This window comes from Dasypus novemcinctus, chromosome 2 (assembly GCF_030445035.2).
Source record: "Dasypus novemcinctus isolate mDasNov1 chromosome 2, mDasNov1.1.hap2, whole genome shotgun sequence".
Classification (NCBI taxonomy): domain Eukaryota; kingdom Metazoa; phylum Chordata; class Mammalia; order Cingulata; family Dasypodidae; genus Dasypus; species Dasypus novemcinctus.
In genome coordinates this window covers 78,174,612-78,751,327 of record NC_080674.1, presented here as the reverse complement: position 1 = coordinate 78,751,327, position 576,716 = coordinate 78,174,612, and the positions used below count along the sequence as shown (strand labels likewise).

The 576,716-nt window shown below is 39.7% G+C and overlaps 2 protein-coding genes and 1 pseudogene across 7 annotated transcripts; 1 reads left to right on the top strand and 2 right to left on the bottom strand.

Annotated features, from left to right (window-relative positions):
- The first annotated feature begins 132,844 nt into the window (after positions 1–132,844).
- WDR41 (WD repeat domain 41) lies at positions 132,845–205,426 on the top strand. 2 transcript variants are annotated; one of them, XM_004463469.4, is made up of 13 exons: positions 132,845–133,149; positions 136,832–136,947; positions 164,410–164,458; positions 165,582–165,713; positions 170,577–170,639; positions 180,613–180,724; positions 183,650–183,712; positions 187,072–187,182; positions 195,808–195,992; positions 198,973–199,094; positions 200,122–200,210; positions 201,397–201,530; positions 204,163–205,426. In XM_004463469.4, the coding sequence occupies exons 1-13, from the start codon at positions 133,099–133,101 to the stop codon at positions 204,313–204,315; spliced, it is 1,380 nt and encodes a 459-aa protein (XP_004463526.1). In that variant the 5' UTR covers positions 132,845–133,098; the 3' UTR covers positions 204,316–205,426. The 2 variants fall into 2 exon arrangements, with proteins under 2 accessions (XP_004463526.1, XP_071064777.1); XM_071208676.1 differs by having other exon boundaries at positions 201,397–201,545; positions 204,163–204,279.
- Positions 205,427–205,995: 569 nt separating this feature from the next.
- PDE8B (phosphodiesterase 8B) lies at positions 205,996–553,148 on the bottom strand. 5 transcript variants are annotated; one of them, XM_071208674.1, is made up of 23 exons: positions 516,761–516,866; positions 515,958–516,242; positions 378,618–378,674; positions 346,146–346,336; positions 342,684–342,743; positions 340,310–340,367; positions 328,368–328,456; positions 320,911–320,989; positions 316,762–316,902; positions 315,025–315,113; positions 312,802–312,862; positions 252,546–252,588; positions 248,810–248,887; positions 245,338–245,414; positions 242,509–242,673; positions 239,815–239,860; positions 239,278–239,413; positions 238,144–238,342; positions 231,456–231,673; positions 229,988–230,108; positions 227,267–227,434; positions 213,318–213,447; positions 205,996–212,789 (listed from the first exon to the last, which is right to left on the bottom strand). In XM_071208674.1, the coding sequence occupies exons 3-23, from the start codon at positions 378,642–378,644 to the stop codon at positions 212,680–212,682; spliced, it is 2,286 nt and encodes a 761-aa protein (XP_071064775.1). In that variant the 5' UTR covers positions 378,645–378,674; positions 515,958–516,242; positions 516,761–516,866; the 3' UTR covers positions 205,996–212,679. The 5 variants fall into 5 exon arrangements, with proteins under 5 accessions (XP_071064775.1, XP_058131137.1, XP_058131141.1 ...); XM_058275154.1 differs by lacking the exons at positions 515,958–516,242; positions 516,761–516,866 and adding an exon at positions 552,875–553,148 and having other exon boundaries at positions 378,618–378,677; XM_058275158.1 differs by lacking the exons at positions 515,958–516,242; positions 516,761–516,866 and adding an exon at positions 552,875–553,148.
- On the bottom strand, positions 417,079–422,375 carry LOC105746889 (E3 ubiquitin-protein ligase RNF13 pseudogene; annotated as a pseudogene).
- Positions 553,149–576,716: the final 23,568 nt, after the last annotated feature.

Here is a 576,716-nt window from a genome sequence, read left to right as displayed (position 1 = left end):
TCCAGTGTTGGGGACTGAAATATGTCCCCTACAAAAAGCATTCTTAGGTCCCAACTTCTGGTCCTGTGAGTGGGTTATAACCGTGTTCACTGGATCAAGACCATTCAAACTTTTTATATTGCTGCTTATTTTTTCATTCTTCTTCTAGTGATTGAGAAACATATTAATCTCCAGCAATAGTTGTGGAATTGCTTATTTATCTTTTCATAAATTTATAAAAATTTTATTTGCTATCTATTGAGGCTATGTCATTAGAGGCATACATGGTTAAGACTATCATCTCCTTGTGGAATTGATCTTTCTTTATGAACTATCTGGATTGTGTTTCCATGATATGTCTTTTCTCTCCATTTATTTTCAGTCTTTGATGTCACACATTTAAGATATGTCACTATAAACAGCATAGAGTTGAATTTTTATTTTGAGTCTGACAGTTTCATCTTTTAATTAAAGAATTTAATCCATTTACTTTGTAAAAAACTTATAATTTTTTATTTTTAAAGATACTTAGATTACATAAATGTTATATTAAAGATGTAGGGGGCAGCGGACTTGGCCCAGTGGTTAGGGCATCCGTCTACCACATGGGAGGTCCGCGGTTCAAACCCTGGGCCTCCTTGACCTATGTGGAGCTGGCCCATGTGCAGTCCTGATGCACGCAAGGAGTGCCCTGTCACGCAGGGGTGTCCTCCGCGTAGGGGTGTCCCCCACATAGGGGAGCCCCACACGCAGGGAGTGCACCCCAGAAGGAGAGCTGCCTGCCCAGGAATGGCGCTGCCCACACGGAGAGCTGACACAACAAGATGACGCAACAAAAAGAAACACAGATTCCCATGCCGCTGACAACAACAGAAGCAGACAAAGAAGACGCAGCAAATAGACACAAAGAACAGACAACCGGGGTGGGGGAGAAGGGGAGAGAAATAAATAAATAAATCTTAAAAAAAAAAAGGTAGGGGATTCTCATATGCCCCACTACCTACCTGTCCCACACTTTCCCACATTAACAACATCCTTCATTAGTGTGGTACATTCATTACAATTGAACACATTGGAACACTGAAACTAAGTGTGGACTCTGTCTGCCATTGCATTGCCATTCAAAACAACTCCAATGTATCAAAAATGCCCCCATATTACACCTATTTTTCACTCTCCCTCCCCTCAGAACCTCTGGTGGCCACTGCTTCCACATCAATGATAAAAGTTCTTCCATTGTTAGAATAACAATAAGTCTATGGTAGAATAACAGTAAGTTGACTCTAGTCCATTGTTCCTTCCCCAATCCTGAGGATTCTGGGATGGTGATGCCCTCTCCACCTCTAATTGAGAGGGGCTTAGATTCCATGAGGCAGATGGATGGGACTATCTTCCTTGCAGTTGCAGACTCTCTGTTCCTTGGGATGGTTTTTGTCCATCATCATTGCCTTGTTAGTTTTCCTGAGTAAGTCCAAAGCACTGGAGAGTAGTAAGTGCTGCAATTCTGTTGAGATTCAGGGCCTGATTGGCACATGAACAGCCCAAAGATTTAAGTCTCTTGGACATAAACCTATCAATTCTAGTACTAACTATAGGTTCAAATAGAAGGGGCAGAAGAGCCATGTGTAGGGAAACCATAACTGAGTCCTACTCTTTCACACTGGGGAGCATAAATTCCAAAGCAGGGCCCACTGGCAGGGTGCCAAACTCCTGAACTGTCAGCCCTGCCTATAGTGTCTGGATGTCTTCAGAGCCCTCAGGAGCCCTGCTATTTTAGGCAGTTTTTACTGTGGCAGCCAATGAGATCCTGCTGAGACATGCATATGTGTAAACTCTGGAATGACCTCCTGACTCACTTTGAAGTCTCTTAGCCATATAAACTCATTTATCTTTACCCTATCCCCCTTTTGATCAAGGTCTTTTTCCAGTTGCATTGCTAGTTGGTGCTTGGTAGTAATTCCTTGGTGCCAGGGAGGCTCATCCCCGGGAGTCATGTCTTATGCTGGGGGGAAGGTAATGCACTTATATCCTCAGTTTGGCTTAGAGAGAGGCCACATTTGAGCAACAAAGAGGCTCTCAGGAGGTAACTCTTAGGCAAACTATAATACTAGGCTAAATTTCAATTTCAAAAAAACCTCACTGATATGAATTAAGCAAATTGAGCAGACTCATAGAGCTAGAGTCTGGAGGATAGGTTTAGAGGACACAGAAAGGGAGTAGAGGGTCGTGAGCCAAAGCCCATATGAGCAAGAGCTATGATAAGGTGGAAGGGTGTAGTGCAGTGGATGGGCAAGACAGTGGTGCAGAGATGTTATTCAATTGGGCAGTGCTAGCCAGTGAGGGTTGTAAGGTGGGGGGGTTGCCCTGTAAATGGAACTAGGGGGAGGGCTGGGGGAGGGTGCAGATGAACTCTGGGGATTTGCTGGTATGTGATTGAAACTACAACATTGGGAATGTTGTTTTGGAAAATATGGCAGGGGAGGGTTACTGGTTTAGGGTGTTGGTATGGTCAGGCATGTGGGACAGAATATACCTAGAGCAGGCTTCTAGGGAATATGTGAGTGTTCATCCTGTCATACTGCATTGTATCAGTGGGTAGAGACCCACACAATGAATGAGAAGGTGTTGGACTCCCATCCTGGGGAGTCCTGCTATGATCTTAAATAGAGGAGTGAGAGTCTCTCAAAAGCATAGGTAGTGCCTAATAGGGGAGGACAGGCCAGTATGTCAAGCCCTCAATGTTGTTGCAAGTAGCTATGAATCTTGTTCTTAAAGGAGTGAAGCTTGGTGTTTGCTATGGGTCCTGAGGGGAGAGGGAGGGAGGAATATAATAGATGGAACATGGGGCATTTTTGGGGCATTGGAATTCTTCTACATGACCATGCAATGGTGGATACAGGCCATGTTAAATTTCATTAAAATTTATAAAAGTGTATGGTCCAAAATGTAAACCATAATGTAAATCATTGACCATGGTTGGTAGGAATGCTTCAGTATTTGTATATCAATTGTAACAAATGTACCATCCACATGTAAAATGTTATTAATAGGGGAAAAGGGCTGAGGATGTTGGGTATATGGGAATCCCCTATATTTTGTAAGTGACGTTTCTGTAACCTAAAGCTTTTCCTTTCTAAGATGTTCTGGTTATTCAGGACCCCTTATCCTTTCAAATAAGTTTGATAATTGTCTTTTCCATTTATTTTAAAAGTCTGGTGGAATTTTTTTAAATTGGGATTGCATGGAATCTGTATATCTATTTGGGTAGAATTGACATCTTAATGATTTTTAGCCTTCCAATTGTGAGCATGGAATGTTCTTCCAATTATTTAGTTCCTTTTTGATTTCTTTTAGCAATGCATTGTGGTTTTCTGAATACATGTGCTTTACATCATTGGGTAAGTTTATTCCTAAATACTTGATTCTTTTAGTTGCTATAGCAAATGTAATTTTTTTATCTGACTTCCTCAGAATGTGCATATCTGGTGTCATTTAAAGTCTGTTTCATCTGATATAAGTATAGCTACTCTAGCTTTTTTGTTGTGGCATGCATGGAATATCTTTTTCCAGTCTTTCACCTTCAATCTATTGGCATCCTTGGGTCTAAAGTGAGTTCTTGCAGGCAGCATATAGGTGGCTCCTATTTTCTTATTCCTTCTGCCAGTCTGTGTCTTTTGATTGGAGAGTTTACTCCATTAACATTCAAAGTTGGGAATTGGATTTGGCTCAACTGATAGAGTGTCCGCCTACCATATGGAGGGTCCAGGATTCAAACCCAGGACCTCCTGACCTGTGTGGTGAGCTGGCCCACAGGTAGTGCTGCTGCGCACAAGGGGTGCCGTGTAGGGGGCCCCATGTGCAAGGAGTGCACCCTGCAAGGAGTGCCGCCCTACGTGAAAAAAAGCATAGCCCACCCAGGAGTGGCACCGCACACATGGAAAGCTGACGCACAAGATGACACAACAAAGAAATACAGATTCCTGGTGCCACTGACAAGAATGCAAGTGGACACAGAGAGCAGACAATTGGGGGGGGGGGGGGAATAAATCTTAAAAAAAAAACATTCAATGTTATTACTGTAAAGGAAGTTCTTATTTCACCCATTTTGACCTTTAGGTTTTATCTGTCTTATTTTATCTTCACCACTCTTTTAAGACTTCTAAGGTTACTTTTACTGATATAATGTTCATTTCTAGACTCTCTTCCAAGCCTCTCTCTCCTGTCTTTTCAGACTATAGCATGTCCTTTATATTTCCTGTAAAGCTGGTTGCTTGGTTACAAACTCAGTTTCTGCTTATCTGTGAATATTCTAAATTCACCCTTATTTTTGAAAGACAGTCTTGCCAGATCTGAGATTCTTGGCTGGAAATTTTTTTCTTGCAGTATCTTAAATATGTCATGCCACTGCCTTCTTGCCTTCATGGTTTCTGATGAGAAATTGGCAGTTAATCTATTTGGGCATCCCTTATATATTATGCATTGATTTTCTTTTGCTGCTCTCAGAATTTTCTTTTTGTCTTTGGTATTTGACATTCTGATTAGTATGTGTCTTGGAGCTGATCGATATGGATTTTTCAGATGGGAGTACATTATGCTTCTTGAACACATATATCTGTGTCCTTCAATAGGGTTGGTAAGTTTTCTATCATTATTTCTTCACATATTCCTCCTGTCCCTTTTCCCTACTCTTCTTCTGGGACACCCATAATATGTATGTTGGCATGTTTCTTGCTGTCGTTTAATTCTCTGAGACTTTGTTCAATTTTTCCATTCTTTCTTTCATCTCTTCTTTTGTATGTTCACATTTGAAGGCCATTTCTTCAAGCTCACCAATCCTTTCTTTTGCCTCCTCAAATCTGCTATTATATTTTTCCAGGGTATTTTTAATTTCCTTTTTTGTGCCTTTCATTCCTGTAAGATCTGCTATTTTTCTATGTATGCTTTCAAATTCTTCTTTGTGCTCATCTAATGTCTTCCTTTTTTTTTTTTTTAAGAATTCTTTATTTATTCCCCCCACCCCCACTGTCTGCTTTCTGTGTCCATTCGCTGTGTGTTCTTCTGTGTCTGCTTGTGTTCTTATTAAGAAGCTTTGGGAACCGATTCTGGGACCTTCTGGAGTGGGAGAGAGGTGATCATTCTCTTGTGCCACCTCAGCTCCCTAATCTGCTGTGTCTCTTATTTTAAGTCTTTCCTCTATCTCTTTCTGTTGCATCATCTTGCTGTGCCAGCTCTTCACGTGGGTCAGCACTCCTACATGGGACAGCACTCCTGCATGGGGCAGTACTCTGCACAGGCCAGCACTCTGCATGGGCCAGCTTGCCTTCACCAGGAGGCCCTGGGCATTAAACCGTGGTCCTCCTATTTGGTAGATGGGAGCCCAATTGCATGAGACATATCTGCTTCCCCTAATGTCTTAATATCCTTAAACTTTTTAGCCATCTCACTGAATTTATTAAGGAGATAGTTTGAACATCCATGATTAGTTATCTCAACTCCTTTATGTCATCTGGAGGCTTATCTTGTTCCTTTAACTGGGTCATGTTTTCCTGTTTCTTTGTATGGATTGTAATTTTTTGTTAGTGTCTTGGCATCTGGCTTACTAGATGTATTTATTCTGGATGCAGTTTATCTCTTTAGTTTAGGGCTTTCTTGCCCTTTCTCCCTTGCTGGTTGTAGAGTAGGAGCTAAGGATATAGTTGGTACTATAAACTGTGGAGGCTCAAGCTGCCCTCATTGCCCTAGGGACCAGTGAAGCTTCTCCCACCTTTTTCCTTTGCCCAGGGTAAGGACAGAGCCACAATTGTGTGTAAATATCCAAGTTGTGCAGGCCTATCCTGTAGTTGCCCAGAGAGCTGATAAAGCTTCATGCCCATTTTGCTCAGCATACTGTCTGTGAGATCTATTCATATTCCAGCATGTATCAATAATTCATTCCTTTATCTTGTTTATTAATATTCCATTGTATGGATATACCACAATGCATTTATCTATTATTCTTTTTTTAAAAGTTTTTTTAAAGATTTATTTAAGATTTATTTATTGTCTGTTCTCTGTGTCTATTTGCTGCGTCTTCTTCTTTGCTTCTGTTGTTGTCAGCAGCATGGGAATCTGTGTTTCTTTTTGTTGCAGTCTTTTTTTTTTAAGGATTTATTTATTTATTTATTTCTCTCCCCTTCCTCCCCACCCTGTTTGTCTGTTCTCTGTGTCTATTTGCTGTGTCGTCGTCTTTGTCTGCTTCTGTTGTTGTCAGTGGTACGGGAATCTGTGTTTCTTTTTGTTGCATCATCTTGTTGTGTCAGCTCTCCGTGTGTGCGGTGCCATTCTTAGGTGGGCTGCACTTTCTTTCGTGCTGGGCGGCTCTCCTTACGGGGCGCAATCCTTGTGTGTGGGGCTCTCCTACGTGGGGGGCACCCCTGCGTGGCATGGCACTTCTTGCGCACATCAGTACTGCACATGGGCCAGCTCCACACCGGTCAAGGAGGCCCGGGGTTTGAACCGCAGACCTCCCATGTGGTAGACAGACGCCCTAACCACTGCGCCAAGTCAACTGCCCTATCTATTGATGGACATTTGAGGTGTTTCCAATTTTTGCTATTATATAAAAGGTTTGTGTACAAGTTTTGATTTTTAAAATAGGTGTATGATTTTACTTCTTTTAGATAAAAACCTAGAAATGGAGCTAATGGAACTTAGAGTAAATGCATTTTTAACTCCCTAAAAAACTGCCAAGCCATTTTCTAAAACGGTTATACAATTTTAAACTCCTATCAACAAGGTGTTAAGTAAGTTCTGGAGCTCTATATCCTAAACAAAACTTGGTGTTGTACATATTTTTTATTTTAGCCTTTCAAATGGATGTGAAAATTTCTCATTGTTATATTAATTTACATTTTCCTGATGACTGACAATGTGAACACCTTTGGCTTATTTACTATTTGTATATCATGTTTTATAAAGTGTATGTTAAGCTCTTTTGCCTATTTTTTCATTGGGCCATTTGTCTTTTATTTTTTATTTGTAAGACTTCTTGATGTATTATGGAAACATATCTTTGTATCACAGATACATAAAACTGTGACTATTTTTCCCAGTCTGTGATTTATGTATTCATTTTCTTAGTAGTATCTTCAATGAAAAGAAGTTTTTAGTTTTGATGAAGTCCAGTTTGTCAGTTTTTCTTTTATGGTTTATGCATTTTCTTTCATGATTAAGAAATCTTTATCTACCCTAATTTTGTGAAGCTGTTCTCTTATTCTAGAATCTTATGGTTCTGGGTTTTACATTTATGTTAATGATCTATTTCAAATTGATTTTTCTATATAATTGAGATAGGAATCAGGGTTCATTTTTTTCCATATGATATCAAGTTATAACATCATTTGCTGAAAAATTATCTTTTGTCATTTAATTACCTTGGCACTTTGGTCATTAATCAATTTATCATGTACGGCTAGGCCTTTTTCTAGATTCTTCTTTTGCTCCTTCGATTTATGTGCCTATCCTTAAGCTAATACCACACATGTACTTTTTAAAATTGTTCAGCTATTCCAGATCATTTACATTTCAATATAAATTGGAGAATCGCTTTGTCAATTTTTTTTTAAAGGAGGTGGTCGGGGATTGAACCCAGGACTTTATACATGGGAAGTAGGCACTCAACCACTGAGCTATATCCACTCCCCTTCAATTTTTTTTTCAAACAAAACAAAACTCCCTTGAATTTCATAGCATCAGATTGAATGTAAACACAATTTAAGGAGAATGGATATATTAACAATATTGAGTCTTCCAGTTCATGAACATGGTATTTCTCTCATCAACGACTTGTACTGTTCAATATAAGAGGTCTTACATACACATGTTTCGTTAGATTTATTCCTAGGGTATATAACTTTTGAATACTCTCATAAATAGTGTTTTCTAAATTTCATTTTTCCAACTGTTAGAATTTAGAAAGACAGTTGAAATATTTTTTCTTATGTTTCTTTTTTTCCATCCTTTTTCTCTCCATACTTTGTTTTGGCTGAACATTTTTTACTGTCTTATTTTTTAACTAATCTTCTCTTATTCTGTGTCAAATCTACTGTTAATCCCATTTATTGAACTATTAATTTCAGTAATGGTATTTTTCAAATCCAGAGTTTTCAGATGATTCTTTTTTTAAAAAAATGAATATTTCTGTTCTCTAGAGAAATCCTCCAATTATGTTGTCTTCTTGAACAAACTGATCAGTTACTTTAAGGATCAGATATGGGTCTATTTGAATGGTTTGAATTTTACTCTCTTTTTATCAGTCATTTAGTCCTGTTTTCTAGCATGCATTATAATTTTGGATTGAATGCTGGAAAATGTGAGAAAAGTTATAGAGGCTCTGGATAATGTTATTTTCTTCTGGTTGCCAGTTCAAGATTGAATTTCTGGTTTTATATGGGCTAATCTATATGCAGTTTGCTTTTTTTCTATTATGTAAGAATTTTAGAGATCTCTACCAGAAGTTAATAGGAGTGTTTTCTAGAGCCTCTCCTCCTTGGTAGGTTCTGAATTCCAATTTTTGTTTCCCCATTTCTGTATGACTGCCAAAATTTTGCTTGCTCTTAAGATTCTTAGTAGCTGCTTTCTACTTAGTTCCTTGACTTCTCACCTTCATGAGGCTTAGGATTGGGCAAATGTTTCAAGGACAAACCCCATATGAAGCTCAGGCATGCTTCTCTGAGGTGCCTTTCTTCCCAAGACCTTGGGTCTTCAAAGCCTAGCTAGTTGGACAGCACTGAACTCCAATTTTTGTCTCCCTGGAGACTGCTAAAATCTCCAGATCACTGTTTTTTTTACTTGGCCTTTTATATATTATGCAAGGGCAAAATAAATGCTCCAAAAAAAAAAAAAAAAGTGAATGAGAGGTTCCAGTGGACCAAGATGATAGCACAATACACTCCAAGTTGCTGTAATGGAACAGAACCTTTGAACAGCATAACAAAAACTGGCAGAGTCAATGACCTCAGAACCCTGGAAAACAGATAAAGGGTTATGATAAGCGAGTGAGCACCAAATCAGGAAAACACAGTGGTAAAAATGGCAGAACAATTTTGTGGCACCCTTGCTAGACCCTCCCTTACACCCAGGCATGGTGTGAAGTCATCATACATGCCCGTGTGAATCACCAGGCCTGTTCCCAATGGAGCAGAGTAACCTATATGTACTTATTGGGGTGCCTGTATGTCTGTGTCAATCTGACAGGTGGTATCCTGAAAGACTGAACCAGGAACTTATCTCTTGCTAACCATCCCTGAAATTGCCTGTAGGCAGAAGCAGCTTGTGGACATCTAAAACAGTGAAAGCAACAATTAAGTCAAAGCAGCCATGAGTATTACCTGCTTTCAGTCACACAGTAAAGTACCCAGGAGGAGGACAAAGTATATTTCAGAGGGAGTTGAGGGAGAATTTGAATTCCTATAAATGAAGGAATTCCCAACACTATGAGCAAACAAGCCCAAGGCAAGACACAGTCTCAGAAATGATAGAGAGGACCTAGCACTTCTGATTCACTCTGAGCTGCTCTTGAAAGGGGGCTAAACTCTATAGGAGAGCATCAGTTAACACTCAGCCAATTTGCATAGACTGTAAAAGGTGTTTTTTTTTTGCATTGATTTATTTGTTTTTGTCAGCTTCTGGCATTCAGTGACATCTGTTATATCATTAGCTGAATAAAAACTTAAGGAACAGATAGTTCAGGGACTAAATCCAAGTATTAATGCTTGAAATATTAAAATATACAGTGTGCAACAAGACATTAAAAGAGAAACAAAGAAACAGGAAATGATGGCCTATCAAAAGAAACAAGATAAAATCCAGGATCAGCATCAGACTTTGGACACACTGGACAAAGACTTTAAAAAAAAAAAGATCCTCAGTATACTCAAAGATATAAAGAAAAAGACAAAGAAAGAACTAAAAGATATCAGGGAAACAATGAATGCACAATATATGAATCATAGTAAAGACATGAAAACTTTTAAAAGAAATACTGGGATTGAAGACCAGATTAACTGAAATGAAAAATTCCCTACAGGGTTTCAATGACAAATTAAAGTTGGCAGAAGAAAGAATCAGTGAACTCAAAGACAAGATGATTGAAATGATTCAGGCTGAGAAGCAAGATGGAAAAAAGGTGAAAAAAATGAGTACAGCTTAGCAGACCTTCTGGGACACCATCAAGTGTATCAGTACACACATTATGTGAGTCCCAAAAGGAGGAGAAAGAGAGAAAGGGAAGGAAGGAATATTTAAATAATGACAGTAAACTTCCCACATAAAACAAAAGACATATACACATAATAGGCACATTCAAGACATTTAACAAACAAGATAAATTCAAAGAGAACCATGCTTAGACACACAGAAGTCAAACTATTGAATGCCAAGGACAAGGAGAGAGTTTTGAAAGCTGCAAGGTAACAACAGCATGTTATTTAAAAGGGTGTCCCAATAAGATTAAGTGCCAATTTCTCATCAGAAATCATAGAAGTAAGAAGGCCAAGGGATAAAATATTTAAAGTGAAGAAAGAAAAAATTACCAACCAAGAATTTTATATCTGGTGAGGCCATGTTTCAGAAATGAAATAGAGATTAAGACATTGCCAGGTTAAAAAACAAAAACTGAGGAAGTTTGTCACCACTGGTCTTCCCTTGCAAGTAATGTTAAAGGAAGTTCTTCAGGCTTAAAGGAAAAGACACTAGACAACAGATTCAAACAATATAAAGAAATAAAAATGTATGGTAGTGTAATGTAAAGTAATAGTAACCATATAGGCATTATAAATGCCAGTACTATTGTATTTTAGGGTATATAACTCCACTTCTTACTTCTTAAAGATTCTAAAATGCTAATGCATAAAAAGAAATGAAAAAGTTATGGTTTCAGGCATATGATGTATATGATATCATTTGTAACAAGTACAACAAAAAGGTGGGGAACAAAAAGGTATAAGAAAGGTTTAAGTGTATGCCATTAAAGTTAAGTTGGTATCAAATGAAATATGGTTGTTATAGATCTGGGATATTAAATTTAAGTTCCATGGTAGTACAAAGAAATATATGAAAAAATATATTCAGAAACAATTTGAAGGGACACAAGATGCACAATACAAAAAAACAAAACAAAACAAACCCAAATAAATATGAAAGGCATCATCTGAAGAAGTGAGGGACAAAAATGGTATAAGACTTACAAAACCAAATAAATAGCAAAATGGCAGAAGAAAATCCTGCATTTTTAGTATTTACTATAAATATAAAGGGATTAAATTTCCCACTGAAAAGCACAGATTGGCTGTTTACAAGAGAGTCATCTTAAATTTGAAGATACGAGTAGGTTGAAAGGATGGAAAAAAATACCATGCAAATAGGAACCAAGAGATTTGGAGTATCTATACTATTGTTACATATTATAGACTTGAAGTAAAAAACTGTTATGAAAGATACTATATATTTATAATATATAGTATAAATTCAACAGGAATACATAAAGTAATAAATGTGTGTACACCTACTGGCAGAGCCCCAAAATACATGAAGCAAATATTGACAACTTTGAAGGGGGAAATAGATTGTTCTTCATTAATAGAAGGAGACTTCTATACAACACTTTCAATAATGGTTAGACCATCTAGACGGAAGACTAATATGGAAGTAGAAGACCTGAACTATGCAATAAAACAACCAGACTTATCAGATGTATCTAGAACACTTTACCCTATGGTGACAGAATACACATTCTTCTTGAGTGCACATGAAACAATTTACAGGATAGACCATATGTTAGTGAAAAAACAAATCTCAAACTGAAAAAATTTTGAAATCATACCATGAATATTCTCTGAACACAATAGAATGATATTAGGAATCAATAACAGAGGGTGAACTGGAAAAGGCACAAGGATATGGAAATTAAACAATACATTCTTCAACATCCAGTAGGTCAAAAAAGAAAACACAAGGGAAATTAGGAAATATCTTCAGGCAAATGAAACTAAATAAACATACCAAAATTATGAGGTGCAGCAAAGGCATTGCTCAGAGGGACATGTATAGCTGTCAATGTTTACATTAAAAATGAAGAAAGAGAGAAAGAGAGGGCTTCCAGAAAGATGGCATCAGTAGGAAGGCAGAGCTCAACTCTATCACAGAAATGGATCACAGAAGGGCAAAAAGCTGTCTTGCAGGAGCTGCTTTGGGGATCTGCATATCAGGAGGGAGCTGTGCATCCTCCATAAGGGCAAGGGGCAGAGAGATAAAGAAGACTAAATGAAAACCACGAGTTACTAGCCCCGTGGCAAGAAATGGCACCCATCTCCAACCCTTAAGGTGAACAGCTTCTCTGCAGCCAATTTAGAGGGGGGCAGATGTCTTCTTCCTGGGGAAGAGGGAGGGTATGGAAGAGGTTGGAGAATAGTTTCTCATCAGTGAATTTTGCCAGCACAGCCCACTTTGAATCTTGGCTCTGGCCAGACCAGAATCATGATCAAGTGGAGGTTGAAAGAGATACCTCTGTGGAAAGATTTGCTGACAATTGGCATCTGCTGGCCAACCAGGAAACTGTAAGGAGAAAAACTGTTTTTAGGAGTCTTTCATTCCCTGGAGCAGAGATATGGCCCATTAGTGAGTACTGGCCCTATTTTGATAACTTGAGCTGGACAATTTTAAAGACTTAGAATAAATTGAACCAAAAATTAAAGAAGAGCTGATGAGAGAGAAATATACTATTGGAGGAAATTCACCAACATATTCTGATGCCTAGATATCAGTAAAAAATTACAAACCATACAAGGAAACAGGAAGAGATGGCCCAGCCAAAGGAACAAACCGAAATTTCTGATGAGACACAGAATTTCAGACAACTGATTAATGATAGTCACACAAATGTTCTAAATCAATTCAAGGAGTTGAAGGAAAATATGACTGAAGAGATAAAGAATATTAAGAAGACATTGAGTGAGCCTAAAGAACAATTTTAAAGCTTGCAAAGAGAAGTAACAGAACTTATGGGAATGAAAGCAACAATGGATGGGATTAAAAATACATTAGAGAGCTTAGGAGAGTCCTCAGGCCTTGGCAAGCACTGCTGTAAGAACCAGCATGTGGCCAAGCTGAGAAGATCTGCAGTTAAGAGCATTGGCATGAACCAAGAGCCCAAGAAGCCTGATCACCCTAGAGGAGCCAAGCTGTGGTTCTTCCCAAGTTGAGCCTTAATGATCCAGTGTCTGAAGTTAAGGGCCTTGACCATAGGACAGCTGGACACATCTCTTGGACTGATACTTGGGTACCTTCTCACAGTTGTAATCCCAGAAACCAGTTTCTAGAAAACCAAGAGACCCCCCAGCCATACTTGCCAACACTCTTAGAATTCTTTGTGCACTTCTGGGACTGCCTCGTCCAAGCCAGGCTGCTGGAGCCACAATCCACAGTGGTTCCACTGCACCTCATGCCTTCCCAGGATGCACTCCAGCTCCGATTTCCCCACTGGGTGTCAATGGGTTGTGGCAGGATGATATCCTCGAATCGGCTCACTTGCCTCTTCAATGAGCTCAACCATGACTAGAAGGTCATGGCAGGTCAACCAGTATTTCTATGACATTCATCTCTCAAGTGACACCCTGCTGGACATCTCTCAGCAGTTCCTCAAGGATGGAGAAAGAGATTGGGCCACCACCCATCCCACCTCTTCAATGAAGATGCTGCCCATCTTTGTAAGGTCTTCTCCAGATGGAACAGGGTTGAGTTGATTCAGGAGAGCTGTCATATGTATCTGCCAGGAATCCCACCATCCTGACCTCTCTAAAGGCAGTCTTGACCTCAGGGCAATGCAGGTGATTGTGGCCCCAGACCTAATCATGCTTCTGGCTTTTAGAGGATGGCTCCATTGTAAGAGGAAATGCAGCATCTAATGAGCACCATGATGTTTGTATTAGGTCGTTTATATATATAGTCTTTTTTATACCTCATGAAAACTCTACAAGAGATTTAAAAAATAAGGCAACTGAGGCTAAAAGGGGGTTGGTACTGGCTGATGTTACCTGTGGTCAGTTAGGTGCAAAAGTGAGATTTAAGCACAGGTGTTTTTTACTTAATTGGCCATAAGATCCACAGTTGAAATGTGACGTTTCTATAGCAAATTAGGTTATTATCTTTTTAAATGGATCAAAAATATAACTTCGTGCCATTAAAATGAGAGTCTTACAAGCCCCTGAAAATAAGTGAACATTCCAGCAGCAAGTTCTGATTTAGAAACCAAATATCTTTTTCATCTTTATTACCCTTATTGTCTTGACCAGATTGTTTAGGTATAACTATAACTTAATTAAGGCAGCATGAGATGAAGACTTTTGGCACTTTTCTCACACATCCCTCTAATTGTGAGTTATTTTCCCAGGTGAGTACATGTGTACTTTCTAGCTACAGCTAACTCCCTGGAGATTGGGGAATTACTATGATGATGATGACGATGATGATTAAAAATTATATGCTTGTACTAGGCTAGAAAAAGAAATAATAGGTACCCAAATTGGAAAGGAAGAAGTAAAACATTCACTGTTCACTGATGATATGATCTTATATCTAGAAAGTCCTGAAAAATCCACAACAAAGCTACTAGAACTAATAGACAAGAAAGTGGTGAGATACAAGATTAATATGCAAAAATCAGTAGTGTTTCTAGACATTACTGATATGCAATCTGAGAAGGAAATCACAAAAATTCCATTTATAATAGCTACAAAAAGAATCAAATATTTAGAAATAAACTTAACCAAGAACATAAAGGACCTGTATTCAGAAAACTACAAAACATTGCTAAAAAACAAAACAAAAACAAACAAAATGAAGAAGAATTAAATAAATGGAAGGCCATTCCATGTTAATGGATTGGAAAAGTAAATATCATTAAGATGTCAGTTCTACCCAAACTGATTAACAGATTCAACTCAATCCCAATAAAAATCCAAACAGCCTTTTCTCCCCCCCCAGTAATGGAAAGCCAACTATCAAATTTATTTGGAAAGGTAAAGGGACTTGAATAGCCAACAATGTTTTAAAAAAGAATGAAGTTGGAGACTCTCACTTCCTGACTTCAAAGCATATTACTTATCTACAGTGGTAAAAACAGCATGGTGCTGGCATAAGGACAGACAGATTGAATAATGAAATAAAATTGAAAATTCAGAAACAGACCCTCATAACTGCAGTCAAATATTTTTTTAAAAGGCTATCAAGCCCTCCCAGCTGGGCCAGAACAGTCTATTCAAGAAATGAGACTGGGAGAACTAGATAGCCATATCCAAAAGAAAGAAAGAGGATCCCTATCTCACATCTTTTACAAAAATTAACTCAAAATGGTCAAGGACCTAAATATTAAAGGACAACCTTAAAACTCCTAGAAGAAAATGTAGGAAAACATCTTCAAGATCTTGTGGTAGGCAATGATTTCTTAAACCTTACACCCAAAGCACAGCAACAGAAAAAAAGCTAGATATATGAAATCTCCTCAAGATTCAACATCTTTGCACCTGAAAAGACTTCGTCAAAAGGGTGAAAAGGCAGCCAATTCAATGGGAGAAAATATTTGGCAATCACATATCCAATAAGGGCTTAATATACATGATATATAAAGAGATCATATAACTCAACAATAAAAAGACAAACTATCTGATTAAAAAATGGGCAAAAGACAATTGGCCAAAGAAGAAATACAAGTGGTGAAAAGACACATGAAAATATTTTTAACATCACTAGCAATTAGGGAAATGCAAGCCAAAACTACAAAGAGATATCATTTCACACCTATTGGACTCGCCGCTATTAAAAAGTTAGAAAACTGTATGTGTTGGAGAAGATGTGGAGAGATAGGAATGCTTATTCATTATTGGTGGGAATGCAGAATCGTCCAGCCACTGCAGAGGACTGTTTGGCAGTTCCTAAGGAAGTTGAATATTGACTTGCCATGTGACCCAGCAATATCATTATTAGGTATATACCAAGAAGAACTGAGAGCAGTGACACAAACAGACATCTGCATACTGATGTTCATAGTGGCATTATTCAGGTACCAAAAACTGGAAACTACCCAGGTGTCCATTAACTGATGGAGAAACAAATTGTAGTGTATACACATGATGGAATATTATGCAGCAGTAAGAAGAAATGAAGTTGTGAAGCATATAACAACATGGATGAACCTGGAGGAATTATATTGAGTGAAGCAAGCAAGACACAAAGGACAAATACTGTATGATTGCAGTATTATGAACTAAATATGTTTTGCAAAATAATGGAATTAATAACTGCAGGCTAGGACAAGTCTGGTCTCTCTCCCAGGGTTTGTTTCTCTCTGGGCTGGCTCAGCTGCTCTGCTTTCTCCACAAGGCCAACTGTCAAAAGTCAGGTGAATGGCTCTTCTCTCTTCCTGGAGCCTCTGCCATGTCTAATGGAGCCTTCTCTCTTTCCTTATGTATCTGCATCTCTGTGTGCTTACTTCCTGGGCTCCAGGATCAAAACACTTTGTGTCCTCCTTCTCTGTGTTTTTACTTCCCAGTGCTCCATATCAAAACTCTAATTCCTCTGCCATGTAGTTTTGTCTGTGATTCCCTGCCCACCAAGGGGGTGGGGACTCAACATCTTACCTGATATCTAGATAACTGATTCCTTGATGAGTTTACTCTGATGGTCAGTCTCGCTTGATTAGGGCTTTAATTTTGATTGGCTTTGGGTAAAGACTCTTTTTTCATACTTGGTTTGACTTATTCTAGATATTTAGAATTGCCCATATTTAACTGATCAAAATAGGGCCAGAGACCCACGAAGGGGCATGAATTGTTCCAAAGGGGCCTTGGGATAGGGTCAGGATAGATGCCAAAAAGCTGTTTTGTTTTTTTTTTTTGGTCTTTATTTATTTTTTTAATGTTACATTAAAAAAATGAGGTCCCTATTCTCCCCATCCCCCTCACCCCACTCCTTCCCCCATAACAACAATCTCTTCCATCATCACGAGACATTCATTGCACTTGGTGAATACATCTCTGAGCACTGCTGCACCTCACGGTCAATGGTCCACACCATAGCCCACACTCTCCCACAGTCCACCCAGTGGGCCATGGGAGGACATACAATGTCTGATAACTGTCCCTGCAGCACCATCCAGGACAACTCCAACTCCTGAAAATACCCCCATATCACATCTCATCTTCCCACTCCCTACCCCTGGCAGCCACCATGGCCACTTTCTCCACACCAATGCCACATTTTCTTCCATTACTAATCACAATAGTTCATGAATAGAATATCAGTAAGTCTACTCTAATCCATACTCTGTTCCTCCATCCTGTGGACCTTGAAATGATTGTGTCCACTCCACATCTATATCAAGAGGGGGCTTAGATTCCACAAGGATGCTGGATGCACTTCTCCTGCTTTCAGTTGTAGGCACTCTAGGGTCCCTGGTGTGGTGGTTGACCTTCTTCACCTCCATGTTAGCTGAGTGGGGTAAGTCCAATAAACCACAGGGTAGGAGTTGCAAGTCTGTTGAGGCTCAGGGCCTGGCTATCACATGGTCAGTCCAGAGATTCAGGTCCCCTGGGTATACACTAAACCCCAGCACCAACTACAGATCCGGTAAAAGTAACAGGAGAGGCTTGTGGACAAAGGTCACATCTGAGTCCAGCTCCATCACACAGAAACACAAACTCCAAAGTAGGGCCAACTGACATGGCACTGAACTCCATCTGCAATGACCACAGAACCTGTGGGTCTCTGTAGCCCTCGGAAGAACCAATACCTGGGGTTGTATCTACTTTATCTGTCTCTGGGACTCCCAAAAAGTCTTTTGTGTTGGCTCCCCAAAGCCATGCTTTCCTGGCCTGCTCAGCAGATGATGCTCTTTGGCAAGTCATTCCCTGCAGCCCTGAGGAGGGCGTATGTTTTTTCAATCTCCCCTGAGTGGTGCTGAAACAATGACTGTGTGGATCCTCATCTAGGGTATGCTAGAACTGCGATTCAGAGCTAGGATCCAGTGATCCAAACTCACCAGTCAGAGCCATGGCCTGTACTCAACCTCTCCCCACTCTCCTATTCCTGGGGAGGAAGGCCCCTGAACATACTTTTCTGTCCACAGTAGCCCTCCATGAATGAAGCAAGCCTGGACGGTAGGGGATGGGCACCGACCACTGTCACAGAGCTGTTTACTCAGTTTTTTTGCTGGAGCACCTCAGTTTTCCTGCCTTGCTCTTTCCTGGATGCTGTACAATGATCCCCTGGCCTTTGGAGTCCCAGAACCATTGTTTCAGATAGTTTCTGCCTATTAACTAGCTGTTTTTGTGGGAGGAAAGTGTCTGTAGTTCCCTACTCCACCATCTTCCCTGAAGTTCTCATCTATTATATTGTTTTTGACTGAAATGTTCTGTAGATGTCTGTTAGGTCCTGTTGACTTAGAGTGTTGTTGAAGACTTCTATTTCCTTATTGATATTCTATCTCTCAATCTATCTGTTATTGAAAGTGGGATATTGAAGTCTCCCGCGGTTATTGTTGAATTGTCAGTTTCTCCATTTTTGTCAGTGTTTTCTTCATGTAGTTTTTGTCTCTTATTTAAAATAATTATTTATTCTTGGTGAATTGACCTTTCTATCATGATAAAAATATCCCTTTTTTCTCTGATAACATATTTTTTAAAAATCCAGAATACAATGGACAGATTTTTTTAAAAAAGATTTATTTATTTATTTCTCTTTCCTTCCTCTCCCCCTGCTATTGTCTGCCCTCTGTGTCCATTTGCTGTGTGTTCTTCTGGGTCTGCTTGCATTCTGGTCAGTGGCACCAGGATCTGTGTCTCTTTTTGTTGCATCATCTTGCTGCATCAGCTCTCCTTGTGTGTGGCGACACTCCTGGGCAAGCTGTGCTTTTTTCACGCGGGGTGGCTCTCCTTGCAGGGTTCACTCCTTGCGCATGGAGCTCTCCTATGCGGGGACACCCCTGCATGGCATGGCATTCCTTGTGCGCATCAGCACTGCGCTTAGGCCAGCTCACCACACAGGTCTGGAGGCCTTGGGTTTGAACCCTGGACCTCCCATATGGTAGACTGATGCTCTATCAGTTGAGCCAAATCCACTTCCCATTGTTTTGGTTTTTTTAATCCGTCCCCCTCCCCGCTGCCTTGCAGCTTTTTGTGTACTGTCTACTCTCTGTGTCCATTCACTGTACGTTCTTCTGTGTCTGTATTTATTTATTATTTTTATTTCCCCTCCCCCCTTGGGGCTTGCATGCTGTCTGCTCTCTGTGTCCATTCGCTGTGGGCTCTTCTGTCTCCTTGCTTATCTCCCTTCTTATTTTTGCGTCACCTAGTGCTGAACGTTTCTCCACAGCATCTGCGGGTTGGGAGGTGCTCCGCAGCATGCGGGCAAGCCTGCCTTCACAAGGAGGCCCCGGGATGTGAACTGAGGGCCTCCCATATGGTAGACGGGAGCTCATCTGATCGAGGCACAGCCACTTCCCTTCCCATTATTTTTTTTTTTTTGCTTTTTTTTAAATTGAAAAATACCATCCACACAAACATACATAAGCAATAAATGTACAGTAATAGCTGTGAACCCACAAAACAAACATATGTAACATCACACAGGACTCTCATAACTCACCCCACCACCAACACCTTACATTGTTGTTAAACCTTTTTAACTAATGATTAAAGAGCATTGTCAAAATATTACTACTAACCAAAGTATTTTCCTCCAAGCTTCCCTATTATTACCTTTATGTCATTTATATATGCACATACATAAACAATTAAGTGTATAGTAAAAGTTCTGAACTTAAAAAGCATACATGCATAACATCATACAGGGGTCCCACACATCAACCCTCCACCAACACCTTGCATTGTCATGAGATGTTTGTTATAAATTATGAGAGAATATTGTCAAAATCTTACTATTAATTATAGTCCTTATCTTACATTTGGTGTGTTTTTCTCCAATACACTTTATTATTATTTTTTAAATTTATTTTTTATGACAGAAGTTGTAGACTTATAAAATAATCATGCACATATGTAAAATTCCCAAGCAACACCCCTCTATCAACACACCACACTCTGGTGGAACATTTGTTACAGATAAAATAATATCATCTGATTGCTACCATGTCCATAGCATACATGTGGCTTACATTTTCCATACTGCCCCATTATCAACACAGTACAACTTTGGCATAGGTGCAAGAATATTATATTATTACTGCTAACCACAGTCCATAGGTCATTCCAGTTGTATTTTTCCCATGTGTTTCCAACACCTTGCACCTTACAGTTGCTCTAGCTCACAAAGGCACTCTTCCACTTGTACCATCAATAACAATTCTCACTGACCTCTTGGTTTACTGTGCTATTCAGTTCCTAGATTATTCTCTAACATTCTGTCAATTGACATTTACATCCCTAGACTACCATTTTTGGCCACATCTCTATTTATAAACTAGCTATTACTATTTTTACCATCCATTCTATACATTTCCACACTTTTATAGTAAAGCTAATTAAAACTTCTACATACGTTAAACATCAGTAGTCCATCTCAGTCCTTCTATTATTTCCATTAAAAATCTACCACCTACCACCAGGTCTTGACGATATTTCTTCTAGAAATTTTATGGTTCTTGCTTTTATTTTTAGGTTTTTGATCCATTTTGAGTTAATTTCTGGATAAGATGTGAGATAGAGGTCCTCTCTTCTTCCTTTGGCTATAGATATCCAGTTCATTCAGCACCATTTTGCTGAATAGACCATTCTGCCCAAGCTGTGTGGGTTTGACAGGCTAGTCAAAAATCACTTGACCATACATGTGAGGGTCTGTTTCCGAGCATCAATTTGGTTCCATTGGTCTATGTATCTGTCTTTATGCCAGTACCATGCTGTTTTTACCCCTATTGCTTGGTAGTATGATTTAAAGTCTGGAAATGAGGGTTTGCTTTTCCTTTAATGATGTTTCTGGCTATTCAGGACCCCTTACCCTTCCAAATAAATTTGATAATTGTGTTTTCAATTTTTATCAGGGTTGCATTGAATCTGTATATCAATTTGAGTAGAATTGACATCTTAATGATATTTAGTCTTCCAATCCAGTTATTTAGGACTTTTTAAATTTCTTTTAACATTGGGTTGCAGTTTTCTGAATACAAGTGCTTTACATCATTGGTTAAGTTTATTCCTGACTATTTGAGTTTTATCTGTCATATTTTATTTTCACCACTCTTCTGACACTTTTAGTTACTTTTATTGATATAATCTTCATTTCTAGACTCTCTTCCAGGCCTCTCTCTCCTGTCTTTTCTTTTCAGGCTCTAGCACACCCTTTAGTATTTCCTGAAAATCTGGGCTCTTGCTTAGAAATTCTTGCAGTTTCTGTTTATCTGTGAATATTCTAATCTTGCCCTCATTTTTGAAAGACAGTCTTGCTGGATATAAAATTCTTGGCTGGAAGTTTTTCTCTCGTAGTATCCTAAATATATCAGACCATTGTCTTCTTGCCTCCATGGTTTCTGGTGAGAAATCGGCACTTGATCTTATTGGGTATCCCTTATATGTTATGCATTGCTTTTCTCTTGCTGCTCTCAGAATTCTCTCTTCATCTTTGGCATTTGACATTATGATTAGTGTGTGTTGGTCTATTTGGATTTTCTTGGATGGGAGTATGTTGTGCTTCTTGGACATGGATATCTATGTCTTTCAATAGGGTTGGGAAGTCTTTAACATTTCTTTAAATATTTCTTCTGCCGCTTTTCCCCTCTCTTCTCCTTCTGGGACACCCATGACATGTATGTTTGCACATCTCTGGCTGTCGTTTAGTTCCCTGAGAACTTGTTCAATTTTTTTCCATTCTTTTCTTCGTGTGTTCTTTTGTATATTCACTTTCAGAGGTCATTTTTTCAAGCTCACCAATCCTTTCTTCTGCCTCCTCAAATCTACTATTATATGATGCTAATGTTTCATTAATTGCACCTTTCATTCCCATAAGATCCGCTATTTTTCTATGCATGCTTTCAAATTCTTTGTGCTCATCCAGTGTCTTCTTAATATCCTTAATCTTTTTAGCCATCTCATTGAATTTATTAAGGAGATTAGTTTGAATATCTATGATTAGTTGTCTCAACTCCTTTATGTCATCTGGAGGCTTATCTGTTCATTTGACTGGGCCATATCTTCCTGTTTTTTGGTGTGGATTGTAATTTTTTGTTGGTGTCTTGGTATAAATACTAGATGTATTTATTTTGGGTGAAGTTTCTCTCTTTAGTTTAGGGCTTTTTTGTCCTTTCTCCCTTGCTGGTTGTGTAATAATTACAGTTGGTGCTATAAACTGCGGAGGGTCAAGCTGCCCTCATTGCCCCAGGTTCCGATGAAGATTCTCCTACCTTTCTACTTTGCCAGTGGTGGGGAGAGAGCCACAGCTGTGTGTAAATATCCAAATCATGCAGGCCTAGCCTGTGGTTGCCCAAAGAGCCTGATAAAACTTCATGCCCCTTCCCTGCTTGGGGCAGGAAGGGAGCTGCAGGTGTGGGCAGAAATCTGTGCTATTTGGGTCCAAAATGACCACAGTTGCACTGGTAGATTTCCGACTATTCACTCTGTACCAGCTGAATGTACCTGCAGCTACCTGGAAAGGCTGGTGCAAGTCCTGTCTGCTTCCTTCCTGCCAGAGGTGGGGCTGAAGCCTTGGCTAGGGCTGCAGTCTGATCTGTGTGGAAAGAAGCTGGTCTCTACCATCACTGTGATTTTCAATTAGCCTGGCTTTCTCTCATGCTGGGGGTAGAGTAAAAACTGCAGCTACTGGTTTCTTTCTGACTTGGATGGGTTCAAACTTTAGCTGTTCTTAGGGTTATATTTTAGCCAGCCAAATTTACTAATCAGTAGTTGAAATCAGTGCCCAATCATACATTCCTTCCAATTCCAACTACAAAATGGCTCCTCAGGTGGCTTGTGCCACCAGAGTAAGATGTTCATCGGCCTATGTACCGTGACCTGTATTTTCCCAGAGAGTCTGGCATAGGTCCCTTCAGCTTCCTCCGGTGGGGCTGGGCCTTAGGCTAGAGCTGCAATCCAATCTGGATGGAAAGAAGCCAGTCCTTACTAACAGTGGGATTTTCTGTCCACCTCACTTCCCCTCATGCCAGGGGTAGAGTTAAAATGGCTGCTACTGGCCTCTTTCTGACTTGGACAGGTTCAAACTTTAGCTGTTTTTAGGATTATACCTTAGTCCACTGAATTTACTAATCAGCAGTGGAAGCTGGTGCCCAACTGTCCCTTCCCCTTTTTTTTTTGAACATTGAGCTTCCAATTTCCATGGAATAGCTTCCAAGGAGGCTTGTGTCACAAATGAAGGTGGACACCAACCTCTGTGGTGTGTAGTGCTCTACTTACAAATCTTCTCTGCAGATGGGCAGTCTCCTTTCATTCTTTCAAAAGATGTTGGGATGCTATTCTGGTCTCCTAGAGCCCCCAGACAGGTGTTTTAGATGGCTCTGGGTGATTACTAACTGCCCTGTAGCACAAGCTAAGTCTAGGAGCTCCTTACTTTGGTGTCATCTTGCTGCTTCTAGTTATATTTTACTAGTGTGTACTAGTTTACCAGTAGTGTGTACTATTCTATTGCATGAGAAAAGTACACTTAATTTAGCTATTTCCTTATTGAAGGATAATTTTTTTTTTACTTTATTATTTTTTTAATTGATTTTGTAAAAATATTACATTAAAAAATATATATATGAGGACCCCTTCAACCCCACCACTCCCACCCCACCACTCCCCCCCCAGCAACACTCATTCCCATCATCATGACACATCCATTGCACCCGGTAAGTACGTCTCTGGGCACCTCTGCACCTCATGGTCAATGGTCCACATCATGGCCCATACTCTCCCCCATTCCATCCAGTGGGCCCTGTGAGGATTTACAATGTCCGGTGATTGCCCCTGAAGCACCATCCAGGGCAGCTCCAAGTCCCAAAGACGCCTCCACATCTCGTCTCTTCCTGCCATTCCCCATACCCATTAGCTACCATGTCCACTTTTCCCACTCCAATGCCACCTTTTCTCTGTGGACATTGGATTGGTTGTGTCCATTGCACCTCTATGTCAAGAGGAGGCTCAGATTCCTCATGGATACTGGATGTAATCCTCTCGCTTTCAGTTGTAGGCACTCTAGGCTCCATGGTGTGGTGGTTGTCCTTCTTCAACTCCATCTTAGCTGAGTGAGGTGAGTCCAATAAATCAGATTGTAGGTGCTGGAGTCTGTTGAGGCTCAGGGCCTGGCTATCACATTGTCAGTTCAGAGATTCAGATCCCCTAAATATATCTTAAACCCCGACACCAACTACAACTCCAGCACAGTAGCATGAAAGTCTTAAGAAGAGAGATCCCATCTGAGGCCAGATTCATCACGCATAAACACCAGCTCCAAAGAGGGGCCATCTGACATGGCAGTGAACCCCATCTGCCATGACCATAGCACCCGTGGGCCTCTTTAGCCCTCCAAGGAACCAATACCTGGGGGTTGTATCTACTTTATCTGTTGAAGGATAATTATTATGCTTCCACTCATTCATTAGAAACAGTGCTGTAGTGTACTTTTTTTTTTATGTATCTTTGTGCACATGTATAAAATTTCTGTAGGGTAAACACCTAGATGTGAAATTTCTAGATTATTGAGTAATGTTATAGCTAGTTTTACTTAGTATTGCCAAAATGCCTTCAAAAGTATTTGGATGAATTTGTACTTCCACTGTTCTCAGCAATAGTGTATAAGACTTGATTTTTGCAATTCCGATTAGTGTGAAATGATTCTTTCTTTTATTAATTTGAATTTCTTTGATGGCTACTGAGATTGGGCAATTTCTTTTTTTTTTTAAGATTTATTTATTTATTTATCTCCCCCCCCCCCCCCCATCACTGCCCCATGTTGTTTTGCGTTCACTGTCTGCTCTCTGTCTTCTTCTCTGTCTGCTTGTCTTCTCTTTAGGTGGCACTGGGAACCAATCCTGGGACCTTCTGGAGTGGGAGAGAGGTGCTCAATCTCTTGTGCCACCTCAACTCCCTGGTCTGCTGCATCTCTTATTGTCTCTCCTCAGTGTCTTTTTTTGTTGTCTCATCTTGCTGTGCCAGCTGTCTGCATTGGCCAACACTCCTGCACAGGCCAGCACTCCACGTGGGCCAGCTCTCCACCCTGGTTAGCTCACTGCATGGCCCAACTTGCCTTTCACCAGGAGGCCCTGGGAGTCAAACCCTGGACCTCCTATATAGTAGACAGGAGCCCACTTGCTTGAGCCCTAGGCAATTTATTACTCGCACATCTACAATACTTGTTTCCTATTTTGAAAATTGTCTGATTATATATCCTATACCCATTTTTCTGTGCTTTTTATTTTGGAGGGGAGGAATGGCAGGGGAGATTGATTTGTAGGAAATCTTTTATATTCTGGCAGTGATATCTTATTGCTTTTATCTGGGTTGCAAATTTATTCTTCAAGTTTTAGAGCCATAGCTGATTGACCTATAAGTGACGCATGACTCAAGGTGGACCAACAGAGTTCTTTTGCTGAAAGAAACTTAGAACACAGAGTTATGTCTGTAGTGAGCTCTGGAGAAAAGATTATGGTCTCTTTCTTCTGAAGTCCTCAAAGATACCCTGATATCTTTTCTTCTAATATCATCTCTTTCTGTGATTCTGTGAAATCTCTCACTATCTTTCTAAAACCCACCTACTTTTAAAAATTATTATTATGCAATGTGGTTGTTTCTAACCACAGAAGCAAATTTTTAAAACCCTTAAATTAATACAGTTGTCATGTTTCTGACCTAGATAATTTCTTTGATAGTGGTGCCATTAGCTAAAATAGGGATAATAGGAGAGAGAGAACAAGGAGCAAGTTTATAGAGGGAAGGTAACCAGTGCAGTCTTGGACATGTTGAGCTATCCTTCCTGTGGAATATTCAAGTAGAGCTGCCCAGGACGAGTGTGAAGTATGATAAATTAAAAGGATTAAGAATACTACCCTAGTAAACATTAACTCTTAAAGGAAAGGAAGAGTAAAAAGATCTAAGATGAGGTAGCCAGAGTTCTAGGAGGATAACTCAAGAAAGAGATTCATAAAGGAAAAATTAAGAGAATGAACAAGAAAGATGAGAGAATGGTTTAATCACAAATCATATACGATTTGGTAATGAGGGGGTTATCAGTGATCTGGCCTAGGTAGTGTTTGAGGCTGGAAACAAGACTGTAGATAGGCAAGGTGTAAATGGGAGGCTAGGAGGTGGAGAAGGAGTAATACTATTATTTTGAGGTGCTTGATGTGAAAGGAAGCAGAAAGATAGAATGATATTTAGAGGGGGATGCTAGGTTGGGGGCACAGTTAAAGATGTGGGATTCTTGTACATATTTATACATGAAGGAAAGCATCCAGAAGGAGACGCAAAAAGGAACGTGATTTCCAGGATATAGGAGGGAATGGGGCAGAAGGGGCTTAGGCCTTTCTTTTAAGAAGGGAAGAGAATAGGGGTGTGTTTTGTTGCAGGGCAAATAATTTATAAATGATTATTATATAGGACATGTGTTGTGAAGTATGTACAAAATGGTGGGAGGTTACAAAGGAGGAGCTAGTAAACCTTTGTAGTTAAAGGGAAGACTTCAATCGGGAGGTTCATTTCGATGTGGTATCACAGGCAGCCTCTCAGCGTAGCCTGATTACCCAGGGAAACACAGTCATGTGCTCTGTCACCTTATGGCCCTTGGGGTCAAGGATTTTGTAGATTTGACACAGTTTTTAGGACCTCTTTCCTAAATTCTATTAAAATATGGTAGGTAGTGCAGAGAATAAGTCTTCCTCACCTTACACTTTTTTTCATAGTTCCATATACAAATTCCATGAGGAAGCCTCAGTTCTCTAGCAAGGATACCCTATGAACTGAACATGTTCTCTTACAGTACTTGCCAACCTTCTTCTGTATCAGGACACAAAAAATTATAGTATTTGTTCTGAACACTGGGGTGAACTGGCTTCTTGCCACTGTCAGGCTTGAATGCTCTAAAGCAGGGGTTCTTATCCTCTTTGTTCCACGGACCCCTTTGCCAGTCAGGTGAAAACCACAGATCCCTTAATAAGTCCATACTATACAGTGTATTATTTAATAAATATATCACACCTGCACCAACACGTCCCCCATAAGAATAACTGTGTGGTTTTTTTTTTCATTTAACTTCGAGCACATTGGTCCCTTGTTAAGCATCCCTGCTCTAAAGACTAAGGGCTTCAGTATCTCAGGTGCACATGGGCATGCCTGTAACTCACTCTGGGCACACGGTTGTGCCATGCCACACCAGTTGGGACTTCTGCTTTAGGGTATGTTCCCATTCATTTGAATTTCTTTTTGGCTTCTTCTATATTATAAAGGACTTTTCAATTCTACTGTTAAAATCCTTACCAAAACTATTCATTGTGGTATATGGAAGGATCCTTAAAACTAAAAGCAGATGGCTTGCTGTGACTTTACACATCTCCTTCATAAATGTGTTTTCTATCTTAAAGAACCACCTATATTCAAACATATTTTATAGGTTTATAAATTATCTCATTGTGAATTTCTTTCCTGTTTCTCACTATATAAAGTCTTCTATGTATCATAGCTTATGCTTTAATTCTTTTTCTTTTAGAAACTACAAAGATCTTTCTTTTACAAGTTAGAGTGGTATAATGCTATGAGAAAGTATGCTTATTACACCAGACACTATGGTGTAGTGTAGACTTAATACATTCATCGATAAGGCTTGTATATTTCAGTAGGAAATAAGTTACCTTTGTTTTTTAATTTCAAAAATGCATTTTAGGCTATTCTTCCATGGACAGATGCTTTTATGATATGCTATTTTTGTGATTTTTAAAAAATCCTCATTTCCAGTTGTGTGTAATTTTATGTTTGGTCCCTGGAGATTAAGAAGTATCATTAACTGTAAAGGCAATTTGTATTTAGAAAAAAATTGTAGGAAGATAAGAACTTGTCCTTTCTCATTTAAAATGCAACAGAAAGAAAAATACAGGGATGTATTATGCAAGGAAGTGTTGAGTTGTATGGAAAATTGTGTTTTAAGACCTTCCGTAGATCTATGTCGGTGTCTGTGAAAGAGAGGATAATTAGTGCCTGCACTCTCAGTCATATCAGACTAAAGGTAATGGGGTGTAAGAAATGGTTCATTAGGCTCTCTCAAGTACTTTTACTGTGTCCATACTATTTATACCAGCAGAAAAAATTCAGTCTTTAAAATCAAGTCTAAGTATTAGCCCTAGATTCTTCAATATGAAAAATAACATTGAGTAATGATCCCTTGAAGTCAAATGAAAAAATGTACATAAAAAAGTGACCATGTTTATTGGTTTATATGTCATCCATGCTGAACACTGACAATGTCTGACCTCTTCCCTTCTTAACTGCTGGCTCCACACCTGATGTGATTCCAGGAGTTTGGGGTGGAGGAGGGAGGATTTAAGATCAGAAACCAGTTTGTTAACAGCAATCACTGTCCACTTAGGGATTTTAATTGAAAAGGAACTTTGTTGCAAAACATCTCCTTACCTGGGGTGGGATGGGAAATAGGTGGGGGGAAAGCAAGCAATATTGAGGCTACGGTTCTCTTTCCCAGAAAATTGCCCGTGGTGGCAGATAGGAAAATTGGGTCAATTGCAGATTTTATATGATCTGCCCACAAACTTAAAATGATGCTCAGAGAGGTACTGAGGCAGAGGTAGTATTGGGAAGGAGCATTTGATGCACCCTGGCCCACATCTAGTTCTGATGAAAATTTCTGGAGGCGGTCTCTTTTAATCCTGTTAACCCTCCCAATCCTCCCCTGCTTATATAAAACTGCTGAAATATACTTCTACGCTTTGGTGCCAGTGCTGGGTAGGCACTAGGAACTATAGATGGAAACTCTGAGCTTGAAGATAGAACAGTTCCTTGGCCTATGGAAAGAAAAGGAAACACTATAAAGAGTTGATGGGGGAAAAGCTACTAGAGTTAACAACTTGGGATAAGCTGCATATTTGATTCTTCTGTAAATGAGTACTTTCTGCAAATTTAGAGAATAGGGATAAAGTTGAATAATGTATAATTTCTGTATTGAGTGAAGCCTATTAATGTTCTGAAAAAAAATTAATCAAATTAGGAGTATCTTATCTTACAGGAGACAAGGACAAGGACAAGTCCAATACTTGACTTCTTACTGGTTTAGACTCTTAAGAGCCCAATAGTTTCTAGACCTCTTAGCCTTGCAAGTAGCTGGGCAAAAGTAGTGAAAGCAGCTCTGTCCTGGACCTTTGATTTTAAGTCCTTTGATGTCAATGACATGTCTGAATAGTGGCTTGGTGGTACCATGTACAGTTGCAGAGTGAGTAAATGTGTTTTTTGGTTTGATTGGTGTGATAGGAGAGAAGGATTGGTTGAGGGGAAGGGAAAGCATAGGAATTACATTGGGACTGCTCATTCCTTTATGCATGTAGCAGAGACCCTGTTTTATTCATCACTTTTGGAGTTGAATTTATCTAATGAAAGAAATATGCTGAAAATCAAAGACTTATCATGGTTACTGAAAAACTCAGTTGTTAATGAATATTTTGATATAATAAATGCCAAATTACTAGTTTGAAGAATTATTCATTAAAACTCACTGCTGTAAGAAAGTTTGCCTTGATTCAAATAAATGTTTCTGAAACAGTAAAATTTCAGGACAGTGGGAAAGATGTTTCTTGATTGACAAAATTTTTACTATTTTCAATAGCTATCATATTATTCTATTTTCCTTAAGACTGGCCTTGTCTTCATTTACTCTCAAACTATGTCAGGAAATTAGGAAATGGTTAGGTAAATATTGTCATTGGGAAATGTCTCTGTAATTACTTACTACTATTTATTAGATATTAGGAGTTCCAGATTAAGTTAAAAGTCCACAACATTAAACAAGAAAATTTTAAAAAAACCCTTGAAACTAACTTTTTTAGAGTTATAGCTCTTGTAAAGCAGCAATGATTACTAAATAATCATGAGAACTTTTCTTATCCCTGTTATTTATTTATTTTTATTTATTTATTTATTTCTCTCCCCTTACCTGCCCCCCCCCCCAGTTGTCTGCTCTCTGTGTCCATTCTCTGCATGTTCTTCTGTGACCGCTTCTATCCTTATCAGCGACACGGGAATCTGTGTCTCTTTCTGTTGCGTCATCTTGTTGTGTCACCTCTCCGTGTGGGTGGCGCCATTCCTGGGCAGGCTGCACTTTCTTTCGCACTGGGCGGCTCTCCTTACGGGGCACACTCCTTGCGCGTGGGGCCCCCCTATGCGGGGACACCCCTGTGTGGCAGGGCACTCCTTGCGCGCATCAGCACTGCGCATGGGCCAGCTCCACACGGGTCAAGGAGGCCCGGGGGTTTGAACGCGGACCTCCCATGTGGTAGGCGGACGCCCTATCCATTGGGCCAAGTCCGCTTCCCTCTTATCCCTGTTAATTCATATAACTGGAGTGGATACATATAAACAAAATTGAGCACAAGATTTGAAGTCAAAAGGCCTGGATTCAAGTTTTAGCACTTTTGCATCCTAGCTGTGTCTCTTTATTTCTGAGTACTTCATTCATATGTGAAGTAGGTAGAATAATATCTACATCATAGTTCTTGTGTAACATTAAAATAAATAATATCCCTCACAATAGAAGAGTATTGCTAGTTCCTAAGTGCTCTTAAAACTAAGGAGTACTAATGGTGGTTATTATTGTTAAAGATAGGTTTATAAAGTGAACCTTCTCATCCCCCTTTCAGCCTGTCTTCCTTAGGAGTTTTTCATTTTCTTTCAAGTTTCAAGATTCATTTTATCCCAGACACACAAATTCACAAAGTCTAGAGAAACATGGTTTTTAGATGCAAATATTAAATCAGTTTCTTCCATTGGAAAAAACACACACACACACACACACACAATTTTCCCCCTTTCCCTGAGAATTGGGACTTAAAACACATTAACAGCAATTAGTACTAGAGCCAAGAATTCAGGTTTTGATCAAAACTACGGTTGACATTTGCTCCTGGAAGAGAGAGTGAAAAATGGTCCATAAAGTTTCTATTAGCATCAAAAGCAGCAACATCTGCTCCAGTCCACAAAGCTTCAGGGTCTACCACAGAGGAAAAGAATGCTCTCTGCAAGCTAAGAATTCAGCCAGCAATCAAGTCCACAGTCTTTCTTGCTTTGCATTAAAACAGTGAAGGAGATCATCATTTCCAGCAAAATGTGGAGAAGTTTTATAAACCAAGATGTGAGCCTAGTATTATGCATACACCTGGCTAAGGAAATTTGGAAGTGCAGCCACCTGAAACAAAGTCCTCCAAATGCATTCATTTCACAAATGCTCTTCCCATTTTTGTTCTTTTTCCCCCTGCCACAAATATTTGCATAATTCAGTGTAGAAGTTTGTGTCCTACAAGTCTCTAGGGTGCCGCACTGGGATAGTGTCACTTTGGATATTATCTGACTATTTTAAAAAAAAAACACCTTTTCCAAACAATGCTGTGGTTTTCAGTTACATGAGTTCCCCTACCCCTTCCCCCCCTTGCAAAATTCAGGGGAATTCCAGACCATTCTGCAATTAGTTAAGGATTATATTTCCTTATTTTTATTAATTTTATGTAAAGTGGGATTTATCAGTGGAGCATTCATTGACACTGACTTCAATTTATTCTGATGAAACTGACTGACATCTGTGTGTGCTCTTCATCAGTCATAATTTAAACCATTCTTAATTGCATTAAATGTAAATTAAGACATTCAATTTCAGCCATTATTTTTCATAAAACACTGTGAACTGAGTTTTAGTGGGTCATGAGATCTTACATTCAAGATAAATAGGGTAAATTCAAAACTTACCATTGATGTTCATATTTCACCCTTTGTCAACTATTTCTTTTGTTGCTTACTAGATTGGAACAATTAATTTGCTTTCTGAAGGGACAGATGACTAAGGAAGATATAGCTGAAGTTATTAACAAATGATTTTTATCATTTTTACAGCTTGCCTGCTTCTCAAATCTTTTAAATATATGATTTTTAAAAATGCTTAATTAACTATCTGTTTAAAGTTTAAACCAAATGATAATTTGAAGTGAGAGTGCTAAATTGAGTTTTCTGATTTGGAAGTCACACCTTTAAATCTTTGTATTTTAAGAATTTAGGATTATATATTTTTTAAATGGCATTGCTAATGTAAAATTTCAAAACTATGGCTTAGTATTACTAACGTAAAAATCAGCAAAATTGAAATATACTGTTATATACTACAAGACATTTTATAGTAAAGTACATTTTTCTCTTTTCTTGATGAAAGTTGCATTTCCAAATAATTTATTCGGGTTTCATAAGTAAGCATCTGACCCAGCTTCTGCAGTTCTCACCGCTGAATGGGAACAATCATCTTTTAGTTATATAATGATAGAGTAATGATGATAATTGTTAATAGTAAATAATAATAGACATTTGTTCGATATCTTTTCAAGATAAAATATATAAATCCTTGGCTAATATTTAGCCCTAAAGAAACATTCAAATAGTACATTTCATGACGGAGAGCCTGAGAGAAGTCAGACCCTCTGTTAGCAAGTATTAATTTTCAATAGAATAAAGCATCAAATGATTGTGTTTGGGAGATTGGATTGCCTGTTCCTGATGTTTGTTTTTATCTATGGAAGTATAGGAACACTTTTATGGATGGAGTTTTTATTTGTTTTGCTAGTTTGTTTTAATCTTTGACTTTATCTGCAAGACTACACAATGCATTATTCTGAGAGAGGAAAGGAGATTCCAGGGTCATTTGGATCTGCCCATTTGCTAAGATTATATTGTATCATGCAGTCCCCACAGGGTAAGTGGATTTATTTAAGAGAACCTTCTTCCTCCACTTACTCCAGCCTATGGTGAGAGATTTCCTTTAATAACAAACCATCTAGAACTTTGTCTTGTCATTAAGCCCCTTTGTTTTCTAAATAAAAGTTGATCAACAAAGAGAAGGAAACTGTCACACTTGCCTTCATTACTCATGTAGTAAAATTTCATATGACTATTGTAAACGGCATTTACATTCCCATGTCAATTCAACTGATGGAGAATGAAGTGTTGCAATGAGTCTGGAGATGGGTAGTGATGCAATCATCCTACCAGTTTCTTGCTATTAATATATGTCTCTTAGTCATTTTTAAAGATAGCACAAATGAGAGCACTGAATATAAATGGCTTTTGTAAGTCATTCAAGTCAGTGAAGCATGTCATTGTTTGCAGTCTGAATTCCATGAGAGCCCTGGCTGGGTGATAGACACACCATATATTTTTCTCATAAATAAAAAACACAAACAATATTCTCAGTGTTTAATGAGTATTATAAAATAGAACAATATAAGATGGTTTCAAAGATAAAACTAGTTGAATGTACTTAATAGTGTGACCTTAGTGTGTCATCTTTAGAATGTATAAAGCCCATATAGAAAGGCACTGTCTAATTTATTTCTCCAGATGTAACATTAACAAACATTTTATTATGATTTATTTTTTGACTTCTTGAAAGATGAAGTAACTTCTTTAATATTAGCATTGCTAATGATTTTAATGAGGCATTAAAATGTTTCAGTATCTTAGGAACATTTTTCTTTTTTTAGCATTATTTCATTAATATTTCAGAGGAATTTTAATGTTAAATTGATGAAAGAACCTGAAAGCATAATCCACAAAGTGTCAAAGTGCTTGAGCAGTGGGAAAGAACCAGAGAAAGGCAAAGCACAGAGATATGGCGAGGTCTCATGAGATGCCCCTGCACTGGGAACGCCCAATGACATTACAGTCTTTTATTGCAGAAATGAAAACAAAACAATTCTATCTCCTTGCTCAGGGTTTTCCTTCCAAAATCAACAGAAATCTAGCACAAATACCACATACGGTTTGCACTTCCAGATTTAGGGTGGGGGAAGTCAAACACAGAAAGAAAAGCTTTTCTAGGACAGGACGGTCTATTGATTGCCTTCTACATCACAGTCACCTTTCTGGTTGGAAGCTTATGATTCAAGTCTTTTCTGCTACATGCTATTTAATAATTTTTAGTGTTTTCATGTTTTCTTGCAATATGCAGAATACTTTAATCCTCACGAAGACCTTTGTGAACTATGTGACCTGTAGGGGAAATCATTTTCATCCCCAACTTACGGTTTCTGTGCAAGAACTTGCTATTTGGATAATTTCCGGTTATCTCAAAGTGACCACTAATCAAAGTATATGGACCAGAGGAAATAGGGACAAGGAGTTTAGTCCCCAGCCAACAGAGCTTTCATACCAGTCCATAATCCCAGGAGGGATGGCTAGCTTTATCTTAGGCATTTGAGAAAGTTTAAACAGCAGATGAGCCAAGGACTAAGCGACCTCTGCAGCTGTACAGTGGAAATCCTGGCACAAAGAACTGTTCTTGAATAAATTCTCCAATGTCACAGGCAAATATAGCTCTTGTCATGGTTTGGCCTCAGCAGCTGCTTGTTTGGCCTGGATCACAGCGTATTCTTGCTGGACAGCAGCACTATCTTGTACATTTTATTATCTATAAGCTTGATTCTGCCCTCAAGGCTATACCTTAAACCTCCATACATCTTGAAAGTGAATAGTTTTGTCATCTCTTTCTTTAGAGGAAGTGTGCATCTGATCTTTAACATGGTCTTTAAGTCAGCATAGCTGATCTGATCTCCACTCACCTGGGAGTGGGGAGTGTGTTGTTTTGAAATCAGAAAAAAAAAAAAAAATCTCTTGCTTATGGAAGCAACTGCAGGAATAGACAACTCTTTTTTTTCATGCCTTAGGCAGTAATTTTCAGAGTGTGGCCCATGGGCCCACCTACCAGAAAGACTCGGGTGAGGGGTGGGATAGGTGGTAGATAATGGGAGAGGGAGGGGTACTTATTAAAATGCAGATTCATGGGCCCAAACCTACAGAGTCAAACACCCTGGAGGCAGATTGAGAATCTTAGTTTACTCAGGATTCTTAAGTGATTCAGAATAGTAGCAGTTTCATGCCTTGAATTTTTTTTGATAACTGGTTTACATTTTTTGTGTCACTTTTACTTTCGTATATAAGTTGTTGGTGAAGACTACTTCATAAGTGATTTAAAATAGTTCCGTGCATTATATTTGTACTATTGCTTGGGAAGGAGGAGTTCTCACTAACTATAATGTTGCTATGTGCATGGATTAAGTAGTTCTGTGACTGTGAAGAGTGGTGCTCCTGTTTCAGCCTCAGCATAAACCAGCCATCTTGCACATATACAGACAGTAGTTGGTCATAGTGGACTAGATGAGAATGTAGATTTATCTTTTCTGGAGCTCAATAACTCCTACCCAAGGATCCTAGAAGGTGTACAAAAAAAGCTAAAAGCTGAAATGCAAACCAGTCAGTTATGCTGTTTGTTAACCAAGATAATAAAGGCTTCACTGAGGAAGAGATGGCTTAGTACCTTGACTAAAATTAAATTTTGGTATTATCTGGATATCAATAATTCATGCTATTCCAAAACTACAAAGCATGAAAAATCCAGAACTGCTTATTACCTATTCTAGTAGAGCCACTACTACATATGTGGAAACCACTGTCAGTGTAAAAAGAACAATGAGCACTGTCTCTCTACCTCATTTGATTTTAGCATTTTAATATGGCTCAAGTTTTCAAAGTGTCCAGCCTAAGATATGAAATCTGCCTCATCTACTGCCATATTGGATGTTCCTCTGAATGTTGGAACTTATTTTTTCCCATTGGCATGGGCTGATAGAAGTGTCTTATTCCATCACAAGGAGTGCCATTTAACTCTAGTGACTTCTGGTGCCCCTCAGATCATGCTGACTGTCAGAAAAATCAGACCCCCAGGCCTAGACACGTGCATAGACTTTGATTGCAGTCAACTTATATGCCCTGGGGTATGGCAGGTCTGTATGTCAAAAGAAGTGTACAACACATAAACAGGGCAGAGAACAACTCACTTATTACCCTGACATAAACAAATTTTGATGTCTACTTTCAAAAGCATATCTTTTAACTCCTATCTCCCCTCCATCCTGCCAACTAAACACACACTACCACTACCAACAATTGCCCACTGAATTAACAATTTCCTTTTTTTAAAAAAATGACAGGGAAGGGCTAGAAATATTGAAAGGAAACCTTGTAGTGAATTATGTGTCTTGGCCTTTTAAAATACCCATTCAAAACGGACAGTTTGGTTTAGGGGGAATTTTTATTTGTGTTTTTCATCATAGTATTTTGTTGAGTACCCATCACTGTAACTAATATGCATACATTAAGAATCATTTAAAAACGTATGCGGTATCTTTGGATTTGTTTGATAGTTATAGAAGAATATTTTAATATAAAATATCTAAAAAGTATTCTAGGACTCTCAGAAGTTTACAGTACAAATAGAGATCCAGTAGGCAAGTGAGCAGAGAACAGGTGCCATTGAATAAACACATGAGATTTAATAAATAGAAAGTACCTTAATCCGAGAGGGATAAGTTAGATGGCCACTAAACCCCCTTCTGGTGTTGGTGTTCTATGAATCTATGGTATAGTGGTTATGAGTATAAGTTTGGAAACAGATTGCCTAGGTTTGAATTTCAACTCTTCCATTTGTGAACTGTGTAAGCTTGATCAGTTATTTTTTAATCTATTTTATTGATACATATTAATAAAGCATAAATCCTTCCAAAATGTACAATCAATGGTATTTGTTATAATCACATAGTTGTGTGTTCATCACTTCAATCATTATTAGAGCATTTTCATTATTTCAATAATAATGATCAAAAAACAAGAAACAAATAAATTTCTCACCTCTCAATCTCTCTATGCTTCCCCCACTGTACATAGCTGCTGTTTCTAGTTATTCTATCCAAAATGTATAATCGATATCTTTTAGTATAATCACAATCTTGTACATTCATCATCTCAAAAATTTTAGAACAATTTCATTACTCCAAAAAGAGAGACACCGTACTCCTTAGCATTCCTTTCTCAGACCTATATAACCACCAATCATTTAATCTTCACAAATTGATTTATATTTACCTTTCATATAAATGGAATCACACAATATGCAGTACTCTGTGTCTGGTTTCCCCCCCCACCGGCATAATTTTTTTGTTTGATATTAACATTTTGTAGTGTTAGCTTACATTTGTTCAGCTTCAAAGAAAAATGGTCTTACATATGCAATTCCACCCATATTCATATTTAACATAATGTATTTATATTTCACATACTATATTTAGTTCACAATGGGGCAATCATACTGTATTTGTTCTTTTGTGTCTGGCTTGCTTCACTCAACATAATGTCCTCCAGCCATGTTGTTATGTTTCACGACTTCATTTCTTCTTACTGCTGCATAATATTCCATTGTGTGTATACTCCAGTTTGTTTATCCTTTCATTAGTTGATGGACACTTGGGTAGTTTACAACTTTTGGCTGTTGTGAATAATACTGTTGTGAATGGCAATGTGTAGATATCTATTTGCACTGCTCTCAGTTCTTCTGGGAATATGCCTAGTAATGCTATTGCAGGGTCCCACGGCAAGTTTGATAGGTTATTTAACCTCTCTGGTTTATTTCCTCATCTATAAAATGAGTTTTATATTAAAACCTTCATAGGATTGTTGTGAAGATTAAATGAATGAATACATATGTCTGTTACAGAATAAGAATTCAATGGTTAGTAATTAATTACAATAATCTATTGAGCAACCGTAATGTTCCTTGCATTGTTTAAGATATTATGGGAGAAACATGCCAAAAAACTTTTTTTTGACATAATTCTTTTCTTCATAACATTTACCAATCTAAGGAGAGAAAATTTTTAGAAAGTAATTAGGGAAAAACTATGAAACAGTATGGTATTAACTTAAATTTACAATAGGATTCAGTAAAGAGAGATTATAGAGGAGTATGACCAGAGAACACTTGGTGAGAAGGTAGCACAAAGGTTGTCTTGAAATGATGGCTGGTGTTTAGGTTGATGGATGGTTGGAGAAGAAATAGTTTTAAACAGTGAACTGAAGTTGAAAAGGGAATAAGACTGAGGATATTGTACTTGTCAGGCTAAGAATTAAGTTTGAAATAACTACCTTTCTTCTGGAGACTGTTGGAAATTGGCAGAAGACTTTCAACTTAATGTAGCCGGCAGTAGGAAACCATCAGAAAGTTCTTAAAAACTGATGTGCCATGATAAAATTGGTTATTAAAGTATACTTGGTCTGTTGAAATTGGAGAAAATAGACACATGGAATAAACTGTAACAGTTGTTCCAAATCTTGTAGGGAATGAAAATCAACTGGGGAGCTTTAGCCCCCAAGGGTGCTGATTCCTTAAGTCTGGAAGGTATAGGAAATATGGACTGGTTGGGGAATCTATAGTTTTGCAAAGTTCCTTCAAATTAATGTGACCAGCAGCCAGAATTTGAGAAGCACTGAGCTGGGAGATTATTGCAATAATCTAGGCATGAAATCATGAGAGCCTGGACTAGAATTATGGTGATGGGAATGGACATGACTATTCAGATTTGAGTGATATTTTAAAGAAATTGGTGATTGATTATAGGGAGTTAAAAAAGAGGTAAGAGTCAAAGATTAATTTTAAGTTTCTACTCTGATAGAATAAAAGGTAGTTTGAAGGAAGGCATGCTGAAATAAACTGTGGGCCAGTTGAGTGTGAGTAGATGGCAGTTCATTTAATGGCATGTGGAATCTGAAGACAGGAGCATAAATTAAAAGTCAGAACTGGAAACAAAGATTTTGGGGTCATTAGCATAGAGTTGGTGGTTGAAGTCTTTGGTGTAGATACACCCACCCAAGGGAATGAGTATACAAAGAGGGAGAGACAAGTTCTAAGAGTGGAAACTTGTATTATACCTATCCAAAGGGGCAAGAGGCAGCCAAAGGATTTCAGCCAGTGAAGGAGACAAAGGAATAAGGCCATTTGGAATGAGAGATGGTAGTACTGGAGGCTTTTGAAAATTTGAAAATGGTTAAGAAACTAGGTAGATCATCTGAGTGGTGCCCATAAAGTTTTAATAGGCCATTCTACATGCAGGATATGAATTTATTGTGAAAAAAAAATGCAATTTGATGGTTAAACTAGTATATCAGTTATTCAGTGGTTCAGGTGCAAGGAGTTGAAATGGCAGAGATACAAAATAACATTAGAATCGGATAAGTCTCTGTTAGGAGATGGATGAAGTTCCCAAAGGTAGAAAATGGGAAGGGGAAAAAAACTCTAATGTAGTAGGTGCTATCTTTGTACTTTACATCTATTTATTTAATCCTTACAATTATTCTAAAAGGTACATATTACATGCATATTTTATAGAAGAGAACACTTGGGCACAAGGTGTTTAACTCACCTAAATATACATAATTGAGAAGAATGGTTTGGATTCTAATGAAGACTCCTTTATTCCAAAACATGCATTTTTTTCACAAAGTTTATCAGAAATTTCCAGCTGAATTATCTTAAATGGTGGAAGAGAATGAACGCACACTAAGGGAAGTCAAAAGCAGTCCACTGAAATTGGGATTTTTGGGAGAATTCTCATGTTTTCCCTTGCACATTTATGTAAATTTTGCATTCTATTTATTTGTATTTATTTTAATATAAAAATACTTGTAAAATTACACAATTTCCCTGTGCAAAACGATGCATTATGTCTCCCCAGTGGCTTCAGGCATTCCATGGCACACTTCCTGACACCTGGAGGCTGCACTGCACTCTATTGTACTGAGCTCTCAGAGCCTGGTGCACAGTAGGCACTCAACAAATACTTGGTGATTCAATGTATGAATCAAAGGGTCAGAAAAAGTAATTAAGATACTAAAAAACCAATTGCACATGGGGTAGTTTCAAGATTCCTAAGAAATGGATGGAGTTTGTGTCCTGTGAATTACTCTGTGATCAGGTGAGGGACTCGAAGCATTGTACATGTGGGCGTGATCAGAATAGTATGTGTAGGAGAGCATTGGTTTGGTGGGGTTGACTCTCTAGATGAGAATTAGGTTTAGCATGTGGTCTTGCTGATGGGTAGCAGAGTCAGAAAGAAATGAGAAATCTTAAAGTAAGATTTATAAATGTTAGAGGAGCCATTTACCTGTAGGTGTGAATGAAGAAGTGGATATATAAGTCAGCCAAGTATTAATGTTAATGTTAAAATCACAACAAATACTTGATAACCTAAATATTTCATCAAATTAGAGACCGCTAGTTTGTAGGCACATTATCCATTCATTCAGTAAATATGCATTAAGCACTTACAATGTGCCAGGCACAGGGCTAGCTAGGTAAGGTGATTTTTATAAAGTAGATATGGAATTTGCCCTTAAGGAGTTTACAGCCTATTGAAGGAAATGAAATAAAGCATGATATTATACAAGGTAAAGAGTAATAATCAGAGTAAGAAATGCACAAATCGTTTGTGGAATATTGTGGAAGTTCAAGGAAGGAGAGATTATTTTGAAAGTGCTTCTGGAGGAGATAACATTTGAGCTATGCCTTGAAGGATGAACAGTTTTGTCACTTATGTATGTACTAGTAATATGTTTATCACTAATACTAATATGTTATGAATTGCTCTCACCTACTCCAGAGCAAGTCACATGAAGGTTTAGAAGGCAAAATTTACCTGTTTGTTTTATGTTGCACATCGGAACACCCTTCAGTGGTCAAGATGCCTAGGTTAGATGATATATAGGCCAAGGTATTATATTGTAACTCTTTAACTTATCTCTTTCAGAACAATTACATCATTTTGTGTTTCCTTACAAGGAAAAAGTTTGGACATATGCAATTTTCCATTGAAGACATCATTAAGTAGTAGAATTTATTAACAAGTATAGTTGAACTAAAGGACATCAACTGATTGTTAGTTCCACGCTACCAAATGAAGATTTATTATCAGTATTTGTGTTAAATATTCCATTTTAACAGTGCAGATACATATTCATTAGCAGACAGAATAACCTTAGAGTTTGCATTTTGCAAATGCTTGTTATTTTCACCATGTCTGTGCAGGTTTTAAAATTTTGCATTACCTCCTGCATGTAATCTCAGAGTCTGTCATTCACATGTAGAAAACTCACCTCTCTATTTATCCTGTGCTTGGTGAGAAAGAGACATTTACAGGGCCCCTCTGCCCTTGAGCTGTTCCATTAGTGCATGGAAAGCACCTTGCAGCCTGTGACAAGCGCAGCAGATCGGCACTAAATCAAAAATCAGTGCCAGCCAGGGATCTAAGCCACCATGAAGGTCACAGCCATCAACTGCATGCCATCTCAATCCAAACAAAACACATTGGATACAGGGGGATTTTCACAACTCACAATAGGTGACAAACATGTCATGTTAGAGTAATCCATAGCAGTGAAAGTGGGAACTGACCTTTTAAGTATTTTTGAGTATTTAATCAAACTTTGAAAAAGCTGGAGGTAATTTTTTGTAATATTTGACATTAAAATAAAACAAAACAAAGCCTCCACAGCATGGTATTACTGTAATCAGGATTGTGATGAAGATATTTCTTATTTTTTCATACGCATATGTACTTTTAAGAGGCATACTCATTAGAAGCTTCAATTGAAAAGTTTTGGGAGCAGATGTGGCTCAGTGGTTTGAGCATCTGCTTCCCATGTACAAGGTCCCAGGTTCAATCCCTAGTGCTGCCTTAGAAAAAAGTTTCCAGTTGGTTACTTGCTTGTAAAAATGTGCCATTTGCTCCATTAAGAAATGAGCAGTTTGTGTTTTAAACTAACCAGTTTTGCTTATTCTGAGAACTTAAAATTAGAATTTATATTAAATAGGAAATATTAGGACTTAGACTGACTTTAGTATAAGTACGCCTTCAGCATCCCAGTTCAACTGAAGGTGATGTATTTGAGTCTACATAATAATATGATCTTTATACTGTCCAATGAAGGTTTTGAATAATACAAACATTTAAAAATATTGTGGATCAAATTCTCTTTTTAGCTCTTAAAAAAAATCAAGGAGGAAAAAAATTAAATTAGTTTATAAATCTTATATTTCATGGATTTTCTTTTATGGCATTTTGACAATTGTTAGGTTAACAAGCAGTTTCGGATAGCGAAGCAAATTTTTAAAAGTTGATTTTGCTAAACTAACTTGAAAAAAATGTCTGTGCTTTACAGCATGAAAAACTTATAAAGATTATTTTCTTAGTTTAACTATCATATTAATGTGTTCTGAAAATGACTGAATTACATCACATTGTTATGGAGGGTGGTGAGGCAAAATCTCAGTTCTTCTAGCTTTGATGAACTAACAGACACGGTGGCTAATATTAGAGATACATACATTACTCTTATCAAAATTAGCTTTTGTGAATGATACTCAACAAAGAAATTGATGCAGAGAGCAAGGTAAAAATGAAATACTCTACAATCTAATCAGGTTTACAATGACCAAGATTATATATTGAGAAGATGCCATTTCAGAAACGAATGTATGGGCCCAACTATCTAACACTGCATGAATTCCTAGTTAATTTCCACTAGCTGGGGAAGTTTCGTGAAAAGCTAAAATCACAAGTCTAACAGGAGTGTATGTAATGGAAGAATGCCATCTGCTGGTGAACCCTATCAAGTCCATTTTTAATTAGGAAGACCTGAGGACATACCCTGCAGGGGAGGAAGAGTCAAAAGTTTGTGGAAGGATTTTTCTTCAGAGAAACCTGCTGTCATTAAATGATACATGCCCTTGATATACATTTTTCGTTTAAAATTAACCATTACCAGTTTCATGGAATCACTAGTTGGGAGAGACTTGAAAGGAAACTGCACAAAGGTTTTTTCCCCCTCTTGGGCCCAATTAGTGAAGTTTTTGTATTCATCATCCATCAGTAGTCTGCCAGTGAGTCTGTTCTATTTAAAAGCTCTGGCTTTTCACTTAATGCATCCCATCTGTTTCTGAAATAAATTGCAATAATCCGTGTTTAATTTTAATCAATGTATTACTAAATATGCAAATTATATTAAAAGCCGTGGTTTGAAAAAGCTTTCATTTGTAAATACGGTAGCTTAAAACAGAAAGCATATCTAAAAGCCATTTAGCTACAGTAGCCTAACTCTAACACTGTAGCTGATTTATAAAGCAGATCACAAGTTGATCTTTCTCCCACAAGGGGATATGTAAAACTGTTGCATATCAGATTTTGTTAACATCTGATGGGCTGGTGCTAACAGCGTAAGAAACTCATACTTCAACAACCATGTCTTTTACATTTAAATTAAGGCAATCTTATTCCATTCTACATCTTTCCAATTTTTAAAAAACGCAACCTAACATATGAATCTGCATGATTGGTATATGAATCAGAATTAAAGCAATTTGAGCAAGCCTTTCAATCATTCTTAAAATTTTAGTGTCTCATTTCCTTGTGCTTTGCATAATTAATTGTGGAAGGGATTCTTTGGGGGTCCTTCTCTCCACCTCATTTTATTACTGTCCCATACACTGACTAGACAGATTTGGAATGATACTGGAATTCTTTTAATCCTGTTAGATGACTTTTAGGGATGCAGAATTGTGTTTTATTGCTCTTTCTCTCTCTGGTCCTGTTGGCCCAAGGGATAAATTCTGAAACTTACATCTGTTTTCTGAAAAATAATCCATTAGCATGACCATCTCTGAATTGTGTATACAGTTCACCAAGTAATTACCTTATGGGAAAGTTTTGTAAGTCTTTCTGCATACCGGATCATGAATGTGTGGAAGGATATATAATTATATTCATTACTGCATGGTATGCTGGAGCAAAGAATTTCAGGAATTTTGTGAGCCTATTGTTAAACAGTCATTGTTTAAAAATCAAATGATATATATATATAAATTTAAAAACAAATGATATAATGAATTATATTAAAAACAAAGTTGATAAATGCTCAAAACTTATCACTTCCTAGTTATTGTGATACATTTCATTGTTTTCTGTGCTCCTAAGCTTATTGACTTCATTGTAGCTGTGTGGTGAAAACACTAGATGATTTGTGCTGCAGCACGTTTCTTTCCAACTCCACATTCAGCAACATCAAAATGGTAGCTTGAAATTCCTGTGGTAGGCATATTTACACCTGAGTAATTGGCAAAGATAACAACTCAGGGCTCCTTGCCCCCACAGCTGGTTGTTAATCATTTACACATCCTACCACTGTCTTTAACTGCTGTCTACACAGAGCACAGAGCATCAATCTATGTTCTTTATTATCTATTCTTGGGCTGTCCCTAGAGAGCAACAGCTCTCACAAACCCTTTACAATATAAAGAGTGCAACATCTATTTGACTACTAGGGAAACTTAATCCATAATTTCTTATTAAACTTATAAAATGAAGTTTTTTCTTCTAGTATAATAGATAATTTGGAAAATACAGAAAAACTCTTTTACTGTTCTTGAAAAGTTCATTATTTTGAAAGGAGCAAAGCCACCACATGTTCATAATTTACTAAGCAGTTTGTCCCTTGTGTATTGGTTTACAATGGACTAAAACTAGATGCTGAGATTAGAATGTTGCAAGCAAAACTAGTTTGTGGAATAAACTCACTGCAACAGTAAGTAGAATTTTGCCAAAGAACATCTTGCTAGAAATGAACTTATTTCTCTTAGCAGAGCATTTGTTAATCATACTTCAAGATCCTTAGTAATCACTGTAAACAAATTAAAATCCTCAGCTTGTGATCCAAGGTCATTTTCAAATTGAAAGTAACCTCAGCCTGCCCTAATAGGGCTAATGATGTAAAAATAAGTGTGGCCCGATCCTCTGGGGAGCGCAGCACAGGTCTGGGAGGCCCTTGTTGTGAATGTGCTATTCTGCTCAGCTTCCACAAGGCCTTTGTGGGAAAGGTGGGCTATATGCTGTTGTCTAGCACTTATGTAAGAATTTTTAATTTTTAATTTTTTCACTTTTCTTTTCTTCTTGGTTTTATACTCACTGACAAGATATAATTCATAATCCACTAAAGATGTAACTGTGGGAAAATTTCTTCTCCTAAACAAAAAGGGAATTCAAGATCTGATTTTTTTCCATTAAAATGTTTGTTTTTAATTTAAATATTAAAAATAGTAAACTTTAAGAATAGCAATTTGATAATTACCTGTATACTTACCTTTTTTTAAAAAGAACATTTGAAGTCTCCTATCTGTCCAACCCTTCCCTCCCTACTTAAAGGTGACTATTACAATGATTTGGGGTCTTCATTTGCTTGCTTTTACTCATTGTTTAATCATATTTTTCTTCTACACACTATATATTAATTTTTCTTGCTTTTGCTTTTATATAAAGAGAATTATCCTGTGACTGTATTGATTCTACCATAAGTCATTAATTTTCACTATTGTATAGTATTCCAGTGTAAGACTATGCCACAATTTAGTTATTCTTTCTACTGATGGTGAACATATGGGTTGTTTCCAGTTTTCCCTGTAACAAATAGTGCTATTGTGAACATCTTTCATCTTTTTATGATTTTGGCTACTCGTCCTTCCTCTTTTGTGAAATGCTTGTTTAAATCTTCCATCCATTTCTCTTATGTGTCTTTTTCATATTGATTTATAATACATTTTGGGGGTACAAGTTTTTGGAAGTTTACTTCATCCAGTATATGATTTATCTACTTAATCTTTTTATGATGACTTTTGATTAACAAAAGCTCTCAACTTTAATATAGTCAAATTTATCACTCTTTCTTTATGGTTAGTACTTTTTACATTATATTTAGGAAATCTTTCACTACCCTGAGATCATAAAGATATTCTCCAGGATTGTCTTCTAAAAGCTTTATGGTTTTGCCTTTAATATTTAACTCTGTAATCCAGAAGGACTTTTTTTGTTGTTTATATGTGTAACAGGGCTCTCACTCCATTTTCGATGTTTACTGATGGTTTTCTGGCTCCACCTCTCTCCCTTTCCCTCTTACATGGCATCTGGGCAAAGCTGGTAAGACAGCCCGGACCATCCCTTCCTTGGCGCTAACTGGGAAGGTCAAACAGTACAAACCTGAGCCCACTTGTGGAGAGCCTCATCCTGAACCCACCCCACAAACACAACAAAAACTAAAATCACTCCTCCTTCCTTCCCAAAGCTATTTAAGACTGGCTTGCGTGCCTGCCCTGCTCTCCACAGAAAGCCTCATTACATAAATAATAAACTTATTTTCGTATACTCTTGGTGTGTGTGTGTGTGTGTTTGTGGTGTTATCAGTATTGATACCTGAACCAATTTTGCATAGGTAGTTGATCTTGCCCTCCTGCAACCACAAAATAAGATACAGTTGTATTCTTTTCCTCAAATGGATATTTAATTGTCTCTGTTATTATTTAAGAAGTCCTTTTTTTTCTTCCACTGAGTTGCAGTGCCATCTCTGCCAAAAATCAAGTCTGTTTCTGGGCTCTTTTTTCTGTTGGTTATTTTGTCCATTTCTGTGTCAATACCACTATCTTAGCTTCATAATACATCTGAAACCTGGTAAGGCCAGTCTCTTCGTTTTGTTTTCCTTCTTCAGAAGTGTCTAGACTATTCTTGGTCCCTTTCTTTTCATATGAATTTTAGAATCAGCTTGTCAGTTACCCCATAGAAGCTTTGTTAGGATTTTAATTGGAATTACTTTGATTCTTTACATCTTTATGAACTAAATTGTTCCAATTCATGAGCGATGTTTCTAATCCATATCTCCATTTAGTTAGCTCTCCTTTAACCCCTTTCAGTAAGATTTTATAATTTCTACATAAAGATCTTTAACTTTGCTTGTTAGGTGTATTTCTAGACACAATATTTTTGATACTATTTTAATTAGCATCTTTTTTTAAGATAATTATAGATTCACGTGTAGTTGTAAGAAAAAAATAAAGATCTCTTGTACCCTTTGGCCAGTTTCCTCCAATAATAAAATTTGCAACCTCTAATGATAAAATATCACAGCCAGAATAGTGATACTTTTCTTCACATTTCCCAGTTTTATTTGTATTCATATATGTGTGTGTATTAAGTTCTATACACTTTTATCACCTATGTAGGTTTATGTATCCATCATCACTGTTCAAGATCCTCAACAGTTACACTGCCACAACAATTCTTCCTGTTGTCCTTTTATAACCACACTTCCCTCCCTCTCCTCATCCCTCCTTACCATGGGTAACTGTTACATTTTCTCCCTTTCTAAAATTTTGTCATTTAAAAAATGTTATAATATGTGTGCCATTACCATCATATGGCTAGGTATGTATCTCTTTTTATTTATCCTGCTTGGGAACTGGGCTTCATGAATCTGTGAATTGATATCTATTATCAATTCTGAAAACTTCTCAGTCATTATTTCTTTATTATTGCCTTATCCCATACTCTCCTTTCCTTCTGTCACTCTATCATGTATATCAGATCTTCTCACCCTATGCTCTATGTCTCTCAACTTTTCTTTCATATTTTTTCTTTTGCTCTTTCTGCAGCATTCTGGATAAATTGCTGTAATCCACTTTCTACTTCACTAATTCTCTCTTAAATTGTGCTTAATCTCTAATAGACCTTATTCATTGTTTCACATTTCAACTATTTATGTAGTTAGTTCTTTTTCAAATGTTTAGTTATACTTTATTTTCTCTTGTTTTTACTCATATTTTAATCCTCTTATTTCACTAGATATTAAAGTGTTTATTTTATATTCTGTGATTGATATTCCAATATCTCAAACTTTCCTAGATTTGATTATATTCTCTGTTATTTCTGCTGGTTTTACTCAGAGTGTCTTGTTTTCTTATATGTTTTGTGAATTTTGATGACTGAGTTGATATTTCTTAGAATCGTGGTGATTCTTTGAGGTGCTACTTGAAAGTGAGTTACTCAGAGAGGATTTATATTTGTTTCTTGCTGTGTGTCTGGGGCTGCTTTAAATTAAATTTTTGGCTTGAGGCTTTTCAGGTCACCTAAGTAGTATGAATTCAGGATGTAGACAATAAGAGGGCCATAGTGGTCCACTAGGGTTTTAAAAAAAATTTTGTACTCTGTTTATTTAGTACTAAGTAAGGTCAGGGAAATCTGGGGTTTGGGAGAGGATTATTTTTAGTACAACTTTGCAAAGAAGGTATAAGGCTTTGTGGTCTCATTTTTATTGGAAGATCCCTTTTTATACTTCCTAATTTGATCAGTCCCTGGTTGTTTTCTCCTCTCTCCAAACTCCTAGGAAGCTATGAGAATCAAGTTCAAGGTCAATTTAGTTAGGTATACTCTCAAGTGAAAAGCTGGTTTCATTGTTCCATTTGCTTCCCTGGGTTCCCATATTCACTTAGTTTTTGAAGTCTGAATATTCCTTAGTATCTTGCCAATTCATTGATGCCCTTAAAAAGGATGTCTTAATACTTTATCCAGAATTTTAATGTTTTCAATATGAGGTCAAGTAGGTATCTAGTTCACCATACTTCTAGAAATGGAAGTTAATTTTTCTTATGAAGGTAATTAAAATGAACATTATGGCCATTCTTATTAGTAATCACAATGGCTTGAAATAATTTCTGTAACTAAAATAGACAGTGGTTCAAAATTATCAAAAGGTATATGAATAAAGTATCTGTCCCATGTGGATATTGGAAGAGGAAGAATCTTTTCTACAGATATATCCACAAATGCAACTGTTTAACCAAAACAGGAATGTTTGTACTGTGTTTTAGTTTGCCAAAGGGCTCCTGATGTAAAGTATCAGAAATGGGTTGATTTTTATAAAAGGGATTTATTTGCAGTAAAAGCTTACAATTCTAAGGCTATGAAATATCCAAATCAAGGCACCATCAGAGTTGACTGAAGTTCAGCTACTGTTGAACCTGTTGTCTGGCCATGTTGAAAATCAAGATGGCTGCCAATCTCTGCTGAGGTCTCTGCCTTCCCTTACAGGCTCACTGTCTCATGGAACCCAGCTCCTGGAGTTCAGCTGTGAGCAAACCAGGCATAGGGCTTATCTCTTTCCAAGCCTTCTCTATCAGTTTTGGCTGCTTTGCTGTCTTCCCAAGTTCAGCTACAAGCTATCAGGTATATGGCTCGTCTCTCCCTGGGCCTCAGCTCTTTGAGCCTCTTAGGGACTTCTCTCCTTGTAGCTCAGCTGTAGATGAAACTGGAGTCCTTTCTCTTACATTGCAGGATCACATATGGTGACTTCCTTTTCCTGTGTCTCTGTTTTTTTTTTCAGACCCAGCAAGAGAGCAGACTTACATACACCTCACTGATGCAGTCCAGTTGAAAGGGTCTCACATTCACAGGAATGGAATAGTTACCAACATTATCTTTTTGTTTTTGGGATTCATAAAATAATTTCAAACTGCCACATACTGTTATAGCTTCTTTTTCATTTTTGCACAATTTTTTATCATGATTTTATTGTGCTTTAGCTCCCCTTGCCATCTGCCAATTTATAACAGGACTTTTTCCTTTAGTCTTCAGACTGTCACCTTCATTAGTTGAAAGCTGGTAGGCCTTAAATGAGAAACAGATTGATACAATTTGATTGTAATGCAGCAGTTTGAATTTAAAGATTTATTTATTTATTTATCCCCTGCCCCTTGCAGTTTGTTTTGCTGTCTGTTCCCTGTGTCCAATCCCTGTGCAGTTTTCTGTATCTGCTTGTCTCTCTTTGTTGCGTCATCTTGCTGTGCCAGCTTTCCAGGGTGCACGGGCCAGCCTGCCTTAACAAGGAGGTCCTGGGATGTGAACCCAGGGCCTCCCATATGGTAGATGGGAGCCATAGCAGCTTCCCAGCCATTTGAATTTAGACACAAAACTGTGTTTAAAATTTAAGAATGTGATTGGCTTTTAGCAGTATATTTTAAAAGGATTATTGGGTTATGGGACTGGGCAACATGACCTCTAAGTGTCTGGCCATTCTTGAAAAGTTTCAAGACTATCCTGTATAAAATTGAGATTTCTATAACCATTTCCCAAAGGCAACTTGAGGTGTCAAGACTAGTCAGAGTTCTTACTGCTGCTGCTATTGCACCTGCTGAGATTTGTCAGCAGAATTACCAAAGCAAGAGTCATTCCATGGGCTGACTCTCCATTTAATATTGTATGGAGAATTCTACCAAAAGTGATGAGATACCGTAGTCCTTCATTTTCCCCTTACCTGGTATATTAGTCAGCCAAAGGGGTGCTTATGCAAAATGCCAGAGGTCTCTTGGCTTTTATAAAGGGTATTTATTTGTGGTAGGAGCTTACAGATACCAGGCCATTAAGCATAAGTTACTTCCTTCACCAAAGTCTATTTTCATGTGTTGGAGCAAGATGGCTGCTGACAGCTGTGAGGGTTCAGGCTTCCTGGGCTCCTCTCTTCCTGGGTCTTGCTTCTCTCTGGGCTCAGGGTTGCTCTCTTCCTGGAGCTTGCTTCTCTTTTCTCTGTGTGCTTACTTCCTGGGGCTCCAGCTTAAGACTTCAGTATCATACTCCAACATCAAAAAGTCTTCAGCTCTATCCTTCACCATGCTTTTTATCTGGTGAGTTCCCCCCACCAAGGGGCAGGGACTCAGTGCCCTACTGATGTGGCCCAATCAAGCCCTAATCGTAATTTAATCATGCCTAGGTACAGACCAGTTTACAAACATAATCCAATATCTGTTTTTAGAATTCATGACTGTATCAAACTGCTACAACTGGGTATATTTACTTTTTCCTCCTTACTGGGTTGAAGAAGGTTATGAGATAGTCTTAAACATTGCTTACATTTTATGCTGTGTTCTCTGTGTAAAGGCCCACTGATATAGAGGGAGAAGAAACTTCTCTTGGTTCTGCCCCTGGGTGAAGAGAATTAATCTTAGACTATCAAGTTTTCTTTGGGTGGGTGGGTGAGGGGCAGGTACTATTTTAGAGTCTTTAGCATCTTGACCTTCAAGCTGCTGTGACGTCTCACTGGGTTTATGAGCACATCTGATTTCTGGTACTGGTATTTTGCATCGGCACCCCTTTGGTTGACTAATACCCCAAAAGAACAGGGTGTAGCATTCTTTAGTACAGTGGTGCCCTGGTACTCGTTAATTAGTGCTTAGGGATGTGATGAGTAACCACAACAAGTACCAAACAAATTTTTCCTATAAGGAATAATGTAAATAAATTGAATGTGTTCCCAAGCCAAAGACAATGCATATTTTAAGGCAATATGTAAAAATAAAGCATTGTATAGCATTATTTTACATGAGAAATAAATCTAAAAATTAATGAATATTTAGATTAAATAAAATAAGAACTTCACTTGACCTGTACTGAAAAGAGTCTATAGCCTAATGGGATGGTGGAGGAGGAGAGGTTACATGGAGTGTTGCTTGAAAGGAGAATCTCCTTCTAGTAGAACATAGGGTACTTACTCTTCAGGTGTGTTTTCTTTTTTCTGCCTTTTTTCAACTTGCTCCACAGGCTCTGACACCCTCTTTGTCACCTTCGCTAAAAACTTTACCAATGAGGACTGCTTCTATCTTCTTTTCAGAATTCCTTGAAAGTGTGAAATTGTTTGGTCATTCAATAAATTCACATTTCTGCTTGTTAGAGCTTTTTCCGGATGGTACTTCTCCACAAAGGTTTGAACTTCTGCCCATTTTGCACACATTTCATTTTTCAAGGAACCGGGGACATCCTCCCTTATATCTTCCTCACCTGAAGAAACCTCTTTCTGCTGTTCCTTCTGTAGTTCCTGCAACTCCTTAGTGCTGAGTTGTTCACAATGTTCCTCCACTGACTCCTCAATGTCAGCAGCATCTACCTCCAGACCCATGGATTGACCCCAAGATACAACATCCTGCACAATTGTACCCTCTTTACCTGCAGGCTTGGGGTCAGCCTTAAACCCTTCGAAGTCTCTCTGGCCACAATTCTTCCATGCCGAATTCATTGTCCTATGGGAGACTTCATTCCAGGCCTTATCAATAAGGTTAAGGCAGTGCTGCATATTGAAATGCTCCTTCCAGAATTCTTTGAGGGTCAACTGGGTGTCAGAGGTGATCTCAAAGCACAGGTGGAGAAGCACCTTGGTGTACAACTTGTTGAAGTTTGAAATGGCCCGCTGGTCCATGGGCTGGATGAGAGGAGTAGTGTTGGGGGACAGGATCCTTACAGTGATGAAACTGAACTCCAGGGAGTCATCTTCCAAGCCTGGAGGGTGGGCAGGCACGTTGTCCAAAAGTAGGAGAGCTTTTAGAGGCAAATCTTTCACCATCAAATATTTTTTCACTAAGGGGCCAAACACTTTTTTTTTAATCACTCGATGAAAAATTGCTTCATGACCCAAGCTTTGCTGTTTGTCCTCCATGTCACGTGGAGTTTGCTTTTTATGACATTATGCTTCTTGAAAACTTTTAAAGATGATAGACTAGTAGAGACTTGAGTTTTAAGTCCCCACTACCATTCCCACACAAAATAGAATGAGCTTGTCTTTCACTGGTAATGCCTTCTCCTCTTTTGTGATGTAGGCTCTACTTGGCATCTTTTTTCCCAAAAAAAAAACCTCATCTCATCACAGTTAAAAACTTGGCAGGGAATAAAACCCTCAGCCTCTACGTAGTCTTGAAATTCACTGATGAATTAATCAGCAGCCTTTTTTTTTTTTTTAAAGATTTATTTTTATTTATTTAATTCCCCTCCCCTCCCCCGGTTGTCTGTTTTCTGTGTCTTTTTGCTGCATCTTGTTTCTTTGTCCGCTTCTGTTGTCGTCAGCAGCACGGGAAGTGTGGGCGGCGCCATTCCTGGGCAGGCTGCTCTTTCTTTTCGCGCTGGGCGGCTTTCCTCACGGGCGCACTCCTTGCGCGTGGGGCTTCCCTACGCGGGGGACACCCCTGCGTGGCAGGGCACTCCTTGCGCACATCAGCACTGCACATGGGCCAGCTCCACACGGGTCAAGGAGGCCCGGGGCTTGAACTGCGGACCTCCCATGAATCAGCAGCCTTTTTATTAGCACTTGCTGCCTTGCCGTGACTCACAACACTATGGATGCCGGTCCTCTTTTTAAAATTATCAAACCAGCCATGGCTGGCCTTAAAAACTTCAACACTCTCATCACTTGGTTCTGGTTTGTTTTTCAAAATAGTGACATGTGACACTTTGGTTTTTTTACATATCATGGCTTCTGATACACTGTTGTCTGTTCATTGCTTCTCATTTACCCAAATTAATAACAGCTTTTCAACTTTGAGTGTTTGGGAATGCTGCTTTGTTACTGCTTTAACTCCTTTTGCAATATCAACCTTTTTTTTTTATTCTTTTTTTTTTCTTTCTTTATTTTTTAAAAATATGAGATCCCCATATACCCTCCACTCCCCTCCCCCCACTCCTCCCCCCATAACAACAACCTCCTCCATCATCATGAGACATTCATTGCATTTGGTGAGTACATCTGTGAGCACCGCTGCACCTCATGGTCAATGGTCCACAGCATAGCCCACACTTCTTTATTCTTAATGATGGTGGAGACTGTTGTATTCCTTAGCAAGGTCAGTAGTGAAAATACTGCTTTCATACTTGCCTATTATTTCTCTTTTTTTTTCCTTCTCAATTGTAGTGCAAAGTAATTTTCTTTCCTGCTCAGTGCCATCACTGCTCATTTTCTTAGGACCCATGATGAGAAAAAAATAGCAAAAATATACAAAATGACCACAGAAGATAAGTCTGCAATGGGATATGCACAGGGCAAGAGCTACCACATGACTAAGGCATGATCCTTTGTTTTGGCTGGATAGGGTAGCAAGTCATGAGGCAACTGACACTGACAAGTTCTAGCTTGTGTGTCAAGTACCAAATAAATGATGATTACCAGGACAAAATTTTTGTGTCAAAATCTGTCACGTACCAAATTTAATGAGTTCCAAAGCAGTCGAGTACAAAGGTATGACTGTATGTTCAAAAGATTGGGAACTGATTGGACTAGTTATCTTCAACTGTCTCTAACTCAAACCTGGATGACTTCAGGTTCCTTGTAATAGTAAAATCCTTGGGGCAAACAGCAGACTAAGCAATCCTTTCAAGTGCACATGGAACATTCTCTAGTATGGACCATATGTTAGTCACAAAACAGGTCTCAGTAAATTTTTAAAAATTGAAATAAAAAAAGTATATTTTCTGACCACAATGGAGTGAAGCTAGCAATCAATAAATGAACTGAAAAATTCACAAATAGCTGGCAATTAAACAATACACTCTTGAACAAACTTATAGGTCAAAGCAGGGAAATTAGCAAACACTTGAGATAAATGAAACAAGCACAACATATTACTCCCTTGTGAGATAAAGCACAGGCAGTGCTTAGAGGAAAAGTTAGAGCTTTAAATACTTTCATTTAAAAAGAAGATCTCTTTTGTGTGATTTATGTATCTCAATAACTTAACCTCATACCACTAAGAACTAGAAAAAGAAGAGCTAATCAAACTCAAAATGAGTAAAAGGAAGAAATAATTAGTGCAGAGATAAATGAAATAGAGAATACAAAAAACAATAGAAAGAACCAACAAAATAAAAGATGGTATTAGAAAAGATCAATAAAATTGACATATCTTTAGCTATACTGACAAAAAAGAGAAAGGATACAAATAAAAATCAGAAATGAAAGGGGGGCATTAGCACTGACCTTACAGAAACAGATAGGATTAAAAGATAATTTTATGAACAATTATATGCCAACAAATTAGACAACCTAGCTGAAATGGACAAATTCCTAGAAGCACATAAACATGAAACTGACTCAAGAAGAAATAGAAGACCTTAGTAGACCAATAAAAAGTAAAGAGATAGAATCAGTAATCAAAAACATCCTAACAAAGAAAAGTCCAGGACCAGATGGCTTCACTGGTGAATTTTACCAAACATTCAAACAACAGTTAATAACAGTCCTTATCAAACTCTTCCAAAAAATTGAAGAGGAGGGAAGACTTCCTAATTTGTTCTGTGAGGCCAGCAATACCCTCATATCAGAATAAATTAGAGTTTTTTCATAAGAAAAGAAAATCACAGACCAAATTCCCTTATGAATGTAGATGCAAAAATCCTCAATAAAATATTAGCAAACCAAATCCAACTGCACATCAAAACCATTCCTGGCATTTATACCAGAATGCAAGGATGCTTCTATATTAAAAAATTAATTGATATGCTACATTAATAGAATGAAAAAAAAACCCCACTATGATCTTCTCAATTGATGCAGAAAAGGTATTTGGCAAAATCCAGCACCCTTTCTTGATAAAAACACTCAGAAAAATAGAAATAAAAGGAATTTCCTCAACAAGATAAAGGGTGTAGGGGACTTCCGGCAAGATGGTGGCTGAGTGAGCTTGCCTTGCCGTCTCTCCTGGGAAGAGGCAGCTGGGCACCGCTGGAGGTTCTCCGGGACCAGGCTTTTTCAGGATTTTTTCAGGGCAGGAAGTGTCTGGACATCGATTTGGTGGGAAGGTAACGGAAAGGACTGGTCTATAAGATATAAATTGGGACTTTTCAGGAGGGGGAGGCAAGATGGCGGCTGAGTGAACTTCCCGGTTACTAGCTCCTGGGGGGAATTGGCTGGAAGGCGTCAGAGACTCTTTGGGACCGGCTGTTTCGGGATTTTTCCTGGTCCGGAGGTGTCTGGACATCGATTTGGAGGGAAGGTAACAGAGAGGATCCATCTGTGAAATATAGACGGAGATCCCAGCTACGTGTGGAGGACTCCCTCCTTGGGTAGGCGGAGCCGAGGCAGCTAGCACCGCGCGGAGCCCTGGCGAGCGGCGGCCAGGGTAGCCGAGTCCGGCCGAGCCCGGCTGAGCCGCGGCGGGCGGGGGGGCGGAGCCCAGCTGAGGTCAGCCGAGCCCAGCCGCACCGCGCCGCGAGCGGGAGAGCCGAGCCGCGCTGCGCCGCGCCGGGCGGCGGGCGGGAAAGCCGAGCCCGGCCGAGCCCAGCCGAGCCCAGCCAAGCCGCGGCGGGCGGCGGGCGGGGGACCGGAGCCCAGCTGAGCCCAGCCGAGCCTGGCGGCGGGGTTTCTGTTCTTTGTTTTTTGTGTGTGTGCTTTTTTGTTGTTGTTGTTCTTGTTGTTCTTTTTTTTTTTTCTTCAATCCTCTCTTTCTTGTCCCCAATATTCTTCTTATACTATTTTACCTTAACAATACAATAGGTCCTACAGGAAATACCTCACATTTGCTGGGTTTCCTCACCCTCCACTGCCTCATTTCTCTGTGAATAGATTTAGCCTGTCTACACTATCCCCTTTCCCCTACAACTTGATATCCTCCACCATCTGCTATCTCTCCTATATTCCATCTCCCTTTCTTTGATCCACAAAGTGTCTAACTCTTAATTTCTAATACCTTTGTTTAGTTTTCCATCTGGTATTCGTCCCTGAAACTATTACCTTTCTTTTCTCTTTCCCTCTCTCACGAAAACAATAGCCTCTTAGTACGTACCACATTCCTCCCATATTCAGTCGTCTACCTCATTATAGGTACTTTCCTACTACTATAACTCTACACAATTTACATGATCTAACCTCCATCCTCCCAGAACTCACATTGTTGCTTTGTAAACATATATCACCAATACTACTTCACACTTTTTCCTTCCTTACACAATTGACTTTCCCCAGCACTAATACTTTCCTTTAAAGTGAGCTTAACTAGCAATAAGAAATTGGAATAAGAAGAACAAAGTGACAAAGAGAAGATATAACACTTACGCAAAAACAACAGCTAATTAATCTCCAAGACTAGACAAAGAAGCTAAAGAACTGATTAAACCCGTCAAGAAAAAATGTTGACAAGACAGCAACAAAAATCTACAAACCAAACCAGTAATCAGGAAAACATGGCTGAATCCAATCAACAAACTGAAAATCAGGAAGGGGGGCAGGACTTCGCACAAGCAATGAAAGATCTCAGAACATTTATCACCGACAAATTTGATGAAGTAATGAAAGAGGTTAACAGTGTGAAGACAACACTTGGAGGGGAAATTGCAGACATGCGTAAAAAAATAACAGATATGATGGAAATGAACACCACAATTCAAGAAATCAAAAATACACTTGCAGCAAATATCAGCAGACTAGAAGAGGCAGAGCAGAGAATTAGTGATGTGGAAGACAGTGCATTGGAAATCAAACAGATAGTAGAAGTGGTCAATAAAAAGGTAGAAAAAATCCAGATAGGACTTAGGGACCTGAATGATAACGCAAAACGCTCAAACATACGTATTATAGGCATTCCAGAAGGAGAAGAGAAGGGAAAGGGGTCAGAAGGAGTGTTGCAGGAAATAATGAATGAAAACTTCCCAAATCTACTGAAAGAGACAGATGTACATATCCAAGAAGCACAGCGCACTCCACTGGTCATAAACCCCAACAGGCCCACCCCAAGACATATACTTGTCAAATTATCCAATGCTCAAGACAAAGAAAAAATTCTAAAAGCAGCAAGAGAAAAGAAAACCATCACATACAAGGGAAACTCCATAAGATAAAGTGCTGATTTCTCATCTGAAACGATGGAGGCAAGAAGGCAGTGGTATGATATAGTCAAGGTACTAAAGGAAAAAAATCTCCAACCAAGAATACTCTATCCAGCTAAACTAGCATTCAAAAATGATGGAGAGTTCAAAATATTCACAGATAAACAGAAACTGAAAGAGTATATCAACAAGAAACCTCCCCTTCAAGAAATTCTTAAGGGAATTCTGCAGGAAGAAAGGAAAAAACAGGACAGTCAGAGATGGAGGAGAGTGTAAAAGCAACAAGAAAGACAAAAATAGAAGGGGAAAATAAAATAATACAAACAAAATATAACAAACACAAATCCAACCAAAATATGGCTACCATAAATAACTCTCTAAACGTAATAACACTGAATGTCAACGGATTAAACTCACCTATCAAAAGATTCAGACTGGGACACTGGATAAGGAAATACGACCCATCTATATGCTGCCTACAAGAGACACATCTTAGACCCAGAGACTCATGGAGGTTGAAAGTGAATGGCTGGAAAACAATCATACAAGCAAACAACAACCAAAAAAAGGCAGGAGTAGCTATATTAATATCAGACAAAATAGACTTTAAATGCGAAACAATTGTGAGAGACAAAGAAGGATACTATATTTTAGTGAAAGGGACAATTTGTCAAGAAGATCGAACAATCATAAATATTTATGCTCCTAACAAGGGCGCCTCTAAATATGTGAGGCAAACGCTGGAAAAACTAAGTGAAAGAATAGATGCATCTACAATTATAGTGGGGGATTTTAATACACCACTATCAACTCTGGACAGAACATCTCAAAAGAGAATCACTAAAGAAACAAAACATTTGAACAGTATATTAGAAGAGCTGGATCTAATAGACATATATAGATCATTACACCCAAACACAGCAGGATATACATTTTTCTCAAGCGCACATGGAACATTCTCCAAGATTGACCATATGCTAGGCCACAAAGAAAGGCTTAATGAATTCAGAAAGATCGAAATCATACAAAACAATATCTCTGACCACAGTGGAGTCAAGCTGGAAATTTGCAAGGGACAGAGACCCAGACTTCACACGACAATTTGGAAATTAAACAGCACACTCTTAGAAAAACAGTGGGTCAAAGAGGAAATCTCAAAAGAAATCAATGACTACCTTGAAACAAATGATAATGATAACACAACATACCAAAATTTATGGGATGCAGCAAAAGCGGTACTGAGAGGGAAATTTATAGCCATAAATTCATATATCAAAAAAGAAGAAAGAGCAGAAATTGAAGAATTAACTGCACATTTGAAGGAATTAGAAAAACAACAACAAAGTAACCCAACAGGAAGAAGAAGGAAGGAAATAACAAAGATAAGAGCAGAACTAAATGAAATAGAAAATAAGAAAGCACTTGAAAAAATAAACAAGACCAAGAGCTGGTTTTTTGAGAAGATCAACAAAATTGACAAACCTTTAGCGAGACTAACAAAGAAAAAAAGAGAAAAGATGCAAATACACAAAATAAGAAATGAGAAAGGTGAAATCACCACTGACCCCACAGAAATAAAGACTATCATAAGAGGATACTTTGAAAAACTATATTCCAACAAAAATGACAATTTAGAGGAAATGGACAAATTCCTAGAAATACATAAGCAGCCCATACTGACGAAAGAAGAAATTGATGATCTTAACAAACCAATCACAAGCAAAGAGATAGAATCAGTCATTAAAAATCTCCCAACTAAGAAGAGCCCAGGGCCAGACGGCTTCACAGGTGAATTCTACAAAACATTCCGGAAAGAACTAACACCAATCCTGTTGAAACTATTCCAAAAAATCGAAACAGAAGGAACACTGCCTAATTCCTTCTATGATGCCAACATTACCCTAGTACCAAAGCCAAACAAAGACACCACAAGAAAGGAAAATTACAGACCAATTTCTCTAATGAACCTAGACGCAAAAATACTTAACAAAATACTTGCTAATCGTATTCAACAACACATTAAACGAATTATACACCATGACCAAGTGGGATTTATCCCAGGTATGCAAGGATGGTTCAACATAAGAAAATCAATCAATGTAATACACCATATAAACAGATTGAGAGAAAAAAACCACATGATTATATCTATAGATGCAGAAAAGGCATTTGACAAAATACAGCACCCCTTCCTGATAAAAACACTCCAAAAGATCGGAATACAAGGAAACTTTTTGAACATGATAAAGAGTATATATGAAAAACCTAAAGCCAACATTGTTTACAATGGCGAAGTCCTGAAATCCTTCCCTCTAAAATCAGGAACAAGACAAGGATGCCCATTGTCTCCGCTCCTATTTAACATTGTCTTGGAAGTACTGGCTCGAGCACTGAGACAAGAACCAGATATAAAAGGCATTCAAATTGGAAGGGAAGAAGTCAAAATTTCATTATTTGCAGATGACATGATCCTATATATAGAAAACCCTGAGAGATCTACAACAAAGCTCCTAGAACTCATAAATGAGTTTAGCAAAGTCGCAGGTTATAAGATCAATGCGCAAAAATCAGTAGCATTTCTATACACCAATAATGAGCAAGATCAGGAGGAAATCAAGAAACAAATACCATTCACAATAGTAAATAAAAAAATTAAATACTTAGGAATAAATTTAACTAAAGAGGTAAAAAACTTATACATCGAGAACTATACAAGATTGTTCAAGGAAATCAAAGAAGACCTAAATAAATGGAAGAATATTCCCTGTTCATGGATAGGAAGACTGAATATTATTAAGATGTCTATCCTACCAAAACTGATCTACACATTCAATGCAATCCCAATAAAAATCAACACAGCCTTCTTTAAGGAACTAGAAAAACTAACTATGAAATTTATTTGGAATAAAAAGAGGCCCCGAATAGCCAAAGACATATTGAAAAAGAAAAACGAAATAGGAGGAATCACACTTCCTGACTTCAAAACATACTACAAAGCTACAGTAGTGAAAACAGCATGGTACTGGCATAAGGAGAGACACACAGACCAATGGAATCGAATTGAAAGTTCAGATATAGAACCTCATGTATATAGCCATATAATATTCGATAAAGCCACCAAACCCTCTCAACTGGGAGAGAATGGCCTATTCAACAAATGGTGCCTGGAGAACTGGATAGCCATATGTAGAAGAATGAAAGAGGATTACCATCTCACACCTTATACAAAGATCAACTCTAGATGGATCAAAGACCTAAATATAAGAGCCAAGACCATAAAGACCTTAGAAAGCAGTGTAGGGAAACATCTACAGGACCTTGTAATAGGAAATGGCTTCATGAATATCACACCAAAAGCACGAGCAGCAAAAGAACAAATAGATAAATGGGACTACCTCAAAATTAAAGCCTTCTGCACCTCAAAGGAGTTTGTCAAGAAAGTGAAAAGGGAACCCACACAATGGGAGAAAATATTCGGCAACCATATATCTGATAAGAGACTTATAACTTGCATATATAAAGAACTCATAGATCTCGAAAACAAAAAGATAAACAACCCATTTAAAAAATGGGAAAAAGATTTAAACAGACACTTCTCCAAAGAAGAAATACAAATGGCTAAAAAGCACATGAAAAAATGCTCCAAATCCCTAGCTATCAGGGAAATGCAAATCAAAACTACAATGAGATACCATCTTACTCCCATAAGATTGGCAGCCATGAAAAAAACAGTAGAATACAAATGCTGGAGAGGATGTGAAGAAAGGGGACCACTCATCCATTGCTGGTGGGAATGCAGAAGGATCCAACCATTCTGGAGGACAGTTTGGCAGTTTCTCAAAAAATTATCCATAGATTTGCCATATGACCCAGCAATACCACTGCTGGGTATATACCCATCAGATCTGAAAACAAGGACACAAACCGATATATGTACACCAATGTTCATAGCAGCATTGTTCACCATCGCCAAAAGTTGGAATCAATCCAAAAGTCCATCAACAGATGAGTGGATCAATAAAATGTGGTGTATACACACAATGGAATACTACTCAGCTGTAAGAACCAATACACTACAATCGCACGTGATAACATGGATGAACCTTGAGAATCTTATGTTAAGTGAAGCAACCCAGGCATTGAAGGACAAATACTATATGACCTCAATGATATGAAATAAGTTAACTGCCTCAGAGAGCTAGAGTCTGGAAAAGTGGCTTACTGGAAATCGGGGGGTGGAGGAAGGATGTGAGTTAATATCTGTAGGGGTGGAATCTGTGATGAGCTGGGGGTAAGTATGAGCACAAAGAAGGGACAAAATGGGGGCAAGGGGTTACCTTCGGGTGGGGTTTTCTGGGTTTGAGGGGGGCTGGGGATGGGAAGAGGGGTAATATGGTCCAAGAAATAGGTGGGAGGGAGGGGCAACATACAAACATGGGAGAGTGCCAGAAGTTCGTTGAGAACTAAATGTTGAGTAAAACGTATCAAAGTATAAATAGGAGGGTCACCTGGTTAGGACGCTCAGGGGGTATGGTCTGATGCGGGACGGACTCCGGAGGGAATAGCTGAAGGCTCATTTTGCCAAGGTGGGTTCTACCATTGGGTGGGGTGGACCCATATCCTGGGGAAGACTAATGCCGTCGAATAGAGAGAACTGTATCTCTCGTGAGAAAGGACGGCTCCCAGGGCATTAGATTGGCAGGCGTTGTGGGCCCTAAGGGGAGGGGAAAATGGATGTGCAATGGATAGAACAAAGGTAAATAAGGGGGCAAAAGAGGAGTTATGTGAGAGTACACGAGGATGAATATAAAACAGCTAATATTACACCAAAAACATATAGGGGACGACAGACTAATAATGAAAACCATAAGACAAAACATAGGATAACTAAAAAATTTAGAAAACTGTACAACCTAAAGTATGGACCACATAGTAAGCACAAATGTTACCTTGTTTGAAAACTATAGTTTCGGAATCTGTACATCAGTTTCAGGAAATATGATATGAATAAGTTAAAAGATTATTGCTGTGGAAGGGAAAAGGTTTTATGGTGGATCTGGGGAAATACTGTATATTGTATATATGAATTTTGGTGATCTAAGACTTTTCTGAAGCTGACATTATGTTGGGATTCACTTTATGGGAAGTTTTGGATCACAGAGTGGTTCAACAATGGCAGCGGAGGAATATTGATATGGGATGTTATTGACAGGATATATATGGTTGACAGGGAGTTATACAGGGCATATGCTCAGGGTATATGGTAATGTCTATATATACTCATAGTGGAAACAATTAAAAACAACAGCTGGGGGGGTACTGGGCTCCTGGCCGGGGGGGTCACTGTTGTGGGCCCTGGAAGAGCAGCGGCAATCTTCCAGGTGCAACGGCAAGAACCAGGAAGGAAGGAGGGCCCAACAGTGGGCTCTTGATACTAATGGCTACACTTTTGAGCCTATGCACCTGCAATAAGAACAAGGCCTAGAGTAGCATTGTGCCTGGGGGTTTCCTCCTGACAGCCTTCATGTTACTCAAATGTGGCCACTCTCACAGCCAAACTCAGCGTGTAGATGTGATGCATTCCCCCCAGCGTGGGACACGACACCCGGGGATGAGCCTCCCTGGCACCGAGGGATCACTACCACATACCAGCTGAAGAAGCAACTAGAAAATGACCTTGAATTAAAGATTCAATGCGGAACAGCAGAATATACCTGTCTACATATAATAACATGACTTCGGGAAGCGGTTTGACCTAATGTAAGGGGGAAATGGAAAGGAGAAATGAGATTATAAGGCTGTGAGTCTCTAAAAAAGAGTCTGGAGGTTGTCAGAAGGAATAGCCCTATGTACAACTGAACAGAGTCTAAGAGACAGATAAGGTAGATACAACCCCAGGTATTGGTTCTTTTGAGGGATAAAGAGGCCCACAGTTTCTATGGTCATGGCAGAAGGGGTTCACTGCCATGACAGATGGCCCTTCTTTGGAGCTGGTGTTTCTGCGTGATGGAAATGGACTCAGAGGGGATCTCTTTTCACAAGACTTGCATGCTACTTTATTGGAATTGTAGTTGGTGCTGAGTTTAAGATATATGTAGGGGATTTGAATCTCTGGACTGATAATATGACACCCAGGCCCAGAGCCTCAACAGACTTCAGCTCCTACACTTTGACTTATTGGACTTACTCCACTCAGCTAACATGGAGTTGAAGAAGGTCAACCACCACAACATGGAGCCTAGAGTGTCTACAACTAGAAGCGGGAAGAGTGCATCCAGTACCCATGTGGAATCTAAGCCCTCACTTGACATAGGTGTGCAATGGACACAACCAATCCAATGTCCACAGAGGAAATGTGAAATGGGTGTGGGAACGGTAGCCATGGGGGCTGCTGGGTGTGGGGAACGGGAGGAAGAGATGAGATGTGGAGGCGTTTTCGGGACGTGGAGTTGTCCTGGATAGTGCTTCACGGACAATTACGGGACACTGTAGATCCCCCCAGGGCCCACTGGATGGAACGTGAGAGAGTCTGGGCTATGATGTGGACCATTGACTATGGGGTGCAGTGATGCTCAGAGATGAACTTACCAGGTGCAATGGATGTATCACGATGATGAGAGAGAGTGTTGCTGTGGGGGGAGTGGGGGGCGGGGGCGGTGGGGTTGAATGGGACCTCATATATTTTTTTAAATGTAATTAAAAAATAATAATAATAAATAAATATTAAAAAAAAAAAAGATAAAGGGTGTAGGGTGTATATGAACAACCCACAGCTAATATCATACTCAATGGTGAAAGACTGAAAGCTTTCTCTCTAAGATCAGGAGTAAGACAAGGATGCCCACTGTCACCATTGCTGTGCAACATTGTATTCCAAGTGCTACCCTGAGCAATTAGGTACAAAAAAGGAACAAAAGATATCCAAATTGGAAAGAAAGAAGTAAGACTATTCCTATTTGCAGATAACGTGATACATATATAGAAAATTCCAAAGAATCCACAAGAAAGCTACTAGAGCCAACAATGAATTCAGCAAAGTGGTGGGGTACAAGAGTAATACACAAAAATCAGTGTTTTTGTACTCCAGCATGAATAATCTGAAAATGAAATCAAGAAAACAATTCAATTTGCAGGAGTAAGTAAAAGAAAAAAAGTATCTAGGAATAACTTTAAGGATGTAAAGGACTTTTATGCAGAAAACTATAAAGCATTACTGAAAAAAATTAGACTTAAATAAATGGAAAGATATTCCATGCCCATGAATTGGAAATTTTAAATCCATTAAAATGTCAATACTATCCAAATGATTTACAGATTTAATGAAATCAAAATAAAATTCCAATAGCCTTTTTCACATAAATGGAAAAGCTAATCATCAATTTCGTATGGAAAAGGCAACATACACTGAATAGCCAAAACCATTAGAAAAAGACGAATAAATTGGAAGACTCACACTTCCTTATTACAAAGCTACACTAATCAAAAACAGTGTGGTACTAGCACAATGACAGGCATATAAACCAATGGAATAGAATTGAGAGTGCAGAAGTAAACCCACACATCAATGGCCAATTGATTTCTGACAAGGGTGTCAAGTACGTTCAGTGGGAGGCAGAATAGTGTCTTCAACAAATAGTGCTGGGAAAATTGGATATCCACATGCAAAAGAATGAAAGTGAACCCCTACCTCATACCATGTATAAAAATGAACTCAAAATGGATGAATTCAAGAGTGAAAATTATAAAACTCTTGTAACAAATCATAGGGAAATATCTTTGGGACCTTATATTAGGCAATAGATTCTTAAACTTTATACTGAAAGCAACAAAAGAAAAAATAAATAAATTGGACACCATTAAAATTAGAAATGTTTGTACATCAAAGGACTTTACCAACTTTTTTGAGAAAACATCAAATACCAGATGATGCTAGGCTTTGGGAGGCCCCAGAGGCCACAGAGGCTGTATGGGTCCTGGAATGGGAGGCTGCTGTGGCTTCGGTGGAGGCTTCAGTAGCAGGGTCCTGGGCTGAGGTTGTGGGTGTGATCTGGGCCAGGGTCAAGGTCATGGAGCAAGGAGTGGCTCGGCTGCCTAGTCAAGGACATAATAATCAAGTTCCTGTAGGAGATCTCTCTTCTCTGCCCATCAAGGAGTTTCCTAGGGACATTCCTCAAGGACAAGGTTCTTAAAATTATGCCTTAAAAGCAGACCTGTCTTGGCCAAGAGATTAAATTCAAGGCCTTTGTTGTCATGGGGGACTACAGTGGCTATGTTGGTCTGGCCGTTAAGTGCTTCAAGGCGGTAGCCACTGCCATCTTTTGGGGGCATAATCCTAGCCAAGCTCTCCATTATCTCTGTGTAGTGGAGCTACTAGGGAACAGATCGGAAAGCCCCACACCATCCCTTGCAAGGTGATATGACTCTGTCTCCATGCTGGTGCACCTCTGCTAGGGACTGCATGGCCACCTGGGCAACTTCGCCAAGACCACATTCAATGCCAGCTCCAAGACCTACAGCAGTCATATCCCCAACCTCTGGAAGGAGACTGTTCACCAAGTCTCTCCATCAGGAATTCACTGATCATCTCCCCCAGAGTCTCTGGCTAGAGAACCCGGGCTCCTGCTGTGGGCCCAACATGGGGTAGTTTTTTTTAACTAATCAATTTTATTGATATATATTAATAAATCATAAACTCATTCGAAGTGTACAATCAATGATATTTGGTGTGATCACATAGTTGTGTGCATTTATCACTTCAATCATTATTAGAACATTTTTCATTATTCCAGTAATAGTAATAACAAACAAAAAACAGACAAAAACCACCTCTCAATCTATGATTCTCTTGCCATACACAGCTGCTATTCTATTTCCATCACTCTAGTTTATTTATATTTATATTCTGTAAAAACAGTCTTATATATACAACACATATTTGTATTTCACATGAGGTTTCACTAGCTGTACATTCCCATTTACATTTTATAGATTTTCTTCTAGTAATATACATGACCTTAGACTTTCCCTTTGAACTGTCATACCCATATAATAGTTCTGCTAGTTATAAACACTGTGAATTACTTTCACCACATCTGTTCATTTCCAAAGATTTACAAACATCCTTTTTACCAATTCTGCACAAAGTAACCCCAACTTTCAATTCTTTACCCTCATTCTATTTTCTGGGGACCTATAATCTAATTATTAATTCCATGAGTTTACACAATATGTTTAGTTCATAATAGCACTTTAATATAGTATTTGTTCTTTGTATCTGGTTTGCTTCACTCAACATAATGTCCTCCAGGTTCATCCATATTGTTGTATGCTTCACAACTTATTTCTTCTTACAGCTGCATAATATTCCGTTGTGTGTGTACACCACTATTTGTTTATCCATTAGTTGGTTTATGGATACCTGGGTTGTTTCCATTTTGTGGCAATTGTGAATGACGCCACTATAAACATCAGTATGCAGATGTCTGTTTGTGTTACTACTCTCAGTGCTTCTGGGTATATAACTACTAATGGTATTGCCAGGTCGTATGGCAAATGTTACATTTTCAGCTTCCTTGGGAACTACCACACAGTCCTCTGCAGAGGTTGTACCATTCTATTACACATTCCCACCAACAGTGAATAAATGTTCCTATCTCTCCTCATCCTCTCCAACATTTGTAGTTTTCTGACTTTTTAATAATGTCCATTCAAATAGGTATGAAATGATATCTCATAGCTTGATTTGCATTTCCCTACTAGCCAGTGAAAGTGAATTTTTTTCATGTGTTTTTTACCATTTGTCTTTCTTGTTTATTGTCTTTTCAAGTCTTTTGCCCATTTTTTAATGGGGTAGATTTGTCTTTTTATTGTTAAGTTGTAGTATCTCTTTATATATCATGGATGTTAAACCATTTTTGGATATGTGATTTCCAAATATTTTCTCCCATTGAGTCAGTTGCCTTTTCACCCTTTTGACAAAGTCCTGTGAGGTGCAAAAGTGTTTAAGCTTTTTAAAATATATACATATTTTTATTGAAGTTATCATTTATACATGAACATACATAAACAATAAGTGAATAGTAAAAGTTGTGAACTTATAAAATAAACATGCATAATGTCATATAGGAGTCCCACACATCACCTTTCCACCAACACCTTGCATTATTGTGATACACTTGTTACAAACTATGAGAGTGTGGTCAAAATATTGCTACTAACTATAGTCTGTATCTTACATTTGGTGTATTTCCCCTCAAGTCACCCTATTTTTTTTTTTAACAAATCAACTTTACTGAGACAGATTAATAAAGCATACAATTTATCTGAAGTGTACAATCAATGGTATTTGGTATAATCACATAGTTGTGCATTCATCACTTCAATCATTATTTCAATAATAATAAAAAACAGACAAAGAAGGAAATTTCTCCCCTCTCAATCTCTCTGTTTCTCCTGCTGTGTACATAGCTGCTATTTCTGGCTTTTCTTTTACAATTATTTAATTGTTTATTAAGCAGTTTTATTGAAATATATTCATATATATTCACATGATCTATCCAAAGTGTATAATCAATGGCTTTTTTTTTAGCTGTTAAAAAGACCTTTATTGTAAAATTGTAAAATAAATAGAAAAATAGGCCTCTCATGTTTTTTCTCACCTGTGGACCCATTCCTGCTCTCTGCATACCAGGCTGGCTGTTTTTCCTCTGCCATGTGGGCATGCAAGTAAATCTGGGCATTTATAATCTATAATGGGAAATTGTAGCCTATAAATCAGCCTTCTTTGTCACTTTTCAGCCCCTTCCTCTCTACCTGGGACCCCTGATCTATTATTTTCTCCCATTTCTCGTCCCACCCTACCTGAATAAATGACTGGCCTAACTTAAAAAATATGTATATATATATAGGAGGTTCCCATATGCCCCACTCCCCACCCCCCCAGATAGCTATTTTTTATGTAATATGTAATTTAAGTATCTTTAAAAAAAAGAATTAGTGTATCAGTAAACATTTATAAATGTAAAAAATAATTCTAATATAATAGAATTAATTATAACATAATTTTAATTTTTATATTATAGCTTTAACTATTGGACATCATAATTTCTCAGAATAAAATAAATTGCTCTTTAGTTATTTAATTTCCATTTAGGCAGTAATTTTTTTGTTTTGTTTTGTTTTAAAGATTTATTTATTTTTTAAAATTTCTCTCCCCTTCCCCCTCTGAGTTGTCTGCTATCTGGGTCCATTCGCTGTGAGTTCTTCTGTGTCCACTTGTATTCTTGTTAGTGGCACCAGGAATCTGTCTCTTTTTGTTGCATCATCTTGCTGCATCAGCTCTCCATGTGTGCAGTGTCACTCCTGGGCAGGCTGCGCTTCTTGCACATGGGGCGGCTCTCCTTGCAGAGTGCACTCCTTGCATGTGGAGTACCCTATGTGGAGGGAACCCCTGTGAGGCAGGGCACTCCTTGCATGCATCAGCACTGCACGTGGGCCTGCTCACCACATGGGTCAGGAGGCCCTGGGTTTGAACCCTGGACCTCCAATGTGATAGGCAGATGCTCTATCAGTTGAGCCAAATTCGCTTCCCAGTAATTCTTTTTGGATAATTGAATTCCTATTTGGGAATTCTTCACATCTTATTGGAATGAATTACAGTAGGTAACAATATCCCACCTCGTAATTTTTTAAGGCAGAAAACCTCAAAATCTTTTTCAACAGTAGTCTGGCTAAATCATTATGGATCCAGATGGATTATTTTAATTAATGAATATGCATAAGAAAGGGTTAAAGAAAAATGTAGTACCCAAAAAAATTCTTCTTCAGTCCTCCTCAATTAAAAGCAAGTATTAATTTTGTATAAAGAAACCTACAGAATACTGATCTTAGGAACAATTTGCTAGATGTACTGAGTAATTATTGTTCATATACTATAATATTGTTATTTTACATTTACCTGGTCTATTCCAGCTCTTTTTTTGTTACTATTTGCATGAAATAACTTTTTCCAGACTTTCATTTTTAACCTGATTTTGTCCTTGCCTCTGAGGTGGGTCTCTTGTAGACAACATGTAGATGGCTCATATTTTTTTAATCCATTCTATCAGTCTTTTGATTGGGGATTTCAATCCATTAACATTCAGTGTTATTACTGTAAAGGCATTAATTACCTCATCCATTTTGTCCTTCAGTTTAAGGTTCTAACATTGTTTTTCTTTTAATTTTTAAAGATTTATATATTTCTCCCCCCCCTCCATTTTCTGCTCTCTTTTTGTTGTCATCTTACCATGCCAGCTCTTAGTGTGGGCCAGCACTCCTCTGCAGGCCAGCACTCCACATGGCCAACTCGCCACACAGGCCAGTGTGCCTTCACCAGGAGGCACTGGGCATTGAACCCTTGGCCTCCTACATGGTAGACAGGAGCCCAATTGCTTGAGCCACATCCACTTCCCTATTTTTCTTTTAATGTGCTTTTGGATTTGGTTTGCAAATATTTTATTGAGGATTTTTGCATCTATATTCATTAGAGATTTTGGTTTTTAATTTTCTTTTTTTCATGGCATCTTTGTATGGTTTTGGTATTAGGGTGATGTTGGCTTCATCAGTTTGATTGCATTCTTTCCTGTTCAATAATTTGGAAGGTCATGAGCAAGATTGGTATTAGATCATCTTTATATAATTGGTAGAATTCACCTGTCAGGCCATCTTTTCCTGGGCTTTTCAACTTTGGGAGGTTTTTTTAAGATCTATTTATTTCTCTTCTTTCCCCCCCCCCCCCCCCCCCCCGCCAATTGTCTGCTTTCTTTGTTCATTTGCTGTATGTTCTTCTGTGTTCGCTTCTATCCTTATCAATGGCACCGGAAATCTGTGTTTCTTTTTTGTTGTGTCATCTTGCTGTGTCAGCTCTCCGTGTGTGCGGTGCCTTTCTTGGGCAGGCTGCACTTTCTTTTGCGCTGGGCGGCTCTCCTTATGGGGCACACTCCTTGCACATGGGGCTCCCCTATGCAGGGGACATCCCTGCGTGGCACGGCACTCCTTGCGCGTATCAGCAGTGTGCATGGGCCAGCTCCACACGGATCAAGGAGACCCAGGGTTTGAACCACGGACCTCCCATCTGGTAGGTGGACGCCCTGTCCATTGGGCCAAGTCCGCTTCCCTCTTTGGGAGGTTTTTGATGACTGTTTATATCTCTTCACTTGTGATTGGCTACATAGAATGAATTTGGTAGTGTTCCCTCTTGTTCAGTTTTTTTGAAAAGCTTGAGTAAGATTGGAATTAAATCTTTTTTGAATGCTTGGTAGAACTCACTATGAAACTGTCTGATCCTGGGCTTTTCATTTTGGGGAGCTGTTTGAATTTCTTTACTTGTGATTTGTTTGTTGAGGTCTTCTATTTCTTCTAGGGTCAGTGTAGATTGTTCATGAGTTTCTAGGCACTTGTCCATCTTGTCTACCTTGTCTAGTTTTTTGGTGTACAGCTGTTCATAGTATTCTCTTATGGTCTCGCTTATGTTTGTGGGGTCAGTGATAATGTCCCTCCTCTCATTTCTGATTTTATTTATTTGCATCTTCTCTCTTTTTTCTTTCTCAGTGTAGCAAAGTATTTGTTGATTTTGTTGATCATCTCAAAGAATCAATTTTGGTTTTGTTGATTCTCTATATTGTTTTATTGTTCTCAATTTCATTTATTTCTGCTCTGATCTTTACTATTTCTTTCCTTTGGCTTCGTTTGGGATTAGTTTGCTGTAATTTTTCTAGTTCTTCCAGGTGTTCAGTTATATCTTCCATTTTAGCTCTTTTTTCTTTTTTAATGTAAACAACGAGGGCTATAAATTTCTCAGCACTCCTTTTATGGTGTCCCAGAGGTTCTGATATGTTGTGTTCTCATTTTCATTCATCTCAAGGCATTGACTGATTGCTTTCTCAATCTCTTCTTTGACCCACTGAGTATTTGAGTGTGATGTTTAATCTCCATATATTTATGAATTTTCCCTCTTTCCATCTATTATTTCCCCCGACCTCCCATCCTGATGTTTTTGCTGTCTGTCCATTTGCTGTTTGATCTTCTGTGTCTATTTCTCTTTTTGTCTTCTCTTCTCATTTTCTCCTCTAGGATTCACTGGGATTCGATCCTGGGGAGCTCTAATGTGGAGAGAGGTTCCCTGTCACTTGTGCGACCTCAGGTCCTGGTTCCTGTTACATTTCACATTGACTCTCCCCTTTGTCTCTCTTTTTGTTGTGTCATCATCTTGCTGTGTGGCTTGCCCATGTGGGCCCACCTTTACCAGGAGGCCTTAAGGATTGAATGTGGGCCCTCCCATATGGTGGATGGAAGCCCAGTCACTTGAGCCACATCTACTTCCCTCCATCCATTATTAATTTCCAGCTGCATTCAATTTTGACCAGAGAAAGTGTTTTGTATAATTTCAGTCTGTCTTGCAAAACAATGTATGGTCTATACTGGAGAAGATTAAGCCTTGTCATGTGACACAACATATGGTCTATCCTGGAGAATATTCTATGAGTACTTGAAAAGAATGTATATCCTGCTGTCTTGGGATACAATGCTCTATAAATGTCTGTTAGGTCTAGATCATTTATTGTATTATTCAAGCTCAGTGTTTCTTTATTTACCCTCTGTCCAGGTGTTCTATCCAATACTGAGAGTGGTGTATTGAAGTCTCCAACTATTATTGTAGAGATAACTATTTCTCCCTTCAGTTTTGCCAATGTGTGCTCATGTATCTTGCAGCACCCAGGTTAGGTGCATAAATATTTATTATAGTTATTTCTCCCTGGTGAATTGCCCCTTTTATTAATATATAATGACTTACCTCATCCCTTATGACAGTTTTGCATTTAAACTCTATTTTGTCTGATATTAGAATCTCTACTCCAGTTCTTTTTTGGTTACTGTTTACATGGAATATCTTTTTCCAACCTTTCACTTTCATCCTGGTTGTGTCCTTACATCTGAGGTGAATCTCTTGTAGATAGCATATAAATGACTCATATTTTTCTAATGAATTCTGTCAGATTGGGGAGTTCAAGAAGCCATTAACATTCAGTGTTATTACTGTAAAGGCATTATTTACTTCATCCATTTTGTCCTTTGGCTTTCCATTGTCATATATCTTCCTATTGTCTTCCCTTTTATCCTTTAATTTACCCTTCCTAATAATCTTCATTTTTACACTCTTCTCCAAGTCTCTCTACCTTGTTTTTTCCTTTTGTGCTGCTGCACTTCCTTTAGTATCTCTTGTAATTCTGATCTTTTGGTAACATACTCTCTCAGGTTTTGTTTGTCTGTGAAGACTTTGAACTCACCCTCATTTTTGAAGGACAGTGTTGCTGGATACAAAATTCTTGGCTGGCAGTTTTCCTCTTTCATTAACTTAAAGACATCATACCACTTTCTTCTCATCTCATGTGAGGTTGGTTTCTGATGTGAGGTTGGCACTTAGTATTACTGAGGTTCTCTGGTTGTATGTGATCCTTTGCTTTTCTCTTTTTATTGATCAGTTGTCTTAAGTCTTGTATTTCTTTAGGATTTTTGGTTTGTTCCTTTGGCTGGGCCATCTCTTCCTGTTTCCTCTTATGGCTTGTAATTTTTTGCTGATGTCTAGGCATCTGGATATATTGCTGAATTTACTCTGATGGTCAGTTTCCTCTTTCTTGTGCAGTGTTTTTTTGTTTTTTTTTTCCCACAGCTCTTCCTTGATTTTTGGTTCAACTTATTCTAAGTCTTTAAAATTGCCCAGTTTAAGTTATCAAAATTGCATCAGGGACTCACTATGGGACACAGATTTTCTCCCAGGAGGCTTAAGAGAGACCTAACAGCAGTTATTCTCGGTACAGTTACTTGACCAGCCAGGAAATGGCGCTCATTGGTTAACCTTTCCACAGAGGTCTTTCCTTCATCTCAGCTTTCTGATGTTTTTGGTATGGCCAGAGATGGGATTCAAAGTGGGCTCTGCTGACTGAATTCACTGAAGAGAAGCCCTTCAACTTATTCTCTCTCTTCCTTTGTAACAGCTTACAGAGAGAAAGACCTCTGCTCCCTCCCCATTTGTCTACAGTGAGCCAGAGGTTTTATCTAGGCTTAATGTCTTGAGGGTGGGGAATGGGAGCTCTTCTCGGCTGCTCCTGGGGTTTGGTAACTCATGTTTGTTATTTCAGGTTCTTTGTCTCTCTGTCCCTCATCCTCCTGGAAGTTGCACCATACAGCCCTGGTCTACTGACTCCAAAGCAGGTCCCTCAGACAGCTTTTGCCCCTTTCTCTATTTTTGTGAGAGAGTTGAGCCATATATGCTTACTCTGACACCATCTTCCTGGAACCTCCCAACATAGAGTTTTATATGAGAAAAATAAAGTCAATTAATTAAGCCTGAGAAAAGGACATTTTAAAGAAAATGAAGAGACAATCAGTGGAAAGGGAGAAAATATTTGGAAACCATATATTTGACAAGGATGTAATATCCAGAATATACAAAGAACTCCTACAACTAACTACGAAAGTACACCTCAATTAAAAAATGGGCAAATGACTTGAATAGACATTTCTCCAAAGGAGATATGCAAATGACCAATAAACACATGAAAAGATACTCATCATCATTAGTCATCAGAGAAATGCAAATAAGACCACAATGGGGAACCACCTCATACTCACTACAATGGTATATATTTTTTAAAAGTACTGATGAGAGTACAGAGAAATAGGAACCTTAGTACATTGCTGATGGGAATGTAAAATAGTGCAGCCACAATATAGAACTACCATATGACCTGGCTATTGCTTTTTTGGGTATATACCCCCAAAATTGAAAGCAAGTACTTGGACAGCTCTCTGTACATCGGTGTTCATAGCAGCTTTATTCACAATAGACAAAAGGTGGAAGCAACCCAAGTTTCCATCAGTGGATGAATGAATAAAAAAATATATGGTATATCCATACCATGGAATATTTTTCAGCTGTAAAAAGGAGTGAAGTTCTTATACGCTATAGCAGAGCTGAACCTTGAAGATATTATGTTGAGTGAAATGAAACAGGGAGAAAAGGACAAATGTTTTTTGATCTCACATATGAAATAACTAGAAAATGCAAATTCTTAGAATCAGAAAGTATATTACAGTTTACCAGGGACAGGGTGAGTAGGGGGAGTGGGTAGTTAATGTGCAATGCATGTAGGTTTTGTTTGGAATGATGGGAAGTTCTGGTAATGGATGGTGGTGAGTGTAGTACAACTAGTGCTAATAGTATTGCAAATGTGATTAATTCCACTGACTGGTATGCTTGGCAGTGGTTGAGATGGAAAAGTTTATGTTCCCACAATTTTTTTAAAAAGTGGCTAAAGAGACAGTGACAATTCAATATAATCCAGGATCTGGGATTGGAACTAATAAGGAGGAAAAAAAGATCCAAAAGGACATTATTGGGGCATGGGAAAAAATGTGCTAGACTTTCTGTATTTACTGGACTGTAAGTTTTATATCAATGTTAAATTGCTTGAACTTGATAACTGTACTTAAGGTGGTTACATAAGTGAATATCTTTGTTCTCAGGAAATGTGCATGGAAATATTACTATTATATATTCAAGGAACATGATGTATACAACCTACTCTCAAATGTTTAGAGAATTGATAGCTAGCTAACTAGTCAGCCAGCCAGCTGGCTGGCAGACAGACAGAACGATAGGGCAAATGTGGGAAAATTTTAAAAGTTGGTGGATCTTGATATCTGGCTGGGAGGAGTATGTAAGAGTTATCTGTATGGGTTTTGTATTATTTTTGCAACTGCCCTGTAAGTTTGAAATTATTTAAAAATTAAAAGTTTAAAATAAAATCCTCAGGCAAAAATAAATTGACTGCAGTATGATTCATCTGTGTAAGGCAGATGAAATTTAAAAAAACCTCACTGGATGTGGCTCAAGTGATTGGGCTCCCACCTACCACAGGGGAGGTCCCAGGTTTGGTTCCCAGTACCTCCTGGAGAGGATGGGCAGGACAGTGAGCTGGTGCAACAGGCAGGCCTGGCGTACTGACTCAACAAGATGATGCAACAAGGAGATCACATAGAGGAAAGACAATAAGAAAGACAACAGAGCAAGGCAGAGGAGGTTCAGGAGACTGGGCGCCTCTCTTCCACATTAGAGGTCCCAGGTTCAGTTCCTGGTACCTCCTAAAGAGAAGACAAGCAGACACAAGGAGCACACAGTGAATGGACACAGAGAGCAGACCGCAAGTGCAAAAACAATGGGGGATGGGAATAAATTAATAAAAATAAATCTAAAAAAATGAACTCACTGGAAACTGCTCAGTAGCACTAAGCAGGTCTTATAAGAGCAGGGTATGCAAAGCCTACCAAGTGGGTTTCATTTTTCCTCATTTTCATAATTTAAACTTCTGCTATTGAGCTTGTAGCATAATACTCTTATCTAATCCACATGCAGAGTGTCAGCTGGCAGCTATTCATTAATATTGGTGACTGGGGAAGATCTGACAAATTAATAAAGATGGTTTTTGGGAGTCCAGGGTAAGCAGTTGAAGCTAGGCCAACTGTTCCTTTTCCTGCCCTTTATGGAGTTGAACACTCTGGTATTTTGTGACTCAGGTAACCATTGAGGGAACTAGTTAACTGCTTAACTGGTGAAATATGGCAGAAAATGAAGTCTTTGTTATTAGACCACTGGGCTAGTCATCCCGGCTTCTGAGCTGTACCTACACTGAAGTGGACATAAGAAAGCCTTGTTCCTTAGCATCTGACATTACTTTTGACATTCTAAATCTCAGTGTTTATAAGAAACATAAGTAATAATAACCACCCTTTGTAGGAGTACAGCAGCCTTCTCTCTAGGTTCTTGAATTTTCACAGGCATGAGGTGTTCAGAGCAGAGGGGAGGATGGAGTGGGAGTATCTGGCCCCAGACAAATTAATTGTATTCTTTTTTTTATAGCACACTACCATCATCCTCATTCAAGACTTATCTCTTATTTTACTTTATTGTTTTTAAACATCTTTCCCTGAGCACCACTCCCATTTCTCTCCCTAACATAGGCATCCCCTACTTTAACGTATTTAATATATGTATGAATGTAGGTAGGTATATACATATGTACTTCGCTAAATTTGTTTGTTTGAAAAGTTAATCTTATGTATGCATTTTACATTTACATAAAGGGCATTGTACTATAAATCTCATTGTATTACTTTTTTCCTGCTCAACGGTATTAAAAAACATCAGTCTATGTAACTCTATGCTCATTTTAGTTCATTGCTATTGACTGCTCCCTAACTTTCCTTAGTATACAACCATCAGAGTTTACTTATCAGTTTCTATTCTAATAAACACTTAGGTTGCCTCCAGCTACTCACTGACAAAACAATAACAAAATCGCAAAACAAACAAAAAATCGTTGCAGTCACCGGTATCATATTTTAGCTATCTTTTTAATTTTAGCCATTCTTATGAATGTGTAATGGTTTCTCACTGTGGTTTTAGTTTTGCATTGATGACTAATGATGTTGAGCATCTTTCCATATATCTCTTTCCAATTTTATATGTGGCTCTTTGTCTTTTACTTACTGATTTATAGGAGCCCTTTGTGTATTTTGGATATGAACACTTTGTTAGTTATTTGTATTGCAAATATATTCTCCCTGGCTCTGACTTGTTTTTCACTCCCTTTTGAAGAACAGAAGTTATTAATTTTAATGCCATTTGTGTCAGTATTCATTTTTTTTTTAAATTTTAGAAGTTATAGGTTTACAGAAAAATCATGTAAAAATACAGTATTCCCTTATACACCTCTATAGCTGACACTACATACTTTTTTTTTTTAAAGATTTATTTACTTATTTAATTCCGCCCCCCCCCCCCCCCCCCGGTTGTCTGTTCTCTGTGTCTGTTTGCTGCGTCTTGTTTCTTTGTCCGCTTCTGTTGTCGTCAGCGGCACGGGAAGTGTGGGTAGCGCCATTCCTGGGCAGGCTGCACTTTCTTTCGCGCTGGGCGGCTCTCCTTATAGGTGCACTCCTTGTGCGTGGGGCTCCCCTACACAGGAGACACCCCTGCGTGGCATTGCATTCCTTGCGCACATCAGCACTGCGCATAGGCCAGCTCCACACGGGTCAAGGAGGCCTGGGGTTTGAACTGTGGACCTCCCATGTGGTAGACGGACGCCCTAACCACTGGGCCAAGTCCGTTTCCCTACACTATATATTCTTGTGGTAACTTCATTACAATTAATGAAAGAATATTAATGTTGTAATATTAACTATAGTCCATAGTATCCATTAGGTGTATTTCCTCCTATATACCACCCTATTTTTAACACCCTTTATTAGTGTGCACATTTATTATAATTCAGGAAAGGTCATTTTTGTACTTGTACTATTAATTACAATCCATTGTTTACAATAGGGTTCACTGTGTTATACCCTCCTATATTTTATCTTGGAATTTTCATTCTAATAACATAAATATGACCTAAATTTTCCTTTTATCAGTGCTGTTAATTGTACTTACAATAATGTGCTGTCATCGCCACCATCCAATTCCAAAACCTTACCATCAACCTAAATAGAATTTCTGTCCAAATTAAGCGTTAACTCTCCATTCTTTACCCCCAACCCAGTCCCCGGTAACCTATATTCTAGATTCTAACTCCATGATTTTACTTATTCTAATTATTTTATAGCAGTGAGATCATACAATATTTTTCTTTTTGTATCTGGCTTATTTCACACAGTGTGATGTGTACAGGGTTCATCAATGTTGTCACATGCATCAGGACTTAATTCCTTTTTATGGCTGAATGATACTCTATCTTATGTATAAGATATCAATTCATTGGTTGATGGATAATTGGGTTGATTCATCTTTTGGCAATTGTGAATAATGTCGTTATGAACACTATGTGCAAACATCTGAGTCCCTGCTTTTAATTTCTTTTGGGTATATACCTAGTAGAAGGATTGCCAATTCATATGCTAATTCTATAATTAGCTTTCTGAGGCACTGCCAAACTGTCTTCCACCGTGGCTGCAGTATTTTACATTCCCATAATCAGTGAATGAGTGCTCTCTTTCTCCACAATCCTCTTCAATACTTGAAATTCCTGTTTGTTTATTTTTTTTAGTAGTAGGTATTCTAGTGCATGTGAAAAGGTCTCTCATTGTGGTTTTGATTTGCATTTCCCTAAAAGCTAGTGATGTTGAGCATTTTTTCACGTGTTTTTTGTAGCCATTTGTATATCTTTTTGAAGATATGTCTGTTCAAGTTAATTGCCCGTTTTTTAATTGGGTTGTTTGTATTTTAATTGTTAAGTTGTAGGATTTCTTTATATATTCTGGATAGTAAACCCTTATCAGATATGTGGTTTCCAAACATTTTCTCCTATTGAGTAGGCTGTCTTTTCATTGTCTCGTTAAAGTTCTTTGATGAGGAAGTTTTTAATTTTGAAGTCCCATTGATTTATTTTTTCTTTAGTTACTTGTGCTTTGGATGTAAAGTCTAAGAAATCATTGTCTAACACAAGGTTCTGAAGATGCTCCCCTATATTTTCTTCTAGAAGTTTTATGGTTCTGGTTCTTATACTTAGGTCTTTGATCCAGAGTTAACTGTATATGGTATGAGATAGGGGTCCTTCTCTATCATTCTTTTGCATGTGGATAACCTGTTCTTCCAGTACTATTTGTTGAAAAGACTATTCTTTCCCAATTGAGTGGACTTGGCACCCTTGTCAAAAGCCAATTGGCCATAGATGTGAGGGTCTGTTTCTGAACTATCAGTTCAATTCCATTGAGCAATATATCTATCCTTGTGGCAATTTGAGATTATTTTTGTGAATTCCCCCCAAAAAGAGAAAGATTATATTTGTAAACTGGTCTGTTCCTCTGGGTGTGATATCCTTTGATTGCATTAAATTCAAAGATTTTAAGTTGACTTAATAAAATCAGTTTAGGGCTTTGATTTGACTACATCAGGAGGTTGTGACTCAGATTGAGTTCCCACCCCCTTGGGCTGATATAAACGAACACTCACTCAAGAAAACACACGGAAGAGGAGAGAACTTGGTCATTTTGGTCCTGCCATGTGACAGAAAGGAGAAGGCTCAAACAGCTAAAGCCCCAGGAAGAGAGATGAGCTATTTGCCTGACAGTTTATAGCTGAGCAGCTGAGCAAGCCTGAAAAGAAACAAGGCCTATGCCAGCCTAATATAGGAAGCCCTGAGAGACAAGCCCTATGCCAATCTGCAAGCTGAGACAGGAAGAAGCTGGGCTCACAGAGCCTAAAGAGGAAAGGGGAAGGCTGAACCCTCACAGACATCATCTGCCCTCTTGCATCAACACATGGCAACAAATTTTGGGTGAAGAAATACTTCTTATGGTACCTTGAGTTGGACTGTTTAGGGTCTTGTAACTGTAAGTCTCTACCCCAAATAAATACCCTTTATAAAAGGCAGCAGATTTCTGGTACTATGCATCAGCATCCCTTTGGCTGACTAATACAATCCTTATGATGGTATGATGCTGTTTGGAGCACTGTAGCTTTGTAATATGCTTTAAAGTCAGGAAATGTGAGTCCTCCAATTTCATTCTTCTTTTACAAGATGTTTTTGGCTAGTCGGGATCCCTTACCCTTCCAAATAAATTTGATAATTGACTTTCCATTTCTGCAAAGCAGGCTGTTGTGATTTTGATTGGATTTTTTGAATCTGTAAATTTACTTGGGTAGTATTGACACTTTAATGATATTGAATCTTCCAATCCATGAGTGTGAAATGTCCTTCCATTTATTTAGGTCTTTTTTTATTTCTTTTGGCAATGTTGTATAGATTTCTGTGTACAAGTCCTTTGCCTCCTTGGTTAAATTTATTGCTAGATATTGGATTCTTTAGTTACTATTATAAATGAAATTTTTTACTTGATTTCATCCTCTGATTGTTTATTGCTAGTGCATAGAAACACTACTGATTTTAGGGTGTTGATCTTGTATCCTGCCACTTCGCTGAACTCATTTATTAGATTTTGTTGTAGATATTATATATCAGTACTTTCTACATTTAGCACCATGTCGTCTGCAAATACTGAAAGGCTTATTTCTTATTAGAAGTATGGGTGCCTTTTAATTCTTTTTCTTGCCTAACAGATCTTCCTAGAACTTTTAGCACAGTGTTGAATAACAGTGGTGACAGTGGGCATCCTTGTTTTGTTTCTGGTCATAGATGGAAAGCTTTCAGTCTTTCACCATTGAATACAAGGTTAGCTGTAAGTTTTTCATATATGACCTTTATCACATTCAGGAAGCTTCCTTATATTCCTGTTTTTCGAAGTTTTTTTAACAAGAAAGAATGCTGGATTTTGTCAAATGCATTTTCTGTGTCAGTAGAGATAATCAAGCAAAATTTCCCCTTTGATTAGTTAATGTGGTACATTATATTGATTTTCTTGTGTAGAAATACTCTTGCATACAGAATAAAACCCAGTTCATTGTGACTTGTAATTAAGTTAATGTGCTGTTGTATTTGATTTGCAAGTATTCTATTGAGGATTTTTACATTTATATTCATAAGAGAAATTGGTCTGTACTTTTCTTTTCTTGTACTGTCTGTATCTGGCTTTGATATTAGGGTGATGTTGGCCTCATAGAATGTGTTAGTTAGTATTCCCTCCTTCTGAATTTTTTTGGAAGAATTTGAGTGGGATTGGTATTAATTCTTCTTTGAATGATGGGTAGAATTCACCTGTGAATCCATTTGGTCTTTGGTTTTTCTTGGCAGGGAGGATTTTGATGACTGAGTCAATCTCTTTACTTGTAATTGGTCTTTTGAGATTTTTTTTTTCCTAGAGTCAATGTAGGTTGTTTGTGAGTTTCTAGGAATTTGTCCATTTCATCTAGGTTTTCTAATTTGTTAACATTCCGTTGTTCAAAGTATCCTCTTTTGATCCTTTTTATTTCTTTGGAGTCAGTAGTGAAGTCACTCCCTCTCATTTCTGATTTTATTTATTTGCATTTTCTTTTCCTCTTTGACATTCTGTCTAAGGGTTTGTTGATTTTACTGATTTTCAATTTACCAAATTTTGGTGTCATTTATGCCCTCTACTTTTTTATTCTCCATTTCATTTATTTCTGCTCCAATTTTTGTTTTTTTGTGATTTCTTTCCATTTGCTTGGTTTTGGTTTAGCTCTTTTTCATCTGATTCTTGTGCTGTATTTGCAGTACGCTTTTTTAAAAAAGGATTTATTTATTTATTTTTCGCCTCTTCCCCCTCCCTCCAATTGTCTGCTCTCTGTGTTCATTCGCTGTGTGTTCTTCTGTGTCCACTTGCATTCTCGGTGGCACTGGAAATCTATGTCTCTCTTTTGGTTGCGTCATCTTGCTGCATCAGCTCTCCATGTGTGTAGTGCCACTCCTGGGCAGACTGTGCTTTTTTCGTGCAGGGTGGCTCTCCTTGCAGGGGCACACTACTTGCACGTGGGGCTCCCCTACACTGGGGACATCCCTGCGTGGCACAGCACTCCTTGCACACATCAGCGCTGCACGTGGGCCAGCTCATCACACGGGTCAGGAGGCCCTGGGTTTGAACCCTGTGCCTCCCATTTGGTAGGCAGACGCTCTATCAGTTGAGCCAAATCCGCTTCCCAGTACACTTTTAAGATTGTGTTATTTGTGTAATTATTCACCCTGCAGGAGCAAACTTAACTTTCTCCCTTCCTTTTCTGGAAATCTCAATCTGTTGTTTGTTTTTGTTTTGCCTCTATAGTTTTTAAAAATTCCTTTGGTTGTCGCTGGCTACTTTTGCCTGGAGGGCAAATTCTGGGAGGGGGTTACCCCAGAGAGGACTTCCCTCTGGGGACCCGCAAAGGGATGTAGACCCGTTCCAATTTGTCTTGGAGCAGGGAACAGACAAATTCTCTTTGATAGCTTCCCAAAGCTGTAGTTTCCTGGCCTGCCCTGCAGATGGCACTCTATAGAAAAGAGTTCCTTGCAGCCCAAAGAGGTACTTTGCCTTTAAAATTCCCATTTCTGCCTCTGTCAGGGGTGGGGTTGACACAGTAGCTTAGAGCTGGGTCCCATTGATCTGAATTCACTCATCAAAAGCTTTGATCACTGATCTTTTTGCCCACTCTTGTTCTTGGGAAGAGTATTTTTGTGTCCCCATCTGTCACCTGTGAGGTAATCAAAGACTGGACTCCAAGGTGGCCTGCCACAAGTGTGGGAAATGGGTTTTGGCAGCTGCCACCACGTGGATAGAGCAACTCACTGTTCTTTACTCTAGTTTATTGGTCTCTTCCTCCTGCTCTTTCCTGGATGCTGTATAGTGTTCTTCTGGTATCCAGAGCCCCAGAACATTTGTTTCAGACAGTTTCTGCCTATTTATAGCTGCTCTGGTAAAAGAACTGAGTCCTGGAGCTCCTTTCTCTAACATCTTTCCTCTGAAATGACTAGTTCTATCAGTTTTTATTCATGATTGCGGATGTCTCTTTTTCCCTCTCATTGAGTAACTTTGCTTAATATATTTTGAGGTCCCACTATTAGTTGCTTGCAAATTTAAAGTTGTTATAGCTTCCATATGAATTGAACTCTTTATTTTTGTGAAGTATCCCTCTCTATCTCTAGTATTTCTTTTTTTGCCTTAAATACTACTTAGCTTATTACTAACGTTATTCCTGCTTCCTTTTATAGGTATTTGCGTGGTATGTTTTATTTCCTTTCACTTCTAATCCTTTTATAGCCTTCTTAGCGTGTATTTTTGTGAAAAGCTTAGAGTTGGATTTTGTTTATTATTCCAGTTTTTTTACTACAACATTTAGTCCACTAATAATTATTTATACAGTTACTGGTTTCTCTGCTTTTCTAGGAGGACCTGAGGTTAGGCTTTTATTTTAATTAAGGCTAATGGAATAATTTTTCTGAGGTATTTATTGTGGGTTTGAATTTTCTAGTTGTGTGATAGATATCTTGAGAAAATTTCCATTTTTGTATTAAAATACTGTGTGAAAAAGGAAGAAGACATTGGATATAGTGTAAAGCTTAGATTTAAAGAAATTAGATTCCATAAGGAATAGCTGTTGGAAGCGCTGACCAAGAAAGCCATATCAAGTTTCCAAATATAACCAGACTCAGTCATTACTGTAGCAGTGATGGAACAAGGAAATATCCAGGCTTACTGAATTATAATTACAGCTATATGAATCAAACACTACTATATAGGTACCTAATGTGATTTTTATCTGTGATATTAAAAGGGCCTTTTTAGTGTGGTTTTATTATAATTTTAATAGACTGGAGAAAGTAATGTGGAAGTCATAACTTGTGTGTAAAAAAGCAGGAAGGGTAAAAAAGCAGGAAGGATATCTGAAGCAATCATTGAAGTGTTAAAAATACGTTGAGACTCTGACTAGAATTGGGGAGGTGTGCCTGAAGTTAATGACTTATGTATAACTAAGGTACCAGTTCAGAACAGAAGTTTGAAAAAAGCAAGAAAAATAGGATTATTGAATCAAACCATTTTGTTTTGTAGTATAATAGAAATAAATATTTTAAAAATGAGAATAACTGTAAAATATATTTTTGAGACAGTCAAAGAAATTTGAATATAAATTGGTTATTACTTGATATTAAGGAATCATTGTTAATATTGTAAGCATGACTGTTATGTTAATGCAAGAAATTGTCTCTTTTTCAGAGATACACATGGAAGTATTTAGGGTTGAAATGACATAGAAATAATGTCAGAAATTTGTTTTAAAATACTACATTAACAAAGAGAAAGAAGAGAAAAAGGAGAGATAAAGCAAGAGTGCTAAAATGCTATAAACTATTGAATCCAAGAATTTATTATACAGTTTTCACCCCTTCAGTATATGTTTGAAACCTGTAATAATGATTTTTAAAAGAAAACATATATTTTTTGAAAAGCAAATTATTTACTTAATGTTAAAATTTAAACATTTTCATGATAGATACTATTTTTGTATAAGATCTGTAGAATAACTGAGGCTAGAAAATGAATCAGGAGGCTAAGGATGGTGTTGGGATTTGTTGCAGTAGAATAGGTAATAGGCAGTGGCTTGCTGATATAGATTTCAAGCTACCACTAAGTTTGTTGAATGAATGAATAGATAAATGAATGAAATCAACCTAAAGGAATTTTGTGACATTTTATTTTATGGAATATAGTAAAAATAGTATGGATCCATTTTTAATATTAAGTTTTTAGAGAACTTTGATTCTTCAGTGGTGATTCCCTTTTTCTCTGTTGCCTCTTTACTCTGCCCTCCTTGGTAATCCTCAGCAGAACATTGTTTTGTCTCCTGAAGCATTTGTTTGATCAAAGGGCATTAAATTATCACCTCATCACCTATGTTCCTAAAGATATAGTTCTAAAACTGAGGCTAAGGGGTCAGGAGGTTGAGGAAGGCATTGGAAATTTGTGAAGCATCTTCCGAGAAGTTTAATTTAGTTAAATATTTAGGAAAATGTAATATAATTGTTAAATGATTTAAAGCATTTATGGGGTAGATTGTTCAAATAATGTGAAATTCTGAGACATATCTGGAGATTACTAAGAGCACTTTGGGCTATGTATCTCCTTTCCCCCAACTCCTGGGTCATGATTAAGTCCTTGCTATTGGGTACTTTGGTAGAAAATGTTTGAATAGCCCTAACCTAAGACATATAAAAACCCAAGAGTAATCATAGGAGAAAATTAGTTATTCATTCCATTTGAAGTATACTATCATATTTTAGGACTAATCTGATTGTTTTGTCCCTTTGTGTGTGGTTTTTTTTTTAAGATTTATTTATTTATTTATTTTTCTCCCCTCCCCCCCACCCCAGTTGTCTGTTCTCTGTGTCTATTTGCTGTGTCTTCTTTGTCCGCTTCTGTTGTTGGACCGGCACTGGAATCTGTGTTTCTTTTTGTTGTGCTATCTTGTGTCAGATCTCTGTGTGTGCGGCACCATTCCTGGGCAGGCTGCGCTTTCTTTTGTGCTGGGCGGCTCTCCTTACAGGGCGCACTCCTTGCACATGGGACTCTCCTACGCGGGGGACACCCTTGCGTGGCAGGGCACTCCTTGCGTGCATCAGCACTGCGCATGGGCCAGCTCCACACGGGTCAAGGAGGCCCGGGGTTTGAACCACGGACCTCCCATGTGGTAGATGGACGCCCTAACCACTGGGCCAAGTCTGCTGCCCTGTTTTGTTCCTTTGTATGAACACATGTGTCCTGCTGTTCTGAGTTCTGAAATATAATTTATAAAAAGTGTACAAATTATAGTTGGCAGATAGAAATTTTTAAATAGTAGGTAATCTGAATAAAATTGCAGATAAATAAAACAGCAGATAAATTGATAATTTGAAATAATTGTAATTCCCCAGATAACTAGGTACCCCATTGCTCTTTAATAAAAGGATTGGATAATTCAAATCCAGTTAGTTCATTTAGGTCTATTTTTTCCTTCTTTTTTTTTAATTTGTTTCCTCAGTTTTGAATGAGTAGACTTTTACTTGAGTCAATGTAGTCAATATTTAGTGTTCAAATTTGTTTTATTGAGGGGAGCAGATATGGCTCAACAGATAGAACTTCTGCCTACCATAAAGGAGGTCCAGGGTTCGATACCCTAGGGCCTCTTGGCCCGTGTGGTGAGTTGGCCCATGTGGAGAGCTGCTGCGTGTAAGGAGTGTTACCCCTGCACAGGAGTGCCCCCATGCAAGGAGTGGCCCCCGTGCAAGGAGTGCAACCCCACGCAGGAAAGTAGACCATCCAGGAGTGGTGCTGCCCACACAGGGAGCTGACACAGCAAGATAACACAACAAAAAAGAGACACAGAGAAAAGACAATATGAGACACAGAGAGCTAGGGAGCTGAGGTGGAGCAAGAGAATGATCACCTCTCTCCCACTCTGGAAAGTCCCAGGATGAGCTCATGGAACTGCATAATGAGAATACAGATAGACAAAGAAGAACACACAGCAAATAGACACATAGGGCAGATAATGGGGGAGGGGGGAATAAGAAAAAAATTATCTTATTGAATTATAATTTGGTCTTTATTCTTATATTCAGTTTTTTTTTTTTGGATGTATATGTGGTTATATTTATTTATTTATTTTTTAAAAAGATTTATTTATTTATTTATTTCTCTCCCCTTCCCCCAACCCCAGTTGTCTGTTCTCTGTGTCTATTTGCTGCACCTTGTTTCTTTGTCGCTTCTGTTGTCAGCGGCACGGGAATCTGTGTCTCTTTTTGTTGCATCATCTTGTTGTGTCACCTCTCCCTGTGAGTGGTGCCATTCTTAGGCAGGCTGCACTTTCTTTTGCCCTGGGCAGCTCTCCTTATGGGGTGCACTCCTTGCGCATGGGGTTCCCCTACGCAGGGGACACCCCTGCATGGCAGGGCACTCCTTGCGTGCATCAGCGCTGTGCATGGGCCAGCTCCACACAGGTCAAGGAGGCCCGGGGTTTGAACTGCAGACCTCCCATGTGGTAGGCGGACGCCCTAAACACTGGGACAAGTCCACTGCCTGATAAAAGTTTTTGTGGTTGAGATATACCATCTTTGGCAAGTTTATTTATTTTTCTCCCCTTCCCCCCCCAACCCGGTTGTCTGTTCTCTGTGTCTATTTGCTGCGTTTTCTTTGTCCGCTTCTGTTGTTGTCAGCGGCATGGGAATCTGTGTTTCTTTTTGTTGTGTCAGCTCTCCGTGTGTGCAGCACCATTCCTGGGCAGGCTGCACTTTCTTTCGTGCTGGGCAGCTCTCCTTACAGGGTGCACTCCTTGTGCGTGGTGCTCCCCTATGCGGGGGACACCCCTACGTGGCACGGCACTCCTTGCGCGCATCAGCACTGCGCATGGGCCAGCTGCACATGGGTCAAGGAGGCCCGGGGTTTGAACCGTGGACCTCCCATGTGGTAGACGGACGCCCTAACCACTGGGCCAAAGTCCCCTGCGTGGTTATATTTAAATCCATTTTTTACTACTTGTAAGATGGTTGAAGTAAGAAAGAGCCTGGTACTCAAGAGGTTTGTTTTGCTTGCAGTGGCATGTACTAAATCCAAATATTCAGCTCAGTTTTAAAAATTGAATACTGTCAATGCCATGCACATAATAGGTGTGGCACTGTGGTACTGTGGCACTAATATAACTTTCTAAATAGAGCAGGTAATAAGTAAAGTCTTGCTAATTAGGAATGATAATAGTAATGGACAACTAAAGCACTTAAACTCATTGTGTCTTTGCTCCTTCAATTGTAAAATATAGTTATTTCCCTCATAAAAATTATAAAGTAGGATGATAAATTAGATGTTCTCCCAGGACTTGGTAAATATAAAATCATGTCATTAAGGGGAGAAATGTTATTTAGATTATTCTTTAAAGAAGTGGGAAATCTGCCATTAAATTTTACTTTTATTCTTAAAATGCATGAGAGGTTTATCATTACTTACTTTTCTAATTTCTCTTTAGGTGAATATTACAGTTGTTTCTATTCCTTCTCAAATCAGTGCTTTGCATTGGTTGCCTCACCACACATTCCTTCATTAATCCCTTGCAGTCTTTACTGAAGTCATACTTTGAGAATATCCTGTGACTCCTTCTTGTCAAAACCAATGCCCTTTTCTCAGAGCCTCATATTCCACAGTTGGTTTGCAGTATTTAATTCTTCTGGTCACTCCCTTCGGGAAACTCTCGTCTCACCTTGGCTTTTATGATGCTGTGTTCCTTGCCCTTCTTTTGGATGGTTCCTTCTCTGTTTCTTTTAAAGTTTCCTTTCCTTCTAACTTTTGGCATTCTCTGGGGCATATTCCTTGAGACATCCCTCCTGGAAAAGTCTCAAAGGTACAATTTTTAGTTCAGGGCTGTAGCTCCTAGAACCACCAGAATTACAGTTTATCTAATATATGCATTTGCCTGGGGGCATCTTCACTTGTTACCTCAAATGCAAACAGGCGTGAAATCGATCGTATCTCAGGCCTGCTTCCCTCCTAACTTCACTTAGGATGGTTTAGTCACCCACAGGTCATGAAGTTCTGATTCTTCCGGAAAAATAACTCTTGTAATTATCCCAAACTTAATGGGAAACAAGTGGTCCATCAAAATTACTGAGCTAGTAAGTGGAGCCAGGAGTCAAGCTCAAGTCTTCAAACCTGATAATCAAAGACCTATTGCATATAAGGCCCATGGCGTCTTATCTGAAATCCTTGGTACCAGATATCGTTCAGAATTTATAATTCTTTGGAGTTTATAAAGATATATATGCTGTTTTTAGATAACACCCTTTGTGGGCAGAACAGCAACCATAATCAAGCATATATTTTTTTTTTCAGGAAAATATGTTAATATTCACATGAAATGTGATAAATCAAGACTACAAAAAGTCTCCTAGCAATTCATGTCAGGTTTTGCCACAAAATGTGCTAAGGTCAGATAAAGCTATGCTAACAAATAAATTATAAAAATTTTCAGTTTAGAGAGTTTTGGATTTTGGTATTGTATGTAGGTAAAGGATTACAGATTGAGAAAATTAATCATTTGGAATTAATGTTTGTAGTTTGGGCACATGGGCAGATTTTTTGTACCACAAAGGAACTGTGGGGGACAAGGCCCAGAGGGCAATACCAACTTGTTTGGGGCATCTTCATAACGTAGCCAGAATCTCTTAGCACATAGAACCCACCCACAGGTGAGGGGGTGGGAAATTCAGGTGGTATTAATTAACTCTAGCCGGTGAGATGACCTGAAGAAAGAAGGGCTTATAAGGATGAGTGGGGGCGGCGGACTTGGCCCAGCGGTTAGGGCGTCCATCTACCACATGGGAGGGTCCGCGGTTCAAACCCCGGACCTCCTTGACCTGTGTGGAGCTGGCCCATGTGCAGTGCTGATGCGCGCAAGGAGTGCCCTGCCACACAGGGGTGTCCCCCGCGTAGGGGAGCCCCACACGCAAGGAGTGCGCCCCGTAAGGAGAGCTGCCCAGCATGAAAGAAAGCGCAGCCTGCCCAGGAATGGCGCCACCCACACTTCCCATGCCGCTGACGACAACAGAAGTGGACAAAGAAACAAGATGCAGCAAAATAGACACAGAGAACAGACAACTGGGGGAGGGGGGAAATAAATAAATAAATAAATCTTAAAAAAATAAAATAAGGATGAGTGGGTATAACAACCATTTTTCTCCTGTCTAGATGGATGGCAAGATATGTTTATAATAGGGATAAGTATATAGATTATATAGTTAGGTCTATATTAAGAACATAAAGTGGGAAACTAATGATTTAATTATTTTGGGCAGTATGAAATAGTCAAATATCATGGCCCAAAGAAGGATTTTAGTGCAAATCATCCCATTTGTTCAATTCTTCTGAGAACTTTTTGGTTTTTAGTAAATATCAATAATTGTGCCATATACTTTATATGGTTCCCATGCTTTACATCATTTTAAGTAATTATTTTAAACCACTGAAGAAATAGAATTATTTCTGTGATACAGATGAGGAAACTCACACTCAAAGAGATTAAGCAATCTAAGTTCAGAGTCAGTGGCATAGCTGAATTAATATCTACATTGGTTAGATTCTAGGCGCCAATCATTATCAAGCCAAATGTTCTGTTTTTCTTTTTTTTTAAAATTTTTTCAATTTTTATTTTTTAAGAAAGACTACTGTTAGGTCTTGATATGTTAAATAATATCAAATATAATCTGAACAATTTACCCTATTCATTTACCTACAAGCAGTTCTTTTTAATAGCCATAGCTTACTTTCTTATGACTGGAAACAGGAAGCAAAGTGACTTGCTGTCTTATTGTCTGAAAGGAAGTTCATTTCCAGGGTAATCAGCAGCAGAAGAAGAGCATTTGGTGTGGAGCAGGAGGAAAGGCTCAATTACATAACATTAGGCTAGTAAATTGAGGGATAACCATGGTCACCCTGTGTGTACAAAGCACCTCCTACTTATTCATTTGAGGTTCAGTTCTTTGAGTTGTCACATCTATTAGCGTTGCTTTCATGACTTGCAGTAAATTCATTTCTGGATTTTTTGGTTTTCTCCTGTGGGAAATGAAACTAACCATATTTACATCTTACTGTCCCAAGGGATTGTGAAAATCAGTGAGTTAATGCTGGGAAAGAGCTTAAAGATCCTTAGGTAAAAGTACTGTCATCAGTCACGGCAATCTAGAATAATGGTTTTAGAGAGATTACTAAAATACTGTTAATGCATGTTTATATAGAAAGTAGATATTTTTCAAGTTATGTCTGAGATTTCCAATTTAACTCATCCAATTTTATTTAGCTAATCCATTCCAGATGGGCCTGGAATCCAGTCAGAGAAGTGCTCTTATACAAAAGGGCAAGATAGTCAAGTAATCCTAACTTTCTCATTTAGGGTATTAGTTTTTTATGCAATTTTTAAAGTTTTTTTATTCTTAACTTACTAAAGCACATGAAATTTTAATGTACTGGGAAAGTATATTGAAATATATATATTGTATTGAGAATAATTTCCTTTAATATTTTCAATGAGTAATCCAGGGGCTAGATCAATTAATCTTCTAGGACTTTGAGTATAATAAATTTCTTGTGTATCTGTAGGTGAAAGAAAACAAAAGATTCCATACTATATGTTGCCATGAAAGTTATAAATAAAATTCAGGAAAACTTTAAGTGCATGCCTAGAACTGGAATACTTTTGGCATGAACTTCAGGTTTATCATAAAAATGCAAACCTATTTAATAAGGTGAAAAATAAAAGATAAAAAATGTCTTTTTAATTATCCAATTTAAATGCAAACCAGGCTGTTTCTAGCAATATTATTTTAGGAAATTTTAAAGATACAACTCTTTACAAGAAGCTATTTTCAAGTTGAATCTTAAGTAATTACTTCTCAATAAATATAATTTTGTTTGAATCTCTTAGTACATTAAGTTAGAGATGATTTGATAGAGCAGTGAGTAGATTAAATTTGGAAAGAACAAAGACTAAGTACTTAGAGTTAAATCACAACCCAAATCTGCATTTTAAAAAAATCTTTCCTATTTTTTTCATTTTAAAAACAATTTATTGAAGTATGTCATTTGTACATGAACACTGACAAACAGTAAGTGTATAATAATACTTGTGAATTTACAAAACAAACATGCATACCATCATACAGTGCTCCCACATATCACTCCACCACAACACCATGCATTATTGTAAAACATTTGTAACAAATTATGAAAGAGCATCATCAAAGTATTATTACTAACCATAGTCCGTATCTTATATTTGATGTATTTTTCCCCTAACCCAGTGTATTATTTTTTAAAATATATTTTTATTACAGAAGTAGTGAACTTACAAAACAATCATGTATATATATATAGAATTCCCATACAAAACCCCTTCACCAGCACACCACACTGTGGTGGAAAATTTGTTACAGATTATGAGACAATATCATCAGACTGTTACCACTAACCATGGTCTATAGCGTACATTTGGCACACTTTTTTCATATCCCCCATTATCAACACAGTATATCTTTGGCATTGAAGTAAGACTATTACAGTATTGCTGTTAACCACAGGCCATGGGTCACACAATTGTATTTTTCCATGCTTCTCTCCATTCCCACCACCTTGCATTCGTGACTTAGTCCACTCTTGCATTTGTACCATCGACCACAATTCTCATCCACCTCTGGGTTCACTGTGTCATTTAGTCTTTAGATTGTAGTCTAGCATTCTTTCAATTGATATTTGCATCCTTAGGCTACCCTTTTCAGCCACAATCCCATTTATAAACCAGCTGCTACTCACTATAATGTGCTACCATCAGCTCTATCCATTTCTACACTTTTACAGTCAAGTTAATTAAAACATATACATACATTAAGCATCAGTAGTCCTTCTCAGACCTCCTCTTATCTCCTAATAACCTATACTCTAGGTTTTAACTCCCTGAGTTTTTTCTTCGTATTTAGTTCATATTAATGAGACCATGCAATATTTCTTCCTTTGTGTCTAGCGTACTTCACTTAGCATGTCTTCAGGATTCATCCATGTTATCATATGTGCCCCAATTTTGTTTCTTCTTACTACAGCATAGTATTCCATAGTATGTGTATATCACATTTTGCCAAACCTTCAATTTAATTATATATTGTTTATTTAGTAAATAAAGTGCATACAAAAATTAATGTCCCTATAGTGTAATTGATTATGGTATATACTACTCAAGTACAATTTGATAAGATTTGTATTATATAATTTCAAAATATTTTATAGAAAGAGTCGGATGTAAAACCTTTTACATATGAAGGTCGTTAGGGCAGTAATTTAAGCAAGTTTGCTGAATATAAATCACCAGTCAGCACATTGTAATAGATAATTGTTTTCATTTTAGTATTCATTATGTAAATTTACTATTGAATTGCATTGGTCAAGTACCTGAAATTATGTTTATTGAATACATAAATTCCATTATTTAATATTAACTGAAAAGTGTGTTATTCATACCTGCAGGTGTATGTTTAAATTGCTGCTTCTACTAGAAGCTCTGTTCAGAAGTAGGTGAGAAAATGTTTAAAGATGAAGATTTGTTAAATTGTAGATTATTTGAGCTGTATTACATTACTGTGGCAGAGACTAATAGTTGTTCCTTAATATCCTTCTTTTTTCTCAGTAATAGAATTTTTAGCTGGGCCTTTGCCCAATATAGAGGCTACATTCCCTAGCTCCCCCAGCAGTTGCCTATGTCCATATGACCAAGTTCTGGTCAATGGGCTGTAAGTGGAAGTATCTTGTGGCAACTCCTGGAAAATATTCTTTTTTTTATTTGAAGAGGGGAGAGGGGTTAGGCAGGGAGTAAAGAGTTTATTAAGAAGCAAGAGAAGAGTACCCATTCCTAGACATGGTTTGTGGGCATGCTGCAGGGTGAGTCGCATGCATGCGGCCCCAGGTTAGGATTTTTTAAGGCTTTTACTCCTCTGCCTGGAAAATATTCTTAAAAGACAAGAGGCATACACCATTTGCCTCTCCATCACGTTATCCTGTTTCTCAGAACAAAGATGCTATTGTTTCGGGCCATGGTTTAGAGGTCACTGTAAAACTGTATGGAAGCAGCCAGAGTCCTTGAGACTTGAGGAGAGCTGTGGTAGCCTTGGGCCACTTACAGAGGGGAGAAGTCAACTCCTATTATGGCATTCTTAATTTGGGTTTTCTACAACTTTCAGCTGAATCTAATACCAAATAATACAGCTGCCATAAAAAATGCAGATTCATTTAAATCTATCAGCATAATGCATATAGGGAAGCAGCAACTGTTACGGTGCAAGGAAGAAAAAAATTTGAAGTTTCTTAAAGCAAAATAAGGGAAATCAATGTTAGATTAAGGGAAGCGGATTTGGCTCAACAGATAGAGCATCTCCCTACCACGTGGGAGGCCCAAGTTTCAAACCCAGGGTCTCCTGACCTGTGTGATGAGCTGGCCCATGCACAGTGCTGATGTGTGCAAGGAGTGCCGTGCCATGCAGGCGTGTCCCCCCCGCATAGGGGAGCCTCACGCACAAGGAGTGCTCCCTGTAAAGAGAGCTGCCCTGCATGAAAAAATTACAACATGCCCATGAGTGGCGCTGCACACACAGAGAGCTGACACAGCAAGGTGACACAGCAAAAAGAGACACAGATTTCCGGTACTGCTGACAAGAGTACAAGTGGACACAGAAGAACACACAGCGAATGGACACAGAGAGCAGACAACTGGGCAGGGGAGGGCGTGACAGGGAGAGAAAAAAAATATTAGATTAAGCAGTCTTTGATGTAGAAAAGCCTTCTGTGGGCATGTGCAGATAGTGTAAGATTTTGTTTACTCCCAGTTTAAGAAAGGAGAGTGGAAGGTTTTTCTACCATTCAGAGGGTCTGCTGTAATCAAAGGAGCTAGAAAAATTGAGTTCATGAACATTTAAAAAGCAGCCTTAGATTACTACCAAGCACCAACAAGCAATGCAACTGGAAAAAGACCTTGACCAAAAGGGGGAAACGATAAAGATAAATGAGTTTATATGGCTAAGAGACTTCAAAGTGAGTACAGAGGTCATTCCAGAGGTTTATTTTATGCATGTCTCAGCAGGATCTCTTTGACTGCCAAAGTAGATACTACTCCAATAGTGGGGTTCCTGAGGGCTCTGGAGACATCCAGACACTATGATCAGGGCAGGGAGCTCAGGAGTTTGGTGCCTTGCCTGTGGGCCCTACTTTGAAATTTATGCTCCCCAGTGTGACAGAGTTGAACTCAGTTGTGTTTTCCCTACACATGGCTCTTCTGTCCTTCTATTTGAACCTATAATTAGGTTCAACTAGAGTTGGTAGGTGTACGTCCAAGAGACTTAAATCTTTAGGCTGTCCTTGTGCCAGCTGGGCCCTGAGTCTCAACGGAGTTGTAACACCTACTCTAGTTTATTGGTCTTACCCAGGACAACTAACAAGGAGATGATGATGGACAACTACCATACCAAGGAACCAAGAGAGTCTACAACTGCAAGCAAGGGAGTCCCATCCATCAGCCCTACGGGATCACAGCCTCCTCTCAATTAGAAGTGGAGTGGACATCACCATCCCAGAATCTTCAGGATTGGGGAATGAAGAATGCCTAAAGTAGACTTACTGATATTGTACTATAGACTTATTGTGATTCTAGCAATGCAAAAATTATACCATTGATATGGAGGCAATGGCCACTGGAGGTTCTGAGGGCAGGGAGAGGGAGAAACAGGTATAATACGGGGGCATTTTTGGGACTTAGGAATTGTCCTGAATGACATTGCAAAAGCAGATATGGGCCATTATAAATCTTGCCATAACCTACAGAATTGGGTGGTAGAAAGTGTAAACTACAATGTAAACTTTAATCAACTCTAGTGGCAGTGCTCCAAAATGTGTTCATCAGTTGCAATGAATGTACCTCACTAATAAAGGATGTTGTTAATGTGGGAAAAAATGGGAGGTGTGGGGAGTGGGGCATATTGGAATCCCCTATATTCTTTATGTGACATTTGTTTAATTTAAGTATCTTTAAAAAAAAAAAGGCAGCCTTAAAATCTGACACTCTGTGGAAATGATTTAACAGTTTTTTAAAATTGTTCTGTTAAAACATGTTTAAAATTTTATGAAGGAAAACACACAAGCAACCCTTTAAAAGGGCTGGTTTAGAAAAATTTCGACAACTTCTTTATGTCATCTCTAATATTGTGTGCAAAGTAAATTTTTTTCATCAAATCAATTTTATTGGTACATATTAATAAATCATAAATCCATCCGAAGTGTACAATCAGTGGTAGTTGGTGTAGTCACATGTTGTGCATTCATCAATTCAGTCATTCTTAGAGCACTTTCATTATTCCAATAATAGTAATAAACAAAAAAACAGACAAAACTCATCACTTCTCAATCTCTCTGCTTCCCCTGTCATATATAACTGCTATTCTTTTTCCTTCTTTCTAGTATATTTATATTTATATTTTGTTAAAAGTCTTATATATGCAATATCACCCATATTTGTATTTTACATGAGGTTTTACTGTATTGTACAGTAACATGTTACAGATTTTAGCTTTCCTTCTAGTAATATATGTGACCTTAGACTTTCCCTTTCAACCCCTGTCATATTCATACAATAGTACAGCTAGTTACTATCACCATGATATGCTTTCGCCATTTCTATTCATTTCCACAGATTTTCAAACACCTTTTTACCAATTTTGCACAGATTAAACCTCAGCTTTCTGTTTACTAACCTCATTCTATTTTCTGATGGCATATATTCCAATTATTAACTCCATGATTTTACACAATATATTTAGTTCATAATAGAATAATCATACAGTATTTGTCCTTTTGTGTCTGGCTTGCTTCATTCAATGTAATGTCCTCCAGGTTCATCCATGTTGTCATATGCTCATGACTTCATTTCTTCCTACCACTGCATAATATTCCATTGTGTGGGTATACCTCAATTTATTTAGCCATTCATCAGTTGATGGACACCTGGGTTGTTTCCAACTTTTGGCGATCATGAATAATACCACTTATGAACATTAGTGTGCAGATGTCTGTTCATGTCTCTGCTCTCAGTTCTTCTGGATATATATTTAGTAATGATATTAAAAGGCACAAGGCAAGTCTATATTCAACTTCCGTAGAAACTGCCAAACAGTCCCCCACAGTGGCTGTACCATTCTACATCCCCACCAACAGTGAATAAGCATTCCTGTCTCTCCACATCCTCTCCAGCATTTACAGTTTTCTGACTTTTTAATAGCAGCCAGTCTAATAGCACACCTATTATGATATTGCATAATTATGAAATATTGCATTGTAGCTTTGATTATCTAATTGCTAATGATGTGGAACATTTTTTACATGTTTCTTTGCCATTTGTATTTCTTCCTTGTTTTTTTTTTAAGATTTATTTTTTTATTTATTCCCTCTACCACCACCACCGTTGTCTGCTCTCTGTGTGGTCTTCTGTGTCTGCTTGTACCCTCGGCAGCACTGGGAAACTGTGTCTCTTTTTGTTGCGTCATCTTGCTGTGTTAGCTCTCCATGTGTGCAGTGCCACTCTTGGGCAGGCTGTACTTTTTTCACACAGGGCAGCTCTCCTTTCAGGGTGCACCCCTTGTGCATGGGGCACCCCATGTGAGGGTGCCTCTGCGTGGCACAGTGCTCCTTGCATGCAGCAGCTCTGCACATGGGCCAGCTCACCATATGGGTCAGGAGGCCCTGGGTATTGAACCCTGGACCCTCCCATATGGTAGGTGGATGCTCTATCAATAGAGCCACGTTTGCTTCCCTGTATTTCTTCTTTGTACAATTGTCTTTTCGAATCTTTTGCCATTTTTAAAATCGGGTAGGTTGTCTTTTTTTTGTTGAGTTGCATGATTTCTGTATATAATGTATATTAAACCCTTATTGGATATATGAGTGCCAAATATTTTTTCCCGTTGATTTGGCTGTCTTTTCACCCTTTGACAGAGGCCTTTGAGGTGCAAAAGTGTTGAATTTTGAGGTGGTCCCATTTATCTATTTTTTCTTTTGTTGCTCATGATTTGGATGTAAGGTTTAAGAAACTACCACATACCACAAGATCTTGAAGATGTTTTCGTACATTTTCTTCTAGAAGTTTTATGGTTGTCACTTTTGTAGTTAGGTCCTTAATCCAATTTGAGTTAATTTTTGTATATGGGGTGAGATTGGGATCTTCTCTTTTTCTTTTGGATATGGATATCCAGTTCTCCCAGCACCATTTCTTGAATTACTCAACACTGGAAGAGCTTGAAAGCCTTGTCAAAAATCCTTGACTGTAGATGTGAGGGTCTATTTCTGAATTCTTGATTCAGGTCCATTGGTCAATCTGTGTGTCTTTATGGCAGTACCATGCTGTGTTTACCACTGTAGCTAAGTAATATGTTTTAAAGTCAGGAAGTGAGAGTCCTCTAAGTTTGCTCTTTTTTTTTTTTTTTTCTATTTGAAGCCCCTTACCCTATCAAAGAAATTTGATAATTGACTTTTCCACTTCTGCAAAAAAGACTGTTGGGATTATTGAGATTGAGTTGAATCTGTAAATCTGTTTGGGTAGAATCGACATCTTAATGATTTTTAGTCTTCCAATCTATGAACACGGAATATCCTTCAATTTATTCAAGACTTCAGTTTTTTAAAAAAATGTTATGTAGTTTTCTGAATACAGGTCCTTTATGTCCTTGATTAAGTTTATTCCTAAACATTTAATTGTTTTAGTCACTATTATAAATGGAATTTTTTTTCTGATTTCCTCCTTAGATTGCACATCAGTAGTGTATAGCGACACTATTGATTTTTGTGTATTAATCTTGTATCCTGCCACTTTGCTGTACTTGTCTATTAGTTCTAGTAGCTTTGTGGTGGATTTTCAGGATTTTCTGCTTACAGGATCATGTCATAAGCAAATATTGAAAGTTTTACTTCTTCCTTTAATATTTGGGTACCTTTTATTTCTTTATCTAGCCTAATTGCTCTAGCACAATATCGAATAACAATGATGACATTGGGCATTCTTGTTTTGTCCCTGATCTCAGCAGAAAAGTTTTCAGTCTTTCACCATTGAGTACAATGTTAGCTATAGGTTTTCATATATGCACTTTAGCACATTGAGGAAACACCCTTCTATTCCCATTTTTTTGGAGAGTTTTTATCTAGAAAGGGTGCTGTATTTAGTCATATGCCTTTTCTGCATCTATTGAGATCATCACATGATTTTTCTTCTTCTATTTGTCAATGTGGTTTATCACACTAATTGATTTTCTTGTGTTGCATCACACTTGCATACCTGGGATAAAACCCACATGATTGTGGTGTTTAATTCTTTTAACATGCTTTGGATTCTCTTTGCAAGTATTTTGTTGAGAATTTTTGCATCTATATTCATTAGAGATATTTGTGTATAATTTCTTGTTTTGAAATATCTTTATCTGGTTTGGCTATTAGGATGATGTTTGTTTCATAGAATGGGTTTCATAGTGTTCTTTCCTGTTCAGTTTTTTGGAAGAGCTTGAGCAAGATTGGTAATGGTTTGAATGATTGGTAAAATTCACCTCTGAAGACTCCTGGTCCCAGGCTTTTCCTCTTTGGGAGGTTTTTGATGACTTTTTCAGTCCCTTCACTTGTTTGGTTTATTGAGGTTTTCTATTTCTTCTGGGGCCAGTGTGGGTGGTTTTGTGTTTCTAGGATTTTGTCCATCTCCTCTACATTGTCTAGTTTTCTGGCATACCATTGTTTATAGTATCCGCGTATGAGTTCTCATTTCTGTGGGGCCAGTGCTAATATCCCCTCCCTTTCTGATTTTTAAAATTTGCATCTTCTTTATTTTTTAATTTGTCAGTCTTGTTAAGGAACTATCAATTTTGTTGTTCATCTCAAGGAACCAACTTTTGGTTTGGTTGATTTTCTCTATTGCTTTTTTGTTCTCGTTTTGATTTATTTTATTTCTGCTCTGATCTTTACTGTTTCTTTCCTTTGCTTGGTTTGGATTAGTTTGCTGTTGTTTTTCTAGTTCCTCCAGGTGTACAGCTAGATCTTCAATTTTAGCTCTTTCTTCTTCTTCAATGTAAGCATTGAGGCTATAAATTTCACTCTCAGTACTTCCTTTGCAATTTCCCATAGGTTTTGATATGTTGTGTTTTCATTTTTGTTTGTCTCAAGATATTTTACTGATTTCTCTTGCAATTTCTTCTTTGACTCACTGATTATTAAGAGTGTTGTTTAATATCTATATATTTATGAATTTTCCCTTTTACTGTCCATTATTGATTTCCAGCTTCATTCTGTTATGATCAGAGAAAGTGTTTTGTATAATTTCAATCTTTTTAAAATTTTTGAGACTTGTCTTGTTACCCAACATATGTTCTATCTAGGAGAAGGATCCATGAGCACTTGGAAAGAAAGTATATCCTTCTCTTTTAGGGTGCAGTGCTCTATAGATGTCTCTTAGGTCCAGTTCATTTATCATATTATTGAAGCTCTCTTTAATTTATCCTCTGCCCAGATATTCTATCCAATATTAGAGTGGTGTGTTGAAGTCTCCAACTATTATGCAGAGACTTCTATTTTTTCAATTTTGCTAGTATGTGCCTCATGTGTCTTTGGGCACACAGTTTAGGTGCATAAATATTTAGTATAGTAACTTCTTCTTGCTGAATTGTCTCTTTTATTAATATATAATGAAATTCTTCATCTCTTATAATAGTTTTACATGTAAAATCTATTTTTTCCGATATTTGTATCACTATCCCAGGTCTTTTTTGGTTACTATTTGCATGGTATACCTATTCCCAACCTTTCACTTTTAACCAGATTGTGTCCTTATATCTGAGGTGAATCTCTTGTAAACAACATATGAATGGTGTATATATATTTTTGCCCATTTTATCAGTCTGTCATTTAATTGGGTAGTTCAATCCATTAACAGTCACTGTTATTACTGTAAGGGCATTACTTACTTGATCCATTTTGCTTTCAGCTCTCTGTTGTCATTTCATTCTATTGTTTGTCTTCTTACCCTTTAGTTTACCCTTCATAATAATCTTCATTTCTACACTCTTCTCCAAATCTCTTGCCCTTGATTTTTCCTTTCAGTTTGCATTTCTCTCTTTAGTAGCTCTTGTAATTTTTGTTTGTCTGTGAAGACTTTGAATTCACCCTCATTTTTGAAGGATAGTTTTGCCAGATATAGAATTCTTGGCTGGCAGTTTTTCTCTTTCAGTATCTTAAACACATCATACCACTTCCTTCTTTCTCCATGGTTTCTTTTCTTTTTTTTTTTTTTTTTAAAGATTTATTTATTTATTTAATTTCCCCCCCTACCCTGGTTGTCTGTTCGCTTCGTCTTGTTTCTTTGTCCGCTTCTGTTGTCGTCAGCGGCACGGGAAGTGTGGGCGGTGCCATTCCTGGGCAGGCTGCTCTTTCTTTTCACGCTGGGCGGCTTTCCTCACGGGCGCACTCCTTGCGCGTGGGACTCCCCCACGCGGGGGACACCCTTGCGTGGCACGGCACTCCTTGCGTGCATCAGCACTGCACGTGGCCAGTTCCACACGGGTCAAGGAGGCCCGGGGCTTGAACCGCGGACCTCCCATATGGTAGACGGATGCCCTAACCACTGGGCCAAAGTCCGTTTCCCCCTCCATTGTTTCTGATGAGAGGTTGGCACTTAGTCTTGTTGAGTTTCCCTGGTATGTGACGGTTTGCTTTTCTCTTATTTCAGAATCCACACTTTATCTCTGATATTTGACATTCTGAATAGGTGTCTAGGGGTAGGTCTATTTGGATTTATTCTTTTTGTGGTGCATTGTCCTTGGATATTGAAATTTATGTCTTTCATAAGGACTTGAATGTTTTTGGTCATTGTTTCCTCAAATATTCTTTCTGCCCCTTTTCCATTCTCTTCTCCTCTGGGACACCAATAATGCAAATGATTGTGTGTTTTGCTTTGTTGTTCAGGTCCCTGAGCCTTTTTTCTGTTTTCTCCATTCTCTTCTCTTTCTGTTCTCCTATTTTCCAGTTCAGATGTTCTTTCTTCAAAATCACTAATTCTGTCTTTAAGCAATTCAAATTTTCTCTTTTGTGCCTCTAATGTATTTTTAATCTCATCCATCATGTCTTTCATCTCCATAAGGTCTGTTACTTTTCTTTGCATGCTTTCAAATTGTTCTTTATGCTCAGTCAGTGTCGTCTTAATATCCTTTATTTCTTTAGTCACATTTTCTTTAAATTCTTTGAAGTGATTTAGGAGACTTGTGTGATTATCACTGATTAATAGTCTGAAATTCTGTATCTCTTCAGGATATTTGATTTGTTCTTTTGTCCGGGCCATCTCTTCCAGTTTCCTAGTATTGCTTGTAATTTTTGGGTGATGTCTGGGCATCTGAATATGCTGGTGAATTTACTCTGATGTCCTTTTTCTCTCTTGCCTATTTTTTTTTTCACAGTTCCTTTTTGATATTTGGTTCAACTTATTCTAAGTCTTTAAAATTTCCTGGCTTAAGGTATCAAAATCTAGTGAAGAACTCACTGGTGGGATGCAGATTCTCTCCCAGGGGTTAGGATACAGATAGAACAGAGAACAGTGTTTGTCTATTCAATTTACAGACCAACCAACAGATGGTGCTTGTCAGCACTTCTTTCCACAGAGGTATTTCCATCTGGGCTTTCCTGTGTTCCTGTATTAATCTCCAGAGTGGTGATTCAAAGCAGGCTCTGTTGGCTGAATTCACTGAAGAAAAGCCCCCTAAATCCCCCACCCTTTTCCCTTGAAACAGCTGACAGAGAGGAAGGTGTCTGTGCCCCTCTCAGTTGGCTGCAGTGAGCCAGGGGTTTTACCCAAGCTTAATATCTTGTGGGTTGGGGAGGGGAGCCCTTCCCAGCTGCCGCAGGGGCTGGGTAACTTATTTGAGTTGATTTCTCACTGTTCCTCACCCTCCTGGGAGCTGTGTAGCAGTGGTCTGCTGACCCCCAAAGCAAGTCCCTTGGATAGCTTTTGGCTCTTTCTCCATTGTTTTTGTGAGAGCATTGAAATCTGCCTATTAGTGCGATGCTATCTTCACACAAGTATCCCCACAAAATAATTTTTTATACCTCCACTGAATGCAAGGAAGAAGGAGATCTATAGATAAATAAATAGTAATTTAGTTCCCAAAGAAACCTTTTAGTAATTGGGAGAAAGTTTCAGGATGTGTGACTATGGTGATGTATTTAGAGAGCTGTGAATTTTTCTGCTGTTATTTTCTAATTTGAAAGATGGAAGAAGTTGCATTATACATCACTTTTTTTTTGTTTGAGAGCTAATTAAGTTATCTGGTGAATGTTGACCCCTAGCAACATGAGAAAGGCAAGGACACTGAAGAATTCAAGTTATCACTGGCATGTGCACAGTCCTATAGAATGCCAAGCAATAGTAAGACACTGGAATCTACAAATTAGGCTTTGAAATTTTTAAAAATTTCATTAAGCAGAAATTAACAGAAGAATTGAAAGGTACACATGCCATGTGCCATATGTAGTTGCTTATCCCAGGAATATGGAGGTAGAACAAATCCATGTATGTTCAAACACACCAGTTACTTAGGTGTGTTTCAGCAAATATCTACAGAAATGAACTCGTAACTATTTAAATTCAACCTTTTGCTTTCAGTCAGGCAGGAAAATTCAGAAGCTTTTTTCTTCTGTCTTATAAAAACATTTCCACTTCTATTTAAGTTTCTCTGAGGGTAAAGGAATCTCTGAATCTTTAGATTGGAAGAGGACTTGACATGTAATATGAATTTAATATATTAGTTTTGAGTAAAATAATGCATTTATAAATTAATTATTAACTCCTGTTTTCAGGTTTTTTTGTGTCAGTTCTCTACCAAGAAAGTTGAGGTTCACTTGCCCCATTTAATGTCTGAAAGACTTCTAAAAGTTCTTTCTTTCTTCTTGACTGCTTCCAACACATGTGCTCATGTGTGCATATACACACACACAATTATAGACCATAGTGTTTCTGACTTTGAATTCATGTTACAGTCATCTGAGGAACTTAAAATCTTTGATGCCCAGTCTTTTCCGTGTACTAATTACATCAGATTTTGAATGGAACCCTGGAATCAGTATTTTTTAAAGCTCTCCATTTATTCTAGTGCACAGCTTGGTTGAGAATGACTGTTCTAGATAAACAAGTAAACTAGAGAAAATATAGATTCATTGTTGTTTTCCTCTATTTAATTCAGCTAAAAGCATAATACTGCTGTTCTAGAGCTACAGTTACTGACTCTAAATGCCCAGTGGAATACTGTACTCATTGATGAATTACTGTTTAAAATCTAAGGATGGTAGAAGTGGAATAGGTGATAATTTAATTATAATATATATTACCTATTACTGATTTATGAAGTGTTTTAAATGTGCTCATATGTAGTATTAATAATTAGGAAAGTGTCTGGGTAAGAATCCAAACTTAAATAATGCTTCTTGGTACCCTAAATGGAGATTTAATATGTCAGAAGTTTTATGTACCAGAATTCTAAACAGGCACGGTGATAGTAACAATAAAGCAATTAAGTGCATCTATTCTTGCAACTTTCTAGGTGCTGACAGTGAACTAACCTAAGCTGACCTTTACTAATAGAACTGCAGATATAATAGAACTATAGATAGATGTTTGAATAGCTTCATATTGTTGAAAATTCCTCCATGGATAACATGGAGAGAAAATAAAAGTTTAGTAGAATGAATGAAGATAACTTTTAAGAAAGCTCCCAAAAGTAGAACAAAAAGGCAGAGATAGGTGTTAAAAATAGAGAAATAAAAACATTAGAGGATTAATGCGTAAGTCCAAACAACATCTAATTAGAAGGAGAACAGGCAAAATGATTAGAAGAAAATGATATAATAATGCAAGAAAATGTTCCGAAATTGAAAAACAAGAGTCTCTTGATTGAAACCAAGTATCCAAGTACAATGAATAAAAAAAGATCCTCAGGAGGGCACAAATTCATGAAATTTCAGGCAGGCAGGGATAAAGAAAAGATCTTAAAAGCATCCATAGAGGGGGAATAAATTCAGATCTCATATAAAGAATTGGGAGTAAGAATGGCACTAGATTACCCAATAACAATATAGGAAGTTAGAAGACTATAAAACAATGGTTTAAATAAAAAAAAAAAAGGTTTCAACTTAGTTTAAAGACATTTCAGATATGCAAGTTCTCATAATTTTATCTCCCATGAACTTTTTCTCAGGGGTCTTCTAGAGGATGTACTTCACCAAAGACAAGCCCAGAAAAAGACGTGATCCAGAAAAAAAAAGTTCAAACAGAAAAGATTCAAAAAGGGTGTATAGGAAAAATGTTGTCATCTTTAGGAGGGTGTATTAGTCAGGGTTCTCTAGCGAAACAAAACCCACAGGAGATATCTGTAATAGTATGAGGTTTTATAAGTTATCTCACATGACCATGGGGATACACATGTCCAAATTTCATAGTGCAGGCTGAAAGCTAGGACTCTAATGAAGATCTTCAACGAGTTCTCCAGGAGACCCTGGCTGTCTGAAGTAAAGACAGGAATTCTCTCTCTGAATGCTGAAAGTACTTCTTTTAAGGCCTTCAGCTACTTGGATGAAACATCACTCATTGCTGAAGACAATCTCTTCAATTGATTGTACATGTAATCAGCCATAGATGGAATCAACTCACTGATGATAAAGTCCATGAAATGTCCTTGTATTTCAATTAGCCTAGAACTGGGCACCATTCATTCCCTGGCCAAGCTGACACACTAGCCTAACTATCACAGTCTACCCCTTGTCAATTTGGCAGCCATACACTTCACTTTAAACCATACTTAATCTCTAAATAAAAGCAATAAGTCTCTCTTTTTTTTTTTGCCTGACAATACTCAACTGTCCTGCATACAACCAGAAATGTGCTAAATCCCTCCAGAATAGGGTGCAAGTCCTTGGGTAATATTCACTCATATATTTTTTAAGATTTATTTATTTTTCCCCACCCTCTCATTGTTTGCATTTGCTGTGCCTGTTTGTTGTATATTGGCCTTCTTTTTTTCTTTTTTGGGAGGCACTGGGAATTGAACCTGGGACCCCCCCATGTAGGAGGGAGGCAATTAGGCTCACTGTGCCAGCCTGCTGCATCAGCTCACTGTCTTGCTTGCTTCCCCAGGAGGCACTGGGCACTGAACCCGGATCTCCCATGTGGTAGGCGGGAGCTCAATCAGTTGAGCCAAATCCACTCCCCAATATTCACTCTTAAACTTGACATCCTTAAATACTATGGCATGAAACTAATACAACTTATGTCATATGATAAGGGGGAAAGATAGGAAAAAAAAAAAGATATTCATTTTATGTACATGTATGAACATACTCATAACAAAACAAGGGAGAAATATTCATGGTAATTACAGTCCTTGTTTCTGTAACTGGTCACATGGTTGAAGTTCATATTTATTACTACCTTCTTCCACTTCCCATTCCATGCTTCCTTTACCCTCAGCAAGCACCTCTTCTGGCTGTGACTCTGCCTGGTAGGGTGACCCAAACCTTCATTCCTAAAGATTCTGGGCCATTGTTAGTCCTGCCTGGATTCCACTGATGTTAATCACAGGTTATGGTAGTACTAAGACACCTAGGGGATCTCCTGTATTCCAGGCAAATTCTTTTTTACCTCTGTAGTTGCAGTCATATTTCCCCTTCATAGTCAGGAACAATCACCCCAGCCAGTATAGTAATTCCCTCCCACCCCCACCCCCCTTTTTTTTTAAAAGAAAACAAAATATCCCATCTATTTGAAAATTCATAATCTCATTTATAAATTATTTGTCCAAGGACAAATAATAATTGAAATTGTAAAAAAGTTAGAATTGAGCAACAAAGAAAATGCATTATATATAACAAAATTAATGGTATACAGCTAAAGCAGTATTTAGAAGATAACTTATAGCCTTTATTATCTATGTTAGAAAAAATTGTTCAAAAAATTAATGAACTGAACATTCATACAAGAAGGTGGATAAAAAGAACAACACCATAAACTCAAACAAATGAGAATGAAGTGAATAATAAAAATAAGACCAAAAATTAATGGAATAGAAAACAGATAGTAGAGAGGAAAATGAAAACTGTAAATTGGTTCTTTGAGAAGACTAATGAAAAAACAAATTTCAACTATTAAAAATAGAGAGGGGAAGCACAAATAAATAATATTAGGAATAAAAACAGAAGCCTAATTATAGTAATCATGAATTTTTAAGTCATAAAAATATATTTACACCACTATACTTGAAAATGTCAAGAGAACAGAAACTTCTAAAGATACATAAATTACCAACATTGACTCAAGATGGAACAGACTCACTGATTTAAGTCCTACTTTGTTAAGGAAATTGAAACAACATTTCAAATCTACTCAAAAAGATATTTCACAGGCTAACTTTACTAAAACTTCAGCTTATCTTTATCTTAGAATTCCTCTTATACAAACTGTCCAGAGAATAGAGAAAGAAACTCACCTATTAATTTTATAAGACTCATATATCTTTGATATCTGAAACAGACATGGGTTAAAAAGTAAAGGAAAACTGTGGACCCATCTCAGTTATAGATGTCATAAAAATGCTAAATATAGTATTAGTAAAATTAATTGACCAATATATTAAAAATATACCTTCACCAAGTAGAATTCATACCAGGAATTCCAACGTGGCTTAACATTAGAAAATCTATTAATGTAACATACCAGATTAAAAGATTAAAGGAGAAAATCTATATGGTTTTCTTAATATACGCAGAAAAATCTCTTGATAAAATTCTTTAAGCATTCACATCAAAACCCTCTAGCAAGCTAAGTAAAGACAGGAAATTCTTGTTGGAAAAGGCAGTCTGCCATGGGCCTCAAGCATTCTTACCCATGGGTTCTGAGTACGCCAAACCTCAAATCCTAACCAGCCTTACCCCAAGCACCTTCTGTTGTTAGTTACACAGGCAGTGAAGTAGGTTAGACAACCATAACAGGACATAGTACTACTATGTGCTCTGTAGCAGAGGGGGACTGGCTTATTTATTACTTGATGTAAAAGGTGCTGTACGCTTAGTTTTGGGTTCTTCAGGTGTAGCATCCTGGGCCCATCATATCACACTGTGGGACGTGGAGTCAGGGGAACTGGGGCTGCCATGCTGATGCTTGTGCTGTTTGCTTTAGTGTGAATAATCAACTGTCTTGCTCTGATCCTTTGAGTCTTGTTATGTACTTTCAGCATCTATGGAGTTGTGGCAAGCCAACCTACTTCTTTGGAGTCTTGTTACTTTTTGTAATCCTCAGTGAGGTTGGAATTCTTCCCTGACGAAGTGTATTTGGCCTCACTGAGGGGCGCAGGGAGCAGGTGTGGAATGAACACCCCACAATTAGAAGATGTGAGGGTTGTTGCTTCTTCTTGGAGTGCCAAATGTGGAAGGTGGTATGCTTCTTGTGGGACCTGGACTGCCTGGACTCCTCATAAGCACTGTGAGGTGGAGATGACAGTGGCATCTTCTCGTCTGCCTCCTCCTGTGGCTGCTCAGACTCTGATATCTTTGCTGCCTGACCCTTGTGGAAGAACAAATCGAGGCACCAACTGGCCTCCCTTTCGCAGTGCCTCACTCTGCTCCCAGCGCCCACTGGACACAGAGAGTTTGAAGACCATGATAGAGCCAAATGGGAGCAGGACAGCAGCCTCAGCCCTCTAGGCAGCTGCGATAGCCAGATGTGATAGAGCCCGCTTCCAACCAACTCCCCTCTCTACCTCCCACAGCATGGGTAGCAAGGGCTGGGCGCCAGGTGAGGCAGGCAGGCTGAGAAGTAATTCCCTTCTTTGCCTGTTGATTCAGAGGCAAGAGGAGCCCAAAGTGGTCAGGTGGCAGTCTTGACTTCTGGTTCAATGGAATCGTTGTTGTATTTCCTGATGGAAACAATCTTCTTGGAACTAAGAATGATAGACTATCCGGGTTTAGGGTTGCAGGGACAGGAAGCAAATATTTTCATAGTGCATCACTAGGGGTAGTAGTGAGTGGTACCACTCCCATTTCGACCCCATGATTCCTGGACCTGTGAATACTGGCTATGGGAGAAATAGCAACACAGAGGTGGATACTGTTTTAGAGCATACACAGCCTTCTGGAGAACATTGTGCCAGCCCTGCAAGGTATTGCCACCTATTTGAGTCTTCAAAAGGCCATTCTACTGTTCTATCAATCCAGCTGCTATTTCAGGATGATGGGGAACATGATAAGAACAGTGAATTCCATGAGCATATGCCCATTCCCACACATCAGTTGCTGTGAAGTGGATTCCTTGATCAGAAACAAAGCTGGGAAATGCACGTGGCTCAAGTAATAGGGCTTCCATGTACCATATGGGAGAACCTGGGTTTGAGCCCTATGACCTCCTGGTAAAGGCATGCCTGCAAGGCAAGCCAGGCCTCGTGGCAAGCCAGACAGCAAGATGATGACTCAAGAAAAAGAGAGACGTAAGGGAGAGTCAAGGCAAGATGCAACAAAAACCAGGAACTGAAGTCATGCAAGCGACAGGGAACATCTCTCCCACATTGGAGGTCCCCAAGAAGTCTAGAGGAGAAAACAAGAAGAGAAGACAAAAGAAAAAAAGAAAAGAGAAACAGACACAGAAGATTGCACAGCAAATGGAAAGAAGGAAGGAAAAAGGGAAGGAGGGAGAGAGAGAAGGAATGAGTTGTTAAAAAAAAAAAAAGCTGTAATGCTGTGTGAAATACTGTGATGGTTAGGCTAATGTGTCAATTTTGCCAGGTAATGGTGCCCAGTTGTTTGACCAAGCAAGCACTGGGCTAATTGTAATACAAGGACATTCCATGGATTTGTATCATCAGTGAGTTGATTGCATCTATGGCTGATTACATCTACAAACTGAGGAGTTTGCCTTCAGCAATGAGTGATGTGCCATCCAAGCAGTTGAAGACCTTAAAGGGAGAAGTGATTTCAGCATGCAGGGAGAGAATTCCTATCTCTACTTCAGACAGCCAGCATCTCCTGGGGAACTCAAGGCGCTTCCTCAGCCTGCACTATGGAATTTTGACATATGCATCTCCATGATCATGTGAGACAACTTTATAAAACCTTATAGTATTTACAAATATCTCCTGTGGGTTTTGTTTCACTAGAGAACCCTGACTAATACAGCTTGGTACTGGGAGTGGTTCTGGAGAAAGAGAATCTTAAAAATGGGGTTTCTGAATTGTTTCTGGGAGTTTTTTGCAATTGGCTATCTTCTCTGATTAGATTCAAGGGTAGAGTCATTGCCTGTTTCCAGTAATCAAAAGGCCACTGACAGTCCATGGCATGAGTTGGCAATAGAGATACACAAAATATCACCACTGGATATGACTACCTCCATGCCTATAAAGGCAAGGCTGTCAGTGAGAGTGTTTTTAACACCTTAACAGAGTTTTGTGGAGTTAAACAATACAGTAACATTGGCTGACTATTCCTAAATAAGCTGGATATAGTTACAAAAGAAGGGGATGAGCTGAACTCAACTTAAGTGCTGCATTAATAATGTGGAAGTTTCTATATGTGCCCTGACAGAAAATCTTGTTTCGTGCAGCCACAGATTTGAGATCTCTGAAAATCAGATGCAGTGTCTCATTGTATGAGTAGTGTTACAACAGAAACTAAAATCTCAGTCTTGCAGGGTGTCTGCTGTTAAAGTGAGGGCATGGATCAAAAAGAAGTAGAATCCAGAGGATTGGAATGGAGACAAATGGGTTGATGGTGATGGCAGTGGGGACAGTGAAATTCTAAATTTTGAGGAGACTTTACCAGATAAACCTCTAATGGTCTGCCCTGACAAGACAGCCACCCAACTTCCCCCCTCCCCTTAAGAGATAACCACCCAACCCTAAGCCTGCCCTGGGGAGACAACCATCCAACCTCAAGTCTACCCCAAGAAGTCTGCCACCTGTCTTCCAGTCTTCCACAAGGAGTCTGCCATCCAACCCCCACCTGTCTTACCATATGAAACTGCAGTGGAATGCCTTGAGATAAATGACCTGCAAGACACATCTAATGCTTCTTGTTACTCATCCCGACCACCCCTCTTTTCTTCCAGCCTTATAACTAAAATCAGAACAAGTCCCTGAAGGTGAAGTACAAAGTATGACCCGTGAGGAAGTATGTCATACTTCAAAACAGCTGCATGGTTATTCCAAGTTATATAGACAAAAATCAGGGGAATATGTGTGGGAATGGATATTAAGGGTGTTGGATAATGGTGGAAGGAATGTAAAGTCACATCAGGCTGAATTTATTGATATATCCCACATAGAGATTCTGGATTCAATGTTATGGCTCGAGGGGTTAGAAAGGGCTCTAACAGTTTGTTGGGGTGGCTGGCTGAAACAGGGCCCAGAAGATGGCTCACATTACCTGAGGTCAGGATGCTAGAATTGCCCTGGTCTATTGTCGATGAGGGGCTCCAAAGCCTTAGAATGGTTTACCATCTAAGACCTGCCCACCCACCCCAGGAATGTCTATAGGACACACCTTTCACCAGGACTGTGAGGAATAAATTTATGAGACTAACTCCATCTTTTCTGAAAAACTCTGTGATTGCTCTTCTCTGTAGGTCAAATATTACTGTGGGAACTGCTGTCACGGAACTAGAATCCTTAAGCATTATGGGGATGATCGGATTCTGGGCCAGCAGAATCAAAGAGCTGCACTTAATTGCCAAAGATAAGGTGGATATGGCTACCACAATGAAAAGCAGACCAAATCAGCCGTCAAAATAGTCTGAGTCACATACACTTACGGTTGGCTAATAGATTATGGGGTACCTAAAGTAAAACAGATGGGCAGTCTACTAAACTTTTACTTGGTCTGTATAAGCAGGAGAGCTCTAGGTTGAATGAACAAAAGCCTAACTTGAATGAAAGAAACAGAGAGTCATGGCCCCTTACTCAATTCCCAAACTTAAGACAGTTCACAGACCCAGAGCCTCTTGAATGAGGCAAAGGCCAGGTCGCCTTTGAGGAAGGACCCTGTTACACTGCAAAAAATTTAATCCTGCAACCTTTCCCAGAGACCTATGGTCTTTTTCCAGGGTAACTGTGCATTGGGGAAAAGAAAATAATTAGACATTTTGGGAATTATTATACACTGGCTCAGAGGTGACCTTAATTCCAGGAGACCCAAAATATCATGTGGTCCACCAGTAAGAGTAGGGGTTTGTAGAAATCAGGTGATTGATGGAGTTTTAGCTCAAATCTGTCTTTCAGTGCATCCAATGGGCCCCCAAACCCATTCTGTGGTCATTTCCCCAGTTCTAGAATGCATGGTTGGAATGGACATACTCAGAAATGAGCAGAACCCCCACATGTGTGGAGTGAGGGCTATTATAGTAAGAATACGTGGAAGCCACTAGAACTGCCCCTATGTAGCGAAATAGTATATCAAAATAATACCTGGGGAGCAGATGTGGCTCAAGCTGTTGAATGCCTACTTCCCACATGGGAGGTCATGGGTTTGGTCCCTGGTGCCTCCTAAAAACAAAAACAAAGCAACAACAAGCAAAACAAATGAAAAAACAACTCAGGGGAGCTAATGTGGCTCTGTGGTTGATACCTGCTTCCCACATACAAGGTCCCAGGTTCAATCCCCAGACCTGGTACCTCAAAAAAAATACCTGATTCCTGGAGGGATTGCAGAGATCAATGCCACCATCAGGGACTTAAAAGATGGAAGGAGGTTCACTTCTGGGAGTCAAGTCCCACGTTGGGGGGAAGATAGTTTATTTGCAGACTTTGGCTTAGAGGGAGGTCCTATTTGAGTAACAAGGAAGTTTTCAAGAGGTAACTCTTATGTATTAATCATAATTAAGCAAAGTTTCATTTATACAAGAATAAGGTTCATACATACATGCATTAAGATTAAGGACTTGGCATATAGGCCAGTTTACCTTTTTAAGGCATGACTTATATATTCCAGAGAGTTTTGGCATTTTATTTGAGAAAGTAGCAAGGCTTCCCCAGAATGGACTTTTAATATTTTGTTTGCTGCCCTGTGGGCCTCTATTGAGAACACATTTATATCCCATAGGAGTATGTTTTAGGGGCATTTCCCCCCTTATATCACACCACTATCAACACCCTGTACTTGTGATGTGCCTTTGTTCCAGATCCTGAAAGAACATTCTTATATTTGTATTCTTAACTACAATCCTCATTTGCCCCAGAATTCACTGAGTTATACAGTTGCCCATTTTATCCTTCTAGCCTCATGGATGGGCCATAACTCCCCCTTTCAACCATGTTCACACTCATATGTTAATGCTATGAATTACATGTACATCGCTGTGTCCCAATAACTTCTCCCTTTCAACCACATCACACTCATACTTTAGCGCTGTTAATTACATCCACATCACTGTGTTCCCATCACCTCTGCCCATTCCTAAACCATTATGACCAACCAAATTATAATTTCTGCTCAGTTAAGTATTGGCTTACCACTTTGTACTTATCTCCCATCTTCTAGCAACCTATCTTTCAGGTTCTTCTTCCATTGAGTCTGCTCACAATCCTTTAGTTCATATAATGAGATCATGCAATATTTGTCATTTTGTGTCCAGCTTATTTCACTCAACATAAGGTCCTCATGTTGTTGCATATGTCAAAATTTCATTCCTTCTTACAGCTGAATAATATTCCATAGTGTATATATACCACAGTTTGTTTATCCATTCATTGGTTGATGAACACCTGGGTTGCTTCCATCTTTTGGAAATTGTGAATAATGTTGCTATGAACATTGGTGTGCATATCTGTTTGTGTCCCTGCTTTCAGTTCTTTTGGGTATATACCTAGTAGTGTAATTGACAGATCACATGGCAATTCTATACTTTGCTTCCTGAGAAGCTGCCAAACTGTCCTCCAGAGTGGCTGCACCATTTTACATTCTGACCAATGAGTGTCCTTGTCTTTCCACATCCTCTCCAGCACTTGTAGTTTTCTGTTTTTTTAATAGCAGCCAGTCTAGTAGGTGTGAAAGGATATCTCATTGTAGTTTTTATTTGTATTTCTCTAACAGCTAGTGATATTAAGCATCTTTTCTTTGCTTTTTAGCCATTAGTATTTCCTCTTTGGAAATGTGTTCAAATCTCTTGCCCATTTTTTATTTTTTTTTTTATTTTTAAAGAAGTTTTAGATTACATAAACATTATATGAAAAATATAGGGGATTCTCATATACCCCCTCCCCCTCCCCCACTTTCCCCCATTAACAACATCTTTCATTAGTGTGGTACATTTGTTGTAATTGATGAACACACATTGAAGCATTGCTACTAACTGTGTTCTATAGTTTACACTATAGTTTACACTTTGCACACACAAATGTATAATGGCCTGGATCTGTCATTGCAATGTCATACAGGACAATTCCAGGGCCCCAAGAATGTTATACCTATTCTTCCCTCTCCCTCCCCTGGTGGCCAGTGCCTTTGTATCAATGATAAAAGTTGCTAGAATAATAATGAGTCTACTTTAGTCCATAGTATTTGAATTCCCCCCTTATGTTTGTTCATTCCTCAATCTTGAGGATTTTGGAATGGTGATGCCCATTCTGTTTCTGATTGAGAGAGGACTTAGATCCTGCAAGGCAGATGGATGGAACTGTCTTGCTTGCAGTTGTAGATACTTTCTGTTTTTTGGGATAGGGTTTTGTCTGTCAACATCCTTTTGTTAGTTGTCCTGGGTGAGTCCAATGAACTATAGAGTAGGTGTTGCAATTCTGCTGAGATTCAGGACTCAACTGGTATATGAACAGATCAAAGATTTAAGTCTCTGGGACATATATTTAATGAGTATAGTACTAATTATAGGTTCAAATAAAAGGGGTATAAAAGCCACGTGTAAGGAAATTATAAATGAGTCTAATTCTGTTACAGTGGCAAGCATATATTCCTAAGTAAGGCCCACTGACAGGGTACCGAATTCCTGAGCCTCTCTGCCTTGCCTATAGTGTCTAGATGTCTTGAGAGCCCTCAGGAGCCCTGCTGTTTGAAGGCACTGCTTACTGTGGCTGTTAATGTGATCCTGCTGAGACGTGCAAAAGTGTAACCTCTGAAATGACCTTCCGACTCACTTTGAAATCTCTTAGCCATAAAAACTCTTTTATATTTAATATTTCCTCCTTTTGGTCTTTTTCCAAATGCATTGCTAGCTGGCACTTGGTAACAATCCTTTGGTGCCATGGAGGTTTATCCCCAGGAGTCATGAGAACTCTGGGGGACAGGAAATGTGTTTATATGCTGAGTTTGGCTTAGAGAGAGGCCACAACATTTGAGCAACAAGGAAGCTTTTGGGAGGTAACTCTTAGGCAATATGTAATACTAGGCTAGGCTAAGTTTCAGTTTCACAAGAACAAGTACAACATCAATATCAAGGGACTGGCATGTTGGTCTTTCTTTCTCTAGCCACTGCCCATGTACTCGGGGGATTCTTGTTGCTCTATTAGAGAATGTAGCAGGACTTCCCAGGATGGGAATTCAATAATTTTTTGATGACTATGTGGGTCTCTACCCACTGAGACAATGTCCCATGACCACTTGACTGTATTCATATGCCATAGAGGCATGCCCTCTCCCCACACAGCCCCCCCTCACTGACATCTCACACCAGCGATCCTTCCCTGCCACAGTTGTGACCTTTCTGTGATCCAAAACCTCCCCAAAAACAAAGCCAAAAAAAAAGAAAATACAAAAATTAAGAATTAAAAAATTAAAAAAAATAAATTTTTTTCATTGTGTCTTTCATCACTGTAAGATCAGTTGTCTTTTATGTACTGTGACAATTTCTTCTGTATGTTTCCCCCAGGTCTTTTTTTTTTTTTCACTTTATCCTTCAAAGAAGCTTTAGGTTACAGAAAAATCACAGAAAATATAGGGGATTCCCCTACACCCAACCCTCTCCCCCTCTCCCACTCTTCTCTACTAATAACATTTTACATGTGTATGGTACATTTGTTATAATTGATGTACAATATCAAAGCATTGCTGCTAACCATGGTCAGTGGTTTACATTATGCTTTACATTTTGCACCATACACTTTCATAGGTTTTGACAATATTTTAAATGGTCTGTATCCATCATTGCAAGATCATGCAGAACAATTCCAATGCCATAAAAATGCCTTATGTTCCATCTATTCTATTCTTCCATCCCCTTCCCCTTGGAACCTATGGTAACCACTGAGTTTAAATTTTTGAAGAATAAGGTTCATAATTACATGCAATAAGATCAAGGGCTTGACATAGTGGTCTGTTTTCTTTGATTAGGGCCTGCCTACATTCTCAAGAGATTTTTGCCCCTCTAACTGAGAACATAGCAGGACTCTCCAGGATGGGAGTTTAATATTTTCTTGTTTATTGTGTGGGTTTCCACCCATTGAGCTAACACATTATGAGAAGATGAACATTTTCATATTCTATAGAAGCATGCCCCAGGTGCACCCTATCTTGCATATTCCCCCACCCCTGATGCCCTGCACCAGGACCTCTCCCCTGCCATATTTGCCAAAAGAATATTCCCACAATCGAAGTTTTAACCACAGACCTACAAATCTCCAGAGTTCATCTGTTCCTTCCTCCAGCCCTCCTACCAGTTCTATGGATAGTTCATCCCAACCCACCCATCCTATTCCCCTCACATTTGAGCATAGTCAAACCCAATCACGTCACTGCACCACTATTACCCCCATCTACTGCCCAACCACCCCTTTCCACCTTATCATGGATTTTTCCCATACTGAACATCAGCTCACCACTCTCTATTCCCTTTCTGTCTCCTGATAACCTATTTTCCAGACTCTAGCTCTGTGAGTCTGCTCAATTTGCTTAAGTCATATCAGTAAGGTCATGTAATATTTGTCCTTCAATGAGTGGCTTACTTCACTCAACATAAGGTCTTCAAGATGCATTCATGTTGTCCTGTGTTTTAATACTGCATTCCTTCTTATAGTTGAGTAATATTCCATTGTCCGTATATACCATAATTTGCTTATCTGTTCATCCGTTGGTGGACACTTGGGTTGCTTCCAACTTTTGGTAATAGTGAATAATGCTGCTATGAACATTGGTATGCATATGTCTTTCATGTTGCTGCTTTCAATTCTCCTGGTATGAACATTGGTATGCATATGTCTTTCGTGTTGCTGCTTTCGATTCTCCTGGGTATATACCCAGAAGTGGGATTGCTGGGTCATATGGCAGTTCTATAGTTAGCTTCCTGAGGAACTGCCAAAATGTTCTCCACAATGGCTGTACCATTCTAAGTTCCAATCAGCAGTGGATGAGGGTTCCCTTTCCTCCACATCCTCTGCAACATTTGTAGTTCTCTGTTTTTTTAATAGCCACCAGTCTAATAGGTGTAAGATGATATCTCATTGTAGTTTTGATTTGCATTTCCCTAATAGATGCTGCTGCTGAGCATCTTTTCCTATACTTTTTAGCCATTTGTATTTCTTCTTTGGAGAAATGTCTATTCAAATCCCTTGCCCATTTTTAAAATGAGTTGTTTGTCTTTAATTTCGAGATGTAGGATTTCTTTATATATGCTGGATAGTAGGTCCTTATCAGATAAATGATTACCAAATATTTTCACTCATCAAGTAGGCTGCCTTTTCACTTTCTTAACAAACTCCTTCAAAGTGCAAAGGTGTTTAATTTTGAGGAGGTACGATTTATTTTTTCTTCCATTGCTCTTGCATTGGGTGTAAAGTTTGATGTGTTGTTGGATTTGATTTGCAAGTATTTTGTTGAGGATTTTTGCATCTACATTCATGAGAGAGATTAGTCTGTAATTTTCTTTTCTTGTAGCATCTTTATGTGATTTTGGTATTAGGATGATATTGGCACCATAGAATGAATTAGATAATGTTCCCTTCTCTTTGATTTTTTGGAAGAGATTTAATAGGATTTTTGTTAGTTCTTTTCAGAATGATTGGTAGAATTCACCTGTGAAGCCATCTTGTCCTGGGCTTTATTTGGTTGGGAGGTTTTGGATGACTGATTCAGTCTCATTAGTTGTGATTGGTCTGTTGACATCTTCTATTTCTTCTTTTGTCAATGTAGGTTGCCTTCATGTTTCCAGAAATTCATCCATCTGATCTAAGATGGCTAAATTCTCGGCAAAAATTTTTCTCAGTATCTTCTTAAGATACTCTTTATTTCGGTGAGGTAATCAATTATGTCCCCTCTCTCATTTCTGATTTTATTTATATCTTCTCTCTTTTTTCTTTGTTATTCTAGCTTAGGGTTTGCCTATTTTATTAGTCTTCTAAAAAACCCAGCTTTTGGTTTTGTTAATTGACTCCTATTTTTTATTCTCAATTTCATTTAATTCTGCTCTAGTCTTAATTTTTTTCCTTTTGCTTGCTTTAGTATTAGTTTATTGTTCTTTTTCTAGTTCCTATGTGCAGTTAGGTATTTGATTTTAGCTCTTCTTTTTTAGTGTGGGTTTTTAGGGCTATCAGTTTCCTTTTCAGCAGTGCCTTCACTGCATCCCATAAGTTTTGATATGATGTGTTCTCATTTTCATTTGCCTTGAGAAATTTATAGATTTCTTTTGTAATTTCTTCCTTGATCCACTGATGCTTTAAGAGTGTGTTGTGTATCTTCAATATATTTGTGAGACTTCCAGTTCTCCACCCAGTATTGATTTCCACCTTCATTCCATTGTGGTCAGAGATAGTTCTTTGCATAATTTCAGTGTTTCTGAATTTGTCAAGACTTGTTCTATGACCTTAAAATGTGGTCTATCTTGGAGGGTGATCCATGAGCACTTGAAAAGAATTTATATACTGCTGTTTTGGGGTGCAGTATTCTGTGTATGTCTATTAGGTCTACCTCCTCTAATATATTATTCCAAATCTTTGTTTCTTTATTGATCCTCTGTCGTGATGTTCTGTCTGTTGCTGACTGTAGTATATTGAAGTCCCCCACTATGATTGTAGGGCATCTATTTCTCCCCTTATGTTTTGCCAGTTCTTGCCTTATGTATTTTGAGGCACCCTGGTTAGGTGCATAAATATTTATGATTGTTCTTTCTTTTTGGTAGATCACTCCTTTTATTAATATATATCATCCTTCTTTGCCCCAGTTTTGCACTTAAATTCTATTTTGTTCAGTAGTAATATAGCTAGTCTAGCCCTTTTTTGGCTACTGTTTGTACAGAAAATTGTTACTTTAGACTTTTATTTGCAACCTATTTGTGTTCTTGGGTCTAAGGTGAGTCTCTTGTAGACAGCATATAGATGGATCATATATTTTTTTTAATATTTGGCCAAACTGCACCTCTTAATTTGGGAGTTTAAGACATTAACACTCAATGTTATTACTGTAGAGTCAGTTCCTACTAATTTTTTCTTTAGGCTTAGGTATGTCATCTTTTATTTTGTCTCTTTTTAACATTTTTATTAAGTTTTATTAAGTTACCATTAATAATACTCTTCCTTTCTACACTCTCCTCCAAACCTCTCTTTCCTGTCTTTTCCTTTCAACCTGCAGAGTTCCTTTTAGTATTTCTTGAAGGGCAAGGCTCTTGTTGACAAATTCTCTCAATTTCCATTTATCTGTGAATATTCTGATCTCACCCTAATTTTTAAGGACAGTTTTGCTGGATCAAGATTCTTGGCTGGCAGTGCTTTTCTTTTAGCACCTTAACTATGTCATGCCACTGCCTTCTCACATCCATTGTTTGAGATGAGAAATCAGCATGTAATCTTAACGACTTACCTTTATATGTGATAGATCTCTTTGCTCTTGCAGCTTTCGGGATTCTCTCTTTATCTTTGGTGTTTGACAGTCTGATTAATGTGTGTCTCAGGGTAGGTCTGCTAGGATTTATTCTGTTTGTTGTACGTTATGCTTCCTGGACCTTTCCATCCATGTCCTTCATAAGAGTTAGGAATTTTTCATTCATTATTTCTTTAAACACTCCTTCTGGTCCTTTTACCCTTCTCTTCTCCCTCTGGGACACCCATAATGCATATGTTTGTGCATTTTGCACTGTAATTTAATTCCCTGAGTCCCTGCTGAATTTTTTCCAATTTTTTTGGTCTATCTCTTCTACTATCTGTGTGATTTCAGATGTCCTATCTTTGACATTACTAATTCTTTCTCTGCCTGATCAGATCTGCTGTTGTGTGATTCTAGCATATTTTTCATTTCTTTCATTGTGTCCCTCATTACCATAAGTTCTGTTATTTTTATGTATGTTTATAATTTCTTCTGTATATTTATCCAGTGTCTTCTTAATATCTTTTATCTCTTCCCTCATATCATTAAGTTGGTTTAGATTATTTGTTTGGATATTTTTATTTGTTCCATATCTTGGGTCTCCTGCTTTATAGTTTGTTCATTTTACTTGGCCATATCATCCCATTTTTATATGGCTTGTAATCTTTTGCTGATTTCTAGGCATATGTTTATCTTGATGGGTTGATTCTATTTGTCAGTTTCTCTCATTTGCTTAGGGTTTTGATTTTGTCCTCTGACATTTTCTCTTATTCTAAATTTTTAGAATTGTCAGTATTTAATTGAGAAATATAAAAAAGAGAAAAAAACCCAAAAAGGTAAAAAGAAGGAAGAAAAATACATATATAAATTTAAAAAACAATAAAGGGAATAAAATAATTTAAAATATAGAAAAGAAAAAATAATAAAGCAAAAATAAAAGGAAAAGACAAAAGAATCAGAAAAAGAAATTAGAAATGAAAAGAGTGGAAAAGGAATAGATATAGAATAAATAGAAAGAGGAGAAGAGAGAGAAAAAGAATGGGGAAAAATAAGGCCTCCTGCTCAGGTCACAGGCTTCTGGCAAGGTGCAGGTGCTCCCCAATCAGTCCTGCCATGTCCCACCTGTCTGCAGTTACTAGAATGAGGAAAGCAGGGAAAAGAAATAAAAGAAGAGAAAAAGTAAAAAATCAAAACACAGCCGGACTGTTCTCTCAGGCCATCAGGGATTGGTTAGGCTCCTTCTTGTGGCCAACAGTGCCTGACAATCAGTTACCCTGCAGCCTGCCTCTCTGCTGGTACCTGGGTGAGGGAATTGAGAAGAGTAAATAAAGGAAAAAAACCCCCAAAAACCCAAAAACCCAACTGGAGTTCCCTCTCAGGCTATGAGTGACCTACTAGGCTTCTCCTCATCAGCTGCCCTTGCCTGCCAATCAGTCACCCCGTGGCCTGTCTCTCTACAGGTAACCAGGTGAAAAAAGGGAGGGAAAAAAAAAAAAAGATAAATGGACCTCCCTTACAAGGCCCAGCATCTAGCTAGGTCCCTGCCCTGATCACTGGAGGCTTCCGTCTCCTACTGTGCCTGGCTGGGTACTCCCACACCAGTCTGATTGTCCCACTGTCCATCTCACTCTCGGTGCACGGCTAGGCCCCCTCTCCAGCCACCCTCTGATTGCCGTGCCGCCCCGTGGTTTCCCCTTGTGCCCCATGAGCCTGTCTGTCTTCCTGTGATTTCTGGAGTAATGCAGCCTGCCATTCTCTACTCTGCCATCTTGGTTCACTTGTCCATTTTACTAATTTCTACAAAGAACCAAATTTTGGTTTCAATGATTCTATTAATGTTTTTACTCTGTTTCATTTATCTCAGCTCTAATCTTTGTTATGTCCTCACTTCTGCTTGCTTTGGGTTTAGCTTGCTCTTCTTTTTCCTAAGTCCTCCAGTTGTGAGGTTAGGACTCTTATATGAGATCTTTTTTTCTGTTTTAATGTAAGCACTTAGTGCTGAATTTCCTTCTCAGCACTGTGCATCTCATTAGTTTTGGTTTATTGTGTCTTTGTTTTTGCCTCAAGATCTTTCCTAATTTCCATTTCCCTTCTGACTTCTTCTTTGACCCACTGGTTAATTTTCACATATATGTGATTTTTATAGGTCTTCCTCTATTATTGATTTCTAGCTTTATTTCATTGTGGTTGGAGTGATAAAGTGAATGATTTCAATAATTCTGAATTTAGGGAGACTTGTTTTGTGACTTAACATATGTTTTATACTGAAGAATGATCCATGTACCTGCTGTTGTCTGTTAGGTCTAGTTGGTTTATCATATCGTTCAGGTCTTCTGGTTTCTTTTTGATCTTCTGTCTAGATTTTCTATCCATTATTAGAAGTAGTGTATTGAAATCTTCTTTTATTAATATAGAACCTTTTATTTCTCCCTTTATATCTGTCAATATTTTCTTCATATATCTTGAGGGATCTGCCATTAGATATTATTTTATTTTATTATTATTATTTCTTTCTCCCTTTCCCCTCATAGTTTTCTCCTAAAGGAGTCCAGGATCATTGCTGTCTGTTCTCTGTGTTTGTTCATTGTGTGCTCTCTGTGTCTGCTCTTCTTTTTTTAGGAGGCACCAGGAACTGAAATCAGGACCTCCCATGTAGGAGGGAGGTATTTAATCACTTAAGCCACATTTGCTTCCTGCTTGTTGTATCTCTCATTGTGTCTCCTTGTTGTGTCATCTGGTTGTGTCATCTGGTTATGTCAGCTCGCCATGCCAGCCCATTGTGTCAGCTCACCATCTTATTCATCTTCTTTAGGAGGCACTGGGAACTGACCCCAGAACATACCATGTGGTAGGCGGGCACCTGACTGCCTGCGCTGCATCCACTTCCCTAATTATGTCTTCTTGTTGTTTTGACCCATTTATTAAAGTATATAGTGTTCTTTGTCCTTCATAACAGAATTTGACTTAAAGTCTATTTTACCTTATATTAGTATAGCTACCTCAGATAATTTTTTATTCTGAATTCCATGGTGTGGTGGTTTGAAACTCTCTGTACTCCAGAAAATCATGTACTTAAATCTAACCAATTCCTCTGGGTGCATACCTATTGTAAGTAGAACCTTTTGATTAGGTTACTTCAATTAAGGCATGGCCCAGGGTGGGTCTTAATCCTCTTACTGGAGCCCTTTATAAGAGAATGAAATTCTGACAGAGAAAGTCACAGAAGCAAGATGGTGAAGGTAATGGAAGCTTGAAGAGAAAGGAGACCAGTACATCCTGCTATGTGACGGAGGAGTCTAGGATCACTGGCAGCTGGTCTTCAGGAAGAAGGTATCGTCTAAATGATGCCTTGCTTTGTACATTTTGATGACCTCAGAACTGTAAGCTTGTAAGTTAATAAATTGCCTTTACTAAAAACCAACCCATTTTATGGTATCTATGTTGAGCAGCTTAGCAAACTAAAACATATTTTGGTACCAGAAAAGTGGGGGTGCTGCTATTGCAAATACCAAAAATACTAAAAAGGCTTTGTAATTGGGTAATGAGTAGAGGCAGGAAGAATTATGAGATGCTTGATAGAAAAGGCCTAGATTGCTTTAAAGAGACTATTGGTAGAAATACACACACTAAAGGAGCTTATGATGAGGCCTCAGACAGAAATGATGGATGCGTCATTGCAAACTGGAAGAAAGGTGATCCTTATTTTAAAGTAGCATAGAGTGAAAACTACAATATAAACTATAACCTATGCGGTATAGCAGTGTTCCGAAATGTATTCATCAAATACAACAAATGAGCGACACTGATGAAAGACATTGTTGATGTGGGAGGAGTGGGAGTGGGAGTATATGGGAACCTCTTATATTTTTTAATATAACATTTTGTGTGATCTGTGTATCTTTAAAAAAAAAGATAATAAAAAAAGAGGGAGGAATAAAGTAGCATAGAACATGACAAAATTGATTCCTGATATTGGACAGAAGGCAGAAATTGAAGGTGACGAGCTTGGATATTCAGCGGAGGCTCTTTCCAAACTAAATGTAGAAAGTGCTGCTTGGTTTTCCTTTGCAGCTTATAGTAAAATGTGAGGGGAAAGAGAGTGGTTCAGAACTGAACTCCTGAGCACAAAGTAACCAGAAATTGATGGTTTGGAAAATTCTGAGCTTCTGGAAAACAAATCTCCAGAGAATAGTGCTCCATATAAGGGTTTAACTGAACATAGAACTATTTCAGTGCAAGTCAGGATTGGAAATGCAGTTATCCAGAAAGTATTTGTTCTATTGTCTAATTGTTTGGACTCCTGTGTACTACATGTGAAATTGGCATGCCCTTTGTGAGAGCTGTATGAATGGAACCATAGCCAGCCTGGGTAAAAGGGAAAGAAAAGGGACAGATTGAAGGAAAAATCACTTCAAGGACAGGACCATTGAAGCTGAGGTCTAGACCAAAGACATTTTCTCCATCCAAGAGAGCAAGCCCATCCAATGTGTTGAAAGGGTGAATATGTCCCAGAGCTTGGAGAGGGCTTACCTTCTACCCTGTTATGTTGCTCAGGAAGAGTGTCACCACTCCAGTATTCTCAGATGCTTTGGGATTGCAGAGAATTTGGCCATCACCCCACTTTTGGCAGGGTTGGATCCTATAGTCTAGCTGCCACTCCAGTGCTTGTTGAGGGTGGAGCCAAGATCCTGGTCATCACCCCAATGCTTGAACATGTTGGAGCCTTCACCCCAGCATTCAGGGAACAGCTGGGTGCTGCTCAAGCACTTGCAAAATATGGGACTGCTGCTCCACCAAGCCCTGAGGACAAAGCATTGTTCTATAGATCACTCTTGGACCTTGAAATCTAATGGAGTGTGCCCTGCAGGGTTTCAGAACTGTTTGGAACCCATGACCCCTGTTTTCCATCCAGTTTCTTCATATAGAAATGAAAATGTTTATTTTATGACTGCTTCTCCTTTGTACATTTGAAGCAGATAACTTGTTCTTTACATTTCCACAGCTTGAGGGTAATTTTCCTCCAGGACAGACCATACCTACAACTGATTTTGATGAGACTTTGAACTTTTATTCTTTCTCAAATGATATAAGACTTTTGGGATATTGTGATGGACTTAATATGTTTTAAATATGGAAAGAACATGTCTTTTTGGGGTTCAGAGGGTGGAGAGTGGTGGTTTGAAAACTGTCTGTACCCCAGAAAACAATGCTCCTAAAGCTAATCCACTCTTGTGGGTATAAACCTATTGTAAGTAGGACCTCTTGAATAGGTCACTTCAGTTAAGGTGTGGCCCACGGTGGGTCTTCATCCTTTACTGGAGTCCTTTATAAGAGAATGAAATTCTAACAGAGAGAGAAAGCCCTAGAAACAAGAAGCTAAAAGCAACAAAACCTATGAGAGAAGGGAGAAAACAGGGGACAGTGTCATGTTCCTTGCCATTTGACAGAGTTGCCTAGGATCACCAGCAGCTGGTCTTCAGGAAGGTATCATCTTGATGATGCCTTGATTTGGACATTTTGACAGCCTCAGAACTATAAGCTTGTAAACTAATAAATTTCCATTGCTAAAAGCCAATGCATTTTATGGTATCTGCTTTTTTTTTCAGCAGCTTAGCAAACTAAAACACATGGTGTATGTTTTTCCATCCATTCACTTCAACCTACTTATGTTTTTGAATTTAAGGTGAATCTCTTGTGAACAACTTATAATTGGGTCATACTTTTTATCTTCTCTGCCAGTCTCTGCCGTTTGACTGGAGAATTCAATCCATGTACATTTAAAGTTACTACATGTATTTCTAGACTTTCTTCTGTTATTTTGCTATTTGATCTTTGTTAAGTCTTATACCTTTTTTGTCCCTTAATGCCTACTTACATATTTATTTGATTTTTTTTTTTTGTATTTGTTGCCATTTTGAATCCCTCCTCATTTCTTACTGTATATACTTTTCATATATTTTCTTTGTGGTTACTGAGGGGCTTAAATTTAACAACTTAAATCCATAGCAATCACATTTGATTTGATACCAACTTAACTTCAGTTGCATACACAAATACTGTTCCTATAGCCCTTTCAAGCCCAACTTAACTTCAGTTGTATACACATACACTATTCCTATACTCCTGTCCTACTACCTTTCTGTTGTACTTGTTACAAATGATATCATTATTCATTTTATGTCCAAAACCATAGGCTTATCATTACTTTTTATGCATTTGCATTTCAGAACCAAGAAGTAAAACGTGTATTCACCAAAAATATATACTTACTATAGTAAATGCATTTATAATTACCCATATAGTTAACTTTATGGAAATCTTTACTTCTTTATGTGACTTCAATCCATTGTCTAGTGTCATTCCTTCCAGTGTGAAGAACCCTTTTTTTTTTTAATTATTTATTTTTAAAAATTACATTCAAAAAATATGAGGTCCCATTCAACCCCACCGCCCTCACCCCCCACTCCCCCCACAGCAACACTCTCTCCCATCATTGTGACACATCCATTGCACCTGGTAAGTACATCTCTGAGCATCACTGCACCCCATAGTCAATGGTCCACATCATAGCCCACACTCTCCCACGTTCCATCCAGTGGGCCCTGGGGGGATCTACAATGTCCCGTAATTGTCCATGAAGCACCACCCAGGACATCTTCTCATCCCGAAAACACCTCCGCATCTCATCTCTTCCTCCCATTCCCCAAACCCAGCAGCCACCATGGCTACCCTTCCCACACCCATTCCACATTTTCTCTGTGGACATTGGATTGGTTGTGTCCATTGCACATCTATGTCAAGTGGGGGCTTAGATTCCACATGGATACTGGATGCACTCCTCCTGCTTTCAGTTGTAGACACTCTAGGCTCCATGGTGTGGTGGTTGACCTTCTTCAACTTGATGTTAGCTGAGTGGGGTAAGTCCAATAAATCAAAGTGTAGGAGCTGAAGTCTGTTGAGGCTCTGGGCCTGGGTGTCATATTATCAGTCCAGAGATTCAAATCCCCTAAATATGTCTAAAACCCCAGTACCAACTACACTTCCAATAAAGTAGCATGCAAGTCTTGTGAAAAGAGATCCCCTCTGATTCCAATTCCATTACGCAGAAACACCAGCTCCAAAGAAGGGCCATCTGCCATGGCAGTGAACCCCATCTGCCATGACCATAGAACCCGTGGGTCTCTTTATTCCTCAAAAGAACCAATACCTGGGGTTGTATCTACTTTATCTGTCTCTCAGACTCTGCTCAGTTGTGCATAAGGGCATTCCTTCTGACAACCTCCAGACTCTTTTTTAGAGACTCATAGCCTTATATTCTCATTTTTCCTTTCCATTTCCCCCTTACATTAGGTCAAAGCATTTTGAAGTCATGTTATTATATGTAGACAGGGATATTCTGCTGATCCGTGTTGAACCTTTAATTCAAGGTCCTTTTCTAGTTTCATCTTCAGCTGGTATGTGGTAGTGATCCCTCGGTGCCAGGGAGGCTCATCCTCAGGTGTCATGTCCCATGCTGGGGGGAATGCACTGCATCTACATGCTGAGTTTGGCTGTGAGAGTGGCCACATTTGAGTAACATGAAGGCTGTCAGGAGGAAACTCCCAGGCACAGTGCTACTCTAGGTCTTATTCTTATTGCAGGTGTATAGGCTCAAAAGCATAGCCATTAGTATCAGGAGCCCACTGTTGGGCCCTCCTTCCTTCCTGGTTCTTGCCATTGCACCTGGGGGACTGCTGCTGCTCCCCCAGGGTCCACGACAGTGACCCCCCGGCCAGGGGCCCAGTACCCCCCCAGCTTTAGTTTTTAATTGTTTCCACTATGAGTATATCTAGACATTACTATATACCCTGGGCATATGCCCTGTATAACTCCCTGTCAACCATATATATCCTGTCAATAACATCCTATATCAGTATTCCTCTGCTGCCATTGTTGAACCACTCTGTGATCCAAAACTTCCTGTAAAGTGAATCCCAACATAATGTCAGCTTCACAAGAGTCTTAGATTACCGAAATTCATATATACAATATACAGTACTTCCCAAGATTCACCATAAAACTTTTTCCCTTCCACAGCGATAATCTTTTAGGTTATTCATATCATATTTCCTGAAACTGATGTACAGATTCCGAGACAATAGCTTTCAAACAAGATGACATCTGTGCTTACTATGTGGTCCATACTTTAGGTTGTACAGTTTTCTAAAATTTTTAGTTATCCTATGTTTTGCCTTATGGTTTACATTATTAGTCTGTCGTCCCCTATATGTTTTTGGTGTAATATTACATGTTTTATATTCATCTTCATGTACTCTCACAAAACTCCTCTCTTGCCCCCATATTTACCGTGGTTCCATCCATTCCACATCCATTTTCCCCTCCCTTTGGGGCCCACGACGCCAGCCAATCTCCATTTCCCGAGAAGCCATGTCCAGAGATACTTGCAGCAGTATTCAGGGCCTGACTTTCTCAACTGCCCTAATGCCCTGGGAGCCATCCTTTCTCACTAGAGATACAGTTCTCTCTATTTGACGGCATTAGTCCTCCCTAGGATGTGGGTCCACCCCAACTCTCACTTCTTGGGTCTCTTCCCAGTGGTACAACCCACCTTGGCAAAATGAGCCTTCAGCTCTTCACCCAGAGTCCGTCCCGCATCAGACCATACCCCCTGAGCATCCTCAACAGGTAACCCTCCTACTTATACTTTGATACGATTTTCTCAACATTTTGTTCTCAACGAACACCTGACACTCTCCCATGTTTGTATGTTGCCCCTCCCCCCCCAATTTTTGGACAATATTACCCCTCTGCCCATCCCCAGACCCCCTCAAACCCACAAAGCCCCACCTGAAGGTAACTTCTTGCCCCCATTTTGTCCCTTCTTTGTGCTCATACTTACCGCCAGCTCATCACAGATTCCACCCCTACAGACGTTAACTCACATCCTTCCTCCACCCCCCGATTTCCTGTAAGCCTCTTTTCCGGAGTCTAGCTCTCTGAGGCAGTTTGCTTATTTCATATCATTGAGGTCATGTAGTATTTGTCCTTTAATGCCTGGGTTGCTTCACTCAACATAAGATTCTCAAGGTTCATCCATGTTATCACGTGTGATTGTAGTGTATTTGTTCTAATAGCCGAGTAGTATTCCATTGTGTGTATATACCACATTTTATTGATCCACTCGTCTGTTGATGGACATTTGGATTGATTCCAACTTTTGGCAATAGTAAACAATGCTGCTACGAACATTGGTGTACATATATCTGTTTGTGTCCTTGTTTTCAGTTCTGCTGGGTATATACCCAGCAGTGGTATTGCTGGGTCATATGGCAAATCTATGGTTAGTTTTTTGAGAAACCGCCAAACTGTCCTCCAGAATGGTTGGATCCTTCTGCATTCCCACCAGCAGTGGATGAGTGTTCCCCTTTCTTCACATCCTCTCCAGCATTTGTATTCTTCTGTTTTTTTCATAGCTGCCAATCTTATGGGAGTAAGATGGTATCTCATTGTAGTTTTGATTTGCATTTCCCTGATAGCTAGAGATTTGGAGCATTTTTTCATGTGCTTTTTAGCCATTTGTATTTCTTCTTTGGAGAAGTGTCTGTTTAAATCTTTTTCCCATTTTTTTAAATGGGTTGTTTATCTTTTTGTTTTCAAGATTTATGAGTTCTTTATATATGCAAGTTATAAGCCTCTTATCAGATATATGGTTGCCAAATATTTTCTCCCATTGTGTGGGTTCCCTTTTTACTTTCTTGACAAACTCCTTTGAGGTGCAGAAGGCTTTAATTTTGAGGAAGTCCCATTTATCTATTAGTTCTTTTGCTGCTCATGCTTTTGGTGTGATATTCATGAAGCCATTTCCTATTACAAGGTCTTGTAGATGTTTCCCTGCACTGCTTTCCAAGATTGAAGAACTCTTTAGCATTGCATTTAGGGCAGGTTTGGTGATGATGTATCCCCTCAGCTTTTGCTTATCTGGGAATACTTAATCTCTTCCTCCATTGTGCAAGAAAGCCTCACAGGATATAAAATTATTGGCTTTTAAATGTTTTCTTTTGCAACTTAAATATTTCATCCCACTTCCTTCTTGCCTCCCTGGCCTTGCCATTTGACAATTTGACTTTGTGTCTTGTTGTGGTCCTCTTCAGGTTTCTCTTGTTGGGGTTCATTGGGCTTCTTCAATGTACACATTCATGTCTTCTTTTATTTTACTAATTTTTTTTGCCATTATTTTCCTTGAATATTCCTCCTGTCCCATTTTTTCTTTCTTCCCCTTCTGGGACTTCAGAATACATATATTGGTATGTTTGATGGTGTCCCCTAGGTTTCTTAGGCTCTGCTTACTTTTTTTTTTCATTCTTTTTTTTCTTTCTGCTTCTCATCCTAAGTAATTTCAATTATTATGTATGTGAGTTCATTGATGTTTTTCTTCCTGTTAACTCTGGCATTGAAACTCTCTAGGGAATTTTTTTTTTTTTTAAGATTTATTTATTTTTTGTTTTTTTATTTCTCTCCCGGCTCCCCACCCCCACCCCAGTTCTCTGCTCTCTGTGTCCATTTGCTGTGAGTTCTTCTGTGTCCACTTGTATTCTTGTCAGCAGCACCAGGAACCTGTCTCTTTTTGTTGTGTCATCTTGCTGCATCAGCTCTCCGTGTGTATGGTGCCTCTCCTGAGTAGGTTGCACTTTTTTTGCTCTGGGCGGCTCTCCTTACAGGGTGCACTCCTTGCGCGTGGGGCTCCCCTATGCGGGGGACACCCCTGCGTGGCACGGCACTCCTTGTGCGCATCAGCACTGCACATGGGCCAGCTCCACATGGGTCAGGAGGCCCTGGGTTTGAACCCTGAACTTCCCATGTGGTAGGTGGATGCTCTAGCCATTGAGCCAAATCCGCCTTCTTCTAGGGGAATTTTAATTTTAGTTATTGTGGTCTTCAACTCCAATATTTCTTTTGGGCTCCTTTAAAAAATTTTCTATTTCTTTATTAAGAGTCTTACTGCTTTCCCGATATCCTTTAGTCTTTTTCTGTTTTCCTTTAACTCCTTGAGCTTATTAGAGGTTACTTTTTAAGTCTTTTCCTAGTATGTCCCACATCTGGTCTTCTTTGTTGAATGGTTTCTGGATTTTTATTTTGATCCTTGGGGCCATAAATTCCTGTTTGTTTTGTAATATTTTGTTGCATACTAAATACTTTAATATTTTAAATTGTTAACTCTAGGACTTAGTCCCTGAGCTTTTTCCTTTAGTTTGTATCTAGCTAGTGATATGACAGTGATTTCCTTGAGTGTCAGGAAGAAATAAAAACAAACCAAAACAGAAAACATATTTCATAGTCTTTGCAAATTGGTTCTGCAAAGGAGAGCTGGTGTGCTCCTTCAAATTTTAACCCTCCTTTAAAGATCACAATGAGTTGAATGTGAAGTGCAGGGGCCGCTCTGTCTTTTCTCAGCATAAGTCCTGTCCTGGGGTTGTGCTTGCTCATGGCCTAAGGAATTGCCCCCTTTACAGGAATTTGAATGCTTTCTCAACTACTTATAGTTTTCTTCCCTTCCTGAGTGCTTTACTGTATGACTTAAAGCAGGTAATCTTTGCTCTACGCTACATTGGCCTAATTGTTTCCTATACTTTGTTAGCTGTCTCCAATCTGCTTCTGCCTGCAGGGAAAGTTCTCCTACTGCAAGGCATAGAGGAGTTTCTTGGTTTAGTCTTTAGGCTACCACCTGGTAGACCAGCATGGACATACAGGTACCCCAGTGTGCACAAAGGGTTACTGTGCTTCCTCCAAACAGGGCCAGAGACCCACAGTGGAAGTACAGGCTGGCTCCACACTAAACGGGAGAGGTTTGGATTAGGGCCAGCAAATGCCAAGCACTTCTCCTACCATTTTTTAAATGCTATGTTTCCTTGATTTGGCACTTGCCCAGTTATTGCAGTCCTTTAACTCTCAGAGTTTTGATGAGGATGACTTTGCCAATTTTGCCAGTTGTTCAAAGATTCTGGCAGGCAATGGTACCCTGGAATGCCTTACTCTACCATCTTTGCTAATAGAAAGCTCCCAAAGCCCAAATAAGATTTGCTTAGACTTCTAAGTGTATACATTAGATTTGTAAGACTATGCAAAGTCATGCTTTGCTTTGTAGGGCTCATTTTTATTTGAAGCCTGGGTCATTAGTGATGACATTAACCTGAGGAAGAAGCAAGTCTTTTAAAGAGTAAATTGCACCAAAGAGGAAAAGCCCAAGATTGGGGCAATGAATGGACTGGTTTGGTTTAGTCTTGATCAGAAAGAGATCATGGTGTGTAGAAAGAGATTTTAGTTGGTAGGTAGGATATCTGCACTTGAGACAGGTGAATATTTAAAGAGTTAAGGGACAGAGGCAACTTCTTGTAAAGTTGTACCAACCCTCTGTTTGCTTGGAAAATTTCAGAAAGTACAAGGCAGAGGATTGGACTTGGAAGTTCCTAGGGCCTAAGTTGCTCTAGTATGCCTCAGAAGAGCACAGGCTCTGAATTTAGATTTGAATCCTGGCTCTTCTATTTCTTATTCTTCTACCTAGGCAAGTTTGTTGTGCTTCACATCCCTTATCTAGGTAATAGTGCTTAGTGCATAGAGTTGTATCAAAAGGGCTAAAGCAAGTGAAATAATTAAACCAGTGCCTTGAACATTATAAGTAATCAACAAACTTTTCAAACATATTATATGTATAAGTAGTCCCTAGACAAGTGATTCTCAAGTCCTACTACTTAACAGAATCACCCAAACAACTTTTCCAAAACTCTGATTCCTGTGTTTCAACCACAGAGATTCTGTTCTGGTAAGTCTGGGGTGGAAGCCAGGAATTTATACTGCTAAAAAGCTACCCCCAAAAATCTTATATGTAACCATGTAGACCACCTGAGCCCTTGACTTCTTAAGAAAACCTAGTGGACAAAATAAAGGATGTGAAATACCTTCTATTCCTTAGGGCCATGCTGATTTGCATAGCATATGAGGTCAGGTTCCAATCCCTTCTTAGATGTTAACCTTTGATAACGTACCTAACCTTTCAGAGCTTCAGTTCCTTTATCTATAAAATAGGGGCTATACAGTTACAATGAGGATTTATGTAAAGCCTTAGGACAACACACAAATGTTGGCCAGATTTCTTCTGGGGTACACATGTGCCACTGCAGCAGTAGAGATGCAGAAGTTTACTGCAGTACACTTTCTCTAGCGTGTTCTTTGGGAAATGGGGCCTGGTTTCTTGGACCTTCAGATAAGTGAATGATGCAAATACATCTAGGACGGAAGAAATACGATGTAAATACATCTAAGACACTTTTGCTTGCGGGCTCCGGTTGCTGTGCCGGCGCGTCCACCAGGGGCCGCTCGAGGTACCCAATCTTGCCGCGCGTTCCGGGAGGCGCCCCCGCGCGTGCTCACTTTGTGTCGCGCGCGGCTCCGGGCCCCACTACCGCCAGGCCTTCTGCTTCGGAGTTCGATACCCCAAACTAAGCCTCCGAGGCTGGCTACAGAAGCGCTTGGGGTCTCTGCTTTGCTCTTCTGTGTACCGTGGGCAAGTTTATGGTATAAAGTATTAGCGTCTCCATTGCGCTTTTGCAGAGGTCGAGCTGACTGGGGCCTGGGCCGGACGAGACGCCGCCGCTACCCGGATGTTGCGATGGTTGATCGGGGGAGGCCGAGAACCCCAGGGACTGGCCGAGGTAAATCCCTGGAGGACATTCCCTGTTCTCGCAGAGGCCCAAGCTTGCCCGAGCAGTGGCGTCTGTGTGACTCGGGCTCCCTGGGTCCCGAGGTGGTGACCCGGCTGGAGGCGGGGCTTGAGGGTGTGCACGCGCGGTGCGCGCTCGGGGGTCGGCCAGGGGCAGGGCGGGTGCGAGGGGTCCTGTTTGTGGAGCAACCCTGTACCGCTTCGTCTTCTCTAGGTACACTGTGAGTTAAATATGGCCCGTTTTAAGTGGTGAGGAAAGTAAAGCTGATGTGATTAAACGGCTACCTCAAGGACAGTAAGCTAATAATGAAGTGTTGGGACTTCTAAGAATTTCGGTCTTCTGGCTGCCTAAAACCAGCATCGTGCCATCTTAAAATATTCGATTTACCAGAAACGAACAAGTAGTGAATTCCGGTTTCCACTTTTGGATTATTTGAACTGGTGCCTTTTTTCAACATCAACGGATGCGCTCTCAAAAGAAAAAAGAATATAATTATTTAAAAAAATTAATAGTTTGCTTCAAAGTCAAGAAAATGATTTTATAATTAACCGCTCTTTTTGGTTTCATAGTCACACTTTCCTTATGGGCCTGAATAATTGAATAGACTATAATATTTACTTTTGAAATATTGAGAATATAATTTTGCAACGTTAAAAATGTTGATGTCTGGAATTTATTTCACATACCACACAAAGAATTGAATTTGTGAGTTCCCTTTTATTTCTCATAGGAAATATTTCTTTGATTGTTAAAAGTAAAAATAATTTTTTTTGGATTGTTGTGAGTAAGCAGCCTTATTTCTTAGTTTTAACTTCCTCATTTCTTTATACTTGAGGTTTACAGTCTATTTTTAAATAAATGTACTTATTTCAGATTAGATTGAAATCCTTTAGATTATGGAAGAATTGTGGATCATTGACTAGTCCATTGACTTTTCTGTATTAAAGCAATTATTTGGTTAATCATATAATTTAATTAACCAATTCTGCCGTGCTTGTCAAGTTTTCATTTGGGAGAAGCAGTTTATACAATTTTCAGTTATCTCACTTTTGCTTTTCTTATAAGAACTTCTGCTAGAAAGGGAAACGGAATAAATAAAATATTAAAGCTTTGGGGGTGATTTTTAAAACTTTATGCATGTTAATTCTTCATGTAAAATAAGTACTTCAGTTCTATGATTACTGTAAATTTGAACTTTATCAGAATCTCCGATTTTCCCTAATTTGTTCATGAACATTGTATACAGACTTCTAGTTTAAGCAGTAGTTCTCAGCTGGGCCAATCCCTCCCTTCCTTCCCCAATTTGGCAATATCTGGAGATACATTTGATTGTCATCATTTGTGGGGGGATTCTACTGGCATCAAGTGTGTAGAGTCCAGGGGTGCTGCTGAACATCCTACAATGCACAGTACAGCCCCTGACAAATAATTTTTGTCCAAATTGTCAATAATGTCAAGGTTGAGAAATCCTCGTTTAGAGGTTAAGGATAGAGGTTTTAACACATGATAGTACTGGGTTTGACTCCAGAAATGGTGTTAATAGGACCTACCTTGTAGAATTATTGAGTGAGTTATTTGAGATATGTGCTTAGCATGTGTCTGTCATTTGGCCTGCCAACTTAATATTTGGTAAATGTTACTGGTTATCTTTATCAATATTATTATCTAGACTTGAATTCATTGATTCTGAATGATTTTATTCCTTCCTATATTCATTCAGCAAACATGTACTGAGTGTCTATAATGGGTAGGCACTGTTTTAGCTATAATATATTTTATCCTTTTCACCTTTTGTTTCTGTCAAGTTTTAATAGAGAAATACCCATTTTAAAACACTGAATTGCTGTCAATGCATCTGGAAAGAGACCTTGGTCAAAAGGGGGAAATACTAAATAAAAATAAGTTTTTATGGCTAAGAGATTTCAAAGTGAGTCAGGAGGTCATTCCAGAGGTTCCACGTATGTATGACTGCCACAGTAAATGGTGCTTCCAACAGCGGGGCTCCTGAGGGCTCTAGAGGCATCTAACACTATAAGGAATTCTGCACTGTCAGTGGGCCTTACTTTGGAAGTTGCTTCATGTAAGAGAATTAGACTCGTTTATAGTTTCCCTATGCATAGCTCTTCTCCCCTTTTATTTGAACCTATAATTAGCACATACTTGTTAAATATATATCCCAGAGACTTAAATCTTTGGTCTATTTATGTTCCAGTTGAGCCCTGAATCTCAGGAGAGTTGCAACACCTACTCTCCAGTTCATTGGACTCACCCAGGACAACTAACAAGGAGATGATGCCCATCCCAAGGAACAGAGAGTGTCTGCAACTGCAGGCAACATAGTTCCATCTCCTGCCCCATGGGATCTAAGCCCCCTCTCAGTTAGAAATAGAGTGGACCTCACCATCCCCAATCCCAAAAGATTGGGGAATGAACAATGGACTAAAGTAGACATTATTATTCTACTATAGACTTACTATTTTTCTAGCAATGCAAGAACTTTTATCATTGGTTTAGAGGCAGTGGCCACCAGAGGTTCTGAGGGGAGGGAGAGGGAAGAATAGTTGTAACATGGGGGCATTTTCAGAACATTGAAATTGTTCTGAATGACATTGCAATGATGGATATAGGCCATTATACATTTTGTTATAAACTATAATGTAACCTATATTTCATAGCAATGTTTCAATTTGTGTTCATCAGTTGTAGCAAATGTACTACACTAAAGGAAGATGTTAATGTGGGAAAGTATGAGAGGGAGAGGGAATAGGGCATTTGGAATCTCCTATATATATATATGTTTAATAACACCTTTTTTTTTTAAAGATTTATTTATTTACTAACTCCCTCCCCCCCCCCCCCCATCGTCTGTTTTCTGTGTCCATTCGCTGTGTGTTCTTCTGTGTCTACTTGTACTCTCATTAGGCAGCTCTGGGAACAGATCCTGGGACCTTCTGGAGTGGGAGAGAGGCCATCGTTGTCTTGCGACACCTCAGCTCCCTGATCTGCTGCGTCTCTTATTATCTCTCTTCTGTGTCTCTTGTGTCATCTTGCTGTGCCAGCTGTCAGTGTGGCCCAATACCTCTGCACAGGGCAGCACTCCTGCATGGGGCAGTACTCTGCACAGGCCAACACTCTGTGCAGGCCAGCACTCCACATGGGCCAGCTCACCTCATGGGCCAGCTTGCCTTCACCAGGAGGGCCTGGGCATCGAACCCTGGACCTCCTGTATGGTAGATGGGAGCCCAATCACTTCAGCCACATCCACTTTCCATTCCCCTTTATTTTTGATGTAACATTTATGTAATCTAAAGCTTCTTTAAAAAAAAACCACATAAATATTGAGTTGTACTGCTATTCATGTAATTTTTTAAAAAGTCAGGTTTGTTGAGGTATAATTTACATACAATAAAAGTCACCCATTTTCTAAATTTATTGTGACTTGAAGTATTAAAATGTAGTGTGGATTTGTGGTAAGAGAAATATTTTACATGGAAACGGTGGTTACTTAGTTGATACCAGGGGAAACAATAGGTAGTATTAGAACTAGATAACTTGTCTTCTTATTCTTGTATTCTTAGATGTATACCATGCAAAATATGCCAACATGGTATTTTATCATAAATAATTTTCTCTCTCTCTCTCTTTGTTTTTGCTTGTTTTCTTTCAATACAAGAAAACTCCTTTACAGACAATAGATGAAGAACAAACCCGGAACCCGTACACTGAACTGCTGGTACTGAAAGCTCATCATGATATTGTACGATTCCTGGTAAAGTTAGATGACTACAGGTAAGAGCCTCTTGTTGACTGACTATTGTTGGGAAAGAGTTTTTAGGGAATTTTATATTATAAACAAACAAAAACTTAAAGATTTAGTAATATTTTGGAGAAATTGACCTCTACATCTTGATGAAATATGGATCTTGAAGTCCTCTATACAGTTAGAAGAACAACATGCAGAAAAGGCTAGCTTGTAGAATAATGGTCATTATGCAAACACTGAAATATATTTCATTACCTTTTCCCTACAGTGGTGCTCATATATACTTCATTTGATGAGTGATAGAGCAGATGTTCTGTAAACAGTAAAAAGCTGTAGATGAGTATATCAGCTTTCTGTTGCTCTGTAAAACATCACACAAACTTAATTGAACAATCACTATTTATTTAGTTTTTTGTTCTGTAGGATGACAGTCTGGGAAAGGCTCAACTCAACTGGGTAGGTCTTTTCCTCTGGACCAGGATCTGCTGATCCTGACTAGGTTCACTTAAGCATCTGTGGCCAATTGGTAGACCGATGGGCTGGTAGATACAGGGAGGAGGAATAAGTTGTGGCCATGTTTGCCATCTACCACAGTGAATCTAAATGTCTAGAACAGATGAAAAATCCTACTTTTTGGCTTTTGTAACAACTCAAGTCATTATTCTATTAAAATTTGCGTATAACTAGGCATGAAAATTTTCAGTCATTTTTCTGTTATATTTGCGATAATGTAATTATAGTGGATAGATCTGTAGATCTTTCAGTGTTTAATAAAAATTTAATTCTTTAGTGTACATAAAATAAAAATTAAGTCAGTCTTGGTAAGAAGGACATAGGAAAATATACATACTACATAAATATTATAAATAGAATTAAGAGCTGAACATATTCTTAATTTTATAGTTTATATTGTTTATCACTTGTTTTTTACCATTGCATATGTATTTACGTGTTGTCAAATTACAGGAATATCTTCCCAGTTTCAAAATAAATTTTATATTGTTATACTTTTAACGTTTTTATTTAGTTTTTGTAGGCATTACATTCTGTTTTTTGGTTAGCCATTGTAATCCAGGTTTCACGCTTCAGGTCTTTAGATAATATCATCTTATTGAGAATTTTGCAGAAGGATTTTCTTGTTTTCTCTGTGGCTTAGCTAAAATCAGTGAGTGGAAAATTTTCTCAGATTGTTTTTCGAAGATACCAAATAAATCCTGTATAACCTAACAGACGGCTGCCTTTTCTTCTTTAGTAGTTTTTGAACACGAAATGAGGGTCATATTGATTGGGACATCACTAAGGAAGGCTAAGCCTCAGCAAGAGTCTTCCAAAAAATGGACTGTGTTAAAATTGCATGTAATACTCTAATACTTGACACATTAAACTAAACTGAGTTTATAACACATTTTAAGAATAGTTTTCTATGTTTCTAATTTGACCATTCCTTGCTCCTCCAGGAAACAGACAAGGTTATATAGGATGGTGATCATTACTGGAAAAGAACCAGGTGATCCATGAAGTGCCAGACTGGGGAACAAAATATGCCTCTAGGATGGCTGGTGAAGTTGTACATTTAGAAGGCTCTAAACAAACTCAGTACAGTCTGATAATTCACTAAAAACAAGCAGAATGTTCCATCTTTAAAGAACATATTTTTAAGCTAAGAATATTCTTTCTTGCATATTAACATTCAGTGAATAGACATCTGTAGTTAGGATGACTTAGATCCTCCTAATGTCTGGGTTCTTTGGGAAGCAGATCCTGAAATGGTTAGGCATAGAAAAGGTTTATTTGAGAGAAACATCAGTGAAAGGAAAAGGAAGGATGCAGGATTGGACATGGGGACCTGTCTTAGACCACGATGCAGATCCCACAAATTCTCTGCAAAGCCTATTGGGGTCATCTGGAGGAAAGAATGCCATTTAGAGGAGTCCTGTGCTGGATGGAAATCCGTAGGGTTTTGTAACCACTTCCTTGCTTGGTCATTGGCTGAGGGTCACCCAAGAAGAATGTACTCCTAGCTTCTACCACTTTGCTTAGTCCCAGTAGCTGGGGACCACCTGAGATAGTCAACAGCTGGAAGCTGTGGGATAACCACACTTCTCACAGCTGGGCACCTAGTCATTTTTTCAGGGAGATCTAGAAGGCACATCTTTGTGTCTGTCATACCTTCAGAGTTCTAGGTTGAGCTATTTTGTTTGTAAACTAAATGAACATAAAGGCAAAAAGGCAGCTTTTAAGGAAGATAAAATATAACATAGATTAATGATTCTTTGATGGCTTGAAAAAGTTATTGTTTTTCAAGAGCTATAAGAGATAATGAGTTTTCAGAGATAATAAGGCATTTGTATCTGGAAAGGGGTATGAGCAGATTCATGAATTCCAGGAGCCACAATACTAGTAGATTCACAAACTAGGTATCTGGCAATTTTCTAAGTGTTTACATCCATATCACATTGAATGTAAACATCTTGATTTTATGATAATATCTTTTTTTTTTTTTTTTGAGGTACTGGGGCTGGAAATTGAATCCAGGACCTTGTGTATGGGAAGCTGGGACTCAGCCAATGAGCCACATTGCTTCCCCTGAGTTGGTTTTTCATTTGTTTGCTGTCTTTTTTTTTTTTTAGGATACATTGGAAACTGAACCCAGGACCTCCCTTGTGGGAAGCAGGCGCCCAACTGCTTGCGCCACATCCACTCCCCTATGATAGTATCTTATATTAAAATAAATCTATTATAAAACACTTCTCTTTTGCTTTACCCTTAAATGGTTCTCTGTGGTGATTTTTAAAAAAATATTTTTTATTTAGAGAAGTTGTAGGTTTACAGAAAAATCATGTAGAAAATGCAGTTTTCCCATATTCCCCCCCCCACTATTAACATTTTGTATTCATTTGGTACCTGTGTTACAATTCATGAAAGAATATTATAATTGTACTATTAACTTTAGTCCATAGTTTATATTAGAGTATATTTTTTCCATATATTACCCTATAATTAATACCTTGCATTAGTGTGATACATTTGTTGTAATACATGAAAGAATATTTCAGCATTAGGGTGATATTGGCCTCATAGAATGAGTTAGGTAGTGTTCCCTTTTGTTTAATTTTTTTGGAAGAGTTTGAGCAGGATTGGTATTCTTCTTGTAATGTTTGGTAGGATTCTGTGAATCTATCTGGTCTGGCTTTTCTTGATTGGGAAGTTTTTGATGACTGATTCAGTATCTGCTTGTCTCTGGTCTGTTAAGATCTTTTTCTTTTAGAGTCAGTGTAGGTTGTTTGTTTCTAGGTATTTGTTCATTTTTTCTAGGTTGTTTTATTTGTTGGCATTCAGTTCATAGTATCCTCTTATAATCCTTTTTATTTTTGTGGAGTCAGTAGTGCGGTCCCCCCTTTCATTTCTGATGTTTTTAAATTTGCCTCTTCTGTTTCTTTGTCAGTCTAGCTAAAGATTTGTCGACTTTATTGATCCATTCAAGAAACGAACTCTTGGTTTTGTTAATGCTCTCTATTGTGTTCACTCCCCATACCCCCCACTTTTCCCACATCAACAACTTCTTTCATTAGTGTGGTTCATTCATTGCAATTGATTAATACATTTTGGAGCACTGCTGCACAGCATGGATTATAGTTTACATTGTAGTTTACGCTCTCTTCCAGTCCATTTAGTAGGTTATGGCAGGATATATAATGTTCTGCATCTGTCCCTGCAATATCATTTAGGACAACTCCCAAGTCCTGGAAATGCCCCCATATTTACCTCTTTTTTCCTCCCCCTGCCTTCAGCAACTCCAGTGGCCACTGTCTCCACATCAGTGATATAATTTCTTCCATTGCTAAAATCACAGTAATTCTATAATAGAATACCAGTTATAGTTAGGTTTTTGATGTTAGCTCCTATTTCTTTTTTAATGGAAGTATTTAGGGCTATAATTTTCCCTCACAGCACTGCCTTCACTGCATTCCATAAGGTTTGATGTGCTGTCTTCTTGTTTTCAATTGTCTCAAGATACTATATTTTTTGAGGCTTAGAAAATGTGCAAATCAAGGCATCGTTAAGGTGATATTTTCTTCCTGAAGACCAGTGGCCAGTGATCCTTAGCTCCTCTGCCACATGGCAAGGAACATGGGCAAAGCATCTTTTGGTTTCTCTTCTGGGTTTTGTTGCTTTCAGCCTCTTGCTTCCTTGACTTTTTCATTCTCTCTCTGTATTCATTCCATTGATAAAAGACTCCAGTAAGAAGATTAAATCTTATTGTAAAGGAGATAGGTCACACCTTAACTAAGTAGCTTCATCACAAGATCCTGCTTCAAATGTGTCCACACCCACAGGAATGGATTAAATTTAGCAACATCTCTTCCTGGGGTACCTGATTCAAACTGCCACACTCTACCCTCTGGGCCCCAAAAAGACATGTTCTTTCTATATGCAAACTATATTCATTCCATCACAATATTCATTTTAGTCCCTGCTCACAGTGGTTCCGTTCATACAGATCTCACAAAAGCTTTGTTGGTTTGCATGTAGTACACAAGGGTCCAATCCATCAGATGGTAGGACTTTCCACAGTTCCTTCCTAGATAACTGTACCTCTAATCCTCACTTGTACTAACATTGCTGACTATATCCAGGTTCAGTTAAACCCTCACATGGAACACTTGCTTTCTTGAAACTCCAAATTTTGAAACTATCAATTTCTGGTTTCCTTATACCCAGGAGTTCAGTTCTCAGCTTATCCATTTCCACTCACTTTTTATTATAAGCTGTAAGGAGGACCCAGGCTACAATTACCATACTTAGTTTGGAAATCGCCTCAGCTAAATATCCAAGCTCATCATTCTCAAATTCTGCCTTCCATCCAACATTAAAACTCAATTTTTCCATGTTCTCTGATAACTTGAAAACAAGTACTGCCTTTCTTCCAGTTTCCAATGACATATTCATCATTTTTGTCCAAGACCTCATTGGAAGTACCTTTAGCATCCATATTTCTACCAAGAATTTCTTTAAAGCAATCCAAGTCTTTTCTATCAGACAACTCACAGTTCTTCCAGTCTTACCCATTAACTAATTCCAAAGCTGTTTATACATTTATGATATTTGCAATAGCAACAGCCCACTATCCTGGTACCAAAATCTCTTTTAGTTTCCTAGGTTGCTGAAAGTAATATGATGGAATGGGTCAGATTTAAACAATTTTCATTTATTAACTTACAGTTTTGAGGTTGAGAAAATGTTCAAATAAAGGGTCATAAAGGTGATGCTTTCTTCCTGAAGCTCAGCTACCGATAATCCTGGACTCCTGTCACATGGCAAGCACATGGTGGCATCTGCTGGTCTCCCTTCTCTTCTGGGTTTCATTGCTTCTAGCTTCCTCTATAGCGTTTTATTTTTCTCTCTGTATTCATTCTGTTTATAAAGGAAGAGGATTAAAACCTGTCATGAATGAGTTGGTTCACACCTTAACTGAAGTGTTCTCATCAAAAGATTCTACTTACAGTGGGTTCACAGCTACAGGAATGGATTAAATTTAAGAACCTGTCTTTAGGATACATACAGCTTCCAAACTACCACAGTTTTACATGCTGCATTATCTTTTTTTAGTCACTCTATTCTTTTATTGTAACCGTCTTTTCTGTGTGGTTGATCTTTTGTGATGTATCTGACTGATCCCATTCTCAATTTCTGTTTGTTTATTTTTAAAATACTTTCTCTCTGGTTACCCTGGGGTATACACACAACATATGTCTATAACCTACTAATTGTGTTTTCCTTTTTTTTTTAAGATTTATTTATTTCTCTCCCCTTACCCCCATTGTCTGCTCTCTCTGTCCATTTGCTGTGTGTTCTTCTGTGTCCACTTGCATTTTCCAGCAGCACTGGGAAACTGTGTCTCTTTTTTGTTGCGTCATCTTGCTGCGTCAGCTCTCCATGTGTGTGGCGCCACTCCTGGGTGGGCTGTGCTTTTTTCATGTGGGGTGGCCCTCCTTGCGGGGCACATACCTTGTGCATGGGGTACCCCTATGCGGGGGCACCCCTGCATGACATAGCACTCCTTGTGCGTGGCAGCACTGTGTGTGGGCCAGCTCACCACACAGGTCAGGAGGCCCTGGGGATCAAACCCTGGATCCTCCATATGGTAGACGGACGCTCTATCCGTCAACTTCCCTTTGTTTTTTTTTAAACAAATCAATTTTATTGACACATATTAATGAAGCATACAATTTATCCAAAGTGTATAATCAGTAGTATTTGGTATAATCACATACTTGTGCGTTCGTCACTTCAATCATTGTTAAAGCATTTTCATTATTTCAATAATAATAAAAAACAGACAAAAAAATTCCTCACCTCTTCAAGCTCTGTCCCCTGCTGTACATAGTTGTTATTTTTGACTATTCTTGCACAACTATTTGTTTATTAAACAGTTTTATTGAGATATATTCACATACCATATGATCTATCCTAAGTATGTAGTCAGTGGCTTTTAGTATAATCACAATGTTGTACATTCATCATCTCAAAAATTTTAGAACAATTTCATTACTCCAAAAAGAAAGACTGCACACCCCTTAACATTCCTTCCATAGCCCTACATAACCACTAATCTCATTTCATCTTTATACATGGATTTATACTTACAGTTTATGTAAATGGTATCATAAAATATGTGGTACTCTGTGTCTGGTCTCCTTCACTTAGTATAATGGTGGTTTTTTGTCTGATATTAATATTTTATAGTATTAGCCTCCATTTGTTCAGCTTCAAAGAAAAATGGTCTTATATATGCAATTTTACATATATTCATATTTCACATAATTATTTTTATATTTCACATAATGTATTTAGTTCATATGAAGGCAGTCATACAGTATTTTTCCTTTTGTGTCTGGCTTCTTTCACTCGACATGATGTCCTCCAGGTTCATGTTGACATATGTTTCATGACTTCATTTCTTCTTACTGCTGCATAATATTCAGTGTGTATTCTCCACATTTGTTTATCCATTCATCACCTGATGGACACCTAGGTTGTTACCAACTTTTGGCTATTGTGACTAGTGCTGATATGAACATGGGTATGCAGATGACATTTTGTGTCACTGCTTTCAGTACTTCTGGGTGTATATACCTAGTAGTAGTATTGCTGGATTACATGACAAGTCTATATTCAACTTCCTTAGGAACTGCCAGTCTTTCACAGTGGCTGTACCAGTCTGCAATCCCATCAACAGTGAATAAGCCTTCCTATTTCTTTGCATCCTCTCCAACATTTATAGTTCAACATTTTAATAGTGGCCAGTCTAATAGGTATGAAATGATATCTCATTGTGGTTTTGATTTGCATTTCCCTGATTGCTAGTGATGTTAAACATTTTTTCATGTGTTGCTTTGCCATTTGCATTTCTTCTTTGGACAGTTGTCTTTTTAAGTCTTTTGCCCATTTTTTAATCAGATAGTTTGTCTTTATATTGTTGAATTGTATGATCTCCTTATATATCATGGATATTAAACCCTGATAAGATATGTGATTGCCAAATATTTTCTCCCATTGAGTCAGCTGCCTTTTCACCCTTTTGACAAAGTCCTTTGAGGTGAAAAAGTGTTGAATTTTGAGGAAGTCCCATTATCTTTTCTTTTGTTGCTCATTCTTTGGGTGTAAGGTTTAAGAAACTACTGCACACCACAGGATCTTGAAGACGTTTTCCTACATTTTTTTCTAGGAGTTTTATGATTGTTGTTTTTATGGTTAGATTCTTGATCCATTTTGAGTTAATTTTTGTCTTAAGGTATGAGATAGGGGTCCTCTTACTTTCTTTTGGATATGGCTATCCAGTTCTCCCAGTACCAGCTGGATGGGCTTAACATCCATGTCAAAAATCACTTGATTGTAGATGTGAGTGTCAATTTCTGAGTTTCATTCAGTTCCATTAGTCAATCTGTCTTTCCTTATGCCAGTACCATGCTGTTTTTACCACTGTGTCTAAGTAATATGCTTTTCCCCTCTCCCCCTCCCCCCACCCTGCTGTTGTTGCTGTCTATGTCCATTTGCTGTGTGATTTTCTGTGTCTGTTTCTTTTTTTGTCTTCTTTTCTCATTTTCTCCTCTAGGATTCACTGGTATCCGATCTTGTCACTTGTGCCACCTCAGTTCCTGATTTCTGTTGCATCTTGCCTTGACTCTCCCCTTCATCACTCTGTTCATTGTGTCATCATCTTGCTGTGTGGCCCGCTGCATGGCTGCCTGTACCAGGAGGCCCCGGGTATCGAACCTGGGTCTGAAGTAATATGCTTTAAAGTCAAGAAGTAGGGGTCCTTCAACTTTGTTCTTCTTTTTAAAGACATATTTGGCTATTCAGGGCCCCTTACCCTTCCAAGTAAATTTGATTTTTGGCTTTTCAATTTTTTGCAAAAAAGGCTGTTAGGATTTATGTTGGGATCTTGTTAAATCTATAAATCAGTTTGGGTAGAATTGACATCGGAACAATATTTAATCTTCCAATCCATGAACACAGAATATACAGCCATTTATTTTAAGTCTTCTTCAGTTTCTTTTCATGATGTTTGGTAGTTTTCTGAAAACAGGTCCTTTATGTCCTTGGTTAAGTTTATTCCTAAATATTTCCTTTTTTTACTTGCTTTTATAAATATTCGTTTTTTTCCTGATTTTCTTCTCAGAATGCACACCAGTAGTGTATAGAAATGCTATTGATTTTTGCATATTAATCTTATAGTCCACCACTTTGCTGAACTCATCTATTCAAAAATGAAAAGATGCATTCTAGTAGCTTTGTTGTGGATTTTTCAGGATTTTCTAGATAAAGGATCACGTCATCAGTATATAGTGAAAGTTTTACTTCTTCCTTCCCTATTTGAGTACCTTTTATTTCTTTGTCTAGGCTAATTGCTCTAGTTAAAACTTCTAGCACAATATTGAATAATAATGATGACAGTGGGCATCCTTGCCTTACTACTGATTTCAGTGGAAAAGCTTTCAGTCTTTCACCACTAAGTACAATGCTAACTGTAGGTTTTTCAAATATACCCGTTACCATTTTGAGAAAGCTTCCTTTTGTTCCTGTCTTTTGTAGTGTTGCATTTTGTCAGATGCCTTTTCTGTACCAATTGAGAGGATCATGTGATTTTTCTTCTTCATTTTATTAGTGTAGTTTATTATACTAATTGATTTTCTTGTGTTGAACCACCTTTGCATACCTGGGATAAAACCTACTGGATCGTGGTATATAATTCTTTAACGTGCTTTTGGATTGGGTTTGCAAGTATTTTGTTAAGGATTTTTGCATCTGTAATCATTAGAGATATTGGTCTGTAATTTCCTTTTTTTTTTTTGTATTATCTTTATCTGGTTTTGGTATTAGGGTGATGTTGGCTTCACAGAATGAGTTTGGTGACATTCTTTTTTTTTATTGTATTTATTTGTTTTTTTTTCATTATTTATTATTTTTAATGTTACATTAAAAAAATATGAGGTCCCCATATACCCCCCCACCCCCTCACCCTACTCCTCCCATAACAACAACCTCTTCCATCATCATGGGACATTCATTGCACTTGGTGAATACATCTCTGAGCACTGCTGCACCACATGGTCAATAGTCCACATTATAGTTTATACTCTCCCTCAGTCGACCCAGTGGGCCATGGGAGGATATACAGTGTCCAGTAACTATCCCTGCAATACCACCCAGGACAACTCCAAGTCCTGAAAATGCCCCCACATCACATCTCTTCTTCCCACTCCCCACCCTTAGGAACTACTATGGCCACTTTCTCTATCTCAGTGCTACATTTACTTCCATTACTAATCACATTAGTTCCAGAATAGAGTATCAGTAAGTCCACTCCAATCCATGCTCTTTTCCTCCATTCTGTCGACCCTGGGATGGTTATGTCCACTCCACGTCTGTATCGAGAGGGTGCTTAGATTCCACTTGGATGATGGATGCAGTTCTCCTTTTTGCAGTTGTAGGCACTCTTGGCTCCCTGGTGTGGTGGTTGACTTTCTTTACCTCCCTGTTAGCTGGCTGGGGTAAGTCCAATAAACCAGAGGGTAGGAGTTGCAAGTCTGTTGAGGCTCAGGGCTGGCTACCTCATGGACAGTCCAGAGATTCAAGTCCCCTGAGTATACACTAAACCCCAGCGCCAACCATAGGTCCAGTAAAAGTGACAAGAGACGCTTGTGAACAAAGATCACATCTGAGTCCAACTCCATCACACTCAGGAACACAAACTCCAAAGTAGGGCCAACTGACATGGCACTGAAGTCCATCTGCCATAACCATAGAACCTGTGGGTCTCTGAAGCCCTCAGAAGAACCAATACCTGGGGTTGTATCTACTTTAGCTGTCTCTGGGACTCTGCTGAGTTGTGCATAAGGGCGACCTCTCTGATGACCTCCCAGCTCTTTTTTGGAGACTCATAGCCATGTAGACTCATTTGTCCTTTCCATTTCCCCCTTTCATTCAAGGTCAAAAAGCATTTTTAACTCCTGATATTACATTTAGGCTGAGATATTCTGCTGGTCTGAGTTGACCCTTTTATTCAAGGTGGTGACATTCTTTCTGTTCAATTTTTTGGAAGAGCTTGAGTAAAATATCTCTTTGAAGGATGGTAGAATTCACCGGTGAAGCCACTTGAGCCTGGATTTTTCATCTTTGGAAAGTTTTTGATGACTGCTTAAATCTCTGTGATTAAATCAAGTAAATCTCTTTACTTGTTGAGGTCTTCTGTTTCCTCTAGGGTCAGTGTAGATGGTTTGTGTTTCTGGGATTTTGTCCATATCCTCTACATTGTCTAGTTTTTTGGCATACAGTTGATCATAGTATCCTCTTAAGATATCTCTTCTTTCTGAGAGTTCAGTGGTAATGTCCTCCTTTCATTTTTGAATTTATTTCTTTGTATCTTCTCTCTTTTTTTCTCTGTTAGTCTAGCTAAGAGTTTGTTGATTTTGTTGATCTTCTCAAAAACCAACTTTTGGTTTTGTTGATTCTCTCTATTGTTTTTTTGTTCTTGTTTTGATTTATTTCTGCTCTGATCTGTACTGTTTCTTTCCTTTGGCTTGGTTTGGCATTAGTTTGCTGTTCTTTTTCTAGTTCCTCCAGGCGTACAGTTCTTCAATTTTAGCTCTTCTTTTGAAATGTAAGCATTGAGGGATATAAATTTTCCTCTCTGTACTGCCTTTGTAGTGTCCCACAGGTTTTGATATGTTGTGTTCTTATTTTCATTCATCTTAAGATATTTGCTGTGTTCTCTTGCAATTTCTTCTTTGACTCACTGATCATTTAAGAGGGTGTTGTTTAATCTCCATATATTTATTAATTTTCCCTTTTCCCATCCATTATTGATTTCTGGCTTCATTCTGTTAAAATCAGAGAGAGTGTTTTGTATAATTTCAGTCTTTTTAAATCTTTTGAGACTTGACTTGGTCTGTCTTGGAGAAGGGCCCATGGGTACTTGGAAAGAATGTCTATACTGCTGTTTGGGGTGAAGCGCTCTATGGATGTCTTTTAGGTCTAGTTCATTTATCATATTATTTAAGCTCTCTTTATTTAACCTCTGTCAGGATGTTCTATTGAGTACTGAGAGTGGTGTATTAAAATCTCTAACTATTATTGTAGAGACCTCTGTTTCTCTCTTCAGCTTTGTCAATGTGCCTCATGTATCTTAGGGCACTCAAGATACATAACTATTCACTATAGTTATTTCTTGCTGAATTGCCCCTTTTTATTAATGTATATTGACCTTCTTTATCTCTTATAATAGTTTTGCATGTAAAATTAATTTTTTCCAATAGTCATATTGCTACTCCAGCTCAATTTTTTTTACTGTTTGCATGGAATATCTTTTTCCATCCTTTCACTTTTAATCTGGTTGTGTCCTTATGTCTGAGGTGAGTCTCTTGTATACAACATTTAGATTGCTCATATTTTTTTAATCCATTCTAGCAGTCTATGACTTTAGATTGGGGAGTTCAAGCCATTAACATTCAGTGTTGTTACTTTAAAGACATTACTTCATCCATTTTGACTTCAGCATTTTGTTGTCATATTGTACTGTTGTCTATTTATCTTTCCTAATTATCTTCATTTTTATACTCTTCTCCAAGTCTCTCACTCTTGTTTTTTCCTTTCAGGCAGCAGTCCCTTTACTATCTCTCTTAGTTCTGATCTTTGAGTAACACATTCTAATAGTTTTTGTTTATTTGTGAAGACTTTAAATTCTCCTTCAGTGTTGAAGGACAACTTTACTTGGATATAGAATTCTGGTAGTTTTTCTCTTTCAGTACCTTAAATACATCTTAACACTTCTTTCCTCTGTGGTTTCTGATGAGAAGTCAGCACTTAATCTTACCAAGGTTCCTTTATATGTAATGCTTTGTTTTACTCTTGCTGCTTTCAGAATCTTCTCTTCATCTCTTATATTTGTCATTCTGAATAGTAGGTGACTCAGGGTAGATCTGTTTAGATTTATTCTGTTTGGGGTTTATTGTCCTTCAGTTATTGATATTTATGTCATAAGGGTAGAGAAGTTTTCAGTCATTATTTCCACAAATATTCTTTCTGCCTCTTTTCCATTCTCTTCTCCTTCTGGACATCAATAATGCAAATGTTTGTGCATTTCCCATTGTTCAATTCCCTAAGACCTGTCCCATTTTTTCCACTCTCTTCTTTTTGTGTTCTCCTGTCTTTTCCAGTTCAGATGTTCTGTCTTTGAAATCACTAATTCTATCTTCAGACAATTCAAATCTGCTCTTATTTGCCTCTAATGTATTTTTAATATCATGCCTTTCATTCCCAGAAGACCTGTAACTTTTCTTTCCAGAATTTCAGATTGTTCTTTATGCTCACCCAGAGTCTTTTTAATATCCTTTATCTCTTTAGTCATATTTTCTTTGAATTTTTAAAATTAATTTAGGAGAGTTGTATATATCATTCATTAATTGTCTTAAATCCTGTATCTGTTCAGGATATTTGATTTGTTCCTTTGGCTGTGCCATCTCTTCCTGTGTCCTAGTATCCCTTGTAATTTTTTTAGGCACCTGAATATGTTGGGGAATTTACTCTGATGGCTAATTTTTCTCTCTTGCGTATACTTATTTTTCACAGCTCTTCTTTGATATTTGGGTCAACTTATCCTACATCATTAAAATTTCCCAGCTTAATTTATCAAAATTGTGCCAGGGACTCACTAATTTGGTGCAGATTTTCTCCCAGAAGTTAGAGAACAGAGACCCAATTGCACTTTTTGTCCATGCAGTTTCCACACCTGCGAGTAGATGGCGCAGGTTGGCATACCTTTCCACGGAGGTGTATCTCTCAGCTTTCCTTTGTTTTAGTCTTGCTGGAGCTGAGATTAAAGCATGCTGTACTGGCAAAATTCACTGAAGAAAAGCCCTCTGACTGTCACTTCCTTTTCCCTTGTAACAGTGACAGGGAGGAAGATGTCTGCTCCCCTCTCCATCAGTTGCAATGAGCCAGGGGTTTTACCCCTACTTTATATATCTGGAGTGGGGGAACCTTTTCAGTTGCTGGGAGGTTTAGTAACTCACTGTTGTTTTGGGTCCCTCCGTCTCCTGGGAATTGTGAAGCACTGTCCTGGTCTGCTGATTCCCAAAGCAGATCCCTCGGGCAGCTTTTGGCTCTTTCTCTTTTGTTTTTGTGAGAGAGCTGAGCCTTGTCTGCCTAATCCAATGCCATCTTCCCATAGTAGTAACCTACTTATGTAAAAGATACCAACTTAACTTCAGTAGCATGCATATTCTCTGCTCCCATAGCCCTGTTTCCCCTCTTGATGTTGTTGTTGCCCCACATTACCTCTTTATGTTTTGCATGTCCATTATCAGGAAGTAGCTTTTTTCTTGTTCAATTGTTTTCTAACTCTTACAGGAATTAAGGAGTAGAGTTGTATATTGAGGATATAGTACTTTTAGTTATATTTACTGAAGATCTTCACTTCTTCAGACTACTCTAAGCCACTCTCTCTTTTCTTTTCAACCTGCAGAACTCCCTAGTAATTATTATAGGGCAGGTCTTTTGTTGATTAACTCTCAATTTCTGCTTACCTGTCAGTATTTTAAACTCTCCCTCATTTTTGAAGAAAAGTTTTGCCAGATAAAGAATTTTTGACTGGCAGTTTTTCTTTTCAGTACCTTAAATATGCCACTGCCTTCTTGCCTACATTGTTTCTGATGAGAAATGTGCACTTAGTCTTAGTATCCCTTGTATGTGACAAATTACTTTTCTTTTGCTAATTTCAGAATTCTCTTTGTCTTTGGAATTTCACATTCTTATTAATATCTATCTTAGAGTGGGTCTTATGGTTTATTTTGTTTGAACTGTGTTGTACTTTTTTGTATATATGTCTTTCTTAAGAGTTTGGAAATTTCTAGCCATATTTCCTCAGATAGTCTTTCTACCCCTTTTCTTGTCTCTTCCCCTTCTGGGACACCCATGACATGTATGTCTGTATGCTGTGTACTGTTACTTAAATACCTGGGACACTGCTCTTTTTTTCCCTGTTTTTTTTATTCTATCTGTTCTTCTGACTGTATGATTTTGATAGTTCTGTTTTCTAGTTCACTAATCCTTTATTCTGCCTGTCAAAATCTGCTGGTGTAGGTTTTTAGTGTATTTTATTCTCTATTGTGTATTTTTCTCTATTTTGCCTATAATCTCCTTAGTTTCTGTTATGTTTTGTTTTTTAAAAATTTTTATTCCCTGCCCCGCCCCCCTGTGGTTTGCTTGCTCTCTCTGTGTGTGTCCATTTGCTGTCCATTCTTCTGTGTGTCTGTATTAATTTTTTAATTTATCCCCCCCCCCCCTTGCAGCTTGCTTGTTCTTTTGCTCTCTGTCCATTCACTGTGCGCTCTTCTGTGTTTTTTTTACTTGTCTCCCTTTTTTGTTGCATCACCTTGCTGAGCTGGCTTCCCACAGTGCTTGCATGCTGGTGCGGTGCTTGTGGGCTGGTGGCTTTCCGGGGCATACAGGCGAGCCTGCCTTCATAAGGAGGCCCTGGGACGTGAACCCAGAGCCTCCCATGTGATAGACGGGAGCCCAACTGATTGAGCCACAGCCACTTCCCTCTGTTATCTTTCTTTTTAAACTTTAAAATTCTTTATGCTCACACATTGTCTTAATATCCTTTAACTCTATATCCATATGTTCCTTCATCTCCTTGAACTGATTTAGGAGATTTGTTTGAATTTCCTTAATTAGTTGTTCCAAATTCTGTGATCCTCTAAAGTTTTAATTTATTCCCTTGATTCATCCATATCTTCCTGTTTCTTACTATGGTTTTTAAGTTTTTGCTGATGTCTGGGCTTCTCATTATTTTGTTCTGTTAACTCCGAAGGTCAGTTTCTCCCTCTTGTTTTGGGTTTATTTGTGCCATTTTTTTCACCTTTAGAGGAAAGCTTCTTTTTCTCTATTCCTTTTCCGGGAATCTTGATGTGTTCTGTTTGTTTTTATGCAGAATATTTTCCCAGCTACTATGATTTGTTTAATTTGCTCCCTCATTCAGTGCTCCCTTTTCCTTACACTTTTAAGTTCTGGGACCCATCCTATCTTACAGCAGTTATCAGTCTACCCCACCCCCCCTTCTCTTTTTTTTTCCTTTTCTGCCTCTGGTTTTTTCCCCGTTAAGGTATTCTACACTGGGGACCCAGATGGGGACAGTCCAGAAATGTGGGCCAATCAGAAATGTCCCTGCCTAAAAGTGATCCAGCAAGACTTGATTGAGCATGTACTGCGCGTGTGCGTCTCTTGCCAGCAGTTCTGCCACTTTCTCGTGCTCTCTTTCGTTTCTCATCCCTTTTATTTATGGCACTCTTCTATTCTACCCAGGTTCTTTGCTGACTTGAGTACCTGTGCCTTCATGCATAGGGGTTCTAACTTGCTGCTGTGTCTCTATAGTCTGCTTCTATGGTAGGAGAGATCCAGACTGTGCTGCCTCTGTGCAAGCTCCTAAATTGCCTGGGGATGGAGTGAGGGGGACAGGTTCCAGCTGGTGGATCTGTGTTGAAAATCTCCCTTAGCCTGGAGATTGTTTTACTTTATCTTTGATTCAGTGTGGTATCTGCCTCCAGTCTCTTTCATCCTCCAGAGATCCAAGGAAGTGGGATTTGTCTTATTAATTGACTCTGAGGGGAAACTTTTCCAGGGCATGCCTTATGTTGCCATGTTAATGACGTCACTCCTTGTGGTGAATTTTGTAAATTTAACTTTCGTTGTTTTTGGATAGTGCTTTGAATCATGTTGTAGCAGTTTGATATTATTCATGAATTCCAAAAAGAAATATTGGATTATGTTTGTAATCTGATCTGTACCTGGGCATGATTGAGTTATGATTAGGGCATTGAGTCCTCACCCACCAAAGGGTAGGGTCTCACAGATAAAAGGCAAGGCAAAGAACAGAGTTGAGGGTTTCTGATGTTGGAGTTCTGATGTTGGAGTTTGATGCTGAAGTCTTAAGCTGGAGCCCCCCGGGAAAGAGACAGGCTGTTCACTTGATAGTCTACAGCTGACCTTGTGGAGAGAGGCAAAGTCTAGAGAGCCTCACAGTCTACAGCTGATCTTGTGGCGGAAACAGAGTTGCTGAGCCCAGGGACCCAGAAAGCCGGAACCCTCACATACATCAACAGCTCCAACATGTGAAAATAGACTTTGGTGAGGGAAGTAATTTATGCTTTATGGCCTAGTATCTGTAAGCTCCTACCCCAGATAAATACCCTTTATAACGCCCAGCAAATTTCTGGTATTTTGCATCAGCACCCCTTTGACTGACTAACACACATGTAAAGGAAGAATGACAGTACATATACTGCTCTTTCTCCTTTATTTTTCTTTATAGTAATTTTGTTCTTTTGGCTCATTTTTGGAAGTGAACTGAATTTTTAGTTAGCAAACATATTTTAAGATTTGACAGGATGATAGGAGTGAATGGAAAGGTAATTTGTGCTTTTATGCAGCAGCATATAATCACATTTTGGGTGAGGGACAGCAAGTGTGTATCAGCTCCTCAATTTTTCAAATTTTGCCACCTTAATAGTAAAATTGTACAGTTTCTATGTAAAATCAGTCTTGGTCAGTTATAAAATACCTTTGAGCATCTTTAAAATATAGGTATAGCAGTTCATCTAACAATTTGAGCACCAGTAAGTGTAATAAATACAGTGTATTCCATCAAATCATCCCATAGAACTCACTGGTCTTTTGGAGGATGCTAGGGAGCTAACTCATTATTTTGAAAATTGATATATTAAGGGGTAAAGCCAAGATGTGTTCTGCCTTTCCTATACAAACTTACTTAGGAATCAGTAATCATTGATGAGAAGAAATTCCTTTTATAGAAGAATTCAATCTAGAAAAAATGATGGAATTAGAATTGTGTAGTTTTGCAGGTTTAATGGAATAATCTATTTAGGCAATGATTATCAATGATATTAATGTCTGAAAAAAAGGGACTATCAGGAATTGTGTCTCCTGAAGGAGTATACAAATTGTCTATGAAGTTTTCTTACCAAAAAGTCAACGTTGAATCTAAGTCTCTTGGTCTAACTGTCAATTTGCCATAAACATGGGACTGTGGTTTGTGTTAAATGACAACACAGGAAAGTAGCCAGTAAAATCCAGACTGTGGGAACTCTGAAAGAAAAACAACTTTTTTTCAACAAATAAATTATAAGGAAAAAAAATAATTGAAAAGGGAACCAATAGACTAAAACAGTCTGTGATATTTCAACCAATTGCAAAATATAGACCTTGTTTGGATCCTCCTCCTAACAATCACTTTTAAAAATTATGAGATAAGGAAATTTGATCACTGAATGTGATGAAAGAATTAGATACTACTTTTAGGCATGATGTAAAAGTTTCCTTAGTTATATAAAAAAATAATATATAGTGACTAGGATTTGCTTCAAAATAATCTGGAGGGAGTGTTGGATAGCGTACAAATGAAACAGTACTGGTCACAATACTTCATAATTATTGAAGAAAGTGATGATATATGGTGTCCTACCATACTGTTCACTCTTGTATTTCTTTAAATTCCCCATAATGAAAAGTTTTAACAAAAAAGTTTTTTATATGAAGGAAATAAAAGTGATAATTTAAAAGGTATTTTTTATCACTATGAAATAAAACTTTTTCTTAGTTATTATTAGTGTTCTAGAGTTTCAATAGAAAACCACCATATTTCCCTTTGAAAACTTAATTTATTGAGAGTAGATGCAGGAGTCTTACAAAGATAGACATGAACATAGCTTAATAAAGTAATAACTGATAAAAAGTCAGAGTGGACTTTCTTACACAATCTCTGAGTTAGATAGTCTTATTCGCTGAATCAGTGGTACAACTAGACAGCTGCAAGCCTTGCACTCATATGCAGGTTTGTCTAAAAAATAAGAGCAGACCAGAATATTCCCTCTCTGAGAATAGCTAAATCCTCAGAGAAAATTCCAGAAGAGGCTGAATTGAACATGCTCGATCCATTCTCTTAAGCTCTTCTGTCAAATAAGGGGGCAGAGAGAGGACAGGGGTGTTTCTCTAGTTGTAGAATTCCCTTCACAGAAATTTGAACTCAAGGGAATGGAGGTTTCCCCTCGTAAGTCATAGGGATTTTTTTTTCATTCTAATACTGCAAACTTGGTGTGTAGTATTCATGATTTCTGAGAGGGAGAGATTTACCAAAGGTTTTACCTTTGCAAATGGCCTGAGAACTATGGAATCTTCACACTTTCATTCTATTTGTGAGCTATAAAAGAACTTTAGACTTGTCACATGTTACAGTTGTGTTAACAAAACACATTCTTTTCATTGAAGGAAAAAACAATTTGATGTTCAAATACATCCAGTGAAGGAATCGGTGACATAAATATCTATTACTCCTGATAAGTCTTTGAAGTTTTCTTCAGCGTCTCTTACTAGTCCCTGTCTGCATACTTCTCTAATTTTCTTCAAATGATTCTAGCATTCAAGATGAGTAAAACTCTATTTTAAATGAAAGTGTTATTTTTCAGTTTTGTCTGTTTTCTAGTATTATTGCAGCAGCATTTTAAAATTTTGTTTTATTGTAAGAGAAAGACAGTATTTTAGGTGCATCATGTATTAGAAAGTACTTATGGATTAGATGGGAAGTTAGTTAACCATGGGGACTTTCTGTACTGCCAAAATAATGTTCTTCTTCCAGTGCTTTATGGTTATATGGATATTGAATATAGGATGATTTATGTTCAGGTTTAAAGACTATACTTTTTATTAAGCCCTTTAAGAGTACATTTGAATTTGCAGGGCTGTTGATTTAATTTAAATAATTTTACACCAGTAAGAACTATGAAACGAGCATCCAGGTAATGGACATAGGAATTACATTGTGAAAGCATTTTATTTTATATACAAATCTTTTTTTTCTTTTTAAAGATTTATTTATTTATTTATCCCCCCCCCCCCATTGTCTGTTCTCTGTCTGTTTGCTGCGTCATCTTTGTCCACTTCTGTTGTTGTCAGCGGCACGGGAATCTGTTTCTTTTTGTTGTGTCATCTTGTGTCAGTTCTCCATGTGTGTGGCACCATTCCTGGGCAGGCTGCACTTTCTTTCGTGCTGGGCGGCTCTCCTTACAGGGCACACTCCTTGCGCGTGGGGCTCCCCTACGCGGGGGACACCCTGCGTGGCAGGGCATTCCTTGCGCGCATCAGCACTGCGCATGGGCCAGCTCCACACGGGTCAAGGAGGCCCGGGGTTTGAACCGCGAACCTCCCATGTGGTAGATGGGCACCCTAACCACTGGGCCAACTCTGCCGCCTCCTATATATACATCTTTATGAAGTTTTTCTGTTTTTTCAGTCCACAGTTGGCAAGAATGAGAGTACTGTTTTAATTTCCTGGCCGCTAAAACAAATACCATGCAATGGGTTAGCTTAAATAATAGGAGTTCTCCTACCTCACAGTTTTGAGGTAGGCGAAGTCCACAATCAAGGTATCATCAAGGCAATGCTTTCTTCTTTTTTTTTTTCTTTCTTCTTAAAGACTGGTGTTCTGGAGCTGGCTACCAGCAATCCTTGGCGCTTGGCTTTCTGTCACATGGTAGTGTACATGACAGCCTGTCTTGTCTTTTCCTTTCTCTTCCTGGTTCTGTTGGCTTCCAGCTTCTGGCTGCTCCCGGTGCCTTCCTTTGAAGCTTTCTCTGTAAGTCCTCCAGTTAGTAGGATTAAGACCCATCTTTATTCAGCTGAGTCACACCTTAACTGAAGTAACCTCATCAAAAGGTCCTATTTGCAAGTGTTAATATTCACAGGGATGGATTAAGTTTAAGAACCATGTTTTTCTGTGGTGTGTAGCTCCAAGCCAACACAGGTACTTTCTTTGAGATATTCAAAGGAAAGATGATTGGAGAGAAAACTTTCTGTAAATTGAATTGGGTATGAATGAAAATCCTCAGTGGACTCCTCATTTGAGCATCACTTGATGTTAGACTGTGAGCTCCTTAAGGGCAAGAACCATTTCTTATCCATCTTTATTCTCAGGGTCAAGCATATTTAAAGTTAGTGCTTAATAAATGTTTTGTGAATGAATAAATGAATCATTGACTCACAAATTTATAATTATGGGAGGATAGAAAATTCTAGAAAGTGCTGTAAGCATTCATTAAATCGTACTTCACCTTGTTAAACTTGTTTTTCATCCATTTAATTTTTCTTAGTCACTTAATTGTTGCATAGTCTCAAATAGTATTTTTGAAGACTTGGTTTCAAGTTAAGAGATCTTGAAGGGTATACAGAAGATCTGAAAGGGAATAAAAGGGAACATGAAAAAAAGGAATTTGTGTGTGGCAGGATTCAGAGTTTTTAAGTTTTTCAAATTTCTGTTTTTGTTGTGATAATGTATTAATCATAAAAGGTAAAAGTGAGCTTACATTAATGACATTAATGAATCCATTTCATGAGCCCTTGTAAGACTTAAATGCTCGCTTACTCATTCATTTACTTGATAAGTATTTATTTAGCCCTTAAAACCTGCATGAGATGAGAGATTTGTTAGACTAGAAAGTGCTCTATTGTAAAAATATGGTATTTGCCATATTTCATATGCATAGTCTTCACATTTGATGTACATTTCTAAATAATTATCAGATTTTAAGTTCTTGAGGCAGGGACCACATGCAGTTCATCTTGGCATTCCCCTAACATCCTAACATCTAGGACAGTCCCACAACATACATTTTGTGCTAAACAGTAAATGAGCAATTCTTTCAAAATCTTATCTTTAGGCTTAAGTGATTGAGTTCTATAAATTGAGTACTTTAAAAAAATAGTATATGTAATTTTATGGTCATATAGTCACTAGTCTTTCTTCCTTGGAATAGCTTAAACATAATTGATATTTTAATTGCTCCTGTTTATAATTCATTACTTCTTTTCAGCAATTATACTGTATCTTTCTAAACTGATATTGTACAGCTAGCTTTCAATTGTCCATCTTATTAGGATGGAAAATGATGATTCATGAATAATATCTCAGTTTCTTCTTAGTTATTTTGTGAGAGATGCTAATAAGTGGAAGTGCTATACTGGTTTGCATTTTAAAACCGCATGTTTCTTCTTTAGAGGAGATAGTAATAAATACTGAAATGGAGGGAAAAAAGGACAACAATAAAATATAAGAGAACCGAAAGGCCCAAGTAATCTACCAATTGTGTAATTGACTTCTGAGCAGTGATTTCATACGTTACTCTTGAGCATTGTTTAAATTAACTTTTGTTCACTATTGATTGAATTAAAGTTTGTAGTGAAATGCTCTATGTCTCATTTCTCAACTCTCACTGTGAACTCAAGAGATTCAGACACAATAAAACAATAAAGAGAAGTTAAAAATGAGGGTTAGAAAACAAGTATGTGTTTTAAATTTCTGGACTTCTGAAAGGGAGAAAAGCAATTAAGACTCCCAAGAATCAATAGAAAGTGATATTTTATACCAAAGAAAAACTTAAGATCTTGAGTTCTACCCTCCTCCATCACTGTACAAATAAAAAGAAATCAATAGGACCAAAAATATAAGCTAATAAATATTTCCTTCCAGCAGCTATTTTTGATACTAAAGACATTGTTTAGTATTCTGGTTCAGAATATCTATGTGTTCTCATTTGCTAGGCTGCTGAAAGCAATATACCAGAAGTATGTTGGCTTTTAACAGTGGGAATGTATTAGCTTATAAGCTTACAGTTCTGATGCCATGAAAATGTCCAAATCAAGGCATCATCAAGTTGATACCTTCTTCCTGAAGACTGGCTGCCAACGGATCCTTTACTCTTCTGTCACATCGCAGGGCAAATGGTGGTATTTGCTTGTCTCTCCCTTCTCTTCCTGGTTTCTGTGCTTCCAACTTCTTGCTTCCATGACTTTCTCTTCTTTGTATGGATTTCATTCTCCTATAAAGACTCCAGGAAGAGGATTAAGACACACTCTGGATGAGATAGGTCACATCTTAAGATCCTACTCACCAAAGATCCTACCTACAATGGTTCTTCACCCACAGGAATGGATTAATTTTAAGAACATACTTTTCTGGGTTACATACAGCTTCAAAGCATCACAATATGTAATTAACCATAAGAAATTATATTGTAATTTTGAAATGATTTTCTTTTTAATCTTCAGATCTTTTATATATTACATTTTGAAATATGTTTAAATGTTAGCCATGGTTTAAAAGTAACTATTAATACTTGTCTAGTGTCTAAATAGCTACATAAGAAGTTAAAGGTTCTTTCCATTAAAAAGATATATAGTTTTATATTAAATAATTATGACTAGACTTTTTCATACCACAGTTGAGCAGTTACCCACTTTCTTGATGATCTCTTAGCTCTAGATTTCTTAGCTCTAAAACAAGGAGATGTAATCAAAGGGTTTTGAAATGAAAACTGAATATGAGGGTAGAAATTGTCAGGGCCAGTAAAGGCAATAGGGGACTTTGAAACTGAGCTTGAGAAATTTGAACTTAAAACTCCGTTTGGAGTATTAAAGTGTTACATGACTGAAGTATTAAGATTTTATGGATCTTATATAGGGATTTAAGATCCATTAGAACAGATACTCTCTTGGGAACGAAGTGATTTCTGCATCCTAGTTTATCAGTCACTTCTCCACTTTTCCCCCAGTGATATATGTGTGACCAACCATGTTTCCTTGAATAAAGACATTGCAGGCATGCCTGGATTTTGTGAAACCCACCAACAATCTCGTAGGAAAGTACAAGAAAATTTATAAATGCTGGGGCTGTTAGTAGAGTAGTATTCACTAATAGTTGTTAACTGTAGGGGGCTAGTTATGTGCAGTTAATAGTTTTCTAATAATGCCATCTCTTCCCTATTCAGGAAAGCAAACCTGAGTTCATGTGAATGAAATTGATATTTTGGGGACAAATTTAAATACATTTTAATACATTAAAAATTATTTATAAACTTGTACACTTCATTATTAACAAATTCCTTGACATGCTTGCAAAGTGATTCCTATGAACTACTGTTGGGACACTGCTTGAGAATAGCATTTTCTCGATTTTATTATAATGCAGTCATTATAATGAATATAGGTATATCTCCTTTTATTGTGTTTGTGGTGATCCTGTGTTGAGCAAGTCTTTAGGTGCCATTTTTCCAATAGCACGTGCTCACTTTGTATCTCTGTGTAACATTTTAGTAATTCTCACAATATTTCAAACTTTTCATTATTATTATATCTGTTATGGTGATCTGCGATCGATGATCTTTTTTTAAAATTTTAAAAATTTATTTCTCCCCTCACCCCCCAGTTGTCTGCTCTCTCTGTCCATCCGCTGTGTGTTCTTCTGTGACCACTTCTATCCTTATCAGCGGCACCTGGAGTCTGTGTTTGTTTTTATTGCATTATCTTGTTGTGTCAGCTCTCCGTGTGTGCGGCGCTGTTCTTGGGCAAGCTGCACTTTCTTTCGTGCTGGGCAGCTCTCCTTATAGGGCGCACTCCTTGCGTGTGGGGCTCTCCTATGTGGGGGACACTCCTGCATGGCACGGCACTCCTTGTGCACATCAGCACTGTGCATGGGCCAGCTCCACACGGATCAAGGAGGCCTGGGGTTTGAACCACCAACCTCCCACGTGGTAGGCGGATGCCCTATCCATTGGGCCAAGTCTGCTTCCCTGATCAGTGATCTTTGATGTTACTATTGTAATTGTTTTGGGGTGCCATGAACTGTACCCATGTAAGATGGCCATTCCCTTCTCTTTCTCTCTCTCCTCTGGGCCTCCCTATTTCCTGAGATACAACAATATTGAAATTAGGCCAATTAATAACCCTACAATAGCCTCTAAGTGTTCAAACGAAAGTAGAATCACATGTTTCTCACTTGAAATCAAAAGCTAGACATGATTAAGGTTAGTGAGGAAAGCACATCAAATGCTTTGAGATAGGCCTAAAGCTAAGCCTCTTGAATGAAACAGCCAAGTTGTGAATGGAAAGGAAAAGTTCTTGAAGGAAATTAAAAGTGCTACTCCAGTGAACATACAGGTAGTAAGAAAACAAAGCAGCCTATTGCTGATATGCAGAAAGCTTTAATGGTCTGTATAGATCATCACATCAGCCACAACATTCTCTTAAGCCAAAGCCTAATCCAGAACAAGGCCCTAACTGTCTTTAATTCTTTGAAGACTGGGAGAGATAAAGAGGCTGCAGAAGGAAACAGTGGAACTAACAGAGGTTGGTTCATGAGTTTTAAGGAAAGAAGCTGTCTGCATAACATAAAACTATAAGGTGAAGCAGCAAGTATTGATGTAGACACTGCAGCAAGTTAACCAGAAGGTCTAGTGAAGGTAATTGATGAAAGTGCTACATTATAACAACAGACTTTCAGTGTAGATGAAATAGTCTTATTTTGGAAGAAGATGCCATCTAGGACTTTTCAGAGCTAGAGAGGAGAAGTCAATGCCTGGCTTTAAAGCTTCAAAGGACGGGCTGACTAATTAGAGGCTAAAGTAGCTGATGCCTTATGTTGAAACCAGTGCTCATTTACCATTCTGAAAATCCTAGGACCCTTAAGAATTATGCAAAATCTACTCTGCCTATACTATAAATGGAACAATGAAACCTGGATGATAGCACATCTGTGTACAGCATGGTTTACTGAGTATTTTAAGCCCACTGTTGAGATCTTCTGCTTAGGAAAAAAAGATTCAAAATGTTATTACTCATTGACAATGCACTGGGTCATCTGCGAACTCTGATTGAGATGTACAATGAGGTGAATGCTGTTTTCATGCCTGCAAACACAAAATCCATTTTGCAGCCCGTGGATCAAGAAGTCATTTCAACTTTTAAGTCTTAATGATTTAAAAAATACATTTCATAAGGCTGTTGCTGCCATGGATAATGATTCCTCTGATGGATCTGGGCAAAGTAAATTGAAAACCTTCAGGAAATGATTCACCATTCTAGATGCCATTAAGAATATTTGTGATTCATGGGAGAAGGTCAAAGTATCAATATTAATAGGAGCTTGCTTGGAAAAAGTTGATTCCAACCCTCATAGATGACTTGAGGGGTTCATGACTTCATTGGAGAAAACTGCAGATGTGATGGAACTAGCAAGAGAATGAACATTAGAAGTGGAGCCTGGGGAAACGGATGTGGCTCCATCAGTTGGGCTTCCATCTCCCATATAGGAGGTCCAGGGTTCGATGCCCAGGGCCTCTTTGTGAGGGCAAGTTGGCCCACGTAGAGTGCTGCCCTGCGTGGGAATGCCGCCCAGCGTGGGAAAGCCACCCTACGCAGGAGTGCCGGTCAACATGGAGAGCTGGTGCGACAGGATGATGCAACAAGAGACACAGATAAGAGAAAATAAGAAGATGTAGCGGAACAGGGAGTTGAGGTGGCACAAGAGAGTAATTGCCTCTCTCCCACCATGGAAGGTCCCAGGATCAGTACCTGGAGCTGCCTAATGAGAATACAAGCAGACACAGAAGAACACACAGTGAATGGAGAGACAGTGGGGGGAGGGAGAAAGAAATAAAATAGACCTTAAAAAAAAGTCGAGCCTGAAGATGTGACTGAATCTCTGTAATCTCATGATAAAACTTGAATGGATGAGGAGTTGCTTCTTGTAGATGAACAAAGAAAGTGGTTTCTTGGGATGGAGTCTGCTTCTGGTGAGATATTGTGAACATTGTTGAAGTGACAACAATGGATTTGTATAACCTTAATTGATAAAAGCAGCAGCAGTGTTTGAGAGGATTGACTCCAATTTTGAAAGAAGTTCTACTGTGGATAAAATGCTATCAAACAGCATCATGTACTCCAGAGAAATCTTTCATGAAAGGAAAAGACAGTGTTGCAGACTTCATTGTGTCTTTAAAAATTTCCACAGCCACCCACCCCAATCTTCAGCAAGCACCACCATGATCAGTTGGCACCATCAGTTGGCACCCGTCAACCTCGAGGCAAGACCGTTCATCAGCAAAATGATTATAGCTCACTGAAGGCCCAGATGATGGTTACCATTTTTTAACAATAAAATACTTTTAAATTGAATGTATGTACATTGTTTATTTAGACATAATGCCGTTGCACACTTAATAGACTACAGTATAGCTTAAACATAACTTTTATATGCCCTGGGAAACAAAAAATTCCCATAACTTGCTTTATTACTATGTTTGCTTTATTGTGGTGGTCTGGAACCAAAACCCACATGTTCCCTAGGTATGCCTGTAATCCTAGTCAATGAATTTCTTTTGATTGTGCTTGTGCCACATATATCTTCTCCTCTACAGAATGTAGATTATTGCTTTATATCTATTGTGAATGGGAGGTGAAGATGAACAATAAGCTGTAACTGAGTTCATCATAGCTCTTTTTCCATGTCATTTAACAAATTTTATTTAGCTCTTTTCATTTTAAACATGTTCACTAAAATTAAAACCAAAACAACCTTCCAAGTCAAGAAAACAGCATTTACATGGAAAGACCAAGTATCCAAAATAAGGAAAGGTGACATCTTGGCTTTAAATAATGGAGTTAAAATATCTTTAAAGAGAAAATAATAAATATAATGAATTCATCTAAGGACATGATTCCTCCATTCTATTTTTGGAATATTCTATCAGTGAAGCTGCTTCTCAGCAAGGTTGCATATCACTTTAGTCAGGGGTTTCTTAAAAATCAAAGAATTTTAATGCGAGGAAGGCCTAAAAAGATCATATGGTTATATATCTTGCTCAATTTTACATTATTAGCAGTTTATTCATTGTAACCCTGTCACTGTTTTGTTTACCTGGCCCCGAACCTAGAAAGTAATTCTATAAATGTGTTGATTTAAAGAATTTAAGTTGCATTAATAGCAGTAAGTCAAAAATATTAATAAGGTCTGATAGTTCTTTGTAATCTGAGCAATTAAGTGTCACTTGTGATTTTTTTCTTGACCTTTTCTCTCTAACCAGATTTGCATCTGCTGGTGATGATGGAATTGTAGTTGTGTGGAATGCCCAGGTGTGTATTGATTCTCAGGCAATTGTGTAATCAAGACCTATACTATCCAGGGGTTATATCTGTATGTCTATATCATTATTTGAAACTAATTAATACTTAAAAAGGGTTACTTATGCTGAATCCACTTAAAATGGGGACCAATATTTCATTACAGAGGGAACTTTTTAAAGTTTTTTTTTTCCTTGAGAAACAAAATGCTAAATTATGAAAATAAAAATTTTAATTTTATTGAACAATTACACACTGATTATTAAAATGAATCAAGAACTGATTTTTTGTGGGGGACTTTTCTTTCAAAACTGTATGATAGCGTAATGTAACCATCTTCTCATGTTTGGCTTGAAGTAGCAATGTAATAATAAACTTAGTTTTATAAAAATATTTAAGGCTTCACCAGATTTCCTCAGGGCCTCTTTTCCTGACCTTCTGATGCTTAAATTATTATCTTTCTTACATCCTTGTTTTAGATTATCGTCTGGTCTGACTCTGCTAGGTCCTCATTTGCCAGTGGCTCTGATTATGATTAAATCAGCTCCTTAACATTACATTCATCACTTTCATGAAATCTTGCAACCTTTAAAAGATTTGCATTTTATATTTACATTGTGTTTTCATATGTTTGTGAGAGACAGATGAATCAACACATTGGTGTGACGTAGATAGAGTTGGTGTGGAGACTAACTTCGTGAGTGCTGAATATATTAGTGGAGAAACATTTTTTTATTATGTTGACTTTTATTTCCTTCCACAGTCTCATAACTACCTCTGCACATTTAGCAAATACTTGGATGATGAGGACTCCCTGTTTTTTTCTTAGTTTATATTTAATTTAAACAATTTTTTTCTTAAAACTATATGTAAAGAATATTCATTTACTTTTTAAAAATAAAATTATAGTAAAAATTAATGTCTTATACTAGAAAATAATTAAAGTTGGTTATAGCTGTTCTTTCAGCAGTTATTTTGATTCTATTTGATTGCTTAAAGTTAAATTATAAGTTTTGAATAAATTATTTCAAAAGTATGTATTTTCTGTTTTTGATATGCTGATTCTTAGTGTTGTCATTCAGGTTTACTTGAGTTATGAAATATGAGCCTATTAACATTTTTATTGGTATTTCAGACGGGAGAAAAACTTCGAGAACTCAGTGGACACACTCAAAAGATAACAGCCATTATTACATTGCCTTCCTTGGAATCTTGTGAAGAAAAACATCAACTGATCTTGACCTCCTCTGCTGACAGAACAGTTATTATATCCTTAAATCTGGAAGAAAGTGAAGTAGCTAAATACATTATTAGTCAGTAGATTCTTGGGGCCTTGTTTTAGTCAGCCAAAGGGGTGCTGATGCAAAATACCAGAGATTGGTTGGTTTTCATAAAGGGTATTTATTTGGGGTAGGAGCTTACAGTTACCAAGCCATAAAGCATAAGTTACTTCCCTCACCAAAGTCTATTTTCACATGTTGGAGCAAGGTGGCTGCTGACATCTGTGAGGGTTCAGGCTTCCTGGGTTCCTCTAGGCTCAGCTCCTCTGTTTCCGCCACAAGGTCAACTGTAGACTGAGGCTCTCTAGACTTTGCCTCTCTCCACAAGGCCAGCTGTAGACTATCAGGTGAATGGCTCTGTCTCTCTTCCTGGGGTTTCTGCCTTGTCTAAGGAGCTATCTCTGTTCCTCTGTGTTCTTCTCCTGGCCCAGGTCCTCTCTTCCTGGGCTTGCTTCTCTTTCCTCTGCATGCTGACTTCCTGGGGCTCCAGCTTAAGATTTCAGCATCAAACTCCAACATCAGAATTCCAACATAAGAAACCCTCAGTTCAGTCCTTTGCCTTGCCTTTTATCTGTGAGTCCCCACCCACCAAGGAGTGGGGACTCAGCGCCCCAATGACATGGCCCAATCAAATCCCTAATCCTAACTTAATCATGCCCCAGTACAGACCAGATTATGAGCATAATCCAGTATCTATTTTTGGAATTCATTACCATATCAAACTGCTACAGGCCTGTCTGTACATTTCTGTTTAGCAAAAATATTTTTTCTTCTAGCTATCATAATACATTTCTTAAAAGTATTAGGTATCTGGAGAAGGGTAGATATAAATAGCATGTTAAGGCTTGTTACTGATAGGAAGGAGCCCCATGACTAAAGCTTTCTTTCCAGAGTTACTATTATATAAAATTGTGTAAAATGGAAGGAAATAGGCTTAAAAGTACTTATTTTATCATCTCAATCTGCTTTTCAATTTAGAAAAACAAAGATAAATGATTTGGACTGGAAAAGAACTCATTTTTTTCCCTTTTCATTGTAGAGCTTAAGAGACTTAATGGTCCTAACTCATAAGAACCTTCAGCATCTGAGTCTGGCAGAAAAGTGAACAGAAAACCGTCTGTTTAGTGCTTAATATTCAGTATTTAAAAATACTTTTTAACAAGTGAATTACCTTTCCCCATAATTTCAGGTAAAAATTTAAAATATAACAACAGAAACAAAGTTTTATAAAGTGCTTATATATGCCAGGCATTGTTCTAAGTGTTTTATATGCATTAACCCATTTAATCCTTAAAATATCCTTTTAAGAGGTATTTTTATTTTTTCCATTTACAGATGAGAAAATAGAGGCACAGAGAGGTTAATTTGGAAGAGCAAACAAGCAGTTAGATTGCAGTTGGTGTACTGAACCACTATATAATACTGCCTTCATAACATATCTCCTGTAAACAAATTCATCCCTTTAATATCTACATGACGAATTAAATTTGTGAAATGCATAGCCAATTGCTATGGATTACTGTCTCTTTCATTACTGTCCTTTTCTTTTTAAAGGTTATCAGGGATTAGTTTTCAAAGTCTTTGTCTGAAAATTCTGTTTAAATAGTTTCAAGCATTAGTGAAGTAAGTTTTGAAGTCCAAGAGTAGTGTTTTTAGGGTTTCGTAGAACCAATTTATGACACACTTTAAATGAATTAATCAGCTAAAGTGGTTTTTAGGCAGATTTCCTATAGATGAAAAAAATTCACAAAAAGGTTTGAATGGGGATACACTAATATATTTTGTGGCGATTATAGTATAACACAAACAAGGGCATAAACTTCAACTCAGATGTTTTAAGTCCAGTAGCTTTATTACTCCTGTTCAGTTGCAGCATAGTATTTCATGGACTAAAGCTCTTTTGTTTTTGTTTTATTTAGTATCACTATAATCTCTACCAAATAGAATTTAAAATATGTACTTTTATTTAATATAATTTATATTTAATATAACTTTAAATAAAAATATAAACTATATAAAATAAATATAAATTTATAGTTAACTATATAAATAATATACTTTATTTTTATGAACCCATTTCTAGATGCTATAGAAGTAATATTTACAAGTGATTATTAAAGTTATTGTTATAATACAGAGGTGAATAGCTACTAATAGAGTAATTTCTTTTGCCAAATGCCTTTTCTAGTTAAAAAAATTCAGGCTGCTTAGTTGGCAGTTCCTTTTACCCAGATGATTTCTAAATCTTCCCTTCTTGGGCCATATTTATTAACTAATTTCCTCAATTAAATACTGAAGGTAGAATATAAATTTTTTGTCAAGTAATTGCCTTAAGAGCCCAGGTTACTGAGTATCAAACATTCAGCTTTCAAAAAGGTTAATAAGTGAAAAGGCTGTGAGATAATACTCATATTTTGGTAAATTATGGCAGAAAACATTGTTCAATTGTAAGGAACACTTTTTATGTTCTAGCAGTTTGCTTAGTGTGTTACATATATTATCTTATTTTCACAAAAATCTAAATATTTAAAAAAGTCATCTGCTGGCTTTTGTGGTCTATGCCAAGTGCTATACAATCTTAGAGTAAGGAATGATCTACAAGGGCTGATAAAGTAAGGAAAAGCTATTAGGTATTAGATATAAAGGACCATAATATGCCCATATCCTTTGATTCTGCATATGTCAAAGAACTAATATAGCCTTAAGAACTAAGCAGAAATTTTTAGAAAGTGTTAGTTCCATAAATTTTCATCACAGTAGTATCTCTAATAGGGAAAAATGGGATGCAACATATATGTCTAATAAATTAAGGAATACCCAAACTATGGAGTAGTAGCTAGGCCACAAAAATATTTTTGTAGAATATTTGATACATGAAATGTTCATCCTTTAAAGTGAAAACACAGGATACAAAGTAATCTATGCAGTATGAGTCTAATTTTACAACTACAAATGCACAGATTATCACATTTATTTATAAATACAAAAAAAGAAGCACTAAAGTGATAATGATTTTCTTTCTACAATGAACACTATTATTTTAATCAGAAGACATACATATAAGTGATATTCAAAGAAAAGCAAAATGGACTGAGCTGAGCTTTACTAGGGTTGGAAAAGAGAAGGCACAGGGCAAACAGCGTGAGAAAAGGTGAATGTGAGGGAGTGTTTCAGTTCAATACCCATAGGGCTAAGCCCTAAGAATAAAGAAATGAATAAGACACAACCTGTGTTCCCAAAAAGCTCATTGGAATGAAATAAACCTGTTTGTTGTTTTCATAACTTAATTTGGAAATTTATACAAAAGTACAAAGTATAATTTATCCCTAGGTATTCATATACAGCTTCAGTAGTTATCAGTCACAGTCAATCTTGTTTCTTCTACATTCTCTCCAGTTCCCTGATACCATATCACTTCATCATGAAATGCATGAGAAGAGCACAGTATAGCAGCAAGAAGGCCGACTTGATGTAGGCAGAAAGCTTAACGTTGGGTTTTGGGGGTGGAGTTGGATAGAAAACTGGGGCCACTTGGTGACAGGTCTTTAGTCTTGGAACATTAGCGTTAAGGGGAAGTACACGATACTTCTATGATGAAGTAACATTTAAACTGATACCTGAAGGATGGGCAGAAGTCAGATTGGTGAAGCGAGGAAGGGAAGAACATTCTGTCATAGGGCACAGCTTATGTAAAACATGTGGCAGCAGCTCTTAAAGGAATTGAATGGAGGTTGCTGGTAGTAGAATATACAGTGGTAAAGTGGAGAGAGTGCCTTGAGATGCTGGAAAAGTGAGTTGGGGCCAAAATATGCGGGATTTTGTCTGATATGGGGTTTCGGTCACCTTCCTAAGAGTTGTGGGAAATTCTGGAAGCCTTTTAAGCAGGAAAGTGAAGTGCCTAGGTTTGCATTTTTGAAAGATAGCCCTGCTGAATCTATAGAGATGGAAAGTTGATTAGTGATTGCCTATGGCTTGGAACTGTTAGTAGATATTAGGTTTCTTTTTGGGATAATGAAAATGTTCTAAAATTTCGTTTTGGTGATGTTTGTACAACTCTGTAAATATACTAAGCACCATTAAGTGGGTGAACTTTATGGTATGTAAATATTTCAATAAAGCTTTTAGAATTAAAAAAACTAAAATATAATGGAAAATAACAGAAGGCATTGAACCTGATAAGATTAGTTTATGAAATTAATTTCAGTTTTTAAAGCATGCATACACATGTATATGTATGTATATGTAAATATGTTTTGAGACATGATGTAAAATGTATTTTTTACCGTAGTAAATTATGTAAAACATTTTGAAAATCATTATTCTCCTTAAGCAGGCAATCCTTGGGTATTTCATGAGAGGTCCTCTATTTTAAGTATACTGGTAATAGAAATACACTATTACTGTCTTCATTGGATCAGGACAGCAGTAGTAAATCAAGCTATGCATCTGGCAGAGAACTTTCAGTAAATATTAATGGATGTGATAAATAATTTTTATTGTAAATACGTTATGTTTGATGTTTATCAGATTATGGTAGACAATTTTAGAAAATAAACCTTAAAATTTAAACAGTTGGAATATTTAATGCCTGTCTAGATTTAGTACCTCAGACCATTCTGTTGGTATGTCTAAACAGTTTGATAGTAAAATTTACCTCAAACTTCTTTAAGATTGTAGTGTCCTTTACCAAAGTGATGAGTCACTACATGAGTTAATTTTTGTAGAAATAAATGTTTTATGCTTTATTTAAAGATTTCTAACTAAATGTGTAACTTTTGAGATTTAATTGGTAATTAAAAGAATAAGATTTTAAAATTCTGTGTAGAAATTATTTCTTAACATCAATTCAGGTATGGGATTGTGATACTGGCAGACAAGTTCAGAAAGTATCATCCTTCCAGTCCACTGTAAAGGTAAAAGCTTAAGCAGATAAGAGTTTTTATGGTAGTTGTTTTTTTATATAGTTTTTTTAAGTTTTTCCTCAGAAAAATTGTTCAATAAATTAGATTAAATTAGCTTTGCAGGTTTAAAAAATTATATATGTATTAAGTGTTAGAATTTTTGAATTTGAAATTAGGGCAGAGGGTGAATCCCTATAGCAAGATATGGAAAAAGGTATAGTATACCTGGTATATTTTTAGTAGGTAATTCTAGGAAGAGATATTACTTGCAGAATGATTATAGCTCCCTTAACCCATGCCTTCTCTAAGATCATAAAGAGGAGACATGCCAATTTCTTAGTTCTAAAACTAGACTCTTATATGGCTAATTGGCTGCTACTATTAGGTTCATTCATTTTATAAACATTAATTTGGACTTATTACAAAATTCTGCTGCATGTTAGAGAAACTAACATGGAAAAGACTTGGTCACTTTGATTCCTACTGAAGAAATTATCTTAAATGTTCTCAGGAAGTGGCACCCTTTTTCAATGTCAGTAAGTTTGGGAAAAGATACTAGTAAGATGAGACCATATTTCCTCATTTGCTTTAAACATAGCTGATTTCATATTGTAGCTAATACCGTTGTTTTTTTGTTTTGTTTTGTTTTTTTGAAATGTAAAAACAATCACTGTGTTCCAGTAGTCAGGGCATTTCATTTTTTTTTCATAAAAGCCAGCATCTCTGATAGTCATCTCATGCCACATGCTATTCTAAATATTAATTTAGTATAGTTTTTTTGGAAAAAGTACCATTTGCTATATGCGTGTCATATCTAATTTAACAATGAGCTATCTTTTTTTTTTTTTTTTTTTTAAAGATTTATTTATTTAATTCCCCCCCCTCCCCTGGTTGTCTGTTCTTGGTGTCTATTTGCTGAATCTTGTTTCTTTGTCCGCTTCTGTTGTCGTCAGCGGCATGGGAAGTGTGGGCGGCATCATTCCTGGGCAGGCTGCTCTTTCTTTTCACGCTGGGCGGCTTTCCTCATGGGCGCACTCCTTGCGCGTGGGGCTCCCCCACGCGGGGGACACCCTTGCGTGGCACGGCACTCCTTGCGCGCATCAGCACTGCGCATGGCCAGCTCCACACGGGTGAAGGAGGTCCGGGGTTTGAACCGCGGACCTCCCATATGGTAGACGGACGCCCTAACCACTGGGCCAAAGTCCGTTTCCCACAATGAGCTATCTTTGAAAAAGTCCTTAAGGTACTGACAATTAAAATATCTATTTTAGGTAATCTGAAAAGTGCCCCCTTTTAAATTTCTTTAAAAAGGCTATTGCTATCTAAAAAACTGACTAATGTTGTTAGGTTTCAAATGAAATTACAGGAGTTGAAGGAAGGGGAAAAGAGAAAAAAATTTAGTGTTTTTTGGGGGGAATTAGTTTGATAAACTATTTCTTGAACTGATTAAGAAACTGGTCAATAAAAAGTGTCATATTCCAGTATGGTGAAAGTATTTTTTTAAAAGGAGTTTTACTTTAATGCTAATCATCTAGACAATTATATTTATTTACTCCTGCTATTATCCTCTTTCACATAAAAATTATTAAAAATAGCATTGCACTTCAACTTTAGTTCAGACTTAAAATTCAGTGGCTTTTGAACAGGTAGTTTATTAAAGAAATTCAACTAACTAATAAATGTAAGAAATCCTATTATTTATTTTTCAAATTGGTAAAAGTTTTTATAAGGTTTGATATTAGCAAGGAGATGGCGAAATTGGCATTTGTATTGCTGTTGAGAATATAAATTGGTTTGATTGTCCTAGAAGTCAGTTTGGCATTGTGTATGAGTCTTTTAAAAAAATGATTATATGCATTGATGTAGTGTTTTTCCATCTACAAAACTCTTTTAAGGAAAAATTAGAAACTTGGGCAGAGATTTATGAACAAATATATATTACAAATATACTTTTGTAAATGGATATTTGGCAGTATACTAAATGTCTTACAGGGAAATAGTTACATTGTGGTAGATACGTGTGCTAAAAATGGTATTTTAGAATAATATTTAGTTTGGAAAATGCTAATGATAAAACATTAAGTAACAAAAAACAATGTTATCTTCAACAACATACTAACAAAGCAAATCCAATATATCAAAAGGATTGTATTCTGTGACCAAGTGAGATTTCTCCCAAGAATGCAAGTTTGATTTAACATTTGAAAAATCAATCTAGGCGGCAGAGTTGGCCCAGTGGTTAGGGTATCTGTCTGCCACATGGGAGGTCCGCGGTTCAAACCCCCGGCTGCCTTGACCCGTGTGGAGCTGGCCCATGTGCAGTGCTGATACGCGCAAGGAGTGCCGTGCCACGCAGGGGTGTCCCCCACGTAAGGCAGCCCCATGTGCAAGGAGTGCGCCCCATAAGGAGAGCCCCCTAGCGCGAAAGAAAGTGCAGCCTGCCCAGGAATGGCGCTGCAGACACGGAGAGCTGACACAACAAGATGACGCAACAAAAAGAAATACAGGTTCCCGTGCCACTGACAACAACAGAAGCGGACAAAGAAGACACAGCAAAATAGACACAGAGAACAGACAACCAGGGTGAGGGGGGAAGGGGAGATAGATGAATGAATGAATGAATGAATGAATGAATGAATGAATAAATAAATAAATAAATAAATAGAAAGAAAGATCAATCTAATATACCACATTAATAGAATAAAGAATAAAATAATGTGTTTATTTGTATAGATGCAGAAAAAAGCATTTGACAAACTCCAAAACACTTTCATGGTAAAAACACTCAACAAACTAGGAATAGATGATAACTTCCTCAGCCTAATATGTGCATCCATGAAAAATCCACAGCTAATATCATACTTATTGTTGAAAGACTTATGAATATTTTCTCCTTAAGATAAGGAATAAGACAGATTTTTTTTCTCAGCTCTTCAATTCATATTTGTCCAGAGGCTTTAACTAGGCATTTAGGCAAGAAAAAGAAATAAAAGGCATCCAAGTTGGAATAGAAGAAGTAAAACTATGTCTGTTCTCAGATGACATGATCTTATTTGTGGGAAATACTAAATCTGCAGCAAAACTATTAAACTTTTAAATGAATTTAGCAAGGTTTCATGATACAAGATGAAGGTACAAAAATCAATTGTTTTACTGTACACTAACAATAAACACTCCAAAACTGAAATTAAGAAAAAAGTTCCATGTATAGTAGCATCCAAAAGAATAAAATACTTAGAAATAAATTTTTTAAAATGCTAAGCAACATTTTAAATGTAAATTGATTCCAATGAATTGTAGTTAAGTCGCTAAAATGGAAAATTTTATGTTACATATGGCACCACAATAAAAAAAAAATCAGTGTTAACTGTTGTATACTGAAAGCTATAAACCATTGTTGAGCAAAAGTAAAATCCAAATAAATGGAAAGCTGTCCCATATTCATGGACCAGAAGATTTAATGTTAAAATTCTAATACTACCCAAATTTTTCTATAGATTGAACTCAGTCCCTATCAAAATCCTACCTGGCTTCTTTATAGAAATTGACCAGCTGATCCTAAAACTCATATGGAAATGCAAGGGACCCAGAATAGTCAAAACAATCTTGTAAAAGAAGAACAGTTAGTAGACTCACACTTTCCAATTTCAAAACTTAATACAAATCTGCAATAATCAAGACTGTGGTCCTGGCATAAGAAGAGATGTATAGACCAATAAAAGAATTGAGAGTCCAGAAATGAACCCTCACATTTTCAGTCAATTGGTTTAACATGGCTACCAAAACCAATCAGTGGAGGGAAGAATGGTCTTTTCAACAAATAGTAATTGGAAAACTGGCTTTCCACATAGCAAAAGAATTAACTCAAAATGGATAAAGATCTGAATGTAAGAGCTGAAATGATAAAACTTTTAGAAGAGAACTTGGAGGTAAATCTTCATGATTTGGTTAGGTATATTAATTAATAAGACACCAAAAGTACAGAAAATCTTAGTGTTGTATAGGTCAATGTTTTTAAATATTTTCTATTCTAGTTTTATATATATATATTTCTATTTATATATATATATTCTAGTTATATATATATATAATTCCCCTTTTAAAAAATTTTCACATTTGTAATTCAGTGCTGTTAATAATGTTCACGATATTGTACTATCATCACCACCATTCATTACCAAGCCTTTAAAAATCAACCCATATAGAAATTCTGTACAATATAAGCTTTAACTCCTCATTCCCTAACCCCTACCCAGTCCTCTTGTAATGTATTCTAGATTTTCTGACTTTGTGAGTTTGCTTATACTAATTATTTCATATCATTGAGGTCGTACAATATTTGTCCTATTTCAATCAACATGATATCTTCGAGATTCATCCTCATTGTTGCATGTATCAGAACTTCATCCCTTTTTACGGCTGAATATTATTCCATTGTATGCATATACCACACTATCCATTCATTGGTTGACAGACATTTGGGTGGCTTCCATTTTTTTTGACAATTGTGAACAAAGCTGCAATGAACATTGGTATAACTGTTCAAGATCCTGCTTTCGATTTTTTAGGTATATATCTAGAAGTGGGATTGCCAGCTCATATGGTAATTTTATACTTTCTTAGGAACTGCCAAACAGTTTTCTGTAGTGGCTATATCATTTTACACTGCCATCAGCAATGAATCAATGTTCCTATTTCTTTGCATCCTTTCCGACACTTGTTATTTTATGTTTTGGTTTTTTTTTTTAATAGTATCCATCCTAGTGGGTGTGAAATGGCATTTCATTGTGGATTTGATTTGCATTTCCCTGGTGTCTAGTGATGTTGAGCATCTTTTCATGTGCTATTTGGCCATTTGTGTATCTTCTTTGGAGAAGTGTCTTTTTAAACCTTTTACCCATTTTTTAAAAGAATGTCTTTTAGTTGTTGGGTTGTAGGATTTTTAAATATACTCTGGATATTAAGCCCTTATCAGATATGTGGTTTACAAATATTTTCTCTCATTGTGTAGGTTGTTATTTTACTTTTATAATAGACACTTCTGAGGCACAAAATGCGTAAATTTTGGTGAGATCCCATTTATCCATTTTTTCTTTTGTTGCTTGTGTTTTGGGTGTAAATAAAGCCTGAGAAACCATTTCCTAACGCAAGATCTTGAAGGTGATTTCCTATGTTTTCATCTAGGAGTTTTCAATTATTTTTATTTTATTTAGGAGGTACTGGGGATACATGGGAAGCAGGCACTCAACCACTGAGCCCCATCTAGGAGTTTTTTTAGTTCTTGTTCTGATATTACATCTATGATCTGTTTTGAGTTGAGCTTTGCATACTGTGTGAGGGAGGTAGGGGTCTACCTTCATTCTTTTCCTTATGGACATCCAGTTTTTTCCACACCATTTGTTGAAGAGACTCTTCATTCTCCATTGATTGGACTTAGTACTCTTGTTGAAAACCAGTTAGCCACTAATGTGAGAGTTAATTTCTGAGCTCTCGGTTCAGTCTGTATGTCTGACCTTGTGCCAGTACCATGCTGTTCTGATTACTGTGTAATAAGTTTTAAGATTAGGAAATGTGAGTCAGCCAACTTTGTTCTTTTTTGAGATGTCTTTGGTTATTTGGGGCCCCTTACTGTTCCATATAAATTTGATGATGGACATTTCTATTTCTGCAAAGAAGCATATTAGAATATTAATTGGGATTGTGTTGCTTCTGTAATTTGCTTTGGGTAGAATTGACATCTTAATATTTAGTCTTCTAATCCATGAACACAGAATGTCTTTCCATTTATTTAGGTCGTCTTTGATCTCCTTTTGCAATGTCTTGTAGTTTTCTGTGTACAGATTCTTTACATCTTTGGTTAGATTTTTCCCCCAAATAATTGATTCTTTTAGTGGCTATTGTAAATGGAGTTTTGTTCTTGATTTCAAATGATGTTGTTTGTTCATTATATTCAAATATTCACTATTTTCTTTTTTTAAAAAAGGTAAATTATGCAAATGTCACATAAAAAATAGGGAATTCCCATGTACCCTGCTCTTCACACCACCCACGTTTTCCCATATTAACAACATCCTTCATTAGTGACATACACAAAATGAACACATTTTGGAGCATTGCCACTAGGTGTGGATTAAAGGTTACCTTGTAGTTTACACTCTCTCCCACCTAATTCTGTAGGTTATGGAAAGATTTTAATGGCCTATATCTGCTATTGCAGTGTCATTCAGGACAATTCCCAAGTCCCAAAAAATGCCCCTATATTACACCTTTTTTCCCTCTCTCTGCTTCTTAAGAGTGTTCATTACTAGTGTATAAAAACACTGCTGATGTTTTGGTTGTTGATCTTGTACTACACTACTTTGCTAAATTCATTTGTTAATTCCAATAGCTTTATTGTGGATTTTTCTGGATTTTCTGTATATGTCATCTGCAAATAGGGAACGTTTTATTTCTTCTGTTGTAATTCGGATGCCTTTTTTTTTTTTCTGTTGTCTAATTGTTTGAGCTAGAGTTTACAGTACAGTGTTAAATAGCAGTGGTGACCACTGACATCCTTATCTTGTTCCTGACCTTACAGAGAAAGCTTTCAATCTTTCACTATTGAGTATGATGTTAGTTGTGGGATTTCCTAGATGCTCCATTTAATATTGAAGAAATTTCTTGCTATTCTTAGTTTTCTAAGTGTTTTTATAAAAAAAGGGGGTACTAGATTTTGTCAAATGACTGTTTTATCAGTGGAAATGATCACATATTTTTTTTCCCTTTGTTCTTTTAATGTAGTGTATTACGTATCTTGGTTTTCTTATATTGAGCCACCCTTTCATAACTGGGATGAATCCCATCTGATCATGGTATATAATTTTTGTTTGCGTGTGTAATTCTTTTAATGTGCTCTTTGATGTGATTTGCTAGTATTTTGTTAAGGATTTTGCATCTATATTCATAAGATATATTGGGCTGTAGTTTTCCAGTGGTATCTTTATGTGGCTTTGGAATGAGAGTGGTGTTGCCTTCATAGAATGAGTTAGGGAGTGTTCACTCTTCTTCAGTTTTTTGGAAGACTTTGGTAGGACAGGTGTTAATTCTTCTTGGAATGTTTGGTAAAATTCCCTTGTGAAGCCATCTGGTTCTGGGCTTTTCTTTGTTCCCTGGTTTTTGAATACTGAGTCAATCTCTTTACTAGCTGTTGGTTTGTTGATATCTTCCTATTTCTTCTTGAGTCAGTGTAGGTAGTTTTTGTGTTTCTAGGAGTTTGTCCATTTCATCTAGATAATCTAATTTGTTGGTGACAGTTGTTTATTGCGTCCTCTTTTAGTCCTTTTTATTTCTGTGGGGTGTATAGTAACGTCCCCCTTTTCATTTCTGTTTTTTGTTATTTGTGGTCTCTCTGTTTTTTTCTGTCAGTCTAGCTCAAGGATGGTCAATTTTTTTTTCAAGGAGCCAACTTTTGGTTTTTTGATTTTCTCTATTTTGTTTTTTAATTCTCTATTTCATTTGTCTCTGCTCTAGCCTTTGTTATTTCCTTCAGTCTACTCGCTTTGGGTTTAGTTCTTTTTTAGATCCTCTATATTTTGAGGTAAAGTCTCTGATTTAAATCTTTTTTTTTTAACCTAAACATTTACAGCTGTAAGTGTCCCTTTCAGCACTGCCTTTGTTGTGTCCTTTAGCTTTTGGATGTTAGGGTTTTATTTTCATCTGCTTGAGGATATTTCCTAATTTCCCTTATTATTTCTTCTTTGACCCACAGGTTAAGAGTACATTTTTAATTTGCACATCTTTGTGAATTTTCCATTTCTCCCTTTATTGATTTATATCTTTATTCCATTGTGGTCATAGAATATACATTGTATGATTTCAATATTTTTTAATTTATGAGACTTGTTTTGTGACCTAAGATATGGTCTATCCTGGAGAATGATCCAGATGTACTTGAAAAGTTTGTGACTTCTGCTCCTGTTGGGTGAAGTGTTCTATATATGTCTTTTAGGTCTAGCTGGTTTAAGAGTATTGTTCAAGTCTTGTATTTCCTTGTTGATGTCCTGCCTGGGTGTTCTATAAGTTATTGAAAATGGTGTATTGAAATCGTCTAGTGTTAATATAGAATCTTCCATTTCTCCCTTTAAATCTGTAAATATTTGCTCTCTAGAACTGTACAATCTTTTTTTTTAATTGACCCCCTTAACAGTACATTGTGCCCGTCTTTGTCCCTCATAACAATCTTTGACTTAAAGTCTATTTTATCTGGTATTATAGCCCCTCTCCCCCCAGCTCTCTTTCTTTTGGTTACCACTTATGTGGTATATATTTTTTCCATCCTTTTACTTTCAGTCTTCTAATGTCTTTGAATTCAGGTGAGTTTCTTGTACACGGTATATAGTTGGGTCATGCTTTTTAATCCACTTTTCCAATCTCTGACTTTTACTAGGTAGTTTAATCCATTTACATTTAAAAAAACTATTGGTAGTGTAGGACTTTCTTTTGCCATTTTACCCTATTGTGTTTGTAAGTCTTATACCTTTTTGAGCCTCTGTTTTACTAATGCCTTCCATATTATTTGGCTTTTTTGTATTGTACCATTTTGACACCCTTCTCATTTCTTTTTGAATGTATTTTTTTCACATGTTTTCTCTTTGGTTACCATGGTGTTAAAGTTTAACTTCCTAAATCTGTAGTAATCATATTTTCTTTGATACCAGTTTATCTTTAGTAACATACACATACATTGTTCCTATGCCCTTCTGTCCCCTACCTTTTTATTGTGCTTGTTGCAAACTGTATTTCTCTGCATTGTATGTTCACAACCCTCCCTTTATCATACTCTTAATACATTTGCATTTTAGCATCCATATGAAGGAATAAATGGAATTACTTACCAAACAATATGTTATCAGAGTACTCCCGATTGTAATTACTCTTAAAGTTACCTTTACTGCGGTCTTTATTGCTTTATGCTGCTTTGATCCACTGTTTAGTTTTCTTTCCTTTCAGCCTGGTGAACTTCCTTTGGCATTGCTTATTGGGCAGGTCTGTTTATGATGAACTCTTTCAGCTTTTGTTTATCTAGGAATTTCCTATCTCTTCCTCATCTTTGAAAGAAAGTCTCACAGATAAACAATTCTTAGTTCCCATTTCTTTTCTTTCAGTATGTCAGCCCACTGTCTTTTGCTTCCATTGTTTGGACTGTTTTTATTCCATGCATTTAAAAAGCACTCCTACTCTCAATCCAAGTAAAACTATCAGAACGCTTTTCTTTTCTTTTTTATTCATCTTTCTTGCTTTTGCTCTTCTTCTCACTCCAAGTTAATGTACGGGGAGAACACCAGTGAAGGTGTGACCTTAAAGTTCTGTTAAAGTAAAGGGCTTTGCAGTACTTCGGGAACACTCACTTTCTGAATTTACCAAATGTTTAGAATTGTTGAGATGAATCAGGGGATAGTAATTTGAAAGATATGTAAAATAATACTAAGGGCATATTTTTTAATTTTAAAAGGAAATTAAGTATTGCAATTACTAAATATTGAGTAAAAAATTATCATAAAATGTAATGGCTTAAAGCAAAAAACATTTATTATCTCACAATATTTGCAGCCTGAAGTCTGAGAGCAGCTTAGCTGAGTGGTTTTGGCTCAGGTCTCTTATGAGGTTGCTCTCTGAAGGCTGAACTCAGCCTGAAGGATAAGCTTGCTAGAGCACTCATTTACATACTTGATAAATTAGTGCTGGTGGTGGTTTAGAAGCCTCACTTCCTTCCGAGGTGGACCATAGGACTGCTTGAGTGTCTTCATCCTAGAGTGAATGATCCAAGAAAGATCAAGGAAGAAGCCACAATGTCTTTTATGATCTAGTCTTGAGAGTAACACAGCATCCTTTTTACTACATTTTATTTGTTAGAAACTAGTTACTTAGTAGACTATTTTGAAATTTTAAAAATATTTTAAATGAGCTGAATTCCTAAACTAATAAACATTTCATTTCAATTTTGCAGTGTTTAACTCTTCTTCAGAGACTAGATGTTTGGCTTTCTGGTGGAAATGACCTGTGTGTTTGGAACAGAGAATTAGATCTCCTGTGTAAGACTAGTCACCTTTCTGATACAGGTAAAAAAACAAATCTAGGTAATTGGAAGCCATAATTGACTGACTCTGAAATACACAGTGGGCCTTCAAAGAGACTTTCCATTAATACAGTGGTCAATATAGGGGATTTTTCTTTTTTGGTTCTGAAGATAACAGCCAAATTTTTTCAATTCAGGTTAAGGTTTATATGAAATATATTTCAATCCTTAATTTGAGGAAAGACCCCTTTCCTTTGTACTTCCTATTCCTTTCTCACAGAATTTCTCAAAAGTAGAAAAACCTTTCATATATGCTCTTGGTCCATGTTCCTAAACTGAGTTTAATGAGCATGTAGATACCTGTAAGCAGACCGGTATAACTTTACAGTAGCATTTTCCTCTTTCATTGACTTTGAATAGATCCTGAGTATGACTTTGTTTTAAAAATTGATTTTGGGGAAGTGGACATGGCCCAGTGGATAGGGCATACGTCTACCACATGGGAGGTCCACGGTTCAAACCCCGGGCCTCTTTGACCCGTGTGGAGCTGCCCATGCGCAGTGCTGATGCGTGCAAGGAGTGCCGTGCCATGTAGAGGTGTCCCCCGCGTAGGGGAGCCCCACGCGCAAGGAGTACACCCCATAAGGAGAGCCGCCCAGCGCAAAAGAAAGTGCAGCCTGCCCAGGAATGGCACCGCACACATGGAGAGCTGACACAACAAGATGACGCAACAAAAAGAAACACAGAGTCCCGTGCCACTGACAACAACAGAAGCAGACAAAGAAGAACACGCAGCAAATGGACACAGAGCAGACAATGGGGTGGGGTTGGGGGGTGAAGGGGAGAGAAATTTTAAAAAAATAAATAAATAATTGATTTTGCTAAGGACTTCATATATGTGCAACAAACTATTTTCTCAGAATTCTGTTGGCATACTGTTTTGGCTTAAAAAAAAAACAACAGTTTGACTTAAGTGATACCAAGGATCTTAAAAATAAAATTAAAATCTATTTTCAGAGTAAAAATATTTAAAAATAGATAAGTACATTTAAATGCGTTATCTTCAAGTCATGTGATATATTTTTGTTTCTAAAAGTATTCAAAAGAGTCCATGAACAATCTAGAAAGAATATTATGCATATTATTGACATTTTAAAGGTAGTAGGAGTCCTGTGAATTGAATTTCACGGTTGGAACTAGATTATCTTCATATAGATATTATAAATATCAGAAAAATGATGAGGTGTCTTAGCATAAATAAATCCATACTTTGCTAGGATATACAGTTTAATCTCATTTCAACATTTCATTACTAATCTTGTTTAAATCTACAGCATAGTTCTCTGTTTACTATTACTATGAGTTATATCTCTTTATCTACATGTACATTTTCGTGTTTCTCATACTAGCCTGTAGTATCTGTGAATTTTATTCCATGAATTGTTAATAGCAATGTTGTAAAATATAGAAACAAGGGCTAAAAAGAATCTTTTATATTTTAATGTATATAACTGCTTATTACTGCAGTCTCCAATTCTTTTGTGAGTTATCTTTGAGTATTACACATTAAATAATCACAGTATTGCCCCTATATACTTGAATGTCTTCAGAGATAACAGAATTTGTGAGGACAATTATTGGAAACCTTCAAAAAGGCCATAGTGAGTTTTTGTGATTTGGGTTTTTCAAATTATAGGATGCCAATTATTTGGCAATGCATTAGACTTCTAACTCATGATATTCCTTTCATAAACTCTGCTTGATCTTTGGACTAGCAGGGTTTTAAGGGGCATTTATTCTATATTTGGAAATACCAGTGTTATATATATTCACACACACACATTTATCATGATGCAGTGGACAGAAGTCAGAACATTCACGCCCTTTCTAGCAATATGTTCTGTGATTCTGAGTATTAAGTTGCTAATTCTGAAACATTGGTTTCCCAGCATTTTCACTTCACAAATAATTTAATAAATTTTTTTACAAGCTATTTTCTCTATTTAGAATTCTCTTCTTAATTATCCCCCATCGTCTCCTATCTCTTCCATCTCCTTGACTTCTACCCGTATCCATCCACCCTTTCTTCCTTCCTACCACCACTTAGTCCTCCTTGTACATGGGCAAATACTTACAAAACATACTCTTAAAACAAGCCAATGTGGAGAAGAATTTTGACAGGAAATACTCCCCAAGTCACAGCAGTGCTGGTTTTTTGATATATGGGAAGTATAAACAAATGAGTAGATTTTTTTTTCCAAATTGCATATTTTATAAATAAATTACATGTAGATCATAATGGAAAAATTAACTTCAGTAAATATTTTTCGCTAACACATGTGGTGGTTCTGAATCTTATATATTCTTTAATTTTTGTAACATCTTACAAGAAGTTATGGTTACTCTAAAATCATCTAATGATTCAATTGTAAAAAGATACTCAGAACTCTGTACTAAGTAAAATGTGGTGGAGTATTGAATCTTGATTATTTCAGTAATATAAGGAATTTTATAAATGTATCAATTGATTATAAGCATGCTGTTTGAAGGCCACCTTGTTAGCTATCAACTGTTGGCTAACTCGGTGCCTTCTTAAATTTACATTGATGAAAACCCCACTTTGTCTCATTTGAACTAGCTGCCTTGTAAACTGGTGATGGTAATTATCTTATGGAATACCTGGTAAGTAAATTTAAATTGCTGAGTATACTACTTCATCACAATAGTGAAAACATAAAAAGAGCATATCTTACCCTTAATAAATCAATAATGTCTTCCAAAGGTCTCAGAAATACAATTTTCACTTTCCATGTGTAAGCAAGCAAGGAGGTGTGTATGTAGCAGGCACATATTGTGTGTGCTTTATTATTACCACTTATGGGAAAAGACTTAAAACTGGAGAATATTTTTGGTTTTCATGAAATCTGTGAAGAAAATAATTTGAACTTTGCTTTATATATTTTTGAAGGGGTCAGTGCTTTGATCGAAATACCTAGGAACTGTGTTGTAGCAGCCATTGGCAAAGAACTGAGTGAGTATGATGCTAAATTCATTAAAACAGAAACATGAATTTTTTTCCCCTCAGGAAGCCAGAATGGGGTCCATTTTCTTGGGGAGGTTTGTGCCACATTCATCAGAGTAGCAGGATAGCAAAGTCCTGGAGAAAGTCACTTGCGCTCACTGCCTTATGAATGGAATTTGGGTGTTGAGAAGAGAAAGAATAAGTATGCTTCATAAAAGCTTCTTTTTTCTTGAAGAATTTTTATAATATATCACAGAGGGCAATTGATATTGCTTCAGCGACTTCATCCAGTGATCAGCTCTGAGATTTGCTCTGACCATCAGTTGGCAAGCTAGCATGTACCCAGGGGCATGCGATAATTGCTCGCTGTCAGCTAACTGCTATCTGCAGACTCCACTGATTTGCAGTGAAGTTTCTCTTTCTTCAGCTGACCTTTTTGTGTGTAATCATTTCTGTGCTTATCCTTTTTCTTCATAAAGTAGTTTCTAAAGATAAAATATTGTGTTTAGTTTTTTTTTTTCATTCATTGATGTTCGGTTTTCCTGTGTTTTCCTTTGCATCTGGAAAGAAGCCTAGCTTTTCCCTACTCTTTCTTCTCTTGCAACTAATAAGTTGCCTTGTGTTTTGCTGGTTTTACTCTAACTTGGTGTTTCCCAAACTTTAGTGTGCATTAGAATCATGTGAAAGACTTGTTAAAACACAAATTTCTGGGCCCTAGATCTACAGCTCTCTGACCAGAACAAAAGTACAAACTTTTGGAGATCAGTATAGAGTTGTACATTTTTACTTTGCTAAATAAAAATGTAAAGAAAAACCCTGAAAACAACAAACAGTAACAACTACCATCTATCATAACCTTTGTCTTGTAAAAAAGACATTTTAATGGTAAAAATGTATGAAGAACTTAATATCAGAATAGAGCAAAGCATTTTAAATTGAATATGTTTAGTTTTATAAAAAACACCTGGCCCTTTCTTTTTTAATTTTTGCCCCAGATGAATGAAAAATTTCCCCTTGAAGACAAAGACCAGTGTAGGGACATCTGTGATCTTGAAGATAAAGTTTAGATTTCTCAACATTTCAATTAAGGATCTTCATTTATGCCTCTTAGAGTGCTGTGCTCCTTGCTTCATGAACACGGAATTGCTTAAGATTACTTCTCCTGAGATGTTTCTCACTTCTGTGCCTTCATTTTTGCTGTTACTCTATATGTGAGGCATCCTTCTCATTGTCTCATTTGGCTAATTCCTACTTAACCTTTAAGAATTCAGCTGAAGTATCACTTTTTCCATAGAGGAAGAAGGCTAACCTGATATCTCTTCTCCCTGAAGTGTTTGGTCCATGTTCTCATAATACTCTGTACACATATCTATCATTACACTTAGTACTTTAAAAATTAATTGTTTCCTTTTTGTTCCCACCCTACTCCCCCTTCAGAATGTGAGATCCTTAGCGACGGTAACTTTCTTATTCATCTTTATGTTAACAGATAACATATTTATTGAATAAATGAATGAATTACTGAATTCATTGAAATGGTAATAAAAGCAAGGCCAGTGCTCCAAAATAAGTTACATTATCATGTAAACAAAAAAAATTAAAAGTTGATTTTATTCAGAAAATAATTTGTTAAAAAGTATACCATTCTTAAAAATGGAATTCTGCATTTTATTTAGTTTTATCTTAAAATACAAATATACTGCCAGTTTTCCTTGTATAAAAATTAATTTCATTTTTATAAATGGAGTAGAGTGTCCTTTCTCTTTTTAAGACCAAGCTTCTGCTTGTAGTCCTTTGTTTTAAATGTTCCGTACCAATTTTTCTTTTTCTGTGTGATGATTCCTTTCAACAGGAAATATAATTTCTGTGTGTACTAGCTACCGTGACTTTGAGGCTTTGCTAGCTAAGCAAGGCTGTCAGCTCTGAGACCTCCTCCTGGTTCAGAAGGCCAAGGTTTTTTCTTACCCCTTTCCTGGACTTGACTATTGCTTTTCTTTTGTACTTTGATCTGATTCATAATTGCCTTGTTTCCTTGAAGTTTTACATAAGTGGTCCTGGGACTACTTGTCTATAATGGCTGTATTTATGGTCTCATTGACAGGCTCACAGTGTCTTCAATACTTTGTGGATTTCTTTTTCCTGTCAGTATTTCAGATTATTATCTCTTTTGGCTTGACTGAACAATATATTGCATTTTTTCCAAAACTCAAATCTCAAGATTATTTGATAGTATTCCAACAAAAGTAGAATTTTCACATAACTTTCATAGGTATTAGTAAGAATTCCCTTTTGTATTGACTAAAAGACCATCTTCTTTTGACAGCCACAGTTTGATCGTGAATGGCGGTTAAGATTAAATAACCTTTCTAGAGATTTTTCAGTTGATAAAATATTGTCCAGACGTATAGAAAGAAACATTGTATGAATTACCTTCCAGAGAAGAATATGAGAAAGAAGAGATACATTAGTGTTTCACCAAAGTTAGGTTATGAGCTTTGAGATTTCTCCACTGCTCCGATGTTAGTCTGATCATTGAGCATCCCTAGTGACTTCATACAATGACTTATTAGAGCACTTAATACATTTATTATAAGCCTGTTTATAAGTCTCATCACCACACTAGACTGTGAGCATTTCAGGGCAGTGATATCTTGTTTAGTAAATATTTGTTGATAGAATCACTTCAGTTGATTTGATTTTGGGTTTTCTGTATTTATTAAAGTTAGGATTTATATTAGTTTAAGTAAAATTATATTTGTTAAAATCAGATAATGAGTCAAACAACACATTAAATATCGAATCTATTCAGTCAGAACTGAATGGCATATAAAAATTAAAGGGCATTTTCTCTCTGGGAGAATTTGTAATTTAATAGTGTCTGTTTAGGTATCAAGAAAAGAATAAAATAAAAAGCAGGTGCTGAAGTTTTCACTGAGTTGGTGTTAAACATGAATTTGTAGTTTATATTGTAACAGTGCTTACTGGCCAGGGGACATGAGTAGAGAAAGCTGATGGTAGAGATGATTCAAGGATATGGGCCAGTCACTGTCTAAGGAAGAGATTGAGGAAAGTTGTACTAGATTGAAGCCTCTAAAGAGGATGTGGACTTCAGTGATTGGTAGTGGATTTTGAAGAATCAATAAAGTAAGAAAGTTGTAAGGGCACACTCACTCTGGGTTTTAGTAGAGTATTTCAAACATTTCAAGCATTTGATAGAAATATCTAAAGTAGTAAGAATATGACTTCTTGGAGATGGATTTTCAATATTGTAGGTATTTTTCACTTAATGAAATGCTTTTTGAGCAGAAATAATAACTTATCTTTTTTAATAAATATTTTAATAAAATTATATCTTCCTTTTCATTTAGTAATTTTTAGGTTGATAGCACCCACAAAAGGATCGCTAGAATGGGATATTCTTGAAGTTAAGCGCCTCCTTGATCATCAGGATAATATCCTCTCATTGGTTAATGTCAATGGTAAGCTCATTCACATTTTTATATCTCTAAAATTTTGTACGTCCTATCATCTGTTCTGAACTCTAGTCTTGTTTTACTTCAGGATTCTAGAATTACTGTCATTAAAAATAATGCTTTAGATTAATAGAGGTTGACATTTTAAGTCTGATATTTAAGCCAGTGGAATTATGCAAGTTTCACAGATTAGTAGGCTAAGATTTAGTCACAAGAAGAATAGAACAGGCAGAGAAAAGAGTAGAGGAGAGCACAAGTTCTCAGGTGCTTCTTGTAGCTGTGGGGTGATGGTTATGGGCTATAAATTCTAATGCTATGGTATTTCAGTCTTTCTAGCAAATGTTTATGGCTAGCTTGTCTTTTGTAGAGATTTGAAATAGTTATGCCATTTTGTCTTGCCAGCCACACAGTACAGTATTCACATAGCAAGGTATACACTTTTAATAGAATGAGCAGAATTCAAGACATTTGTAATCATGGTTAATGGTTCTCAGAGAATAGCATCAAACTAAAGTAAAGGTCTGAAGAAAATGGGTCATGTGTTCTCTTCCTTGTGGTTGTGAGTTTTGATTGCCAAAACACCACAGTTGACTTCATAAATTATTTTAATCAGCATCTACTATGAGCTAAATCTGACATTGGATGGCAAGGCAAGATCAAAATCACAAAAACTTGGTATTTATCTAGTTCACTTGCAAATAAATGACAGCTTGTATCAATAAGAGATCTGCTGGGTGATCTGTGTACCAAGGTCAGGAGAGGGGGCTCCTGGGCTTTAGTTTGGTAGTAGTTTGGTAGAGATTTCAAGAAGAGTCCTGCAAGGGTGATATGAATACGATGTAGTTGGAAGGCCAGAGCCTGGGTTGGCCCTTTCTGACCAATACCTATATAAACAGGAGGCAAGGGGAAAGGGATTCAGTAGCACCACATGTAGTCTCCTCTTTGTATGTCAGTCATGTTTTCAGGTACATCAGTAACAGTGTTCCTCCCAGCTCTAAAATCCTCCCCTCCCTAATAGCCGTCTTCTTGTAAAGCTCAGCTACAAGTCTTTCTAAGGACCAAATTGTCCATAATGATAAAATATCAGTGGTTGGGATCACCCCTTTTTTCCATGGATGGCAGCATAGAAAGCAGGCTCCTGTTTGAAGACTATATACCTTCTTGGTGACATAGTCATAAGCTCAAAGTCCCTGAAGCTGCTGAGAAAAGCATAACAATATTCTGCCGGTTACATTGGTCATGCCTTGGCTGCCTTTAGCTGTGAAACATTGTGCCATTAAAGTGAAGGTGATGGGTTGTTACTAAGGTAGCCTTAACTTCATGGCAGTTTTGCTATGAAGTAACACTTCATAGCACTTTTGCAGCTGAGTGACAATTTAATGAAGAAAACTTTCCTGAAGTGTTTCTTTGCCAACTTCTTAAGGGTAGAAAAAAATGGAAATCTAAAACAAATTTATAAATGAATGTTATAGAAAACTCCTAGTACTTTATATTTTATATTTTATAAATTCCATGACTGTAAAATTATGTTATAGATAGTAAATAAGCCACAAGCATATTTAGGAATCATACATAAGCTGATAGTCTGGTAAAATTTAAATATGATTTGCTAACAGTTTAATCATAGGTAGGCATGTTTGCCATGCTGCAGATTTTGTAACTCCTGCAATGATTATGTTACAGTGTGTAATTCCTAGCACCACTCACAGTACTGCTACTTTGTCCACTTTTATTATCATTGAGGGATGTGGCCAATTGTTGGGTTGGTACTTTAAAGGGAAAGTGACTTTTCAGTGGAATAGCCCCACAGCAAACTTACAGGTAGAGTAGAATGCTCACAAATGTGGATAATGGATAGCAGGTTTGCTGAAAAGAACTGATTGCCTGGACAGAAGATTTTCTAAGACAAACAAGATAGCCTTTACTAATCTTTTCTGGCAGGATGCTCTAGGTGTTGCTTCTGTATTTTGTTACTTTTCTTGTTCTGAGTTGGCAAGCTGATACAGTAATCATAAAGAGTTAGTAAGTACTAACTTGTGGAGATGAGTAGACAGAATCCAGGTGAGATTTTCATACTATATGACTTTTAAAAAAACATTTTATTTTGAAATACTTTCAAACTTACAGGAAAGTTACAAAAATAATACAAACTCCATTTAGAGAACCCCAACATGTTAATACATCCTTAGACAGGTATAGTAGAACCTATCTAATCCCCCACCCCCCAGATCTCAGATCTTCCAATTTTGACATTTTCCCACATGTCCCATATCATTCTATCAGCCTATATATCAATCCATTTTCTGAACACACTTGAGCGTAGGTTGTATACCTCATGCACCTTGAATACTTAATACTGCTATGTACGTTTGCTATGAATAAGGGTTTTCACTTATGTAAACACCTTAAGTACAGTTATCAAGTTCAAGAAATTTAACATTACAGTCTATATGCCAGTTTTAAAAATATGTTCCAGTAATATCCCTTGGGGCCTGTTTACTTCTCTTGCTAGATCCTATTCAGGCACATGTATTGCTTTTCATTGTCATGGTCTCTTTACTTACCCTCCTTTCCTCCCTCCCTCCCTTCTTCTCTTCCTTCGTACATACAGTAGAAACTTTCCCATCTCAACCACTCCCAAGTATAACATTCAGTGGGATTAATCACATTCACACTATCTCCATACCCTTACTACCTTCCATTACTAAAACTTTCTCATTTCTTCAAATAAATACCCTGCATTCATTATGCATTCATTAACCCCATTGCCCTGGCTCCCATTCCTGGCAACCTATACTTTTCATTCTTTCTCTGTAAGCATGTGTATTCTCCATTGTTTTCTTTGTAGTTACCATCAGGCTTAAATTTGACGTGCTAAATCTGTAACAATATTGTTTGCCTTGGTACCAACTTAACTTCAATAGTATACACAAACTATGTTCTTATATTCCTCTGTCCCCCTATCTTTATGTAGTTCTTGTCAAAAATTACATGTTTATACATTGAGTCCATATGTATAATTACATTTATGCATTTGCCTTTTAGATCCTATAAGAAGTAAAAAAATGGAGTTACAAATAAAAAATACAGTAGTACTGCTATTTATATCTACCTTGTCATTATCTTTACTAGAGATCTTTATTTCTCCATGTGACTTTGATCTAGTATCTGTTGTCCTTTCCTTTCAAACTGCAGAACTCAAATTAGTCTCTTAAAGGACCAATTGAGTGGTGGTGATCTCAGTTTTTGCTTCTCTGAGAATATCTTAATCTCTCCCTCATTTTTGAAAGACAGTTTTGCTGGGTATAGAATTCTTGGTCACAATTTTTTGTTTTCATCATTTTAAATATGTCATTCCACTGCTTTCTTGACTCCATGGCTTCCAATGAGAAATCAGCACTTAATGTTATTGAGGATCCCTTATACTGCACGTGACATGTTGCCTCTCTCTTGCAGCTTTCAGAATTCTCTCTTTATATTTGGCATTTGGCAGTTTGATTACAATATGCTGGGGCATGGATCTATTTAGGTTTGTCATGTTTGGAGTTTATTGAGCATCTTGGATGTGTATATTTAAGTCTTCTGTTACATTTGGAATTTTTCAGCCATTATTTTTTTGAATATCCTCTCTACCACCTTCTGTCTTTTTTTCTCCCTCTGGGACTTCCACACTGTATATTTATATGCTTGCTGGTGTCCCATAGGTTCCTCAGGCTCTGTTTACTTTTCTTCATTCTTCTTTCTTCTCCTCTGACTAGGTGATTTCAGTTGTTTTATCTTCAAGTTCACTGATTCTTTCTTCTTACAGTTCCAATCTACTGTTGAACCCCTCTAGGAAATTTAAAATTTCTGTAATTGTGATCTTCAGCTCTATTTGATTCCTTTTCATGATTTTCATCTCTCTCTTACATTTTGTGTTCATCTATTGTTTTCCTGATTTCCTTTTATTCTTTGTCCATATTTTCCTTTAGGTCTTTGAATATATTTAGGCTCATTTAACAAAAATCTTTGTCTGGTGTGTCCCAGGTCTGGTTCTCCTCGCTGATGGATTTCTAATGCTTCATTCTTCTCCTTTGCCTGGGCCATCACTTCCTGCTTCTTTATATGTTTTGTAATCTCTTAATTGAAACCTGGAGATTTTGATATTTACTGTGTTATTACTAGAATTTAGATTCTGAGGTATCTGTTCCTTAAGCTTGTTTCCTACTAGTGTTAAGAGAGAGCATTCCTTGAATGTCTAACCAAAAAAAAAAAAAAAAAGAAAGAAAAACATCTTCTCAGTCTTTGAAGACTGACCTGTGTGAAGTTCCTTCTAGGCTTATCAATACAGTGCATTTGGAGAACTGTTCCAGGCCCAAGAGTAGTGGTCCCTCTGATCCTTTCTGCAAATGCATCTCAACTTGGGCATGCACATGTGGCCTGAGAATTACTCTGTTTACACAAGTGCCAGTGTGCCCCTTTCCTAGGAAATAGTTTTCTCATGGTCCTAGGCACTGCACTGTATGTCCTACAGACAGAAATAACCTGCAGCATGATTTGACTATTCTCCCACAGTGTTCTGCAAGATCACTCTGTGAACTTCCTTCTATATGCAGGGCAAATTCTGGGTCATTGAGTCAGTCCCTTAGGCCACCAGCAGACAGATTGGGCCAAACACACATGCTTGCAGTGTATACACTGGGGTTACTATGCTCCATCCAGAAACAACACCAGGGATCTGTACTGGGAGCAGGGCCTGGCTCTATGCTGAGCTGCAACGGGGTGGGGGAAGGGCCAGTCAGGGTGCTGTGAGATCCTACTGCTGTTAAGTACCATTTTTCTTGATTTGGTGCTTACCCTTTAAATGTTTCCTGGAGCTTTGAGAAAGATGTTTCTGCTAAATTTTGCTAGTTCTTCAAAGCTTCTGTGGGTGTTGGAGCCCTGAAGCATCTCATTTCATCATCTTGATAGGGGCAGAGCCTGGATGTGGAACCTACTAAGTGACTTTTGATAATTATACAGGATGAAAACTCATTTGCTAGTAATACATTATTGAAGTTTTTAAAGCATTTTGAGTTACCTATTTGGGAATATAAATAATTTACATGGTAATAAACTATGTGCTATGAATGCCAGTATTTTGTTTTTAGTGAAAAATTCCAACTGTGTTTCTATTGCATATGTGAATCACAGCTATTTGGATGGCGATTAAGTCAGCAAGCAAGCTGTGTGGTCTCAGGATTTTAAGTTAACTCTGTGTTATGACTACAGGTCGCAGAGTTAGAGTCTAGAGGAATCTTTGCTCCTTAACTTCTGGTTGTTTTGTAGTTTGAATGAAAGTGGAAAGAAGAGGAAAGGGATGGGGAGAAAATGTCATGGAAAGATTAGCCCTGCCTTGACTTCCCACTCTTAAAAGTAGAAGCCTCTTCTCTTCACAGAAGAGAAGAGACCTTACTTCTTTACAGAATGAATCCTAAAGAGTCTGTTAATAAACTGTAGAAATTGGAGTTTAGTAACTACTGATTATGGCCTTGGAACAAAGACAAGATAAACATTTATGTGTATAATTGCTGATAATTTTTTATTTCTAAGAGATTGTTCATCTAGCTATAGAGATTTTTTTGTTTGATAAATGGAATAATTAAATCATAATTACCTCTGTTTTCCTAAATTACAAGTAACTGGATGTTTTAAAACCATTAATATGGAATAATAGCAGTGGCTCAAAATAATACCAGAGTCTCAAGGATAACATTTGATGTCTTTTTAAAATGGCTACACATTTATTACTTAATTTGATTTTCACATTCATCCTCATTTAATTAGTGATAAAACCAAGATAGAGAAAGGTTAAATGATTTCCTAAAGGCCTCATGGCTAATACCAGAGCCAAAATTAGAACTTGTGTTTCTCAATTCATAGTTCATTCTGTTCTGTCTTACCCGATACACAGTTTGACCTCATTTTACACACTCTTAAGACAGGTGAGTTCAGCTATATATGGTTGGCAGTTGAAAAAAATAAAGGCAGAGAAAGAGAATTAAAATACATAAGTATTATTTCTATGTTTGTTTACTCATTGTTACTAGAGTGTTTATTTGCCTTTTAAAAAATGTGTGATAGGTATACTCATATAAGAACTATTAAACAATGAGGTTCACTATTATGTGCGATTTTCAGCTTGCATAAAGAGTATTGGAATATAGTGGTTGCATAAAAGGAGGTCCTACTGGATAAGAATTAAAATAAATTACATTCCTTTAAAATAATTTTTAGTACATTGTTTGGTAAACATATCATTTGTAAAGTGTCTGATGCATTTATTTCATTTTTTTTTAGTTTTAAAAATTTGTTCTAGAATACATATTCATAATGGAAAATTGAGAAAATCATGAGACACATAAAATACATTAAAAAAGATTATTAAGGGAAGTGGACGTGGCTCAACTGATAGTGTGCCCGTCTACCATATGGAAGGTCCAGGGTTCGCTCCTCAGGGCCTCCTGACCTGTGTGGTAACCTGGCCCATGCACAGTGCTGCCATGTGAAAGAAGTGCCATGCCATGCAGGGGCGCCCCCGTGTAGGGGTGCCCCACGCGCAAGGTGTGTGCCCTGCAAGGAGAGCTGCCCTGCGTGAAAAACGCAGCCCACCCAGGAGTGGTGCTGCATACACAGAGAGCTGATGTAGCAAGATGATGCAACAAAAAAGAGATGCCATTTCCCAGTACTGCTGGATAATGCAAGTGGACACAGAAGAAGACACAGGGAATGGACACAGAGAACAGGCAATGGTGGTGAAGGGGAGAGAAATAAATTAAATCTTAAAAAAAAAAAAAAAGATTATTAAAATCATCCCATAATCTAGACTTAAACACTGTTCACATTTTGGGCCATATCTTTCCAAGCTTTTTTTCTGGAGCGAGATATATATATGTATATGTATGTTTGTCAATATCTACCTTGTACTATTTTGTAACATTATGTTATGAATGAAAATAAATATACACTTTTACAACTTAATTTTCAATAATAGCATTACTGTTTCATTTTGTGGATGTGCTATTTATTTAATCTCCAATTGGATATTTAGATTATCTTCAGATTTTAAAGATTAAGAACAATCACCTTGTTCATATTTCTTTTACATACTTTCTCAGGATAAATTCTAGAAGTGAATTTGTTAGATCAGTGGATTTACATTTTTTAAAGGTTTTGATACATATTATAAAACTAATCTGGGAGGACAGAGGTGGCTCAATTAATTAGGCGCCTCCCTCCCACATCGGAGGGCCAGAGTTCGGTTCCTGGTGCCTCCTAAAAAAAATAAGGAGGACAAACGACATAGCAAGTGCAAGCAATGAGGGGGTGGGGAGAAATAAATAAATAAAATAAATCTTAAAAAAAAAAAAAAAAAAAAGGGGGAAATGGACTTGGCCCAGTGGTTAGGGCGGCCGTCTACCACATGGGAGGTCCGCGGTTCAAACCCCGGGCCTCCTTGACCCGTGTGGAGCTGGCCCATGCGCAGTGCTGATGCACGCAAGGAGTGCCGCGCCACGCAGGGGTGTCCCCCGCGTAGGGGAGCCCCACGCGCAAGGAGTGCACCTGTAAGGAGAGCTGCCCAGCGCCAAAGAAAGTGCAGCCTGCCCAGGAATGGCGCCACCCACACTTCCTGTGCCGCTGATGACAACAGAAGCGGACAAAGAAACAAGATGCAGCAAAATAGACACAGAGAACAGTCAACCAGGGGAGGGGGGGAATTAAATAAATAAAATAAAATCTTTAAAAAAAAAACAAAAAAAACAAAAAACTAATCTTTGGAAAAATTGTACCAATTTATACTAGGATATTAGCAGTGTGTAAGAATTCTAATTCCTTTTGCTTTTGCCAGCATTAGGTATTTTCCTTTTTTATAGTATTTTCCAATTTGCAAGTCAATAAATGGTCTCATTGCTTTTACATTTCTTCTATTATTAAGGGAGTTGAACATTTTCTCATATGTTTGGTGATCATTTTTATTTCTTGATTTGTCTGTTCGACTCCTTGTCCTAGTTTTTTTCTGCTGGGGTATTCATCTTGTTCTTACTGATTTCCAAGAACTCTTTATGTATCAATATGTAAACCTATTCTGATGTCTAAGCTGCAGATTTTTCTCCAGCTTTTTGTCATTTGTTTATGGTTTTTGTTTTGTTTTGTTTTGTTTTTTTGCCAAGCATATATTTACTCAGATCTGTTCTCCCCACTCATACTCTGCCTTTTTTAGAGACCTTTACCCTTCCATATTCATTAAAACATTCACCTTTATTTTCTTCAATTCCTTAAGTACTTTAATGTTTTAATACATTTGAAACTTATTTTGGTATATGATACAAGGTAAACTTCTTTTATTTTTATTCCACAAATTGTTAACTAAATTCCAGCATGAGGTATATTTACTGAATTGAAATGCAGTCATTATCATATAGTGAATACTGTATATATCTGTGTCTTCTGGTGTTTCCATTTTGCTGTATTAATCTTATTTGGCTTTTTCTAGGTACCTCACTGTTCTAATTATTGCAGTTTCATAAAATATTACTGTTAGGCAGTCCATTCATTTTACCTTTAGCCTAGGTAAAATGATCAGTAATGAAGCATATGTGATTCTTTGCCTAGATTTGAGTTTTGTCACTGGCTCCCATGTTGGAGAGCTGATCATCTGGGATGCCCTGGACTGGACCATGCAGGCCTATGAACACAACTTCTGGGACCTCTCTCTACAGCTGGACACACAGCAAGAAATAAAACTCTGTCAAAAACTAAATGACATTTCTATTAATCATTTCACATATGATGAAGAGGTAAAAAAATATTTATAAACTTGCCTTTTAAAATTTAATTTATGATTTTTAAAATTGAATCTCGTGAAAGAATATAGAAAGGTCTCATTCCCTGTGGTTTCAAGTTGTGCCTTAAAATGGTCTCTGATTGTTTTGGAAGTTTACACCACTCATATTTTATAAAGCATTTTTATCTTAGCTTCTGTCTTTAAGCAAGGAAGTTATTACACACAGATTTTGAAACTATATTGAAATTTTGTGTTGGATTAAATAATCCTGTAGGATTTTATGTTAATTTTACAATTGCTTTAAGAAACAATTGTAGGGGAAGCAGATGTGGCTCAAACGATTAGGCTTCTGCCTACCACATGGGAGGTCCCAGGTTTATTTCATGGTGCCTCCTGGAGAAGGTGAGCTGGTGCAGTGGGCATGCACAGTGAGCTGATGCAACAGGATGATCCAACAAGAGAAAAACAGAGGAAAGACAATGAGAGACACAATAAACCAGGGGCTGAGGTGGCTCAAGTGACTGAGTACCTTTCTTCCACATGGGAGGTCCTGGGTTCAGTTCCCAGTGCCTCATAAAGAGAAGTCAAGCAGACCCAGAGAACACACAGCAAATGAACACAAAGAGCAGACAGCTACCACAAACAATGGGGGTGGGGGGTGGGGTGGGGATAAATAAAAAATAAATCTTAAAAAAAAAGAAACAATTGTGAGAAAGAATCCTTTTGAAGATTTTTTTGGTGCATTTCATAGGTAAAAGAAATGAAAATTTTCAGAAATGGGTTTTTTTTAGTCTGCTAGTGTCCTAAGGCAAGATGATTGTGTAAGAATCGCTGATTTTGATACTTTCATCTTCAGCAGTGATGCTGTTGAGATACTTTGCATCTTTTTTGCAGTAAGTGATTAATAACCATGGGCTCTGATCTCAACATTTCTTCTTTTAGCCTCAGGGCTCAAAATGTGTTTAAAAGGGGATTACTTTTCCAAATATAACCACAAGAAATGTTTGAGTTGTAAATTGGGGGAGACTTTTATCTTGCTTTATTTTTTATCTTTCTGTACTGTTGAAATCTTCTAATTGGATCCATGTTGTTTTAATTTGAAAATTTGGTAGTAGTAAGTTTTAGATGAGGAGATGTGATCCATTTTTTGTTTTCTATGCATCTCTCTTACTTTGAAAACAAAAGAATAAGAATACTGTAGAATCTCACAAATATCCCACAGATTGTTTCTTTGTACCCCATCTTTATTTATGAAAAAATTAAATATATATGATAAAAATAATATGGTCTCAGGAAAGATGGAGACTACATTTCTAAAAGTTGTAGCTCTAAAACATACATATATATTTAAATTCTATACCTTTTTCTCATTTTTGTAAAAATCATTCTTTAAAATTTTTTTCATTTTCATGTCATTTCATTTCCTTTTATAATGTTGATTGATGCTTATTAACTATTAAAAGTTCTTGATAAAGAATCACTTATTTTTCCCTAATTTTCTTACTTTTGCTCTGAGTTCTTTCCTTCTAGAGGGACCATTGATTACTGATGACAGGTGACTGATAGTCTGTTGAGTAAATGCTGCCCCCAAAGCTCATGAATTCTCTAGTTAATTTTGTAATTTTCTTTGTGACCTTGGATAGATCACTTACTGTGAATGGATTTTCTGGTATATAAAGCTAATTTCTGGGGTTTCTTTGCATTAAATACTCTCCATAGGGTGCTATGTTTTAACCTATAAGTTCTTTTCATTAATGCTCCCAGCACTGGTCCTCAGTTTGCCTGACTTAGTGCAGAGGACTAATCTTGAGGGTATAGGAGACCATTCCAGATTTAGAATCTGGTAAGCTTTGGGGTCGTGCTACTGTAGGTGTGAATTAGGTTTGTAGTCTTTGAGGCCATATGAGAAAGGTTGGGAGGCTCAGAATCTCTGGTGAAAACAGGAAGGCCATCTGCAGGGATTTTTGAAAAATCTGCCTCACAGGTTACCTATTGAATAAGAATGAGTGATTCTAAGACAAGTGCTACCAAAAGTCTAGCTAGTTGCAAAATAATTTCAGAACCTAGGAAATGTGGTAAAAGGAAAGAGCAAGGGACTGGAGTAGCATGTGACTTTGATTCTAATATTGACTTCATGTCTAATTGTGGGACTTTAATTTTTTTGAATTTCAATTTGTTTACCTGGAAAATGGCAATAATATGCTTGCTTTTCCTTGTTTTTTGTTTTTTGTGTTTATTTGTTTTTTAAGGAAGTACTGGGGATTGAACCTGGACCTTTATACCTTTGAAGCAGATGCTCAACCACTGAGCTATTCCTGCTCTGCTGCCTTTCCAGTTGTAACAAGATGTTGTGAGGCTATAGGGAGATAATGTTGGTGCAAATTCTTTTAAAAGATTCGAGTTGTTTTCTTTTATTAGGAGGTATATATTTTACTTTTTAACTAAAAGATATTTCTAATAATGCATTGGAAAATGTTATTGTGAAGCCTTCAGAGGACCTTAAGATAGTGCGACTGTGGCATATGCTTTTTTGCATTCTTTATAGGTCTCTTGATTGCTTAAGATGTGGAGTGCAAGGCAAAAGAAGCTAAGTAATTTTAAAAGGATATAGTATTATGAAAATGAAAACTAAGTTATTTCTCAGCAGTGTCTGATATAGGGCCAGGCTGCCAGCCGTAGCTCCTTTGTCCAGCTGTTATATTTCAGTGAGGAAGAAAGTGATGCTGAGGGGGTGATAGACAGATCTTTCTCTGTGTATCACCACTGCATCCTCCTACCTTCTAAATGCTCTGAGCTTTCTTTGGTGCTTTGACATTTATAGACTTCAAAGGACAGTGCAGTAATTTGGGCCAGCAGTATAGTAATTTGGGCTGAAGGCTAGGAATTAGGAAAGAAACATTGACTTTTTTACGTCACAGTAAGGCTAGAAATCTATTACTCCAGGTAGTGGTGAGTACTAGTTCTTTACCCATTTATGAACTTTTTTTTTCCAGAATGTGTTTGCTGCAGTTGGAAGGGGATTATACGTATATAACCTTCAAATGAAGCGTGTGATTGCCTGCCAGAAAACTGCACATGACTCTAGTGTCCTGCACATTGCCAAACTACCAAACAGGTACAAGTTCCCATCTGTTCTGCAACAGATGAAAGAAATGCATGATTCCCAGGGCCACCAATGTAATTTCTTAAGTGGCAGAGTTACCTGGCTCCATGCCATGACCTGCAATGTTCTTTTGGAAATGGAGAATGTCCCGTGGCTGCCTCTAAGAAGAGTTTGTGGCAGTATATTACAAAATTTATAAGAAGCAAAGTTCAAATGAATTACATTAAATTTCATTGTGAGAAATGATAGTTTAAAAATTTGGTATTTATTTAAAAAGGTAAAGACTTTTGGCTACTTAATATGTGCTAATTTTTCTTTTTATGTTTTCCATAAACCCACCTTTGTGGTGGTGTTTGTTTATGGCCAGAATCAATGGTAGTATCTTTGTTGTCTTAGGCTACTGAGAGTTTTTCTTTGGGGTAAATTTGACTGCTGAATTTTTAGGAATAAAATTATGTGAAAAGAGCCTTATTTTATATGCAGGTTATTTTTAGAGAGGCACACTGAAAAGAGATAAAGTGAGAGGAGGGAAGGACAGGCTGGGCAGGAGATTGAAAATGTGTAATTCATATCCTGTTTCCCTGAATCCATTTTAAAAGTGGAGATGATAACTTAATAACATTTGAGTCTATGTAGCATAGTATAATGTGGGCCTTTCCTGGAGAGTGCTTTTTCTTCACATTGTAAAGCCATGTTAAATTGTAGTAACTGAATAAAAGCAGTTAAAGGCTACAATGATTTCTTGCTCTGCAGATAAAGCATTTGCAGTCCACTGTTCACTTTTTTTTTTAATATGCTGAGGAATTTTGTTTATTGAAAAGAAAGTCTTGAATTTCAGTTCTACTGTTTTACAAAACTCTGATATAGCTTTTAGTTTGATTTTGACAGAATTTGTATTATATAAAGACTCCATATGATAACCAAAATAATAAAATATTGTATACAGTACATAAATGTATCCCTCCCATCACAGTTCTTCTCACTGACGATAACACATTATACTGTTCACTTTTTGTTTTACTCATCTTCTGTTTGACAGGCAGTTGATCTCATGCTCAGAAGATGGCAGTGTACGCATTTGGGAGTTACGAGAAAAACAGCAGCTTGCAGCAGAGCCGTTACCAACAGGTGTGTGTCTTCACTCAAAAAGATATTCTCTTTCTGTTTTTTTACTCATAATAAAGGCAAAATAAAGGTAGTTATGAATAATCACAGTAATAATATAAAATGTGCTCCAAATAGAGTTTCAAAGGACACAAGATATTTACAGTGAAGCAATTCAGAATATGATAGTTGGATCTAGGACTTGCATCTTTTTTTTTTTTTTTTTGGTCTTTATTCATTTTTTAAAATATTACATTAAAAAAATATGAGGTCCCCATATACCCCCCAGCCCCCTTACCCCACTCCTCCCTCCATAGCAACATTCTCCTCCATCATCATGAGACAGTCATTGCATTTGGTGAATACATCTCTAGGACTTGCATCTTAATGTTGCTTTAATGCAGAACTACCTGTTTATTTAAATTAAACTGAGATTTTATTGTTTTGAGAGAAGATTGTTATTTTCTGGTAATCTGACCAAATGGCCTAATGAAGGTAAATAATCATTATCTTGTCCATAATTCTGAATGAAACAAACAGAATTTGTACCTTCACATGTCAAACTAGTATGTTTCTGAAGACTTACAGTGTTACTATTAGCATTGAACTTAAGTGCTTTATGGAAAAATACACCATTTGTGTTTATACCATAATCTCATGGGCTCTGAACTTTGAAATTTTGGTTTGAAAAACAAAACTCTGGATGTTTGAATGAATTAGTTAGCAAACTTTGTGTAAACATAAAATGCTGATTACTCTCTAGGTTCTATTTACTTAAAGTCCTAGGATATTGGTTTTGAGCACACACACATACACACATACCTTTTCCCTTTACCCTGTGTTGATAAATCTAAGTAATACCTTAAAAAACAAAACAAAACAGAAAACAAAACTAAAAAACTGAACTATTCAGGCTTTTTACACTTCTATTTCAGTCTCAGTGCCTTTCTTTTTTATCATGTTTATACACCTTCACAAGAGAATAAAGGCAATAAAAAGAAATGAGGAACAAACCTAGTTAGCTAAGAAAGATGATATGAAATAACATAGTGTAAAAATACTAGGATAGTGCCTGGCACCATCCCCTTAGCTATTGACTAAAGTAAGTATGGGACATCTTTGCACTTAAATTTTCTGTTTTTCTGATCTTATATTACTATTGTAAGACACACAAATTGTGGAAATGGTTGAAATTATTGTGTTTTTCTAGGTTTTTTTAACATGTGGGGATTTGGAAGGGTGAACAAACAAGCCAGCCAGCTTGTTAAAAAGCAACAAGAAAATGCCACTTCATGTTCACTGGATTTTATTGGAGATTTGATTGGACACTCATCATCTGTGGAGGTATTTTTTTAATAGGTATATAAATGCCCAGGCAGTTTTTGCTTTTACATCTTCATTGTTCTGTGTCTTTCCCTCTTATATGTGTAGGTTTTTCCTGAACCTGAACATGGAATAGAAGTTATAGTATGTGTAATTAGGATCTCCCTTTACAGCGATATGCTTTGAAGAAGCTAGGAATGCTACTGATTATAAAAATGGTCTTTATTACCATTTTTTCTTTTGAGAATGAGATAGTTGACAATGAGGGCAACATGAATAATGTTGACCACAGATGTATTATAATAGTAAACAGGGTTAGTGGAGGGTTGTGTTTATATGAGTAGAGGTAAAGACTTAACAGTATCTAATTCTAGGGACTTTTGGCAAATTCATGAACAGACCGGTTTTAGCTGTCTTTGAAGGATAATTTCTTAGCTTTGGTAAAACTCTGTGCCTTGTTTATCATTGTGCATATATGAAAATATTAGTTGAGAATTATTAGATGCAAAATTCTAACCTGTGGAAATCCAAATACATTAATATTTACTATAGTCACTATTGTCTGTAATGAAGAAATAAGATTATCAAATAAAGAGATGATGGAAGCCGATAACAGTGTAAGCAGGGTCCTAATTAATGAATTTCTTAAATTGTTCGTATCTTTTTCATAGCCAAGGATGAACAAATTATTTTCCATTTGAAAGTATTATTTATGCTTAGGAGCAGCAGCACACTTGCTATCAAGCATTTCCTATCTTTCGTATGTTTCAGGCACTACACTAGACACTCAAGTGTAGAAAGAGATATAAAATACAATCTCCCCCTGCTCCTGAAAGGACCTTATATTCTAGCAGGAGAGGAAGAATGTAGACCTAATAAGCTGTTTACCACATCAGTTTACGGTGGACCCATATGAGTTAGCAGACAGTGAATACTCACGAGTTTGAGGAAACATTTCCTGTTGAGTCCTGTAAATGGTTAGTGGAAGATATGGTACCTAGGACTTCAGCTGAACCTTGAAGGATAGATAGGATTAATATAAATAGCCTCATGAACATAAACTTCTTGATGTGGGGTACATTTTATTCATCTTTGCTTTCCTCCAACAGGTTGTCCAGTTAAAAAATATATTTTTGTTTTTTGTTTTGCAGGTGTGTAGTTTGGGAGTGGTGGGCATAGAATGTGTAGACAAAAGGATCTTCTTGGTGGCAAGGATCAGATTGGATAGGCTGGAGCGCTGGGTTACTGTCAGACACTAGTGGGAGATAAAGCCTGGGAAAGTAGTTTTGGGTCAGATTACAGATATCCTTGAATGCTGGCTTAGGAATTTGGACTTTATTGTAAAAATAGTGGGAACCTAAAAACGGTTTTTAAATGGTGAGGGAGACCTGTAAAATGACATGTTTATCATAATATCAAACAATGTCAGAATCTCAGGAATTTTCCAGAGCAAGAGTGTTGTTACTTAATCATAAAAAAAATTATCTTTGGCTTCACTGGAAAAATCTAGGCTATCACTTAGGTGTATTCTCCCAAATTTCCTCATTCTTTTTATATTTTTATCCTTCTTCTTTGATCTAACCCTTCTACCTGTATACCAGATTCTATCTTTTCCAATCTCCTGAACAATTTTGCTTCCATATTTTTCCCCCTCACTTCTACATTCTCAGCTAAATCCTCTCCAGTAGTCTTATTCCACTGTCTTCAGCAGTGCATAGGTCATTCTGAGAAAAATCTCATCCTCTGTTCCTTAACTTTGTTCTATTTCTCTCCTTTATTTCACTTTCTTTTTTAAGGACCTCATTCCTTTTCATGGCTTCATTTTCCCCCTCTCTGTTACCAACCTTCCACTCCATAGTATTCATCCTGCCTTCTCACCGTCTGATTTCCTATTCTTACCTTTTAGCCTATTGTCCTTCCCTTTGCAGTTTTATCTCTTTGAAGAATCTCTGACAATTTCAGTTATCATTAATATACCTCCCCTTTTTCTGAATTTATTTGGCATGTCATAGTCTGTACTACGTTATTTGGTGCCTGATTATATAGTCTTTAATCAATGTCCTAATTATTTCAACTATAGTTTCATTTTCACAACTGAATTATAACCTTCCTTAAGGTAGAGACTGTAAACATATGGAAGATTCTCAGTAAATGCTTATGGATTCATTGGTTATATCCCCTTTTATATAGAGAGCTGAAACCAGTGTTTACTTTGGGGAATTTGCAATTCAAACAGTTTATCAGTAGCCATTTGTTCATAAGTAATAAGCCATGTACATGATTAGTAAATGATGAGTAAAGCAGGTCTGGCAGGACCTCTGTCTGACCAAATCTTAAAATCAATGCTTGAAGAACTAGATTATAGTAAAATTCAGAAGATACTTCTGGTATTCATGTACTTTACAAAAATGGCTGTTATTCATAGTTCTGAGTTGAGCAGTATTAACGAAACTGTGATTATTAAAATACTATTTATTTGTAACTTTTACCAACACTTGAAAAATAAAATTTCTCATAAAAATGAAATGGAGGATTACATTCAGATGCAAAGAAGTCTCCAAGGTACATCTTTTACAAGCATGTGTTAATCTAATCTCGGCCTTTCCCTTCTCATCAAAGTTCCTATAATCAGTAGTGTTAATTTTCTTTACAGATGTTTCTATACTTTGAAGATCATGGACTAGTGACTTGCTCTGCTGACCACCTCATTATTTTGTGGAAAAATGGAGAGCAAGAATCTGGACTGCGCAGTTTAAAATTATTTCAGAAATTAGAGCAGAATGGTGACTTGTATTTTGCTGTCTAATTTGAAGGAATTAGGGGTACATGTACGTGAACCTTGAAAATCAAATATATATGTTAATGCAAATTTTAAGAGCTCTTTGAAAACCTATAATGTATTGATTCTTTATACCTTTAATGTATTTTTTTTCTTGTGACTATAAAATTTTATTTGAATTCTTTTTCTGGGCCTGTATACCAGCAACAAGTTGCTTCTCAAGTATCAGTATATCCACTAAGGAATATATCACAGGTTTTCCATTTGACTTCTCACATAGCATTATCCTGCAATCACTGAGGAAACAGGTCTGATTTCAGAGAATTTTCAGCAGTGAAGTTTTCAGAGCATGGCAAAAATATCTGTTGATACAGAATTAAATTATGTCATAGTGTCTTTGTAGATAAAAATCTCATTTTTGTGCTTTAAAAAATTGATATTATAAACCAGAAATTGTGTGGCTTATGTTTAATGAGGTGAATCAAACCCAGAACTTCTCATTCTTTTTATATAGTGATATGTATGTATCTATATAGATATATATCTCCCTCTTAGGAGAATAATTTTATTGCCCCTAGTTAAATTCTCATTCATCACCAAAAATTCTGTTTTAAAAAGTTTTATGTAGTTTCCATGTAGCCTTTTGAGGAGTCTGACTTTGTTCTCCAAAATAAATATTTTAACTATACCATTAATTCTTTCAAAAATTTATTTAAGGAACCTGCTTTTAAGGAAATTACATCATAATTACAGAAGCTATTTGACAAAAAAAGAAACAGCCATTGAAGAACAGGTAGGATGTAGCATCTCTTTAACCTTTACCAGAAAACGGATCCTTCTCTGTAGGAAATAGATTGCATAGTAATTGCACTTCATTCTGCAGTTGAAGTAGTGTTTTGAGCTTCTTAATTTGGACCTAGATCCTTGTGGTGAGGCAGCATAAATAAGAGGTAAAAGTAAAGTTGTGGCATTTGTCAGAAGTTCTTATCCTTTGGCTCTCTTTATTGTCCATTTGTTTAAGTATAGCTATGATATATTTAAATATATCCTTTCTCCTACATAGTCTTAAGTAACTTTCTTTGTTTTATAGAACAAACTTGAGTCTCAGCCAAAAAATAAACTAAATATACTAAGTACAGTAATTTTTTTTCCCTTTGGTGCCAGTTCATTTAAATCTATTTTGCTGTTGGTTCTAGCTACTAAAATCCCTACGAACTCAAATCAGTAGGAATCTTGGGGTGTTTTTTCCCCCAGTGTGAACTAGGCTACACAGTTATTGGTTAGATTGGTAGTAGGACAGCAGCTTTCTCTCATATATGCTAGGGATGAGAGCTAGATAGTAAAGAGGCACAGTGTTTTCAAAGGCAGGGACTGCAGCCAAGAGTGCCTGATTCATCTTGCCATTGAATCACATGAAATCCTTGAGTAAAGCTTCATTTATATAGTTGCTTGCAGTGACCACTGATTTTAATATCCTCACCACTCCCATTGGCCTTAAAACAAGAACACTCTTTTTCCCATTTGGTATTCAAGAATAAAAATTTAGAAATGTTCCATGAGTTAAAAATTGGATGGGTTTAATTGTGGAATTATTCCTAAACAAATTTAAACTGCTGATGAAAGAATCCTATTAAGGTATGTGCAAGGTGATGTCAGGAGATTGCTTTTTCTCAAAGAACATGTTCTGCAGATTTATTTTTTATACACACACACACACACCCATAGTGGAAACTTTATACTTTTTACTTGTTTTACCTTAGTAAGTGCTTCCACAACTACCTACAGCAAAAAGAGCTGAGGTCATCTAGAGTAGACCAATGACATAGTGTTATAGAAATGAGGAAACTGGGGCCCAAGGAGGTAAGATCTTGTAATTAATTAGATCTGTAGCATCCCTTATCATCGAGCATCTTTAAAAACAAAGAGGACTAGAATACAAGATAATGGCTTATATGTGGAAAACTAAATGTTCACAGTTACTATTTTTGTTTTAATTCACAATGAAAATAGCTTTATGGAGAAATATATTTCAACTGAAATTACTTCCTCCAAAGAATATGAATGGAAAAATTAGCACTGGCTTTTAGCCAACTAATTGTTTTGAGAATTCACACAGAGACAGCTTTCATCCTGAAATTCCAGCATGAGTGGTATCCATAAACCAAGCAGACATGCATTCTGGCCTGAGTGCATCAGGTTATTGATTACTTTTGTTAAGTATCTCAGTCATTTTTAACTTTCCTATCTAGCTTTTTCTTTGGAAATTCTGTATTAGGTCAGGAGTTAGTAAAGTTGTTTTCTTGAATTGTATAATGCAAATTCAATGAATCAGATAAGTAATTCATAAATTTTTAATTGTTTTGTTTCCTAACCTGTTCTGATTAGTTTTTTTTTGACAGTAGTATATTCATATAGGTTATATAAACTACACATGAGTTTCGGGAGCAAAAAGTATTATAGAATATGTCTTTTGTCATTATACTCTACTTAGTTTTCCACTATGAGATACAATATGGCTAGAGTGGTAATACTTGCTTTCATGGGTGCCCTGTGATGGAAGATAGATTCTGGTAGGGACCCAGACCTGATGCCTGCTTAGTAGTTGTGTGTAGACTGCTGCTGAAAGTTAAAGTTTCAATTTAGTACTCTAAATTATAATTGAAATCAACAGATTATGTGCATTTTTTTCTATTCCCCCAGTTTAGCTTTCAACACTATTACATGATATTACTGGAAGTAGCACTATGTAGTGTGCCTTGTCATTTTTATTTAAAAGTACATTTTTAAAAAAGTACATTTATACCTCAATCCCGGGCTGTACTTATTTAACACAATTAAGAACCTGAACTTCAGGGACATTGGGTCATCCCTTCCATTTCTCACTCTCAAGTTTGAATGGTTTCTGATTGAACCGATGGGGCTTGTTCTGTGCCCAGAAGATTAACTACACTCTGAGTGCAAGTGAATTTCAAAATCTTAAATTAGAAGTAAAGCATGATTTAAATTATAGGGTCATTTGTGTCCAAGTAACAATATTTTATAACTAATCTTTTGGTTAAGTATTGTAATAATGTGACTTCTTATCAAATTAGGTAGTGTTGCATTTTCCTAAATCAATAGGGTTCCCTTCAACCTACAGTGTTTATTAAACAATTCAGTATCAGAGGCAAATTATAATAGACTTTGCCCATCTGACACACATACCATCTGAAAGACGATTTCTAATAAATTGACTCTATGGAGGAATGTACTATTTAGTTAGCAATTCAGTAGAAGTCTGTAGGTGACACTGATAAAACTTCAGGATAGCTCCGTTCTTTATTACCTTATGTCTTAAAGAATTTAATATTCACATATTATGATTTGAAGTTAATAAGAAATCAATTTGCCATAAAACTAAGTTATAATGTTTTATATAGAAAATGTCAGCCACCTGCTAAATGTTACTTACAAATGGACTGAAAGTGAGGTGGCCAGAAAAAGATTGTCCTTGCCTGTGAAGCTAAGCAAATTCTTTGGCTTCTTACAATGGGATTCTGGCATCCTGATTTTACTATGATCAGAAAACAAAATGTGTGACCCGTGAAATAAAGGACACTAATACAAAATCTTGAAACTATGAAAAATTTAGACCACAGAGGTAAAATAAAAACAGCTGTTGGGAAAGATACTATAAGAAAAGAAAATTACAGACCAGTATCTCTTATGAATATAGATATGAAAATCCTCAGCAAAATACTAGCAAACTGAATCCAACATTACATTAAAAGAATTATAGACCTTTTTTTTTTTTAAAAGATTTATTTATTTATTTCTCTCCCCTTCTCCCCACCCCGGTTGTCTGTTCTCTGTGTCTATTTGGGTGTTCTTCATTGTCTGCTTCTGTTGTCAGTGGCACGGGATTCTGTGTTTCTTTTTGTTGCGTCATCTTGTTCTGTCAGCTCTCCGTGTGTGCGGCGCCATTCCTGGGCCGGCTGCACTTTCTTCCGCACTAGGTGGCTCTCCTTATGGGGTGTACTCCTTGTGCGTGGGGCTCCCCTATGCGGGGGACACCCCTACGTGGCATGGCACTCCTTGTGCACATCAGCACTGTGCATGGGCCAGCTCCACACGGGTCAAGGAGGCCCGGGGTTTGAACCGCAGATCTCCCATGTGGTAGACGGACACCCTAACCACTGGGCCAAGTCTGCTTCCCGAGAATTATAAACCTTGATCAAGTAGGATTTATCCCAGGGCAACATAAGAAAATTAATTAATGTAATACACCACATTAACAGAATGTAATACACTACATATCATCACCATTTATGGAGAAAAGGCATTTGACAAAATCCAGCACCCCTTCTTGATAAAAACACTCAGAAAAATCAGAAGAGGAGACTTCCTCAACATGGTTAAAGCAAAACCCATAGCTAACACCATATGTAATGGTGAGAGACCAAAAACTTTCTCTCCGAGATCAAGATAAGATAAGGATGTCTACTAGCAGCATAGCTAATCAATAGTATAACAAGAAAAAAGAAAGGCATCCAAATTGGAAAGGAAGTAAAACTTTCTCAATTTGCAGATGACATAATCCTGTATACAGGAAATGCTGAGAAGTCCATGAAAAAGCTCTAAGCTCATAAATGAATTTAGCAGAGTACCAGGGTACGAGATCAACACCCCAAAATTAGTAGTATTTCTGTACCATAGTAATGAACAATTGGAATAAGAAATCAAGAAAAAAAATTTCCATTTACAATAGCAACTAAATGAATCAAATATCTAGGAATAAATCTAACCAAAAATGTAAAGGATTTGTATACATAGAATCTGTAAGACATTTCTAAAAGAAATAGAAGACCTAAATAAATGGAAGGAAATTCTGCATTCTGGATTGGAAGACTAAATATTAAGATGTTAGTTCTATCCAAGATGATTTATAATTCAATGCAATTCCAATAAAAATTCCAACGTTCTTTGCAGAAATGGAAAAGCCAATCATAAAATTTATATGGACAGGTAAGGGGCCCTGAAATAGTCAAAGCCATCTTGAAAAAGAATAACAAAATTGAAGGACTCTCATTTCCCAATCTTAAAACTTAATACAAAGCCACAGTAATCAAAACAGTATGGTACTGCATAAGGACAAACATATACAGACCAATGAAATCATATTGAGAGTTTAGAAATCAACCTGTACTTAAAATTTATAACAGCACACTGGGCAAAGACCACTCAGTTGGAAAGAATAGTCTCTTCAACAAATGGTACTGAGAAAGCAGGATCTCCTTTAGCAAAAGAACAAAAGTAGATCCCTACCTCACACTGTATACAAAAATAATCTTAAAATGGATCAAAGACCTAAATATAAGAGCCAGAACTATGAAACTCTTAGAAGAAAATGTAGGGAAGCATCTTCAGTGTCTTGTGTTAGGCGATGGTTTTTTTTGTTATGTTTTGTTTTTTTTTACTTTATACTCAAAGCACAATCAAGAAAAGAAAATATAGATAAATGGGACTTAGGAATTAAGAACTTTTTCAAAGGACTTCATCATGAAAGTTAAAGGAAAACTTATACAATTGGAGAAAATATTTAGAAACCACCTATCTGATAAGGGTTTAATATTCAGAATATATAAAGAAATCCTACAACTGAACAACAAAAAGACAACCCAATTTAAAAATGGGCAAAAAACATAGACATTTCTCTAAAGAAGATACACAAATGAATGAAAAGCACATAAAAAGATGTTCAATACCATTAGCTATTATGGAAATGCAAATAAAACTTAAGATGAGATACCATTTCACACTCACTAGAATGGCTTTTTTTTTTAAATGGAAAATTACAAGTGTTGGAGAGGATGTTGAGAAATAGGAAAACTCATTGTTGGCGGTAATGTAAAACGGTGAAGCCACTACAGAAGACAGTTTGGCAGTTCCTCAGAAAGTTAAGTATAAAACTACCATATGACTTAGCAATCCCACTTCTAGGTCTACACCCAAAAGAAGATATTTGCACACCAATGTTCCTAGTGGCATTATTCACATTTGAGAAAAGATGGAAGCAACCCAAGTGCCCATCAACTGATAAATGGATAAACAAAATGTGGTGTACATATATGATGAAGTATTATTCAGCCCTAAAAAAGAATGAAGCTCTGTTACATGCAGCAATATAGATGAAACATTATTTCATCATATTGAGTGAAATAAGCCAAATACTAAAGGAAAAATATCATATGAACTCCCTGATAGGAAATAATTAGAATAAACAAACTTGGAATCCTAATCTGGAATACAGATGATCAGGGAACAGGGTTGGGGAAGGGAATAGGGAGTTAAAGCTTAAAATGGACAGGGTTTCTATTTGGGACAATGGGAAAGATTTAATAAAGAATGGTGGTGATGCTAGTACAACATTGTGAACATAATGAACAACACTGAATTATATACTTGAATGTAGTTAAAGGTGGAAATTTTAAAATGTGTGTGTTACTAGAATAACTTAAAAAAAAAATCCATGAAACTGCACAATACAGTGAACCATAAGTTAAACCATGGACTACAGTTAATAGTACAATTACAAAACTACACTTCCTTCAATTGTAAAAAGTATATCACACCAGTGAAGGTGTTAATAATAGAGTGGTATTGGGAACCCTGTATTTTATTTGATTTTTCTGTAAGTCCACAACTTCTCAGAAAGAGAGAAAGGGAGAGAACAGAAAACAAAAAATCCAGCTGTTGAGAATGACAAATGACTGTGGGAATACAGTTACAAGTACTTCACAAAAATATTTTCATCACATTTACATAATGTAGCATTAAATACAAAGCTGGTTACTGTTGTCACCGAGCAAGTTCTCTCATTATCTAACAAAAATAATCTACCATTTATTTTTTTTTTGCTTGGAATTGTCATATACATTTCCCTTTTGGTACAAAACAAAAACATTGGCACAATTAGTAGTGATGTCATTTTTTCTTCCTATATACCATTTTGCATGGTCTGTATTCCAATTTTCATTTGAAAAAAAGCAACTACAATTGATTCAGTTAATTCATTTCACTGTTTATAACCTCTTAAAATGCAGCATATGGAATACATAACATTTGCAAGAAAAACTAAGATTTTGTTTACTGAATTTCTAGTATATTAAATATATATATATACATAGAGATGGGTTGGCTGGTTAAGAGAAAAAGGAAAAATCTCAAGTCTGGTTTTATGTAGATCACAGAGAGTTGTGAAAAGGGCTGTATAAAAATATGCATGTGTGCTTTAAAGCTTTCAGCATACAATTAATAGCTTAAAATATTGACTACCACCCTATGTATCTATCTTCTGATATATTTACATATCTTGCACTTTTTACATCATTAAAGCAAAATGGCATAATCCAAAATATGGTTAGGCAAAAAACATCTGAACCTTGAAATTTCCACTGTTCCCCCAAATATATACGAATAAATGGTAAATGGTACAATATACTCATGGACTTATACCTGGAAAATTTTGGTTGTTTTAATAAAAATTTTAAAAATCAAATGTATATAAATTTTTTTAAAAGACTTGTCCAAGGGTATTCAGATTTAATGGCTTTTAAATAATACTCAGTATAGTGTCTTGTGGCTGCCTCTTTAAGCAGAAATAAGGGAAGTTCATGGATTCTCCTAAAATAAGATGTCCCTCCCTCCCTGTCATGGATGGCTTTTGTTAAGGTGAATTCTTTTTACAGGAAACAGGACTGCACAGCTGCTGATACCAGTTTAAAGAGGACACTCAGCAGGCCAGGCTGTGTTCTAACTTGGATGTCACACTGATTACCAGAAGAACCAGCTTAGACATGGTGGTTATGAAGCTAACTGGTTCTTCAGTAATTTCAATTGTTTTGCTCATTTTATTTAGTTTATTTTTTTTCTTACATTTATCTGTTCAGATTGCCTTCTTATGAATCCTTCAGACTGATACTTTTAAGGAGAAAAGTCAAGCTAAACAGTGACGGTGACTTTTATGGTAAGAGATGAGCTGAACATTTAGCTAACCTACTTGGTATATCCAGGGAGATGGGCTTACATGCATCAAGTCTTTGCTTCTTCTGGCCTGTTAGTTATGATGAATCAGCTCCATGATTGACAGCGATGCACAGGATGACAGCAGAGCAAAGGAGTTTGACATGTATTTGTTCTGTTACTAAGCGATTGTTTGGAAAACACTTTTCTTTATGGAACATAACTTTCTAAAAATGAGATTTGGGGACTGAAATGTTTCAAGGTCAAATATTAAACAGTAGCTCCTTAACCTACATGTTATTTTCACTATACAGGAAAGCCTCTTATCTATGTCACTGTGATTCTCGTCGTGCGCTTTGTAGGTCAAGAGGTCTCATTCTCTGGCTTGGTTTAGTTGTCAGATGGAAGCCTCAGACTTTTGCATTTTAGGTCATCCAATGTCTTCCAGTGTTTATAGTTATCAGCCAGATGTTGCATCAGGGCTGGCAGATGTGCAAAGGCTGCAAGGACATAAAAGCATTAAAAAGAAACCTATTGAACTAAGTTAACTCACAGGAACATTTATAAGGCTGGGGCTTTCTGGGGCAAGTTTGGGATCAGAAATGAAGGAGTAGCTTAGGCCGCAAGTGAACACACAAGCACAGGAAGGGTAATATACTTAATACTAGTTTCTGAAATTCAGACAGGTCCTTTTATTTAAATATTGAAAAGATCCTGTGATTTAAAGTAGATGCAATACAGTTGTTTTTTTTTTAGAAGCTTCTCCAATGATAGAATAAAATTTCTGTAAGTTTTGGAAACATGTTCTTTGAAAATGCTAATAGTTTATCTAGTCAACACATACCTGTTGAGTCTTCTGTAGACAAAGTGCTGTACCAGGTGCTGGTAATGCAAAAAGTACTTATGTACCTTGCCTTGACCACAATCAGCAAGCTTTTTTTTTTTTTTTTTAAATAACAGTTCCTTTAGGCCCATCAAATAATATAACAAAATGTCCTTTGTGGGTGATAAAACATGTACTATCTTACCATCCCAAGCATCAAACATGTCTGTTATGAAGTAATCAATGAAGGAGATCTGGGACTTGGGAATGCTACAAGTATTCCTGTCAAACACTGGCATCACCACAGGTAGCCCTTGTCTCTTCTCTTCATCAGTCTGTTTAAAAACAAACAAACAAAAAACGGCTCTAAGGCATATTATGAAAGAGAGCTTTCACAGTAAACACAATGTTTCTCAAAACAGCCCTGTGAAGATGGGTCATTATTCTGTTTTATATTTAATAAATCGGCTAAGTTAGGTCCTGAGACTTACGTAAGTCAAATATCTGATGAGCTGCAGTGACCAAATTCAGAAATTCTGACTCTCAAGTCCCTGAAGCACTGGTTCATACCCTTGTCTGTAATCTTCTTTATTTTGTGGTATTTCTGATGGTATTTCACCCTCAGACATAGAAGAATTGTCTGATCCTCTAACAAGTCCTCTCTTGGGCTCTAGGAAGCCTGCTTTTCATCTTCTTGTGTCTCCTTCCTGATACTAACTGTACTTGTATTCAGACCTCTGCCTGTCTTCATTGTCTTCAGTCTAGTTTAGTCAAGCACCTATTCTAGATGCTGCTTTTTCCCGAAGATTGCTCTTACTGCACATGAGACATTTTCTTCACTTATCTACTTCTGTTTTCAAAGGAAATAAATTATTCATTCCTTTATCTTATTTTGTATTCTTGGAGGGTGAAAGTGGGGACTAGACAGTGATGGCCTCAGTAGGGTCTCTTCGGCTGTTTTACTAATGTTTAACTCATTTAAGAAGATGTTTACCTACTCTAGGCAAAAGCCAGATTTTAGCAAGCCAAAGAATCAATGAAATTGTGCTCAAAAAAATAAAGTGATTTTCTGATCAGAGAAGAATATCACTGTCTTCATTTGTTAAATAAATCTAATGTTAAATAAAATTATTGACAGGAAATTCCTCTTCAATCTAATGCAAATTCTTCATTTTGCAATATATGTCCGTATCTCTTGGTTCGTTCTCAAGATTCACAGTTGATAATCATCTTTTTACTAGTTTGTACTATCTGTTTTTTATCCCTCTTAACATAGTTCCACCAACTTTCAGGTTAATCTCTAACCGCCACACCGATGAGGACTGGTACCTCTTTCTGTTAAGCACCTCAGTTTCAGTGACCTTCCAATAGTTTATGTGAAAGTAGTAACTCACTCCCATTGGCACACCTCAGACCTAGTCACCCTCCAATATTATTCCAGGTCTAAAAGCAAAAATTCCAATGTCCCATAACCTAACAGTACTTTTTCAAGCTTATACTCCCAATATGTCTGTCCTGTAACTTCATTGATAATAGTAGTCCTTAGAGCCCTGCATTTTCTTTTACTTCAGCAGCCCTCTCTTAGCCTCTTTGTTATATGCACTCGACCTTATTCTCTCACCAGAGTCCTCAGCTCTCTTGCTCTCTCTTGAGATACTCTTAAACCTCTCCAAAAACCCCCAACTGCAAAATGTATCTTCTCCATTTAATGAAAACAAAATCCAGGATGCTGAGAGCTTCTGTAGAACACCATGTACCATGTGGTTTGGTTCCACTGTAAATCAGTTTCCAGTGTCTACTGGGCTCACCATTGCTTTTCAGTTATTGTACTTTTAAAAAACTCTCCCTCATTCACAGCCACTCTAAATGTTGTCTCTCCTCTCAAGCCTCTGATTCACATATACTTCACTTATTCTCAGTAGAGGATCTCAACTCTTTCAGACAAAAACCTGAGCCCATAAGTGAATTCTTTTAACTTAGTCTACTTTTCACCTTAGATAATGTTTCCTTCCTATTCAGGATAAATCTTTTCACCTGACCCTTAATCCTAATTCTCCCTCTTACCCCTAAGGCTTGTATCTAGTAATACTGCCTTTCACTTGTCAACTCCTTCCTCTTGGCCTATAAACTTACTTGATCTCCTTTGCAAAAACACAAAAACAAAAAATCTCTAATCACTTCTAGCTACTACCCTATCTTTTTAGCAAAACTTCTTGAAAACAACTTCTTGAAGTCTGTATCTGTTGTGCCTATTTTCTCCCATTCTGTTGTTTCCTCATCCACTACTCTATGACTGACAGCCCTATGCTATATTCTATTGAAATTTCTACAAAGGTTATAAACAATATCACTGCGCAAATGCAGGGGACATAGTTCAGTTTTTATCATACTAGACTTAATGCCATCATCTGTTACTATTCATATTCCCTTTTCAAAACTTGTGGCTTCTATTTACCCACGTTATTCAATTTTACTCTTTCCATTTTAAAATGGAAAATCCTGCATCTTCCCAGGATTTGTTTTTTAAAGCTCTTATAATTTTCCTTTATTTCTTTCAGTGGATCATTTAATTTGCTCCTTTATTTATACTAAAATTGGTGACACCTATCATTCTATCTCTATTCCAAAACACTTTTTCTTTTGAGATCCAGTCATAGATATAGTGACTACGAGGGCATCTCTATCTGAATGTTTCACTGACATCTCAGTTTCATTATATCTAAATCTTTATTCATTATATCTTCCTCCAGTCCCTAAAAATTCTAATCTTTACCGTCCTTTCCCCCTCTTTTGGTGACACTTCAGTTGCCCTAGTACCTAAACTTGCAATTGGGAGTCATCCCTGACTCTTGTAACTCTTTTAACAAGACCTATTTTACTCCTTATGTATCTCAAATCCATCCTCTTTCAGTACCTCTACCATAGTGCAGACGTTCATTATTCCACTAGTTAATACGAATTCCTCTAGTTCATAAGAGAGCCCCCAACTTCTACTTTCCAGTGTGTTCTTGTTGCTTCTGATTAAGCTATCTGAAGCACAGGAGTGTCCGTATTACTTTCCTGTATAACCCTTCAGTGGAAAGATCAAAGCTTATTTTTATGCTTCCCAACCTTTCTGTGGCACTCTAGTGCCTATAATTATGCATCTCAAACACTATTGTACATAAGTAGCACCAGGGGACACTTCTTAATATGTAGATTCCTAGGCCCCAGGCTCAGGAAACTGGTAGCCGAGCGCCACACGGGGCCACACTTGGGCCTTTGTTAGAACTCTAGAGTTTTCAGCTTTCTGCTTCCTACTATACAGTTCTGCTCTGCCTCCTGGCTGCCTCCTTACCCACACCCTACCTCTCCCTATATGCAGTTTCAACAATAAGAAAATTCAATACGCTAAAAATTCAAGTATATAGAACAGGTTCTAAGGGTGTGATTATACACTAAAAAGATCTGTCTAAAATTTCCTCTTTTAAATATGTTCAAACAGTGCTAACCTATAAATTAAAGCCAATGAATGAAATTATATTTTTAAAAATTGTATTAAATCAATGAGAAACATTATACTTTCAAAATTTAGTTCTTCTATTTTTTGGATATCTCCACTGCTGCAAGTGAGGATAGCTGTACTTTAAGTCATGTTTAGTAAATTGAATTCAGCCCTGACTCACAGTCTTCAATTAACTGAAGGTGACATAGAAAATTAGAGGCAAATACAACACTCAACTCCAGTGTTATAAAAAATATAAACCAGGGACTTACCAATATGTAGGGTTCTAGAAAACACAATGGATACAAATACATAGGAATGTACATAAAAATGTATGCCTGTGGGTACAGATTTATAATAGGTTATTAGATTCAGTTATTGTCCTTAGAGTCAATTTTGGGTGAGGCCCAAAAGTCAAGAGCAAGTCCTTCTAAATTCTAAAGAATGGTGCTAGACCATCTAAACAGGTCTTGATAAACAAGGAAAGTGGTTTATGAATCTACCATTCACCTTCAGCCTATAAATGAGATTGCACATGTGGAGGATTTGGATGTTAGAAGAGACTTGTTCAAGCAATAAGAAGTAAGCTTATAAGGAGTCACAAGAGATCACCTGGAAAGTGTCAGATTCTGAGTTGGAGGGGGAGGGCCTTAAAGTGCCATAAAATTACTCCACAAGAAAAAGCCCCAGAATCTGAATATCTGTACTGACTCCAGATTAAAACAGCACCACTTAAGATGCTTTTTTTTCCTCTGGAGGAGTCAGAGGCAGCAGCTAGAAGTTGGAGAATAAATAGAAGGTAGAGTGAGCTGAGCTTTCCTCCCTGCCTTATTCCTTATTTCTGAGCCTGTATCAGGCCTGAACTGTAAGAAGGGGGAGCAGTTCTGAATTGAATGTGAGATGAAAACTTTTGATTTGGATCAGTCTTTTTAATAGTTTGTGACAAAATGGGAAGTACATATAAAGTACTTCCACTGCATACCAATATATGGCATTTGTCTCTAGGAAAAGTACTTACATGATTGAGTTGCTAGTTGGACTAAGTGATTTTTTCCATGGAACACCACTTTTATTCAAAAGAATGACTGACAAACTTACTATTCAGATTTGGTTATTTGGCAGATATTTTCTTGAAAATGAATGAAGTGGGAATGTCATTTCAAGGAAAATATTGTTTTTTTCCAGTGACAAAAATTTAAAGCTTTCAACTGAAAATTAGAATTTTGGAAAACTTGTATGAGTCACTGAAAACTTAACAGCTTCTTAATGATTTTTCTGATGAGACCAGTGTGACAACTAAAAGACTGATTTTTTGGGTATTGAACAATGAAATGTGTCAACATGTTCTTGATCTATGTAATTTCATCAGTAATTCCCAAAAGACCAATGTATCATGTTACAAAATTGTGCATGGGTAAACATCCCTTCAAAATTCCAGAAAGACCAATGGATTTGAATGTAAAAGAATAAGAAAAGTTCCTTGTTAAGATTTTCATATTCTGTTTTGCAACTAATCTTAAACTACCATTTGACAGGTATAGTATCAAAGAAGAACACCCAAAATTTTCTGGAAAGGCTATTAAAATACTCCTTCCTTTTCCAACTACATACCTACATGCAGTTAGATTTTCTCTGTTCTTCAACCAAAACGACATATTGCAGCAGATTGAATGCAGAATTCTATAGGGCAATTCAGCTGTCTTCTGTTAAGGCAGACATTAAATTTGCAAAACTATGAGATAAGGCTACCCTTATCACTTTTAAAGAATAACTATTTGGAAAATAGTTATTTTTCTTACTAATATGCTTTTATGTTAAATAGTGGATGTTATTTTTAAATGAATATTAAATGGTACTGTGCCTTTGTATATATTACAATTTTCTCACAATCATGATGTCATTATTGTACCTTACAAATGTTATGATTGAGATTCAGTGAAGTTAAGGAATTTACCTCAGGTTACCCAGCACTTGAGGAGTATACATCAAAATCACTTCATTAGATTGTGGAAGATGGCATCGGATTAGGCAGACAGGGTTTAACTCTCTCCCAAAAACAGTGGAGAAGGAGCCAAAAACTATCTGAGGGACCTGCATTGGGGGTCAGCAGTCCTGTACAGTTCTTCACAACTTTCAGGAGGGTGAGGGACAGAGAGATGAAAAACCCAAAACAACATAACCAAACCCTTGCAGTGGTCAGGAAGGGCTCCCCTCCCCCATCCACAAGATATTAAGCTGGGGAAAAATCCTTGGCTCACCGCAGCCAACAGAGAAGAGAACAGACATCTTCCTCCATGTCAGCTATTACAAGGGAAAAGGGAGTGGGAAGTCAGGGGGCTTTGAACTCAGCTAGCAGAGCCTGATTTGAATCTCCACTCGGCAGACCAAAACATAGGAAAACAGGTTGAAAACCTCCATGGAAATGTGCGACGATAAGGCCCATCTGCTGCCATGTCTGGAAATTGCACGGACAAAAACTGCTTTTGGGTCTCTCTGTTCTCTTACTCCTGGGAGAAAATCTGCTCCCCATTAGTGAGTCCCTGGCATGATTTTGATACATTAAGCTGGGCAATTTTAAAGACTTAGAATAAGTTGAACCAATTACCAAAAAAGCTATGAAAAAAAAATAGGCAAAAGAGAAATTGGCAATCAGAGTAAATTCACCAACACATTCAGATGCTTAGACATCAGCAAAAAATAACAAGCCATACTAGGAAACAGTAAGAGGTGGTCCAGCCAAAGAAACTAACCAAATATCCTGATGAGATACATGATTTAAGACAATCAGTGATAATCACACAACTCTCCTAAATCAAGTCAAAGAATTTAAAGAAAATATGACTAAAGGAATAAAAACTATTAAGAAGATGCTGGGTGAGCATAAGGACAATCGGAAACCCTGCAAAGAAAAGTAACAGATTTTATGGAAGTGAAAGACCCAATGGATGAGATTAAAAATGCATTAGAGATATACAGAAACAGATCTGAAGTGCTTGAACACAGAATTAGTGATTTTGAAGACAATGTCTGAACTGGAAAAGACAGGAGAACAGAAAGAGAAGAGAATGGAAAAAATGGAACAGGGTCTTGGAATTGAACAACAAAGTGAAACACACAAACATACGCATTATCAATGTCCCAGAAGGAGAAGAGAATGCAAAAGGGGCAGAAAGAATATTTGAGGAAATGATGACAGATAACTTCCCAACCATTATGAAAGAAATGAATATCAATATCCAAGAAGGACAAAAAACCCCAAACAATAAATCTGAATAGACCTACCATGAGAGACCTACTATTCAGAATGACAAATATCAGAGATAAAGAGAGGATTCTGAAGGCAGCAAGAGAAAAGCAGAGCATCACATAAAAGGAACTTCAATAATATTAAGTGCCGACCTCCCATACAAATCACAGAGAAAAGAAGAAAGTGGTGTGATATATTTAAGGTACTAAAAGAGAAAAACTGCCAACCAAGAATTCTGTATCTGGTAAAGCAGTCCTTCAAAAATGAGGATGAGTTCAGAGTCTTCACAGACAAAAACTGGTATGCTGTATATGTCACCAAAGACCAGAATTACAAGAGATACTATAGGGAGTGCTACAACCTGAAAGGGAAAAAACAAGGGTGAGAGTTGTGGAGAAAAGTATAGAAATGAAAATTATTAAGAAGGGTAAATTGAAGGATAAAAAGATAGAAAATCTTTGTATGGCATGACAACAGAAAGCCAAAGGACAAAATGGATGAAGTAACTAATGCCTTTACAGTAATAACATTGAACATCAATGGCTTGAACTGCCCATTCAGACGCAGACCGATAGAGTGGTTTAAAAAACGAGCCATTTGTATGTTGTCTATGAGAGACTCACCTTAGATGTAAGACACAACCAGCTTAAAAGTGAAAGTCTGGAAAAATATTCCATAGAAACAGTAACCAAAAAAAAAAAAAAGCTGCAGTAGTGATTCTAATACCAGACAAAACAGATTTCAAATACGAAAGTGTTATGAAGAAGGTCATTATATATTAACAGAAGGCACAATTTACAAAGAAGAAATAGCTATACTTAAATGTTTATGCTCTTAACCTGGGTGCCCCAAGATACATGGGTCACACACTTGCAAAACTGAAGAGAGAAACAGAATGTCTCTACAGTAATAGTTGGAGGCATCAATACACCACTCTCAGTATTGGACAGAACATTTGGACAGAGGATAAAGAAAGCAATAGAGAACTTGAGTAAAATGATAAGTGAACTAGAACTAACAGACATCTATACAGCATTGTACCCCCAAACGGCAGGATATACATTCCTTTCAAGTGCTGATGGATCCTTTCCAAGATAGACCATATGTTGGGCCACAAGACAAGTCTCAATACATATAAAAAAAATTATACAAAACACTTTCTCTGACCATAATGGAATGAAGCTGGAAATCAATAATGGATGGAAAATGAGAAAATTCATAAATATATGGAGATCAAATAACACACTCTTAGTGGGTCAAAGAAGAAATTGCAAGAGAATTCAGCAAATATCTTGAATGAAAATAAAAACAACATATCAAAACCAATGGGACATCAAAAGGCAGTGCTGATAGGGAAATTTATAGCCCTCAATGCTTACATTAAAAAGAAGAGCGAGCTAAAATTGAAGATCTAATTGCACACCTGGAGGAACTAGCAAAAGAACAGCAAATTAATCCCAAACCAAACTGAAGGAAAGAAATAGTAAAGAGCTGAGCACGAATAAATGAAATTGAGAAAAACAACGAACAACAATAGAATCAACAAAACCAAAAGCTGGTTCTTTGAGACAAACCCTTAGGTAGACTGACAAAGATAAAGAGAGAGAAGATGCAAATAAAAAATCAGAAATGAGGGGGGAGACATTACCACTCACCCTGCAGAAATAAGAATGATCTTAAGGGGATCTATGAACAACTGTATGCCCCAAAACTAGACAATGTAGATGAGATGGACAAATTCCTAGAAACATAAACCACCTACACTGACCCTAGAAGAAATAGAAGACCTCAACAAACAAATCTCAAGTGAAGAGAGTGAAACAGTCATCAAAAACCTACCAAAGACGAAAGCCTGGGAGCAGATGGCTTCACAGGTGAATTCTACCAATCAAAGACGACCTAATACCAACCCTGCATAAGTTCCACCAAAAAAACTGAACAGGAAGAACACTACCAAACTCACTCTATAAAGCCAGCATCACCCTAATACCAAAAGCAAATAAGATTTTATGAAAAAAGAAAATTACAGGTCAATATCCCCTAGTGAACACAGATGCAAAAATACCCAACAAAATACTTGCAAACAGAATCCAAAAACACATTTAAAGGAATTATACACCACCATCAAGTTGGTTTTATCCCAGGTATGCAATTGTGGTTCAACACAAGAAAATCAATTAGTGTAATAAGGCACATTAATAAACTGAAGAAAAATCATATGATCCTCTTGATTGAGGTAGAAAAGGCATTTGACAAAATATAGCACCCTTTCTTGATAAAAATACTCTAAAATATAAGAATAGCAGGATACTTTCTCAATATGGTAAAGTACATATATGAAAAACCTACAGCTAGCACTTACTCATCTGTGAAAAACTGAAAGCTTTCCTGCTGAGATCAGGAACAAATCAAGGATGCCCACTGTCACCATTATATTATTCAGTATTGCGCTAGAAATTCTAGCTAGATCAATTAGGTTAGATAAAGAAATAAAAGTCACCCAAATAGGAAAAGAAGAAGTAAAACTTTCACTATTTGCTGATGATATGATCCTATATCTAGAAAATCCTGAAAAATCCACAAGAAAGCTATTAGGATAGACAAATACAGCAAAGTGGCAATACGAGATTAATATACAAAAATCAATAGCTTTTCTATACACTACTGATGTGCAATCTGAGGAGGAAATCAGAAAAAAAAACATTTATAATAATGTCTAAAAGAATCAAATATTTAAGAATAAACTTAACCAAGGACATAAAGGACCTGTATTCAGTAACTGCAGACCATTGCTAAAAGAAACTGAAGAAGACTTAAATAAATGAAAGGACATTCTGTGCTAATGAATTGGAAGACTAAATATTGTTAAGATGTCAGTTCTACCCAAATTGATTTACAGATTCAACTCGATCCCAATAAAAATTCCAACAGCCTTTTTTTGCAGAAGTGAAAAAACCAACTATCAAATTTATTTGGAAAGGTAAGGAGCCCTGAATAGTTAAAAAGATCTTTAAAAAGAGAAACAAACTTGGAGGACTATCACTTCCGGACTTTAAAGTGTATTACTCAGCTACAGTGGTAAAAACAGCATGGTGCTGGCATACAGACAGATTTACTGATGGAACCAAATCTAGAACTGAGAAATAGACCCTCACATCTACAGTCAAGTACGTTTTGACAAGGCTGTCAAGCCAAAAGTGTGTATTCAACAAATGGCACTGTAGAAGTAGATAGCCATATCCAAAAGAAAGAAAGAAGACACCTATATCAGACCTTTTATAAAAATTAAATCAAAATGGATCAAACCTAAATATAAAAACAGCAGCCACAAACCTCCTATAAGAAAATATGGGAAAACATCTTCAAGATCTTGTGGTAGGCAGTAGTTTCTTAAACCTTACAGCAAAAGTACGAGCAACAAAAGAAAAATAGATAAATGGAACCTCCTGAAAATTAAACACTTACACCTCAAATGACTATGTCAAAAGGGTGAAAAAAGCAGCCAGCTCAATGGGAGAAAATATTTGGCAATCACATATCTGATAAACGTTTAATATCCATGGTATATAAGGAGATCAAAGAACTCAACAATAAAAGGACAAACTATCTGATTTAAAAATGGACAAAAGACTTGAAAAGACAATTGTCCAAAGAAACACATGTTGATTTGGGAGGAGTGGGGTGAGGCGGGTGGGGGGTTTGTGGGGACCTCTTATATTTTTTGAATGTAACATTTAAAAAAAAATAGGAAAAAAAAGAAACACATGAAAAAATGTTCAACATCACTAGCGATTAGGGAAATGCAAATCAAAACTATGATATCATTTCACATCTATTAGATTGGTCGCTATTAAAAAGTCGGAAAACTGGAAATGTTGGAGAGGATGTGGAGACAGGTACACTTATTCACTGTTGGTGGGAATGTAGAATGGTACAGCCACAGTGGAGGACTGTTTGGCAGTTCCTCAGGAAGTTGAATATAGATTTGCCATGTAATCCAGCAATACAACTACTAGTTATATACCAGTAGAACTGAGAGCAGTTGACACGAATAGACATCTGCACATGAATGTTCATAGCAGTGTTATTCATGATAGTCAAAAGTCGGAAACAACCTAGGTGTCCATGAACTGATGAATGGGTAAACAAATTGTGATGTATACACAGCCTGGAATATTATACTGCGGTAAGAAGAAATGAAGTTGTGAAACATATAACATGGACGAACGTGGAGAACATTATGTTGAGTTAAGCTCACCAGACACATAAAGGATAAATACCATATGATTGTGCTATTATGAACTAGATATATGATGTAAAACTCATGGAATTAATAAAAGCATAGACAGATTGAGAGATGATGAGTTTTGTTTGGTTTTTGTTTTTTAGTATTATTACTAGAATAATGAAAATGCTCTAAAAATGACTGGAGTGATGAATGCACAACTATATGATTATACTGAATACCGTTGATTGTACTTTGGATGGATTTATACTTTATTAATAGGTGTCACTAAAACTGATTTAAAAAATCAACAGAGGGAAATGGATGTGGCTCAAGTGATTGGGGTACCTCCTACCATATGGAAGGCCCCGGGTTTTATTCCTGGGGCCTCCTGGTGAAGGCGAGCTGGCCCATGCTGCAGAGAGCTGACGGCCTGTGCTGCAGAGAGCTGAGCTGGTGCAGCAAGATTACACTACAAAGGGAGACTCAGAGGAGAGACAGTGAGAGATGCAGCAGACTAGGGAGATGATGTGGCTCAAGCAACTAAGTGCTTCTCTTCCACCCTTGAGGTCCTGGGATCGGCTCCCAGTGCCTCCTAAAGAGAAAGACTAGAAGAAAAGACAAGCAGATATGGAAAGAACACACAGTGAATGGACACAGAGAGTAGACAGCGTAAATAACAACAGGGTGGGGAAGGGGATAAATTTTTTAAAAATTCAATGGAAAAAAAGATGCATGGGAAAAATCACTTTCATTTAAAAAAATGTGTCTGGAATTGGACTTAGATGTGACTTCTCTACACGTCTCTTCTCTCCCTGTTAATTGAACCTATAGTTGGCGCTGGAGTGGTAGGTATATGTCCAAGAGACATGAATCTCTGGGCTGTCCATGTGCCAGCTGGGCCCTGAGTCTCAGCAGAGTTGCAGCACCTACTCTCCAGTTCATTGGATTCACCCATAACAACAAGGAGATGAGGATAGACAACCACCACACTAAGGAACTGAGAGAGTTTACGATAGCAAGCAAGAGAGTCCCATCCATCAGCCATATGAGATCAAGGCCGCCTCACGATCAGAGGTAGAGTGGACACCACCATCCCAGAATCCTCATGATTGGGGAATAAAATATAGACTAAAGTGGACTTACTGGTATTCTACTATAGACTTATTGTGATTCTAGCAATGGAAGAAATTATATCACTGATGTGGAGACAGTGGCCACTGGAGGTGCTGAAGGCAGGAAGAGGGAAAAAGGTGAATATGGGGGCATTTTCAGGACTTGAAATTGCCCTGAGTAACAATACAAAAACAGATACAGAACATTATATACCCTGCCATTCCCTACAGAATGGAGTGGACAGAGTGTAAACTACAATGTAAACTACAACGTAAACATATTGCCAGGCTATATGGCAATGCTCCAAAATGTGTTCATCAATTGCAATGAATGTACCACACTAATGAAAGAAGTTGTTAATGTGGGGAAAAGAGGGAGGTGTGAGGAGTGGGACGTATGGGAATCTCATTTTTTTATGTAACATTTTATGTAATCTTAAGGAACTTGTAAAAGTAAAAATATTTTTTAAAAAATCTGAATACCCCTAAATATTCTGATTCATTAAGTCTAGGATGAACCCTACAGATCTGCACTTTTTACCAGCATCTCAGGGAATTCAGACATACAATAATGGCTCAAGAACCACTGAAGTACACATGCAGTTCTTGCAATGTGTGTGTAAAGCTGAGTATTACGTACATATTTGAGTGTTCATTTGCATTATGGCCATTTCCCGGAGCTCATTATTAAGATCCATATTTGTTGGTGATGGGTTGAGCCAGAGGCTAGTTGATCAGAGGGCTCAGCTAACAAAAGAATTTGTATTCTTTTTGATTTTTAGGTCACACTGGCTTGTGAACATTTTTGGAAAAGGACATATAAACAGGGAGTTTTATATCAGAGGACTTAAAAGTGATTCCTTTCCCTTCCCCATTCACGTATTTTGAGAATAGCTGGGTTTAGGATTTCAAGTCCTCTTTGTGGGTCCTGGGAAGCCCACTAATGGCCTCCTACCAGCTTTTGGCTAAGCTCTTTCATTTCAGGTCAGTGGATCAAGTAGCCTTAAAATAAGCACTATTGTTTTAGGAATAGTTTTCCCCCCATTTTCTTTCTGGCAATCTCAGAACTACCTGTCCTACTTGTCTTCATCTCAGGGGTTCTCTTTTCCACCCTTGAAAGCTGCAGTTAACTTACTGGGTCCTCTGCTGGCCATTCTCCCTCCCAGCCCAACTAGGCATCATTAGCTACTTTTTATCTTACCCTGCTTTATCCTACCTCAGTGGTACAGCCCTCCCTGCCCGCGCCCCCCCCCCCCCATTCATTACTTGTAGCTACCTGTGTGCTAGTGCATATCTCTGTTTGTCTTTCTGTAACACATACACATCAGTCCTTAGAGCCTCTTCTCTGGAAGTAGGAATCAGTTTCAAATAACATCTTACTATTATTTTTTGGCCTTCTCTCCTATTAACTTATTTTTATACTGCTACAGTCAAACTGAATTACATATAGCTGTTCCTCTTATATAAAAATTTCATTTTCTCTCCTTACTAATTTTGTTCATTCTTTTCTTTTCAGAATGTCCTTTTCTATGTCAATGTTTCTAAATCCTTCAAAAAACATCATTTTCACAAAGTTTTCCTTTTATCTAGAAGAAATCTTTATGAACTCCCACAGAACTTAATGTGTACCTTGTTAGAGGTACTTGCCACTTTTTATCAATATGTGTGGATCTATCTATGTCTACATCTTTCCTCCCTACTGGATTGTGATCTACACAGGGGTGTGGATGTGGATTACTAATGTCTGTGTTCCCCATAATGCACTATGGGGATACTTAATAATGACTTAAGTCATTACGTGATTGAATGGAGGATTTCCCAGTTTTTGTAGGAGTTCAGGATTCAACAATTTGAGAATGAAAAGATATTTTCAAAGACTCCCAGGGAAACTTTGGTTAGTGACCAGCAACATCTGTCAGGCCCTTGAGGCATCTACTCCAGGCAGGGGTGGCCTGTTCCCTTGCAGGAAGGAGTAGTGTTTATTAATTGATAGAAAGTTACTCAGCAGGAAAATCCCCAGATTCTATGACCTGGGGGCCCATTCCCAGAAGAGAAGTGGAGCTCCCCTAGAGAGGCAGTGCACCTGTGCAAAATACTCCTCAGAGATCCTCCCAGCCCATTCGATGCACAGTTCCAAGGGGCGGCATGGGTTGGCCACATCAGCACACTTAATCATCATGCGCTTGATCAGGATTTGGTTTTCAGGAAAGTTCTTCCCAATAGGGTTGCATTCACAGTCGCTGCCCTCAATCTGGAAGACAGATTGTTAGATTAGGGATGGTTCAAGATGGCGGTGAAGCCTACAAGGCTAACTGACCAGACAGTAGATGATGATCACCCATGCACACTGGGACTCAGAGCAAAGGAGGGCTTTCACTTTACTTAATTCCAAAAATAATACAAAATATTCTTGTTGTGAAAAAAATTCAAGCAATGCAAAAATAAGGAGTTTAAAAGTCTAAGTTCCTATCAATAACCATCCACCCCTCACTTCCATCCTCCTCACCAAAGGAAACTGTTACAACTAGTGTTTTTGTTTGTTTTTGATCACTCTGGTATATAATCTTTTAGAAGGAGTTTTTACCAGAAAATGCATAAAAGAAAAACTTGTTTCTTTACTACAGTAAAGATGAAGAAACAGCACATATATTTGACCCTTCCATTCTTTCTTTATTTCTACTTATGCCTGCTGGCTTCCCCTCTCCAATGGCCTTCTATGCCACCCCTACCTACTAAACACCCTCCCACGGTTTCTTTCTCTTGTTGTGTGTGTCCACGCCTGTGTTTTCCTGGCTATTCTTGTAATTGAATGGTAGGAGTGTGAGCCATTTAAGTTTGGGGCACTAGGATCATAAGTGGGCCAGGACAGGAACAGGTGTGTCCAGCCATTTTTTAAAAGAACTGTTCATACACTAGTATATACCTACTGATGGAAGTCAGTGGCCCTGAGCCATTTGGCCAGGTCTTTGAGTAGGCGTCAATAAATGCAATTTCAGGCCAATTATACAGAGCCTGGAAGATTGTTATTCTCCACTTTCAAAGACACCATCACATTGATTGGGTGCAAACAGTTAATTAGCTCTCTAGAGCTCTGCCAAGCTAAAAGACTGTGACATTTAAGGATTTTTGTCTGTTGTGTTTTGAGACTGGGGTTTTTTATTAGACCGTCAGTGAACAGAATATGTTCCAAAGGTGGTTGTTTTGATTTTCCATTGGGAAAACACTGCTTACTATGGATACTGTGGTAAATAATAAATCTAAAACAGAGTGGCTTACTTGGATAGATGTAATATATATAATTCTAAATTCTGTGGTTCTGTATAATTCTTCCCTTCTAGTTCCCCAGATCCTTGCTGTCAGTCCTCAGTTGAAGTAGAGGGCCCTGGCATCGTCCAGGAATTCCTGGGGTCTGGGGCTGAGCACAGGTGAGGCAGGCACGTCTCTTCACCAGGCTGTTCACGTTATGGGTCTTACCCAGACAGTCTCCTAACTGATCATCCGTTCATCATCCACCCACCCACCTACCTACCTTTACCAGGTTTTGAACAGCTTCAGGTTTCAGAGGGCAGGTGATCTTACTTTAAACCATAAAAATGTGAACCATTTATCCCACGTTCCTAAAACACAAATTTGTAAGGACCTTAAGGAAGTGAGGGCCAAGCTACATCAGGAAGGTTAAAAAAGGAAAAAGAAGTTTTCAAAGTTTTACTTCTGTGTGGCCACCACTTGCATTCACACTGACTTAGAATTCCCTGGAAAATGATAATATAGAAATTTGTGGAATAAAACAAATGATTTTGGGCTTTTGAATTCACAAACTTTTCCAATAGATGGAGAGTGTTTCTCCTTTGATAAATATGAATAATTATAATTGTTTAATCCAGCAATTATAAAAAATGACTTATTCTTTTGTTTTAAACTAGTCACTCCCAATTATACTGTACTCTTCAGGTACTGGTAAGCTTTTAATGCAAATCAGCAGGAATATAGTTCTTTAAAGCAGTCTCCAACTTTTTTTTTTTTAAGATTTATTTATTTATTTCTCTCCCCTCTCCCCCCCACCCCAGTTGTCTGTTCTCTGTGTCTATTTGCTGCGTCGTCTTCTTTGTCCGCTTCTGTTGTTGTCAGCAGCATAGGAATCTGTGTTTCTTTATGTTGCGACATCTTGTGTCAGCTCTCTGTGTGTGCAGCACCATTCCTGGGCAGGCTGCACTTTCTTTTGTGCTGGGCAGTTCTCCTTATGGGACACACTCCTTGTGTGTGGGGCTCCCCTACTTGGCATGCATGGCACGGCACGGCACGTCTTGCGCACATCAGCACTTCGCATGGGCCAGCTCTACACAGGTCAAGGAGGCCCAGGGTTTGAACCGCGGACCTCCCATGTGGGAGGCGGATGTCCTAACCACTGGGCCAAGTCCGTCGCCCATTCTCCCAACTTTGAGGTCTTCTAGGAACTCAAAGAAGAGAGAATTAGAAAGGATTTTGGATCCCCTAAAACACCACTGTTTATGTACTACTCTCTGCTAATGATAGTCTTCTTCCATTACATTCTTTGGGCCTAGCTCCTTGTGTCACTTCTCAAGGCCTTTCTTCTCAGAGCTCAGAGTTGCTGTGGACAATGTGAATCTTCTCTTGTCCCCAGGGAAAACTAGTGACCAGCATGTTCAGCCCTGCCTACCTTCTTTACCAACTCCAAGCAAATAACCCCATGCATTTAAAAAGGAGAAAAAAAAATGCTTTGAGGCCAGAGTAGGCTCTCATGGAAATAAACTAAGATGTATCTTATTGCATGGGAAATGCTTACCTCAGCTGCCATTGGCTTGTTGATGCTGTTCACAAATTTGTTCACATGTTCAAAGTGTTTTGTCATCTCTGTTGCCAAGACCATGTCAATAATAGCCTGACGCAGTGTTCGATAATGGTTCCTAAAATAACATCATGTCCAGAATTAGAACAGTTCTACTACCATCTCACCACACTTCCCATAACCCAGGATTCTGGGGACACAGTTAAGCCATGAGTGCGAATCACAAAAGTTGACCTGCTTCTCCTCCTACTGAACCAGGACTAGTAGACACTATTCAGTTTTCCCTAAAGATAGCTTCTTCATATAGTTAATGGATATTAAAAAATAATAAAGTACATGCTACATGGTAAACATTCATTTTACAAGGCAATTTCCTCCTCCCTTTACTTGGCAACATCAAAATGGTGAGGTGGAAGAAAATGACAAATTCCTTCCCTACAAGGCTGGTGCTGCAATCCACTGACCTGACCCACTGCATTCAGTGCAGACACGTGATAACTACTGCAGAGAACGCTCATGATTTCCTTCCATGATGGCATTGTAAGATTTTTTTTACCTCATAAATAATCCCATAAACTCCAACTAGATAGAAGTTGAAATGCATTAAGAAACAATCCTGCCCCAAATTAATGACCAATTCTTAGCATCTTTTTCTAACCTCAAGAGCAAGCATGGGGAGATGAATCAAATTGGTTAGTGGAAAGAATTCTTTCTGCAAAAGTTTTAAAACCAATCTTAGCATGATACTGATGAAACTTAAGTTGAGTAACAGGCCTCCATATTTTCTCAGATTTCTGGAGACCAAACTGATAAGTTCATGTTGATAAGTGGTCTTGAGGCCCAGGTGTGCTCTGTTCTCTCTGTAAACTGCCCTTACCCATGAGCAGACCCTAACTCAGCTTGGCTATGTGGGAAACACTTATAGTCTGTCTGAAGGGTTGCTGGCAGGCAGGAGGAATTGCTCGTATGCATTCTTGTTTGGTCAACTCTCACCTAGGAGAGAGTATGGCACCTGGAGGGAATCTTGCTTAACCACTTGGGTACAGCACCTCTGCTGGGACCTGTAGAACAAAGTTGCCTTATAAGGTGGCCACAAATTCAGCTAGAGAAAGATGGGAGAGGATATATCTTCTTTGAGTTACACAAAAGACAGGATGTTCCAGGAAGGTAAAGCTATCTGCTGTATTTATCAGTAATACAATCACTATTCATATATACTTGTAGTGAATAAAACATTTTCATGAATTCACTGAAGACCAAATGAAATTTAAAAAGATGAAAATGGTCTTAAAAATAATATTAAGTTTTTAAGGGCAAGGCTGTGATTTTATTATCTGATAGAAAGGTACAACAGTTCTTATTTTCCCTACCCCTTACCCCCAAAAGTAAGCTAAATACTTTGAAAAGTTAGGGAAAACTTAGTTTCCCACTTAGCTTCACACATCTGAGGCCAAGCATGACGAACCTGTCGATATTCTTGAAAATGTTGGACTTGTTGTCTTTGACTGTGAGCTGGAAGGCCAGGGCTGTGTGGTGACTCTCCAAGACAGCAGTGTCATTATAGAGCACAGCAAGTTCACTGCCTGCATTGCACAGGAAAGAATTGGTCCTTCCGGGGTGGTCCACATCATGAACTGTGGCAGCAATCAACGCTGCTACCTCATCCAGCTGATCCAGGCTTCCCTGGGGTGAACAAGAGGCACTGCTCATTGAGAAAGGCCTGAGACCCATGTCTATCTTTACCTATCAAGGACAGTGGGCAGGAGAGCTGAGATTTGTTAGGATGTTCTCTTAACCAGAATGAACATTTAATCAGAATGTTCCTTGGCTTCTCTAAATTGAGAGACTGCCTTAGACACATTGTGTCACCTTGCTCTGCTGTGGATTATCTGTAAGGCAATGGAAATCTGAGCTGCAGTTACAACAGAAATCTCACTTTTTCCTCCAGTCCATTCACTGCAGTTTTCCTGCAGAAATAATCCAAATAGACAGGTCTTCTGAATTGCCTACTGTGTGGTACTATTGCAATAACTATCCTCCATGAGCAGATACAACAAAGTGGCCTATGATCACTTTTATTTATTATTTGTTTACTTCTGAAAACATTGTGTTTGGCAGGAAATATATAACAAAATTCTTCAAAGGTAAAAGGATTAGAGCCAAGCAGTGAAAAAGGTTCAAAGGAGAGGGGAGTAATTTTACCAGGAAAACCTAGGCTAAGGGTGCTTCTGCTGCTGAGGAAAAAAAGTCATCTCTGGGGTAGCAGGCCGCAAAAGCAAAGAGGGAAGTCTTGTTTCTAAAGCTCTCATTATATATAATAAAAGGACACAAACTCGAGCATCAAGGGAGACAAATATTTTCTTAGCTTGTAGGACAAAGTTCTCAATGGGCTAACTATGAATTCATTCATTCCGTTATTATTTATTGAGTGCCTACTGGGTGTCAGTTATGTATAGTGCTGCAGCTAACAGTGATAAATAATACAGGCATGGATTCTGCATTAATGGAGTTTGGGATCTAGAGGGAGAAGCACAAATAAGTTGAAAAACAGAAGTAACTTCTTGTGAGATTGCTAAGAAGGAGAGAACAAATGCCTTGATCTTTTCTTTGACAGTGCTGTCCAATCAGCTTCCTGTGATGATGAAAATGTTTTATATTTGTGCTGTTCAATATGGTCCCTGCTCATCATATGTAGCTATTGGCCACTTGAACATGGTTACTGCAACTGAGGAAGTGAATCTTAAATTTTTTAAAAAATTTAATTTACTTAAATTTAAATAGCCACATGTGGCTAATGGCTACCATATTGGACAGCACAGGCCCAGAGTGTAGTCAAGAATGACTACTCTAAGCAAATGATATTATGCTAAGGTCTGAAGGAAAAGCAGGGATTAGCCAGGTGAAACGTGGCAAGAGAGAAAACCCCAGGCAGAAAGAATTTAAAAAAAGTGGTTTACTCTAGAAACTTAAAAAAGAGAGTCTTGTGGTTGAAGAGAATTGAGTGAGGGGAAAGTGGTCCCCAAGATGAGGCTGGACGGGTGGGCACACTTTTTGTGCCCCTCCACGAGGCCATAAACAGCAAGTCTGAAGTTCAGTCCTGTCCTAGACACATTCAAATAAGCAACAAAAGACTGACCAGCCATTAGACTTCCCATGAATGTGTTGGTAGGGTTGCAACCCTTCGGGTAGGGTTGAAAGCTCTGTCCCTACCTGAAGGGAGCTATTTTTGTTTCCAGTTCTGATGCTGGTAAGCATCCTGGCTTAGTCTCAGCCCACAGGACCAGGTTTCCTACACAGGGACAGTGGGAAATATTCTTTCCAGCTCTTCTCAGAGATTTCACCTCTCCTCATGTGCTTAGCCTCATTTCACACCTGACCCAGGAGAGACCATGGTGACTTGCTAGTGAAGTCAACTATGTCTAAGCTCAAGACTGAGAACAGCCTCAGTCTGGCTCCATCTTTGCTGATTTTGTCTGTACAGTGAGGATCCATGGGAGTAGCTCAAAAGGAGTCAACTACAGTGGTAAAACAGCATGGTAGTGGCATAAAGGTAGACACAAAGACCAATGTAACAGAACTTATGGGTCAGAAACAAACTCTCACATCTATGGTCAAGTGATTTTTGACAAGGCTGTCAAGTCCACCCAGCTGGGACAGAACAGTCCATTCAACAAATGGTGCTGGGAAAATTGGATATCCATAGCCAAAAGAAAGAAAGAGGACCCCTGTCTCACACATTATAAAAAATATTAACTCAAAATGGATCAAAGACCTAAATATAAAAGGTAGAACCATAAAACCCTTAGAAAAAAATTTAAGGAAACATCTTCAAGACCTAGTTGTAAGTGGTGGTTTCTTAAACCTTACACTGAAAGCATGAGCAAAAAAGAAAAAATGGATAAATGGGACTTCCTCAAACTTAAACACTTTTGTGATTCAAAGGACTTTGCCAAAAAGGTGAAACGGCAGCCCATCCAATGGAGAGAATATATTTGGAAACCACATGTCCAATAAGGGTTTGATTTCCATGCTATATATGAAAAGAACATACAACTCAACAATAAAAGAAGAATCAAATTAAAAATTGGGCAAAAAGACTTAAATAGACATTTCTCTAAAAAGGAAATACAAATGGCAAAAAAGCACATGAAAAATGTTTAGTATCACTAGCTATTAGAGAAATGCAAATCAAAACTACAATGAGATATCTCACACCTCATAGAATGGCCATTATAAAAAACAAAGTGAGTGCTGGAGAGGATGTGGAGAAATAGGTACACTCCTTCACTGTTGGTGGGAATATAGAAGAGTGCAGCTTTGGTGGAGGACAGTTTGGTGGTTACTCAGGAAGCTAAAGTAGAACTGCCATATGATCCAGAAATCCCTCTACTACGAATATATCCAGAAGAACTGAAAAGAGGGAAGTGAACAGATATTTGCACGCCAGTGTTCATGATGGCGGTTCTTCACAATTGCCAAAAGATGGAAACAACCCAACTGTCCATCAATGGATGAATGGATAAACAAAATTTAGTCTATACATATGATGGAATACTATGCTGCTGTAAGAAGAAATAAATTTGGGACAAATATGACAACATGGACGAACCTTGAAGACATTATGCTTAATGAAATAAGCCAGACACAAAAGGACAAATACTTTATGGTCTTACTAATATGAAATAAATATGAAGTATAAACATATGGAGTTACTAGGAAATAGGATGAGGGTTGAGAACAGGTACTGATGCTTAATGTATGTAGAATTTTCAATTAGCTTGTCAAAGTGTGGGAATGGATAGAGTTGATGATAACACATTATAGTGAGTATAACTAACAAAGCTGATTTATAAAATGGATTGTAGCTGAAAGGGGTAGTCTAGGGATGTAAATGTCTATTGAAAGAAAGCTAGAGAATAATCTAGGGACTGAATAACATAGTGAACCTGGAGATGGATCAAGATTGTTAATAGTAAAAAAAATAAAAATAAAAAAAAAAAAAAAAAAAAAAGATTGTTAATAGTAGAAATAAAGAATGTTCTTCTGTGAACTAGAACAAATGTATATCACTATTACAAGGTGGTAAAAATATGATGATGCATGGGAAAAAGACAATGTAACTTATGGACTATAGATAATAGCAATGTTGTAATATTCTTGCATCAAAGTCAAAGAAGGTATTATCTCAACACGAAGAGTCAGTAAAAGGAGGTATGGGATTTTTTTCTTTGAGACTAAGGAAAATGTTCAAAGGTTTACTGGGGTGATGATTGCACAACTCTGTGATGAAAGTGAGTGCCACCAAGTGTACACTTTGATTAGAATGTACAAAGCATGGGACTATAAAGAGTGAACCATGTGATGGAAGATGTACTATGGTTAACAGTACAAATATGAAAGTGTTCTCGTGAACTATAACAAATGTACAATACTAATATATGGTGTTAATAATAAGGGGTGTATAGAAAAAAATATACCAAATATAAGCTATGGACCATAGTTAGTGGAAATAGTTTGATGATGTTCTTTCATAAATAATCTGTAACAAATGTTCCACAACAGTGTAAGGTGTTGGTGGATGGGTGATGTATGGGAATTCTGCACATTACCCATGATTATTTCAGAAGCTTATAATTTTTCTCATTATATATATATATATATATATATATATACATATATATATATATATATATACACGAGATGATCCCTGATATATGCCTGATAACTTACAGCTGAACTTGGAAAGAAAGTGGTACAGCCAAGATTCATAAAGTAGGCCTAGAAAGAGACAAGCCCTATGCGAGGCTGTGTCCCAGCTGATCTCAAATCTTGGCACAGATTGGTAGCCATCCTGCTTCAACGTATGGCAGCTGACTTTGGTGAATGGCAGCTGACTTTGGTGAGAAAGTATCTCTGATGGTGCCTTGGTTTAGACTTTTCACAGCCCTGGAACTGTAAGCTTTTATGCTAAATAAAATCCCCTTTATAAAAACCAACTCATATCTGGTACTTTGCATTGGCAGCCCTTTGGCAAACTAAAAGAAGGAGGGACCATCTGTGGGGAAAAACTCTCCACCTGGAGAAATTCCAAACCCACTGAGGTGCAGATATCTCTGCATAGTTCTTTTCTTTCTTTAACCAGCAGAAGCAGATTTGGATCACACTGAGGCATACTGGCCAGAATAAGTTCCATTTCAGATCAGTCTTTCAACAAATTCCTTATCCAGGATAAATAGTCACTTATACACAGAGAATTTAAAAAAAGAAAAGAATGCCAGCTGTCCTGACTTCTCCACTTGCAGAGGTTCCTGGGGATCAGGCAAGAGTGGGTAGAGGCCATAACAATTTAAGGGGAACGTAAACTCCGGGCACATTATCTGTATGACTGGGTTAAAGTCAGGCAGCTTTGCCAAGAGTCACATTAAGAATTTCAGCCTTATTCTCTGAAGTTCAGTGTGATGGATGAATTAGGTATTGGTTAAAAATAGATTTTCCCAACCTCCCTTGTCAGCAGAATCAGTGGAAGAGGCCACAGGAGACATTGGTAGTGGCTCAGGGTTGATTTGAAAACTCTCTTCCTCTAAACCATATGATCTTGGGCTGAGCACTAAACCTCTGAGTTCGGAGCCAGCCCCGTCTAGTCCAATTCTCCAAGGTTCTTCACCACATAAAATTTTCTGATTTTCTAGCAGTCCTCTTCTTTTAGAGTTAGAAAATACCTTTTGAATTCCAAGCGTATTATTTCTAGTCTTAATTTGTTCCTGTTGCTGTTATTTGAGAAATTCAAACTCTGCTGCATTAGAAGAATTGACAATTTAAAGAAAAATACTTATTTGGGGGAAGGGATAATAAGGGATCTCATGAAGTGACTAAACATTCCCTCATTTATCATACATATAATCTATGCTTTCCTATAGTGGTTCTGCTTAAGCGAGGTTCACCTCTAACTCAGACTGCTGCAGCTGTAGGTCTTGGAGCTAATGACCTGGGTTCTGTTCTCAAAGGGCAGTGCATGGCCTTAGCTGTTTAATATCTTGTGCAGTGTGAAATGGAGGAGTATGAACCTTTATTAGGAATCTGGAAGTATTTTAGGTCCTCAAAGAAAGGTGTTAATAGAAACATACCCTGGTAGCACCATTAGTTTGTTGTTGTTGTTTTCTTTTGTTTTTGTTTTTTTAAGGAAAAAGGCAACAATCTTCAAAAGCATCATTCTTGGACTACATACTTTGCTTTCTTGCTGATGAGAGTGAATACCCAGGATAAGACTTTGGCAAAACTGAGAAGGTTACAAGTTAGGCCTTTTCATTCTCCTCTCCCCATTCTGGTACGATTTCTACCTCCTTCTACCTGCCCCATTATTACTCTTATTTAAGTAGCGGGGTCTTAATGCCTCATCAGTATCTATTTTGAGAAAATGATCTATTGTTAGGCATTTACAAATTAGTGTGAATTTCAGTCTCTATATGGCACTGCTTGCCAGCTGTATCTGTATTTTAAGTTTTGGTTCTAATTGTAGCAAAGGAATGACAAGCTTCATTGTGCAAGTGGTCATAACTGGGATGAAGGAAAGGTCAGGATATCTTGCCAGCTGTACATTGCATTCTACAAGAGCTACCCTACAATTAGCATTCATACATGATGGTACTGGGCTCTAAGAAAGAGTAAGAGACATGGGACTCTCTCATGATTAATCAGAAGTCAATAATATATTTATATACACCCAGATATACAACATACACATATTTGGATGTGGATCAGTAAAAGATGAATGGTGTATTTGTATCTGGATTCTAATATACTATGACCAGGTTCTGATCCCCAAACTTAATCCCTAGGCATGGTAATTATCTGCTTTAATAATTAATTTCTATCCTCTAACCTAGTATCACAAAGGGTCCATAGGTTCATGGATCAGCCATGCATGTAAAGGAGTCTCTTCTGTGACATAAAGTATTATTTTAGGAATTTGGGGGAGGGAAAGGAAGGGCTAAGAGAAAGGACCATAGCTTTACAACACCAAAACCATCAGTTTTGGAGGCAAAAAATCTCTAAAATTGGTTGCATAATGGCTGTTTGTCTTATGTATTTACTAAGATTGAGTTCTTAGATCTCGAATCCAGGCAAGTAACTAAATAATGATATCAAAATTCTACCTTCACTCTTTCCTTTCCAAGAAAGAAAGCAGTGGCATGCAGGACATCTGCAGCGTGGGTGGAGTTATGGTAGGCATTGGAGGAGTGGTAGTTTGCTTCAATCACTTGGAGCCAGGCCCGAAGAGTGGTTTCAGAACAATTTAAAAATTCACATACTCCAAACCGGGAAAAGACCTTTAAGCCCAGGTAAACCAATGGCCTAGAAAATAGGAAAACAAACCCTGGTTCATTGTATTCACTGGTCCAAAAACTTTCTTTCTTTTATGATATTTGGGAATGGAGGCATTTTTCTTCTGATGCTTACTACCCATGCACAGGGCATAAAAATATCTCCTCCCCAAATCAGAATGAAGTAAAGCATCTCCTCACCCACTACTTCTTCTGAACCAGATGCCTCATGGAGGTCAACTCAAATTATTTCTAGGTTACCCCTAAGTTATGGGCCCTTCAGTGGCTCTGACAACCAAGAAAGGTCCCTGCAAGTCCCTCTCTGTCTTCACTTCCACATAAATCCCATACTTTCTTTGTGAACCCTGAGAAAGTTTCTGAGCCTAAGGACAAAAGGAACAATTCTGGGGGTGTATAAGCAATGCTACATTATTTTAGAGTCATGGTACTTATTTGCAGGTGAAAATCATTCATAACCTAGAGACCACTGGGAAGAAGCAGACTTCTCCTAGTGCAGAAGAGTTAGTATTGAAGAGTTATCTAATCTTTCCCTTGCCTTCAGAGTGGACCCAAAGAAAAACTAGTGTGTTCTCAGTAAAAGCTCAACAATTCATTTTGTAAGGTGGGGCTTCAACACCTTTGGAGCTGAAAATACTTAGAACTCAAGGCTTACTAGTACAAAGGTATTACCAAAGTATATCTGAGAAGCAAACTTGGTATTTCCTCCTCCTGAGTCATTACCAGGCTGATCCCACATCTTACCCACTAAAACTCTCTCCCATAAAGGAGCTCATTTCAGGGACACAGTCTCTGATTTTCTGATACTCTCCAGTACAGCATGAAAGGCAGAACCTATGAAGCATCTTGTGGAAATTTGGATACATGTGTCCCTCAAAATTTCCAGATATGAAAGTCTCCAGCGTGGCCATCAATCCTTCCCTGCCTGCAGTCAGAGAAGTCACATACCTTTTATGTGTTACAGTTTCCAATTCAAAGATGTTGAAGTCCCAGCTTTCCTCATTATCAAGTAATTGAGCAATACAAGGGGGAACATCATTGATGGTTATTGGCATCGCAAGGTGACTGTGACTCTGGTGCATGTCTGAGCAAAGAGATGGGGCAGGGAAGGCTGGTTAATTATGGAACCCTGAGCACCCCTGAGCTTTTATCATCATCTTCATGGCTTCTACTAGAAAGTCTTGAGCTTCCGCAGCTAGGAATATTTTTTACTTCAAGAACCTTCTCTTACATTATTAAACTTCAAAACTCCAAAATAGAAAAATAATTCAGTTTAAATTTAAATATAGAGAGATTTGAGATTCTTATTCTCACAGTGCTCTGAGGTAATTTTAATATGAAGAGCTAGTTTCGGTGTGGACCAAAGACATGCTTAAACTCAAATAAGACCAACTAGAAGAAATACAAAGGCCCTTCTCAAACAAAAATCACAACACTAGGGCTAGCATAGGTTATGAGTAACAAGTGGATAGAGTAAAAACTTACTCTTTGTAAATACATACTCATTTCCTGACAACCTTCTTAAGCCATCCTGGAATAAAGAATGATGATGTTAGAAGTAGAAGTATACCATGTTTTATATCTCTTCATCATTTTTCTCTTTCTTTATTATCCATCCAAAGAGATTTAATTCTGAAAAACCCAATCAATTTGAAACTCCAACTTGAAGCATAGCTCAAAATCATATAAAAAAATGCTTACAAGGCAAATAGAGGACACTCTCCCTTTCATGGATATCTCCATGGGAAGTGGAGAATTGACAAATAAATGGATGTGTTTGCCTTCAGGTCTCACACCTAAGCCATGACTTGAGTGTGTTCTCATGCCATCCTTCTCTTCTGGCAGTTTGAAGCTACATAAGTAAAATTCTAGAGTGATTTTGCTTTGGATACAGGTTATTTTGGAGGGACCCCACTGTTTCAGTTTTTTTCCAAAGATGCTTTCTTCCTGAAGACCAGCTTCTGGTGATCCTTGGCTTCTCTGCCACATAGCAAGGCACATGGTAGCATCTGCTGGTCTCTCCCTTCTCTTCCAGGTTTTGTTGATTTCAGATTCTTCTGTCTTGGTCTCTATCGTTCTCTTTCTTCATCCCATTTATAAAGGACTCCAGTAAGACCCATCCTGAATGAGGTGGGTCTTACCCATAGGAATTGATTAGATTTAGGAAAAATCTTTTTCTGGGGTACAGACACCTTTAAACCACCAACTCCACTCATATAGGGACTGTGTTATTCCTATATTCTTGGATTTATATTTTGAGGATTCAAAGTCAGGGGGTTACATTTTGGAGGTGATCTTCTAAGGTAAATACAGGCCTGCCTAGTCCATAAGAAGCTCTCCCAGGTAGGCAGATATGGGGCAGATGGGGCTGGCAGGAGCAAAAATCACCTTGCTGGCTCTTGTAGTCCCCCAGCAACTTTGCTTTCAGTGAGGACCAGCCTGTCTGGAGGATGGACTTTGAATTTCATAGCAGGCTTGCCTGGGGCCTAGCAGCTGCGGCCAGTGGATGGGGGGACCAGGGAGGAGACAAGGGAAAGGCATTTCCAGCAGCACTCTCATGTAAGAAAAGGTGGGGGTGGGTGGGGGTGGGGGCTAATTCTTGACTGATACTCAAAGTAACTTTTTTCCAACTGTATTTTCTGCTTTGCAACATGAGCATTGCTACTAGCCTTTAAAACTTTCTGGACTTGAGGTCTTTGGAGAGGCAACATAAGTGAGCAGACAGAATTCTGATGCTAGTACTGCGACTTACTGGTCTTTGGAACTGAAACTAGTTCCAAATGTTCTTGAATCTCAGTTAACTTCCCTCCATCTTCTATCCCTGAGTATCTAATTATTGCAATCTCTGCTTAAAAGTCATTTGCAATCATTTGCCTGTCATCCCCAGAAAGTGTGTGCTAAGTCTTAAAGTAATATTAATGAAGTTATATCTTAGATCTTAGGTCCTGAAATGAAATCTTGGATCTTTAGGCTAAAAGCATAATTTAAAAAATTTAATAAATATATAAGTAACAATGGCTTAAACTGCCCTGCTTCTAAGGCAGATATTGCAAGGGACTCCTCTGACTTTTCTTTGCCTTCCTCTCACTTCACTATTCTAAAACCACATAAAAATGAGGTGGAATCCTGCACTTGTTCCCTGCAGCATTATCTATAAATAAAACCAAAGATGGAACGATAGGGTTTGGGGGATCATTCCACTACGATCCTCCCGCTGCAGCTCTGCTGTGGCTGCATGCCTGACAGACCCTTGCCAGTGTTCTCTAAAAGCTGAAGTCTACACTTTATTGGGATTGGGTGACCAAGGCCAGCCCAGGGGCAGGAAAGGAACAGGAGGCCATTCAAATTACAGGCTCATCAGAGCCTTTTAGACTTTGAGAATGAATCAGAAATCCAATTAACACTAAGCATTTAGGGGCAGGGCTAGGCAGAAACCTTCAGAGTAAAACTCATGGATGACTCTAGGACATTGTATTTCATCCAACGAATTCTTCCATCTTCATCTTCTGATGAGTAGCATAAAGGAGTAATTTGAATTTTCTTCTTTTTCTTCATATTCTGGTGGATAATGATTGCAGCCAAATAAGTTAGAGCAAAACTCTAGATCAGGATGAGTCCTACTCTAGTGGTTACAAATGGTGCTTTTTGGATGACTGGAAGGGGAAAAGTACCCCCTCCACCTCCAGCTAGAACAGCTCTATTCTGCTTTTATCTGATTATAAATGGAACTTCTGCATAAGGTTTTATTTAAAGAAAGGATTCTACAGCTAAGATTTTGAAAACTAATACTACAGTCTAAGTACAAGCCCTTTCATTATATAGATTAAAAGCCTGAGTCCAAGGAGACCTAGTCATGATCCTTAATCCAATACTGTTTACCAGATCAGGGGGAAGAAATAATAAGGACCTGCATAACCCCCCAACTTGCATACTTCGCTCTCAATCATCTGTGGTAAAAATCCTGAAGGACCATCTCCCAATGCTATGATCAGTCAGCTTTGTGGAAAGATAAATGCAAGAATCACTTGAACAATAGCACACATACAATTCATCATTTTCAAAGTTAGCCCATACAACAGGAATTTCCCTAGCTGGCATCTAAAGGTAGCAGTTTATACTGAAACCTCTAAAGGGCATTTAATCTCTCTCCTCACTTCTTAGTTTGTCCTTATCACTCACAGTCATTAGGCCTCCGACAAGATCGCTGGTGTGAGGATCTTCATCTTTGGTACCCAACTGAGGGGAATACAGTTCTGTAGTCCGTAAAATTTCTAAAACTCTGTCCAAGGCTTCTGCTACTGTGACTGGACTATTTTCTTGGGCTGCATTGATTATATTTATGACCTGAGGAAGTGAAAAAAGAGAGAAGAATAAATTTGAAAGCATTATGATTCTACTTCCCGAAAGTCATGCGTATGCTCAGAATCCAAAAGATGTGTTAGCACATCTCATTGTTTAAAATGATCAGAGCTTTCACAGAACCACCCCCTTCTGACTTTTCTTGGCTACCACCATCCCACTGGCTCTTGCATTTCTCTTGCCTTGAGGAGTATGTTTCACCTCTGTGTCTCTTATAAAGGTTAGAATCCCCCAGCAATCAGTTTTGGCCTTTCTCTTCCACTCTACGTCCTTCCATAGATGATCCCTTCCATTTCCATGACTTAGACACAATCCAGATGCCTCCAATTTATATCCCTAGGCCTGAACTCCCTTGTCCTCCAGACATGAATATTTGATTGCCTGCAGACGTTATCTGTTTGAATAACTCACTCTAATGTCCAAAACTAAAACCATGATCTTATTCCCCCCTTCCTAAAGCAAACAAACTTAGTTTCCTAAGGTTTCAGTAACAAAATACTACAAACTGGTTAGCTAAAAACAAAAGAAATGTATTGCCTCACAGTTCTGGAGGCCAGAAGTCTGAAATCTGTAGGGTTTCCTTCAAGCCTTGGGCTTCAGTCTCTGCTTCAGTGATCACATTGTGTTCTCCCCTGTCTCTGTGTGTGTCTCTTCTCCCCTTCTTTAAAGGACAAGTCATATTGGGTTAAGGGCCCACCCTACTCTGGTGTGACCTCCTTTTAAACTAATTCCCTTTGAACTGACCCTATTTCCAAATAATGTCATATTCACAGGTACTGGGGGGTTACTTCAACGTATCTTTTGGAGGGGACACGATTCAACCCATAACACAAGCAAAAAATCAGACAAAAGCTGTACCTCTCTGGTTCCCACTAATGCAGTAAAAAGCACTTCTATCCACCTATTATTGCTCAAGTAAAAATCCTGGGAGGCTCTTGCTGACATAACACTTTCCCTCACTTATCTCTCTACCCTAACCATATAATTCATCTCCAAATCCTACTGATTCTACCCATAAATATTTCTTTTTTTTTTTTTTTTTTAAAGATTTTATTTATTTATTTATTTAATTCCCCTCCCCTCCCCCGGTTGTCTGTTTTCTGTGTCTTTTTGCTGTGTCTTGTTTCTTTTTCCGCTTCTGTTGTCGTCAGCGGCACGGGAAGTGTGGGCGGCGCCATTCCTGGGCAGGCTGCTCCCTCCTTCACGCTGGGCGGCTCTCCTTACGGGGTGCACTCCTTGCGCATGGGGCTCCCCTACGCGGGGACACCCCTGCGTGGCACACTCCTTGCACGCATCAGCACTGTGCATGGGCCAGCTCCACACGGGTCAAGGAGGCCCGGGGCTTGAACCGCGGACCTCCCATGTGGTAGACGGACGCCCTAACCACTGGGCCAAAGTCCGTTTCCCCCCATAAATATTTCTTGATCGATTAATTTTTCTTCACTTTCACTGTTATAATTCAAGTCTAGCTACCTCAGATTTTTGCCTAGACTTCTGGAAAAGCCTCCTAACTGGCCTCTTCCCTTTCATTCTTTTTTTTTTTTTTTTTTTAAACATTAGCACTTTTCTTTTTTTATTTTATTTTATTTTATTTTATTTATTTTTCTCCCCTTCCCCCTCCACCCCAGTTGTCTGTTCTCTGTGTCTATTTGCTGCGTCTTCTTCTTTGTCCGCTTCTGTTGTTGTCAGCGGCACAGGAATCTGTGTTTCTTTTTGTTGCATCATCTTGTGTCAGCTGTCCCTGTGTGTGGCACCATTCCTGGGCAGGCTGCACTTTCTTTCATGCTGGGCGGCTCTCCTTACGGGGTGCACTCCTTGCGCGTGGGGCTCCCCTACGCAGGGGACACCCCTGCGTGGCACAGCACTCCTTGCGCGCATCAGTACTGTGCATGGGCCAGCTCTGCATGGGTCAAGGAGGCCTGGGGTTTGAACCGCGGACCTCCCATGCAGTAGACGGACGCCCTAACCACTGGGCCAAGTCCGCCGCCCCCTTTTATTCTTGCCATCTCCAATCTGTTCTCTTACTGGCAGCTGGATGTTCTTTTTAATATGCATAACTAGAGTATGTCACTCCCCTATTTTAAACTCTTAGTAGTTTCTGTTGCAAATAAACTAAAATACAAACTTCTTATTATGGTCCATTGGCCAGAATGAACTGAGCCCTGTTCAACCCAATGTCACTTCCTTCTCCTCTTGGCTCTCCAAGCTTCAGCTTTCTCTCAGGCCTTCCATTGCTCTAATTTCCCCCTTTCCTACCACAGCGTTTTTTTTACTTGCTGTTTCTGCTACCTGGAATCCTCTTCTCTCCCTTCTTCTCCTGTCTAACATATCATCTTGCTTCAAGCCCTGCCTTAAACATTACTTCCTCCACAGAGATATCCTCCCTAACCAGCCCTCTCACCCTGCCTAAATTAGGGCCCTATACCAATTACCTCTCATAGACTCCCACTGTTTCCTTCATAGCATTTCTTGCAATTTATACCTATTTATTTATTTATATATGTATGTGTGTGTTTGTTTAGTATCTCTTTCTTCCACTAGACTGTATACTCCGAGATGTCAGTGGTATTTCACTCATTACTGAATTTTCAGCTCTGTGCCAGTTGGCCCTGTTTGGAGAGTGGAATGGAAACAGCAGCAGCCTCTCACCTTTGTGATGGGAGCCTCGATGGTCATGGAGTGGATCCTTGCCATGGATGGATAACGACGGTTCTGAAGGCTTGGTGCTGGAGAGAAGGCAAGAAAGTTTTATCTGGTTCTGGTGGCTCAGCTTGGCCAAGTGCAGCAAAGGAGTCCCTTCATGAGAGAGGGGCCTGATTCTCACACGAATATCCCCTACACCCTGAAAAGCAATGAATTAACCCATTTCTTAATCCTAAAAGGCAGACAGCTCAGCCATGACTTACCTGAACCCACAAAGGATGGTCTGACCTGAAACCTTGGTGGTAGGAGGGATTTATGAGTCCCTTGTCCACAAGAAGAATTTCAGAAAAGTTTGATGATATTCTAAGGCCACATCCTAAGAGCCTACTGATCCCCAGGATTCACTGTCCACAAGTCACAACAGCCCAACTTGGACAGTTCTCATCACTTTCAGTGGTAAGCTACTGGCCATGTAACTGGAGAACTTGTAATGTGGGAGGGGAGTCATGGTTAATGGTTAGGGAGGAGGGCAGAAGACAGCCTACTCTTGGCACGAATCAGGGCCAGTGTAGCAGTTTGATATAGTTATGAATTCCAAAAATAGATATTGGGTTATGTTTGTAAACTGGTCTGTACCTGGGCATGATTAAATTATGATTCAGGGTTTGGGCCATGTCAGTCAGGTGTTGAGTCCCCACCCTTTGGTCGGTGGGGACTCACAGATAAAAGGCATGGCAAAGGACAGAGGTGGAGTTTTTGATGCTGGAGTTTTGAGCTGGAGACCAGGAAGTAAACACACAGGAAGAAGAACACAGAGGAACAGAGACATCTCCTTACACATGGCAGAAGCCCGCAGAGAGAGACAGAGCCATTTGCCTGATAGTCTATAGCTAGCTTTGTGGAGTGAGCACAGAAGCTAAGCTCAGAGAGAAACACAGCTCCAGGAAGAGAGGAACTCAAGAATCTTAAACTCTTGGCAGACGTCGGCAGCCATCTTGCCCCAACACGTGGCAACAGACTTGGGTGAGGGAAGTAACTTAGGCTTTATGGCCTGGTAACTGTAAGCTTCTACCCCAAATAATATCCTTTATAAAAGCCAATAGATTTCTGGTATTTCACATCAGCACCCTTTTGGCTGACTAATACAGCCAGTTACTCCCCTTTCCTGAGCTTCTGGGTTTTTAATTTCTAGGATACTTGGTAGCTCTAGCTCTTATCTTTAGAAACTTTCATTTAAAAATAATTAATTTTATATTTTTGAATCCTCAATGTTAACATATGGTTCAAATTTAAAAAGTAAGAGCTTTTCTTTAAAAGCCTTTTCTCATCAAATCTTCCTACTACTCCCTATAAGTCAGGTGGGAGAGAAACTCCCATTTTATAGAAGGGATAACTTAAACTAGTTGGTATAAACAGAGCCTGCCTGTTGCTTGGTCATCTTTTGCTGCCAGTACAGCAGGAATTGTGACCTCTTTCATACTCTTTAACCTCCACTTCTCCCATGTTCTGGACAGATGATGATCCTACCTCAAACTCTACTCCAAAACTGACCTAATCCAGTTCAAATTCCTCATTCGTTGTCCTTAATCCAAAATGTTCTGTCCTTCGATCCATTTCTAACATTTTAATCCATATTCTCTTATTTTTATTGTGGTGATATATATATCACATACATAACTAATAAAATTTACCATTTTAACCATTTTTAAGTGTACAATTCAAGGGTATTAATTATTTTTACACTGTTGTGCTACCATCAACACCTCTTCACCCATTAAGCAATAATTCCTCATTTCCCTTTTTCCCAGTCTCTGGTAACCAGTAATCTACTCCCTGCTCTATGAATTCATTTATTCCATATAAGTGATATTTCATATAAGTGGAATCATGCATTGTCTGTACTTTTGCATCTGGCTTATGTCATTTAGCATAATGTTTTCAAAGCTCATCATGTTGTAGGGCATATCAGAAATTCATTTATTTTTATGGATAAATAGCATCCCATTCTATGTATTTAATACCTTTTGTTTATCCATTCATGTGTCAGGACACTTGGGTTGTTTCCACCTTTTGACCACTGTGAATAATGCTGTTATAAACACTAGTATCCAATTATTAGTTTGGGTCCCTGCTTTCAACTCAAGGACTATATACTTAAGAGTGGAATTTCTGGGTTATATAGTAATTTTATGTTTGACTAATTGATATTCTTGGTGTCAACCTCTCCTGTGCCCTGTGGAACTCTCTTCTATGAATTATCCATCTTTTCTCCAGTGTCTTTTTCAGGCACTTCCCTCATATTCAGGTTTCTTATTTTGACCCGAAGGACTGAAAAGTTCTTCACCAGACTTTCTTGTTTATTCCCTTAATGTATGTATTAACCATCCCCTCCTAATGTCCTTAGAATTTGTTAAATCAAGGCCAGATGAATAAGCAAAACCCATTAGTTCATAGGGTAGTCCATTCTCAGTTCTTAATTTCTCTTATCTCTGTAGCATTCAATACTGCTGGCTGTCCTCTTTCTCCTGATACCATCTTGATCTTGGTTCCTGTGGTACAGCATTCACAGGCTTATTCCCCAGCTCTTCTGTTCTCTTATTGGCCCTGTTTCCTCCACCTGCCCTCTTACTGAGGATGTGACTTCAAGGCGTGGACTTAGATCCTTCATCCTTTTATTCTCTCTCTCTTTCTTTCTCTCATACACACAGACACGCATACACACACACATTAGAGATATTCCTTTGCTCTCTTGACATCATCTGTCACTTTTAGGACTCCCAGATCTACATCTCTAGCTCTAAGTATCAGTCTTGGATTTTAGCTTCCTAGGCCTACATCTCCACTAAAAATAAAATTCATCTTTTCTTCAACCTCCAACTTAGCCATACCTTGAGACTTGCCTATTTCTGTAACTATTATATATAACTTCCCAAGTACCTAGGAATGTAATTTTATAGTCATCCTTGATATGTCTATCTCCCCACAAATGCAATTAGTTACTTAGACCTAATTGAACTAAAAAAATATTTTGCTAAATTCTGCCTTGTAGGGCAGAACTGTTTTGCTAAACTTTGCCTCACATAGATTATCTGTGATGTTTTATTAAGGAAACATAAGGGCAGGTACAATGAAAACTGGTTGATGTTGAGAGTTGGGAAGCCAGGACTCTGGTCCCCTCTCTGTCATTAACATCCAGGGGTGATCTGGGGCTAGGCGCTTAAATTCTGAGCTGCTTAGGTCGTTATACGGTCCAAAACATTTTAGGCCATAAAGGAAGAGCAGGAAGTTATTTTAGATAGAAAACAAAGATTGTAAAAGGTATAAAATAATTTAAAAACAAAAATTTTCAGCGTACTGAAAAATAAGTCAGTTTAGTTAAAATCCTACCTTGGGATTAATATGTGGATGATTTCTTGAACACATTCCTTTCATTTTTCTATACTTCATAAAGGTCAAAGAAATATGAAAAATTTCTTACCATCACTGCCTCGAGATGATATTGACTTCACATCAATAGATTCTTTCCTCCTGCTCTTGTATCTGAACGAATGAGACTCTAAAGAATTTCAGATTAGAAAGGAAGGGTGGTTAGTTTTCAGCCTATTCACAGGTGAAATTCAGACAAAGAAAAGCTTACTCTTTAAGCTCTGTAAAATAATTTTAAGAAGTAGTAAACCACTTTCACGTCAAATCATCAAGGCACACAGAATTATCCATTATATTGGTTGTAAAATGATGCCTTTATTTTTGTGGCCTCACATTGCATCATCTTAATGGAACTTACTATCAATGGTTATTTACTTCTCTGAATAAAATATTATTTTAAAAGTAAATATTAAAACTTGGGGGAAATTATCAATACTGTCAATAAGCCATTATGTAACAAATCAAGACAATTTTATTGGTTTTTGAAGTAATTTGAAAATTGAAAAACTTTTTTAAACCAGAGTTGTTTTTGTTTTGTTTTGTGTTTCATTTTGAACTGAAGGACAAACATTTGGTTGGGTGGGAGACACTCTTTTGGGAATATGTGAGGAGATAAAATACTAGTAAAATTTACAGAGATTTTGAATTTAATTTAAGAAACTTACTGGGACCAGTTTTGGGCACCTCTGAAAAGTCAGAGCTCAGAGTGGTTTCTAGGTTCTCTCAAAGATGTGATTTCATTAAATGATGCCTTTTGCCAGTCACAAGAAGGGAAGGGAAGAAAAGGCAGTTTATATGCCAAACAATTTTTAACAAGTACATTCACTCTTGGACCCATGTTCTGCGGGGGGGCGGGGGGGTGGGTGGGTGGGGGTAGCATACTTAAAATTCTGTATAATTCTTTGTAGACATTGAATTAGACTTTTAAAATGGGCTGTCACATTAATGCAAGATCTAGAAAAACACATACGATCCGAGGGACCCAACAGGTGAAAAATATCAAGGCAGAAACATTTTCAGGGCATTTCTAGGGCATTCACTTCTTGTAGGAGTAACCCATGAGCAAGGAGGGAAATCTTAATCCTAACACTGTGCACTAAACTAGGAGGCAGATACTCTCCTCCTACTAAACTAGAAGTGCAGGAAGAACGCACTTCTCAGACACCAATAAATTGTTATATTCCAAGAAAGGAAAAAAAAATCAATAAATGCTCTGTTAGGAATTGTCTAGCAACATCAGAAAAGGTATAGAAAGCCTAGTAATTAAGACAATAAATTCTGGAACCAAATTGCCTAAGTTCAAATCTCCACTGTGCCACCTAGTACCTGTGTAACCTGGGAATGTTACTTAACCTCTCTAGGTCTCAGTATCCACGCCTGTAAAATGGGGATAATTATAACATCTATCACAGGTTGTTGTGAAAAGTAAATGAGTTAATCCATAAATATATATATATGTATATACATATATATGCATATGTAATGCTATATATAGCATTTAGAACAGTTTCTATACATAGTAAGCATTTAGTACATGCTATAATAAATGTATCTGTTCATTTGCATATATATCCTCTTTTTAGACGCACATGAGATATATTATTCTGCTTGCAGTTTTCACTCTAAGTGTCTAAGACACTTTTCTGTACAACCATTCTAACTATTTATTTTAGTTTCCTGTCTGCTAGTTGAAGAGTAAAAAATCCCAATTCAATAAAAAAGTGGTTAAATCAACAACTAACTCTGAACTATATTTATGCAGCATGAAGTGAAAGGGAGAACTATTACAAAGTTAATCTGAAAACCACAACCAAAGAGCCTTGTCTTAAGCTATCTAAGTTAACAAAACATTTACTATCCCTTTGCCTAATTTTAATCTTCCAGATTCTGCCTTCATGATTTTCTTGGCTTTGAATATGAGTTTCCATATTTCCTCTAGAGACATCTGTAAAGACAGCAGTACTTTAAACAATATTGTTAGGATCATATACATATTTTAAATTCTGAAAAGCTAATAGTGGCCACTCATAAAACACTTGTTTTTAGCCTACTCAGGGACTTAATAATCTATAAATTCTTAACATTTGTTTATCAAATAAATTAATGTAACTGGTTAAAGAATTAATATTAAATTCAATATATTGAAGAATATAATTTCTCAAAATGCAGTTTCTAAAAACTGTAGTAGGAAGGTGAGCTTTATGGCTGTAGCCCAGGCTGGCTGGTTGAATTCTAATCCTGTATTAGAGATTATTCAAAGATGGATGAGGTTTATTCTTCCTAATTTCATGCCAGCTAAAATGAAGAGGATCTATAGCAAAAGAAATAAGTAAAAGTTTGAAGAAATTGTTCTTCAGTAAAGGCTAAAGTAAAGCCATTTAACAGTCATTTCAACTGTTTATGGAATGAATTAAAATTATTCATTATGGAGTCAATGTTTATGGAATGAATTAAAAACTTAACAGAGAAAGGAAGGCTAAAGGAGATTTAAAAGCTGTCCTCAATGGTATGAAGATATATTGTGTCACTAATAAAAATTTAGCTACCATTTACTGAGTATCTACTGTGCAGCAGGCATTGTGCTATGAACTTTAAATACAGTAACTGTCTCATTTAATCCTTACAATTCTGAAAGCTACATAGTACCATCCCCATTTTACTGGTGAGGAAATTTAAGTTTGTAGAGTAAGTAATCCAACATCAAAGGGCTTATAGATGGTGGAACCTAAACTTCCCAAGATGAAATGGTTTCCATTTATCACTACTCTCTGGTTATTTATTATCTATTATTTCTTAGTACTGTAAAAATATGAAAATGCTTATAAAGTTTTTGGTACAGCTCATAAGTTAGACAGTTAAAATAATGCTTTCATTGTAAAAGCTACAAGACATTAAACGACCTGGGATGGAGAGAGAGAGTGTGTGTGTGTATGTGAAGTGTCATGGTGTCACACCAGGCTGTTCTTATCCAGAAAGTTTTAAGGAAAGGGGAAGGAAGATAACTAACAATTAAATGTCAGCTACTACTAGACATTTATATATTTTTCTCCTTTAACTCTCATAATAACAATAAGATGGGCATTGTTAATTCATTTTACAATAAAAGAAATTGAGGCAAAAAGAGGGACTAAACTAGTAGCCCAGGGTCTGACTTTATGCAGTAGGAGCTGGGAAAGTCACCAGTAGGGGAAAGAATGTGTTGGCTGGCATTTTTGCAGGACCATTTTTTAAATCTTTGATAACAGACTGAAATTTCCCTCTGATGACTGGAGAATTTCAGACCTTTCTACATGTAGACATCACCAGGTCCAGTGTACTGGTTTTCTGATGAGGAAACTAAGGGTCAGACATTCAGAGTCTTTCTCAAGGTAAGTGGTGTAGAACTGGGAGTTGGAGTGGGGACTCCCAGTCCAAGGACCATCCATATTTTCTAAGTGTATAGTTACTGATAATGCGAAAAAAAAGACTGAATATTGTTGAATATGTCCCCCATGATTTATGAACCACTGTCTATTTTGGGTTTATCTGCTACACATGGTTTCTAGTCAGGGATTGAAAACCAAGATGTGGAAGGCATTCAATAGAGAAGTTTGCCATGAATGATGACTCAAGGAATTTTTAAGGAATTCTGCTTTTCTTCTGGCTCTCCAACCTTCCTAGATTAGCACTTGGATTTCTGTAATCCAAGTTCTGGGGCAGTGAATATCAATCTAGACTTCTTCAAAGCAATTTTTAAACTTGAACTGACAAATGCCTAAGTATGTAAGAGTTAATTGAAGAATTCTCACCTGTCTGAGAATTGTCTCCTGAATCACGATGAATCTTGTGAATCTAAAGTTGTTCAAAAGTTTGGTAAAACAAGAGAAAGAGTTTTTAAATATGGCATTAGCTACATTTCTAGCCAAACAATCTAGTTAAAAGCTCTGAAGACTTCAAGAAGGCAAGAAGTTGCACAGATAATATGAAGAGATGAAAGATGTACACCAAGTGATAATACTACAAATGCTCTATTACTTCAGACACTTACAGAAAGGCTGAGCCCTAGAGCAGGAGGGTACCCAAGGGATGAGCTTTCTAAGCAGGACATCTAAAGCTCCAGTCAGCTATTCTCATTTTGACAGTCTGCAGAAATGCAGAAAGACAAAAGCTATAACAAAATTTTAATTTTAAAGGGAAATATATAACCTGTTTATGTTTCAGACATGTGATAAAATTTTCTATAATATAAAAAGAATATGAATTTAAGCAGGATTTTTAAAAAACCTTTCTAAAGAGTTCTAAAAAGGCCCCTCAGTTATAGACAGAGGATATTCACAAAGTTTTTTCACAATGAGATCTTAACATCATAAGCAGTTTAACACTTAGTTCTTTCTCATTATATCAATTTTTTGTGCTAGTGATTTTGTGCTAATGTTCAATAAGTAACTGTTAAATGACAAAATGAACTCATTAACACTAAAATAATAAATACACTTTCTTTGGGCTTCTGCATTTCTTGTGTTTATAACTTATCAAGACACTATTATAGGGTACATTTAGTTCTATCACACTTATAATCATGATGCTTCACTGCTTAATCCACCCATTTCCAGTTGCTTAGATCACTAAGCATTTGTAGTCACTCAGTGGATGGGATAAGTTATCTTTAAAACAAAGACAGTTGACTACGGAGGATTCTCTATGAAGGAAGATTAGAATGGATTAGCAATAACAATTTTAACAGAAATTCCACATATATCAGATCCAGGCAAAATGTCTCAATTTGTTCTAACCATTGAAAAATAATTATGTGAAACTGAAGTGTTAAAATATGGGATTTCTATGAATTATTCTGCTCAGTCCATTCCACGTAATTACAGAAACAATTTTATGACCAACCTGTGTTGTATCTTGGTCATAATGTCACTAAGGGCTGTGACTAATTTATCCAGTAATTTTGAGGTCTTTTTATTTCTTCTGTGAACAATTGTTTTATGTTTTTCCTTTAAGGATACTGACCATTTGCTACAAAGCTACTGAGCATAGTATGAGTTTTTGATACTACACAAAATGAATAAAACTTATGCCTTGCAATTTTTTTCAATCAGCTTTAGTTGAGAAGCAAGTTAAATATGTAGCTTTTCTCTCTAAATCACAATATATCTCTCCTTCAGACTCCTCAGATCACTCACACACAAAAACCCTTTTTCATCTTTTGTCTGTTCCCTTGGGCCAGCTAATTGAACTGTGGAGTCCTTGCAACTTCTGCATGGGCTTTGTATTCTGTCTAGGGTGGAGCCAGATGAAATACAGGATCCAGGAGATACACAGCCTAACCCTGTCTTTGAGATGAAAATGTGCCCTAGCCATTGAGGAGGGAGAGAAGGAAGAAAGGAGAAGGAGAAAGGGAGATGGACAGGTACAATTCCCATCTGCTGAGGTGGCTCTGGCCCATCTTTCTCCACATACAAATGCTGCATTTGGCACTTTCTGAGCTGAACATGCCACCTCCCACCGCCCAAACTTTGCAGCCCTCTAATTGGTTCATCTGCCTCTGAGGATTCCCTCTTACTGAAAGCAACAGAGCCTGGAGATACCTCCTCGATCATCTTGTTTACTGAGGACTTATTTCATGGGTCACTTCTTGATGGTCTTCACCGAGAACTGTGCCTAAGGACCTTTCACCAGTCATACCCGAGCAGTACTAGGAGTTATTGAGGTTTCTTGAATCAGATTACCTACATGCCTCTTCCAAATACCCCAATTTACAACTGAAGATTCACTTGGATGAAACAATTTAGAATTAGAAGTTTCTTTTCTGGAAGTCTAAACCCACCAGTCATTTCTAACTCAGTATGAGTTATTCCACTAACGTTATTTTCATTGTAATATTCAGTTGATCTGAGAAAATAAATAGGGAATGAGTAGTTTTATAGTTTGATATTCTTTGGGGTGGGAAGCCAGAGGAGGCTCATGAATTTAAGGAATATTGGGCAGTGTGAGAGAGGGTCTCCTCTCTCTCACACTGCCCAATATTATCCTATTAAGGATAAGCTTTGCTCAGTGATAAAAGTCTTCTTTTACATGTTTCCTACATGCTAACAGCTTTACCTTGAAATCTTCCATCATTACAACACCTTTGCCATACTCTTGCAAGAGAGGAAATACCATCATTCCTTTTGTCAGATGAGCTGAGATTTAGAGAAGTTAAATGACTTGCTTAAGCCACTCAGCTAGTTACTTGGCAGAGCCCAGTTTCAAACTCTCACTCTAAAACCATTTCCTCTTAACCCTACTGCTCTCTACAATGTGGCCTCCAAAGGAAGTCCCAGTCCCAAGCTTGTTAAACTGGGATTAGATGACAATATCCCCTGGCTTAGGAAAGAACATCTGTTGAGAAATATAATTTTCCTACAAATTTGGGGGAAGGTTTGATCATGGAAACGTGTCACATGCATACTAAAGCAAAGAGAAGGTCAGAATTCAATGTTCCATTCTCTATTCATCTTCCCAGTGTGAGGGTTTTTTTTTTTTCTTCTCTCTTTTGTGAAAGCTTAAAGTGTAGAAGATTTTTATTACAGTAATGACTGGGAATTGTGATATTGTGTTCCTGGACAATTGGAAGCTTTTACAGTACAGTTTCTGCAATGTAAAAAACATTGTCCTTGGCCCAGGAAGCTCTTGCCAGAGCTCAAAGCTGGGATTTCTCGGAAAGTCCTTGTAGGCTGATAGCCTGTTTGGAAAAAAGTTCTCAATTTCAAACCTTTAATTATTTAATGCTTTAAATGTTCCCACAAATCTTGCTGTCCTTGTATTAAAATGCTTTGCTTATAAACACCTGATTATCCTTGACTCTAAAAAGCACTAAAAATTCTGGATTTGTATGTGTGTATATGATTTCAGGGTCATTTATTTGCTTACCTCTTAAAGAATAATCACTTAAAAATTATGTCTTCTGTATATATCCCCTAGAAGGACTAAAATTAAAAGGATTGACAAAGTCTAATTTTGTCAAGAATGTACAAAAATCAGAACTCTCATACTTTGCTGGTAGGAATATAAAATCATATAACCACTTTGAAAAAAGATAAATTTATCAAAGATAAATGAAAGTATATGTACAAAAAAAGACTTGTGTAAGAATGTTCAAAGCAGCCAAAAAACTGGAAACAGCCAAGGAGTCTGTCAACAGGAGTACACTGTGGTAGAGTCAAACAATGGAATATAACTCAGCAATCAAAAGGAAAAAATTACTGATACATACAACATGTGTGAATCTCAAAAACATTGTGGTGAGTGAAAGAAGCCAGACATAAAAGAGTTTATATTGTATGAAGCTCTAGAATAAGCAAAACTAATCTGCAATTAAATAATTCAGAATACTGGTTGCCTCTGGAGGCAGGAAAGATGGGGATGGAGAAAGGGTTACACTTCTGGGCTGGTAAGGTTCTATATCTTGTTGGGATTACAGAGGTATGTGCTTTTGTCAAAACTCAAAGAATGGTACACTTAAGATTTGTCCATTTTGCTGTATGTAAATTTTACATTAAAAATGGAAAAACACTAAACTCTAGTAAAGGATATGCACGCTAAAGTGATGCAAGAATTTTGCAACTTAGTTTTAAATGTATAAAAAAATTAGATGAACTGATGGACAGAGGGATGGATAGATGGACAGATATATGATAAAGCAAATACAGCAAAATGTTAATTTGTAGATTAACCTAGGTGGGGGTACATGGATATTCATTGTACAATTCTTCCGATTCTTCTATGTTTGAAAGTTTTCATATCAAAATGTTGGGGAGCATTTATGGGGCTTGGGAATTATCCTGAACGACATTGCAATGAAATACAAGCCACTGTGTATCTTGTAATAATTTGCAAAAATGTGTGGGAGAGAGTGTAAACTATAATCATCACTTAGGGGCAATGCTCCAAGATGTTTTCATCAATTGTGGCAAATGTGCCACACTAATGTTGTTGATCGGGGACAATGTGGGAGGGCTAGGGAGTGGGGCACATGGAAATCCCCTATATTTTTTTGCATAACATTTATGTAATCTAAGTTTCTTTAAAAAATAAAGAAGTATATTAAAAATGTTGAGGAAATTTTACTTTTAATTGAGGATATAGATTGATGGCTAAAAACCAGAAATATGAAGTATAATTTCAAAATCTATGAAAATAAGAAAGATGAAGGGTATTGAGTACAATCTGAAACTGAACATGCTGAATGACATGTGATGGTTACTGGGACTTCCTCACCACAGCTGGGGTATGAAGATATTGCATTACTTTAAGCCATAACGAGGTAATTGCTGTGGGTACCACTATCAATCTAAGAAGTGTAAGATTTACTTAGGTAATCATTTTAAACATCAATATCATTAATTGTGGAGTTGCAAAAAGGCTAAATCCTGGTATCTCTTGTGAGAAAAAAAACCCTGAGAAATAACTACATGGAAACTTGTTTTTAAAGGAAAAATCATGACTTAACAAGTAAGTCAAGGCCATGATCTGTACAATAACAAGCAAGCAAGCAAGTAAATACTAGATGCTTCCTTCAACATCTGTTTCAGGATCTCCTTGGGAAGGTAAAGTAATAACATGATAAAAATGGCTGAGTCTATTTTTGTTATTAATGACTAATGAAGTCATACAAGGCACCAAAGGCTCACCAGATATACCAGTATGCAAGCTTGGGGTTTATCCTTGATGTCTCCCTCTCTCTCATTCCCATGTCCGGGCTGTCACCAAATCCTGTCAAATTTCTCTTCTAAATGTCTCTGAGATAACTTGCTTCTCTCCATCACCAGAGTACAGTCTTCTGTCAGCTCTCATCTGAACCTGGCAATACCCCATCACCAGTCAACTCCCCCGATCCAATTCAATCTCAATTTTTCAGCTGATGCAAGGTTTCAAAACTATACTTTTAACGCTGTTAGTCTCCTGCTTAAAACACCTGGCTTGCTATTGCTCTTAGCTATATGCTGACCTGGCTATGAGATTCTGCAGCTTGGCCTGGCCTCTGCTGGTTCCCCAGCTTTACTGCCAATCCTGCCACTCTACCTGGACTTTCAGCTTGCAGCCCATACTGACATCCTTTCCATCTGTCAAATGCTTCTGTGCCCTTTATCACATTAGGATCTTTGTATATACTATTTCTCTGCCTGGGACACTTCCTCATCCATTCTCTCCCATTTGCCTATTCACATTCCAGATCTTAGCTCAAATGGAATTTCCACAGGGATGCCTTTTCAGACATGTCCTGTCCATCCCAGTTCCTCTGTTACATGCTCTCAATGGACTTTTCCTTCATGATATTTATCACACAGTTTACAATTTTGTATTTATTTGATTAATGTCTGTTCCACTACTATACTTGAAGTTCCACTTGGGCAAAGCCTGTGTCTCACTTGGTTATCTTTGTATACTCAGTGCTAACACAATACTTGGCATATAGAAGAAGCTCAATAAATATAAAATGACTCCATAAGAGACTAAGAGTCACCATGTTCTTTATCTAACTGCTAGAGGTGAAAACACTGCTACTAATGAATTGATCATCATATTGGTCTTTCTTGATTATACTTAATACTGATGTCTCTAAAAGACATGATGTTGCTAAAGAAATTTTCTGTAAAATCTGAGTTAAAAAAAAAAAAAGAATACAGTATTGACTAAGAACACATCCACATGTGCAGACTGTGCCAAATCTGTGACAGCTAGTGTGGTGGTAAGCAACCAAGGACTTAATGCACTGCTGTTCCTGCCTATCTTCCCAGAACCCTGCCTCGCTGAGAGATCCTTTGTTCAGTTTCCGGTGTATGCAGTGGCATGGTAAAAAAAGGTAGACATTATTAAAAAATCAAAAAGATTGTTCATACAAACATATCTGTAAGGAAAAGGGAAGTGACTTTAATATATTTCTTAATATTAGAAGGCTGGCTTTGCTGGAGAAAAATTCTGAAACTCTGATCCAAGTTTTTAAACTCAGCTTTATATTGCTTGTTTTTCTGTCTCCTCTCCCCAAGTTGTTATAAAAAGAGGTAAAAGTCTGGTTAAGATGAAAAATATTATTCACTTAATAAGTGTAGAGACTCAACTAATAAAAGGACAAATCCCACTTGCTTAGAACTTTGGAGGACAAGAGACTGGAAAAGGACTCCACAAATGCTGAATCAAAGAAAAAGAGGAATAATCTCTAAGATAAGGTAGGAGAGTTTTATAGATATGGAGATATAACATGTAAACACCAAAGGACAAAATGGTGTAGTAAGTACTGCATTTACAGTAAGACACTGAATGTTAATAAATTAAACTATTTGATCAAGAAACACATTGGCAGAATGGATTAAAAAAACATGATCAAACTATATGTTGTTTACAAGAGACTCACCTTAGACCCAAAGACACAAATAGATTGAAAGTGAAAGAATTGAAAAAGATAGTCCATACAAACAGTAACCAAAAAAGAGCTGGGGTACCTATAGTAATACTGAACAAAATAGACTTTGAGTCAAAAGCTGTTACGAGACACAAAGAAGGACACTGTTTATTAATAGAAGGGTCAATCCACCAAGAAGAAATAACAGTGATAAATATTTATGTACCTAACAATGGTGCCAAAAATACATGAAGCAAACACTGAAAAACTGAAGGGAGAAATAGATACCTCTAAATTAATAATTGGAGACTTCAATACACCAATCTCATCAATAGATAGCATATTTAGACAGAAGACAAACAGAGAACTTAAATAATGTAAATGAATTAGACCTAACAGACATATATAGAGCATTACACTCCCAACCAGCAGGATATATATTCTTCTCAATTGCACAAAGATTGTTCTTCAGGATAAACTACATGTTGGATCACAAAATAAGTCTCAATAAATTAAAAAAGACTGAAATCAAATGAAGAATCTTCTGACAATAATAGAGCTAGAAATCAGTAACAGGAAGAAAGCCATAAAATCCACAAATATATGGAAGTTAAACAACACATCAGCAAATAATCTGGGTCAATGAAGAAATCACAAGGGAAATCAGTAAATACCTTCAGACGAATGAAAACAAGAACACAACAAATCAAGACCTAATATGTTGGATGCAGTGAAGGCTATGCTGAGAGGGAAATTTACAGCCTTAAAAGAGTACATTTAAAAAAGAGAGAGCTAAAACCAAAGACCTAAAGACACACCTGGAGTAAAAGAACAGCAAGCCAAACCCTAAGCAAGCAGAAGGAAATAAAGATTACAGCATATATTATAAGTAAAGTAGAGAATAAGAAAATAATAGCAGGGGAAACGGACTTTGGCCCAGTGGTTAGGGCGTCCGTCTACCACATGGGAGGTCCGCGGTTCAAACCCTGGGCCTCCTTGACCCATGTGGAGCTGGCCCATGTGCAGTGCTGATGCGCGCAAGGAGTGCGGTGCCACACAGGGGTGTCCCCCGCGTAGGGGAGCCCCACGCGCAAGGAGTGCACCCATAAGGAGAGCCGCCCAGCGCCAAGGAGGGAGCAGCCTGCCAAGGAATGGCGCCGCCCACACTTCCCCTGCCGCTGACGACAACAGAAGCGGACAAAGAAACAAGATGCAGCAAAAAGACACAGAAAACAGACAACCGGGGGAGGGGAGGGGAATTAAATAAATAAAAATAAATCTTTAAAAAAAAAAAAAGAAAATAATAGCATTAACAAAACCAAAAGCTGGTTCTTTGAAAAGATAATAAAACTGACAAAAATACTTACCTAGATTGACAAAAAGAACAGATACAAATAAAATCAGAAATGCAATGGGGGACATTACTACTGACCATACAGAAATAAAAAGGATCATAAGAGAATGCTATGAATAACTATGCCAACAAAGTAGAGAGCAGTGATAAAATGGAAATATTCCTAGAAATACACAAACAATCTATACTGACTCTAGAGGAAGTAGAGGGCGCAATAGACCAATGGCAAGTAAAGAGATTAAATCAGTCATCAAAAATCTCCCACCAAAGAAAAGCCCAGGATGAGATGGCTTCACAGATGAATTCTACCAAACATTCCAAGAAAAATTAATGCCAGTCCTGCTCAAACTCTTCCAAAAAATTGAACATGAGGGAACACTACCTAACTCGTTCTATGAGGACAACCACCACCCAAATACCAAAGACAGATAAAGATACTACAAGGAAAGAAAATTCAAGAAAAATTATGTTTATGTATATATATATGCAAAAATCTTCAACAAAAATACTAGGAAATCAAATCTAACAGCACATTAAAACAATTAAACACCATGATCAAGTGGGTATTATCCCAGGTATGCAACGGTGCACCAAAATAAGAAACTCAATTATTGTAGTTACATCACATTGATAAAACAAAGGGAAAAAAACATGTTCATCTCAATTGATGCAGAAGAGGCATTTGGCAAAATCCAGCATCCTTTCTTGATAAAAACACTTGGAAAATAGGACTAGCAGGAAATTTTCTCAACAGCAAAAAGGGCATAAATACAAACCCCACAGCTAACATCATACTCAATGGTGAAAGACTGAAAGCTTTCATTCTAAGATCTGGAACAAGACAAGGTTGCCCACTGTCACCACCATCATTTAGCATTATGCTAGAAGTTAGGCAGAGCAGTTAGGCAAGAAAAAGAAATAAAAGACATCCAAATTGGAAAGGCAGAGGTAAAACTTTCACTATTTGCAGAGGAAAGGATCCTATATTTAAAAAATTCCAAAAAATTGACAACAAGGCTACTGGATTTAATAAAATGGATTTGGCAGGGTACACAATAAACACACAAAAATTAGTAGTGTTTCTATACTTTAGTAACAAGCAATCTGAGGAGGAAATCAAGAAAAAAATCCATTTACACTAGTACTAAAAGAATCAAATATCTAGGAATAAGTTTAACCAAGGATGTAAAGGACTTACATGTAGAAAATGACAAAACATTGCTAAAAGAAATCAAAGATCTAAATAAATGGAAGGACATTCCATACTCATGGTTAAGATAACCATGTTAAGATAACAACTCTACCCAAAATGATTTACACATTCAATCCAATCCCAATCAAAATACTATCAGTCTACTTTCCAAAAATGGAAAGGCCAATTATCAAATAAATTTGACAGGGTAAAGAGCCCCAAAGAGCCAAAACCATCTTGGAAAAGAAGAAAAAATATAGAGGACACCTACTTCCTGACTGTAAAGCTTATTAGAAAGCTACAGTGGTTAAAACAGCAACATATTGGCACACAGATAAACATATAGACCAATGGAATTAAATTGAGAGTTCAGAAATAAACCCTCACATTTTGGCCAATTGATTTTTTTTTTCATTTGAGAAGTTGTGGGTTTACAGAATAATCATGCACAAAATACAGGATTCTCATATACTACCCCAGCACCAACACCTAACATTTGTTAGAAGTGGTGATTCTGGGGAAGCGGACTTGGCCCAGTGGTTGGGGCATCCATCTACCACATGGGAGGTCCGTGGTTCAAACCCCGGGCCTCCCTGACCCTTGTGGAGCTGACCCAAGCGCAGTGCTGATGCGTGCAAGGAGTCCCGTGCCACGCAGGGATGTCCCCACTTAGGGGAGCCCCACGCTCAAGGAGTGCGCCCCATAAGGAGAGCCACCCAGCGTGAAAGAAAGTGCAGCTTGCCCAGGAATGGCCCGCGCACATGGAGAGCTGACACAACAAGATGATGCAACAAAAAGAAACACAGATTTCCGTGCCGCTGACAACAACAGAAGCAGACAAAGAAGAGCGCGCAGCAAATGGACACAGACAACAGACAACTGGGGTGGGGGGGGGGGGAAGGGGAGAGAAATAAATCAATAAATAAATCTTTAAAAAAAAAAGTGGTGATTCTGGCACATTGTACCATTAATTAAAAATCATGGTTTAAAGTAGGGTTCACTGTTTGTATACTGTAGTTCCAGGGAATTAAAAAAAATTATTGTTACCATATATCGAACATTTCCCTTTTTAATCATATTCACATATATATGTATGTGTGTGTGTGTGTGTGTGTATATATATATATTTCAGTGTTAATTGCATTCACAATGTTGTGCTACCAACACCACCATCCATTATCAAAACATTTCCATCATTCCAAATAGGAATCTTGTATATTTTAAGCCTTAACTTCCCATTCCCTATTCCCACCCTGTCCACTGGTAACCTACATTCCAGATCCCGACTCTATGAGTTTCTTTATTCTAATTGTTTCAAATCAGTGAAACCATACAATATTTGTCCTTTTGTGTCTGACTTATTTCACTCAATATAATGTCTTCAAGGCTTATCCATGGTGTTGCATGTATCAGGACTTCATTCCTTTGTACGAGTGAATAATACTCCATTGTATGTAAATACAACATTTTATTTATCCATTCATCATTTGATGGGCCCTTGGATTGCTTCCATCTTTCATCAATTGTGGCTACTGATGCTATGACTATCAGAGTACAATTATCTGTTTGAGACCCTGCTTTCAATTCTTTTGGGTATACCTTGTAGTGGGATTGCTGGGTCATCTTTTAGTTCTATACTTTGCTTTCTGAGGAACCTCTAAACTATCTTATAAGAGACTGCACCATTTACACTGTCATGAGCAATGAATGAGTGTTCCTTTTTCTCCAACATTTGTTATTTTCCTTTTTTTTTTTAAGTAGCAGTCAATTCTAATGGGTGTGAAAAGGTACCTCATTGTGGTTTAAATTTGCAATTTTCTTTTTTTTTTAAAACATTTATTTTATTTATTTTTCTTCCTCCCCCCCTCCGTTGTCTGTTCTCTGTGTCCATTTGCTGTGCGTTCTTGTTTTTGTCTGCTTCTGTTGTTGTCAGCAGCATGAGAATCTGTATTTCCTTTTGTTTTTGTTGCATCATCTTGCTGTGTCAACTCTCCATGTGTGCGGTGCCATTCCTGGGCAGGCTGCACTTTCTTTCGTGCTGGGCGACTCTCCTTACAGGGCGCACTCCTTGCGCATGGGGCTCCCCTACATGGGGGCCACCCTTGCGTGGCACGCCACCCCCCATGCACATCAGCACTGCGCATGGGCCAGCTCCACAAGGGTCAAGGAGGCCCGGGGTTTGAACCACGGACCTCCCACTTGATAGATGGATGCCTGATCCACTGGACCAAGTCCGCTTCATAAATTTGCAATTTTCTGATGGTTAATGATGTTCAGCATCTTTTCAAGTGCCTTCCGGCCATTTGTATATCTTCTTTGGAGAGGTGTCTATTCAAGTCTTTGCCCATTTTTAAATTGGATCATTCATCTTTTTATTAAGTTGAGGGATTTCTTTATATATACTAGATATTAGTTCCTTATAGGATGTGTGGTTTCCAAATACTTTTTTCTGATTGAGTAGGCTATCTTTTTACCTTCATGATAAAGTCCTTTGAGGACAAAAAGTTTTTAATTTTGATGACATTCCATTTATTTATTTTTTCTTTTATTGCTTGTGTTTTGGGTATAAAGTCTAAGAAACCATTGCCTAACACAAGATCCTGAAGATGATTCCCTATGTTTTCTTCTAGTACTTTGAGAGTTCTAGCTCTTATATTTAGGTCTTTGATCCATTTTGAGTTGATTGTTATATATGGTGTGAGATAGGGTTATTTCTTTTTTTTGCAAATGGAGCCATTTGTTAAAAAGACTCTTCTTTCCCAATGGAGTAGTCTTTGCCACCTTGTCAAAAATCAATTGGCCATAAAGCTAAAGATTGATTTCTGAGCTTTCAGTTTGATTCCATTGGTCTGTATGACTGCCTCCATGCCAGCACTATGGAGTTTTGATTACTGTGGCTTTGTAATAAGTCTTAAGATTGGGAAGTGTGAGTCCTCTACCTTCATTCTTCTTTTTCAAGATGGCTTTAACTATTTGGGGCCCCTTACCTTCCATATAAATTTGATAATTGTTTATCCATTTCTGCAAATGGAGTATTGCATTGTTGGAATATTGATTAGGATTGCATTGGATATACACTTTTGTTGCTGCATCCCTTCCCCCAGCCTTTGTTATCTCCTTCCTCCAGCCGTTGCTGTCCTTCCTGCCAGTCCCGCCCACGTTGCCAATATATAATCTGCCTTCTTCCCTGGCTACTGCCTACCTCATAGCCGCCTGCACAACTCCGCCTATCCACTACCGCCCCGTAGTTAACCCGCCCCAGCTCCTGCCCCTCCCTCTACCCAACCCTATATAACCAAGTGTATTTCCGCAATAAAGCAGACTTGTTCCTGCGCTCAGGCTGTCTCCGTGGTTTTCACCGCGCGTCCCCCACGCCTGGAGAACCTAGGCCTACGCGCTGGCCTAGGGGCTTCCCGCCGAGCCGTGGAAGGCTGCCTGGACCTCGTGGGCCGCTAATCACTGCCAGCGAGCCCACACTTGGGGGCTCGTCCGGGACCCTTTCCTTCCACCGCCTTATGGCCCCTGTTGTCTGCTGTTGCTGTTGTCTACTGGCGACCATTTCAGCTCTCCAGGTAGGGACCCCGTCGCCGTCTTTTCTTCTCCCACTATGGGCACCTCCCTCTCTTCACACCATACCCCTCAAGTTCGGCTTTTAGCCGCCCTGCTTGATACCAATGGGGTTCGCGTTTCCCTGAAACAGCTCCAAAAATATTGGGACTTACTACTCCCCTTCAATCCGTGGCTCGCCACCTGCCAGCTCTGGAGCCCGGACACGTACTCACGGCTAATAGATCGAGTTACCTCTGCCATAGAGCATGAAAGGCGGTCTTTTCCGCCCGGCCTGCTGCCTACTCTTGTGGCCGTTCGTGCCTGCCTCCTTGGTGCACCATCCGAAGTCATCCGGGACAAATCGATCAAACAACCCAATGATTATGAGCCCGATGATCTTAGAGACACGAATTCTCTGTCTGACCAGCTCGCCGCAGCTCTCAAGCGCGAGCCTCCCCGCTCGCGCTCCCCGCCGCCTACAGAAACCGTTTCTGTGGCTCCTCAGAATAGCGGACCTCCTCCTCCTTCCTCCACCCCTGCCCAAGATGGCGTGCTTCCTGCTTCTTCCTCACCCGGATTAGAGCCCGCCGGCGGGAACAAAGGCGCTTCCTCTCACCTTTACCCGCCCCTTCCTGTCTCGTCATCCCCCGGGCCGGCCCCCGGAAATGATGTAGCTTCGCCGCCATCTTGGCCGGCCCCCGGAAATGATGTAGCTTCGCCGCCATCTTGGCCGGCCCCCGGAAATGATGTAGCTTCGCCGCCATCTTGGCCGGCCCCCGGAAATGATGTAGCTTCGCCGCCATCTTGGCCGGCCCCCGGAAATGATGTAGCTTCGCCGCCATCTTGGCCGGCCCCCGGAAATGATGTAGCTTCGCCGCCATCTTGGCCGGCCCCCGGAAATGATGTAGCTTCACCGCCATCTTGGCCGGCCCCCGGAAATGATGTAGCTTCGCCGCCATCTTGGCCGGGCCCCGGAAATGATGTAGCTTCGCTGCCATCTTGGCCGGCCCCCGGAAATGATGTAGCTTCGCCGCCATCTTGGCCGGCCCCCGGAAATGATGTAGCTTCGCCGCCATCTTGGCTGGCCCCCGGAAATGATGTAGCTTCGTCGCCATCTTGGCCGGCCCCCGGAAATGATGTAACTCCGCCGCCATCTTGGCTGGCCCCCAGAAGTGACGTAACTTCGCCGCCATCTTGGCCGGCTCCCGGAAATGATGTGGCTTCACTGCCATCTTGTCCGACGCTCAAAAGGGTCCCGCCACCAGCTTGTTGCCGCCTTGACGCTGCTAAGCTGCCACTCCCTCACTTGTTTCCCGCTACCGCTCATCCCTCGCCACCACCATATAACGGCGACTCCGGAAGAGCGCACCCTTCCGCCCCTCAGCTTTACCCGCTCAACCCGCTGCCTACGCCACAGCGCCCTCAGACCTGGCTTCCCTTTACGGCCGAAGAGATCAAGACACTGCGAAAGGCCGTGAAGGAAGATGGTATAGGTAGCCCATATGTCCAACAATTGTTAGAAGAACTGGGAGTTCAACTTGCGCTCCCCTATGACTGGATTTCCTTAGCCCGCGCCATCCTTCAGCCCGGTCAGTTTCTTGAATGGCGTGCCTATTATCAGCATGCTGTTGAGCAGCAAGTAGCAGAGAACGCCCGCATCGGTGTCAGAGATCCACCGGACGCCTACACCGGAATCAACGGCTTTGCTAATCCTCAGTCTTATGTCAATATAGATCCAGGGTTTTGGCAACGAGCAAAGAACCTTGTCCAGCAGTCATTTTCGCTAGTCTCCTCCAAGCAATCTACCAAATTTGCGCAAATGCTTCAAGACCCACAAGAGACCTTTCCCGCGTTTGTCGCACGCGTTCTAGAAGCCTGTCAGCGGAAAATCACCAGTGAAGACGCCCAATTTATGTTAGCAAAAGAGCTTATTCTCGACGGATGCCTCGCACCCTTCCGGACTGTCATCCTCCCTCTTCGCGACAAGCAGATACACGAGTGGGTCTTAGCCTGCTGAGATATTGACCCTCAAACTAAAGCGCTTACTACTGCCTTCGCCTCCGCCATGGCTGTGTCCTCTGCCTCTGCTTCTGCCTGCTTTCGATGCGGTCAACCTGGTCATTTCATCCGCGAGTGCCCTCAACAAGCGGCTCCCCGCCCTGCCGAGGCACTGCGCCGACCGAGAGGCCCCCCCACACCATGCCCGCGCTGTGGAAAAGGGTACCATTGGGCTCGCGATTGCCGTTCCTCGCAACAACCTTTAAACTTCCAACGGGGCAGGCCTCAGCCCCTCTCCCAAGAGGCCTTCAAGAGAGCTCCAAAGCCCTAATGTGGACAATGCCTATCACACGTCACCAGAAACCTTCCCTCGAGCTCAAAATCAACGGGCAGTGGCTTGAAGGGCTCTTAGACTCTGGTGCTGAAATCTCTTGTATTCCCTTTGAAATCGCTGCCTTCAACCACTGGCCCCTCGAAACCGGCCCTCAAGTCATTGGCGCCACGGGAGCTGCTACCTCCTGGAAGACATCACAGCCTTTGCATTGGAACGATCGAGAAGGTCACGAAGGCCAAATTCGTCCACTCGTCCTTTCTTCAGTTCAAACCATCCTGTGGGGACGAGATGTCCTCAGCCAGCTAAAAGCTCGAATCACCACAGAAGCCTTCTCAGCCGCGCTGCCCCCCCCCCTTCTAGGGGCCACTGCTCCTGTCTCAAGACCTGACCCTATCCCTCTGGAATGGGACACAGAGGAGCCCATCTGGGTCGAGCAGTGGCCCTTGCCCGTGCACAAGTTACAGGCTCTCTCTGCCCTCGTCGAGGAACAACTACAAGCGGGGCACATTGAGCCGTCCACCAGTCCCTACAACTCACCAATCTTTGTCATTAACAAAAAAAACACTAGCAAGTTCCGCCTTCTCCACGACCTTCGAGAAATCAACAAGCACATCAAGCCGATGGGGTCACCCCAGCCAGGCTGCCCCCATCCTACTGCAGTCCCCCAGCATTTTCATGCGGCGACCATCGACATCAAGGACTGTTTTTTCTCCATTCCTCTTCACCCGCGGGACTGCCCACGATTTGCATTTACAGTCCCACGCACTAACAACCAGGGCGCAGCACGCCGATTCCAGTGGAGAGTGCTACCACAAGGTATGCGGAATAGCCCCACCATGTGCCAGCTTTATGTCAACTGTGCCCTCGAGCCGCTGCGCTCTCATTTCCAGCCTGAAGAAACATACATCATCCATTATATGGATGATCTTCTCTTAGCAGCGAGTTCTAGCACCCTTCTCAATGACCTGCTTTCTGCAGTGATGACCAACCTCTCGAGTCTCGGGCTTACCGTACAGTCAGACAAAATAAACCTCAAACCTCCTTTTCAATTCTTGGGCTTTCATTTCCATCACTTCATACAACCGTCAAGCCCTCAGCTGCACATCTCTCCCACTATGACACTGACTGAACTTCAGCAACTTTGTGGGCAAATCAATTGGCTTCGATCAGCTCTTCCCATCACGACAGCACAAATGCAGCCTCTCTTCGAGCTTCTGCAAACCAAAGATAGCCCACCTGCTGCAGTCCGGCAAAAGATCACCATCACCCGCGCTGCGCAAGAAGCCGTCCAACAAGTCAGTGATGCGCTTCAGCAATGCCACCTCGAGCGATTCTCTCCAGATCTTCCAATCTTTGCCCTGGTTCTACCGACGCCGGTCACCCCGACAGGTCTCCTGTGGCAAGATGGTCCTCTTCTTTTTCTGCACACGTCAAAGAGCAAACTCCCAAAAATCTGCCCTTTCCTAAGGGCCTGGATTGCGTTGGCCACTGACTTAGTCTTCCTTTCCATACAAACGTATGGTATCCCACCGCACACTATTATTTGGCCTCTTGATGCCAAAGAAGTTTCTTCCCTTATTATGAACAATACCCAGATGCAGAGCTTAGTAGAGCTCTTTCGCGGCTCCTTTGATAATCACTACCCTCATCACCGTTTGCTGCAAGGGGTGTCTCAGTTAGCATTCTCTAACCCGTTCCGCCCGTTGCCTGCGCGGAACCCCATTCCATCAGCCATCACTGCCTTCACAGACGCCTCAAAAACAGCGTTTGCAGCCGTTATCTACACTCCTGGAAAACCTGAGCCCCAGCACTTAGTATTCGCCAATGACTTTTCTGTTCAAGTAGGCGAGCTCCTAGCGGTCGCAGCGGTCCTCAATCTCCACCCAAGCCAGCCTCTCAATATCTTTACAGACAGCCTATACACACTACAAGTTTGTCGCAGCCTGCCACTTGCCACCTTTTTGCCAGGCGATTCAAACATTGACCGAGCGCTTGCCTTCATGCAGCGCTTACTTGAAACGAGACAGCAGCCCTGGTTCATCACACATTTGCGAAGTCATTCCAACCTTCCGGGGCCCCTTGCCCACGGCAACAACCTTGCCGATGCGGCGGTGTCAAGCTTTAGAGTATTTCCTTTAGCCTGCAAAGATTATGTTGTGGATGAAAATCTGCTTGGAGACCCCATCAACCACGCTAAGTTGCTGCACTCGCGGTTTCATTACTCAGCGCGGACAATTCGCAAGCTCTATCCAGAATTACCCGCTGAAACCTGCAAGCACCTAGTGCGCTCGTGCCATGTGTGCGCCCCTCTCCTCCCTCTGGGGCCCCTGCAACCCCGAGGTGTCAACCCTCGCGGCCTCCGACCTAACTCGCGGTGGCAACTAGATGTCACTCATGTCAGCGCCTTCGGCCGCTTCAAGTATCTTCACGTAGCCATTGACACCTTTTCCCATCTGTGCTACGCGGCGCCCCTCGCAGGGGAGAGTGCCAAACATTGCATCAAGGCTCTTCGCCAAGCCATTCTGTTCATGGGAGTCCCGTGGGACCTCAAAACAGATAACGGGCCAGCATACTGCAGTGCTTCCTTTGCCAACTTTGTGCAAATGTATCACATCACACATCACTTCGGCATTCCGTATAACCCACAAGGACAAGGAATTGTCGAACGCACTCATCAACAGCTCAAGCTACTCATTCAAAAAGAGAAAGCCTCTTCCCCCCACAAAGCTCCAGCAGATGTTGTAACAGCTTGTCTCATCCATCACAATCTCCTAACTTTTGATAGTCAAGGACTCTCTCCCACGCATAAGCATTGGGGACCTATGTGGCCGCCTTCCCAAACTCCTGTGGTCTACTGGAAAGACCCAGCTTCCAATCGCTGGCAAGAAGAACCTGCCCCTCTGCTAGCACAAGGAAGAGGGTTCGCCTGTATTTTCCCAGAAACAGAACGACAGCCTCTTTGGGTCCCAGGAAGGTACATCCGGCCTGCAACACAGCAGCTTGACCTAGATGATATCCCGCGCCCACTAGCGCCAGACCCCGAAGACATCCCACGTCCTTTGATACCAGAACACAATACTAATGGCAATGATTGAGACATCGGCCAAGCCCCCTCCAAAAAATGTTTCTATTCCAATGAGTGCTCTCTCTAAGTTTCTTTCTGCTGATTGCCCCTCCTCTATGGGGGCTCTTTTTTCCTTTTTGTCATTCCAGATCTTTCTAAAGACCCAACTCTGCACAAGAGAAGCCTCTGCTACCTCCGCAACCCGCCGTTGACAAGTGCCTGACCTTCACCAAAACGTGCCTTATAACCTATCAATAAAGGGAACTCACCGTGCAAATGCTCCTCAAGCTCCCCTCCCACCCACTCTTACTTTGCTTTTTTCTTGCAATTTTCATTTTTCTAACAATCTTTTCAGCTGTCTGTCTCGCAGCCACAGCCCCAACAGACTGGAACCTTCGTCAACGTCTTCTCCTCGCTATTGCCTGGTTGCTTCTAATTGCTATCCTCATCTCTCTTGTAGTCCTTCTCCCATGACCACTATGCGCCCCCAAGTACATTCATCTGAGCCTACTACCCCAACACCGTCGCCCATGGGGACCACACCAGCTCTCTCTCGCCGCGAACGACGTCGACAACGCTTCTTTGCCCGCCGCCTAAGCCGACTTTCTCTTGAAGATGATGACCCCATCGAACGCCAAATTCTTCAACTCTTCAGACAAGCCCGCTCTATCCAGACCCCCGCCTCCTGCCCCTCTACCCTCCCCCGTCTCATTCATCTCCTTATCCTCATGCTATCTCTAGCCTCCTCTGCTACCCCCAACCTGAATCACCAGCCCTTCAATTGGACCCTCAGCCTCTGGCAGTTTGAAAAACTTCTCGCCTTCATCGTGACTGCTGGAGCCCCCTCCTTCACGCTGCACGTTTGCCGGCTAGCTGGATACGATCACACAGATACTAAAATCTCAAGCTCTGTTATAAATACATTTAACATGGGATACATCAGTAATAAGTTGCCACCCCGACCCAAGTGCTCAGGCACCCCTAGCAGTGGCCTTACTGGCCCCTACGGGAAAACTCTTTCCGGTTACTATATATGCCCCCCTTCAGTGAGAGGCTGTCATGATCCGACACATTACTACTGCCCATCCTGGGGCTGAGAAACCATAGCCTATGGCCTGTCTACAACCCCAAAAGACAAAGACCCATATCTCACTCTCAAGTATGGAAATCGATGGGACCGCGTCACACTTTCTGTCAAAGACCCTAATTCAGATCAGTGGTTCACAGGCCGCACTTGGGGGATCCGTCTGTATATGACCGAGTATGACCCTGGTGCCTTTTTTATTATAATGAAAAGACCTGTCTCCGCCCCACTCTCTGCTATTGGTCCCAACCACATCCTTAACCCTCCTCCCCCACCCACTGTTCACCTTCTTCCGTCCTCATCTACTCCCCTCAAAATCTCTTCCACCTCGACCGCCTTCGTTCCTTCTACTAGGCCCACTTCCCCCCCTGCTTCAGATTTACAACCACATCCTCTCATCTCCTCTAGTCCCTACTTCAAACTCCTAAACGCCTCCTATTTCTCTCTCAACGCCTCCCACCCCAACCTCACTCGCTCTTGCTGGTTGTGTCTTTCCCCCAGCCTCCCCCTCTATGATCCACTTGCTATTCCTTCACCACTCTTTACTTCCTCCACCGACGATTCCCCCTCTTCCTGCAATTGGAATCAATCTACTCATGTCCCACTCACTTTTACGCACATCTCTTCCAAAGGTTTATGCATTCACCCCCGTTCTTCTCGCACTCCCAGCCTTACAGCCTGTGCCAACTATACCTCCCCAAATATCTCTACCAAATACTTAATTCCTCTAAACACTACCCTATGGCTTTGCTCTTCCACCGGACTTACTCCATGCTTATCTGTTGCTACACTTAACAAGACCAAAGAAACATGTGCTCTTATCCTCCTCACACCTCGAGTCATTTATCACACTCCTCTACATTTCTTTGAAGCCTTTGATCACACGCAAGAAGCTATTTACCTCCACAAACGCGAACCTATTACTGCTGTACTCACTGTCACTTCCCTCCTAGCTGCAGCTGGAGCTGCCACTGGTGTTGCAGCTCTAGCCACACAAGCATCTGCCCTCCAAAACCTCAGACAAGCAGTAGACTCTGATATTATCTACCTCCGTGATGCAGTCAAATACCTTAAAGACTCTCTTAATTCTCTCTCTGAAGTTGTCCTGCAAAACCGCCGAGGCCTTGACCTCCTCCTCCTTAAAGAAGGTGGCCTATATACTGCTCTAGGAGAAGAATGCTGCGTTTATGCTAACTATACCGGCTTAGTAGACTCTAGCTTAAAAGAACTTGAAAAAGGTCTCAACCAACGCCGACTTGAACGAGCCCAAACTGCTGGTTCCTGGGGCTTCCTGCAGCCCCTCCTCCCCTATCTCCTCCCGTTACTAACCCCAGTTCTGCTCATTGTCCTGGGCCTCACCGTCGGTCCCTGGGCCATTCGACGAATCATCCGCCTTGCCAAAGATCATGCTGACAGTGTATTCTCCTCATTTGTCCAAATTCATTACCAACGTCTCGTTGCTTCTGATTCCATTCCTCAATCTCGACCATGTCCTCGCCCCCCTTCCCACCGTACTTCCTGCCTGTAAGCTGCTTACTGTAGAACTCCCTGACCGTAGCCACCGGCACGGGTTTGTTTCCCTCGGCGTAAAAGGCTTGGGTGCACCCCCCGCCCCCCTTTATTGCTATACGTCAGAGAAATTTTGCAGTTAAGTTAGCCACAGTGCTATCCACCCCAAAAAAGCAACATCAGGTTAGATATTTCATTTAGCACTAGCACGTACCGACTCTAAGGGCTATACATGCATCCTGATCAAATGCTATGTCATTTGCCCTTAGCCAGTCAATTCTGCCCCCTCACCCCTCGTCCTCCCCAGAGATACTCTGTTTTCATCTACTCTCCCTTAAAAAACAGAAGGAGCAATTGTTGCTGCATCCCTTCCCCCAGCCTTTGTTATCTCCTTCCTCCAGCCGTTGCTGTCCTTCCCGCCAGTCCCGCCCACGTTGCCAATATATAATCTGCCTTCTTCCCTAGCTACTGCCTACCTCATAGCCGCCTGCACAACTCCGCCTATCCACTACCGCCCCGTAGTTAACCCGCCCCAGCTCCTGCCCCTCCCTCTACCCAACCCTATATAACCAAGTGTATTTCCGCAATAAAGCAGACTTGTTCCTGCGCTCAGGCTGTCTCCGTGGTTTTCACCGCGCGTCCCCCACGCCTGGAGAACCTAGGCCTACGCGCTGGCCTAGGGGCTTCCCGCTGAGCCGTGGAAGGCTGCCCAGACCTCGTGGGCCGCTAATCACTGCCAGCGAGCCCACACACTTTGCTTTGGGTAGTTATGATATCTTAATGATATTTAGTCTTCCAATCCATGGACATGGACTATCCTTCCATTTATTTAGGTCTTCTTTAATTTCTTTCAGCAATGTTTTATGGTTTTCTGTGTATAAGTCCTTTATATCCTTTGTTAGAGTTATTCCTAGATATCCGATTCTTTTAGCTGCTAATAGTGAATGGAATTTATTTTGTTTTCCTATCATTTGTTGCTTGTGTATAGATACACTACTGACTTTTGGGTGTTGATCTTCTACCCCACCAACTTGCTGATTTCAATTATTAGCTCTAGGAGCTTTGCTGTATGTTTTTCAGGATTTTATGTACATAGGATCATAACACCTGCAAAGAGGAGAAGTTTTACTACTTTCTTTCTGGTTTGAATGCTTTTTTTCCCCTTGCCTAACTGCTCTGGGAAGAACTTCTAGTACAGTGTTGAATAACGGTGATGACAGTGGGCATCCTTGTCTTGTTCCTATCTTAGAGGAAAAGCTTTCATTTCACCACAGTAAGATGTTAGCTTTGGGTTTTTTATATATACTCTTTATCATGTTGAGGACATTTCCTTCTATTTCTAGTGTTCTAAGTGTTTTTATCAAGAAAGGGTGCTAAATTTTGTCAAATTCCTTCTCTGTGTTGATTGAGATCATGTTTTTTACTTCATTCTGTTGATGTGGTGGATTACATTAATTGATTTTCTTATGTTGAACCACCCTTTGATAGTGTAATTGTTATATGATGGGGTGTACTTTTCTTCATATTTATACTATTTTGTGTTCCCTGAGCTTCTTGGATGTGAATATTCACATATTTTGCTAAGTTTGGGGCATTCTCTATCATTATTCATCTATTCTTTCGGCCTCTTTCTCTATTTCTTCTCCTCTGGGACTCCCATAATGCACAATACAGTGTGCTTGGTGGTGTCCTAAAGCTGTCTTAGGCTATTTTCACTTTAAATATTTCCTTTTTCTTTTTACTCCTCAGTCTGACTCATTTTAAGTGTCTTATCTTTGAGTTCACTAATACTTTCTTCAGCTAGCTCCATTCTGTTCTTGAAATCCTCCTGGTCATTTTTCATTTCAGTAATTGTGGCCTTCAACTCAAGTAGCTCTGTCTGGCTCCTTTTTGAAATTTCTGTTTCTATTTATTTCCTTAGACTCTCATATTGTGCATTCATTGTTTTCTTAATATCCTGATATTCTTTCTCTGTACTTTTCTTCATCTCCTTAAGCATTTTCAAGACCATTTTTTAAAGACTTTGTTTGGTATATCCACATTCTCATCTTCTTTGTTGGTGTTTTCTGTATTTTTATCCTATTCCTCTGGTTGGGCCATCATTTCCAGTTTCTTCATTTGTCTTGTTGCACGGTGTACATTTTAATACTTTAAAATGTTAACTCTAGGATTTACTCCCTAGAATGTCTGTTTTCTGGTATTATAAACAGCTGGTGATAAGACAAAATTTTTTTGAGCATCAGACTTCTTATTAGGAAGGTATGCCTAAGAGAATGCACTGTACAGGGCTTTCCCTCTTTTATTGGACCTCTGTCTTATCCTGGGCTTTTTCTTGTTAGGTGTTTTGGAGTTCCACAGTATACAGGAGTTTGGTTGCCCCCTCTGTTTCTCAGGACACAAACCTCCCTCTCCCAGGTATCTGAAGCTGGCAGTTCTTTGTCTCATATTGTCTGCTTCTATTGTTTTTTATACTACTTTTGTATGCTGCTTTTGCCTGGAAGGCAAGTTCTGGGAGTAGGGTCATCCTAAGGAGAACTTTTCCAGTTCAGACTTTCCCAGACAAAACAGTGCCTGGGACACTCAAATTGGGTGCAAACCAGCTCCAAAGTACCCTGTGGAGGGGGTCAGGAAGGAGGACAAAAATTATCTGATGGTTCCCCAAACCTGGGTTTTCTTGGTGTCCCTAGCAAATGCAGCTCTTCACTTAACTTTCCCCCACAGACTTGAAGAAGTCTTGCATCTTTAAATCTCCCTGCCTCTACCCCTGTCTAGGGAGGGTTGAAACAATGGCTGCCACCACCTTTTTCTGGGGCAGGGTTGAAACTGGCTCTTGCCACCTTTGTTTGGGGCAGGTTGAAACAATATCTGCCCTTAGAGCTGGGACCTTGCAATCCAAATTTGCTAATCAACAGCTGTGATCGGTCATTTGTACACTGATGTTCATAGCAGCATTATTCATAAAATCTGAAATATGGCACCAGCCCAAGTGTCCACCAACTGATGAATGGCTAAACAAAATGAGGTATACTATTCAGCTGCAAGAAGAAATGAAACAGGGATGCACATGACAGCATGGATGAACGTTGAGGATATAATGTTGACTGAAATAAGCCAGACACAAAAGGACAAAAACTGTATGGTCAGGGAAGCGGACTTGGCCCAGTGGTTAGGGCGTCCATCTACCACATGGGAGGTCTGCGGTTCAAGCCCCAGGCCTCCTTGACCCGTGTGGAGCTGGCCCATGCACAGTGCTGATGTGTGCAAGGAGTGCTGTGCCACGCAGGGGTGTCCCCACATAGGGGAGCCCACGTACAAGGAGTGCGCCCTGTAAGGAGAGCCGCCCAGCGCGAAAATAAAGTGCAGCCTGCCCAGGAATGGTGCCGCACACACGGAGAGCTGACACAACAAGATGACGCAACAAAAAGAAACACAGATTCCCGTGCTGCTCACAACAACAGAAGCGGACAAAGACGACAACGCAGCAAATAGACACAAAGAACAGATAACTGGAGCAGGGTGGAAGGGGAGAGAAATAAATAAAATAAATCTTAAAGAAAAAGAAAAAAAACTGTATGGTCTTACTAATTTGAACTAAATACAATGAGTAAACTCACAGAAGTAAATTTTAGAGAATGGATGACTAGAAGATAGAAAGGGGATTGAGAATGGGAGGTGATGCTCAATGTATGTAGAATTTTTAATAAGGTTTATTGTAGAAGTATGGAAATGAATAATTTATTGGAACACATCACAGTGAGAATAACACTGGATTTATAAATGAGATTGTGGCTGAAAGGGGAAGTCTGTGGATGTAAATGTCAAATGAAAGAAAATTAGAGAAAAATCTAGGGTATGTATAACATGATGATTTCAGTAGTGGACGAAGACTGTGGTTAACAGTATAAATATAAGAATGTTGTTCTTTTACAAAGTGTTAAGAATACGGTTGTGACAGTTTGAGATTATTTTATGAATCTCAAAAAGAGAAAAGATTATGTTTGTAAACGAATCTATTTTTCTGGGTGTGAACTCTTTGATTATATTGGATTCAGTCGAGGGGCCCTTGATTAAATTACCTATTAAGATTAGGGATTTGGACCAGTTTGGATCAGGCATTTCTCAGACTGAGTTCCTGCCCCTTGGTGGGCCTATATACATGGACATTCACTCAAGAAGACATGCTGGAAGAGAAAAATCTCCGTCATTTTTGATCCTGGGGCCCCAGGGAATGATGAGCCATTTGCTGGATGGTTTGCAGCTGACCTTGGGAAGAAAAGGACCTTGGGAAAGAAACGATTCCAGCACCAGGAAAGAGAGAGGAAGTCCTGAGAGACAAGCTTTATGCCAGCCTGCAGCTGAGAAAGGAAGCCCAGAGAGGAAGGCGGAAACAAGTGACCATCTTGCTTCAACACATGACAACTGACACTGGTGAGAAAGCAGCCTTGAGTTGGACTCTTTAGGGCCTTGTAACTGTAAGCTTTTACCCCAAATAAATACCCCTTATAAAAGCCAACAGATTTCTCATACTTTGCATCAGCACTCCTTTGGCAGCCTAATACAATGGTAATAGTGTGGCAATTTAAGATTTATGAATCCTAAAAAAAGACAAAGATTATGTTTGTAAACTAATCTACGCTGGGTGTGATACTCTGATTATATTGGATTCAGTTGAGGGATCTTTGATTAAATTACCTGTTAAGATTAGAGCAGGGGTTCTCAAAAATTTTTGTTCCACAGACTTCTTTGCCAGTCAGGTGAAAACCACAGACCCCTTACTAAGTCCACACTATATTGTGTATTATTTAATAAATATATCAAACCCACACCAGCATGTCCCCACAAGAATGTTTTTTTGAATTTCAATTCAACTTTACAGACCCCTTGTTAAGAATTCCTGGATTAGGGTTTTGATTCAGCCACATAAGTAAGGCATAACTCAGGTTGAGTATCTGCCCCCTTAGTGGGTCTACATAAATGGACACTTATGAAGATGCAGAAGAAGAGACAGCTCCATAGATACCAGAGGAAAGAACTCAGAAAGGGGAAAGCTCAAACAGCTAAAGCCCTGGGAGGAGAGATGGACTATTTGCCTGCTAGTTTGCAGCTGAAGAGAACAGAGCAGCTGAGCAGCTGAGAAGGCCTGGAAAGAAATAAGGGAAAGGAGAGACCAGGCAGCGATCAGTGAGCACTCTTGCTTCAACACATGGCAAGTGAATATGGTGAGAAAGCAACCTTGAGCTGGACTCTTTATGGCCTTATACCTGAAAATTTTTATCCCAAATAAATACCCTTCATAAAAGCCAACAGATTTCTGGTACTTTGCATCAGTACCCCTTAGACAGACTAATACACATGGGAAAATTACAATTAATACAATATATGGATTACAGTTAACATTTAATATTTTTGCAGCAACTATTGAGGGTTACAAAGAGGTATGCAATTTTTCCTTTTGGAGTAATAAAAATGTTCTAAAGTTGAGGTGATGACAACACAACTCTGAAGAAAATGAGAACCACTGAGTGTACTCTTTGAATGTGACTGTATAACACAGGGAAACCATTGGTGGAAGATGGATTGTGGTTAACAGGACAAGTATGAGAACATTCTCTTATCAACTATAACAAATGTATAATACTAATACAGGGTGGGCTGGGGGGAAATACACCAAATGTAAGATTTGGACTATAGTTAGTAGTGATATTTTGACGATGTTACTTCATAATTTGTAACAAATGTTTTACAACAATGCAAGTTGTTGGTGGGGTGATGTATGGGAGCCCTGTGATGTGTATGTTTGTTTTGTAGTTCACAACTTTTCCTATACACTTATTATATATGTTCACATATGAATGATATATACTTCAATAAAATTTTATTTTAACAAAAGTCATGATCAGTGATCAGCCATGGCCACCCCTGTTCTTGGGGATGAGGATTTTTATGTCCTTTTCTGTCATCAGCCACTAGCAAATAATTGGACCCTGCAGCAGCCTGCTGTGAGAGTGGGGGATGGCACCAGTAACCACAAGGAGAGAGCAATTTACAGTTCTTAATGGTTATTTATCAGCTTCTCCCCCTGCTGTACCCTAGATGCTGTACAGTATTCTTCTGGTCTCTGGCATTTCAAAATAGTTGTTTCTGACAGCTCCTGCATATTTACTAATTGCTTTGGTGAAAGGAGCTCCCTACTTCTTTCTCCATCTCTCCAGACATTCTGGCCAAAAAAAAAATTTTTTTTTCAGGTACCGGGGCTGGGAATTGAACCCTGGACCTTGTATGTGGGAAGCTGGCAGCTCAACCACTGAGCCACATTGGCTCCCTGAGTTGGCTTTTTCATTTGTTTCCTTGTTTTTTTGTTTTTAGGAGGCATCAGGGATGAAATCCAGGACCTCCCATGTGGGAAGCAGGCGCTCAATCACTTGAGCCACATCTGCGCCCCGCCAACTGGATGCCAAGTCCACTCAATTGGTGAAGAACAGTCTTTTCAGCAAATGGTTCTGGGAGAACTAGATATCCATATACAAAAGAACGAAGGAGGAGGCCTACCTCACACCATATAACAAAATAATCTCAAAATGGATCAAAGACCTAAATAAAAGATCTGTAACTGCAAAACTCCTAGAAGAAGTTGGAGGGAAGCCTCTTAAGGATGCTTTGTGTTAGGCAATGTGTTTTTAGACTTTATACTCAAAGCACAAGCAATAAAGGGAAAAAATAGAAAAATGGGACCCCATCAAAATTAACAACTTTTGTGCAATGAGAGAAAATATTTGGAATAATATATTGAATAAGAGTTAATATCCCAAATATATAAAGAAATCTTGCATCTGCACAACAAAAAAGACAACTCAATTAAAAAATGGGCAAAAAGACTTGAATAGACATTTCTCCAAAGAAGATACACAAAGTGTATAAAAAAACACATGAAAAGATGCATAACAACGGTAGCTATTAGGGAAATGCAAATCAAACACACAATGGAACACAATTTCATTCCCACTAGAATGGCTACTATTAATAAAACAGAAAATTAGAAGTGTTGGAGAGGATGTGGAGAAATAGGAACACTCATTCACTGCTAGTGGCAATGTAAAATAGTACAGCCACTGTGGAAGACATTTTGACGGTTCTTCAAACAGCCAAGTATATGATTAACCATATGACCCTGCAACCCCTTTCCAAGATATATACCCAAACGCTTTGAAAGCAGGGACTTCCAACAGATATTTGTACACCAGTGTTCATAAGCAGAATTACTCACAGTTGCTGAAAGACGGAAACAACTCAAGTTCTATCAACTGATGAATAAACAAAATGGGGTACATAAATATTATTCAGCATTAAAAAGCAATGAAGTTGTGGCTCATTGGACAACAGAGATGAACTTTGAAGACATCATGTTGAGTGGTATAAGCCAGGCACAAAAGGACAGATATTGTATGATCTCATTCATATGACATAATTAGAATAAGCACTCTCATAGAGTTAGAATCTAGAATAAAGGTTACCAAGGGTTGGGTTGTAGGCAGAGAATTGGGAGTTAATGCTTAATGTGTACAGAATTTCTATTTGTACAAATAGACTGTAAAGTTTTAGAAATGGATGGTGGTAATGATAGCACAACACTGTGAGTGTGATTAACAGCACTGAGTTATATATATAAATGTGGCTAAAAGGGGGAGATTTTAGTTCATATATATGTTTCTAGAATGAAAATTAAAAGATAAAACATAGGACTATACAACACAGTGAACCCTATTATAAAGGATGATCTATAGAATAGTACAATTATAAAAATGTTCTTTCGTAAGTTATAACAAACGTACCACACTAATGCAAGGTGTTAATAATAAGGTTGTATATTGGGAAAAAAAACCCTAATGTAAACTCTGTACTATCGTTAATACTACAATTATAATATCCTTTCATCAACTGTAACAAAAGTACCACACTAAAGCAAAGTGTTAATAATAGAGGGGGATGTATGGGAAAGTTGCATTTTTACATGCTTTTTCTGTAAACCTACACTTTAATTTTAAAAAATTTTAAGTAAGTATAGCTTACAAAATTGACCTATTTAGCAATCTTTTCAAAAGACTGTAGATTCTTGATCAACAATTATGGGAAAAACTGTGAATGTGTCATTGCGTGAAGGCTGTGAAGAAATAGGGTTTGAATGCTGGGTAAAGGGATTGATCATGGGAACTGAGTCATTTGGGAGCCTCCTTTCATTTGCATGTGAGTGGTTTAGAACAGAATATCTTTGATCATCTTTCTTTACTGAAAATACTTTCATGAGTATGTCCTTAAATGGTAAAAGGATCTGATGGATAGATCAAAGATCTTTTCTGTCCAATCTACTTTAAAAAACCACTTATTAGACTTCTTAAAATTCTCACCCAAGCAGCCCTGGAACAAAATATCTCATGCAAAATTCTGGGCTCATGCCCTTTACATAGCTCCTGACAAATCGCTGCCATTTGTTGCCATGTATTCTTTGTCTGGGTTTCCAAAATACCGTAGCACCAAGGCACGGAGGAGAAATTGCAAGGGTAATAAATTGGATATTTGGTGTCAGATCTTGTCACTTTAGAACATTTTATGAATCTGACTTAGTACAACAAGACTGTCTCCTTTAACCTGATAGTAATTAAAATATTATCTTGGGAAACGGACTTTGGCCCAGTGGTTAGGGCGTCCGTCTACCACATGGAAGGCCCGCGGTTCAAACCCGGGGCCTCCTTGACCCGTGTGGAGCTGATGCGCGCAAGGAGTGCTGTGCCACACAGGGGTGTCCCCCGCGAAAGGGAGCCCCACGCGCAAGGAGTGCACCCCTAAGGAGAGCCACCCAGCGCGAAAGAAAGTGCAGCCTGCTGAGGAATGACGCCGCCCACACTTCCCGTGCCGCTGACGACAACAGAAGTGGACAAAGAAACAAGACGCAGCAAAAAGACACAGAAAACAGACAACCGGGGGAGGGGAATTAAATAAATAAAAATAAATCTTTAAAAAAAAAAATATTATCTTTATTAGGGAAGTGGATGTGGCTAAACTGATAGAGTGTCCGCCTACCATATGGAAGGTACAGGGTTCAAACCCTGGGCCTCCTGGCCCGTGTGGTGAGCTGGCCCATGCACAGTGCTGATGTGCACAGGAGTGCCCTGCCACGCAGGGGTACCCCGCCACACATAGGGGTGCCTCATGTGCAAGGAGAGCTGCCCCATGTGAAAAAAGTGCAGCCCGCCCTGGAGTGGTGCCGCACACGAAGAGCTGACACAGCAAGATGACGCAACAAAAAGAGACACAGATTCCTGGTGCCGCCTGACAAGAATGCAAGTGGACACAAGAACACACAGCGAATGGGCACAGAGAGCAGACAACGGGGGTGGGGGGAAAGGGGAGAGAAATAAATAAAATACATCTTAAAAAAAATATTATCCATATCAAACCAATATGCACTGGTTTGATTTAATGAAATCCATGTGAGTTTTTAAGATAATGTAAGATTAAAAAGGAAAATTCTAAACTGTCCTCCCAGATCATTTTTGTATGCTGACAAGCATAGGTTTACTCTCCTCACTGTTAAGTATTTTCTTGAAGAAATTTAAGCATCACTCTCCTACCTACAATGCAAGATCTAGCATGCACAGATATCACTGATTTCCCTTGGCAAAATATCTTTTATCTCCCAGGGCTAGTGCTTAGAAGTCGTTTTTAAGAGCTAAAGGTCATCCATGCCCACTGGCCCTACATTCAACATGCATTTATTTCCAAGAGCCTTTAAGAGAGGTAAGAAACCATCAGGCTTAAATATTTTCTTTCTATCCTTGTTCTGTTTCTCTTTCAATGGCTTCATAACCTGGCAAATGCTGAGTTTGCTCACATGGAAGTACGTACGATTATCAGTGGTTCTAAACTGAAGCATGCATCAGAGCTGTCTGGAGGGCTTGCCAGCTTGCCTGGTCCCACACTCAGTAAGCATGGGTGGGGCCAGAGAAGTTCCCGGTGAGGCTGAGGCTGCAAGTCCGGGGCCCACTCTTCCCCAGGTGCCTGGCTACTTACAGTGCTGTCAGGGACCAGCAGCATTGGCAATACCTGGGAGTTTGTTAGAAATACAGACACTCAGCATCACTCCAGACTTACTGAGACAGAATCTACATGTCAACATGTAATCCCCAGGTAATTAATTTACACACTAAAATTTGAGAAAAAAGTGGACAGATCATAGACTTTGGCAACAGACAGACCAGATTCATTTTTGATCCCTCCATCTTTAGTTGTGTAACCCTAGGGAACTTAGCTTCACTAGATATCAGTTTCTTTATGAGCAAATGGGGCCACTACTGACTTTCTAGGATCTAAGAGGATCAAATGAGAAAAAACAATCGAGCAAAATGGCTAGCCCAGTAGCTCTCAAACTCATCTATAAATCTGAATCACTTGGAGGCTTCTTAGAGTAGACTGCTGGGCCCCATTTCCAGGGTTTCAGATTCAGTAGGTGTGGGATGGGGCCTGAGAATTTGCATTCCTAACAAGTTCCAGATGAGGCTGAAGCTCCTGGTCCAGCAGCCAGACTTTAAGAACCACTGGCCTCTCCCATAGTGGGTGCCCAGATAAGGCTTGTTCCCTTTGCCTTCTCATTTGTAGAGGTATTCTGTTTGTTGAGAAGTTATTTGGATTCAGTGATGTTTATATTGTTCACTGCTCAGACCTGATGTTTACAGAAATCATTTCCTTTAAAACTCCAAGTTCAGCATTATATGGTTTATGCTTAAGCAGCGTATTTGTTTCTCACTTGTACACCTCCGTTTCTCTCGGGGTCCACAGTCATAAAGAGAAACATACACAATTAGCTTCAGAGATTTCATTTTGCATAAATCTTCTCATTCTTAAAGAATTGTCAATGACACTTTCGCTAAACACTCATTAAGCGTAAACTCATGCCTGCTAGATTTTGTCAGGAGAATAAGGGAATTGCAAAGATCTAACATTTTTCCACTCCTGTTCTATTAGCACTCAACAGAGAGTCATTAAACAACTTAATGACATCAGAGCTTCATTTGCATTCCTATTAGCATAAAATAGAAATGTGATCAGCAGGACTAAGGCTTAATAAATCAGGCCTCCCGAGAGCTAAGCAGAGGCGGGGATAGCACAAAGTAAAAATTAGTAATAATAAGAGAAAAGAAGTTAGTGAAAGAGCTTTATCAGTGTGTCCTGAGGTTCTGAAAATGCTATTCATTAGGATCTTTGTTTACGTTTTGTTAACAATTCCCCCCAAGAGAAAAGGGCGTCTCTAATTGATATCTCCTTTTAATTCAAGTCAAAAAATAATTGTTTGGCCTGTGAAGCAAAAATGGTTAGGACCCAGTCCCTGCTCTCAAGGCCTTTACTGTCTAATAGGGACACAAAACAAGTTTTGTCATAATGAATTTACTCATTCTGTAAATTTTTGGTGAACACAGACTTCTTGCCAGGCAATGTTCTAGGCACTGGGGACTTGATAGAGAACAAAAGAGATAAAGCTGCTGCTCTCAGGGATCTAGTTCAGAAGTGCCCATGGACAGCGTTTCCCAAAGGATGGGACGCGAGGGATTCAAGAGGCAAGTTTAGGGCATCACCAAACCTGACAATAAATAACTTCGGATTACACAGTGCAAGGTCATTTGTCCTTCATTGTTTTCCCAAGCCTTCTGAGTAAATCAAGGAGAAAGTCTAGGTTGGTACTAGTGTGTCTTTAACACCTAAGGCTTGCTGAGGAGAGGAGACTGGTTCAGAGCTTTCAGCCAACAACAGTGGTTGTCTAGAATTTAATAACACTGTGGGCTTTTTCTATTACATTTGCTGTTACTTTCTACTATAGCAAATGATTCTGATTTTCCATTTTTCGGAATGATTATTGTGATGATATAAAGTTTCCTTTGAAGTAAATTTAAGCTCTTAAAGTGTTTTGATATTTAATACTGAATAATAAAAAAAGAAATATTAAATACATATAGGTCAGGTCATGTCTGGATATGGCAACGATCAAGACAGTGGTCAGGAATGACTGAAGTCTGGGACACTGTGTCATAATGAAGCAGGCTGATAAAATAGGGAATTAATAGATCTGCAACCTGACGTGGACATCAATAACCCCCAAGATGGCTGCTAGAAGACCTCCATCCCCGGGATTCTGCTACCCAGAACAAAGACGCCTTCCTGAGAACAAGGAAAAGCCCAGATGTTGCCTAGAAACTTCATCATTGGGTCCTCACTAAGGGATTGATGGGTGGGGTGATCAATCCAAACAGCAAACAGCTGGAACTCCCTCCGCTTCCATTAGCAAAGGGGTGGAATAACAGTTTAAAAGCCAGGCATAAACTGGAGTGCGGGCTCTTCCCTTGCTCTTTTGCCTAAGGACCTGTCCTGCCCTCTATGTTGTTTTTACCATTTTTCCTCTGGCACGTGACCACGCAAGTAACCCTGGGGACTTATAATCTATAATGGGGAATTGTAACTTGTAAATCAGCCCTCTTCATCCCCTTACTCACTACCTGGGGCCCCTGCTCTGTTATTTTCTGTTATTTTCTCCCATTTCTCTTCCCTCCCTACCTGAATAAATTACTGGCCTAACTCACCCAGCATGCTCTTGAAATTCATTTCTGCAGCACAGCCAAGAACCTAGGTAGAATCCGGTAACAACAAGAGATGTGTCCTCCCTATCCCAAGCACAGCGGCTCTTCAGGGAGGGCAGTCACAGCTGTTTGGGGATCAGGCTTCAAGAGGAGATGGACAAGATGGGCCTTAAAATATGGGAGGGCTTCTGGATGTAGACAAGGGATGCAAATAACATTGCCTTCCACTCTAACATTGATCCCACTGGATAGTGGGACCACCCAGGGATCTGCAAGGGTTTACATGTAGGACCCTTTCTTTGAATGAGTGCTCACAATCTCTAAACCAGGTAAAGCAGAGCTGTTTTAGTTAAAATAGTGGTAAGAGTGGAGGTCTGGAGTCCCTCGTACCTGGCTCCCTCCTGCACTGAAGAAGCCTAGGCCTTCCCTTAACATAGATTGAAAACAGATTTAGACAAACCCTTTGATGTTGAGATGAGTAACTGGTGCTCAGCCAGGTTAGGAGTCTGCCTGAGGTCACACTGCAGGTGAGGGGTAGGGCCAGCACTCAGAGGGAGAGGCTATAGGAGGTAGAATGACTATGCAGCAGCCAGGCAGATGGAGGCGGGCTCCTGAACCTTCTAGGCTTTAGCTTCCTCATGTGTGAAATGGGTCGATGCTCTCTGTCTCACAGGCTGGGTGTCATGCTTAGCACAGTAGCTGACATAGTTCCCAACAGCCATTACCATCTTCCATTTTCGGAGGTGCTATCTGCCCAGCCCTGTACTACCTGGGCCTCTACTTTACATGATGCTGTTTCGAATGCTGCAGCCATTTCTGATCTTGGGCAATAAGTCTGCAAACTGCTGCCACCTGTTAAATACTAGTAAACGAGACCACTAACCTAATTTGGTCTGGAAATGCGTGATTAGAAATGAAGGCCCAGGAGTGGTATTAAACAATACTTCTCTGCCCTGAAAAAGGGTAACAAAATGAATGAACCAAGCAGCATTTATAATTTTTAAAAAGTACATAAATCCCATGTGGCATAGACAGATTTTTTTCCCTTCCAGTCACAATAACAATAACATCCAAACTGAAGCATGAGCCTCATTACTAGAATGCTGTAATCATAACTTCTTTTCAAGTCAGTAATGGGCTATAAGTAGAGTTTGTGATGACAGGCTATTTGTAGAAGGATGTTATAGGGAGATTCAATTTTCTGGGGTGGACTGGCTGATCGAAGGAAGGGTGATATGAGCAGATGGCAGCAAATGCAGTCATGAGACACATTCTCACTTTACACAAAGAGATGAATTTTTTATTTCCTCTATCTTAGCTTTTCACAGTTTTGCAGATTCTTGTACTATCATGCTAAAGATTCACCAGAGAAACATATCTGAAATTTCTACCTAAAAGCAACTGGAAACCAAAATGGATTTGAAATTTAATGTTTTGTTAAATTTTTGGTCCTGTCAAGGTAACAATTGATTTAGGGTCCTTTAGACTCATCTATCTGTCTAACTTGACCTTCCTTGCCTTGGGGTTCTGTTGAGCCTTCATCACCAGAAGGGTCCCAAAGAAGCACTTAAACCTTGGCCCTCAAGCTTCCTTAAGTGATAAAACTACCCCTCATGACACTGCGGTGAGCCTGCTTCAGGAGTGAAGGTGGTGCAGTAAAAGCTCAGGGGACGATTCATCACCCTACAAGAAAACTTGACAGTAGAAGGCCTCAGAAACATAGATGGAAGCTTAATTTGTGCTATATAAGGTTAAAAGCATAGCATCTAAGTCATATATGGCAATTATTTTGAAAGCTTCCTGATAAAGAAACTGCTCTGTCCCTTCGGAACTGTTTCAATACCAAAAAAAATTCATATTAACAATGCAATTTCTTAAGAATTAGTGATCCTAGAGTTATGAGGGGTGGGAGGGAGACGTTCTGGTTCATTGTGCAGTTTGTAGGCAGTTAAGATACTTATCAACATGTCATAAAGAGAGGTCGTGAGGCCCGTGGTTATGGGATTTGCCCAAGGGCACAGAACTGACGAGTAATAGAGTGAAAGACAGAAATGGTGTGTATGCTGCCTTCTCATCGATCGTCAGCCCTCAGAAATGGCAAAAATTTGGGGAAATATAAGAGAAAATTTCTTTAAAATACATAGGGTTTTTAAAGACATAATCATAACATTCTCTTGTGGGATTTATAATGTATACAGTTGTAATAGATATGAAAACTGTAGGATGAAAGGATGGAGGGTGGCAAATGAGCCTATATGGTTATAAGATTTCTATATGTGAACTGATACAATATTAAGTTAAGAAGCCTGTGTAAAGTTAAAGATGTATATTGTAATTTCTAGAACCACTAAAAAATAATGCAAAGAGAGTTATCTACAAAGCTAAATAAAAATGGTACTTTAAAAATTATTAAAATAATATAAAAGAAGTCCTGTCTAAAGGAACAGAGAAACAAACAAACAAAAAAAGACAAACAAAAAACAAATAAGAAAATGGTAGACCTAAATATTAATGAACTAAACACTCCAATTAAGAGGCAAAGCTTGTCAGGGAAAAAAAGCAAAACCTTACAATAAATGGTCTATAAGAAATAGGTTGGACACAAATGGAGGAAAAAGATACACCACGCAAGGAAGTAAGCATAAGAAGGCTGGAATGGCTAGATTAACATCAAAGAAAAGAGATTATAAGACAAAGGGTATTACTAGATATAAAGAACATTTCATAATGATAAAAGTGTTAATCAGAAATAGTCATAAATGTATATTATCTAATAACAGAGTATCCCAATATGAGACAAAAATTGATATAATTAAAAGAAGAAATAGACAAGTCCACAATCAAAACTGAAGATCTTAATACTCCTCTTTCATCAATTGATAAAACTAGGAAAAGAAAGGAAAAACACAGAAGATATGAAGAATGCTGTCAACTACTTAACCTAATTGACATTTATAAAACACTCTGCTCAACAACAGAATATACATTCTTTTCATGTGAACTTAAACATTGACCAAGATAGACCTTAATTTGGTCTAAAACAATTCTCAATAAATTTAAAAGAATTCAAGTCATACAACATATGTTCTCTGACCACAATGAAATCCTCTGATCACAATTAAATTAAAATTAGAGATCAATAACAGAAAGAAAAATATTTGGAAAGTTTCCAAATACATGGGAACTACAAAACATACTTCTAAATAACCCATGGGTCACAAAAGAAATCCAAAGGGAAATTAGAAATTATTTTGAACTGAATGAAACTGGAAATACAACTGTGCAGGAAAGAGTTAATACAGCAGGTCTGAGGTTGTTAACATCAGAAGGGTTTTAGAAGTACCTGGAAAGAACTTTTAAGGAGTAAGGTTTCCATAACTTGTTGAGATGCTTTTTTCTGTTATTTTTTTGAATTTGACATAAAGTTATTTTAAAAAAACAAGGGCTTGTTTGTGGGTTTGGTCCTTGGTGGATGTCTGCGAACTTGACTTTTGGAATGTTCCCTACCTTGATAAGACTCTTTTGCCCACCTGGGGCACTGAACACCTGTTTTCTTTCTGGGAGTGTGGAATTTTTATATTTGTCTGGTCATTGTGACTGTGTGACCAGCTCCTTCCCCAAGGGAGGGAGGGGAAGAACATTGAAGGCCTGTTCATGATTTCCTCTAAATTCTGCCTAATGTATCTTTTTCCCCTTTCTGATTGCTATAATAAACTATAGCCATGAGTCGACTGCTTCTGAGTCCGATGAATTCTTCCATGAATCACTGAACATCTTGGAACCTCTGAAACAACAACATATTAAAATTTGGAGGATGAAGGTAAAGCAGTATTTAGGAGGAAATTAAACCTAATACCTGTATCAGAAAAAAATGGTCCCAGCTTCTACCTTAAAAAACTTGAAAAAGAAGAGCAAAGTAACCCAAATTAAGCAGAAGAAAAGAAATAATAAACAAAGTAGAGAGAATCAATAAAATCAAAAGTATCAGGCCTGAGGAAATCAATGAAAAGGAATAACTCCATTTCTACTGATTCACATCCAGAAAACTGAAGAGGAGGAAATATTTCTCCAGTCATTCTGAGGCCTGCATTACACAGATACCAAAAACTAGACAAAGACATTACAAGAAAAGAGAACTACATATCAATATTCCACATGAGCATAGATGCAAAATTTTTTTAACAATTTAGTAAATCAAATTCAACAACATATTAAAGGACATCCATGATAACCAAGTGGAAACTTTCCCAAGAATTGAAGGTCGATTTACCATTTGGAAACCAAACAATGTAATTTACCATATTAATGGAATAAAAGAAAAAAAAAATGATCTCAACAGATTAAAAAAAAAGCATCGGACAAAATCCAACATCTATTCCTGATAAAAAATGTTCAGCAAATTAGAAATGGAAGTAAATTTTTTAACTTAATAAGATTACCTACAAAAAACATATACTTAATATTATTTTCAAAGGTCAGAGAGTGAATGGTTTGCTCCCAAGATCACAAGCAAGTAAAAGGTCTCTACTTATCACTCTATTCAACATGGAAATGGAGATTCTAGCCAGTGCGATAAGGCAAGAAAAAGAAAGAAAAGGCCTCCAGATTGGAAATGAAGTAAAATTTTTTTTTATTCACAGATAATATGATTACCTATTTTTAAAAGGCTGATGGAATCTACAAAAAAGAAATGAGCTTTAGCAATGTTGCAGGATAGAAAATCAATATACAGAAATCAACCTTATTTTTATATCATAAACAATCAGAAATTGGTATTAATGAAACAATATCACTTATAATAGCATAAAATATGAAACACCTTGAAATAAATCTGACAGAAGATGGACAAGACTTGTATACTGAAAACTATGAAACATTGCTGAGAAAAATTAAAGAAGACTTAGACAGCTAGACCATATTCATGGCTCAGAAAACTCAGTATTTTTAAGATATCAATTTTCCCCATATTGTTCGTATACAATCTCAATCAAAATCCTGGTAGGCTTTTTTCTTTGGTAGAAATTGGCAAGTTGATTCTAAATTCATACAGAAATGCGAAGAACTAGAATAGTGAAAACAACTTTGAAAAAGAATAAAGTTTGAGGACTACTAATCCTAATTTAAACACGTATTATAAAGTAACTGCAATCAAGACTTTATGGAGACTGACAATGGAAAAGAATAGAAAGTACAGCAATAGAACCAGACATATATGGTCAATTGATTATTAACTAAAGTGAAAAGGCAATTCAATGGGAAAAGGATAGTTTTTTCAACAAATGGTGCTGGGACAACTAGTTCTCAAAACAAAACAAAACAAAACACTAATCCACTCCATGATCCTATACAAAAATTAACTCAAAATGGAGCATAGACCTAAACATAAGAGGTAAAATTATAAAACTTCTAGAAGAAAACTTGTGAGAAAATCTTTGTGACCTCAGGTAACCAGAGACTTCTTAGATACAATAACTAAAGCACAGTGCAGAAACAAAACATTGATAAACTAGATTTCAGAGAACTTCTGTACTATGAAAGACACTGTTAAGAGAATGAAAACACAAGTCACAGAGTAGGAGACAATATTTTCAAGCTTATTATAAGAGACTTTTCCCTGAATATCTACAGTGCGTAAAACTAAACAATAAGAAAATGCACAATCCAAGTAAAAAATGGGTGAATTATTTCAACAGATGGTTCACCAAAGAAGATATACAAACAGAAAATAAGTGTATGAAAAGATGCTTAACATCATTAGTTATTACATAAATGAAAATTAAAGCCACCAAGAAATACTATTCTATAATTATGAGACTGTCTACAATTTTCTGACCATTTCAAGTGTTGATAAGGCTGTGACCAACTTGAACTCTCATGGGGATATAAAATGGTACAAACATTTTAGAAAGCAGGCTTGTAGTTTCTTTAAAAGTGAAATATCATTAGTCATCAGGGAAGTATAAATTAAAACCTAGAAACTCACCAGTTTGGCTAAAATTGCATAGATGACAATATTAACTATTGGCAAGGATGTGCAGCAACTGTTCCCGTCACACATTGTTCTTGGGAAAGTAAAATGGTAAGACCACTCTGGGAAAGGGATGGGTAGATTTTTTTTTTGTTTTGTTTTGTTTTTAGTATTAAACTAGACATATACTTCACCTATGATTTAGCAAGTCCACTCCTAGGTATTTTCCCAAGAGAAATAAAAACATATTCAAAAAAGGCTAGTACAAGAATGTTCATAGCAGTTTTCTTGATAGTTGAGGACTTGACCCAACCAGGTGTTCATCAGGAGAATGGATAAACATGTTCATGCAATTGAATACTCCTCAGCAATCAAAAGGAGCAAATTGATAAACTAAAAACCAAAAATATGATACGGACTTACAAAATGAGTACATATTATACAACTCCATTTAGATGAAATTATAGATCAGGCAAAACTAATCTATGGTAGAAAAATCAGATCAATGGCTGTCTATCTGGGGGTGGGGGCAGAGATCGATTGGAAGGGGGAATGAAGGAACTTCCTGGAGTGGTGGTAATGTTCCTTATCTTCTTAGGGGTTTAGGTCACATAGGTGCATGCATTTGCCAAAAGTCATGCAAAGATGCACTTAAGATTCTTGCTTTTAATAATGTTAATTTCACATAAAATGTAAGCAAATGTAGAACTCTACTCAATGATATGCCTGTTGCAGTATTTAGGGGGAAGTACACTGATATCTGCAACTTATTTTGAAATGCATTTGAAACAAGATAGAGGAGAGTGGGTGTAGCCCAGTGACTGAGCACCTACTTCCCATGTTCAAGGTCCAGGTTCAATCCCTAGTACCTCTTAACCACACACACACACACACAACAGAATAGACTCATGGATGCATAAAGGGATGTATATTTGATATATGATAATGCCAAAACAGTAAAATGTTAGAGGAAGAATCTAAGTGGTGGCTACTCACTATAAAATTCCTCCAATTTTGCTGTATGCATGACAATTTTCTTAACAAAATGTCAGAGAAAAAGTTATTAGAATGTGGACTGAGGATGATTTCTGGGTGTCTTTCCCATGATCTGTTCCCCCCATTTATTTATGAAAAGTGACTAAATGCCATTTATGCTCTGAGTGGCACGTGCCAATGAAAACATTATTTGCTCAAAGGCACTGCTAGGAGGGGCTGTGCAGTGGTTGTGAGGTTTGACTGCAATCTTGGACAATTACTAGCTGTGTAACTGCTCACTGAGTAACAGTTTCTTAATCTGTTGAACAGGAAAATACTATCTTATGGGCTTGTTATAACAATTAAATAAGTGATACTTTTAAAACCACCTAAGGCCTGGCACAAAACAAACACTTAATAAATTAAAATTATCACCTGTATTAATAATGCATCATTTTCAGATGCAGTGGATTGTTTTGGAACCACCTTGGATTCCTCTCTCCTCTGCACATCTGGCTGCCACCCAATCATGGGACACCTCAGGCTGCCACATCCTCCTTCCTTCTCTTGTCCCCAGAGATCTCCCTGCAGTACATCCCAGCAGGAAGCCTCCTGTTGTGGATTGAACCATGGCCCAGACCCCCAACCCTCCAAAAGGCATGTTCAGGTCTGTGGTGGCGTGGAGCTACATAATTTAAGAATAACATGTTCTTAAACTTAATCCATTCCTGTGGGTGTGAGCCCTTGTAAATAGGACCTTTTGCTGAGGTTACTTCAGTTAAAGTGTGGCCCAGCTGAACCAGGATGGGTCTTCATCCTATTACTGAAGGCCTTATAGGGAAGGTCACAGGAGAAAGAAAGTCATGAAGGGAGCAGCCAGAGCTGAAAGACAGAAGAACGGAGAAGCTAGATGAGGCCGCCATGTGCATCCCCATGTGACAGGAAAGCCAAGGATCCAGGATCACTTGCAGCCAGTTGAGGATGTCACAATCTTCTGGGAGAAAGCACCAACTTGATGACTGCTTGATTTTGGACTTCTCCTAGCCTCAAAACTGTGAGCCAATAAATTTCTGTTGTTTCAGCCAGCCTTTGCGTGGTATTTACTTTAGCAGCCAGAAAACTAAAACAAGGTCACAACACCTTGGTCTTGTGGGTGTGAACCTACTTGTAAAGAGGCCACTTGAGGCATTACTAGTTAAGGTATGCCGAAACCTCACGAGGGTGGGTCAATCTAATATGATTACAGTTCTTAAAAGCAAAGGAAATTGGACACAGATGCAGCCGCTGTGGGAAGAAGCTGGAAGTCAATGGAACCTGGAGGAGAAAGAAGACTTCACCAGCTAAGTGAAACTTCCCTCCCACCTGTGAATTCATGGGACAATCAGTGCCTTTGCCACTCACTTGGAGATATCCCCTGATGTCTCTGTCTCACCCATAAATATCTCATTTGATAGAAAACTTGGCTACTTATTTGGTTTAAACATCTCTTATATCTATCTCTTCTTTTTCACTAGTCTTTAAGAGGGGGCCTAACCATGCCTCTTTGCTTTTCTGTTTTCATATATCTGAATATTGTCTACTTGACTTAAAACTGGAATAGAGCAGGGGCTGTCTTATTCCTTCCTGTGGCTCATAAAATACCTTTCCAGCAATTAACGTATAGGATATGATGCTGGTAAATTAGTTAAAGAATAATTTTAGAGCATCTAAGTTAGTCTGTATTAGTCACCTACCTAGTACTATGTTAGACCCTTGGGGGAAGGAGAAGGCAAAATCAGGAAGATAATGAAAGCTGCTTGGGATGACATGGGGAATGGGGCAAAACTCTATAACCAGTATTGTGCTGTGTGACACAGCAAGTGCAGCAGGGTCCAGAGAGGACAGAAAGCCACTGTGAGGGGAATATTCAATAGAATGAACTGGACTTCTAAATCTCCCTTTGAATATATTCCTGGAAATTGGGCTGCTAGAGAGGAACAAAGAAGGTCACAGGGAAACAGGACTAAAAAGTGCTAAGGAGCTGAGTCTTCTGGAGTAGAGACTGCACAGAGGGAGGAGCGTACCACGTCACTGCAGGGGCAGAAGGCCAAGAGCTGGGACTTCGATTTACCTTGACAGATCCTGGCGACAGGAAAACCACATAAGTTTTTAAGATGGAAATAAATGATGCGAGTGGTATCTTGGGAAGATGACTCTGGCAGGGTGGCAGGATGGATGGGGAGAAGATGGATCAGCTCAGGGATTTTGGAGAAACTAAAGGTTCTTCTGGAGGAAGAAGATATAAATTTGAATAACTGAACATGAAACTACAATTTCTTCTCAAAGTGCAGCTACTGAAAACGGGATGCTAAAAGTCAAGATTTCTCCAGGGAACCAAAAGCTTTTCACATGTGCAGAGTCCTATTTCCCCATGGGGAAATAATAGTCACAAAGGCTACCCCAGCCCTTGGAGTTGGAGCTAACATTCACACTCTGGAGAGATGGTTCTTGGAGCCAGTTCATGAATGAGGAAAAGCAGTGGGTTGTTTGTGCAAAGCGCTGCATGCATAGATAACTCAAGCTAGGTCTGTGACTCAATGATGTCAGAATTGTTAGGAAAATGTAAACACCCCCAGACTACCAGTTGGCATTTTGGGAACCAGAGGTTAAGGTCACTGCCAAAAGGACTAGTGGGAGAGCATGCTTTGGAGAGATCAATTCAAGCTTAACAGGGCACAGCTCTTCTGCACCCCCATTCCTAGCGGGACCACTCACTACAGGCTTCTGAACTCTAAAATACTCGGAAGTCCCTTCCCTGCTCTGTGCCACTGAACCAAGAGGAATGCAGAGTGAAACTCGGGAATTAAATTAAGCACAGGCTCACCTTTCACTGCTGTGCAAGGAGAAATTAATTCTGAGCAAAATGAAGCAAGTTTTCCCCCCATTCCTCCCTAGCCCCTCCCCCCTTTTAACTACATATATCAAGACACTTCTTTTACAACACTAATATAAGGTGTTCCTAATAGGATGGTATATAGAGAAAAATATGCCTAATATAAACTATGGACAGTAGTTAATAGTATTACTTTAATCATCTTTCATCAACTGTATTAAAGGTAACTACTGTTAAAAAAATAGTACAATGATAAAGAAAAAAAGTTCTATCATCAATTTTAACAAACATTCCACACCAGTGCCACTTACTGGTAGTGGGGTGGTGTACGGGCATCCTGTATTTTACCCGTGATTACTCTGTAAACCTACAACTTCTCTAATAATAGTAATAATAATGAAACACTTGTTTTGTGCTTTCTTGGTAAACCCAAGTTTTAACATTCCCTCTTTTCTGTAAGGTTACAAATAACAGCCAGTATTTTAATTCCATGTCTAAAAAGAACTTTGAAAGTTTTTTCCTAGCATGTTTACCATCTTGTTCTGATAGGAGCCAATGTGTTGAGGCTTCAGAGTGACTGGATTTCCCAGTCACCATCAGCTTCTTGCGTGCTCCAGCCTGACCTTGAGTCACCGACTGTCACAGATGGTCCGAGCACACACTCTGCCTGCCACAGGAGGCTGCCAGGAACCCCCAACAGTTTTTTTTTTGCTTTGTTTTGTTTTAAAGATTTATTTTATTTATTTATTTCTCTCCCCTTCCATCCCCAACCTGGTTTCTGTTCTCTGTGTCTATTTGCTGCGTCTTCTTTGTCCGCTTCCATTGTTGTCAGCGGCACGGGAATCTGTGTTTTCTTTTTTTGTTGTTGCGTCATCTTGTGTGTCAGCTCTGTGTGTGTGTGTGGCGCCATTCCTGGGCAGGCTGCACTTTCTTTCGCGCTGGGTGGCTCTCCTTAAGGGGTGCACTCCTTGCGCATTGGGGCTCCCCTACACGGGGGACACCCCTGCGTGGCACGGCACTCCTTGCGCACATCAGCACAGAGCATGGGCCAGCTCCACACGGGTCAAGGAGGCCCGGGGTTTGAACCGTGGACCTCCCATGTGGTAGACGGACGCCCTAACCACTGGGCCAAGCCCACCGCACCACCCCCCCCCCCCGCCCCCGCAACAGTTTTGGTTGGATAAAGATGTTGCAGTTGTAATGCCACTCAAATTCCTAATCCAGAAAACTCTGGAGCCCCTGATCAAAAAATTCCCTCTCCATGTTAACCAATATCAAAAACAACACGTTCACAAGGTGATTCTACTCATAATATGAAATATCTAGAAAAAGCGAATTCAGAGGGAGAAAGTGGGATGGAGGTTGCCAGAGGTCTGGGGGAAGAAGGAAATGAGGAGTTAATGCTTATTGGGTACAGAGTTTCTGAATGGGGGGAAGAAAAAGGTTTGATAATGGATGGTGTTGATGGTAGCATAACATTGTAAATGTAATTTATGCCACTGAATTATATACCCAAAACACAGTTAAAATGGCACATTTTATGATATATTTGTATGTCCCCAAATTTTAAAATACACAGAAATGTACTTTAATTCACTCAAAAAAAAAAAAAATCAACACCCCCCTCCCCTGCCCCATGCCCACTCTGACCCCACTGCACCCTGTACAGGAGCCTGCCAGTGCTAAGACCCTCTCACTAGAAGGCCACATTTCTACGTGATGAATGGCCCGAGCAAGTGCTGAGGTCCTTAGGCCCCAGAGGAAGGGCCACTGGCGATGTCAAGGGTCATGATCTACTTCTAACTTCACTAAAGGCAAACAATTGCCCCTTCCTGAGTCTGGGCCCATCTGCACAGCTTACTATCCTCACAGAAGCAGCTCCCGAGGGCTCCGGCCCATCCCTCAGCATGCTGCTGTTGCTGGGCTTCTCCCTGTGGGACACCATTCCTTCACCATCACAGTGCTATCCAGGTACCCCTCAACTGCCTTCACCAAAAATTGTGCTTCTGTGCCTACAGGAGACACCTGGTTTACTGCTTCACCTGGGGACCCAGAAGTGATGCACAGAGAAACAAGATTGGGAGTTTCTGCCCTGTAGAGTCACAAGGCTGATGATTTACTGAAGATTATTTTTTTTAGTGACATCCCCATGGTCTAAAGAATGCTGGGTGAATTTTTCAAATTTAAATTGAAACATAAAACTAAATAAATGGCCCACATCATTACTGATCCTAACAGATCTCATAGCCATAAAACATTAATGTGGAAGAAAAAAAAAAATTAGCTGAAACAGACAACAGAACTTGGGTTGTAGACTGTGGGATTACTCTTGGCTGCACGTGTCCCAATTCTTACTGTAATCTGGAAGTAAAGTGCCTTCAGGTCAAACCCTGAAGTTGGAACCAATCCAAGGGAGAAGGACAGAACATCATCTCTCCATTCAGGGAGCACCTCCGGTGTGCTGACCTCTGTGCTAGGTGCTGGGGATACAGCTGAGAACAAGGTAGGCGTGGTTCCCATCTTCCCAGTGCTCACCGAGTCCAGCAAGGGAGCAGCTTTTTCCTGGTCAGACTTCTCTTGGGTCAAGTGCCCATTCTAGAAGCCCATCCTTCCTAACTGTAACTCATAGACCATGCTATGCTCTATGCTTCCTAGTCCAGACCTGGTCTGTGGAAGACCACTACCAACCAAACACTATAACTTCTTTCCCTGGAACCAACCATTCATTCAAAAGATATTTGCTGTTTGCCTCTGTGGGTCAGATGAGGAAGACATGGTTGATGCCCTGGTTGTTCCACAGCAGCCTGGTTGTCCTTCCACTGTCTGTCCTTCCATGGGCTTTTGGTCCAACCACACTCCTCTCCCTCCAGAACATCCAGCAGGAAACCTTAGGTGTTGGAAACTGAGGCACAGTGGCGTCTCAGGGAGACATGCTGTCTCCAAGGCTAAGCTTGCAATCTAAGGAATGTGGTAATTAAGAGTTCCTGGCAAACAGGATGAAGCTGTGAAAGGCTGAAAGAAAAGATGAGCAGATAACATTTGTGTAGTAAATAGAACACTTAAACCTTGAGATAAGATTTTCTTAATCCCTTAAACTATGAGTAATGTTGATGGTTTTACCATGTGGCCTGGGGTATAAATAGAGCCCCTTGTGAACAATAAAGTTGTCTGATGAGTCTCTACTCGCAGACCCCCTGATCCCAGCTCCCTCGTTCTTTCTCTTTGTTTCCTTCTCCCTTTTCTCTTTCTTTCATTCCCGATACCCTTCGGGTCCAAATCTCCAACACTCAGGCTAACTTAACCTGATCATTACTAGATCCAAATCATTCAGAGGCTCTTCCTTCACTCTTCAGCCTGATGGTTTTCAACCTTGGCAGGATATTAGAATCCTCTGAGTTGCTTTCAGGTATCCTGAAACTTGGGTTGTACCACAAATCCATTACATCAGAGCCTCAGGGACTTAGGCATCAAGAATTTTCTTTCTTTCTTTTTTTCTTTTTTTGGCTGTCTGGGTAATTTCAATGTGCAGGCAAGGATGAGAACCACCACCTTGGCCTTTCCACATTCCTCATCATTTTGTACAAGTACTTAAGATTGCTGCTGATATCCAGTGTTGGGTGGGTAAACGTAAATGAGACTTCTATAGGGGTTTCCACAGTGGAATGGACCCAGTGTTTCTTAGGAATTAAACTGTTATGAACTTGCCTTCTACCCACTTTGTAACTCCTGCGCCAATACTCTGTAAATGGATATTTAAATCCTTTTTGACAATTATAATGACCTGAACATCTTGCAAGGCAGACACAAAGTAGCTTGAGAGCAGTGGCCACCTGTGATTTCTCTCCATTGTACCACTGTTCTGGTTCAAAAAGTTCAGAAAGCTCTCAACACACACTTGTGGAATGAATGACACCAGGCTGAAATGGGGCCCTTTTCTTCCCTCTTCCTCCTAAGGACCCGTATCATGCCATTTAGCATCCCATTCCAGAACCATCTTATTTAACTAATAAATAATAAGAGAACATTTAACCACTCCTTACATGGTGATGCTGGGCTGAGGAATGCTGTAGTCATGAAGACACGTAAACTTATGCTCTCTTCAGTCTTCTGGAGTCAGGCTCTGAAATCTCAACCCAATAACAGCCCTCAGCAAACCAGGGTGAGAAGCTGATTACAAGAGTCAGCCTTCTCCAAACTGAGGCAGAGCTAATTTAATGGAGAACACTCAAAATTCTTCTTCCTCTCATGTCTTTTTCTAGCAATGACACTGAATGGGATCATACTTGTTGGGATTTTGTTCTTGCAAATTATTTAAACGAGGCACTGTATAGGTGAAGGCCCTAAAATGCAAATAAAATCCTCAGACATTAATACTGCTCTGACTTCATGTTGAAAGAAAAGATGCTTTAGGCAAAGAAGTTGGTGGCACTGTGGGCTGGGTTTAAAGTTTTGACCAGTGTAATATCTCCAAATTATGATAGGAAGATGAAACATGAAATGCTCTGGTTAGAATTGACAACACTCAAACTATCTTACTGCATACCTAGGGACATTCTGTTCAATGGCCTTCATAGGCAGCAATGGTCTGTGGGCCTCCAAGTTTTACTGAGAAAGGCTTAAAGCCCTTCTGCATACAATTAGTGACCTCACTCTCTTAGACTCTCACAAGCTACCCCTAAACTGCCCCACTGTAACTTCCTTTCATGGCACGCCCAATTCTCATATAAACTTGATTTCATTGGTAGAGGAAGGGTGGACAAGGACAAGGCGCACATGGAATACTTCCTTCTGCCCAAGCACTCTTCTGGGATGACTGTGGACTCTAAAGTACCCAGAGGAAGATACAGATGTCAGAGGTAGCTAGGCAAAGGCAGGCAGGCAGCTGAGTGGTCTGATCACCAGTTTCATTCCCAGCTCCATCTCTCCTCTCTACACCACAATAAAGAGTGCAGCCATTCTCATATGAATGTGTTCAGGTGTTCATGGGGCATTGTCACGGTGGGTGGAGATTCACACAATAACTGAAAGAATATTGAATGCCCATCCTAAGGAGCTCTGCCACATTCTCTAATGGGACAGCAAGAATCCTGAGTTCAGGGGCAGTGACTATTGAATGAGGATGGACCATTGCCGGGCCCTTGCTACTGATGACCGTACTTACGAATCTTTACTTTAGAAATTGAAACTTAGCCTAGTATTGTAGGTTGCCTAAGAGCCTGAGAGCCTCCTTTTGCTCAAATGTGGACTCTCTCCAAACCAAATGCAGCATAACAATGCATTACCTTCAGTGTGGGACATGACTCCCAGTGATGAGCCTCTCTGGCCTGAGGGATTACTACCAAGCACCAACTAGCAATGCAACTGGAAAAAGACCTTGACCAAAAGGGAGAAAGGGTAAAGACAAATCAGTTTTTATGGCTAAGAGACTTCCAGAGATTATGCTTATGCACATCTCAGCAGGATCTCATTGACTGCCAAAGTAAATATTGCCTCAAATAGTGGGGCTCCTGAGGGCTCTGGGGACATCCAGACACTGCCAGTAGGGCTGACAGCTCAGGAGTTTGGTGTCCTACAAGTGGGCCCTACTTTTGAATTTATGCTCCCCAGGGTGACAGAGTTGGACTCAGTTGCAGTTCCCCTACACTTGGCTCTTCTGTACCTTCTATTTGAACCTATGGTAAGTACTAGAGTTGATAGATCTAGGTCCAAGAGACTTAAATCTTTGGGCTGTCTATATGCCAATCAGGCCCTGAATCTCAACAGAGTTGTAATACCTACTCTCCAGTTCATTGGACTCACCCAGGACAAATAACAAGGAGATGAGGATGGACAATGACCATCCGAAGGAACAGAGAGAGTCTGCAACTGCAAGCAAGATAGTCCCATCCATCTGCCCATGGGATCTAAGCCCCCTCTCAATTAGAGGTAGAACGGGCATCACCACCCCAGAATCCTCACGACTGGGGATTGAAAGATGGACTAGAATAGATTTACTGTTATTCTACTATAGACTTATTGTGATTCTAGCAATGGAAGAACTTTTATCATTTATGTGGAAGCAGTGGACACCAGAGGTTCTGAGGGGAGGGAGAGGGAAAAATAGGTGTAATATGGGGACATTTTTGGGACTTGGGTATTATCCTGAATGACATTGCAATGACATATACAGGCCCTTATGTATCTTGTCATAGCTTACAAAACTGTGCGGGAAAGAGCATAAACTACAATGAAAACTGTAACCAACGCTTAGCGGCAATGCTCCAAAATGTGTTCATCAGTGTAAGAAACATACTACACTAATGAACGATATTGTTAATGTGGGAAAATGTGGGAAGGGTAGCGAGCAGGGCATATGGGAGTCCCCTATATTTTTTATGTAACATTTATGTAATCTAAGTATCTTTTTAAAAAAAATGGAGTATACTGAAGAAAAGAAAAAAGGGTGGGCCATCCTGACCATTATCTGCTATACTGCCTCTGGTTACTTTTTCGCTTCTGCATGGGATTCCTCTCCCCATAAAGATAATTTCTATCTACTTTCTGAATCCTAATTGTCTTAAATGTATTAGAGAGAAATAGATGTTACTTTTAGAAAGAGCTCTGCTATGTCTTTTTACTATTCATTGCCCAAACTCTCTGCTTCTCTTAAGTCAAACTGAGTTTTCTTCCTGTTTAGGCTTCCAATATTGAGGCTCAAATGAGTGGGGCACACCATTTGGTTAACAGACATTAAAGGTTTCTCACAAAGGGGAATTTTATTTCTAGGTCAGACTTCTAGATCCCTCCCATTTGTTTTTCCCAACCTTCTCCTCCTACCTGTCCCCATCACTGACCAAGTGCCTTACAAACATCTGTTGATGTGGCAAGGAGGACAAGTTGGGAGAATGGATGGGATACAGTGAAGGAATTCTATCACTATGGAGGCCAGAGATGTCCAGGGGCCCCTGCTAGTATAAGGGGCCACAAGGCTCCTGTGTCTACCCAAAACTAGACAGCCTCCTGCTCCACTGGGTTTAGTGTTGATGCACAGCCCAGAATGTTCTGTTTACTCTCCCCTTGGTCAGCCAGGTGGATACCTCTTGGTCTCAGACCTCTGGGTTTTCACAAAGCCTGTCAAGACCAGTGATGACAGCCACCACCACCACCAAGGATGAAGCTGTCTCTCCTGCCCCGAGCCAAGGTTTTCTGGTGCACATAATCCCATCACTGAATTCTCAGTACACCTGCCTGTCTCCCTAACCCCTGCTGTGAGGGCCTGCTGGCCTTGAACCCTCAGAGACTCCCAGCGTCTCTGACAGGAAACAGGCTCCACTGGGTGCCATATTGAAGCAACCCTCTCTCCTCAGGGGTCAGCTGTTCACAATGTGATTTCTCAGTAAAAAATGTGGTTTTGCAATATCAGAGGGCTTGCTTTAAATAGCCTCTTGTAAATATGTACTAAAACTAAACGGAAAAGTTTGGATAATTTTGTTTACTTAGTGGATTTACCAAATAGTTTAACAAATATTGGGGGCATCTACTGTGAGTAAGGTACATATGGACAAAACATCTATCATGGCAATACATTAGTTATACATAGTACATTTATAAAATGTGAATAGTCACTTTCTGGGGGTAATTAAGGCCATGTTTTAAGTTGCAGCATCCTTTTTCTCCAACTTCCTTTTACGAAGTCACACTGGATGTGTGCCATGGAAGAATACAGCATATATTCTTTGTAGTGCCATGGGAGATATATATTAGCTACATACGGGTCAAAAATCTACACGTAATAATTTAGGACTAAACAGAAATTGCATCTTTAATATCCAAAGGTTACTGTGACATGAGAACTGGCCCAAAGCAGCATAAGATTCACAATCTATGAGTGAGGCTGACAAGAATTGTCACCATCACCTCTGGGGGAGTAGAGACAAGGGCTGGGAAGTTTTCTTGAAGGAAGGAAGACCTGAGAAAAGTCTTAAAGAACAAGGAAGCAGCAAAGAGTCCAAATACATTTAAAAAAAGGGCGACAGATCCCAAATATTGGGAATTTAAGACAAATTGAAAATTTGGGATTAGCAATGAACAGAATACAAGAAATTTTAGGTGTCTTTCTCTCCTCATTCCCCCCACCAGCCATGATCTCCTCTCAGTTTCTCTCTCCCTCCTCCTCTCTATCTGTGCCCCCCCAATTCCCCCTTAGATCAGAGACCCCATCTTTTCGGTGGACTCCAGACCGCAGTCTCCTCTAATCCGACCCCACACTGGGCAAAGTGGTCTTCAGGGAATGCATTCATGCTAAGCTTTTTCAGGGGTTCCCAATGCCCTCAGGCTCACATACAGACTCAGCCTGGCACAGACCCTTCATGACCCGTCCCACCCCTCTGTCCTGTCTTGTCTTTTGCCATTTTGCCACATTCACCCCTTCCTACGTGATTCAAAACCACTTTCAGTTCCTTGAATGCACCAAGCTGGGTCTTTCGTCTCTACCTTGTTACATCCTGTTAACTTCTGCTCAGAGCAGCCTTTCCTCTTCCTTTGCAATTTTTACACATTTGAAGATATTCATTCTACTGAGCTACTTCTATTTGATTACCTTTCATGCTGGGTAACTCACTATCCACTTAGGCCCTAAACTTTGGTCAATTGTGTTAAAGAATTCCTTCTTACATTGAGCCTAATTTGCTCCCCTAAAACTTTCCCCTGCTTTTGCCTTCAGGACCCAGTCCTTCCTTGTTCACATCAAGCATTCCCAAAACGAAACCCCTTGTTCTCTTCCCTTCCTGCTCCCTGATACACTCCATTCTTCATAATTTGTTTTAGGTACTTCTGATAAGTTTAATCTTATGTATTCAAGTAAAACAATCTTTCTAAACTTTATAAAAATTTCAGATCAGTTTACTATGAAACAAAATATATATAAACTCCCGAAATGTGTACCTCAAAGCAAAAGTTCACCATTGTAAATCTGGATAATTTAGCCCCCATTTCTCAATGTACTATTCTCAAAAATAAATTACATATGTAAAAGTGCTTTTAAAACAGTGACTCCCAAATCTTGGCCAAGGATTGATATTAGGCTACAACCATTTGCAGTGAAAGAAACAAGTAGTGGGTTTTTTGATAAAGCCAAATCTATGCCAATTAAATACGAGCTCTTTATTCAGAGATTATGTCCTTCCTATTTTTTCATGATTGAAACAAACTTTCTTTCATGAAAGAGGGCAAAGAGGTGGACAATGAAATCCCAAAGACAGCCCTCTCCCTTTAAGCTCTGTAAAGCCCTGTGCAAAGGCCAGATCGGTCTCATACTGCCTCAGTTTGCCTTTCCCTGGGAACCTTGATGAGGCAGAAAGCAGAACGGGCTTCCTCTGAGCCTGGCCCAGGTCCTTCCTCTGCATTTACTCCTGTGGAACAAGGAAGGGCCTCTCTCCTGCAGATGCTCAGGGAGAGGGCTGTGTGCCCTAACTTCATAAGGAAGCCACTTCCTCTTACTCAGGGTCTCCACCGGAGTATCTGCAATTCCCTGGAGGGTTTCTCTCTGGCCCCCATCATCCCTCCTGGAGAGGGATCAGGCGGGGACACTGCCACCTGCAGCCCCATTCCCCTGCCTGCTGGGTGCCACACCCTCTCCCTAGGGCTCCAAGCCTGCTACTAGCACATCTGGCTTTTGGGGCGCTATGCACCCCATGCTATCATGGGAAGGCTTGGAGGAAAAATAAAACAGGGGATCCTGTGTGAAGGGGAGGGGGTGGGCTGGGCAGTGGCAGCCGCGATGAGGCCCCTCTGCTTGGAGCAGGCTCGGGAAGCTCACGCCCTCTCCTGCGTCAGGCCACACCCAGGGCCAGCTCTTGAGGGGCTGGCGTAGGTCGGGGTCTGGGAAGCCTCCCCTGCCTGTGCAACCCTGACTCCTTGACCACGGCCACAGCGCCCTGCAATTCCACAGTTTGAGTCATGCATCTGGATTTGGGTTTTGACTTCACAAAAAGGTAAAAGCCTCAGGGAGCACTATGGGCCTGTGTCTTTGCAGATATGAAGGGGTTGAGACAGGCTCTGGAACAGGACACAGGGGGTTGACGTGAAGGCGAAGGGGACCCGAAGAAGTGTGTATGTATGGGGGGATTTTGGAGGGTCCAGGCAGTGTCTCCAGCCTCAGAAAGTGGAAAATCCGAGAAAGATAATGATCTTCTAGAAATGAGGTTGGCAGACTTTTTCCGTAAAGGGCCAGATAGTAAATACTTTAGGCTGGGTAGGCCACACTGTCACAACTACTCGATTCCGCCACTGTAGTTACAAGCTGCAGAGTCAAGTGAGTGTGGCTGTGCTCCGATAAAACTTTATTTAGCAGAAAGGCCAGGCTTGGCTGTGGCTTGTTATTCTAGATGATATATAAAATAAGTCCTACTTTGTCCCCTTAGGTCCTGCTGTGCTTCTCCAGCACTTCTATTTATTCCATTTACCTGTCTGTTCTGCCCCTCCCCATGGCATCTGGGGGCAAAGACTTGGTGTTACAGCTGCAGCACAGAACAGATATTCCATACATGTTTGGGAAGGGAGGCTGTGTGTGTGTGATGGCGGAGATGATCTTTATAGCAGACACACTTCACCAAGCATTTCCAGCCTCTTGGCAAAAAGCCACAGCGTTCACAAGGGAAGAGATCTTTGCTGAAGACCGGCATTACCCAGAAGGCAGCAGCATGACCTGTTAAAACTGCAAACCCGGACAACCAGCAAGATGGTGGCGGAGTAAGGAGCTCCTAGAGTCAGCTCCTGCTACAGGGCAGTTAGCAAACACCCAGAGCTTTCTAGAGCTAGCTGAAGTCCCTGTTTGGGGGGCTCCTAGAGACCAGAAGAGCATCCTGCAACATCCTTGAAGGAGTGGAAGGAGGAGACTGCCCGTCTGCAGAGGAGACTCGTAAGTAGAGCACTCCACGCCCCAGAGGCTGGTGCCCATCCTCCACCAGAGGCACAAGCCACCTCAAGAGTGTTTTGCGGCTGGAATTGAAAGCTCCACTTCCCCAAAATGGGGGAGGAAGAGACGGTTGGGCACCAATTTCAGCTAGTGATGAGTAAATTCAGTGGGCTACAGTATAATCCTGAGAACAGCTAAAGCTTGAGCCTCTCCAAGTCAGAAAAAGGCCAGGAGCTGCCATCTTAACTCCACACCTGGCAGGAGGGGAAGTGGGGCGGACTGAGAATCCCAGTGCTGGTGGGGACTGGCTTCTTTCCATCCAGATCATATTGCAGGTCTAGCCTAGGCCCCAGTGCCACCTCCAGCAGGGAGGAAGCTGCAGGGACCTGCACCAACCTCTCCAGGAAATTACTGGCCAAGCCGCAGAGGCTGGTGATTATCCTACTCTGGTGGCACAAGCCGCCCCAGGAGCTATTCTGTGCCTGGAATTGGAAGCTCCATTTCCCCAGAAACAGGGGAGGAGGAGATGGTTGGCTGTCGATTTCAGCTACTGATTGGTGGACTTGGCTGGCTAAGAGATAACCCTGGGAACAGGGTGGGTGTTAACCAGCCCAAGTCAGAAAGAGGTCAGTAGCTGCCATTCTGACTCCGCCCCCAGCCTGAAGGGAAGCTGGGCTGACTGAAACTCTCAGTGTCGGCAGGAACCAGTTTCTTTCACACAGATCAGCCTACAGCCCTAGCCTAGGCTTTAGCCCCATCTCTGGTGGGGAGGAGGCTGAGGAGCCCTGCACCAGCCTATATAGGTAACTGCAGGGAACTTTGGCTGGCATAGACTGAAAATCAGAAGTCTACCAGGGCAACTGCAGTCATCTTGGACCTGTACTGCATAGACTGCTGCCCACACCTGCAGCTCCATCCCTGCCCCAGGAGGGGAGAAAGGGATGTGAAGCTTCATCAGTCTCTCTAGGCAACTATAGTCTAGACCTGCATGTGGATTATTCCATATAGCTGTGACTCTGTCCCTACCCTTGGCAAAGGAGAAAGCTGGAAGAAGTTTCATTGCTCCCTGCTGCAATGAGGGCAGCTTGAGCCACCACAGCTTACAGCACCAACTATGTGCTTAACTCCTACTGCACAACCAGCAAGGGAGAAATGATAGGAAGCACTAAACTAAAGAGAAAAACTGCACCCAGAAAAAATGAAGACACCAGCAAAAAACTACAATCCACACCAAGAAACAGGAAGTTATAGCCCAGTTAAAGGAAAAAGATAGGCCTGCAGATGACATAAAGGAGTTGGGACAACTAATCTTAGGTATTCAAACAAATCTCCTTAATAAATTCAATGAGATGGCTAAAGAGATTAAGGATATTAAGAAGACATTGGATAAGCACAAAGAAGAATTTGAAAGTATACGTAGAAAAATAGCAGATCTTATGGGAATGAAAGGCATAATAAATGAAATTTAAAAAACATCAGAATCATATAATAGCAGATTTAAGGAGGCAGAAGAAAGGATCGGTGAGCTTGAAGAAATGACCTCTGAAATTGAACATACAAAAGAAGAAATGAAGAAAAAACTGGAAAAAATTGAACAAGGTCTCAGGGAACTAAATGACAGCAAAAGATGTACAAACATACGTGTCATGGGTATCCCAGAAGGAGAAGAGAAGGGAAAAGGGGCAGAAGGAATATTTAAAGAAATAATGTTAGAAAATTTCCCAACCCTATTGAAGGACATAGATGTTCCTGTCCAAGAAGCACAACATACTTCCATCCGAAAAAATCTAAATAGACCAACTCTAAGACACATACTCATCAGAATGTCAAAGGCCAAAGACAAAGAGAGAATTATAAGAGCAGCAAGAGAAAAGCAATGCATAACATATAAGGGATACCCAATAAGATTAAGTGCTGATTTCTCACCAGAAACCATGGAGGCAAGAAAACAGTGATTTGGTATATTTAAGATACCACAAGAGAAAAACTTCCCACCAAGAATCTTATATACAGCAAGACTATCTTTCAAAAATGAGGGTGAAATTAGAATATTCACAGATAAATAGAAATGGAGAATTTCTAAGCAAGAGACCAGAATTTCAGGAAATACTAAAGGGTATGCTAGAGCCTGAAAAAAAAAAAAGATAAGAGAAAGGGGCCTGGAAGAGAGTCTAGAAATGAAGATTATATCAATAAAAGTAACTAAAAGCATCAAAAGAGGGAAACGGACTTTGGCCCAGTGGTTAGGGCGTCCGTCTACCATATGGGAGGTCCGCGGTTCAAACCCCGGGCCTCCTTGACCCGTGTGGAGCTGGCCATGCGCAGTGCTGATGCGCGCAAGGAGTGCTGTGCCACCCAAGGGTGTCCCCCGCGTCCCCCACGCGCAAGGAGTGCGCCCGTGAGGAAAGCCGCCCAGCGTGAAAAGAAAGAGCAGCCTGCCCAGGAATGGCGCCGCCCACACTTCCCGTGCCGCTGACGACAACAGAAGCGGACAAAGAAACAAGACGCAGCAAATAGACACCAAGAACAGACAACCAGGGGAGGGGGGGAAATTAAATAAATAAAATAAATCTTAAAAAAAAAAAAAAAGCATCAAAAGAGTAGTGAAAATAAAATATGACAGATAAAACTCAAATAGTCAGGAATAAACTTAACCAATGATGTAAAGCACTTGTATTCAGAAACTGCAACTCAATGTTAAAACAAATAAAAAAAGCCCTAAATAACTGGAAGAATATTACATGCTCATGGACTGGAAGACTAAATATCTTGAAGATGTCAATTCTACTCAAATTGATATACAGATTTAATGCAATCCTGAAAAAAATAACACCAGCATTAAAGAAAAAATTGAAAACACGATCATTAAACATATTTGGAAGGGTAAGGAGTCCTGAATAGCCAGAAACATTATAAAAAGGAAAAGTGAACCCTCATCTCCAGACTTTAAATCATAATACCTACCTATAGTGGTAAAAACAACATGGTACTGGCCTATAGACACACACAATAGACCATTGGAACCAAATTTATGGTTCAGAAACAGACCCTCACAGGTATGGTCAAGTGATTTTTGACTAGCCTGTCAAACTCAGCTCAGGAAGAACAATTTATTCAACAAATGGTGCTGAAAAAATTGGACATCCATAGCTGAAAGAAGGAAAGAGGACTCCTATCTCACACCTTTTCTAAAAATTAACTCAAAATGCATCAAAAAACTAAAAATAAAAACTTCTAGAAGAAATTATTGGAAAATATCTTCAGACCTGGTGATAGTGGCGGATTCTTAGAGGAGATAAGAGAAGGACAGTGGACTACTGATGTTTAATGTATGTAGACGTTTTAATTAGCTTTATTATAAAATTGTGGAAATGTATAGAGTGGATGGTTACACACAGTGAGTAACAGCTAGTTTATAAATGGGGATATGCCTGAAAATGGTAGTCTAGTTATGTAAATGCCATTTGACAGAATGTTTGAGAATAATCTAGGAACTGGACAGCACAGTAAGCCAAGGGGTGGGTGAGAACTGTGCTTGATGGTACAGATGCAAGAGTGTCCTTTGTTAGCTAGAGCAAATGTATATCACTACTGCAGGGTGATAGGAATGTGGAGAAGCACGGGGGAAAAAAAGCTGGAGTGGCCTATGGACTGTGGTTAGTAGTAATAATATAATATGCTTGCATCTATGCCAAAGATGTACGGTGTTGATACTGAGGCAGTATGGAAAATGTGAGCCAAATGTACACTATAGACATGGTAACAATCAGAGGATATTATTTTATCTATAGCAAATGACACACCACATTGTGGTGTATTGATGGAGGAGTGTTTGGGAATTCTGCACATGTGCATGATTGTTTTATAAGTTTACAACTTCTGTCATAAAAAAATATATTTAAAAAATAATAATAGGGTGGGTTGGGGGAAAAACACACCAAATGTAAGATAAGGACTATGATTAGTAGTAAGATTTTAACAGTGTCTTTCAGAGTTTGTAACAAACGTCTCATGACAATGCAAGGTGTTGGTGGAGGGTTGATGTATGGGACCCCTGTATGATGTTATACATGTTTGCTTTTTAAATTCACAACTTTTGCTACACACTTAATTGTTTATGTATGTTCACATATAAATGATATAAAGATAATAATCGGATTGGTTAGGGGAAAACTACTTTCTTTAGTAGTAATATTTTCATAATGCTCTTTAATCATTAGTTTAAAAAGTTTAAAAACAATGCAAGTCATTGGTGGTAGGGTGAGATGTTACATTAAAAAAAAAAAATGCAAACCCGCAGGCTGATGTTGGCATCAGAGCTAAACCCCAGCAGCAGCACTGAGAACAGCCTGCAGACAACTGGTTCCCCTGGGAACCTCTCCCACCATAGACCGAAACCCCACCCGCTCCCCCGCCACTCACTCCAGCCTCCTGCTGGGAGGAGGAAAAACACTGCTGCGAGCCAGAATAGAAAAATGCTTTGTTATTGGAAAACCTAAGTCTCTCTAGGCCAGTGCAGTAGCATCAATGACGTCAGTGGCTTGGGGTAGCCAAGCCTGGTGTTTCCACTCTTCCAGAACAACAGCTAATTCACGGTGGTCAAGATGTTTCTATTTAGAATCTCAGAAAAGAAGAGGTTGACCTCCTTACGTCTTGTGCTGAGACCTGCCTGCTTTCCCAGGGAGGCAGCAAGTGTTCACGGCCAGCAGGAGACCGGATGGTGAAAATCAAGTTGATTCGAGTAGCCACGCTGCACAGAGCCCCCCACGTGCCAGGCAGCGTGGCACAGCGGCCCTGTCATAAAGCTGACGGGGGCGGGATGATACAAATCAAAGAAGGGGCTTTAGGGGCCTTGAGGAAGGAGATGCTACTTGATGTTTCTTGGGCTACACCACGAAGGACTGATAGGATTTGGATACACAGAGTCGAGGGTGTTAGGGTGTTTGGGGCCCCAATCATTAAGTGAGAAAGGAAGGAAGAGGAGGAACAGGTTAGGATGGTGGGAGAAGGGTGTATTTGATTTTGGCAGGAAAATGAATGAGTCCCAGTGGGCTTGTGTTCTGTACCACGGGGCCACAGCCGATACTTGTCGGTCTGCGGTGTTTCTGTGAGACAAGGATTTCCTGGGCTCCTCGCTCCACCTGTGTGGTCCATCATGTAGATGTCCTGTCACCCCCCCATCCTTCCTCCTGGGGTGTCTAAACTTTGCTGTGGGAAGAACCCTTTTTCCCATGAAAACCACATCCCTACCTTTCCCAGACATCCCCAGGGACTTGTGTAGCTGTGTGACTTGATGGTACTGAGTGAAAATTTCCTGATTCCAGGGGAAATTCTCCATGCCAAAGCACTGAGGCAAACGACTAAATGGCCCATGCGGGCACACGGGGCTTAATCCCAACTATCTCTCTGGGAGACATCTCCTCCCTTAGAGAAGCCCAAACACTTCTGAGTCCTGTCATCCGCTAGTATATTTCCTAGCCCTGGGCTGACGTCCCCCCTTGCCCTGCATTTGACAAGTCTCCGCCATGTTTGACTTAAATGGCGTTATACCCCAGAAGCCCTTTTAATCCTTTAGAAATATTATACTGTCCCTTCTTTTAAATACTTCTTCAAAGTTAGACTGTCTTTTGTAGGTTTTCAAAAATGGATCTTTTGAGTATTTTTTAATCAACAAACTCTAAAGCATGAAATGAAAATATACATAATCCAACACTGAAAGTATTAAAACAGTCGACAGGCTTAAAACAATACCAGTATTGCTCTCTATTTATAAAATTACCTTAAAAAGTTCTTAAATATAGCACCTTACTAAAATTCTGTTATTTCAGAAGATAATGCTCAAATGTGTTATTCTGAATGATAATAAAAAATCATGGTACTAATCTGGAATGATTCTTCTTTTGGTATGAATTTGTGGGGATAAAATTCTCAGAAGGCTATATAGTTTTCATTTGTTTAAGAAATTAAGACAGTGAAATAAAACATTTTTTATTTGGAGGAAGAATTTTATGATCTCATAAAATATATTAGTCTAGAGTTGTTCAGCCACAAGCTAAATCACAACTGATGTGCACTACTCATAAAGAAGTACAGGCTTGCAGGGAAATCTTTAAAAATCTCTGTCAAAGGAGCCTAATTTTCCCATAAACCTTCTTAATTGGCAGTTACAATAAGATATGAAGAAAGACAAGCAGAAAACAGGGGTGAGAATGTAACACATGATCGAGCTGACAATGCAAATGAAGCAAACTGAATACTGTACCTGCTTATTATTGTCAGTGGTACAACACAGTTTCTTGAGGGAGACAAAATGCCTAATTTTCCTAATAACATAAATAATCAGTTATTAGTGATTCAGAGATGAGATGATTCAAGAAATTAGCAAATGAAAACATCAACAGAGTATTCTTAGAGCAAAACTCCAGTGTTCATCCCAGGGCAGATTTAAAATTCAAACAAAATCCCAATCTAGAGAAAATGCATTTTTTACACAGAGCCCACAGATACCTTCAGGAGCTGTGCTTCCCTTATCATCAGAGCAGACTCAGAAACACTGCCTAGCGGGTATTTCATCTTATAACTGACTCCTGAGATTTGGCTCATAGATATCTTCAGTGCTAGGATGAAATGCTACTACAGACAAAATTAGTTTTAATTCTGCTGACACCAATAATTTTATAGCTTATATATAAATCAAAAGACTCATTTGGAAAATGACCAACATTTGTGGTGGCTGTTTATGTATTTACTATCCCATATTCTTTCATAGCATGATCATCATTTTGACGGCAGTTTTTCAGACAGAGAAAAATCCTCTTATTTCAAGGTCATGGACTGAATCTCCAAGCTCAGCCTATGGATCTTACTCATTACCACAGGGAGGCTGTGCAAAAGACCAGAGGTGCCTCAGTCCTGCAGGAAAATCAGCTCAAGGAAGATTTTCTACTGAGGGTGAAGCCATGAAATCCAGAGAGTTATGTCAGATTTACAATAATGACTTCTCTCTCTGGTTTGGTTTTCTCTGGAGGACTCTGAAAAGAGCACAGAAAATATTGGTTAATCTGTAATGAGCCTCACTAAATTGGAAGAGGTAAAATTTTCCAGCTTTTAGTAAGAATTTCTACTCAAAGCTCACTCCCCACAAATGCGGGGGAAAAACACTGGAAATTGTTTCTGGGCAAAGAACTTCTTTCTCACATCTGCAAAATCAGAAATATCAGAAAAATGTACTCTGACAGAAATTATTGGGCAATAGCCTGTCTCACAGCTTTGGTTACCTAATAATTCTGATCACACACACAAAAAGTGATTCTCAGCTTCGATTTTCTGAGAAGATGGCCTAAGGCTGATAAGAAAAACAGACTGACAGGCAGGGGCATTATTTTCATTCCATGGCCTCAGAGCATGAACCACTGGTAGAAATGGTGATTCTCTGCAGCTCAAGGGGAGGGGCCCAGGGACAGCCTCTTCGCCACACACGACCCGTGGTTAGGCCAGTCTGAGCCCATTCCATCCAGAGTGAAGCAAAAGGGAGACACCGACTACATTCAGCGGTCTATGAATTGAGGAGGTAACAATTTCAAAACTAATCAAATAACTAATATTGAAAGGGAAATTACCTACAGCTATTTTTTTGTTGATCTTATCGAAGGTATAGTTTTCTAGCCACCCAACAATTTTCAAGGGACTCAGATGGTCCTAAAGTCCTGGCAGAATTCTCCTATTCTGGCAATTGGCATGAAACTGCTGTTTCTCCTTTTTTCCAGAACATCACACAACGTCATTTCCCTTATAAACCCATACCATGAAGGTGGTATTAACCTTCAGGCTGGGTTACAAAGGCTCATTCCGGATTTATTGTTAGGGGATCCTGTTTGGCTCTATAAAACTTCTCACAAAATTTCACTAGGAGCAGGAAAAGGAATTGCGTATTTACATTTTCTCCCTACAAAATAAGCAGGTTTCTGTGGGAATCTGAGATTAAACAGAATCTGATCTCTTCAGTTCCTTGTCAGTCCACAATGACCTCTAGGGTTCTCACACCCCTTGTGGACAAAGCCCAGAGCTGCCCGGGCAAGGACCAGCCAAGAACAGAGCCTCAAGGAGAGAAGGTAGGCTCCCTGCAGAGGCTGAGGCCAGGGAGCCCTGGCTGGAGACGGTTTGTTTTCATGAAGGGAGATGACCAGGAAATTGTGCCTCCTCGGAGGGAAGTGGGGACAATGTAATCACAGATGCTGAGATAGAGGTAGGCAGGTGGGGTGACGCTTCATCAGAGCCCACAGCAGGAAGAGGGAGGGGAGGGAAAGCTGTGGCTGGGGGTTGCCGCCAGCCCGGGCGCAAGTGCGCTTGGTAGGTTCCCTGTAGAGCCCAGCTCTCGTGTGTGTGTGGGTGTAAGCCTGCAATGGCACTGCAATATGCAAACCCGACACCCACATGGCCCTGAGTCTCTAACCTCTACTCAAAGAGTTCAAGAGTATTCTCTCACCCTCCTTGGCCAACCACAGGGGCGATCTTCACGTGCTGCTGGATGCTGTCTCCGGATTTCCGCCTGGCATAGTAAACGCCCTGCCACTCCTACATGGACAAAGACAGGTCTCAGGATCCTTCAGTGGTGGCGTGTGGCTGGCTTTTAAAGACCGTCTTACCAAGTTGAGAAAGAGAGTCTCTGCAGGCATTGGTTACGTTTCACCCAATACCACGGTGTCTTTGCATCCCTGTGACACTAACATGAGGCTCACAATGCACAGACACTACAGATCAGCATGTCCACCCTCAGGCTGTTCCTCCTGGATCCCAGCACACTTGACCAGTTGTCCAGGCTGGGATCATAGCAGGTGGAATTTCTGCCTCCATCCTAAGAAACCAGCACCAGGTGCAGAGCCACTGCGTCAAAGGAGTCTTCTGCTGTCTTTCCGAAAATCTTTACAGCAACCTTGTGAGTTTGATGTTATCATCCTTAATTTACAGATTGGTAAACTGAGGCTCAGAGAGTCTAATTTTCCCAATTGGGAAGTAGAGGATCTGGTTTTAAATTCACAGTTCTTTAACGCTCCCTGAAGCCCAGTGTCATTCTAACCTCCCACGTGGCCTCCCAGCCGAGACTGCTTGGAGGCTAGTCTGGCTCCCTGCACGGCTTCCCTGGGCGAGGCACAAGGGAGAGGGAAGAACCTGTTGTTTCTGGCCCCTGAGGAACTAGCTGTCATCAGGGGACCTCAAGGTGACCTCAAGGGTGAGACCTGGGGTATCTCCAACTATTTCTGGGAAGAAGGAGTTAAATCAGAAACTGTCCGCAGCCATTTCTTGCCCTGTGCGTAAGTGGTAGTCTGTTGGGGTCACTAGCAGCCCTTTTTTGGCCAGTTTTTTTGGGAGTGGTTTATAATGTCCTATTTCCTTTTCACTCTCATGCTCCCAACTCATTTCTTAAGTAATTTTGGCCATCATATATAATCCAAACTTATTTTCTCCCTATAAGATGGTACCCCTATTAAATGAATATAATACTTATCTAACTACTTCACATCAGAGAATGGAAGATGAAAGAAATAATACGTAAGAAAGCATTTCAAATGCTTAAAAGAAAACGCACAGGCAGTTCTAGCTGTGAGAGCCAATGCATTCCTTGAGGAGAGGGCTGCAAGTAAAATCCCCACAGCACTGACACCATTGCCCTCCCGGCGTCAGGGATGGGGTTGGGACATGCACGGGGAAGCCACTGGAAGGACAGGAGCAGCAGGGAGCAGCAGGGATCCATCTCTATGGCGCCGTGATGAGGAGAGACAACAGAATAAGGAAAACTGACAAAAAACTGGGCCTGTCTTTAAATACTGAACTTAAATACTTCCAGTCCCCCAAACACCGGGTAAACGAAAAAATACCCAACAGCTCTATGGGTGGAATTCTGATAGAACATAAGCACAGCAATCTAGCAAGGTCAGGGGAGCTACATTGATTAGAAGGATGAGATTTCTCTTTACGGACTCATCGGATTCTGTCTCATCATGATAATCACCAGATTTGCTTGATAATCAAACTTAACACAGAGTCATTATTTTGCAATTTTAAAAACCTCTTTAAATAAGAAATATTTCCACTTTTTACATTAAAATCCTTTTTTTAAAAAAAAACGTTCATATTGTTAAATAATCTGATTTGAAGAACGTCACATAAAAGCTCACAAAGGAAAAAAACCTCCATTGCGCGGGTCTGTTTTATTTTAACCTACCTTTCCCTTCTTGATGCACGTGTTGATGGTGTCGAGAAGGTCTGCCCGGTTCTTATCGCTCTTGGGCAGCTCGGCGAGTTCCTTTCCTAGGAGCTCGCCTTTGTGGTAGCCCATCATCCTTTCGAAGGCTGGGTTGACATACTGTTAACGGGAGGTGATGACAGGTCAGGATGGGGCCACGGGTGGAAGCCCTGGGGCCTGCGTCGGAGCAGTGGGCCAGGAGCTCCAGGGCAGCCACGCTCCACTGCAGGAGGCCACAGGGTCTCCTGCCCACCCTCCCTGACTGTTGCTAAGCAGTTGTCTCCTTGGTGAGTGGCAAGTTAGACACTTGACTGCCACCCCCAGCATCCCTGTCCCCAGTGCAGAATGAGAAGGAATTCTTCATTGGCAAATGAGCAGGAGGCCCCAGTCTAGCAGTGCCGGCCTCTGACGGGCCTCATTCACCATCTGCCACCCCACAAAATAAGGAAAAACACAGAGAGAGAAAGCAAATAAATTAGAATTCAATTAATCAGGTTGTGGCTTATTATTAGATGCATCCCTACAAAACAGCAATTTGACCTTTCGTGCTTCCTTTCTAATTGCCGCTATAATAATCAGAGCTATGGGTTGGGGCCATTTCTGGTCCAAGCTAAATAATAAATTCAGAAAACTTCTCGGGCAGGATGCGGCCCTTTTGGTCCTGGGAGCTGGGCGTGCAAGTGGAGAGGATCCCCCGCCCCCCATTTGTGGCCCCTTGCACATTTCTAAGGCCAGGAGACTTAGGAGGTTTCTGTCCAAAATTCAACCCAGGGCCCTGGAATCTAGAGCTCTTCACCTTGGCTGATCCCCGGCTCCTGTCTACACCTGCCAATGTCTTTTCAAAGAACAGTCACCAAACGAGAGTTGAGTGAAGGGAGACAGTGACAAAGAACATAGGGAAAAACGTGAGGACACTGCTTCTGAGTCATGGATTTCTCTGGGTGCAATTTATATCCATCTGCTGCTTTGGAAATGTTCTTACAAACTGTAATCGCTCCTGTCCTTGACTGTGATGACAGCAGTAATGAACTGAGTGACGCAGGGACCCTGGGGGAGTCATGCCTTTGGGAACATAGCTTTTATTTACAAAATGAAGCCTGGGCATTGAAGGAGTTAGGACGATGCCCCTGTGCCCTCAGCCCTGGGCTCTATGGGGGTGGCAGAGAGGAGGGGTTGGGACATTGCCCCCGCTGAGCTACAGATGACTCTGGCACCACTGCTCACGTGACGCAGCGTCAGCTCCCTCCTGGGCTGGGTGCGGCACCGCCTATAGCCAAATCCCTGTCATACAACAGGGTCCTGGCCCACTGCCTGCCTGCTGGCAAGCTGCCTGCACACCTCTCTCATCAGCGGGCCTTTGTCCACATGCTCTCTTCCTAGAATGCCTCTTCCCATTTTGTCCCCTTGCCAACTCCGATTATCCCTCCTCCTCCTCCAGGAAGTCGTCCTTGACACCAAGTTCAGCCTGCATTGGTGTTGCTCCTAAGAGCTCCACTGTCTCCGGTGCAGGCTTCTAATGACTTCTCATACTAAATCTAAATTTGTGTTTCTCTCTTTCCTTCACTAGACATGAAAATTCTCAAATAAAGGCTAAGGTTTGACGCATGAGAAATATCTGATGAATAAGTAGATGACAGTTGTGAATGCATTGTTATTCCATATGTTAGCTGAGTTCTCATACATTTTTTAATGTGTTTTTTCTGTCTCTGCTATGAGGCTGTGAATTGGGGCAGAAGTCACAGCTCTTCTTTCACCAAGAATCCAATAATCAGGATCCAATAATCTCAGAACACAGCAGGCACTCCAGGGCAAGGACTGGGAAGCCAAGGCATCCAAATCTAAATCCTGGCTCTGCCAATTGCTAGCTGTGTGGACATGGGCAACTTCTCTGGTCTTTAATTTCCTCATCTGCAAAATGACTATGAAATTAGTACCCACCTCATAGGGTTTTTTTAAGTGGATGGCAGTGATGCTGCAGAATCATAAGATTATTTTAAGGATTAAATATGTATACAATGCCTGGGACATGATAAACACATTATAAATATTTAAAAGTAGACAGGAAGGTAGGTAGGTAGATGAATGGATGGATGGATGGACAGATAGATGAGATAGATGATTGACTGACAGCCAGACTATGTGATGCATAGACAGATGAATGGATAGATAATATGCCTAAATTTTAAGTGCTACTGCCTGACCTCTAGACATCTGTACACACAAAAGGGGACATCACTATTCAGGGGCAGTGCCCTGTGAAAAACCCCGGTGTCCAGTAAGATCATCTGTGCACTGTCCCATCATTGACGGCCCATTTCAAAATCGATAGCAAAAAGGTCATTTTAATATCCCCTTGCATATAGCATCCTCTAGTCAACTCCTTCCTCCTTCCTCCACTTGCTTTGAATTTGATATTCAGATTGCGGGTGAACTTTTAAAGGGGGCATGGAAGTTTCCCTGAGAAAGAAAACCACAGAGCTGGTAACGTCTTACTTCAGAATTCAAGTTTTCCTTTCAATGCAGCAACTCCTTCCATCTCCTCTTTCCAGGGGCCCACTGTCCTCACCCCCATTTCTTCCTGTTCACAGCAAAGGCTGGGAGATAATCATCATCATGATGTGGCACTCTCACCCTATTGCCTCTCCTAGAGATACAAGTTACAGTTAGCACCAACTGCTAACTAGAGAATGAAGGACTCAGTTCCCTGTTAAAGGGAATTGCCTGGGAGATAAACAGTGGGTAAGGCTCTTTGAGGCAGGGAGCAGCTTCTCTTCATTTCTGAAATCATATCCCAGGGGTCACTGTAAAATAAGGATGTGCAAATGCGTTTCATGAAATCATGAAGAGGATTGTTCAAGTCTGGGTTTAAGTGTGTATGTGGGGTTGTCCAAGTCCTAATGCCTGGGACCTGTGAATATGCTACTTTGCATGGCAAAAAGGGATTTTGCAGGTGTGACTAAACTAAGTATTTTAAAATAGGGAGATTATCCTGGATTATCTGTGTGGGTCAGTGCAATCATCAGAGTCCTTATAAGAGAAAGAGAAAGGCAAGAGAGTCACAGAGATGGGGGAAGGGGCTCCGAGCCAAGAAATGCAGGCAGTAAAATGTAAAAAGTTGGTTGCTCTGGGTATCTAGGTGGGAGGTATGTTGGAGGTCTCTGCATGGGTTTTGTGTTGCTTTTGCAACTGTCCTGCAAATTTGCAACTATTTCAGAAGTAAAAGTTTATTAAAAAAGAAAAAGAAATGCAGGCAGTGTCTCAAAAGTTGGAAAAGGCAAGGAAACGGATTCTCCCTGAAATCCTCCTCTAGAAGGAATGCCACCTGCCCACACCGTGATTTTAGTGCAGTGAGTCCCATTTCTTACTTCTGACCTCCAAAACGGTGAGAAAATAAATGAGCGTTGTTTAAGGCACTAAGTTTGCGGTCATTTGTTCCCACACCAATGTCGTCGGCACGAAGGGCTCCTGATAGTCTTGATCAGTCGGCGAGTGCTGTGTGTCTGCGCAGGCGCCAGAGGGTGTGCGAGGGAAGCTGTTGGAGTTCTCGCCCTTGAGCGTGGGCTCTGGGCAGAGCCGCCCGGCTGAGCATGGTCTTTGCCACGCTAATGACGACGGCAGGTGCAAACCCACCGCAGGCCACCACTAAGTACGTATTGTAAGTATACATTACAGATCCTCTTCCAACAAATATATTAAGACTATTTCAACAAAGATTGGTCTACAATATACATTTCCTTAGCAAAATGGCTTTCATACATAAGAGCGCTTTATAATTAGAAGACCAGCTGCAGGTAAATAAGTATCTTTGAAAATATTCTGTTCCCATGGGTATTTATAAACCTTTCTGCTATATTCTGATTTACTTCTGTGTAAAAGCTGTCTTCAGGGATGGGCCAAACAATTTACCCCGTCCCTTTCAAAGAAATCCCAAGTTCTGATCAGAATGAAGACATTTTTATTCTTTACTGAAAATCTAACACTCAGAGCCTTTCCTGTGCTTTTTCCTTGATTTTCCTTTCTCCAAAGCAAATGTTCTGAAATGTGAGAATTACGGGAAAGTTCTTGAAATAGGGTGGCACATTCTTTAAGTGTCTATTGTGACATCCAAAGATATAAAGTTTTTCATACCTGAATCACATGGTCATCACTTGTTATTTCTATGGCTTCATGACAGTGGTCTAATGCTGTGAACACTGAATTACAGGCCCTAGAAGTTGCAAAAGATTGCTGTTAGTTCTGCAAGATAAAACCATTAGCATGCCATCTGTTAATTTATCAAAGTAAACAGTTCTCAGTATTCATACTACCATTTACCTTTTTATATGAATATGTTTTGAGAAAAAAACTTGGCCTTTCTAACTAAACAAATAAAAAGCAGCATATATTTCTGTGCCTATGAGACAAAGACAAGACTTGTAATTCATCAAAATCTTCATGGCCCACGGAATGAGCGACGAGTGTGCCTGATGAAACCTTAACACCAGCCCCAGAGAACAAAGGCAAGAGGCCACTGGAGTCCTCTGTGCCATACATGAATGAAATTCTCTTTCATTCATTGTGGTGGCCTTGGAGAAGTCAAGTTCCCATCAATTAGGAGAACCAAAATGGGCCCAAATTGGATGAGGCATTCTGGTCTTTTGTAATAGACACACATTTTTCTCCTTTCTTACTTTTGTGATTTCAGATAATTAGGCTTTATGATACTTTGCTTCTAATCACACATACTGGCATGCTGAGGGGCAAGTATGGCAGAATTCCCCCGGCCTGGCCAATCGTACCTATGTGGGCCTCCAGGTGCAGACCATACTGATCCCAGTGAGCTTCCCTGTACATCTGGAATATCTCAGATCAGACTCTCATTTTCTTGGCTCTAATTTTAACTAATTTCCAACCCTAGAGCAACTCCAGTACAGTTATTTACTGTCCAACACAAGAATGTACTAGTTACAACAGCTTTGTTATTTGTACTGGCTGTTTAAAGATTCCCAGTTAAGGCTTTCTTGCACATTACAATAAAAATAGGTTGATTTGCTAGATTAATGTTTCTTTTTATAAAACAAAGTCTTAAAATGTTATTTATCTTTTCTACTCACAAAGGCAGTCTAACCATTTTTCTTTATTAGAGAAGTTGTGGGTTTAAGACAGTCTAACTTTGCTATCTTGTTTTGATGTGTTTGTAAGGGTGAGGGCAGAGAACACCGGGTGAAATCTTCTGGATTCGTATTTTGCCAGTTACAGGACTTTGGGTAACTTGTTGTCTACTCTGGCCCTCAGTTTCATCATCTGTAAAGTGAGGATAGTATTTATTTCATAGGTTGTTCTAAGAATCAAAACAGATGGTTTTTATGAAGCATTTCTCAAAGAGCCAAGGACAATGTAAGACTTCAACACATGAAACTATTAGTATTTGTAAGATCACAGAGTAATATTTCTTAGTTCGCTACAGCTTTCAAAGGCTGTTGGTCACATTTACTAGCAGCCAGGTAGCCCATAGGTGGAGTGAAGGATTTTAGCTAATGCAATGATGGCATTCTAATGGCTGCAGGGATGAAGCTATCAGGGGAAGAGAGGTCATTGTGATGCGGGTAAGCCAATTATAAACCTAACTCGCCTGAAATTCCTTCTGGTTGCCATTTATTTTCTTATTAAATTGCTCCAGTCTACCTTATTTGAAATATATAGTATCCTGTAATCAATGCTGCATTTGTAAACACATTTAAAATAAGAATTAAGATTAAAAGAGGACTTTAACACTGTTACCAAAGCGGTTACCACGCTGTCTCTCTTAAAGGGGCAAAAAAGGGCCAGTCTCATCAAAAGTATTTTCCAGACATCTGGACCCAGGCCCCAGCTCAGCACCAGAGCAAAGGGTCCCAGGGCACCAACTGTCCTCCGGAAGTTAGACCTGCGTCTTCAAAAACATTTCAAGTTTATGTAGAGAAAACACACATTCTAGGTGGGTTAATTCATTAACTTAGCTGGATAAATAAGCCCTAATGAATAGAGTTTTATCAAACGATAAGTTCTTCTCCAGTCCAAGTGCTTCCTCTAAAGTACCCTATTCCAACTACATAAACAGGTACTTCAGAGAATTGTTTTTGTCAATTCGAGAGACGGTCATTATATTGGACAAGATCTTAGATCCATCCTCCAAACGTTACCTCTTAAACATTCATGATTGTCCACAAAGCATAAAATCTTCAATTAGTATAAAGCCCCAATGGGACAAGGCAAATTCTTATCAACAGTTGAGATGAAAGGATATTGGTAGGACCACAGATTATATCCTCCCAGTGACAAAAACTGCTGGATTATAATGTTGACCTGTGCTTGAAAATTTTTTCTATAAACCATCAATGATAACTTAAAGCAAGATAAGGTAATCGATATGAGTCATATTCCTAAAGTTTGAGAACTTCAATGCTTGTATTAATTATTATTCATGCAGGAGAATCTGTTCTAGGGAATCATGTACCTCTGTGCCTCATACGCCTTTATTTTTGTACCTTTGAGGTTAAGAATTGGGAAAATTTGAAAAAGAAGCACAAGGGAAGGGTAACATAGATGTGGAAACCCATGAAATATGGACAATGTAACAATTTCCCCTGCCCATTCCAAGAGCCCCTGGAACTCCAGAGGGAAAAGGCAAACATTAAAAGGGTACAGGAATAAAGTCTACAAGTTACATGGTGGTTTATGGGGGTGGGATGCAAAGAACAACAGACTAGGAAGCATGACTGGATTCCACTCCAGTGTTCCACCACTGATCAAGTCAAGCTCTGCTCTGGTACTCAGTGTTTTCCTCTGTCAACTGTGGCTGGAGTTGATCTTCCAGGTCTGTGTCTAAGATAGTCTAGAATCTATTGAAACAAAACACACACACACAAATACACACACACCAAGGCAACCGGGAGGAAGGGCAGGACTGGGATCTACGGGGGCTTGAAAAAGACTCTGAACACAAGGCGACATCCCAGCAGGAGTCCGGGAGGAGTGGTGGTGATGAGCAGTGGATGGGCAAGAGGACCACGGGCTTGCTACCAGTTGGCACGCACCCCTCGGCAGTGATGCAAAACGGAGGCAGCTATTTTAAGACATCATGGCTCAGTTTCCACTCCTTTACCCCATGCTGTCATGCAGAAGCCCATGTGAGAACAAAGTGTTTTCTACAAATGTCTACTAATATTGAGGGATTTACTGTTACGTGGAATGCAGAGTTTTGCCCATCAGAAACTTTTACTCTTTCCAAAATGAAGAACTGCAGCTGTCTTAAGACAGAGTAAAATAACTACCAGATGAGAGATATCAGACTGACCAATTATTGAAACAACAGCTCATTCTGTATTGATCAAGTCAAACTCGAGACAAATAGCTAAACTCTATCTTTATTTTGGACAAGATAGTTCTTTTCATGATAAAGAAGCATCAAAATATTAGAAGAGAGAAAGGATTATTTGGCCTAAAATACCCAAGAGAATCCCTTTTCATGGATTCTCCTGTTCCATAAAGTTAATTCATCAAAACAGAAATGTGATTTAATTCTTATTATACACTTAATGGTTATTCTACCCAATGGACTTCTAAAATTAGATAGTATCTTTTGTTCGATCACATATCCCTTTGCTGTTGTTAAGTAAATGTGGTCATGACCATACATGAAGATCTGGACAAAAGCATACACCTTCCACACTCAACATCATCCTGCAGAACAGTTTGTCCTTGCAGAGTGCTAGTGATGTTACATATTTAGCTGCAGCTGAGGGCAGAATTGTAGGAAGAAGTCTTATGTAATTAGGCTCTAATTATTCTGGCATTGTATAATAAAGAGCCTCATTTTCCCAGTCTGCAATAAATGACAGAGTTGCTTGCCTGCCTCAGTGCAGGTAGAGGCTCTAGATGTCCCTGAGTGCTCTAAGATGCTGGGGGAAGTTCATGGGATGAGTCATTGCCCCCCCACCTGCTGGGCCCAGGTAAAGCACACCCAAGGATATCCAGACCATACACCCCACTGACCTCCTAAAAAGAGGGAGAGAACTTGGATAAGGTTGAGGTAGATCCAGCCAAAGAGTAACAGAAGAAATCAACCACAGGACTTCTCTTATGCAAAACTCCTGTCTTCCTGTTCCCTGCTACAGGGATTGCTCTCATGCCGGTGACTGGGAAGGAAAGCTCTTTACAGCCAAGCCTAAGGCGGTGTAGAGGGTAAGGGGTCTGGGTGCTTCCTGAAGCCACTGTCCTCCTGGGTCAAGTCAATTCACCAACTTCACATAGATTTGCATAAGAACTTGAGCCTTTCATCACCACCTCTACAGTGGGTCCAATGCCCCTGAACAGTGAGCGTGAGAAGTTATAAGACTTTTATAAGGTTAGGTATTAAGAAACCAGAAAAAATCTGAATCTAAGAGATCCTGAAAAGTTTTCATCCTCTTGGCTCTAAGCAGATTCATCAGAACAATAACTGAAGCCCTTTCTTCATGCCCTTGTGTTGGCTGGGGATGTTTATTTCAAATTGCCAGCCCTGTCTTCCCCATTGCTCAACATGAATAAAGCACCCCTAATCTCCCTGAGCTAGCAAAGCCTGGTGTGCACTGCAGAATCTCTATTAGGGCTCTTCCTGGCATCTAAAGGCACCATCACATTTAATGCTGCCTAGAAAACAAAGCATTTATTTAAAATAAAATGAGGGAATTGCCTATCACAGCAATAAGATGTGCTCTTAACTTTTATTGTAGATAGCATATTAAACCAAAATGAAATTCCTCTTTTTCTAATACTATTTATTGTGAAAACACCTAAAATAAAGTTACTAAGTCTTTTTTACCCTCAATTAAAAACAATAGGAACTCCAAGGGATAAAAAGAATTAACGTACATCATTTAAAAGTATAAATTACTGAAGTAAAGGGGAAGTGGTTTTTAGGAAAAATTGTATGAGGTTCTTGAAGGTAATAAACATACAGATAAAAGAAACTGAGAGACTTAATTTATTTGTACATTTAGAGTGTTTGGCAATATTCCTCAGCAAAGATTGTTAAAATATTTGAATTCCCACTGGTTTGGTATTCTTTTGAGTATTTTTCCACCGGTTTATCCTCACACCTGATTTATTCAAACTCTTTATTCACCAAAAAATAACCTTCCTAGCCAGGAGGATCTCCAGAGGAAGCTGCTTCTTGAGGTTCATGTCAATTTGTTTTGCTTCCAAGGGACAGAGGGTGGCAGAGCAGGGGAGGTACTGGGTTCCTGGCCAGTGGTGCTCTGTTGTGGTCCCTAAGGGAGCAGCGACAGTCTCCCAGGTACAGCGGCGGGGACCGGGAGGGAGTGAGGGTTCAACAGTGAGCCCCTGATGCTAATGACTATGCTTGTGAGCTGATAAACCTAAAATAAGAACAAGGCCTAGAGCAACATTGTGCCTGGGAATTTCCTCCTGTCAGCCTTCATGTTACTCAAATGTGGCCAGTCTCGAAGCCAAACTCAGCATGTAAATGCAATGCCTTCCCCCCAGCATGGGACATGACACCCGGGGATGAGCCTCCCTGGCAACGAGGGACCACTATCAACTACCAACTGATGATGCAACTGGAAAATGACCTTATACGGAAGGTTCAATGCGGATCAGCAGAATATCCATGTCTACATAAAATACCATGACTTTAAAATGCTGTTTGACCTAAAGTAAGGGGGAAATGGAAAGGAGAAATGAGTTTATATGGCTACGAGTTTCTAAAAAAGAGTCTGGAGGCTGGCAGAAGGATTGCCCTCATGCACAACTGAGCAGAGTCAGAGAGACAGATAAAGCAGATACAACCCCCAGATATTGGTTCCTTTGAGGGCTAAAGAGACCCATGGGAGTCATGGTCATGGCCGATGGGGTTAACTACCAGGGCAGATGGCCCCTCTTTGGAAATGTGTTTATGTGTGATGAATCTGGACTCAGATGGGATCTCCCTTCATAAGACTTTCATGCTAATGTGCTGGAGGTGCAGTTAATGTTGGGGTTTAAGATATATTTAGGGGATTTGAATCTCTGGACTGACAATGTGATAGCCAGGTCCTGAGCCTCAACAGACTCCAGCACCTACAATCTGATCTATTGGACTTACCACACTCAGCTAAGATGGAGTTGAAGAAGGACAACCACCACACCATGGAGCCTAGAATGATTACAACTGAAAATGGGAGGATTGCATCCAGCATCCAGGTGGAATCTGAGCCTCCTCTTGACATAGAGGTGCAATGGACACAACCAATCCAATGTCCACATAGAAGAGGTGGCATTGGATTGGGAAAAGTGGACATGGTGGACGATGGGTATGGGGAAAGGCAGGAAGAGATGAGAGGTGGAGGCGTCTTTGGGACATGGAGCTGCCCCGGATGGTGCTTCAGAGGTAATCACCGGACATTGTAAATCCTCACAGGGCCCACTGGATGGAATGGAGGAGAGTATGGGCCATGATGTGGACCATTGTCTATGAGGTGCAGAGGTGCCCAAAGATGTACTTACCAAATCCAATGGATGTGTCATGATGATGGGAACGAGTGTTGTTGGGGGGGGGAGAGGTGGGGTAGGGGGGTGGGGTTGAATGGGACCTCACATATATATTTTTAATGTAATATTATTACAAAGTCAATAAAAAAAAATATGAATGGAAAAAAAAATAAATGTAAAAAGAATTACATTCTCTTTAGATAGAAAGTGAGTCATCAAGATAAGAATTCTAACATTACAGTGAGATGCTATCTTACGTATTCTGCGTCGAGCCTGTTAGCCTGAGAAGCTGTGTGGGGACCCTCCTGACACACCCCAGCTTGCAAGCTGTTTGGGACCAGCCCCCCCAGAGACCGCGGGTAGAGAAGAGCTCCTCCTTCCCCTGACCTCTGACTCAAGGAGAGTAGACTGAAGAAACCCGGGAAGTGAGAGCATGCTAGAGTGGAGCCTGAGCCAAACCAGGCATGACCCAGCACTCTGATGTTCCAAGGTGTCTCAAAAGCAGAACATCACACTGCCTCGAGTTCTGACCAGCAGACAGATAATGGGATTCCCGTCTCACAAGTGGCACCAGGCAGAAGCCTGCTCTTAAAGGACTCTATACCTGTAAGGGGCTTACAGTCAGGTTCTTGAAGATACTTCTTGCATATCCGTGTCACAAACAGAGCTCATGAACTGCTATTGTGGTAACATGGCAATTATTACTGTTAGTATAATAAATAGGTTTTGCCCCTGTTCATAAAATTCCAAGTAGGCATTTATAAATATTGAAAGCAGTAAGTAAAAATTAATCCTCAAAGGCTATCTTAATATGGGTCTAATTGTGCAAAAATTAAACAATACTTTTCCTAGGGTATAATTTTAAAAGTGCTGCAAATAATGGAATCCCACTGTCAAAAGAAAAAAATGCTTCCAATTTATTTCATTATACCAAGGGGTTCCCAGTAGAGATTCTGCTGTTTGCCAGCTACCATTATCTGTTTAACGGCTTCAAAATTCCTGGTATTCAGCTATAAACCTATGAACAATAACCTGAAGACAGACGAGTTTTTCTAAAGATTGTTAACTTTGTATTACCGTCTTCTTTTTCTACATACCGTAATTTGAACTGTGAACGAACTTCCCCATGTTCTATTTGAATCAGTTCATTATAGCAAGCAATTATGTTATTATTCTCCATAAATCTCTGAAAATAAAGCAAAGATAATGCATAAGACATATACAATTACTTTTTAAAGTATCAGAGAAATTAGCAGTTGCTCCTACCCCCAGGTAATTCTGCTATATGTGACAACTAGTGGGTAAGGTGAAATAAAAGTCATCAAGGTATTCAAAACACTTGTTTACATGTATGAGAAACAACACATTGGGTAATACTAGGCACTTATGGCCCTTTATAACAAATGTTGGGTAAACTTTATTATGAAAAAATCACAGGAAAATAAAACACGCAAGGGAATGGAATGCCTCCCCAAGCTTGTTAATTATGAAAACACTTTTGCTTCACATTGCATTAATAAAAATCTTCTATCACATGTGTTCAGTGTGTAGAAATCACGAAGCAATCTCCTTGAGGGAGAGGCTGTCCTTTGTTTCCATCTTAATGTTCAGAGTGCCCAATACAGAGCTTGCTGTGCAACAGGCTCTTAAAACATATGGTGAGTGAGCAGTAATCAAATACTAAAACTGTAATAGTGAAATATGCATTGTTATTCATCAAAGAAACATTAAACAGCCACTGGACACTGAGCATGAGTGGCTCAAGTCCAGCACTTGAAGGAAAGTAGGATTTTTTTTACTTAATCCCTAAATTATTTTATTACATTTCTTATAGGTAAGTATACCACATTATTCAGTGTAGCATATACAAGAAATTGAGCACTTTTCTTACATGAATGTTATTACTTAATGAGAGATGCTGAAATCAGAAAAAAGGAAATTAAAAAAATAAGGGAACAGATCTAAGAACAATCCTACTTAGGAGTGGGGAAAATGTCTTTTTAATTTATAAAAAAAATACATCGTGCAAAATTTTCTAATTATATGGCTAGTAAACTGTTAAGTAGGAAAACAATCAAAACTCCAAACCAAACTACCTGATCACTTTCCTTTACCTCAAGAACAGGCCATATTGAAGGATATATTTTTCAGATTTCCTTCAACTAAGTTGGCCAGAGAAAGTCTCAGTCCCTTCCTCTCCCACTTACATGCATTCATGAGCATGCGGACCCATATTTCCAACCTCTGAAGTAGACAGCTTTTCTCTGGTGAATACCTTCAAAGCCCCCTGACTTTCCCTATGCCTCTGGTCTCCCCACTATTCAGGGAGAAGGTGAGAAAAGAGCTAAAGAAAGGAAATTTAAAAAAATACACAGAAGGGAAGACTTCTGGAAAGATGGTGTTGGAGTAGATTGACAGGCTCAACTCTCCTCCAAAAATGACAGAGGAAGGACAGCTGTCCAAAGGAGCTGCTTTGCAGATCTGCAGACCAGGAGGGTGTTGCATACATTTGGGGGGGGGGGGGGACAGGGAGGGGGTGGTTAAGAGAAGAAGAGGCCAAAATGAAAACCATGTGGCTGGGAATGGTACCCATCCCTCACCCTCAAGGCAAACAGCCTTGGTAAAACCTAGGGTAGAGGTCAGCCAACCGAGAGGGGAGTGGGATGTTGTCCTCCCTGGAAAGAGGGAGGGTGTGACAGAGGGCTGAGTGAGGTTTCTCTTTGGTGCCTTTGGACGGCAGGGCCTTGCTTTGAATCATAGCTCTAACTGGTCCATAAACACAAGCAAGTGGAAGTTGAAAGAGTCACCTCCATGGAAAGGAAAGGTCCACCAAAGAGCTGGCAGGCTGGGAAAGTGAAAGAAAAAAAGCACCTTTTGGAGTCTCTCATACCCCTACCCCCAGGCCCCCGTGGATCTGGACCGCACCCCATTAGTGAGTCCCAGGCACTGTTTTGATAATTTAAGCAAGGCAATTTTAAAGATTTAGAATAAGCTGAACCAAAAATCAAAGAAGCAACATGAAACAAAACCATTAGGCAAGAGAGAGAAATGGGCCACCAGAGTAAACTCAACAACATAATCAGATGCCTAGACAGCAGCAAAATTAAGAAGCCTTCCTAAGAAACAGGAAGATATGGCCCAGACAAAGGAAACAAATGAAAAAATCCTGACTAGACACTGAATTTAAGACAACTAATCAATAATATTCACAAAAATCATCTGTTGTATCCTAACCTAAAATCTGCCCACTTCCCTAGTAACAGCTAACGACACAAGACCACAAGTCCGCTCACGAGTTTCTGCCAACCCCCAGCCGCCCCGTAACCATCACTCCTCCTGCTCTACCCCCGCCCTCCTCATTCTCTATATAAACCCCTGCACTTCCGTAATAAATTAGACTTGCTCTGCACTCCAGACTGTCTCCGTGGTCTCTCCTTACCACGCGTCCTCCCACGCCTTAGAAGCCCCGCTCTGGCCCACTCCTCGCCTGGGTCTTAGAGCATCATCGTCGGCCATGCCAGCCCCTCCATCTACCCCCGCTGACCCCCGACCCCTCAGGGAGCGAGCAGCCCGTCAATCATCTAAATCAATTCAAGGAGTTGAAGGAAAATATGGCTGAAGAATTAAAAGGATATTAAGAAGACACTGGGTGAGCATAAAGAAGAATTTGAAAGCTTGCAAAGAAAAGTAACAGGTTTTGTGGGAATAAAAGGTACAATGGATACAATTAAAAATACAGTAGAGGCATTTAACAACATTTGAAATGGGTGAAGAATGAATAAGTGAATTGGAGAACAGGGCACCTAACTTGAAAATTCAGGAGGACCAAAAAAAAAAGAACGTAAAAAGTTGAACAGGATCTCAAGAAATTGAATGACAGAGCAAAGTGCAGAAACATGAGATATGGGTGTCCTGGGAAGATAAGAGAACAGAAAGGAAGCAGAAAGAATATTTGAGAAAATAATAGCCCCAAATTTCCCAACCCTTATAAAAAACATAAATATCAATATCCATGGACTCTAAACAAAATGAATTCAAATAGACCTACTCTAAGACACCTATTATTCAGAATGTCAGATGCCAGAGAAAAAAGAGAATTCTGAAAGCAGCAAGAGAAAACAAGTCATCACATACAAGGGATGCTTAATAAGACAAAGTGCTGACTTCTCATCAGAAACCATGGAGGCAAGAAGGAAGTCTTATGATATATTTAAGATACTGAAATTTAAAACTGCCAGCCAAGAATTCTTTATCTGGCAAAAATGTTCTTCAAAGTGAGAGTGAGTTTAAAGTCTTCACAGATAAACAGAAACAGAGTGTTTGCCACTAAGATACTGTATTTACACGACATTCTAAAGGAAGTGTTACAGCCTGAAAGGAAAAGACAGGGGAGAGAGGCCTGGAATATAGAAATGATTATTAGTAAGGGTAACTAAAAGGGTAAAAACACTGACAATAGTAAGATATAACAACAGAAAGTCAAAGGATAAAATGCACGAAGTAAGTAATGCCTTTACAGTAATAACACTGAGTATTAATGGACTGAATTCCCCAGTGAAAAGACACAGACTGGCAGAATGGATAAAAAATATAAGGCAATTTTATGCTCTCTACAGAAGGCTTATCTTAGACACAGGACAGAAATAGGCTGAAAGTGAAAAGTTGGAAAAAGATATTCCATGCAAAGAGTAACCAGAAAAGAGCTAGAGTAATATTGACAAAATAGATTATAAATGTAAAACGATTATAAGAAATGAAGAAGGTCATTATATATTAGTAAAAGGGGCAATTTGCCAAGAAGAAATAACAGTAATGAATATTTAGGCACCTAACCTTGGTACCTCAAAATACAAACACTGAAAAAACTGAAAGGAGAAACAGATATCTCTATAATAATAGTTGAAGACTTCAGTACACCACTTTTATCACTATGTAGGACATCTGAACAGAGAATCAACAAAGAAGCAGAGATTTTGAATAATACAATAAATGAACTAAACCTAACAAACATATATAGAACACTGTACCCCAAAACAGCAGGATATACATTCTTCTCAAGTGCTCATGGATTCTTCTCCAGGATACGCTATATGTTAGGGCAGAAAACAGGTTTCAATACATTTTAAAAGACTAAAGTTATACAATGCACCTTTTCTGATCATAATGGAAAGAAGCTAGAAATCAGTAACAGGTAGAAAAAGGGAAAATACAGAAATAAATGGTGAGAAGACAACATACTCCTAAACAGCCAGCAGGCCAAAGAAGAAATAGCAAGAGAAATCAGTAAATATCTCAAGACAAATTAAATGAGGAAACAGCACATCAAAACCTACGGAATGCAGTGAAAGCCATGCTGAGAGAGAAACTTATAGCCCTCAGTGAGTACATTTTAGAAGACAGAGCTAAACTCAAAGACCTAACTGCACACCTAAAAGAATTGTAAGAAGAGAAGCAAAATAATCCCAAAGTGAACAGAAAGAAAGAAATGGCAAAGAATAGAGCAGGAATACATGAAATTGAGGACAAGAAAACAACAGAGAAAATCAACAAAACCAAAAGTTGATTCTTTGAGATCAACAAAATCAACAAAATCAACAAAACTTTAGCTAGGAAAGCGGACTTGGCCCAGTGGTTAGGGTGTCCACCTACCACATGGGAGGTCCACGGTTCAAACCCTGGGCTTCCTTGACCCGTGTGGAGCTGGCCCATGCGCAGTACTGATGTGTGCGAGGAGTGCCCTACCACACAAGAGTGTCCCCCGCATAGGGGAGCCCCACGCGCAAGGAGTGTGCCCTGTAAGGAGATCCACCCAGTGCAAAAGAAAGTGCAGCCTGCCCAAGAATGGTGCCGCACACACCAAGAGCGGACACAACAAGATGACTAACAAAAAGAAACATAGATTCCCATGCCGCTGACAACAACAGAAGCGGACAAAGAACAACACACAGCGAATAGACACAGAGAACAGACAACTGGGGCAGGGTGGAAGGGGAGGGAAATAAATAAATAAATAAATCTTTAAAAAAAACAAAACAAAATGAAAAACCTTAGCTAGAAGACAAAGAAAAAAGAAGATGCAGATTAATAAAATCAGAAATAAGACAGGGGACATCACTACTGACCCCACAGAAATAAGAGAAATCATGGGAGGATACTATGAACAACTGTATGATACTAAAATAGACAAGGTAGATAAAATGAATTAATTCCTAGAAACACACAATCACCCTACACTGAAACTAGAAGAAATAGAAGACCTCAAAAACCAATCACAAAGAGATGTGGAGGCATTTTCAGGACTTGGAGTTGTCCTGGGTGTTGCTGCAGGGACAATTGCCGGACATTGTATGTCCTCCCATGGCCCACTGGATGGAACGTGGGAGAGTGTGGGCTATGGTGTGGATCACAGGCCATGGGGTGCAGCGATGCCCAGAGATGTACTCACCAGATGCAATGGATGTGTCATGATGATGGGGGAGAGTGTTACTGTGGGGGGAGTGGTGAGGTGCGGGCAGTGGGGGTGAATGGGGACCTCATATTTTTTAAAAAATGAATAAATTGAGTAGAATTTGAAAAACAAAACAAAACAAAACCAATCACAAGAGATTGAAATAGTCATCAACACACCCCCCAAATGAAAATCTCAGGACCAGATGGCTTCACAAGTAAATTTTTGCAATCATTCAAAGAATATTTAATACCAATCTTGCTCAAACTCTTCCAAAAAATTTAACAGGAGGGAACACTACCAAACTCATTCTATAAAGCCAACATTACTCTAATACCAAAGTGAGAAAAAGATACTATGAAAAAAAAATTTTAGACCAATTTATCTAATGATTATTACACTACAATCAACTGGGTTTTATCACATGTATGCAAGATTCGTTCAACACAAGGAAGTACATCATATTAATAAATCAAAGAACACACACATGATCATCTTGATTGATGCAAAAGGCATTTGACAAAATACAGCACCCTTTCTTGATAAAAAATACTCTGAAAGACAGGAATAGAAGGAAACTTTCTCATCACAATAAAGTGCATACACTAAAAACCCATAGCTAACACTGTACTCATAGGTGAAAGACTGAAAGCTTTCCTGCTGAGGTCAGGAACAAGACAAGGATGCCAACTGTCACCAATGTTACTCAACATTGTATTAAAAGATCTAGCTAGAGCAATTAGGCAAGAAAAGAAAAAGATGTCCATATTGGAAAGGAAGAAGGAAAACTTTCCTATTTACTGATGATAGGATCCTATACCTAGAAAATCCTGAAAAATCCACAATAAAGCTACTAGATCTAATGAATGAGTTCAGCAAAGTGGCAGGATACAAGATTAATTCACAAAAATCAGTAGCGTTTCTACACAATACTAATGAGCAACCTGAGGAGGAAGTCAGGGGAAAAATTCCATTTACAATAGCAACTAAAAGAATTAATTACTTAAGAATAAACTTAACCAAGGACATAAAGGACCTGTATGTAAAAACTACAAAACAGGAAATAGAGGTGGCTCAAGCAATTGGGCTCCCACCTACCACATGGGAGGTGCCAGGTTTGGTTCCTGGTACCTCCTGGAGAAGATGAGCAAGACAGCGAGCTGGCATGACAGGCAGGCATGGAGAGCTGATGCAACAAGATGATTCAACAAGGAAAGGAGGAAAGACAATGAGAGACACAAAAAAGCAGGTTAGCTGAGGTGGCTCAAGTGATTGAGCACCTCTCTCATATGTGGGAGGTCCCAGGTTCTGTTCCTGGTGCCTCATAAAGGGAAGACGAGCAGACACAGATAGCAGACAGTGAATATGAACAAGAGGCAGGAGAGAGAATAAATAAATAGAACGAATCTTTAAAAAAGAACAACTACAAAACATTGCTAAAAGAAACCAATGAGGATTTAAATAAATGGAAGAACATTCCATGTTTGTGGATTGGAAGATGAAATATTGTTACGATTTCAATTCTACTCAAATTGATTTACAGATTAAGCACAATCACAATAAACTTCCAATACCCCTTTTTTCCCCAGAAATGGAAAAGCCAATTATCAAATTTATTTGAAAAGATAAGGGGTCTAGAATAGCCAAAAAATATCTTTAAAAAGAAGAATAAAGTTGGAGGACTCTCACTTCCTGACTTTAAACACTTTTGTCCATCAAATGACTTTGTCAAGAAGGTGAAAAGGCTGCCCACTCAATGGGAGAAAATATTTGGTAACCACATATCTGATAAAGGTTTGATTTCCATGCTATATAAAGAGCATATACAACTCAATGATAAAAAGACAAGCAACCCAATCAAAAAATGGGCAAAAACCTGAAAAGACATTTTTCCAAAGAAGAAATACAAATGGCAAAAATGCATATAAAAAGATGTTCAACACTACTATTAGGGAAATGCAGATCAAAACTACAATGAGATAACATCTCACACCTTATAGAATGGCCATTATTAAGAAAACAAAAACTACAAGTACTGGGATGATGTGGAAAAATAGGAACACTCCTTCACTGTTGGTGGGAGTATAAAACGGTGCAGCCTCTGTGGAAGACAGTTTGGTAGTTCCTCAGGAAGCTAAATATAGAACTGTCATATGATCTGCCAATCCTGCTACTAGGGACACAGAAGAACTGAAAGCAGGGATGTGAACAGATATGAACACACTTTTGTTCATAACAGCATTATTCACACTTGCTAAAAGATGTAAACAACCCAAGTGTCCATCAGTGGAAGAATGGATAAGCAAAATGTGATACATACATACAGTGGGATACTATTCAGCTATAGGAAGGAATGAAGTCTGGATGCATATGACAATATGGATGGACCTTGAGGACATTATGTTGAGTGAGACAAGCCAGACACAACATGTCTCACTAATATGAGCTAAATATGATGAGTAAACTCATGGAGTTAAACTCTAGAGTATAGGTTACTAGGAGATAGAATGAAGGTTGAGAAGGAGGAGCTGCCCCTTAATGAAGTAGAATTTTGAATAAGTTTGTAAATATGTGAAAATAGGTAGAGTTGATGGTAACACATTATAGTGAGTATACCCTGCTGATTTATAAATGTGGTTGTGGCTGAAAGGGGTAGTCTAGGGATATAAATGTCAGTGAAAGAATGCTAGAGGATAATTTAGGAACTTTATAATACAGTGAACTTAGTGGTAGATGAGGATTGTTGTTAATATTCCAAATACAAGAATGTTCTTTTATGACTAGAACAAATGTACTTCACTATTACATGGTGTTAAGAATATGGTGATATATGGGAAAGATACAACTAATGTAACTTACAGACAAGTTAATTGTAATATTGTAATAGTCAGGCATCAATGGAAAAGAAGGTACTACATCAATGCTAAGGGTCAACAATAGTGGGTATAAAGGTATATGGGGTTTTTCCTTTTGGAGTAATGAAAATGTGCTAAAATTGACCAAGGTGATGACAGCACAACTCTGGGGTGAAACTGAGAGCCATTGAGTGTACACTTCGGATGGCCTGTACAAGGCATGGGACCATATATCACAGTGAACCCTGCGGTAGAGGATGGAAACTGTGGTTAACAGTACAAATGTGAGTTCTCTCATGAACTATAACAAATAAAAAAACCACTAATACATGGTGTGAGCAACACGGTGGTTTTGGGTAAAAATACACCAAATGTAAGCTATGGACTAGCAGTAATATTTTGATGATGTTATTTTATTATTCGTAACAAATATTCCACAACAATGCAAGGTGTTGGTGGTGGGTGACACCTGGGAATCCTGTATGTTATGCATGGTTGTTTTGTAAGCTCACAACTTCTGTAATAACAGAAGGGACATACCTTCTATTTACAAAACAAAGTTAAACATGGTTAGGTTCAGCTTTGCTTTTGAATCGGTGAAGACGACCTATTAGCCTGTAACAAAGCTCTGAGCAGTGTTAGCTGATGTTTCCTAAGACACAAAAAAGGTTCTTAAGATAAAATGTTTAGAAAACGTTGACACATTAAGTTAGGCAGCTTCTTTACTACAGGACTTGGTAGCGCATTCAGCAGCAGATGTGCAATGGCGCTAACGGACACTTTGGCGTCTCGTGGACGGGGTTCAGGGGAACGGAGTCTTCTCTTGTTTCCCAAACTTATCAGATCACAAAAGGCTCTTTTCATGGAGATCTAGTAAAAGACGTTGGAAACTAGTATTCTGTGGAACAGTTCGGGAAATTCCATTTTAGTGGATCGAATATGGAGTTTGGAGTTAAACAAGCATTTGCATCTTGACTTTGTCATGAGTGTAAGTTCTGGCAAGCTAGTTAATTGTGTTGAGCCTGTTTCCTACCCTGCAAAAATAGAGAAAAGCATGAATTCCTCCTGTGTAGGTGAGGATTAAGAACAGAGCCTGACAAATCATAAATCTTAGCTCCCCGCACTTGATACTCCACAGTAAGCCTCTCAAGGGAGGTACTGTGTCTTATATTTGTATCCCTGGCAGGCACATCACGTTGCACACAGTAAATGCTCCATAAATACTTGCTGAACTGAATAAGCATGATTACAATTAGAAAAAAAAGCACACAAAGATTGAGATAAAACAGCAGCTTTGCCTTTTTTGCTAAGGTGCTGGCCACTAAGAGGCTGAGAAGGGACTGAGCATCTTAGTGGCCGGCCACTCTCACAGAGCCACAGAGGGCTGCAGGGGGCATTGTGGTGGAATATTTGGTGGCACGATTTGTTCCTGACTCCCCAACTCAGGGACCCAACACTGCAGTGCTGGCCAATTAGCTAGCAACACAAGGCTGAGGCTCAGCTAGAGATTTAATACGATCAAAACAACCCAGAGATGGGGAAACGAGCCCACAGGAGGCGAGAGTAGCTGGCGTATTTGGACGGGTGCTTTGGAAGGGAGTTGCCAAAGAAAGAATTTTGCCTAAAAAAGGAGAACAGCCACTTGGAGATGAGCTGCAGTGGATCTTCTGCCACAGTAACTGAGGAAGGAGCGCTTCTGCAGGTACAACATGCTCACCTCAGGACGAGCCCACATTTTAGGGGCACACTGACCTGCTGGTGAGTGGCCTTGATCAAACCCAGTGCTACAGAATGCCAGGTGGTCCCTGAGAAGGAATGTGTCTCATGCTCCCACGGAGGGCTTTAGGCACTGTGGCTCACTGAGGACCAGCAACACATCAGGACAGAAGGAAATTAACTTTCCAGAGCCGCGTGGACAAGTTACAAAATGTATTAAAGGGAAACAATGGGGCACTCCCTCCTGGATTTACTTAACAGCCTCGCACCCAAGAGTGCCAGCTGCTCCTCCACATGCTCTTCTGTGAGTGGATACATGTGCGATCTCAGCGGTCCGGACAGAAGCTACGGCTCCAGTCTACACCAATCTCCATAGCAATAGGGGGCAGAATTCTGAAAGGAAGCGCACCAGCACCTGTGAGAGTCCTACCAGAGATGGCGAGAACCTACAGGGTCTTATTCTCCAGTCAGTCCCCAGGTAATGAGAGCCTTTGTCCTCACTTCCCACAAGGTCCTGACTCAGGCTCAAAGGACAATGGTGGGGTGGGTGGGGTGGTCAGCATTAAACAGAAAATTGAGGAAATCTGGGAATAATTTTAGGGCTGTTTCTCAAGAAAATGAGTAAGTAAAGGTAACATGTCTCAGCTGCATGACTTCTTTGCCCATTTTTCTTTGACGAGGTTCCTTTCCAGTAATCAAAAGCACTGCCTGATGTATTCTCACTGAGACCTAGCACAAAAGAACAGCTTTCAGAACCAAATGTCAGCCTTTGGGAGAAGACATGACAGACAAAAGGAAGGTGTTAGGGGAATGAAGAATAACGCTCATTAGAAACATTCCTTTCTATTAACACTGCGAACCACTACACTACCTTGAATATTTCATATAACACAGCTACTTTCACACTGAGGCTTACCAAAGTACAAAACAACTGCATCACAAATGCAGTTTCTGCTTCTCTGTGGAATACAACACAGAAAGGATTTTTTTTTTTTTTAGCTCAGAGTAGCAAAGCACCATTACTTAAAGCACCCAAAGGAATTTTCATAATTTATAAGGTACAGGAAGAACCCTATTTTGGAAGGTCTCATATGAAAGGACATATCACACAATCTATTTGAACTTCAGATTACTCCTATCAAAAGACCTTCGTCTACTTGGAGTAATCAATCTTAATCTTCAAGTTGAATATTAGTGTTATTCATGTAGTTGTCAGTCAAAGAATTTTTCTTTGCTGATGTTTATGGTTTAAACTACATGTTCAGAGGCTACTACAGGTCAATTACTTGAGTTTAAATTAGCTGCAAAAGTTGTATAAGTCAACTGTGGATCTCTACCTGATTTTTTTCCCCCAAATGAACATCTTTTAAAAAATACAAGTAATATATATGGCTGTTATGAAAAATCTCAAACACATAAAGTAAAGTCCCCCATGGTTTCTCTTTAAGGATTTGCATGAACACTACGAATTATGCTTCTTTTAAACATTCATGTTTTGATCTTCTTTCCCCACCCCTTTCTTCTTTCTCTTTTAAATCCACTCTATCATCTTCTTCCATTTCCACACACCCAGACTTGACCTTAACCAAGCGAACCTTTAGTGGTCTCATACCTGTTCCTACAGTATAAGCTACGGCTGGGCGCTAGTGAACACAGGCATCCTGTACGCCAACGTGGTGGACTTGATGAATAACTACACTTTTTACACATTGAATCTAATTGACTGGACTGATATAAATGAGATTACTCCAGGGCTACAGAATTTTGTTCTGATATTTTAAGACGTGTTTTTATACCATTTATCAATAGCTAAGGTATATAAAGTTATGAGAGAAAAAGGAACACAACCTGACTATCATTTGCTTGTTACTATCCCATGAGAACACAGTTATTCCCTCTTCCTTGATGTCCAGGGGTTTAATTCCCATAACAGTCATATGTGACCATTTTGTTTGCTGTTGTTGGATAGTCAGGGTTAAGGAGATTGCACCTGAGGGCTTCGGGCCCATTTTCTACATACCCTGTTGAAGCCTGCGTGGAGAAGAGGGAGGACTGAGGCCTCTTCATGGTCAGCCGATCTGCAGCAAAGCAGAAAATGTGGTCACTCAGCAGATACAAACCAGGATTCTTCACACTGAGACATGGAGAGTGAGCAACGAGGCACCAGCCTCAGCTTTGAGAGCGGCTTCTTGACTGGCATGTGTGGCAGAGCAGTCCCAGACTGAGGCTCCGCCGTTGGCCTTCCAGATGCAACAACAACACACACAGTGAAGGAAACACTCCAACAGTGTACCTGAAGGTGTCCCCACAGGTGACCTGAGTGACCCCTGCGTGACTCCCCTAGCTCTGGGCTGCCCTTTGGAGCTGGAGCCAAGTTTGATGACAACACAGGGTAGATGGCCCCAGACAGGGACAGGTTGGGTGTACTGCTCACCCCAGAGACCCCACTGCTGCCCCCAAACCTCCGGAAGCTTGACTCCCACCCCAAGATCTACCTGGGCCCAACTCCAATGTGAGGAAGTCATGTGCTTGACCCCACAGCCAAGCGAGGAAGAGGCAACATCAGGAATGCCAAGTCAGGAGAGAGGAAGAGAACCAAGAACATCACTGTCACCCATTTCACAGGAAGGCTTCCTGTCCTGAGCCTACATTTGGGTTTCAGAACTTCTCCTTAACGTCGACTTTGGTGGTGTGGATTGGCGCATCACAAAGACATGCCACAGCCTGGCTGCCTCCGTTACCAGAGAGAAACGGTGCCCCCCGAGAGAGCCAGCAAGTAAAACGGGTTACACCCTCCAGAAAACTAGGAAAAAAATGGAACAAAAGTGACTGGATAGAGGAACCCTTAGAAAATGAGAAGAGAAATAGTGGTTACGTGTGGCATTACCTATATACGATTTCTGCCTTACAGGGAAAAGCTGTCCTCTCTACTCCTTTGTCCCCCCTGCTTCAGGAACTCAAAGTTCTACCCTTCTTTGATATAGAGGAAAAGCACAAAATGGGTTCCAAAGGTATTAATACTGTTCTAGTTCATAAACTGCATGATGCGGACACAGGCACTCCTTTTATTATTAATCTTTATAATTTCTTTTATGAAATATTTTATAATAAAAAATGGAAAAAAGATGAAAAATAATTTTTTAAAAAAGAAGACACAGTAACCATTATTTGTCAAAGACTAGTAAACAGTTTTGCTATATGAGTAGGACTAAAAGGACTGCTTCCTTCTGTGGTCTGTGGGGTGAGTCAGGCTTAGGGAAAATGCTGTGTGGCTTAGTACACTTCCGGTATCTACAGAGACCCCACTCAGATCTCAGGGTTTCCAGAGGAGAAGAGTAAGCAAGGGGGCCGAAAAGACTGACTTCGCAGCTAGGCTGCCCTCATCCTTCCCCTCGGGGTTCCATCTTCCACTGGGACAGACAGGTGGCAAGGAACAATGGGTACAATTTCTTCCCTTTCCTTTGACCACAGCCAGTGACAGGGAGCAAAGTGAAGAGACACAGCCCCTAAGAAGGGACTCCAGGAGTATCAGGAAGTGGGGTCCTCTGGTGAGGTCAAGACTTTGAAACCGTGGTATCGATATGGCTGTGGAATAAAGAGTGCCAAGTCTCCCCTAAGCCAGTCTTGCCTAGAGAGCGTGACCTTTCCTGTTGGTTTGCCAGCTTGGCAGTTCCTTTAATGAACAAGCCGAGTCAAACTCCTTGGGACCCACACCCAGCAGGTCCTATCTATGCCCTAACTCAGGTCTCCCGCTCCCTGAAGCTAAAGACAGCCATTAAGTGGCTACAACAAATTTTGATACTTGCAAAGATTCTAACTATGGTAGCTTGTACAAACAACTCCCCCACCCCGCCCCCCCATTGGCTATTTTATGTTAAGCGCTGGCCATTTCGAACAATAAAGCCATTAGATCCAGTTTCTCACCCTACAGTATAATTGCACCTCCAGCTCAGTCCCTCTTCTTTGCCTTTCAACACTTGCATAAATCTTTTTTGTCCTGCTTGTAGCTAAAAGCAGTCCTAACTTAAACGGTACAATCCTTTTCTTGCAGTGGATTTAGCACCTCTTTGTTCTCATGCTACAATTTGTTTCTTCTTAAATGGAAAATTAGTGTTTTTCTATTTTTTTCTTCAAAGAAAAAAGATAAACAGCAAAAATGTCCTCTCCAGACCTCCTTCTCCCCAGATTTTCTATTTGTTTCTAGCAGATAATTGGTAACATTTTTCCTGAGGTGTGTGAAACAAACAAAACCGCCAAACACCAGGTCTGAGGTTGGTGTTGTAGGACTAAATAAATGGCCCTTGCTTTGCCAGCTCAGAGACAGGATTACATCAGACAAGTGTTGCAGAATGGATAGTACTACTTGCAGCTGGGGATGGGGAGGATGAGCTTACGCTTGTGAAACCACCGCAAGGATCACTGTGTGCTCGGAGGGATTTGTGGCCCGGATCAACCTGCAAGGAGAAGGATCCAAGTCAAACAAGGTGATTTGGGCTTGGGTACATTAAACGAACGTGGCACAAAATCAAATGTTTCTGTTAAGAAAAAGCCTGAAAACACATGGAAGATAACGTTAGAAAGATGGCCTGTGACTCAGGACAGTCTCTTTGTTTAATTAAAATTGAAAAAAAAATTTTTTTTAAACTCCCAGGCAATGATCCAACAAGTCAGAGCTGCCAACTTTCCACTTCAAAAACTGGCAAATTCCACTTAAGTTCCATGTTTTCTGATTGAAATTCCACTCTGCAAAACCTGGGAGTCTTACAGTTCTCTACTTATCAGTTTGTACTTGAGAAGCTAATTGGGATCTTTTTTCTTTTTAAAATACTTGGTAGTTTGGAAAAATGACCTTATAATAAAAATTAAAGGACTCTCTGGCAGCTGGCTGTACAAATATAAGTTAAAGCCTATTAAAGAGTACAAAGAGCTGCCCACATTCTTCTACTGTACTGTTGTTTGTGCTCAAATACTTTAAACACCTGGGTCATCATCAGCTGAGACTGAAAATGTTATAACATTTATTATATGTATGGTCACTGGAATGATATTTGTTGTACTAAGACACACACCTATATTTAAAATTATTTATTCCTTAGGAATATAGCAGGATAAAAATTTATAAGGATGCAGAATTTTGAGGTCCCTGCCTTTTCTTCAAAGTGTGCTGTTCTGCAAGTCAGATTCTGAATTATTCTGGTCAGGGTATCATAAATTGGATGACCTTTTAGTAAAGAGTCACATATTTGAATCTTATTACAAAAAGAATGCTTGTTTTGACCTCTCCCTTTGGTCTGGCCTCTGCTTATTTTGAGATCCCTCCGAAGGGAATGCTCATCTCCAAGAACAGAAGGCTCAAGGCTATTTCTGAGTAACTGTGAAGCAACGCGTATCTGTTTTTCTTTCTGGCTATTGCCATTTCTGTTCCTCTCCACTTTACTGTGTGTATACTCCCTCTCCCCCAGAGACAGCCAGCTCATATTGCTTCATCCTCTGCAGGCAACCTCAAATTTTCCTAACCTTTTGAAAAATATGTACCTTTTCCAAAGCCATATTCCTTGAAAGCCCACTCTGTGGGCAAGAAGCACAAGAAAATGATCAGTGGCTATCTACCTGGGAAGTGCAGCTTCCCCTTGCGGATGCTGATGTTTGAGGGAGCTCCTTTAGAGAGAATGCCTTAACTCTCTGTGGGGCAGAAAGGGTAAGTCAACACCCCTCCAAAGCAAGTGCAGGCTGCCTCCCATTCAGCCGCCCCATAGAACAGGTGCTGCCCTGGTGAATCTACACTGACTTTATACTTAGGTGCTTAGTGGATTCTATCAGAAATAACAATTAGCATGCTGAAGTTTTGAAATGCACGGTGCTCTAGGGGCATGCTGTAATCTCTAGTGAGGCACTAGGTACTCCGTCACCTTTGCTGGGCCTACTCCACCCCAAGGAAGTGTCAAGGTTACACTGACACTTGCCAGGGGCTAAAGCTCATTGTGACTACACTCCAGTGGCAGGGGCTAAAGCTCATCGTGAACATGACCAGCTGGAGCACACACTCTCTTGGCCTCTTTTGGGACTGGCTTCTGACTTTGGGTTGCTTCCTGCTGCTTACCTCTTCTCTCCTCCCTTCCAAGGCACTGGTGCTGGTTGAGAGGGCTAAGGGAGACCTGGGGGAGCGCAGGGGAGGGCAGCCTAGGACGCATGTTAGGCTGAGGTCCAGTCTAGTTCAAAATCCATATCATCCAGTGCCATAAGTGAAAATAAAGAACGTGCACCTGCCAGGAGTGTACCCCCCATCACTCTAGGGAGTGTGTTCTGGTCAAGCATTTGGGGAACCTGGCCACCCTCAAGAAAACCAACAATGGTCAGTAAATATCGCTAGGTATGTACATCTGACTTCCAGACTACACAGTCCTCCACTGTTTTTTTTTGTGCAGCCAAGACAGAGGCGCATTTTGTATTCAAGGAATAATGTAAAGCTTATCTGCTAATGCTAAACTGGACCTGTGCCTGCATTAAAAGATTTCTTCCTATTAATTTCTTCTTTTTTTTTTTTTTTAACATCTGAAGCTTGCCTTAAATCTATGTCTACATAAAAGACATAGTAATTCTACTACAAAACCATGTAAGAAAAGTAAATAAAAAGGGGAGAGGATGTGGCTCAACCAGTTGAGCGCCCGCTTCCCACATGGGAGGTCCTGGGTTAGGTTCCTGGTGCCTCCTAAAAACAAAAAACAAATAAGCAAACAAATGAAAAGACCAATTCAGGGGAGCAGATGTGGCTCAGTGGTTGAGTGCCAGCTTTTTACATACGAGAGCCCAGGTTCAATCCCAGCCCTGGTACTTCAAAAAAAGGAAAAAAAGTGAAGGCCAACAAAAAACAGGTATTGTATATAAATGACCCAATTTTACCCTGAAAACCATTTAAAAAGAAAAATATATTTCTTAATGTATATTTTAAATAGGTAGATATTTCTATGCAGTAAGATTAGCTTATTTAAGACTAGCAAACATAAAAAAAAAAGTTTCATAAGAAAAATTCTTCTTTGGGGAACTCTGAAGTCATCAAAGAATATAGTAAGGCAATGCCTCTGAGGAGAAACTTCCCTTAATCTAACTTCCTCTCAGCATGCCAAAGGTTCCAAGGAGCCATTTCCCTACTTTTCATTTCACTTGGTAATATTCTAGAATTTTTCAGCTCCATATGTAAGTGAAGTCTGTCCTGGTTTAGCATTTCATTTGCAATCTCTTCCCATCTAGCTTCAAAGCATTTTATTTCTGCTAAATGAACTCGCTCATCCAGACTGTGCATTTATTTATGAACAGGGATGCTTTTCCTCCCCAGAGCACAAGCTTTTCTGTAAACAAGCAGGGGGTCTGGGTCCCTGGACGACTTTCTGCTGCTGCACAGTGGCTGCTTTTGCTCCTTGTGCTCCCCATCTGTGTGAGGCAGGGAAAAATAGATATTTCACACATTTCTGATGCTCATTTTGGGACAGAATAATGAGGATTGAAATATCTGGTTTAAATCTAAACCAAATCTGTGCAATAAGAATTGTGTGGATTTTAATGTTTTTTCTTGAAATATGAGCAACACATGGAGGGGATCAGCACCCTGAAGTTTTCTATAGAGACCCACTCACATCTTCAAATTCAGTGCAACACAGATGTGGAAATGTAGAAAAGGCACGATAACTCCCCAGGAGGAACTAGAGCTTTTACTACAGAAACCTGTAGATACTACTTAGAAATGTCAACACATATTTTGGAAATATTTGGGGTGGAACTAAACACATCTGTAAATGAAAGGCATTTTAAATGGGCTGTTAAACAGACATTTACTAAGCAGAGTAAATTACAGAGTGTACCTGCATACAGCTTCTGCATCAAAGTTTCGAGTCTGTCTGTGATCGATTACAATAATTTCATGGTGCTTATCTAAAAAGCATTCAAGGGCTGACTCTGGAGTCCGAGCAATATTGCATCTATAACCGGCTCTGTCACAGGCCCACCAGAATCCATCGCTCTGATTATCTTCCTTTGCAAAGATCAGCAAAACCTGAAACACACAGAAATGGTCATCTGGACAGAAATAATGATCTTTAGAGATGGTCTTAATTCAGGCCTCTGGAGCAATGCTATCTGGGTTCAGATTCTAGCTTCTCCAATAGGTAACAGTAGGACTTTGTACAAGTTCTTTCAACTCTCTGGCCTGCAGTTTCTCAGCTGTAAGATGTGACTATTAGCAGCATACACACGCTAGAGTGAGACCTGATTGAGCACAGGTTGGATGCTCAGTCAGTCTGGCAGTGGTTGTTATTCATTACAATTCCAAGCAGTATTAGTTTTCCCAAAAAGCTTCGTTTTAAAACAGATTAAATAGTGAAATTATTCACAGGATAATTAACACAGGTCACATTATGGTTCACATAAACAAACATACACATATATTTGGTTACAGGGCAATGGTGTTTGCCTCACAGTCCCTGGAGACCAGGTCTCTGAACTTAGCACCAAGAGACCTATAAAGACATAGGAAAATAAGGGCTCTCAAAGCAACCTGAGGGAAGCGGACTTGGCCCAATGGATAGGTCATCCACCTACCACATGGGAGGTCCACGGTTCAAACCCCAGGTCTCTCTGACCCATGTGGAGCTGGCCCATACACAGTGCTGATGTGCACAGGGAGTGCCATGCCACTCAGGGGTGTCCCCTGCGTAGGGGAGCCCCATGCACAAGGAGTGCGCCCCATAAGGAGAGCCGCCCAGTGCAAAGGAAGGTTCAGCCTGCCCAGGAATGGTGCTGCACACACGGATAGCTGATGCAGCAAGATGACGCAACAAAAAGAAACAGATTCCCATGCTGCTGACAAAAGAAGTGAACAAAGAAGAACACACAGCAAATGGACACAGAGAACAGACAACTGCGTGGGGGGAGGGGGCAGGGGAAGGAGAGAGAAATAAATAAAATAAATCTTTAAAAAAAAAAAAGCAACCTGAAAAATGAACTCTAAGACCATTATGAAATGTGAAGCTGATGGAGCTAAGTAGAAGGAAATTTGCCTCAGTTTGCCACCCACTGGAGAGAAGACAGTGGTGGTTTACACACGTCCCCCTCATTGTACCCTGGCTCAGGGGCCCAGATCCTCTGCCAGTCAGAGAGCCAGAGACCGTCTTTCCACCACCTGAACTTACTTGCTCATCTGTTTATGGTCTATCTCCTGCACTATAATTTAAGCTTCAGGAGAGCAAGGATTTGTTCCCTTTGGTATCCCTCCTGCCTAGCATGGGCTGTCACTAACGAGCTGTTCAGTAAGTATTTGTAATGTGAAGGAAGAAACTACCTGTGGGGTCTTCTGAGAAATGCAATAGGAGCAAGACTACCTCACAGTAATAGGGGCAATAAAAAAAGCATGTAATAATCTCAAGGCATTTAATATTCTTCAGCACCCATTTCTGATTTAAATAATTAGGAATAGAAGGATGGTTTCTCAACATCAAGAACTTTTAAGTCAATAGCCAATATCATTCTTCACATAGAAATATCTAATGTTTTTCATTTAAAATAAGAAACAAGGTATATAGCCCTATGCTTGCATTTTTAAAAAGATTTATTTTTTTTATTCCCCACCCCCCCCCCCAGTTGTCTGCTCTGTGTCCATTTGCTGTGTGTTCTTCTGTGACCACTTCTATCCTTATCAGTGGCACTGGGAATCTGTGTTTCTTTTTGTTGCATCAGCTCTCCGTGTGTGTGGAGCCATTCTTAGGCAGGCTGTACTTTCTTTCGCGCTGGGCAGCTTTCCTTACAGGGCGCACTCCTTGCGCGTGGGGTTTCCCTACTAAGGGACACCCCTGCGTGGCATGGCACTCCTTGAGCGCATCAGCACTGCTGATGGGCTAGCTCCACACGGGTCAAGGAGGCCTGGGGTTTGAACCGCGGACCTCCCATGTGGTAGGCAGATGCCCTATTCATTGGGCCAAGTCTGCTTCCCCTATGCTTGCATTTTAAAAACATTTTATTAATGGAAAATTGGAAATACTCCTGGAGGCAATAATATAATGAACCTCATGTACCCATGGTCCAGCTTCAGCAATTTCCAACTCCCGGCAAATCCTATTTCATCTCCATACCTTCCCACTTTCCCAATTCTCATATTATTTTGAGGCAAACCTCAGATATCACATAATTTCACCCATAAATATATCAGTATGCATCTGTTAAAGGACTCTTAAAAAAAAGCAAAACCACAATGTCATTCATACTTAACCCCCCCAATAATTCTTAAAGTTATCAAATATCCAGATGTACATAAATGTCATTTTTAAACTTCATTTGAATCATGATCCAAATAAGATTCCCACATTACAACTGATTGAGATGGCTCTTAAGTTTCTTTTGATCTATAGGTCTCCCGCGATCTCTTTCTTCTTGTTATTTGTTGATGAAATTAGTCATATATAATACTTTTTACACTTGTAGCAAATGTAAGAGACATGAAATAAAAGGGAAAAAACGGTAACTCTCTAAAATCAGAAGATAAAATTATCATTATTTGCAGACCATTTGTACCTAGACAACCCAAAGGAATAAGTATAAAAATTAAGAATTAGTAAGAATTCAGTAAACTGAAAAAAGAACATGATAAAACAGTATATACAAATAAATTCCTTTCCTATATTGCAATAATCAACTAGAACATAAAATGGAGGAAATAAATTGCTTTTCTATTTAGAATAATAATATATCTTAAATTATCTACCAAATAATGTCAGGAAAGTTGATTATTTGGGGAAAAAAGGCAAGATAAATTCTCCTCCTGGCCCTATATCACAGTCAATTCCAGAGGTATTAAAGAGCTAAACATAAAAAAATAAAAAATAAAAAAATAAGATACAATAAAATTTAAGCTAAACAATGAACTGGGAGGAAATGTTTTCAACAGATATAATAGAAAAGGGGTATAGCAGTTTGATATTATTTACAAATTCCAAGAATAGATATGGATTATGTTTGTAAACTGGTCTGCTCCTTTGGGCATATTAGATTGTATTAGATTCAGAGATTTTACTTAGCTTGATTAAATTATGATTAGGGCTTTGCTTGGGCTACACCAAAGGGGGTGGGGACTCGCAGAGAAAACAACATGGAGAAGGAGAACATAGAGAGTTGAATTTTAGACACTGGAGCCCCAGGGAGAGAGTCAAGCTGTTTGCCTGAAGAGACCAGAGCCCTGAACAGCTGAGAAAGCCTGAAAAGAAACAAGCCTTGGGGAGAGAGGGATAAGCCTTATGCTAACCTACAGCTTAGAACAGAAGGACTGGGACCACAGAGCCTTAGGAGGAAGAGGAAGGCTGAACCCTTACAGAGACCAGCAGCCATCTTGTTCCAACATGTGGCAAGAGACTTTGGTGAGGGAAGTAACTTATGCTTTATGGCCTTGTGACTGTTAGCTTCTATCCCAAGTAAATACCCTTCATGAAAGCCAACAGATTTCTGGTATTTTGCATTAGCACCCCTTTGGCTGACTAATACAAGGGGTAATTCTTCCTTCTATATAAAGGGCTATTACACATCAATACAAAGAATATTAATAGCCCAAAATAAAAACAGAAAAAGAGAGACAATTCACAGAAGAAATATAAATGGCCAAAAACTTACAAAAATGCTCATCATTAGTAATCAAATATATGCAGAATAAGTGATTTGATACCATTTTTAACCTTCAATTTGCAAAAGGCTTTTGAAAATATTCTGGTAGTATTATTACATTGATTTAGACACTGTTAGTGGAAATGTGATTTGGTGTAATATTTCTAGGAAGCAGTTTAGCAATATGTAATAAAAATCTCATGAGAGTTCATATTCTTTGACCTTGTAATTCCACGTCTAGTAATCTTATGAAATAGATAGGGACAAATATTTATGAGTAACCATTTTTATTATAGTAATATGTCACTATATATTATTTTGCAGATACTGTGATATAGAAAAACTGGAAACAACTTAAAAGACAACGGGACATGGTCAAAATGATATATTTCCACAGTGGAATGTGTATGGGAATAGATATTTCCCATACTTCTGAGTATGCTTCAAAAATATCATTTTAATGGCTGTATACTACTAAATGGCAGTATACAGTATTAAATGATATTTTTTAAGTATTTCAGAGATGTAGGAACTGTGTCTACTTCAGTGCCAAGGACAGGACTCCACTGAGGAGGACATCCATTTCCTGCAATAAAACCTTAAGCTCTTTTATCGTTTCTATTTCTGATAACAGAGCTTTCTCAGTGAAGGTTGTATTTGGAATGTTTCCTTTTAATTAGTGTGGCAAACACATGTGATCATATTTCTTAACTCTAGAAGTTCAGAGTCATAAGCTCTGTCTTCAAAATCCATTGGCATACCATGAATAGGGTCAATTACTTCAGAAATATCCAGCAGCCTAGCCCCCAACATAACCTCAAAAGTCACTCTTTTCATTCAAAAAGTTCCCAAATCCTATCCTCACTGGGACTTTCCCTCTCACTTGCCCCATGAGTTCTCCTTTGTAAGTGTTTCTCCAAAGTAAGAACTTATCTTTATTTAAAGAACCCAATCTCCAGAGACAGGCCTTGGTGTTGATCACCATGTCCATTTTCCCTATCACACTGGGCTACCGCTGCCTTCCTTGTCCTCCACAATGAAGTCCTCACTCTGAGGGGAGTTCTAGAAAAGACCCCGAAAAGACCCCGAAGGGAAACCATTCCTCTCTTGTCAGAACAAAGTACCTTTCATCATTGCAGATCTGATATAGGGTATAAAGTTCCATAGCCCAAATATGCTAAATCATGCCAATTTTCAAGAACACATTTTATTTCTTATAGTACTAATATAAGAGCTCCTCAGGAAAAGCCCCTTTATAGAGCTTGCATCCTAACAGGGGTCAGCACTCTTCCTTCCCCTTTTGAACGGTGTCCTCATTGTGCTCTCAGAGGCTCAGCTGCAGATCATGGAAACCTAGCCCTGAACTTTGCCCTCAAAGTGACTGGACAACTGAAGCACCCCACTTCCAGGCACAGGGTAGGAGCCAGCCGTGCCTGGGAAGCACAGGAGGAGTGAAATCCTTTTGGAATTGGTCTGTCTCTCAATGTCCTGACATTTCTGTTTCATGGCAATAAACAAAATAAAAATTCACTCCTTCCAGAGAGGTGAAGGATCCCAAACTTTGTGTCTCATTTTCTGTTTTCTCAAATGCCATGTTTCCAGGGGAGAAAGAATATATTTTTCAGCATGGTTTTAACATTTTCTCTTTAGGATATGGCTTGAAATCACACCCCCAAGCAGTCACACTTGTTAAGGGCTCACTCTAGGCTAGGACCTGACCAGGATGTTCCTAAAATCATCAGCCACCAAACTCATTCTAAGAAGAAAGAGGAGGTAGCTTTCCCAAGAGATGTGGAAGGTACATTTTGGTTGTGAAATCAAACTTTTTTTTTTTTTTAAACCAAACTATTAACAAGGGAGATACAATGAAAAAAGTCAGGTAGGATAAGTTGGTTTGTGCAAAAAGCCAATGGCCTTTTACTTGGTGCAGCTGCAGTATTAATGTGAGAAATTTGATATGCAGAGCCTATCAGAAAAGAGGACAGAACCTACCTTTCATCTGGCTGGCTAAACTACTGACTTCTAAACAAGAATCTCAACAATCTAGATTACCTTGACACCATTATGCCTCAAGTGTTGACTAATAAGAATACAACTCAATTCTCATATTGGGCCCTGCTACTGATATTGCTAAACTCGTTTGTCTTAAGAGTCCTTACAAGATTGGAGTGTCCCACTTTTGGGAAAAAATAATAAAGGTCATATATTTAACGAATATTTCCTGTGCACCTACTATGTGCTAGGCACTGTTTTAATGGCTTAGGGTACATCGATCAACAAAATAAAGAGCCCTGCCCTGATGAAACTTGCCTTGTAGTGATAGAATGACAGACAAACAATGGGTATAGGAGGTAAGTAAATTATATGGAATGTTAATGAATGATAAGGGCTATACAACAGACACTAAAGCAGGATAAACAGGATCACGAGTGGAGTGGTAGCTGCAGTATTAAGTAGGGAGGTTAGGGTGGTTGTCACTGAGAGGGTGGCACTTGAACAAACACCTGCAGGAAACAGGAAAGTGCGTCAAGTGGATCTCTGAAGGAAAAGTATTTCAGGCAGAGGGAGCAGTTGGCAGGATGGCTACCTGGTGTGTTCAAGGACCTGCAAGGAAGCCAGTGCGGCTGGAGAGGACTGTGGGAGGGTGAGAGGGCAGGAGAGGAGGTCACGTTCACAGCAGAGGGCTAGATTAGGGAGGGCTGGCCAGGAAATCTAACTACTTAAAAAGGTAGGTTTCCCAAAGAAACGTATAAAAACTGATTAAAGGTAGTGTTTATGTTACATGAGCAAAGATGTTTAAAAAAATTCTTTCCATTTATAAAAATTTAATTTGAAAGATAATTTTTTAATAATTCAACTCTTCAGCAAAGTAAAAAAATCTATGGGGAAAAAAACTAAACACTTTAGAATAAATACTAAGTCGATCACCTTTTTTTTGATGTCTGTTCAGCTCAGTAAATGTCTTCCTTCTCTAAGTAACACCCGTAAGTCATTGTGGTGGACCCAAATTACCAGGGTTGGATTGTCTTCTTCTCCCAGGCCATAGTGGCCAATGATATTCTGTTTCCAGGAATTTAGAATTTGAACAGAGTTACAGAGGCTGGAATCGGAACCAGAAGGGACTTAACAGTAGTGATATTGAAGAAAGAGCCTTAAACCCCTGCTGCCAATGTACTCAGAGCTGGCCCACTGTCATGGTTTTTCAACAATTCCTTGGATTTTAAGGCAAAAAAAATTCACTCTTTCTAATATACTTCCTTCTAATTCATTTGTTGGTTTTGTTTGTTTGTTTTTTTTCATAAGGCAGCTATTTCATGCAACTAAAAAAAAAAACCTAATGCCATCCCTCTAAGCTTTAACTGAAGTGATTTTATGTATCAACATTTATAGAAACATTAGAGGTTTTTGTTAGACATGGCCATTTAAAAATATTGGTATTCACTGAGATGAATCCCATAAATTTTTTTTTTGTAAAATTATGAAACATCATTAAAGGCATATAATTGAACTTGATTTGTAAAGAGTAAAAGCAAACTGACTCTTTTGCTTGCTCTAAATAATATGAGGAACATTCATTCAGAGAATATTGATGACCTATTGTTCAAGATGTCAAGTTAAGAGCTGGGAATAATAGGATGACAGAGGCAGCCCATAGGCCAGTGCCTGTCCTTAGTACCCCAGCAGGGGAGAGAGTCAGGTAAGCAGATAATTAAAATAAATACACTAATAAGTGGTAAATACAAATAGACATAGCAAAGGCATGACATCAAAGCACAGGACATGAGAAGGAAGCAGCTTTGTTGTATCAACCTCAGTGTACTGTTGTAAACACAGCAAAAGATTAGAGGATGAAGACCCAATCTGTGGTGAAGTCTGTGACAATGAGGAAACATCGTTCTGCAGGAGACCTTGACCAACTTATGTTCTGTCCAGGGTCAGGACACAATGCTAGGTAGTCCTTGCATTGTTTGGTATGTAGGACCATGCATATTATACTCTGCAAAGAAATCTTAAAAATCAATGGGAAAACTCTCTAAGCCAAACTCAGCATGTAAATGCATTACCTTCCTACCAGCATGGGACATGACTCCCAGGGATGAGCCTCCCTGGCACTGAGGGATTACTACCAAGCACCAGCTGGTGATGTAGCTAGAAAAAGACCTTGAATAAAATGGGGAAATGGTAAAGACAAACGAGTTTGTATGGTTAAGAGACTTCAAAATGAGTCAGGAAGTCATCAGAGGGGTCACGCTTACACATGTCTCAGCAGGATCTCAGAGACAGCCAAAGTAGATACAATTACAGGTAGTGGTGCTCCTGACGGCTACAGAGACACCCAGGACGTACACTCTTTGCAGATGGCTCTGGAGTTCAGTGCCTTGCCAGTGGGCCCTACTTTGCAATCTGTGCTACTGAGTATGAGGAGCTGAACTCAGATGTGACCTCTCTACACATGCCTCTTCTGTCACTTTTAACAAACCTGTGGTTGGTGCTGGGATTTGTGTATGTTGTCCATGTGTCAGCTGGGCCATGAGCCTTTGCAGAGTTGCAGCACCTACTTTCCGATTCGTTGGATTTACCCAGGTCAGCTAATGGGGAGGTGAGGATGGTCAACCATCACACCAGGGAACCAAGAGAGTCTACAACTGCAAGCAGGAGAATCACATCCATCAGCCAAGTGGGATCTAAGCCCCCTCTCAATATAGAGGTGGAGTGGACATTGCCATCCAGGGTCCTCAGGATGGAGAAATAAAATATGGATTAGAATGGACTTACTGGTATTCTACTATAACATTAATGTGACTCTAGCAATAGAAGAAATTGTATCACTAATGTGGAGACAGTAGCCATGGGAATGGCTGAGGGTAGGGAGAGGGAAGAAGAGGTGTGATATGGAGGCATTTTCAGGACTTGGAGTTGTACTGAATGATACTGCAGGGACAGATGCAGGACATTATATATCCTGCCATAACCCACTGAATGGATTGGAAGAGAGTGTAAACTACAATGTAAACTATAATCCACACTGTGTAGCAGTGCTCAAAATGTATTCATCAAATGCAATGAACATGCCATACTGATAAAAGAGGTTGTTGATGTGGGAGGAGTGGGGGTTGGGGTGGAAGTAAGGTATATGGGAACCTCTTAAATTTTTTAATGTAACATTTTGTGTGATCTATGTATCTTTAAAAATAAAAGATAATAAAAGATTTTTTAAAAATCAATGGGAAAAAATAGGATTGTTCAGAGACCTGTAAAAATTGTTGTCAAAACATTCAAAACTAGGGAAGCAGACTTGGCCCAATGGATAGGGCATCCGCCTACCACATGGGAGGTCTGTGGTTCAAACCCGGGGTCTCCTTGACCCGTGTGGAGCTGGCCCATGCACAGTGCTGATGGCATGCAAGGAGTGCCCTGCCACGCAGGGGCGTCCCCCACATGGGGGAGCTCCATGTGCAAGGAGTGTGCCCAGTAAGGAGAGTCACCCAGCGTGAAAGAAAGTGCAGCCTGCCCAAGAATGGCACCGCACACATGGAGAGATGACACAACAATGACGCAACAAAAAAAAACACCACAGATTCCTGATGCCATTGATAAAGATAGAAGTGGTCACAGAAGAACACAAAGTGAATGAACACAGACAGCAGACAACTGGGGGGGGGAGGGGAAGGGAGACAAATAAAAAATAAATCTTAAAAAAAAAAACCTTCAGAACTCTCTTATTGTTGATTAAAAATGGAAAAAATAGGGAAACGGACTTGGCCCAGTGGTTAGGGCATCCGTCTACCACATGGGAGGTCCGCAGTTCAAACCCTGGGCCTCCTTGACCCGTGTGAAGCTGGCCCACGCGCAGTGCTGATGTGCGCAAGTAGTGCCCTGCCACGCAGGGGTGTCCCCCGCGTAGGGGAGCCCCACGCTCAAGGAGAGCCGCCCAGCGCGAAAAGAAAGCGCAGCCTGCCCAGGAATGGCGCCGCCCACACTTCCCGTGCCGCTGACTACAACAGAAGCAGACAAAGAAACAAGATGCAGCAAAATAGACACAGAGAACAGACAACTGGGGCGGCGGGGGAGGGGAGATTAAATAAATAAATAAACCTTTTAAAAAAAAATGGAAAAAATAAAACATTTAGGATACTATAAGTAAAATATTGAAAAGTAAAATGTTTTATTTCTTTTTCAAAAACTCATCCACCAACTGATGAATGGATTAATAAAATGTGGCATTTACATACAATGGAATATTATTCAGCTGTACAAAGGAATGAAGTCCTGATACATGTGACAACATGGTAAAACCCTAAAGACATCATGTTTAGTGTAATGAGCCAGTCACAAATACTATATGACTTAGTGATTTGAAACAATTAGAAAAAGAAAACTTGTTGAGTCAGAATCTAGAATATAGGCTACCAGAAAAAGGTGAAGATAACGGAATGGGAAGTTAAGGCTTAAAATGTACAGGGTTCCTATTTGGAATGCTGGAAATGTTTTGATAATTGGATGGTGGTGATGGCAGCACAAAGTAGTGAACATAATTAATGGCACTGAGATATGTATCTGAATGTGATTAAAAGGAACCCTAAGTTAAACCATGGACTTTAATGGTACAATTATAAAAATGTGCTATCATCAATTATAATAAATGTTCCACACCAATGCAAGTTGTTGTTGGTAAGGCAGTGCATGGGAATCCTGTATTTTATGCATGATTGTAAACCCACAATTTCTTTAATAAAGAAAAAGAATTTCAATGGGGACTTGTGCTGTCAACATTTCAATAAATGAAATGATGCAATATAGAAAATTTCAAGACATTGTGCTCCAATTCATGTACAATATATAATGCAAATTATAAAAAATACTTAAGAGTAGTTTGAACAGTGCTTCCTTTCTTCTTCCACTCATATAGACTACATAAGTTATAACATGGAGTGAGCATCTTTTCTACACCTTGTTGAACATCCCTAAATTTGGATCGGCTCCCAACATTTTATACTTTGTGCTTTCAATGTCATGAAACATCCGTATGAGTTTAATTAATGTAAAGATTTTTGCTTGCGTTACTTCCCCTAGGACCTTTTTTTTTTTTTTTGGCACAGCCACCTTCTTAATTTAAGTAGATAAATTTTGCCTTCACTAATTTCTTCTGGCTACAAATCTAGAATCTCCCAAAGAGGTGCCAATGTTTCCACAGTCAGCTATTCCTCCTATAACTCCATTTACATTCTATTCAATTTTCTCTTCCAGCATTATCACTTCTCCTTTCTTTGCTACACTTTCATCTCTTTTGTCCAAATGCCTCTTTCAATAGTCCACTTTTATAAAATGTCATGTGCTCTTATCACTGAGAGACAAGGAGGCAACACAACTACAAGCTTTGCTGTCAGCATGTGAACTGAATAACAGATATACAATGACAATCACTGAGACTTTGAGAGAAAAAGGACATGAATGGTCACCAATCATGATGAAGAGCTAGCAGCAAAGTCTGTGCTTTATGCAATTACTGGCAGTTAATAAACGGCGGTAACTGAAGTTTGAATTGTGTGGTTGGCATTATTTAATTAAATCAAGGGAATGAAAATTTGTGCCTATTGAAACAGTGCAAAGCAAGGCTGCCTGTACTACTTCTCAAGTGTAGCTATAAAGGCCTCAAACTGCCATACACTGCATCCCTCTATCTCCAGGGAGAATTCCAGCTAAACCTTCTGGGAATGGCCACATTTAATCTGGCTTTCACTGAGCTAGGAGGAGGAAATAAGGACTTGGCCACAGCAGGGCTGAGGGACTGAAACAAGGGGGCCCGTAGGAGAGGCTACATAGGGCAACACACAGGCTACAGATTTGGGGTTTCCAGGAGCAATGACAGAAACTGGGGCCCTGATTCTTAGGAGTTCTCTGAGCAGAAAGGGACTCCTAGATGACCCAGCCAACCACTACTTAACAGATGAGCACACTGATTTCCCCAAAGCCAAGCAGTGGCAGAGAGAGAACACACAACTCTCAGCTACTTCTTCAGGGATCTTCCAACAGCTCCAGCTTGCCTTGCTTTGTTGGAAATCCTTATAACCATGTCTTTGACCAAGTTCATTAAGAAATCACTGAAAAATAACTTTGTGAAGATAGCAATAATCTGTCTTTGACAGCTAAATTAGAATAAAACTATTTTCTCTGATAAAAGTTAATTATGAAAAAGACAAAAATAAAGCTAATTGAGTCAAATAAGACAATACAGTGCTTATTAGTATTAGTGTACTTTTTAAAGAAGGGTGTATCTAAACATCTCCAAATGGATTACCAATGTCTATCATTAAACATTCAATTTTCAGAATTCTCAGAATAGTGAGCTGAATATATTCCCCCAAAACACTTTCCTGCCCCGAACCTGTGAGTGTCATCTTATGGGGGAATACAGTCATTGCAGGTGTTATTAGTTAAGGACAGAGATGAGATCATACTGGATTAGAGTGGTTCCAAAATCCAACGAGCACATCCTTATCAGAGACAGAGAAGGACTCACAGAGGATGAGAAGCCCCTGTGAAGATGGAGGTAGAGACTGGAGCTGTGCTGCCACAAGCCAAGAAATGCCTAGAACCTCCAGAAGCTGGAAGGAACAAGGAAGGCTCCTCTAGAGCGTTCAGAGGGAGAAAGGCCCTGCTGGCACCTGGGCTTTGGAACTTTAGCCTCCAGAACCAAGAGAATAAATTTCTGTTTTAATCCACCCAATTTACCGCAATTTGTTATGGGAGACCTAGGAAATGAATACACTGCGTTTGGCTTTAAGGAAAAACGAAGTACTGAGGAACCTCTAGAGTAGACGATGCATATAAATCCTGTTAAGTTGTGCCCACATAATACTAAATAATTGGCCAATTTGATCAGCTGGAGGTGTTAATTCCCTTGGGGAAAATGGTTTAGGAGCATTCCCTATATGTCCCTAGGAAAGTAATGCTAGTAACAGCTATTTTGAGGAGAATTTTCTAAGGACCAGCCATTATACTGAAAGCACTTTAAATATACCATCTTACTTAATAGCCCTTTAACAGTTCTCTGGGGTTGGTATTATCCCCATTTTACAGGCATGGAAACTGAGGCTTAAAGTGGTTAAGAGACTTGTTTAAAGCCACACAGTACAAAAGGTCAGCCAGAGCCCAGAGCCTGTGCAATCATTATGTTAAATAATCTAATCTCTCTCAGTTTTACTTTTATCTTCTAAAATATTAGACAAAAATCCGTAACAACTCTGGTTCGACAAAACTGGGCTAGCCAGAGGACACATCTGATAGGAGCGGTCAGGATAGGCAGGAAAGGTGATGCATACTGAGTCTCAACATCACCATCACTTGGTCATTCCACTTAATTTTTGGAGGTCAGCTCCCACAGACACCATGGGATCTCCAGTGTATAAAACCCGCCATATATAACGTTTCCAGAAAAATCCAAGCCAACCCAATTTGGAAGAAGGGAAATTCTGCCTTGCTAAGAAAAAGCTTGCCCAGAGAGCGAAGTGGGGACAGCACTTTCTAAGCTGAAACACATCAATTCTCCACTCTGGGGAAGTAAATGCTCCAGGCACTGATGATGAAAAGGCCATTTGATTTTCAGATGAGAGCGTGTTGATATCGATCTGCTGCCTCATAATATTTCCCTTATTTTTTAGTTTCTTGCCAAGATTAGAAAACATGCCTTTCACTGTGAGTCACACACACTCACCCAGAGAGCTGGCCCCACCCTACACCACCACACTGCACCTGCCTGCAGCTCTTCCCACCAGTTCCACATTCCACTCCTGATAGAGCTCCTGCCAGCTTGGTGCGGGGCTAGTGGGGCACCATGTTGGACCTCTTGTCATGGGAGCAAACTTCTGCTGGTGGGCTCAGAATTGCACCCTCTGAAGCCAACACATCCTGAAATATTCTTATCAAGCATTTTCCATAACCCCAAGGGCTCTGGCTGATGTAACTAATTAACATTTTCGGCATTCCAAAGAAGTAACAGAACAGATGTTTTCTCCAAGAAAAATGAAATAAGACAAAATCAAAGGCACTAGACAGTTTAAGACAGTTGTAACATTGGTAGCAGATGCACAGAAACACTTGGCAAGATAACCATGCCCCCTAAAGTTAGAATGTCATAAACAATAAAAGCCACCTGCCAGACCTCACTGTGTAGTCAGGGAATATTGTGCCATCTCTACATTCCCCACGGCATCTAGCAGGGAGCCTTGGACATAGCAGATGCTTAGGAAAGTCTGACCGAATGGACCAATAAGAGAAACTCTAGGTTTGAAAGAGGCCAAAGATATCCTTGTTTCTAAGTTGGGCGTGTTACCTTTTATTTAAGCGTCTCCTAATTATGCTGTTCCTCATTCAGAGAAAGACTCATGATTATATGCATCTGTTGCCATTTGGGACAAAGTCATGTGAAGCCCAGGCCTTATGCTTTCTAGTCTACTTAAAAGAATGCCCAGACCAAAGATTAAAAATATATATGCTCCTGAGGAGATGCTTCTGAGCCAACACATTGAGGAGCCATATCTCTTTTACGAAGAGATACATTCTTGCTCTATGTTTTTGACCGAATGACTTCTTATCCATCCTGGAGCCTTTGTTCACCTGTTCAACTGACCCAAGGGTGTACCTCATGATGATTTCTCAGCCCAGGTGGTCACACTCAGTGATATGAAGTTTTCCTGAAAGGCAAGTTAAATATTAGCCAAATGCTCTTCCATTTACCCAGGCTGCCCAAGGAATCGATCCATGATTTTGGTTAACTGAAGCCGGTTGTTTAGACCAGCACTCTTCAAAGTTGAACGGGCATGTTATTCTCCTAGGGATCTTGCTAGAACACAGATTCTGATTGCACAGGTCTGGAGAAGAACTGAATTTCTGCACTTCTAAGAAGCTCCCACATGATGCCAGTGTTTCTGCCCCACGGCTTGCAGGTTGTGTAGTACTGATCAGTGGTTCCCAGTGTTGAAAATTCATCCAAACCAACTGATTTACTTGAAAAAACTAGATTTCTGTTCCACATCCCATACCTACTGAATCTGAATTTTTGGAGCAGTCCCCGGAATCTGGTGATTCCAGTGCAGTCAGTCCATAGACAACATATGGGGACCAATGAAAAGCACCGTAATTCTTTTCAAAGAATTCTAATACAAGAAAATTCAACAAACAAATAATAGTGAATACTGTTACATCTGGCTTTGAGGACTGAATATCCACTTAAGAATCCTGGAAACTTCCAGTCAAGATGGTTCCAAACACATAGCAGTGAAAGCTAAAATACAGGAACGGAATCCAAAAAGATATTGCAAAGCAAACCTCTCAGAGGCAGAAACAGATCAGAAACTTAAGGTGTAAACAGGACTGAAGCTGAAGCCTGCTTGACTCCACATCCTAAAGGGCCAGGGTTGGTGGTCAGAACTGAAAGACTGAGAGCTTAAGGGGTGAAAGGGGTCCGCCTATGAGTACTTCACCACTTGGAGTAGAGTGGGGTGGGACTTCCCTAGAGACAAAGCTTCGGAGGCAGAAGGCCATGGATGCCATCCCCCAGCCAGCCACTGAATGGAGGTGCCTGCTGACTCCAGGCGCAGCTGCAGCATCCCCATTGTCTGCTGGGACAGGATTCCTGAAACACCATAGAAAAGCTGGTTCTGGACCAAGGCTGCAGGTGGAGGGCAATTGAAAAAAGCACCTGAGACTATGGGCTGAATTCACAGTGAGATACATGCATATGAGTTTAAGCTATGGAGAGATGCAAGAGTGGGTTAAAACAAAATTCAGGATAGTAGTCCCTCTAGAGAGGAAGCAGGGAAGCAGGGGGTGCAGGCAGTGCCACTAGTGATGGTCTAGCTCTTATGCTGAGTTGACTTCACAGTGTTCATTTTATTATTATACTTCATACATTCTCAGTGCATTACATATTTTGTTATGATTCATATATAAAATATAATAAATCCAAAATGATAGTAAACTATTTTTGAGGTATGGGGCTTGGGCTGTTAAAGGATATTTAAGGCCTGCAAAGTACAGTCTCATCTTTAAAGGACAGAAATAAAGGATAACTTTAGATACTACTGTAAGAATTGACTGCTAAGCATACACATTAAGAAATAATTTAACTGTAGCCACTATAAGAATATATACACAACCTACAGCTTCTAAGACAACAGAGAAAACAAAAGAAAAGAATAAATAGCAAACACAAAATAAAATCATTTGTACCAGTTATCACACTCAGTGTATCCGACTGAACCCACCTATTAAAAGATTATCAGAGTAGATTTTAGAAAAATAAAACTATGTCCAAGAGGCATATTGAAAATATTGTTAGAAACTTCTGGTCGACCAAGAGGTAGCCTAAGATGTTCTAGGGTGCTGTTTCCCAATAGAATCTTTGAACAACTGACAAAACCTGGCAAAGCCATTTTTCCTCAAAACTTCAGAAAACAGTTAAAGGGTTGCAGTAACTAGGCAAATGCTGCAGGAGAGACTAATGGGACCCTGGCTGGCCCTTCCCCAGCATGGATCCCTGGCCCTGTTCTGACGACAGCAGAGTGATCCTGTGCACATACTAGGGCACATCTATGTCGGTGCCAAATGATCATGTGGCAGCCTGAAAGACAGAACCACGCTGTCTCTCTGGCTCACCCTCTCAGAATTTTTCCTATAGCCAGAAGCGGCTTGCAGACACCCAAGCAGAATAAGAAATAATTATGTTAAACTGGACAGGGGAAAAGGATTACCTACTTTAAAACATGCAACACAGTACCAGGGAGGGTAGGAGGAGTCTATTTCATAGGGAGTAGAGAAGGTATTTGGATTCCTAAGATCACAAGTGAACACAAACCCATGACAAAAGGCAAGCTCAGAAAAGACAGAGGACCCTGTATTTTACTTTCACCTCAGGCTGATCATCCTGATAGGAGGGCTAAACTCTGAAGGAGAGTACCAGGCAACACAGCCAATTTCCAAAGACTATAAAAGGTGTGCTTTGCTTTGGCTTGTTTGTTTTTGTTAGCTCCTGGCACTCAAGGAAATCTCTGTCATATCACTAGCTGGATACAAATTTAAGGGACAGGTAAGGGACTAAATCCTAGAGTTAACATTTTAAGGTATTAAAATATACAGTGTCCAACAGAGGATTTAAAAGACAAGCAAGGAAACAGGAAATGGCCCATCAAAAGGAACAACATAAAAATCTAGAAACCATCAATGCAGATCAGACTTTGGACACACCAGACACACAATGAAGATCAGACTTTTTAAAACCAATCCTTAATACACTCAAGGAGACAATGGAAAACATGGAGACAGAACTAAAGGATATCAGGAAAACAATGAATGACCAATATGAGAATCTCAATAAAAAGCCTGAGGTTTTAAAAAGGAACCAAGATGATACTGGGGTTGGAGACCAAAGTAACTACAATGAAAAACTCTCTAGAGGGTTGCAAAAGCAAACTGGAGCTGGCAGAAGAGAGAATCAATGAAGTCAAAGACAAAGTAATTGAAATGAGTTGGGCTGAGGAACAGAAAGAAAAAAGAATTTTAAAAAAGTGAACAGAGCTAAGACATGTGTAGGACACCATCAAGCATACCAATATAGGCATTATGGGAGTCCCATAAAAAGTAAGTGAAAAGGAATATTCAATGAAATGACAGAAAATTTGCCAAATTCAATGAATTTGAATATACATATTCAAGAAGTTTAATAAAGCCCAAACAGGATAAACACTAAGAAAACCATTCCTAGACACAGAGTAGTCAAACTGTCCAGTGCCAAGTACAAGGAAGGAGTTCAGAAAGCTCTAATAGAAAAGCAACAAGTTAGGTACAAGGGAGTCCCAAAAAGATTAAGTACCAATTTCTCATCAGAAACCACAGAGGCAAGAAGGCAGGGGATGAAATATTTAAAGTGCTGAGAGAAAACAAAACAAATAATAGATAAGAATTTTATATCTGGCAAGACTGTATTTTTAAAAGGAGGGAGACATTAAGATATTCCCAGATAAATAAAAGCTAAGGGAGTTCATCATGAATAGACCTCCCCTACAACTAATGCTAAAGGGATTCCTTCATACTGAAAAAAGGATGTGAGGCAGTGGATCGATGTAGCATAAAGATATAAACATCTCCAGTAAAGGTAACCATGGGTAATTATAAATGCCAGTAGTATTGTATTATAATTTTGGTATGTAACTCCACTTTTAACTTCTTACAGGTTATGCATAAAGTAATTATAAATGCAAAAAAGTAATGATAAATCTATGGTTTTGACATACAATGTATAAGATAGAATTTGTAACAAGTACAACAAAAAGGCAGGAGGGACAGATGTATAGGAAAAGTTTATGTGTATGCGGTTGAAGTTAACCTGGTATCAAATCAAACATGACTGTTACAGACTTAGGATGTTCAATTTAAGCTCCATTGTAACCAAAAACAACACACTTGAAAATATACATAGAAGGAAATAAAAATGGACTCAAAATAGAACCATACAAAAATTACATAGTTATGAAAATAGGAATTAATGGAAGAATTGGGGTATAAAAAGGCATAAGACTGACAAAGACCAAATAGTAAAATGGCAGAAGAAAGTCCTACGTTATCAGTAGTTGCTTTAAATATATTAGTTAGCCAAAGTGGTGCTGATACAAAATTCCAGAAATCTGTTGACTTTTATAAAAGGTATCTATTTGGGGTAGATGCTTACAGTTACCAGGCCATAAAGTGTAAGTTACTTCCCTCATCACCAAAGTCTGTTGCCACGTTGCAGCAAGATGGCTGCCAACATTCAGTCTTCTTCTTCCTCTTAAGGCTCCATAGTCCCAGCTTCTTCTAATGTCAGCTGTAGGCTGGGATAACTCTCTCCCAGGCTCATTCCTCTCTGGGCTCAGCTGCTCTGCTCTCTCCTGTATCTTTCCAGGCTCCAGCTCAAAATTCCAACCTCCTTTCTCTGCTATGCAGTTTCTCTGTGAGTCCCTGCCCACCAAGGGGGTGGTGACTCAACATCCTACTGACATGACCCAATCTAGGCCTTAGTCATTATTTAATCAAGTAAAATTGAAACTTCTGAATCCAATATAATCTAGTACACCCAGAGGGTCAGGACAGACCAGTTCACAAACATAATCCCATAACTATTTTTAGAATTCATAAACAATATCAAACTGCTATACTCTCCAATCATAAAGCAGAGTTTGGCAGAATAGATAGGAAAGTATGAGCCAACTATATGCTCTTTACAAAAGACTCACCTTAAATTCAAAGAAACAAAAAGGTTGGAAGTGAGAGAATGGAAAAAATATATACTGTGCAAGTAGTAACCAAAAGAGAGCTGGAATAGCTATAATATTTAGATAAAATAGACTAAGCAAAAACTGTTAAAAGGGGGAAAAGGGTTACCACATATTTATAAAGGGATCAATTCAACAAGAAGATACAATAATTATAATTATGTATGCTCCTAACAGCAGAGCCCTAATATATTTGAAGCAAATATTGATAGTTTAAAAAAAATCAATTTTATTCATACATTTTAATAAAGCAAACTTATCCACAGTGTACAATCAAATAATTGTGCAGTCATCACAACAATCATTTTTAGGGCATTTTCATTATTCAAGTAATAACAAATAAAGAAAGAAAGAAAGAAAACAAAATTCATCACTTCTCAATCTCTGTTTCCCCTGCTGTACATAGCTGCTATATTGTTTCCTTCTCTCTAGTTTATTTGTATTTATATTTTGTAAAAATAGTCATATCAATACCACCCACAGTCATATTTCACGAGGTTTCACTGTTACATAGTCCTATGTTACAGTTTTTAACTTTCCTTCTAGTAATATACATGTCCTTAGACTTTCCCTTTCAACTACTGTCATGTCCATATAATAATAGCACTGCTAGTCACAAACAGCATGTTGTGCTCTCAACATTTCCATTTATTTCCAAAGATTTGCAAACAACTTTTTAACCAGTTCTGCACAGATTGACCATCACCTTTCCATTCTCTACCTTCATTCTATTTTCTGGTGACCTAAATTCTAATTTCCATGAGTTTACATGGTATATTTAGTTCACAATAGTGCAATCATACAATATTTGTCCTTTTGTGTCTGGCTTGCTTCACTCAAAATAATGTCATCCAAGTTGTCATATGCTTCACGACTTCTTTCTCCTTACCACTGCATGATATTCCATCATGTGTACACACCACAATTTGTTTATCCATTTATCAGTTGATGGGCACCTGGGTTGTTTCCAACTTTTGGCTATCATGACTAATGCTGCTATGAACATCAGCGTACAGATGTCTATTCATGTCACTGCTCTCAGTTCTTCTGGGTATGGACCTAGTAGTGGTATTGTTGGGTCCACGGCAAGTTTGTATTTAACCTCTTTAGGAACTGCCAGTCCTCCACCGTGGCTGTACCATTCTACATTCCCACCAATGGTGAATAAGCATTCCTATCTCGCCGCATCCTCTCCAACATTTACAGTTTTCTGACTTTTTAATAGAGACCACTCTAAAATAGGTGTGAAATGATATCTCATTGTAGTTTTGGTTAGTGATTCCTTAATCACTAGTGACATCGGACATTTTTCACATATTTTTTTGCCATTTGTATTTCTTCTCCAGACAATTGTCTTTTCAAGTCTTTTGCCCATTTTTTAATCAGATTCTTTGCCTGTATATTGTAGTGTTGTATGATCTCTTTATATATCATGGATACTAAATCTTTATGGGATATGTGATTTCCAAATATTTTCTCCCATTAAGTTGGCTGCCACTATTATGACAAAGTCTTTGAGTTGCAAAGTATTTCATTTTTAAACACTATTTAGTTTTAATTTTGAGGAGGTCCCATTTATTTTGTTGTTGTTGTTGCTCATGTAAGATTTAGGAAACTACTAACTACCACAAAGTCTTGAAGATGTTTTCCTACATGTTTTTTTCCCCCTCTTTTCCTCCCCCTCCCCCAACTTGCTGTTTTTGCTGTGTCCATTCACTGTGTGATCTTCTGTATATATTTCTATTTTGTCTTTTCTTCTCGTCTTTCTCGGCTAGGATTCACTGGGATCCAATCCTGGTACCAAATCTCTGATGTGGAGAGAGGTTCCCTGTCAATTGCGCCACCTCAGTTCCTGGTCTCTGCTGCACTTCACCTTGACTCTCCCCTTCATCTCTCTTTTGTTGTGTCATCACCTTGCTGCATGACTCTCTTGTGTAGGCACTGGCTTATTGCACGGGCCCTGGATCACGGTGTGGGCACTCACATGGGCACTCAGCTCATCATGCAGGCACTCACCTTACCACATGGGCACTGGCTCACCATGCGGGCACTCATGCAGGCACTCGGCTCACCATGCAGACACTTGGCTAACCACATGGGCACTTGCATGGGCACTTGACTCACCATGTGGGCACTCGGTTCACTGCGCAGGCACCCACATGGGCACTCGGCTCTCCATGTGGGCACTGGCTCACTGCGCAGGCATGCTTTCTCTTCTTCTTTTCCACCAGGAGAACCCAGGGATCGAACCTAGGTCTTTCCATATGGTAGGCAGAGGCCTTATCACTTGAGCTACATCTACTTCCCATTCCTACATGGTTTTTAGGAACTTTATGTTTGTTTTTATATTTAGGTTTTTGATCCATTTTGAGTTATTTTTTGTATAAGGTGTGAGATAGGGTCCTTTCTTTCTTTCTTTTGGATATAGATATCTGGTGCTTGAGCACCATTTGTTGAACACACTGTTCTGGCCAGGCTGGGTGGGCCTAATAGCCACTTGACTGTAGAAGTGATGGTCTATTTCTGAGTTCTCAGTTCAGTTCCACTGATCAATCTGCCTGTCGTTATCACAGTACCATGCTGTTTTTACCACTTTAGCTAAGTAATATGCTTTAAAGTCAGGAAGTGAGAATCTTCCAACTTCTTTCTTCTTTTTTAAAGATATTTTTGGCTAGTCAGGGTCCCTTACTCTTTCAAATAAATTCAATTATTGAATTTTCCATTTCTGCAAAACAGGCTATTGGGATTTTTATTGGAATTGCATTGGATCTGTTTAAATCAGTTTGGTAGAATTGAGATCTTACTGATATTTAGTTTTCCAGTCCATGAACACAGAACGTCCTTTCATTTATTTCTCTTCTTCAGTTTCTTTAAAGCAATGTTTTGTAGTTTTCTGTATCCAAGTGCTTTACATCCTTGGTTAATTTTATTCCTAAGTATCTGATTTTTAAAATCACTATTACAAATAGTTTCATCCTGATTTCCTCCTCAGATTGCATATTAGTATTAATAGTATATTGAAATGCTATTGATTTTTGCATATTATTCTTGTATCCCACCACTTTGCTGAACTTGTCTGTTAATTCTATTAATATTATCTCTGTTGTTGATTTTTCAAGATTTTCTAGCTATAAGATTATATCATCAGTGAATAGTGACAATTTCAATTCTTCCTTTCCTTGTTGCCTTTTCCTTATCTCACCTAATTGTTCTAACTAGAATTTCTAGACCAATATTGAATAACATTGGTGACAGTGGGCATCCTTGTGTTGTTCCTGACCTCAGCAGGAAAGCTTTCATCATGGAGTACAATGCTAGCTGTACGTTTTCCATACATATACTTTATCATATTGAGATAGGTACCTTCTATTCCTATCTTTTGGGATATTTTTATCAAGAAAGGTGCTGTATTTTGTCAAATGCCTTTTCTGTATCAATCTAGAGGACCATGTGATTTTTATTCTTCAATTTAGCAATGTGGCTTATTACACTAATTGATTTTCTTGTGTTGAATTATCCTTGTATACCTGGGATAAAACTCACTTGACTGTGGTATATAATTCTTTAAATGTGCTTTCAGATTCTGTCTGCAAGTATTTTGTTGAGGATTTTTGCATCTGTATTCATTAGAGATAAAGGTTTGTAATATTCTTTTTTTTCCCCCAATCTTTATCTGATTTTGATAAAGAATCTTTATCTGATTTTGATATTAGGGTGATGTTGGCTTCATACAATGAGTTTGATAGTGTTATGTCCTGTTCAATTTTTTGTAAGAGCTTGAGCAGTATTGGAATTAGGTTGTCCTTGAATGATTGGTAGAATTCATATGTGAAGCCATCTGATCTTGGACTCTCATCTTTGGGAAGTTTTTGAAGATTGCTTCAATTTCTTTACTAATAACTGGTTTGTTAGGGTCTTCTATTTTTTCAAGGGTCAATGTAGGCTGCTTGGGTGTTTTTAAGTATTTGTCTATCTCTTCTATATTGTCTAGTTTTTTGGCATACAGTTGTTCATAGTATTTTCTTATGATCTCTGTTATTTCTGTGGATTCAGAGGTAATGTCCCCTCTCTTATTTCTGATTTTGTGTCTTTTTTTTTTTTTTGGTCAGTCTAGCTAAGGGTTTGTCTATTTTGTTGATCTTCCCAGAGAATTATTTTTTGGTTTTGTTGACTCTATTGGTTTGTTTCATTTTCCTCGATTGAATTTATTTCCACTCTGCTCTTTACTATTTCTTTCTTTTGGCATGGTTTGGGATTAATTTGCTGTATTTTTTCTAGTTCCTTCAGGTGTGCAGTTAGAGCTTCCATTCTGGTTCTTTCTTATTTTTTAATATAAGCATTGAGGGCTATTAATTTCCCTCTCAGCACTGCCTTTGCAGTGTCTCATAGATTTTGATATGTTGTATTCTCATTTTCATTTGTCTCAAAATATTTGCTGAATTCTCTTGCAATTTCTTCTTTGACCCACTAATTATTTGAGTGTGTTGTTCAATCTCCATATATTTATGTATTTTCCCTTTTTCCATCTATTATTGACTTGCAGCTTCATCCCACTATGATCAGAGAAAGTGTTTTGTATAATTTCAATCTTTCAAAATTTATTGAGACTTGTCTGGTGACCCAATCTGTGGTCTATCTTGGAGATGGATCCATAAGCTGTTTTGGGGTGCAATGCTCTATAGATGTCTATTATGTCTAATTTATTTATCATATTACTCAAGCTTCTTATTTACCCTATATCCAGATGTTTTATCCAATACTGAGTGGTGTATTGAAGTCTCCAACTATTTTTATAGAGACATATGTTTCTCCCTTCAGCTTTGCCACAGTGTGCCTCATATATCTTGGGGAACCCAGATTAGGTGCATAAATATTTAGTATAGTTATTTCTTCTTGGCAAATTATCCCTTTTATTACTATATAATGACCTTCCTCATCCCTTATAACAGTTTTGCATTTAAAATCTATTTTGTCCAATATTTGTATTGCTACTCCAGCTCTTTTTTTTTGGTTGCCATTTGCATGGAATACCTTTTTCTAAACTCTCACTTTTAACCCGGTTGTGAATCTCTTGTAGACAAAATATAGATGGCTCATTTCTTTATCCATTCTATCAGTCTATATCTTTTGATTGGGAAGTTCAAGCCATTATCATCAATTTTATTACTGTAACGGCATTACTGATGTCCTCCTTTTTGTCCTTCGACTTTCTGTTGTCATATCATACTATTATCTGTCTTTTTGCCCTTTAGTCTACTCTTCCTAACAATCTTCGTTTCTGTACTTTTCTCCAAGTCTCTCATTTTTTTCCTTCAGGCTGCAGTTCTCCCTTTAGTATCTCTTGAAATTCTTGTCTTTTGGTAACATATTTTATCAGTTTTTGTCTGTGATGACTTTGAACTCCCCTTCATTTTTTGAAGGACAGCTTTGCCAGATAAAGAATCTTGGCTGGTAATTTTTCTCTTTCTGTACTTTATATACATCATACCACTTTCTTTTTTTTTTTTTTTTTTTTTTAATTTTTTTATTTTTTATTGACTTTGTAATAATATTACATTAAAAATATATATGTGAGGTCCCATTCAACCCCACCCCCCCCACCCCCCCTCTCCCCCCCCACAACAACACTCGTTCCCATCATCATGACACATCCATTGGATTTGGTAAGTACATCTTTGGGCACCTCTGCACCTCATATACATTGGTTCACATCATGGCCCATACTCTCCTCTATTCCATCATGTAGGCCCTGTGAGGATTTACAATGTCCGGTGATTACCTCTGAAGCACCATCCAGGGCAGCTCCATGTCCCGAAGACTCCTCCACCTCTCATCTCTTCCTGCCTTTCCCCATACCCTTTGTCCATTATGTCCACTTTTCCCAATCCAATGCCACCTCTTCTATGTGGACACTGGATTGGTTGTGTCCATTGCACCTTTATGTCAAGAGGAGGCTCAGATTCCACCTGGATGCTGGATGCAATCCTCCCATTTTCAGTTGTAATCACTCTAGGCTCCATGGTGTGGTGGTTGTCCTTCTTCACCTCCATCTTAGCTGAGTGTGGTAAGTCCAATAAATCAGATTGTAGGTGCTGGAGTCTGTTAAGGCTCAGGGTCTGGCTATCACATTGTCAGTCCAGAGATTCAAATCCCCTAAATATATCTTAAACCCCAACATTAACTGCACCTCCAGCACATTAGCATGAAAGTCTTATGAAGGGAGATCCCATCTGAGTCCAGATTCATCACACATAAACACCATTTCCAAAGAGGGGCCATCTGCCCTGGTAGTTAACCCCATCGGCCATGACCATAACTCCCATGGGTCTCTTTAGCCCTCAAAGGAACCAATATCTGGGGGTTGTATCTGCTTTATCTGTCTCTCTGACTCTGCTCAGTTGTGCATGAGGGCAAACCTTCTGCCAGCCTCCAGACTCTTTTTTAGAAACTCGTAGCCATATAAACTCATTTCTCCTTTCCATTTCCCCCTTACTTTAGGTCAAACAGCATTTTAAAGTCATGGTATTTTACATCATACCACTTTCTTCTCTCCTCCATGGTTTCTGATGAGAAGTTGACAATCTTATTGGTTCCCTTGTATGTGATGCTTTGGTTTCAGAATCTTCTCTTTATCTGTGATATTTGCCATTCTGAATAGTAGGTGTCTTGGGGAAGGTCTATTCAGATTTATTCTGTTCAGGATTAGTTGTTTTTCTTGGATATTGATATTTATGTCTTTCATAAGGGTTGGGTAGTTTTCTGTCATTATTTCCTCAAATATTCTTTCGTTCTTTTTCCATTCTTTTCTCCTTTTGCTCTCCTGTCTTTTCCAGTTCAGATGTTCTGTCTTTAAAACCACTAATTCTCTCTCTTTAAGAAATTCAAATCTGTTCTTATGTGCCTCTAATGTATTTTTAATCTCATCCATCATGCCTTTCATTCCCATAAGACGTTATTTTCTTTGCAGGCTTTAAAATTGTTGTTGTTGTTGTTGTTGTTTTGCTCACCCAGTGTCTTCTCAATATCATTTACCTCTTTAGTAATGTTTTCTTTCTATTCTTTGAATTGGTTTAGGGGAATTGTATGATTACTGTTATCTTAATCAAATATCTTTTTTAGGATATTTGGTTTGTTCCTTTGGCTGGGCCATCTCCTCCTGTTTCCTAATATGGCTTGTAATTTTTTGCTGATGTCCAGGCATCTGACTGTGTGGGAGAATTTACTCTGATGGCAAATTTCTCTCGTGCCTATTGCTATTTCCCCTATAGCTCTTCTTTGATATTTGGTTCAACTTATCCTAAGCCTTTAAAATTCCCCTGCTTAAGTTATCAAAATTGGACCAGGGACTCACTAATGGGGCTCAGAATTTCCCCAGGAGTTAGGGTAGAGAAAGAACCAAAAGCAGTTTTTGTCCATGCAACTTCCAGACTGTCCAGCAGATGATGCTCATTAGTGCACCTGTCCACGGAGGTGTTTCAATTTCCTTTTTCCTGTGTTTTGGTCTGGCCAGAGCAAGATTCAAAGCAGGCTCTGGCCCAATTCACTGAAGAATTGTCCCTCCCAATGCTCCCTTCCTTTTCCCTTGTAACACCTGAAAGGGAGGAAGATGCCTGTTCCCCTCTTAGCTGCAGTGAGCCAGGGTTTTTTCTAGCTAAGATCTTTGGTATTGTGGGAGGGGAGCCATTCCCAACTGCCATGGGGGTATGGTAACTCATGTTTATTGTTTTGGGTTCTTCATCTCTCTGTCCCTCACCCTCCTGGAAGTTGTATAGCACTGTCCTGCTATACAGGACAGTGAAGGGAAAAATAGATGGTTCTACAGGAAAAGTAGACGACTTAAATATATCACTTTCAATAACTGATAGAACATTTATACAGAAGATCAGCAAGGAAATAGAAGATCTGAATGATACCATAAACCAGCTAGACCTACTAGACATGTATATAACACTTTACCCAACAGTAGCAGAATATACATTCTTCTCTAGTGTAACTGTTCATCCTCTAGGATAGATCATATGGCAGGTCTTGATACATTTAAAAAATATTAAAATCATACCATGTATACTCTCCAACCATATTGGAAAGAGGCTAGAAATCAATGAGAGAGAGATAACTGGAAAATTTACAATGTGAAAATTAATGTACTCTTAAGCAACTAATGGGTCTAAGAAGAAATCACAAGGGAAACTAAGAAATATCTTAAAGAAAATGAAAACAAAAACACAACATACTAAAATTTATGGGATGCAGCAAGGAAAGTGCTTTGGGAAATTTATAGCTCTCAATGAATGATTACATTAAAAAAGAAGAAAGACCTCAAACCAGAGACCTAATCTCACACATGGAATATCTAGAAAAGAAGAGCAAATTAAACCTAAAGAAAGATATAGAAGATCTTGATAAACCAGTAACAAGAAGAAATTAGACCAGTAATCAAAAACCTCACAACAAAGGAATGCCCAGGATCATATCGGCTTCACGGGGGAATTTTACCAAACATTCCAAGAAGAAATACCACCAATACTGCTCAAACTCTTCCAAAAAAATCAAAGGGAGGGAACACTACCTAACTCATTCTATGAAGCCAACATCTCCTTAATACTAAAGCCAGATAAAGATACCACAGGAAAAGAAAATTACAGATCAATATTCCTTATGAATAAAGATATAAAAATCCTCAACAAAATACTAACAAACAAAATCCAACAGCTCATTAAAAGAATTACACACCATGATCTAGTGGGATTTATTCCAGGAATGCAAAGCTGGTTCAACATAAGAAAACAAATTACTATAATAAACCATATTGATAGAATGAGGGATAAAAAGCACATGGTATCGCAATTGATTAAGAAAAGGCATTTAACAACCTCCAACAACCCTTCCTGACAGAAACACTTAGAAAACTATAAGTAGAAATAGAAGGAAATTTCCTCAACATGATAAAGGGCATATAAGAAAAACCTATGGCTAACATATTTAATGGTGAAAGACTGAAATCTTTCCCTCTAAGATCAGGAACAAGACAAGAATACCTACTCTTACCACTGTTATTCAACATTGCACTAGAAGTTCTAACCAGAGCAATTAGTCAAGAAAAAATAAAAGGCATCCACACTAGAAAGGAAGAAGTAAAACTCCTTGTTGTAGCTGACATGGTCCTTTATAGTGAAAATCCTAAAAAATCCACAAAAAAAGCCAAAACCTAATAAATGAACTCAGCAAAATGGCACAGTGTACAGATCAACATGCAAAAATCAGAAGTGCTTCTATATACTAGTAATGAACAATTCGTAGAAGAAATCAAGATAAAAATTTCCTTTACAATAGCAACTAAAAGAACCAAAAACATAGGAATAAATTTACCAAGTATGTAAAGGACTTATATGTGCTAAATCTACAAAACATTGCTAAAAGGAGTCAAAGACAAATAAATGGAAGGACATTACATGTTCATGTATTGGAAGACTCAATATTGTTAAGGTGTCAATTCTACCCAAAGAAACTTGCAGATTCAATGCATTCCCAGTCAAAATTCCAATAGCTGCCTGTGCATAAATGGAAAATCCAATCATCAAATTTATATGGAAGAGTACTAGGCTCCAAATAGCCAAAGTCATCTTGAAAAAGAAGAACCAAGTTAAAGGGCCCATATTTCTCTATTATCAAAACAGCAGTGCACTGGCCAAGGACAGACATATAAACCAATGCATTGAGAGTTTAGAAATAGACCCTCACATCTATGGTCAATTGACTTTTGATTTGTGTGCCAACTTCACTCAGTGGGGTAAGAATTGTCTCTTCAACAAATGGTGCTGGGAAAATTGGATATCCATATGCAAAAGAATGATGTTGGACCCCTACCTCACACCATATACAAAAATTAACTCAGTCTATCAAAGACCGAAATACAAAAACCAAAACTATAAAACTCCTAGGGAAGTGTCTGCAGGACCTTATGTCAGCAATGGTTTCTTAGACTCTACACCAAAAGCATGAATAAGAAAAGAAAAAATAGATAAACGGGATCCCATCAAAATTAGAAACTTTTCTTCACTGAAGTACTTTATCATGAAAGTAAAAAGACAGCCTACACAGTGGAGGAAAATATTTAGAAACCATGTTTCTCATAATGGTTTAATATCCAGAATATATAAAGAAATACTACAACTTAACAAAAAGACAAGCAACCCAATTTAAAAATGGGCCAAACTTGAATAGACATTTCTCCAAAGAAGATATACAAATGGCCAATAAGCACATGAAAAGATACTCAAAGTCATTAGCCACTAGGAAAATGAAAATGAAAACACAATGAGATGACATTTCTCACACACTAGAATGTCTACTATTTAAAAACTGGAAAATAAATATTGGAGAGTATGTGGAGAAATAGGAATACTTGTTCATTGTTGTTGGGAATATAAAAGGTGCAGTCACTGTGGAAGACAGTTTGGTTGCTCTTAAGAAAGTTAAGTATAGAATTACCATTTGAACTGGCACTCCCACTCCTAGGTATATACCCAAAATAACAGAAGGGACTCAAACAGATATTGGCACACTGATGTCCATAGGGGCATTATTCACAATTACTAAAAGATGGAAGCAACCCAAGTGCCCATCACCTAATGAATGGATAGACAAAATATGGGATATACATGCAATGGAATATTATTCAGCTGTAAAAAGGAATGAAGTTCTGATACATGCAACAACATGGTTGAACCTTCTTGATTAGCATAATGGATAAACATGCATGTTCTTAGGATATAATTCAATCCATCAGTGAAAATGAATAACTTAGAACTTCATGTTTCAACATGGATAGTTCTCATAAGTAATACTGACTAAAGAAAGCAAATTTCAGAATAATACCTACAGAATGATCCTTTCAAATAAAGTTAGAAAACATTCAAAACAAGGGTAAATATTATGAATTGAAAAATATGTACGTAGTAAAAGTATACAGCTGTACATCATAATCAGTCTCATGACAGAAGTTATTTGGGAGGAAAGAAAGGGAACAAAGGAATAAATACAGGATTTAAACGTTATTTATAAAATTTTGTTTCTGAAAAAAATTCTGAAACAAATAGGGCATACTGTTAATATTTGACAAATGGGTATGTATATACACAAGTACATTTGTTGAAGCAAGCTAGTTAAGGGAATGAAAAGATGAATCTGGGACCTGGCAGAAAAAACATGGCCATGAAACAAGCAGCCATGAAATTCCACCCGGGAATCCTCTGAGAAAGACCTCTACCAGAAAATGGCTGGAAGAACCCATGAGAATATTACTTGATCCTCTGGGATCAAGGAAAACAAGGGAAAACACTGGATATTCTCAAGGAACATTATTGGTGCCCCACCCCAGTCTCCCCTCTGGGAATTGACAGGTGGGGTGATCAATTAAAATAGCAAACAACCGGGACCCCTCTCCTGAACATTATCAAGTGGGAGGAATAATTAATGGTTTAAAAAGCAAGCACAGAAGTAAAATCATCCCTCTTCCCTTCTTTGCCTGGACAAGCCCACAAGTGCATCTGGGAACCCATAATCTGTTATTTTGTCCCATTTCTCTTCTCTCAATTCCTTAATAAACTACTGGCCTAACTAAACTGGCATGTTCTTAAATTCTTTTAACATAGTCAAGAACCCAGAGGAAATCCGGCTACACATTTATGAATATTTGAATTATTTTATAAATTATATTTTAGAAAGATGGAAATATTATCATCACGGGCATGCACAGCCAGTGCATCAGCAGAGAGCAATAAGGAAGGTCAAGACAATGGATGTAAAACAGGGATGATCCCACCAAGAACACTGGAAATTGCTTTTGGGAATAAATCCCTGATATTTGCTCCTTTACTTGTCATTGCCTTTACTCAAAATTGGAGTGCAAAGTATGTGTCCCCAGAATGCTTACTGGTATTTTCCACTTGTTTATATGTTATACAAATAGTTGTGGCCTTTGTTTATTTTAGTAATTTTTTTCTATCTGCTCCTAAATTTGTTTTTATCAAATTTTTCCCAAGCTTCAATCTGTTTTTCTTTTTTAGTTTCCCTAGATTTGCATTTCCTTTTCCAAGCATCTGTAAAATGCTATTTTCTTTTCCATTTGCTCATAAATCCCACAGTAGACTTCCTTGGTCGGTTTTTCACTTTCATGTGTATCTTGGTTTACATTTTTCCTGCACTTTACTTGTTCCCAATACAGGGTAAGCTTCCAGGTGCTAACAGGCTACAATTTTTACAAGAGGTTCCCTTATTTAGGCCTAAAGAGATGACTCATATGCAAACGGAGATTTAACTATTGCTTTAAAGAATGCACCTCCCTTTCCTCTATGTTTCTCCAAAGGGGGCCTTGGAAGCTGGAGATGCCCCAGGAGGACAGTTACTGATGTTAGCTGCTGTGGTTAGAGCGCGGTCGAGTCTGCAGGTGGCTGGGCCGCTCACCCAGGACCCTGACTCCTTCTGTGTCCCAGAGCTCAGTAGGCTGCTTGGCTCAAATCCCACAGGACAAGAAAAGAGAGCCTATGATCATCCTCCTACCCCACAATCAGCGGCCATGTCCTGACACCTCCCAAGTGCCAGGCAGTGTTCCAGGCACTGGAGGCTATTTCATTTGACACAAAATGCCCTAGGAAAGAGATGTCGTCATCTCCACTTTTCAGACAGCTCGTCCAGCTTCCAATGCCCCTTTTGGAGAAAGGTGTAGGAAAGGGAGGTGCTCTCTTTAAAACGATAATTAAATCCCTATTTGCATACGAATCCTCCCTTTAGGCTTAAATAAGGGAACCTCTTCCTTGTAAAAATTGTAGCTTGTTAGGACCTAGAAGTTTACCCATATATGGAACAAGTGAAGATGCAGAAAAAATGTAAACCAACCACACAACATAGAGATGAGAGGAGCCATCATCTCCACAGAAGTGAAGCAACGCGGCCAGCGCACACAGTTGCTCGCAGGCAGGGCCAGGGCCACGCCAGCTGCGGCGCAGGGCAAAGCTCTGCCCAGCACACCACACCGCCTCCTCCCTTCCTGGCTGCTGCTGGAGGCAGAGCAGACTAGGTGGAGGAGCTGATCTTCCTCACAACCCAGCAGATGATCCACATATTACCTCTCTTCTCAAAACAGGTACTCTTCATGCCTTCAGGAGAACAATTTGCATGCTCAGATAAGACATTAATAAAAACAAGCATCTACAGCTCTCCACCAACATGGATCCACACATAGATGCTCTATGTTTGTGTGTACATAAATGCGTGGGGGCAGGGTTGGCTGTGGGCTAGGAGCTGGTACCAGAAGAGCCCATCAGATGTGCCCACACAACCACGCCTCTGAAAACGCGCCCTGGCTCAGTAACGGAGGCGTACCTGAATGGGGTCCTGCGTCAGTCTCATGGGCCCAACGTGTACCTCCGCAGAAGAAACCTGCTGAAGAAAGGACAGCACGTGAGCTGTGTCAAGACTTCAACTATACAAACTGACAAAACTCCTCCTTATACAGGGTATTGTACTATACCACTTTGCAGACTCTAAATAAAAGGATCTGTGCTCACTGACATGGAGGCAGGTGACAAAACATCTCATAAAATACGATACTCGTTTTCTACAATAATACATGCTATAGAGGCATTGAAGACCTCTGGAAGGATAAGCCCCCAAATACTAAGTGATATGGATTTGGCATTATTTATACTTTATGTGCCTGAATTTTTACCATTAGCACATATCATTTTATGGTGGGGGGGCGAGAATTCAACTCAGCAATTATTTACAGAGCACCTACTATGTGCTAGGTACCATGCCAGGCTAAAAGTATTTTTGAATTTCAAAAGAGTAACTATTGTACTCCAGTGTGGACACTAAAGTTTTTCTACGGTTTAAGAACAGCTCCTATATTTAGATCTGTTTCTTATCTTCATGTTTTAGTATGAGGAGGAAACAGCTTACCCATGTTTGCCATGAATCAAGGGCACATCTCAGTTGTATTTCTTCAAATAGACTGATTAATACCAACTGTGACGGCAGGAGGTGAAAAGCTGCCTCACGACTCTGGGAATGAGCCTGGACCCTGTTACGTGTTCACTGGCTGGCACCTTTGTCATTCTTTTTTGATTACTTTACATGGATTTCTAAAAAGGACTCTTTGCTGGACTCATTTGGTTGCAAGTCTTGGCCTCACCTGCATGGATCCAATTTTGTCATTCTGTAAGAGACTGTGGTCATTTTGCCACTACTTGGAAGTTCATCCTGCATTCAACATACATCCATTTGGCCGTTGTTGGCAGAGCTTATATGACCAGAGGAATTGCAATAACCCAGAGGTGAGAGGAGGCTTTATCAGTTAAAAATAAAAAAGAAGGCAGAACTGTTCTCTAAACTATACTTCTGAAAAGACTCTAGAATTTCCCTTTCTCCTGTCTTCCTCTTCCCACACATGTGGCTGTAAAACCTCTCCAAATCATGCTTGAGTGGCCAACATTCTTCTCCCTCTGTCAGACTGATGATTCCCCCACTCCCACACCAGTATCACGGCAGAAATAAATGAGGTTGGGTGCTTTGGCCTCTCAACAAACCAGACAGCAGAAAACCCGAAGAGCTCTCAGGTGACTGCTCACCTGGGGCTCAGTACATTTTGCGGTGGGTTTTCAGGAGGGCAACGCTGCGTGCTCTCGCTCTGCCTAGGGGGCAGCCTCCCTGACAGTGGGCCGGTCCAGGGGGTCTGGAGCAACAGAACCAGCGCAGGGGCTCAGGGCCCTGAGCCCGACAACCACCCCTAAGGCCCTCCAGTGTTTCGCTTCACGTAAGGGTGATGCGTTCAGGTCGAATGGGTGTCACTTCTTTGTTCTAAGTAAAACCATATCCCACAAGGTGTGGGTGCACCCAGCACCCAGCGTAAGGGCACACCCCAAGAACTACTCCACTGAAAGACGCTCAGTTCTCCAGCACTCTTGGGCCCCTGGCACCCCACCCAGACCCACACTGAAGGCAGATTTTGTGATTTGAAACAGGCCTCCCTCCTCATACTGCAGCACGACTACCAGCCTTTTGCTAACCAGTTAATGATTGCAATTGCAACCAATCTGGTACATTAAAATAAATGTGATTGCTAATCTGGGATTACTTTTTATTCTTCCTGTGATCCCTCTTAGGTTCACTGCAATCACTGCACCTGGTAAACCCCCTCCAACAAGTCTACCTGTTAATGGTTTCTTCAGCAAAACCAGGCTCCCAAAATAGTCATCCAGGGCCAGAAAGTAAATAAGTAAATGAAACATCTAAATAAAATTTAAAGCAGAATGAAATAAAGAGTGAATTACTCTGGAAAGCTAAGAGACTGGGAGAGGCGGCCCAGCTGGAAAGGCACAGAGTTTACCCTTAACAGACACAACACCTGTTTACTTTTCTAAAAAAGCACTAAGCCCACAAAGTAGCTATACGGCTACCCTCACTAGGCAGACCATTTGAAACTCTGCCAGGAGAATACCTGGTGACTGCCCCAGGCATAGTGCTCAGCACTTCCACACGCGTCACCTTAAGGAGACATGCAACGGCCACTGATGAAAGGGCATCTCCTTGGGAGCATGGAGCTCTCAAAGTGACACTCAGGTTAGAAGATGTCCTTTTCCTGACTAAAGACAGGAAAGACCTGTCAGCTTTCTCCCGCACCCAGACCAGTTCCCTGCTAGCATCAACCATTTTCATCTCTGCCCGACCCAGCCCAGCCGGAAGGCGAACTTACATAGATGGAAAGCAGAGTCCAGGGCAGGAACTGAAGGTTGGTGAGGAAGGGCCCTGACCGAGACCCCTGCCTCTCCCACCTCTACCTGCTCCTCACCTCTCCCGTCCCAGCCCGATGTCACTGTGTACAGTCCAGTGCTTCCACCCCATCTCCACCTCCAGCTTGGGTGACTCAGTTTACCAGATTCCGTAGTCTTGGTGTGCACTTTTCTTCTTCTGGCTGGCCTTCTCCTTCCTAGTCTGTGCTCCTAGTCACCTGACCTTGGCTTCTGTGCCCTTTCTGGTCAACTATTTCAAAAGAAGCCCGGAACCTGTCCCCGCTAGCTCTGAGGACTGGCACCAGGCAGTGACGAGCCAAGGACAATCGGCAGCATGTATATTCACAGACAGCATCTTACAGAGTTCTGTTCCTGACATGGGAGAGTCTTACAGCCTGCATTTTACCAATTTGTAAGACAGCAATTATGAACAGAAATAGGAGAGCATCTATTGACGTCTATGTAGCCAAGGCAGAAAGTTTCTCTACTTCAAAAAGAATCTTCTTTTGTTATTTTTTGTGTTTTTTTAACCCACTCCCCATCCCCCACATCATTTTTGTAAATTGTGTTTTTTGAAGATATATACATCACACAAAAAAGTTACATTAAAAAATATAAGAGGTTCCTGATTACCCCCCACCCCTCCATCCCACTCCTCCCACACCAACAACATCCCTCATCATTTTGGCACTCTCATCACACTCGGTGAACACATTTTGGAGCACTGCTGCACCACATAGATAATAGCTTACCCTGTAGTTCTCACTCTCCCCCAGTACATTCAGAGGTTAAGGCAAGATATATAAAGTCCAGCATCTGTCCCTGCAATATCATTTAGAACAACTCAAAGTCCCGAAAATGCCCCCACATCACATCTCTTCTTCCCTCTCCCTGCCCTCAGCAACTACTGTGGCCACTTCCCCCACCTTGATGCTAAAATTTCTTCTACTACTAGTCACAGTAGTTTTATCATAGAATATCAGTACATCCACTCTAATCCATATTTTATTCCTCCATTCTGTGGAACGTGGGATGGTGATGTCCACTCCAACTCTATATCAAGAAGGTGTTTAGATTCCACATGGATGATGGATGCAATTCCTCTGCTTGCAGTTGTTGGCACTCTTGATTCACTGGTATGGTGGTTAACTATCTTCACCTCCCTGTTAGCTGACCTGGGGTAAGTCCAGTGAACCAGAGAGTAGGTGTCACCACTCTGCTGAGGCTCAGGGCCCAGCTGGCACATGGGCAGTCCAGAGATTCAAGACTCCTGAGTATGGACCATTCCTAGCGCCAACCACAGGTTTAGTGAAAGTGACAGAAGAGGCAATGTGCAGAAAAGTCACAACTGAGTCCAGCTTCATCACACTCAGGAGCACAAATTCCAAAGTAGGGCCCTCTGGCATGGCACAGAGCTTCAAATCCATCTGCCATGAGTATATACCCTGTGGATCTCCGTAGCCTTCAGGAGAACCAGTACCTAGGGTTGTATCTACAAAGAGAATCTTCTCTACTTCAAGTGTATATGCACATATCCTCAATTAGTATGTTAGCTCTGATTCCAGGAAGTGACCAAGTTTGTGAAGAATAGAAAAGCAACAAGGCAGGGAGGTGGGAGGTGGGGATAGGGCCATAAGGTAATACAATTCTAGCATCTGATGAGAGGGGAAGATGAGACCAAGTGTGTGAAGACAGATATACTTCCTGGCCACTCCATCCACAAGGTTTTCCCCAATAGGCTAATGAGGAGGGATTGCTGAGCCATGGTGCAGTTTTAACTATACAGCATTACAGTATCAAATATTTTTGTAACACACATACATATATGTATGCGGCAGGGTCACCAATTCACATTCAGATGAGCCTTCTCTGGGGGCAAAAAAAAAAGCTTATTTTGTAGCATTTGCTGATGGCCCATGGTATCAGTTCTTTCCCCATAGCTGATCTCAAGTTAGTAACATAGATCCCTGAATGTGTAGTTGCCAAGATATCTTTTCATTCAGCGAGGACCGAGAGGTGGCAAACTTTCAGTCTTTGTTGATCCGTAAATGTCTGTCGCTCACTTTTATTTGGCGGTTTAGCTGGATATATAGAATTCTGGTTGATTGATATTTTCCCTCAGACTCTGAAGTTGAGAGAGAGGAAATAATCCTTTTGGCTTTGGGGATGGAAGATAAGGAAGTCTTCATGAAGGCAGGTAGGTCGTGAAGAATTGGAAGACTGACTGGGTTGGGGAGGAAGTTCCAGACCTACAGAACACCACAAGCAGAGGCAGAAGGCAGGACAGCCAAAGTGCTCGCAGGAGATCAAACAAGGGCTAGATCGGACTGCAGTGTGGATGAAAAGACAGACTGGGAACGTTGGTGTCAGATCCTTCCAGGATACCTTTTTATTCTCGAGGCACCAACCACTATGCAGGTTTTTGAGCAGTGGATTAATATGATCACATCTGTGACTTGAGAAAAATCAAACATTTGGTTTGCGTACTTTCTGCATAAACAAACACAGAGATTTGGCAAATAAAAACCAAACATAAAAACACTGCTATGAGTAGGAGCGTGGTAGTGAAAGCTAGTAGGAAAAGGGATTACAGTGATTAAGAAAAGAAATACAAGGAAAAAAAAACAGCTTGGCTGCAGTCAATAGAGAGGCAATGCCAAGATAACAACCAGCTGGTTCAAGGTAGGCAAATGAAAGAGACAAAATCTTGGGAGATATCAAGACAGTTTACCTGTCACCTAGTTAATCCAGTCAATCCTGACAGGATTGCCGTAGCTTCTGGAAGTTTGAGCTTCAGGAATTTTAAGTAACTTGGAACCACCAAATTTTAGAGGTTCCCTCAAACAAAAGGGCAGCTGAGGATTCAGGAAGGGAAGAGCCGACCTGGAAATCCCTTGCTACCTTCACTGCTCAGCTCAGTTTATTCATCCTTCAAGGGCCTGTTCGAATGCCCCTACTCTCTGAAAACTTTTTAAGTCCAACCTTGGGCAAGGCAGAATTAATTCTTCTCTCCTCAGTAATTAGTAACCCTTCTGTACTTCATCACATGTATCTTACTAGACATGTGAATATCATCTCCTTGGCAAAGGGTGAGGTTCTTGAGGACATAGACTACGTCTTTTTCACAATTTTATCCCCAGCATCTAATAAATACTCAATAAATATTCTATGGGATTAAGAGCACACAGATTTTAAGTAACAGAGTCAGAGTTACTGTTTCTTACTGGCAAGGCATAGCTCTTCCAATATGTCCCCAAATTTGCAGCATTAATTAATTAAGTACTGCTTAAATTTCTCTTATTGTAAGTCCTATAAACTAGGTGATCCAGTACCTGGCAATCCCTGTTCCTTCCCTAGGCTGTACTACTGCTCATCACTAAGAAGGAAAGGGGGTGAGTATGTGTGCTAGGGTGGAGGGGAGATCCATAACTTCTTCCTTCCAAAAACAAGCTCAGATCCAGAATCATTACCCACTTCAGTGACTCTTCCTTCGGAATCCCTTCTTCCCATCAGATTTAGCACTGCATGTTCACAAAGCTGCATACATACATACACACACAGCTGAACACAAACTTGACTTCACTTTATTAGAGGGGGACTCCATGGCAAATATTTTCTCTCATAAAAGGGACCAGCTGTAGGAATTAAAAAAAGGCACTTTTTATTAGAGAAGTTGTGGGTTTACAGAGCTATCATGCATAAAATACAGAATTCCTGTATACCACCCTGTTAGTAACTTGCATTGGTGCGTTGCACTTGTTAAAATTAATAAGAGCACATATTTATAACTGTACTATTAACAATGGTCCATGGTTTAATTTAGGGCTCATTATGTTGTACAGTTCCATGGTTTTTAAGGACAACCACCACACCATGGAGCCTAGAGTGCCTACAACTGAAAGCAGGAGGATTGCATCCAGTATCCATGTGGAATCTGAGCCTCCTCCTGACATAGAGATGCCACGGACATAACCAATCCAAGGTCCACAGAGAAAAGGTAGCATTGGAGTGGAGTGGGAAAAGTGGACATGGTGGCTGATATGGGTATGGGGAATGGCAGGAAGAGATGAGATGTGGAGGCGCCTTTGGGACTTAGAGTTGCCCTGGATGGTGCTGCAGGGGCAATCACCGGACATTGTAAATCCTCCCAGGGCCCACTGGATGGAATCTGGGAGAGTATGGGCCATGATGTGGACCATTGACCATGAGGTACAGAGATGCCCAGAGAGGTACTTACCAAATGCAATGGATGTGTCATGATGATGGGAGTGAGTGTTGCTGGGGGGGGAGTGGTGGGGTGGGGGTGGTGGGGTTGAATGGGACCTCATATTGTTTTTTTAATGTAATATTTTTACAAAATCAATTAAAAAAATGTTAAAAAAAATAAAACAAAAAAACAAAAAAATTCTATTAACATATATACATCCAAAATTCCCCCTTTTAACTACATTCAAATATATAATTCAGCACTGTTAATTATACTCATTTTTAAACATCCCTGCTTTTAAAACAGTATATAATTCTCTTAAGGTGCCCCCGTCTACCCTTTGTTCCCAGGTCAAGCTTCTTTCTTTATTCTTCTGAGCTCTAAGTAAGCAAAGGCTGTGCTTGACTTCTGCCTTTTTATTGGGCCCTGTCTGCCCTGTCTTCCAGCCAGAGAGGCACTAGAACTGCAGCCTCCACGTGCCCTCACCATGCGGCTGGGCATGCCTGCTCCCAACCGGGAAACCCTGTCTTATCTCCGGGGTGTCCCATCACCCTCCCTCCTCCCCCTCCCACCCCGTGCCAAATGCCCTTAGCACACCCAGAACACTCTCTTCTTCCTTCTGTCTCTTCCTGGCCATGGGGCTGGTGGCAGCCCTCACACCAGCCCCCACCTCTCTGCTGCTTTGATTCTGGCCCTTCTCTGGCACTTCCCGGCGTCCTGCCTTGGACCTTTCAGGCGATTGGAGAGCATACGATCCTCTCTTACCTTCCTGCTTCCAATTCCCTGATCAAAAAGCTCTCCACCTGGGCTTTATATTAAAATTATCTGGAGAACAATTAAAAATTATCAAAGCCTGGCTCCTACTCCAAACCAAGAGAAGCAGACTATCTAATGATGGGGACTAGACAGCAGTATTTTTCTAAAATATCCTTGGGTACAGCCAGGGTGGAGATCCACTAGCCCATTCTTTTGAGAATCTAAACGTTTTTGCAGCAGACACATCTACTGTCAACGTTAGCTCCAGCATCCTCATTAGCTTCTCCCATAGATTTCTAATACACATTCATTTACTCAACCAAATATCAATGGAGCATTTACTTAGGGGAAGGCACTAAAATCACCCAAGACACAGCAGTCATACCTGGACCCAGACGCCCAGATAGTCTTTTCCAGATACCTGCTCCAAAAATATGTTATCACTTAGGCAAGAGGAAGTATCTTCTTTCACATTTGATGAATTATTCCCTGCAAAGGCCAGTACCCCTAAACTACAATCAAAATTTTCTTTTAGAATCTATTATTTTGTTTTATACTTAAGTAGATGGTTACTTGTAGCCATGAGATACTCACAGGGGGTGACTGTGTTTTATGACCTGCTATTTAGAATATTACATTAATTTGGCAGTACAATGTCCTATCACATAAACGCAAATTCACACACATCTACTCATGAAAATAGGCAACCATGAAGTAAAAGACCAATTTGACTTATTTAAAATTTCTGTCCATCCCCCCAAATCACAAAAGCACTCTAATAGAAGAGAAAAAAAGACCACAGGCTAAAATATGATATCTAAAATACATAAATATTAGTAACATAATAGAACATAATTTTTTAAAAAACACAATTAAAAAAAGGAACCAAAAGGAAAACTGCAGGAAAAAATTTGAAAAAAAAAATTCACAGAAGAGGATATAAAAGTATGAAGAGATGCTCAACCTCATTAATAAACAGAAAATGAAATATTTCAACTAAAATAAGATACTACTTTTATCAATGGAATGGTAAAAACCAAAAGTCAGAAACTGTGCAGATCTGGTACACCTCTTTTCTTTTCTTACCAGGAGGTCCCAAGGATTGATCCGGGTTCTCCATATAGTAAACGGGAGCTCAATTGCTTGAGCCACAGCCACTTTCCTCACAGGAACTCTTATACACTATTGGTGGAAGTAAAACTTGGTTCAGCCACTTAGAAACAATTCAGGGCTATCTGGTAAAGATGAAGAAGTGTATATATCCTATAATCATCTCCCTATGGAAGAGCTTCTCTAATTTTTATTGGGGGAGTCTACTTTGTGTTTTTGGGTTAATATTTATTGAGTATTAAATAGCCATTATACTAGTATTTTACATATTCTATTCTTTTTTCCAGGGAAGTCTTTATTTGGTAAAATAAGGGGCTGTATTTTAAAATTCTCAGAACATGGATAGAGTGTTCCTAAGACTTAGTAATAAGAAATCCTAGAACACTGGACTGAGATTTAGGGACCATGTTGAAGAAAAGTAACTGCTATGTGCCTCAGTAAAACAAGAGCGGTTGGTGAGGCTCCACGGATGACCTTTCATGCCAGGGGTATTAGCCCATTTTTACAGCTAAAGAAGTTAAAGATCCAGAAAGTTTAGGAGTTGAGATGTAAACCCAGGCCTGCCTCTCTGGGAAGACCATGCTCTCATTTATGTACATACTTATACCTCAGTTTGTTCCAGAGAGGACTTCAGAGGGCCCATAGAAAACTTAAAATTAAGTAAGAGTTTTAATATTACTTATACATAGATGTGAAAGATCTGGCTGAGAAATAACGAGCATGGGAAAGACAAAGTAAGGAGGGATATCAGTATATGCAATGCTTGCTGTAGCAGTTTGGCATCATTTATGAATTCCAAAAATAGATGTTGGATTATGTTTGTAAACTGGTTTGTTCCTCTGGGCGTATTAGATTATATTGGATCCCAAAGTTTCACTTTTACTAGATTAAATAATGATTAAGGCTTTAAGTAGGACCAAGGGGGCTGGGACTCGTAGCGAAACCGCACCTCTGAGAAGGGAAGTTGGAGTTTGATGCTGGAGTTTTGAGCTGGAGCCCAGAAAGTAAATACACAGGAGAAGAACACAGAGGAACAGAGACAGCTTCACAGATATGGCAGAGGCCCCAGGAAGAGAGATGAGCTGTTTGCCTGATAGTCTACAGTTGACCTTGTGGAGAGAAGTAAGCCTGAGCCCAGAGAGAATCCAGCCCCAGGGAGAGACACAAAGCCTAGAGAGCCTGATGGCCTACAGCTGATATTGGAAAAAACTGAGACCACAGAGCCCAAAGAGGAAGGCCCAATGTCGGGAGCCATCTTGCTCTAACAGGTGGCAACAGACTTTGGTGACGAGGGAAGTAACTTATGCTTTATGGCCTGGTAACTGTAAGCTTCTACCCCAAAAAAATACCCTTTATAAAAACCAACCAATTTCTGGTATTTTGCATCAGCACCCCTTTGGCTGATTAATACATTAACAAAAGTACCACGGACCTGCAGAAGTGAGCTACAAGTCCATGGTCCACTGCTAGCGTGAGGCAGTATGATATGATGCCCATCCATGCACAAGGCATGGCAAGAGACTGCAGAGTGCAGCTTTTCACAGCGTCCCTCCATGCCCTCTACCCCATTCCTCACTGTCACTGTTGGTGACAAGGCAGGTCTTTCTAAAGAAGTATTTTACTATACTCAGCAAGCCTTACTAGGCTGTGAGAAAAGATAAAGAGGCCGTCTTCTTCTTAGACCTGAAGTGGTGTGATGGTTAATTTCATGTGTCAACTTGGCCAGGTTTCGGTGCCCAGTTGTTTGGTCAAATACTCGTTGTTACTGTATAAGTATTTCACAAATGGGTTTAGCATCTACAATTAATTGACCTTAAGGAAAGGAGACTACCCTCCATAATGTAAGGACACCTCGTCCACTCAGTTGGAGGTCTCAACAGCAAGAACTTGGGGTCCCAGACATCAGAAGATTTTCTGCCTCAAGACTTCAACTTTACCTTCCAGCCTGCAGCCTGCCACCTGCCCTACACAGTTCAGACTAACCGGCCTCCGTAATTGTGCTAATTTCTCATAATAATAAATCTCATACACACACACCCCGGTTGGTTCTTTTCTCTGGTGGACCCTGACTGATACAAGTCGTAATTAAAAATAAACACAGAAGACACTCAGACGCCATCAGATCCAAACACAGAAAACCTGGCCCACAGAGAAGTCACCCCACCCCTCACACCCACAAATACTGGGTGAAAGGGAGAAGTTACTTAAAATAATTGTTTCATTTACAGCCCCAAGAGAAGAATTCAGCCTGATTTCTATTATGCATTAAAGTGGAAAGGAAGAAAAAATAGGCCTAGAAGATAATCTACGAAATGACCCGCCCCTGAAGGAGGTTAGCTCAAGGAAGCCTGAGAGAGAATTAACTTTAGAAGAGGGGAAAAAAACTTTTAATCTTACACACTTGAATGTTATGATGCTTTAAAGAGGCTTGACATTACACATGGCGGTGCTAGAATCAAGACATCAAGCTTTCATAAATGCATCAAGTAACTCAGCCACAGAGTCCCTAGGCTGAGAGTGAGTAAACATAATGCGAGTTCCCAGATTCCAAAGGTCAAGCCCAGGCTCTGCTTGGAGAGTGGAGGAATTTAAGGGCAGCAGCAAATCGTGACATCCCTCCACTAACTTCCTTCCTTTTCTTCGGGGTACTACTGATAATAGAAACAGTGGGATGACTTCAAGCTTTTAGAGTTACATTGTGTAAGAGAGGACAAGCAAAGAACAGTCACTCTCTGATTAGTCAGGAGACAATTATCTAGCTTGTGGAAAAACCCAAGCTGATGTCTTCCCTTTCCCTTAACAATACGTGAAGAGGATAGAAGGATGGTATTCAAATCCGTCCATTTTACTACATGGTCAGCAGTTCTGGTAAATAGATTTGATGGGCAATGAAGCAGAAAATCTGCTAAAATGAGCTGTAGAGATTTTCTGTGGATTTCAGTTACCCATGCTGCCTCGGTGTCAATTTTATCATGGTAAGCCAGCGTTGCCTTAGAGTAGCTCAGGATGCTTAGGGAGCTGAGCTTCCTCCCTGCTGGACTCTGAGAGAAGCTCACACTGGGGCCTGGGGGACCCAGAAGCAGCTCTCTGGATCTGAGCCACATCCACTAGCCCACCGAGAATCCAACCGTGCTGCTTTCCTGGCCGGTGGGTCGGGTCCACTCACGATGGGATGTACTGCAGCCTTCCGCCCCTGACTCCACTCATCACAACAGCACTAGGAGAAAGGAAACGGTGCCAGGCAGGTGCAAGTTCCTCGTGGCACTCACATCTTATTATTTCCACTTAATCCCGGATAAAAGTAAGTAATCAGTGAAAGGCAAATGCCCACTTTTTAAAAAGGGTATTGGACTTACTTGCAAAAAACAACACTTCTAAGCAGTTGTTGGTAAAAGCACAGTTCACATCCTAAAGATGGTAATTCTCAGTAAAACTCTATAACCTAAAATTTCAACATTTTCAGAAGTTTAGCAAACATTATGGATGTGCCTTAGACCAGCAGGGCTAATCTCCGAAGGACTCCCGAGGTGTCAGACCCAGCTCCTTGTAGGTATTTGCTTTTAATTAACTGAATTGCACTTGTGATGTAAAAGTCCTCATTTCGCCTTGCTTCCCTCTGGCTTACACCTCAAAAGCCAATGTGAAAGGTGGAGGCAATCCAAATGCCTGTCAAGCGAAAAATGGATAAATAAAATGTCGTCTATAGACACAATGGAATGCTAATATCCCTAAAAAGGAATGAAGTTCTGATCCATGCTACAACATGGATGAACCCTGAAGACATTACAGCAAATGAAACAAGTCCAACGCAAAGCAAATATATGATTTCACTTATATGAAATATCTAGAATAAGCAAACTCGAAGACATAAGAAGTAGATTAGAGGTTACCAGAGGCTGGGGGGGATGAGGAAAGGGGAGTTATTGCTTAATAGGTGCAGAGTTTCTGTTTGGGGTGATGAAAAACTTTTTGGTAATAGAGGGTGGTGATGGTTGCAAAACATAGTGAATGTAATTAATGCCACTGAATTGAATGCTTGAAAATGGCTAAAATGGCAAATTTTATGACACATGTATCTATACATATTACTGCAATAAAAAATTTAAAAAGTCATTGTGATAAACCTGTAATCATATTTCTTTCTTTCTAAAAAGACTGCTTTTTCAGATTTAGGGAGGGAGGCAGGGGGCAGAATGATGGGGGAAGCAACTTCTTTCCCGGCAGGTGGCTGAGCTGAGGAAGGACACCTACCCACTGCCTCCCCTCTCCCCACCCTATTTTCCCAGAAACCCAGGCAGTTAAAAGGGGACACAGAATGAATGTGTCCATCAGTGGAGGAAAAAAATAGGACATTCTCAAAGCTCAGCGAAGGAATAAGTAATTCCCCAAAGGCCATTATAAGTTCAACCAAAGTACATTTCTTTTCAAAAGCATTTCAACTCACCACCTAGTCAATCTTGGATCCACTGACAACTTCCTTTTCTCTTGGCTGGAGGACAAGCTGAGTAATATACTCTCGCCCGATGTAAGGCTCCCTTTTTTTAAAATACATATTTTTAAAAAATTTTAACAGATACTTAGATTACATAAATGTTACATAAAAAATTATATAGGGGATTTCCATATGCCCCGCTCCCCCGACCTCCCACATTTTCCCACATTAATAACATCCTTCATGAGTGTGGTATATTCACTGCAATTGCTGAACACATTCCGGAGCACTGCCACTAAGCATGGATTGTAGTTGATACTGTAGTTTACACACTCTCTCGCACAATTCTGTAGGTTATGGCAAGATATATAAGGGCCTGTATCTGTCATTGCAATGTCATTTAGGATGATTCCCAAGCCCTGAGAATGCCCTGTATTACACCTGTTTTTCCTTCTCCCTGCCCTCAGAACCTCTAGTGGCCACAGGCTCCACATCAATGATATAATTTCTTCCATTGGTAGAATCATGGTAAGTGTATAGTAGAATACCAGCAAGTCTGCTTTAGTCTATAGTGCATTCCCCAGTCCTGAGGATTCTGGGATGGTGATGCCCACTCCACCTCTAATTGAGAGGGGGCTTGGATCACATGGGTCATGGATGGGACTATCTTGCTTTAGGTTGTAGACTCTCTCGGTTCCTTGGTATGGTGGTTGTCCATCATCGCCTCCTTGTTAGTTGTCCAGGGTGAGTTCAGTCAACTGGAGAGTAGATGTTACAACTCTCAGTTGAGATTCAGGGTCCAGCTGGCACAGACAGCCCAAAGATTTAAATCTCTGGACGTACACTTACCAACTCTAGTACTAATTACAGGTTCAAACAGCAGGGACAGTAGAGCCATGTATAGGGAAACCACAACTGAGTCCAACTCTGTCACACTGAGGAGCATCGTCCTAGAGCTCGGCTTACTTCCTTGCACGGCCAAGCATCAGGTCCTTACCTTTCTATGCTTGAGTCATTAAAATCTCATCAGGGCGGTGGACTTGGCCCAGTGGTTAGGGCGTCCGTCTACCACATGGGAGGTCCGCGGTTCCAACCCCAGGCCTCCTTGACCCATGTGGAGCTGGCCCATGTGCAGTGCTGATGCGCGCAAGGAGTGCCCTGCCATGCAGGGGTGTCTCCCGCATAGGGGAGCCCCACATGCAAGGAGTGCGCCCCATAAGGAGAGCCGCCCAGCGCGAAAGAAAGTGCAGCCTGCCCAGGAATGGTGCCGCACACACGGAGAGCTGACACAACAAGATGACGCAACAAAAAGAAACACAGTTTCCGGTGCCACTGACAACAGAAAGCGGACAAAGAAGATGCAGCAAAATAGATACAGAGAACAGACAACCACGGTGGGGTAGGGAAAGGGAGAGAAATAAATAGATAAATCTTCAAAAAAAAAAAAAATCTCATCAGAGAAGATGGCGCTCTGCGTCCAGCACCAGCCTCTCTAAGCTTCGTGGAGCTTTGCTTCAAGTCTCCTCCATCAGCACCGAGCTCGATCTTGGTCTGCTCCACAGGCATATGTGGGGAACTCTGATGTAAGGAGAGGGCCTCCCAAGCTGTTCACGTGGAACTCTTGAGGTCCCAGCTACTGTCAGTGGTAAATGCAGTTTCATGGGTAGAAAGAAAAAAGGTCTTCCTTCGGACTCCACTCCCCTGGAATCTTGTTTAAAAAATCATTACTATTTGTGATGGGCCTTGAGTTGCTTGTATAAAAGGTCTTATATTTTATTTCCTAAATTTTGGTGTTTTTGAAATATATATACATTAACTACAAGTTTTTAAAAATTTATTCACCAATAATAAATAGTTATCACTATCTACATATAAAATTAAAATCCTGCCTCCTGCCCCAAAGAAAGAAGCAGAAAGGAGTTACTGTAATGAATACAATTGCAGGGTTAGTATTCAATTGGAACTTCAAAATATATTGTAAGACGTTCAAATCTGTTCTTCCAATTGTAAAGCAGTTTATTTCTAAGGCACAGTATTTTCTCTACTATTAAAAGTATTAAAATAGGAAAACTGTGACCAAGTCTTGCTGCTCTGCTCTGCCCTCCTCCTGCCCTGAGACCTTGCTACCACACTAAAGCTCACACCGTCGCCATGGTTCACCTGGGAAATGATGGTCTTACAAGAGATGCCATGGCTCCAAAATGGGGATGGTGCAGACATGGGGCCAGGAGACAGACAAAGCTACAAATTCATCCCGCTGGAGCATCTATTTTTAAGTCAAGATAAAGTTAAATAGTTGAAATGTAAAGCCATTCAAAATATTCTTATATTATTTGAGATGAAAAGACTGGAGTAGAATGTAAAGTTCATGTGGATTTTAAAGCTAACTTCACAAAAATCTGTGCCTGTAGCAGGTCAATTTAAAAAAAGCTACACCCCATAAGACGGGGTATACCCTCAGACTTGAGATGGTGTGAGAAGCACCAGCTAAAGAGAGTAAGAGGGACTCAAGGAGTGAAGGCCTTTGTGCTAAGGGTTCAGAGTCTCTGAAGCCACATATCACACACAAGGTGTGTGATGTTCCCGGGAGCCCTGGTCAGTCAGATGGAGAAAATCCTGGGGATGGTCATCTGGGAGATGTACTAGCTGGCATACGTGGACTTGGCAGCCTGACAGATGCAGGCCCAGCAGCTTTCTAGAACACTGGTAGACACCTCCACACATTAGAAAGTTCTGCCTTCAAATGCACTGAAATCTGTATCTTTTTTTCTCTTTTTTTAATAGCTCATATCTAGAAGTCACCCAATGCCGCCTGTCTGTCTCTATTGGTCAAGGCTGCTTCAGCCTGTCACTTGGTTACCACCATACTCTCCATCTCTTTTCAAACACATTTTCAAAAAGAGAAAGAAACTTAAGGAAACAGAAGGCCATGATGATTTGTCATTGAGTCTACCCTCAATCTAAGTCCAGCCACTGGGGAAGATATAAAAAGACTGAGATAACTGGAGGGATAACAGGCTCCAGAACCAGGTGGACCCAGCCCTCTACTTTTCTGCAGTAGCCTATAAGGCACTGTATTTCTTTACAGTGGGATGAAGGTGTTAATGTCTAGGTGGGGGACTCCTGGAGCGGGGGGGGGGGGGGGGGGGAAGGTATGTCCACAGAAGCACAAATATCTAGTTAAGTTCCACAAATGTTCAAGTATCTATTATGTGCCTGGCACTGCACAGAAAAGGATTATAAAAAGATGAGTAAGACTTAGTTTTATGCCTTCCAAGAGCCCACAGTCTGGGGGACTGAGACACACATGAACCAATCAATTCAATAGTAGGCGGTAGTGATAAGCCAGAGGTGCTACAATAACTCAGGCAAGATACATTTAGCTCCATCTGGGGATTCAGGCATCCTTCCAGGAAATTATACTGGAGCTCAGTGTTGAAGGATGAGAGAGGTTGAGCCAGGTGAAGCCTGGTAGAAGAGACATTTCAGACAGACAGAGGATAAGTAATGCCAAGAACATAGTTAATGTGGACACCAACAAGCGACCTGGGGCCTGTGGAAGAGGGGCAATGCAACTGTGCAGGTGAGGAGGAGCCAGATCACATTTGGTTTCTATGTTGAGAAACATGGACTTTACTAGAGGGACAAAGGTATAGCACTATTGGATCAGCATTTAGCTGGATCACTCTGATTGTAGTGTGAACAGACTAAGCAGGTAAGGACTGGAGGAAAAGAGATCAGAAGGAGCTGCTAATGATGACCTAGCCCAGAAGTTCTCAAAGTGTATTCCCTGAACTAGCAGCATCAACATCACTTGGAATTTATTAGAAATTCAAAATCTCATCCAAACCTACTGAATCAGAAACTTTAGGGTTAGGACCCAGCAATATGTGTATTGCCTAGCAATTGTGATTGGGATGCTCACTAAAGATAGAGAACCACTGGTGTAGATCAGGGATGATGAATGCCTGCACTAGGATCAATGGTAGTGGGGAAAGAAAGAAGAGGACAAATTAGAGGCATATGTAGGTCATAGAATCAACTGAAAGATGTGTGGACTAGGGAGGGGAAAGAAAGGAAAGTCCAAGGCTTCTGGCTTGAGTGACTGGGTGGACCTATCAAGACCACAGGAGGTAAGGTAGGCTTTTAAGTGCTAGATAAGCTGAGTTTGAGATCCTGTGGGTCATTCAAGGCACAACATCAACAGTGGGATGTATGAGCAGGGAGCTCAGGGCGAGGAACACCAGCATACAGGAGGGGTGGTTGAAACCATACCATTACTCAGAGCAGACGACCTCTGGGAACACTATATTGGAGGGCTGACCAGAGGCAGAGAAATCCACATAAGAATGGAAGATGGAAAAATAGAAAAAGAAACAGACTGATTTCTCCTAGGACCTCAGTTACTCCTCCAAACTAAGGTTTTGTCTCCTAATTTAATAGTAGGGAATCTATTTACATAACTTCCCATAATCAATGAGAAAAGTCATGTATGATTATTTCAAGAGATACCAAAATAGCATTTTGAAAAAATTCAACACTTCTAAAATTCCTTTTATTTTTTAAAGATATTTATTTCTCTCCCCTTCCTCACCCTCCCCCCCCAGTTGTCTGCTCTCTGTGTCCATTCGCTATGTGTTCTTCTTGTGTCCGCTTGTATTCTGTCAGTGGCACCCGGAATCTGTGTCTTGTTTTGTTGCGTCATCTTGCTGCATCAGCTCTCTGTGTGTGTGGCACCATTCCTAGGCAGGCTGCACTTTTTCCCCCATGCTGGGCGGCTCTCCTTACAGGCACACTACTTGTGGGGTACACCCCTTGCGCGTGGGGCTCCCCTACTTGGGGGACACCCCTGCGTGGCATGGCATTCCTTGCGGACATCAGTACTGTGCATGGGCCAGCTCATCACATGGGTCAGGAGGCCCGGGGTTTGAACCTTGGACCTCTCACGTGGTAGGCAGATGCCCCATCCACTGGGCCAAATCCAATTCCCTAAAATTCCTTTTTTGATAGCCACCCCAACAATCATGCCCTCCTCCCTTCTTCTAGGGCTCACTAATTTGTACCTGAGGATCTATGTGGATCTGAAGAGCATAAGTGAATATATGTCAATATGGCTAACCATTTAATTTCCCTGGCTACAGTGATTGGATTAAGGTGGTCATGTGAATTAGGTTGGTCCAATCAAAGTTTATCTCAGCATTTTGCTAGTAATACTTAGACAAAGCTTTTTTTAAAAATTATTGAAGTATATCATTCATACATGAACATGCATAAACAATGTGTATAATAAAGATGTGAACTTACAAAATAAAATTATGTAACATCACACAGGGGTCTCATACATCACTCCTCCACCAATACTTTGCATTGTTGTGAAACATTTGTTACAAAATATGCAAGAGCATCGTCAAAATATTACTACCAACTATAGTCCTTATCTTACATTTGGTGTATTTTTCCCCCAACCCACACTATTTTTAAAAATACATATATATTTTTTTGTTATAGATGTTGTGAACTTGCAAAACAATTATAGAGATGTATAAATTTCCCATAAACACCACACCATTGTGGAACGTTTGTTACAGATTATGAGACAATATCATCAGACTATTACCACCAATCATAGTTCATAGCATACATTTGGCACACTTTTTCCATACACCTCCATTATCAACACAGTACAGCTTGGCATTGATACAAGAATATTATAGTACTGCTGTTAACCACAGTCTATAGGTCACACCAGTTATAGTTTTCCCATGATTCTCCATATTCCCATCACCCTGTAATAGTGATGGACATCTTCTCTAGCTCACAGATGAACTCTCTTGCATTTGTACCCTTAACCACTATCCTCATCCACCTCTGGGTTCACTGTGTTATTCAGTCCCTAGATTATTCTTGAGCTTTCTTTCTATTGACATTTACTTCCCCAGAGTACCTTTTTCAGCCACAATCTCATTTATAAACCAGTTGCTATTCACTAAAATGTGTTACCATCAACTCTATCCATTTCCACATTTTTACAGTCAAGTTCATTAAAACTTCTACATACATTAAGCGTCAATAGTTCTTCTCATTCCTCCTCTTATCTCCTAATAACCTATACTCTAGGTTTTAATTCCATGTGTTTATTATTCATATTTAGTTCACAGTAATGAGATCATGCAATATTTGTCCTTTTGTGTCTGGCTTACTTCACTTAGTATAATGTCTTCAAGACTCATCCATGTTATTACATGTGTCCCAATTTCATTTATTCTTACTACAGCATAGTATTCCATTTTATGTACATACCACATTTTGTTTATCCATTCATTGGTGGGTGGACACTTGGGTTGTTTCCATCTTTTGGCAATTGTGAATAACGCCGCTATGAACATCGGTGTGCAGATATCTGTTTGTGTCATAGTTTTTAGTTCTTCTGGATATATTTCTAGTAGACGAATTGCTAGATCATATGGCAGTTCTATATTTAGCTTCCTGAGGAACTGCCAAACTGTCTTCCACAGAGGCTGCACCATTTTACACTTACACTCCCACCAACAATGAAGGAGTATTCCTATTTCTCCACATCCTCTCCAGCACTTATTGTTGTCTGTTTTTTGTTTCTTTTTCTTTTTTTATAATGGCCATTCTATGTTCTGTTAGGTGATATCTCGTCGTTTTAATTTGCATTTCCCTGATAGTGATATGGAACATTTTTTCATGTGCTTTTTGGCCATTTGTATTTCCTCTTTGGAGAAATGTCTATTTAAATATTTTGCCCATTTTTAAATTGGATTGCTTACTCTTTTATTGTTGAGTTGTATGATCTCTTTATATAAAACGGAAATCAAACCCTTATCAGATAAGTGGTTGCCAAATATTTTCTCTCATTGACTGGGCTGCCTTTTCACCTTCCTGATGAAGTCCTTTGAATCACAGAAGTGTTGTAGTTTGTGGAGGTCCCATTTGTTTATGTTTTCTTCCATTGTTCATGCTTTTGGTGGAAGGCTGAAGAATTCACCACCTACCACCAGGTCTTGAAGATGTTTCCCTACATTTTCTTCTAGGAGCTTTATTGGACTTCCTTTTATATTTAGGTCTTTGATCCATTTTGAGTTAATTTTTGTATAAGGTGTGAGATAGGGGTCTTCTTTTTTTCTTTTGGCTATGGATATCCAGTTCTCCCAACACCATTTGTTGAATAAACTGTTCTGGTCCAACTGGGTGGGCTTGACAGGCTTGTCAAAAATCATTTGGCCATAGATGTAAGGATCTGATTCTGAACCATCAATTCGGTTCCATTGGTCATTTGTCTATTTTTATGCCAATACCATTCTGTTTTTACCACTGTAGCTAGGTTATATGATTTAAAGTCTGGAAGTGAGAGTGCTCCAACTTCACTTTTCCTTTTTAAGATGTTTCTGGCTATTCATGGCCTCTTACCCTTCCAGATAAATTTGATAATTGTGTTTTCCATTTGCTTAAAAAATGCTGGTCAAGTTTTTATTGGGATTGCATTGAATCTGTATATCAATTTGGTTAGAATTGACATCTTAATGATATTTAGTCTTCCAATCCATGAGCATGAAATGTTCTTCCAATTATTTAGGTCTTTTTTTATTTCTTTTAGCAATGCATTATAGTTTTCTGAATACATGTGCTTTGCATCCTTGGTTAAGTTTATTCCTAAATATTTGATTCTTTTAGTAGCTATTGTAAATGGAATTTTTTTCCTGACTTCCTCCTCAGATTGAGCATTTTTAGTGTATAGAAACACCACTGATTTTTGCATATTAACCTCATATCCTGACACTCTACTGAAATCATTTATTAGCTCTAGCAGCTTTGTTGTAGATTTTTCAGAATGTTCCAGATATGCAATCATATCATCTGCAAATAGTGAAAGTTTTAATTCTTCCTTTCCAATACCGATGCCTTTTATTTCATTTTCTTTCCTGATTGCTCTGCCTAGAACTTCTAGCACTATATTGAACAACAGTTGTGGCAGTGGGCATCCTTGTCTTGTCTCTGACCTCAACAGGAAAGCTTTCAGTCTTTCACCATTGAGTACAAAGGTAGCTATGGGGTTTTCATATATCACCTTTATCATGTTGAGAAAGTTTACTTCAATTTCTATTTCTTTGTAGTTTTTTTTTTAACAAAAAGGATGCTGTATTTTGTCAAATGCCTTTTCTGCATCAATTGATAAGATCATGTGATTTTTTTCCTTTGATTTATTAATGTGGTGTATTATGCTGGTTGATTTTCTTGTGTTAAACCAGCCTTGCATGACTGGTATAAAACCCACTTGAGCATAATAGATAATTCTTTTAATGTGTTGTTGGATTCAATTAGCAAGTATTTTATTGAGGATTTTTACATCTGTATTCATTAGAGAAATGGGTCTGTAATTTTCTTTTTTGTAATATCTTTATCTGACTTTGGTATTAGGGTGATATTGGCTTCATAGAATGAGTTTTGTAGCATTCCTTCTTGTTCAATTTTTTGGGAAAGCTTGAGTAAGATTGGTATTAAATCTTCTTTGAATGCTTGCTAGAACTCACCTGTGAAATTGTCTGGTACTGGGCTTTCTTTTGGGGGCGCTGTCTGATGACTCTTTTAATCTCTTTACTTGTGATTGGTTTGTTGTGGTCTTCTATTTCTTCTAGCGTCAGTGTAGGTTGTCTGTACATTCCTAGAAATTTTTCCATTTCATCTACATTGTCTAGTTTTTTAGCATAAAGTTGTTCATAGTATCCTCTTATGATGTCCCTTATTTCTGTGGGGTCAGTAGTAATGTTGCCCTTTTCATTTTTTATTTCATTTATTTGCAACTTCTCTCTTTTTTTCTTAGTCTAGGTAAGGGTTTGTCAATTTTCCTAGCCTTTTTGAAGAATCAACTTTTGGTTTTGTTAATTCTCTTTTTTGCTTTTTTGTTCTCAATTTCATTTATTTCTGCTCTGATCTTTGTTATTTCATTCCTTCTGCTTGCTTTGGGATTAGTTTGCTGTTCTTTTTCTAGTTCCTCCAGCTTTGTAGTAGGGCATTGATTTTAGCTCTTTCTTCTTTTTTAATGTAAGCATCGAGGACTATAAATTTTTCTCTCAATACTGCCTTCATGGCATTCCATAGGTTCTGATATGTTGTATTCTCATTGTCATCCATCTCAAGATATTTGATTTCTCTTGAAATTTCTTCTTTGACCCACTGATTATTTAAGAGTGTGTTGTTTAATCTTCATATATAATCTTCATATAATTTTCCCTTTTTTTGCTGCTTCTTGATTTCCAACTTTATTCCATTAGGATCAGAGAAAGTGCTTTGCACAATTTCAATTTTGTTGAATTTATTGAGATCTGCTTTGTGACCCAAAATAAGGTCTATCTTGGAGAAAGATCCATGAGCACTTGAAAAGAATGTATACCCTGCTGTTTTGGGGTGTAATCTTCTGTATATGTCTATTAGGTTTAGTTCGTTTATCATATTATTCAAGTTCTCTTTCTTTATTAATCTTCTGCCCTGATGTTCTATCCAGTGCTGAGAGTGGTGTATTGACATCTCTAACTATTATTGTAGGGATGTCTATTTGTCCCTTCAGTTTTGCCAGTGTTTCCCTCAAGTATCTTGGGGCATCCTGGTTAGGTGCATTTATATTTATGATTGTTATTTCTTCCTAGTTAATCATCCCTTTTATTAATATGTAATGTCCTTCCTTTTCTCTAATAACCGTTTTGTTTTTAAAGTCTAGTTCATCTGATATATGTATAGCTACCCCAGCTTTTTTTTTTTTTTTAAATGCATGGAATATCTTTTTCCAACCTTTCACTTTCAATTAATTGGTATACTAGTGTCTAAAGTTTTTCTCTCCTGTCTTTTCTTTTCAGGCTCTAACACTCCCTTTAGTATTTCCTGCAAAGCTGGTCTTTTTGTAATAAACTTTCTCAGTTTCTGCTTATCTGTGTATATTCTAATCTCACTCTCATTTTAAAAAGATAATCTTGCTGGGTGTAACATTCTTGGCTGGCAGTTTTTCTCCTGCAGTATCTTAAACACATCATACCACTGCCTTCTTGCCTCCATGGTTTCTGATGAGAAATCAGCACTTAATTTTATTGGGTATCCCTTATATTTTATGCATTGCTTTTCTCTTGCTGCTCTCAGAATTCTCTCTTTGTCTTTGGCATTTGACATTCTGATTAGTATGTGTCTCAGAGGTGGTCTATTTGGATTTATTCGGGTGGGAGTATGTTGTGTTTCTTGGACACAGATATCTGTGTCCTTCAATAGGGTTGGAAAAATTTCCACCATTATTTATTCAAATATTCCTCCTGCCCCTTTTCCTTCTCTTCTACTTCTGGGACACCCATGGCACGTATGTTTGCATGTCTCTTGTTGTCATATAGTTCTCTAAGGCCCTGTTGAATTTTTTCCATTCTTTTCTTCATCTGTTCTTTGTATGTTCATTTTTGGAGGCCATGTCTTCGAGCTTGCTGATGCTTTTACTTCTGTTTCCTCAAATCTGCTGTTATATGCCTCCAGTGTATTTTTAATTTCATTTATTGCACCTTTCATTCCCATAAGGTCTGCTATTTTTCTATGTATGCTTTCAAATTCTATTTGTGCTCATCCAAAGTTTTCTTAATATCCTGAATCTCTTTAGCAATCTCATTGAATTTACTAAGGAGGTTTGTTTGAACATTGAAGATTAGCTGTCTTAACTCCTTTATGTCATCTGCAGGCTTATCTTGTTCCTTTAACTGGGCCATCTCTTCCTGTTTCTTGGTATGGAATGTAATTTCTTGTTGGCGTTTCTACATCTGGCTTGCTAGAGTATTTGTTCAGGTGCAGTTTCTCCCTTTAGTTCAGGTATTTCTTGTCTTTTCTCCCTTGCTGGTTGTGTAGTAGGAGCCAAGGATGTAGTCGTTGTTGTAAGCTACGGAGGCTGAAGCTGCCCATGTTGCCCAGGAATTGATGTAGCTTCTCCCACCTTTCTCCTGTCAGGCGTAGGGACAGAACTATAGCTGTGTATAATAATCCAACTTGAGCACAACAAGACTGTCTATAGTCACCTGAAGACACTGATGAAGATTCACACCCCTTCCTCCCCTACCTTAGGCAGGGATGGAGCTATGGTCAGCAATCTAAGCTGTGTGGTTCCACAGTGACCATAGTTGCTCAGATAAACTGATATAGCACCAGACCCTCTCCCTGCCAGGGGTGGGAATGGACTCTCTGGAGTGCCCAATAATCTAATCTTTGTGGGCCAAATACGCCTGTAGCTGCCCTGAGAGGCTAAGGTAGTACAGACCCCTCTGCCCTTTAGGGGGTGGGAACAGAACCACAAATGCTCAACAGTTCAGTCCTATAGCTGAAAGGACCCACCATTGCCCAGAGAGGCTGAGGAAGCACCAGGACCTTCTTATTCTATTGGGCGGTAGGGGTGGTTCTATGGGCACTCAACAGTTCAGTCCCTTGAGGTCGAAAATACCTGCTGTTGCCTGGAGAGGCAGAGGAAACACCAGCCACCTTCTATCCTCTTAAGACATGGGGTTGGATCCACGGGCACCCAATAGTTCAGTCCCTGTTGGTCAAAAGTACCCACCATTGTCCAGAGAGGCTGTGGAGACACCAGAACCCTCCTATCCTATTGGGGGTGAAGGTGGATTCATAGGCATCCAATAGTCTAGTCCATGCAAGTCGAAGGTCTGCTGTTGCCCAAAAAGGCTGTGGAAACACCAGCTCCCTTCTTTCCTACTGGGGAGTAAGGGTGGGTCCACCAGTCCAGGCTGTGTGGACCAAAAGCACCTGCAGTTACCCAGAGAGACTGGGAAAACACAGTCTATCTCTTGTCCTATTGAGGATGGAGGTGGGGCCATAGGTGCCCAACAGTCAGGCTTGTGCAGGCTAAAATTGCCTGAAGTTTCCCTGAGAGGTTGAGGGAATACCAGCCCCCTCCTATCCTGTGGGGGGACAGAGGCTGAGATGGGCTCAAAGGCACTCAGCAAACCTGTTTGTGTGACCTGGAAACTCCTGCCATTGCCCGGAGAGGCCAAGGATACCCCGCTCCTCTCCTGTTCTCCTCTCCATCTCTTGGGGATGCAGCCCCAGGTATATGACTATTCAGTCTATGCCAGTGGAGTGCACTTGCAATTGCGTGGAGAGCCTGGTATAGGTCCCGCCAACTACCTCTCTGTTGGAGGTGGGGCTGGAGCCTAGGCTAGGGCTGCAGTCAGATCTTGGTGGAAAGAAACCAGTCCCTAACTTCACTGGATTTCAGTCAGTCTGCCTCCCCTTATGCAGCAGGGAGGGAGTGGGGGCGGGCAGAGTCAAAATGGTGGCTACCAGACTCTTTCCCATTTGGACATACTCAGACCCTAGCTGTCTCTAGGATTATACTTTAGCCAGCCAAGTTCACTAATCAGTAGTTGAGGTCAGTGGACAACTATCTCTTCCTCCACCCTTTATGGGAAATGGAGCTTCTAACTCCAGCCACAGACTAGCTCCTGAGGCAACTTGCGCCCCTAGAGTAGGATGGGCACCAGCCTCTGCAGTGTGGCTTGCAGCTTCCCAGAGATGTGGTGCAGGTCTGCCCCAACTTCCTCCCTGCCGGAGGTGGGACTGAGGTTTAGGCTAGACCTGCAATCCAACCTGGATGGAAAGAAGCCGGTCCTTACAAGCACTGTGATTTTTCAGTCTGCCCCACTTCCCCTCATGCCCAGGGTGGAGTCAAAATGACAGCCATCAGCTTCCCTCTGACTGGACAGGCTCAAAGTTTAGTTGTTCCTAGGATTCTACTTCAGTCTGCTAAATCCACTAATCAGTAGTGGAAGTGCCACACCATGTCTTCCTCCCTTGTTTTGTTTTGTTTTTGTGGGAAATGGAGCTTCTAACTCCAGCCACAGAATAGCTCCCGAGGCGGCTTGCACACCACGGGCACCAACCTCTGTGGTGTGAAGTGCTTTACTCACAAATCCTCTGTGCAAATGGGCAGTCTCCTCCTTCCACACTCTCAAGGATGTTGCAGGATACTCCTCTGATCTCCTCCTCCAAACAGGTGCTTTAGGTAGCTCTGTGTAACCAACAACTGCCCTGTATCACAAGCTGACTCCAAGAGGTCCTTACTCTGCCGCCATCTTGGCTTCCCCACCTAAAGCCATTCTTTTAATTTGCTTTTTTTCTTTAATTTCTCACTGGTTATCAAAAAAGAATCAAGTAGCCAGAAGCTACTCATATTTTGACATCTTGTGAGAATGTAAATCAGAGTGAAGAAATGGGCAGAAATGAGACCTTTGTAACACCATCAAACTACTGGATCAAGCCTTTCTACAAACAATATCTACCTATGGATTTTTATAGTTATATGAGCCAATAAGTTTCCCTTTTATTATTTAAGAAAGTTTGGGTGAGCTTTTCTGTTTTATAAGGTATCAAAAACTTCTATCAGTTTCCACAACAGCTTCTGATACTGAATAGGATGGATATCAAAATTTCAATAAGCAACTACATATAGTGCAGTGACTCCATTCAGGTCTGACTTTACCTGGAGTTATGCCATACTTCTCAGATTAAGAGCACCCTTTAAGAAAACTGTCCTTCAGGCACCAGTCACAAGTTTGGTGGCCAACCTCATTTCTGACCAAGTGGCTACAAATTTGGGGTTCCCACTATTTCAGGTTTGATAATTTGCTAAACCATTTCAGAAGAACTGAATGAAAGCACTATACTTATGATTTTGGCTTTTATTATAGCAAAAGGATACAAATAAGAAGCAGCCAAAAAAAAGCACAGGTCTTGAATGATACACAAGCCAACTAGACCTACCAAACATAGATAGGTAGAACACTACACCCAACAAAAACAGAGTACATACTCTTCTCTAGTGCACGTGGATCATTTTCCAGGATAAACTGTATGCTGGGCCATAAAACAGTCTCAATAAATTTAAAAATATTGAAATTATACAATATATGTTCTCTGACCACAAAGGAATGGAGCTGGAAATCAATAAGAGGGAGATATAGAAAATTCAAAAATAGGTGGAAATTAAACAACATACTCTTAAACAAAGGGTATGGAGGAAATCAGAAGGGAAGTGGAAATGAAAATACAACATACCAAAACTTATGGGATGCAGCAAAGGTAGTACTGAGAGGGAAATTTACAGCGCTAAATGCTTGTTTATATTAAAAAGAAAAAAAGACTCAAATTCAGATACCTTACCTCAAAACTGGAAAAAGTATAAAAAGAACAACAAACTAAACCCAAAGTGAGTGGAAGGAAGGACATAACAGAGATTAGAGTGGAAATAAATGAAATGGAAAACAAAAACCAGACAGAATCACAAAACCAAAAGGTGGTTCTTTGAAAAGATCAACAAAATTGACAAACCTTTATCTATACTGACAAACAAAAAAGAGATACAGATAACAAAAATCAGTGTAAAGAGGGGCATTACTATTGACCCCACTGAAATAAAAAAGGATTATAAGAGGATACCATAAACAAAAATATGCCAGTGAATTAGACAACCTAGTTGAAATGTATAAATTCTTAGAAAAACATGAACTACTTACCATTGACTCAAGAAGAAAAAGAAGATCTCAAAGAACCACTTACTAGGAAAGAGATTGAATCAGTAAACAAAAATCTCCAGACAAAGCAAAGTCAGGGACCAGCTGGCCTCACAGGGGAAGTCTACCAATCATTCTAAGAAGACTCAACTGCAGTTTTGCTCAAACTCAGTCAAAAAATAGAACAGGAGGGAACACTTCCTAACTCATTCTGCAAGGTCAACATCAGCCTCCTACCAAAGCTGGATAAAGTTACCATAAGGAAAGAAAACTAAAGACCAATATCTCTAATGAATATGATGCCAAAATCATTAACAAAATACTAGCAAACCAAATTCAATGGCACATTAAAAGAATTATATACCATGATCAAGTGCAAGCTTGGTTCAACATAAGAAAATCAATTAATGTAATATACCACATTAACAGAACGAAAGGAAAAAAAACAACATGATCTCAACAGACACAGAGAAGGCATCTGACAAAATATAGCACCCTTTCTTGATAAAATCACTTAGAACATTAGGAAGAGAAAGAAATTTCCTCAACATGTTAAGGGCACATATGAAAAGCCCACAGGACTCACATTTACCCATCATAAAACTTATTATAAAGTCACAAGTAATCAAAACAGCATGGTCTGGAACAAGGATAGACATACAGACCAAGGAATAGAATTGAGAGCTCAGAAGTTAACCCTCCTATGTATAGCCAACTGATTTTTTACAAGAGTGTCAAGACTACTCACTTGGGAAAGAATAATCTCCTCAACAAATAGTGCTGGGAAACTGGATCTCCATTTGCAAAAAAAGGAGGAGGACCCTACCTCACACTTATACAAAAATCATCTCAAAATGGATCAAAGACCTTACATAAGAGCTAGAACTATCAAAGTCCTAGAAAAAAATGTAGGAAAGCATCTACAGTACCATGTGCTAGGAAATTTAAGTGGAAGAAGCCAGTTTGAAAAAATGATATATTGTATGATTCCATTATATGATATTCGGGAAAATGTAAAACTATTGAGGCAGTAAAAAGATCAGTAATTTTCAGGGGCTCAGGAGAAGGGAGGAAGCACAGGGGATTTTTTAGGGTGATGAAATATTCTATAGGATATTGTAATTGTGGATACATGGCACTATGCATTTACCAAAATCCATTAAACTGTACAACACAAAGAGTGAAATAATGTAGGCAAATTAAGAAATCATTTAGGAGGTCAGGAAATCTCAGAATGGAATGCAGAATGTGACAAGGAGGAAACGGATGTGGCTCAACCAATTAGGCTCCCATCTACTATATAGGAGGTTCAAGATTTCATGCCTAGGGCCTCCTGGTGAGGGCAAGCTGGCCCACACAGAGTGCTGGCCCACACAGGAAAGTTCGCCCCACACAGCGCACAAGTGCTGGCCGATGTGGAGAGCTGGTGCAGCAAGATGACACAACAGGAGACACAGGGGAGAGAAAATAAGAGGACGTAGCAGAACGGGGAGTTGAGGTAGTACAAGAGAATAATCATCTCTCTCCCACTCCAGAAGGTCCCAGGATGGGTTCCTGGAGCCACCTAATGAGAATACAAGCAGACACAGAAGAACACATGGCGAATGGACACAGAAAGCAGACAATGGGGGGAATGAGGGGAACAGGGGCAGGGGGGAGAAATAAATACATCTTTAAAAATATATAAATAAATAAATGTATGAAACAATTCCATTGAAGCAGTGGGGGGAAAGATGCTAACCTAAATAACTTTGGAAATGAGTAGAAATTTTTTTAACTAAAGACACACACACAAAAAAAAAACTATGTAAAGGGGAGCGGCTGTGGCTCAATCAGTTGGGCTCCCGTGTACCATATGGGAGGCCCTGGGTTCATGTCCAGGGGCCTCCTTGTGAAGGCAGGCTCACCTGCACGCTGCGGAGTGCCATCCAGCCTACAAGCACTGTGGAGAGCTGACTCAGCAAGGTGACGTAACAAAAAGGGAGACAAGCAACAACACAGAAGAGCACTCAGTGAACGGACATAGAGAAGACAGCAAACAAGCCGCAAGTGGGGGGAGGATAAATAAAAATACATACAGACACAGAAGAACGCACAGTGAATGAACACAGAGAAAGCAGAAAGCATGCAAAAAAGTCGCAAGGGGGGGGTTAAAAAAAAAACCCCAACTATGTAAGCACTGTAGTCTACCTGATAAAGTTGTTTCTCTTCAGGGTATAGGTTGACAAATATTATACTGTCATACATGTATACAGGAAGTGTGAAATTCAGTAAATGGATAGCAGATGGTAGAAGCCAGGTAGTTCACTGTTGGAAGAACAGTTTACAGATAAGCAAAAGGAGGAGGTTGGAATGATCCATGTGGTAATATTAGAGTTGGAGACAGTATGGAACTCATGTTATGCTCAGTGTAAGTATATATATAAACACACATAAATATAGATGCATATATGCACACATATAAGTATATATACACACTTATCTACATATTTATATACCCCTGCAGTAATGTATTAGAGTTGGAAACATCAATACAAACACACGTTTAGCATAATATAGATACAGATGGCTACATAAGTATACATACATACACAGATGTATCACTTATATATAAAAGTATACGGGGGCGGCGGCCTTGGCCCAGTGGTTAGGGCATCCATCTACCACATGGGAGGTCTGCGGTTCAAACCCCAGGCCTCCTTGACCCATGTGCAGCTGGCCCATGCACAGTGCTGATATGCGCAAGGAGTGCTGTGCCACGCAGGGGTGTACCCCGCGTAAGGGAACCCCACGCACAAGGAGTGCACCCCGTAAGGAGAGCTGCCCAGCGCGAAAGAAAGTGCAGCCTACCCAGGAATGGTACCGCACACAGGGAGAACTGACACAACAAGATGACGCAACAAAAAGAAACACAGATTTCTGTGCCGCTGACAACAACAGAAGAGGACAAAAGAAGACGCAGCAAATAGACACAGAGAACAGACAACCGGGGCGGGGAGGGGAGAGAAATAAATAATCTTAAAAAGAAAAAAAGTATATGGGGAAGCGGATTTGGCCCAATGGATAGGGCGTCCACCTACCACATGGGAGATCCACGGTTCAAACCCCGGGCCTCCTTAACCCATGTGGAGCTGGCCCATGCGCAGTGCTCATGCACAATGCTCATGCACACAAGGAGTGCCCTGCCATGCAGAGGCTTCCCCCATGTGGGGGAGTCCCACATGCAAGGAGTGCACCCCATAGGGAGAGCCGCCTAGCATGAAAGAAAGTGCAGCCTGCCCAGGAATGGCACTGCACACATGGAGAGCTGACACAGCAAGATGACACAACAAAAAGAAACACAGATTCCTGGTGCCGCTGATAAGGATGGAAGCAGTCACAGAGGAACGTGCAGCAAATGGACACAGACAGCAGACAACGGGGGGGGGGGAGGGGGGAATTGGGGGGAAGGGGAGAGAAATAAATAAAAAATAAATCTTTTAAAAAATTGAAAAAATTTAAACAGTATATGGATAGGTTAGTATACAAATAAAGATTTTCTTGCTCTGTTAGCTGAGAAGACCTAGAAGCAATGACACCCAGAAGCCATGAGCACATCCAACACCCAGATCTTGTGTTTTAATATCATTGTTCAACAAGAGGAACCAGGGGTCCTTGGAAAAACAGCTGATTCTAGAACTGGAGCAGAAAATTTACAAGATGAGCCTGAAGTATTTTGTAGTGTTGGAAAGTAAGGAAGTGCTCGAAAAAAAATTTGAATAAATATCACAAAACAACCCTCAATCAAGGGGGCATGTCATAGGGACACAGAAACCAGCTGAAAATGCTCCCAATGCCCAAAGCTGGAACAACAAGACAAAGTAGTAATTGTATTATAACCTATAATATCATAGCCTAAAATAAATACCCATCAGTCCATATTGACATGAATGATTGAATAAAGAAATGCAGAAGAATTCCAAATAATTTATGTAGATACTTCTCACAAGAAGATGGAGGACACTCCACACTCATTAAGTATGGGCTGTGTGTAGTGTCTTCCTTTCAAAGAGCACAGCATAGGAAGGGGAATGGGGACAGTGCCTTGATGTGGAGAAATCTAATAAATGCTGTGTCAACATGGCGATTAAAGTCAGTATCAACTATGATCAGCCATGTTGATTGTATGATCCTTGATATAAAATGATGAAAGTGGCACCTTACCTGTGTGGTCTTCCTCCCCCAAACCTTTACCCTGGTCAAATCAAGGGAAATACATTAGATAAATCCTAATACAGAGATATTCTACAAAATATTTAACCAGTACTACTTAAACTGTAAAGGTCATGAAAAACAAGGTAAGTCTGAGAAACCGTCGCTGCCAAGAGAAGCCTAAGGAGACATGACAATTAAATGTAATATGGTATCCTAGAAGAGAAAAAGGACATTAGGTAAAAACTCAGGAAATCTGAATAAACTAAGGGCTTTAGTTTAAAATAAAGCAAAAATATTAATTCACTAATTAAGACAAATGTCCTCTATGAATATAAGATGTTAATAATAGAGATGGCAGAGTGGGAAGCTCGGGAATCAGTCCCTCCACCAGAACAAATGGGCAAGAAATGTCTGAATCAACTCTTTTGAAACTCTAGAGTCTAGAGCACTGTACAGCATCCAGAGAAGAGTAGAAGGAAAAGGCTGGTAAAGTATAGAAAATACTGGTGAATTTTACTCTCTGTACAGTAGCTACCATCCCCCCCAGCCTCACAGCAGGTAGCAGTGAAATCCTCAACCCCAGCTTCTGGTGCAGCTTGCTGGTACCATGGTGGGATATAAAGACCTAGCTGCTCAGGATCTGGGGGAGTGCAGCGCAATCACCGATCACTGTTTTTGGTGGGCTACTTCAGATCAGATGATGGCCATTGCTCCAACCTGTCGAGGCAAAAGCAGCAGAGGAGTCTTTAAGACATTACCCTTCCTGCAAACTACGGAAAACAGTTAAAGGGCTAAGATAATTGAACATTTAAAAATGTAGAATTTTTAAGGAACACAGCTTCAAAAAGCCGTAGGAGAAACTTGGGTGTCCTTGCTGGCTATTCCTTCATCAATTCCAGAGGGAAGAGTGGAGCCAGTCAGAACTCCCATTGTGGGTCCCTGGCATTGTTCACATTGGAAAGGAATGACCTAGGAAACGCCTATTCACACTCCCTACCCTCCAGGCAAAAGCAGCTTGGCTAAGTTAAAGCAGGATAAGAAAAAATTAAGGCAAATATGGGGTAAAGGCTTACCTGCTTTAAGTTCCACAATACAGCCCATGGGAGAGGAAGAAAGTCTGTTTCATGGGGAGTAGAGGGGGAGTTCAAATGCCTGTAAATAGGGTATCTCCTAGGGAACCAGGAAGCACAAGACACAGGCTCAGAAAAGACAGGGAAGGCCCCTACACTTTGCATTTGTCTAAGGCTGACCTTGATAGGAGGGCTGAACTCTGAAGTAGAAAACCAAGTAACATAAATCCAATTTGCAAAGACTGTGAAAGGTGATTTTTTTGCATTGGTTTGTATGACTTTGAGAGCTCCTGTCGTTCAAGGAAATTTTGGTTTTGATGCCAGATGGATACAAACTCAAGGAAGAGACAACTCAGAAACTATGGTGGTTTGAAGCTGTATGTACCCTAGAAAACATGTTCTTAAATTTAACTCATTCCTGTAGGTGAGAACCCATTGTACGTAGGACCTTTTGAAGAGGCTACATCAATTAAGGAGCAATCCACCTCAATCAAGGTGAGTTTTAATCCTATTACTGGAGTCCTTAGAAGCAGAATGAGAGTCAGACAAAGAGAGACAAAGCTACAGATGAGACCCAAAAAAGAAGGGAGAGACGAGGAGATGCTGACATGTGCCTTGCCATATGACAAAGTAAGGACAAAAGATCACCAGCGGCCAGCTCCAGAATAGGGAAAAAGCCTCTTTGATGATGGCTTGATTTGGACATTTTCCCAGGCTCAAAACCATAAGCAAATAAATTCCCATTGTTTTACCTGACCCATTTCATAGTATTTGTTTAAGCAGTATAGGAAACTAAAGCAGGGACTAACTCCAAGAGTTAACACACTAAAACATTAAAATGTATAGTGTGCAACAAAAGATCACAAAACAAAGAAAGAGGAAATGATGGTCTATCCAAAGGAAGAAGATAAAAATCCAGAACACATCAATGAAGAAGACCAGATTATGGACATATCAGACAAAGACTTTAAGAAAATGATCCTCGAGATGCTCAAGGAGATGAAGCAATTTCAGATGCCATAGAGAAGAACCAAAATATATCAGGAAAACAATGAATGAACAATATTAGAATTTCAATAAAGATAAATTTTAAAGAAGAACCAAACAGAACTAGTGGAGTGGAAGAACATAATCACGGAAATTAAAAATTCCCTAGAGGGTTTCAACAGTAGATTAGAGCTGGCAGAAGAATCAGTGAACTTGAAAAACCTGCTAAATTAAATCAAAGAAGACCTAAATAAATGGAAGGATATTCCTATTTGTGGCAGAGCTCTCTTTCCTTGTGTCTTCTTGAGTGAGTGTCCATTTATTTCAGACCCAACAAGGAGGTGGGGACTCAACCTGAGTCATGCCCACTGCAACAGTCAAATAAAAAAATCCTAACTCATTCTTAACAGGTAATCTAATCAAAGATGCCTCAGCTGAATTCAATGCAATCCAAGGGTATCATACCCAGAAGAACAGACTAGTTTACAAGCATAATCTTTTTCTTTTCGGTATTCATAAAATAATCTCAAACTGCCACAGACCCCTACCTCATACCACATTAAAAATCATCTCAAAATGGATCAAAGACCCAAATGTAAGAACCAAAAGTATAAAACTTCTAAAGACAAAACAGGGATGTATCTTCAGTACCTTGTGTTAGGCAATGGTTTCTTAGACTTTACACCCAAAGAACAAGCAATATCAACAAGAAAAGATAAATGGGACCTCAACAAAACAAAAAATTTATGCAAAGGAATTTATCAAGAAAGTAAAACAAGTTATACAATTGGAGAAAATATTTGGAAACCACACATATAATAAGGGTTTAATATCAGAATATGTAAAGAAATCTTACAACTCAGTAATTAAAAAAACAAACAACCCAACTTAAAAATGGCAGAAGACTTGAACAGACATTTCTCCAAAGAAGATGTACAAATGGCCAATAAGTACGTGAGTAGATGTTCAACATCATTAGCCATTAGGAAAATGCAAATCAAACCCACAATGAGCTACCATTTCAGACTCAGCAGAATGGCTACTATTAATAAAATGGAAAATTACAAGTGTTGGAGAAGATATGGAGATATAGGAACACTTGTCCTTTGTTGTTAAGAATGTAAAACGGTGCAGCCACTGTGGAAAACAGTTTGGCAGTTCTTTAGAAAGTTAATTATAGAATTACTATATAAACCTAGCAATCCCACTCCTAGGTATATACCCCCTAAGAATTAAAAGCAGGGACTCAAGCAGATCTTTGCATATTGATGTTCATCACAGCATTATTCGTAATTGCCAAAAAGATGGAAGCAACCCAAGTGTCTATCAACTGATGAATGGATAAACAAAATGTGATGCATACATACAATGGATATTATTTAGCTGTAAAAAGGAATGGTGACAAAATGGATAAACCTTGAAGACATTATGTTCCATAAAATAATCAGACACAAAAGGATAAATTTTGTATGATCTTACTGCTATAAAATAATTAGAACAAGCTAATTCATAGAGTCAGAAACTAGAATATAGGTGTGGTAGTTTGGTATTTTTTATGAATTCCAAAAATAAATACTAGATTGTGTTTGTAAACTGCTCTGTTCCTCTGAGTGTATTAGATTATATTAGATTCAAAGATTTCGCTTTTATTTTATTAAATCAAGATTAGGGCTTTTATTTGACCAAGTCATTACGGTGATTCAGTTTGAGTCCCCACTCCATGCCCCCCTCCCTTTGTGGGCTATGTAAATGGGCGCTCAAAGACAGGGAAATAAATACATGGAGAAGGAAAACACAGAGAGTTTAGTTTTGGATGCTGGAGACCTGGGGAGATAGCCAAGCTGTTTGCCTGATAGTTTGCAGCTGAGACCAGGGCCCAACACAGCTGAGAAAGCCCAGAGAGAAACAGCCTGGGGGAGAGAGACCAGCCTTATGCTAGCCTACAGCTGAGATAGGAAGACGCTGGGACCATGGAGCCTTTAGAGGAAGAGGAAGGCTGAACCCTTGCAGAGACCTTGGCAGAGACTGGCCGCCATCTTGCTCCAATACGGGGCAACAGACTTTGATAAGAGACGTAACTTACTCTTTATGGCATTGTGACTGTTAGCTTCTATCCCAAATAATTACCCTTTATAAAAATCAACAAAGTTCTAGTACATTGCACCAGCACCCCTTTGGCTGACTAATACAATAAGTTATCAAGGGCCAGAGGGGATGGGTCGTTAATGCTTAAATTGTACAGAGTTTCTATTTGGGGTGATGGAAAATTTTGGCAATGTATGGTGGTGATGGAAGCACAATATTGTGGACATAATTAACAGATTTGAATTAAATATTTGATTTGGTTAAAACAGGAAATTTTAAGTTGTATATATGTTACTAGAATAAAAATGTAAACAATAATAGGTGAAACTAAATGAGTATATGAGAGCTCTTTGTTCTTTCTTTGCAACTTTTCTATAAATCTCAAACTGTTCTAAAATTAAAGTTTATTTTTAAAATAACTGTCACCACCTCCACTATCTTGCTTCAGTCTCTCTGAATTTCTGTTCCTAAATTTTTAATAAATTATTCATATTAGATGTTAAGTTTATATAGCCACATAATAAACATCTACCTCAAGCTAACAATTATCATCATCATTGGTTCTAAAATACTAGAGACAGTCACAATAAAATCAGGAGAAAATATTATTGCTTAATATTGTGTTCTAAATATCGGAAAGGAAAAAATAGAGGTGGGCAGAAGAAGAAATCTTATCACAATAGCAAAAAAAATTAAGAATTCATTTATTAAAAGAATTTTACTAAATACCCACTGTGCTCCACTCAATAAAAAAAAATTGTTCACTGCTGTACAAGCTAATAAATAGCCTAATCTGGATCTGAACCCAGACTTTCTGACTGCATACTATACTACATCACATGCTGTATTACACTCCACATTACCTGAGTGGCATCAAAGAAGAAACAAACACAACTACATGCCACCTTCCTTGATGGGAAAAGAGTACTGAAAAGTTATCAAGTCTCCCCTAAGTTTATCTGTATATTAATTACTATAAATATCCTAACACAACTTTTCTAACTTGTGAAATGATTCTCAAATCCATCTAGAAGAATAATTGACCTTATGACTAAAGAGACCAGTCCTTTTTTCTACTAGATGCAACAATGTACTTCAAGGCTACCACTACCAAAAGAGTATGACTCTGGCAGAGAGATCAATGAAACAGAAAGCTTAGAAATTGACATTATACACACATACACACAAATATACACACATGACTTTAATAAAAGTGTTACTTTACATGTATGGGGAAAAGTAGGTAAGCCAATAAATTGTGTGGGGACAATTGGTTAACTTGGTAGAAAAAAATTAAATCAGCCCCATGCAACATGACATATGCCCAAATTATTTCCACATATTTTAAAATTTTAAATAGGACAGCCAAAATCATGAGATTATTGAGAGAAAATATATGTAAATACTTTCATCATTTAGGGGCTGGAAAGGCCTTGCTAAAAATAAGATCAAAGACATAAACCTTTTAGGAAAGAATTGTTCAATTTTATTAAATGATATGTAAGGCATAATAGTAAAATAAAAAACAAACCATGAAGAAAACAGTAGTATTATATAACAGAAATGGCATTACATCCTTATTAGATTTTTTTTTTTTTTGGTACTTAAAAGTAGAAAACTTATTTATTAACATTCAAATTCCCCTCATACAAGGATATATATAAATTCTTAGTTTTCTAATTATATATAAGTCTATATTTTCTACACAGTTACAATGGTATAAAATATAATTTAGCTTTTCTTAATACATCATTAAACTACTTTAGTTCTGTTAAACATAAGCACTTATTTTCAGATCCATACTTGAACAATTTTCTTATGTACAATAGTTTCGCAGGGCTAATAAGCCTAAGATGGACTTTATTAAGAGGTATATGATTTGAATATCAACAGTTGCTAAAGTTCAGTATTTTTATGCAGCGTTTTCTTTTTGCTTTGATCACAACCACATAAAACACTTAAGGGTACTGAAATTCAGTAAGTAAAGTTCGGAGAAATATTACTTTAGCTGCTGAATCAAATTCATACATAACATTATAGTATTAAAAACTTAAAAAAAAAAAACACTTTAAATCTGCATTAGTATAGACCATTCCTATTGACATAAGACTACTTGGGAGTAGGAAGGAAAAAGACAGCCTTATGTTCAAGTTTTCCTTTGTGGTGCTGATGGAAGAAAAAGGCATTATAATCATGCTTTGCTGCCTCTCTCTAATGGCGGCGATTTGGGGATATAGTAGAAAAAGATATTATTCAATTCAACAACTCTATGTAACTTTACAGAGGCGGGCGTTGGCCTAGCTAATGTTAGGTAGCAGCAGCACGGACCCTGTGTATAAAACAAAACATATGCATATTGTGTCCCAGGACTACAAACTTTACTGAGTAATTACTACTATTATTTAATGTTCTGGCTATTATTTCACTCCAAAAGGGTAGCTGATTTAATGCTTGAGGTACAGCACACCTCTGTTACTTATTAGTGAAATGTAGGACACTCCTGCAGGTACATACTGGATCAAAAACCCTGTTTTAGTCATTTGATTAACCTGTGTAATACTAAAGTTATTTGTTTTCTGAAGGGAAAAAATATCAAATTATATACCTAAGTAAACACTTTAAAGGGAAGTAAACCAATTGCCCTCTGAAGGTCAAACAGCATTTGCCATGTTGCAAGCCTGCTCACCGTTAGGCTGCAGCTGGACCATGGCACCGTGTTCATTAATTTCATTTTCTGCATCCCTCCTGTCGATGTCTTCACTGTCATCTTCCTCATAGTCTGAAGATTCTGTCACATTTTGATGCGAGTGTGATTCTGACAAAGCTCCAAATGATTGGGCGCTGACAGAAGCCAAAGGTCTATGTGAAGGGTTTCGTTTTCTTCTTGACTACTATCTGTGTCAGAGTCTGAATCACCTGGAGAAGGAACAACTTTTTCCTTGCAGACTGGACAGGTGTTTTTGCTTTCAGTTAACCAAGGGTCTAGAAACTTGCAACGAAAAGCATGGGACAAGGAAGGACTCTGAGTTTGTCTCCATCTTCATATTCATCCAAACCATGGCACATACATCATACATACTCATCTCCTTTCTTGAATCTATGTACAGGGAGTCTCTTAAGTTGTTCTTTATGAAATCTATTTCTTCTTGCTCTTTGTCTGTCCTGGACAAATTCTGTGATCAAGAAAGTGACTATCAAGATGAGACAGATGTCCACAATGATAAGGAAGGGGATCAGGCAGTACTCTAGAGGAAGAGTAAATCCTGGAACTAAAATAATGTGCCCCCCCTTTTTCATATGTGAATTCATCCTTCAGGGAATTAGTTGGTGAGACAGATGGAATGTCAATTTCCTTTAACTCGTCAATGTCATCGGATTCCTTGCTAATGAAGTCATCAAAATCAACATTGTGAACTGTGGCTGCCTTGAATCCTGCTCTCTTGCATTGAAAACCTTTATATCACAATTGCAATCAAGTCTTCTAATTAACACCACGAAAGTGCTAGGTGAAATATCTTTTAGAGGTAGAGGCACCACAGGTTCACAGGCAGTCTCTGGTTTTGACTTAATCAGAAAACGATTTAAACCTTCAGTGAGAAGTCTATAACCAAACGTTGCAGGAAGATCATTGAATGTCTGAGATGCATTTTCAAAATCACATGCTAAAATGTCTGCTTCTACAGGCAGTAGGTTTAAGAATGCAAAGAACTGGACAGTCAAGATGGTGTGGACTTGAGGGGCCGACAGCACGAGTATACCTATGAGAGCAGCATCAAGTCGTAAATCCCCTGGAATCCCCTGGCTCTCGGCCCCGGCCCGTTGCTGAACAAAAAGCCCCTACTGAGACTTCGTGACTGAATATCTGCCCTTATTAGATTTTTTTAAAGCTCCAATAAGACAATAATAAAAAAATATAACTACCCCAATTAAAAATGGGTCAAGAAAAGGCCAGGCAATTCACAGAACACACACACAAATAGGCTATAAAAATTATACAACAATGTTCATCTGGATATCCAAAAACTACAAATCAAAACAATTAGATTCCCCATTTTGCGCATCAGAGTTCCAAACATTGTGCAGCGATGATCACCAGTACTGCTGAGGGCCTGGGGAAATCAGTATTTTCATATCCTGCTGGAGGAGAGGAAAACCATCCCAGGGTCGCTAGATCCATTACAGACACCAAATGTCTTCCTGGGCCTTGGCAACTCAAATGATTAGAAACTTTAAAGTGTGTTTGAGACTCTTTCAATTGCTGCCTCCTTTCCTCTGTCGATACATCTGCCACGATATTATCACATGATAATTTCACCACCTTAACCGCAAACTGTTTGGGCAGGGGAGGGGAACATTAGGCGTCAGATGCCAACTTCATCCAACTATGGTCACAGAACCAGGAAATGATCAGCTGGGGAAGGATGTATCACAGCACCCACTGTCCACATCTATCTGCTTCAACCAAGGACTCAGATATTTCATAAGCATTTAATTTAATGCATCATTAAAAAGGCAAAAGAGCACTGGGTAAATGGGAGATTACTTTGCTCCTTGGCACAAAATGCTGGGCAGCTGGAGAGCCAAGGCTGCTGATGTTGCTGTTCGGTAAAAGATTTTTAATTTAAGACCAAATCTGGAATTTTGTTTCCCATGTGTAACTAAAAGGGAATAACAATTGCCTTTTGGACAGGGCAGAAGCTGAGCCTATCTTACTCACAGACCTATATGCAATGCCTGGCACAGGAGGCAGTTTATAAATGATAAATAGTATTATGCATTTCATTTATTCTCTTGGAAAATGTTTACTGAGCCTCACAATCGGCCAGAAACTAAATAGGTGCCTTATATTCATTTCCTAATTTAATAAATCAGTTCTTCACAGCATAAGCTCTTTCTTTTTTTTGCATCAAAATATAGTACTAGAACATTTGAATTGCTTACACAAAAACACAAGTGTCACTTCTGAATTAGCTAGCTTTACCCTCCCCCTGTTCCAGTAGCCCAGAAAATCAAGTCCTGCTTTGTGTCTTCACTTATATTGTTAGGCAGTGTTCTTCCAGACAGTGAGCACATGGTAGACGATGGTTTCCCAGAATTTGAGAATTGGAAGGCTCCCAAGAAATCATCTTTTCCAATCCTTTCATTTTACAGATGATCAAATGCAGCCTGAGAGGGTTTGTGTCATGGCCAAGGTCATTCACAAGTAGGTCATGTCACAAATTGGATAAAATTGAGGTGTCCTGGCTGCCAGGCCCATGATACTTCCACCCTGCCCAGTGCTTCCTCCTGGTAACTGTCAAAATGCTTTCCCTTCAAAAACAGAAGCTTAGAATAACACATTTACAAACTTTGCAAAGAGGCTGTTGGAATAGATTTACTTTTTGCCACCTTTATTTCCAATCCTTAACTCATGGTTCTGCTTCGCTAGTTTAACCTAGGAAACTCTGCAAATACATACCACATGCTTGGAAGAGTGGCAGGGGGTGGGGGTGGGGGGTGGGGGGAAGCTAAAAGCCCCCACTAGCCATTCTGGAAGAATTTATGAATGAGCTTAAAAATTTCCTCAAATGCCTCCATTTATCATTTCTCTCTGTATCTTATTTTCCAAAGACTTTTGAAGAATGTGGTATAATATGTCCAACCATAAAAGAGGACCAATAAATGAAGCAGTCTCGGAAATCACTCCACTAGTATGCATATCTCTCAGCGTGGACTTGCCTATAAGCCAAATACAAGATGTAAGTGGCAATGCAAAAATTCAGAGGAGAAAGAAGCAGCAGTGAAAGGAGGAAAAGCAAAAGAGGGTAAAAGGCAAGGCTCAAATAAAGCGAGGCTAAATCAAAGAAATCTTCCCATCAATTATTCTCTTGAACCACTGACAGGTCTTACTAGAGCTGGTACAAAGTTCTGAGTCCTTCAGTAATAATACAAAATAATACGGACCTGCAAGATACCATAATACCGGATCAAAGGTCTATATTCTGTCCCAACTCATATTAACTAACTGTATGACTACAGACAAATCACATAATCTCTCTGGGTATTCATTTTGTAAAAAAGGAAGTTAACACTTCTCAAATTTACCCACAGATAACACCCTTATAACAGAGAATGATGGTTGGGCTGTAGGTTGCCGCAGGCCCTAGCTTTCTCTGCTCTTATATCTCTATTTTAAAATATTTCACGGGGATTCTGCTTCTAGGAGTTATATGGCCTTGGACAATTTTTATTTATCCTATGACTCAATCTCCCATAAGACTAGCCAGAAGCACTGGACAGAATAGTGAAAAAAAAAATTTACTTAATGTATCAGAGCTATGCCAATGCAGTAAGACTCTAGGGACCCAGATGTGGGAGAGAAAGGAAAGTGAGAAACAGGAGTGTGACTTTGGGACACATACTGCCTGAAGGCCACTGGCAATTCTGAAAGCAGCAGCTGAGAACCTGAGATTCCAGCCTTCTCAGAGACGGTAAGGCAAAAACTGGAGTTCAGGGCCCATAAGGGAGAAAGGACCTTTGTGAACACCTCAAGTTTTCAGTTGGGACCTAATGACCTAAAAATTAGGAATAAGATTCACCTGGAAATAGACCAGCCTGCATAAAAGCTAACACCCTTCTTTGAATTATCTCAATCACTGAATAAATTATCATCATCTGCCCCTTTCCCAGATGATGACTAGAAACAAAATCTCTCTGCAAGAATATATAATACCATCATCCAAACCTCAAATTATCTCTGAAATTGTTCACATACAATGTCCAGCATTTAATAAAATAATAATTAGGATAAGGGAAAATGTGTTGACCAAAAACAAGATAACAAATACAACAGAAACAGATACACTGAAGATATAAATAGTGACACTATCAAGATGAAGAGAGAATTTAGGAACTGGAAGATACTAGGTTGGTGCAAAAGTAACCGCAGTTTCAGACTGTGAATTTTAAAATATAGTAACTAGGCTCAAACACATCTTTATTAATCATAATAGGAACTATTACAGTCAATACATTTTTACCAATGAGAAATAAGTTTTTGTTTATTCCCATAGTGTAAAAATCCATGCTTCAGGATTCAAGAAACTTTTTTTTTTTAAGATTTATTTTATTTATTTCTCTCCCCTTTCCCCCCCTCCCCTCTGCCCCAGTTGTCTGTTCTCTGTGTCTATTTGCTGCATGTTCTCCTTTTTGTCTGCTTCTGTTGTCAGCGGCACGGGAATCTGTGTTTCTTTTTGTTGTTGTTGTGTCATCTTGTTGTGTCAGCTCTCTGTGTGTGCGGTGCCATTCCTGGGCAGGCTGCACTTTCTTTTGCGCTGAGTGGCTCTCCTTATGGGGCGCACTCCTTGCACGTTGGGCTCCCCTACACGGGGGACACCCCTGCATGGCAGGGCACTCCTTGAGCGCATCAGCACTGCGCATGGGCCAGCTCTACACGGGTCAAGGAGGCCCGGGGTTTGAACCATGGACCTCCCATGTGGTAGACAGACGCCCTATCCACTGGGCCAAGTCTGCTTCCCTCAACAAACTCTTGAAAAGCATTTTCTGCATCCTGTTGGTTATGGAAGCTTTTTCCTGCAAAATGTTGTCAAGATGCGTGAAAAAAGTGGTAGTCGGTTGGCGAGAGGTCTGGTGAATATGGTGAATGGGCAAAACTTAGTAGCCCAATTCGTTCAACATAGCATTGGTTGTGCAGTGAGCAGTGGGGCGTTGTCATAGTAAAGAATTGGGCCCTTCTGTTGCCCAAAGCCGGCAGCAGGCATTGCAGTTTTCAGTGCACCTCATCAATTTGCTGAGCATACTTCTCACATGTAATGGTCTTGCCAGGATTCATAAAGCTGTAGTGGATCAGACTACCAAACAGTGACTGTGACCCTTTTTTGGGTGCAAGTTTGGCTTTGAGAGGTGCTTTGGAACTTTTTCTCAGTGGTCCAGCCACTGAGCTGGTCATCGCCAGTTATTGTATAAAATCCACTTTTCATTGCACATCACAATCCAATCGAGAAATTATTCATTGTTGTGTAGAATAAGAGAAGACGACACTTCAAAACAACGATTTTTTGGATTTTCAGTCAGCTCATGAGGTACCCACTTATCAAGCTTTTCCACCTTTCCAGTTTGCTTCAAACGCCAAACCACCATAGAATGGTCGACATTGAGTTCTTCAGCAACTTCTCACATAGCTTAAGATCAGCTTCAATGATTGCTCTCAATTGGTCATTGTCAACTTCTGATGGCCAGCCACTGCACTCCTCATATTCAAGGCTCTTGACTCCTTTGCAGAATTTCTTGAACCACCACTGTATGTTTGTCAGAAGTTCCTGGGCCAAATGCGTTGTTGATGTTGTGAGTTTTCTCTGCTGCTTTATGACCCATTTTGAACTCAAATTAGAAAATTGCTTGAATTTGCTTTTTGTCTAACATTATTTCCATAGTCTAAAATAAATATAAAATAAATACCAAGTAATAAGTCATTAGCAAAAAAACTCAAAGCAAAAATGCACATTAAAATGATGTATAACATAACCACATTTTTTAAAGAATATACGCCAATATCTAATAGCAAATTTCAACAATGCAAAACCACAATTACTTTTGCACCAACCTAATATATCAGAAGGAAAGATCTAGAATAAGGCATAGGGAAATAAAAGGACAGAGAATACAGGAAGGAGCAGAAGAGACACATAGAACAGTGAAAATGTCTCAAACGCATATAATTGAGGCCCCAAGAAGATATTTAAAGAGAAAATGGCTAAGTGTTTTCCATTGGTGAAAAAATAAAACAAGCCACAAATTCAAGAAGCACCAAGACCCCTAGGCAGAAAAAAATACAACGAAAATACACCTAAGCACTTATAGAAGAAGAACTGGAATCAAAATACAAACTGAAAAGTTATTTTTTAGATATCCATAGAAAACTCACCCCGGCCAACCAACAATGGGATGACGATAGACAATGTCCATCCCCCCAAAAAAGAGATAGCCTACAACTACAAGCAAGACAGTCTCATCCATCTGCCCCATGGGATCTAAGCCCCCTCTCAATCAGAAACAGAGTGGGCATCACCATCCCCAAATCCTCACAATAGAGGAATGAACAAACATAAGGGGGAGGAATGCAACTATGGACTAAAGTGGACTTATTATTATTCTAGTAATGGAAGAACTTGTATCATTGATAAAAAGGCAGCAACCACTGGAGGTTCTGGGGGGAGGGAGATGATAAAACATGGGGGCATTTTTTTGGGCATTGGAATTGTCCTGCATGACACTGCAATGACAGATACAAGCCACTATACATTTTGTCAATTGTACAATGCAAAGTGTAAACTATAATGTAAACTATAGACCATGGTTAGTAGCAATGCTTCAATATGTGTTTATCAATTGTAACAAAGGTACCACACTAATGAAAGATGTTAATGGGGAAAGTGTGAGAGGGGAGGGGTGGTTTATGGGAATCCCTCTATATTTTCGATATAACATTTATGTAATCTAAATCTTCTTTCAAAATAAAAAAAAAATTTTTTTTAATTAAAAAAATAAAATATCCATAGAAAAAAGCACATTACTTTAAAGGAACAAAAGTAAGACTGAAAGCTGACTTCTAAATAAAAATAAGGGTAATTGGAGGCAGAAGACCATGAAATGGTATCTTCAAAGTGCTAAAATAAAATATATGCTAATCTAAAACTCTATACTTAGGAAAAATATACATAAAAAATAAGAATAAAGTAAAACTTTTCAGATGAATAAAAACAGAACTCATCACAAGCAACTGACATTAAAACATGCAGCATTACTAGAGATTAAGAGGGATTTTTCACAATTATTAAAAGTTCAATTAGGAACATAATTCTAAATTTGCATGCACCTAATAATATAAAACATATTAAACATTGACAGAACTAAAAGGAGAAATAGACAAATTTACACACATATTGGGAGATTTACACACATATTGGGAGATACTCTTTGGGTATCATAGAACAATAATATAAAAATCTATAATTCTATAAGAATATAGAAGATGTGAATTATTATCAACAATCTTTACCTATAGGTACCTAGATACTTCGAAACAGTCTCTTCAAGTATACATGGAACACTTACCAAAATTGATCATATGTTGGATAATAAAGCAAATTCCAACAAATTCCATAAACTTAATTCATACAGAGTATGCTATTTGCCGCAGTGGATTTAACCTAGAAATAAACAGCAAAAAGGAACTAGAAAACTCCATTTATAAATTTTAAAAAAGGAGAATACATCATGAAGAAGGTAGGTTTTATTCCAAGAATGAAGGGTTGGTGGGTTGAACATTGGGAAAAAAAAATCAGTATAGTACACCATATTAACAGAATAATGGATGGGAAGTGGATGTGGCTCAAGTGACTGGGCTCCCGCCTTACACATGGGAGGTTGCTGGTTCGGATCCCTGTGCCTCCTAAAGAAGACAGTGAGCTGGTGTGAGGGCAGACACAACAAGTTGCCCTGACAAGATGATGCAACAAGAGACATGGGGAGGAAAAACAATAAGAGACACAATAAAAGCAGGGAGTAGAGGTGGTTCAAGCAATTAGGCACCTCCCTCCCACATTGGAGGTCCCAGGTTTGGCTCCTGATGCCGCTAAAAGAAACATGGAAGAGAAATAGACACAGTAGGTGCAAACAACAAGGGGGTGAGGAGAAATAAATAAAATAAATCTTTAAAAAAAAAAACAATAATGGTGAAGTCATATGATAATCTCAGAAAGTCATTAGGAAAAGAAGGGAACTTCCTTAATCTAAAAATGAGTATCTATTAAAAACCTACAGCAAGCGGCATACCTACTGATGAAATGCTGAAAGGTTTTTCTCTGAGAGTAGGAAAAAGACAAAGATATCTTCTACCACTATTTGTATTTAAAATTATACCAAAGACAAATAAAAAAATATAAATGAAAAACAAAGCTATGAGGATTGGAAAGAAAAATAAAATTGGATGTTACTCACAAGTGATATAGTTTTGAATATAGGCAATTCAAAAGAATCCAACATAAAAACTATCAGAGTTACTAATTACTCAAGGTTGCTGGATGCAACATTAAAATAAAAAAATCAATTTTATTTCTGTATACCAGGAACAATTAGAAAGTTTAAGTTTTAAAAAGAAACAACTTCTACAATTGCAAGCAAGACAGTTCCATCCATCTGCCCATGGGATCTAGGCTCTCTCTCCAAGCAGAGTAGGGAGGACATCCCATAGTCCTCAGAAATGAGGGATGAACAAACGTGAGTGAGGAATGCAACTATAGACAAAAGTAGATGTATTATTCTAGTAATGGAAGAACTTGTAACATTGATATAAAGGCAGTGGTCACCAGAGGTTCTGAGGGGAAGGAGAGAGAAGAATAGATATAACATGGGGCATTTTGGGGACACTGGAATTGTTCGGCATGATATTGCAATGACAGATACAGGCCATGACACATTTTGTCAAAACCTATAAATTGTACAGTGCAAAGCGTAAACCATAATGTAAACTATAGGCCGTGGTTATTAGCAATGCTTCAATATGTGTCCATCAATTGTAACAAATGTAACACAGTAATGAAAGAAGTTATTAATAAGGAAAAATGTGAGAGGGGGAAAAGGGTATATGAAATCTTCTATATTTTTGGTGTAACTTTTGTGTAATCTAAAACTTCTTGAAAAATAAAGAAAATGAATTTTAAAAAGATACTACTTACCTAGCACCGAAAAGCAACTAATACTTAGGAATTAATTTTAAGAAAAGATGTGGAACCTCTACAAAGGAAACTATAACATACTAATGAGAAAAATCAAATGAGATCAAGATAAACAGAAAGATATACCATGTTCATAGACTGGATGTCTCAATACTGTGAAAAATTCATTTTTCTCTACAGATTCGATATGGTACCAACCTGCTGGGTTTTTGTGGTATTGACAAACTGATTCTAAATTTTACATAAAAGCAAAGGGTTAATAACAGCCAAGATAATCTTGAAGAAGAACAAAGTGGAATATCCTACCATCTAATCAAGATTTATTAATGGCAATTAGGACAGTGGGGTATTGGTGAGACAATACCACGGATAGACAAATAGAACAATGGGAAAGATTACAAAGTCCATAAACGGATCTTCACATAAATGAACATTTGTTTTATAACAAAGCAGGGTAGAAAAGATGATTGTTGAATAAATTATGATGCTGGGTCAATTAGAAAATAAATGAAGCCTTACCCTTACTTCATGTTATGTACAAAAATAAATTCTAAGTACATTGTAGAATAAATTCAAACAGTAAAACAGTAATGCTTCTAAATGATAACATAAGAGAATATCTTCATGAGCAGGTCACATGTACCAACCATAAAGGAAATTACTGATAAATTGGACTAACTAAAATAAGAAACTTCTATATATAAACAACATTTTCAAGAGGATAAAAAGGCAAGCCATGGAGAAGATGATGATATTTGCAACACATAAGCAACAAAGGGATGATATATAGGGTATATAAAGAATTCATACAACCAGTAAGAAAAAAAGCAGACACCAAATTAAAAAAATGGGCAAGAGACTTAACATGCATTGCACAAAAGTAGAAATGCAAGAGCCGATAAGCATAGGAAAAAGTGCTCAAGTTCATTAGCGATCAAAGAAATGGAAAGGAAAATCACAATGAGACATCACTGCACACTCACTACAACTAAGATTAAAAGCACTGACAAGGCCAAACATCGATGAGGATGTGAAACAGTTCAGGACTCCCATCCACCTACAGCTATGTCCACCAAATAGCATGTCCAGAAGTACTAGTGCTAGTCTGATTCCTAATAGCCCCAAATTGGAAACAATAGGTCATCAACAATAGAATGGATACTTGCCCATCAGGAGTGGAATGGATAAGAAAACTGTGGTATATGCAAAAATGAGATACTACTCAGCTATGAAAAAGAATACTGATACTACTGAACTGTTGATACATGGATAAGTATCACAGATAGAATGTTGAATTTGAAAACCCAGACACCAAACAGCAGAAGTGCTATTCCATTTACACAAAGTTCAGGAACAGTGAAAACTAATCTATGATGATAGAGAGAGATCAGGATAAAGGTTAGGCATTCTGGGGTGCTAGAAATCATCTACATTTTTATTTGGGCAGTGTTTACATTGGTATATTCATATGTAAAATTCTATTGCGTGGTAACAGTTAAGATCTGTTCACTTAATGATTATAAGGTATACTGAAACTAAAAAAGTAATTTAAAGTAAAAAGACCAACCATACCCAGCACTGGCAAGGATGGGAAAAAACACTGGTACACTCACAGAAAACGGCAGTATCTGCACAAACATATACATACACTATGAAGAGACTTAACACATTTTTTTTTTTTATTGTCCAAACTGGGACACTTTTAAGAATAAAACAAAGCACTAATAATTAATCCTTTGGAAGACTAGGCATAGACTGGGACAGTTCAGCAAAAACTGAAAATATGGTGACCCCTCCTTTCTACTTGTAGGTAAATCCCCAGAGGAAGGTGCCCCTGTGAGTATCAAAAGATATGTGCAAGAATGTTCATAGCAGCATTATTTATGAGCTGAAAATGGGAACATCCCAAATGCCCACTAACATCAGAGTGAATAAATAAATTGTAGTAGATGGGAAACGGACTTTGGCCCAGTGGTTAGGGCGTCCGTCTACCACATGGGAGGCCCGCGGTTCAAGCCCCGGGCCTCCTTGACCCGTGTGGAGCTGGCCCATGCGCAGTGCTGATGCGCGCAAGGAGTGCCGTGCCACACAGGGGTGTCCCCAGCGTGGGGGAGCCCCACGCGCAAGGAGTGCGCCCATAAGGAGAGCAGCCCAGCGCGAAGGAGGGAGCAGCCTGCCGAGGAATGGCGCCGCCCACACTTCCCTGCAGTTGCAGCTGACGACAACAGAAGCGGACAAAGAAACAAGACGCAGCAAAAAGACACAGAAAACAGACAACCGGGGGAGGGGAATTAAATAAATAAATAAATAAATCTTTAAAAAAAATAAATAAATAAATAAATTGTAGTAGAATCTTTAATTGGAACACTATCCAGCAATGGAAATCATGGCAGCATACAACAACGTGGATATATCTCTGAAATGTAATATTAAACAAAAGAAGCCAGACACAAAGTAATATGTGCTATGTGATTTATATAAGGCCCCCAAAAAGGCAATAATCCTCCTATGGTTTTAAAGCTGAAATCGCGGTTACCCTTAGGTATGAAGGAGGGAGTAAAGATTAAGGGGGATGTCTGGCCTGCTGGTTCCACTGCTTAACCTACGAGGTAGTCATGGCAGTGTGTTCACTTTGTGAGAAGTCATCAAATAGTAGACTTATGATTTTTGAACTGTTCTGTTTGCATATTATTCTTCAATTAAAGAGTTTATAAAAAAAAGAAACCACTTCATATTGCTTACATAATGTAGTTTTATGCAAAAAAAAAAACTTGTATTTTCAATGATTTATCCTTTTATTTTAAAATGTATTTAAATTACATGGGATTTAATAAAACTCCTACTCCAGGAAAATATCCATGTTTAACCTGTAGTTTCCTGGCACTGCTGGCCTGGCTTTTCGATTGCCCCTCCCAGCAATTGCCCCATGGAGCACTCCCCAAAGTCAGTCTAGAGTTTAGGTTCTAGTTCTTATGACACATCACCTTGTTTGACATTTCATGGCTCTACAGGTACTCCGAACAGGCTTCTGCAGAATCTTAGCTCTCCCCACCAAGTCTGGCTCCTGGCTCTCAGCAATGGAGCTCTAGATTTCCAGCCTTCCTGAGTCTGCTAGACCTTGCTCCACCAAGACTCAGCTTTCACCATCAGAGAAGATGACCCACACCCTGACAGCGTTTCCCAAAACTCCAGTCGCTGCTGTACTCATAGCTAACCTGTGTGTGCTGCTGGCTGCCAGGAATGTTTGATGACATAGCTTGTGAGAATATGCCAGACTGGATAAGATGGCATCCCAGCTCCCCCATCTAACTTGATAGAGAACTGTGGGCAATTATTTAATCTCCTTAAGGTTCAGTTTCCACAGCTCAATATGAGAGGCCACAATACCTCTTGGGCTGCTGTGAGCATTAAATGGGATAATTAAGAAAGCCCTTAGCAAAGTGTCTGAGATGCAAAGCACTAAGCATTAGCTGCCACACCAGCATCCCTTGACAACCTCAGATCAGCCCAGGAGTGATTTCACCTCCCAGGTGGTCCAGTCTGGGTGGGGGGAGAGGCACACAACAAAAGCAAAACCTACGGTGGGTCAGGTGACAGTGATATGAATCTGGATGTGATTGGTCTCCAAAGATAACCAAGTCTTCATCCCTGGAAGCTGTGAGTGTCACCTTATATGGCAAAAGGGCCTTTGCAAAATGATTATATTAAGGATCTCAAGATGGGGAAATTATCCTGGATTACCTGGGGAGACCTATTGTGACCACAAGTGTCCTTATAAAAGGAAGGCAGAGAGAAATTTGACCACTGAGGAGGAATAGGCGGTGTAGCGAAGGCAGAGAGAGGAGTGATGCAAGCACAATTTAAGGAAGACCGGCAGCCACCAGAGGTGAAAGAGGCAAGGAATGGATTCTCCGATGGAGGCATCATCAGGAACCAGCCCTGCCAACACCTTGATTTGGGCCTATAAGACTCATTTCAGACGTCAGGCTTCCAGATCCCTAGGAGAATAAATTTCTTTGGTTTCAAGACACTGAATTTGTGTAATTTGATCCAACAGCGATAGGAAACCGATACACTGGATTAGAACCCCAGCCAACAAGTGGACACCCAGACGGCAGAATCGAGGCCCCAGGACAGGATGGTGGCAAGAACCAGCCTCTCAGCAACACACGGCCACATCAGGTAGGGGAGTGGGTGGGGCGTCAGGACCAGGAGGAACCAAATTGAAACCCAGGAGCCGAGGCAGAGGCCAAATGACAAGGACGGAGCTCAGACGGAGCACAGCAGGGGCTTGACACCTCAGAAGACACTGCAGCTTGGGGTTGGCCCAAGGACCCCGCATGCCAGGTTTCCAGCAGTAAGCCCAGCTCCAAACCCTCGGCAGCCCAAGCCCACAGTGTACTGCCAGCCTAGTGTGGGCGCGGGATCGGCTTCTCAAAGGATACCCTGGACTGAGCTGGTGAGAGCAGTTACCCATCAGTAATGAGACAAGGAGAGAAATGAGAATCAGCACTTAGACACTTGCAGCAATTTGCAGTCGTGTCATTTATGGAAATGTATTTTTATTGCTGCTGAATCTTCTAATAAAATATTAGGGCCTTCACTTTGTATGTCCTTTTTATTTGTATGAATTCATAGTTTGACGCTGCTCACAATACTATACCATTTTGCTTTTCAAGGACTTTTTTACAAAATAGTGTTAATGATCTATGCTGTTACCAGTATTTCTTTTATCAAGAGACCTCCACTCAATTGCATGTCTTTTCTAGTAATTCCTTTTGATTGTGGTTTATAAGCATATTAGTCTGCACTGGATTGGAAATTATTAAAAACACACACCCACAAATCCTGGACTTTTACCACGAAGGAACTACTAACAACCACAGGGAGGTACTTGCAGTGGGGCAGGGAGGAGTTGGCAGCAACGGCAGAGGTGTGCTCTGACGACTGTTCCTGCCAAGGCCTTGACTATAACTGCCTGAAACACGAATGCGAGCTGTGTCCAGGGCACACAGTACTCAGGCTAGGCAAGCTCTTCTGCACACCCAGGGCCCTAGGAACCCACCTATAAACATGCGATAAAGAGCATATGTCTAGCTCTGGAGTACATGCCTTTCCTCACTACCCCTTCCTAATTAATCAAATTCCACTTTATCTGCACTTCCTCGGTGCCCACTAACCATCAACTGGGTGCATGCTGAGGCACAGGATATAGCTGGCCCAGTTTGGAGATATTGCCCCTTGAAATGCAGAAAGAAGACAATGTATGTACAAAGAAAAGAAAATTCCTATCCAAGCTGTGTAGCGGTACGGTACAGTATGACATTCTGCTTCCCTTTTCTCACCTATGGCTAACAGTACCCTCACGAGATTGAAACTGTCCCTCTCACTTTACAGACAACCCAAAGGTGGTTCAGAAAGGCATCAACGAGTCAAGCAAAGGCCTTGGGGGTAAGATCTGTACTCAAACCCTACCTAACCAGCTGGGTAACACTGGAGTTACTTAACCTCTCTGGGTCTAAATTTGCCTATTTGTAAAATGTGAATACTAACAACTGCATAACAGGGTTCATGTGAGAAGGAAACAGGGCACTGCCTGGAAAACACATGGCAAAAAGCAGCTGGCCCAAAGTCCTCAGTAAATGATGCCTTAAAAGAAAAAGTTGGGGAGGGGAGTCATGGCTAAGGAGGAAGGAGCCAGGGTTTTCTCTTTCTAATGCTCATGGTGCTACCCAACAGATGCCTGTTCCAAGATGAAACTACAGTAACGTCAGAGATTCCAGTGGGATTAAAAGAGCATAACAGGGAAGCGGTCTTGGCCCAATGGATGGGGCGTTCATCTACTACATGGAAGGTCTGCGGTTCAAACCCCAGGCCTCCTTGACCCGTGTGGAGCTGCCCATGCGCAGTGCTGATGCCTGCAAGGAGTGCCAAGCCACGCAGGGGTGTCCCCCGCATAGGGGAGCCCCATGTGCGCAAGGAGTGCACCCCAAAAGGAGAGCCACCCAGCGCAAAAGAAAGTGCAGCCTGCCCAGGAATGGCGCCGCACACACGGAGAGCTGACACAGCGAGATGACACAACAAAAAGAAACACAGATTCCCGTGCCACTGATAAGGATAGAAGCGGTCACAGAAGAACATACAGCGAATGGACACAGAGAACAGACAACTGGAGGGTAGAAGGGGAGAGAAATAAAAATAAATAAATCTTAAAAAAAAAAAAAAGAGCATAACATGGAGAGACCATCAAGAAGGCAAGACAAAGTATAAAATAAAAATAATTGATTTGAGAATAGCAACTGTTGCTCAAATCAGACCCCACATTTTGAAAATTTTAAAAAAAAGCAAGTTTGTTTTCTAAGTGGTGTACCCGCTGAATCTAAAGTCCCTCATCAAAACTCCACATAATCACCAGTATTTAGTGAAATGTGACATTCAACAATTATGGATGAAAGAAAATTTAAGAAAGTAATTAAAATGATTTCACAAGGTCACAAATATGTAATTGTTTTCTTTCCAGAAGTTTATAGTAATTAAAGTACTAAACCAAGCATTGCAGCAATAAAAGAGTAACACGAGTCACAAAGCTTCCCCTTTGTATTTTCCACACCCTGAATGAATATGGGACATGTTCTGAAATACTGACTTGAATTAACCTGGTATTTGTTCGAAAGAAAGAAACTAAAATGATGAAGACTGATGTTATACTATTTTCAGTGTTAGCATTAACATGCAAAAAGATCCTCTCAAATATTTTAAAAGCTTCCCTCTTCCTCAAAAATGATGTGCGTTACTTGCTATGATCGCAAGTAGAATTCTTCAGAGAGACTTGGTCTGTGATTTCCTCTCCTGGGAACAGAACAGGTGAAAGATGAAGATGCAGAGCCCTGGGCAAGGCCAGCCTGAAGGGCTGAGAGATCTGTAATGACAACTTAGAAGGACGTCACCCTCTAAGCCACGGGTCAGGTTTCTACCTACAAGAACCTAACCAGAGCATGGAAGTGCAAAGGCAGGGTACCTCGTGAAGGGGCTTTCAAGTACAGAAGAGGTGGGCCAAAACAGTCAATAGTGTTTACAAAGAGGAAAAAAGTCAGAAGCAACCAAGATAGGTCATGGTCCCAGAAAATGGCAGCCAGGAGGGACAGAGAAAACCATGAGAACATTTGGTGCCCAGGCAAGCAGCTCTGGCTACCTCTGCAGCCTCCATCACTCTCCAGCCTGAGACAAGAGCAGAGGTTCACTTGTTGACCTTGATTCAATAAGGATAGGTGCATGTTTGCATAATCCATTTAAGAAATGAGGGAACCATGAAATGTATTTCCACAGTGATTAAAATACTAATCACTTAATGTTTTGGTGGTTAATGCAGTCTCACCTATGTGGAAAATTTGCTCGGTGGTAAGTGTTTAGTGAATGAGCACAATGAGTGAAAGAGGCAGGAGCAAGCTGTGATGTGGGGGGGGGGGGGGGGGGGGGAACAGTGAAATAGTACAACTTACCCAAAGTTTCTCCTCTTCCATTTCTGGTGAAATGAGCCAAAGAGAATAGAGAGAAGTAACAGGCAAAATACCAGATATAAAAAAAACTAGAGTAAAAAACTGCATATAGATTCCAATACGATATCTATTTAAAATTAAGCCTAAATGTTAGATATTAAGCAGAAAATATTTGCTTTCCCTATAAAGGAACAAATCCAGTAAAATCTCTACCAAGTAAGCCTATGAAATCTTGCAATGCTTGATGTTGCCACTGTCATTAGAAGATGCCTTCTGATGGGAGTTAAAATGGAAACAGAGATAAGCACCAACACTGAACCCAGAAAAATGCTTCCTATATGGAAAAAGGTTTGACACTTGCTTTTTGACAAATCCAGGCATTGATAACATTGCTAAATACCAGCTAAACTCTCACATGTTAATATAAATCTCATCTTATAAAAATGGTTTCATTAAAAGGAAAATACATAGAAGATTTTATAACAAGATTTTTAAAAATTCATAATATTTTGCTTTATAAACGCTATTTTCCAAAAATCTCCTTCTGTTTTCTACTGCACTGTCCTTAGAGAATCAGAGTCACGTTTAAGAAACCTCAGTCCCTCCCACACTGTAGAAAAACTGAGATGATGGGGAAGAAGACAAGAACAACCTCCTGAAGATCTCAGTTTAGTCCTAAGAAGATGTGGGACTACCGCTCCCTCCTGTATCTCAAGACAGGAAAGAGGCCGCTGTTGCAGCAATGGCAAAGCGATGGCAGAGACCTGGAGAAAACTAATATGTGCATTAAAAACTACACAGTACGGGTGCTTTGTAATACAGACCTTGTCTAAATAGGTCTTTCTAGAAAGAGAGGCACATAATGTACTAAAGGAAGATTTTAAAATCCAATATTTTACTTTTTTAGGCAATATTTTTTTCCAATATTTACTCAGAAGTGAATTTTTCAGTGTAATACCATATTTTAAATGCTGAGTGGAATTAGGCAAGCAAAAAAGGCAAACAACTTTCAGGTAATTTTGCTAAGCTCTCCAGAAGAACTCTAAAAGAAAATGAAGTGGAGGTTTGAGACAATCACTCAGATTATTTGGGTACTTTATCATACATGTACTGCACTCATATTTTGAATTTTTTTTACATAATTAGTTCAGCATAAAGAATAACAAATATAAGCTACCTGGTTTAGTTAAGACAATAACAGCATGGATATTTATACCCCATTTTGTATCACTTTAAGTACTCTTGGGGTGGTCATAGGATAATAATTCCTTTTAAGTTTTCCAGTCTCATGTGATTATTTTTTCCTTATTGAGATATTTAAATGAAATTCAAAATTTTAGGAAATATCTTCAAAGCACTTAGAATACAGAGTTTTAATTCTCATAATTTCTCATAGCGTATTGAATTTGACTTTCAATGTAGCTGGCTTCTTACAAGTTCAGAGTAGCTAAGAATTGTGTAGTAATTAAAGCAATTAAGAACAAATCAATAACCTCTTCTTTAGAGTATTACTTTGTATATATATATATTTTTTTTTAAAGATTTATTTATTTATTTAATTTCCCCCCCTCCCCTGGTTGTCTGTTCTTGGTGTCTATTTGCTGCATCTTGTTTCTTTGTCCACTTCTGTTGTCGTCATCGGCACGGGAAGTGTGGCGGCGCCATTCATGGGCAGGCTGCTCTTTCTTTTCACGCTGGGCGGCTTTCCTCACGGGCGCACTCCTTGCGCGTGGGGCTCCCCCACGCGGGGGACACCCTTTCGTGGCACGGGCACTCCTTGCGCGCATCAGCACTGCGCATGGCCAGCTCCACACAGGTCAAGGAGGCCCGGGGTTTGAACCGCGGACCTCCCATATGGTAGACGGACGCCCTAACCACTGGGCCAAAGTCCGTTTCCCAACTTTGTATATTTTAGTGGAGTCAAAAGATATTTCCCTTCTACTCATACTGAAGAATTCTATCTCCAGGCCTGACAAAATTCATACATTCACAGCCTTTCCTATAACTTGCTGATAGCCCTCTTACTGTTTACACCATCATGAGAGCAACTTTAAAGGCTTTCTCTTAAAAGCTACATTAATTAATGGGCTCAAAGATATATTACACGAAAAAAAAAAAAAGAGCAAATGAACTTAGCAAAAGAAAACACACAAACCCAAACAGCCAAATTTAAAAATGAGCAAAGAACTTGAAGAAACATTTCTCTAAAGAAGATATGCAAATGGCCAATAGTCACATGAAAAGATGCTCAACATCATTAGTCATTTATGGAAATGCAAATGAGAAAACCCAATGAGATATCACTTCACATCCAGTAGAATGACTTAAAAAAAAAAAAAGAATATAATAAATACAGTGTATTAAGTGTTGAGATGCAAAAAATAGGATCTTCTGTATTTTGTTGCTAGAAGTATAAAATGGTGCAGCTACTGTGGAAAACAATTCCTCAGAAAGTTAGGTATAGAATTCTCTTACAACCTGGCAATTCCATTTCTAGGTAAACATCCAAAAGAATTGAAAGCAGGGACTCAAACAGATATATGTACCCCAATATTCACAGCAGCATTATTTATAATAGCCCAAAGTGGAAACAAGTCAAGTGTCCATCAACTAGGGAAGGATAAACAAAATACGGTATAGTGAAATTGGAATATTTCTCCTGTAAAAGGGAATGAGGTTCTGATAGTCCTACAACATGGATGAATCTTGAAATCATTATGTTGAGTGAAATAAGCCAGACACAAAGGACAAATATTGTATGATTTCACTTATATGAAATACTGAGAATATGCAAATACATAGAGACAGAAAGTTGATTATAGGTTACCAAAGGCAGAGGGTGGATCAGACGAATAGGGAATTATTGTTTAACTGGTACAGAGTATCTGCTTGGGGTGATGAAAAAGTTTAGGTAATCAATGGGGGTGATGGTAGCACAACATTGTTCCAACGGAGCTCAAAGGGCCCCATATTTGGAGTGTGGACCTAAGGTCTAACAGCAAGGGCCAACAGTCACTGTCCCCTGCGCACATAGGTTCTGGGGACCTCGTTGAGCAGGGCAGCTGATTAAGAACAGGATTTAGCTGTTTCAGGGTCTCTTATCCAAAAGCCATTATCATGATACCCCATCCCTAAACATGCAGTAGCTCCAGTACTACAAGGACAAAGTAGAGGCAGAATGAAGGGTTAAGTGGAAGAATGGGAAAAAAAAAAAAAAAAAAGAGGAAGAATGGGAGGAAATGAGACACTGAAAATACAAAAGCAAGTGAAGCTATTTAATGACTAGTGGCAGTCACTGTACCTTTGCCAAACTACCTCCCCTATTTCTAATGCCCAGTCACACTTTCGGTAGAATTTTTTTAAACCTGGTAAATAAGAACAATCACTAAGCTAATTTGGCATGTTGTTCTATAAGGAAATCTCTTTAAGGAATGTGCTCACTGTTATGTGTTTCAGAAAACATTCTAACCTTGAACTCAACGATTTCCACATCAACCTGTAGACAACTTATTTGCTCACTAAGATACTGCCCTTACTTTTTGGAAACAGTCTTTTTGTAATCAGTTCCTGTAATGTAAGAAAACCTGTGAAGGCTGACTTAATTACTACTCATTGTCTGGGAATTGGGTCAAATGATGACTGAGGGGCTTGTGAAAAAACTTAGCAAAGATTAGGACCAAGAGCAAGGAACAAGATGGGAAAGTCTGAGAGGGATAAAGCAGAGGGAAGTGACTTCAAGGTTGAGTGCCTAGGGCAGGGGCTGCTTGATTTGGGCTTTAATCTCCTGAAGAGAAACCTGTCCCTGCCACTGCACCTGCCACTTGCTAGGGAAGGGTGCATGTGGCAGTCACCTTCCAGCTCAGGGAGGAATGAGAAGAGGGAGGGTGAGCCACAAATTCAGATAAGGCAATGCTCTCGCTTGAATGCACTGTTGGAATGTCTTCCTGCTACTTCTAATACCTTTGCTAAACCTCCAGGGGGAAGCAATGAAAGAATCAGTCAATTGGTCAGAAAGTAAAACTGAATGTACAGAAATACATCACGTGGGCTCAAAGGACAGAGAATCAAATTCCATAGCTAACTTTTGAAAAATCATGGTATTTAAATTCCAATGCTTGATCACTATATTTCATTTTACTATTAATGGAACTTGGCAATATAATAGGCTTCATTTTTGAAGAAGTTTTGGATCACAGAGAGGTTCAACTATGGCAGGGGAGAAACACTGGTGTGGGATGTTATAGATGGAGGGCACACGGTTGGGAGGGAGTTCTCCAGGGCATGTATACAGCGTACAAAAAAATGTTTGGATATTTTCATAGTAGTTACAGTTAAAAACGACAACTGAGGGAGTGCTGAGTTCCTAGCCAGAGGAGCTCTATCACATTCACCAGTGGAACAGTAACAATCCCCCAAGTGCAATGGCAAAGACCAATAAAGAAGGATGGTTCAACAATGAGCCCTTGATACTGATGACTACGCTTATGAGCTTGTGCGCCTGAAATATGAACTAGGCCTAGAGCTGCCGGGTGCCTAAGAGTTACCTCCTGAGAACCTCCATGTTGCTCAAATGTGGCCACTCTCTAAGCCAAACTCAGCATGTAGATATATTACCTTCCCCCCAGCATGGGACATGACTCCTGGGGATGAGCCTCCCTGGCACTGAGGGATTACTACCAAGCACCAGCTGATGATGTAACTAGAAAAAGACCTTGAATAAAAGTGTCAACTCAGACCAGCAGAATATCTCAGTCTACATGTAATATCAGGTGTTAAAAACTGCTTTTTGACCTTGAATAAAAGGGGAAATGGAAAGGACAAATGAGTTTATATGGCTATGAGTCTCCAAAAAAGAGTCAGGAGGTCATCAGAAGGGTTACGCTTATACACGCCTCAGCAGGATCCCAGAGACAACCAAAGTAGATAGAACACTAGGTACTGTTTCTCCTGAGGGCTACGGAGACCCACTGGTTCTATGGTCATGGCAGATGACTCTGGAGTTCAGGGCCATGTCAGTTGGCCCTACTTTGGAACTTGTGTTCCTGAGCATGATGGAGTTGGACTCAGATGTGACCTTTCTACACAGGTCTCTTCTGGTCACTTTTACTGGACCTGTGGTTGGTGCTGGGGCTGGTGTATACTCAGGAGACCTGAATTCTGGACTGTCCATGTGACAGTCAGGCCCTGAGCCTCAGCAGACTTGCAACTCTTACCCTCTGGTTTATTGGACTTACCCTGGCCAGCTAACAGGGAGGTGAAGAAGGTCAACCACCATACCTGGGAGCCAAGAGTGCCTATAACTGCAAGCAGGAGAATTGCATTCATCATCCATGTGGAATCTAAGCCCCCTCTCAATATAGAGGTGGAGTGGACATAACCATCCCAGGGTCCACAGGATGGAGGAATAGAACATGGATTAGAGTGGACTTACTGATATTTTACTATGGAATTATTGTGATTAGTAGTGGAAGAAATTGTAGCACTGATGTGGAGAAAGTGGGCCATGGTAGCTGCTGAGGGTAGGGAGAGGAAGAAGAGATATGATGTGGGGCATTTTCAGGACTTGGAGTTGTCCTGGGTGGTACTGCATGGATAGATGCTGGACACTTATGTCCTGCCATGGCCCACTGAGTGGACTGGGGGACAGTGTAAACTACAACATAAACCATTATTCATGTGGTGCAGCAGTGCTTCAAAATGTATTCACCAAGTGCAATGAATGTCCCACATTGATGAAAGAGGTTGTTGATGTGGGAGGAGTGGGGTGAGGGGGTGGGGGGTATATGGAGACCTCTTATATTTTTTGAGTGTAACATTTAAAAAATATATAAAGAGAGAAAAAAAGGTTCCAATGCTTTATATTTTCATCACATTCTCATTCAGGAAGACTCAGAGAGAAAACAAAGAATATAAGGACTAAGACTATAAATGGTCTTACAGAAATCTGTAGGTGAAATGTTGAAATGTTCTCTTTTTCAGCACCTTCAAAGGCATCTACCTTGGAAACTGAAATGATATGCATGCATAAAATGTGTTCACTAAACACACCTTTCATCTGTTAAGATCTTACTGTTAATAATTTTCTCTAGATTTAGTGTTGCATAATTCAACACTCAGTACATTATTCTTCTAAGTTCTACATTAATATATTTATTTATGCATTACGAAAGCTTAGAAAATAAAAAAAGTATATCCTATACATTTACTATACCCTGTGAAAACATTATGGAAAGAAGTTTGAGGAAAGGCCTCGTTTCTACATTTGATTAGTGACTGGTTTCACTGTTTGGAACAAAAATCCTGAAGATGATTTTGACTACATTTTCAAAGGTTCAACTCAACACCACATAATATTCATAATTTGTCAAGGAAAATTCTCCAAAGGACACAGACCCAAGAAATAAGAAACCCCATGATTCATCTTGGAGGTGAGAAGTTAGGGTCCCACAAACTTGAAGATTTTTGAGGGTAGGAAATGAGATGCTTCCCTTAGCTGGGGACAATGCTGCTATACAGCAGAATCAACCAAAGGGTGACTGGGGCAGGAGGTGCCTCTGGAGCCGGCCCTCACCATGTTGGTGTGGATGCCCGTTATTCTCTGAGCAGTGCCGGCCAGGCCAGGCCAGGTTTGAGCTTAGCCTCCCCAAAGGCCTTGGGAGCAGGATAGTTCTCACTTCAGTTTAAGAGGTAATATTCTAACATGTTCCCAGAAAAGTTGGGGAAATCATCAAAGACAAAGAAAGACATTCTATATCTGTACATCTTAAGGACAACTTGAGTGATCTCAGGAGTTGGCAGTTTAAACTTGTGAGCCCAGTTTCCCTGCTGGAATCTAATCTTGAGAGGGGTGCCTCTTCAAGTATTTGCCTTTTCTTTTAAAATCTGGAAGAACTACCAAGAGTTATTCTCCTTACACTTCTCTAGACTGACAAACAAGGATGAACCCAGATGTTTGAGAGCTCAGAGTGGGAAGGCACCACTTGGAAGGGCCAATTAATTCAATCAAATCATGAGATTTCACAATTCTGGAGAGAAAAAGTTTTATTTTTGATGGATGGGGTTTTGTTTATACTCCGATTACTGTCAAAATAAATTGGAAGTGGCTTACAACATTAAAACAAAAACAAAACAACACAACAACATAAAACAAGGATTTGTTAAAAATACGATTAAAAATATAATTAAAAAACACTGGAAGGAGCAGAGAAACTGTCATAAGGACATGGGTGAACTAGTTAGTATAGTTGAACAAAAAATTAGCTGTGGGCTTTCTGGCAGCAAATAAAGGATGGAAACATTTTTACAAATATTTTCATCAGTGGATAAAAGATATCACACAAGATCATCTAGTCTAGATAGAATATTTTTGAGGGTATTAAAGTCCAGCCAACATCACTACAGAGTATTTATGATGTCTTGGCTTCTGGGCCAGCTGATGTTTAGAATGTTCTATATGGCGTCGCCCTAGCTGCTCCTATGTACTCATTTCTAGCACAAGCTGTTGCTAGCCAGATGAGTCAGCTGTCACAGTGATGGGGTAGAGGACTAGATCCCACACAAGAGCACAATCAGCTGGCCACTAACAATACAGAAAAGGAATAAGATGACAAAAATCTATAAAACCAGAAGTCTAATCACCTGCATAAACAACCAGGAAAGAGATGGACTTCACTGTCAAAACAATGTTCCTGGTAACAACCTACAGTAAAAACAAAGGTCTGATTATTTGTCACATCTTTACTGGTGAGAGTCAATTTGGATAAAATGGCTTATGATTCACCTCTGTAGGGTTGTTTTACCCATTGAACAAAGCTGACCTATTGTAGCTTACTGTTAAGAATAACGTAATTGTACCCTGTAAAAATTATTTTAAAGATCTTGATTCCTTTCCAAATAAATTTATGCTTGATCATTAGAAACAGTAATAACTATCCACAGAATAGGATGATAAACCTAGATGTGTTTTCCTTGTTGAAGATTTACAATTGCTACTACTATCCAAAACTTAGTTCCACTCCCCCCAAATCTTCCCTTTCCTGCTCCTCTTTTGCTACTCTAAGTTCTAGGAGTTATCTCAGGATATTTACAACTGGTTCATACCTGCTATAATTATTAAATGTTCATTTTCACTCTAAAAAATGTTCCACTGTAATAAAAAAGTCAGGATGTTGTGAGGATGTGGAGAGATTAGAACCCTCATACACGGCTAGTGGGAATGTAAAGTGGTGTAACCGCTTTGCAAAAACAGTCTATGAATTCCTCAAGAGGTTAAACAAAGTTAATAAAATATGGGATATCCTTACAATATCCAACAATAGAAAGAAATGAAGTACTGATACATGCTACAACATTGACAAATCTTAAAGACATCATGCTATGTGAAAGATGATAGACTCACAAGGTCCCACATTGCAATTTTGTGTTTCCATTTATATGAGATGTCCAGAATAGGCAAATCTATAGAGACAAAAAATAGATTTGTGGTTGCCTAGGGCTAGGGGAGTTGGAAGGAAATTGGAAGTGACTGCTAATGCATATGCAAATGTTCTAAAACTGATTGTAGTGATGGTTGCACAATTCTGGGAATATACTAAAAAGTACCCAATTGTACATTTTAAATGGGTGAATTGTATAGTGCCAATTATATCTCAATAGAACTGCTATAAAAATAGTAAATAAATAATGCAAAAATAATAAAATATCTCCATCAGGACACTAGTTTTATGGTCACTCCATGCAGTAACAAATACCAGGTACTCAGGCTCCAATGATCAGTGGAGGGAGGAAGGTTTGGAACCTAAATTTAGCAAAGACCCGGTAAGACCTCTTCAACGTTAATAAACCCAATAACCTAAGCTAATTACCATATTTTCAAATCATCCTATTTTGATGGTTGGGGGAGGGAAACAGGACGATAGTTTCCTGCAATTTAGTCTCTCACTAGAAAAGAATCAAATTTGTCGTCTGTGAAAAATAACTTACCAGAATCTACAGCAGCATTTCAGAAACAAAGTACCAGGATAAAGCTCTTAGTACTACAGAGTAAAAACCTTTCTTCGCTTATATATGATCCAAGAAACATACATTTCAGAACTTAAATATGTTCAGAAAAAGAAACTGGAAACATTAGAATATCTTATTTAACCTACTGCAAGATCTGCATTAGAATAAAATTCCCATCTCACTAGAGATACGATTCTCTGCCGAAAAAGTATTTGCCCTCATATCTCATGGAGACTTTTTAAATTTTTTATTGTCTTTTTTTAAAAAAGATACATAGATCTCTCAAAATGTTACATTAAAAAATATGAGGTTCCCATATACCCCACTCCCCACACCACCCCCCAATCCTCCCACAACAACGATCTCATCATTGTGGCACATTCATTGCATTTGGTGGATACATTTTGCAGCACTGCTGCACCTCATGGATTATAATTTACATTGTAGTTTACAATCTCCCCAGTCCATTCAGTGGGTTATGGCAGGATATATAGTGTTTTCATGGAGTCTTCACAGCTAACGTATTGTAGTTGCTCACCTATTCTAGTTCTAATGCTCACTCAAAAATTCTCCTTGGTGACCTCTTTACGATCCACTAATCATTTTGCTTTGTTTCTTCTACTTTGCTTCTATTTTGGTGAAAGCTTAAAACACTGTCCACAAAGTACATGTAGAGAGAGTCAGCTCAGTCCATTTCTATGAAGTGACAACCATGCCCGTTTCCATTAGTCTCCAGGAGAGATTTTTTTTAAAATTACTATTATGTAAGACAAAAGGATCTTCACTTGAGGATATTCTATCACAGGCCAAGTGAAATGAAGAGCTGGTGAGGACTTAGCCTTGTGAAATCAAGAGAGAGTGCCTAAGTAAATAAAGCAGGCATCCCCTCCTAAACAAAGAAGGTTCTTGGGTTCCCGTGGTTCACAAAATAAACTTTGGGAGAGAAATCAACTCTCCTCTTTGAGTCCATCTGGCCTCCTCTGGAGGACCTGTCATGATAAGCTTCCACATGCTGATATGCTACAAGTTCAGTAAAGACAGAAGTAGAAAACCAGAGGATACTACCTAATCCATAAAGGTGATAAGAGAATAATACAAGGTACTAAATTAAATATATTCAAGGAAATGTGTTTTGGGCATTATTATTGGAAACAGAAACACAATAAACACACCTGACAATAAGGTATAACTATAAGGCATGAAAATCAATTTTTATGCAAGGGGTGTGTAATCAACCCCATTATTTTCCACTCCTACATTATATAACCACATAGTTTTAAGATGAAGATCAGCATCATGCTTCCAACATAGATTATTCTTTGATACTGTGGTAAGGGTACAAAGCAAGAGGGACACCTCTTTTCCCTTCTCAGTTTTATTTTTGAAAAATAATAGTGATTATGCTTAATAGCCACACAAGGAAATTGATGACAAGCTAATCAATGACTAGCACCAAAGAACATGTTAAAAAACAAACAAACAAAAAACGATATCAGCTGCTCTATCTCCCTTTTACTCTGTGAGCTCCTCATTCTGTCTGTCCTCCTACTTTTCTTGTTTTGCTGTTTTCCTGATCAGAAGCTTTCACTAGACCATACACCATTCCCACATGCAGGATTTTTCCATCATAAATGGATGTAATATAGACATGAACATATTGTTACTTCTTACCCTTTGTAAAGTGAATAAAGACTCGTGGTTCCTGCTACTATTGTTAAGGGGTGGTGTTCTCATTAAAAAAGAAAACGTTTCTTACGTACAAAAGATGCAGCCCAACTTATTTCACTCTGGGCAAAGACAGAGAGGAAAAACAGAAAACACATAGGCTGTCAGCAATATACAGAGGGATGTCCCCAAATGTCACAAAGAAATAGAGTTTAACTGTGAACACAAGACCCTTCTCTGAATCCACATATGGGAAATCCCCTATGCCACTGGAGGCAAGGTCAGGGACAGAGTTCTGAAAGTTGGGCAGAGGGTCCTAACGTGTGGATTGAGGAGGACACCAGGTAAGTCTTTCTCCCCATTGTGTATCCTTAAAAGGGACATTGCTGGAATCTCCTTATACAACTGCTAGCACTTTACAGGTCCAGCTGTGTAGAACAAGCCCCAAGCAGACAATCTGAATAGCTACCATCAGACAGAAGGGGTACCTGATGCAGGGAGATGACTGAGTGTCTGTGTCTTAGTTTGTCAGAGATGCTATGATGAATACCACAAATGGGTTAGCTTAAACAACAAGCATTTATTGTCTCATGGTTTTCTTTTTTAAGATTTATTTTATTTATTTCTCCCCACTCGCTTGTTATTTGTACTTGCTGTGTCTATTCATCTTCCTTGTTTCTTTAGGAGGCACTAGGAAATGAACACAGGACCTCTGATGTGGGAGAGAGGCACCTAATTGCTTGATCCACCTCCATTCTCTGCTTTGTTGGGTCTCTCATTGCTTTTTCCTCTTGTGTCTCTTGCTGTGTCATCCTGCTGCATTACTTGCCGTGCATGCCTGTTGCGCCAGCTCGCCATCGTGCTTATTCTTTCTAGGAGGCACCAGGAACCTCTGCTCCCTGCTTTGTTGAGTCTCTCATGTTTTTCTTCTTGTGCCTCTTGTTGCATCATCTTGTTGTGTCAGCTTGCCACACCCGCCCATCACACCAGCTCGCTGTCTTTTCTAGGAGGCACCAGGAACCGAACCACAGACCTTCCATGTGGTAGGCAGGAGCTCAATTGCTTGAGCCACGTCCACTTCCCTATCTCATGGTGTTGCAGGCTGGAAGTCCAAAATCAAGGTGTTGGCAAGGCCATGCTTTTTCTCTGAAGTTTGTAGCACTCTGGTGCTGGCTTGCCCCAATCCTTGGGGTTCTGCGGCATGTATTTCTGCCTCCCGACCCACAGCAATGTCCTTGATCTCCTCCAGTGTCTTTCTCCGACCTCTGGCTTTTTTATAAGGCCTCCAGGCATATGGATTAAGGCCTACCCTAATTTAATTTGGTCATGCCTAAATAGGATCTTAAAAGATCCTATTCACAACTGAGTCCACACCTGACCTAATAACAGATCTTGAAAGGGTCCTATTTAGAAATGGGTTCACCCCCACTGGAACATGGATGAAGATTAAGAACATCTTCTGAGGGGGTACATGGATACAATCTACCACAGTCTTGCGGACAGCTATCAATCCTGCTATTTTGTTAAAATGCTAGTAATTAGAAACAAGATGGCATAATTGGAAGCAAATCTTAGAGATACAAGTGTGGGTGAGTGTTGCCTATTACTAATCTGTGCTTAATGTCCTCTTGATTTGCATGACCTCAGTCTACATTCAAGAAGAATACTTAACCAACTTTTCCACATCCGCCTCTCCAAAGCCCTCAGGAATGTATGCAGACCTCAAAGGAGGAGGGTTGCTCTTTCTCAGGATCTTTCCACTTTCCACAGGGATCACATACCTCACGACAGCGTTTATATGGATGGCAGTTAGTCTCTTTAATAAGGACTACAGGCTTGGTTTGTCACCTCCACGGGAGAATTCTAACAGGATTTTTTAAGTCACTGGGCTTTTACTACACATTTTAAAGATCCCACATCACTTTTATTTCTGGACACTTAAAATCAACTGAATACAACTAGTTTTCAAAGAGACTTACGCAGTGTTCTCTCCACCCACAATCCCACAGAACTGCAGGGTGCTCTTGATCAGTATGTCCTAAACTGTTTCTTCATCTTCAGTCAATATTAGAATAGTCATGATTTTATTTTTTAATCATTTTTTTAAATAAAGAAACAAGATACCTTGGGAAAATTGACCAACAACTGATTAAGACATTAGCCTCAGTGGAGGTCATCAATAAAATGCCCGAGATATGTTTGCTTTTTTAAATTATGAAATATTCAAATTTGATGAAACTGATGACTATGAATACACATAAGATTTCCTCAAATCGTAAATTTTATATAATTTTTTTGCAGAAGCATTTACATAAATGGTGGCTAATTTTCAAACATCACTTTTTAAAATGTTTCTTCCAGGAAAAGGCCTCTTCCTTTCCAAATCAGATAGTACACTGATGAGCTGATTTCTGAGAAATACTTTCAATTGAGCAAGGTCTTAAATTTCTACTGCCATATTAAAGCTATTAAAAAAAATCTTGAGCAAATTAGCTGATCCTTTATATTTCATTAGCACAATTCAGTATGAATGATAGTTTTTTTGGGTATGCAAAACTTTTTTTCCACATGTAAAGGGAAATTACGTGGCTTAAAACTGAAATAAGGATCTCATCTACATAGGACTTGCTAGGATGTAGGGTACATTTTCACCACCACTCTGAGCTCATCTACCTGCAGTCTGTTTAAGAGAAGGCTTGGGATTTTCTGAGCGGGAGAATGTTTTAAAGAGCTGTTAGCCTAGTAGGACTTGCTGTGGCATTGCTCCTCTCCCTCAGAGTAGAGAAGGGGAGAGGCTATTCCCCCTCTAAGTGAGGGTGGCAACAAGAGAACTCCCAAGAGAGTGGAGGTGCTTCACAGAAGGGAGGCTGGCATCTCCCGCCCTGCAGAACTCTTGCTGAGCTACAGAAAGTAACTTTTGGGCCTCCCCATGCTGCCAGGAGAGAAGGAGCAGAAGAGTTCTGAGGAGAACTGGGGGCTTATACAATCTAGACAGGGGACAGTTGGAGCTGCCCCTAATGGGACAGGGAAAGAGGAACAGAGTCTACATTTCCAGGATGTGGTGGACCACATGGACAAAGCAGAAGGCGGCAGCAGAATTGAGCCATCTTGAAAGACCCTACCTGGAAGGGCTGCCTGCCATGGGAGTGAGGGGACGCCAGGAGAAAGAGGCTGGCATTGTACCCCAAAAGGAGGAGCTGGGAGAGGAGACAGTGATAATAAAAAGGTCTGCTGGAAAGCACATTCCCCCAGTCAAGGAATGGGACAGTGTGTTAGGGGAAGTAGACAAAGAACCACTCATGTGGTTCTTGAAGTACTCATGAAATACCTTGAGAGAAGGTATTCAGGAGCCCAGAGTCTGACCAACAGTCTCTGCTAGGTTAAAATACCCAAATTCCCTCCCTGTTCCTTCCCACCACCACCACTCCTAACCCCCGCTCCCCATCTCCAGTGCCCACGTCCTGAGGAATGGTAAGTATGTGTAGGACAAGGTAGAGCAAGGAGACCCGCGACTAAGGGCCAAGCGCTCCTGGCCTGCTGCAGGCTTCCCCAGGCAGGCCAGCCCTAAGGGAGACACTTTGAATTGAACATGGGAGGTGGCAGTTTTGATTTTGACCAGACTGGACTTTTTAATAACAGCAGATAAAACACAAAAGCTATGATGTATGCCTGCAACATAATCCAGGGACACAAAAGGAAGATCTGACAAAACAGAAGTGAAAGAAGTAATGGGAGATGTTTCCTGTGTGGGATCCTTACCACCTATTGTTCCCAGTTTGGGGCCAGGGAGAAATTCTCAGACCTACCTAATGATTAGATGTTAAATCAGAGTTTTGTGCTTTTGCAAACCCCTTACCATAGCCCATAAGGCTTTATGCAGTCTGGATCCTGTCTTCCTCTCTGGCTTACCTTAGACCACGCTTCCCCCCTCCACACACACTCTGTTGTTTGTTCATTATTACCCCAGCACCTGTCTCCAGCCGTACTCGGCTGCTTTGGTTTCTTCCAGCACTCAAGCTCTCTATGAGCTCAAAGCTATTGCACACACATTTTCTTCTGCCTGGAACATTCTGCCCTAAATTATCATTTATAAAAGGATGTTGAAATCTCTGACTAAAATTACAGATTTTTCTATATTTCCTTTCAGTCCTTTCAGTTTTTAACTCATGTATTTTGAAGTCCTATTATCACATGCATAAACTTTTAGCATTTTGATGCCTTCCTGATTAGCCCTTTTATTATGAAATGACCATATTTACCACTGGTAATATTCTTAGTTCTGAAATCCATTTTGTTTGGTATTAATACAGCTGCTCCAACTTTCTTTTGGTTAGTGTTAGAATGGTGTATCTTTTTTCTATCCTTTTACTTTTAACCTATGTGTCTTTATATTTAAGGTAGGTGTCTTTTTGGCAGCATATAGGTGAATCTTGCTTTTTTTCTTCTATGCAATCTGAGAAATGAGGTATTTCGACCACTTAAATTTACTGTGATTTTTGATATGGCTGAGTTTAAATCTATCATCTTTGCTCTTTGTTTCCAATTTGTCTCCTCTCTTTCTATTCTTTTTCCTCGTTTTCTGCCTTTCTGTGGATTTACTAAGTATTCTTTGTAACTAATGCATTTTATCTCCTTTATTGGCTTATTATTTATGCCTATTTTTTAGTGGTTGCTAATTGCTTTAACTTATCACATTCTACCTGTGTATACTATGTTTCAATTCACTACTATTAACCTGGCACCTGGGAAAATGCCATAAACCTAGGAGTTCAATAAATTATCAAATAAATTGGTTAACAAAGTTAAGCAAAATATTGATTAAACAAAATATTCAAGAAACGGAGTATTCTGGTTTACTGAATTTCTAATCAAATGAAGGTTATTCAGAAAACTATTTGCTTCAACCTGTTTTTGGTTTGAGATTTTTTTCTAAAAGGTAATTGTTGGTTCCTCATGCCTTACAAAGATTAACAAACTGAAAATAATTTTCCAGTACCTCATTTCCCTCATTCTGAATGCCAGTCATGTTGGCAAATGAACACAAAATGAAAGAGAAGGTGTGCAACAGAATAAATCTGTACAGAGACCAGAACACACTCTTGACATTATTTATTAATATGTTCTCTTTTTTTTTGAGAAAAATGTTACTGTGGCTGGGTTTCTCTGTAATCTGTCTTTGCCCTAAAAGGGGGAAAAAATTCTTCCAGTTATTGAAGATTGCCAAGTTTGGGTCCAATTAAAGGATTATATGCAGAAATAAAGTAAGATAAAGTATTTCTGTGTCAGACTCACAGAAACCACTAAAGAATTTTAAAAATGCAATCAAATGAGATTATGCCAAAAATAATAATGCACCAGTGAATGCCAAATGTGTAATGAAATTGTCCACACACTTAAATGTAGCCAGGGAGTGATAAGCAGACAAACCAATGCATTAGAACAGCTCGAACAAGGGTTACACTTTTTTGTGGTACATAAAAATACAACCCTGTCATTGCTTTTACGTAGTATTTCCAGTTTATAATCCCTTAGAGCAAAAACTATTCTAAAGAAATGAAAATAATTTTATTACTATAATAATTAATGATAAGTGGCAAATAACTGTAATCATTCCAAAAGAGATAACAGGGATCCACAACTTTAAGTTACACCTTGTCTGAACCAAACATTTTAAACAATGATTAATAGCAAATACAGATCCCCTTCTAAATATGTAAATTCTTGGTCCAGAATCCTCTATAAACTGCAAATGTAAAAGAAATGAACTGAACTAGCATTTTTTTCTGTAAACTACAGGAATGATGAACATTCATTAGCCAGCAGTTATTCCTGTAGAGCTTCTAGAAGATGGGGCAGGGGGTTTTAATCAGGGTCCTTAAGCACTGGTCCCTTCAGGGCTTATTTTTCCTTTGTTATTGGGCTATGCTTGTGTTACCATGTATAGAACTTGTGCTACAGCATTACTTTACAATCAACACTGAGTCTGTGTGTGTGCTGGAGTTACATGTACATGCAAATGTACACACAGACATCAATATAGAGAAGGAAAACAAACATGAAAGCAGTCCTTCATTAACTGATGTGAGTATGGAACCCCTCCTGGAACCACTAAACTTCTTAGTCAAACGCATGCCAAGTCCCAAGCTGACGCAGACTGTAACACCCATATCACCAGTTACCTACCAGAGTAGTCAGACAGGTAAAAGAAAAACTACCCAAATTAGAAATCAACAAGGTTTCTCATTTTACTATCTCTGAACTCACTAAATGACTCTAAAATTTGGAAAAGAAGAACACATCTTTTGCTGAGGCCCGAAGTTCTTAAGAAGCTCTTAGGAAAAGAAGGCAGAAGGCCAAGAAAGCAGAATGTGTGTACCTACACATGTCCATGTGTGCATACAAGTATGTATGTATGTCTTTTGGGGAGGGGTTCTGCATATCTGAGCTTACTATGTAATGGCCCTATGGATGGAGGCCCCACAATTCTGTGAGATCTGAAGAAGTGAATCATTCTTAGTCCTTATAGACTGGAAAAGTCTGCTTACCCACTCAAAGCCAAAGAATAATGCCCTTCTTCAAATATCACCAGTACAAGAACAGAACCTTCCCCTCTTTTGACCAAGAGTTGCTATAGCAGTTTAATATTGTTTATGATTTCCAAAAATAGATATTGGATTATGTGTATAAACTGGACTGTCTGAAGTTTCACTTTCACTTAATTAAATTATGATTAGGGCTTTGATTGGGCCACTCAGTAGGGCATGGTGTCCCCAACCCTTATGAGTGGAGACTCAAGGATAAATGTCATGGCAAAAGACAGAGTTAGGGATTTTTGAGCTGAAGCCCAGGAAGTAAGCACTCAGAGGAGCAGAGCAGCTGAGCCCGGAGAGGAACGAACTCTGAGAAGAGAGGAACCCAGGAAGCCTAAACCCTTGCAGATGTCAGCAGCCATCTTGCTCCAACACGTGGCAATAGACTTGGGTGAGGGAAGTAACTTATGCTTTATGGCCTTGTGACTATAAGCTTCTACCCAAATAAATACCCTTTATAAAAGCCAACAGAGTTCTGGTATTTTGATTCAGCACCCCTTTGGCTGACTAATATAGTTGCTCACAGCAAGGACTGCCAGGTCTTCTAGCCAGCAAGTCTGACAGTGCTTAGAGCCTCACAGGCTCACTGCATTGGTGCTGAGGGCATCCAACCTCGGAAAAGGCAAAGGAAACTTCAGGAAAGGAGATGTGGGTCCCCCTAAGGGGAAAGGCCAAACTGAAATCAGAACAGGTGGATCTCACTAATGCAACAAGATAAAGGAAGAGACAAAAGAAGAAAACAATAAAGGCCAAAGAAATGTAAACCCTCAAAGAGATGTAATTAGAGCATAAAAAAGATTTTCTGAAACTAAAAAGATTTTGCAAAGTTTTAAAAATTTAATAACCTAACTGAAAGAAAATGGTCACTCCTGAGAACCAAATTATAGGGATTGACAATTTTTTTTTCCTATAAAGGACCAGATGGTAAACGTTCTTGGCTCTGTGAGTCATATGGTCTCTGTTGAAATTATTCAGTCTCCCACTGTAGCACGAAAGCAGCAACAGGCAATACCTGAATGGATGTGCTTGATTGTGTTCCAATAAATCTTTATTTACAAAACAGGAAGCAGGCTGGATTGGCTAAATCTGCAGACCCCTGGTCTAGAAGAGCAAATGAAAAATTGATCACACTTTCCAGAAAGTGGAATTTATGATATTCTGGCTTTTAAAATGTGAAATATAAATTTCATAATTTTTCAAACAAACAAAAAAAAATGCCAACACTGAATAGAAATAGAGCCAGGTAATTCAAAATGCAAAATCAGTAACTCTATAGGAGAAAAAGCAACAGGTGCAAAAGAAATAACTGAAGAAAACGCTCCTTAGAAGGACTTAGACTTTTGGGTTTAATCAGGTATACCCTGCTAAAATAGCTGAACTACCAGAATTAAAGAGAAAACTTCATAAACTTTCATTATTGATTCCCTATCTTACTAGCTGGCTTTAGAAGGGTACCTAGAAAAGGGAAAAAACTAGTATTAAAAGTGTCATCTTCAACACTGAAAGCTACAAAAGGGAGGAAAATTTTTTGATAAGGAGATTAGATGAAAAATAAGTATGAATAGTCTCCCTCTATACTAGCAGTAACCTGTAAGAAACAGAAAGACAATCCCATACATAATAGCAACCACAGTTATAAAATAACAAATAAATTTAACCAGAAAGTTACCAAATGAATATAAGACAATTATACATCTACTTTAAGTTAACACTTCAATTTTAATATATAAAATTCCAATCTAAATCCAAAATGTTTTTAGAGGAAATGGAAGCAAAATTCATGTAAAAGTTCATATAGAAGAGAGTGTTAGAATTATCAAGAAATTTTGCAAAATAAAGAATAGTGAGGGGAAATTTACTCCATCATATTAAATCATACTCTAAAGCCATTGTTTTTAAAACAATATGCCATTAGCATGGGAACAGACAAATATAACAGCAGAATAGAACAGAGAAACCAGAAATAGATCCAAGTATGTGTGTGTGTGTGTGTGTGAACTAATATATGTTCAATGGAAGTGAAGAACTTGTTTCATAAGTGATAATGGTTACAATGCTTACTTATCTGAAAGGAAACAGGTGTTAGACTTACTTTATATGAGATACACAAAAAAATTCATGTGGATTAAAAATATTTTTTAAGTTAGAAGAAATTTAAGGCCTATTTTATATAACCACAGCATCAGAGAGAATGTCATAAGCAAGTCAAGAAACACAAAAGCCAAAAAGGAAATCAGACATTTAATTTTATTTTATCACAAAACTTATCATTAACCAAATGAGAAGTGGCAACTAAGAAAATGCCACATAGATAAGAGATGAGGTCAATATGCCTAATAAACAGAACTCTTCAAAACTGATAAGAAAAGACTAGGATTCCAATACAAAATTCATACAAGGGATGAACAGGAAATTCACAGAAGAGGAAATGCAAACGACTGATATATAAAAGATAAGATACTTGACCTCACAATAGTTAGGAAAATGCAAATCAAAACCAGATATTTTTCATGGCTCATATTAACAAGGAATTTACAAGACTGATAACTTCCAGTACTGACAAATGCATGAGGAAACAGGCTAAGTAATGTGCCCTTAGCTAAAACTTTCATTTCAAGAAAATCACCCTCATGAAATCAAAGCACCGGATTTAGACAAAAGTAATAGTGGCAAATTTGCAGCTTTGTTTATGACACTAAAAACTGCAAACAACCTAAAAGTCCATTATGAGATTGGCAAGTGAATTATGACAAATCAATAATATAAAATATTATGGTATTAAAAAGAATGAGTTGAATCCATATGTTTTGAAATAGAGGGACTTTCAGGATATCAAGGCATAAGCATTTTTGCCATACTCCAAAAAACCTCATATGGGTTTGTGAGTGTACATGAATGAGTACTTTCATATATAAATAAGTGTGTATGTGTTATAAGGTCATGAATAAGAGTTGGGGAAGAGTATACATAAATACCCATGTGTGAGCAGTTACTTTGGTGGGGGACAGGAGAGGGAACTGCAGGTTGACTTTTACTTTTACATATGTATGCTGTTTGTTTTGCTGTAAAAAGTTGGAATTGCTTTCATAGTTTGAAAGAAAATTCAATAAAGTAAATTAAGAAACATTAGGAATTTCCAGGTTCCCATGGGATAATGGCAGCCACCTAAATTTGAATCTCTCCAAAAATCATAGAGATCAACCAGGAGAGCAAATGATACCACCCATAAGTCATACTTACAGCCAGGCCTACTATGTAATTTGTAGGATGCAGCACAAAATGAAAATTGGACACTGGTAGGAAGCCAATTTCCTCTTTCCAGGGGCCTGCTACCCCAACCCGCAGTGGACTGGCAACCTCCAGGGAAGTGCATTCTCCATGTGAGCATATACTTGGTATCTGGATTGGCGGTGGCAAGAGGCCTCCGAGTTGCCCACAGAACAAGCTGTCATGTTGCCAGCCTAGGGCGGCGGGGACAGCCAAGCCTTGCCCCAACCCAAGCTTCCCAGACCCAGACCCCCAGCAGGGGTGAAATACAGTGAGCAGAGCAGGGGCCTCCCCTGCTGAAGCAACTGGGTTACCACCAGGAGCAGAGGTTTGGCAGGGGTCCCAGGGGTGGGGCAGGGAGTGCGGTGCCAAGAACCCATCCAAGGGGGATGAGGAGGTGGTGGGGAAGGGTGGTGAGGAAGGGCAGGACTGGGATGAGCAGACTTCCTTCACAAAACAAAAATTCAAAGATTATTAAACATTTCAAGGCAGTGATCACAGAGCCCTAAACCCCAAGTGTGAGGCCCTTCTGAGCACGGGGCCCTGTGCAGCTGCACTGGCTGCATGCCCACAAAGCCAGTCGAGCCCACAGCACAACCAGGAGATGGAGCAACTGCAAACCTCTGTTTATGTGCAGGGAGAGAAACAATCATCTGAAACCAGCCAAAACCTTGCCAGAGAGTTAGAGGCACTGAGTGGAAAGGGGAGAAGAAGCAGGACCTGGTAGCGGAAAGCAGATCAGAATCACCTCCAGAAAGACAGCCCACCCTGAGTGTGGAAGTACCGAGAACAAGTCTGATACTTGGCTACAGGACAACTGGAAGGAAGAGTTGGAACCATCTTGGAGGACAACACTTCTGGAAGAGGGAGGAGACCTGGAGTGTCACAGCCTGGATACTTGATGGTGAAGGAGAAAGAGAGGCAAGTAGAGAAATCAAGGTCTTTTAGAAACAAAATAGTCGCACCTGTCAAAAGACAACAGCAACCTTCCTTCTCCCCAAAGTGGACCATCAGGTAAAGAATCTACACTTCCCTGGACTTACAGATGAGGGCGCCCTTGAACTAAGAAACCTAGTGGGCTCTCACCTCTGCCTGCAGAGAATCATCTGCTATTACTGATCCATCTGGGAAAACACAGCATTACAAGAGGAATGGAAAATGGCAGGCACAAAAGAAATCAGTCAACATTGAAGAGTTGATAAAATTATATAAAGAAATTAATTCCAACTATGGTTCTTTTCATCTCAAGTTGCAATTAATGTTCCCACCATTATTCAACTCTTTCAGAAGTGGAAACTTAAAAAAAAAAAAAAAAAAAAAAAGCCTAGAAGAGCAGTCCCTTTCTGTGAAAGGCAGAAAGAAACTAAGTGCGTCATTACACACCTGGCTTTGGGGGTTTGTGTAACAATAAGACAACTAGAGGAAAGAGGCGGTTAATAAACCCATTAGAGATGGAATCTTTTTTTTTAAGGAGGTACCAAAGATTGAACCCAGGACCTCATACATGGTAAGCAGGTGCTCAACCACTGAGCTACACCTGCTCCCTATGGAGATGGAAGCTTAAGAAAGAGTATTAACCTATCATTCTGCAGAGCAATTACTTCCATTTTTAATGGCTGAATTTTCTAAATTGGAAAGCATTTATTCAAATAGTTCTGAAATCAGTTGTCTGCTTTTGAGACAGTTTTTCACAGTGACTCTTTTATAAGCACAATTCATATCTACTTTTAAAATTATGAGGCTCGCAGTGCCCAAGTTACTATCAATTTCTAAAGAGTTAACACTTAAAGCTCTTGCAAGGAGTTCTGTCGTATATAATCTGGTTGCTAAGCAACAGGATTCTTTTGTAACTATGATCCACAATGGATAAGGAATAGATTTGAAAGGTAACATCTTAACATGTTTCAAAAGAAGATTCAACCATATAGGTTAGGCCATTCTACTTATCAATTCCACACAAACATCCTATCGTCTTCTTTTTAGTAACTTTTCAGGCCATATATACGCAGAGAATATGAAAGCATACTCCATATCAATGGAAACTTTAAAACACAGAGAATGCAAAATACTTAACCTTCATTTGTAGTCTATTCTTCAATCATATTAACACATTCATTTAGGAGCTAGACATATATCAATTTAAATAAAAGAAAAATATTTTCTTTTCATATTACCCTTTTGTGATCCAAAACATCACCTAGTAACATTTTATATGTGAATGGTAAATTTACTACAACTGATGTACAAATATTGAAACATAGTTACCAACCATGGTCAATGGTTTATATTATGGTTTACATTTTAGACCATACACTTTATAAATTTTGATGAATCTTAATATGGCCTGTATGCATCATTGCAAGATCACATAGAGCAATTTCATAGCCCCCAAAATGTCCCATATTCCATCTATTCTATTCCTCCTACCCCTCCCCTCAGGACCCATGACAACCACCAGGCTTCACCTTTTGCAGGACGAGAGTCCTAGTTACTTGGAACACTGAGGGCTTGACACACTGATTGGTCCTCCCCTCTTGGGCACTGCCCATAACTCCTGAGAGACTCCCACCTCTCTATTTGAGAACATAGAGAGCCTCCCCAGGATGGGAATCCTACACCTTCCTGCTCATTATGTGGGTCTCCACCCACTGATATAACACACTATAACAAGATGAACACTCACTCACTCCCTAGAAGCCTGCCCCAGGTGTGCCCTGCCCCGAATGCCCCCCCACCCCCCGCATCCAACACCCTAAACCAGTAATCCTACCTTACCCCATTGCCAAAAGAGCATTTCCAACATTGTGGTTTCAACCACAAACCCACCAATCCCAAGTGTTCACTGCTCTTTCCCCCAACCCTCCCCCCAGTTCCATGGGCATTCCAACACCCCCCTCCACACCCAACCCCTCGACAGACCCGCACCACCTAACCCAATATTATCACTGCACCATTTTCATGCCCCTCCACTGCATAACAACACATTTCCACCTTATCACAGATTTTGCCCATGTGGGCATTGGCTCAGCCTTCTTCTCCCTTTCTATTTCCTGAAAACCAATATTCCATACTCTGGCTCTGTGAGTCTGCTCAATTTGCTTAAGCCATATCCACAAGGTCATGTAATATTTGTCCTTCAGTGCCTGGCTTGCTTCACTCAAATAAGGTCCTCAAGATTTATCCATGTTATCCCGAGTGTTAACACTGCATTCCTTCTTAGACCTGAGTAATATTCCACTGTGTATATATATACCACAATTTGTTTATCTATTCATCCGTTGAAGGGCATTGGGTTGATTCCAACTTTGGGCAATAGGGAATAATGCTGCTATGAACATTGGTATACATATATCTGTTCATGTTCTTGGTTTCAATTCTTCTGGGTAATTACCCAGCAGTGGGATTGCTGGATCAGATGGCAGTTCTATAGTTAGCTTCCTGAGGAACAAATGTACCTTCTACATATAAAATGTTATTAATAGAGAAAGAGGGAAAAGGGGGAGGATGTTGGATATATGGGAGTCCCCTATATTCTGTGACTTTGCTGTGACCTAAAACTTCTCTGAAGACAAAATGAAAAAAGACATTGGATAAATGGGAAAAAAATGTCACTGTACATACAGGACAAGAGTCCTTACAGTGATGAAAGGCAAGATGTAAAAAAAAAAAAATTATCCAAAATTTTTTTTTTGCTTTTTTGCATTTTATTTCTTACATTTGAAACTATCATTATTATTTCATTCTCTTATTAGTTGTATTTGGCTATTTTATTGGATTCATTTTTGAAGAAGTTTTGGATCACAGAAGTGTTACAACTGTGGCAGGGGAGGACCGTTTGTGTGGGATGTCAGTGATGGGGGATACATGGGAGAAGGTTCACCTGGGCACACATATAAGGAATGTAAATGTGTTCAAATGTTCATGGCACACTGTGACAGTAGGTGGAGATTCACACAACAACTGAAGGAATATAGAATTCCCATCCTGGGGAGCTCTACCACATTCTCTAATGAAACAGCAAGAATCCCCAAGTACAGAGGCAATGGCTAGGGAAGGAGGATGGTCCACTGACAGGCCATTGATATTGATGACTGCACATATGAACCTTTACTTTGAAATTGAAACTTAGTCTAGTATTATAGGGTGCCTAAGTGTTACCTCCCAAGAGCCTCCTTGTTGCTCAAATGTGGCCTCTAAGCTGAACTCAGGATATAAATGCAATAACTTCCCCCAAGTGTGGGACATGACTCCCAGGGATGAGTCTCCCTGGCACCAAGGGATTACTATCAAGCAACAACTAGCAATGAAACTGGAAAAAGACCTTGACCAAAAGGTGGAAAAGGTAAAGATAAATGAGTTTATATGGCTAAGAGATTTCAAACTGAGTCGGGAGGTCATTCCAGAAGTTAGCTTATGCAAGTCTCAGCAGGATCTTATTGACTGTCAAATTAGACACAACCCCACATAGTGGGGCTCCTGAGGGCTCTGGCGAAAACCAGGCACTAGGGTCAAGGCAGATAGCTCATGAGCTTGGTTCCTTGCCAGTAGGCTGTACTTTGGGTTTGTGCTCCCCAGGTTGGCAGAATTGGACTCAGTTGCGGTTTCCCTACACATGGCTCTTCTGTCCATTCTAATTGAACCCATAATTAGTACTAGAGATGGTAAGTGTATGTTCAAGAGACTTGAATCTTTGGGCTGTCCATGTGCCAGCTAGGCCCTGAGCCTCAACGGAGTTGCAGCACCTACTCTCCAGTTCATTGGACTCACCCAGGACAAATAAAAAGGAGGTAATGATGGACAACCATCATACCATGGAACCAAGAGAGCCTACAACTGCAAGCGAGAGAGTCCCATTCATAGGCTGTATGGGACTGAAGCTCCCTCTCAATTGGAAGAGGAATGGGCATCACCATCCCAGAATCCTCAGGATTGGGGAATGAACTATGGACTAGAGTAGACTTACTGGTATTCTACTATAGACTTAAAAGGTCTTCATTGCTAGAATCACAATATCACTGATGTGGAAGCAGTGGCCACTGGAGGTTCTGGGTCAAGGAGAGGGAAAACAGCTATAATACAGGGGCATTTTCAGGACTTGGGAATTGTCCTGAATGACACTGCAATGACAGATATAGGTCATTATGTATCTTTTCACAACCTACATAATTGTGTGGGAGAGAGTGTAAACTACAATGCAAACTATAATCCATGCTTAGTGACAATGTTTCAAAAAGTGTTAATTAATTGCAATTAATGTACCACACTAATGACAAATGTTGTAAATGTGGGAAAATGTGGGAGGTGTAGGGAGTGAAGCATATGGGAATCCCCTATATTTTTTATGTAACATTTATATAGTCTAAATATCTTTTTTCTTTCTTTCTTTCTTTTAAAAAAAGAGAACTAGAAAAAAGCACATCACCTAGCATTGCCCTTTTTAAAGGTCTAATTTCAAGTTCCACTTTTAGAGCTAGGACTGTAAAACTAAGAACTACAGGTATTACGAGCTTTTACTCCAAAATTTTTGCTCCAATCTTCTAGGTCATCTTTGGAGGACAATGGGGAATGAAGAATGCTGAAAGACAACTGTGTTCACTGTAGTTGTCTTCATGCCAGTGAAATTCCAATTGGATAAATCTGTACACGGGGTGATTCTAAATTTCTTTCTAATACTTGGAAGGTTTCTTCTAAGAAGCAGATTGAAAATGTTAATATTTTGAGTAGATTCTGCCAATCATTTTGAAGCCTGATGTTTCAGAGACAAGAATTTGGTATCTGAAGCCTTGAAGGAGAAAAACTGCTAAGACAATTGTACCTGTGATTATAAACAGCACATCTCACAGGCAACTACTTTTCACCCCATCTTCACTTATAGTAACCCGGATAGAGTACATACTTTTTAAGCACCAGCTGATTACTGCAGTGCTTTATCCTTTACAATTTATACACATTTATAATAAGATTGCAACAGACTTGAATACTGTTTTCTTCATAATGATTTTCAACCAAAGTATTCACACATGAAAATACAAACTGCCTTTGGAGGAGTAGCTGATATTATTGCCCAAAAATAACAGATGCTTATTGAGTTTCTGCTCCTTGTACATTGACTAATGGCTGCTTTTCCTTGAGCTGTGCTTATGAAATAAATCACTTCTATCACAAATTGTATTTCCCATCTAGAATTACAACGCTTTCCTTCATAATAGGATGTGATGTCATGAGCAGAGGGATTGGATTTGGTAAAAAGCAAGCTCGGTGGAAGGGCTGAAATAGAGGACTCTCTGTACAAACTCTGATGGTAACAGAAAACTTAATGGAAACTATGAATTGGAAATACTCTTCCTCTCTTCTACCAAACCACCAGTTTTAAACCATTCAAAAAAGTTCTTGTCCTCAGAGGCTTTATCTGTCAGGAAGAAGAATGAGATAATTATATCTACCCTCCTTCCAAATAAATAAATATACGAATGACCCGTTTCTACTCTTTCCCCAAAAAAGAGAAATGAGCTGGAAAAAGTGTCAAAAGTATCTGCCTCAAACAAAGAACAAACACCATTAATGGGGCCACCAATTTTACCGTATGAAAGTCAGATTAGGGTACTTCCACTCCTAGTAATGGTAGGCTAGGAAATTAGGACCAATTTTCCCAATAAGGACTATTAAAAATACTGGATAAAATACTTTAAAATACCCTCTTAAAACATCAAAGAGGTATCAATACAATGAGGAATTACCAAGCCAAAATCTAGAGGATCAGAACCTAATTAAGGAAAATTAGTACCCAGGAGTATTTGCTGGTTTTGAAAAAAGAACTGTAAAACAGCTTCTTTCTTATTTTAGCAGCCTCAAGGGCCAAACAGTCTAAAGTAAGAGCCGGGGACCGCGAAAGGTGGAGGTGCGGTGAACCAGCCCAGGTTCACTGGCGACCACACAGGGCCATACTTCAGGAAAAGGGTGAACCCCAAGTAAACCAGTCCTTGGGCAGACTGGAGCCTGCTTGGCACCAAGGTAATCCAGGGAGTCTCAGGCCCTGAACTCAGATTGAGCAGGTCATGCTCCCCTTCCCACAGGGCCCTGGCAGAAGCAAAAGAAAACTTCTGTGAAGGAAGGTATCTAATCACCTAAGGCCTTAAAATATTCCTACTATTAATTTTACAAATATACTGTTGAGCACACAAAGCTAGTCAGGTTCATGGGCACATATGCCAAAACAAGTGAGAGCCAGGAGACACAGCAGACACAAATACTGAAATTATCAACTATGGACTAAAACACAACTATACTTAGGCAAAGAAATAAAAGCAAACCTTGACATTTTCCACAGAGAATTGGAAACTACAAAAAGTTGACCTGGAAGACTTGAAAAAGAACCAATTAGAAATGCTAGAACTACAAAATCATGATAATAATAAATCAGTGGAAGGATTTAACAGCTGGTAAGATACAAGTGAACAGAATTAGTTAACAATAAGATGTCAGACAAACTACCTAAGATGTATCAGATATTTTTAAAAAGATGGAGGAGACAACAAGAGATGCAAGAGATGCCTCAAGAAGGTCTAACACAGTTACTTGGCATTCAAGAAGAGAAGAAGAAAATGAGGTAGAAGCAACATGTGAAGAGGTCAAAACAGAATATTTTAGGACCAATAAAAGGTGTCAACCCATGGGTTCATGAGGGCCAACATTTTACAAGCAGACACATCATAGCAAAACTGTAGAAACCCCAAAACAAAGAAAATCTTAAAAGCAACCAGAGAAAAAAATACAGATGACTTTCAAATGAATCATCCTCAGAATAGCCACTTCCCAGCAGCAACAAGAAAAGCTCGAAGCCAGAGGAAAAGTATCTTCAAGGTGCTGCAAGAAAATAACCACCAAACTAGACAGACATCCATATGCAGTGAAGAGATGCTTCAAAAATGAAGGTGCAATAAACATATTCTTAAACAAAAATAGTTTGTGAAAGAAGACCTATGCCAGAGGATACAAAGTGTATTCTTCAGGCAAAATAAAAACAATCACAGATAGAAAGACTATAAGAAGGAATAAAGAAAAAGGCACAATATGCCAGTAAATTTAAACAACACTGACTATAGGAAATAATAATGTCTAATGGGGTTCAAAATTTATAGAAAAATAACAGGCATGAGAACTGTAGCCTGTAAGCCAGGAAGGAGATAAATGGTCCTTATATGGGGGAGAGGCAGGGATGCTAATTCACTTCAGCCTGTGATAAGTTAAGGGTACTTGTTCTATTTTCTCACGTAACCAAGCACAGAACAGAAACACACTAGGTTGGGGAGGGGATCAAATAAAAAATACACAAGCAATCTAAGAGAAGGCAAGACAGGAACAAAGCATAAAACAGATAGGACAAACAGGAAAGAAAATAAAAGATGGTAGATTTAAACCCAAATATATCATTAATTACATTAAGTAGACTTAAAAAAGTGGTATAGAATCAAAGAGTCTGGGAACTGATAGGCACTGTAAAGCTTTTCTAAAGCACAACTTCCATCTTGCTCCCCTGTTTAACTCCAGTGCTCTTAGGACAACACTGAAATTCCTTGGCAGGACTTGCAAGACCACTAGGTAAGGGCCACCACCTCTCCTGCCTATCAAGACCCCCCACACACCCTCTCCCCTACCCCTATCCACACACAACTTTTTGCAGTTTCTCAAAGCTGTTTAATAAAGGCAAGCATAAGTGTGGGATCTAATCTAATAATGCTCCATATAGCATTTATCTTTTTTAAAAGTTCACTATAGAGCTGTGCTAATAGTAATGTAATGTGAAGATTAAAATATAATTTTAAACCTTCTAGTAGCCATATTTAAAAGAACCAGAAATTACTGTTAATATTTTATATAACCAAGTATATTAAAATATTATCATTCCAACATGCAATCAATATAAAAATGTTAGTAAGATATTTTCTATTCTTTTTCCAATACTAAATCCTCAAAATGTCATAAGTAGGCTATATTTACAGCACATCTCAATTTGGGTGTCAGATTTTCAAAGGTTAAAGTAAAATGTAGTATTACCAAAACCAAAATGTTATGTTTAATGGAAAAATATTTTATATTGCTTTGATTTTAAATTCAAAATTAAAATTAAAATTTATAATTCAGTTTTTCAGTTACACTAACCATATTTCAACTACTTTATAGTCGCATGTGGCTAGTGGCCATCATATTTGACAGTATATCTCTGCAACGTACCCAAGGTGCTATAAAATAGGAAAATCTACCAGAGGAGAAAACGCACATTAATGATATTTTATGATTTGTAATTATTTTGATAAATTAAATTACTGGAAATGCCCTGATACTGAATAAGTAACCTTGACCAGTCACTGTGCAATTCTATATCAGCAGACTTTTGTGTTTCAGTCACTTTGTTGTATACCTCATGCACAGTGTCTGGCACATAACGATGTACTCAACATGCAAGGAATGAATGAACATGTTCATGTGGGATGCTACCCAACTAATGTTTCTTGTCATGCTGCATTAACTTCCAAGTCTTTAAATCAGAGCTCCTGGGTTGAACTTGCTCACACCATGCTACCAATCTCTTCGAGACATCCCCATCATCACGGTCATCATTCTCCTCAATGACTGTCTACAGCTCATTGTGTACAAGGCCCTGTTCTAAACACTTTTCACATATTCTATCATTTAATCCTCCTGACAACACTGTGAGGTCAGTACTACTATTGTTGCCATTTTACAGATGAGGAAACTGAGGCACAGACAGGCTAAGAAAATTTGGCCGAGTATGCATAACTAACAAGTGACAAGAGTATTAATCTGAACCCAAGCAGTCTGACTCCAAAGTCCATGCTCTCAGCCACTATCGTTGAACAGCCTCCCTGGCTGTCTGTAAGGACCCATAATGTGGCTGAATTGTGCTACACTGGTGCCTACTTAGTCAAGAGTCTCTACATTATATGCTTTCATAACTTGGCCTAGAAAGAAACACATCTCATGATGTTCAACCAAAATGCATTTGCAGAGTAATGATGTGTCTACTGTAGCCATTTTGTATTCCCACCCTGCACCTGTGGAGCAGGAATTCTTTGGTCTAGGATGTACTTGTTCTCTCAACTGGTCAGGAAAGCGTGAACCCACCAAATACCCAGGCTGAGGAGTCAGTACAAGATGATTGCAAACCATCCGAAACTATGAGGCTAGACCGCCCCACCTCCTTGTTGTAGGTCCTGGAGAGGAAGTGATCACTGGGCAAGCAAGAATGCAAAAGTCACTCTTACACAGAAAAGGGACCTTCTCTGCTGTTAGTTAGGGAAAGATACATTTATGAAGAAGAGGGGAAGGGTCCCCAGAACCTCAAGAGGACTTGCTCAATAAAGCAGCATCAAAGGACATTTTTACCCAGGAATCTGGGACTCAGGAAAATGTCCCCAGGTTCTTCCATCCTCCTACATCCAGAGACGTGGCCTAGCCAGGGTCTTCCCTCCCTGAATCATCATAAAGGGAGAAAGGGAGGGAGCCTAACTGTGCTCCATTATTGGTGAGCAAAGATTTCTGAATCATATGAATAATATTGTTTCAATTTCCAGCTTTAAAGGGAAAAATCTTTATCAAGTTATTAATCATTCTGTTTCTTAATGTGTAAAATATAGATGATACTATCTACTTCAACAGAGATGCTGTGAAGATGAAAATGCAACAAATCCAACTAAAGAGCCTAGTGCAGAGCTTGAAACAGCAGGTGTGCAATCAGTGCTGGATTCTCGCCCTCCTTCCTGTTTTACGAGAAAGCAGCAGCTCATGGATGCACATTTTCCCTCTCAGAATATTAGTCACATTGTTTTGGGCTTATGTTTCCTTAAGATTAAGGCAATAGAGAAAATCAGCAATAAGCAATTATATAATAGGGACGTGTGTGCACAGCCTTGACAAAAGAAGGAACCTCTGCACACGTCTTTTCCAAGGCCTCCATCAACTCATACTTGCTGTTTTGTTTTCACAAACCTTCATGTTTTCCCCAGAATCATATTCACGCCTGCAGACTCTTCAAATTATTTCTTTCGTGCAGGAATGCTTGCCTCAAAAAACATAATTTCTCTAATTTTCATCACTGGAAAAATGAAGTGCTTTTAAAGTGGCGTGATTCAGGTGAACAAGAGCAAACGGCCTTGACAGCTGCTAAGTGGAGGTGCTGCTAACGCCTCCCCCGGCTCTCCTTCTTCTGACTAGTAATCGCTGCAAGTGTGGCATCTTCCATCCCACACATTTCTGAGACAGCCCTTACTTCAGAAAATGCTGCCAGGTAAATTAAGGACAAAGACAAAACCTTAGTTTTAAATTTTCCAGATTTCTTCTTGGGGTTGCAGGAGGGTTTTTTTGCCACTTAGTAGATAAAGCCACTGAAGATCAGAAAGCCTGAAGATTCTACACGACCCCAAGAGCCACAGATTGGATTGGGGTTTGACTTTGCTACTTACTAGACAACTCATTCAACTTCTCTGAGCCCAAATTTCCTTACCTCTCATAATAAGATTAAAGTGGATAGCATTTGTGGTGTGCCAGATGCAAACAGAAGAGCATTAAATACAGTTTTACACATTATGAAAATATGGGGGAGCAGATGTAGCTCAAGTGGTTGAGCACCTGCTTCACACATACAAGGTCCTGGGTTCAATACCCAGTACTCCCTGAAAAAAAAATGTATATATATATGGACCATTATAGTTGCTACTTATTTGGATACAATTTATTAATTACTAGTCATATCAACTAGAAAATTCTGCTTCTGTTGTTGAAGATGTAAAGACCTTTCATCTTGATGGAGGGAATTTTTTGGTTTGGTTGTGTTTTAAGCCATTTAAGAAATAGTTCACGTTTTCCTCTTTACATTTAATATTTCCCCTCATTATGCTTACACTTCCTCTCACAGGAATCTGTTGCCTATGCCTATTTGATGTTTGGTACTAAACCTTCAATTAGGGTCTTGTCTCTCTGCCTCCAACTTCCTGGCCCCTCATCCTGACTCACAGAGTTCCTGATCCAATGCAGGCAGAAGTGAAGAGGATGAAAATGAGAGGCAGTCAGCTTAGTGGTTAAGCACCACAGCGTCTGGAGCCAGCCAGGGTTGATTTTAATCCTGGCTTTGCCACTTACTAGTTGCTTGACCTTGGGCAAGTTACCTTACCTGTCTGCTTTAGGGTCTTCACCTGTAAAATGGAATAGTAGTAGCTATCTCATAGGGTTGCTGCGAGGATTAAATAAATTAATATATACCTAAAGCACTGGGAACAGTACTTAGTGTAAAGTAACTAATGTTGGTTATCATTATCATCATTATTATATCAAAGCCTCAGCCTTAGCCACTCACACCAATTGGACTTCTGGGAAGATGGCTTGTCCCTACGGCATCTTCACTGCAAGAGGACCTAAAGAGTCCCTTGGGGCCTGTGTGGTTTCTGAGCTCTAGCTCTGTGGTCCTTCCTCGCCTATACCTGATCCTATGTCCCTGCCCAAATTTGGAGTGTCCTGGGGTTGCAGCACCTTGGGTTCAAAGCACCAGCCCAGGGCCTTTTTCTCTTTCTATTTTCAGCCTTGTTTTCTGGAGCTGGAGTTTTATTCACTGCAGCCCAGCAGTAGAGCAGGAGTTCTACTGTGCCCAGGAGCCCCTTTTAGAGATCAGCTGCCACCAGCACACCCAAGCTCCAATCTAGATCATTCCACCATGACCTCAAACCCTACCCATTGGAATTTTTCCTGGATCTGCTACAATCTGCAAGCCTAGCTCTCCTTTAGTCATATCCTCACCATTGCTTCCAATGTGAAACCCCAGCATGCTTCCTGCCACAACGACGGCGGTGGTGGAGGCCTGCCGCGGCCTGCCTCCACACCGGACATCTTAAGCTCAGACCAAACACTAGACATTTAATCAAGAAAACATGATGCAAGGGTGGTGGTGAGAACGGCACTTGTTATAGTCAGTTGGAAAAACAATTTATTAAGTTCTCTAAGTTAAACATGCACTTACCATAAAACCCCTGACTCCACCTTTAGGCATCTACATAAAAACGTGCATGTGACTGTTCAGCATTATTTATATGGTCAAAGATTGGAAACAATAAAAATGTCCATCAGTTAGTGAATGCATAAATAAAAAGTGATGTGAGGAATGAACTACCAAACAATACAAATGAACCTCGGAAACACTATGTTAAGTGAAAGAAGCCAGGTAGAAAGGACTACATATTTTATTATTCCATTTATATGAAATTTCTAGAAAAGGCTAAGCCAAAAGAAAGAGGATCAGTGGCTGCCTGGGGCTGGAGGTGTGAGCAGGGAATGACTGCAAACAAATATGCAGGCTCGCTTACGGGTGATGGAAATGTTCTGAAACTGAATTGTGCTGACTGTTCCATAACTGTATAAATTTACCGAATTCAAACTACATACTTAAAATAGATGAACTTTTTGGTATATAAATTCTACCACAACAAACCTGCTTTAGCACAGAAAAATCACAGGTTAATCATAACCTAATGATTAACCATCAAAAGTTTTAAAAGTTACGCTAAATATGAAATATTCTTTCTGGTAGTATATAGCTCTACCAAATGTTAGTACATTTTAATTTTTATTCTATGGCTATACCCTAGAAGGCATCTTCTGAGAAGGCTCTCCCCTGAAAACACATTTTAGGCTCAAATTGTTGGATTATAATTACAAAATTCACGGTGAACTCTCCTCACCAACTTCATTGTAAATCTTGATTAAAGGTGGACCACTCTTTAAAAATAGCAAAAATGTGTTAAGGTTTGTTTTAAAAAATATAATCGGTTCTTGTTTGATATTTCTCAGCATGTTAAATTTAATGAGCAAAAAGAAACTTTACTAATATTTTCATAGGAAACTTATAGCAGAAATGGTTGTCTTATCTAAAGTATCACTAAAAAAACTAACCATGATAAACAGGATCTCCAGATCATCTTATTTGACCAAATTAGAAATATGCCTAGTTTCTTTACAAATGGCTTAATTCCGATTGTTCTAGCAAAGATATTAAAATATTAAAGTAATAAATTTGAAAATATTAAGGCTGTATTCCAAATGTAATATCAACAGCAGCACAGGCTTTTTTAAAAATCATTTTAAAACCTTTTATTTTTAAATACTCTCAAACTTACAGGAAGTTACAAAAATAATACAAAAGCTTTCCCTCTAAGATCTGGAACAAGACAAGGCTGTCCACTGTCACCAGTCTTATTTAACATTGTATTAGAAGCACCATGGACTAAAGTAGACCTATTATTATTATAGTAATGGAAGAACTTGTAATATTGATATAAAGTTAGTGGTTACCAGAGGTTCTGGGGGGACAGGGCAGAACAGGTGGAATATAGGACATTTTAGGGCATTGGAATTGTTCTACATAAATTTGCAATGATGGATACAGGCCATTATACATTTTGTCAAAATGTATAAAGTTGCATGATACAAAGTATAAATCATAAGGTAAACTATAGGCCCTTGTTAGTAGTTGCGCTTCAATATTTGCTCATCAATTGTAACAAATATACCATACTCATTTAAGACACTATTAATAGGGGGAAATGTGACGTGGGGAGGGGGTAGGATATATGGGAATTCCCTATATTTTTTATGTAATTTCTTGTAATCTAAAACTTCTTTAAAAATAAAGTTAACAAAATCAATGATGATAATAGTACAAATACAAAAATGTTCTTCTATAAACTGAAATGTACATCACTATTACAAGTTGGTAAGACTATGAAGATGCATGTGAAAAATACAATTAATGTAACTTATAAATTGTCATTAACAGTAATATTGTAATATTCTTGCATCAATGTCAAAGAAGGTACTATGTGAATAATGGGGGGGGTATGGGAAAAATATATCAAATATACGCTATAGACCATAGTTAATGGTAATAGTCTGATGATGTTCTTTCATATAATCTGTAACAAATGTTCCACAACAATGGAAGGTGTTTGTAGAGGGGTGTTGTATGGGAATTCTGCACATTATGCATGATTGTTTTGCATTATATATATGAGAAGTTGTGAACTTACAAACACCATACACAGAGAAATCCAACATACTCCTATACCCCTAATTCAGCTACCCAGATCCACCAATTTTAACATTCCTCACATTTGCTGTATCATTCTATCAATCTATCAATCCTTCTATCTGTCTAGCAATCCACTTTCTGAACACTTGAGTTTAGTTTCTATTTATCAGGTTCGTGACCAAGAACAAGGACATTCACTTACATATCCACCTGAAGTGAAGTTATCAAGTTTAAGAAATTTAGCATTGATATAAAACTATAATTCCAATTTTTTCATATGTTCTTTTGAGAGTTTTGTTTTGTTTCTGTTTGTTTTAAAGTTGTTGGTCTGTTTTTTTTTATTTCTCTCCCCCTACCCCCGCCCCCAGGTGTCTGCTCTCTGTGTCCATTCTCTGCGTGTTCTTCTGTGTCTGCCTGTATTCTTGTCAGCGGCACCCAGAATCTGTGTCTCTTTTTTTGTTGCATCATCTTGCTGCATCAGCTCTCCGAGTGTAGTGCCATTCCTGGGCAGACTGCCCTTTTTTTGCGCTGGGTGGCTCTCCTTAAGGGGCGCACTCCTTGTGCATGGGGCTCCCCTAGGCAGGGGACACCCCTGCATGACACGGCACTTCTTGTGCACATCGGCACTGTGCGTGGGCCAGTCAGCTCATCACATGGGTCAGGAGGTCCTGGGTTTGAACCTTGGACCTCCCATGTGGTAGGTGGATGCCCTATCCATTGGGCCAAATCTGCTTCCCCTTTTGAGTCTTCTTTCCTCCCTTGATAGAAACCATCCAGGATAATGTATTGCATTTAATTATTATTGCCTCTTTAGTTGTTCTTTTTTTTTTTTATTGTGGGAGCATAAATACAACAAAAACATTCTCATCAAAAACCACTTCCATGCATACCATTCAATGGACTTAATCACATCTATTACGTTGTAGTCCTCACAATCTTCCATTACTAGAACTTTCCCATTTCCTCCAGAAAGAAATCATACCCGCTTTATGCATTAACTCCCCATTCCACCTGTGCCCTACCACCTGGCAACTTGTATTTTACTTTCTGTCCCTATGAATTTGCATATTCTCCAATATTTTCTCTATAGTTACCCTGGGGTTATATTTAACATCTTAAAACTGTAACAATCTCATTTGCTTTGGTACCAATTTAACTTCAATAATACGCATAAACTGAGTCCCTATACACTTTAGTGTCTCTTACCTTTATGTAGTTCTTATCAAAAATTACATGTTTATGTAATTTAAATACCACTGATTTCTCATTATATTTTATGTATATGTCTTTTAGAGCCTATAGGTTAGTAAAAAAAAAAAAAGGGGGGGTCACAAACCAAAATATATAATACTGGCATTTATATTTACCCTTGTCGTTACTCTCAGAGATTTTTATTTCTTCATGTGGCTTTATCATCTACTATCCTTTCCTTTCAACCAGCATCTCTTATAGGGCAGTCCAGTGATGATGAACTCTCTCAGTTTTTACCTGAGAATGTCTTAAACTCTTCCTCATTTCTGAAAGATAGTTTTGCCATAAAGAGAGTTCTTGGCTGGCAGGTTTTTTTTGCTTTCAGCACTTTAAATATGCCATCCCATTGTCATCTTGCTTCCATGGTTTCTGATGAGAAATCAGCACTATCTTATTGAGGTGCCTTTCTACATGGCATGTTATTTCTCTCATGACTTTCAGAATTCTTTTTTATTTTTGGCATCCAACTATTTGATATTAGTATACCATGGTTGGGTCCATTTGGAGTACATTGAATGTCTTCATTGTGTATATTTATGTGTTCTGCTAAATTGGGGATATTTTCAGCCATTATTTCTTTGCATATTCTCTCTGCCCCTTTCTCTCTTCTCCTTCTGGGACTCCCACAATGCACTAGTACACTTGGTGGAGTCCCACAGGTTCCTCAGGCTCTGTTCACTTTTCTTTATTCTTTCCTCCTTCTGCTACTCAAAGTAGATGATTTCAAATGTCTTAGCTTCGAGGTCACTTATTCTCCCTTCTGCCAGCTCCAATCTGCTGTTGAAATCCTCTATGGAATTTTTAGCTTCTGTTCGGTGGTCTTCATCTCTGGTTCTTTTTCATAATTTCCATCCCTCTATTGATATCCTCTTTGTGTTCATTTATAATTTTCCTGATTCCCTTTAGGTCTTTGTCCACATTTTCCTTTAGTTCTTTGAGTACATTTAAGACCATTTTTTAAAAGTCTTTCTCTCATGTGTCCCAGATCTGGTCTTCCTTACTTATGGTTTCTAATGCTTTCATCTTCTCCATCGCCTGGGCCATGGCTTCTGTTTCTTTGTATGTTCTATAATCTTTTTTGAAACCTGGACATTTTGATACTTTAAGGTGCTATCACTAGAATTTAGACTCTGAGATGTCTGTTCTTTAAGCTTGTATGCAGCTAGTGTTATGACAGAGCTTGGCTTGAATGCCAGGAAGTAAGAAAGGGAAAAAAGAAGGAAAAACACACCTTTCCCAGCCTTTGCAGATTGATCTGTGTGACTGCTCTCCTTCAGGCTTATCCACATAAGTTTAGAGAATAGCTGTGCATAAGCCTTGTGTTGGGCATGCACCGATGGTCCCAGAAATTCCCACGTTTACAGGGATATGAGTGTCCCCTCTTTCCTAGGAAACAGTTTCCTCATGGTCCCGGACACTGTAGTATATGGTCTAGAGTCAGCAATCCTTGTCCCAGACAGTTATTTGACTTCTCTTCCACAGGATTCTATAGGAGAGCTTGGTGAACTGCCTCCTATACACAGAGCAAGTTCTGGGATGGTGCATCCCTCAGGCCACCCCCAAACAGACTGGGCTAGATATACATACTCCTAGTATGTACATGAGAATTATTTTTTCTCCTCTGGAACTAGGACCAGGGATCTACACTGGGAGCAGAGGCCAGCTCCACACTGAGTCATGAGGAGTGGGGAAAGAGCCAGCCAGTGAACCATGAGATCCCACAGTTTTTTAGCAGCATTTATCCTTGATTCAGCACTCACCTGTTCCTGCAGTCCTTTCATTGTTTTCTAGAACTTTGATAAAGATGTTTCTGCCAGTTCTTGCTGGTTGTTCAAAGCTTCTGGTGGGGAATGGGGCTGTGAATCATCTCATTCTCCATTTGATCTAGCACAGGTATTCTTGAGATAAACTTTAAGGAAAGGTTGTAATCTTTTGTATGCTTTCATAAGCATATGATACAGATTGAATTGTATACCCCAGTTTGGATGTGCTCCTGATCTTTGACTCACATTCTGGTAGGTATGGACCCATTGTAAATAAGATCTCTTCAGATCTTTAGTTGGGCTTTAATCCAAGTTACTGGAGTCCTTTATAAGCAGAACAAAAATCAGACAGACAGAGAGGCCAAGGATTATAGCTTGGGGCTGGAAGTCAACGAAACCCAGAAGAGAAAGGAGAAGATGCTACCATATGTACTGCCTTGTGACAGAAAAGCCAAAGACCAGGGACCATGAGCAGCTAGCCCAAGAAAGCCACAGTCTTCTGGGAGAAAGCATCACCTTGCTGACACCTTGATTTTGGACTTCTCCTAGCCTCAAAACCATGAGCCAATAAATTCCCACTGTTTAAACCAACCCACTGTATGCTAATTGTTTTAGCAATTAGGAAACTAAAAGAGCATATAAGATCTAGGGGATTTGAATCTCTGGACTGACAATATGATAGCCAGGCCCTGAGCCTCAACAGACTTCAGCTCCTACACTCTGATTTATTGGACTTACCCCACTCAGCTAACATGGAGTTGAAGAATGTCAACCACCACACCATGGAGCCTAGAGTGCCTACAACTGGAAGCAGGAGGATTGCATCCAGCATCCATGTGGAATCTAAACCCCCTCTTGACATAGATATGGAATGGACTCAACATCTATGTTGAGGAATACAGTAAGGATCAGAGTGGACTTAATGATATTCTATCCATGAACTATTGTGGTTAATAATCAAGAAAATGTGGCACTGATGTGGAAAAAGTGGCCATGGTGGCTGCTGAGTGCGGGAAATGGGAGGAAGAGAAGAGATGTGGAGGCATTCTCGGGACTTGGAGTTGTCCTGGGTGGTGCCCCAGGGACAATTGCTGGATGTTGTATGTCCTCCCATGACCCACTGGATGGAATGTGGAAAAGTGTGGGCTATGGTGTGGATCACAGGCCATGGGGTGCAGCGATGCCCGGAGATGTACTCACCAGACACAATGGATGTGACATGATGATGGGGGAGAGTGTTACTGTGGGGGGAGTGGTGGTGTGTGGGGGGGGGAGTGGGGGCAAATGGGGACCTCATTTTTTTTTAATGTAATATCTTTTTAAAAAATGAATAAATTGAGTAGAATTTGGAAAATAAAAATAAAAATAAAAAATAAAAGAGCATATAACAGAACACCAAACTAAAAGGGCTTGAACAGCAGGGTCCTTAATAATATCATGAAAGAAGAGATCCAGAGGAGATTGGTGCCCCCATCAACAAGTAAATCTTCCAGCTTTACCATCCTCAGTGTAGCTGTGACACTCCCCTCTTTGTCATAGACGGATGCTGCAGGTCCAAACACATCCCAAGAACATGGAAGGGGAAAAGGACCTACCCCTGCAAGACTTACTCTGTTGGAGGGAAAACCCCAAGTGGGTCACATGCCCAGCGTCTAAATCAACAAAGACTCACAGGTGAAGAGGATCAGATTCCATGATGAGAACAGGCCAGTCTCTATTCACACCCAGGGTCTGTTGCATAATCCACTAAGAATCTGCCCAAATGATCCACTCCAGTTGCTCTTTTTGCCGTTTCAAGGAAAAACACCTTATTTGTATAAGTAATAACCTAGAGTCCAGATGTGTATTTCTATTTGAGAGCATAAAACCATTATTTATAATGGCAACAGAATTCAGAAAAAAAAAAAAAAATAACATGAGGTAGACCTACAAGTATGTATTTCTCTACTCCATCCTCCCCTGGAAGGTGAGAAAGTAGCACCACACCCTGCTTGGCCAAACCAACACTGTGAGGTAATATAGAGGAGTATATGCTGGCAAAGGCAGGCTGCCATGTAAAGATATAATATGAATGGAGAGCATCTTGAATCTTTCTCTTCAATAATGAAGGTCCATATTAGTCTGTGACAAACCCAATATTATAAGCTCTGAGAAGCCCCACAATCAAGAATATGTTAGCGCTCTTAATAATCTAGTCTTATTAATCCTAGTCTTATTTGCCCATGTAAAAACTTCTATTTTGTTTGTTTTCGTCTAATATTCTGCACAATTAGTGTCTTCAAAACAGTTAAAACATGTTGATGTAGATGAAATATGTTTAGCTAATATCTGTTGACTTCTCCTTAAGCACCTTTGCTAATGATATTTGACAATCTTTCTTTTCTCTATTTCTTTTTTTTAATTAAAGGAACTACATCAATACTTTCTCCCTCCTTTACTGGAGAATTTTAGTTTAGGGACTAGCATCCCAAACAAAACAAAACAAAAACAAATAACATCCAATTCCTCTGAAATTATTATCCACACTTTCAATGAAAATAGTCCCATCTCTTATCCTTGTGTAATTCACAAACTTTCCACATAACTCTGAAATAGAAACGGCTCCTTCAGCTTCAGCTTTATTGCAAAGATCTTGGGCATGGTTAAACGCATCTCTATTCAGAGCTCTCATTCTTGTAATAACCCAGGCTTGTCTCTCCAGAATGTTCTTCTACTTGGGTGGTTTTTAAAACATGTTTGTTTATCATTGCTCCTGGTCCATTATCCCCTGGGTACACAATGTTTTGTAGGGGATCCTTGAGCCAAGGAACACAACGGCAGCACTTGAAGGTCAGTCTCTCCAAGCGCATCAAAGGATTAAGTGTTTTGCTTCCTTCATCAGTACTTCTTCTGTGGTCCTTCCTTTCCAACAAGCTTTCCAGTGACAGCACAGAAGTTAAAATGAAACCATTTTGGGGTCACTTGTTTTAGTCATTCAACTGAGAGTTTTCCTAAAGGGCAATTTAAATTTTAATTAAAACTTGGGGCTCACAGGAAAGGTAAGGCTTGTAGATCAGATACTACTCATATATTGAAAAGAAAATAAGCATGACCTGCCATCTACTTTCCTTCTGCCTGGTCACTGGTCAAATTATCCTGCATTTAAAAAATTCTCGTATTTTCTCCCATCACTGGGGTTAGTTACTAATATATTACCAGTAAAATACTCAATATAAGTGGTATACCCTTACTAAGAACCTATTTAAAATCATATGAATTTAAATTAACTATGTTAACTATTATTTAGCACCCATTTTATGAGAAAGACCAACAGGTATGTAAAAGCCAATAAAGAAAAATACATAAATCTTACCTTCAAGAATCTTCCTGATTTATATTTACAAAAAAATAAAATTATTCTACTTTTCAAATGCAGGTTTCCAAATTTGGAAGAATAAAATGTTTAAGGAGTCTTTTGAGAATATCATTTTGTCACTGAGGAGATACACGGGTTATAGATACAAATAATGTGTTTATGAAACCTCCTAGGAAGTGATCAGATAATTATCCATATCAATAAATACATCCTATCTTTTTAAGAATGAAGAAAAGAAAAAGAAATAGTTTCAAATGGGTTGCAATCAATAAGAGGAAATTGCAACCACTTGAAAACAGAACTTTTCCCTGGACACCTCTCACTAGTCCAGGGCTATTATAGGGGCATCTCAACAATCTCACTTAGTCACCATAACATCATGTCATGTTAGTACTATGATTATTATCACCATTTTACATATATAGGACTGGCTCAAGTTTAGAGAGACTAAATAGCTTGGCAAAGGTCACATAGGTACTAAGCAACAAAACCAAAACTAGGGTCCAAGTCTGCCCATAGTCCAGTGCCCAGCCACCATTCCTGCTTCTCTCTTGAGCTCATGTGCTCCTAAAGCAAGGGTCGCATTAGCCATTGGGTGATTTCTCTGGGGAAGTAGCAAAGCTATGTTGATTTGCTTAAAGAACCACAAACTTTCTGGCCAACTTGCATTTCCAATGCAGACTGTGTAATTACTTACAAAGCAGATATTGCATTCAAAGGTTCCAAAGTGACCATTTTAAAAACAGAGTAGCTATAGCTGCTAACATGCCTCTGGAAAAGACACCAAGAACCCACCATTTTGTTCACCACCACCACCACCAAACAGCAATAGAACAATAGCTTATACTTCAAATCCTTCCTTAACTTGTCCCAACACCAAACACATGCATGGCAGATGCCAGTGAGCCACTTAGGAAATATCCAGAGGTTCCAGTTCTGGGTAAAATGTAGTAAACACACTCTACTCTGTCTCTCCAGTGGGATGCAGCTACCAAACCTGGAGAGAATGCATGGAACAGTTATTTGAGAACTCTGAAAAGTAACTACTAGCAGGTAGATTGGGGAAGAAGACCAGAATCTCAAGTATCACTGAATCAGAGGTGACTTTACCATTTTACCTCCTCTGGTATCCTCCAGCTTATATTCTATGTAGCCCGAAAACCAGAAGTTGGCCTCGGTACTTTCAAAGAAAATATAAGAGGCCTTATGGTTCTGGGATCCAAGAGTGGGAAAGGGGTCTCCTAACATTCAGACTGGAAATTCTCCATTCTCTTTCACCACAGCCCTCCAGCAATTCTGAGGTGGCAGTGACAGCAAATAAGACAACTTTCTTTTCTGTCAGAAGTGCTATGGTCCCAATAGGTGGGATGAATCTGTTACTCGTTTTTCTCTGTCCTCCTGTAACTTGGCCCAAACATGGACACAGTTGTGAGACATATGTAGCAGAGTGAGGTTAAAAAAAAAAAGCCCCAGCTCTCTGGACAGAGAACCAAAATGAGGAGCCCCATGGAACCAGAAAATACCAGGAGGTTATGAAGAACAGTGAGCTTGGAAATGCACAGCCATAAACTCCTGGGATCACCTCTGAATTGCACGTACATGGATCTCACTCTAAATAGCAAATCATAGACTTTGAAACTAAAATATGCATTAGATCATCTCCGAGGTCCTAGACTGGCCAATGGTGGCACAAACACAAGACAGCTGCAAAGAGCACTATAAAGGCTTTGAAAACAGAACTGATATTGATGTGACAACCCACAGAAATCTGATCAGAGCTTACAGCTTGAATCCAATGGGGTTGATTACCTTCTAAAACAAAAACATCAACATTCTTTGTAAGACAATCAAGATACAGAGTCTTATAATATTCAAAATGTTCAGGATACAATCCAAAATTGCTTACATAAGGCAACCCAAGAAAATCACAACCTACTTGGGAATAAAGATGTAAGTACCAAGTTAACACAAATATTGGAGTTATTTGATAACATTTTAAAGCAACAATTAAAAGTGACTCAATAAGAAATGGTTAACATTCTTGAAAACAAATGGAAAGATAATAATAAAAAATATAAGATTTAAAGAAGAATCAAATGGAAATTTTTGAACTGAAATACATGATAACAGAAATAAACTTACTGGAGATAGTCTCAAGAGTAGAATAGAGATGACAAAGGAAAGAATCTGTGAACTTGAAGATAGAACAATACAAATTATCCAATCTGAATGACAGAGAAGAGAATGAATAAAAACTTGACTGATCATCAGAGACCTGTGGGACAATAACAAAAGGTCTAACATTCATGTTATTGGGGTTTCAGAAGGACAGGATAAAGAAAGTATTTGAAGAAACAGTGGTTGAAAAATTCCTGATTCTGATGAAAGACATAACCTTACATATTCAAGAAGCTCAGCAAACACCAAATAGGGTAAACCAAAAAAACCCAAGTCCTGAAACATCATAATCAAACTCCTGAAAACTAAAGACAATGAAAACTGCTTGAAAGCAGCCAGGGTAAACAAAACAATGTTTTACTTAGAGGGGAATTACAATTCAAATGAATGAAAAAAAAAACATTTTTGAAGTGCTGAATGAAAGAACTATATATCAACACAGTATTGAGACTGAAAATAACTTTCAGGAATAAAGACATCTCAGAGGAAGGAAACTAAAAGAATCCAGCAAACCTGCTCTAAAATAATTACCAAAGGAAGTTCTTCAGAAAGAAGGGAAATGATATTAAAAGAAAACTTGGAAGATCAGTAATGAAGAAAGAGCAACAAAAATGATAAATATCCAGATACATAGCAAGCTATTCTCCTCTTGAGTTCTTTAAAATGCGTTTGAGAGTTAAAAGCAAAATTTATAACACTATCTGATGGATTTTTCATGGTACATAGATCAAATACATAAGACAACTACAACATAAAGAGGATAGGATAAAGGGATCAAATGAAGATTTCTTTATATCACTTGAAGTGGTAGAACAGTTTCTAAGTGGACTATGAAAAGTATACATTATAATCCTGTATAACATATACTGACTAATACAGAATTTGGTATTGAGGAGTGGGGAAGTGCTTTTGCAATTAGTAAATGCTGGGTTAGTTTTATAAATGGGTAAGGGGTACTTTTTGGAGGAATTGTGAGATGCTTGAGGGAAAAGATCTAAATTGCTTTGTAGAGACTGTTGGTAGCAATAGGGAGCGTAAGGCCTTTGTTATAAGGCCTTAGAAGAAAATAATTGTGAGATGGATGCTGAAGAGACTTTTTATGATGCCTTAGAAGTAAATGATGAAACTATTATTGGAAACTGGAGGAAAGGTGATCTGTGTTTTAAAGTTGCAAAGAACTTAGCAAGATTAACTCCTGGTGTTTTATGGAAGGCAGAATTTGAAAATGGCAAGCCTGGGCATTTAAGCTGAAGAAATTTCCAAAGTAAACCTGGAGAAAGTGGCTTGGTTTCTGCTTGCAGCTTATAGCAAAGTGTTAGATGAGAAAGATAAACTGAGGACTGACCTGCCAGGCACAAAGAAAACAGAAACTAATTCTGGAAATTCCAAGCCTCTGAAAATCAAGCTCACAGATGTAAGTGCCTCATTGGAGGACTTAAACTTGGAACTTGTAAATCAAAATTGAAGATGCAGTTATCTCGGAAAGACTTGTGGAAAGTCTTACTGTTTGATGGCTTGGACCCCTGCTTCTTGATTTCTAAACCAAGAAGGTTTTGGAGAGAACTATATGAACAAAATCACTGCCAGTTTGGACTAAAAGGGACATGAGAAGGAAGGATTGAAGGAGAAAAAGCTTTAAGAGGAAAACCATGGAAACTGAGATCTAGAATTAAGACATCACCTTGGGCCAAGAGAGGAACCTCACCCTTGTGTACACAGAGGGTGAGTTTGCCCTAGCAGTTGAAGAGGGTGGATGTTCCCACCCGATGTTCTGGGAGAGTTTTGCCACCCCAGGGTAAAGAGAGGGTGGAGCACATTTCCCAAGGATTATGGTGGTTAAGGTCAGCACACCACACAGCTGAGAGGGGTGGACCTGTCCCCCATGGATTAGGGAAGGCCAGGTGGTCAACTCATTACTCTGAGATGATTGAGCCTATATTCCAAAGGTTAGGGAAGGCCAGGTGGTCAGCTTGTTGCTCTGAGTGGATTGAGTCTGTATGTGAAAGTTTAGGGGAAATGTTTTCTTCACATCACTTACTAGGGGGGTTAAGACTCTAACCCAAAGATTAGGTAAGGTGTGGTAATCACCCCAACACTCTTGGAGGGTGAGGTCTGGAGCTTGGTTGACACCCAGATGCTTGATGAGGGTGGAACCAGGAAAATGCCCATTGGGCAACCATGTGGATAAGGTAGGTTCCCATAAGGCACCAAGAAGAAGAAACGATCATCTTAAGAATGACTCTCAGACTGAAATTGAATGGAGGACTGAACTGTAGAGGATCCGTGACTCATTTCCTTCCCAATTTCTCCTTATTGTAATGACAACATTTATCCTTTGTCCGTTTGCGTATTGGAAAGAGATAAATTACTAAGTTTCAGAGGTCTATAGAAACCGGACTTTGCTCCAAGACAAACTATTTCTTTAAATTAGTGATATGATTTAGTACTTGCATTGTTATTGATTTAAGGTGTTTTAGAATATTGTAATGACTTTTTGGAATTCAGAGGGTGGATGTAACAGTTTGATATAGCCATGAAATCCAAAAATAGATATTGGATTATGTTTGTAATCTGCTCTGTACCTGGATGTGATTAAGTTATGATTAGGGCTTTGAATGGGCCACATCATTAGGGCATTGAGTCCCCACCTTGATGGCATGGCAAAAGGACAGAGTTGAGGGGTTTTTTATGTTGGAGTTTTGATGTTGGAGTTTGATACTGAAGCCTTAAGCTGGAGCCCCAGGAAGTAAGCCCATAGAAGAAAGAAAAGCAAGCCCCAGGAAGAGAGGAACTCTGAGCCCAGGAAGGAGCAAACCCTGGGAAGAGAGGAACCCTGAACCCAAAGAGAAGATCCTGGAAGAGAGGAACCCAGGAAGACTGAACCCTTGCAGATGTCAGCAGCCATCTTGCTCTAACATGTGAAAATAATAGACTTTGGTGAGGGAAGTAACTAATGCTTTATGGCCTGGTATCTGTAAGCTCCTACCCCAAATAAATACCCTTTATAAAAACAAACCAATTTCTGATATTTTGCATCAGCACCCCTTTGTATGACTAATACAAATCCCTAGAGCAACCACTAAAAAAGCTAGAAATACAGTAAAAAACACAAGAGAAGTTTTTAAATAGAATCCTAAATGTTCAAATAACCCTAAAGAAAGCAGAAAAGATGAAACAGAGAAATAAAACATAGAGGAAACAAACAAAGCAAATAAAGTGGTAGACTTAATTATTATTGATATGTTTCCATTTAAGTACAAATGGTATAATCAAATCAACCAGAAGAGATGGTTAGAATGGATTAAGAAAACATGGGGAAGAGAATGTGACTCAAGTGATAAGGCCTCTGCCTACCATTTGGGAGTTCGATCCCTGGGACCTCCTGGTGAAAAAGAAGAAGAGAAGCAAGCCATGTGCCCGTGTGTTGAGTCAAGTACCCACATGGTGACCCAGGTGCCCACATGGCGAGCCCAGTGCCTGTGTGGTGAGCCAAGTGCCTATGTGGGCGCCCATGCAGCGAGCTAAGTACCCAGAGTTAGCCAAGTGCCCGTTCAAGTGAGTCATGCAGCAAGATGATGATGCAACGAAAGAGAGACAAAGGGGAGAGTCAAGCAGAAGCACAGCAGAGACCAAGAACTGAGGTGGTGCAATTGACAGGGAACCTCTTTCCACATCAGAGGTCCCCAGGATCAAATCTTGGTGAATCCTAGAGGAGGAAGACAAGAAGAGAAGACAAAAAGAGAAACAGATATAGAAGATCACACAGTGAATGGACAAAGACAGCAAAAACAGCAGGGCGGGGAAGGGGAAGAAAAATAGTTATTTTTAAAAAAAAGAAAGAAAAGAAAACATGACCCACTGATATGCTGTTCATTTAGTTTGCCAAAAGGCTGCTAATGCAAAACATGAGAAATGGGCTGGCTTTTATAAAGGGGATTTATTTGGGGGTAAAATCTTACAGTTCCACGGCCATGAAATTTCCAAGTCACAGCACCTTCAGAGGTGCTTTCTCACCAAGTCAGGTACTGTTGATCCTGTTGTTCAGCCATGTGGTGAGTTAAAACGGCAGGCAATCTCTACCAAGGCCTCTGCCTTCCCCTCCAGAATCTACCATCTCCCAGAACTTAGCTGTGTGCAGTCAGGCATAGGGCTTGTTTCTTTCCAGGCCTCCTCTATCAGGGCCATCTCTATTAGTCTCAGCTACTCCATTTTCTTCAGAAGTTCAGCTGCATGCTATCAGGCATATGGCTCATCTCTCTCAGCCTCTCAGGGGTTTCTCTCCTTGCAGCTCAGCTGTGGGCAAAACTGGTATCCTTTCTCTCACATTACAGAATCAAATATGGTGACTTCCTTTATCTGTGTCTGTTTTTTATCAGACCCAGCAAGAGGGCAGAAATTCAACTTCAGTCATAACTTGCTGACATAGTTAAGTTGAAAGGGTCTTCCACCCACAGGAATGGATTAGTTCAAAACCATAATCTTTCTTTTGGGCGGATTAATAAAATAATTTCAAATTGCCACAGCTGTCTACAAGAAACTCACCTCAAAATAAGTAAATTCACTTCAAATATGGGTAGGTTAACAGTAACTGAATGGAAAAACACCATGTAATCAAAAGAATGGCTATATTAGTATTTATTAAGTAGACTTCAGAGCAAAGAAAATTACCAGGGATGAAAAGAGATATTACATAATAATAATAAGGTCAATTCACCAAGAAGACATAACAATACTAAATATATAATCACCAAAGAATAGAGTTTCAAAATACATGAAGCAAGCAGTGATGGAACTAAAGGAGAAAAAATAAATTCACAATTGTAATTGGGGGCTTCAACAATCTTCTCAGTAATCAACAGAACTACTAAACAGAAAATCAGCAAGAACATAGAAAATCTGAACATAAACCAACTGAACAGCACATTTCTTTCTTTCCTTTTATAGCAAAACTCCTCTAAATAGTTATTTAAATTTGCTGTGTCCAATTTCTCTCCTCCCAATCTCTTTAAACTACCTGTGGTAGTCTGAGTCTTTTGCAGACCCCAGAAAATTAAGTTCATAAACTAATCCATTCTTTTGGATGTGCATCTATGGTAGGTGGGATCTTCTGATTAAATTACTTTAGTTAAGGGCCTTTGATTAGGTTACTTCAGTAAGGTCTGACCCAGAGTGGGTCTTACTCTTACTGAAGTCCCTTTATAAACAGAACGAATCCAGAGGGTCAAAGAGGGAAAAAGCTCAGGAGCTCAGAGAGAAAAACTTGCAGAAGCTAAGAAAGAAAGCCCCAAAAGGCAGAAGCTGAAATCAACACAACCCATGAGAGATAAAGCCACAGAAGCAGAGAGAAAACTGGAAGAAGCCAGAAGCTGAAAGCAACAAGACCTGGAGAAGGGAGAGACCATAGATGCCACCACTGTGCCCTGCAATGTGGCAGGAGTCTAGGAACACTGGCAGCTGGTCTTCAGAGAGAGCGAGCATCACCTGATGCCTTGATTTGGACATTTTTCTTAGCCTCAGAACTGTAAGCTTATAAGTTAGTAAATCCCCATTGTAAAAGTCAAACATTTTCTGATATATTGCCTTGGCAGCCTTTTACAAACTAAAACACTACCCTAGGCAGGTTTCTGCCTCCATCACTGCAGTGAAGCTATACGAATCAAGATACCATTGACCTCCATGCAGCTAAATCTAATGGTCTGACATTGGTCCACATCTTACTTGATCAGCAGCACATGACATGGTCGATCACTCCCTCCTCTTTGATACTTTTTACCTGACTTACATGTCACCACACTTTCTTCCTCCTACCTCACTGTGATTGACTGAAGTTGTATGAACCTCAGAAATGTATGTTCTTAAGGCTAATCCATTCCTGTGAGGTGTAAACCTATTGTAAATGCCACCTTTGGATTAGCTTACTTCAGTTAAGGTATCACCCAGGGTGGGCCTTAATCCTCTTAATAGAGTTCTTTATAAAAGAATGAAATCCAGACAGAGAGAGAAAGCCACAGATGTTAGAAGCTGAAACCAAAAAGAGAAGGAAGAGACCAGCAAACGCTGCCATGTGCCTTGCCGTATGACAGAGGAGTCCAGGGTTGCCAGCAGCCAGTCTTTGGAAAGAAAACATCACCTGATGTTGCCTTCATTTGGACATTTTTCTCAGACTTGAAACTGTAAGCTTGTAAGATAATAAATACCCATTGTAAAAGCCAACCCATTTCTAGTATATTGCTTTTCAGCAGCTGTATTAGTCAGCGAAAGGGGTGCTGATGCAAAATACCAGAAATTGGTTGGTTTTTATAAAGGGTATTTATCTGGGGTAGGAGCTTACAGATACCAGGCCATAAAGCATAAGTTACTTCCTTCACCAAAGTCTATTTGGAGCAAGATGGCTGCTGATGTCTGCGAGGGTTCAGGCTTCCTGGGTTCCTACATTCCTGGAGCTTGCTTTTCTCTTGGTTCAAGGTTCCTCTTTTCCTGGGCCTGGCTTCTCTGTCCTCTGTGAGATTACTTCCCAGAGCTCCAGTTTAAGGCTTCAGCATCATGCTCCAACATGAGAAACCCTCACATCAAAAGCTCCAACTCTGTCCTTTGCCATGCCTTTTATCTGTCCCCACCCAACAAGGGGTGGGGAGCCAACGCCCTAATCATATCTCAATCATGCCCAGGTACAGATCAGATTACAAGCATAATCCAATATTTCTTTTTGGAATTCATCGATAATATTAAACTGCCACAGCAGCCTAGCAAACTAGAACACTCATTCTCAGGAATCGGATTCCTCCTAATCAACCTAACCTCTAAATACTGGGTGCACAGAGCCTAGTCTAGTCCTTGTATCTCTTCTCTTTTCTATCTGTACTTACTCCCTTGGTGATCCCTTCTAGGCTTATAGCTTTAAGTGTCATCTATGCACTAGAGACTCTCAAATTTGTCTCCAGCTATGACCTCTCCCCTGAACTCCAGACTTAAACATTCCACTGCCTACACAACACCTCCAGAGATGTCTGGATGCAGACCACCTGTATTAGAATCCCAACTTCACCACTAACTAGGCTGTGACACTAAAATTATTAACCTTGCAGTGCCCCAGTTTCCTCATCTATGGGATGGGGATAATAATGGTATCCTACTTCTTTCTAAGGTTGCTAATATATGTAATATCTGTTAGCTATTATTTTTTTAATTGATTTTGTAAAAATATTACATTAAAAAAACAATATGAGGTCCCATTCAACCCTACCACCCCCACCCCACCACTCCCCCCCCCAGTAATACTCACTCCCATCATCATGATACATCCATTGCATTTGGTAAGTACATCTCTGGGCATCTCTGCACCTCATGGTCAATGGTCCACATCATGGCCCATACTCTCCCACATTCCATCCAGTGGGCCCTGGGAGGATTTACAATGTCCGGTGATTACCCCTGCAGCACCATCCAGGGCAACTCTAAGTCCCAAAGGCGCCTCCACATCTCATCTCTTCCTGCCATTCCCCATACCCATATCAGCCACCATGTCCACTTTTTCCACTCCACTCCAATGCCACCTTTTCTCTGTGGACCTTGGATTGGTTATGTCCATGGCATCTCTATGTCAAGAGGAGGCTCAGATTCCACATGGATACTGGATGCAATCCTCCTGCTTTCAGTTGTAGGCACTCTAGGCTCCATGGTGTGGTGGTTGTCCTTCTTCAACTCCATCTTAGCTGAGTGAGGTGAGTCCAATAAATCAGATGGTAGGAGCTGAAGTCTGTTGAGGCTCAGGGCCTGGCTATCATATTGTCAGTCCAGAGATTCAAATCCCCTAAATATATCTTAAACCCCAACACCAACTACAATTCCAGTAAAGTAGCATGAAAGTCTAATGAAAAGAGATTCCATCTGAATCCAGTTTCATCACGCAGAAACACCAGCTCCAAAGAAGGGCCATCTGACATGGCAGTGAACCCCATCTGCCATGACCATAGAGCCCGTGGGTCTCTTTAGCCCTCAAAGGAACCAATACCTGGGGTTGTATCTACTTCATCTGTCTCTTAGATTCTGCTCAGTTGTGCATAAGGGCAATCCTTCTGACAGCCTCCAGACTCTTTTTTAGAGACTCGTAGCCATATAAACTCATTTCTCCTTTCCATTTCCCCCTTACATTAGGTCAAACAGCATTTTAAAGTCATGTTATTATATGTTGTTAGCTATTATTTTTAGCTACTATTTTTAATATCATCATTGACTATCACATTCTCTTTTTTTTTAAAGATTTATTTATTTATTTCTCTCCCCTCCCCCTGCCCCAGTTGTCTGTTCTTTGTCTATTTGCTGCGTATTCTTCGTTATCTGCTTCTGTTGTTGTCAGCGGCACAGGAATCTGTGTTTCTTTTGTTGCGTCATCTTGTTGTGTCAGCTCTCCATGTGTGTGGCACCATTCTTGGGCAGGCTGCATTTTCTCTTGCACTGGGCGGCTCTCCTTCCAGGGTACACTCCTTGCACGTGGGGCTCCCCTATGCAGGGGACACCCCTGCGTGGCATGACGCTCCTTGCGCGCATCAGCATAGCACATGGGCCAGCTCCACACAGGTCAAGGAGGCCCGGGGTTTGAACCGCGGACCTCCCATGTGGTAGACAGATGCCCTAACCACTGGGCCAAGTCTGCTTCCCTCTCTCATGTTTAATCTATCAGAAATCATGTTGTCTTACAAAATATATATGGAATCTGACTATGTCTCACCTCCTCCACCATTCCACCCTCATGGCAAGCCATTATCATGTCTCTCCTGAATTACTCCAATAATCTAACTTGTCTTTCTGCTTTCATCCATAGTTTCTGTAATTGGTTAAATGGTGGTCCCCAAAAAAGATAACTCCATGCTATAATGTCTAGAATCTGTGAATTTGCCCTCTTTTTGAGAAAGGGTCTTTGCAGATGTAATCACATTAAGGAACTTCAGACAAAATAACCCTGGTTATCTGCATGGGCCTTATAGTCAATGACAAGTGTTTTCAGAAGCAACAGAAGACCCAGGCACAAAGGAGAACCCCATGTGAAGATAAAGGCAGAGATTAAAGTTATGCAGCCATAAGCCAAGAAATATATAAAATCTTGAGAAGGTGAAAGAGGCAAGGAAAGAATCTCCCCAAGAGCCTTTGGGAGAGCACGGCCCTAGCACACCTTAATTTCAAACTTCTGGCCTCTAGAACTGTGAGAGAAATCTCTCTTGGTTTAAGCCACCAAGTTTGTGGTAACTTGTTATAGCAACTATAGGAAACTAATACAGCCTCATCAGGCTATTCTAAATACAGAGTGATCCTAATAAAATAAATCAATAAGTCAAATCTCATCTCTGCTAAGAACTCTCTGGTGGTTCCCATCCAGCTCAAAGCAAAAGTCCTCACTACCGACTACAGTACTCTAATATGATCCACTCATCCCCTCACCTCTCTGCCTTCATCTACCTCCCTCCTCCTCACCTATTCCAGTCTAAAACCACAGCACCTTGCTTGTGGCTCTTCAAACTACCAAGCACACTCCAGACTCAGGACCTCCTTCTTCCTGGAACACTCTTCCTCCAGATGGCCACACAACTTTTTCTCACCTCCTTCAAGTCTTACTACAAAAATCACCTTTCAAGAAGTCCATCTCTGACAATATAGCACCGCAGTTAAGAACCCAGATTCCTAGGTCCCAATCCTGACAGAGCCACTTCCAGTAGTAAGTCATTTCATCTCTCTGAGCTTCAGTTTCCTCCTCTTTATAAACATGACAAGAATAGTAAAAACCTCATAAGGTTGTTGTGAAAACTCAGTGAATTAGTGTAAAGTAGAATGGTGCCTGGTGCATGGTAAGAGCTGCCATATTTATTACATCTAAGATGCTTTCCATTATAAGACACACCACTATTTTATCTACCACTTTAAAATAATACCGCCAATTAAAATATGAAATGCCATCAATTATAAGATACATCCTGGCTTTACAGCTGCTAAAAGGTTTCTTGAAAAAGCACAGCTTAAAATCAATGAAATGTGAGATAAATGTTATCTATTTTATTATTTTAAATGTACCAAGGTCACTTTCTTTCTTCTTCCTTGCATTGTCTTCCTCTGTAAGATTTATCACTAACATATTTATATTTTACATAGTTTTTATTGGTAGTCTTCCCCCCACAAGAATGTAAGCTCTGCAACCACAGAAAGTTCTTTTCATTCACTGCTCTAATCCCAGTGTCTCAAACTTGCCTGATGCATACTAGGCCCCCTGTCAATACTTGTTGAATAACTGAATGACAACACAAGTGAAAAAAGGATATGAAGGAAGTCTGTATTGATTGGTCAGATCAACACACAGAATTTCATATGTTGAATGATGAAAGTGAAAATAATGAATGAATCACTACAGCATCACCTCTTTGAGAACAAGGCCCTTGTCTGTATCCTTGAACTGGGGCTGTAGCAGGCACTCAGTGTATAATTGCTGCCAGCCTGACTAAACAAACACTGCCTGCAGGATCCTGGTCCTTGACCTGCCAGAGGGCGTCCCCAACAGGGAGAGGCACAAGAGTCGCAGGGGATTGTTCCATTCTGGCAGCCTGGAGTCAAGGTACAGGCAGGAAATGGAGGTAAAATGCTGGACATTTTACAGCAAAACCGATTCTGAAAACATTATCAATTGAATGACATTAACTGATCGATCAACACGATTAACGTTTAGCCTATGCCTCCACTTTTATGATTTCCAACCTGGAAGAGACTCACACCTCACAACCTATTGGTAAACCCCAGAAGGTAGAGCCACAGGTTTATGTGATAGAAGAAGTGAAGGCATGTGTAAGGTAAATGTCTGGCCCCAGGCTTCTGTGCTGTGGAGGCTGTGGAAGGATTGCCCAGGCCAGCGGGGCTGAGGATGCCCTTCCTGGGGCAGGTGGGCAGGCGCTGGCAGGGGAGGCCTTTTCAGTGATGATGATCACAAGCATTTACCAAGTGCCCCCCACTACACCGAGCACTTTACATGTATGATCGCATGTGATCCTCACTACTCCTGGATGAGACAGGCATCAGTCTTACCCCATTAGACAGATGAAAAGCAGGTTAAAGACCTCCAACAGGTTACGGCCATCAAGAGGGGGAGCTGGCATTCCTGCACCTTAGCCCTCCACTAGCCTCACCTGGTCCAGACATTAGGGCTCTAGGAATACTGGGGAGTGTTCTGGACGGGATATGTTAAAGGTCAACCTATTGTGAAGAGGCATTAGGTAGGGACAGCCTGCCGGGGGCCTCTGGTAGCCTGGACAAGAGCTGCCAGCACTGGAGGGCAAACCAGGGGGTCTAGCATCTGAATATTCACTTGGTCTCTTCTCTTGTCATCCCCAAGTCTTCAATGAAATCCCTTTGAACACAACAGCCTTTCTCATCTTTGCTCCAGGGAATCACAGATGGAACCTTAGGCCCAGCGTTGGTCTGGTTATTAAAGGGGGAGGAGGGCCCCTTCCATCCTGAGTCCAGCGTGACCATAGAAAATGCAGCAGGTTGGAGTTAAGAGCACCGGGTCCTCCAGGGCTAGCTTCTAGGGGCCATGTTACCACCAGAGGTGGCATTCCTAACAAGCTCGACACTGGAAGGTCACATGAAGATGCTGGGCATTTATGCAGTGCACTGAGAGTTGCAGCCAAGTCTCTGGAACTAGGGTAGCAGGCAAAGGTAAAGAAGTTAAGACTTGGGAACACAGGGCACTTGGCAAGGAGCTCTCCACGCAGCTGCCGGATGGCCTCCTCCTCTTCGGCAGCCACTCTGGACGGGCCTCAGATTCTGGCTGGCCTTTGCCTTCAGCCCTTGAAGGCACCTCCTGGCTCCTGACAACACTTTTGTGCACAGCTGGCACACAGGCAGTACCTCACACATAGTTGCTGCTCAGTAAATATGTGCTGAAATGAATGAATGAAAATAGATTTGGGCCTTAAATAACTTTTAGTGAAATATTCATTTAAAGGGACTTGTTTCCATTAGCTTAGTCCTCATACCTGGGTTCAAACTTTTCCCTCTTAAAGGCAAATAATTCAAATTTATATGAAACATGTCACTATTCATAAAGACTATTTTGGAAAGGTCGAAAACAAATGAGCAGATTTAATGCACTGCAATGAAAGCCTACTACACCCGTCTCCCCCAAACAGAGCAAGGGGTGGCATGGGCCTCAGGAGCGAAATCTCATCGAGGCCGATCAAGTAAGTACTAAACACACATAAAGTCTCCTTTCAGATCAGGTTTCCCGTCCGAAGTACTTTCATTTCAAGCATCCTAATAAGCTACTGATCAAGGAAAGAGCCACCTCCATCTATACCGACAGCACTAGAAAGTTTGCTCCTGTACATACGAGAGGATTTCCCTTCCATGAGGACCCTCGGAGATACCACGGCATCAGAGCCAATAACTGAGGTCCCAGAGCTGCTCTGAGGGAGGTGAGGCGTACGGTGCTTGGTAGAGAGGGCACGCCCAGGGCACCGTGTTCTCGGGTGGAGGACTACCCGTCCCCCCGCAGCCTTCTCTTGGGAACAGGGGTGGGACCTGGGGGGAAGTAGAGAGGAGTAAAAACAAACAGCAAAATGCTGGTAGCTGTACTGAGGCTCACAGCCTGGGTGTCCTGCCTTCCGCTTCACTTATAAGCCCGGAGATGGGGTCAGTCATAAAACCCCACACCAATTAGCCACAGGGTGAAATCATGGTTTTCCAGCCCCAATTACAAGGAAAAGCTGATCAGCTGCCATGGTTTCAAGCAGTCACCCCCTTACCAATGCAAACCACATGCTTCTCCTGCCGTTAGCACAGTGGAATCTTCTGACTCAAAAGAGTTGCTATTTACAGCAGTATTCCCTTTAAAGTTATTGTTTTCTTATTACAATTCTGTTAACCCTGGATGACAATTTTTTATCATTAAAAGATAAATTAGTCAGACAAGGAAATGATGCACTTAGTTTCCATGACAACACAAAGAAGTTCAACCTGCTTGCAGCACCACAAAGCACTTTGAAAATCATTTCCTAGCAACCCCATAGGCACCCAGAGACTGAGATCTTCGGTCTGTTCTTGACTCAGACTTGGGTGAATTATACTTGTGATGACCAAGAAAACAGGTCACCTGGATACCACAAACATTTCAAGTCAGGATATTTCATTAATGTGTGGGGTCAAACAATACCCAGCTATGGTTGCAGCAAGACAGATGCAGATATCTGTATGTCTCTAACACACTGCAGTGTTCCCCTCAGCTGCAAGCTACAAAAGACAAACTAAATTCCACTCTAATTTGAAGACCAGTGACCACCTCTGAAAAATTCACAAGTATCTGTGCACTAATTGGAACAAGAGGAATTAAAAGAAAAATGACTCTACACCAATCTGAAAGGCAGCATGATGCTATTTCAAGCTTATCACAGCACAATGATTTGTACAATTTAGTGGGAAAATATGAAAAAAGGGCCCAAAGTTTATGAGACTTGATAATGATGTTTGTCACCAAAACGATAGATACTTTTGCAAAAGTAAATGTGAGATACAGTGGAATTTTTTTAAAAAAATTTACATCTTTTTTTAAAGACACATGGGTCACACAAAATGTTACATTAAAAAATATAAGAGGTTCCCATATATCCCACTCCTCAACCCCCCTCCCATTTCTCCCACATCGACAACTTCTTTCATTAGTGTGGTACATTCATTGCATTTGATGAGTACATTTTGGAGCATTGCTACACAGCATGGATTATAGTTTATGTTGTAGTTTACACTCTCTCCCAGTTCTTTCAGTGGATATGGCAGGATATATAGTGTCCTGCATCTGTCCCTGCAATATCATTGAGGACAACTCCACATCCTGAAAAAGCCCTAATATCACATCTTTTTCTCCCTCTCCCTGCCTTGAGCAACTCCCGTGGTCATTGTCTCCATATCAATGACTTTTTCCATTGCTAGAGTCACAATATTTCTCTAGTAGAAAACCAGTAAGTTCACTCCATCCTGAAGACACTGGGATGGCAATGTCCACTCCACCTCTAAATCGAGAGGAGACTTAGATCCCACATGGCTGATGGATGTGATTCTCCTGCTTACAGCTGTAGACTCTCTTGGTTCCCTGGTGTGGTGGTTGACCATCCTCACCTCCCTGTTAGCTGACCTGGCTAAGTCCAATGAACTGGAGAGTAGGTGTTGCAACTCTGCTGAGGTTCAGGGCCCACTTGGCACATGGACAGTCCAAAGATTCAAGTCTCCTGAGCATACACCAACCCTAGCACCAACCACATGTTCAGTAAAAGTGACAGAAGAGGCAGGCCTAGAGAGGTCACATCTGAGTCCAACACCATCACACTCAGGAGCACAAATTCCAAAGTAGGGCCCACTGGCAAGGCACTGTCTCCAAAGTCATGTCATGACCGTAGGGCCTGGGTGTCTCCATAGCCCTCAGGAGCACCATGACCTGGGGTTATATTTATTTGACTGTCTCTGAGACCCTGCTGAGATGTGCATAAGCGCGACCCCTCTGATGACCTCCCAACTCATTTTGAAGTCTCTTAGCCATATAAACTCATTTGTCTTAAAAATGAGAAATGAACATCTTTCTATTCTAGCAACATTTCTCAAAGTTTACCAAAATAACACGTTCTAAAATTAACAAAAAACAGAATGTGATCACAGTCAAAGAGCTGATTCTTGTACAAGTTAGTGTCCATTTGCAAACCAGCACATCCCTCATCAACTGTGCGCTCAGCCCTGTGCTCAGGGAGACGGACCCTGCAGCCTGCGTGCCAGCAGCTTCACGCTGGAGTCAGCCGACAGCACGCCCTGGCCGGCAACTGGAGGGCGAGAGGAGAGGTCATTTGTCCCCCACTTCTTCCCCCTCAGTGCCCTGTCCTGGCAACAACTTGTCCCAGGGCAGCTAGTCCCACTATTGCCAGTCAGGGCACCTCATCCTGGGACCCTGCCTGGTCCAACTTTCCCAACTGCAACCCGTTCTAAATTAACATGGAGAAAATCTTTTAGTCACAGCTCTCTTTGATATTATTACCATTATTATTCCTACCTTTCCTGATTAATATACAAAAAGAAACTAGAAAAGAAGGTAATTTGAAATTCCCTCCTTTTAAGACTAAATCTGATTCTTTCCACTGCGACCAAGGGAGAATAGCCTACAGAGAAACAGCATGTTTCCTCAGGAACATTATGTCAGTCTAAAAAGCAATACTATTTAATACAAATAAGCAGCAGGAAGGATTTAAAAGGTAGGAAGTTCCGACAGGTTTTCCTCTAAGTCCTTTTAAGCGAGGTCTTCACAGCCTGGTTTCTTTCTTTTCTTTGCTGTCCTATGAATTTCCTTACTGTCAATTATTTCTGCATTCATATGAGCAAGTAGAAAATGCATTCCAAAACAATGACAGCTGAATTTTGCATAAACCACCATTTGGGAATTATCTTTACCACCATTTTCCCTAAATTAGCAATAGACAGACATACAATATTGAATTTTACCTGAACTCTGTGCCCTGTGATCCTGGAAAACAGCGTAGGTTAAGAAATGCCTCCCCCATGGCATTTCTGACTTCTCCTTGTCTCTGGGCTCCTGACCTCCCTCACCGCGGCCCTTAAGAATCAGGTTAGCACACGTTCCACCCGGCCTCAAGAGAAACTCAGGCGAGAACATCCTGTAATTGACAGACCCCATTACTCGACTTCTCCCTCCAGGCCTTTCCCATTATTTCATTCCAGTCCTTAAAAACTCTCCTGCACTCTCTCTCCCCTGTTGTGATAGCTTCCTAGCCTGCCCCGCCCTCTTTCTCTTTCTTTCTCCTGTAACTATGAATAAAGTCCTCTTTGCCTGTTTCAGATTGTCTGGTAAGATCATAAATGTGTGTGTGTGTGTGTCTGTGTATATATATATATGACTCAAACCTGGCCCCATATTTAATTCTACACTTCCATTGATTTTCTGCTAATGTTAAGTTTCTGAACCAAATCTAAGCTTCAGTTTCTCCATTTGTAAAATGGTGACCAAATCTCTCAGTTCTTAGCGAGCCAGCCAAAATGCATGTGCTCAATAGCGCCTCCTAGGGGCAGTGAAAGAAGGAACAACTTGAGGATTCTTGAGATGAAGTCCCTCACTTTCCCCCAAGGTCCTACCAATTACTTCTGCCAGCTGGAAGTATGGGCAGTGATTCTCAACTCTGACTGCCTCACAATGAACCGGCAGCTATGGGGAAAATGCACAGTTGGGCCCCATGAGATCATGATTCCAGGGCTCAGGGGTATGGCTCCATAGGAGATTCTGGCATGTACCTATTTAAAGTCCAGTGAGGGGAGTTGTGCCTGTGCTCTGCCTCGCCGAGCAAAAAAGCCGAGTGTAAATAAAATGACTAGCAACACTAATATGATTTCGCTTACGCTCCCCTGAATCTAGCAGAGAACTGAAGCCCAATTTCATGCTGAGAATATCCCTATGATATCTCATTTAATTCTTTAAAAACAACCCTGAATTAGCCCTCAGGGATGCAAGTCAAAACTCCAGTGAGATACCACTTCACACCTCTAGAAGGGCTATAATCAAAAGACAGTAAGTGTTGGTAAGGACGTAGAGAAACTGGGATCCTTATACAATGCAGGGTGGGAATGGTAAATGTTGGAGCCTCTCTGCAGTCTAGCAGAGCCTCAAAAACATAGAGTTACAGTAGGACTCAGAAATTCCACTCCTAGGATACACCTGAGAGAAATGAAAGCAGATGTCCACCCAAAACCTTATACAAGAACGTGCATAGAAGCATTATTCATAATAGCTAGTGGAAACAACTCAATGCCCACTGACCGATGAATGGATAAGTAAAATGTGGAATCCATACAAAGGAATATTGTTTTGCTACAAAATGGATGAAAACATTATGCTAAGTGAAAGAAACCAGATACAAAAGGCCACATAGTATATGAGTCCATTTATATGAAATCTCTTGAAAACACAAATCCATAAAGATAAAAAATACATTAGGGAATGAGGGAAGGGGAGAATTGAGACTAACTGCTTAAGAGGTACAATTTCTTTTGGGGATGATGGAAAGAGTCTAGAATTAGATATTGGTGATGGTTGTACAACATAGTGAATATATACAACCCAGTACACTTTTAAATAGTGAATTTTATGTTATGTGAATTGTATCTCAATTTTTAAAAAGTCAGTTATGTGACACTTCCTACTAGTAATTGGTATTGTCATATTTCTGGCATGCAAGGGCCAGATTATAATATTCCAAGCACTAGATAGGACTGGTGACTGTGGTTCCTCACCTTTGGTCTAGGCTTAATAAAATTCTAACACTAACTTTTCTTTTATCAAGCTTTTTGCAAGGAAATGAAACCTGTATTTGATTGTACCGCCATTTAGTGATGCATTTGGTTTGACTAGAAAGTAAATTTACATAATGACACTGATTAAATTGAGAACATAATTGTTGTAAAGAATATTCTGAGTTAAGCTCTCCTGTAGTCAGTCTCTTAATTTGTGTACATACCAGTGGACCTCACCCTTCCACCTTTTCTGTTCCCTCTTCCCAACAGGAATGTTCTGCCAAAACCTGGGTGTCATCCCAGACCACTCCCTCTCTCACATCTGTCTCATCCACATCAAATAACTTCTTAATTAAAAAATATATATATATGTATATATACACACACACACACACATACACTTTCCTAGTCACTGGCACTACTTTAATTTCTTACCTAGAATATTATAAAAGCTGCCCCAAATTCATCTTCCATACTGATGAAACCACAAGCCTGACCACATTACCGCCATGCTTAAAATCCTCCCCATGATCCTGTCAATGGAGTCCACTTTCTTTGGCTAGCAAAAGAAGAGCCCCCAAATATGGCCCTTGTCTCCCACTTCTGACTCTTTTGACATGTCTGTCTTCCACACACAGTTTACACTGAACTACCTGGATGGTGGTTTTCAGCACACCGCCCTTTTTCACTCCCTCAGTGTTTGCTCATGCTGGTCCCAATGCTTGAAATTTACCCCTCCCACCTCTCTCCTCTACCATGCACCCACTTACTTAATCCCTGTTTGTCCTTCAAGGTTACACTCGGGCATCATGTTATTTGAGAAGCTATTTCTACACCAGGCTGGGACAGATGCTCCTCCTCCTTCTCCCATGAAACCCTGCCTCTCTCATTCATGACAGTACTGTAGTATAGACGACAGACTCTATCATAACCCCAAGGATTCCCATCTCCTGGTATCCATTCCCTTGTGTAATCCCCTCCTTGTGAATGCTGGCTGGCCCAGTGACTTGCCTCTAATCAAGAGAATACAGTAAAGGTGAAGGGATGAAATTAGGCCACATAAGATATGACTCCCCTTTTACTAAGACTCTCTCTCCCTCTTGCTGACTTGGATGAGGCAGGTTGCCAGGTTGGGGAGGCCCACGTGGCAGGGACACAACAGCCAGTAAGATACTGAGGCCCTCAGTCCAACAGCCATGGAGGTAGTGAATCCTGTAAATAAACCTGGAAGCAGATCATTCTTTAGTAGAGCCTTCAGATGACACCCAGCTTTAGCCAATTCTCTGACTGCAGCCTTGTGACTCCCTGAACAGAGGACCCAGATAAGCTGTGCCTGGATTTCTGACCCACTGAAACTAATGATACACGCGTATGCCTTAAGCTGCTAAGTGCATGTAATCTGTTGTGTGTGCCATTCCAACTCCTCTGCCACTACAACATGGACTTTTTCTAGGGAAGGGAATCATCTTATTAACTTTTATATTCCTAAGTTGCTTGATGGTCAGTTAGACTTTCGATTTTAAACTGCTGTGATACTGGACCAGTCTGCCCTAAAGTTTCTGCATGTTTGACAGCCAAGCTGCCCTGGTTTGACAGCACCACCAGATGGCCAACACAGGGAATGGTGACCAATCTTGCTTCTCCCTCCTAAACTGAGGCAGATAACCCTCTGTCTTCCATCTGTCATGACACACAGTTAAGTTACTCCACCTCCATGAGTATCATCTTTGGATATGCACAGCCACAAATCCACTTGTTATACCACTTTCTCCATATTTCAGTTCCAATCTGTACCCGCAAACTCTCTCATTCTCATTTACATGCTCTCTGTGCCTCTCCCTGTCTTACCTCCTCCTGTAATTCTCTGACTCATTCATTCATACCCAACAACCTGTGAGCCAAGAAATCACCAGGAGCACTGCTACATGACAAAGATGAAAATGGCTGTATTAGGAAAAAGAACAAGATCAGTTTAGAAACAATACTGAACAAAAGAAAGCACTTGAGGAAAAGTACCATCATAGGTCAGATATGTGATACACAAAGAGAGAATTAGATTTTTTAAACATCCTAAAGAATACATATCCATGCATTCAATTTCTAAAGTGGACAAGTCATGATTAGGGGGCCTGATGATTAACATCAGGAGAAGAAGTCTCCTGTGGGAAACAGGTTTGGCTCAATGGATAGAGCATCCGCCTACCACATGGGAGGTCCAAGGTTCAAACCCAGGGCCTCCTGACCCATGTGGTGAAGCTGGCCCATGCGCAGCGCTGATGCGTGCAAGGAGTGCCCTGCCACACAGGGGTGTCCCCCGTGTTGGGAAGCCTCACGCACAAGGAGTGCGCCCCATAAGGAGAGCTGCCCAGTGCAAAAGAAAGTGCAGCCTGCCCAAGAATGGCGCCGCACACACAGAGAGCTGACACAGCAAGATGACGCAACAAAGAGACACAGATTCCAGGTGCTGCTGACAAGAATACAAACAGACACAGAAGAACACACAGCAAATGGACACAGAGAGCAGACAACTGGGGGTGGGGGAGGAGCAGAGAGAAATAAATCTTTAAAAAAGAAAGAAGTCTCCTATGCTCTAAGTGCTCAGGAAGGCTCAAAGTTCTTTAAAACAATCATAGTGGTTACAATTAAAAATAACAACTGAGGGAGTGCTGAGTTCCTAGCCAGGGAAGCTCTATCACAGTCCCTAAAGGAACAGCAACAATCCCCCAAGTGCAACAGCAAAGACCAAGAAAGAAGGAAGGTCCAACAATGAGCCCCTGATACTAATGACTATGCTTGTGAGCCTGTGCACCTGAAATAAGAACAAGGCCTAGAGCTGCAGGGTGCCTAAGACTTACCTCCTGAGAGCCTCCATGTTGCTCAAATGTGGCCAGGCTCAAAGCCAAACACAGCATGTAAATGTGTTGCCTTTCCCCCAGCATGGGACATGACTCCCGGGGATGAGCCTCCCTGGCACCGAGGGATTACTACCAAGTACCAGCTGATGATGTAAATAGAAAATGACCTTGAATAAAAAGGTCAACTCAGACCAGCAGAATATCTCAGTCTACATATAATACCAGAAGTTAAAAATGCTTTTTGACATGAATCAAAGGGGGAAATGGAAAGGACAAATGAGTTTATATGGCTATGAGTCTCCAAAAAGAGCTGGGAGGTTATCAGAGGGGTTGCCCTTATGCACACCTGAGCAGAGTCCCAGAGACAAGTAAAAGTAGATGCAACCCCAGGTATTGGTTCTTCTGAGGGCTGCAGAGACCCACAGGTTCTATGGTCAAAGGCAGATGGAGTTCAGTGCCATGTCAGTTGGCCCTACTTTGGAGTTTGGGTTTTGGGTTTTGGAGTTTGGGTGGTGGAGCTAGACTCAGATGTGATCTTTGTCCACAAGACTCTCCTGTTACTTTTACCAGAACTGTAGTTGATGCTGGGGATTTAATGTATACCCAGGGGACCTGAATCTCTGGACTGACCATGTGATAGCCAAGCCCTGGGCCTCAACAGATTTGCAGCTCCTACACTCTGGTTTATTGGACTTACCCCACTCAACTAACATGGAGGTAAAGAAGGTCAACCACCACATCAGGGAGCCAAGTGTATCTACAACTGAAAGCAGGAGAATTGTATCCAGCATCCATGTGGAATCTAAGCCCCCTCTTGATATAGATGTGGAGTGGACATGGCCATTCTAGGGTCCACAGGGTGGAGGAATAGAGAATGGATTAGAGTGGACTTACTGATATTCTATTCATGAACTATTGTGATTAGTAATCAAAGAAAATGTGGCATTGGTGTGGAGAAAGTGGCCATGGTGGCTGCTGGAGGTAGGGAGTGGGAGGAAGAGATGTGATGTGGGGGAATTTTCGGGGATTGGAGTTGTCCTGGGTGGTACTGTAGGGACAGTTACCAGACATCGTATGTCCTCCCATGGCCCACTGGGTGGACTGTGGGATAATGTGGGCTATGACCATGAGGTGCAGCGGTGCTCAGAGATGTATTCACCAAATGCAATGAATGTCTCATGATGATAGAGGAGGTTGTTGTTAAGGGCAGAGATGTGGGGTGAGGGGGGCAGGGCGTATATGGGGACCTCATATTTTTTTAATGTAACATTAAAAAAATAAATAAAGAGGAAAAAAAACAACAATCAGTGATGCTCATCCCCTGAGGCATTCTGTGGGTACGGACAGGGCTAGTGCTAGCATACAAGGACAGAACTTTTAAGGTAAGTGGAGAGGTGGCAATGAGGATGGAAAAGCAGTCACTATTCTTCCCAAACCACCCTGCTGCCCCGATGAGGGAGGGGAATTACAGCAATCAAGAGATGTTCACCGTTGAGGGGATGAACCTCCTCTGGAAAATCTGCCTCAGAGATCTCAAACCTCCATGAAAATGAACCTACAGCTAAAAAGATATCAAAACAATTTTATAATTCCTAGAGAACGAAAGTGCCCAGGGAAAATTCTCTATATGATGGGCGGAAGTTAACACCCAGAATTAGGTAGATGTGGCCTTTCTGGAAAAACTTATTTCACTATTATACTAAAAAATGAGCCTCACAATTATGAAAAGATAGAAGCACAGAACCATTCACTGCAGCAAATTTATAGCAAAAATACTGAAAATAACCCCAGAACTATCCACAGGAAACTGGATGAATAAACTATAATCAGCTACACAGTGGAATACTATGCAGCTATAAAAAGGAATCAGGAATATCTTTATAAATTACAATAGAGTTCTCTCAAGGATTAAATGATTAAATGATTATTAAATGAAAAACGCAAAATCCAAAAGCATGAGTTTGAATGCTACCATTTATCCAAGAAAAGGAGGATATACATATCTGCATGTGCATGTATATTTAAAACTATGGAATGAAGACCACAAAAAATTAAGCATTGTTTCTTACAGAATGGAGAGCATAGAACATATTAGACAGATAAAATCTAAACTTTTCTGAATATAGCATATTGTATGGATTTTACTCTGGGACAGTAAATCATCTATATTATTATAACACAAATTAAAAAAAAAAAAAACCAGGGGAGCAGATGTAGCTCAGTGGTTGAGCATCTTTTTCCCAAGTATGAAGTCTTAGGTTCAATCCCTGGTACCTCCTGAAAAATATATATTAATATATATACCAATCAAAAGGAAAAGGAAACAAATGAACCAAATTGTATTGAATAATCACTAATTGTTCTACTGTTCATAGAATAGCCACATAAAAAGGAACTGATTCAGGGACATGGATTTGGCTCAACAGATAGAGTATCTGCCTACCACATGGGAGGTCCAGGGTTCAAACCCAGGGCCTCCTAACCCATGAGATGAGCTGGCCCACACACAGTGCTGATGTGTGCAAGGAGTGTCCTGCCACGCAGGGATGTCCCCCGCATAGGGGAGTGCCACGCACAAGGAGTGTGCCCCATAAGGAGAGCCACCCAGCACGAAAAAAGTGCAACCTGCCCAGGAGTAGCACCGCACACACAGAGAGCTGATGCAGCAAGATGACGCAACAAAAAGAGACACAGATTCCAGGTGCCACTGACCAGAATGCAAGCTGATGCAGAAAAACACCCAGCAAATGGAAACAGAGAGCAGACAACTGGGTGGGGGTGGAACGGGGAAGGGGAAATAAACAAATAATAAATCTTCAAAAAAAAGGAACTGATTCAAATGAACAGTTAAAAAAACAAATGACAATTAAACTGTTCTCCTCTAGTGGGATGTACACTAATGTAAAAATTAACTGGGGGAAAAAAACCTGTTTTCAGTGATCAGAATGACCATGAGGTAGTTTTGGTCATTTTACTCTGAAACAGTGTCGTGTGTTGTAAGACAGAACAAATGACAGGTTATCCTGGTACTCTTAAGAACCAGGATTTTTGACCTAAGAAAAAGGAGATAAAAATGTAAGACTAATGAGCTTTAAGAAAAGCCTTGTAGGCTTAACTTGGAATTGGCAATCTAACTATAAACTGACGGTATATTTTATCTTTTTAAAAAAATACTTCTTTCCTATTTCCACTCAAAAAACCCAGAAACTGACCAGTGCTTTAGCAACGAGCACCCCACTGCCTGCACTATGCCTCTAAATACCATCTTCCAATAAAAGGAATTAGATTCCCAGGAGAAATCACTGATTCCAGATCAAGGGCAGGGAATGAACACAATGACCCTGGAACATCTTGTCTAGCAAAATGCAAAAAATCTGTCAATGACTACTAAAGTCATATCAAAAGAACACGTATCAAAAGGACATACCATAGTAGCCAAGAGGACAATGAGCACCAGTAAGGACAATAACTGCAATAGTCTGGGACACATCTAGTATTTGTAAACTGGTAAATTTATAACAATACTAAAATCATCATTGGTTGCCTTTGGAAATGCTAAGAAACCAAATCATTATTTTGAAAACTGGTAAATAAAAGCAAGACTCAAGTATTTACCTTGCCTTTTCCATATGAACAGTACCTCAGGACAATCAGGTAGTTGCTAACAGAAGTTTCTCTTTACAGAAGTATTCCAGAAGTAGTATAGAAACAACGACAGATTTTTGCAACCCATAATGAACTAATGGTCCCAGGCAATGGTCATCACTGGCTGCTAACATCACAGAAGGAGGAGCAGTGCCTTCTGACAGAGGTACAGGTCACTACCTATAAAATAGCCTTACAAAAATGTAAGTAAGCAAACCTGAATCCAGTGAAGCTTCTAGATCTAACTACCAATATACAAAGCATACAGGGGCAGAAGAACAGGTCTAATGATACCACAGGACTGTAATCAGCAAAATCCAGACTCTAGGAAACTGTGCTGTACAAATGACCCAGTTTCTTCAACAAATTACAAAACAGAGAAAGGAAAAATCTGCAGATTAAAAGACACCTAAAAAACATATCAACCAATTGCAATGAGTGAATCTTAACTGAAAGACAAATTTAAACAATTTAAAAAAAAGAAGGTGGCATTTACAAGATAATCAGGGAAATATGAACACTGTCTTGGGGTATTTGATGGTATTAAGGAATGCTAAGATTTTGGTTATGCTTTTATTACTAATAGTTACATACTAAAATAATTATAGATGAAACAATATGATGCCTTAGATTAACTTTAAAAAATAATCCTAGAATAGGGTGAGAAAGTGAGCAATATAGATAAAAGAGTGGCCTTAATTTTGTAACTGTTGAAGATGGGTGATGTGTACATGAAGTTTCATTATACTATTCTCTTTTCTTTCACATACATTTGAACTCTTCCATAATAAAGAATGTTAAAGGATGAGCCTTCAAAAATTGTCTTGTATATTATCAATGATAGCCAACATATACTGATAGTTCTATTCAAAGCCATATTATTAATTATGTCATAATCACAACTCTATGAGGTGGTACTTTTACTATGCCCATTAGACAGAGGAAGAAACTGAAAATTAAAGAATTCATATCATAAGACTCATAAGTGATAGAGATGAGGTATAACCCAGCTCTATCTGACTCCAGACCCCAAGTATCCAGTGAGAAAAACAGAAGCTTCTCTAGATATTTTAGGCAGAAAGGGATTTCTGTTTACAAAGGTATTGGAAAGTCTAAAAAAGGAAAAGAATGATGGAAGTGGACCTGGAAAAACTAAAAAGATTAGGAAGTAACATCCAGAGATCAGAAAACTGGTAACACCATGGGTTGGTACCCACGAGACCAGACACAAGCTGGGCCAGAAGTGCTGGCACTGTCACTGTTAAGGCTGAACCACAACACTTAGCAGGAACCACTGCTGTGGCCTCTGCCAGAGGAACTGCTCAAAACAGGGAGGAAAATGTCCTCTTCCTTTCTCCCACATTCCATTTTCCTGCTAGTATCTCCTATTTGCAGTATCTAAGAAGAAAACAGCTGGTCAAGGAATCTGGAAGATGTAGTTTGCAGGCTTCTAGCTCCATATAATACGAAGAAGAATATGAGAAAGTAGGAATGGAGCTGAGAAGAGACAAATAATAAACACAACTCTTAATGCTATAGTTCTTGTCAAAGTTACAATGTCAAAAATAAAAATAAATAAAAAGCAAAGTTACAATGTCAAATTGGAATTGTTTGATATACAACCTTGATGTGAAATTTCACTCTTTTCTTCCCTTTTCCCATTATGGTAGCCACTGTGTGGTCATTAAGTACTTGAAATGTGGCTAGCCTGTACAGAGATGAGCTGTAAGTGTGAAATTTATACCAGATTTCAAAGACTTAGTTTAAAATGTAAATTATCTCAATATGTTTATATTGAGCACATGTTGAAGTGATATTTTCAACATTTGATCAAATTATTAAAATTAATTTCATCTGTTTCTTATTACTAATAGAAAATCAACTACATTTGTAGGTTACATATCTATCTCACATTATATTTTTACTGGCCAGTGTTGCTCTAGAGCCTCAAATGAACCCAAACCATACTTGGCAGTCCGTGAACCACAACACCCAAGGCTATTCTCAGTAAAAGACTCCACTAGACTTTATGCTCACTTTCAGGCTGCTCTCTTGGATCCTAATCCTGCTGCCAACTTTGAGTTGCTGGCTTAGAAAGACTGACTTTAATTCTGCCTCTGGCTCCTATGCTTGATGTAACCCCGATCACATAGTTGTCTGATCCTTGGTTTTCCTTTATTGGCTTTGACTGACTTACCCCACATGCTCGCAGTTCTCCGTACTCCCCCAGTAGGACTGCTTCACCTTGCAGAACCCAATCCCCAACTCCTAACCCTGGCCATCTAGCCAGCACCTAGCCAAAATCTTCCTTTCCCACAAAAGATGACAATATCAGGCATAAACAATGAAAGTTCATGAAGGGCAAAGCTATGTTTTATTTATTTTTGTATCACCAAACACCTATAGCAGTGCCTAGTAAGAGGCAGGAAATTCATGAGAACCCATAAGGTTTACTAAGACTGTGCATCTGTTTTACTTAGATTTGTTTAAAAAAAAAAAAAAAAGGATTGTCCATTTTATTGATACATACAAATAAAGCATAAACCCATCCAAAGTGTACAGTCAGTGGTATTTGGTATAATCAAATAGTTGTGCATTCATCACTTCAATCATTATTAGAGCATTTTCCTTATTCTAATAATAATAATACACAAAAAATAAAAACTCATCACCTCTCAATCTCTCTATGCGTCCCCTGGCGTACATAGCTGCTATACTGTTTCCATCTCTCCAGTTTATTTGTATTTATATTTTCTAAAAATCGTCTTATATATGCAGTATTACCATATTTGTATTTCACATGACGTTTCACTGTTACACAGTCCCATGTTGCATTTTTTAGCTTTTCGTCTAGTAATATACATGACCTTAGACTTTCCCTTTCAAGTACTGTCATACCCATATAATAGTTCTGCCAGTCACAAACACCATGGTACGCTCTCACCATTTTCATTCACTTCCAAAGATTTACAAACAACATTTTATCAATTTTGCACAGATTAACCTAAGCTTTTCATTCTCTACCCTCATTCTATTTTCTGGTGGCTTATATAGTAATAATTAACTCCATGATTAATAACAGCACAATCATACATACTTTTGTGTCTGACCTCCTTCACTTAACATAACATCCTCCAGGTTTATCCACAGTGTCATACACTTCATGACTTCATTTCTTCTTTCTGCTACATCACATTTTCTATCATGTATATACATCACAGTTTTTTTATCCATTCATTGGTTGATGGACACCTGGGTTGTTTCCACCTTTTGGCAATTGTGAACAATGCCGCTATGAACATGGGTGTGCAGATGTCTGTTCATGTCAATGCTCTCACTTCTTCTGGGTATATATACTCAGTACTGGTATTACAGGGTCACATGGCAAATCCACATTCAACTTCTTTAGGAACTGCCAAACAGTCCTTCACAGTGGCTGTACCATTCTACATTCCTACCAACAGTGAATAAGCATTCCTATTCTCCACATCCTCCCCAACACTTGCAGTTTTCTGACTTTTTAATAGTTGGCCAATCCATTCGATGGTGTATTTTTATCCTCATCTTCAGAAGAGTAATACAGCTTCTTCTCCACGGTCACAAAACTTGTGTATGGCAGAGCTGGAACTCAAGCCCACCTCAGTGAGTACCTTTCAATTACATCAGTGTATTAGTCAGGATTCTCCAGGGAAACAGAACCCACAGGATAAACAACCCAGTTTTGAAACTCAGTAATTATATTGCAAAGAGAACAGAGAGAGAGAGGGAAAGGGAACCTATAGATTAAAAGAGACTTAAGAGATATACCTGCCAATCACAATGAGTGGGTCTTATTTGGATACAAACTATAAAAAATCACTTACAAGGCAATTGGAAAATTGAGATTGATATTGTCATCATTAAGCTTCTAGGTGTGATAAGGTTCTGTGATTTTTTTGAAAAAAGTTCTTATATTTAAAAGATACTGAAATATCTGTAGATGAAACAGAAAATAAGTGCCTCGAAGAAAGCAGACACCCCCCTTCAGTACCTTTGGAGGTAAAATCTCGCAAAAAAAGGACAGTGTCTAGCTGACGAACTAGCTCTGAGTCACCAGGTGTGTGATCGTCATCAAGCCACTTCAGCTTCTGCATCTTAGCTTCCTCCCTAGCAAGGTGGGGTGAAGAACATCACCTGAACCCTTTCCCAGAACATTCCCAGAAAACCAGAAAACCAAGGATCACTAAGATAACTTCTCCCACAGGAACTTTGTATGTTCTCCCTCATCTACTTCATCACCCTCTAATTAAACCCACTTCTCCCAAAGGACACGCATACAAAAGAAACACTACTTCTAATTCAATTTTATGTTTCTCTCAGCAGTGTTCTTTCAACACTAAATAAATTCCAACTACATAACGAGTTAAATACCTCATTGAGGTAACCTAGAAACCTAAATGCCACATATAACATTGTTGAGGCAAATCCTTTCCCAGTACCAACTAGGTACCTTAGAAAGTGTGTTTGCTATAAAATCTGCACATAACAATGTCCTTTATATATATATATTTTTTTTAAAGATTTATTTATTTCTATCCTTGCCACCCCGGTTGTCTGTTCTCTGTCTATTTGCTGCGTGCTCTTTGTCTGCTTCTATTGTTGTCAGTGGCACGGGAATCTGTGTCTCTTTTTGTTGCATCATCTTGTTGTGTCAGCTCTCCGTGTGTGCGACTCCATTCCTGGGCAGGCTGCACTTTCTTTCGCACTGGGCGGCTCTCCTTAAGGGGCGCACTCCTTCCATGTGGGGACACCCCTGCGTGGCACGGCACTCCTTGTGCACATCAGCGCTGCACACGGGCCAGCTGCACACAGGTCAGCTCCACACGGGTCAAGGAGGCCTGGGGTTTGAACCGCAGACCTCCCATGTGGTAGACAGACACCCTAACCACTGGGCCAAGTCTGCTGCCCTGTCCTTTATATTAATCCAAAGCATTTCATGATTGATTTTCAGGATTCAAACTTCTCATCTTTGATACAAGGAAATGTTCTAGCCTTTTATCCCACTTCCTTCTTGAAAATCTGAACAACTGAAGGGGAGGGGAGAATGTGCCTGCAACTCTCCCTCCTGCCACTGCCCTGAGGGAGGTCAGAATAAATGGACCACTTTTCCTTCCTATACTCCCTTCCCCCTCACCAGCTTTTCCCAAAGGGTGAAGGTTCTGTGGTCAAAGTTGGCCAGGCCTGGGACCTTGTGGTTATAGGGGGCGGATCACAGGTGAGAAGGAATCTGGGTGTCAGAAAGCTCATTCTGAGTTCCACATGTGACTAAGCAGATGGGCAGAACAGTCAACTTCAGGGACACGAGGGCCTGGGGGATTCACTGGGTGAAAGGTCCTGGAATTGGCTTTGCAGCCCCAGCCTTATAGATTTGGGAGGAGGCCTCAGGCAGACTTGTTGGCCTAAACCTGCTGTCCCAGCAGCACAACTGGTGTGTGTGTGCGCACACGTGTGTGTGCACACAATGGGTGCTGAGAAGAGAGGCAGGTATCAATCAGGTGCTTGCCCCGACACTGACAAAGGTGATCCTTTGCTTGTTCATTCTCTATGTAGCCACCATTCCTTGGGTGTCAATCTCTTTTGAGGGAACTCCAGAGGGAAGAAAGGTGAGATATAGGTGAGGGCACAAATCCTCCAGGACATCCCTAATGGGGTGGCACCCAACGTCGGCCTGACTGGGACCCCTGCCTGGACTAGCATTTGAGAACCAAGTACCACAGGTGAAAGGGAGGCTCTTGTTGTAGCAGCAGCAGCTGATTTTGCAGCCAGGCTTGTCGCTGTGGGATTTGTAATTCCTGAGAAGGCTCATCTCAAAACACTACTGAGGCTTCTTAAGCATCAACTCATATAGTGGCTTTTGAGCTCAGGGTCACTCTCTTTCTTAGCCCGGACTGCAGGTCAGTTTTTTTAGGCTGTAAAATGAAGATAAGTCCCCTAAGGCCCACAGACAACTAGTGGGTGAGGCCTCCTCCTTTGAGTCATTAGTGATCCTCAAAAATTGATACTTTTCTTTCCATGTGAACCTTGCTCTTGCTTGAAGCTTCCTCAGCAGGAAATCCTGGAGTGGACAAAGCCCTACCTACCCTGAATTCCTATCATTACCTTCCAGTTTCAGAGCTTTTGTGTTACTTATTGTCCTGGCATCAGAAAATGGCACTTAAAAACATAAGTTACCCTTTGTTATTTACAGTTCCAGGTTGCTAAAAAAGTCTCTCATGATTCCTTAAAAAATTTTCCACAATTCAGAGTCCTCTCAGTTTTGCGACTCACACTAATCATTTCACCTTCCCATCTGAGAAAAACCATTGTCTTAGATCTACAATGCATCATTTTCCCAACAATATACTATCTCTGACAATACCCAAAATGCAACAGTAAAAACTCTAACAGAGTTCATGCAGAAGGATTTTAAGCCGAATTATAAATGGAAGCTTCAGGTTACATGTTTATACTAAAGAAGTCCATACGGAAACACCTCAAGATAACACCAAGGCCCTGACCTTTAAAATTCTGCCTGTGAGGTCCCAACATCAGGGAACCCAAGTCCAAGCCTTAACCTTCTACTGGCAAGACTCTATGGGATCATCTCCTTTGGAAATCAAACTGATGCTGACCAAGCCTGTGTCTTTGGCAGCTGTTTCCAAGGCTTCAGGATAGGACAACACATCTCTCTATATATGCAGCTGATTGCCTACACTGGCCAAATCAATCTACTTGAAAGTATGGGATACATTCCCAATTTTAAAAATACATATGTTTCAAAAACATAAAAATCCAAATAGCCAAAATCTCATTTTAATGACTGAAATTGTGATAACAGCAACCACAAGAATATCAGCAGCTGATATTCATACAGAATTTACAAAGTGCTAAGCACTGTGTTCAGTGAATATAATGACAAAATGTTGAGCTAAAGCTTCTCCAGTTTTGTATGCATTTCATATTTCCACTCATCTCAAAATAACACTCCAGGTCAAGCTAAATAGAAGGGGTGACAGTGGGTAACCTCCTACCAGGACCCCTGCCACACCCTGGCATTCCCCACCCCCTTAACGATTTATCGCCTCTCTGCTATAAATAAATCTGCAATTCCAGGACCAGCCAGGCGTGGGTGTTGGGGTCTGTGAGTCCTCAGGTCCTGGTCAGCAGCACTGGGAAGGGCTGGCTCACATGGTGAGAGGCAACAAGGCTCATGGGTAAGAACCTGAGCATTGGACTCAGTCTTGCATCCAAATCTCAGCCCTCGCTCTGGGCAATGTACTCAGCCTCTTACAGCCTCAGTTTCCTCATTTGTAAAATGGGAATGATAATATGTAGCTCCTAGAAGTTTTTTATGTAGACTAGGTGAAACAATATACGTAAAGAGGGCAGCAAACAGGAAGAATTTAAATAACAGCTACTATCTTAACATCTAACCCCCTTTACCTAGATGCAGAATGCATAAACCATGCGTGAAAACTTGCATCACCTTGGAAATAAGAGACAACCACAAAATAGTCTTCCTTTCATTGACAGATTATCCAAAACTAAAAAATTCTCCTGGTTTTTATTATAGCAAACCCAAGCTTCTTAAAACAAATTTTTACCATGGTAGCATAATTCAGTTACAGGAACTAATTTTGTTTTTTGAGGGGGGGAGGGATTGTTCTAAGGAGGCACAAAGGGAGAGGTGAAAGTTGATGCTAAATAATAAGGCATCAGAATCTTATTGGCCTTCATCTGCCAATAGGAAAAAAGGTAAAGTAGGGAAGAGGCCATCAACAATCAAATCTAAACTAAGTACTCCAATTTATTAAAGAGCAGTGTTTTCTGTTAAAAAGTAATATCTACCAAGATTTCCTTTGTAAGATAAAGCTAACAGCTACCTTTTAAAATGAACTCCAGAACACATTTTGTTATTTTAGAATGTTTTACATATACATATGCTTTTTTACACATCACCTTACAAACATATAGTAAAACTCTGTTTTTTTCTTCCTTTTTTAACTTTTTGAGTAAGTCAGGAGTAAATGGTAGAGAGCAGGAAAATCCAAACGGAGTAAAAATGTCATACACTGACTAGGCTGAGGTCCTGATCTCTTATGAGGAGCGCCTCCTCCCCATCGTCCACCTGTGGGCTTGGAGATCATGGTTAAGGAGGAAAAGGGGGGCAAGTCAGGCAAGAGGCCATGAGAGAAACACATGTGCGCAGAACCAAAGGGGAGGAGATGTTTACAAACAAGATAACTGGACATATTTTAATATCATTAGTCATTAAACAGGAAATTGTAAACAATAAATTAAGAGGCCATTGAAAAATCGTATACAACCATCAAAACCTGCCACTGCAATTTGAGTTCATCTATGAGGGAGCACCACCAATGAGGCTGAATATCTCTTAACATTGCTACAGAGAGCTCTTTTGGGGTACATACAGGATAGTCTCCATTTGTCCCTCCAGAACCACTCTTCACCCTGTCCGGAGTCCTAGGAAACTCCAACCAATGGGCTTCCTTCCCTCTGGTTTGCAGATATGTTTGGCCAAGGGGAGGCACAGGGAAATGATCAGAGAAAGGGAGGGGAATGGCAGGGACGTCTTTAAGCCCTTGGTTCCCTAATGCCGCAGCTTCGGGGGCTGCCCTGTCCTAAGGGTTTGTCAGGTTCCTGAAACCACTCCCTCCTCTTGTAGAGCAGTAACTGCTCCTTTTCCTCTGGTTTGCTTCACCATCTCTTCACCCTGCCAATACATCTGAAAACAGTCCCTTCATTAGCTTATTTTCAGTTAGACCCTTTTGAGTGTGCAATCCGCTTCCTGCTGGACGCCGATCAGGGTGTGGGGAAGGCCTGGTTGGGTGGTTTGCCTCCTCTGGGTGCAGGGCTTCCTTCCAGACCTCTGATCTGCTCTCGGGTACCTCCTATGGGCCCCAAGTTCTTCATCCTTAGAAGAAAACCCTCCAACAGAACAGAAAGTAAAGAGCTTCTGTTCCTGAATCAAAGTCTCATCTCAGTTCAACAGCAGTTGCCTTGGATGAACCCCTGAAGTCTAATTTTTACTTGCCTACAAGGGCCCCAAAGTACTTTTCTGTTATTCCACAATCTCCCCAGTTTTCCAAACTCTGGATGCTGTCTTTCAGGCTGGTTCCATGGGCTCTCTCCCTCCTTCCTATGCTAGTTCCTGGCCTTTTCCTGGCCAGCCTGGCCCTGTCCTGCTGCAGCCCACACCTGGCCCGGAGGCCACCGGGGTGGGATTTCAGTAAAGAACATGTCTGAAAAGCTAACAGGTTCCTACATTACTTTCTGGTTGGAGGAGTTATTTGACAAGGTCAAGGGGAGGAGTAACTGATATTCCTTAGAAATTAGTGTAACTCCTGAGAAAAGCAGTGAAAGTTAAGAGAGTTGGCTCATTGGCTATAATTAATGTTTGGGAGAAGGGGAAGAACTAAATTGTGATGAAATGTGCAATGGCAGGAGGTAAATTTGAGTTTTATGAAATTACAGTGCAGGACTCACCTGAGCCTACTTAACTTTATGCTCCATTTTAAATGAAAAATAACCTAGAAAAGGACTAGCAAGATTCCTAAAAGTTGAGAACTGAATGTGTGCCTGTGTTTTAATCTCCTCCCTTGCCTTCCTTGCAGTTTCCCATCATTAGGCAGAGGCAGGGGAGGGATTATGATGGCAAAGCAAGACATGAATATCTGGAAACCCAGGAGGACCCTGAGGGGAAACTGAGCCTCTATAATCTAGAGTCTGCCTCAGGGGTCCAACACTCTCCAGACTAAAAGACTTTGCAGCCTCTTCCAGTCAACTGGGAGGCTCAGAGTTTGACTTCATGTGTGGAGGTGATAGGTTTCCCATAAGAATGTAGAACTAAGATGAAATCAGGGACATGACTAGTACCCCAAATACATGCAATGTGGTGCCATCCACTCTATGTCAGAGATGACCAAGCCTAATCCATCTGGTCAACAGTGTCCATTTAATTCATTTAAAGCATGGTTCTCACAGTGTGGTCCCCTGGATTAGAAGGAGCAACATCTCCTGGAAGCCTGTTAGAAATTCCAATTCTCAGGCCCCACCCAAGACCTACTAAATCAAAAAGCCTGAGGAAAGGGCCAAGAAATCTGTGTTTTAACAAGCCTTCCAGGTCATTCTGATACACACTTACGTTTGAGAACTGTTTTCAAGAACCAAGTAAAGGGATGGGGAGCATGTTGCAAAATAACTGCCCCAAATAAAATGTGGTTAATCATTTACCATAAGGTCAGAAAAATATCTATTTTCTCTTTCTACGCTCAACTCTAGATTACCCTAACTGATTCTGGAAAGCCATGGCACAGATAATATAGAAGTCATTTATAATTGGTGTAGACACATCAAATAGCTACATTTGCAACAAATTTACCCTCCTAATTAGACTTTGCTTACCAAATGTCAAGGATATTCCCTGAATCCCTAGCATCTCTAGCAACTTCTGGCAAAAAAAAATGGTTGAACAGATAAATGAGCACAATGAATGGAGGAGAAAGGGGAGGTGCTGCTGATGCCACTTCTGAGCACAAAATCATTTGGGATTAACAACTCTTGGACCTTAGGCACAACTAGTTAACCTACACAGGGGTACCCATGAGTTCATGGTATTGTCAATGAAGACTCTGCCCAGGTGCTGATGCCTCCCAAGCAGCAACAGCTGCTATGAGAAAAGAACATTTGTAAGAATCCCTGATTCTTCTCAGACAGTGGTACAACAATCTCCTCTGAGGATTTCTGAACAAGAATTACAAAACTGGCACAATATCAGAAGTGAGCATTCTGCAGGATTCTCCTGTTGGAGTACTATTTTTAAAAAGGCAAGCGAGAGGGAGAAAAATTGCTAGGAAGCTGCTTTTTTAAGTCAATTGGGGGACAAATCTAAACTTCATACCAGAAATGGAAACCAAAATTATATTATTGTACTGCATATGAATTATTAACGTTTATAATATTTAATTTTTGCAAATTAGGTATTCAGGAAGGTTCCTGTTGACATCAAGTTTGACATCATAATGCTTCATCATTCTAAAAGCTTAATGAGATGAATTATTGCTAGAAAAAAAAGAGAGATCAAGCACACAGTTAAACTCTGGGGAATACCAGAGACAAAATAGATAATGAGGATATGGTTTATAATTGATGTACAAGGGAAAAAATACTATAACAACCCCCCACCACTATAAACAAGACAAAACGGCAAAGACTTTATTTTGCATCTGAGCATTCTAGAAATTTGGGGGTAGAAAGGGAGTGAGGCATGGATAATGACTCTCTCAAATTCTTAAGACAGAAGAATTATTATTCTAAAAAGAAATGAAAGTGGAGCTTTTATTAAATTACCTCATCCACAAAAAGGAGCAGAGCACGTGAACTTTAAGACTAAAGAAGATAATATAACACAAGTCCTAAAAGGATACTATTAAATATATTTATGGCAATTCCATGCCAATAATTAGGTATGATTTGTCTAAATATTAACTCTGGTCTCAACTTTAAATTCACATTTATAGTTTCTAACATCTACATGATACAAATTAGCATTGAATCACTGAACCAGCAATTTCATTTCCAATATAACTAATAATGGATTGGAATGAATTAAGCTCTGATTTGAGAATCTTGTTGATAAAGCTAAGTAAGTTAAATTCCTAAGCAGGTCAAGCCTTTTTAACACTTAGGCCAAGTAGCAATGAGATTTATATTAATTCATACTAGCTGCTAATAATTGGGACTCATTTTCCCTCCAATTTTAACTCTTAGTCTCTAAGTAGCCTCTTGAGGGAAGTATTAAAACACAGGGGGGGAAAGGGTTTTTTTTTTTCACTATTCCTCCTTTCTTTGAACCAACATAGAAGCTAAAGTTGCTAGGTACTAAATTAGGGTGCTTGCTACACTGAAAGGCAAAAATACATTATTTCTCTTCACAAACCAGAAAAAAAAATCACAGAGTTCATGAACTTTGACCATTCTGAACTACTGCTTCATGTCTTCAACTTTCCTTTTCAATAAGAAGATAAAAGGATATTCTTCATTGGTAATATCCAAACGTAATTATTTCACCAAGAGAACATCTGTATCCCCTGGAATTGCTCCTAATGCTAATTTTATATGAACTAGTGTGGAAAAAAATAAACCAAGTAAAAATACAGTGTTTGGCACATGCCTCTGCAACTACTGTGTAATTGATGGGTTGTACTATCAAGAATCCAGGCCTCTCTTCTTTGGCTAGGCAATCCTAACATTACTCCTTAAGATTTAATAGCTAGAAGAGAAAACTTGAGCCTGGCACATAGTAGGTGCTCAGTCAGTGGTATGATTTATTATGTTGAATATGATTAGTACCAAAAAATGCTGCAACTACAAATAAACATCAGTTGTTTCACATTGCAAAATCAGATGCTGTTTTAAAATTAATCAAAAGAAGCCTTTAGTTTTCCGAACTGACATCAGCATATGCCATCCTTTTCCTTACCCTCATCCTTGTCCTTCACTAAGAACTGACTCCACCCATGAAGATCAGGAGCCTACTCACACTAGACCAATTGGTGAACAACTTCCTCTACTACTGAATATACAACTGTGTCTTTGCCAAAGGATAACTTGAATGGTTCATGGTAGTTTACTGATCGTGTAAAAGCTGTGATTCTATCTAACATTAAGGGTCATAGAAACGTATTTTTTCCTCTGCACAATGGGATGTGTAATTGTCATTCTTTTCACTGTAAGGAAAAAAGGCACTGTGTCCAGATTTACACATGGTACAGACATACAAAGGAATATTATTCAGCCCTAAAAAGGAATGAAGTCCTGATACATGCGACTATGTGGATGAACCTTAAGACATCATGTTGAATGAAATAAGCCAAAAATAAAAGAACAAATATTATATGATTTTGTTGATATAAATTAATTAGAATAAGCAAATTCATGAAGTCAGATGCTAGATTACAGGTTACCAGGGCTAGGGTGGGGGGTAGGGGTAAGGATAGGGAATGGGGAGTTAATGCTTATACTGTACAGAGTTTCCATTTGGATGCAAAAGGTTTGATAATGATTGGTAGTGATGATAGCACAACATTGTGAACATAACAGCATTGATTATACATTTGAATGTGATTAAAGAAGGAAATTATAAGTTGTATATATGTTACTAGAATAAAAATTTTTTAAAAAGAATTTAGGACTGTACAACACAAATAGAACCCTAATGTAAATGGACTATAGTTAATAGTACAACTATAATGATCTTCTTTCATCAATTTTAACAAATGTACCACACTAATGCAAAATGTTAGTTATGGCGGGGGAGTGGGGTTAGACGCGAACTCTATTTTCTGATTTTTTTTCTGTAAACCTACAACTTCTCTAATTAAAAAAGAAAAAAAAACCCTCTTGGATTTAATATTTAGTACTTTGAGTACAGTAGGACACTTAAAATAATCATTTTTCTTCTGCCATTAAGAAATATCTCGTGACTGCTTTAACCATTAAAAAATCTTTCCCACATGCTCCAAACTTCACTCCTTTGAAAGGTCAGGCGTACGTGCAGAATCTTCATCCTCAGACACTTGCACTGCCCTGGAGATCTCTCAGGCTCACCGTGGCTCAGCTTAGCCTTCAAACATCACAGCCTGGTTCTCTTAATTAGGTCCAGGATCCAGCCAACCCAGAGAAAAGCTAACGAGACAAACAAGAGGTTCCACTCTGGTCCTCTTTCTCCATTCTCTTCCTCCACCTCTCCTCAAAACATATACAAACATCTTCCTTCATTCAGTAATCCCCACGCTCAGAGCCTGTGGCTGAGACTCCATCCTTCCTGGCAAAAATCGGAATACAGGGCACTTTCGTCGCTTTGCGCGGGGTCTGCACCAGTCACCTATGAGGCATGCTAATCACCCTGGTGCTCAGATTTCATTCAATCAGACTCTTCAGGAAGGCTCTCAATGACGCCCACTTCCCGCAGGCATAAACCCAGCCACAGCCTTCCTCCTCGCAATGCAAAACGTGGCTGTCCAACGGCTTCCTACTGCGCTCCCTTCTCCACCCCAGAACTAGCTTACATCCCTCCCAGGTCTCCTCCAGGGGTCTTTTTCTGCTCATATTTCCTGGGGCTTTGCCACCCCCACAAATGAAAAGTAAACTCCTCCTTAGTGACAATCTTCCATACCAACCGCATCAGGGCCACTCAACTCTGCCAGAACCCCCTACCCGAGTGAGCCCCGCCCAGACGGGGCGGTCAGCCCCCCACCAGCCTGTACCGGCGCTCGGCATTTACCTTGACACTGGTGTAGGTGGTCTGGGTCTCGGCCTCGGCGCTGCTGCAGCAGTGGCGCCTCCGGCCCCTGCAGGTGGTCGCGGTGGGAGCTGCGGAGCCCCCGCTGCTGCCGCTGCCTAGCTCACCGCGGGCCCTGCGGACCCGGGGTCCGCGCGCGCGGCTGGAGGGGATGGCGTCTGTCTGGACGAAGAGGCCGTGCAGGGGGGCTGCGGGGCCCTGCGACACGCTGGTGGTCTGGCGGGGGGAGCTGGACTCGTCCGAGTCCCGGCAGTAGATCACGCCGCTCTGCGAGACATGGATGCTAGGGGCGCAGCCCATCCCTCGGCCGGGCTCCCCAGCGCGCCCGCCCGCGCCCCCGGCCGCCGGGACCCAGCGCACCCGCTGCCACCTGCAGTGAGGGGGCGGGCGCCTCGGCCGCGGCCGCAACGCCTGGACTGCGCGCCCCCCGCGGCCTTTCTGCAGCCGCTCCGTCGGGCTCGCCGCGGAGCCCCCAGCCGAGCCTCCGGAGCCCGCGCGCGTCACCCCAACTTTCTCTTCTGGGCCATCTTCCTCCCCAAGCGGGGGAGCGCGCACACACCGCGCTCGGCGTGCACGGGCGGCCACCACCCTCCCCGCCGCGGCGCCCCAAACACGCTCCCCGCGCTCCGCCTTCCCCTCCTCCCTCAGCTCGGCCCGTGCCGCCGCCCAGCTCCACTTCGCAGGGCTCCAGCGCCCGCAGCCCCCGGGCGGCGGCGCCCCGCCTGGCTGCTTGCTGGCACCTTCTTTCCCCACTTTCAGTCCTCGCCCATTTCCCTCCTTCCCACCTTCCTTCCTCTTCAGGTGTCCCCAGCTCTGCATCCGCCGTTCCAGCCCCATTGCCCCCCTCGGCCCCGCCCGGCTCTCCCCAAGCTCTCCCCTACTGGGCAGAATGGTTGGCGGCTCAGCTTGGCCCAGGGACGCGGGGCTCCTTGGCACCCACCCGCCCAAAGGCCTCGTCCTTTCTGCAAACCAAACCCGCGTCGCCCTCCAGTGCCCCAGCCCCTCTCCCTCTCCTGGCACGCTGGCTGGACCAGGCCCTGAAAGGCTGTGTAGCTGGTCGGCAGCACCGCAATAAGCCTCTAGCAGCTCATGAACACAGCTGAAAATATCCCTGAGTAAAACACCAGGATGCGCCTCCCAAAGTAGAATGGGATCCCACAGCCCAGGCCGCCCCCATCTGATTTGCTCGCCTCCTAACAGACTCCGGGAGTTGAGAGACCTCAGGCTTCGGCAGTACAGTCCTCCGTCTCCACCCCCCCCCCACACACACACACACACACATACTGAGCTGAGCTGGACGGCCACCCGGGCTTCAAAAGAAGCCCTATTCCCTGTCTTACTCATCATTGGGAGGGGCGTCAGGTTCAAGCCAAGGGGTGCAAAGCCCCCTAAGGCCTACGGGAAGACCAGAAAGCAGCAGCCCGTGTGGGTTTCTTGGCTTTCTCTCACGGTTTTCACCTCTTCCGTGGTGTGGCTAACTCACAGAGGCTTCTACCCCAACCAGCCTCCCACGGTGAACTGCCCTTCCTCGCACTCTGGGCTGCTTGCTCTGGCTCCCCTCAGTGAAACATACACAGGTCACGCTCCAGACCTTTAGAAGCAAAGCTGCTGTTCAAGCGAAATCTGGGCTACAGCTGGGAGGCACCACGGCCCGTTCCCCACTGGTTCCTTCAGTATTTGCTGCCTGCTGCCACAATGGCACAGGGGAGGTAACCAGGTGGTCTCAGAAAGCACTCCAGCTAAAACGCTTCTAAGGGCGAGCGCAGGAACACATTGTTCTTCACACAAAGAAATAAGCATCCAATTTGAAGTCGTTTCTTTGATTCTTCCCCTCCTTTCTTTCCCCATGCTATGTTAGAGTGATTGGATGAAGTCTTCATATCTTCAAATGAAGACTTCTAACCTTCAGAGAGAGCAAGGTGTCACTCCAAATCCAAAATTCAGATATAGAGAGAGGAATAACTAGTCCAACCGCATTCTCCTACCTTTGCTTCTTCTGGATTCAGGCAGCACTCCTATCTCTCTCTCCCTCTCTCTCCATGAAAAAGCCTATACTATATTTTCCAATGGAGAGGCAAATTGCTCACAAAGTTTCTAGCACCGGTTGGTTTCCCCAAGAATCAGATTCTGAGATGGCGTTTAGCAGGCAGGAGGTTTGTTGGGAAGTGCTCTTGGAATCAACACCTGTAGAAAGAAAGGAAAGAAGGGAGGAGCCTCTGGGGAGAGGGAGAGTTTGAGCCACTATGCAGTCTTAACGTAGGCCTCAGGCAGCCCTCCATGGCGACTTCGGAAACCGAGAGGCCTTAGAGTAGTCCTGAGTTGGGGGAAGGAGGACAGACCTTTATACTGCAAATTGGAGCACCTATTACATGCAGGCCAGCTCAGTGACCTTAGGCAAAGTGGCCGTTTTCAACAGAGGCCATTCCCTTGTGAGATCGACAGCTGAGCTGGGGGCTTTCAGCTGGCAGCACTCGCAGCAGCTTGTGGTTTAGTCTGGCATCATACTTAGGGGGATCTGGCGCCATAGCCTTCACCTCGATTCCCTACCAAGCTACCTGGCCAAGCTTCCTTGCCTATAGGAACCCACATTAAATGGTCAAGACAGATATGGTGACAATCACTCATTAGAAAAAGGCCTAAGCCTGGTGTTTGCTTTCTGCTCTACTTCCAAAGGACCATTCCGGATCTGAGCAAACAACATCAGAGTTTAAATTACAAAACACCGGTCCCCATACCAATCTCTGCTGTAATCATTCCTAAAGTTTTTCTATAGTTCTCTTGTACACACCCATCTCAGTCATCATCCTCCATAGAGCTGCCAATGGCAGCCTTAACATTTTGAAATTTAGAGCCATGCTAATTCTCATGCCACCCATCTACTCTTTCAGAGGGATGTAATTGTACTGATGAAAACCACCCAGAGAAGAAAAAAAGGAACCGTCACACTCTGAGGTTTTTGAAGGCAAAAAGACAGAAGCACTCTTCTGGTGGAGAATATTAGGGGCTGAATCACGAAGGTAAAAACCACCTAGAAACAAATTTAGGTTGAACTCTCTACATTTAAAAAAATGATTAAGCATTGAAAGAGTAGATAACCTCGAGGTCATTACTAAATAGGAGTGAGCTGTTTTAGCACATTAATTGTGACCAGTGCCTTTCACTGAATAGATTTCTCTGCAATGTATTGAAGGACATAGAAGGAAGAATGCACTAGTTTTAAATTTTTCCTACCCTTCCCGAGGCAGCCAACAATTTCAATACCCTCCTCTGACACAGCTTCCACTGCCAGTGTTGGCCTAGTGAAAGGAAAAATAATGTATCCCTATAATCTCCACCAAGTGTTCTTGGTGGACATGTGTCACCTGCCCCATTGCTGGCACAGATCTGGTCACTGAAATAGATGAAGTGTGGAAGAGGAGGAGAAACAGTTTAACTGAAATCATGCTCCAGCCTAGTTTTGAGGCCTGAGTGCTGGCTCGTGTATGTGATTTCTGGACTGCTTCCTATGTCACTATCTCAGCACATGCCAGGAAAACAGCAAAGTCTACAAATGCAGACATTGCAGATGAAATTTAGGCCCAAGTTATAGAATAAGGCCAGAAAAGCAATGTTCTCAAAAGATAATAAGTGGAAAAAAAAAATTAGCTATGGCCAATGTCCAAGAAACAAAAAAAAAGAAAACTGAATCAGAAATTTATTAAAAAACTAAACCTCACATATGTCCAAGGTCAAACTGGAGGGCTTATATATTTTTTACTGATGTCAAATAAGACTTATATCAGAGTTATGACCACGATGCCCTGCAAGATCCTGAATAATTAAGGTCTCTTCCAATTCTAAAATGGTATGACTCTTCTGGAATTCTTCTAAAGAAGCAGATGTGACTAATATGTTTTGAGTGATTCTCAACCATAAAGGTTAAAAAAATAGCAGCTTTCTGATTGATCTTTAGATCACCAAACATTTAATCAACCAATGAAGCTTACAGAGCTTCTGGGTTCAAACTACATTCCTAATGGTGAAGCTTATTGGAAATCTAACCACCTGGTAAGAGAAATGATACCGTTTGTTAGGCAGCCCTGTGCAGTGAAACGTACATTGAACTCAAAATTTGAAGTGTGTATCTGATACCTAGTTCTGCCTCTTATAACCACATAACCTCGGGCAAGTCACTTAACCTCTGGACATCAATTTCCTACATATTCTCCAAAGCCTCTAAAATGATCACCATTCTGTGATGCTATGAAATTTTTACTTCCTTATATTCAGTCAGGGGTTCTTAATCTTTTTTGTTCCATGGACCTCTTTGGCAGGTGAAAACCACAGACCCCTTACTAAGTCCACACTATGTTGTGTATTATTTAATAAATATATCACACCTGTACCAACACGCCCCCACAAGACTATGCTTTTTTTGAATTTCAATTCAGGCTCATGGACCCCTTGTTAAGAGCCCCTGTATTAAATTATTTTTAATTGAGAATGATGGAATTTTTTAACTGAAAGAGTGGATCCGAATATGGTTGCATATCAGAATTACCTGAGGAGTTTGTCAGAAATATGACAGCTGCCAAGTCTCATCCCAGAGACTTGGATTTAGGGGTCAAGGATAGATCCAGCATCTGCCCTGTCAAAGATGTGAGTCCAGTGTAGCCTATTCAAAGCCTCCTTTGTGGAATAAGAGTAACAAAGTCCTTACATAAGCCTGTAAGACCCTGTACATGAACTGGCCCCTACCCAATTTTTCTGAACTCACACTTCTTTCTTTCCTTCACTCTCTCTGCTCCAGTCACATTGAGCTCTTTGCTGCTTTCCCAACATACTTAACATTATTAGCCAGTTACGCTGTTTCCTAGATGATAGCAAGGCTAACTTCCGTAAAATCTCAGTTCAAATGTCATCTACTCAAAGAAGCCTGTTCCTGGCCCCTCTTTAAAATTGCTACCCATAGCCCATCCCTCCACACTCCTGATTCCCTTTAGTTTAGTCTATTTTTCTTTTTCTATAGCACTTATCACCTTCCAACTTATATAATTAGTTCATTTTTATACTATACTTATTGTCTATCTTCCCTCAGTAAAATTTAGGCTCTAAAATGGCAAGGATTGGGAAACAGACTTGGCCCAGTGGTTAGGGCGTCCGTCTACCACATGGGAGGCCCGCAGTTCAAACCTGGGGCCTCCTTGAGCCATGTGGAGCTGGCCCATGAGCAGTGCTGATGCATGCAAGGAGTGCCCTGCCACGCAGGGGTGTCCCCCGCGTAGGGGAGCCCAACGTACAAGAAGTATGCCCCGTAAGGAGAGCTGCCCAGCGCGAAAGGAAGTGCAGCCTGCCCGGGAATGGCACCCACACACGGAGAGCTGACACAACAAGATAACTCAACAAAAAGAGACACAGATTCCCATGCCGCTAACAACTACAGAAGCGGACAAAGAAACAAGATGCACCAAACAAGCAGAGAACAGATAACCGGGGTGGGGGGGAGGAGAGAAATAAATAAATAAATCTTTTTTTTTAAATGGCAAGGATTTTTTTCATTTCTTATTCTTGGATGTATCCCAAACTCCTAGAACACTACCTGGCAATTAGTGGGTGCTCAAACATTTGTTGAGTGAATGGATGACTTCATGAATTCATTAATTCTTTTCTCCCATTTCTTCTTGTTTTGCCTTTCTCTTCTCTTAACTGCTACAATCTGCAATTGAATGTGTGATTATTTGGTGGTGTTTTATAATAAGTAGACTTTTATGTTCTTTGTTTTTAATATTTAAAATCAGTGAGTGCTTTAGACCTAATAATCCTCCTTGTGGGAATATATGTCAGAGAAAGTCAAAAGAATAAAATAGTTAACGTATACAAAGATGTTGGTAGCAATGCTATTTACAATAATGAAGCTGGAGATAATTCAAACATCAAACACTAAGCAAATAGCTAAATCAACTATACTAACACGCCAGAATATCACCATTTAAATGTGTACAGATGAAACCATGTTAGATTAAAATATATGTAATATATAGAGATTGATTACAGCTATAGAAAATATTTGTATTTTGAGGTTCATAAGTGAATTTTAAGTCATGTGGGTAAGAAATGAAAGATCGACAGATTCTTTTTCTGAACAACTGTTTCAATTCATACAAATTCAACATAAATGAGCAAGCATAATGTTCCCTAATTCTCTTCTTAAAAATATTTTAGCTAAATATGTTTTATTAACTTCCACTGATATTTTTTTCCTTCAGAGGGAAGGTAAAAGATGGAAAAAATTAAAGGAGCAAGAAAATAGAGCTAGAAGGAGAGGGAGAAATGAATGCATATACATATTTACAAAGGAAATACTTAAGAACCACACAATCACACAAAGGCACAGAGAAACAAAAGGAAAGTGAGAGACAAAGACAGACATAGGGAGTCACTTTCATGGTAAAATATTTCCACCAAGAAGGTTTACAGATACCTCTTTAAGAGAGTAAAATTAAGTTATATTTTTTTAACTATAGGTACATCATTTCTTGGACCTTTTGCTGTGGAACAAACGAAGCTAATTAAGAAGAGGATTTGGTCCATAGGACAGTTTTTCTGTCTCAGTTGTAGAAAAAGCAAAGAGAGAAGATGTAGGAAGACATTCAGCCAATATCTAACTTCCTCAGGCCAACATCATCCAACATGGAGTCCACTGAGAGCTGGGCCAGGTGCCCATGTAATACAAAAGTGATCTGCCTTTTCTATTAACAAGAACTCCACAAGGAGGGACTGGGTCGGCCCTCAAAAGGGATTTGAGAATTCTTGCTACTTGCCTTCAGAATTCTCTTGGACCCAAACAGCAATGCTATGACAGATGGAACATTTATTTTCAAAAATCTTGTAAGTGCATTTCACTAAAGTATCAGGCAAAAAAAACCCCACAAAAATATATAAAAATGAAACACAAGGCATGATCCTACTCAAAAAGAACTTATAGTGTAGCCAGGGAGATGGGACCTACATACAAGAAATGACAAAGCATAATATGTGAGTATCAATGTGCGAAAGCCAAAATGGGTAGTACTGTCAATTCTTGCTTTGGCTGCTATGGCAACTGGGGAAGGCTTGTTGGGAAAGCTTGTTGAAGGGAGCATGTGACTTGGAGCACTGGTCAAGCAAGGAGAAAAGCATGAGCAAAGACAGAGAGGCAGAACTCACCTTGGTAGATGCAGAAGACAGTTAACAGATCTGATAACTAGGGAGTTTCTCCTAGGGCAGGGATAATAAAGTTGGAAGGGGAAGAAATTGACAGAAGACTGAAGACCCTGATCATTAGGCTGAATGAATCTTCTCCCATATGCAGGAGAAATACCACCCTTAAAGAACTTTCCCATGTGAAAATCTACATTCAGAAAATAAATCAATTGCCTCAAAAAAGAAATTTTTGTTTGCCAAATGATTAAACATTGATATTCTTAAAGTAGTAGACTGTATGACTTCATAAACACTTTTATACAGTTCCTTTGAGATATGTCTTCTACATCAGGGTACAAAGTATTAATTCACACCAATTTTAATTAACATATAGAAAGCCAAGCACATTTGTCTTGTTTCTTAATTAGTGTGACATTTCCTAAATGCCTCATGGATAATAAAAATGTTCAGGTTTCTAAGCAGGCCCCCTCTGACCCACATGCACACCTTGCTATGCATACCGTCCGTTCCAGAAGATTTCATTACACTAGGTGATGCTAAATTCACCCATCCTTCATTCACTAAGCAAATATTTACTGAGTAGCTACCACGTGTCAGACTCTAACTAGGCATTGGGGATCAAGATAGCAATGGTCTCTTATCTTACTTACATGGAGTTTAGATATTATGTCAAGGGAGTGTTACCAACAAACAAGGAAAAAATCTCTGGTAGTGATGACGTTTATACAGGAATTTAAAATAGGCTGATATGATAAGAAAGACCATGGGAAGATTATGAAAGTTTTCTGAGAAGAGACAGCAATTAAACTAAGATTCTCAGGAAGCCTTATCAAAGGAGATGATCACCATTTTTCATCCATCCATCCACGTGATGAGCACTGTTTGAGCACCCACCACTATGCTGGGCTCTGTGGGGGACACAAAGGAGTAAAAAGCAAGTTTAGTCGGGAATATAAAACATGCATACAAGAGAAGGCTGTTAACACTTGCTTTAAAAAATGGCTCAAGTTCAGGGAGCAGAGCAGTGTGGGTGGAAGTGATCCAGAAGATGCCACCGAAGAGATGGACTGAGGCTCTTAGAAGAAAGGGCAGTATTTGAATAAGTGGAAAAGAGGACATTTCTGAAAGAAGAATGTAAGCAAAGGATGTTTAAAAAACAATGAAGGGAAACGGACTTGGCCCAGTGGTTAAGGCGTCTGCCTACCACATGGGAGGTCAGAGGTTCAAACCCCGGGCCTCCTTGACCCATGTGGAGCTGGCCCATGCGCAGTGCTGATGCGCCCAAGGAGTGCCCTGCCACGCAGGGGTGTCCCCTGCGTAGGGGAGCCCCACGTGCAAGGAGTGCGCCCAGTAAGGAGAGCCACCCAGCGCGAAAGAAAGTGCAGCCTGCCCAGGAATGGCGCCGCCCACACTTCCCATGCCACTGAGGACAACAGAAGCGGACAAAGAAACAAGACGCAGCAAACAGACAACAGAGAACAGACAACCGGAGGGGGGGGTGGATTAAATAAATAAAATCTTTAAAAATAAATAAATAAATAAAATAAAAAACAGTGAAGTAGAATATTCAGAAAGGTTTGGGGTGGGGGTGGAAGTGAGATAGCCTTATTTTAGCTGACAAGGTTGGCTATGACCAGGGAACCAAATGCCAGAGGAAGGAATCTAGCTAAACCCTAGGGCCACTGGAGTCACTGAAGTTTTTCAAAAGGATTGTAACATAAATGTGTTAATTTAGTAAGATTAATCTGGTTGCATATTCTTCAAGAAGGTCTGATGAAAGAGAGCCTGGAATTAGGTAGGATCAATAAAGTACTGCAAAAATCCAGGAATTGGATAATAGGTACTTAAAATAGGTAGAAGTTGTGAGAATCAATAAGAAGAAGAAAATTCCAGAGACTTTACTGAAAACGCACCCCTAGGACTTGGTGATTGATTAGATGTGGGGCCAGGGCACAGGTGATATAAAAAATGATCCCAGGGAAGCAGATGTGGCTCAAGCAATTGGGCTCCCATCTACCTTATGGGAGGTCCTGGGTTCGGATCCCAGGGCCTCCTGGTGAAGGTGAGCTGGCTGCTCAGTGAGCTGATGCAATAAGATAAAGCAACAAAAAAGAGACACAAAGGAAAGACAATGAGAGACACAACAAACCAAGGAGCTGAGGTGGCTCAAGTGGCTGAATGCCTCTCTCCCACATCAGAAGGTCCCAGTATATGTTCCTGGTGCCTCCTAAAGAAAAGACAAGAAGAGAAGACAAGCAGACACAGAAGAACGCGTAGCAAATGGACACAGAGAGCAGACAGCCAGAGCAAATGGCAGGGGGAGGGGGAGTAAATAAATAAAATCAATCTTAGGGAAAAAAAAGATTCCAAAATTTCCAGGTTAGATACCTAGAACAATGGTGACACAAGACTAGAGAAATAAGCAGAATAAGTAGAAATAAGTCTAGTCTATAAAGGCAATTCTCTACCTGGATTTGCATATTCTGGGGCCCAGAATCTTGAGTCTGGAAACCAGAAAATGTCCATGCAATGTCGGCACTCTTCCCCAGACCATGACCAACATGTGAGTGTCAGGAGGGCAGGAATTTTTCTGTGATCACGGCTGGATTGCTAAATAATTAGCACTAGAGATAGTAGATATCCAATAGTCACTGAATGAATGATGGGCCTAGATGAAGAGGACAGACAGATATACCAGCCTCCAGGTCCTCTTCACTGAGAAGCACATGGCTGCCCTTTCCAGTGTAGCTGAGAAAACTGTCAGTGCCAAGGGTTCCTTGGGTTTCCCCACAGTCTGGTCTACATAGGAATGTTCCTTATTTCAGATATAGATTGTTAAATTCAGTCTTTTTTAATACCTCTGCTTCAAGAACAGCTTTTGAGCCCTGGGATTTTACTTCTTAACAAGCTGAAGGTATCACAAGGATGCAGCTCAGCCTGAGGGCCCTGCACTAGCACCTTCTGTGGTTCTGGTATCTTAATCCTCTCACTTTGGTTGCTGGGGCTGTGAAACAGGTTTTCTAGAAGGTTTTTCGCAGAAGGTCTCCTCTTTCTGAGAGTTTGACATTTGCTCAGTAGCGTGGAACATCCTGCTTTATACCATAAAACACCTCCCAGGCAGCTGTAGCTGGGGGCATGACTGATTACTTCTTCATACTTCATAGTATGTGGCTTGTAATATATAAGTCAGATGTAGGACAGCTTTCCAGGGTTCTCCATGCCAGTTGCTACTAAACTTGAACGTTGATCAGAGTTGCCTATTAAAACACAGATTGTAGGGCCTGAGAATCTGCATTTCCAACTAACTCCCAGGTGATGGTGATGAAACCACTACTATGCACAAAGTGAAATAACGGAAAACAACAACAACAAACCCACCTCACCTATGATGTTTTATTTTCTAAAATATAATAAAGCTTTGGTTAAACAGAAATGTCTCATTACACAAAGGACTGTGACAAAGTACTACTACCTGGCAATTAATAGGATTGTAAGGTTGCGGAATCATCTGTGATTTTAAGGATGCCTCCAAGCCTCCCAAAGGCAGGGACTTCTAAGCACAGGCTTTCAAGAGTGTTCACCCCTTCTGAGACACGGGGCAGGGAGGGGGACGTTACTTGCAGAAGTAAATGTAAGCTTTAAATACTTACCAGAAGAACTATATAAATTTCCTGTAAAGTACTTGATTTTCTTTTTCTTAATATATAGGATTCAAGTCTGAGAAGACAAAAGTCCACTAGCTTCCAGGAATAATAAATAAGGTTCTAAGAAGCAGATGCCTGGATTAAAAAAAACCAATAATGTGAATTCGAACCAGTATAAGTGCACAGAGCAGATAATAAAATTATTTTAAGAACACCAGCTGAATAATAACAACAATGGCTTCCATTTTGAGCATGGCTTACTGTATAACAGTCTTATTTTACATGCTTTATTTCTTATTGCTTCTTTTATGTTTTCACCTTTTGGATAGGAACTCTTCCAACATCTCCTTTCCATTTACCTGAATTTCCACCTAGAAAGGCTAATTAATTACTTGCTTTCTCCTGAGTATAGTCATTAAAATTGTATAGATCTTTTAAAATATATAAGGTGAATGCTCTAGACATTGGATTTCTCACTCACATCTAAAATATAATGTTCAGATTCTCCTTAATGAGGGACTTTTTACATCATAAACATCAGGTTTAAAAGAAAGAAAAGGAAAAGAAGACTTCTTTAGATTTATTTTAATATTTATTTTTATTTGTTTCTCCACATCCACTTGTTGTTTGCACTTACTATATCTGTTTGTCTTCCTTGTTTCTTTAGGAGGCACCAGGAGCCAAACCCAGGATCTCTAATGTGGGAGGGATGTACCTAATCACTTGAGCCACCTCCACTTTCTCCCTAGTTTGTTGTGTTTCTCATTATGTTTTCCCTCCCCACATCTTTTTTTTTTTGTCTTCTATTCTCATTTTCTCCTTTAGGTTTCACTGGGATTCGATCCCAGGGACCTCCAATGTGGGAGAGAGGTTCCTTTAACTTGCGCCACCTCAGTTCCTGGTTTCTGTTGTGTCTCGCCTTGACTCTCCCGTGTCTGTCTTTTGTTGTGTCATTATCTTGCTGCATGGCTCACTACATGGGCCTGGCTTGCCATGTGGGCACGCCTTTACCAGGAGGCCACAGGGATCGATCCTGGGTCCTCCCATATGGTAGGTGGAAGCCCAATCACTTGAGCCACATCTGCTTCCCATCCCCATGTCTCTTGTTACATCAGTTTGCCATGCCTGCTGGTCACGTCATCTCGCTGTCTTCTTTAGGAGGCACTAGGAAGCTCTGCTCCCTGCTTTATTGTGTCTTTCATTACATTTTTCCTTCTTATGTCTCTTGTTGTGTCAGCTTGCCATGACTGCCCATCACACCAGCTCTCTCTCTTCTTTAGGAGGCACCAGGATCTGACCCAGCAACCTCCCATGTGGTAGGCAGGAGCTCAGTCACTTGAGCCACATCCGCTTCCCCACTTCTTTAGATTTTGAAGTGCAAGTGACATGTTAGGAGAACAGGAGTATGAGAATTATCTCTTGTTAAATTAAAATAAAGCCAATATTGAAAATTTTCCTAACACTTTGTGAGAGATGGAGCACAGCCACAAATTCTGTGCTTATGAAATATTAAAAACTAAATTGCAGAAAGTTCCATAAGAAATTTACAGTTCACTACAATTCAGACCACATGAATTCCACATCACTTTTATTTCTAATACTTCTTCTCTCTGTATGACAAGTTGTTATAAAACATAAATGAGTTAGAGATGTAACATCTAAAAGTGAAATCTAGGAAATCTAGGGAGCAAATCTTGAATCAGTGTTCTTAGAACTCCAGATATTACAGGGGTAAAGATTTTCCTAGGAAAGGTCTAACAGCGATTTTTAAATGCTGTATCAAAAAGTCACACTACTTCTATTTGGAGTAGATGTGTGGGGGAAAGAGAATAGGGGATAGGAACTACTGTGGGATGACAGATAATTTTGCAATGATCAATACAAACAATGTAGTGCAGTTCATCCAAATTTCTTTGGAATGTCCACAGTTGGTTGTTGTTGTTTTTTCTTTTAAATTGTGGTGGAAGAAGAGAAAGGAAAGAAGAGAAAACATCTCTGAGTATACCTTCAAATGTAATAATTTCGGAAAAACACGGAAAAAAGAAAATCTTAAAAGCAGACAAAGAAAAAGAGTATACTAGTACAAAAGAACAAACATAAGAATGAAAGCCAAAAAATAATGGAGAGACATCTTTAAAGTTCTGAAAGAAAAAACTGTCCACCTATAAACAACGAAAATATCTTTTAAAAAATAAAGGCAAATGGAAACGTTTTCATATAAAGATACATTGAGAGAATTCATCACCAGCAAATATGTATTACTAGAAAAAATTTTAAAGTTTCTCAAGCAAAATAAAAAAATGATACCAGCTAGAAACTTGGATGTACACAAAAGAATGAAAAGCAATAAAAATGGTAAATAAGAGGGTATATTTAAAGGACATTTTTCTCACTTTAATGTCTTTAAAAGAGAATCCACTTTGTAAAAATAATCACAATGTATTGTAGAGTTTATAAAATATATAGAAGTAAAATGAATGACAAAAATAGCACAAAGGATGGGGGGATATATGGAATCATATTGTTGTAAAAGTGTTACATTTTACAAGAAGTGGTATAATATGTGAAAATACACTATGATAAACTAAAAGTTGATATGGTAACCCAAGAGCAACCTTCGAAAAAAGAAACAAATTATAGCTACTAAGCCCAAAGTAGAGATGAAGTAGAATCATAAATACTACTCAAATTATGTGAAATGTAGAGGACAAGGAAAAATAAACAAAGAACAAATGAAAAAAATAGAAAACAATTATTAACATGATAGATTTACATCCTACCATATAGTAATTCCATTAAAGTAATTACTAATTACACTAAATATAATGGTCTAAGTAATCAATTCAACCAAAAATATAATGTCTACCAAAAAAATCTACTTTAAAGTTATACATTAGTTAAAAGTAAAAAGAGAATAAGATATACCATGAAAACATTTAATGTAAAAAAGGTAGAGTGGCAATATTAATGTCAGACAAAATAGATTTCAGAGCAAAATATACTCCAGGGATAATGAGGGACATAATTGTGAGAAAGGGATCAATTCAACTAAAAGACATAACAATCTTACATGCGAATGCACCTAGTAACAGAGCTTCAATATAACAAGCAAAACTAATAAAACACAAAGGGGGAATAGACAAATCCACAATTATACAGCAATTCTTACAGCAATTAATAAAACAAGTAGACAGAATAGAAAACACATGAAAAACACTATTAACCAAATTGACATAATATTTATGGAACACAATTCCCAATAACAGAACATACATTTTTTAAGTAAACACAGAACATTCCACAAGATATACCATATGTTGATGCATAAAACAATCTCAATACATTTTACAGATTGAAACGATATAGAGAATGTTCTCTGATCACAATGGACTTAAATTAAAAATCAATAACATAAAATTTTCTGGGAAAGCCCCAAATATTTGAAGATTAAAAAACATACTTCTAGGGAAGATGGCATTGGATTAGGCAGGCAAGGTTCAGCTTTCTCACAAAAAAGAGCCAAGAGAAAGAGCCAAGAGCAGCCCAAGGGATAGGCTTTGGTGGTCAGCAGTCAGTGCTTCACAACTCCCAGGAGGGTGAGGGACAGAGAGACAAAGAAGCTGTAACAACAACGTGCATTACCAAGCCCCCACGGTGGCCAGAAAGGGCTCCCCTATTCCACCCCCAAGATATTAAGTGGGGGTAAAACTTCTGGCTCATTGCAGCTGATGAGATGGGACCAGATGTCTTCCTCCCTGTCAGCTGTTAAAAGGAAAAGGGAGGAGGAGCTGGGGGGCTTTTCTTCAGTGAATTACGCCAGTGGAGTCCACTTTGAATCTTGACTCTGGCCAGACAAAAACAAAGGAAAAGAGAGAGATACACTTCTGTTGAACAGTGTGTCAATGAGTGCCATCTGCTGACTGGTCTGGAAATTGCATGGACAAAAACTGCACTTTGGCCTCTGTTCTCTAACTTCTGGGAGAAAATCCATGCCCCATTAGTGTGTCCCTAGCGTGATTTTGATAACTTAAGCTGGGCGATTTTAAAGACAGGATAAGTTGAACCACATATCAAAGTAGAGCTGTGAAAAAATAATAACAATAGACAAGAGAGAGAAATTGCCCATCAGAGTAAATTTACCAACATATTCAGATGCCTAGACATCAGCAAAAACTTACAAGCCATACTAGGAAACAAGAAGAGATGGCCCAGCCAGAGGAACAAACCAAATATCCTGAAGAGATACAGGATTTAAGACAATTAATCAGTGATAATCACACAAATCTCCTAATCAAGTCAAAGAATTGAAAGAAAATATAACTAAAGAGATAAAAGATATTAAGAAGACCCTGAGTGAGCATAAAGAACAATTTGAAAGTCTGCAAAGAAAAGCAACAAACCTTATGGGACTGAAAGACACGATGGATGGGATTAAAAATACATTAGAGGCACATAAGAGCAGATTTGAATTGCTCAAAGACAGAATTAGTGACTTCAAAGACAGAACATGGGAACTGGAAAAGACAGGAGAACAGAAAGAGAAGAGAATGAAAAAAAAATGGAACAGGATCTCAGGGAATTGAATGAAAATGGGGAACACAAAAACATATGCATTATCAGTGTCCCAGAAGGAGAAGAAAAGGGAAAAGGGGCAAAAAGAATATCTGAGGAAACAAATATCCTTTATAAAAACCAACATATTTCTGCTACATTGCAGTAGTACCCCTTTTGGCTGACTAAAACACACATAAACCACCTACACTGATCCCAGAAGAAATAGAAGACCTCAACAAACCAATTACAAGTGAAGAGATTAAAACAGTAATTAAAAACCCCCAAAGATGAAAAGCCCAGGATTAGAAGGCATCACAGGTGAATGCTATCAATCATTCAAAGATAACACAATGCTGATCTTGCTCAAGTGCTTCCAGAAATATGAACAGGAAAGAATGCTACCAAACTCATTCAATGAAGCCAACATTATTCAAATACCAAAACCAGATAAAGATATTATGGAAAATGAAAATTACATGCTAATATCCCTAATGAATATATATGCAAAGTACCTGAACAAAATACTTGCAAACAGAATCCAAAAGCACATTAAAAGATCAAGTGGGTTTTATCCCAGGTATACAAGGGTGGTTAAACACAAGAAAATCAGTGTAATAAACCACATTGATAAATTGAAGAAGAAAAATCACATGATCCTCTCAATTGATGCAGAAAAGACATCTGACAAAATACAGCACACTTTCTTGATAAAACCACCCCAGAAGTTAAGAATAGAAGGAAAATTTCTCAATATGGTAAAGTGCATATATGAAAAACCTACAGCTAGTATTGTACTCAATGGTGAAAGACTGAAAGCTTTCAGGGAACAAAGCAAGGATGCCCACTGTCACCAGATTTATTCAACATTGTGCTAGAAGTTATAGCTAGAGCAATTAGGATAGACAAAAAATAAATAAAAGGCACTAAATAGGAAACTTTCACTTTTCACTGATGACATGATCCTGTATCTACAAAATCCTGAGAAATTCACAACAAAGCTACTAGAATTAATAGTTCAGCAAAGTGGCAGGATACAAGACTAATATGCAAAAATCAACAGGGTTTCTATACACTACTGATATGCAATCTGAGGAGAAAATCAGGAAAAATATTCCATTTATAATAGTGACTAAAGCAATCAAATATTTAGGAATACAATTAACAAGGACATAAAGAACCTGTATTCAGACAACTAGAAAACCTTGCTAAAAGAAATTTAAAAAGACTTAAATAAATGGAAGGACATTCCATGTACATGATTTGGAACACTACATTTCATTAAGATGTCAATTCTACCTAAATTGATTTACAAATTCAAAACAATCCCAATAAAAATCCCAACAGCCTTTTTTGCAAAAATTGGAAAGTTAAAAATCAAATTTATTTGGAAGGGTGAGGGGCTCAGAATAGCCAAAAATGTCTTAAAACAAGAAGAACAAATTTGGAGGACTCTGACTTCCTGACTTTAAAGCATATATTTAGCTACAGTGGTAAAAACAACAACAGCAACAACAATAGCATGGTACTGGTATAAGGACAGACAGACAAATGGAACTGAACTGAGAACTCAGAAATCGACACTCACATCTATAGTCAATTGATTTTTGACAAGGCTGTTAAGTCCACCCAACTGGGCCAGAACAGTCTATTCAAGAAATGGGACTGGGAGGAGTAGATAGCAATATCCAAAAGAAAGATGACCCCTATCTCATGACTTATACAAAAATTAACACCAAATGGATCAAGGACCTAAATATAAAAACAACAACCGTAAAACTCCTAGAAGAAAATGTAGGAAACATCTTCAAGATCTTGTGGTAGGCAGTAGTTTTTTAAACCTTACACCCAAACCACACGCCACAAAAGGAAAAATAGATAAATGGGACTTCCTCAAAATTCAACACTTTTGCACCTCAAAGAACTTTGTCAAAGGGTGAAAAGGCAGCCAACCCAATGGGGGAAAATCACATATCTGATAAGGATTCAATATCCATGATATATAAGGCGATCATACAACTCAAAAATAAAAAGACAAACTATCCAATTAAAAAATCAGCAAAAGCCTTGAAAAGACAACTGTCCAAAGAAGAAATACAAATGGCATAGAAACACATGAAAAAATGTTCAACATCACTAGCAATTAAGGAAATACGAATCAAAACTCTAATGAGATATCTTTTCATACCTATTAGACTGGCAGATATTAAAAAGTCAGAAAACTGTAGATATTGGAGAGGAAGTGGAGAGATAGAATGCTTATTCAATTATTCCCATACATTCATTGGTGGAAAGTAGAAAACATATAATATAATGGAATGTTATACAGCCACTGTAGAGGGCTCTTTGATAGTTTCTAAGGAAGTTGAATATAGACTTGCCACGTGGCAGTTTGGTATTGTTTATGAATTCCAAAAATAGATATTGGATTGTGCTTGTAAACTGGTCTGTTCCTCTGGGCATATTAGATTGTATTAAATTCAGAGGTTTCACTTTCACTAGATTAAATTATGATTAGGGCCTTGATTTGACCATGTCAGTAGGGCATTGAGTCCCCCCTCCTTGGGGGATGGGGACTTACAGAGAAAGTGACATGGCAGAGAGGAGAATTCTAGTTTTTTGATGCTGGAGCCCCAGGGGGTAAATATACGGGAGGAGTACACAGAGGCACAGAGACAGTTCCATAGACACAGCAAAGGCCCAGGGAAAAGAATGAGCCTGATAACCACAGCTGCAGCTGAGCAAAAGAAACAAGCACTGGCAGAGAGACAAGACTTACCCAGCCTAGAGCTAAGATTAGAAGAAACTTGTACCATGGAGCCTTAAGAGGAAGAGGAAGGTTGAACCCTCCCTGACACAGCCCATCATCTTGCATCAACATGGGGCAAGATTCCCCCCAGCGTGGGACATGACACCCGGGGATGAGCCTCCCTGGCAACGAGGGACCACTATCAACTACCAACTGATGATGCAACTGGAAAATGACCTTATACGGAAGGTTCAATGCGGATCAGCAGAATATCCATGTCTACATAAAATACCATGACTTTAAAATGCTGTTTGACCTAAAGTAAGGGGGAAATGGAAAGGAGAAATGAGTTTATATGGCTACGAGTTTCTAAAAAAGAGTCTGGAGGCTGGCAGAAGGTTTGCCCTCATGCACAACTGAGCAGAGTCAGAGAGACAGATAAAGCAGATACAACCCCCAGATATTGGTTCCTTTGAGGGCTAAAGAGACCCATGGGAGTTATGGTCATGGCCGATGGGGTTAACTACCAGGGCAGATGGCCCCTCTTTGGAAATGGTGTTTATGTGTGATGAATCTGGACTCAGATGGGATCTCCCTTCATAAGACTTTCATGCTAATGTGCTGGAGGTGCAGTTAATGTTGGGGTTTAAGATATATTTAGGGGATTTGAATCTCTGGACTGACAATGTGATAGCCAGATCCTGAGCCTCAACAGACTCCAGCACCTACAATCTGATTTATTGGACTTACCACACTCAGCTAAGATGGAGGTGAAGAAGGACAACCACCACACCATGGAGCCTAGAGTGATTACAACTGAAAATGGGAGGATTGCATCCAGCATCCAGGTGGAATCTGAGCCTCCTCTTGACATAAAGGTGCAATGGACACAACCAATCCAGTGTCCACATAGAAGAGGTGGCATTGGATTGGGAAAAGTGGACATAATGGACAAAGGGTATGGGGAAAGGCAGGAAGAGATGAGAGGTGGAGGCGTCTTCGGGACATGGAGCTGCCCTGGATGGTGCTTCAGAGGTAATCACCGGACATTGTAAATCCTCACAGGGCCTACTTGATGGAATAGAGGAGAGTATGGGCCATGATGTGAACCAATGTATATGAGGTGCAGAGGTGCCCAAAGATGTACTTACCAAATCCAATGGATGTGTCATGATGATGGGAACGAGTGTTGTTGGGGGGGGGAGAGGGGGGGTGGGGGGGTGGGGTTGAATGGGACCTCACATATATATTTTTAATGTAATATTATTACAAAGTCAATAAAAAATAAAAAAATTTAAAAAAAAAAAAAAAAAAAAAAAAAAAAACATGGGGCAAGAGCCTGGGTAAGAAAGTACCTCTTATGATACCTTGAGTTGGATTCTTTAGGGCCTGATAACTGCAAGCTTCTCCTCCCAAATAAATACCCTTTATAAAAGCTAACAGAGTTCTAGTACTTTTCATCAGCACCCCTTTCACTGACTATTATACCATGGGACCCAGCAATATCATTGCTAGGTATATACCCAGAGGAACTGAGAGCAGTGACACAAATAGACATCTGCGTTCTATTCATTCACAGTGGCATTATTCACAATAGCCAAAAGTTGTAGTAAACAACCCATGTGTCCATCAACTCATGATTGGATAAACAAACTGTGGTATATATATATGAAGGAATATTATACAGTGGTAAGAAGAAATGAAGTCATGAAACATGTAACAACATGGATGAACCTGGAGGACATTATGTTGAATGAAGTAAGCCAGAAACAAAAGGACAGATACTGTATGATTGTGCTATTATGAACTAAATATATTGTATGAAATATAAATATATTATGTGAATATGAATTGGGTAAAATTGCATATATAAGACCATTTTTCTTTGAAGCTGAACAAATATAGGTTAATACTACAAAATGTTAATATCAGACCAAAAAAACATTATACTAAGAGAGATTACACAGAGTACTACATATTGTATGATTCTATTTATATAGAATGTAAATATAAATTAATTTATAAAGATGAAATTAGATTAGTGATAATACAGGGCTGGGGAAGGAATGCTAAGGGATGTGGATTCTTTCTGTTTGGAGTAATGAAATTGTTCTAAAATTTTTGAGATGATGAATGTAAAACATTGTGATTATACTAAATGCCATTGATTATACTCTTTGGATAGATCATATGGTATGTGAACATATCTCAGTTAACCTGCTTAATAAGTAAATAAACAATTGTGCAAGAATAGTCAGGGAGACAGATTGAGATGTGAGGAGTTTTCTTGTTTGTATGTTTTTTCATTATTATTGAAATAATGAAAGTGCTCTAATAATGATTGAAATGATGAATGCACAAGTATGCGATTATACCAAATGCCATTGATTGTACACTTTATATGAACTGTGTGCTTTATTAATATGTATCAATAAAATTGATTTGTTTAAAATATATATACTTCTAAAGAACCCATAGTTCAAACAAGAAGCACAAGAGGAATTACAAAATAATTGAACTGAATAAAAAATGAAAATAGTCAAAATTTGCGGATGCAGGTAAAACATTACTGTAACAGAACTTCATAGATTGAATGCTAATACTAGAACAGAAGAGGGATCCAAATCCAATGATCTAAGTTTCCACCCTGAGATACTAAAGAATAAGAGCAAATTAAACCCAAATCAAAAAGAAGGGCATAATAAATATAAAAACAGAACTTAATAAATAGAAAACAGGTAAAATAATAGATAAACCCAATGAAATCAAAAGCTGGTTTTCTGAAAGATCATAAAACTTATAAACCTCTAGCAAGATTGATCAATGAAGAACACAGAAGGCACTAATTACTGCCATCAACACCCAACATATTAAAAGGGAAATAAGGGAAGGGAATATGAAAAACAACATTATGTCAATAAATTCTTAATTTAGATAAAATGGGCATATTCCTAGAAATACTCAAAGTAGCAAAACTCACTCAGGAAGAAGTTTTTTAAAGTCTGAATTTCCCTGTCTCTGTTAAAGAAATTGAATAAATTTTTAAAACCTGCTCACAGAGAAAACTCCAGGCCCATATGCATTCTTTGGTGAAGTCTATAAAACATATGTTATAATACCAACTCTACACCAACATTTTTCTAAAATTGAGCAGTAGGAAACCCTTCACAATTCATTTTGAAGCCAGCATTATCAAGATACCAAAGCCAGAAAAAAGATATTACAATAAAAGAAAACTACAGATAAATACAGGCCTGAACATAGATGTAAAAATCCTTAAGAAAATTCAGAAATATATTAAAACAACTGTACACCACTGTGTATATATATTACCAAATTTTAAAAAACCGTATACCATGATGAAGTGGTGTTTATCCCAGGGATGCAAAATTAGTTTAACATTAAAAAATCAATGTGCAAAAGAATAAAGCTGGATCCTAACCCCATACTATGTACAAAATTAAAATCAAGATAGATCTAATATCTAAATTTAAGAGGTAAAACAATTAAACTCTTAGATAAAAACATATTGGCAAATCTTCATGGCCTTAAATTTGGCAGTGGTTTCTTAAAATGACACCAAAAGCAAACAAAATAAAGAAAAATAGATCAATTCGATTTCATCCAAATTAAAAACTTTTGTGCATCAGAGGACACTAACAAAAGAGTGAAAAACCCACAGAATGGGAGAAAGTATTTACAAACATGTATCTGACACTGATCTCGAATCCAAAATGAAGAACAAACTCTTACAACTCAACAACAAAAAGACAACCCAATTTAAAAATGGGCAAAACTATTCCAATATCTCAAAAATGCCCCATGTTACATCATTTTGTCAAAACCGATAAACCTGTGTGGTGCAAAGTGTAAAACATAATGCAAACTATAGACCATGGTTAGTAGCAATGCTTCAATATGTGTTCATCAATTGTAACAAATGTACCACACGAGAGACGGTAACGGGGAAAGTGTACACAGGAAAGGGGGTGGGGTATATGGTAATCTCCTATATTTTCATTGTTAACATTTATGCAATCTAAAGCTTCTTTTAAAATAAAAAATAAAAATTATTAAAATATAAAATAAAATGGGCAAAAGACTTGAATAAACATCTGTCCAAAGAAAAAATGCAAATGGACAATATATTTTCATGAAATGATGCCTAAAGTTATTAGTCTTTAGGAAAATGCAAATCAAAACCACGAGATATTACATCAGAACTGCTAGGATGGCCTTAAACACACACATACAGAATAAAACATGTTATCAAGGATGTGGAGAACTTGGAACAATCGCGTTGCTGGTGGGAATATAAAATGATGCAGCAATTACAGAAAACCATTTGTCAGTTCCTCAAAAAGTTAGGGAAATATCATACAATCCAGCAATTATGTTCCTAGGCATGTACCCAAAAGAACTGACAACAGGTGTTCACACAAAAACTTGTATACAAATGTTCATAGCAGCAGTTCTCCCAATTGCTAAAAGGTGGAAACCCAAATACCCATCAACAAATGAATGGATAAACAAAATATGGTATATCTGTACGATGGAATGTTATTCAGCCATAAAAATGAAAGAAGCACCCATTACACCCCACAACATTAATGAACCTTGAAAACATTATGGCAAGTTAAAGAGGCCAGACACAAAAGGCCACAAATCATTTAAGTCCATTTATATGAAACATCCAGAAAAGGTAAATTGGTAGAGACAAAGCAGACTGGTGGTTGCTGGGTCTGCAGAGAGGGAGGAATGGGAGTGATTGCTAAATGAGTGTGGGGTTTCTGTTTGGGGTGATGAAAAAGTTCCAAAACTAGATAGTGGTAATGGTTGCACATTTTGAACATACTTTATGCCAATAAACTGCACACTTTAAAATGGTGAAAATTATAAATTTTGTTATGTGTATTTTTAACTTTTAAATTTTAAAATATTTTCAAACTTATAGAACAATTACAAACCCCATAAAAAGAATTTCAACATACCCCCACACCCACTCCTAGATACCCAGATCTGCCAATTTTAACATTTTCCCACATTGGCTGTATCATTCTATCCATCCATCAATCCATCTATCTAACCATTTGCCTATCTATTTAATAATCTATTTTCTGAACACTTGAGTATTCAGAACAATTGAGCATAGGCTGTAACATCATGATACTTGAACACTTAATACTGTCGTGTACGTTCCTAAAAATATTCACTTATATAACTACCTTAAATGCAGTTACCAAGTTCAAGAAATTTAACGTTGAACAAAGCTTACAGTCTGTATTTCAATTTTTTCATATGTCCCAATAATGTCCCTTTGAGCCTTTTCTCCTCCCGTTAGATCCTATCCAAGACCATATATTGCATTTAATTGTCATTGTCTCTTTAGTTGCTCTTTCTTTCTTTCCCTCCCTCCCTTCCTTCCTTCACTGTGGGAACATACACAAACCATAAACTTTTCCATCTCTACCACTCCTAAGCCTACTATCCAATGGGACTAATCACATTCACAATTTGAGTATTTTGGATATGGATATTCATCTTTTGTTAAATTTGGGAAGTTTTCTGCCATTATTTCTTTGGATATTCTCTCTCTCTCTCTTTCTCTTTCTCTCTTCCTTTCTTCTCCTGCGACTCCCATAATGTACATTTGATAAATTCAACACCTAATCATGATAACAACTCTCAATAACTCAGTAATGAAAGGGGCCTCTTCAACTGATAAATAGCAACTATGAAAAATATACATTAAGACTCAGGGAAGCAGACATGGCTCAACTGATAGAGTGTCCACCTACCATACGGAGGGTCCAGGGTTTGATACGCAGAGCCTCCTGACCCATGTGGTGAGCTGGCCCACCACAGTGCTGATGTGTGCAAGGAGTGCTGTGGCACGCTGGGGCGCCCCGCATAGGGATGCGCTTCACGCAAGAAGTGTGCCCCTCAAGGAAAGCCACCCCATGTGAAAAAAGCGCAACCCACCCAGGAGTGGCACCGCACACACGGAGAGCAGCCCACCCAGGAGTGGTGCAACACACATGGAGAGCTGATGCAGCAAGATGACACAACCAAAAAAGAGACACAGTTTCCCAGTGCCTCCTGACAATGCAAGCGGATGCAGAAGAACACACAGCGAATGGACTCAGAGAGTAGACAATGTGGGGGAAATGGGAGAGAAATAAATAAAATAAATCTTTAAATAAAAAAAAGACTTATACTTAAAAGTGAAAGGCTGAATGTGTTTTTTTTCCCCCTACAATCAGGAGCAAGGCATTTGGGTGTACACCCATACTGGAGGTCCTAGCCAGTAAGATAAAGCAAGAAAAGAAAATTTTAAAACAAAGGAAAGAAAGAAGTAAAACTTTGTTTATTCATAGACAACATAATTAGGTATACAGAAAACCCTAAAGATGCTGCAAAAAAAAAAAGTGGCTAGAATTGATAAATGAGTTTAACAAAGTCATAGGATACAAGGTCAGTATACAAAATCAAGTGTATCTTATATACTAGCAATGAAAAATTGGGAATTGAAATAGAAAATACCACTTACAATGGTATTAAAAAGCATAACTGTTTCTCTGTAGATCTTTAACTGAAAGGTGCAAAACACTGCTGAAAGAAATTGAGAAGTCTTAAGCAGAGATATACAATATTTTTAATCAGAAGACTCAATATTGTTGAAGTGTCAATTCTCCCCCAATTGCTCTATAGAGTTGATACAATCCCAGGCAAATCCCTGTAGGCTCCTTTTAAAAATAGAAATTGACAAACTGATTCTAAACTTCACATAGAAATATAGAAAAGCAAAGGACTTAGAATAGTCAAGTTAATTTTTTAAAAGAAGAAAAAGTTGAAGACAAAAACTATCTGATTTCAAGATTTATTATAAAGCCATAGTAATCAAGACAGCGTGGTATTGGCATAAGAATAGACAAAATAGAACAGAATAGTGTCCAGATAGAAACCATGCAGATAGGGCCAATTAATTTTCAATGAAAGTGCCAAGGTAATTCAATGAGGAAAGTAGTCTTTTCAACAGCTGGTGGAATGACTAGATATCCAAATGCAAAAAAAAACAAATCTTACACTATGTACAAATATTAACTTAAAATGGTCATAGACTTAAACAAAGAAGTTAGAACTAAAAAACTTGTAGTAGTAAATAAAGAGAATCTTTGCAAAATTCAAGCAGGCAAGGATGTCTTAGAAAGAATGTAAAAGGCAAGAACCATAAAAGAAAAAAAATGTGATAAATTGGAATTCATTAAAATTCTGCTCTTTTAAAGGCACCTTTAAGAAAATAAAAAGGCAAGCCACAAACCAGGAGAAGTATTATATATTCAAAGACTCCTATCTAGAGTATATAAAGAAGCCTTACAATAGAATAATCAAGACAAACTACCCAATTAAAAATTGGGCAAAAAATATGGACAGGCACTTCACAAAACACAAAAATGACCAATAATCCCATGGAAAAAAGCTCAGCATCATTAGTCACCAGTGAAATACAAATAAAACCACAATGATATATCACTACACATCCACTAGAAGAGCAAACTGTAAAAGACTGACAATACCAAGGTGCTGGCATGGATGTGAAGCAACCAGAATCCTCAAAATTGCTTATGGGAATGTAAATTGGCATGACCACTTTTGGAAAACAGCCTGACAGTTTCTTATTAGTTAAGCATATACTTATCTTACTAGTTAAGCAGTTTTTTATTAGTTAAGCATATACAAACTGCAGCTTCACTTCCAGGCATTGGCCAAAGAGAATGAAAATATATGTCCAAAGGCTTGTCCATAGATGTTCGTAGCTGCTTCTTTCATAATAACCAAAGGCCAAAAACAACTCAAATGTTCTTTAGCAGGTGAATAAAGTGTGGTCCCTTCATACAAGAAAATGCTATTCAATGATTAAAAAAAAAAAAAAGTAACAAAATACTGATACACATAGCAACACAGATAAATCTCAAAATCATTATACTTGGTGAAAAGAGTCAGATACAAAAGGCTACATATACATAGTCAATGGTCTAATCTACCAGAATAGAAAGAAGGTCAGTGGCTTCTTCATGTCGTAGCAGGTGCTGGGAGTCAACTGGGAATGGCAAAGGGACAGAGTGTTAGACTTGTTCTATATCTAGACGGTGGTTCTGATTACATGGACATGTATCTTTGTGAAAACTCATTAAACTAAAGGTATATTTACCGTATATAAAGTATACCTCAATAAAGTTTGTTTTTTTAAATTTGCAGCATTTACCCTGACCACCAAGACAAGAAGATAATAAAATCATCATTCCTTACTAATCATATTATTCTTGGGCCTATTTTCCTTTAACCAGCTAAAGTTTTCTTTTTCTAAAATGTGTTGAGAGACTGGAAGTTGTTTAAATTCTTCAGAAGACCATGGCCAGCCTATCAGACAACCAGTTCACATGTTAGACCAAAGTGATGTGGGAAGACAACTTTCAGGCCCATAAAGACAATCACTGGCACCAGCCAGACATTGCTGACCGAGCGAAAGGAGGACGACAGGTTCACTTCCATCTCATCTCAATTGTGTGTCAGATCAGATTTTAGTGAAAGAATTGCTCTCTCCTGCCTTCTCATTGAGCCTCACGTGGCACTGGCACTTAAACCTTACCACAGATTGTGGCCCACATCTCCCTCTTCACCTCTCTCTTTCTATGTCCCTAAACCAAAGAATACATTGAGAATAAGAATGGACACTCCTTTATTGCACTTGTTTTGCAAGCAATCATAAGCTAATTTCCAGAGACTTCCACTTTTTACTAGCATCTGTCTTGTCGCCTGTTTCAATAAATGAATGCTCTATGCTCCTACCTAAATCCAATCTCTTCATTCCTCCTCCTTCTCTGTGGTATTCTGAGATACTATACACCTCAGAAAGATCATGTCCTTAGAGCTAATTCATTCCTATTGTAGGGCGAAGCTTTTGATTAGGTTCCCTCAGTAAGGGTGACCCAGGGTGTGTCCTAATCCTCTTACTGGAGTCCTTCATAAATGGGATAAATATGGAGAGATGCACAGAGAGAAAAAAATACCCAGTAGCTCAGAGAGGAACCCACAGACGCTGACAGAGAAAGCCATGACCACAAGAAGTGGAAATCAATGGAACCTGGGAGAGAGAACGTCACAGAAGGAGCAGCCAGAAGCTGAAAGCAACAGAGCCTGGAGGAAAAGGCAGAGACCAGCAGGCACATGGTGCCCTGCCATGTGTGACAGGAGTCCAGGATAGCTAGCAGCCGTGTCTTCTGGCAAAGAGTCTTGATTTGGAAATTTTTCTCAGCCTCAGAGCTGTAAACTTATAAAGTAATAAATCCCCATTGTAAAAGCCAGCCCATTTCTGGTATATTGCCTTGGCAACCTTGAGCACACTAAAGCGCTCTCCTACTCTCCTTCACTTACCTCTGCCTCTCTACTGATCATTGTTAACAGCACACAAATATGGTTCTATTTCTCCCAACTTAAAAATAAACAAAAATCACTCCCCTTTTACCATCTTCTCTTTATCCCTCTGAATCCATAATAGCACTTCTTATTTACTGGGAAAATAACAGCAACCAGAAGAGAACTTTCTCATCCCCGACCATGAAATCTATGAACCTGCCTGTATCTGTCCCCAGGTACTCTTCCTTCACTCCTGTGACATAGCAGTGGGCTTGTCCATGCACCTCTTTTCTAAGGGGAAGAGTGTGATATCCCACAAGTCAAGAAAAAAAAATGTGTGTCAAGGAGGAGGAAATTATCAATTGTGTCAAATGCCACTGATAGGTCAAGTAAGGTGAGACTTGAGAATACCAGGGAGTTTAGCAACACGGAGATCACTGGACATCCTGCCAAGACCAGTCTCTAGGGTGGCGGACTTGGCCCAGTGGTTAGGGCGTCCGTCCAGCACATGGGAGGTCCGCGGTTCAAACCCCGGGCCTCCTTGACCCGTGTGGAGCTGGCCCATGCGCAGTGCTGATGTGCGCAAGGAGTCCCCCGCATAGGGGAGCCCCACGCGCAAGTAGGGGAGCCCCCACATGCAAGGAGTGTGCCCCGTAAGGAGAGCCGCCCAGCACGAAAGAAAGTGCAGCCTGCCTAAGAATGGTGCCACCCACACGGAGAGCTGGCACAACAAGATGACAGAACAAGAAAAGAGACAGAGATTCCCGTGCCGCTGACAACATAAGCGGACAAAGAAACAAGACGCAGCAAATAGACATAGAGAACAGACAACCGAGGTGGGGGGCAAGGGGAGAGAAATAAATAAATCTTTAAAAAAAAAAAAAAGACCAGTCTCTATGCAGTGGTAGGAAAAAGCCTGACTTCAGTGAGTTAGAGGGAAAAGAGGAGTTGGAGACAGAGTACATAAATAACTCTTTTCTCAGAGATTTATTACAAACAAAGCTGAGAAATAGACAGAAGCTAGCAGGAAAAGTGGAATCAAGAAAAGAGAATCTGGGTAGGGTGTATACAAATGTGCACTGAAACATTCTTTTGACTTTTCTATATGTATTAATATTTCCAAGCAAAACCTCAGTGGGAGTAGCAAGAAATGCTCTAATCTCATTTATTAAGCAAATGTCTACAACCCACGATTCCACTGTCCTCACAGTTCCATTCATTATGGTTCACTTATTTAGAGCAATAATTTTCAGCTAACAAATCCACTCCTCTCCTTTAAAGCTATCTTAGGGGCACTCAAAGGTTGGTTATAAGAAAAGACTTCCAGGGGGAAGTGGGCTTTTATTTTGACCCTGGTACTTCAGAAGAGATGCTTTTGTAGTCAAGTCTAGCCTCAGAGTTCCCCTGATGAATTTTCCTTTCAGGGATTCAAGAACCAGGCCAGACCTGGTCACCAGTAAACTCAACCCCATTCACCAAAGTCAACTCATGGAGAAGAATTCAGGACTAAACAGGCAAAGGACAGGGGCCTGGTGGCAAGACCAACCAATAGACGAATGATACAAATTTATGCTAGTGGTGGGAGGGACATTAGAGATATTCTAATGTCATCCTAGAGACTCTCTCTTACCCCATGTCCCCGCCGTCTGCAAATCCCATTGACTTCATCTTCATAATATATTCAGAACCGACCGTTTTTCAACTTCACTGCCATCATCCCAGTCTAAGCCACCCCTATCTCTCGCCTGGGCTATGGCCACGGCCTCCTGGCAGGTCTTGTGGCTTCACTCAGGCTCCCCTCAGGCATCCTCAACAGAGCAACCAGAGTGCTCCTGCAACAAGTTAAGTCAGACCCCCTCACTCCCCTGCTCTAAGCCCCCCAGTCTTCACAGCAGCCACTTAGGCCCTAAATGCCCTGGCCCTCCATGACTTCTGACCTCATTTCCTGCCTCCCTCCCCTTGCTCACTCTCTCCTGCCGCACTGGCCTCCTGGCTACAACTTGGAGAGACAGACAGGGTCCTGCTTGGAATGCTCTTCCCCAAACAGTCACATGGTTCACTCCCACTTCTCTTGACCTGGGCTCAAATGTCACCTTATCAAAGAGGCCTTCTCTGACCACCTCCTTTAATACAGCAGCACTCCCTACCCCATCCACAGGAGTCCTCATCACCCTTCTCTGCTTTGTCTTTCTCCCTAGTGTTTACTGCCCTCCTGACACTCTTCCCTCCCTCTCTCCTGCCTTCCCTCCCTTCCTGCCTCCCTGCCTTCCTGATTTCCTCCCTTCTCTCCCTTTCATTCTTTCCTGTCTCCCCACACCAGAAGGTGAGCCCCAGGAGCAGAGGAACTTGGTCTGGCCCATGCTCTTTTCCAAAAAATGCAAAATGGGGAAGTGAATGTGGCTCGAGCAGTTGGGTGCCTGCCTACCACAAGCAAGGTCCCAGGTTCAGTTCCTGGTACCTCCTAAAGAAGACAAGCAAGACAGCAAGGTGATGCAACAAGATGACACAATGAGGAAACACAATGAGAAACACAGCAAACAGGGAGCAGAGGTGACCCAAGCAATTGAGTGCCACATGGGAGGTCCCAGACTCAGTTCCCAGTGCCTCCTAAAAAGAAGATGAGCAGAGACAGAAAATGCAAACCATGGGGGCGGGGGGGGGGGGTGGTGGTATGGGATAAATAAATAAAAATCTTCTTTAAAAAATACAAAATGGAGCTAGAAGACAGATCCTAAAAATTTAGGGAAATCATTTGTTTTCCTTTTATTTAATTAGCCATGGCCTTCTAACATGTGTACAATGATAATATTAGTAAAGTGTTGATATACCTATTAGGTCACTAACTTTCTTAGTAATATCTCAACCACTTTCTTAGCAATGTTCCCCATACATCTCATTCTGGAGGAATATTACAAGGGAGGATTTTGGCTGGCCATGTATGTTAGATGGCTGGTTTTCCATCCATTTGATCCAGTTAAATTTACTTAATTTTCTAAGAAAAATCGAAACCAAGGCTGGGATTTGGTAAGGCAAGCAAGCCATCTAGGGTGCACAATTTAAGGAGGCACTCACTCTCAGGGTCCTTAAATTTTGTATCCAGGCGCCTGATTCCTAAAGAGAGACTCACTCCTTGGGTCTGACAAGTGATTATGTCACCAGTCTGGAAGCTGGGGTCACGCAACACCAGAGACAGAGAATGAGGGCCTTGGTGTAAGCAGGGGAAGACAAACTGCGTGAGAGGCAGGAGTCCTGGGTTCCAGTCCCCTCTTTGCCACCTGGGTCACATTTCATCAAATCTAAGTCACCATATTGATTCTATGAAACTCCATTACTTTATGTACTACCAAGAAAGAAAAAATAGTCTGGCCATTAACCTATGACATAACGCCCAAGTGACAGTCCTACATGATGCAAGAATTGGTGCCACTAACCTCTCTCACTACTCTGCCTTTTTTTTTTAATCTATACAGAGGGATTAGGCATTTTTTTCTGCCTTCAGAATAGTCATTTAACATGGGATAGGTTATCCTTTTACACATATCTCAGTAACAAAACATAAATCTAGCTTTATCTACTTGTGGTTATCTTTTCTTTCTTAAAAGCACTTGGTTGTAACTTTGCAAACAAACAAACGAAACAAACCTGAAATTGCGTCATTCCCCCAATGACAAATATTTGCTTCATGAGTATTAAATTCATATCCAAGCTCTGTTTCCTGGACTCTGCTTTAAAACAATAAACTTTTTTCTTTTTAATGACAAATCACAGTGTAGTTCTTTTGAAGTCACCTTAATCAGCAATTAAACTCAACACGTGAAGTATCAACCATGCACTTACCTTAACTAAAATGTAGAAATAGGAAAAGCTGAAACAGTTGCTGTGCAGGCCCAGGCAATGACTACTACTAGCTGTATCATGACCACTGCCGGGCTCACCACGACTGAGGAGCTGCTTCCCTATCGCCAGCATCTCTGAATCAGCCTGGTAATCCAACGCTGTGCTTACTTACCTTCAGAATAGGGCACGGGCAGCAAATCCAGTATGCACTGCACCTGCTGTCTCAGAGGAAGGCCCAGCAACCACCCACGACTGCAGTCCTGGCTCCCCTCACCCACACACGATGTCAGCTGTGAGCTGTGTGCTTGCCCCTGACGCAGGCAGGCCACTGCCTCGGTTTCCTCCTGGTCTTTTATATTGCTCCAGTCACACAAGTCCAAGGTCTACATGACAACAGAAAGTTCTCGCAGGCCACAGATCGAGGTATTCACAGTAATCAAGGCAAAGCATCTATCCCAGGTATGGAGCAACCCACACTTATCTTAACCCCTTATATTTCCAAGGAAAGATGCTGTGAAACGGCAAGTCTGTGGGCGTCTTCTTGGGCAGGCCTGGGCCTACGGAGAAAGGATCCGGCCTGCGTTTCCCCTCTCCCAGGTGCCACTGACTTCAAGACACAGACTAATTCCAGGGTCAATAAAATGAGGGAGGGACGAGAGGGTGCTTCTCAGAAAAACGGAAACGCTGTTTTTATGAATCACTTTAACTCTGCCAACCCTAGCTGCCTCAGTGGTAATGGAGCTCATCATTTCAAGGGGCTATTTAAGGGGATGGTAGCTTGTGTTCCTTTTCTATCTGTGAGCCTGTGACTTCAGTGTGTGCAAGCTCTCGGGAGCTGTGGAATGGGTAGGGGAGCACTACCATACTAAGAACACGCGCGTCCTGGGCATGCTGTGGAAGCTCTGGTGAGCTCATGACCCGTCTCCGTCTGTTTGGGGTGCCGCACACTGGCCCTGAAGGGCCCCACAGGCTTCTCAAGTTGTGAAGGAGAACGGGACCATTTTTGACCCCTTGGTTTATATCAAGCACTTTTTAGACTCTATCTCATTTAATTGGCTCAATAGCCCTATTGGGCAAGGATTTACTATTCCCTTTTGGCAGATGGAGACACTGCTGGCAGTGATGGCGCTGAGGCCAGAACCCAGGCGGTTCATGCTCTCGACCAGCATGCTTACCAGCTCTCACCGCCGGTCTCCCTGTCTCACGTTAGATTCAGCGCCTTTACTGAAAGGTCACATGGTGCAAATAATGGCACTGGGCCCCTTTAACTTTCTGGAAATGACACTTTTGATTAATCAGTGGAGAAGCGGAGGTGCAAGGAGGGAAGTGATTTAAAGGGAGAGACAACTTCATAACGAGGCTTCAGAAACACACTGGCCACCTAAAACAAAGCCACTGACCACACCTCAGGACATGCCATTGGACAGAGACAGTGCTATGTATTTTCCATACCATTTACCTCTTTTTGGACAGACAGGAAGACGTTTCCTAGTCTTTACGGAATGGGGTAAGGTCTCTGTGACTAGTTCTGACCAACAGGCTGTAAATAAAAGAAATTCTCCACTGTCTCTCTGTTCCCCTGCCACAGGACCATGGAGACTGCGTTCTAGAAGGCAGAGTTACAAATTGGCAGCACTTTGGCGAGTCTGGCTCCTTCAGTGACTGGGTGGAGCCAAGGCACTCTGCTAACCTACTCTGGACATGTAATGTGAGAAAAATATGCCCCTTTTTTTTTTTTAAGCCACTTGAGGTTTCAGGGTTAATTTGTGAGAGCAACATAGCCTAGCGCCATCTCACACACAAATCTACCTCAGAAAAGCCAAAGTACCAAAAACAGACGTCACATTTCAGGAATTCTTATATTAGGTGAAACCATATTCAACTGCCATTTTTGTAGGTTAAAAAAAGAGAAGAAATATTGGCAATAATGTTAGTTGAACCTCTCATTTCACAGATTTGCCGAATCTTACAATTGGTAAAGTCCTTGGTAATCAACAAGTCCTATTACTCCTGGTTTACAGATAACACACCTGAGACCCATTTACATTAAGTAATTACCAGCAGTCTAAAAGCATGGTAAAAGAACAGATATTATATTTCTTTGGGTAGGGCAACTTGGCAGTATGTATTTATAAGTACACATCATATAGTCATTCCACAGCAATTCTGCCTCTTTGACCCAGCAATTCCACCTCTAGGAATGGATCCACTAAAATTACCTGAACAGTGTGCAGAAATATATAAATAAAAAGGTCCACTACAGTAGCATTTTATGTGATTGTGAAAACTTAGAAATAATTCAAATGTCCACTCATGGGGACCTGGTTAAATAAATTATGGTCCATCCATCTGTACTCAAATCTACATAGTACAAAAGACAGAGGTCAATCTCCTTGCTGTCATGGAAAGATACCCAAGTCATATAGTTAAGTGATAAAAGTACAACAGCATAAGGAGAAAAAAAAAGAAAAGAAAAATCACCACTCATAAAAGATTTATTAACCTCTATGAACTGAGGTGTGTAAAGTACCTGACACTTAGTAGACATATTTGCCCTCCCTCCCTTGTATATTGCTTGGATCATTGTAAATAAACACATCTAGCTGGCCCAGAACCTACCAGCTGTGTGATCACAGGCAAAAAGCCTCAGTTCCCTCATCTGTAAAAGTGAAAGAAATAATTACAAGTTCTTCAGAAGGTGTTGCTAGGATTAAATGAGACTATGTACATAAAGTGCATAGCACAATGCCTGGCACATAGTTAGTGCTTAATAAATTGTAATGATGATACTATTGATCTCTGAAAACCTGAAGAAACAGGGTTTCTTGGGGGTTTTGTTGTATTTACTTCTGCTTTTTTTAACTCTTTAAAAAAAATTATTGGGAAGCAGCTGTGGCTCAGTCAGCTGGGCTCCCATCTACCATATGGGAGGCCCTGGGACGCGAAACCCTTGTAAAGGCAAGCTGGCCCTTGCACCACAGAGTGCTGATGCAGCAAGATGACACAACAAAGGGAGACAAGCAGACAGAAAAAACATGCAGCGAATGGACACAGAGGACAGACAACAACAACAAAAAAACAAGCCACAAGGGGAGGAATGAATGAATGAATGAATGAATAAACAAATCTTTAAAAAAATTATCTAGTAAGAACATATAATCAATCACATGGCTTATTTTCCTTTCTGCAATTAAACAAAAAAAGTAAGACTACATTTTAAGAAGTGCTTATCTCAAACTCTAGCAAAAGTAGACATCCCAATATTTAATGCAGCTTCTAAAGACAATTTCATTATTTTGCTATCAAACTGATAAACTGCTTTCCTCAGAAGATAAGATCAACTTTATTTCCAGCTAAAAAAAATTATTTTAATCAGGTAGAACCCAATGGTCCTCCCTGAGAGATGCAGCATGCTCAGCCCTCTCCTAATTTTGAGTTAGTCTGGGGCTTTTCTTCTCGGGCTGTAACAGAGATGTTATGATGAGGACCAACTCTTAAGTGCACAGAAAGGAACTTTTCCTTCCCAAGTTACAAATTGTGTAACCACACTGGAAACTTAAACAGGACTTTCTATTTGAGGCCCTTCCCTGAGTATTAAACTGGTCAGGCTTATTAGCCCAGTTCCACAGACCTTAAATCTCAAAGACATGTGTGGGTCTTAAGAGTGAAATTTAATTCACCCACAGCTCTGATCCAGTATCTCTTCAGTCCATGGATGCTCTTTCAAGCCAAGCACCAGTAAGACTGCAAAGAACTAGTGAGTATGACTCAGGCCATCTAAGCTTGGCAAACTACTGCCAGAGTGGACCCCAGATATAAAGGCTCCTTTTCCAGATGTGGGGGCTGAGGCCCAGTCAAGTTGGGTGGCTTACCCAAAGTTATGTAGTTTATCAGTGACAGAGCTGAAACTCAAGCTCCTGCTTCCCAATCCATGCCTCCTTCCACTGCTGGCAAATCATCATTCTCCCCTTTTCACTTCTTGTAAAACCAAGCCTCTACAACGTTAAAATAGCTCACTCAAGGTCAGAGGAGCTGTCCTAGCAGAACTGGCAATGCAAGCTGAGCAGATGATAAAATCCTCTGCCCACGACCTTCTCCAGGGTCCTGTATCGATGTTTTTGTTGATTATTTCCCAACACACAGTTTATAGGAAATCTCTCTTCTAGATTTAGCAACAGCACTACCAGTTGAGTTTAATTTCAGGTTCTGACAGACGCATCTGTTACTATCAGAGCAGGCAGTCCCCCTACCCCCTACCCCCAAGCCCTGGACTGAAGACCTGCAAAGGCCTCTGGGGCAGATCACCACCATACAGGTGGTCCTGCCCTAGCCACTTGCAGCTCCCCCAACAGGGGCATTTTTGCCAACCTATCGACCACAAACCGGTGTTAGCCTGAGCCAGTAGCAGAATGGAAGGGCACAGCTAGGCTAGAGGGTACAAAGGACCCTGCTGAAGATTCAGGATCCCTTAGCCAAGTATTTATAAAGACTGTTCCAAGCCTCAGACCGGCAACAGTGCTGGGGACCACATCTACTTGGTCCTGGCAACTAAGTACATTTCAAGTGACACTCAGACGCCTTAGAGGCATGCCCCATGCCCCCACGTTCGGAGCAGCGGGCCAACTGTGCAACTTTGCCCTTACCCCTTTGGTCCAGGCGTCCTGCCTGCACTGTAGACCTTTCCCATAGGCACTTCCTGCGACCTATGGCGAGAGCCCCCTTGGCAGCCGCGTTCCATCGCCCACATTCACCCCTGCTCGCCTCCCACCGCCTCCTCGCATCTCTTCCCACGGGGAATGAGGCGGGTGGTTTAATCCTCACACTCTATCTGTCCAGCAAACGCCGCCCCGGGAAGTGATGAGGCGGCGCAAGTGGGTCCCGCGGATGGAGGAGTCCCGATGGCTGGAGCGAGGGTACCTGGGCTTCCTGCGACTCGACACCCCACCCCACCCCATTCACCCCTAAACCCGCACCCACACCAGCTGGGCTGGCGGTGGTTCACTTCCCGGGAAGGGCGGCAGCTATGCAGCCACAGGAAGCAAACGGAAGAAAGCAGGGGCACCGTGGACGCGCAGAGACTGCTGCGGACCGAAGCGTGGGAAAAGCGGGGAGCAACAGGAGTCAGTCCAGCTGGCCCGACGGAGAAACAGCTCGAGCTACTGCAAGAGAAAACGCAGCAGACGCCGCCGAGCGCCATGCGAACGCGAAGGGCGGCCGTTCCGAGAGCGGTTATTATTATTCGGAATTGCAAACTGGACGATTACACCAGATACCCTAGGTGCTTTCTGCCCGAGAAGGAAGAAGGGAGCCGGGCACGCAGAGATTGGAAGATGGGCACGGGTGGGGGTGGGGGCAAGAAAAGAAAGAAACCCGCCTGGCAGCTGGAAGTCTGGAAGGGCCCCGCGCGCTGCGGCCCTCGGGGACCGCGCTGTGCGCCCGGTGCCAGGTGCGAGGGGGCGGCCCTGGCACGGTGCAGGGCGCTGTGCCCGCGGCACGCACCGACCCGCGCGGGGGCTCACCTGGCGGGCACTCTGCCGGCGGCGCTGCCGATCCATGCTGGCAGCGGGCAGTCCCGCGCTGCAGCCCGCGCAGAGCGCACTAGGGCGGGTGCACCCCACGCCCCGAGCTTCGCGCCCACGTGAAAGTCCCGGTAGCTCTGAGGGACTCTGGCCGCCAGCGGGAGCCTCTTGGCGCCTACACTCTCCAGACACGTCCGTGAGGCCGGCGGGTGCCTGGGTCCTAGCGCCCCTCGCGGGACCGGGAGCCCCGACTTTGCGCCGGCTTAGCGCCCAGCGGGTTCCTCCGCTCCGGGCACAAGGGAAGTTGAGTCTCGCTGGCGCTACCGAGCCTGGCGCCTTTCTTGGGACTCAGGCCCTGGGCATCCTCCTCATTGTGCCCACCTTTCGCTCTCCTCGCTCCTCAGCTCCGAAGAAAACGCTGAAGGATCAGATTTGCCTGCTTCCTTTAATTCACCTTTTAAAATTTCTATATATATTATTTGCCCATACGTCACTTTAATATGTCACTTGATCTTATTTTCTTTGATGATTTTTAAGTGCAAGGCAGACATTATAGTACAGATCGTTCTTCCTCATAATAAAGGAGGGTTTTTGAATTCAAATGAACACGTAAACAACACTATTGTCTGTGGGTTTGGGGTTGGGTATCCCTCAATTGGAAATGTGCAGAGTCTAACGTGGACCAAGCCAACGGGGGGGGTGGGGGAACGGGGGGGGGGGGGAGCTACCCGTCTTAAGTTCCCTCCACCCCTGTTCAGGGAGCTGGACTCAAAGGTCCGAGTGGGTCCTGTGAAGCTTTCAGAAGCTTTCAAAAAGTAATAAGTTGTACCTAATTAAATGCCTCAGCTGAAATAAGCCTGTTATCTTGTAATTAGGACCATACGGGGTCCTCCAGGGCAGAGGGATTTCTAACAAAGATCTAGAAAGCATTTGCAAAGGCTTTTCCCTTCCCAGCTGCCCACGGGCTGAGTCAGGGCAGCCAAAACCAAGAACAAGGACAGTAAGCTTTTCCTGTTGTCCTTCTAATGAGACTTCTAATGGCTGGAAAGGAAAACAAGTCACTTTTAGAAGTAAAACCTAGTATGCGGGACATGGAGAGAGACAAAGAGAAACATTATTTTATTGTTACCTATATTCTGTTAAGGCCAACAGTGAGGCGTGAGTGTGGTATTACTAGAGCCTTTATTATCTTTTCTAAAGGGCTCGACGTATTTTTCCCACAAAAGCGTACTGCCCTGTGGCAGACAGACTCTAAGATGGCCCTCAGTTCTCCCCATCTCCTAGTGTTCATGCCCTGGTGAAATTCCCTCCATTTGAGTGTGAGTGGAACCTGTGACTTGCTTTTTACAGAAAGAATATAGCAAAGATGACAAGCGGTCATGTTGGGAAGGCCCATGTGGCCACAACCAGTAAGGAATTGAGGATCTCAGTTCAGCAAGCTGAAAGAAACCATGCCCTGCCAACAACCATGAGAGATTGAAAGTGGATTCTTCCCTAGTCAAGCCTTGAATTGAGACTGCAGCCCCAGCTGCCACCTGCATTGCAGCTTTCTGATGAGATCCTAAAACAGAGGACCCACATGGTAAAGACATGCCCACACTCCTGCCCCACATGAGTGTGTGCTCTTGTAAGGAAAAACAAACAAAAAAACCTAATACACTCTCTTCTTCCACAGACGGAAAAGTGAGGCAAAAAGAGATTAAGTAAATGGGCCAAGGCACTTAAATTAGAATAATCTATCATTATTTCATACTCATGGACTTCTTACACCCTGTAGGGACAAGGGAAAGCAGAATAGCAAAGATATCAGAAGGTAGAAAGATCAAGTTTGGGGTGAGATTTGATAGGCAGTAGAGCAACAGAAGAACTATAAGAAAGTTTGGGGCAAAAATTATCCAGGAGGTGAAAGAACAGTTTGGAAAACTCAGGTTAAGGGTAAATTGACTTGAGTAAAAAATACAAAATATTTTCAGATAGGAAAGTAAATAAAAGAAAAATATGATAAAGGGGGAAAAAAAGTGAGAGAATGAGAAAGACTAAAGGCACCAAATTTAATGAATACCTTTTCTAATTCACTCCTGTAAGTGTGTGAACTTTCCAGAAGAGCAGCTCAAGAAGTACTAGGAGAGTGTCTGTGCACAGAACATGCCTGTGGCAACCAGCCAGTTGTCTTTTGTTCCCAAAATATTGCATAAAAACAGACCATGTCTTAAAACTATTAGCCAGAGTCTTTGAGATAATGTCTTAAGTGCTTTGGATGCCTAATGTTTTAAGTTTTCTGCTCCATCCCTGTTATGATATAGCAAAATAGAGCCCAACTCTAAACCTGCTGGATATGCATTACCTGGCATGCTCCTTAAAGGGACTAGGGGTGGTATATGACTTTAAAAGGAAGGGAAGGGAAAAGGAAAAGGAAAAGAGGGGAAGACAAGGGAAGGGAATGGAATGGAAGAAGAAAGGAAAAGAAAATGGAAGGGACAGAAGGAAGAGGTAGAAAAAGGGAACTGAAGAGAAGGGAATGAAAAAAGAAAGGAAGAATAAAAGGGAAGAAAATAAAGAAGAAAGGAAAGGAAAAGGAAAAGAAACCAAAGACACAGAGTTCCCAGTCTAGCTAGGAGTAGGGGTTGAGAAGGTCCTAAACAGCATATGAAGTTCTGCTCTCATACTTTCCGTTACCTCTGGACATCTCCATGTGTGAGTCCCAACACTATCTCACAATGTAAGCTTCTGAACCAGAAAGCATTATCTCCCTACCAAACCTAATTCCTAGTGTTTAGTGCTACTAAAAACTCCCCAAAACACAACCATCTGGCTTTCCTCCTTCTTCTTAGTTCTCCATATCAACCAGCTACCACCTCCATTAGAATGTCATTGGCTACTGTCCCTCCCTTTGGACTCATATTGCCAGGAGTGAAACAGCCTGTTTGGGCCCCTGTCATCTTCCCCCGGACCAGGTTAGATAAGCAGGCAGCTGCACAGCATGATCGAATTCAGAGGTGCCAAAGACACCACTTCACCTTCTGCTTGTGTCCAAATGTCTATCCCACCTAGGTTTGACAGGGCTGGAAATTTCTTCAAAGTGTTTTTTTCTAATTGGTTCAACACTGCTCTGTTCTGAAGTTTAAAACCCCAAATATTTCTGTTTGCAGTAACTCTCTGTGTCTCTAAAACCTTCATAAGAGTATCAGACACTCTCTTTTTTCCTCGAAGGGCAGCTTATCACTCTTCTCACTGAGGAAGGAGAACAGGCATTGCTGCAGTGAAAGGAAATGAGCAGCAAAAACAATCTCATCCATTTCTCAGCTTTGCCTACGGCCCTGGGTGACCAGCTGTTTGGGTGGAAGAGAATGTAAGGGGGAATAAAGTGGCTTCTGGTTGTTGTTGGCTGGTTGGCTGTCTGGTAACCCCAGATGTGCAATGCAATCCAACTGTCTCAGGCCTATAACTTAACAACCAGAGACATGGGGAAAGAAGAAAGTCGTTTTCTCATGGGAAACAAAGAAGCTCCAACACTCAGGGCTGGAAAAGCAGCTTCCAGCTGCTAAGAGTTAACTAAGGATAACAAGATTCCAGTTTCACTAGTGAGGTTATAACAAATGGGGGGCACTATTTAAGTTCCTTTGTACCCATCAACCGTTGTTCTTCTTCCAAAATTGGAGATGTTGATAACCTGATAAGCTGATGCTTACATGATTGCCATCAGGTGAAAGACCAGTGCCATTAAGATCGACATTTTCTGGAGAAATTGAGTCCAGAGTTTCCCTTCCATGATCATCATGTACATTAAACCTCCCCTGTGTGTGTTGTACTTCCTCCAGTTGGTACAGTGCTATCCCATCGTCGCCATTCCTACAGAAGAACAGACTTCGAGAGGCTTCTTGGTGCCAGCTCTGAACCCTTTTCAGGACCCTAGCCTTTGTTCCCCTACACATATTGAAACCTCAGACTGAGTCAACTAGAGCTATTCTAAGGAAACAAAATACAGCTCCTATAGCATTCTAGACAGGACAGTCCTCAGCCCAGATCCCTGCCTCCAGGATGACTCAGGTCAAAGAGAATGAGGAGAGAAAATTCATAGTAAACCTGCAAGCATCACACGGATGGGGATTAGCCCTGTGGCCTGGAGTTACACATTTGCAAAGATTGAGGGTGAGCTGGAAAATTCAGGGTTATCTAAAGAACAATAAAAACTCTCTCATGATTATCAGCAGGAGGTCATGAGCGTGAATGACGACGGCCTTGCATACTTGTATGTGAGGAGAGGTCACAGCATCAAATGGCTGCCCCACATTTCTTTAGTGTGTTTGAGAACCTATCCCCTCCCACTCATCATTGATACTTACACCCGGCTTCTATTTTAATTCGTTAGAAAGGTATTTCTCAGAGAGATAAGTTTGTTCAATTCTACATTCATCCATTCCCTCCATGCATATTTTTGAGCACCTACTATGTGCCAGGTATTATTTTAGGTGCTAAGGATACCATTGTAAATAAGCTGAATCCATACGTTTACGGAGCTGACATTCCAGTGGCAGGAAAAGAGACAACAAGAAAAAAGAAAAAGAAAATTTTATTATGTTATTAAGATAAAACAAATTAACACAATAGAAAGAGGCTGAGGGGAGGCCACTTTGATATGGGAGGTTGGAGAAATCTTCACTGGGAGGGGATATTTGAACTGAGACATGAATTATCTGAAGGAGCTAGGGATATAAAGGTGTAGGATCCCCGGCGGGGGGGCAGGGAATAGCAAAGGCAAAATTTTTAAGGCAGAACAAGTTTAGTAAATTCAAAGAACAGAAAGGAGGCCACACCAGCTGGAATGCAGGAGAAACCCTTTGGAAGGTTTTAAGCGGAAAACATTTATGATATGACTTACTTTTTAAAGAGATCATTCTAGCCACTGGATGGAGAATCAGTTCTAGGGTATTAAGGGCAGCAGCTGGTAGAGTAGTTAGGGAGATGGTGGTTACTACATGAAAAAGTGGGAACTGATAGAAATGGTCAAATTTTCGATTCATATACTTGAGTGTGAGACTGATGGGCTTAGGACAGATTGGATAAGGGGAGTGGAGTAGAAAAAGAGAGGAAAAAACAAAGCAATCCTAGGTTTTTGGCCAACCAGTTTGGTGGGAAGGTGGAGCCATTTACTGAGATGGGGCAGAGCCAGGGAGGAGCAGGAAAAGAATGGGTGGGAAATTGAGAGAGCCACTCTGACCTTGCTAAGTGTGACTCTCCATTAGACATCCCAGTGGAATGTCAAGTAGGCAGTTGGATCTATGTGACTGGAGCTCAACAGAAAGATCAGGGCTGTAGCCATAAACTCAGAAGTCATCAACCAGTAGATGCTGTGGAAAGCCACGGGGCTAGATGGGGTCACCCAAGGGCAGGAGGTTTAATCAGAGAGAAGAGGCAGGGAAGCACATTCTGGGACTGCCAACTCACTCTTGGAGGTCAAACATCGCACAAAGAGACTGAGGAGCTGGGGCCAGTGAGACAGGAGGAAAACAAGGGGCTGGGGTAGGTATGGTAGGTCTGCAGGTGAGGAGTAAATGTTTGGGTTTGAGCTAAATCTCGACAGCATCACATGACAGGTAGGAGGTGAAGCTCTGTGCACGAGAACTAAGGCTCAAGCCTCAAAGACCACTGAATTTCAAGGGGAAGAACAGAGGGAGAGGATGAGATAAAGGAGATTTAAGGAGATGGCTCAAAGGTAAAATAATCCACCCTCAGGCCAGAGGTTGGTCCCAATCTGACTTCTTGCAGCCCAGAGACTAAGTGAACTAATAGTAAAGAAACATCACTGATGCGCTAACAACCTTAAAAGCTGCAAGTTACTCTCTGAAAGTAGTAATTTTCTTATCAATAACACATACACCCACCCACCTACCCCCCCATCCCCACCCTTCCACACACTCAACTTGGCAACACTTTCCAGAGCTGGAAGGGTTTTTCTCTCCTTTAAGCAATGATAAGAACGATGAGGGTGGGGGGAGTAAAAATTAATTAATTAAATTGCTTCTGGAATTTACTTAAGAATTAAAACACATTTTCATAAATTCTGGCAGCCCTAGTATGCATTTTTCTTTTTAAAGAAGGCATTTTGGATAAATTAGGAAATCCTTGCCCATCAGAATTTGGCCAACACACTATTCCTTTTCTTTTCTTCTGCTCCATTTCCCCGACTTGTTTTCTTTCTCTCCCACCACGGGCCATAGTTCTCAAGTTAAACATAGCATGTCCTGACTAACAAAACCAGGGGCCTGAAGTAATTTGTAACAAAATTGCCCAATCACGTTCATGAATCTGGGGGAGCACTGTTATTATGGATCACACCACAACCACCTTTCCCAGCTCTCCTACCTCGTGTTCAGTTGTTTGGGGTTAAAAAACAATAGGGGAGGAGGTAGAGCCCAGGCACTGGGTGCCTGCTTCCCTTGTACAAGGTCCCAGGTTCAATCCCTGGTACCTACAAAAAAACCCACAAAAATTAACGAAAATAAAAAACAAGCACATAAACCTCCCTGCATAGTTTTCATTTGTTTGCAAAGAGTTGTAGGTAAATAGTAACGACCCTCTGAAAAAGTCTGCAGTAAGTGAAGTTTGTCTACAGGGCTCCCAGCCTCCCTTCCTGGACCAACTCCCTCCTTACTCTACCCAGAGGCCCACCTTGTGCCTCCTATCCTCTACCAAAAAGTGGGAGGCAGCAGCCTACCCCCACACGTATTCACTGATCAGCTTTCAGCACTTTGATGTGACTGAATCTGAGTAAAGCGTTACCTCAGCCAGGAATTTACACTACAAGCCGTATATTTACTTATTTATTGAAGGAAGGTGCCAGAAGGAAAGTGACCAGTTGACCTACTGAGAACTTCAGGGCTAGGTGTTCTCCTGTTGCTCCCACTGTGGCCTGCGTTCCCCCATCCAGCATTTCCTAAGGCCTTGTCTGTAATTCCTATCAGACTAAGCTATTCAAGGGCCAAAGCTGTATCTCTCTTGTTTTTGGACTCCCAGATACAAAATAAACACTCAAGAAATGTTCCCTGAATGAACGAACAAACAAATGAATGAATGAATTGAGGTAAGGTGCAGGGATTATAATGCTGCCCTTTTGAATAGCTGGGGAAGATTGAGGGAAGAACTGTCTTTGATCTCTTCCCCCATCAAATGGCCTTTGTTCCCCTTTGGAGCTGCTAGAAGGTTTAGTCTAAAAGTTATTAGAAGCAAAAAAGCAAACACTGTCATCACCTGCTTATACTCGATCCAAGAATGTTAGCTCCCACACCCTAACATTGGGTTCTCCTGTTCTAAGACTCTCGAATACACATTTTATGTCACTTGGAGCTCTTGGGTTTTCATTTATCAGGTTATTCAGACAAATGTTTATTAGTGGTCTGCTAAACTCCAGGCAAAGTTGAACAAACCTGGCCTAGTCACCAAACTTGCAATCTACTTGAGTTAATAATTAGTGAACTATCTCAACCAGAAACTCCTTCTCCGTCCATCCATCCACCCATCCATCCACTCATCCATCCATCCGGTTGATCCACTGTGTTCCTTATATTTTTGTAAATTTCTCACAAGAACATGAGTGAAACATTTTTGTTAAGTGAAGGTTTACTGTAATTTGGGCTATTTTGGAATATAATAATATTTAAGCTAAAAAGGAACCTGGAAATTGTGTTGGATGGTCTCTATTTGTCCCTCCAATGGGCTCTCATCCTTTCTCCCCCACAACTTGTATACTTGAAGGCTGACCTGTAGGGCTTGCATCAGTGGGCCCCTTGCCCTATGGTTTCTGGTCAGCTGGGGTCAGCCAAGTCTGGTACAGCCAACTGGAGGTACCAACACAGAAATGGGAGCGTAGGCAGTGGCTAGGTTCCTCCAGAAATCCACAGCTCCTTCCCAGTTCCAATGTCTCCCTTGTCTGGTCAGGCCTGGGGATGGTAACTGCTTCCTGGGTCTCACCAGCCCAGCAAAACTGCACCATCCCTCAATGGTTTCCCTTGACCCTGCCCACATCTCTGTAAATAAGTCTTCATTTATTTCCTGAAGACACCTGATACAAAACTCACCTCTTTCAACCTCCAGATGTAGATTCATAAATTCTTAAAGAAAGGGGCCTATTTTGAATCTGTGACCTCTATGGCTATTGGGAGATGCATTGTGATTTCATGACATACCTAGACTGATTTTGTTTTTTTTTACCTTGTCCTATGGATTGGAAAAAATCATACCAAGACAAAAGTCTGGCCTGAGATGCCAACTGAAACAAGCAAAAAGGAACCAAGTGACAAATGCTTGGCATTTCAAATTCTGAGAAGTCACAGCCAGTGGAGTCAAGGTCACACTGTGCCGAGAGGCTGAAATCTACCTATCTGGGCCCTTCTTCCTCAGTCATACTCCTCAGCAGGACAAAGCGTCCTCCGTCTCCCACCCCTTTGGTTCCCCTGCCTGGATTATGTCCCCCCACCCCAATTTCTTACACAGCCAATCCTTTCTTACCCTATAAGGTCTAGTGCAAATGGTTTCTCCTCCATAAATTCTTGAGCTTTCTATGATTTTCTCAGTCAGAAAATTAGCTCCTTTTCTTCTAGATTCTTGTAGCATTTTGTTTGTAGTCATTCATAATTTTCAGCACCATCTGTGTTAGAATTATTTATGTTCAGGTGTTTTTTCTCACTTCTAATCTTTGATGATTCCTGAGGGCAGGAACAATGTCTTACACATCTTTGTAGCCCTTGAGGGACCTGTTGCTGTGCTTCAAAATTTGGAATTTCTAATGAAATGTTTGTCAACTGACTAAATGAATGAATGACTGAATTAACCAAAATTATTTCCACTTGGGATGGTGATGTAATTTCTTCTGCATCTCAGAAGACCTAACCATACTTCACATATTTATCCAGAAATAGCAAATTCATAAAAGGAAATGGCACTATATTTGAGGAGAAATATTTTCAGATTGTTTCCATATGTGTTTCTATATATAACAGTTTATGCAAGATTTTAAATCAAATTCAACACCATGTGGCCATGTATCTTCTAGAAGCTCATAACTATGATTTGGGTCAGAGCTTAAAACAATAACAAAAACGTTCTTAAAGGAGATTTGTTCATTTATTCTTCAGTTCTGCTCATTCTCTTGACTTTTCTTTTCTAGGCTTGGCTGAGATATCACTTTTCTCTCTGTAGCCTTCCTGACCTCCCCGACAGAACTGCTCTCTCTTTCCTGACTTTTTATTGCCTTTCATACAGCCTTCTGTTGCATCTTTCATTTTGTGGTTCTACAGTTATTTTGTGTCCATCTCCCCAGTGAGACTGTGAGTTTAAGACCAGGCACCTAGGCTTGCCCATTTCTGTCTTCCCAACGCCCTAGCACTTGGCACCCAGCCCCTGAGCGAGTGCTTGATAAGGGAGGGCTAATTGAATTGGGTTAATGCCAATTCTGCATTTGGCCTCCAAAAACCTAACCCATGCTTCCTCTGGTTAAAAATCCTGTATGAATTGGGTATGGTAGAGAAACACGCACACACACACACACAAACTACTCTTCAGAAGTGGTATCCAAATTTCTTATCTATAGCCTTCCACTTAACAGGTTTGGTATCAGGGACCCCCTCCACATCAACTCTTTTGCTCGTAGCCATAGGATAGAACCTCGGCACCAATTCAGGGACATATCCTCTTAGTCAAACTAGAGAACTTGAGACAGGCCACATGTCAAGTCAGGGAATGGAAGAAGGAAAGAAAACTAGAATGGAATCAGAGGTTACCGTGAGCACATCCCTTTGCATACCTTATCACTTTCCATCCTCACAGTATCCCTGCAGGGACAGCATGGATTTATTATTGGCATTTTGAAGTAGGACATCCACTAGGATCAATGGAACTGTTCTTAGACATGCTACAATGGAAAGTGACTCTGTTAGAGTTTCAGAACAGGGATGAAGATCAGGCTCATCTCCAACACCATCTGGTCCATGAATGCACTGCCCTCCAGACACACTGACCTTTCCATTGCCTGATTCCACCAAAATCTCTAGTTCAAGGTGTTTGTACATGCATCACCCAGGAAGTTGTTAGAAATGCAAATCCTCAGGGCCCTCCACAGACCTACTCTGGGGGTGGGACCCAGCAGCCTGTGCTTTAGCCAACCCTACAGGTAGTTCTTTTTTTTTTTGTAAGATTTAAAAAATTTTTTTATTTATTTCTCTCCCCATCCCCCCACCCGCCACAGTTGTCTGCTCTCTGTGTCCATTAGTTGTGTGTTCTTCTGTGACTGCTTCTATCCTTATCAGTGGCACCAGGAATCTGTGTTTCTTTTTGTTGCATCATCTTGTTGTGTCATCTCTCCATGTGTGTGGCGCCATTCCTGGGCAGGTTGCACTTTCTTTCACGCTGGGTGGCTCTCCTTATGGGGTGCACTCCTTGCACGTGGGGCTCCCCTACACAGGAGACACCCCTGCGTGGCAGAGCACTCCTTGTGCGCATCAGCACTGCACATGGGCCAGCTCCACACGGGTCAAGGAGGCCCAGGGGTTGAACTGCGGACCTCTCATGTGATAGGCAGACACCCTATCCATTGGGCCAAGTCCACTTCCCTAGGTAGTTCTGATGGACGTTGAATTTTGAGAAGCCCAGGTCTAGGCTTTGTTTAAATGTCACCTCTTCAGACCCACCTTGACCCCACTTCCCCAATTACTCCCCTGCTGTTATTTTCTCTCATAATAGCCATCCATTTATCATCATCTGCCAATTATATAAATGTTTGTGTATTTATTTGCTTAAAGTTTATTTTCTCAACCAGACTGAGTCCCATGAAGGAAGGGACCATGTTTACCTGGAGCCTAACACAGTGCCTGGCACATAGTAGGTAGTCAATAAGTGCTTATTTATTGGTTAGCTTTTCTTAGACATAGCCTACTCATGAGCCAATCTGGCTCTGAAACCCTAGAGTACTTCTTGAGCTCACTGTATAGATTTCTGTCTCCAGCCCTTTGGCATAGCATGAAAGATAGCCAAGTCTCATTTATTTGCAGTTCAGAGCACAAATCACCCATGACCCCCTTTGTCCCTGGCTTCCTTTCCTTTTCATTGTTGGGAAACCACATAAACATAAGTGGAGGGTGGAAAAATCAGGGGATTTGGGCAATTCATTTGTTTATCAGTAGCTTGAGTACATTTAGTGAAGGAGGAGAACAAGACAATGGGTTATATGAGATTGTTAGATCCGCAGTAGATTTTGACCATTCCAGCTTCTCATAAGCAAGAGGTTGCACCTGCAAGCCACTCTGAAGCTGGCACAGATGCCTCACTGTCTCTGCTAACCAGATGATTCGTTCTTCTCTTTAAGGCATAATGTGTATATAGTATGATATTATGCCTTACTTTCCACCTCGGCTTGGTTAGATAGGTAAGACGTTTGGATTTCAAATTCCACAAAAAAATAATTTTTTTCTTTTTTTTCCTGTTTTTTTTTTAATTGTTACACTCAAAAAATAAAAGAGGTCCCCATAAACCCCTCACCCCACTCCTCCCACATCAACAACCTCTTTCATTATCGTGGGACATTCATTGCATTTGGTGAATACATTTTGGAGCACTGCTGTACCACATGGATAGTGGTTTACATTGTAGTTTACATTCTCCCCCATTCCACCCAGTGGGCCATGGCAGGACATACAATGTCCAGCATCTGTCCCTGCAATACCACCCATGACAACTCCAATTCCTGAAAATGCCTCCACATCACATCTCTTCTTCCCTCTCCCTACCCTTAGCAACTACCATGGCCACTTTCTCCACATCAATGCTACAATTTCTTCCATTACTAATCACAATAGTTCCATAGTAGAATATCAGTAAGTCCACTCTAATCCATACTCTATTCCTAATTTTAATACACAGATTTTTTTTTTACTGATGGACAACAGGACAGCCCTGAGAGACCCATCTTGACAACAGTGTCACTTGGTGCTTATCCTAGCTGAGTCTTCCACAGTGACAGGAACACCCAAACAATACCCAGGAGCATGGGTAGCTGGTAGCTGGGGCCCATGACTGGGGGTGGGGAATGGAAGAAGGGGACGGGGCCCTGTCCTGGGGATTCTGGCCACATGTAAAGAATACTACATATTGTGCACTCTACCTCAATGCTGTCCCCTCCCCCCGCAGCAAAATTAGGCTAAAACGAACCTCTTAAGGCAGAAACAGTCCTGACAAAGGTAGTTTCCAGCCCCAGCTCCGCCTTGGAGAACACAGTGAGGATCAGGAGCCAACCACATTACCGTGGACCTCGGTTTGTTTCTTCCAACACCTGCTGATGTAAAGAGCTCCTTCTCCCCACACTGCCTCCCTGAATCATGGGGCTCACCTGACTCTCCGTCCTACATCTTAACTCAGCACAGTCATACCTGTTCATTACATATTTGGCATTCAGATTCTCAACCTTCCCAGTCTCTCTCAAGAATGAAAACTCAGGTAAGTGGAGCCACCTGACTATGCTGAGACTTAGCAGCAGCTCTCTGTGGCCAGCTCTCCAGTCCCTCAACACGAATGGGAAAGTGAGGGAGCCTCTACGTGCTGGACCCCAAGGACATGCTTTATCTTTCTAATCTCATTTCATCCCCACCATAACCTATCTGACAGGCTCAGTATCTCCATTTTACAGATGCCAAAACTGAGACATAGAGATTTTTAGTAACCTAGATCACAGTGCTAGGAAGCCAGTATCTGAACCCTGGACCATCTGACTATAAATCATGCACTTGTTCCAAACAACTCTCCAATGAGCCTTTGGAAAGGGATTTCTCAGTGACACCAGCGTTCCATATGGAACCTAGAGTTTGCCCTGATATATGCAGAGCTCACTCTCAGTATACCCTCACCTCCAAACTTTTGTTTCCTGCAACCTTGTGTTACTTCTGCAATTTTTGGAAAGACTCCTCCGCTAGGTTATAAAGCTCCTTTGTGGAACTGGAGCTCCTTTATACCTCCTTCTCCTTGACCCCACCTCCACCCCAGCACCTTGTAGGAAGAACTTGATATGCTTGCCCGTGGGAAGCGTTTGAGACAGACTTACTGAACAAACGCAGACTTTCAGAAACGGGTCCAGTGCGGGCTGTTGCAGATGGAGCCCTAAGGGCCTCACCCCCAGCTGTTTCACATGCAGACAGGCCCCCCCCCAAGTGACTCCTACACCTGTGGGCCAATTAGGGTGAGATACCAGGAAAGATTTGACGGCCTTTCCTCTGGCTTCCCACACTCCATTTCTAGGCAGCAGTTTACTCGGCACCGTTTTTACCTAAGTTAATAGAGAAAGGTGACACGGTGGTAGAAGGAAAACCGAATCCAGTGTCACGAACTACAACAGGTTCAATAAAACAGATTTGATTTGTTGGTGCTACTGGAAACCTTTGTTTTAAAAAAGGAAAACAAACAAGACATCCAAGGTAAATACCATGATGATTCACTGACACCTAATTCTAAATACTCTGGAAGATTTCAGATGACGGATGCTGACCTGGTGCCACAGGGCGTGGCCTCCTTGTGTTTCTTGGTTTTTAAATGCTTGGACTCGTGGATTTACTAAGGCGGAAAGCCTCAGGCCTCTCTTATCAGATCTCTGAATCAGAATCCTGAATAACAAACTTCTTCTCAACAGAGTACAAGGAAGTTGAGATTTCTCTGGGGTCAGAGCCTGAAAAACGTTGTTGAAAAGCTGACTATAGGACACCCTTCTGAAACAGTGGCAGGTCTGTGGGGATCCAGGCAGAGCTTGAAGTGCAGGGTGGGAATAGGGAGGCATTTTAGGGACACACGTCTGGAGGTAACGAAGAAGGCAGCTAGAGGAGGGCTGAGGCCCCTGGTCGGGCAGGAGCAGAGCAAGCAGCTGGGACAAAGTCTGCCCTGTCCACTTGCAGGACATCTGTGCCACTCTTTCCCCTACCCTAGGCACATCCCCAAAAGGCTGTTTCTGAACACGGGGACATAACCCTCCCTTGCCCCAGCATCCTCTAATTGCTCCTGCAAGTCACTCCAGATTCATCTCTGCTCCCAAATCCTGCCCAGCCTCTGAGCACAGAAAGAGCGGGACCCCACCAGCGCACGAGTGGGGACTGGTCCCTGCACAGGCAATGCTGGCTGAGGTGGCTGGAACCATGCTCTTGGTGCCAGAGCCCAGTTTCATGCCCAGACAGCAGCTGGGGCTGGGAGCCAAGGCTGCCGGGCAGCCTCCCCGACTCCCTGGTTTCCCTCCAGCTCCCTAGCTGAGAAGGAACAGCCTGTCGCGAGTGAGGAGTGGGCAGCTGGGGTTGTCACGCTGCGTCTTCTCAGGCAGCCATGCCCTGCAGGTGTGTCATTTCTATGCCCTGTTGGATGGCCAGTTCAGCAGTTCCAGGGCAGTGCAGGCAGGTAGGCAGATAGAGGTAGACACAGAACTCTGTAAGGCCCCAGGCTTCAAACACAAAATAGCTTTTTCCAGGCTCAGTCACAAATTCACTTGTCATCACTTTGTTCCTAACTGAAGGGGGGAAAATACAATGGAAAATTAGATCCTGCGTCACAGTGTCATGGGTATAAATAAAATGAAAGGCCCGCTTGACGTCAGTAACAAGGATTCTCACATTCCACTTCACTTCCTCGTCATCAAATATGCAGCTCAATTTACCCCCTTGGGTGTTGGAAAGTGGTGGGAGCTCTGGTGCTCTGCGAACCATGTTTCTTTCTCCCTTGAGATTCCCTGGGCGCACAGCTCCTGAGAGTGGGCCTCACTCCCCATGCTGGGTGTTTCCGGGGCTATAGCCAGATTCCTAGCAGATATCACAAATGCTTGCACTTATCCCCTCAGCTTCCCCCAGTCTGTTTCTCCCACTCAGGGGCAGCCAGCTTGTCCCTTCAACAGACATCCTTCTTTTCTAGGAGAAGAGGAAGGAGAACAGAGGAGGGGAAAGCTGCATGCCCTATTGCTTGTTGAGTGGTCTCCACTACTCCCTCAATTTAGGTGTGCCGCTGAAAAGTGGTGTGCGGATCAGCCTTGGGGGTATGAATTCATACTCTAAACACACCTGGGGATATAAATACGTAAAAGAAATAATTGGTTAAGTGATTTCGTAGGGCAAGCATCCTCCCCCCTTCCAATTTCTCTCCTTGTAAATCCAGCTATTCCTCTTAACTTGAAGCGTTAAGCACCCCTGTTCCCCAAACCCAAAAGGAGGCATGGTCTGGTGTAAAATCTAACACAACTTTATCATCAAAGGACATCTGACTTCAAAGCATGCTGAGGAGTGTGACAAGCAGTGGAACACTTATGAATAAACCAATAACTAGTAATGCTAGAACTGCGTTTAGTCTCTGCCATTACCTGGCTTTACATCTTGACACTTGACTCTTTTCACTGGATCTTAGGAAGTTGTGGAATCTCTTCCCAATTCACATGCCGAGAGTCAGACTCTCAGATGATAAATCTTTTCTCTGAAATCACCGTGCAGGGGACTGTTTGGGTGCTGGGTACACCCAGATGGGGATCCCCCAAATTCCTTCATCTCTGGTCTGATGAGTGAGGGAAGTAGTTAGCAGCAGTATCTCCACTAGGTAAGCTTAGAGCACAGTTCTATTAGTTCCTGTCTGTTTCGCTTTGATCTCATGTTACTTAACTTCTCCCTGCGATAAAGTTCCTGACCTCAGAGGCTCAACAGCATTGCACAAATTCACCCTTGGAAGGTTCTGCACACAGTGCCCCGATCAGGGGTTCAGCAGGGCTGCTTCCCTTCCCTCCGCTCTCCCGAGTTGCATCTGCTTCCTGGAGAGAAAAGATAAAACAGGAAAGAATCTGTTGTATATACAAACAAGGTAGTGTTCTTGCTCTTACCCCAGACCACACATGCCCACACATCCCTCTTTAATCTGGCTTTAGATAGGTATTATTCTAGCCACAGATTATAATGTTATTTTTAGAACTAGATTCCTAACTCTGCTCACACTCAAGAAGAAGGAGATAGGATCAATAACGGGCTGAAACGGCATTTGGTGGCTTTCCTCTCCGGGTGCACTAAGTGGGACAGGATTTAGTAACAGCTAGATGTTAAGCACTTCTCATTCCTTGTCCCATTATGGCCGCTGAGGACAGCTCTGTGGCCTGAATTCAGGGAAGCCTATTTTATAAGATGCATTTATGTACCCACGGAACGTTTTTTCCTTTTTTTCTTTACCATAGAATCTCATGAGGAAACACTGTTCTTCAAGAACTGTGCCAGGACTGACCCAGGGAGAATTGTGAAGTGCAGGAAGATGGTTTCCCTATCACCCTTCTTACTTCCTCTCCCCAAACTAAGTACCTGGCATCCAAACACCACAGCTGGTCATTCAGAACCTTCTATTACCATGTCCTGTCTGTTTGGCACCTTAAAACCATTCACAGTGCTTTGAACTTTATAAAGCACAAGTATATTTATTGTTATGTATAGTTTTTATAATATCCCCATTATGAACAAAAGGGACCCAAGACACAAAAGCTCCATAACTTACCATTGCCCACCGAGCTAGTTTGTAAAAAAAAAAGCTGGGATTTAGTCCCACAGCGCCAACTGAACTTGAAAATGCCATACCTTACAGAGGTAGGAAGCATGCCATGCCAATTATTTTAACACTGTCAACCAAGTCAACCCATGAGCTATCCTCTCTCTCCTCTGACCAAGGACTCTTGCCACCTGATTGCATGGCATTGAGCTATTTAGGGTTTCATCCTGGCCATGTAGACCATTTATTTACTAGAAAGTAAGATTAGAGGATGGCCTTCGGTGTCCTTAACAGATGACACCAGAGTGCAAAGAAGAAGACAACAAGGCCACGGACCACAAGGCCACATTTAACTGGTCAATGGGAAAAACCGCAAGTGGTGAGGAAGATCTGCTTACAAAGAGTATGGAATTCTTAAAATGTGAATCCACACACCATAAACTTCTAAACATATTTTTAATGAGACCTTAGTTTATTATTCCTAACTAAAAGGATGTCATTAAGCGTGATTAATTTGCTGGCCAATTGGGCAGAGACCACGAAGAGGGGATAAGAGAGTGATGAGCTTTTGCGAAACAGCTGCTCACCCAGTCCTTGAGCTAGACCCAAAGAGGGAAAAGAAACTCATATTATATCCTTGTAAGTGCGAGTTTTTGTTTTATGAGCTGTGCCTGGAAAAAATTTGTACCAAGCTTTTAAGAGTGATTATTAGGGAGGAAACAAATATTTTTTAAAGTCCTAGTACAATCAATTTTCACTAGATAACCACCTTTCCCCTCAGTATTCCTTATACCTTCAGAAGCATAGTAATAGCCCCTCAAATTTATAAAGTATGTCAGCCTTTACCAAGTGTCCTTGTCCATGATTTAAACTGAGGTATATAAACACCCTATATAAGAATTCTAACCTTAAATAGACTGAACCAAAAAAATCTTCCAAAAGACAAAAGAAATGTAGAGAGGGACATAACTCTGAGAGAAGAGGTTGCTATGCAAGCCATCTCTCCAGCTCCCTCTCCTCCTAAGTGGTTATGTTTCCCTAGGGGCCCCATCACTTTATTTCTGACCCTCATTCCTACTGAGAAATTGAGTTCAGAAGGCACTTTATTTGTTTTTTATCTTGGTGTTTATTTACACAACACTACCATAGGGGTAAAATTAATGGCAAATGGCTACTTTGAAAAGTAAGACAGAAATTATTTAAATATCACTTTCCCATGAGTAAGATTAATGCTCCCTTTTAACCCATCTTCTTTATTTGAAGTCAAGTATATTTAGTCTTGGGTCCGTTCAGCCAAATATGGGAAACAATTCTTTGTGCAAATAAGTCAATTACTACCAAGAACTATTGTGAATAGTTAATAATTCTTTGGGGCCACCTACAGACTGGTACTCTGGGAAAGGCAATTTACAAATTAGATCTCTGTGGTTTGAAAAAGTGACTCATTTTCTCTCTACTCATGGATAGAACCAGGGCTACTGAATTATTGGATAGTAATATGCTAGCTTCCTACTTGCTTTAATACTGCTGTTTCTGCATTAATCTTGCCAAAAGTAAATAAGACTTGGATATTAAAATCAAGACTATTCTCACTAAACCCAAAGATAATATCAAGATGATTTGGCAGAGAAAGATAGTTGGCTGGGAGAACATATCATTAGGGAAGAGAGAGAGTGTGTGTGTGAGAAAGAGAAGTCTAGAAATTAATATGTCAGCATTTACATGGTACAGAACAGAAAAAATCTTAGCACTAATAAGAGTATTCAGCTGTTTCCATGTTTGGAAAACAGAGTAAAATCTCAGAAACAGACTCAAGTGTCAATAAGAATTTAATATTTGATAAACATGGCATTTTAAATTAAGGGGAAAAGATAGAATATCAATATATGGAGTTGGGATAATTGGCTAACATTTTCCCCCAGAATACAATATTAAACATTTTAATGTAAAAATAAAACTATCAAAATGCAAGAAAATTTAAATGAATAGGTTTCTAATACAACTTTGTCTTGTTTACTGTAAGTCTTGATATCAAATAGTGTGAGTCTTCTCTCCAATTTTGCATTTCTTTTTCAAAAATTTTCAGCAATTCTAGGTGCTTTGTACTTCAATATAAAATTAGTCAGCTAGTCCATTTCCACAAAATAGCCTGCCAGGATTTTTACTGAGATCATATTGAATCTATAGATGAGTTGAGGAACTTGACATCTTATCAATATTGGATTTTCTAATCTATTAACAATTATATATATCTTTAAATTTACTCAGGAATGTTTTGTAGTTTTAAGTATACAGGTCTTACATATATTTTAGGTAAATATATTACATATATTTTAGGTTTTTTTGATGATATTATAAATGATAACCTTAAAATGCTAATTTCTAATTATTTGTTACTGGTATATAGAAACATAGTTGATTCTTGTGTATTGGCCTTGTACCCTTGACCTTACTAGATTCACTTATTAGTTCCAGGAGAGTTTGCTTTTTTTTTTTTTGGTAGACTCCTTAGAATTTTTACATAAATGATTATGACATCCACATAACAATAATAAGGAGACAAATAATTGAATAAAAATGAACAAAATATTTGAAAGTATACTTAACAAAAGAAGATATACAAATAACCAATAAGGGCGGCGGCCTTGGCCCAGTGGTTAGGGCATCCGTCTACCACATGGGAGGTCCACGGTTCAAACCCTGGGCCTCCTTGACCCGTGTGGAGCTGGCCCATGTGCAGTGCTGATGCGCGCAAGGAGTGCCCTGCCACGTAGGGGTGTCCCCGCATAGGGAAGCCCCACGCGCAAGAGCTGCCCAGCGCAAAAGAAAGTGCAGCCTGCTAAGGAATGGTGCCGCACACACAGAAAACTGACACAGCAAGATGACGCAACAAAAAGAAACACAGATTCCTGTGCCGCTGACAACAACAGAAGCGGACAGAGAAGATGCAGCAAACAGACGCAGAGAACAGACAACTGAGGTGGGTAGGAAGGGGAGAGAAATAAATAAATAAATCTTTTTTAAAAAAAAACAATAAACAAAAAACAAATATCCAATAAGCATATACAAGATGTTCAACAACCTTAATCATCAGGAAAATGTAAATTAAAACTATAACGAGATACAAAAACATACCCACTAGAATGTCTAAATTTTAAAAGACTACAATATCAAATGTTGAAGATTTGGAAAAACTGGAACTTTCCTCAATGTGAGGGGTGTATAAAATGATACAATTTCTTTGAAGTGTTTGCCAATGTCTAATAAAATTAAGCATGCACTTACTGTATGACCTAGCAATACCACTTCTAGATACTTACCTAAGAGAAATGGCAACATATGCCCACAAAAATATCTGCATTCATATCTCCATAGCAACTTTACTCATATAACCCAAAACTGGAAGAGAAAGGAAAGGAAAGGAAGAGGAAGGAAAAGGAAAAGAAAGGGAAGGAAGAAGAAGGGAAGGGAAGGGAAGAAATCCTTGTTATCAAAAGGTGAATAGACAAAATACTATAATACCGTTCTATAATACTATAGTCAGATAAAGGAATACTACACAGCAATAAAAAGAAGTAATCTACTGATACAACAGCATGGATGAATCTCAAAAACATGTGCTGGGTGAAAGAAGTCAGGCATTAAAAAGTATATACTAAATTCTATTTATGCAAAGCTTTAGAATAGGAAAAACTATGGTGATGAAAATTAGACCCAAATAAAGTAGCACAGGGGAATTTTGGGAGGTGACATAAATGTTTCATACCTTGATTGTGGTTGTATAGGTGTATACATTTATTAAAACTCATTGAAATTTTTACTTAAAATTGGCATATTTTACTGTACATAAATTAAACTTCAATTATGTTGAAAAAGTCCGTGGTCAACATCAAAGAGAATGACAAACCAAAGAAATTTGCAACATCTCGGGAAGATACACTTATGAGAGCCTTAATACACAAAGAACTCCTACAAAGTAATATGAGAAAGATGTATGTACCAATAGAAAATTGTAAAAACACCCAAAGAAGTAATTCATAAAAGAAGAATGGACTATGACTAGGAAAAAGACTCTAATTCTTTAGAAATCAAAGAAATAGCAATGAAATAATAATATAACTTATCTATCAAAATGACTGTTGTTCTTTAGTTGAATACTTGATTGGTGATGGTAGGGAGGAAAAGACTCTTTCATATTTCTAGTGTGGGAGTATAAATTGGTACAATCTGCCTGGAAGAAAAATTGCCAATATATACCCAGAGCCCTTTTGCTCTTAACAGGATGTCTAGAGAAGTAGGGAACATGCCTGTTTTCCCTCTTCAAATCACTTCTGGCACAACAATGACCCATTATGTGCTTCTGTCCCAGGAAGTAAAATGTAACTTAACTGGGGTAAGCCACAGTACCACTGTGTAGACCCAGATCTCCAAAACAATTGTCAGCAGAGAGTCTCTGAATGTATACCAATTAAGAGACCAGAGGGGGCTGATCCTTCACAACCTATGTGGGCTAAAGCCAGTGAGACTGCAGACCTTTACCCAGTTTTGGCTAACTTGGGGCTAGCATTGTAAATGGCACTCTCCTGCATTTCAAGGCTAGCCTGGCTTGCCCATGCCTGAACCAATCACTAGGGCCAGGGGAATGGATTGGCTGATTGGCCAGCTGGATTACATACTTTCCCCTGAGGTGGAGGACAGTACATTTGATTGAGAGTTCTACCTGGGCCATACAGAGTTGAGGAGAAGTTTCCCCAAGAGAAGGAATGATGGACAGGTTAAAACACAGATGTTACCAACACAGGGGACAAGCACATTTCAGAGTCACAGCAGGCGTTTTCTTACTTCCATCCTCAGATTCTCCAACTCCCTCCTACTATGGGAACATTTTTATGTGTTATCTAATGAATAAACCATCAAGTGAGTAAATTCAAGTCTCATGTGCTACTAGTCATTCCACCATCCCCTAATGGAGCAGGAGAGATGGTGCCTGCTTCTTGGCCGTCATGGCATATGTCTTCCCTACTGATGAGGGAAAAAGAGAGAAAGGAGGGTCCACACTCAATGGAAAATTTGGTGTCCAGGAAAAGCTTATTTCAACTGAGGAGCAAGCTTGTATGAAATGAGTCTCCTATGTCTTCTTGGGCAGAGGAGTTAGTGAAAGGAATCCCACCCACAGGCCGTCCCACCCAGGCTCCACCCACAGGAACTCAGAGCTAGAAGATCAACTAGACGCCCTCCTCCAGCTAACACTAACCTCTCCCTTCTTTAATTTCCCCACTGCAGTGTGCATCAGTCCACTGGTTACCTCCCAGCCGTTCCTGCACTGTTTCCAAGGAATTCAGCATATCTCCTTCGCCAGCGAAAATAACCACACGTCAAATCCTACCTCCTTCCTTAAGGCTCCCTTGATTACCTGTTCTCCCTACATTATCCCTACTATTCCTATTGGCAATAAGCATATTCTGCTTGGTGGCATCTTTTCTATCATTCCCTTGAATTTTGATATATTTTCAGTTTACTCTTTGTGTAGTCACCCTGTTCTCCCCAGCAGGTTTTAAGTTTCTTTCGATCCCTGACTATCCACAACACACAGCGCCGGGCAGTATGACCTAGTGGCTCAGAAACCAGGTTCTAGAAGCAGGTACCTGGATAGGAATTCTAGCTCTGCCACTTACCACCTGCAGCCGAGCCTCTGTGTGTCTTCCTTATCGATAAAATGAGGACAAAAGTCACCGGGCTGTTATGAGGGTTGAGACCAGTGCATGGCAAGTGTTCAGCACGTAGTGAAGGCTCAGTAAATACCAGCTACGATTATAGGAGTGCTTAGTAAACATCTGCTGATCAATGTCTGGCTCGAATCAGAAATGGACGTTAAGCAAATAGAGAAAGGGCTGCTCAAAAGTGGGACAGGGAAGCAGGACTGCCAGCGGTTTGAGCCCTTGCTGTCCAGAAGAGGGAGGCCACACACACCGCGGGCCGGGTCAGCTATTACTCTGGTGCCTGGAGTTCTGGCTAAGGGGAAGAAAGGGTGCAACTGTGGTTTTGTATCACAAATAAGTTATTAGAATAATAGTAATTGATTCAACAAACATTCATCGAGCACCCACTGTGTGCCAGGAAAATGAGAAATTTCTTTTCTCAGGAAAAGGACCTAGAGTGTGTCCTCTCCTCACCAAGCCCCTCAAGCTGTTATAACCCCAGCCTCAACATCTAGCTTGAATGCTTGTGTTGCCTCATAACTAGCCTCCAGGCACCCATCTTTCCTCTGCTAATCTGTACTGAGCAAGGCTGTGTGAGCAAGTTTTCTGAAGGGCCTGAATGCATTACCTCCTTTCTGAAAACCTTTGTGTGGATCCCCACACCTAAGACCTCACACCTGCCAGGTGTATATTGAGGACCCAATCTCCCCCTGAATCTCTACCTCGTAAACTTCTTCTCAACCTTTAAGAACAGCTCAGGTGCCAACTCCTCCGGGAAGCCCCTTGCATCTCTCAGAGCCCACCCAGAGGTACAGAAACCACTTTCGGAATTTAAATAGAGTGAAGTGAAGGCAGGGCCTTGGTTTCACAGGTGTTGGAAGAACTGAGCCATCAACTAGGGGCCAGTGAGGTAACCAGAGGTCAGCAGCAGCAAGACTGTCGCCACCCCTAGGCAAAGGGGCAATTGGGGGAAGTTACCGGAGCCAGGGGCATGATCACCCTGCCGCAGCTGGACCACAGTCGGCTTGCCCAGCAGGAGATGGGTCATGGGGGAGGCACAGCTGCTTTAGGATACTGGCCGAGGCAAGGAAGGAACCGGAGAGACATCCTGGCCTTTCCCTTCCCCCCTCTAATTTGTCACCAAAGCCGTCCGTTAGCTGGAGCGGCCAGAAGCCAGCTAACAGCAAACAGGCACCCACCCACCCTCACCCCCACCCCGACAGCAAGGCAGAGGAAGGGTGAGGCATGGACCTGCCGCCCTTCCTGATTCCTTTCAGTAAAGTCACTTTTTCTTCTCTACTGTCAACTCTGACCCTCCTTGTATAAAACAGCTTCCACTGGGCTGTGAGGTCTCTGTTGAGGGCTGGTTTCCTTACTAGAACTGTAGAGTTCCACAGGGCAGGACAATGGCCTTATCCACCTCTAATCCTCAGCTCCTGGCATAATTCACATATATATCAGGCATTTAATATTTGTTGGCTATCTACTGAAAGGAAGAACCTGAGGTCACCTCCATCTCGCTCTCCTTTTCCCCCTCCTTGATTAGCTGAACTGTCTGTCCTCAGCACTGAAGAGTGAACAAGAATGATCTCAGGTTCCATACAACTCTCTGCATCTGTAATCCT

What these genes read in the sequence shown, in the direction of transcription:
- PDE8B (XM_058275143.2), bottom strand. Translation starts at nt 516,275, where the DNA reads ATGGGCTGCGCCCCTAGCATCCATGTCTCGCAGAGCGGCGTGATCTAC. An exon ending in GATGCAGAAGCTGTATGCAG is followed by an intron (nt 342,744 to 346,145) that starts GTACACTCTGTA and finishes TTCTCCTTGCAG; the next exon opens with GTTGATCCGGGCCACAAATC. An exon ending in GTGATGACCATGTGATTCAG is followed by an intron (nt 316,903 to 320,910) that starts GTATGAAAAACT and finishes TCCCGTTAACAG; the next exon opens with TATGTCAACCCAGCCTTCGA.
- WDR41 (XM_004463469.4), top strand. Translation starts at nt 133,099, where the DNA reads ATGTTGCGATGGTTGATCGGGGGAGGCCGAGAACCCCAGGGACTGGCC. An exon ending in CTGCTGACAGAACAGTTATT is followed by an intron (nt 165,714 to 170,576) that starts ATATCCTTAAAT and finishes ACATCAATTCAG; the next exon opens with GTATGGGATTGTGATACTGG. An exon ending in CTCATTGGTTAATGTCAATG is followed by an intron (nt 187,183 to 195,807) that starts GTAAGCTCATTC and finishes TTCTTTGCCTAG; the next exon opens with ATTTGAGTTTTGTCACTGGC.